The 511,855-nt window shown below is 47.2% G+C and overlaps 3 protein-coding genes, 1 long non-coding RNA gene and 1 pseudogene across 9 annotated transcripts; 1 reads left to right on the plus strand and 4 right to left on the minus strand.

The window, feature by feature from the left end:
• Positions 1–26,754: 26,754 nt before the first annotated feature.
• On the minus strand, positions 26,755–29,067 carry LOC139059498 (uncharacterized). The gene has a single exon (XM_070537922.1). The coding sequence runs from the start codon at positions 29,065–29,067 to the stop codon at positions 26,755–26,757; it is 2,313 nt and encodes a 770-aa protein (XP_070394023.1).
• A 57,908-nt stretch (positions 29,068–86,975) lies between these two features.
• On the minus strand, positions 86,976–220,054 carry pio (piopio). Of its 2 annotated transcripts, none has more exons than XM_065450809.1 (10): positions 219,738–220,054; positions 176,418–176,459; positions 132,000–132,057; positions 105,308–105,513; positions 103,784–103,920; positions 101,277–101,425; positions 97,249–97,330; positions 96,729–96,891; positions 92,404–92,572; positions 86,976–89,544 (listed from the first exon to the last, which is right to left on the minus strand). In XM_065450809.1, exons 2-10 carry the CDS (start codon positions 176,448–176,450, stop codon positions 89,318–89,320), a joined length of 1,224 nt encoding a protein of 407 aa, XP_065306881.1. In that variant the 5' UTR covers positions 176,451–176,459; positions 219,738–220,054; the 3' UTR covers positions 86,976–89,317. The 2 variants fall into 2 exon arrangements, with proteins under 2 accessions (XP_065306881.1, XP_065306875.1); XM_065450803.1 differs by having other exon boundaries at positions 101,277–101,446.
• Positions 204,332–460,851, plus strand: LOC135917235 (beta-1,3-galactosyltransferase 4-like). Of its 5 annotated transcripts, none has more exons than XM_070536839.1 (4): positions 204,332–204,426; positions 291,982–292,057; positions 353,597–353,878; positions 460,796–460,851. In XM_070536839.1, exons 1-4 carry the CDS (start codon positions 204,335–204,337, stop codon positions 460,826–460,828), a joined length of 483 nt encoding a protein of 160 aa, XP_070392940.1. In that variant the 5' UTR covers positions 204,332–204,334; the 3' UTR covers positions 460,829–460,851. The 5 variants fall into 5 exon arrangements, 3 of the variants coding, with proteins under 3 accessions (XP_070392940.1, XP_070392939.1, XP_065306848.1); XM_065450776.1 differs by lacking the exons at positions 204,332–204,426; positions 460,796–460,851 and adding exons at positions 229,441–229,568; positions 407,825–409,950; XM_070536838.1 differs by lacking the exons at positions 353,597–353,878; positions 460,796–460,851 and adding an exon at positions 407,825–409,950.
• A 5,372-nt stretch (positions 460,852–466,223) lies between these two features.
• LOC139059599 (uncharacterized) lies at positions 466,224–468,082 on the minus strand. The gene is made up of 3 exons (XR_011514226.1): positions 467,785–468,082; positions 467,627–467,707; positions 466,224–466,689 (listed from the first exon to the last, which is right to left on the minus strand). It is a non-coding gene; the product is annotated as an uncharacterized lncRNA (long non-coding RNA).
• A 5,353-nt stretch (positions 468,083–473,435) lies between these two features.
• On the minus strand, positions 473,436–476,070 carry LOC135916863 (uncharacterized; annotated as a pseudogene).
• Between the last annotated feature and the right edge of the window lie 35,785 nt (positions 476,071–511,855).

The raw sequence follows: 511,855 nt of genomic DNA on the forward strand, positions 1-511,855 counted from the left end.
GCGTTACAAAAAGGGGAGTTTCAATGGTAACGCCGATGGCTTAAGTCGAGGCCCCTAACGTAGGAATCAGCCTCAAAATTGTTTGTTATTGATGTTTTTCTTCCTGAGGCAGGATTTTTAACATATTGCTTTTGTTTAGTGTTTCAAAATCATGACGTGCTTTCTAGTGCAATTTTCCAATTTGTGGACGTGTTCTGGGTGCTGCTACACTACTGCAAGGAACTAGGCAGTAGTATAATAGGGGAAAGAGCCTGGCATGGCTTAGTGAGGGTTGTGTCGTGCTTGCTGACTGAGCGGTTGAGTTTCGGCGTAGTTCTAACGCTTGCTGGGAACGAGAGAAAAATCGCAACTCTTCTGAAGTCACTTTGCAGCGTCCTGTGTGAACCTGAACGTGAGAACGAGGCCTTCTCTGTGCGCTGCGCTCAAGAAACGCCGAGGGACGACCGACTTCGGTTATGAGCATCATCGAGCGACATGCCTCCGGACAGCGGATGCAGTCCCCTGACCATCGGGATCTCCTTCCCCCGGCGGGGCGGTCTGTTACGTTTCGCCTACGACGCGCGGTATAGCCGGCGCCGATGCAGCTGACGCCGGGGCTTCGTTCAAAGCGACGGACATTTTGGCCCGTTCAGCGCCGCCGCAACGCCTCCCCGTCAAGCGCGTCCAGGCATGTTTCAATGCCACGTGTCTTCGTGTGTGCGTGTGTGTGTGTGTGTGCATGTTGGTGCCCACGCTTGTCAAAGCGCGGCAGCCGGGGAGAGGAGCTCCCCAAGTGTGAAGCGAGGAAGTCTGACCGGCGCCGGCCCGGCGGATGCGGCACCTTCTAGTCTCAACGTGCCCCGAGCGCCGCCGTCACGTGGCCTCATCCCGAGACGTTCCTTCTTGCCCTCGACTCCGAGAGTATAAAAGCAGCTGCCCCGGACGCCGAGAGAGGCTCCGATTTCTTTGGTCGAGTACTGTGCTCTCCCGTCTCTCCACTTCGGTCGACCTGACCGGCCGCTCTTTTGCGATGCTATAATAAACAAGTTGTTGTGTTAGCAGTCGACTCATCCTTTGCCAGCACCTTCGGATGCTTCCAGTCGTGCCCCACGCCGCCAGGCCAACGCTACCCTTGGGGCTTGCGACCCAGATGCAACAAAACAGATTCAGCTGATGATAATGATTTATTGGCATCGCGTTGGAAACGGGGTGGTGACAATTAGTCACTCAGCCTGCTTGTGTTACTCAGTTATGCTATACATACTTCTCACTCTAGCATTTTTGTATACATCTATTTAATCTTTCTTCCTCAAAAATTCTCTACCTCCTATACCGCTACCTGTGCCTGGAACGATCCGGTCGTATGAATCTCTTCCCTGCCTTTTCCCCGTCTATACTTTAAACGTCTCTTGCTTATCTCGAGTGATGATCGGTTCATGTTTTCGTTCACTCCAAGCGCTTCTGGAAAGCGTACGTTACCTACGGGTCTCACTGCGTGAATACCTTCGCACTCCATTAGGATGGGATGAGGGGTCTCCGGATTCTTGCATGCATGCATGCCTCATCGTGCTGCGAATATTTGCGCCGGTGTGTTTTAGAGCGCAGCTCTTCAGGCTTATTCACACCGGTGACTGACAGTGGCCGCGCGACTAAGTTGGTCGCAAAGCGACCAGTCGCATATGGTCCCAAATGGTCACTTTCTTCGAAAAGCGACTATTTTGGGCCAGTCGCTTGCTGCTTGATTTTTGAGTCGCGCTACCGTGGTCGCAAAACTGTTAAACCAATCAGCGGCCCGCCGGAAGTGATGTTATCATTTTGTTTTCATCAGGCGTACACCTGCGTCAAGCCAAATGCAACGTCCGCGCCACCATGGTAGCTGTTGACCATTTGACGGAGCCATTCGTAGATGTTATAAAACAGTTCTCTTACCTGTACAACAAGTTGCACCTTTCCTTCAAAGACCGTAACAAGAAGGTCCTCGCATGGACGGATATTGGGCACATATTGAGCATCTCCCGCCTCAAGTACCTCAAGCTAAACCGCTATACTTTCGTGCTTCTTACTCTATGTGAAAGATGGCAGATTCGTTTAGTTGGCGCATTGGGAACGAGAAAAAAATGACGCTATAACGTAGGGCCGCGATTTCATAGAGATGCGTTTTTCAATGCAAATTTCTCCCACTTCTGGAGCGTCCTTGTGTCGTCAGAGTGACGCTGTTTCCCGGGCGAAGGGCCGCATCTACAAAACTGCGGCTCAAAGTTTTATTGTATGATCCCACACTGTTCTTTTTGAGTACGCACGCCCTTCCCGCAAGCTTTGATCTGCGCATATCTGTTTACAACATCTTCACACAACGTGCTTACACAACATCTTTACAACATCTTTACATCCAGTGTTGCGTGCAAGTCTATAGTGCGTCATCTGCGACGCAGCCCCCAGTTTTTTTTCCCGTAATAATGGAACTTGGCGGTGGGAAAATTACACAGAAAGTTTATCAGCTTGCATGAGGTGTGTGGAACTTAGTTTGAACGATGGAACCTCGAGGATAACATGAGCAAGTTGTTTTCATTAGTGAAGAAAACAGCACGGCAAAGTGCGGTTTGCACTGGCGTTTCGCACGCTGTCATTAAAAAAAAAAATCGTGAGGCTGCATAGCTAGGTATATTGTGTACGTTTTTTGGGGATTTACATAAGCGTTGTGAAAATATGACATTTTCTGGGATTAATATAACCGTTGTGAAAAAATATTGACACGTGGACTTATCTTTTACGGGTGAGCGCTTTTCACCGTCTAACAAATGTTATCGCTCAGCGCAGGACGCACACACATGTATCGGAAGTTTCTCGAATGTTATCGATAGTTCTGCTGTCACCGAAGCTTATGTAATCTGATTGCATGTGTGACGCGAATTGTGTAGAAACTCTGGAAGACACGCGGGCACCACCGATTACTCTGGAACCTCCGAAGACTCGTGCCTAAAAGCCGACGCGCTCGACCGACAGATCAGATTTTCGACGATCGCCGACTGCGTTAACCGATATCGTCGTTCTTTGAGTGTAGCGTGTTTGTGAGGGTACATGTTCGCTCAATGAAACGCTAGTTTCGTCATTCCCAGTTTTGCTGCTTTCTTCACCGTCACTACTACCTGACATCTGGTAGAGGTGTTAGTGCGTTCATGTACCGAGCGCCCCCGCAAAGCCGCGATCCAAGCCCGAAACGCAAGAACAACACCAACGTCGCCACGGATGAGTGATCGAACCGTAGGCAGCAAGGACTCCTACCGGAATACGGGCCTTTTCCCGAGAAGACCAGAGGGATCAAGCCCGATTCAGCAAACCCAATGGTGGCCCCAGAGTCCCCCATACTTCTGCAGCAACCTCGTGACCCACCAACCTCTTATGGATCATCATCTGAAGACCCAGAAGCCTGGCTGGAGACCTACGAACAAATCTCGACTTTCAACAACTGGACTTCCACGACAAGCTGCGGCGTGTATACATCGCCTTAGAAGACGCCGTCAGAACGTGGTTTGAGAACCGGGACTCGAGCCTGACAACATAGACTTCTTCTGTAGCGGCTTCCTGCGGACTTTTACGAGCGTCGTGCGCAGGGAAAGAGCCGAAACTGTGCTAAATGTCCGAGTACAACTACTCAATGAGAACATTGTGATCTTCACCGAGGGGATGACGCGCCTGTTCCGCCCGCTGACCTGGATATGCCTGAGGAGAAGAGAATTCGGTTCCTCATGCGTGGGTAGGCCTCGAGCTCTTCACCGGATTGATACGCAACCCACGCAGGAGTGTTGCTGGATTTGTTTCCGAAGGCTCAGCCATTGAGAAGGCGCTCGACAAGCGGACAAAGCAATATAACCGCTGAAACTACACCCATGTTCAAGCACTCGGCAGTGACGACTAGTGAGAGAACATCCCATGGTCCATGGCCTGAGAGAACTTCTCATGGTCGAAGCCTGAAGCGGCCTCAATCGCCGACATCTTCAAAGAAGAGGTTCCGCGATCACTTGGGGCTACTGAAGTGCGACCGTCAGCGCCTCGCCCGAGCCGGAAGCGATGACATACGCCGCCGTCGCCCACCGCCAGATTCCCCCTCCGCGCTCGGCCAGGGCCCTATGACGTCGCCACCCCGCAGGGGCGTCTGCGTCAGCAGGCGTTTGGTGTGTTGCGACACCACGTACCCGAGCACACGATGGTTGGACCCTCCCGCGTTTAACCGTGCGTGGCTTAGCCGTGCCCGGGGAAAAGGGGATCCTGGGGGTTGAGCCGATGGCGGGTGTTTGGACCTTTACGGCTCCTCGGCGGAGGCAACACACTTCTTTGGCCTAGACTTCACGTAGACGGCATCCCCGGACTGACCCACCCGGGGGAAATCGGTAGTTGCCTTTTCCTGTCTCTCTCTCTCACTCTCCCCCATCAGCCTTTGTCTTTCTCTCACTTTCCATCTTTCCTGTCTTCTCCTGTCTACCCTTTGCTTCCAATTTTTCTAGGCAGCAAGGTGTGAGTAGCCAATCTAGGTTATTTCATATTTGGTTATTGTGGTAATGTACAGCTGGCGTTTGCAGGCCGTGTTTCACAGGTCTTGCAGCGTCCCCTTGTAGGACTCCGCGGTGGGTGGCTGGAGTTACTGTCGAAATTACAATATCTTATGGCTCCTTCCTTCCCCCCGTTACCTGATCGCTCCCTCAAGAGGGGACGCACCGATGATGTCTTCGAGTTTTTTGCCCGTCAAAAAGAAACTTTCCCTCGCTTCCATGTAGTCCACTCCGAAACACCAGACAAACCCGTGCGAACAATCTCACCATTCCTCGTGTCCAAATCTCTTACACAAGTTTTTGGTACAGGTTATAAAGCATCCAGGATGGCAAGCGGTGACCTCCTCTTGGAGCTCCGCAGCTCCTCTAGTTTCATTTGGTGACGCCAAAGTAACAGTAACTCCGCATCGTACCATGAATACCACCCGTGGCGTAGTTTCCGATGATGATCTCTTGGAGCTGACTGAGGCTGAGCTCTTGGAGGGCTTCAGTGAGCAGAACGTCATCAACGCTAAGCGAATTAAGATGAGACGTGATAATAAGTAAATACAGACCAAACACCTGATACTTACTTTTGGCACAAGTGTTCTGCCAGAGTCCATCGAGGGCTGGTATATCAAGCTTCGTGTTCGCCCATAAGTTCCTCATCTCCTGCGTTGTTTCAAATGCCAGCGTTTCGGTCACAGTTCACAGAGCTGCCGAGGCCGCCAAACCTGCGCGAAATGCAGTGCTCATGAGCACACCTCTGAATGTTGTGAAAACTCTCTCCATTGTGTAAACTGTGAAGGGGAGCACGCTGCATACTCGCGGTCGTGCCCATCCTGGAAAAAAGAAAAAGAAATTGTGGTTTTAAAAGTAAAGGAAAATGTAAGTTTCAAGGAGGCACGCAGGCGGGTATCCTACCTGCCCAAGAACACATTTGCCAATGTGGCGCGTCAGGGGGCAGCGCCACAACGGTCTCCGGCGGCTTTCCGACTCACACCCGGTGAGGCGGCAGTGACGCCATGTCCCCTCCCCACTCCCCCCCCCCCCCCCCCCCTCAGCGGCTGCAGCTAGCGCTGCTACGCCAACCTAGCAGAAAGGGCCATCTACCTCCGGGCAGGTGACTTCAAAGGCCTCGTCCAACGTGCCGAGGCCTTCACGCCAAATAAAGCGCTCGGAAGAGCGCGTGTCCAGCGCCTCGCAAGAGGCGATGGACACAACCACCAGCAAGATGGCGCCACCAGCGCCTAAGGAACGGCGTAGCACTCTCGATCAATCCAAAAGAGACAAAACTCCCGTCACGGCGCCTGAAAAAGGCCCGTGAGCTAATCCTCGTCTCTTCAACACACAGCACCCAACACATCAGCACCCAACACAGCAATTCAGCATGGTGTTCCTCAAGGATCTATATTAGGACCGTTATTGTTTTTAGTATACATAATAGGTTGTTGGCAGCAGTGCGCAGGCCGCGCGAGCATCTACTAAAAGTATTCTGCTTTTGCAGAGACAACGAAAGGATCCATATCTCGGGCTGCAGCTGATCCAGGGAACCAAGTGTATCTCGGACTGCAACTGTGCTGTCACGAAGCTAGCGCCGTAGATCGCCGCAAGGAGCACCCTCTGTTCAGCGCGTGCCGACTGATCGGTGTGACAAGCATCGATCAACCAATCGGCGTGGGCCAGCTGATGCCCTGGGTCTTTAAAAGCGGACGCACCCTCATCTGTCCTCTTAGTTGGCAGCAGTGCGCAGGCCGCGCGAGCATCTACTAAAAGTATTCTGCTTTTGCAGAGACAACGAAAGGATCCATATCTCGGGCTGCAGCTGATCCAGGGAACCAAGTGTATCTCGGACTGCAACTGTGCTGTCACGAAGCTAGCGCCGTATATCGCCGCAAGGAGCACCCTCTGTTCAGCGCGTGCCGACTGATCGGTGTGACAAGCATCGATCAACCAATCGGCGTGGGCCAGCTGATGCCCTGGGTCTTTAAAAGCGGACGCACCCTCATCTGTCCTCTTAGTTGGCAGCAGTGCGCAGGCCGCGCGAGCATCTACTAAAAGTATTCTGCTTTTGCAGGTAAGCACCCACTAGTAGCAACTTCTTGCTCTTTTTACGCACTGCGCACTGCTGCCACACTTACAGTTCCCACTTTTTTTGTTCAATTTGTCGTTCTTCTTTTCTAATATGTCTAAGGACTTAGCTAAAGCCTTCGACGATTTTAAGCGTGAAATGAGATTAGAACTTCGTTCTGTGAAAGACAGCATGAAATTCTGCAGCGACACTTGCGATGAGACGAACAAGATCACCCCTGAGGTTAAGGCACTGAGAAAAGAAGTCAGCGAACTTGTTAAGTGTAATGAAGGTTTGAGGAGCGAGAACAAGCGGTTGACACGACAAGTTGAAGAGCTACAACAGTACACGAGGCTCAACAATTTGGAAGTAAAGGGTGTCAAGGGGAATTCACAGCCTGTTGATGTCATAAAACAAATTGGTGAAGTTGTTGGCGAGCCAGTCAGTGAATCGGACATCGATACATGTCACCGCATTCCCACTCGGAACTCGGACGAGACAAACATTATAGTTCGTTTTGTTCGACGAGAAAAAAGGAACACGTTCCTTTCTAAGGCAAGGAAACAGACTTAATAACAGTATGCTTGGTTCCTCGGATGGAGGGGCTGTCTATGTTAATGAGCATCTATCTCAGTTTAATAAGCAGTTGTTAGGTGCTGCCATTGCACGTAAGAAATTAGTGTCATGGAAATATGTCTGGACTATACGGGGTAAGGTGTTCGCACGTCAAAGTGAACTGACTGACGCTCTCAGGATCACCGATCATGGTGATCTGGAAAAAATGACTAGGTAAGGTTCGTTTCCTAAGATGGACTGTCGCATCTCCATGAACTGCGAGCCAACTTGTGCTGGCTATAATGTTGAAGATTTCAAAACTAAGCTCGGCTCTCTAAAGAAAGGGGTCAGTGCTATGCATTTTAATGCTCGAAGTATTAAACACAAGGGTGACCATCTGAACTTGTTTTTTGCCTCCATAAAGCATAGATTTGATTTTTTGGTGTTTACAAAAACATGGCTAACATCCCATGAGGATCATCCCCGCTTTGACAATTACACTTATAATGGATTATCAAGACTTCACTGCAAGGGTGGTGGTGTTGCTGTGTACGTAAATAAGTTGTACAAACATTCTGTAATAGATGAATTTTGCATAATAGATTCTAATGTGGAATGCACTACTGTATCTACTAGAAATGTAGTGGTCGTTGCAATATACAGACCTCCCACCGGTAACAAACAGCTCTTCTTCGACTTCCTTGAAAATTTACTCGTGTATCTCACTTCTACTGGATGCGTATTTATTATTACGGGTGACATAAATATTAACCTATTGTCGAACGATTCATGTGCAGTGCAATTCAATGATACCGTCGCATCATTTGCCTGCTGGAATTGCATATCTTTACCCACAAGGGTAACTGTTGAAACAAGTAGTCTACTAGACGTATGTATTACAAATCTGATGTCTAACAACATTATCTCTGGTGTCCTGTCCCATGACCTCAGCGATCATTTGCCAATCTTTTGCTTCATGCCTGTCATTCACGATACAGATGTGAAGGTCCCACGGTTATACAGAGTAATTAATGCTAACACGTTGGGTATGTTCAAAACATTAGTCGAAAGTTCACATTGGGATAATGTGTACGATACAAATGACGTAAACAAAGCATATAATGCATTTATTAATCAGTTTCTTTGGTGCTATGACACTGCCTTTCCGCTAAAGGAAACTAAAACTTGCAAAAAGTTTAAAAAGCCTTGGATGACTCGGGAGTTATACAAAAGAATTAAAACGAAAAACCATTTGTATCACAAGTTTATCAAGAGCCGTGATGCCAATACCCTCATTGAATTTAAAAAATACAGAAATAAACTTAACCAGGATGTTAAGATAGCTAAATCTACTTACTATATTGATCGGTTTACCAAAGTACAATCTGACAGTAGAAAAGTTTGGCGTGAAATTGCCTTTTTAACTAACAAATGTAATCCGGACCTGCCCCTTACTATTATGACAGTCAATGGCGAACTTACAGGCTCTGATCTCGCAACCACTTTCAATGATTTTTTCATTAATGTAGCAGATTCTGTATGTACGTCATCAGTACCAGACGCACTTTCTAATCTAATCACTCCCTTACAAAACTCTATTGCGCTTATGCCAACTACTACTCATGAAATAGCTTCATTAATACATAAGGTAAAAAATCACGTTTCGCCAGGGCATGATGGTATACTAGCGGTACCTTTGAAGCATGTATCTTCTTTAATATGTGACGTCTTGTGTTACATCGCAAATCGTATGTTAGAAAGCGGAGTGTACCCAGATCAGCTGAAGATAGCACGTGTATGTCCAGTTTACAAAAGTGGGGGAAAGAATGACATATCGAATTATAGACCCATTTGTTCTACCCGTCTTATCAAAAGTTTTTGAAGGTGTCATTAATACTCGTCTCGAGAATTTTTTCCATAAGTTCAGTGTTATTACTTCCTCGCAGTATGGATTTCTGAAAAAACAAATCAACAGAGCAGGCGCTTTTAACAGTAAAAGAAAGAATTATTAAGAATATCGAAATGAAACAGTTCACTCTTGGTCTTTTCTTAGATTTCCGAAAGGCATTCGATTGCGTTCATCACAACACCCTGCTACGCAAGCTCAACAGTTATGGCATACGTGGTATTGCATCTGACTTGCTAAAGAACTATTTAAATAATAAATTACAGTATGTTCAAGTTAATGGCATACCCTCAGAGAAATTGGCAATTCAGCATGGTGTTCCTCAAGGATCTATATTAGGACCGTTATTGTTTTTAGTATACATAAATGATATCGCTAACATATCCGAATCGCCTAATCTCGTCATGTACGCTGACGACACGAATATATTTTTTTCTTTCCACTCCTTGTCCAAAATGGAGGCTACGGCAAATGCATACTTAAGAAAGTTACATAACTGGTTATTGACGAATCGGCTAAGCCTCAATTTATCAAAAACTAACTACATAATTTTTCAGCCTATTAATACAGTAGAAAGTATCACTCTGAAAATTTGCTACGAACATACTGAATTAAAACGTGTTTCAAACCAGAAATTTCTTGGTGTTTGGTTCAATGAGAATCTTTCTTGGAGTTTTCATATCACCAAATTAATGTCTGATTTAAGTAAAACAGTCGGCTGTTTGTATAAGATATCTCATTTGTTGCCCCCCTGGTTAAAGATATCCATGTATTACGCACTTCTGTACTCAAGGTTATCTTACTGTATCCTTGTGTGGGGAACTACGACGTCCAGCAATTACCTCAAACTAATTTCAATTCAGAAACGCGCTATACGTGCCATTGATGGGTTTCATGGCAGACCTTCAGATTTACCTACGTTAACGGTATTTCAGAAATATGGCATCCTTAAAGTAAAAGAAGTATACAACTTCTGTCTACTTAAGTACATCCATCATCATAGATTGTTCTTTTCATGCCCAGATAATTCCAACAGCCGTTATGCATTTCGGACGAAACGTAAGCTTGTTCACACGCACCAATTATGGCAAGCAATCACTAAGCTACCAGATTTCCACGGTAATAAATAACTTTCCCTTTGAAACTGAGTATTACCTTCCACAAAAACGCTTTAAATCTACTATTAAAAAATACCTATTGGAACAAACGGAATGATACATTTATTCAGTCGACATACTTTGTATTTTTTTACTACCTTTTGTTGTATTTATTTGTATTTTTTTTTGCTACCTGTGATATTGTTTCTTTGTTTTAGGACTGATATTTTTATGTTTGTATAAAAAAAAGATGTGTCTTTACACCCCTAATACGATAAGTTGTGTATTCAATTTATTATTTTCTTGTAAAAATTTTGTGCATGTTAACTTACTGCTTCATGCTTTTACAATGCTTGAGAAATTCATTGTGTATTTTCTTGTGAAGTGCTTATGCACAATGCCAACTGTTTTATGGGTGACCGGGACCTTGTCAGGCTCTTGCCTTTTGTCTTGGCGCCCTCTTTTCGTTGAAAAGAAAATAAACTTTCACTTTCACTTTCACATAGCATAATGGATACACAAATACTACAGTGGAATGTTAGAGGACTTCTCCATAACCTCGGTGACATTAGAGAACTACTGCACAAACACAATCCCAAGTTGCTGTGTGTTCAAGAGACACATCTAAAACGCACGCAAACAAACTTTCTTCGCCAGTACACCATTTTGCAGACAATCCTTGCAGACAAGTCCGTAGCTTGTCGCCAGGTACCCTTACAGACGCCCCTCGAGTCAGTGTCAATTAGAGGGATTATTTTCAATGAGTTGGTAACCGTCTGTTCTGTTTATATACCTCCAAGCTATCGCCTCTAGAAAACTGATTTCCATAACCTGATAAATCAGCTGCCGGAACCCTACATACTTGTGGGTGATTTGAACGCCAACGACACGTTGTGGCGAGGCGAGCGTTGCGACGCAAGAGGCCGACTTGTTGGAAATTTTATTCTGACCTCTAGTGCTTGCCTGTTTAATAAGAAGGAACCAACTTATTACAGCCTTCAATACAATTCATATTCATCCATAGACCTAGCAATAGGCTTTGCTTCCCTTCTGCCTCATCTTGAATGGAATGTGATCAACAATCCTTTTGGAAGTGACCACTTCCCTATAACTTTAAAATCAATAACGCAGCATGGCAACCCTCCCCGGTTTCCCATATGGAAATCAGAATCGACTGACTGGGAGCATTTTAAAGAACCAACGCATTTATCACCGGATTTTATAAACAATTTTAGTATAGATGAAGCTGTCGCATATTTTACCGCTTTTATTATTGATGCTGCTGAAAAGTTTAAACAAATGGTGGTTCACATAAAAGACGTGTTCACTGCTGAAATGAAAACTGTAGAGATGCGCGAAAGAGGCAGAATAAGGCATAAGGCATATTGTGCCGATTGCCGAATACAGAAAATCTTATTAAATTTAAACACATAAAGTCACAGGGAAGGCGCATACGGCATCAGGCGAAGAGAGAAAGCTGGGCGAGGTTCCTCTCAGGTATCGCACAGGAGGCGAAGGTTTGGAATGGCGTAAGGAAGCTAAAAGGGCAGCAAATAAATCCGTTGGCTTTGGTGAACGATCAAGTACCTTAGAAGGGCAGGCAGGCACCCTAGGGGAACACTTTGAGCGTGTGTCGAGCTCAATCCATTATTCCCAATCCTTCCTTAAACATAGAGAAATAGAGGAACGTAAGCCAATGAACCGTATGAACCGTATAGAATGAACCGAATGAACCGACATAACGAACCGTATAACCGACTTTTTAGTATTGCCGAGTTGAGAGCTGACTTGAACACATGCAAAAGCTCTGCACCGGGACCTGACAGGGTCATGTATGACATGATCAGAAACTTACATACTGACACACAAGTCACACTACTCGCACTTTTTAACACAATTTGGGCTGCGGGATACTTCCCATCCACATGGAAGGAAGCGATCGTAGTTCCTGTTCTGAAGCTGGGAAAAGACCCTTCCTTGCTGGCAAGTTACCGTCCGATAGCTCGAACAAATTGCCTGTGTAAGCTTTTTTGAAAAAATCATAAATCGCAGACTCATACATTTCTTTGAGCTCAACAATATGCTCGATCCTTATCAGTGTGGCTTCAGAGAAGGGCGGTCGACAACCGATCATCTTGTGCGCATTGAAGGAAATATCCGCGATGCATTTATAAATAAACAGTTTTTCCTATCGATATTTCTCGACATGGAGAAAGCGTATGACACGGCATGGCGTTACGGGATCTTGCGAGACCTGTCGGAAATGGGCATCCGTGGAAATATGCTGAACATAATTGAAGGCTATTTGTAAAATCGTATCTTCCGCGTAAAAATCGGCAACGTATTATCGCGACCTTTTATACAAGAAACAGGTGTACCCCAGGGAGGAGTACTCAGTTGCATTCTCTTTGTCATTAAGATGAACACTTCGTTATTCACTGCCACCAGCCATTTTTTATTTCGTCTACGTAGACGATATACAGATAGGCTTCAAATCCTGCAACCTTAGTTTGTGAAAGACAGGTACAGCAGGGTTTAAACAAGGTGTCCAAGTGGGCAGACTAAAATGGATTTAAAATCAACCCCCACAAAAGTTCTTGTGTTCTCTTCACAAGAAAGAGAGGTCTGGTCCCAGATCCTTGCGTAGAACTGGGCGGACAACAAATACCTGTGAACAATGAACACAAATTCCTAGGTTTAATACTTGACTCGAGGCTTACTTTCATCTCACACAAAAAATGTCTTAGAGCAAAATGTCTAAAAACAATGAATTTACTTAAAATCCTATCCCACACAACATGAGGTAGCGACAGGAAGTGTTTACTGAATCTTTACAGGAGCCTAGTTCGATCAAGATTAGATTATGGTGCTGTAGTATATCACTCTGCCGCCCCTAGCGCGCTTAGGATGTTAGACCCCGTTCACCATCTCGGTATCCGCTTGGCCACTGGCGCATTTAGAACAAGCCCCGTCGAAAGTCTATACGTCGAGTCAGATGAGTGGTCACTCCATTTTCAGAGAACATATATCAGCTTCACGTATTTTCTCAAAGTTCGCTCTAATAAGGAACATCCGTGTTTCGCAACCGTTAACGACTTGACGTGTGAAACACTTTTTCGGAATAGACCCTCTATGATATATATCAAAACCTTTATTTAAAAGAAAAAAAAAATGGAGAAATCGAGCGGGTGTAGCCCCTAGTCCAGGGCCCCACTGGCTTGAGCGGTCCGCCGTGCTTGGTCGAGGAGCGCTAGTTGCATCTCCTGATCCTCGCTGGCGAGCCAAGTCTCCCACTGCTCCCTTCCGGAAAGTTTGTCGGCTATTTTTGGTGTATTAATTTTGGGTGGCCTGTTCTGGCAGTCCCACGTAATGTGGGCGAGAGTTGGCCGGCCTCCGCACCAAGGACAGCGAACGCTGTACAGCGTTGGGTGAATGGCATTTTTCAAATAAAGGTTTGGAAATGTGTGCGTCTGTATTCGGCGCCAGTCATAAGAGTCCTGCCTGGACAGGTCAGGGTGTGGTGGACTGTACTTTCTTCGCTCGCGCCGCTGGTGCCGCTGATGTCTCGTGGTAAAAAGGGGTTTTCGTCAGAGTGGTCGACCGCTTGGTTGACAAAAGCACGAGCTGCGCCGTCCGCTCTCTCATTGCCCTCGAGTTCTGCATGACCCGGGCACCAGATGATCATGTGTTTCTGCGTTAGGTCTATGAGACTTCCTTTCTCACTGCGTGCCAGAGAACTTAGCACGGAAATGGATGTCCCAATTCTCGAATGCCTCCAGCTAAGCTATTACCGCCCTGGGAGTAGCAGGTGATAGACTGTGACGTATCTTTTGTAGAGGTCACAAAACACGCACCTTACCTCGAAATCGCTATGCATTTCCGTGAACTTCAATCGAAGTACTCCTGCTCAGAATTCTACACAGATGCGTCAAAATCACATGCTGGTGTATCTTATGCTGCTGTTGGTCCCTCTTTTTCTAAATGTGATATATTGAACCCGCAAACAAGTATCTTCACTGCAGAAGCCTATGCAGTACTGTCTGCAGTAAAACATATAAAGAAATTAAAACTCGACAGAGCAATTGTATTCACAGACTCGCTAAGTCTTGTAAAAGCGCTAAATTCTTTGCAAAAGCATAAAAATCCTGTTTTCATTTAACTTTACTCTCTCATGCATATTTAGCTATCACGTAGACACGTAGTTATATGCTGGGTACCTGACCATAGAGATAGTGAGGGCAATGTACTGGCTGATAAAATGGCCACATCAATCACATCAGTAACCACTTTTCCTACGGCTGCTGTCCCTGTCACAGATCTGAAGCCTTTCTTAAAAAAGAAACTGCGACAACACTGGCAACGCATGTGAAACGCATGTGAAATGCAGAAACAAATAATAAACTGCACGTTACAAAGCCACAGTTAGGTTTTTGTCGCTCCCCAACAAAATCACGGCGAACAGATGTCCTATTCTGCCGTCTCAGAATAGGGCACACATTTGGTACCCACAATTTTCTGCTTACTGGAAATGAACCTCCAACCTGTGGTCGATGTGGTGAGAGGCTGACCGTCCTCCACGTCCTCTTGGAGTGTCGGAAAGCCGAATTCGAGAGAAAGAAGCATTTTCCTCTTGCATGTCATTATTGTGTCTCTCTTCACCCGGCTATGTTTCTAGGTAAAGAGCCGTTTTTTAACACCAAAGCAGTCCTCAATTTCTTAAATGATGTGGTACTACATGTTATAAGCCTATTAAGTTCGTAGCGGATCCTCTTTCCAGAGGACGCCGCAGTGATAGTTTTGTATAGCACATGGCTCTAGACCCTAGTGTTTCAAGGGCTCTAACGAAACCTTGGTGCTCTAGTGAATTTTAGAATCTTATACATATTTTATATGGTATCATTATTTCGCAATGTACCCTAATGCTCATAGTACACGTCTTTTGTCATTTCCGTAATGTTATTACTCATAGACTTTATGAACATTAGAGTGACGATATTTTAAGGCCCCTTTACAGCCACGTCACACCAACTTCACAGAAGCCATAACTTCACTGCAAACTCATCAACACTGGCTTGGCGCTCTTAGGCTACAGAGGCTAGAAGGTTTTCCTAGTGTCGTGAACGGCCGCCATTACAAGGGGCCCCTGTGAAACCAGTTTGGATGCTCTGCGTAGGTGGCGCTGCAGCTACCAGGCGAGTGGCTTTGGCCGCGCTGTTCTATGCGCGCCGTTCGCCCAGCCAGTTGGCAAGTGCGCGCGGGCTGGGATTTGTGCGTGATTTGTTTGTGCCTCTCGATGCACGTGTGATAATGACGACAAAAAAGGTCGCACGTGTTTTGTGCCGCTCTACAAAGGTGGCTACAAGACGTCAAAAGAAAAAGTATCGTTCCGCGCACCGTCCGACTCTCATCGGTTGCAAGAATGGGCTCGAAACATAACGTGAGATGACAAGGCTCTCGACGAAACCTGTGGCGTGTGCTCAAGGCATTTCGACGAACGCTAGGCTCAAAGGACGAGATAAATTGCTACTTTGCCCCGGCTGTTCGATTGAGCCTCTCTCACCTGGCCAACACACACAGTATGGGAAAGCGTACTTCTCGAAAACCTGCACTGTGACGACGTCCGATATGCAATACTTGCCTACGATGCAAATACTCAAGAAAGCTTATCTTGAACCAGTTCAGCAGGCAGCATAAGAAGCGACTAGCGACTTTGAAACAAATAAATGCAAGGAAGCGAAAATCCCTTGACTTACTCCGCCCCCCCCCAAAAAAAAAAGCTTTCAATAAGACCGTCAAAGACCTCCGGGCACTCACGCAGTCCATGCCAACTATTGTGCTGCTTTCCGAAACCAGGCAAACAGATTTTTCTTAAATCGTGTATAAACCATGCAGTTCGAAATTTGTTTCCTTTGTTCTTTTTTGTCAAGTGAACATATTTGTCATGTGAACATGCATTTTTTTTATTGTCGTATAGGAGATCCAGTTGGGATTCCTTGCTTTGTTTTTTCTTTTCTTGGTCAAGTGAACATGTTTGTAGGTATTATACATAATTAATTAGATAGATTTGAATTTACAGTGTATGTATATTGCTGTATGTGAATTGTTACAATCTTCATGTAAAAAAAAAATTGTACTTCGCAGCTTACCATACCGAAACTGTGCGTGCGTGAATTCAGCGTGTCTAGGGCCTAGTCAGGTGACCGCGTGTGTCACCTTTAGCCCTCTTCACCCGGACAACTGTATATTGTCTAAATTTCAATAAAGTCAAAGTCAAAGGAGAAAATCGGAGGCCTTCTTCCAAAGCAGCGCCTTGGTGTGAAGGCATGTTTCGAGGCAGCTTCCAGAAAGTCAACCCGGGGCATGCGGTTCGATCAGCTGTGGGTGTTGGTATGTAACCTCATGCGGATGAGGAGCCCACAGCTCCTGATCCGCATTTGCAAAGGGACAAAGTCACAAACATCGACATGACAGAACGGTTTGTAAAACTAATGGAAAGACTAATTTTTATAATGTCGTCTAGAATCCCATCAAAAGGCCTTCGTGCTGATTCAAGGAAGTGCACAGTTTCTGAATGAGTTTATTGTTTTTCTCAACGATTGAGAGGAATATGCTGCACAGCATGGCGACGGCTTTCTAAGTGCAGGAACTGCCCTTGGACTGCGTGTAACGCTGCAAAGCACCCTGCCACTTGTAAAACACCTGACCACGTCCTTGCAATACAAGTACTTGTTGACCGCAAACCTAAACCAAGACAGGATGGAGAATGTATTTGGTATTGCGTGCCAGTGCTTCGGTTGCAATGATCGTCCAATAGAGGAGCAGTTTTCGATAATTATCAACAACCTGGCTTTCTACAGCCTCGCAAAGCCTCCAAAAGGAGCAAAGGTACCTGCAGAAGTAGTGACTGCCCTCTTGCAACCATCTTACGTCCCCAAAGAAAAAAAAATGCGCGAATAACTGAACTTGTCGGTAATTTACTGGATGGCGGAAACTTGGCTTCTGCTGCATGCACAGCTGCTCGAGGAGCACAGCAGCCTGAGCGATCCTCAGGGCTGTGTAGACAAAAGAAAAGTGACAGTAGACTAATTTTTTTATGTAGCTGGGTATGTTGTCAGAAAAATCCTTAAAATATTTCCTTGCCATGAATGTGCAACTTGTTTCGGCACTTTTTCTTTGCAAGCGGAGTTAAGCAACAATGCCTCGCTTACTCGAAATTTTGACATGGAGGCTTAGTTTATCCATCAAGGCCAATTGAACAGCTCATAGCAAAGCTTGAGGACGCATTTACGGTGTTTTTCAGTTGCAATAAGCTACACGCAGATAGCATGGTCAGCTTTCTGCATTTTCTTCGGGGACGTGAGCTTCAAGGCAGGCACGTACCCAGGGGGGGGCCCGGGGGGGCCCGGGCCCCCCCCCCCCCCGAAATCAAGTGGCATACCCCCCCCCCCCCCACACCACCACTCCTCCCACATTCCTAAAGCGCCGCCAGATCAATGTTGAGACTTGGCAGCTATTAATCGGTCAGCATTATGCTGCCTTTTTCACTCCTTTTAGATGGCGGTAGTTATCGGCATCTCTTGTAATGTGCAGGACAGTTTTCTCATAGATTCCGCACCCGTGCGATTAACTCGAGATGCGTTCAGTTGTCACCATCTATTCAACCGTCACGCGCATAGCTGTTGCTTTTGTTAGTTCAACTTTCTTTGTTTAGGCTGATCCTGGGACCAGGAAAGGGATGCGGCTGTTACTGAGCTGGTCTGTACTCTCGTGGAACGAGTTGCGGCCGGAGAAAACGCCAATTGCGTTTAACTTTTCCCTTTGCTTCATTATTTCCTTGAGTTACGGCTCGCCGCGAGGCTGTCAGATGCCCGCAACCATATACACGTGATATGGGTTAGATAAGGTGGGAAATAAAATAATGTAAAAGTGCGTCCATCATGATACCCTGCAATAACCCTTAAAACCATAAGCAAGATGGCTGTTGCCCGTCACCTCGTCTGTTTTTCCCTAATTGTATGACACTTTTCGTGCAAAATTGGCAACTGGAAACAAAAATCGCAAGGAGTTGAGAAATGAAGCGATCTACTAAGGGAGAGAGCAAACGCAACAACCAAACTGCAAGGAAAAGCGATTAATAAAAAAAGTTAACCGTTGTTTATGACAATACTTATGGATCAACATCTTCTTATTTAAAAAGGAAGTAGAGAAAACGCTGCCGGAAGTGGAGAACAATTACTTGCTTTGAATGACGCTTCTACAGTTATCGGTCGAACCGCCTCACGTAGCCACTTCTCTGCTGTGCTTATGTGGGTGTTTTCCTAACCTTTCGCGGTGAGCGCAGTACATCTAGAATCGCAGAGTCCTGCGCTCTACGCGGTTGTGTGGGACTGGCGGCCGCACAGCGTTACGCAATTCGCGGAGCTGTCAAAACTGATCAACAAGGCGAAAATAACTGATATTCGAAACTATAACATGAGAAAGACTGAAGAAGCCGTAAAAAATGAACGCAGCCTGAAATCAGTAAAAAAGAAACCTGGCTTGGGACAAACCATGATGTATACACTAAAAGATAATATCATCAGCAATCTCGAAGATATAGTAAAAGCAGCGGAAGAATTCTAAGCTGACCTGTATACAGTGCTCAGAGGAGTCACTATACCTCACTTAGAAACAGTAATGAACAGGATACAGAAACTCTCCTATAACTAGCGATGAGGTCAGAAGGGCCCTGCAAGAAATAAAACGATGAAGAGCGGGAGGAGAAGGTGGAATAACAGTCGATTTAATCAAAGATGGAGGAGACATAATGCTTGGAAAATTGGCGGCTCTTTATACGAAGTGTCTATCGACTGCAAGAGTCCCAGAAAACTGGAAGAATGCAGACATTATACTAATCCAAAAAAGGAGACGTTAAGGAATTGAAAAATTATAGAACCATTAGCTTGCTCCAAGTATTATGTAAAAGATTTACCAAAATAAACTCCAGTAGAATAAGGGCTGGCTTTGTCAACCAAGGGAACAGGCTGGCTTCAGGAAGAGATACCTTACAATGGATCACATCCATATCATCACTCAGGTTATCGCGAAATCCGAAGAGTACAATAAGCCTCTCTACGTGGCTTATATAGATTATGAAAAGGCATTTGATTCAGTAGAGATACCAGCAGTCATAGAGGCACTACGTAATCAAGGAGTACAGAACGCTCACTTAAAAAGCTTGGAAAATATTACTACATGCGTGTGGTATTTGTTTGTTTTAACAAGGCGCGCGGGCGCCATCACTCCAGAAAAGAGGAGGAAGAACGAACTGGGCTCGCGCTGTGAATCTAACCGGTCTTCGCTGCAACCGTTGTTGTACATATAATCTGTAAGTAGTTTCTTGTCCTACTGACTTTTCCTTGGCGTAAGAATATCTACAGAGGTTCTACAGCTACCTTAATTCTACATAAGAAAAGCAGGGAGGTACCTATAGAGAAAGGGGTCATACAGGGAGACAATTTCTCCAAAGCTGTTCACTGCGTGCTTAGAAGAATTCAAGCTATTAAACTGGAAAGGCTTAGGAGTAAAGATCGACGGCAAATATCTCAGCAACTTTCGGTTTGCCGATGACATTGTTCTATTCAACAACAGTGCAGACGAGTTACAACAAATGATTGGAGACCTCAACTGAGAGAGTGTCAGAGTGGGGTTGAATATTAATATGCAGAAGGTGAAGATAATGATAAATAGTCGGGCAAAGGAACAAGACATCAGGATCGCCAATCGGCCACTAGAGATTGTGAAGGAGTTCGTTTGCCTAGGTCAATTAACCACAGGGAACCCTGATCATGAGAAGGAAATTCACAGAAGAATAAAAATAGGTTGGATCGCATACGGCAGACATTGTTAGCTCCTGACTGGAAGCTTACCATTATTATTGAAAAGTAAGGTGTCCACTCAGTGCATCTTGCCAGTGCTGACATATGGGGCAGGGACTTGAGATCAAGTTAAGAACCGCGCAAAGAGCGATCGAACGAAGATTGCTAGGCATAACGTTAAGATAGAGAAAGAGAGCGGTTTGGATCAGAGAGCGAACGGGTATAGACAATATTCTAATTGACATCAAAAGGAAAAAATGTGGCTGGGCAGGTCATGTAATGCGCCGGCTAGATAACCATTGTACCATTAGGGTTACAGAATGGGTACCAAGAGAAGGGAAGCGCAGTAGAAGACGGCAGAAAACTATAGATGGTGCGATGAAATTAGGAAATTCGCGGGAGCTAGTTGGAATCGGTTGGCGGCAGGACAGGGGTAATTGGAGATCGCAGGGAGAGGCCTTCGTCCTGCAGTGGACATAAAACATTATTATTATTATTATTATTATTATTATTATTATTATTATTATTATTATTATTATTATTATTATTATTATGAAGGTGGTGCCCCCCCCCCGAAAAAAAATCCTGGGTACGTGCCTGCTTCAAGGTGTGAGCTGCGAGGAGCATGGACGTCGAATTATGACAGAAGTGATAAAGTTTTACGCCTTGACTAGGATGCATTTTCTTATAAAGTCAGTAAACAAAGAGCGCAGCGATAAAAGAAAAAAACTGCTGAAAATGAGGCGCTGTCGGTAGCCTCGCACAGGGCACTTCGCACAAGGAAAGGCATTAGTATATTGTTGCCATGGAACCTTGTGTAATAAAGACATTCCACACTGCAATTTTTCCCGCTTCATTTTCTCGTTTCAGTATCATGTACAAGCTGTGTTTTTACGCTTCTTTACGGCGCAGTAGGTCGGGCCCGACGTGACGCTTGCATTTGCTACTGCCGCGGCACGCTGTCGTGTTACAGCTAGTCCGGGTCGAATCTAAATGACCAGAGAACCTGTGCCAGAGTTTGCACTGTCTTTAGCACTTTAACGCCTTGTCAAGGCAGTGACAGCAGCACACACACGATCAACCGACTGAACCAGAAAGCACTACCCCCATAAGGGCTTCTTGCACCCGTCCGCGCGCCAGCGGGCGGTAGCGCCATCTGCCTTGCGCATAGCAAGTTATTTCAGCTGCGCCGGCTCGGTCGTGACACTAGGAAAACCTTCTAGCCTCTATACTTTGGCCATACTTGGCCCTTGCGCCAATAAACACCACACATTCAATTCAATATGACGTCGCCAGACGCCGCCGCCACCCCGCCCGCCTGTCGGCCAGCGAAACGCCACGAGGAAGACAGAAATTTGGCGCGCCCCCGACCACCGCCCGCTCTGCGACCAATGCGGAGAAGCCGGGCATGTGAACCGCCGATGCCATGCATACCGCGACTTGGGAGTGCGAGGGTTTGCCGTTAACGTGCCGCGTCCACAGCTTGGGGAGCGCCCTCGTGACGTCGCTAACGACCTCGCCGCCACTCAGTGGAGCTCTCGACGACCGCCCCGTTCGCCGTCACCAGGCCGCTACCTGTAGCCGCAACGACGACCATACACTGGCTCAGCCCGGGGCCGGTCTGCGAGCCCATATCCGGAAAACTAAAAGCAGCAACCCATGGAGGTGCGGTTGCTGTTCGTCGAACTGACGAAGATCCTGCGCCGCCGACGAAGTCGCCGAAGAGACCATCTCGACGATGTATCAACGAGACGCCGCCATGCTGGCCTACGTGACATTCGCATATAACTCGTCCCGACATGACACCGCAGGATACTCACCCTTTTATCTTTTGTATGATCGCGACCCTACATTGCCGTTTGACAACATCCTCCCTTCTGTGTGACGTGTTGCAACTGAGTACGCTCGTGCAGTGGTCGATCGCGCTCGCATAGCGCGTCAAGTCACGTCCGATCTCGTTTATTAGACTCGCAGCATATAAAAAAAGAGCGTTATGACCGGTGCCATCGCGATGTTCGCCCCAGCTGCTTGGGTGCTCCTCTGGTCACCATGTCGTCGGGTCGGCCTCTCCCAGAAGCTTCTCTCTCGCTACCCAGGGCCTTATGAAGTCCTACGTCAAGTTAATGTCAACTACGAGATTTCGCCGTTACAGTTTAACCCATCCTCAAGTGCAAAGCCTGTTGACATCGTGCACGTTTTGCGGCTGAAGCCATGTTTCGCTTGCAATTCTTCGCCTGCCATGCGCCGAGACGGCGCTTCAGCAGCAGGGGGTCCTGTTACGGAAGGATAAAAGAGGAAGGAAGAAGAAGATGGCGATACGCTCGCTGCTGCGTGTTGTTGCTGGTCAGCCATTTTTCGCTACACTGACTTTGCTTGTGTATATATTGTCACGTGGTAGTGACGGTGAAGAAAGAAGCAATAACACAGTAGCAATACTGTGAACGAGAAAACTAACTTTTATTGGGCGAACCTGTGCCCACAAAAACAGGCTACACTTATAGAACAACGATAGCGGCGAACACGGTCGGCGATCGTCGGAAAAAACTGATCAGCGGGTCAAGCGCGTCGGCTTTTATAGATCAGTCGTCGAATGTTCCAGATTACCTGATGGGACCCGCGTGTCTTCCACAAAGTTCTACACCATTCATGTCACGCGATGAAATCTGATAACACAAGGTTCGGCGACAACAGACACGCGGATAGAAGCATCGATAACTTTCCAGAAACTTCGGATACATGCAAGCGCGTCCCGCGATGCGCGATAAGATTTGTTAGGCGGTGAAACCTGGTCGCCCGATAAATATAAATACACGTGTCAATACCCCCCTCTTAAAAAGCATCGACCCGATGCTGCAAAGAAACGAAGGTAATAAACAAAAGCACTCGTAGCAAAGAAAAGAACAAAAATGGCGAAGTTTGTCAGCGTCCGTAAAAGGGTTTAAGGCGCACCACGTGGACCACTTCAGATCGTGCGCGGCGCCGCTGTGAATGCGAAATGCCGTCTGGCACGACCTCATAGTCCAGAGCGCCAATGCGTCGGATGACCTTGTAGGGTCCGAAATAGCGTCGGAGTAGTTTCTCACTGAGTCTTCGTCGGCGTATCGGGGTCCATACCCAAACACGGTCTCCGGGCTGGTACTCGACGAAGCGTCGTCGGAGGTTGTAGTATCGGCTGTCGGTCCTCTGTTGGTCCTTGATCCGCAGGCGGGCGAGCTGTCGGGCTTCTTCGGCGCGCTGGAGATAGCTAGCGACGTCAACATTCTCTTCGTCAATGACGTGGGGAAGCATGGCGTCGAGCGTCGTCGTCGGGTTCCTGCCGTAAACCAGCTTAAACGGCGTGATCTGTGTTGTTTCTTGCACCGCCGTGTTATAAGCGAATGTTACGTACGGCAGGACGGCATCCCAGGTCTTGTGTTCGACGTCGACATACATCGCTAGCATGTCGGCGAGGGTCTTATTCAGCCGCTCCGTAAGACCATTCGTCTGCGGGTGGTAAGCCGTTGTCCTCCTGTGCCTTGTCTGACTGTATTTCAGAATGGCTTGGGTGAGCTCCGCTGTAAAGGCCGTTCCTCGGTCGGTGATGAGGACTTCTGGGGCGCCATGTCGCAGCAGGATGTTTTCGATAAAGAATTTCGCCACTTCGGCTGCGCTACCTTTCGGCAGTGCTTTTGTTTCAGCGAAGCGGGTGAGGTAGTCCGTCGCCACGACGATCCACTTATTTCCGGTTATTGACGTCGGAAAGGGTCCCAGCAAGTCCATCCCGATCTGCTGGAATGGTCGGCAAGGAGGCTCGATTGGCTGTAGTAATCCGGCTGGCCTTGTCGGCGGTGTCTTGCGTCGCTGACAGTCTCGGCATGTTCTGACATAACGGGCGACGTCGGCGGTCAGGCGCGGCCAATAATACTTTTCTTGTATCCTTGATAGTGTCCGGGAAAATCCGAGGTGTCCAGCGGTCGGATCGTCATGTAGGGCATGCAATACTTCTGGACGAAGTCCTGACGGGACAACAAGAAGGTAATTGGCGCGGACTGGCGAGAAGTTCTTCTTCACGAGTAGACTGTCTTGAAGCGTGAAGGAAGATAATCCGCGCTTAAATGCCCTGGGGACAACGTCGGTGTGCCCTTCCAAATAATCGACGAGGCCTTTAAGTTCCGGGTCCGCTCGTTGTTGTTCTGCGAAGTCTTCCGCGCTTATTATTCCAAGGAAGGCGTCGTCATCCTCGTCATCTTGCGGCGGCGGGTCAATGGGGGCGCGGGATAGGCAATCGGCGTCTGAGTGTTTTCGTCCGGACTTGTATGTTACCGCAGCCCCAGAAAAAGGACGGAACCCTACGTTTCTGCGTCGATTATCGTCGACTGAACAAAATCACGAAGAAAGAAGCAATAACACAGTAGCAATACTGTGAACGAGAAAACTAACTTTTATTGGGCGAACCTGTGCCCACAAAAACAGGCTACACTTATAGAACAACGATAGCGGCGAACACGGTCGGCGATCGTCGGAAAAAACTGATCAGCGGGTCAAGCGCGTCGGCTTTTATAGATCAGTCGTCGAATGTTCCAGATTACCTGATGGGACCCGCGTGTCTTCCACAAAGTTCTACACCATTCATGTCACGCGATGAAATCTGATAACACAAGGTTCGGCGACAACAGACACGCGGATAGAAGCATCGATAACTTTCCAGAAACTTCGGATACATGCAAGCGCGTCCCGCGATGCGCGATAAGATTTGTTAGGCGGTGAAACCTGGTCGCCCGATAAATATAAATACACGTGTCAATATTGTAAATACAGTCTTTCTGTACCCCCAACATACCCGTAACAATATGACCTGCAAAAGGGACATACACCCGTCAGTTCTTTCAATAATAAAAAGACAAGTGCCATTTTTTCTTGTAAACAGAGTGCTAACCAGAACGGTATTTAGCAATTTTTTCTTGTGTGTGTAGGCGCTGCCGTGCGGCCATATGAGCACAGTTTGGCAACACAGCAGAGCCTCAAGAAAGAGAAGAAAAACAGAGAGAGAGAGGGCTCTTTATTAGAAAAACAGAATTTTGCCGGAAGAAAAACAGAAAACCGGTTGTCTCCATTCTGCGTCATACTTGCGGTCATCTGGAAGAACCTCTTCTCGCAGCAGAGATGAAATGCATGCAGGCCGAAATAGCATCTTTAAGAATTATTATGTTTGGTTGATGCGGGGACAAATATATGGCGGTAAAGGTAGCTGCAAGAAATTCTGCGAGAAAACAAGGTGTGTAATCAGGCAGACGGAGAGCAACATACCAGTTCAGTAGAAAAGGTGACACTCTTTCCTTCACTTTTTGTTTTTTGAGTTGCGTCCGTATAGAATTGAGTCACGAGGAAATCGAAGGAAGTGACCTGGAAAAACACGCGCAGACAAATATTCTGAGTGATTTGGAAAGATCATCGAAACTCAAGTCAACCTATGTCGCATTTGAACTTTGAGGACTTAAATAGCAGACGAGCTCCATTTTTTCCTTGACCTCTTTGCAGAGACAATGGGTAGCTTTCGGATCATTGCACGGTGAAGGCCAGGAGAAGTTGTTCCTCAATAACCTGGCGTACCGACAGAGATGCTGTTGTTGTTCCCCTCTTGTTCTCCATCGTTTTCCCTTCCCTTACACAGTGGCTGGAACGTTTCAGACTGGGTTTCTTGCGTGTCCTCGTCAGAAACTAAATTGTTCGTATACTGACCGCAGTGTTTTGGGCCTATAGCTAGAGCCTTCAGAAAGTCTGGTTATATATGGTGTCGTGTATAGGACTAAATTTAGGTTGAATTATGGGGTGTGTGGGAAAAACCACGATCTCATTATGCGGCACGCCGTAGTTGAGAACTCCCAGATTTGAATCCCCTGGAGTTCTGCAACGTGGTCCTAAATCTATATAAGTTTACTGAATGTTCTTGCGTGTTAGCGCGAGTATATATGACTATAGAGGAACACAAGGTTATTTCTTGCGTCACCTTATGTTCAGCGACACGTTCATGGCGCATCATTTGCACTGTTAGATATTAAATCTTCAAGAGAAACAGAAATCAAGCAGAAACCAAGCTACTGCCACGAAATTGTCCGGGTGACCAGGTTTTGTCATTAGGTCGATGTCGGTGCTTATTGAATATATTCCGTGTATGCCAAAATCATTTTTCACACAGTGCACCAGAACGAAAGCCTCACGGCTCTTACTGGACACTAACATTTATGGATTCGTTGAATTTATCTCATGGTCGGTCGTTTCAGTTATCTATACTCGTCAAATGATTTAAGAAGATCAGTTCAAATGTTAAAACCGTCGTGCTGCTGGCATTTCTACCTTATTCAACTTTCTTGTACGCAACGGAGTTCGAAAACTTCGAGAAATGAAACGCATCTTAGCGCCATTGTCCTTCTCTTTCTTTTCGTTTTTCACATTGCTTGGCGCCTAGATACGACGATGATGAAACGGCAATCTGCTCCGCGTTTGCTCTCAACTGCACTTTTCCCGGCTTCGTAACTGCAAAGTACAGCGTTACCAACGGGATGCATACTTTGGTTTCGCCCTCGGAAGTGCTCGTCAGGCAACAGCCTATAGATAAACTCGGTGCGCAGAATATGGCCATGTATGTTGTATCAAACCTCCGCGTCTACACCCCGTCTTTTTTTTTTTTGCTTTATCAACATATCAGACATCGATATCTACACCGCTGTGCCCTTCATGTTCAATGGCGCCGCTGACGACACCGCTTTACGTCCACGCTCGGTGCTCATGACGCAACAGCGCTCAGCAGCCGGCGCTCCAGGTCTCGGTACGGGGCGCAGTCGATCTGCTGCGTAGGCAGGCCTGCACCGTGCATCATCTTGCGCAGCCGGCGCAGTGCATCGAGCAACGCCAAAGCACGCTCGGCCTTGCGGCGGCGAGTGCGCTCCAGCCGACTGGCACTGAGCAACAGTCCGCGCCAGAGGTGCAGGAGCGCGTTGAGGAACGCAGCCGGCTCGAGGTGTGCCCGCAGCGCCACCAGGCAGGTGTCCAGGTGCGCCGCAAGCGCTATCAGCGCGCGCTCTTGCGCCTCGGGGGCAGCGCAGTTCACGGCGGCCGCGAGCAGTCGGTCAAGCTCTGGCTGGACACGCACCAACAGTGCATCGCCCAGCCGAAGCGCACACGTGGCCAGCGACTCGGCTGCACGCTGAACGGGCGTGCACACGTCGGCAAGCGCGTCGTCGCATTCGGGGCGCGTGTGAAAGCAGCGCAAAATGCTGCGCTGTGCCAGTGCTAGGCTCGCCACCAGTGCCTGCACGTTGCCTAGTGCAACGCACAAGCGCGTCGACACGCCACCAGTCGCGGTAGCGTAGAACCGTTGACGGCGTGCGCGGCGCTCGGTGCTCTGAGCGAAGAGGGTGGCGCATGCAGACACGAGCAGCGCGAAGCGACGTGCCACTTCGGGCTGCGGCCAGTCTAGGCTGGTCCAAAGGCACACAAGGCGCTGCTCGATGGCGTCGGCCACGCGCTTGGCCGAGGAACAGGCGCCCGGTACCAGGCTGTCCGCCTCCACGGCGGCCGGGATGGAAGCCAGCAGAGGCCTCTGCGCGCTCTCGAACCACTCCAGCACGAGCGGCGCGCCGAACCACTGCACGTACGCGTCTATGGCGAGCGGCGGCCGCTGTGCGGGAAGCTGAGCCGACACGGCGCCCACGAACGTGCGCAGCAGCCGGAACGCCTCGAGCGAGCGCTGCACGAGTCGCTCACGATCAGCACCCTTGGCGGACAGTGCGGGCGCGCACAGGGCCACCACGCGTGGTCGCACGTGCGCGTCGAGCAGCGAGTCCAGCTCGCGCGCAGTGATCTCGGTGTACGACTGCTTCCAGGCGCGGCTGAACACAGCGTCGGCGGCACCGTGGAACTGGCCGAGCAGCAGCAGCAGACGACCCAGCTCGGCCACGTCGCGTACTGCCAGCGCGGCAAGCTGCAGGTGCCAGCGCCGTGCGCTCTTGCGCACCTCCTCGCGTGCGGCCACGTTCACCGGCCGCTGGCTAAGCGCTTCGCACAGGCTGCAGCACGACAACACGCCGAGCAAGTCGTGCGCCTGGCGGCCGTCGCGCAAGCAGAAGTCGTCGTGCAGCCGGCCCAGAAGTGCGCGCACCTGCGTCTCGACCGCGCTCACCGCGGCGTCCGGTGCCGGCGCACCTTGAAGCAGCGCCTGCAGCACGCGGTAGCTCAGCCGGCCGTGAGAGTCGCGCACAGCCGCGGCCGCCAGGAGTCGGCAGCCAGCCTCGTCGACGGCCGCCACACCCCACCGCAGGGCGTGCTGGCGTAGTAGGGTGAGGGGTTCGCTGCCCAGGCAGTCCTCCCAGCAAAGCCACTGCAGCGGATCGTCCGCGTGAGACACGGCGTCAGCCAGGAAGAGCCGCGTGAGCATCAGGTGGTCTTGCCGAGCCTCTTCCTCGGATTCCGGCGCGCCGCGCAACTCGAGCCGCAGCTGCAGCCGCCCGGCAACTCCCAGTGGTTCCCAGCGCTCGACTGCCGTACAGGGAAGCTCGGCCAGCGGTTGCGTCGTCGCGCCCAACAGCCGGGGCCGCCAGCAACCGCGTCGGCGCCACAGCTCGACACTCAGCCTCGCTTGTCGCCATTCGCGCTGCGTGTCCAGAACGAGCTCCTCGTCCCAGCGCGGCGCAGCCGTGTTGCAACGCACCGTCGACCGGACAGTGGCCCCGGCCGGTAGCAGTCGGGCGCTCACGTACGTGTCGCACGGCTCGCGCAGCCCGTCGGCCTGAACCACCTGGACGGCCAGTTGCAGCGGCGGTGGGGCGAGCGCTTCTACCCGCTGGCGGACGATCGCCTCTCCGCCGTACGCTTCGAACACGTCTGCGAATAAGCGACGCATGTAGTCGCGCAGCTGCTCGGGACTCGCATGGTGCGGACGCGTCAGCTTGCCCACGGGATCGTCGCTGAGCGCAACGCAGAGGGCGCACAGGCGTAGCCGCAGCTCCCTGCTCCGGCTCAGGTCGTCCTCCATTAGAGGCCAGGCTGCACCGCATTTCTCGATGCTCGCGAAAGAAGGGATGTTGATTACTTCGGACATGGCACATACCCACGAGGGGCACAAAACGACGAACGAAATGATGCCGATGAGCTTTAGACTACAACACATACCCACAAGCGGGGGACGTGGCGGGGGGATGGCGATACATTTTTTAGGACATACCCGATCGGCTACAGAATCGGTCGGCGGAAGCAACCGACGCAGAAAGAGCACGCTTTCTGAGAAAAATAATGAGGTACAACAAGAGCGCGGTTCAATAGAGCACCTACTGAAAAAAGCTGAGTGGCGTGCTAAAGATGTGCGCAATCATCATCTGCCCAAATGAACTGAAGAAGCACGCGGGGCTGCGTTCCTGGTTCCTTTGTTCCTTCTGGCCTCGACAGAGCGACCGTTTCGTTGACCTGCAGTGGTGTTTTGGCTGAGCATCAGGTGGTTTCAGGTGTCTCAATAACCTTATTTTAGTTTCTGGTTGATTGGCATTCCTTGCGTCAGCCGTCTTGAGCTGATGTCCACCAGTTCTCCTGGCCAGGCGCGATCCGCCTGGTCAGCATCCCTGCAACCTAATGAATTGCCCATAGATTTATTTTTTCGCAGTGGCGTCAGCACCATTCCTAGTGGCACTTGCGCCTACCAATGGAGGGTCCATCAGGATCACGAATCCACAGGCTGTCCAGAAGGCACTTAAGGCCACGTCCAACCACTTCCAGACCATCACTGATGTGCGAGCGTTCGGACGGGGATGTATAGTGTGTCGTTCACCAGACCAGACCTGTGTTGAAGACCTCTTGAAATGCACTTCATTCGCTTCCACCCCGGTGAGTGCTTTCATTCCGCCGCACCTTGCGTGCACCAAGGGTCTTGTACGGGGCGTAGACTCCCGATTAAGTCCTACTGAAACCCTGGACAAGCTTTCCGCAGCAGGCGTCATTGCTATCTACCGTTGCAATCGACTGGCAAACAACGAGAGGGTTCCGACAGAATCTGTAATTGCAACGTTTGTGGGCACGACAGGTGCATCTGAAATAAAGGTGTGGTCTCTTGTGTTCCGTGTAGAGCCTCTTGGGTCACGTCCAATTCAGTGTCATAATTGTTGGAGATTCGGGCACAGCGCAGGAGGATGCAAGTCTAGCTTGCGTTGGCACACCTGTGGGGATGGTCATTCTCCAAGTGAATGCTCTACTCAATCTCAAAAGTGCTGCCTCTGTGGGGGAGAACACTCAGCAGACAATTCGAACTGCTCAGCTCGCGCTCAAGAAATAAAAAATTCTTGAAATAATTGATCGCCGTCGCTGCTCCCGAAGAGATGCAATTTCAGTTATCAAAGACAAGGCCTTCGGATACTCTGGTGTTACAGCGCGCAACACTCCAAGCATGGATCTTAATCTCTCAGAAGCAATTGACTCTGCTGTGGAAAAAGCAATGGCTAAAGCTATGGATAAATTGATATCCAGTCTCTCTGATTGCTTAGCGCAAATCATTTCAAGTCAAATGGTGCAAATAATCAGACCACTAAGACACCAATGCAGTCCCCAGTATCTAACGCCACACCTCGAATGCCTAGCAACGAGGTAGAGACGCCTTCCACTGTTGCGGAACATTCCACACACACTACTTCGTTAGTACAACCACGCGAGGATGATCCTTCTTATTCAGACACTGTAGATATGGAACTTGACACTCGAGCTCCCAAACGTATGGGGTCCTCGATCTCAAAAACTATGAAACCAAAATAAAAAAACAGTCAACCATCTCCTGTGCTTACAGAAAGTATTCTAAAGGTGGCAGTTGCCGCTACTGTGCGTTCAACACCATTGGACAGTTGAAAGTGCTGCAGTGGAACTGTCGTTCTATATTTTCAGCTTTAACAGATTTATCTTGCCTACCTATTCAATTCAATCCAGATATCTTACTTCAAGAAACTTGGCTTCCACCAGAGAAAAACTTTCATTTAAAAGGTTTTCGGTCTTTCCGATTAGATCGAGACTCTCGAGGTGGAGGATTAATAATACTTGTTTCCAGTAAAATTTGTCGCAAGGCAAAAATTTCTTTTCAAATCATGGACTGCGACTGCGAAATTTTGGCCATAGATTTATGTCTCCCATGATACCATCGATTTTCAATTATAAATGCTTATTTCCCCACCGGTGTGCAAAGTACACGTCAACTTGATAGGGCTGGGGCTGCCTTTAGAAAAATATTATTTGTAAGGGATTTTAATTCGCATCACGTGTCGTTTAGGCTAAAAACAGAATTGTGTGGTAAGCGACTTTGGGAGTGGGCCATTGATAGTCACCTTTCATGTGAGAACAGAGGACAAGTAACGTTTGCTAGAGGACCCTTTCGTTCAGTGTTGGATTTAACATTTTGTAGCGCTGGCATCAAAGTTTTGTCGTGGGTAGCGGTTGACTCAGCAACCAACAGTGATCATCTTCGTGTGTCATTTGAAATGAATTGTCCAAAAACATCTTTAGAATACCAGGCATGCACATTTGTGGATCATACGAAATTTAAGACTTTCTTGCGTTCTGCCGTTTCGAAACTTGCCAATGCCAATGATAAGGAAATCGCTTCAACCATTTGCTCAGTTCTAGAGGATTCCCGGAAGCAAAGTGAATTTGTCATCCCTTCGGCTAAAGGCACCGCTTGTCGTTGGTGAAATAATGAGTGTACGCGGGACTATAGAAAAAGAAGGGCCGCTTGGAAAATGCTTCTGTATAATCAGTGCCCGGCAAATTGGAAAAATTATCAGTTTTACGCTGGTGTATTTAGGCGTACTGTTAATCGAGACAAAGAGGAATACAATATTAGACATTAGGATTATCTAATTCAAAAAATAAGCGTGCTTTTTTGCATTCCTTCGTGCTAGGAAGGTGCTACCAAAACCCTTGAGATTAGACTCAATTGTTTTGACCCCTCAGGAACTGAGCGCCTCCCTAGAAGAAATTGCCTAAGGCTTAGAAAATCGATTTACGGCCAGGCTTCCGGCTATTCATTCTACATTAGATCCTTGGGATGGCTTTACTCCAATTTCCTTAGCTGAACTAAATGAGATTGCACTATGTTTACCGAATTCAGCCCCTGGCCCTGATGGTGTCACAAATGCAATGTTAAAAATATTGTTACAGGAATCGCCTAACATTCTTTTAGACCTGGTGAATTATTCAATTAAATATGCTTGGATTCCGTTGCACTGGAAGCTCGCCAAAGTAATATTGATGCTTAAGAAACAAGAAGGAAGGTATGTATTGGAGAACATTAGGCCCATTGCGCTTACATCAAACGTAGTAAAATTAATTGAGGCTTCTTCACCGTCGTATCATGAAATTTAATAATGATGATTACATTCTTAGTCCCTGTCAGATTGGTTTCAGGGCCGGCTGCTCCATCTGGCATGCCCACGTCGACTTAGAAAGCCGAATACAACTCGCTCGACGTCATAAGCAATACGCTGCCTTAGTGACGCTCGATATCGCTAAAGCATACGACACTCTGGAGCACACTGTATTGATCAATCGGTTAACTTCCTGTGGTCTTCCTGGGTATATAGTAGCGTGGATTCAGTAATTCTTAGGTGAAAGATAATTCTATTACTACCAAAGCGGTGTTTCTTTCGGTGTATAAACAAACGAGAGGCGTACCGCAAGGCTGAGTCCGTTCCCCGGTGCTTTTTAATATTCTGATGAGCACACTACCTTGTCATCAGGAAATAACTACTTATGTTTATGGAGACGATATTGCGTTTTTTGCATCTGCAAACGACATCCACACGCTATACCGACGACTGCAAACTTACCTTTATGTTCTGGAGAGGTGGTTAGATACTAGTCACTTCACACTCAATGCCAGCAAATGTGCTGTTCTCGTTTTTCCGATACGTGACATAGTGCACATTTCTTTGTCTTACCACCTGTAAGACATGCCACAGGTGGAATCTGTTAAATACCTCGGAATTATTTATAACACCTCTCTCAACTGGCGCTCACATATAGATCATGTGACTGGAAAAGGTACCCGCGCAATTGGCAAATTGTGTAGGCTGAGCAGTCGTCGAATAGGATTGAGAAGAGATACACTCCTAATGATATATCGTGTGTAAGTTCGCCCTGTATTAGAATTCGGTTGTGCGCTCTTCTCTGGAGCTCCAGCCTACATGTCCCGTCCTCTAACCCTCTTAGAAAGAGAAGCATTACATTTGTGTTTAGGTCTTCCTAAATTTGTTGCAAATTCTATTCTTTACCTAGAGTCCCGTGTTCCTCCATTTTCGTGCAGGTTCCGGCTTTTGACGGTGCAGACGTTCTTAAGGATTTATGAATCACTGCTGCGTCACCCCAAGCAATATTTATTTCACAACCAGCATTGTTTTTCGGTGTCATCTGGCCGCAACTACATACTCCGCAAATCATATTCGTGCAAAAATTACTTGACTCTTTGGGCGTGCGCATATGCGATGTACATCCTATTCCCGACAGAGCTGTTGCAACGGATATTCAATTCGATGACATTTTTCCTAATAATGCAAAATTACTTCCACACCGTATTCTAGACGGTATATTACAATATTATCTGAAAAAAAAAACATTCAAACAAACGTTGTAATTGCTAATGATGCTTCACAATGCGAAGAAAAGTCAGGTGTAGGAATATTTTCCCCGATTCTCGATTTGACATTTTCTCTTCGGCTGCCAGATTTCATACCAATTTTTTTACCCGAATTCATGGCCGTGGTGCTGGCATTACGCAAATTAGGACCATCAATTACGTCAGCCGTGATAGTCACTGATTCGTTATCATTGTGCTCATCCCTTACTGCTTCTAGGGATTCTCGCGTGATGAGGACATTTCATTCATTGGTACCTGGGTACTTGAGAAGCGTGCGTTTGATTTGGGTGCCTGGCCATAAAGGACTAATCATAAGTTAAATTGCAAACTCTCTAGCCAAGGCATCGATAAGTGGCCCGATTCTCCCTTGCTGCCCTTTGACTGCTTATGTTACTGCTGCTAGATTTCGCAGGAGTGTCGTTATTCAGACAGTATCAGGCTCCGCAATTAATAACTCTGTGGATTATGGACATCCCTTGAAACAGAGATTTTTGCCGAACACCGAAAATTGAAGTGTCCATCACAAGGCTGCGCTGTCGTATACCTGCACTGAACTTCTATCTCCACAGGTCTGGTCTGGTCCCCTCACCATTATGCTCACTCTGTGGCGAAGCGGAGACAATACACCATTTCTTGTTGTCTTGCAGACGTTGTTCTATTATAAGAAAACGACTACTCGAAATCCCGCTTCGCTCTATTGGTAAAACTTTATCAGTGCCTGTGGTCTTATCTTTTGGAGCCTCCATTATTGGGTTCAGCCACAGAAATGTTCGCTTGGCGATCCAAAATTACCTCATTGAAACCAATCGATTTCCATGTTAGAGTGATCGTTCTCCCTCCCAACCATAGCTTTCTTTTATTTCTTCTCTATTATTAATTATTATTATTTTTATTATTATTATCATTTTATACCCAGTTTTCACCTGATTATTTCCTTTTTTCTCTAAACACAAAACGTTTACTTTTAAACTCCAACGCTCAAATTGTTAACTCCCTTGTTATCATTATTGTTTTTATGCACCTAATTGAACCACCGGATTCTTGGCCAATCCCCCACTGTGGGTATGTGCCACGGCCGCTTAGGACAACAACAACAACAACAAAGATTCGCAGAATCCTCACACTTCTAGAGACCAATTTAGCCGATTCTGTGCCCCACTCAGGTGGTTTTCCTAGGCCCTTTGTACATACACAGCGGTAAAGAGAGAATGAGAGAGAATAAAGTCTTACTTTGAGCAAGTGCGTTCTGCTTCCTAGGTGGACGGTCTCCTTAATCCAGGTAGCCACGTGCCATGGCCATCTCTTCTGCCCGTTCGATCAGTCTGCGCTGTCTCTTCGGGTCCGGGTGTGGTAGCTTGGCCTTACACTTCTATCCGGTTAGCGTTTGGGTGTCTGCAGTGCAATGTTGTGTCATCACAGTGCATGCAGAAGTATGAATGCTGAGGATACCCTGGACGTCGCTGTTGGTTTGCAATTTCCTGGAGGTTATCGTCTCTTCCCTAGCTAGACTGGGGTGAAATGGCGGGTAAGTTCTTCTGTATAGTCTACAGTGTTGCAGAATGCCGGTTTATTTTTAGAGCGCAGTTCTTAGGCGCCTCTTCCTGCGTTGAGCGTCGGCGTCCTCGGCGTAACCGAGTGAACGAGCACAGCGAAGGATGAAAGAGCGAATGCGGACTGTAGCGGGGAATTAAATTTAGGCGGTGATAGCAAAGAGAGCGTGAGGACGAGCGAAGGAAGAGCGTCGGCGAAAGCGTGAGAAGAAAATTGGCAGTGGGTAAGCTCGGCTATGCCAGGATATACGTAGCGAAAGCTAAGGCATAGCATGGTTAGCCTTGGTTAATCTTGATTGCAAGTCCAGGTTAGTTTGGTCATCTAGCTATGTTTCGGCGTTTAGCCAGTTATTCGGAGCGCTGTTCGTCTGTTTCCTGGGCGATTCGTTTCCTCTTCATCTCGTTCCGATGTCGATTCCAGGCCTACTCCTACTTATCAGAATTGTCGCCGTCCGTACTGCCGCCTCAACTGTGGTTGCGGCGCAGGCGAGCTCTCCTTTTCAATCCTCCGACGTGTGGTCAGGTATGCGACGCAGCTGCAGAAGCGAGCGGAGGCGAACGCAACGACGAGGAACGCGGTGTGACGTCATGTGCCTCCACGGAGCACGGCTACGGCGAAATCGCAAGTTCGCGGCCAGTAAAGCTTTCGCTTTAAAAGCGTAATGCCGCGCAAGACGTGTTCTGTGGTGACGGTCGGTACGAGGTGGCGCCAGAGCAGCGCGCCGTCGTCTATTCACCGATGACGCCATCGATAAAGCATGCAGCGAGCGCGTCTGCCGATACCATGTAAGGAAGCAAAGCGCTGCATGAGCGGAGGTCGTTCAGAGGCCAGTGCTGTGAATCGCGCCCAGCGTTACCCACGTGCTGCCTCTCACTAGCGGGACAGTCGTGCCACACTTCGCTCCCTTTGCCACGTTACCCGCGAGACAGGTTGTCCGGGCCAGTCAACATATCGCGAAATGAAAACAAGTGTAGAGTTGCACTCAAATTTCGCGTTAGGAAGTATCATAATCGTCGGTGAATTTCTGCGGTTCTTCACCCATCCTTCTTGGCGTGTCCTGTTAGAAAGCCCGGTGAACGTGAGCTCAGGTGGAGGCATCGGCTGCCTCATTCCACCGGAAGGACTCATGCCCCGGAGTCCGAACGATATGTATATCTGGCAGGTGCTTCTTTCATGTTTCTGTAATGACTCGTACGGCTTGCCTGGCGAATCTTGCTTTCCGTAAATTCCGGCAACCTCCTTGTGAATGAGTATTATTGCTCCCTCTACCCAGGCTGAGATGGCCAGGCCTACTACTCTTTCATCTGACGTATCTGTTTCTCTTGTTAAGATGCTAGCTGCCGTTATCTCTTTCCCATTGCTGCCGACGACGCTGATCGCATGGCCTGAGTTGCTGAATATTTCGGTGCATCAGTGTGTCGTGGGTCCGGAGTCGCTGTGATAAAACTTTGATTGTTATCGTGATAGCTGCTACAGCGTATGTAGCCTGGAGACTCGGCTTTCGATTGATTGCTATTTACACTATTGTTCCCAAAAGCCGTTTTTGGACAGTCCTGCAAATTCACGTGGTATCTTTAAAAAACCCTAGCGTATCCCTGCGGACGCGTTGAGCCATGGCCAAGTTGTTTAATCGCTCGCACCTATCCTTCCGCGTCATGTGGGCAGTGGTTCGGTACCGTGCTGCGTGATTTTGTTTTTTTAAGTCACGTATGACTTAAATCGACAGTCTCCGACCAGATGGCCGAAACACAAAACTTAAGATTGGTTTCGGTTTTGGTTTTTTTTAGGAGTGCTCTTCAAATATTTTCTGTTTTTACTTCCTAAGACTTAGCAATGGGTCGCACATTTGTTAAGTCATCGCTTTTATAATCGGATTTTTATTCCTTGGACAACATAACTAGATGCTGGCGCATGTCGTGTTACGTAAAAAAGGGAACTTTTGTACCTTGTAGCATGAGATGCACCTATAACGCAAACATGTCCCTGAAATGAAATTGTGGCATAGAAAGGAAATAAACTGTTTTTTGCATTAAAAAACAAACAAACAAACAAACAAACAAACAAATTATTGGTTTTTAATGTGTAACCATCTTTTTGGCTAGTGCCCTAGTAAAATCTGTTTGTCACGCGAAAAGTCTAATGCCTTGTATCTGCACAAAAATGCATAATTTGTAAAGTTGGGACATTTAATTGGAATTCCTGTGGCAGAGAACCTTACTCTGCCTACGCGCCAGCATCTCAAAAAGAGACACACAGGACCTTGTGGCGTCAGAACCTTCGGCGAGGTTAGTCTTCCAGACTACGTTGAAAGTGTTCTTGAATTTGGTCCCAAGTTCGCTGTAGAACCAAGGTTGAGCGCGTCAGAACTTCTGAGCATTGTTACGACTTTGCACCACTGCCACCACTATTACGACCTTGAGGTGGTCCCGTAGCGCACGTCACCCGTTTCGTGACAGAGCGTTGGTAGCGAAGACTCCGAGCCAGGCGTCGGTGAGAATAACGAAAGGGATTTTATACACTATATACAGGTCATTATGCAGGACAAGATCGGATCGGCACTGGGGCCTAGAGTGCACAGCAAACGCGACTGTTCCCGCACGGCGACGTCCGGCGAAAACGCGTGACACACACTCCACTCGAGAGCGGCACTCTGCTCCCGGTGGGTCGGCGGATCCGGTTTTCCAGGCGGCGCGTCAGGCCTTATAATGCCCCGAGAAACCATTGTCACTCAAACGGCCCAATATAAAGCCAGCACTCGACGGTCGTCCGAGAGGTCCAACCAGCGACCGCGCTGTCCCCCCCCCCCCCCCCGGTTCAAAGTTGGCGGGCGCGGTGACCTCCAGGCAAAGGGAGGTACGGCGCCGGGCTGTCTGGCACTTGGTTGCAAGTTTGGACATGTCGCTCGCCGATACTTCTCCGCAGGACTCCGCTGCCTGACGGCTCAGCATCTTGACTTGTCAAGGGAGAATTAGAGCGCTGTCCCTTTCGGCGCAGCCCCGGGTTTGTCCAAAGGGCGCTCGCAGGATCAATTCTGCATCTTGTAGATTCGGAATCCGGCCTGGTGGTAATGGCACAACAGCATCCCCGCCATCAGATAAGGCGCCGGGAAGACGAGCTGCCTCCACGTGGCTCGGATACCAGGCGGGCACGTTCGTCAGGCTCGTCCAAGTTCACGTCCAGCGTCTGGACGCCAGGTAACTTCACGTGCCCAGGTCCGACTCGCCAGGACAGGAGCTTTGCTCACCGCGTTGTCGTCAAGGCACCTCGACCAGCTCCGCTCGGGTCGTTCCTAAGCCCTTGCTTCTCGCCACTGGTCCCGGTTGGTCGTTGTGCAGCTTGCAAAACCGACCGGAAAAGGGCAACACCCAACACGAATAAGTGCCCTCTGTCTCCCGTCAAACACCAGACAAGGCCATAATCCAGATCAACCTAACTAAATTGCTATCCCTCTTTTTTGCTCCCGCTACAACAAGAGGCAGGTGTACGATCTGGTACACAAGGCTCAAACAACCAGTTTTCAAATTAACAACACACCAAAATATCAGGAACAATTAATAATCAGCAATAATAATGACAAATAGAATGGTCCCCTTGAAATCACTTGGACCGAAAACATACTACTGAGGAAGCAAATGAGGTCATTCCTTTTTTTCCCGATGATATTTTCGAGGAATCAGAAGCTGCTTAAATTTGCGACCCTGCTTATTCGTGTAGCGGCGGTACAATAAACCAGATTCCTCGTAAAATGAAACCCTCTTTTGTTTCACTCCCAGTTTGACGCTCTTCCTCAGATCGGCTAGTGAACAGTCTTCCTGTTGCTCGCGAATCAGTTTCCCTTTTCAACTGCAGCCTGCTCCTGCCAGCTGGCGGGAACCGGAGCGAGTGTGGAGCCCGCGTCACCTAACTGTGGCGTCGCGTCCATATCATGGCTAGCACTGCACGTGTCAATCCCACTCACTTCCAGGACACGCTCGCCCAGGCCAGCCTCCGAGCTCTGCCTCTCCCGTGCTTGCTCGCCACTCAAGTTACCTTGATCGGTCCGTGTGCCGCACCGCCTTTCGCTCACCGACGCAAAGTCAAGTTCCCTCGACAGCGGGCGCGCTTTGGATCGCCTGAGGGCCATGTACGCCACGTCGGCAAAGAATGATTTTGCCCTGATCCTTCAGCAGCTGCTCCGAGCTATTTGAGAAGAGGTAGGGAAAGTGCTCCGGGAGGACGGCAGACATAGCGGATCCTGTGTTAAGTTTCTCAAACTCTCCTTCAATGATAACCGTTGCGATCGGTAAACAGACACTCTCTTCCTCGGCCACTTGCCGTATCCTTGCGCACTCTCCCGTAAAATCACTCGAGGACACGAAAGACGGGTGGCCAACGTCCATAGTTGCTGCAGAGACCCGAAGTGCAAGGCACTTCTTACCGTTTACCTTAATTTCCTGCACATATGGCTCCAATAGTCGTGTGTTTTTTGTCAGTTTCCTGTATTGTTGCAAAAACAATTTTCTTTTCGCAGTTCGCAGCGATGTGCCCTTCCTTTTTGCAATTGTAGCAGGTTAACGGTTTCCGTTTTTCAAAAGAACGCGTCGTATCGTTTCGCTGTGTGGGACCATCGCTATCATTCTGAGATGCATTCTGTCCTTCCCCTTACAGTTTCTTTGTTAAGGGACTCGTCTTCCCGATACTCGCGACGCGTGTTTTGCTTCCGTTCGTCGGGCCTCCCGGAAAACCCATCTCTGCTATCTGCCTTTTCTACGCGCACTGCCTTGCTGTGCAAGCTGCGGCGGGTGTAATACTCTTCCGCTAACTCTGCTGCCTTGTTTAGCTTAACCTCCTTTAGCCTATCTTGCAGCCAGAGCCTGACCTCCTCATCAATGCAACGGTAGAACTGCTCGAACGCGATGCATTCGACGATTTTGTCGCGGTCGTCGTAAACCTCTTCGCCCTTCAGCCATTCCACCAGGTCGGCTTTTAGACGAAACGCGAAGTCAACATTCGACTCCCTACCCTTTTTTTGCATACCGGAACCTCTGCCGGAAAGCTTCGGGCGACAGTTTGTACTTCCGCAGTAGCGCTTCCTTCACATCACTGTAGCTCTCAAACGCCTTTTTCGATAAGCAAGTTATTACGTCTGATGCCTCCCCAGGAAGCAAGGCTAACAGATTCAGTGCCCAGAGGGATCGCTCAATGCTATTCCGTTCGCACACGTGCTCAAATTTTCACGAGGTATTTGGCCATATCCTCTCCGACGACAAAGGGTGGAAGTTGATCGCGTATTCTTGGAACGTTAGAAGTGAGTCTAGGTGCCGGCGAGCTATTTCGGGTCTCCAACTCTATCATTTTAAGCTCGTGCTCACGACTCTCTCTCCTTTCCTCCCTTTCTTCCTCGCGACGTTCCTTTCTTTCCTTTCCTCCTCGCGACGTTCCTTTTCTGCCTGCCGCTCCCGACGTCCATCGATATCCGCCCAGGCCTCTTCGGCTTCCTCAGCCGTTACGTCCCCAGTCCTCATGACCTCAAGGATCGCATTCTTTCTTTTGGTTGAGCCCAACTCAATGCCCAACTCCTCACAAATTTGGAGAAGTTCCTTGACCTTGTACTTCTCCATCGTTCACACTGTCCTCCTGCTGTTTGCCCTTTTTGAATATACCTGCCGTACGCTACTATAACACTACTAGTAAGACACATGCAAGTATTTCACACACTGCCCCGTTTACCCCCTCAGCATCCCCTGGTTTTCAAAACACTCTCACTAGGCTTGAAACACACAAGGTGCAACACCACACAAGGTGCAACACAATGCAACACCAAATCCTTCCCTAAGCTACTATAACCTGTGTCAGAGAAAGTCTGGTGTTTGAGGTAAACTTCAGGCACTCACCGCGCCGAGGTAGCCGATGCCGGTCAATCCCGTAGCTGCCATCCACTGTTACGACTTTACACCGCTGCCACCACTGTTACGACTTTGAGGTGGTGCCGTAGCGCTCGTCACCCATTTCGTGACAGAGCGTTGGTAGACTCCGAGTCAGGCGTCGGTGAGAATAACGAAAGGGATTTTATACACTATATACAGGTCACTATACAGGACAAGATCGGATCGGCACTGCGGCCGAGAGCGCACAGCAAACGCGACTGTTCCCGCTCGGCGACGTCCGGCGAAAACGCGTGACACATCTCACTCCACTCGAGGGCGGCACTCTGCTCCCGGCGGTCCCAGGTGGCGCGTCGGGCCTTATAATGCCCCGAGAGACCATCATCATCATCATCAGCCTGGTTACGCCCACTGCAGGGCAAAGGCCTCTCCCATACTTCTCCAACAACCCCAGTCATGTACTAATTGTGGCTATGCAGTCCCTGCAAACTTCTTAATCTCATCCGCCCACCTAACTTTCTGCCGCCCCCTGCTACGCTTCCCTTCCCTTGGGATCCAGTCCGTAACCCTTAATGACCATCGGTTATCCTCCCTCCTCATTACATGTCCTGCCCATGCCCATTTCTTTTTCTTGATTTCAACTAAGATGTCATTAAATCGCGTTTGTTCCCTCACCCAATCTGCTCTTTTCTTATCCCTTAACGAGAGACCATTGTCACTCAAACGGCCCAATACAAAGCCAGCACTCGACGGTCGTCCGAGAGGTCCAACCAGCGACCGCGCTGGTCCCCCGGTTCAAAGTTGGCGGGCGCGGTGACCTCCAGGCAAAGGGAGGTACGGCGCCGGGCTGTCTGGAACTTGGTTGCACGTTTGGACATGTCGCTCGCCGATACTTCTCCGCAGGACTCCGCTGCCTGACGGCTCAGCATCTTGACTTGTCAAGGGAGAATTAGGGCGCTGTCCCTTTCGGCGCAGCCCCGGGTTTGTCCAAAGGGCGCTCGCAGGATAAATTCTGCATCTTGTAGATTCGGAATCCGGGCTGGTGGTAATGGTACAACAGCATCGTGCGAAGGATTTCAAAGTGCGCCCCACAAGGTAAAGTGAACCGATGTATCTCTGAAGGGGTCGATGTGGTCTCGCACAACAAACCCATTGTCTTACGTGTACCGGTCACACGCGCAACTTCGTTTTTGATGCAGAACCGACTGTGCGTTTTGCCTACCGACAAGGAATATGGCTTTGTTGTTCTCAAGGAAGGTGATTTTAATAAGAAAGCCTGCTCTGCGATTACCTCTGTGTTCGAGCAGTGTCGTGATATTTCTCTTAGAAAGATCAAGCTAGAAACAAAGACTCTTTGCAAGAAGGCAGACCGTAGTCAGTTGCTTCGTGAAACCGACAAGTCGGGCTGCCTTCGAATTATGTTTAGTGCAAAGACGCACAAATCCGAGTGCCCATTAGGTGTAAAAGTTTGAGAAACAGGGTCATGGCAAAAAAGTTTGTTCTTTTCTAGCAAGAAAAACTCAGAATTCTTATTATTGACGACTCATTCTTGGTTGAGAGCTCCGAAGAAATCGTGGATTTCACGAAAGAAAATTCTGACAAAAGCTTGCTCCTTTGACATAAAGAACTTGTACAATTCATTGGCTCAAAAGAAGTTAATAGCATGCGTAGAAGAATGCATCGACGAGTATGGCGTGGTTGCATTTCAATATTCAGCCGGTTTATCTGTTCAGGGCTTTTTAGATATGCTTCGTCACTACCTTCACTCGACGTATGCAGCATGGAACGACGAAGCATTGATTCAAAAGCAGGGTGTCCGCATCGGTTCATGTTTTGCGCTTATACTAAGTGACTATTTTTTTTTAGCCCACCATAACCAAAACCTGTCGCGTGCCTTCTCGGAGCATAGGGTGGTTAAAGTTGTCCGGTACGTTGATGACCATCTAGTCCTTTTCGAACTAGATACACGTTCTGCAGTAGGGAAGCTTTACAAAGTTTTTCTGCAGGCCTTAGCCCACTTACTCTCACGTTTGAAGAGCCCACTGATAACGTGCTACGTTTCCTAGATATTCAGCTCGAGTTCACGGAACGACACACGTGTTGGGAGTAAACCCAGGGCTAATAAGACCCTGTTGCTGTATCGGTCCGCCCACTCGAAGCTCGTCAAGAGGAGCATACGATTTGTGCTTTGGAAATGCTCTAAGAAAGTCTTGCCACCATAAGATTTATGCAAGTCTTATGGATCAGTCGGGAAGGTTATCATCAGCAGTTTCCGCCGTCAGTGCAGGTTTCGGTCGTAGATGGGGTGCTAAAGAATGCGGTTCAGACAGTATAACTCGGGACGCGGCATATTAACAGACGGAACGCGGATTGAAGGTAGCGGTAGTGCCTTATCTCTATTGAAGGACACATAGTCTGTGGGATCGCACGCGCATCCCGATATCTCCGGTGCGGCCACGCGCTTATCATGCGATAATCATGTGCTCGCTCGCGAAGGGTAGTGGGGAGCGGGCACGTTCGCCGCTCCCGCTGCTCTTCGCGCCTGGCCGCGACACCGAAGCCAAGGCACCCCGTTCCCTCCTTTTTCTTTCTTGGAATCGGGGAGACTCCCTCTCCGCTGCTCGGGGAGAAGCGCTTTTCTCCCGGTGCATCTTTGTCTTTCGACTGAGGAACTTGCGAGTGGCCGCATCTCAATTCAGCCGGTGAGACAACCGCACGCAGTCCCCCTGCTGCGCTCGGCTTTCGTGAGCGAGTGACCGCCCCAGGGCCCGAGCGCGGATCCACAGCTGAACTCTCACCAGCCTATTTTGTGGTTCCAACATTGTGCGGTTTATTTCGCCTCAGACGCGCGGAACGCTCCGCCGCTGTGGTTTTGCATTTGTGTTTGCTGTTGTTGTCCAGTTGGTACTTGTATCTTAAGGTGAATAAGCACCTTAAGTCGAGACTCACCCTGTCCCCCTGGCCTGAACCCGCCGTAGTCGCAACTCACTGCGAACCGCGGCTTAGGGGTCACAGCTCTGACTGTTAGGGCTAATGCGAATGTGCTCGCGAGCGACTGCCGCTCTGCCGGCGCTGTGCGATCCAGAGAAGGGTCAGGTGCGCACGCGCGAACTTGAGTAATACCCCTATAAGTCTTAAGAAAATGGTTAGCCGTGTGGACAAAAAAGGGTTCTCTTCAGTGCCAGGAAAACTCTCGTAAATAGGTCGGTTAACGGACCCGTACCACAGGCCAGTTGTCGGATGTTCTACGGATCATCGTAAAGCACCAGTTGGTTGCGTAGAAGCTGTTGTTTAGCAGCTTCCGCTGTCCTGTGGGAAAAATACATCGGACAGAAAGGAAGGTGTCTTACTGACCGGCTACGAGAACATAGTCTACACGTGAGAAATAAGGAATACGGTCATTTGTCTGCTCACTGTCAGGAATGCGGCTGTGCGCCGGCGTACGAGTCCTGCCATGTTCTTGCGAAGCACAAAGATAAAGATATGCGAGAGATTAGTGAAGCTCAGGCTATCTGTCGGAATAGTGATACGCCTGTTAGTGCCCTTTCGGTCGACGTGTTAGATAAGGAGATTACCTTTTTGAATGGTTAAAACTTGGATGATGTGGTGCCACTGTGCATGGGTTAAATAGGTGGTTATTGCCTGAAAATGAAGCTGAAGTTTGCGCATTATGCTGTCATATCCCTTCTGTCCTTGTTCGGTGGCGCGAAACATGCTTTCCTTGTCAGTTTGCCAAGATTCTCAACAAAAGGCAATAATAGCGTAAATGTAGATGACTGGTAGTTTTATAAGCAATAAGTAACTATTGAAAAAAATGATATTAAAATTAATATATGGGGTTTTACGTGCCAAAACCGCTTTCTGATTATGAGGCCGCCGTAGTGGGGGACTCCGGAAATTTCGACCGCCTGGAGTTCTTTAACGTGCACCTAAATCTAAGTACACGGGTGTTTTCGCATTCCGCGCCTATCGAAATGCGGCCGCCGTTGCCGGGATTAGATAGATTAGATAGGTAACTTAGAACGTACTGATACCACTAAACTATACTATAACAAATACAAAATATTAACAGCATCAAAACTTCACACTTACAAATTATTCCTCGAAATTTCACGGCAATTCTGGGAAGACAAATGTTCCTTCCAAAGTAAATACCATGGCAGAACGACAAATTATAACCTCAGAAAAACTCTGATAGAAAGACCACGTTGCAGAACGAAATACGGAGATCAAAAACTAGCAGTTCAACTTCCTAACCTTCTAAACGACTACCCCTTGGTATTGGACCTGCTAAATTCTGGAATATCAAAGCAAAGCTTTAAGAAAACGGTAAAAGAATTGTTACTATCCGAAGACTAATAGAAATGTTGAACTACAGGTATAGAAAATTTTGTTCATGTTTCTTGTTGTTGTTTTTAGAAAACTGTGTAAACTTTAACCTTTCAGCTACAGGTGTGGAAAATTTCGTACATACTTTTTTTGTCGTTGTTGTGCTTCAATTGATTAGGAAACTGTATAAACTTTAACCTTTTTTTTCTTTCTTCTTACGCGAATTGTGTACTCAAGTGTTGAAAATGTGTACTACTTTAATTTCATGTGTGACCTCCTGAAAGCCTGCCACTGCCATGTTGCTGCCAATGTACGGGTGGCACGGCCTAGTCAGGCAAATGTTTTGCCTTTAGCCGTGTCCCCTAAGACAATCTGTTCATTGTCTTAAATAAATCAATAAAGAAAGAAAGAAAGAAAGAAAGAAAGAAAGAAAGAAAGAAAGAAAGAAAGAAAGAAAGAAAGAAACAAAGAAAGAAAGAAAGAAAGAAAGATCCCGCGACCTCATGCGCAGCAGCCCAACACCATAAAAAATGATATTGATCGAAGAGGATACTCATAGGGATACATAGGGCTAAATTGAAAATGCATAGGGGTGGCCCAACTGAAATTTGAGGGTGTTCCAAGTAAAATATGACGTTGGGCGTACTTTAGGATCGGGGGTGGGCAAACTTTAAATTTGGGGGTGGGCCAAGCGAGTTTTCGGGGGTAGGTCAACTTGAAATTTGGGGGTGCGCCAACTTTAGTTAGGGGTGGCCGAACTGATATTTGGGGGTGGCCGAATCGAACTTTCGAGGTGGGCCAACTGGAAATTTTTGGGTATCCTTACGCATACTTTAACTCCAGTAGAGTTTGCATACGTTTTGAGTGATAAAGGGGCAGTAGGGTGAAGGCACACAACGGGCAGAAATGACAAATTAGTACTAGGCATTCGTTCCTCGACAGGGCTCAATGGAGTTCAAAGAGGGATCGCTGTCTTATGATGAAAAAACAGTGTGCCTTACCGCTTAAATTATGTTTGCTTTCTTTGAAGACCAACTGCATCAAAATTACGGGCAGCAAAAGTGGCCTTGTTTCAGAAAGTGAAGCAAGAGTAACCTTCGCGGAACATATTACGCTTGAAACAAAAGGGGGTGCGTTAGCAAAAGCTAGACAAAGAGATGTTATTGGCAATGAAACTGACAGAAACGCTACTCACTTGCTGAAATGGCGCGGGATTCAGATTATGAAGAATTAGCTAGCTCAAAAGATTGAAAATACGTTCGGACTCTTGTCATATCCGCTAACTACGGTGTGTACGCGCCGTGTCCTTAGGTGATGCTGGCTGGTAAAAAAACAATAAAAGACAATTACCAGCCCCGCATGTGTGCCTATATTGCTATTATAACATATACGCTACTCGTTTATAACCGACTTTGCCGACGTAAAATTTAGTTGTAGTTAGACTTTACATGGGATATAAAGCGCCCTTTGGTTTTGAGTACTTCGAAGTGATCTCGACACTTCAGACAGGATGCTGTTTAGAGACCCGCACGCATTTGCGAAAGTATTCCGTAGGCATCCAGATGTAGACATGCTTAAGCGGGCACTGAACACTGAACCGCGTTTTGTGGTTGCTCTCATGACTAATGAACCTCACAGTCAGCTGCTTAAAATTTAGTATATTGCCTAGAAGTACAAAATGGCTGTATCGCTGGTGCTGAAGTCAGAGTGACAGCAGGGACCAGTTCCGAGCAAACAAAAGCACTGCAGCGTCTATTCGCGTTGGTTTAGTACCAGTCACAGGAAAGGGTACCCAAGTTCTGAGCATGCGCGCCGCAGGTGCTGCACGCGTCACATCGCTTATCTGTACGACACATCTCCCTTTCTTGAACTGACAAACTTGAAACCACGTCAAAGTTCCACTCATATTTCGCAACACTGTTCAGCCATGAAAAAGAACAGTTTGTTAACACAATCACAACGTTTAGAGTTCCATCACGGAACCTGTACAAAGTTCTCGTCATACCCCAATCGCCGTGGTTCTCTTTTCTCGCTGGGATCTTCTTGGCGCTGGTGTCGGTGCCGAGGGTGCAGTGGTAGTTGCGCTTGCAACACATGGTTGTACCTGGAGTCCTTTGGCATGTCATCACTAGGTGCAATGACGAACGGCTCAGCCGTCGCCCTGAGGTGTTGTCGGTTGCGTCGCAAAACACTTGTATCTTCGGTGACAACCTGGTAAGACCTTGGTAGATCCGTAGCTTTGAGAACCCTGGATTTTGGCGACCAAGAGCCTCCTCGTACTCTGACAACCTGGCCTCCTTGAAGCTGGGGAAGACTATGTGTCGGGGATCGGTACTGTTTTTGCTTTCTTACCGACTTGCGTGGAGCTTGGTTGAACTCTGGAAGAGGTGTCCGAAGTCGCCGGCCCTGAAGTAACTCTCCATGTGACTGACCGTCTTCTAGCGGACTGCTTCAGTAACTAAGCAATCCAAGCTAGAAATCCTCGTTCATTTCACTAGTCGTTAGAATTCTCTTTACTATTTGGGCATCTTTTACCGCGAGGTCATTCGAGCGAGGAAGCCTCGGGCTGGGCGTGACGTGCTTAAAGTTGCACTTTGTAAACTATGCAAACTTGTGACTTCTAAACTGTCGTCCATTGTCTGTGCAGACTACGATAGGTCATCCATACCTTGCGAACACAGCACTGAGCTTCCTTATAACAGCAACCGTCGTTGTGTCCCGTAAATGTTCTACTTCTGGAAAGTTTGATAGCACATCAAAGACAAAAAGGTATGATTTTCTAGCCCACTGAAATATATCTACACCTACTAGGTACCATGCATGTTCAGGCACTCGGCGATCCATGAGCGGCTCACTTTGTCGTCGATATGCGTACTTCTGACAAACTGCGCATCTCTTGATGGGGGCTTCGATGTCAGCGCGAAGGCCAAGCCAAAACAGGAACGTATGCGCTCGAGATATGCATTTATTTATACCTAAGGGGCCTTCGTGAATTTTTCGAAGTAGCTCAGGACGCCTGCTTGGTGGTATCACAGCTTTGCATCCCTTCAGCAACACACCGCTCACAACGACTAGTTCATTTTCGAAGTGCTCTAGTATTCCAAGGACTGGATGATTACTTTGTAAGGAATGACTGACTTGTCTCAAGTAGGCGTCCTTACTAGTTTGTTCTGCCAAACGCTTCAAAGTTGCTTCGTTGACAAGTAATGAATTACAGCCTGAATTTCCACGCCATCGTCGGCGTTGCCCTACTCAGGGTTTTCGACGCTCGCTCGAGACAGCATGTCAGCGACTACCAAGCATTTCCCTGAAACAAAGTGAAGCTTGTAGTGGTATCTAAGCAAATGAAGGAATATCGCTGCAATCGATCTGGGCGGCATCTCTCCAATCGGCTTTCAAGAGATTGCGATTAATGGTAGGTGGTCTGTCTCAAGGACAACATTGCGTCCGTACACAAAATGATGAAGCTTTTCGCATCTGAAGACGACAGCTATCGCCTCATTTTCCATCTGGGAGCATCTTCTTTGTGCTTCAGTTAGGACGCGTGAGGCATAAGCAATGGGTTTCCACGTAACGTTGCCAGAGAGCTGAACCTATACCACATTGAGAGGCCTCCGATGCTATCTTCGTAATTCTTCGTAAAAGGCGTTTACAGGTTTCTGTTCTTTGTGTGGGTTACTCTGGGTAGACTGTGATGCTGGATGTGCAACTATAAATCTGCGTGGTTGAGTCTCTGCATGCGTTTACTCATGAAACCTTGCAAAATTTTGGGGAGATATGATAGAGTTAAGTGGCATGGGCAGAGAAAGTGGACGACTACTCACGCTGGAGAACAATGCTGTCCTGCCCTGAATGCCTGGCCTGAACCTTAATTCTTTCTGAGGAGAAGATTCATCCAAATAAGGAATGCATCAACTAGGCGAAGAGATACAGGGCCTGGATTAATCGCCACTGTTATCGGGTTAGCTGAAGTCGTGTGTTATGAATGTGCAGGTGTGGCGATTAAAATGAGTTTGACTAAATGTCCCGTGGTTAATTTGCCCCAGTCGATATATGTAGAAGCAGATTGACGTAATAGTTCTGCGGAAACCCGCAAGGTGGAGAGAAGTGATTAGAAGAATATAGAATCATAGCTTGGCTAGCCGTTGCCGTTCAGGATCAACATATGGGCGCTTCGTACGGTGCATTAGTTTTCCTGGGAGGCGGCAGTACATAACGGTGGGCAGCCACTATGTATTTAAGCTGTTGTGTAGCACGAGTGCCTAACGTACACTGCTGGATCTTCTAGATAGGTAGCCTTGGATTGGTCTGCGATAGGATAGGATAGATAAACTTTAATAAAAGAATAATCAAAACAATTGCTAATGGTCTGGGTCGCTACTCCAACGCTCCGCTGCCTCGCAGGGTCGTCTGCGACAGCAGGCGTTTGGTGCGTTGCGACACCACGTACCCGAGCACACGAGGGTTGGACCCTCCCGCGTGTAGCCGTGCGCGGCTTAGCCATGTCCGGGGAAAGGGGGATCTTGGGGGTTGAGCCGATGCCGGGTGTCCGGACCTTTAAGGCCCCCCGGCGGAGGCAACACACCTCTTTGGCCTCTGCTTCACGTAGACGGCACCCCCGGACTCACCCATCTGGGAGAAACCGGTAGTTGCCTTTTCCTGTCTCTCTCTCTCTGTAGCCTTCGTCTTTCCCTTACTTTGCACCTTTCCTGTCTTCTTCTGGCTTCCCCTTTGCTTCCAATTTTTCCAGGCAGCAAGGGTTAACCTTGTGTGAATAGCCAACCTAGGTTATTTATTATTTGGTTATGGCGGTAATGTACAGCTGGCGTTTGCAGGCCGTGTTTCACAGGTCCTGCAGCGTTCCCTTGTAGGACTCCACGGTGGGTGGCTGGCGTTACTGCCAAAATCTCGCATATCTTTATGGTTTGCTCTTTCCCCCCCACTCCCTGATCGACCTCAGAAAAGAGGGCGCACCGATGAAGTATTCCAATTTTTTGGTCGGTAAAAAGAATCTTTCCCTCGTTTCCACGTGATCCATTCTGAAAAACTAGCTAAACCAGTGCGAACAATCTCACCATTCCTTGTATCGAAGTCTCTTACCGAAGTTTTTGGTCCAGGTTATAAGGCGTCGAGGATGGCTAGCGGTGACCTCCTCTTGGGGCTCCGCGATCAGAAGCAATTTGGGAAACTGCCTAAACTGGTATCAATTGTGGAGACCCAAGTAGTAGTAACCCCGCACCGCACGGTGAATACCACCCGCGGCGTTGTCTCGGACGATGATTTGCTGGATCTCACTGAGGATGAACTCTTGGAGGGCTTCAGTGAACAGAATGTTATAAATGTCAAAAGAATTAAGATGAGGCGAGATGGCAAAGAAATCCAAACCAAACAATTGATAATCGCCTTAGGTTTGAGTGTCCTGCCCGAGTCAATCGAGGCAGGGTACATCAAGCTCCGTGTTAGGCGACATGTGCTCAACCCCCTCAGATGTTTCAAATGCCAACGCTTCGGCCACAGTTCGCAGAGCTGCCGAGGACGCCAAAGCTATGCGAAATGCAGTGTCCATGAACCCACATCTGCAGCTTGCGAGAACACTCTCCATTGTGTAGAGTGTGATGGGAAGCACGCCGCGTACTCGCGGTCGTGCCCATCCTGGAAAAATGAAGAACTTGTTACAATCAAAGTCAAGGAAAACATAACTTTCAAGGAGGCACGCAGGCGGGTTTCATACCTGCCCAAGAACACCATTGCCGATGTGACGCGTCAGGGGGCAGCGACACAACGGCCTACGGCAGCTGTCCGACAGTGAGGCGGCAGTGACGCCATCCCCCCCCCTTCCCTCCGCCCCCCCCCCCCGGGCGGCTGCAGCTAGCGCTGCTACGCCAACCCAGCAGAAGGGGCCATCTACCTCCGGGCAGGTGACTTCAAAGGCCTCGTCCAACGTGCCGAGGCCTTCACGCCAAATAAAGCGCTCGGAAGAGCGCGTGTCCAGCGCCTCGCAAGAGGCGATGGACACAACCACCAGCGAGATGGCGCCACCAGCACCTAAGGAACGGTGCAGCACTCTCGATCAATCCAAAAGAGAAAAAACTCCCGTCACGGCGCTAATCCTCGTCTCTCCAACACACAGCACTCAGCACATATAGCATAATGGATACACAAATACTACAGTGGAATGTTAGAGGAGTTGTACATAACCTCGACGGCATTACAGAACTACTACACAAACACAATCCCAAGTTGCTGTGTTTTCAAAAGACACGTCTAAAACGCACGCAAACAAACTTTTTTCGCCATTATACAATTTTCCGCAAGGACCGTAATTAGGCTAACACCTCATCCGGCGGTGTAGCAATTCTTGCAGACAAGTCCGTAGCTTGTCGCCAGGTAGCCTTACAGACAGCCCTCGAGGCAGTGTCGATTAGAGGGATTATTTTCAATAAGTTGGTAACTGTCTATTCCATATATATATCTCCAAGCTATCACCTCCAAAAAACCGATTTCTACACCCTCATAAATCAGCTGCCGGAACCCTACATACTTGTGGGTGATTTGAACACCCACAACACGTTGTGGGGAGAAGCGCGTTTCGATGAAAGAGGGCGACGCATTGAAAATTTTGTCCTTACATCAGGTGCCTGCCTGTTTAATAAGAAGGAACCAACTTATTGCAGCCTTCAACACAATTCATATTCATCCATAGACCTAGCAATAGGCTCTGCTTCTGTTCTGCCTCATCTGGAATGGAATGTGATCAATAATCGTTTGGAAGTAACCACTTCTCTGTAACAGTAAACTTAATAGCGCAGCCTGGCAACCCTCCCCGTCTTCCCATTTGGAATTTAGCATCAGCTGACTGGGAGCATTTTAAAGAATCAACGCATTTATCACCCGATTTTATAAACAATTTTAGTATAGATGAAGCTGTCGCATATTTTACCGCTTTTATTATTGATGCTGCTGAAAAGTTTATCCCGTAAACAAATGGTGGTTCACATAAAAGACGTGTTCCCTGGTGAAATGAAAACTGTAGAGATGCGCGAAAGAGGCAGAATAAGGCATAGGGCATATTGTGCCGATTGCCGAATACAAAAAATCTTATTAAATTTAAGCACATAAAGTCACAGGGAAGGCGGATACGACGTCAGGCGAAGAGAGAAAGCTGAGTGAGGTTCATTTCAGGTATAACTTCGTACACACAGGAGGCGAAAGTTTGGAATAGCGTAAGGAAGGTAAAAGGGCAGCAAATAAATGTGTTGCCTTTGGTGAACGATCATGGGAATACCTTAGAAGAACAGGCAGACACCCTATGGGAGCACTTTGAGCATGTGTCAAGCTCAATGCACTACTCAAAATCCTTCAAGTACAGACAAATAGAAGAACGTGAAGTATTTCAGCGGAAATCCCCACAAAACGCACCATACAACCGTCCTTTCTGTATTGCCGAGCTGAGAGCTGCCTTGATCGTATGCAATAGCTCTGCACCGGGACCTGATAGAATAACGTACGACATGATTAAGAACGTACACACTGACACACAACCGTCACTACTTGCACTTTTTAACACTATTTGGGATGTTGGATATCTTCCAGCTGCATGGAAAGAAGCGATCGTGGTCCCCATTTTGAAGCAAGGTAAAGGTCCTTCGTCAGCTGCAAGCTACCGCCCGATAGCTCTCACGAGTTGCCTTTGTAAACAGTTTGAGAAAATGATTAACCGGAGACTCATGCATATCCTTGAAATGAACAATATACTTGATTCCTACCAGTGTGGCTTCAGAGAGGGTCGGTCCACAACCGACCATCTCGTGCGCAATGAGGGGAATATTCGTGACGCGTTTGTATACAAACAGTTTTACTTATCGATATTCCTCGATATGGAGAAGGCGTACAACACAACATGGCGGTACGGGATCTTGCGAGGGTGGTCAGGAATGGGCATCCGTGGCAACATGCTAAACATGATAGAAAGTTGTCTGTCCAATCGTACCTTCCGCGTGAAAGTCGGGAATGTACTCTCACGTCCGTTTATACAGAAAACTGGTGTACCCCAGGGAGGTGTGCTTAGCTGCACATTCTTTATAGTTAAGGTGAACATACTCCGCGCTTGATTCATCATCAACATCAGCCTGGTTACGTCCACTGCAGGGCAAAGGCCTCTCCCGTACTTGTCCAACTACCCAGGTCATGTACTAATTGTGGCCATGTTGTTCCTGCAAACTTCTTAAGCTCATCCACCCACCTAACTTTCTGCCGCCCCCTCCTACGCTTCCCTTCCCTTGGAATCCAGTCCGTAACCCTTAATGACCATCGGTTATCTTCCCTCCTCATTACATGTCCTGCCCATGCCCACTTCTTTTTCTTGATTTCAACTAAGATGTCATTAACTCGCGTTTGTTCCCTCACCCAATCTGCTCTTTTCTTATCCCTTAACGTTACACCTATCATTCTTCTTTCCATAGCTCGTTGCGTCGTCCTCAATCTGAGTAGGACCCTTTTTGTAAGCCTCCAGGTTTCTGCCCCGTAGGTGAGTACTGGTAAGACACAGCTATTATACACTTTTCTCTTGAGGGATAATGGCAATCTGCTGTTCATGATCTGAGAATGCCTGCCAAACGCACCCCAGCCCATTCTTATTCTTCTGATTATTTCCGTCTCATTATCCGGATCCGCGGTCACTACCTGTCCTAAGTAGATGTATTCCCCTTACCACTTCCAGTGCCTCGCTACCTATCGTAAACTGCTGTTCTCTACCGAGACTGTTACGCATTACTTTAGTTTTCTGTAGATTAATTTTTAGACCCACCCTTCGGCTTTGCCTCTCCAGGTCAGTGAGCATGCATTGCAGTTGGTCCCCTGAGTTACTAAGCAAGACACTATCATCAGCGAATCTGAAGTTACTAAGGTATTCTCCATTAACTCTTATCCCCAATTCTTCCCAATCCAGGTCTCTGAATACCTCCTGTAAACACACAGTGAATAGCATTGGAGAGATCGTATCACCCTGCCTGATGCCTTTCTTTAAGGAGCACTACGGTGGCTGTGGAGCCGCTATAGATATCTTTCAGTGTGTTTACATACGGCTCGTCTACACCCTGATTCCGTTATGCCTCCATGACTGCTGAGGTTTCGACTGAATCAAACGCTTTCTCGTAATCAATGAAAGCTATATATAAGGGTTGGTTATATTCCGCACATTTCTCTATAACCTGATTGATAGTGTGAATATGGTCTATTGTTGAGTAGCCTTTGCGGAATCTGCCTGGTCCTTTGGTTGACAGAAGTCTAAGGTGTTCCTGATTCTATTTGCAATTACCTTAGTAAATACTTTGTAGGTAACGGACAGTAAGCTGATCGGTCTATAATTTTTCAAGTCTTTGGCGTCCCATTTCTTATGGATTAGGATTATGTTAGCGTTCTTCCAGATTCCGGTACGCTCGAAGTCATGAGGCATTGCGTATACAGCGTGGCTAGTTTTTCTAGAACAATCTGCCCACCATCCTTCAACAAATCTGCTGTTACCCGATCCTCACCAGCTGCCTTCCCCCTTTGCGTAGCTCCCAAGGCTTTCTTTACTTATTCCAGCGTTACTTGTTGGATTTCAAATTCCTCTAGACTATTCTCTCTTTCATTATCGTCGTGGGTGCCACTGGTACTGTATAAATCTCTATAGAACTCCTCAGCCACTTGAACAATCTTATCCATATTAGTAATGATATTGCCGGCTTTGTATCTTAACGCATACATATGATTCTTTCCTATTCCTAGTTTCTTCTTCACTGCTTTTAGGCTTCCTCCGTTCCTGAGAGCATGTTGAATTCTATCCACATTATACTTCCTTATGTCAGCTGTCTTACGCTTGTTGAGTAAATTCGAAAGTTCTGTCAGTTCTATTCTAGCTCTAGGGTTAGAGGCTTTCATACATCGGCGTTTCTTGATCAGATCTTTCATCTCCTGCGATAGCTTACTGGTATCCTGTCTAACGGAGTTGCCACCGACTTCCATTGCAGACTCCTTAATGATGCCCATAAGATTGTCGTTCATTGCTTCAACACTAAGGTCCTCTTCCTGTGTTAAAGCCGAATACCTGTTCTGTAGCTTGATCCGGAATTCCTCTATTTTCCCTGTTACCACCTACTCATTGATCGGCTTGTTAAGTACCAGTTTCTTCCGTTCCTTCCTCAAGTCTAGGCTAATTCGAGTTCTTACCATCCTATGGTCACTGCAGCGCACCTTGCCGAGCACGTCCACATCTTGTATGATGCCAGGGTCGGCGCAGAGTATAAAGTCTATTTCATTTCTAGTCTCGCCGTTCGGGCTCCCACACGTCCACTTTCGGCTATCCCGCTTGCCGAAGAAGGTATTCGTTATCAGCATATTATTCTGTTCTGCAAACTGTACTAATAACTATCCCCTGCTATTCCTAGTGCCTATGCCATATTCCCCACTGCCTTGTCTCCAGCCTACTTCTTGCCTACCTTGGCATTGAAGTCGCCCATCAGTACAGTGTATTTTGTTTTGACCTTACCCATCGCCGATACCATGTCTTCATAGAAGCTTTCGACTTCCTGGTCATCATGACTGGATGTAGGGGCGTACACTTGTTCGACCTTCAATTTGTACCTCTTATTAAGGTTCACAACAAGATCTGCCACCCTGTTCGTTAGTGCTATAGAATTCCTGTACGTTACCAGCATTAATCAGGAATCCGACTCTTAGTTCTCGCCTCTCCACTAAGCCCCGGTAGCACAGGACGTGCCCGCTTTTTAGCACTGGACATGCTTCATTTGTCCTCCTAACTTCACTGAGCCCTATTATATCCCATTTACAGCCCTCTAATTCCTCCGATAGCACTGCTAGACTCGCCTCACTAGATAACGTTCTAGCGTTAAACGTTGCCAAGTTCAGATTCCAATGGTCGCCTGCCCGGATATGTATAGGTTCCTGTAAGTGCCTGTCTGGAGTCTACGCCAGGCAGCGGTATCCTCTGTCTTTAGAGTTCGATGGGGTGATTGATATGGTCACGTGGTGGTGAGGTTGAAGAACACAGTAGCAATACTGTGAAAGACAGAACTAACTTTAATTGGGCGAACCTGTGCTTACAAAAATAGGCTACACTTATAGCACAACGATAGCGGCGAACACGGTCGGCGATCGTTGAAAATCTGATGAGCGGGTCAAGCGCGTCGGCTTTTATACATCAGTAGTCGAATGTTCCAGAGTAATCGCTGGGACCCGCGTGCCTTTCACAAAGTTCTACATTATTCACGTCGCGCACTCATGCAATCAGATTACACAAGGTTCTGTCATAGACAGCGGATGGAACCATCGATAACGTTCCAGAAACTTCCGATACATGCAGGCGCGTACTGCGCTGTGCGATAACATTTGTTAGGCGGTAAAACGTGTCGCCCGATCAAGACAAGTACACGTCTCAATAACCGCCTGTTAAACACCATCGACCCAATGCTGCACACAAACGAAAGTAATAAAGAAGCACTCGTAGCAAAGAAAAAAAAATAAATTATGGGGTTTTACGTGCCAAAACCACTTTCTGATTATGAGGCACTCCGTAGTGGGGGACTCCGCAAATTTCGACCACCTGGGGTTCTTTAACGTGCACCTAAATCTAAATACACGGGTGTTTTCGCATTTCGCCCCCATCGAAATGCGGCCGCCGTGGCCGGGATTCGATCGCGCCACCTCGTGCCCAGCAGCCCAACACCATAGCCACTGAGCAACCACGGCGGGTACGTAGCAAAGAAAACAACAAAATAAGGAACAATTCGTTAGCGTCCATAAAAGAGTTTAAGACGCACCACGTGGACCACTTCAGATCGTGCGTGGCGCCCCTGTGAATGTGAAATGCCGTCTAGCACGACCTCATAGTCCAGTGCGCCAATACGTCGGATGACCTTGTAGGGTCCGAAATAGCGTCGCAGTAGTTTCTCACTGAGTCCTCGTCGGCGTATCGGGGTCCATACCCAAACACGGTCGCCGGGCTGGTACTCGACGAAGCGTCGTCGGAGGTTGTAGTGTCGGCTGTCAGTACGCTGCTGGTTTTTGATCCGTAGGCGGGCGAGTTGTCGGGCTTCTTCGGCGCGCTGGAGATAGGTAGTGACGTCAAGATTCTCATCGTCAGTGACGTGCGGCAACATGGCGTCGAGCGTCGTCGTCGGGTTCCTGCTGTAAACCAGATTGAACGGCGTGATCTGTGTTGTTTCTTGCGCCGCCGTGTTGTAAGCGAATGTTACGTACGGCAGGACGGCATCCCAGGTCCTGTGTTCGACGTCGACGTACATTGCTAGCATGTCGGCGAGGGTCTGATTCAGCCGCTTCGTAAGACCATTCGTCTGTGGCTGGTAGGCCGTTGTCCTCCTGTGCCTTGTCTGACTCTATTGTAGAATGGCTTGGGTGAGCTCCGCTGTAAAGGCCGTTCCTCTGTCGGTGATGAGGACTTCTGGGGCGCCATGTCGCAGCAGGATGTTTTCGACAAAGAATTTCGCCACTTCGGCTGCGCTACCTTTCGGAAGTGGTTTAGTTTCAGCGAAGCGGGTGAGGTAGTCCGTCGCCACGACGATCCACTTATTTCCGGTTTTTGACGTCGGAAAGGGTCCCAACAAGTCCATCCCGATCTGCTGGAATGGTCGGCAAGGAGGCTCGATTGGCTGTAGTAATCCGGCTGGCCTTGTCGGTGGTGTGTTGCGTCGCTGACAGTCTCGGCATGTTCTGAGATAACGGGCGACGTCGGCGGTCAGGTGCGGCCAATAATACCTTTCCTGTATCCTGGATAGTGTCCGGGAAAATCAGAGGTGTCCAGCGGTCGGATCGTCATGTAGGGCGTGCAATACTTCTGGACGCAGTCCTGACCGGACAACAAGAAGGTAGTTGGCGCGCACTGGTGAGAAGTTCTTCTTTACGCGTAGGTTGTTTTGAAGCGAGAACGAAGACAATCCTCGCTGAAATGCCTTAGGGACAACGTCGGTGTGCCCTTTCAAACAAGGCGTTTTAGCTCTGGGTCTGCTCGCTGCTGTTTAGTGAAGTTTTCCGCGTTTATTATTCCAAGGAAGGCGTCGTCGTCCTCGTCGTCTTGCGGTGGGGGATCGATGGGGGCGCGTGATATGCAGGCGGCGTCAGAGTGTCTCCTTCCGGGCTTCCGTTCCGTTCCGTTCCAAAAACTTTTATTTCCATCAGAGAAGGAGACCCCCTACTCCCTGCCCCTGGCGCTCAGGCCTAGGGACAGGGGTGGGAGTCTCCGCGACTAGATGCAGGCAAAGAGTTGTTGACTCTTCGCGGCCTCTGCCGCCAGATGGATGGCTCTCCTCTGCATGGCGGGGTCCGCGCTTTGCAGAAGGGTGTCCCAGGCTTCTCTACTATTTATTCCTTCCTTGACACCTGGGGAGTCTACGCATTGCCAGATTATATGGTCGAAGGTCCCCCTCTCCCCGCATCTCTTACATTTATCGTCTATATCTTCGTCTTTCAGTACGTTTGACGCCCATACTGGATTTATGTAGTTTCCTGCGTGCAGTCTGCGCCAGGCTCTCGCCTCTCTATTTCCGAGCTCCTTGTCCGGAGGGGGGACAGTTCTACGCTGAAGCTTATAGTTTTCAATTATTTCTGTGTAGGTCTGTAGTCTCTCGTCTAGTTCCTTGCAAGCGGGCGGCTCTGTTCCTGCCCGGAAGTAGAGATCTCGGGCTAGGAAGTGTGCCGCCTCGTTGCCTGGGACCGACGCGTGAGCTGGTGCCCATACGAGGCTGATTTTTCTGTCAATTTTCTTTCCTGTTAATATTCGTATCGCTTCTGGTGCGATTCTGCCTTTTCCGTAATTGTGGATGGTTGTTTTGCTGTCGCTTATTATGTAGCTCGCCTTGGTCCCGACACAAGCAAGCGCGATTGCTACTTCTTCCGCTGCTTCCGGATTGCGGCTGCGTATTGTTGTTGCTGAGACTGCTTCGCCTTGGCCATCTACCACTGAGGCTACTGCCGCACCCAGTTTGCCGCTGGCCGCATCCGTGTACGCCACTATCTCCCTGTCTATTTCGCTGAAGCGTCTGACCAGTGCTTCGGCTCTCTTTTCTCTCCTTTCTTTGTTGAAGGTGGGGTGTATGTTTTTGGGAAGTGGGTCTATCCTTAGCTGTTCTCTGATTTCTCTTGGGATGTCACGTTTCTTTTGCATGCCTCTGTCTGTGTGCAGCCCCACCATGTTCAGGATAGCTCTGCCTGTATATGTTTGGCTGAGTCTTTCCTGTTGGGCGGTTTTAACTGCTTCGGCTGTTTCTTGCCAAGTATTGTGAATTCCCATTGTTAGGAGTCTCTCAGTAGAGGTGCTTATGGGTAGTCCGAGTGCTCGTTTATAGCATCTTCTGATTATCGAGTCTAATTTGTCTCTTTCTGAAGCCCGGATGTTAAGGTATGGTGTGGCGTAGCTAAGTCTGCTGATGACGTACGCTTGTACTAGCTTAACGAGGCTTCTTTCTCTTAGCCCTCTCCCCTTGAGAGCTATTCTTCTGAATATCCCGGTGACTTGTGCTGCATAACCTTCCAGTTTCCTTATGGTTTCGTCGTTGTATCCATTGCATTGGATGAAAAGTCCTATTATTCTTATCTTATCTACTTTGGGTACTGGTTTGCCCCCAACCGTGATGTTGAGATCGCTGTCTCTTTTCAGCCTTAATGATTTGGGGTTGTACATTAAGAGTTCCGATTTTTCTGGTGAGCAAGTAAGCCCCCTAGTTGCTGTATACTCAATTACTGTGTCCGCGGCTGTTTGCAGTTTGTTTTCTATTTCCGCGTCGTTACCTTTGTGTATCCAAACATTTATATCGTCTGCGTAGATGCTGAAGTTTAAATTTTCTATTTTCCTGAGTTTAGCCGGGAGGCCCCTCATAGCCAGATTGAAGAGGAGTGGGGAGAGTACAGATCCTTGCGGGGTACCTCTGTTTCCCAGTTCTATTTCTTCCGATTCCAAATCCTGGTATCTAATCTTTGCCGTCCTGTTTGTCAGGAAGTTCTTTATATAGTTGTAGGTTCTGCATCCTACACCTATTTCTTCCATTTCTGTCAGGATTGCCTCGTGTTTGACATTGTCAAAGGCTTTCTTGAGGTCTAGAGCTAGGATTGCTTTTATATCTCTCGATCTTGAGTTTATGATGTCGTGCTGAAGCCGCAGCATCACGACCTGGGTACTTAAGCCCGGTCGGAATCCAACCATCTCATTCGGCCATAGTTCATTTCCTTTCATGAATCGGGTTAACCTTGTCTGGATTACATGTTCCATTAGTTTTCCTACGCATGATGTGAGGGAGATCGGCCTGTATATTGCGGTGACATCATATTCCTGCAGTCTGAGGCTCCACCGCGCCAGCCGTCCTGAAGGGTCCGTTAAGTTAGCTTGCGAACACAACGCGTGTCGTCACTGACGACTTTGAATGTCCTGCCATAGAGGTAAGGGCGGAATTTCGCTGTAGCCCAAATGATGGCGAGGCATTCCTTTTCAGTCGTAGAATAATTGCCTTCCGCTTTTGACAGCGACCGGCTAGCATAATATATCACCGGTTCAAGTCCGTCTTTCCTCTGGACTAGGACGGCACCTTGGTCTAGGCTACTGGCGTCAGTATGGATTTCGGTATCGGCGTCCTCGTCAAAGTGTGCAAGCACCAGCGGCGACTGCATGCGTCATTTGAGTTCTTGAAATGCGTCGGCCTGCGGCATTTCCCACTTGAACTTGACATCACATTTGGTTAGATGTGTTAGCGCCTCCGCGATACGTGAAAAGTCCTTGACAAAGCGCCTATGGTATGTACACATGCCAAGGAATCTGCGCACGGCCTTCTTGTCGATTGGCTTCGGGAACTTTGCGATGGCAGCTGTCTTCTTCGGGTCGGGGCGTACTCCAGATTTGCTGATGACGTGGCCTAGGAATGGAAGCTCATCGTAAGCGAAGCAGCACTTTTCCGGCTTCAGAGTGAACCCCGATGACTTGACGGCCTCTAATGCTGTCGCAAGCCGCCTAAGGCGATCGTCGAATTTTCCGGCGAAGACAACGACGTCATCCAAATAAACAAGACGCGTCTGCCACTTCAATCCTGGTAACACCATGTCCATGACGCGCTGAAACGTTGCAGGCGCCGAGCACAGTCCGAATGGCATGACCTTGAACTCGTAGAGGCCGTCTGGCGTGATGAAGGCGGTCTTTTTGCGATCTCTCTCGTAGAATTCTATTTGCCAGTAGCCAGACTCTAGGTCCATCGACGAGAAGTATTTAGCGTTGCAGAGCCGATCCAATGCGTCGTCTATCCGTGGAAGGGGGTGCACCTCCTTCTTCGTGATCTTGTTCAGTCGACGATAATCGACGCAGAAGCGTAGGGCTCCGTCCTTTTCCTTCACCAGGGCCACAGGAGATGCCCAGGGGCTTTTCGACGGCTGGATGATGTCGTCGCGCAGCATTTCGTCGACTTGTTGCCTAATATTTTCACGTTTTCCCGTCGAAACTCGGTAAGGCTCTGGCGGAGTCGTCGAGCGCACTCTTCGGTTATTATGCAATGCTTTGCAACTGGTGTTTGTCGAATCCTCGATGACGTCGAAAAGCAGTCTTTGTATCGTCGGAGAAGACTTCTAATCTGTTGCTGCTTACTCATAGGAAGACTTGGATTTACGTCGAAGTCTGGTTCGGGGACTATGCTCATCGGGGTAGATGCGGCAGAATCCGAGAGGACAAAGGCATTGCGGGGTTTCACAATTTCCTCGATGTACGCGATCGTCATGCCCTTGTTGATGTGCTTGAACTCTCGACCGAAGTTGGTTAGCATAACTTCCGCTTTCTCTCCATGGAGTCGAGCGATCCCTTTTGCGACGCAAATTTCACGGTTGAGCAGTAGATGTTGGTCGCCCTCGATGACGCCTTTTACGCCAGCGGGTGTTTCGGTGCCGACGGGATGCTCACTTGATCTTTGAGCACACTCAAGGCGTGGTGACTATGAGAGCTCTCCGGTGGTATCGCTTGATCTTCCGACAGGTTTATCGATTTTGACTTCAGGTCTACGATTGCGCCGTGGTGGTTCAGGAAGTCCATGCCGAGAATGATGCCTCGTGAACATTGCTGGAGGATAACGAAAGTGGCAGGGTAAGTCAGGTCATGAACGGTAATTCTTGCCGTGCAGATTCCAGTCGGCGTAATGAGGTGTCCTCCAGCGGTTCGAATTTGAGGGCCTTCCCATGCAGTTTTAACTTTCTTCAACTGGGCGGCGATATGCCCACTCATTAAGGAGTAATCGGCCCCTGTGTCCAATAAGGCGGAAACTGCGTGGCCGTCGAGAAGCACGTCGAGGTCGGTGGTTCTTTGTCTGGCGTTGCAATTAGGTGTGGGCGTCGGATCACTACTGCGTCATGTTAAACTGAAGCTGGAACGTCGCGTCGTGAAGTCGTCTTTCGTCGGTGTAGTCTTGGCTTCCTGACTTCGTCGGTACGGCGGCGTGTCGTTAATATGTCGTCGAGATGGTCCGTTCGTCGTCTTTGTCGGCGGCGGAGGATCTTCGTCAGTTCAACGAACACCAACCGCACCTCCATGGGCTACGACCTGTGAATCTCTGGAGGCGCAATGTTTATTTTCCTTGTTTGACGCGTCGTGTACTGTGACCTTATATATATATATATGTATATATATATATATATATATATATATAAACGAGAAGAAAGGGGGTTAACCGAGGGTCCCGATTTTATTAGTCATATCATAAGAAGCCAACAAACATTGACACCAAGGACAACATAGGGGAAATTATTGTGCTTAATAAATGAAATGAAGAAACGAAGAATTAATGGAAATTAAAGTGGATGAAAAACAACTTGCCGCAGGTGGGAACCGAACCCACAACCTTCGCATTTCGCGTGCGATGCTCTACCAATTGAGCTACCGCGGTGCTGTTTTCCCATCCACATTATTGGGTGTTTATATGTCCTAGTAGAACCCTGGGAGTGTTAGCCAGCGCCACCACACACAGACCTTGGCGGCGGACGTTGGACGTCCTTTTTTTTTGCCGCAGGCGTCACGAGAACGTGATCTTTTTGAGTGAAGGCAACTGGTCAATAAACCCACATATGCTACCTGAAGGCATCAATGTAGCCAGATTCGAGACCCTCGTTATGGACCCTCAATTGGTAGAGCATCGCACGCGAAATGCGAAGGTTGTGGGTTCGGTTCCCACCTGCGGCAAGTTGTTTTTTCATCCACTTTAATTTCCATTAATTCTTCATTTCTTTATCTCATTTATTAAGCACAATAACTTCCCCTATGTTGTCCTTGGTATCAATGTTTGTTGGCTTCTTATGATATGACTATATATATAAATATAGTGGGAATTCATAAGCTATTCTTTGTCATCTGTACGTGATCATCATCATGTGGGGTTCATACAAGGAGGATACATAAAAAGTTTTATATATCCTCCTTGGGTTCATATAAGGTTCTTCGTCATCATCGCTTGTGGGGCTGGCTCTCGAGAGTGATCCGCGCTGTGGGCGTGGTCGGTTCGCCGCATCTTTGACGCGGAATAAACGTCGTGATAGCTGCTGCGTCACAAGTGGTGAAGTGTTCTCTTCGGTCCTCCGTCCTCTGACTCCCCGCTCAACCTCCTGGAGCTTCGATCGGGTCGCCGATTGTGCCAGCTGTCCGCCAGCATGTCGCAGGACGAGCCAACAGGCACTTCTACTTCCACCATCTCGGCCTCGGCTACCCCAGCCTCTCCATATGGGGTTGTCAGTGGGCACCAGCGTGATCCCCATCTGCTGTCTGGACTTCGCGGTGAAGACGTCGAGGATTGGCTGGACGACTATGACCGAGTGAGTTCGGCTAACCGTTGGGACGATGCCTCCAAGCTACGTCACGTCGCCTTTTATCTGACAGGAGTAGCGAAGACTTGACTTTTCAACCATGGGGTAGATTTCACGAACTGGGGCGCTTTCAAACAGCAGCTCCGCCAAATCTTCGGCACACCGGCTGTTCGTTCCGCCCTCGCAAAAAAGACGCTCGACACCCGCAAGCAACAACTGGGGGAATCTTATACGTCGTACATCGAGGATGTGCTTGCTCTTTGTCGACGCGTGAACACGGCCATGACCGAATCCGACAGGGTTCGCCACATCCTCAAAGGCATCGGAGCTATTGCTTTCAATGCTTTAGCCATCCAGAACCCCTCTACCGTTGCTGATATCGTCGCTACTTGCCAGCGCCTTGACAAACTCGAATCAGTACGGTTGCAGCCAGACACCACTGCGAACACTACTGCCGACGACTCTACTTTACGAGCAATGATACGCGCAATAATTCGAGAAGAGCTCCAGTATCTTGGCTTAGCCGCAGGGCCTATGCCTTCTCATGCCTCCGAGACCAATCTGCGAGACGTTATCGAGGAGGAATTGGCGTCCTTGGCTGGTGCAGCGTACACGGACCCTCTAACCCCTAGGGCCCCATCCACGCACGCACAAGTAGCCGCAGCTACTCCAGTCATCTTTCCGCCGATGCCTCCAAAACCAACACCGGCCCACATGGCTTCCATGACTAGCAGCGCCCCTACCCAAACCAGCTATCCGCAGTGGCGTCCTCCTCATCCCATCTGCTACTACTGCGGCTATCGTGGCCACATAGCACGCTTTAACCGCAAGCGTTAGCAAGACCAGCGTCGCGGATATGACGTATACCAACGGGATAACTTTTCGCCCGGAGCTACCTTCCAGCGTCTATAGAGCTTCCATGAGCAACGCCGTCCTTATGGTCCACCATGCGGCCGCTCTCCATCGCCTACTGTAGCATCTGAGACGGCTCAGACGTACCATCCCACGAGACACCGCTGGCCGTCACCCCTGCTGAGTTCTCAATTCGCCGAGCGTCGTCCGGAAAACTGAATTATGCAGCTTTTGGAGGAAAAGCTGTATCGAACGACAGGACAGAAATTCCTCCATCGCGTCCGTCCAATATGATAATGGTTGTAGCAGAAGGTGTACACGTAGAAGCTTTGATAGACACTGGTGCTAGTGTTTCAGTTATTCACCGTGAATTGTGTTCGCGACTTCGGTAAGTTACGACCCCCATTGATGGACCTACGACTCGCTACTCAAGGGGCCGCCATTCGACCTATCGCCATGTGCACTGCTCGTATTTCCATCGATGGGCTTCTGCATTACCTACAATTTGCAGTGCTAAGTTCGTGTGCCCAGCAGCTCATATTGAGATCGGATTTTCTTTCTGCAGCCTCCGCCTCCATCTGCTGCGGGCAACGCGTTCTCCACATGACCGACACGACCTATTCATTTCATGCAGATGACGCACCACTTCACTTGTTTGCTGCAGAAGACACCCCGCTAGCTCCTCGCCATCAAAGCATCGTTACCATCACGTCTGACGTCATTGACAGCGGCGACGTGCTCGTATTACCATCTGCACGCTGTCACGCAAGAGGGATAGCCTTTGCATCAGGGCTGGTTCGGTTTGATCATGGCTCTGCACTTCTAAACGCTACAAACCCGACATCCGAAAAGATTCTCATCCCTAAAGGCACTACATTGGGTTGCGCTTCTGAATCTGAGTCTATATCTATTGTTTCCGTTAAACCAACTTCCTCTGAAGTTCCTTGTACCGGACGGGCCGCATCTCCATCAGTTCTTGCAGCTGCAATCAATTCCGACCTGACGCCTTGGCAGTCACAACAATTCCTTGCTTTGCTCCAAAAACACGAAACTTCGTTTGACGCGCGTTCAGCTTCGTTGGGAAAGACTTCGATTACGATGCATCGGATAGAGACAGATGGTACATCCATCATGCGCCATAGGCGATATCGCGTATCGCTAGCCTAGAGGAAAGTCATTGACGAGAACGTCACCGACATGCTTCAACGGAACATAATACGCCCCTCTGCTAGCCCTTGGTCTTCCCCCGTTGTTTTGGTTCGGAAAAAAGACGGCTTTGTTTGATTTTGTGTCGACTACCGAGCACTTAACAAGATCACACGCAAGGATGTATACCCTATGCCGCGAATAGACGATGCCTTGGATTCTTTACAGGGGCCGAGTACTTCTCCAGCATCGATCTGCGTCCCGGCTACTGGCAGATACCTATGCATAAGGACGATAAAGAGAAAACAGCGTTTTCAACACCAGATGGGCTCCACGAGTTTAATGTCATGCCATTCGCCCTCTGCAATGCGCCCGCAATGTTCGAGCGCATGATTGACACCGCTCTTCGCGGCCTGAAGTGGAAGATTTACTTGTGCTACATTGACGATATTGCAGTTTTCTCGTCAATCTTCTCTCAGCACCTGCAACGTCTGGATGATGTTCTCACGTGCCTTGCCAATGCTTGACTTCAGCTAAACACCCAGAAAAGCCATTTTGCGAGCAATACGATCAAGGTACTAGGTCACATTGTCAGCAAAGATGGCATTCGTCCTGATCCTGACAAGGTTTTGGTAGTTCAGCACGTCCCTCGTCCCGAAAACACCAAAGATTTGCGTAGTTTCTTAGGCCTCGCTTCCTATTTTCGCCGATTCATACGAGGCTTCGCCTCAATAGCGTTACCTCTGCACAAATTACTGGGCTCTAATGTTCCCTTTGTGTGGTCTCCCGAATGTGAATCTGCGTTCACCCACCTGAAGCGCGCTCTCACATCTGAACCAGCACTACGCCATTTTGATGAAGCTTCTCCTACCCACCTGCATACGGATGCTAGTGGTCACGGCATTGGTGGCATTCTCCTACAGCAAGACGACACTTTAGGTGAGAGGGTCGTCGCATACGCAAGTCGCGTTCTGACAAACGCCCAAAAGAATTACACCATCACGGAGCAGGAATGCCTAGCTATCATTTGGTCTGTGCAGAAGTTTCGACCTTATCTTCACGGCCACCATTTTACGATCGTTGCAGACCATCATGCATTATGCTGGCTTTCAACGCTGAAGAACCTGTCTGGACGACTTGGTCGGTGGATTCTTCGTCTGCAAGAATACGACTTTACTATTACCTACAAGTGCGGAAAAAAGCACCAAGATGCAGACGCGCTTTCTTGCTGTCCGCTTCCTACGACATCATGAAATGGACCTCAAACTACCATCCGTGACAAGCTTTCGCGCGATCCCTCCTCACATGCTTTCTTGTTGGGCACTGTCGACGAGATGCCTCCACGCGACAACAATTCCTTCCAATCTCATCAGCTTGCGGACTCTTACTGTCGGCGCATCATAGACCACCTTCAAGGAGCTTCGCGCCCGCCTAACGCCCGCCTTCGTCGACAGCTGACGCAATATTGACAACTGCGTCCTGTACTGTCATGTCTATCACCCTCACGGTCAACGCTGGGTTCATGTCCTGCCACGCTCTCTACGTGCTCATGTCCTGCAGGCTTCTCACGACAACATGACTGCTGGTCACCTTGGTTTCCACAAAACCTATGACCGCATCAAAGGTCGCTTCTACTGGCCTGGATTGCCCGCTAGTGTAGCGAGATATGTCGCTTCCTGCGCCCTATGTTAGCGTCGAAAGCTCCCTACACCAGCTCCAAGCGGACAACTGCAACCGGTTCTTTGTCCGTAGCAACCATTTGAGTTCGTTGGCATTGACCTGTATGATCCTCTTGTTGTGACTCGCACCTGTAAATGATGGATTGTGAAAGCCGTTGATCACTTGACACACTACGCCGAAACAACTTGTGTGAGTTCTACCGCAGCCGCTGAAGTTGCTGCATTCATACTTCAATGCTTAATTCATTTCATTTCATTTCATTTATTTTACCCTCAAGGTACATAGTACATTATACAGGGGAGGGGCTAAGGTTATACAAAGTAAACATCGGTAAAAGTAACTCAAACAAAAAAAATAATTATAACAGCAGTAATAATTCCAAATTTTGAGTTGACATCCGATGATAATAAACAGAGGTACAAAAGATACAAATACAAATGTGATGTACACAATGGTAAAGAGATTCAAAAAAGATAATATGTACAGTAGATTTACAAAATGCATTGTTAACTTTTTGATCATGATGCTGATGAAAACTGATGAAAACGCTGCAATAGAGAAAGGTACATACACATAGGCAAGACAAATGGTAAGTATATTACAAAAGTTCGTTTTCAAGTGCGTTTCTAAACATAAGTGGATTAATTATACCTGTTAATGAAGGGGATAAGCTGTTCCAGTCTTTGCTAGTCATTGGTAAGAATGAATTTGCGCCCATGATAGTATTGAAATGAGATATGCTAACCTTCTGATTATGATCACGACGAGAAGAAATGAAAGGTGCTGGCCTGATCCAAAGAGTGTGTAAAAAGGTGTTATGATAATAGATTTTGTGAAAAAGACAAATGCGTGAGTGTTTTCGGCGGTCGGATAGGAGAGGAAGGTCTAATAAACATTTCATGTGTGTTGCGCTTGCTGTCCGATTGAAGTTATTTAAAATGAAACGGGCTGAACGGTTTTGTACAGCTTCCAGCGTATGTATTAGTGTTGAATGCCAGGGATCCCATATTGATGAAGCATACTCAAGTTGCGAGCGAACGTAAGTGGTATATAGTAATTGTTTTAATGATGATGGCGCACGAGAAAAATTTCGGCGTAGGTACCCTAAAGTGCGGTTAGCTTTGGACACTATGATATCAGTATGCGATTTCCAAGACAAATTGTTAGTTATGGTCACTCCTAAATAACGATACGAGGTGACACATTCAAGTGATATATTAGTGAGAGAATAATTTGGAGAACTAGAGTTAGTACGAGAAACCCTCATAGTTTTGCACTTCTTAATGTTAAGTTGCATTTTCCACGTGCTGCACCAATCAGTTACTTTATTTAAGTCGGTTTGTAGGGCTGTTACATCGCAGTTATTGGAAATTTTGCGGTATATCACACAATCGTCTGCAAATAAACATATTTTTGATGAAATATTAATAGGTAAGTCATTAATGTATATAAGAAACAAAAGTGGGCCCAGGACAGATCCTTGAGGGACGCCTGAGCCGACAGGGGCTAGAGAGGAAGTACATTCATTAGCAGAAACAAACTGAACGCGCGATGTAAGGAAGCTACAGATCCACTTAAGTAGTGTAGGGTCAATGTTTAAAATGCTTAGTTTGTGTAAGAGTAGAGCATGACACAACTTGTCAAATGCCTTAGCGAAGTCCAAAAAAATACAGTCCGTCGTGAAGCCTGCGTCAAGGTTAGAGTGTAAATCGTTTGTAAATGTGAGAAGCTGTGTTTCGCAAGAGAAGTTTTTTCTAAACCCGTGCTGGTGAGGAGTAAAGAAATTATTATCGTCAAGGAAGTTAATGAGATGCGTGTAGATTACATGTTCCATAATTTTACAAGGTACTGAGGTAGGAGAAATTGGTCTATAATTAAAGGGATTATGAGTGTCACCTGATTTATGTATGGGAATGATTTTTCCTGTTTTCCAATCAAGCGGAAGCATGCCAGAGTTATACGATTGCGAGAATAGATATTGCAATATGATAGATGAATATTCAACTGTGCTAATTAAAAATTTGGTGGTGATTTCATCGACACCGCAGGAGGAAGTAATTTTCAAATTTTCGATTATTTTTTAAATTCCTGTTGCATCAAATATAATAGGGTCCATAGGAGGAAAGTTACAGCCCTGTAAGACGGGACATTCGTTGTTAGGTGCGGGAGAGGAAAATGATTGCACAAACGCGCTGTTCAAGGCGTCTGCGCAAAGATAGCTGGGAACCTGACTACCAGACTGTGTTAATGCAATCTTATTTCCACGTTTACATTTTACTACGCTCCAAAAGCGCTTTGGATTGGTTTTTAGTAATAATGGCAGGGTTTTGCTAAAAAATGTGTGCTTAGTATTTTTAGCAGTGATTGAGTAGTTGGAGGCAGCGTTTTTATATGCAAGCCAATGTGCAGGCTTTTTCGTCCGAGTAGCAGTGCGAAAAAGGCGTCTCTTCCTATTTGAGAGCATATTAAGAAATCTGTTATACCAGGGGGCTTGATTATGAGAATAAACGCGCTGGAGTGGAACATGCTGACGGATTAATTCTAAAATTTTAGTCTTGAACATACACCAATTTCTTTCAACTGATCGTTCAAAAAACTGCGGTAAGAAGTCGTCAAGAAATGAACATAGGCTTGAGTTTATGGGAGAAAAATTGGCTCTTTTGAAGTTTCTAATTGTCTTTAGTTGTTTGCATTGATACTGCTGGGGGAATGTAAGCGTGAAGTGCAAAATGTCATGATCACTCAGACCAGGTAAGTGAGTTATCGATGAGACGTTGTTGGGAGAAGTTGTGAGCACCAGATCAAGTAGTGAGGTTGAGTGCCGAGTTATTCGCGTTGGTGAGGTGACCATTTGTGAAAAACCGAAGTCAGAACAAAGTGTAATGAACTCATTACATTCAGTAGATGAGGGCTCAGAAAACGGACTGATGGGTGACCATACGATGTTTGGAAAATTAAAATCGCCCATTAGATATATTGGCACTCCAGGATAGCGTATTGTTATCTGGTTCAAGTTGTCATACAGGTCATTGCAAAAGGACAAAGGACTTGAGGGTGATCGGTAACAAACCCCTATTAGTAGCTTTTTAAATTTTATTGTAAGGCAGCACCAGATGATTTCTAAATCTGAAACAACCGGCACACAAAAGCCCTCAAATTGGTCACTGATTGCAAGAAGCACACCACCGCCTACTTTACCGGTGCGATCGCTCCGAAAAACTGCGTATTTATTTCTGCAAAAAAACAACTCAGAGTTGGCTACCCTAGATGACAGCCAGGTTTCAGTTAACGCAATGATGTCAGCGTCACAGTCATCAATAATGGCACACAGTTCGTCCCTCTTTGGCAGAAGACTACGCATGTTCGAGAAAAGCACCGAGCAAGAACACAGCTGAGAACCACCTCCCCGTTCGTTCCCCTATATTTCTTTTAAAGGGAATTCGCGTCCAGAGCGAAGAGTACGAGGGCTGAGGTCGTCCTGTGTGCTATCGAAAGCTTCTATTTCAGTAGCAGTATTATGAGCTTCATTGTAAACATACGTTTTTCCACCGATAATCAATTTATTGTAATGCAACTTGAATGACTTTTTTGTGTTTTTTCCAAATTCGATCAACTTTTTGCGGCAGTGTCTTGTTGCTGGGCAGTAATCTTCGCTTACTGATATTTTTTTTTCATCCTTTAGAACTTGGCGCTTGGAAAGGACTAAGTCCTTACATTTGTATGTTTCAAATTTTACTATTAGTGGTCGTGCTTTCCCTGTGGCAAATCGCCCGATTCTGTGCGCTCTGGCTATGTTGTTACTTGAAATATCAACTTTTAAAGTGTCGGCGAAAATTTTCAGTATTTTTTCTTCCGACTTGGAATAGGTTTCATCAGCGGAGTAAGGCACATCGTATAACAACAAGTTATTCCGGCGAGCGCGGTCTTCGGCGTCGTTTAGTCTTGAGTGGAGTGTGCGCGTGTGCTTTTCGACGCGGACTACGGAATCCCGCACGTCGTCGAGATCGGTCTGCTTTTGTTCAATTGCAAAAGTTTGCTGTTCAACTTTTTCTAATCTGGCTTTTATATCCGATATTACCTGACAAACTGACTCCTGCTTTTCCTTTAGGTCTGATATTGACGTAGCCATAGATTTCTGTAGGGTTTCCATTCTTATAGATCGCTCGTCTAGATCCTTAAGCGTTTTCAAAATTTCTTCCACAGCATTCGAAGATTGCGCTTTTTGCGAACCTGTACTGGGACCGGGATTGCTCTCAACGTCACCACATAACAACAAAAGCAAAGAATAAAAAGGATCAACCAAGGCTTTTGGGCATGGAAGCACGACAAGGAACAGGTCATCAGATTTAAAAGAAGCGCGAGGTAGTTTTGGGAACCTACTAACCTGCACAATGAAGAAAAGCGTGCGTAAGCCCATCGTTGTTTTCCTTGTCGTACCACCATGCCCACTGAAAAGCGATGCAGCCGGGCCTGGTTTTATATCCTTCGCCACCAATGCTGTACACGATCTTGCAGCTGCGCAGTCGTGAACATTGTGCACGTGCACGAATATGCGCATGTGCTGTCTGGCTGTCGGTAGAATGATGGGCGAAAGGTAGGCGAAGTCGTTCTCGCTTTCCAGAAGAGTCGATGCGTTGCCGATGGGCGGACCCTGGTGCTGGAAAGCCGTAGTCGAGCCGCACTGCCGTGCAGGTACCGAAGAACTGAAGAACTGCATAATGAAGAAAAGCGTGCGTAAGCCCATCGTTGTTTTCCTTGTCGTACCACCATGCCCACTGAAAAGCGATGCAGCCGGGCCTGGTTTTATATCCTTCGCCACCAATGCTGTACACGATCTTGCAGCTGCGCAGTCGTGAACATTGTGCACGTGCACGAATATGCGCATGTGCTGCCTGGCTGTCGGTAGAATGATGGGCGAAAGGTAGGCGAAGTCGTTCTCGCTTTCCAGAAGAGTCGATGCGTTGCCGATGGGCGGACCCTGGTGCTGGAAAGCCGTAGTCGAGCCGCACTGCCGTGCAGGTACCGAAGAACTGAAGAACTGCACAATGAAGAAAAGCGTGCGTAAGCCCATCGTTGTTTTCCTTGTCGTACCACCATGCCCACTACTACGTCACGGCGTCACGGCGCTCCTCGCGTCCTCCTGAGCAACCGTGGAAAAGCATTCCTCTCGCAACTACTAGACGAAGTAATCAGAGCCTCCGGAACCACCCACAAGACTACCTCCAGATACCATCCGCAAACCAACGGCCTCACAGAGCGATTTCATCGCACGCTGTCAGACATGCTAGCCATGTACATCAAACCGGATCACAGAAACTGGGACGCAATTCTGCCATTCGTGACTTTTGCATATAATACCGCCGTTCAACGCTATAATACCGCCGTTCAAAGGTTCTCTAATGCTCTCATACACTGAGTCCGCTTCCACATGCTTGCGTGACATAACGGACACTCCAGAAGTTGAACAGCGTGGTATCGTGGGGTTTTTGACAGCTGAAGGTGTTTCCCAAAAAGAAATTAGTCGACGTATGGCTGCTGTGTACGTTGAACATTGCATTTCACTGGCCACTGTGAAGCATTGGAGTAAACGATTCAAAGAAGGACGTGAAAGTTGCAAATTCGATCCAAGGCTGGGCCAAAGCCACCGTGCAATCACCCCCACCACAATTGCGAAGGCTGGTGAGCTGATTAGACAAGAATGGAGGATAAGCATCGATGAACTGGCAGAGCGTGTGAACATCAGTCACGGTTCGGTTCGCACCATAATTCATGAACATCTCGGTTATCGGCTTTTGCGCGCGCAATTAATGCCCAATATTTTTAACCGCCGACAGAAGACGGTGCCTTGACTCATCCGGTATCACAATTAGGGTGACGACTTCTTGTCTGCAATTGTGACCGGGGACGAATCATGGTGCCACTACTTTGGGCCTGAAACACGACGGCAAAGCTTATAGTAGAAACATTCTAATTCACCACCCCTAAAGAAAGCAAAGGCCGCAATTTCTGCAGGAAATGTGCTGTTGACTTTTTTTCGATCGTCAGGGGCCATTATTCACCTAATTTCCTGGACCTGAAGAGAGTATCAACCGTTTCCGATATTGTGAAACGCCGGGCCTGCTGCGTGTCGCAATCAAGAGCAAACGACATGGAAAATTGAGGAATGGGATCATCTTGCTTCACCACAATGCCCGTCCCCACGTCGCTGATGTGGTTAATACGAAACTGGCAAAGTTCAAGTGGGAAACGCTGCAGCATCCACCATGCAGCCCAGACCTGTCGCCTTACGATTTCCACATTTTGGGGCATCTGAAAAAACAGCTCAAGGGAACCAGATTCGTGTCGGACGATGACACGAAAGAGTCAGTCGCAGATTTTTCGAAGCAGCAACCCGATAATCTTTATGAGACGGGAATCACGTGGCTCGTTAGTCAGTGGGACAAACGTCTAAATTCTCATGGCGACTACTTTTAAATACAATACCTCGTTTGTCATATATTCGCGTTGGCATCACTTTCATTTGATTCGCCCTCGTATATGTTGCAGAACTCCTGCTTTCTATATGTGCTCTCTGTTGCGACTTGTTGTGCCATTACCACAAGCCCGGATTCCGAATCTGCAAGATGCAGAATTTATCCTGCGAGCGCCCTAATTCTCCCTTCACAAGTCAAGATGCTGAGCCGTCAGGCAGCGGTGCTCTGCGGAGAAGCATCGGCGAGCAGCATGTTCAGACATGCACACAAGTGCCAGACAGCCCGGCGCCGCACCTCCTTTGCCTGGAGGTCACCGCGCGCGCGAACTTTGAACCGGGTGGCCAGCGCGGTCGCTGGTTGGACCTATCGGACGACCGTCGAGTGCTGACTTTGTATTGGGCCGTTTCAGTGACAATGGTTCCTCGGGGATTATAAAAGGCCGGACGCGGCCGCCTGAAAAACCGGATCCGCCGACCCACCGGGAGCTAGTGCCGCTCTCGACTGGGGTGAGATGTGTCACGCGTTTTCGCCGGACGTCGCCGTGCGGGAACAGTCGCGTTTGCTGTGAGATCTCGGCCCCAGTGCCGACCCGTTCATGTCCTGTATAATGACCTGTATATAGTGTATAAAGTCCCTTTTGTTATTCTCATCGACGCCTGGCTCGGAGTCTTCGCTACCAACGCTCTGTCACGAAACGGGTGACGAGCGCTACGGGACCACAAAGTCGTAATCGTGGTGCAGCGGTGTAAAGTCGTAACAGTGGATGGCAGCTACGGGATTGACCGGCATCAGCTACCTCGGCGCGGTGAGTTCCTGAAGTTTACCTCAAACACCAGACTTTCTCTGACACAGGTTATAGTAGCTTAGGGAAGGATTTGGTGTTGCATTGTGTTAACTTTGTGTGTTTCAAGCCTAGTGAGAGTGTTTCGAAAACCAGGGGATGCTGAGGGGGTAAACGGGGCAGTGTGTGAAATACTTGCATGTGTCTTACTAGTAGTGTTATAGTAGCGTACGGCAGGTATATTCAAAAAGGGCAAACAGCAGGAGGACAGTGTGAACGATGGAGAAGTACAAGGTCAAGGAACTTCTCCAAATTTGTGAGGAGTTGGGCATTGAGTTGGGCTCAACCAAAAGAAAGAATGCGATCCTTGAGGTCATGAGGACATTGATGAGGATGTCAGGCTCTGGCTGCAAGATAGGCTAAAGGAGGTTAAGCTAAACAAGGCAGCAGAGTTAGCGGAAGAGTATTACACCCGCCGCAGCTTGCACAGCAAGGCAGTGCGCGTAGAAAAAGCTGTTAGGAGAGATGGGTTTTCCGGGACGCCCGACGAACGGAAGCAAATAACGCGTCGCGAGTTTCGGGAAGACGAGTCCCTTCCCAAAGAAACTTTAAGGGAAGGACAGAATGCATCTCAGAATGATGACGATGGTCCGAAACAGCGAAACGATACGACGCGTTCTTTTGAAAAACGGAAACCGTTAACCTGCTACAATTGCAAAAAGCAAGGGCACATCGCCGCAAGCTGCCCAGAGAGAATTGCTTTTGCAACAATACAGGAAACTCACAAAAACATACGTCTATTGGAGCCCTATGTGCAGGAAATTAAGGTAAACGGTAAGAAGTGCCGTGCACTTCGGGACTCTGCAGCAACTATGGACGTTGTTCACCCGTCTTTCGTCTCAAGTGATTTTACGGGAGAGTGTGCTAGGATACGGCAAGTGGCCGAGGAGGAGAGTGTCTGTTTACCGATCGCAACGGTTATCATTGAAGGAGAGTTTGAGAAACTTAACACAGGATCCGCTATGTCTGCCGTCCTCCCGGAGCACTTTTCCTACCTCTTCTCAAATAACTCGGAGCAGCTGCTGAAGGATCAGGGCAAATCATTCTTTGCCGACGTGGCGTACATGGCGCTCACGCGATCGAAAGCACTCCCGCTATCGAGGGAACTTGACTTTGCGTCGGTGAGCGAAAGGCGGTGCGGCACACGGACTGATCAAGGTAACTTGAGTGGCGAGCAGTCACGGGAGAGGCAGAGCTTGGAGGCTGGCCTGGTCGAACGTGTTCTGGAAGTGAGTGGGAGTGACGCGTGCAGTGCTAGCCGCGACATAGACGCGACGCCGCAATTAGGCGACGCGGGCTCCACACTCGCTCCGGTTTCCGCCAGCTGGCAGGAGCAGGCGGCAGTTGAAAGATAAACTCTGATTCGCGAGCAACAGGAAGACTGTTTACTAGCCGATCTGAGGAAGAGCGTCAAACGGGGAGTGAAATAAAGAGGGTTTCATTTGGCAAGGAATCTGGCTTATTGTACCGCCGCTACACGGATAAGCAGGGTCGCAAATATAAGCAGCTTCGGATTCCGCGAAAATATCGCCGGGAAAAATGAAAGACCTCATTTGCTTCCTCAGTAGTATGTTTTCGGTCCAAGTGATTTCAAGGGGACCATTCTATTTGTCATTATTATTGTTGATTATTAATTGTTCCTTATATTTTGGTGTGTTGTTCATTTGAAAAATGGTTGTTTGAGCCTTGTGTACTATATCGTACACCTGCCTCTTGTTGCAGCGGGAGCAGAAAGGGGGTTAGCAATTTAGTTAGGTTGATTTGTTTTATGGCCTTGTCTGGTGTTTGACGGGAGACAGAGGGCACTTGTTCGTGTTGGGTGTTGCCTTTTGCCAGTCGGTTTTGCAAGCTGCAGAACGACCAACCGGGACCAGTGGCGAGAAGCAAGGTCTTAGGAACGACCCGAGCGGAGCTGGTCGAGGTGCCTTGGCGACAACGCGGTGAGCAGAGCTCCTGTCCTGGCGAGTCGGACCTGGGCACGTTACCTGGCGTCCCGACACTGGACGTGAACTTGGACGAGCCTGACGAACGTGTGCGCCTGGCATCCCAGCCACGTGCAGGCAGCTCGTCTTCCCGGCGCCTTATCTGAGGGCGGGGATGCTGTTGTGCCATTACCACAAGCCCGGATTCCGAATCTGCAAGATGCATAATTTATCCTGCGAGCGTCCTGATTCTCCCTTCACAAGTCAAGATGCTGAGCCGTCAGGCAGCGGTGCTCTGCGGAGAAGCATCGGCGAGCAGCATTTTCAGACATGCACACAAGTGCCAGACAGCCCGGCCCCGCACCTCCTTTTGCCTGGAGGGCAGCGCGCGCGCGAACTTTGAACCGGGTGGCCAGCGCGGTCGCTGGTTCGACCTATCGGATGACCGTCGAGTGCTGACTTTGTATTGGGCCGTTTCAGTGACAATGGTTCCTCGGGGATTATTGGCCTCGAGCTCCACCACTGGAGAAGCTGGCGCCACCGTCGGCGTGACGTGGTAGGAGGGATCACGTGGACATAGCGGCCGCTTCGGCTGCTTCGGGCGCGCCGAAGCGAGCTGAAAACGAGTTTAAATTCCCTCGTACGCTGCGGTTTTCATTTAGTGGTGAAATTTTCCCGCTTCGAGTGTCTCCTTTACAACGCTTGAAAGCACTACAATAGGTAGTGGCTGCCTTTGAAGGCGCGCAACATGGTAGGCTACTGCTCGGTGCTGCAGGGCCGGACGCACGAAACGGAGGCCGGTGTCGGCCTTATTCACACGTAGCCGCAGGACAAGAAGCTGTGTGAAGCTTGGCTCGCGAAACATAAAACCGGCAGTCATCGGCTACAACTCGGGTATGCAGCAAGCACAGACGCGAGGAAGATTTCTGCTACGGCGCCCGGTCTGCGATGTTCTCAAAACGCGCACTGAGACGCTCGCCTGAGTCCGCTGCCCGACTAATGTCATGACGGTTTGGTCTATGAACTTGTCGATACTATAGATACTGGCAAGTTCAGTGGAGTGGAAAGGCAGCGGTGAGAAGCACATTTAAAGAAAGCATGGCATATGGTCATGTTTGTGTTATGAATTAATGCACTGGATTACAAAAAAGGAGCAGCGGGAAATTGCACGCTGAGAACGCCGATAAACATACAGTGCGACGCAACTCGAAAAATAGTATTGAAAGGTAAACAATTTAGAAGAAAAAAAAGATTGCATCGTCGCGACGGCACATCAAGTCCCCGTAGGCGTCGAAGTCTCTACAATGAAATTATTTTTGAACAGCTCTGATAGCGCCCACGCAACAATGGTTGCCTGTATACTGTCAAATGCTCATATTCTGCGGCCTAAAGCTCATGGCACGGTGCGAAAACGCGCGCGCGGAGAAAGCGAAACAGTGCGCGGACAAGCATGCCGACGCGCAATCGGTCGCTGCGAATCTGCGCGATCGCTGCATTGAGGCTTCATTTTATTACGCTCCATTTAGTTATAAAAACACTATAAGAACATATTTCACATAGTTTGCTCTCGGCGTTTACCTACCTTTCACGCAAGAAGCCGGTTCGGGAGACTCCATCGCGGCGACCGCGCGCAGTGGCGTTCACTGTACGTATTCGGTAAAGAGATAGCGGCTGTAAACGATTGTGTGCTTTCAGCTTGCCCAAGATTATTATTTGGACAGTAAGAAACTTCTCTCGTTTCGAAAGTACTTACAGAAATGTCCGGGAGAGCTCGCGCGTGGTGTTTTCAGTGAGCGCTGACAGCAAAACCTATGAGGAGCGCGTCACGTGATCCCTCATACTACGGCATCGAGGCGCTTCCGATAGAGGGCGACTCCGTAACTCCTCGCCGCCAATAAAAGGCCGGACGCGGCCGCCTGAAAAACCGGATCCGCCGACCCACCGGGAGCTAGTGCCGCTCTCGACTGGGGTGAGATGTGTCACGCGTTTTCGCCGGACGTCGCCGTGCGGGAACAGTCGCGTTTGCTGTGAGATCTCGGCCCCAGTGCCGACCCGTTAATGTCCTGTATAATGACCTGTATATAGTGTATAAAGTCCCTTTTGTTATTCTCATCGACGCCTGGCTCGGAGTCTTCGCTACCAACGCTCTGTCACGAAACGGGTGACGAGCGCTACGGGACCACAAAGTCGTAATCGTGGTGCAGCGGTGTAAAGTCGTAACAGACTATAGTTTCGGTGCAATTACTCACAATGCAAGACCAGTGACAGCGGCTCCTGCGCAATACATCATAATAAAGGACAGCGTCATTGAGATTTTTCCTTGTCCGTTGCATATATACAAAAATGTAAGCAAGGTTCTTGAATGACAAAGTTTCGTGAAAATATTTGTCCTCAGCTTGTTCATTTCATGGCCTTTGCATTTTTCATGTCAGCGGCATGCACTGCCTTGCTGGTTTCAAATGGATATAGTTCGAAACTTCATGTGAAATTTTCTTTACCTAATAAATAAAAATATGGAAGCATTGATGTCAGCTATTTTGGGCACAACTTTTGGGACATGCGAGTATATTCTTTAATGCAAAATACATATTTTACTTGCCTTGACAACGCGTAGCGTTCAATAATTCATCTGCAGCATCTTTGGCAATGGCAATGCAGTTATTATTCATGGGTCTGATACCTCCACAAATTTTATGAAGAGGAGGCCGAGCTGCAACGTGACGGCCACTGAAATGCAGCTTGACGTCTGGTGCTACATCGGGCTCATTACGTCGTTTGAACGTAAGAAGGCGTTCCGATTTTTCAACTGCACAAATCAGCCTTCCTCTTTCGAGTACTGCTGTACTATGTTTACATTTCCCTTTAGTGACTCCTGGACGGCGCCATGCGATACTGTAGTCACCGAGATTGTTACACCGTTGGCTTAAAGGGCTTGCTGTGCTGCACGTTTGTGAGTTTGTTTAATACATAGCCGGAATTAATTATGTTTAATTGAAATGCAGAAATAATGAGGGGAAGGGAAGTGCAAGTGGCAAAAGCGGGGAACGAACCCACATGTCTCACGTGACGTGCATTCATGCGCTTTAAGCCACCGTTGCGCAACCCCTGCGGTCACTTTATTGTGTGTGATAAAGTACCACTTTGCATGCGCACCACTTTGTGTGCACAAGATTAGCCCTGGGAGCGTAGCGCACTGCGAAGGCGGCGCAGCATCCTTTTACCGCAGACGTCACATAGTACGTGAGCTTAGGAGCAGGCAACCGGCTAAAAAAACCATGTATGCCTATGCCAAACTCGTGGCCCTCGCTGTGCAATGAGCGAAAACAAGAGCATCCGAGAAACTCTATTTTTTTCTGTCCCTACCATGCGAAGTAACAGGCAATGAAGTCACGAAGAGCCCCCGGACCCCCTTAAGAGAGAAAACAGAGAAAGGCAGGGAGGTCAACCAGAGGTAGTTCCGGTTGGCTACCCTGCACGGGGGGAAGGGTTAAGGGGGATAAAAAGAGAGAGTGGAAGGGGGACACAGAGAGAAAGAGACGAGCACGAACTAAGCGCGTACACTATAGGGCGTAGGGGGCGGCATTCTTAAAGTCTATCGTGAAGTCCCGTAGACCACAGGAACCTTAATAACGCGAGTAAGGCCTTCAACACGAATGTTCTTTTGGAGTACTGACCTAACGCTTTGCGTTGTGATAGTGGACGATTGTCCAACCGGTCCAGTACTCTGCACACCATTTGTCTCTGGGCACTTTATCGCGGGCAGACACAGATAATATGTGCGAGCGTCTCATCGATGTTACATGTGTGTCACGTGGGGCTGTTGGTCATTCTAACAAGGACAGCATATGAGTTCGTAAAGGCAACGCCTAGCCACAGACGCAACAGCATGCTCTGTTCACGTCGTGGTAACCCAGGCGGGAGGTGCATCCGTATGTCCGGAGACAACGAACGCAAACGACACATGGTGAAAACATTCGAGTCCAATCGCAGACCAGCCGCAGCGTCTGTTCGCGAAAGCGGAATGAAGACTCGTTGACCACTTTCATACGCAGATCGGGCGGCTTCGTCAGCGTGGTAATTCCCGCTGATGTTACAATGTCCTGGAAGCCATTGAAAGAATAATATTCTCATTTAGAAGCAGTGGCTGCTTCGCCATGACTACGTTGAACAGGGTCGATGTGAGAACCGATTCATGGAGTGCCTCTGCCACAACGTCTTGTGGTGTTCTACCGAAGTTAGTCTAGGATGACGGTGGCCGTGCTGTTAATAAAAACAAAAACACTCGGGCGCGATCGTAAGTGCGTTTTCCGCATCTGGAGGGGACAATGTTGTTTCAAACGGGATCACGGGAGACGTTTTCGAAGGCGCTCTTGAGGTTCAGTATTTCTGGTTTGAGCTATACTGGGGCCATCTGCAACATCCTCATCGAATCGCAGTAGCAGTATGCCTTGTGTGGCTAGGCTTGAGCGGTACTCGAATAGGGCATTGGGGAAGAATCTATTCGCCTCAAGGTGAGGCAAGGGAAACGTAAAAAAAATGGCTGTGGCTTAGGTAAGGTTCAGCCCAGGATGCGAAGCGTACTGGGCTTAACCTTACCTAAGCTTTACCTAAGCTTTACCTAAGCCTTACCTTACCTAAGCTTTATTTTAGTTGTTGAACCACTGTTTAGCTTGGTGAACTGCTGTTGCTTGGCTATATTTGGTTCGGCTAGACGAAGAAACAACTCATGCGTTACTCTGCTTAGCCTTGGACGCCCCGCATTGGACGCGGTGAGCGTCGAGCAACGCAGCGTTCGTCGCGGCAACGAAATGTGCGCCTGAGCAAGCGACGCACGCCTGAGCCTTAGAAACAGCTCGTTTCTAAGGCAACACCGCATTCACTAGAGGCGCTTTTGTACCGCTTTGGAGCATCGTACTCGTGGCTCAGTGGTAGCGTCTCCGTCTCACACTCCGGAGACCCTGGTTCGATTCCCACCCAGCCCATCTTGCAAGAGTTGAGCCAAAGCCACTTCTCCTCTGTCGTGACGTCACGGTGTCACGTGGTTTCAAGGCGACACCGCCGCGCCTGAGGAGCTGGGTTGAGCCCTCGTAATATGCTTCGCATAAAAACACCGTTCGAAGTGGTTTGCCTACACAAGAAGTCAAGGATGCGTCTCTTTTCGGCATAGTATTTCGCCTTATGTATCACGTCATTACTTGCAGGAAACTGCAACTTTTTTTTGCACGTATGGGCTCCTTGAAAGCTGCGCGTGCGTCCTAAAGGGGCCCCTCAGGATTTTTTAAACGATGATGGAGCATCGGCTGTTGGAACGGTTGTCGTTAATTGAAACGAGGACGACATACTCGTTAGCTAATGGACAATCAAGAACAATGGGAGAACACTTAATGAGATGTAGCTTTTATTCTTGCGCGCATAGGTCTCATTGGTCAGATTTTCAAAAACATGTCACCTATGCTGGTTTTCCCACGTGGCTAAATATAGACGCCTCCATAGCGTCATTCTGCAGAGCCTACAAACATCTTGTTTCCGTCACAACAAGCGGGACAGGATAGCCTCAACCAACCGTGTTGGCACAACCAAAATACCGCTAGCACAATGGCTACCTCTGCGACAGGAACCGGAAAATGTACAGCTCTCCAAGTGTTTCGCGGTGCGCTACTCTTGTGACGTTCGTTCAGTTAGAGCAATGACTAACTCGAAAAGAAAATGAAAAAAACTCCTATTTCTCTCACTTCGCTCTGGTTTTTCTTGCATTACATTGTCTACTTCGTAATGCAGACGTTACCACTCCATTACTGTTTCTCTTGCTGAAGCTCATTGCTTTTGAATTCCATCGAAGATGGGATTTTTATGTGTGCTTTTCCATTTTTTGATACTCTCATAACTTGTACATGGTTATGGTGTCTTCGCGCTCTTTTACCCCTTGGCACATGTGTTCTGCGTGTGTGCCCTAAGGGGTTGTCATATCTAAGGGGCGTTGCATGTGAGCGCTTTGTATGTTTACGCATTAAGTTTTACTTCGGGTTTTCACATTTGTTAACGTCTTCCCCGTTTCTAAACAAACCTTTGCGAATAGTGTTTCTTTTCCTTCTTTCCATCTCGGGGTTTCGTTTTTGACAACGAAACTGTATAGAGGATTTCCACAGCGGTTTTTGTGCAGCAGCGGCAACGTGTGGAAGCGTGGGCGGTCATTCTCCAATGACAGCGAGACAACATCCAGGCACGAAGCTTGCGTCGTGCAGTCCCACAGAGGCTGTGTAACAGCTGCGCAGGCGAGAACGTGCAGCTGGCTCTAAGCGTAGTGCACCACAGTCGAGACGCAGCTATTGACCAGGGGTGACATTCTGGACGTCGTCAAACTCCGCTATGTTGTGTGACGCCGGCATTTTGAACCAATCACCGACCGAAACAGACACCTGGCCCAATCAGAGCTGACAAGATGGCACTTTGACAGTGTGCCAGAATTTGACAATGCCCAGAATAGCATCCCGGGCCGTAGGAACGCGCAGCCGGGCGCGTGTAGAGACGGCGCAGCATGCGGGATACATGCGTCCGACATAGCGGAGAGCATCCAACCTCGAATATTATGAATCGTTTGAAAAGGCTCGGATGTAGCGAGCAAATTGTACCGGATGTATTATAGTGAAGTGTCTGCAAATTCTTGCTTAGATTTCAGGCAGTAAGAGACTAGATTCCAAGAACTACCGAAAAGATTGAGGGCTCCTTTAAACCACCCCTCTGTCATTGATACACGAGTTTCTTGGATTTGCATACATGTGCCAAGGTTATTTTTTCCTTCACAAATGTTTTTGGCTATAATTTTACTATAGTGACCAAATCTTCGCGGCTCACAAGTAAATCAGGCTGTCTAATGTACCCTGAAAGACATTTTATTTATTTTCACAGGAAAACTTCACAGGTAGATGTACATAAAGAAATAACGACGTTCTGTACACAAGCGGGCCATGGACATTCGTGCTACAAGAGAGTTCACATATGTTCGGAGACAATTCTTCACTACAAAAAGGAACAACACTGGCGTGGTCGCACCCGAAAAATACAGGACAAATGTTTTATTGATCTTGCAGGCACTTAGGCGAGTAGAGCTCTATTCCGCTGCGCATAGCAGCCAATTAAGGTATATAACACATTCACTGGCTGAGAAATTCTAGAATACATATTGCAACACCACGTCACAAGCACGCAGTTTCCTTAACACAGGAGAAATGGCTAATAAAAGGGAGGCAGTGTCAGTTGTGTAGTCTGGCAGTGGTAGTCCCGTATGGCATGAACGAGTAGCCAAACAAACGCAGTAAAACAGAATGGCAGTATGACAACCCGAAAAGGCGTGACTGCAACACGGTTGACAAACGTGAGTGATAATGTTGCTTTCATAGGTTACAAAGAACATGTGTAAATGCAAAGCTCTCTTAGCGGACTTGTGAGCCTTGTGAAATGTCCTGTGCACCTTCATAAATTTGTTAAAGACAGATTTTTTTCTCATACATTCTAGTTGCTTTTTTACAAGTAATAAGTGCTATGATGACCTCGTATTCACGTCAAGAACTGCGACGGCGCCCTAAAATATAGGCGCGATTTTCCCGTTACGTCAAACGCTTACTTACATGAATTGAGAACTAAGTCTTTGCGCCCAGGCTTCTTCGGCGAGAAAACAGCACACTTCGAGCCTTCATCTTTTGTTCGGAAAAGCTATGATGGAGTGCTATGCGCAGAAGCTAGCAGAGAAGATCAACGAAGCCCGTCTGACACGACTATTCTAGACGTAACTGTCTATGCCCCTGCGTATACATATGGTTTCTCGTAAGAGATTTATTGGCTAACAGTAAAGAAACTCGCCATGATTGACGTAAGAATGCGAATAAATTTGCACATTTGGCGGACGCGGCTCAGTAAATTTCTTTGAGCGCAGGTAGCCATTGGTTTCAACGGCACAGACCTCGGACAGTAAAATTAAGTAAACAAGTATACGTACAGAATCTCTATTATGGCCGCTATATGGCAGAAGCACGAAGACGCGTAATCATTTACCATTCGCGTAGGAGACAGTTAACAAGGAAACACTATACTCTGCACTGACGACGCACACGGTCGATCGTCTCTGCAGCCATTCTCCAAGGGTTACGTGCATTCAACTGCACATCGTGAGGCGTGATAAAGGCCTGTGGTGCTTTCAGTGCGCGTACTGTTGCTTGCTTGCGCTGGTCCATCACGTGCGGCTCTTAACGCATTTACCACGTGGCCCACGCAAGGACTTCAGCCCGCAGAAGTTCTTGCTTGAGAGTGCAATCGTAAATGGAGCCTTGCACCGTACAGGGTTGCTGAGACCTAGGCAGCGCGAGCTTAAACTCCAGACTGTGCACACAGGGCGAGGATAATCGAATTTCTATCGCGCTGCGGTAACATATGCGGATAAGTGCACATAGCCTGCGCGTCAGAACACTCCAAATTACGATTAGTGGACAATTCGCCGCCATTTTTGTCAAGCTAGTGCAACGCTTTTTGTACTGTAATGAGCCATAGGAACACTTTCGGTCAAATCAAGGTGACAATCAAGCAGGCGCGGGGTCGGTTGTTTCCAAGAGTAAAATAAAGGAGCACGCGGCAGAACTACCGACGTGTGTTCGCGTCCACGTCGCTGTCAACTGCTGCACGAGTAGCCACCGCCAGGTCTGCCCCACCCAAGGCACGTCTCGCGAGAGCAGTTGCGTGGCGCGTCGCACCCGCGCACCGTCGAAGAATGGCTGCCACGGTTCGTATTTTACGAGGTATCCACGACTCTAATTACACATAAGGAAAGCAATACGGTACAAATGGAGATACAAAAAATACTCTAAAAAGGAACGCTGACTACGTGCACGCACTAAACGAGATACGAGGGCCCCGACACCGGCTACAAGCACACGGAGAATGACGTGTGGTTACGGCTCAAAACAAAAAGAAAGAGCGGAATGCACCGCCCGTGTCCTGCAGATGCAGACGTCAGCCGCCCGTGTGTATTGTACAAAAGGCCACATAAACCATGACTGACGTGCTAAGGATGCCGGTCGGTTTAAGTTAGTCCCTGGAACTTTCTCCTCAAGGGTCCGTTGCGTTGCCTCTGCGTTTGCATGTCAGGCCGGGCAGACAATCCCCAGGGCTGATGCCCCGAGACATCAGCGCCGAGGCATAGCGCTAAGAAGCCCACCGAGTGGGGCAAACACGCGACGAATAACCAAAGAACGTGGGGCTTGGCTATGGGAGCTTGAAAGTTTGCAAGTGCATCAAGGTTCTTCGTATACTAACTGACCAAGAGCGTTGCACGTCTCCTAACGTGATGCCACTGTGCTGGAAACGGCAACTTTTTCTTGTTGTGTTTCTTATTTTTTAACTGGGTTTCGCATGCCTGTGCTTAGCATAACGGGTACACAAAAGAAAACACACACACATATATATATATGTATATATATATATATATATATATATATATATATATATATATATATATATATATATATATATATATATATATATATATATATATATTGTAGTTCTACGTTAGCCATGACAAACACGCGTTCCGCTACTCTAGTGCGCGACAGCGAGAACGTTTTCCATGGTGTGGCAGTCGTGCGCATGAGTGGTGCACTCATGCATTTAGTGTGCCTATAGAGTAAGAGCTAAGTAAGAATAAGAAAAGGCTAAGCGCCAACGCATATCAGAGTCCTTTTGGCACGAACATGTACGACATCTGTATGCGTGCTCGTATGAACGGCTATAGCTGCCTGTCATGAGGGCTGGACGGCTCATCGTCATGTGGTTTACGCTCCTTGGCGTCCTCTGTCATTAATTTGTGCAACTCGAAGTAGTTACATCGGAATAAATTAAGACAGCATAAACGGAAAAGAAAAGAAAAACAACATCGTAAATGAAACTTACCAAGCGTCCCCTAAGTCTTAAGTGTCTCTACTCTATTCTTACATGGCGTGCGTAGTCCTGAAAGCCTTTTCCAATACCGAACATATATGGTTGCAATGAGTCCCAAGCTTCCCAATATTGGCTGCAAATCGCATTCTACCTCTGTTCCTACACCGCTTCTTATTCGCAATCTTTTGCGATCCTAACCCAACAGGCATAAAAGCGGTCATTTCTGTGTACGGAACCGAACATATTAAGCGTGCTGTACTCTCAGCGCATCCTGGTGCCTTAAAAGCTATTTCTTACGCACTGTTCTTGAGTAAGAAAAAGATATTGAAAGGTTCAAATATCTACAGGGACGGAAAGCTGCTGAACCGAAAAACTGGCTAAGGTGAAAGAAACGGCTCCCACGCCATATTCGCCCGAAATCACAGCGAAAGCATCGCAGCGAAAATTTTTCTTTTTGTTTTTGGACATCCCCGGTCAGTATTCTGCACTCAGTTCAAGCAAAAGAGAAGGCAGTCGCACGCAACGCATGACTTGGTCACGCCTTCAGCCTCTCATGCTTGCCAGTGCACGTACTTCGAGCAGGATATGAAGAGGCAGCGATGACGTGAACTAGGCTAAGTAACGGGCATTGTGACGTAGCGTATAAATAAGGGAAAGGAAGAGAGGTGCCCGCGAGGATTTTGCCCTTACAACTTTTCTCTATACGCGGCCGATGTACCAAGCTCTGCAATGCAGGGCATGCACATCTGCTGGTCAGTACCTGCTTTTGTCTAGCACATGAAAGCTCCGACAGTTTTCTTTGTTTTCTTTTTTTTTCATATATTTGTCACTTGGCACTGCGTGTAAGCTGGTAACATGTTGCGAGCGTTGTAAATAAAATCATTTCGCTTTTCCTCTACCACGGCCTGAAGGTATGATTGAATTAGAAAAGTCGCTGCATTTTTTCAGTGTAGTCAAGTTTACTGCTTATGGTGCGGTTTCGGAAAAGCTGACTCTTTCTATACAAGTAATATTAACAAAAAAAAGAAAGAAAGAGGTCATATACTCGAATCTCAATTGCATGTTCTTGCAAGAGACATTTATGTTTTGCCATTTCTACAAAACACCAATGCTGATTTAGCTTGGTAGAAAAAGTTGCCGTCGCAAATGGTAGTAGCGGTTCAAGATAAGGGCCTGTCGATTTCGCTGTTAAACTTTTCAAAGAGCCTAAAAGGAGTAAAACGTTAGCCGATGGATATTGTATTTGAAAGATGCTGCCGCCGACATTACACCAGCTCAAACAGCTGAACAACAGTCTTCGTTCAGCTCACCAGCAGTCCTCGCTCGCTCTTGGAATGCCATCCTTCAAAAAGAAAAAAAAAGCACCGCTACAGCTTTGTCTATCTGTTAATGTGAAAATCTGACCTGTCATATCGGGGACCTTATCCGATAACATCCAAAAATTATCTGGCCCATTGCAGTGTAGTGACGGTTTTGCAAGGCCTGTGACGAACAACTTCTAATTAAGCATAGTAAAAAAGAAGAAAACATTTACGGTCGATTGTAGTTCTGAAATTTTGATTTTAATATCGGCACCTTAACGACTGTTTAGAAAGGAATAGCAACACCATAAACAGGCGCAGATTTGTAGTGTTGTAGCTAGAGCAGGGAAAGAACAAATGCACGCCCTCACAATAGCCGTTACCTTTGTTCTTTCAGCTCTGAGCCGGGAGTCACTCATCAGGACGTGTGGTCGACTTCGTGTGACGGCTGAAACTTTTCTTTTCAGCAAGAACCTGGCACTACGGGTTCCACTTAAGCGACGCCCACCGTAACACAAGCCTGGAATGTTGGACTGTAACAACGAAAAAACGAAAAAAAAATTCCAATCTGTCGGCGGAAACCGAAATGGTATAACACATTTGTCCCGATTCGGCGTTGGCACTATGTTACAGGAGAACAACATGCGGCCTGCCTGCAGTAGCTGACAGGCCGCGTCATGCAATCAGCGGTCTGTTGTATTCAGGAATAGCGTCTTATACAGGCTGGGCGCTTCGTTGTTTGTTGCTGGTATTCGCTGTTCGTTTCAGTCGACAGACGAACAACACTTCTCGGCGACTTGCGCACCAATCTAGAAATCAGCAGCAAGACACGCCGCTGTTTTGTTTTGCCGAATACGTCCCTACAATACGGCAATCAGCTCACGAAAGACTAGCGCCCGTGGTGGAGGCGCGTCCGCTTCCGAGCTGGTCGCGGTATTCTGGCGAGTGACTCCCGGCGGTGCCGCGCGGAGAGCGCCTACTCCCTCGAGTATCCGTGGTTGGAGTAGGGCCCGGAGTAGATGGAGCTGCCGGCGGTGCTGGAGCCCTTCCTGCGGCGGCGGCGGTGCAGGATGCAGGCCACCAGCAGCATCACCGCCAGCATGAGCAGCACGCCCGCGATGGCGATGCCGATGGCGAACTTGCGCGAGGACACGCAGAAGTCGTGGTCCGAAGAGCTGGCGGACGACGTCGGCCGGGAGCTCACTGCAACACAGCCGACACGCAAAACCCCTGTCGTCAATCGGCCGATCGGGTTAGCGCTGCCTGCACTATGACAGCGAGCCTTGCCGCGCGGGAGAGTTTTGTGCCGTGAGGCGAGCGTTGCGCACCTGACGCATTGTTTCTGGCATGAAATCTTTTTCAGTTCGGTCAGCATATGGTGTCGCTTGCCAAAACTGCATGCAACGATGGCATGTGATATTATTGTCGCTTGCATATTTGCAACCATACGACCCACGCTCCTTACACTGACACCGTTGTGTGGAGAAAAAGGGGGTCGCATGCACCGATGGCGAAGTTGTCGAGCCACGCATGACGCATTTAGAGCTAAATTTATCCTCTCGCACCGCGGTCAGATAGACCATTACTTGTCGCGTTTGAGAGAGGTCACTCTGCAATGAAACTGAAACCTGTGCTCATCGGGAGTTATCTAAGGCTTGGAAGTGTACAATTTGATGCAGAGATCTGACGGTTCATAAAAGGCATGAAAGGACTCGGGCAGCAAGAAAGATGGATGCCTGTTCGCGCCCACCATCTTTTACCACGGCGGGCCCAGTACGAATAGAGGGCGACTGCGAGATTAGACCGCCTCCGCCTCATTAGTTGTATACTAAATGAAGTATGCCAATTCTGCTATTTATGCGATTCGAAAGCAGCACTACAAGTTATGCTCTTCGTAGTGCAGCTAAAGTATGCTTCGACAGATAGCGTCTTGAAACACTGTCTGAGCGAAAAAGCTTGCCTAAATTTACTTAACTTATTACATCACCACCATAAAATACACATGTCAAAATATGTGTCACACTACGAATCTCGCACAAAATTTAGTAAACATCAGTACACATTGGCAGAGTGTCCTTTTCAATAACGAAACCTTTAAATATGTGTTCTTTTATCTCACTATACGGGGGTAGCATCAAGTTCATCTGTTCATTACGAATATAGACTCATTTTCAGCCTGCGCAGTGATGGTGGAAGTCGCGAAGGAATACGAGAACCTCCGCTAGAACTGTTGTAAGCGCTTGCCATGACCGTACTGAATCATTAATTGTAGCGTTCTCGCGGTATAGCTAACATGCATTTATTCTTATTGAATAGTGTTTTCTCTCAATATTTCTTATCACTTAAAAGGCTTATGCGTTCTTTTTTGTTCTTTAGTATATAATTTGTGCGTTGTGAACCAATAGTGCTCGGTTTGGAGTCACTGAACTTTTCTTCACACACACACACACACACACACACACACACACACATATATATATATATATATATATATATATATATATATATATATATATATATATATATATATATATATATATATATATATATATATATATATATATATATATATATATCGTTTCTCTCCTAAGCTTGTTACTGAGCTAGTTGGTTCATGACTTAGAAACAAAGGATGGGGCACTAAGCAGACGAGGAGGAAGTGAGACACAAACGACATATACGGGGCACGGACATTAATGGCAGCCGTATATGTCGTTTGTATCTCACTTCGACGTCGTCTGGTTAGCGCCATATCCTTTGTTTTCAACTATTTCTTTTCATTTTGCTGATTTGCACAATGTGAACTTCCATTGTTCATTACCGCATGAAAACACTGCTTTCTGTGAGTACAAGTTTGTAGTGCCAAGGTGGATACACGTATACAAATACGCTGCCTTTAATTATGTAAGCAATGTTTGCTAGTTGAGGCATTTGTTTGTTCATTAACAAACTTCTGGCGCGTTTTTCTTCTTTCTTGCGTTTTCGTTAATTGGACTTGATTGGATGTATATTTACGCATTGAGATATTTCTTGCCTTTATTTTCAAAATCATTGTATGCCCATGATCTCAACTGACAGCAGCAGTATTGAAAATCAATCAGTCAATCAATAAATAAGGAAGTCGCCGTTTCGCCGCAAATGCGAAGCATCGATTGCAACAGGAAATTAATTAGATAGCTATACGAAGCAAGAATAGTAGATTTGTCGGCCGTGTGAGCTTGTACGCATTCGCTTGCAAACTAAATTATCAAGTATTGTGTCATGCACGCACAGGCAAACATAAAGACATCTCACTAGATGAGCGCGGGCACTCGCTTTCAAAACGCTGGCGTGAACGCCAGCAGCAGCAAGCAAACGGAGCTTCGTGCTGTCTCTCGCTTCAACGCGCACCAAGCGGCGAGAACACAGCGCACGCGAATACGTCGGCCCTCGGCCCACCTAGACTCATCGCACAACGCTTTGAAGGTGGGGTTCGCGCGGCCGCGCTCAGCCGCTGCCGGAGTAGAACCTCGCGCCTGGGGTGTCCGTATAATTTCTATCGGAATCAAACGAAGCACGGGTGGCGACGCCACATTGAAGTTTGCACACCCCGCGACGTCATGGATTTTGAAGGCATCCACTCGAGCGTAGTTAACATTTTTATCGTTAAAGATGGGCTACATTCTATTATAAATGACCGAAAGACTGAACGTAGAAAGTTTCAATGACCTTTATTGAGCCACAAGGACTCGAGTATGAAATACTTGGGTCCTTGAAATGAAATGAAATCTGAAATATGTGACGTCACAATGAGGTTTAGGCGCTGCGGTTTCGGCACGAGATTCCTGAAATGGAACTTTGACATTCATTTGCTCTGATGATTATGAACTTACTAGCGCGAAATTCGCAAAAATCGGGTTTTCAGTGAATAGTCGATCAGTGTGAACAATAATTCAGTGTTTGTCCCTAGCATCTGCTCAAGCTTCCTGTGTGGGGATTCCCTGCACGGTCTGAGCTGCTAAGCCGAATATGCAGGCACCGGACGCGGCACAAAGTGGTCGTCGTCACACCGACCGCACCCACCTTCCGGGTCCTCGGAGTCGGTGACTTCGTTGACGTACAGTCCCGAGAAGACCTCGATGCTGAGGTCGCGGACATCCTGCTCGGCCTTCTCCAGCGCGGTCAGGTCTCCCTTGGCCTCGACGTCACGGCGGCGACGAACGCTGTGGCGCACATCACTGCAGTCCGGGGGCTGCGCCAAAGGCTCGCATTGAGTGCGGGAAACGGCCGGCCGTGGCGCCCGCCACGGCGGATAGAACTCGCGGAAGAAGTTGTGCAGCACATGATATTAAGCTGAGGGACACACGCTGTTACCTGGTTGTAACTGCTTGTCTCAACGCAAACAAAAAAAGTCGTCGTTACAGAAACGTAGACATCTTTATTTTTTCTGACAAGATCACAATATTTAGCCCTGAAGTGGAAGAATTTTCCTAAATATGTGCGAGCATTTGAGAAACTGCGCATTTTGGGCAGCGGATAGTCTGTTGCTGCGCTACACTTATGACAGAAGCTTTTTTTGTGCAATCTGACGGGTACTGATGTTGTAGTCACTGGTTGGAATGTGCTGCGCTCCCTCGATTCGAACCCTTATTGCCGCTTGTCCATTAAAGCGAAGCGTGCTGGAGTCGGGCAGAGTTTCATGACGTGGTCGGTGGTTGTACTATGGCGAGGAGTAATGTGGAGAGGGTAATGTGGAGAGAGGGGGCGGGTGAGAAGGGGGTGTTGAGAAAATAAGTGTGCATGGTTTTTAACACAGCTCTGCATGATGTCGTTACCATCTATGCTCTTTCCATCAATGTTGCGATAGTACTACTATGTTCCTCCTCCGGTTATTCTTATTTCGGTAGTATTGTTAGCTGATAAAGAAACTGGAAAAGTAATACGAGCAAGGTTCTCTTTGCCAAGACGAGTTCAACTCAATACTTCTTCTGCTGCCGTGTTGACACCTTTGCTCACGATGGTACTTTACGAATACAATGGCCGCTATTGCTGAATATTAACTAGGCGTATGACTCGCCGTGGCTGCTTAGTGGCTATGGTGTCGGGCTGCTAAGCACGAGGTCGCAGGATCGAATCTCGGCCACGATGGCCGCATTTCGATGGGGACGAAATGCGAAAACATCCGTGTCTTAGATTTAGGTGCATGTTAAAGAACCTCAGGTGGCCAACATTTCCGGAGTTCCCCACTATACGGCGTGCCTCATAATCATAAAGTGGTTTTGGCACGTAAGATCCTAAAAATTTTAATTTTTAACAAGGCGTATGCTAGGTACACTCTGTTCTTGCAGAGTGAGATCATAAATTATTAGTCGCTAGTGCATTCAGCAAGAACGCACAATAGTGTAGTCCTTGAAAGCAGTCGACCGCCGCAGGTGCGATCGTTCTTTGCTGCGGATATTTAGATACACACGCACTTTCGCTAGATTATGCCACTAAGATTTCAGAACTGAGACCATCGAAGAATATCTAAGTACAGCTTGCAGATGAACTAACTGGTCAGGAAAAAAAATGACTGAATGAGCTATGTGATTATACACTGAAACATATTAATATATGCAGAAGTTTTTAGCAAATGAGTTTCTTTTCTGCGCAAGTTCTGATTATTGCCACGTTTCAGTAGTTAAAACGTGGCACGAGTTTGGAAGAGACCGTCGGCAGCATGAAAGATGTATGCGTGATGTGCGGCCGTTTGTGTCGGATTCATATTGTTACCCTCCACTTCAGTTCGTGGCTGTTATGAGTAGCTAACCGATGTACAGTCGCGATCAATTTGAAGGTGATCGCGCGAGCATCGACCGGTGGGCCTTCCAAGCAGCATAGCGGCCGATTTCGGAACTGCGAAGATAAAAATTCGCTGCCTTCTTCCCCTTTTATGCTCTTCCAAGGTGCAACCGTCACCCCCAAGACTGACTCGCAACATTTTTGTTTGTTTCCCTTTCATGGCAATGATGTGTGTGCGTCGATGTCTCATGCATATGTTGGCTAACAATGACGCCTCTGTGCAAAAGCTGATAAGGCAATCGAAACGAATTCGCAGGTTGTCTCGAGAAGGGCGACGGGAGTGACAGCTGCTCAGGGAACAGCAAAAGAGTGAGAGGGGAGCTATCTGATGCTTCCCTCTCGACTGACGGCGATGACGTAATGTGGCGCTGCTCCTGTTTCAGTCGCCGCTCGAGCGATCACCTTCAAATTGATCGCGACTGTACTCGGCCTTTCAGCGCATTTTTGCCAGCATGCAACTCGTAATTGGCAGTCGTTGTTCGGGTCCAAAATTTCCACCCGCCTCGGGTGAATTAAAGTCAGACATTTAGTTTCGCTCTTCGCACTGTTGCTTCACTAGTGTAAAACTGCAGTGTTACGTTACACTTGCGCAACACTGGTTCTACGGCGCAGAAATGCTTTCGCAGTGACGTTATCTCAGAAGAATGAGTAACGCCTAAGCCTCGGGCTATAAATGCAGAGCAGGAGAGACCGCAGTGCGCTTGCGCTCTCCGTGAAGCGATAAGACGGCGGACAGGGGTTTCCCCTTCACCGCTGACCTCAATACGCGGTCTGTTACGCGGTTTCCGAGAACCACGCTCAAGTTCACTTTCCTGGGAAGGGCCTTTGGCAAGCTGAAAATGCTTGGACAGCGCGAAGGCGAACACTCCAAAATAAAAGGAACTTTGCTAGCTTACACACAAAACAATCGACAGAGCGTCTGTCCGGAGACCGACATACGTATAGTTTGTCCTGCGGTTTCCTTTTCTTTTTTCTTTTGCATGCCACTGCGCAAGGCGAGCAGCAGTATGACGACTGTCGTCAGTTTCGCCCTTTCTCGGCGCTACCTGCCATACGAGTACATAATCACAGGGCGCGCTCTTCCGAAACAGACGCTGCTGCACGAGACTTTCCCTCGCATCTTACTGTTGTCGTCGGTGGTTTTTGACGATCTGAACGACCTTGAATGTAAAGCTCTAGCAACTCTCCAGACGACCTGATGCAGGCAGTGTGAGGCTTGGAACTTTAAAGGGATGCAGTCTAGCACTCGGAAGTGATTTCTCAGCGACCACATTCGTAGCAAGAAAAGCAAACAGACAAGAAAGTAATACAGTGAATGCCGGTATACAACATACCGTCTGTGCGCAGTAGACGCAAACAATACAAGCCACCTGTGAGAGCTATGCCAGTTCCTTGAGTTTACGCGAATTTTCACAACCGTGAAGCTTATACGTATACGCCATCTTACAACATAGCATGTAAAAAATGATTAGCTGAACTGAAAGGTTGCGCGTGTACGCGCGTGCGTGCGTGCGTGCCTGTGTGTGTGTGGGGGGGGGGGGGGGAGGTTCGTGCCATTAGCGTGGAAGGCAACGAGAAGGGTAGATAAGGAAGCGATTAACCTTCAGGCACGACGTTTGGATTAGCATCTTGCCTGACCTTTATATGACGCGCACTTTAACAACGTGGTGACAGGTTGGCGGAGCGAAAAGAAGGTTATCGCCAGCCCAGGGGCCACCGGTTCAGCACGCACGCACACTCGCGCACAAAAATGCAATCCCACGCACTCTCTTTATCTCTAAAATTACAAATACCCACGATATGTCTTTGTGTCCTCGCTCTATAAAAATCGGAAACATGTTATATCTCAGCCGCTTCACCGCTATGCCACCTATGGTCAACATTTTGTCATATTTTGGTATAGCTGTACCCCACGCGTTTGTGATATTGTTAACGGCCTTTGAATGCAACGCCCTCATTCGCGAATGATGCTACAACAATACTTTCACTATACTCTTTTTATTTTTAAACACTTTACTTATTAGAACATAAGAAATACCTTTCCGCTTTCTTTCTCATGCCAAAGATGGCGGAGTGTGCTCAGGTTTGATGAGGAAACAAAACATTTACATAAGCTTTAAGCAAAAGCTATGCATTTTCTACACCCCCCCCCCCCCATCCCACACGATAAACTTCCTTTGTCAATATCCCAAACATTATTCGCCAAAACTACCACGCCCGTATATGCTTCAGTATTCAATCTTTATTTCCTTGAAGAACGAAGTAATTCTCCAAGCAGCTGTTTTCTATCTGAATCTACTAATGTGTTCTTTCTTTCTTTCTTTCTTTCTTTCTTTCTTTCTTTCTTTCTTTCTTTCTTTCTTTCTTTCTTTCTTTCTTTCTTTCTTTCTTTCTTTCTTTCTTTGGCGAATACTTTCTGCTTGGCCCGGTGGGCATGCCTCTTCAGAGACCCAATTTGTGATACTGGAAGCCAGGAAAAGAGACACGCCGAGGCCAAGGCACTTCGCCCTCAGGACGTCGCGCGGGAATGGTCTGGCAGCGTGCGATTCTCTTAGCGCGCCACTCACCACGTCGTCGCAGCCGCCGCTAGACTTGAGGCACAGTCGCACGTTGCACTGGTAGTAGACGGACGAGGTGTAGGGGAACTTGTGCGCCTGGAAGGTGACCGAGGCGCGCGTCTTGTTCATCGTGTACTCGAACGGGCCCAGGATCTCGTTGTCCACGGGACACCTGCAGGAGGCGTGACGGCGCAAGGATGTGACAGATGTAACAGAATCTTCCGAGTTGTCAGTTTCACGGCGTTTAAGGCATTCTGATCAATTAAGGAGCAAGGCATTCTGAATGTTCTTACCTGCAGTTTTCAAGTAGCCAAAGAAATGGGAGATGGCCACAACCCGTCAATTTCTATATGGACTCATGACGAATTCGTTTAAACTCGTTTCATGCCACATATGTAGACGTATTACAATAAAGTCGCAGTGAGGATAAAAAAATCCTACGGCAATCATTTCGCGCCATACGTTAGGCACATTATTGTAATGAGGTCATGTGGAAAGGCAAAAGCAAGTAAGGAAAAAGCTGGCTCACCCTTCGTTGTTGATCAGTGGCTGCTCGCCCCAGTTGAGACCGTCGCGCACGAGGCAGTTCGTGACACGCATGCCGTAGGTTTCTGCAAAAGGCAATGGAATGGTTCACGCCCCTCTGTCGGCAGTGAGCGGGTTCCGTAGGGCCGCTATTAGCATGCGCTCATTGTCGCACTGCCGCTGCGAACCACTTTCGCTTAGGCCTGACCGCCTCCCACTCTGCATTCGGGTGCGCCCCCTTCTGGGCTTCATTGCTTCCTCGCATTTCTATATACACGCTTCGCGGCCCATCTGAAATTTCAGCTGCTTTTCGTGACGTGGCTTTCTAACAAGCACCGAGCAAAGGCATTGAATCCTCATGGAACACGAAAAGAAAACTCATTGAGCAATTGATCTACTGGCTGATTGATTCATTTGTTTTAACATCACAAAGCAAAACAGAGGCTAGGAAGGAGGCCGTAGTGCAGGACTCCACGCTACTATTGGCCACCCGGGTTTCTTTGACGGCCACACAAAGCACATTACAAGTTACTTGTCTAATTTCGCCTCCATAGAAGGCGGCTGCCGCGTCCGGGAATCGAACTGTCAACCTCGTGCTCAACATGAGTACACCCTAGTCACTGAGCGTGCTGTGGATTTTGGTCCTATGACGTTGTTCCTTTTACTTTTCTTGCTGATATATTTTTTATATTGTTGTTTCTGCTATGCAAAAAGGAGTAGCCATCACCATTATAGGCGGACTACATCTCTTTCTTTTATTTTCCTTTCAATAATGATAACAGAAAAACCGAGCTACCGCTACAAGAGGACAAAACATAGAAGAGAAATATAAACGAACACTTTCGGAATTGCGAATGTGTAAGTCGATTGCATTATGGATCTGAAGAATATTTTTTTTTCGTTTGTGCCCATCTCTTTTTTTCTGTTCTGTTATCCTTTCTCCCAGTGCAGGGTTGCCAACCGCAATTACCTCCAGTTAACGGCATTGCTTTTTCGTGCATCTTCTTTTGTCTGTCTTGGTTGCGGCGTCATTTCTGCGCTAGATCACTGCGCGCCTATGAAAAAAAAAAGAAAAGAATAGGTCGCATTTCAAGGTAAGCGCGGGCTCAGCCTTACAAAATTACGGAGACTTATCGCTAGACGAAGTCCATTTACGGGAAGTCGCCATAAAATCCTTAACATCGCAGCAACTTTATGGATGCCATCGCTCGGACGAGAAATACAGATACGGAGGCTTGAGCTCCATTTTCACCGCCAGAACTCGCCGCGGTGTCTCAGCGGTTATGGCGTCGCGCTGCTAAGCACGAGGCCGCGGCTTCAATGTATCCCGGCTGCAGTGGCCGCATTTCGGAGGAGCGCGAAATGCACGAACGATCGTGCACTTACATTCAGGGGGCACGGTAAAGGGACACTAAAGGGAAACAATAAATCAGTTTAGACTAATAAAGCATTGTTTGAGAACCCTGCAGGCAGTAATTTCAAGAAAATAGTTTTAATATTAGATGAGAAAATGAAAGTCCAAGTATCAGTATTTGAATTTCGCGCCGAAACGCCAGCGCCTGTACGTGGACGTGACGTCAGGGATTCCAAAGTTTGTTTTCGCATTTGGGCCGCGTTGGCTGAATAAAGGTTCCTGAAACTTGGCATGTTTAATATTTGGTTCCTTTAGAACACAATGTAGTCAATCTGTACCGCTATATATAATTAGTAGGCACTAGAAGATGCAATCAAAATCCATGACGTCATAGCCCCCAGGTGCGGGAACTTAAGTAGGCGTCGCCACCCGTATTTCGTTCTTGCGCTTTTTCTGGCTTACCAAACGTCTTATCGTTGTAAGAGTGGTGTTTTTGGTGTTGTAGAACGGTGATTTACTGATGCAGAAGAAATCACTTTTCACTTTAGTGTCCCTTTAAAGTCAATTCGAATTAATTCAGGTGGCCAAAATTAATTCCTACAACGGCGTGCATCCTCATAATCGTCTCCTTAGCGCCCCTTGCCGAGCAGCACGATTACCGCGCGAGGGCAGAGCTTGGCTCCGTCGCCACGCAGTCGGCCGATCATCGGCGAAGTCTCTTTGGGCCGAAGCCCCGCGAAGGCGCAGCCGCCACCACCGGAATCGGTTTCCTCGATATTCGTGACCAATACGTGCATACGGGGCAAACTGGCTTATTCGGGCCTTGGCCAGTGACATGAGAGCCTTACAAAGGAGTGGCTGTGTTAAAGGGACCCTGAAACGATGTTGACCATTTTGTACAAACGTGCTGAGTCGTTAGAGTAGGTCCTTCTGATCGTTAATTGACGCGAGTAAGTGCTGCGCGTAAAGCGTGCAATTTATTATAAGGTTTTAAAAAAAGTACATCGCTGCCGATCGCAGCACACTGCTCGGCTGAATTTTCAGCCGCCCCTACCCATTGGACGTAAATTGCCCCAATGACGTCAGTAAGGAGAGCTATCCGATTGGCTGCCCAGGGAGCGTCATCGATAATTTTTCCAACTTAATGGTGAACAAATGTTGTTTGTAATAGTTGGAATGTTAGTTAATTTGTTTCTAAAAAAAAAGAAAGCAACAGAAAGAGAATGCAGATGAACAATTTCTCAGTGTACTTAAGCACTTCCGGCACACAGCAAGTGTCGTCTGCTAGTGTTACAACGTGCTCCGTCTTTGACGAGAGCTCCGCCATCAGTGTCGGTCTGTCTTTTTGTGAGCATGAATCGCTTTTGTTGCGTTGTGGGCTGCAAACGTAGTGACGGGCAATATGTCAAGCTGCGACCACGTGTCCCTCTGCAAGGCAGCAGACGAGCGGAATGTCTGCAGTGCATCGGACTATCGGTATCTCATCGGCGCTAGGGTTTGCGCATTTTCAGCCGCCACTTTACACTGGAGGATTACTACCAGCGTTTCGCGAGTCCGGTATTCGGGTAAACGCAAGCGCCTGGCCGGTTGACCGTGCTGTTTCGCGGGATGAGCCGAAGCACAAACTTGAATGATCGGCACGGTGCAGCCACCTCGTGGCGCAGAGTTCAACCAAACACAGCAGCTGTAACAAAGTGTATTCTTTTTTGCTGCTTGTGTAAATTTTTTGCAGCAACGTAATCGTTAACATGCTGTTTTAGTAAATATTTAATATGTCTTACACTTGGTTAGAGCAATATTATCTCTTTGGCTGGTTAAAGTCTTCGCCAACAGGTGGCTGGACCGTGCAGACCGATCAGGCCGCTAACGTATGTCTAAGCTAAAGTTACTTCATCAGCTTGAGTTTATGCCTCCACGCATCCACCGAAACGCCCAGCTCGCCTGTGGTGACCGGAATACCAGACACATTCGGCGCTGCGACTGAATGCTCGCAACGCACGCTGCTTCGACAGCTCTCGCTTGGGATCGATTGCCAAGCAGCTGGCGGAGAGGTTGGAGAGGCTTCGCGCGCTTGCTTCTAGAGAACCGGAAGTAGATGACGCGACGTGACATCATGACGCAGAGCCAGTGAAGGCAGAGCTTAGCGCTGATCACTCGGCGAACGAGTTGACGAGAAAATGCAAGGCTATGGAGGAAATCGTCCGTAGCTGTCTTAATATGAGACGCTTCACACAAATTGTGGCGTGAATGATTAACTTTAGCTGTACTCAATGTGTCGACAAAATTTGTCCGAACCATTTCAGGGGGTCTGTAAGGGCTATGATGCTTTCCTTTGACGTTTCTTTTAGTTTCTCCTTTTTCAGCTGACTCTATGTAATGGTGCGTCTGTCCTACTTTGAAGTCTTGCTCTATCGGTCGACAGAGGGCACTTTCAAGCCGACATGAACATGAGACAGTATATGCTTTTGGTAGCATGTACAGTAACGCCAGGTATAAACGGGAGATGAATGGGTACAGCGGTCAAGAACCGGATTGTTGTAATGAAAAAAACTTTCAGTTGTCTGCCAGTGTGCGGATAACAGGTTTTTGTCGAATCAGCACCAGACACCTAGCTAGTGGACTAAGTGTATATCTTACTTGAAATAAGAAAGAGATCCGCGATGAAATGCTGCACTTGCCTTGGTAGTCGATGCTGATGACCAAAGTGAGTGGGTCTCCGATCTTGACGTTCTCCGCGATCACTTCTTCCTCGGAGTCGCCGACGAAGATCTTCATGCTGCAGCCGGGCATGGGCGCCGTGGCGACCAGCGGTGTCGTTCCCAGCATGCTGCCGTAGGCAAAGAACGGGCTTTAGTCAGGGCTAGGCAGGTCTGCCCTGCCACAAAAGCCTGTTTCAACGCACTTAGGCCAGATGAGGGAGGGGGGGAAACAAGATCTCCAGCGTTACAGATTTTGTTTCGGACAGCAGGGAATACTAGTATCTTTCTTTATTATTATTACGTCCCTTTCGTGCACTGACCCCCGTAGAAGTCACAAAGATGTTCGAAGAGAGAGGAAGGACGTTGAGAGACATCAAAATATCGCTCGTCACGTCATCCTGGGTGGTTACGCTCCAGAAAAGAGGATTACCGTCGCCTCAATGCGGCACACTCAGACACCGGCATGGCGCTTGCCTCTAGCAACAGCTGTGGAAAATTATCATGCATCAGTGTAAAATCCTTGCACGTATGTGAAATCGGCAGCTGGGCTTAAGACGGGTAGCGGAGGAACTGGCAGCAAATCTCAACTTTTCGTGGCAGAGGAGAGTGGAAAACTAAGATAAATGAAAGGCCGGGAGGTTAAGTAGAACCGAGCCCGGTTAGCTACCCTGCACTGAGGAAAGCGGAAATGAAAGGACAAGAGAATGAGAGAAAGCTAAACGTCGATGTGCACTGGAGTCCCAATCTCTCCCGCTGTACCCCCTCGACCACTGCGGCTCGCTTAGATGCGGACGCGCCTTTACAGAAGCTGTACCATGTTTCGCGTCATTCACCTGATTCAGCAGCTGCCCCATTCAGTGAAAGGAAACGTTTTGCCTCTTTTTTGGCTCTAAACGAAAAAATGCATCACGTCTATAGCAACGCGCCCAAGCACAGATGTTATGCAAAACTACAGCCCGTCTATCCGCCCCGTTTCCTGTGTATGCGAATGGCGTGTATACAAAATAAATGTTCTCGTAGGACCATTGTTTCACGAAGGCAGGATGTAGGTTTCTGCTTTGGGAGAGATGAGTGCTGTGTCTATGGAGGCCTTGAACGCTCTCAGAAAATTGCTCCAAGTAAAAAAAAAAGAGGAAAAAGAAAGCTCGACAGCGTAAGGCGCTGTAACCAAAGTCATGTATGTTTATTGAAAGCGAACGAAATACACGGCAGAATTTCACCCAAGTGACAAGAAACAAAACGCTTGAAAGCTCTGACATGTGTGGCTGATGCATGTCAGGGCATGGCACAACTCACAGTCGCCTGCTATATCTCCTGTCCTGCATTACGAAGCTCGTTGAGACGCTCGTCTACTTGTCAGGCAACTTCGTGTGATGCAAGGTCGTCACGGTGCATTGAAATCTTGAGTACAGTAACGCGCTCCGTTGTCAGCTGTATACAGTAGTAAATTTTCCTCATTTCGGTGCATGTGGTGCAGAGTGTTGTTTTCTTACGATAAAATGACAGCTTCAGGGGTAAGCACGGCTCCGAAGAGGGCGCGAAGGAAAGGCGAAGCCAGAACAAGTTGTATGCATAGGCCACTTGCATGCAAACACGGAGGCAGTCCGCTTGGGCCGAGACGAAGACGGGCACCCGACGCGGCTCACGGGCATCCCGGGTAGATGAACCGATCGTGGGTGTTGCGGCGGTGCGACCTTTTCCCTCTAAGCAGAGCGGCACCGACGTGGCCGCGCCTATCAGCAACGGAATGGTGGGCGTTCTAGCCGAGCTCGCTACGAAACCTCTGACGTAGTGTTTCATTGCGACATCGTGGAAGGCACGAGCGTGCATTAAGGCGCGGCAGTGCCGAACGCGGCCGACAGAAAGCGATGCAACAGTTCGGCGGAGAACGCAGATCTTCTGCCGCCGACGTTCGAGAGGCTGGACGCTGCCAGGAAACTTCGCCTACTTGCACGCAATAAGACACAAGATCTCCGGAGTTCGAGTGCCTTCAGTTGCCGATTACATGAACTGGACCCCACGCACCGACTACAACTGAAATCTAGCCTTTCCCGCGGCGAAACAACTTTGCTGTGCCGCTTTTGGCTGGGAGTGGCGTTCAAGAACGCCTACTCCTATAGGAATGGCCGAGAGCCCGGTGTACCGACGTTCGAGAAGATATAGAAATGCTAGGCTGCTGGAGTGAAGCGATGAGCAGCCTAGCATTTCTTTCACGCGTACGTTGTGATGCGCTAGGCAGACGGTGTGGGCTGGATACCGTAAATAAAACTGCTGTTGTATGTTATTGTCACCTGTGTTTGCACTCTGCTCTTGCGCGTGCGTCTCGCAATGCGGTACGCTATAGTATTTAGAGGCGCTAGAATAGCCATATAGTGTACGCTCGGCATATGCTAGCTAGTTGACAGAATTAATGGTTCGGCAAGGACACGTCGGTTGCCCAATAAGAGTAGCGAAATTGCGTGAGGCTGTGGAACAGAAAGGCGTACCTAACGTTGAAAAAATTGGTGATGGTCTTCTCTTTAGTCTGGTACCGACATCGGATGTGGAATCCACGGCCTTGGTTTGTCACCAGCTTTCGGTGAGGTTGCACTACTACGGTGTTGAAGTACTCCACTCCTTCGTCCTGCAGACAATAAAAGGACAAGCGCGTGTAAGCACAGACAGCCTGTCTGGTATATTACAGTCCGATAACGTCGAATGTGGGGGCCGTGTTTAGGGTGAGGAGGCCGACCGGCTGCTGCCATCAAGTGAAGTCCTGTCCTAACATTTTCAAGCCTGTTGTCCCGAACGGGATGCTTAAGCAAAATAAATCCTCAGTTTGACACCATGTGCGGGCATCCAACGAAAACAAATCCGTCAACGTGTCGCCCTGTCTGACCCAGAAAGCAATCCTTTGAGCATGAGGTCTCCAACGAGGTTGAACACTCCAAGAAACTCGTGCGGCTGCATCCATTCAGGCGCATAAGTTGAAAGTCACCATCTCTGCGATACCGGCTGTTATACAGACTAGCATTAGGCATGAGACGCTTCACATGTGAAGTCTAAGTTTGTTGAGTGCGAAAACATGCTAATATAAACGCATTGCTTTGTGCTAGATGTCAATTGAGCTTTCTTTATACGAGCCTACAGATCTCGCCCGGGGTAGCAAATGTTGTGAGAGTAGTTTTGGAGGTTCTTCCCTTACATACAAGTATTTCTAAATAGAATATGAATGCTCTTCTTCAGGAGAACATTTTCACGCTATAAGAGGTTAATTAGAGACCACTCAGTTACATTTTTTGCTTAAATCGCGGTTGTGTTCGAGCGGGCCAAGATGCAAGCCGTTTTCGACGTGAAATGTTCTACAAGTACAGAGACAGTACCAAAAGAGCCAGCAGGCAACATTTACCCAAATATATTTTGTTTTAGTCACGAATTCTGGTAGACTGCGAATAATATGTGTCAAATTTAAATGACATTTTTGGAAGTCACTGCACACTTAGCTGCAAAAGAAGTGAAACTTATTGGGTGACACCTTGTGCATTTTCTAGTCAGTCCTTGTGATTATAGAGTAAGTAAATGTCCATTTAATTGACAGTCAGTCATGTCGCGGTTTTTTATAAGAACAATTTAATCGCCAGACGGAAGCACATGTACAAGTACAGGCTGCAGGCATTATGAGGAAGAAAAAAAACCCCTCCTCTATCCCTGCTCCCGGAACGCAGCAGGTCGAACTTCCCTTGAAACATGGTAGTGTATTTCAGAAAAATAGTCAAGTGTCGCAATACTCTCCAAAGCATGCATAGCGATTTTTTTTTCGTTGCCTGGTTTATTGCAACCACCATGCATGTAACTAACACGCAGGGTATTTCTCAGTGGATACTTTCCTGAGAAATGTCTATACGTTGCTTGTCTGCAGGGACGCGCACATGTCGAACGCACATGCTTTTGCACATGACTGTTTACACGGATCTAAAATTGGACGCTTGTGTTCCGAATGCGGAAAGAGGCGGTTGCCTGCAGCCACGTACCACTTCGGTGCTCATGGTGTTGCAGGAGCGGAGGGGGAGTGTGTAGACGATCTTGTCGCGCACGTTGCTGTACTCTGCCATGCAGGTGGAGTTCTTGGACAGGCCCTTGGGGTAGATCATGCCATTGAAGTCGTGCGTCGCCTCCAGTGTCACCTGGATGTTGTTGCTGTTGCATTCGATGTTCACGTCCGACGCCTCACCGCCATCTGCGAGTGAGCAAAGAGAGAAGCGAAAGGTAAGCGGTCACCGCTTTGGTTCGTGCGTGGGCGAATCCATGCAGGACGCATCCTATCCCACCGCAGAGGCCGCTACTAACTAAATGGCACATCGTTGTGACTACATTCGGAACTAAATACGGCTGTGATCAAGCGCAGGAAAACCACCAAATAATCTTTGGTAATAGATATCGCTTCAACACAGCCAGGCACGCGTCCGGGAAGCCCCTTGCAGAACTCGAACAATGGCATTTATTTAGTGCCTGCCGCGTAACGTTTCTTTCTGTATATCATTTCACACTTCTACCGCGTATGTGAACAAAGACCAAAGTATCTCGTAAAGTCGGTAATTGAACTCGCCCGTTTGTTTCGATCAAATATATTCAGTCAAGCTTGCATCTCAGCAGTTACCTTTCATCCACCCACTTTATAACTTTGGTAGCATCTCATAAAGTGTTGAGGGATAGCGGAGTCAGACATGCGATTCTAACCCCCGTATGCAGAAATGCAGCTTAAGTTGAAGCCCATGCTTGACTTGATCTGAGTGACGCCTATCGGGAACGCGCCGAAGGAAACGCAGTGAGCGTCTTTGGGCACGTTAACGCCTGGCGTCATCTAAATCAAGTCAAGCATGGGCTTCGACTTAAGTTGCATTTCTGCATACGGGGGTTAGTGTGACCTTTGCTTCCAATTCATACATTAAGCTGAAATCTGTTCGTGTTTTATGACACGCAATTCCACTGTTGTATAATGTCGCTTAGCAATCTGGGCGATTTGGTGCACATTTACGGGTTAAGAACGAGCACAATACTGACAAGGACGAGCGAGGACATAGGACTGGTGCTCAGTGACAACTTATGAGGTTTCCATAAAAATCGCTTGTAAATGAGCACTGGTCCTGTGGGTTCCCTCGTCCCTGTAAATTTTTTGTCCCTTCCTATATATCAAGTGTATAAATAATTTCAATGCATTCTTTCGCTGTGTAGTGCATACTGGTAATCGATAGGGACCACGAATCCGCCAAATTGTGGTTACACTAGCAAGGCCGCGGGACCCAGCAGCACTGACTGAAGATAGTGCCGCGGAGATTACGTAATAATCGCGGGAAATCGAACATATTGTATGTTTGCTATAGATGCCCATCTTTCAGCTACACAAAACATGAGACAAGCGTTCAGGTGTCGGGTCTACCATACCGTGTTAACTGAACAGAACGATTCGGCCCTTATTATAAGCATCAGAATCGACGACAGACTTATTTAATTTAGGGACACGGCACAGACTAAAGAAAAGAAAGGTAGGCAAGGTTTAGGACGAGGATGGCACATGACTTCGGACAAGTCCGATGTATTGATATAGATATATACACATATGGACAGGAATTACGTATAAATATCATTCTCAGTCAAGCAGGTAGAACGCAAACAACCATCCGCATTACCGCAAGAGCCGACTATTGCCTAATCAGTACTGCAGCCCACCAAATGGCGCTTGCCTGTCGCCGTTAAACGGATCATCGCCTCTCGGCTGAAGGACTGCCCAGACCGTTTTCGGCAGGAAAGTGCCACAATTACGCACGCGCCTTTTCATTCCGAGCTCGAAGAACGATAGCGGGGAGAGGAGGTGGGAACAGGAACTGGTGCCCCGTAGCTGGAGGGTTCTGCGACCCCGCGGCAGGCTCAAGTGCGCACACATGCGCAAGAGAATGCGTAGCCACCAGGCGCACGCGCAATAGTCGGAAGAATGGACGGCCGTCTCGTGTCAAGCGGCGGCGGCGCTAAGCCGGCTTGACTAAATTGCCTTCAGCCCCGGCAGAGCTCATTAATCAGTCCACGGTGCAAGCGAAAGGGGTGAGACGGGGCGGCAACTTACGCGCTTCGGGTTCGTTCGCCTTCAAGGCGGAGCTGCAACGCGGCGGCGTTCATGACCGGCTAACCCGACCAACTCTCGCCTCTCCTGCCCCCTTGCTCCCCCTACCGGCGTCTCGACTAGGTTGGGTTAGGCTTAATGAAAAACTGCGGGTTCTTCCACAAGTTCGTCGTCCTCGGCCACTCGATCATGCGGCGCCTTATGTCCCCCCGCCCCCTGTGCTCTTCTGCTTTTTATCGACTTCCTGCACTCTTTCTGCGCACCGAGGTTGGAGACCTGACTGCGCCTTCGACCGATCGTCCGAAGCTTGTCGCGCATCCATCATGGCGGAAGCGTCCGGAGCGCGTCGCACGTGCGTTGGGTCGCAGCGGGAAGTCGGAGCGCGCGCCTCCCGGCGGGCGCCGCGCAACAGGCCATTGTTCGCAGGCGTCTCCGAAAGACGTCGTCTGCTTTCCTTCGTTTTGTGCAACTATGTGACACTCAGTACAACTCCGCCGTCTTAATTGCTGCCGCACGACGCAAGTTCGATGAACGTCGCTTCGTCCAACTTTCACTTCACTTCCAGCCTGATGACACCAGGTGGCATTTTGCAATGTTTTTTTTTTTTTTGCTGAATAAAGCTATGTTATGAGTCAGCGCTTCTTACGTTTTGCTTTTTCCGCAAACAAAAAGTTATTCATTAACGAGATTAATTTTTTTTTTGCATACTACAACCATGCTGGGATTATTGCAACTTTGGGGAAAAGGTTGCGCATCAATAACAGACAAGAATTTTTTCAATGAGAATGGATGAGCGTTATCAGGTAGAACATTCCAACGTTCTATAGCAAAAAAAGAACAAAAAAAGAACAAATGCTTTAACATATTGACCCGAGAATTAAAGGTGAAAAGTTTTAAGCAATGGGAGCTTCGGGTGTATAGGTAAAGGTTTAGCGAACTTTATACATGTATTTGCGCCTGTACAGCGTAACCAAATATTTAGGACACGAATTCTTTAGCATTAAATGTCGGGACGAGTTGAAGGCGAAGTTAGCTTCTGTTCCAAGAAGGCTAGAAGATGGCGAAGAGCCTCTGTCGTATCTACGACCAGATGCACAGCTTCCCTTTGCATGACTCCGTCTTCTTAACACCATCCTTGTGAAAAATTTCGACACTGGAGCTCGATATTACAGGAGTGCGCGTTTGATTTTTTTTTATGTTAGCACTTTAGTTTCTTGAGGAGCCATCAGAACAGTGCGTTGGAGGTACGCGCGCCTTACTCAGCGCTGTATTGGATGTTACGTCGATGTGCTTAGGCTACGACAAATTGCGAGTCAAACAGAGTTCACTTATACTGGAATGCATTTAGAAGTAAGGTATGTACTATTCGATTCTCGCAATTCACATACGAGTTTATATTTACGGAAAACAAGGAATTTCTGTAGAATTTAGCAGGTTACAGAAGTTCGGCAGGATGGTGGTGCGAGATACCATTTGAGAAACACGTTGGCTGCGTACCTCCGAAATCGTTGTTTCAAAAAGTGGGCGACAAGCGCATGCGGCGAGGTGAATGAAGGCTATTTTTTATCAGGCTGCTATAGGCCGACGCGAGAGTGAGACAAATGCAAATTCGCAGCAAGTGTTCGCCGAAGGAGGGCGGCAAAGCTTGCGGAAAGCTTTGGATTCGACATCGGAAGTTGGCGTAGGCAAACGAGCCGGCAGTGCGCTGCCGAATGCTTGAAAGGGGAGCAAATCACCACGGGTAAAAAGTCTGCTCCGCAGTTACGATGAGCCATTGCGAATGGCGATAAAAGGTTATCTATTTTTTTAATTATGGGGTTTTACGTGCCAAAACCACTTTCTGATTATGAGGCACGCCGTAGTGGAGGACTCCGGAAATTTCGACCACCTGGGGTTCTTTAACGCGCACCTAAATCTAAGTACAGAGGTGTTTTCGTATTTCGCCCCCATCGAAATGCGGCCGCCGTGGCCGGGATTCGATCACGCGACCTTGTGCTCAGCAGCCTGACACCATAGCCTCTGAGCAACCACGGCGGGTAATAAAAGGTTAGGGAAGGTATAGCAACAACACTTTACCTATAGCCATGACTACATCAAATCGTTACTTGAACTTTGCCTTATGATTGATGAATATCCGATTTTAACATCATCGTTATCATAATTAAGACCACTGTAGGACGTCAATTTCTCCAAATGATATATCAGATGCGCGCGCGCGCGTGTGCATATGTTTTTCGACAATACTTAGTTTAAAAAAAAAACTGTGGCAGATAGTACAATTATAATCTTCAGCTGGATTGCTCGAAGAGGTGGAAGTTACTTGCACACAAAACAGAAATGCAAACTCTACTAATGGGCAAAACATTACCAATTAAGCTTTTAAGTAATTACTCTATGGCACGTACATATTGCAATTTACGAATTTTAGCCGATGAGATTGCAAGCTACATCTAGTTGAAAATAACTTTAAGGAACCATATGTGCACACCTCCTTTCTTTCTATAAACCGAGTGTTTCTACGAAAACCTTAAGTAATACCTAAAAATAGTCGTTTTGAAATAAACCAACGGCCCCTATGGAGACATGCCGCCAGTGGTGGCGACCACGTGGTGACGGGTGGTAAGTGATAACGAGTCACTAATTACAGAAAATTCGTTAACTGGCTTTTAGACCTTTATTTCAGCGGGCTTATAATAATTACGAAACTCAGGCGAGCCGTCCGTACAATCCATATCCAGTTATGGACCTGGAAAAATGCCATTATCCGCGGACCTGTGGCACGACGAATTTCGGCTGTCGCAGCGCGCGAAACCGAAACTGGGCGCCTGCAGCGAGCGCAAAGCCGCGCCCGTCGAGGCGACCTCTGTGGCTTCGCTTACGTCACCTCGCGGCGCGCTGCCACAGCGAGGGCAAAGCAGCCGCAGCGCGGTCCGTGAGGTGTGCAGATGCACACGTGGCTCATTACTCGGCGCTTTCCCGGATGAAAGCGCAGACGCCGAACCCCACTGTCCGCCACCGTAGTAAGCATTATGTCCTGGCAACGGCTACAACGATCTTTAGAGTTTTCCGATATCAAACCACATGCCCAAGCTGGCCAGATATGCAAATTATCACATCGCTACTGTTCTTGTTGTTTCCAATTGCCAGCAAGCAAATTAACGCGCATAACTAAGCAGCAATCATTAGCTCTGATTACGATTTATCCGGTTCCAGGTCGTTCTGTTTTCTTGCTCTACGTTGCTCTCATAGCCACGTCACGTAGCACTATTCTATAACTTCCGACCGCAAACGATTTCAGAGCAGGGGAATCTGAGCAGAAATAAAAGATCGTTGTAGCCAAAGTGTATGTCCTTAAATTGAAAAGTTCAGCGCGTAGTCTGTGGGAGATGATTACCACATTTCTAGCATACGCATATTGCCGGCTGAAGAGAGAGAGCAATACTTTATGCCAAGCTCTTAGAAAGCAGCGCGAGTTTCTTTTACTTTAAGCGTTTGTGAAAGGCTTTGCACAAAAATATTTTCTATCTGCATTGTTCTCTTCTGTAATGCTTTTGTTTGCTTATTTGCTTATTTTTAGCAACAATATCGGGGTAGCGGGCTATTATATAGCCAAGTTTATAATTTTGTCTCAATTAAGGAACAGTAGAAGCAGCAAAAACAAAAGTAACAACGAGACAAAAATAAATGAGTCTTTTTATCGAATTCAGTGCTTTGAAAACATATGCGGTCAACTGTACGGTGTTTATTGCGCTTTCCGCAAACAGCAACCTTTATTTTCCTTCGGCGCCACTTGACAGCAATCTGCGAGATCGTGTCTCTAGCTGAACAACGCATCTTTTTTGTTCGCGGTTATAGTCAATGACGTCTATAGTTCGGGATCGTGAGCAGGAGCAGAGCTTTCATTATATTTAGCTACCTGTTGATAAGCTGTCTCCAGCCAGTGGAGCAACTATAGCGGAACTCAGACCTCCTCTGAGGTGCCAAGAAAAAGCAAAAGGGCATGTCGGATGCAGCATGGTACGAAGAAAATAGGACGAGATGTGTCAGGTGCTCCAGCACACACCTCCGCCAACGGTGACCTGCGCGACGGTGAGTACGCGCGGCCCTCCTGTCCGTTGGCCGAGCAGATCTCACTTCCGCGCCAGTGCGTTGACGGGCGGTCGTGCCGTTGGCTCCATTGTTCGTGCTCGGCTCGTCTTTGTGCGCGTCGCTACAAAGGCGTGGGCGCGACTGTCGCATTGTGGAGACGGCCCTTTCCCCTTCTACGACGGCGGCGATTTCATTGGAACCGTTTTTGTGTTGGGCGCATCGCTGTCCAACGCTCGCCTCCGAACAAATGTGCGTCCAAGTCGGCTTTGTTTAAACGCTCACCGCAGCACGCGTGAGGGGGTTGCACGCTCGAGGAACGGTTATCTTTGTGTTCACTACGCTCATTCGGTTGCCTTTCGTGCTGTTCGCAAGGTACGTTCATCCGAACCGTCCTCTGTCTTGACTCTCCCTTCTGTGATTACACCTTAGTCCTTCTTCAGCTGGTTGTTGAGTACAGCATTCCTGTAACCTATCTGTTAAAAATAATGCGATATATGACTCATTAATGAATCCGCAGCAAGGAGTTGCAAACGAGAGAACGGTTAAGCTATTTCGAGGTTAGCCAGCCTCGCTATCCAGTTATTAGAGACGTTTAGCTTGTACGCTATTCCGGTAAACGGGAGCGGTTTGGGCGGATTACCGGATGGTCGGGGCGTAAACGTGAGCGGTGAAGCCGCCTGGTGTTGTAGAGCTCAACCAGACAAACGCATAGCTGAAACTGCAGTAACTCACCATATCCTGCTTCACCACTCGTGCAAATTTTTGGCAGCGGCGTAATTGTGAACACGATTACGCCACTGTCGAAAATTTACCCCAGAAGCTAAGCAGAATACAGTAATTAGCTCTGTGTTTGTGTGGTTGAGCTTTGCGCCACCAGCTGGCGCCACCGATCGGGCCACTCACCTGGACGCCCCCGCTAAACCGGAAAACCGCCCGCGCTTGCCCGGATACCGGACACGCTAAAAGTCCCTATTTTGACAGATACCGTAAAGCATCTTCATTTAGCGCACACGGTGGATCGGGTGAGTAAAAGTGTGCGACAGATGCGGCTTCAAAAGCTCGCTAACGCCACGTTGTGCGTGTCTACACGAAGAGGGAGAGAACGAAGCGTGTTCTCAGCACTTGTTTATTCTTTAATGCGCACACGATCCTGCATACCGAATCGCAAATGCATTTCCAGTGCCTGGTCGCTTTTAAATCGTGCTACAGGCGACTTATTCGCAGCTTGTCGAGTTAAATGCACTCCTTAATCTGCTCGAAATTTGTGACATCAATGCGCAGATGCAATTACGATCGATTAGACCTTTGTGCTGATTTCACTCGAAAAAGGTCATCATTGTTCGGAGCAGTTCACATTCACAGTCAAAAAGGGGAAGGTTTAGGCTACGGCTGGTATACTGGATAGGCTGCGCGTGCAACACACATGCAAATGGGGACAAGCACAGCGGTCGTGCTTGTCCCCTTTTTGTCGTGCATTGCTATACCTACAGTCTATCACAATCAGTATTAAAACAGACGACAACATTGCATACATATTTCCCCTACTGGACATGTACGCCTTATCCATCAAAAACTTATAGTTGCGCCTAAAGTTTGGTGTTGTCGTGTTTCTTTCTTCGTTAATGTAGGTATTCTTGAATAAGTTTCGGTCACTGATCAAGTCAAGATGGAAAAGCACGCCGAGACGTTTCGGCACCCGTCCTGTTTCCTTGATTACACTAGTGGGCAAGAACCCACTTTAGGGACAATTTGTGACTCAACGGGTGTAGGTAACCGGAAGATTGCCATCAGTTCTGTTATAATCTCGTCCGTCGTTTGAAGTGTGAACGACACACGGCTCTTGCCCACTTTTAGTGTGATCAAGGAACCCGCACGGGTTTCTAAATGTGTCTTTCCTTTTTTTTTGTTTACTTTAACTTGGTCAGCTACCGCAACTTCTTGTTCGTCATGTTACCTGACAGAGGAACTTTTGGCGAACTTTTGACTACATAGGTATTTTTGTGGCCGTTATACCGTGGCCACCTTGTTTCAGGCGCATTCTGTTCGTGCATATTTTCCTTATGGTTAACTTATCTTATGCCCCAAGGAAAGGGTAGACAGCGACACTTATAGGCGCTAAGAAATAACGGTCATCTATTAAATAAATGAGAAAAAAAAACATTGATATCAAAGACACATTTTCCTGCGAGCATTATACATACGTGGCCTCAGGAATGTGTCACTGAGAGCATTTGCTATATTCGAAAGGATATCTTCACATCTTTTCAAAATCTAATTGAGGTAGTTTAAGAAGAAGGGCTTATTTACGACCTGGGTGTCATCTGGGGCTGCTCTATACTTCCTCGATACCATGGTAGTCGGAAGGTGACCTTTGACGTAGGCGGAGGCGCCCTACGCGCCGCACCGGCAGAGAGGCGTTGCATCGTTCGCGGCGCCCAGCTCCAGCCGGGGGCGAGGGGGACGATCGCGAGAGGTTGGACGTCCGGCTGCCACCGGTTCCATCGGCAGCTCCGCTCGCGGCCTTCGCACGGATGCACAGACGATGGCTTATCTGCGCGCCCAGGCACATATGCGGCACGCATAGCAATTCCACCGCATATGAGCAGAGCGAGAGTGTCGCATCCTGGTTCGTAAGCAGTCTCTTTCGAATAATAAAAATATGTGATGATATCTGCGCCTCTCCAGTCGAAGGCTGCCCGAGTAACGGGTCCGTGATAAGGTCGCGCCTCATCGCGATTACCGTCTTACACTGGCTAGTGGTAACGCCTTACTGATTCCGGTTTGACGGAACGTTGGAAATGAAATCCGTATGAAGGAAAGAAAGAAAAAGCTGAAATGCACGGCATTGCGGTATAGGGGAAGCGCAGTAGCTGGACCTGTTGCGGACGGATTGTGGCAGCTGTGACGCTTCAGCGCTCTTTCGGGGCATATTAGGTTCCCTCCATTTCTCAATATGCACAGTGCTACGTAAACGCACTGGGAGGGCGCATGAAAATATGTGAAAACCGTGTGTGTGGCATGTTCAAAACTCAGCTGTTGTTGTTTGTTGTCCTAATTTATTGATCCGCGCTATCCTTTTACGCAGGTACCAATGTTCGCTCATATGTCACAACATTCGTCTTCTCTGCTATTCACATGCGAATTGGCCCAATCTGTAACGCAAACGACCATGAAACTTAAGTATGCGAGTGAAGGAGGTACGGAAGCGGTGGGTGTTAATGCCGGGAAATGACATGCGAAGCGAGAGTGTACGAGTCTGAACAGCCGAAGGTTGCAAGCATAAGAGGACGGGGTCGTCATGCGCTGTGAAGTCAAACTGAATACCCTCGCGCGTTCACATTGCATCACTGCAGTGTTTGAGCACGTAACCCGGGATGCTATTCTGAATACTGACAGATTCCTCGATATTGCAAAATCCTGTAATGGCGGCATTTTGAGCCAATCACAAAGGCGGTAGGAGCACTCTGGGTCAATCAGAGCCGACAAGATGCTGAATTCGAGAATATGGCGAAAGGTGACAATTTCTAGAGTAGCATGCCCGGTGCTTCCGTGACGCCGAAGTTAGACGCCACCAAAGTCGTATCCTTCGTTGGAGAAATCAAAAATGAGGCCTCAACTGACCGCGGACTCGCGCGAGGCTGCTGCCGCCGCCGCCGCCGAGCCTCGATCACAGATCTGGCTTTGCGCCAGCCTCCGTTTGTGGCCTGTTTGCGCGGATGTGCGCCCTCTCCTTGCCCAGGTGCTTAACGAGTATAAAATCTGCCGCACAAATTGTGCAACTGCGAAGAGAGTGCGGAGGCGGGCGGTCGCGTCGCACCTATGTTTAAGCCAGCGAATCTCTGCTGTACACGTCTCCCACCAGCTGTCCATACCGTGGGGGCACGCCTGAATCAATGCATATATAGGGAAACAGTTGTCTTCGTACAACTATCCCGTTTTTGCAACCCGCACCTTACACAGAAAAACAAAACTGAAATAAAAAACAGACAAACGTAATTGAATTAAATTCTGCTTTTTCCGTGCCAAAACCACTTTCTCTTTATGGGGCACGCCGTAGTGGAGGACTGCGGAAATTTCGACCACCTGGGGTTCTTTAACGTGCATGTAAATCTAAGCACATGGGTGTTTTCGCATTTCGGCCGCAATGAAATGGGGCCGCCGTGGTCGGGATTTATTCCCGCGACCTCGTGATCAACAGCCCAACACCATAGCCACTGAGCAACCACGGCGGGTGCATATAAACGTAGCAGCCATTGGCGAAGGCTTGCATATGCAGATGGTTTGCATAAAGATTTGAATAGGAACTTCTGTGTTAGTGCCGCGCTGCTTGCACTGTGTGGAATGTACAACCGCGAGCGAAAGTGTGCGAACCACTGCTTTCTCAACAACAACAACAACAACAACAATAATAATAATAATAATATCTTTGTTCTTTAGACGCACATGGAGAAAATTGGCGACTGTTCGTGTGGCAAAGTTTGGCGTTGTAGGAGTTGAGGAGGACGAGGGGATGAAAAACTTGGGAGGTTTATTTACATTATTTACAGTGAGAGTCAATTAACAGTCTTAGAGTCATTACGGGCGGCAGCAACTCGGACGCTGCGGCCCGCGGCAAGAAGCTCGAAAGAGATGAATTAAGGAATGCTCTAGGAATCATCTGGACTCCTCCCGGTCTGCGTCTTTTAAGCCCTTCGCTGTCGATAAGACACGTCACGTTCGGCCAATGGGAGAGCCCGCTCAGGTGGCGCCATTTTCGGCCAATGGTAGGCGCCCGTGCGATGGAGTCACACCCGGTGAAAAGAGTCGCTGCTCGTGTGTTTGTCCGAGGGCTTTCTTCTCCCTGCGGTCTTGCCTTGCTGACTTGCAATGCGCGGTCACCATAGAGGGAAGGGGGCGACGCCGCCAGGTTGTCACGGTGCATTACAGCCGTCTTTCTTCGGGACCCACTTTACCCGCAACAGTGCCAGGACGGAAGAGTCCCTTCCCTTCACTTTCGGGAAGCGCCAAGCAGTGAATAGCTCCACCGGCTGCACACGAAGTGGGGTCCGCCAACTTGTTTGCACGTGTCGTGCCTCAGGAATGTGGCATCCGTGTTTCTGCGCTCCCTAATTAGTGTGGTGCGATTCGATGTGGTCTGGGGAACTCGAAGTAGGCTCAGGAAACGGTCCCATATCTAACAGCGTGCAGAAGTCAATTTCAGGCTGCGTGAATAAGCTGCAAGGAACTCCTTCTGTCTTCGTCCATTTTCCTTCAGACCTGTACTTTTGTGGTATCTTGGAGGACGTCACACAAGCTTAGGCACGCGCCTTGCGAAGCAAAGTGACTCGCGCAACTTATTCTTAGAAAGACGGCTAGACGGACGTCGCCTCTCTCCCTCGGAACAGCTCGCGACCCTGCACCCGCCTCTTCCCGTTGGCTTTGTGCAGCACAGTGCGCGACGGCAACATCTTGCGTCATGCCGGGAGACGAAGTGACGTAATCGCAAAGAGTTGATCGTTGCTTCCTTTAAGACTGCCCTGCGACGTGAATTCATGTCTCTGTCTCTAGCAAGAGCGCACGAAACAAGGAACGTGCATTCCCCGGCAAGACCGTGTGCTAAATTTTCGATCGGCTATTCTACGACGTGCGTAGCGGTTAACAATCGTTCCCAAGTAAGCTGGCGTACGTCCGCTCCTGTGCCAGTCGTCGGCCCAAGGGCGCTGGCAATTTCCTCGAGCCTGCATGCATGGCAGTCGTTCGAAGAGCGTCACTTTGAGCTATTTGCATCAAATTTAGACTGTAAAGCGTAGTGCTGCACAGTGCGACGGAATATCAGCGGTAATACGGCTCATCCAGCGTTTTTATGAATACTTCAACAAAGAAAGACAAAATTGAAAGCAAAAAGAAAGAAAGAGAGGACCACGGCAGTGCGAATAGGTGTAACGTGTTGCGGTAGGCTCACTAGGCCCGTGCAAGAGACGTATGTGTCGAAGAGCGTACAGCAATCACTTCAGTATGTAGGTATAACCAAAGTTCGGAGCTTATTGTCGGGATGCGTTACGGCTGCACCCATCATTATTCTATGAAGCTACGTGTGAACCAAAACAAAAAAATTCCTCGACGTGTTGACGTATTTTGAGCGTCTACTCACACAAATTACTTTAAAATTCGTATTGCGTGGAGATAAAGTATCGCGGCGAACTGTTAAGCAATGCATGTACGGTTTCGGTACGGGGTAAACTGTCTGCGAATTCGTCGAGCCATGACAACAACACGCTCGCTCGCGTAGGCGCTCTCGCGGCCGTTGTGTATCGCGGAGGAATCCGCTTTCTCCGACGTACGAGGTTCAGCCTCGGAGAGTGGACCGGCTGCTTCCTATTGACTCGTGCATGCCGGGGTCAAGGTCTGCGCCGACACATTATCCCACCTGCTTATGGGGCATTGCGTAGCACGCTGCGTGAAGGAAAGAAATTACATCGTTGGCAGTTGACTGCCACCTTGTGGTTACATATTGCATGCAGTGGTACGGCGTATAATCTCTCATGCACACCTCAGAATTTCCCAGCCTCTCATTTTTCAAAATTCGGCAAGTAGTATTTATCTCATAGAATGAAACGAGAGATGCATTGAGTCGGTGCTGCGAAGAAAACTCTGCTCCTTTAATACCATAAGAATAAAAGGTTTGTTCATGTATGGAAAGTCGCGGACGAGTGGCAAAACAACGGTACGAAAACAGATCTCTCCGAAGCAGGCGTTTCTTTTTCCGGAATCAGAACGAAAACGTATACGTAATTTACAGTATAATTACAATAGTGTATTTGCGCTCTTGTAATAACCTTTTTTTGTGTGTGTTCACACTATCCGGAGGCGTATATACTCTAGCACATTTGTGCCAGTTTTCCATCCATTGCAAAAGGCATTGACGATCTAATTAGTGGTATTCACTAGAGGCACCGTATAAGAAGCCGTAATTACGTGTTCGCCCTTGTCCATCGCAATGGGAACCGTCGCTCGCCTTTGCGCACCATCTTTCGCGTGCCCGCAGTATAACTCGGCCCGAATGTGATGAGATTCTGCACTCGCCACGTCAAATATATTGGAAATCTTTCTCTGACGCGGCCCGAACAGCAGCACAGCCGCCACTTTTAGAAATAGTGAAATTGTGCTGAATCATGATAACTCGCAAGGAAATAACGGTGTACATTATTCGCAGTAGGTTCCCTTTAACCGCTTATTTTGTCTGTATGCATGTTTCTATGTTTTGCAACCTGACTCTCTACGCCTGTCTGTGACCAGACTACATAGGCGTTTTGGGGCCTTTATTGTGTTGTGGGTGCCGCCTAGCGCAATGTGTCGTGATTCTTTCATTCCCTTCTTTTTTTCTTTCAGCATCATCTCGTCCTCCTTATTCTATGTTAATATTAGCAGTAACATACCTAGTTTCAGCATCATTCGTGTTACTACATTCCCTTGTAAGCGAAACGGGAGTAGCCGGAGCCACTGGCAGGCGCCATAGTGTGCTCGTGCGTTGTGAAAAAGAGAGCCGGCCGGGCTGTCCGCGCGAGGGACACGCGGCCTTGACGATGCGCGCCGACGGCACACGGCCCGCGAAGGAATGCTCGAGGACGTCAGCTGGGCGAGAAGGCGCGGCCCGGCCAGGTGGGTCCCCCGTCTTCTGCCACGCCTGCGACCACGTTGCCGCGACAGAGGCAGTCGCACAAACAGCGCGCTCAGTGGCACTGGTGCCCGCGCTGAGGCGCGCCGAGAGTGCGGGAACTGAGCGTTGCTTGCGCGGCCGCTTCCCCCTCGGTCTCGTCACGAGAGTCCTTTCAGGAAAACTGCACAGCCATTTGGCATCTCGCACGGATGTTCGACAGTTCCTCAAGGTTGAGTGAGTAGAATAGATAGAACAGAAGACGTCTATAACAAAGTGGTGGTATGCATTGCTTGTTCTCTTTTATCTCGTTTTCCCCCGTTTTTCTTTTTTAACGCATTATTCGATCGGCAGCGAGATGCAACAAATCACGGAAAACGACGCGCTGGCCCTGCATGCACAGGATAAGGATGACCTAGAACCTAATATTCTAGTTTGCACTTTGTAAACGTGCAGTTATTTCTGATACCAAGGGTTTCCGCACAAATAGGCGTTATCTTGCTTACTTATGAGAATGACTTGGCAGAACATGGACTTTAAGACGAAGGTAGAAGTAGTGAACGGAACCACAGAAATTCAAGACTGTATGCAAAAGGTAACATGCAATACACGAACAAATCACTAATCGATTTTAGCATTAGAGGACAGTGTATTATTGTGTAACCGCCGGACACTTTATGTCTTAGCAGGACATGGTGTGTTTCATAATGGTAATCACTCAGCTAGCACACCACCATCACGAAGACAGTGTAGCATCTACGCTGCAGAGGCATCGCGTTAGTGCGGACACACCACCTAAACCGAAATACCTGGTTTCTGTGCACTCGTACGTACATCCAGTTACCTGCCCTCTGTATCATCGCTTTCATCGCTGAGTGTCACTGAAACGAATGCAAGAGGGCGTCTTATTCTGCGGCTTCCAAGCTTCAGTGTTATAGACTCCTACTGAACACCGATTGCACTGATTGTATGTCTGAAAGCCTTTCTCGAACTCATCTATTTGACGCCGAAGGTAACTGCGCTATATATTAATTTAAATCCGGGGTTTTACGTGCCAAATCGACGACACGGTTATGAGGCACGCCGTAGGGGGGACTCCGGAGCGATTTTGACTCCCTGGGCTTTCTTTAACGTGCACAACTTGAAGGGGCAGAACAGCCCGGCAAAGACAGAAAGAAGGAAAGACACAGATACAAACACAACGCTTTCTGTCTTTGTCGTCTTGCGCTGCCTCTTGAAGATGTTCAACCGGTACCAACTTGCCCAAATGTCGATTCTTTAACGTGCACCTAATGCACAGTACACGGGGGGTTTCGCACCACACCGCCGTCGAAATTCCGCTACCGCGGGCGGGGTTCGATCGCGCGCTCTCGGGCTCAGCAGCGCAACACCAAAGCCGCTACGCCACCCCAGTGAGTTACGCTGTATTTGCATATGTTGAATCGTCAGTGGCAAATAATGCATATATTATACAAATCCAGTATGCAGCATTTCACTCTGAAGTAAGAAAAAAAAACAGAAATCTTTTACGATTGCTTGCATTGTCGCCCTGCGGAGTTATAACGTCGGTATATCAAGCACTGTAGTTCTCGAGTAGTTCTTCTCGCACCATCTCAGTCACAGAAACCTTATAAGCCACTGCATTTATTTCTCGCGTTCTCCACCAAGTGTCGACATGGCACCCATACAGGTACCTGAAGAGGCTCGCCGCCCACGTCCTCTACTATTCGACTCAATCGTTATACGTACTGTATCTTGCTTAATGCCTACCGCGGTTCAAATTTCGACAACCCCATGTGCCCAAGGATTGCGCTGGTAGCGGTGTCAGACACGCCTAAAGCCGCCCTTTACCACCAATCCCTTCTTGCCTTGAAGGTTGTAATTGATGTCTGATCTAAAGCATACTGCTACTTTTACAAACGTGACACCCATGGTAATGTTAGACGTGTAGCACCAACTTCAAGGGAACGCAGAACATAAGTGACTTTCAATGCATGGCATGCGTAGCCGAAGCCACAGGACGCTTCCGACGCTGCATTTCTCGTAATAGTGGCGAGTTTTTCGTACCTTTAACCCTATAATATGGCGCTGTAGAGAGAGAGAGAGAAAGGCAAAGAAATGACAAGGAGGTTAACCAGGGGTTATCTCCGGTTGGCTACCCTGTACTGGGGGAGGGGCAAAGGGATGCGATAGGCGAGAGTTATCGGTCAGTAAAACGGCGCTCGCCGTTCAGGCGGCAATGGAACAGTGATTACGGGTCACGCTCAAGGGACGCGCGAGCGTTGGCACAAACGACTTCTGGTGCGCTGGTATCGGGCGCGCTTCGGCCCTCTCGATGCCCCGAGGGATGGCGGCTCGCCCACCACGCCGGCATGACCACACTCGAGAAAGTCGCGCCATCCCGAGTCGCCGATCTCGTCACTCGCGAGGGAAAATCCGCTGGCAAGTTTCTCACAGAGCATAAATTGCGCGGTGCGTGCCACGCGCGACAAAGAGGTGCGTCGCGCTCATCGAGCAGCGTTGTCACGTCTCTCCGAGCCAACGAATTCTGCAGTCCCTCTCCGCCTCGTTTCTTCTTGTTTTCCGCTTGTTTCCCTGCTACACATTCAGCTATGCGCGTTCTTTTTTTAGGCGGGCGGCGTGTGTGATGCAAGGTCGAGCCGCGCCAGACCTCCTTCTGCATTCTCGACCAGCCCTTGCCTCGCGCAGATATCCGACAGTGGGGAGAACGGAACGGCAATAGCGGTACTTTTTACGGTGACTTATGATAAAAGCTCCCGAGATGAAACCGCCGATTGTTATTCACTTAGCGCCCCTCGCTTTTCGCTTCCACGACCTCGCCTTGTGCTTCTGCCAGACACGGGTCTGGCAGATTGCTCACTTTCAGAGTGAGCGTCTTCAACGCCGAGACTTTGAAATATTTTTATTGGAGCACCAGCGATATGTTCGTTTACTTCAGTGGAAGCTATAGCTGTTTTGTATTTTTTTTTGTCTCCGATACTGGCGGAAAAATCTGTAATTCTTGCGACACACTGGCTGTGTCAGGAATCACTCGTGCCTTTTTTATTGTCTCCAATATTGTTGCCAACCTTGATATAGCCGATGTAGAATAGGCTAGCGCGTCAGGTCTTTTTCTTTTTGCCGATATTCTTAGCGTTGGAACATTCTGATCACGATGCGCTACAGCGTACATGCTAGAACATTATGACGTGAGCGGATCAGGCGTATATCTATATTTGATACTCGTAACGGGCTGTACCGCTCCCCCAGAGAAAAAAAAAAACGAAAGAAGACAAAGGTGAATACTAATTATGAGATCATATAGACCTATATAAGCTGCCCATTTCAAAAAGTCCTTGCAAGACGGGATTTTCAGAACATCAATAATAAATATTTATAGAAATCTTGCCTTCACAACGCATATATAGTGATGGGAATGGAACGCGTGATGCTTTTGAACGGGATAGTTCTGTGATTAGGTGCCAAGGTGTGCTGACACGTGTTGTTCCTTTACGCATGGAGATTTAAGTGCCTCAGGCAGGCATATCGGTACACACAGTTGTTTTTTACATATGCTTTTTTTTCCTTTTCGGTTAAACTATACTAAGCCACGAGCGCTCAGCATTTGCCTATCGAGTATTTTGCTTTTCGTCGGTCATCGGCCAGCGTAAAATCTCTCCACCGTAGAAGTTTTGGCAATTCGAACTACCTAAAAGAATTCGCTGACAGTTACCGCCTACTCGGTCCAGGGATAGCCCATATTTGAATTGATCTTGTTTCAGTCTCACAAGAAACGGCGCCAGGCATATTTGATTGATTAACTGATCCAGTTATTGACTGAGTATTTGATTTAAACGTCCAATCACTGAAAGTACAGGGCAGTAAAAAAAAAAGAAAGAGGTAAGAAATTTGATATTTAAAATATAAACGACATAAGGTTTCTTGCAACATTTAGATTGCCTGTAGACGCGGGCACATTAAAACAGTAAGAAACCAACAGCTACGGGAGGGAAGGAGCCGTTTGGCTCGTTAGCCCCTTGCCACTTCTCAGACTATCCCTCATCTAAAGGAGGAAGCATACTTTCTTAATTCTGTCATCCAGAGATCACAGTTATGCAAATGGCCACGTTCGCGCTGCTCATCATCCGTCTTTTATTCTCCCTGTATTTTATTGATTACAAGTATTAAAAAGACATGCGAAATTTAGATATTTAAAGCAGAATTTGACCATATGCGTCATTTGAATGCATCAACTAATGACTTTTTTAACTACCGCACTTTTAGAGTGCACGCACCACCTACGATGTGTGAACGGGTGAACCGCTCATTTTCACTAACCTATACTCTCGTGGTCGGTATGTATTCCTCTCTGAGTAAAGGCCGTCGTCGTGTACGGCTGCAGCCGCGCTCTAACGTTCGCGGTGGGCTCACACGTGCGTGAGACCTCTCGCGTGTCCGCAGGCACGCGGCCACGCGTTCATCTCAACGGGAGCCACGTTTCCTTCGGCGCAGTTCAGTTCCGCCAGGCGGCGAAGCAGTCGCGCAGGCGACAGCGCACGCATGACCCGCGGTGGCCGGCTGCCGTGGGGCGCAGCCGGGCGTCGTCGTCCGAGACCCGTTGGGTGGCGTGTCGGCATTCGCATCGCTCGGACAGCGCCTATCCGCCACCTCAGTGCCGATGAAGCGAGACGTCGGGAATTTCACGGCCGTCAGGGGGCGCGAGGATTCCTTCGGTTACGTTACTTGGCACCGCCGCCGTTTGTGGCTGGGGAAGCGTAACCCAGAGACAACTAAGCGAGTCGCGTTATCGCTAACAAAAGGAACTGTGCGCTGATGTTAGATTACTCGGCTTTGTGACCGCGTTACCCTAAGAAGAATGACAAGACGGAAAGAATTACTGGCTGTCGCGTCTGTTACGAGATCAGCTTCTCATGCATAACTATCTTGATCTTAAGCAAATAATAGAAGCGTCGTTAAAGTGGCAATTTAAATTGTCGTGTTTTTTCTGCCATTATAGCTCAATGTCTCGGACGCAACGGGAAGGATTATTGACTTAACTTATTCAGCAAACACCAGTTCAGATCGCTATTAGCTTAAAAGCCTCAGAGTGGGCAAGATAGATGCAGTAGTTCTCCTTTCTTTCCACGTGCGACTCTTGTATATTCAAACATGGGACACCGAATAAATGCGATAAGCAATGTGCCACACAATGCCACACATTCCGGCTTCCCGAGTTTTACACAATGCGTCAGAAGAGGGGGCAATGAAACGACCGTAAAGTGACAGGCTCCTAAATAAATGGGTGCCACATACTGCTCTAAAAACGGTCCGTTGTCTGGAAAAATAAACTACAGCACGATAATGAGGCTTGCCACACAGACTCAAACGACCAACGTATACGCCACCGCCAACTTCTGCATTTGCGCGCCCTCCGCGTTTTCCCGCACTTTGCAGCTCTCGTTTGGTCGCGATGAGTTGTGCTAGCAGCTCTCCAGTCGGCCTCAGCCCCCAGTCTCGTCATTCACCCACGTAGTCCAGCGCAGGGTGAGAAGCTCTGTTTGCAACGAAGCCTCCTCGCGTTTGGAACGTTAGACAACACATTTCAGCAACTGTTCCTCGAGGGGCAACGACGCTTCGCTGCACGAAAGCTGTGCCTCTTTTAAGGCTTCTTGGAGACAACCTGAGTACAGCGTTCATTTTCTTCTCTCCTTGCTGTTTTATTTTGCTCGAGCAGAACGATGTGTACTCGCACCACTATTCGCTCGTGCCGTACAGTCGCCAACCAGCCTACACGCATAACGATAAAAAAATAAAAGATGTAACTTAAGAATTCTTTTAAATTTTTTTTTGTGCAACCAGTGCTTTCGACTTGAACGAAAGGAACAACCCTGTCTTCGAAAAATAACATATTCTGAAAGAAAAAAATGATCTGACTCAGTTTAAATGCCCTTTGAAGGGGGTTCTTAAAGGGCCCCTCACCAGGCCACATCGCAAATTTTGGTTATACGCTGGAAGTTGTTACGTGTATCCTAGGGGGCGTTCTGCCGCAAGTGTTCTTAATGTTGATTCCTTAATAGCCGAGATAAATATTTCAACGCCGCGAGCCCATGATTTCAGGAGGCGAGTGGCACCGCCAACCTAACGCTCTCTCCAGTTGCCCCGTCGAGCCTCCGCAAGGGAAATGCCTTCCCAGCGTGCTCCCAAACCGGAGCCGGAGGATCGCGTGACACATACGTCACGGGCCCCGCCTTCTTTATTTTTTTCTCTCGCGTTCTTGCTGCGCTGACTATCGCGCGCACGACCTCTTGCATTTGATTCGTTTCGCGCACTGCACGATTTTGTGTGCTGTGCGCAGCAACACCTGACTACAAGTCAGTGCTACACGAACACTGAAGCACACGCACCGGATCACACAGCATGATCGGGCGCTGGAACATGGTAGAAAATGACAAAGTTGTGCTCTTTGAGCGCGCGACTCCGCGACATGGGAACAAGGAGACGAAACAGAAGTACATCTCTCTTGCTAAGGCATGAAGTGAAACAAGGACACGCAGAGATTCGGTTTGTAGGTTTTACTTTTTCTCTAAACTTTAATTCGGCTATTGAAGCAACAGATCAAACAATTGATGTTGCCTTGAATAATTCTCCAAGTCACGTGCCACTGTGAATGACGTCACAGCACAGTGAACTACGTAAGCGCACTTGCGCGATCTATGTCGACTCTCCGGTTGGGAGCGCGGCGTTTTGATAGAAATTTAAAGGGTCAGACAACCGCTCGGAACATGAATCGGGATATCCCGGCTAAGGGAAAGGGTGCCTATTGTAGCGGCTAAAGCGTCATGTCGTTTCTCTTTAAACGCAGATTTATGTTTTTATTTCTTCTCTAGAAGTCGCGAAAAATGACCTTTGGCATCCCCCGCGGGAACATGAAGATGTCTAAGAGGCCTATCACGTGACTTTCTATTGGTGTGCGCAGTTCCTGGTCTCTATATTAGTGTTGAAATGCAGTACATTTTTTTCTGTTATAAGCCTTTTCTAATTTACAATGTGCAGATAGGCCTTCGCCTGTAAGGTGTAGAAAAGGGGCGCTGCCGTCGCCTTCGTTTTCGGCGAGTTGGCTTGGCTCGTTTACCGACAGATCAATGACGACGGGGTGCAGCCAGCCATGACGCAGGCGTGTACGGCAGCAAAAATGCGGTACAAATATAAGAAAGATCTGTACAATAACGCAAACTTATTGTACCAGCTTTTGATTTTCAAAAGTGGTTGAAATTGTCAAAATTCGGGTGGTTAGCCACAGTTACACTCACTCCTGTGAAAGCAGAGCGTTGGGCGGCTTTCCCAATGTACGAGGCGGGCTATCGACATCGCTCTCACTTCTCAGCGTTGCTGGAGGAGGGACGCTTACTTTCTTAGAGGGTGCTCAGATCGAAAAATTATGCCTACAAGAAATCCACGCGCCTTTCGTAGTAACCACTGCGGGTATGCACACACCCGAGCGTGAGCTTTGCGTTGCGCCATCAAAAACTGGGTCCTTAAAGATCGGTTGTCAGTCCCTTTAAGCACTTTCCGCAGAGCGTACGGATGTGTTACTTAGCACGCACGATGGCTAGCGCGCATTGTATGTGCTGCGCTTGTCAGCTCAAAATGGCCAGACCTGTTGAGGCTTGAGGTGAGATTTGAGGCTCCGCGCTTGAGTTTATCCTTGCTGCAGTAGATGCGAGTGCAGGCTTGCTGCTTTCCACGCAGGCAAGACAAATAAGCAAATAAGCAAGACAGACGTTGGTTATAAACGCAACAGAGAGCAAAAGTGCACCACTTCGTGAAACTTACTACACGCAAGTAATGACTACCGTGCAACCGCCTGCGTTCTTGCGCCACTGGAACACTTCCCAAGCGGCGCGCAGGTCGCGTTCACCTACGAGCTTCCAGTTAGCACTCAGGCGCAATTCGGATTACAGCACTTGAGCAACGAGAACGAAATGGGGTCAACGCTACACCCGCTTTAGCAGTAGGGGGAACGAGAGAGATACAATGCTCTTTAATGAAATTCTGTCGGCGTGTACGCAGGCGCTACATTCTACTCTGCATAGGGAATAGGATCGGGGAAAGAAAGGCTCCAGGAGCAGTAAGACAGGAAAAGGAAAGTAAAACAAAGGCAAGAACGTATATGATAACGGCCTGTAGAGGCGAAACAAATGTGATGGTAATAATGTAAATAGGCTTGTCAATTAAGCCAGTGTATGGATTGAATGAAAAAAAAGAAAATTTAAAGCTTGACGCAGCATTGAAGGGAGAAGGCATGAGACCTAGTGCGCTTCCAGAGATTTAGTGATGAAAAGTTACGACCCCACGATGTTGCGTGGGCCTGCGCGTGAAAGTTATGCACGTGTTAGCTGGACACTTACGCATCCGCCAGAAACCGAACACTGAGAAACTACGTATGCACGAGCTGAAAAAGAAACGAAGTACACTCAGTCACACGCATTCTGTGCTGCCTCCCCCCCTCCTTTCCCCGTCCAGACTGACAGCGCTTGGTCGCGCTGATCGCACGCTGGCCACCATTCCTCTTGGTCGTGGTCTGGAGTACTGCTTGCACCTCCACCCTCAGAGCAGCTCCTTTGTTTAACTCCGGAGCAAATGCAACCAGTGCGCCGTGCTCATCGTCGGACGCCTTCTGGAGAGAGAAGCGTCAGGAACATCCCGGCGTCGTCGACTTCCCCCTCTCGCTTCCTCCCACCCCTGGCGAGCTAATGGGAGAAGAGCACGCGTGAGGACGCCTACGCCGATCGGCAAGCGCGTCGCGTACTCCTCCAAGTGTCTGCTACCTCGCGCTCTTTCTTTCGCCGCCAGCTCGGCACCTGACGAGCGCGCCATTGCGCGGCCCCGAGCGAGGCCCGACCTTGGACGCCCCTCCCTCCTCGCCCTGGACACACACAATAACACGGATCCGCCGTTGGCCGCGCTAGCAGCTGACCCGTTCCTCTGCTGCCGGCGGCGGCACGCACGGCGGACGCCCGTGTGTGTCCGAGAGCGTCGGTTTGGCACGCAGCTGGGCGCCGGGCAACGGGTCGGTCACGCCTAGTCGCGCCAAGTCACGCCGAAACGCAGAGATCCCGGCAACCCTCCTTCCTTCCGCTTTTCTTCGGAGGTGTCAGCGCGGCGCACTGTTGCTGAAATTCATCGAACTGCGAGCACCCAGACGTGGAGGGGCGCGCAAGGCGCCTGTCTTGTTTCCGCACCAATTGTTGCTCGGGTGAGTTGGTTACGATGTAGCAGAGGCGTAATAACACCATTTTCGCGCACGGCATACAAGCGGGAAGAGCAGGGCGGGTGTCATTGTTGGATCTATTTGTGAGTCTGCGCCTGCCTGTTTGAGCAAACACTGCACTTGAACGTCTGAGAGCCAAGAGCCCCCCCCCCCCTTTTTTTTTTCCCTGAGTCTAACAAATACGGAAAGATCTGTCCGAAACACGAAATAATAGTGTGATAGAACAGCAAGGATATATCTTGCGTGCTCATTTTGCTGTCTTTCTCAAACAACACAAACTGGGATACTAGTCTGGAGTAGTTAACAGAACATAGCCCCGTTGAGAACTCGAGTGATGTTGCTCCCTGCTACAACCGAACAAAGGACGAAGGACTAAGAGGCAGGTTGCGTGTATTCCGCGAGGGTGTGCATTGTCGAAGCGCCCACGAACATCCGCAGTTCCTGACGATGAGAAGGCGAAATGAAGCTTCAGCAGAACAATGCTCGGCGTGAAACGGCGTCCCCGTTAATAGCAGCTTCCTGACTTGGTGCCTCGCTGACCTCAAGCACATCGGCAAGCCACTGTGCGCTAAGCGACTTAAACATTCTGGGGCTCTGCGAGGACCCTCGCACCAGACACCCTCCTCCTCCTCCTCCTCCCAGACAAGGTACACGGGCCTGCTTGCGGCGTGTGGGGGTGGGAGGGTGGCGCAGGCAGGGGATCGGAGTGCGTACGTTTTGCGACCTGGCGCCGGCTTCGCACAGTCGACACGCATGCGTGAACCCGCATGGAATGAAGATTCCAGCGTGGTCACGCGTCGATGCTGTGCTCTCTTGCTCTGCCCGGAAGAGGGTGGAATCGCAGCGGGCCTGCACTGGTTAATTTTGCACGCTCGCGGAAGTCGTCGGCACCAAGGACTGCCTCTTAGACCGACGAACAGTGTCGAGAACAATGACCAGCAATATAAACCAGAATAAAGACCGGTGACATGACGCGACCGTATGAAAAGGCGCGAACGTTGGAAATTGTGGCAACTTCAAACTTCTTTCTTTTCTTTTTTTGAGTGCGGCACTTTTACGTCATAGAAACATCACAACATTTTTGCACAGAAAATATTAGTACGGTACTTCAGCTTGCAGACAGTTTAAGACGAAGCTACGTAGCGCCGGAAGTTGACAAAATTTCGGCTTGAACAAGTGAAGGAGTGAACAGAGCTTTAGATTAGGGGACGCAGGTGGCTTGCGTACGCAAGAACCACAGGTAACGCTACTGCGCATGCGCAGACTCCTACGTCTGGGTCTGCGCATGCGCAGTACCATCGCAGTTCTTGCGTACGCAAGCCGCGTAAGTCCCGTAATCTAGAACTAGGCAGTTTTAGTTGGGCGTCCGCGGCAGCTGTGCGCACGCAGCAAACCCGCGGTGACCTTAGTGCGCATGCGCAGTACGCAGGAGCACGCACGGATCTTGCGTGCGCGCGCAGCTTTTCAAAAGCTTTGTAGCGTCCGCTCCGGGCTTTGCGGGACGTTCTCGCGTGTTCTCGGGTGTCCACGAGAGCGCATTTTTCGATATCCCTCTTGCCGAAGATGTGACTCCGGCTTGTGGTTTGACTTCGCGGCGGCTGATATTGACTACACAGTTTCAGAAGGTGGCATATGGCGGCAATGAGTAGCACACTGCTGGTTCCTACGCGTGCAAGTCAGAAACCCCCTTCTCAACTTTTGCGTCGGGCCAACTACTGCCGTATCGCGCTTCGCTGCGAACGTGGGTGGTTGCGGACGCCCAACTAAAGCTGTCTAGTATGTATTGTTACGCATCACAAACAATATAAGGGTGAGAATATAGGCTGTCTTCTTGATAGGAAAAACATCCGCACAAGCCTCGGGGAAAACAAACAAGGACAACGCGAGTGGCGTGGCTCGTTTCCCTTTTCCATGCGTCCCTGTTTCTGCGCCTCCTCGTAAGCCGTGAACACACTTACCAACTTACTCAGGTTCACATGCTATTATTAAGTTCCATCATTTACGTCTAGAGTCCCGCGAAATTAGAGAAGTGCTTCAAAAAGGCAACGCAGTGCAGGGCTCCTATTCACAAAACAGAAAAAAAGACACCTTAAGCAAAAATTGCTTGTAAGAGCAAATTATAGCCAATCGTGAAGCTGGACATATCATTAGCGAAGGCGGTGGTCCAATGAAAAAAAAAATTACTTACGGGTAGGGACATGCTAATAAGACTGGGCTACCCAGTCGAATATGAGTCTACAAAACAGCGGGTTCCTCTACCCCTGAGGGAGAAGATCACGGTGGCCAGCATCCCGAGAAACATGCACCCTGAATACCACAGAGAAAGGAGGCGAGCGAGAGTGAAAGCTCTACGTAAGGCCTACGAAGGACCAAAACAAGGAGAGGTCCGATACACCGACGCGGCAAAGTACAAGAACAGAGCGGCCCACGCTATCAGCGTGATCAACGGCCAAGGACAAGAGGTAGCTGCGGCCTCGGTAAACACTACAGACATCGACTGCGCGGAAGAAACGGCGATAGCCCTGGCGGCCACTACGGGCCAGCGAGAGGAAGATCTAATCACAATCATCACCGACTCGCAAACAGCATGTAGAAATTACCAAAAGGGCCGCATTTCCAAACAAGCCTTGAGCATCCTCGAAAAACGAGACAATTTTCCTGAACTGTACATTGTCTGGGCCCCGGGACACGAGTCCCTGGCGGGTAATGTAGCGGCTAATGCCGCTGCCCGAGATCACATTCTCCGGGCTATCCCACCAGGTTCACGAGCACCGGTAGACCAACAAGATAGCGTCCCGAAAAGATACGCCGATATCCTGAGCCACTACAGGCTGAGTAGGAGGATCTATCCACCCCCGCATCCCCAGCTGACAAGAGAAGAGGCGGTGATGTTCCGAAAACTACAGACCGGCACATTCCCGCACGGCACTCTGCTACACGCGATGTACCCTACGACCTATACCCACAAATGCGCTTTCTGCTCTAGGCCCAATACCCTCTACCACATGGTATGGGAATGTCAGCAAAACCCATCGACACCGCCCATCACCGGACCAACCGTCGAGCAGTGGGAGGCCCAGCTGACAAGCTCGAGCCCTGAAGACCAGCATCGCCTGGTGAGCAGGGCCAAGTTATCAGCTCAGGCCCACGGCATCCTGGACTAGGGAAGCCGCCCACCTCGGACGATTTTACCGTCGGCTCATTTCTACTAATAAAGTTTATTCCTCCTCCTTATCAAAGAGAGCCTTTGTGAATCCGGCCCCAAATTTTGGGACTGTAGGATTTTGTACCTTAACTGCAAATAGCTACAGTCTGCACTTAGATCATTGTGTCGTACGGTGCGCCATTAAGTCATCTACAGGATTGGCATTAAGAAACATCACGGTAATTCTTTAGTTTTATTTGTGTGTGCGTGTGTGCGTGTGTGTGTGTGTGCGTGTGCGTGTGTGTGTGTGTGTGTGTGTGTGTGTGTGTGTGTGTGTGTGATACGAGTAGCCTTGCTTGGAGAGATACTAATTGGCTTATTGTATGGTCACAGGGAACGCGCTGTGCGCAGCGGTGACATGCACACAGAGTGCACTACACACGTCACGAAAGCATGTCAGCATGACTCACCAATTTTAGCCGAGACGGCCGTTTCTTCCTGTGCAGTGGTACATGTCCCCAGGAACGCCTGCGAGAGCGAGAAAAAAAAGACATCTTTTTTACCCAAAACTAGCTTCCGTGTTTACCTGATTAACCAGCAACCAAAATGCGGTTTGAAATAGAACAGTATTCAGGAAAATAAATAAAAAAAATGAAGCTAAACATGAACGCGGCTTCCCAGTTATAGCGATGACAAAAGTACTATTGCGCTAAGGAATTCGCTCCTCTTCCTTACGAGAACGGTGGTGTGATAGTGTGACGTGTCAACGCATATAGGTGTTTGCGTCATTAGATCCTTCCTATAGAGAGCGCACGAAAATTCCTATATTAATATAATAGATGCAAGAGCAAAAAAGACTGCGCGAGGAACAATGCATTTCAAGCACAGAACAGAAGCAAACCGCGGCTTCTTCACTCCAGTTGCGTAATTGTTACTACTGTTATCCGTGGCAGTGACAAGAATTCCGACATGAAGACCGAATGACGTATTAAAAGTCAAAGTTCAGAGCAAATTCTACTGTTTCAGTGCTAACTAATAATCATACTGTTTGATACATTTCTTATTTCGACCTTAAATGTTAGCAGTGACCCGAGAAGAACTTTACCAAGCTTTGTATTGTTTTGATCGCCTTTGTAAGAAGAGCTTTGAACGCGAACTTACTGAACAAGAAAACTGAACAAGAAAAGTATTACTTGAATGGTTAGCTTGCAGTGCACTTAGAGAACTTTGTGTAGCTTACCGAGCGAACGTTGTGTAGATTACTATATCAATCGCCCGATAGAAAGCGTTTACGACGTGCAGGAGCGTTGGCATACCTGCAGAGAAGCTAATTATAACTGCGAACGATGGCCTCCACTCTTAATGTGGGCCACTCACAGTTTGGAAAATTAGCGGCCAATCAGACGCGACGCCGCTGCGAGGTGCAAACGCTCACGTAATAATTCAATCAGGGACCTCCTCCCATGGGTGGAAAAAAGAACGAGGGCCTGCTCGCGAGCGAGCGAAAACGATGCTCGCGTCTTCCCCATTTCGAACCCGTCGGCGATGCGTGATGAATGGCGCAATCGCACTCGGCTAATTGCACCCCTTTGGGTCCGAGAGCCCTTCGGACACGCCCCTGTGCCGCATCGCGGGGGAAAGTGGTGGACGCGTGGGACTGGTCGCGGCGGCGCCTCTTGCGACCGCCGAGGTTTCCGGACCAGCCGGTCAGCGGGTCAGGCGGACGCTGGCTTTGATTATGTGCGGCCACCATTGCGCCCAAAACGTGCCCCATGTGTGTGTAAACAACCCAGGGCTATTACGACATTGCTTTTTAACACGCGGACGTGCAAGATTCATGCCTACCCGACCGACGAGATAAATAGTTGCCTGCAGAAGTGGCATTTGGGTACGGCCGCGGCGCACAGATGGCGCTTTTCGCGTTTTTTCTTCGAGCGCTGCCAGTGCACTGCTCGTTTCTTGTTTCTCCAGGGTCGCGGAAAAGGGGGGGGGGGGGGGGGCGGGCGAGGCATGTTGTGAGTTTTCTTGTAGGCCGGAGTGTTTGTAGCACGCCTTCTCCAGCACTTGGTTTTTCGTGTGCATGGTCGCCTGAACACAACTTAGCTGTACAATCAGTCTCTGTAACAAAACTATGGCAACGCGGAGAGAAAATATTTGGGCTGTAACATGTTAAGATGGAATGCATGGCTGTCTCCTGTGGCCTTGATCGAGTGGGCGACAGAATCGACAGTGAGAGCCCTACACTCACAGCAAACCTCAATTGTCAGAGCAAGGCTGTGGGGTATTCATCGTGTTGCACAATTTCGCGCAGCACGGTCAGAGGATTCGGCGGAAATATTATTTCTCCGATGTTTCTTTCTCACGCTCTTGTGTTTCTAGCGCTACCAATATTGGGCCGCATAAGCGTGTCGACTGGGCTATCATGGAGTTCTCTGATATTGCGTTCGGCCTGCAAAGGAAAACAGTGTTTCCTGTCGGCTCGTAAGGGGCGCAACTGCAAGCATGATGCAACGCTCGGTGCCCGAAATAGCCGCCGCTTGGCAGTTGGTCAGTTTCAATGAGCGTGAAAGGCAAAAGCGGTCGCGGTTGTTTCCGTCGGGTGGCGCTGGAAATGGGCATTTCTTTCTAACCTCTTTTTTTTTTTTTCAGAGGCTGAGCAGCCAGGTAGCAGCATTGTGCAGGCGCCCCGCTCCAAACAGTTGCTGAGTGCGCAATTAAAGCAGGCTTTTCTTTATGGAGGCCGTTGAAATGCGTATGCTGCACGCTCCGCCAAGTGGCAACGCCACGAACGCAGTCGCACAATTAAAAACGGGCGAACAAAAAATAATAATAACGGGAGACCGGATGTGCTATATTTACTGAAGTGCGGAAGTACGGGCCCAGCATATATATGCCCAATCGCGCAAGAGTAACTGAAATAAAAAGCGAATAATGTTCATTCACTTTGCATTGCTGAAAAAGAAGAAAAAGGAAAAAGAAAAAGGAAACAGCGTTTCCGTCTGGTAAATACATGGTCAGGCTTGATCGGCACTTACAGCGGCGGCTTCGCGGATTGCAGCGCACAGAATGCACAGCCTAAGCGGCAGCTCGCACATCGGGACTTTGATGACAAGAAACTAAGGCTACATTTTTGTTGCAGAAATATATTTCACTGCACACTACTGATACACATTTGGAATGCACGAGCAACTTCTTGCTTGACTGCGCCTGGTATTTTGTTGTGCATAGCCAACAAAAAAGTCCAGTAACGAACCTCAGTGCTTTGCAGAACATGCCTGCTATGGTTTTTGTGCGTTTACAGGAACATGTTCGTAAAACTGTTCATTACGATGACACGTCGCTCTTGTCTCTCTCTCTCTCGCTCTTTCGCACGCACGCACGCACGCACGCACGCACCCATCCTTTCTGTTTTCAAAACCATGGCACACGCACGAATTACAGACTACAAATGTCCTTCGATATTTAGTGAAGCAAGACCGGTCCGCAAGCTGGCTAAATAAAACGTCAAGTCACCATAGTCCAGTGCGGGGTATCGGGGAAGTTTCGTCACCGGAGCGACACAAGCATCGAGAATCCGCTGTGGTTGCGGTACTTCAACTGGAATTGCAGGATGACGTGGCCCGACGAGTTTCTTGGAATTCGAGTCGAAACCCCAGGCATGCACGACGGGAGCATAGAGGTATCCGGCGCCCAGCTGTTCGGCCATTGGCAGGCTAGGCCGTAGCTGGTGTATACAGTACCCCACGCACACGTAGACGGAGCGTGGGCTCGTAGTCCGGCAGGCAGCTTCTTCCACCTCCGTGCCCTTGCTTCGCCTTCACGCCTTGGCGCCGTCTAAGCCGGGAGATCCCCCACCGTCTCTCATGTGCTTGCTTGCCTGCAGCTTGCTCGTTCCTCCGCTTGTGGCGCTTATACTCCTGCCCACCGTTACGCGGCCGCACTTCGTCGTTGTCGCCTGGCTTGCGACAGCAGCACGTGCACCCCGTGACAACCTTCCGCACTTCGTGCGAGCGCCTTCTTTGTGTTCAGATACGGGGGCACTTATCCTGACCCGTGTGCCGTTGTAGTACTGTAGACACTGATAATGAATACATTGAAATGCGTGATTTGCACTACGAATACATTAGGTGCTGGCTTCCTATAATAACGGACATGTCAGTGGCACTGGAACACACTCTGTTTCGCGGCATGAGCATCATGTAGGCATAGAACACAAAGTCCTGCTGCCTTTGCATCGTCGTCCGTATACACTATAAAGCATCAGGGGCCAAATTCACAAAGCTTTTCATTCGTACGTGCTGTTTGCCATTGGTCGGCCGGCCGGCTTGTGCAAGAATATATTTAACGTGCCCATTCCCTACTGGAGAAAAAACGTATTCCCCTCTAACTCTTATGCCCAATGAAATTATATAACATTAGGGAAAGCGGGCTTTTGTATGGGATCCAATATCGTTCATATAGGATTATTGAATATAGGAGTTATGGGTCATGGATATTTGAATAGGGTTGGCTGGCATCATGCCCTCATGAGAACAGCTTAAACGCAAGAATTCTTTTTGTGAATACAGACCCCGACCACCGCGCCTCAACTACGTGGAGTCTTACTATCCTTTTTCAATCGTCACTTAGATTAGGTATGCTACATCCCATCATAGGCCTAGTGAGCAAATCTGCAGAAATCTATGCGCTAACTCTCCGGGCTGCTTGCGAAACACAGACGAAGAACACAAGGACGCGGGAACACATAACAGAAGCGCTCACTGAATCGTGCGGAGCCAGTCTATATCACTTAAGTTGGCAAAATTAAACGATCCCTTCTTGGCGTCATTGTGGTACACTTGACGAAAAGAAGTACACGAGGTGTGGCACGCAGTTGCATCAGACAAAATAACTTCTTTTGGATGTAAAGGCGCATTTCGATGGGGATGAAGTGCACCAGCGCTCGTGTACTCAGATTTAGGTTTGTTTATTTATGTACTTATTTATTTATCTCAAGATATTTCACGACATTTGCCCCTGGCAGGAGAGGTATATTTTGTGTATATCAGGTGTACAGAAAACACGCTAACTTAGATAAACACTGGGAGCAGGCATGCAGAAAAGAACTCGAGCTATTCACTAAAAAAAAAAAAAGCACGTCCAAGTACGTTCATTTCGCTCTTTTTCACATGCGCTCTTTATCACATGTAAAAAGAGCGCAATAAACTGACTTAAGCGCGTGACCCGACGGTCCAATATGGAAGTGACTGTCGGGCAGTAATTGTGAGGACGTGCTGCTTGCGGTCCCCTTGCCTTGTCAGATGTAATTTCGCCACGCCAGGGCCAAACTGCTATAGAGAAAAGCGATCCGGAGTATTCGGTATCGAACGAGGGAACCCGAGCGCAGCGATCGACGATTCTACCGCAACTCTAATAACTTTCTTTTTCTTTATTGTCGAATTTTCAGCTAGCCACAAAGAGAATAACTTATGTAATGATGTTTACAGTGGAGACATCATAATAAATATCACGACCCTGATAAGCCACGGCGGAGGACAACCCTGGGTTTCGGTTACATCTAGAAACTCACTAATACGCTCTCGAAAATACATATGGGCTGATCTTCTAGCTGGATCGGAGTAGAAGCCAGTGTATTAGAGCTCCATATACAACAGAAGCAAGTTGGTACTAAAAGGTCAACGGGTGTTTATCTCTGGCTAAACACCTCATCCTGAGAACCTAAAGGAAAAGCTTTCTTTTGTGTGTGCTGTAAAACGCTGCGTAAATAAATCCCTTCCAAGTAATCAAGACAAAAACTTGATCTACTGTTGCCGGCTGCTGAAGCAGAGCTGTGTATGTCTCTTCTATGTTCGTCCCGTGTTTTTTTTTATTTTTGTTTTTTAAGCGCTGTTATTTGACGATCATGCATAACTAGCTAGCCCTAATTTCAGCTCTAGTAGATGATTAAATATCAAGCATTGTCAACCAGACCACATATATTATCCCCGTTCTTTTAGGAACGTTGCCACCGATAGGGCTCTTGTATGTAATTAAAAAAAAGTATTCAGACCTTGTGACACCTGCATTCTCTTGACCAGTTTTAGTACTTTCTGACCTTGGCCTTCACCGTATGTAGTTCAGCACAGTGGGGTGGGGAATAAATCGTCTAATATATCGTTACAGATGTTTATCAGCACTAATAACAGGTAACTTAGAGCAATTCCTGCACTCACGTTATTAACAACTGACTGCGGCAAACCGTTGAGGTCTGTGCCACACAATTTTCGTTGATATTGCTGTTCGCCCAAGGCAATTCTCGTGCACTGCATGTATACTGTGCTGTCAGCATTTTATTTACAGTGAAGCGAACGCCTACAATCCCCCTTTAAACGTCTGCCTCGCTAGAAAAAAAAGCGAGCCATCAGGCACGCTGCAGCACCGTTGCCGCTACAGAAGTTCTCTCTCACGTTTGCCCACCCGCCTCACGCTGACAGCATTCATTGCCCACGAAGTAGTATCGAATTATAAGTGTGTACGAACACATCCCAGTACACTTTTAAACGTGCGTAGGAACATGACGTCTTACACAACGCTGTATACACGCGCTACAAGTTCTCAAGTTCTTTTGTTAGTGGTCTGCATAGCGGCATGGTTACAGAACAGTCTGTCAAAGAAACGTCAAGAAGGAACTGCTTGTGAGCGACAAATCAAACAGTACACGGGTCACTTGCGCCTGTTGGCGAACGTAAACTGAAGGCGACCCGAAGCGAAGCTAACTGTTCGGTGGAGTGTTGCGCTTGGCTGCTTCGAATCAGCTAACATTTCTTGGATCGCAGTCTCGACTCCAGCGTGTTCGTAATTGTGAAATATACAAGTAACAATTGCAACACGGACGCGGTTCCACCAATGGCTCAAGGGGAGAGGTAGCGGACCGTAATTGCACCATTGTTCCATTTGTGAGAAGCACACGTTGTCATAGCATCGCGTCTAAATGCCCTCAGCGCATTTTTTTTTCTTTCTGTGAAGGAGCGCATCAACGCTGCAAAACCAGATGCGGCAGTTGTTGCAGCCTTGGTGTGCACGCCCATCTGCGATCGCTCGGGGGCACTACACTGCAACACACACTACTAGAACTTTGATGCGAGGGAAACGCGTATTTAACTGTTCCGCTAGCCCGACGTATCTTAAAACGAAACATTCCGAATCGAACGGATACTTCGGACGTACTTCCACAAAGAATGTTGCGGCACGCGTAACGCACCTGTAAAAACAGTTGGAGGGATACGCATGACGCAACTTTAGCAACAGCCCCCTTGCCTCCCCCGAAAAAAAAAAAATTAAAGTACCCGTCCGACGTGGGAGCGGCCCGCAGCTGCTCCTCCCTCGTAAGGGGGTTTCGGAGTCGCTCCTCAGGACGCAAATAAAGTTAATTTCCGACCTGCCTGCCTGCCTGCTTAGAGGTAGCTTGATATTCGCGGTTGTAAAGGGGAAAATACTCAGGTTGTAACTAACGAGTTCTGTACTTATAAAGAAGTTATACTCGTATAGTGCGGCTTTGGCGTTAACATTAAGTGAGCTGGATTTAACAATTTTTATGCGTTGGTTTTCTAACTACCTGAACAGTAGCAAGAGGAGTACCAACAGCGATTTGAAGTATAATATAGCGGAACCAATACGCAAGTGAAAAATTGAGTGATAAAGTCATTTTATTTTGGGATCGGTAAAGTATGGGCGTGTTTTATGTATGGCAAGTCCCATATTCCATTGTCTCTGTGCAATGGCACGCTGATATTTCAGGTTACGGTGAAACCGGATGCTTAGCAATTATAAGCCAATACTTGGAGAAAAAACGGTGGTTACGTGGAAGTTGTAATGACTTCTAATCTTTATTGTTGCATTGACCACACGGCAAATTTAGTTTTGGGTATTTCCGGCACGTTGCCATTACGACACCTTACTACATTTTCTAGGTCAGAATTTGGTCTCGAAACAAAGAGAAAGCACAGGTGAGATGTCAATGTCAGAGTTAAATATGGTTGTGTCTCCTGCGTAAAAATAAATTTTGAGGTCAGTCAAAATTGTCATGACACAGATCCGCATCATGGCACACATACCATCCTGGTTACTGCATAAAACTGAAGTTACGTTGTCTGCAGTGGCTTCGAAGGAACATAAAAATACGAATCTATTAAGCCACAATATCGTTCGTAGGATTTCACTTGAGTTCACGATTACGCATTTCCCATTTGGCGTCTCGTGTTTCCTTGCTGCTGGATCACACGTGCCTCGTGTGATCCACCTTTGAAAAGACCACGCCTTGTTATGGTTGGCGTGTAACACCCCGGGCAAAAAGGATGCTCAGCCACTATGCCTCATCGAAACGGAGGGGGGATTCTTAATTTGCTATGACTGTTTCAAATGGATGCCGGTGTGGGGGACGCCCCGCAGTGTTCACAGGCCCCTTTGTGTGTGTGCGTGAAAACCCTTTCCGCGAACTGTCCAACTCTAGGGTAGCCGCCCATCCACAACCAGACGCCCTTTCCGCGAACCAACAACGCACGAAAGAGAAGGGATCAGCTGCATACAATCCCCAGGGCCCGCGGATTGCCACCAGCGGAGGCAAGCTCGGAAAAACATCGTCCTGTGGGAGCCGCCGCCAAGCACCGTGGGATTCAGTGCATGTCACATGACGTTGACGTTAGCAAGATTCCGTCTACGATTTTAGTGGGCCTATTTGAAGGGCCAGGCAATGTACTTTTTCAAATTCATTCTCTTCTTATCTTTCACCAACCATTTAATAAATCGTGCAAGTTTCGCACTAAAAATCGTATCGTCCCTGCCTGATCGCCATGGTCTACCGCACGCCTGCAGCCCGCCGACACGCCACGCTGCCCAGTAGTAACGCCGGTCGAGCTGTGGGAAACAGGCGTCGCAACAACTGTCGGCAGCGGTGGGATAGGCTACCCTGGAGAACGCAACAGCCTCTCCTTTTACAAAACATCTGTAAATGTTCTGTGTGTCACAGCAGGAATTGACGGCAAGACTGACTTCTTGAGAAAAAGCAGCCCACTATCGCGTGCGTCCTCTTCTGACCGTTACGAATGTATACGTGTACACCTTGGCGTGGGAGGGGACACGCGTTTTTTGCGCTGAAACTTCGTGGGTCCTATCTTTAGCCACACTTTACAGCGCTGACCTTTACGCCCGAACAGCCGATGTGCAGCCTTGCAGGCTATGACGCCGCGCGGTGCGTCCTCGCACGCGTCCCCTCTGCCGCAGGAAGCGTTTTCGCTTCGCTCCTCGCCACGCGGCGGCGGCCGCGCGCAAAGGGGGGAACGCCGTCACGAGCGTGTCCGCTCACGACCAGCCGCGCTGACTCACGGTGCGGCATCTGGTGGCCGCGAAATACGGATGCGGGGGCACGACGATGAAGACGCGTCCTTCCCGTTGAAGACAAGGTCGCGTAACACGCATCCCGGCGGCAATGGTCGTACGGGCGCTGCCTCGCAATGCCGCGCGGACTCGGATGCAGGCTTGCCTCTGCACGCTCGAGGGAGCCGTCGGCGCGTGCTGGTCGAAATCGAGTGTTCGGGACGCACTGGAAGGCACTCTCATCTTCGTGCCACCGAGATCCAACGGGTTGACCGTCACGCGGCTGCTTGAGTGTACGCTGTCAGAGCGACGTCTACCGCGGTTCGCTTGATTTATTAATCGTATGACACTGAAAGCGTTCCCAACTTTCGCAGCGGGCTTTCTGACAGCACTTAGTTGACTGTCAGATGAACTGACAAGAAATAAATATTAAAAACACACGCGCACCTGCGCACGACGAGGAGCATATGAGTCTGCGCGCTTAAATTGACGCCATATGTAGCAGCCTCATTAAGACGCTAGGCACAATGCTGTGCATATATATGCACAGCGGAAGAACAAGACGAAGATGAAGGAAGCCGTGACACAAATAAAAATATCAATAATCACAAATCTAGGGAAGTGTTAGATAGATGCGCAATGACTTCAACATGGGTCAACCGAGGAGAAACCACACATACGGGAAAATATCACAAATAAAGAAAAAGAAAAGAAAAAGTTTGAATAATATTACACAGTGCCAGTATACGTTAAGAAGCATATAAAAAAGGTTCCGGTGCTCTGGCTTCTTTTCCTTTCTTTCGAGTGGCTCACGTTTGACAGTGACTCCCCTCTGTATGCGACTAGGGGCCCTATAACGTAAAAATATTCGAATCTCTTTTTATTCCTATCTACTCACGTCAAATATACGTAACTACTGACGCAAACATTGGGTGGTCACCCGCAGCGTTGTCTGAAATGCCCAATCAAACGCGCTCTCTTTTTATAGGAGGTCACTTTATTTCTCCTTTCAAAGCGAATAGTATTCCCTATATTGAACAGACTTTCTTATCGAATTGCTTGACAAGAGGCGCGGAGCACGCTGAAGTGGGGGTGGGGGGGTTCGATGCGGCGGAGCCAGCACAGTGAAAGTAGATAACTGGATGAAGAAGGTGATGCCGGCGTAAGCGATTAATCCGCTTCCCCTTACTTAGCTCGTGGTGTCTGGTAGAAAATCGCGGCGACGTGCAACGGAAGGTTAAAAAATGCTGCCAGAACGGATCCTCAGCAAAGAAGAGTTGGCAGAGCGACGTCGTATACGCGCCGAAATGGCACGATAACGTTATACTGCCACGCAAAACATTCTATCATATGCAAATAATTGTATGCTTCTGGGTAGCTCCAAGTAGGCAGTGCCAGAGCGATTGGCAGGCAGCCATATTCTATTCCTATCGGAACAGGGCAGTCTCCGGCTGTGCAGAAAAAAAATTCTGCTTTGTTCGGCACATTAATGCGCCTTTAACGCGTACGCGTCGCTTTGACGAGGTAAGTTTTCGCGGTTTTGTGACATGGCGTGACAGGCAGGTGAAGTGGGTGCAGCCCGCAAACTTTTGAATAGCAGACGGCAAATGCGAAAAGGATGTCGAATCAGAAATAATTATTTTTATTTCGTTTGTTCTAATCATGAATACTCAGAGTGTACTCACCGAATCAGACGGGCCGTTCTCGCGGTTTTCGTGGCCTTGCATGACAGACCGGCGATGTGTGTGTGTGTGTGAAGGTTGGGGAGGGGTCTTGCGGGAAGTTTTTGACTAATTATGGAGATCTGATTGCAGAATTGGAATAAAAAAGTTTGGAATACCTTGACGTTATAGCGCTTTAGGATTCATTAGCCTGGCCCTGCCGCCTGCTCAATTTTCTGTCAAATATGAACGATTTGTTACATAATGTGAAATTAAAAACAAGTAGATAACACAGTTATATGGAGACTGCGACCTCTGATAGGACGTTTTCAGTAGACTGGTGTTTCCAGCGTTTTCCTGTTTCCAACATTGACGAGCGCACTGAAGAACGCAAAGGCTGAGGCTGGTTGGTTGAGGGTCCGAGGAAAGCAGGAGAGACGAAGAAAAAAAATGGCTCTGGCTTAGCTAAGGTTATGCCCAGGATGCGAAGCATACTAGCCTTTATTTTAGTTGTTGAACCACTGTTTAGCCTGGTCAACTGCTGTTGCTTGGCCATATTTGGTTCGGCTAGACGTAGAAACAACTCATGCGTTACTCTGCTTCGCCTTCAATAGTGGAACGCGACAGCGTTCCCGTCGACCCGCCAAGGGGTGTAAGACAGTGGGCTACGGCGCAGCGACTACGCACCCCGCATTGGATGCGGTGAGCGTCGAGCAACGCAGCGTTCGGCGCGGCAACGAAATGTGCGCCTGAGCAAGTGACGCACGCCTGAGCCTTAGAAACAGCTCGTTTCTAAGGCAACACCGCATTCACTAGAGGCGCTTTTGTACCGCTTTGAAGCATCGTACTCGTGGCTCAGTGGTAGCGTCTCCGTCTCACACTCCGGAGACCCTGGTTCGATTCCCACCCAGCCCATCTTGCAAGAGTTGAGCCAAAGCCACCTAGAAAATCAGTCTCTGTAGCACGCCGCAACCTTCGCTTCTCATTCCAACGAGCAGCTCTGTCTCCAGGAGGCATCTCACCTCGTGAGTGTCTAGCAGAGGCAAGCGCAGCTGCTTATATACCGCCGCGACGCCGCGAGCGACGGCGCGAGTTGGAGCCCCGTTTCTCCTCTGTCGTGACGTCACGGTGTCACGTGGTATTGAAGGCGACACCGCCGCGCCTGAGGAGCTGGGTTGAGCTCTCGTAATATGCTTCGCATAAAAAAAATGGCTGATCCCACTTTCATAGGAGTCGGTCGAACACGAAAGTGAAACGTGTCTTCAGAGAAGCTGCTGCATGTTTTTCTTTGTGAACTCCTGGTCCGCTGCAGCGAAAGGCGCACGATTTTGGGGCCGGCGACCATGTTGCAGGTTTGCTAGGCGTCCTGCTGCCGAGTCGCTTCGGCGAAGGTACGAGCATTTTAGTCCGGCTCTGTAGTGTTTTGGGCAGCCAGTTGACTTGCGACGCGCTCAGTTTCAGGAATGCGAGTGGCAGCTTTTTGGGCGTGCACCGCGAACGCGCGAAGGCGTTTTGCGCCCATAGAGTTTCTCACTACATTACCTAGAGGGAAATCTGGCGCTGCTGCGCTGTGGTATGCATGGGAATGCCGGTATATTGTGGATTCGGATTGGCATCGTTCTCGTAGAGACAGGACACCTTGAAGACGCGCTTGGCAAGTACCGTTCCGTCTGTCGCAATGATTCATTTTCTACTATAGAACAGCACATGAAAAGCTGTTTTAGCTTTATTATTACGCGAAAACATGTTTTGTTTAACTGTGAGAACTTGTTATTGCGTGTACGACTACATGTTACGTAAAAAGTATCAGCGGGCCGCTAAAGTTGGAGGACAGACGACAAGGTTCGCGCTCGCTTTGCAACAGTTCGTCGTCTGTTCTTGCTTTTCTTCGCTTGGTCATGCATCGTGGGTGAGTAAAGAAGTAATATGCGTGAATGGAAACATTTTATGAAGTATTTACTTTGAGAACGCGTTATTTGCGTAGCCATATCCACGTTTTAGACGAAGCCTCTTACAACAGCAGCCAACACGAGCCTCGCAGACACATATACCGTCATTCCCATGACGCCACGGTGCCCCCTTAAAAAACTCCCATAGACGGTGGCGCCAGATTACACTCTAGGTGTTATAGTGAGAAACTCGATGTCTGCGCCACACTGGTGTGTCTCTCGCCGCACCAAAGCGAGATTCGTCCGTCGACGTCGTTGCCTTTCTGCGCTGCTTATAGCAGCAGCTTTTTTTTAGTTGGTGTCATCGTAAGCGAAACAGTAGGTGGCGTGTAAGCACTGCTGATGCATGAAGCTGTACTCCGTTGGCGACGAGGCGCCACATGCTAATCGGACGAGAAAGGCAAACCACGTGCGAAAACTGCGTCGTCGCCTCAGCAAAAGGCCGACACGCCCTACACCAGGCTACACCACGTTGGAGCTCCGCTGCGCTGAGATTACCAAGACGCTCACTGTCGGCGCTCGTTGGTGTCATGATGCAGTACTTCGCTTCACCGCTAAACAGAGGGCATAGTTTACGCGATCGCCCCGACGTCACGTCCGTTACAGGAAGTAGTGGACCCCGGCATAAAACACGTTCAAGTTAAAATGTTTTTCAGCGAAACTGTATAGCTCTACCGTCCAAGGAAATTTTCTAGCAATGCCGGGCCGTACCCCATACGTGGGCCGACACCGAAGATAGTGCAATGCTGGGCTGACGCGCGGCGGAGATGCAGTTCTCCATTAAAGGGCCGACATACACAGCTTCGCTGGTCATCCTTCTTCACAGAGTGGTAGGGCACTGAGTTTTTCCTTCCTTTAGTTTTCTTTTTAGAGCTGCATTTACATGAATGCTACTGTAGTGCATTGATTAAACGAGGATGATGTGCTATGAAGAGGTGCCACATTAATGCGGCAGGCAGTGGATGAAGTCACCCTTGGCGAAGTCACGTGTAAACGGCTAGCGGACCGCATCGCACGCGAACGAGCAAGTGCGAGGTATATGGCGATTGCTATTCTGCAACCACGCGCCATGGACACGCTCGCTAAAAGCTGGCAAGAACTTGTCTCGCACGCATTCGCGTGAGGCTTGAAGTGCTAGATGTGAGCAGTAGAGGACCGCATTAAAGTGATATGCTGCAGAATTATATACGCTGCTGTATAGCATGTGTGCACTAATGGCAGAGCAGGTCACGTTTTTCTTGATGTATACCGACTCGTAGTGTCTGTATTCACGGCTCCGATATAGAAGTGTAGCGGAACATCCCCCAACGTCGTCAAACCACTTTTTTCGCCTGGACGTGATGAAATTGTTAATGTGGCGACAAGGCAAAGCTGTATCGGCAACTTATTGCAAAGTAGACGAAAGTCCAGGTTACTAAACATCGGCTATTGTCTATATTCATAATAAAAGAATGCAATCACTGTTCTTATAGTAGGAGCGGTAGTTCTGTTTCATCGTACTGCAAGTCCAGAAAGAACAAGACAGTGTTATAGCCGTTGTCCTATTACAGGCGGCGATAAAATGTACATAAAAGGCACGACAGACCTAATTGAGCGTAAATGTGTTACAGAACCTGGGAGAGGTCATAAATTCTATATTCGCATGATCAAAACAGATTGTTGAAGCATTCAAAAGGAACCAAGAGAAGTGATCATAAAAAATTGAAATGTGCAGCATTACTTGTAGGTATACAAATCACATTATACCAAACGTGTCAACCAGAATGTATCTGGGACTGAGTGGTGAAATACTTAAAAGATCAAGGAAAGCTAAGCATAATCTTAAGATTTCGGAATTTCACTAAAGTCTCAAGTAACAGCCGTGGTTCCGGGTCCTTAGTGGCTTTGGTGCTGCGCTGCTAAGCACGAGGTCGCGGGATCAAATCCCGGCCACGGCGGCCGCATTTCGATGGGGGCGGAATGCAAAAACACCCGCGTACTTGGATTTAGGTGCACGTTAAACAACCCCAAGTGGTTCAAATTAATCAGGAGTTCCCCACCACGGTGTGCTTCATAATCAGATCGAGGTTTTTGACACGTGAAACCCCATAATTTTTTTAATTAAGCTTACGCGGAGCTAAACGTAATTGTTACACAGGGATCAACTGGGCGTTGCTTTCACCCGTCGCTACGCGCACCTCATCGGCCAGTCTAACAGCCCTGATTGTGAACACTGCCAGACGCTTGAAACGCTGGAACACGTATCGTGCGTGTCCAGCATATACCCTCGAGCGAAGGACGTTGGAAAGTTCCCTAGCCAGCGTTGGCACGCAACCACTATCGCAGGACAATATCCTCGGCCCATGGCCTGACAATGCAACATCAATGCGGGTAACTAAAGCGCTGTTGAAGTTTCTGCAGAACACCAAGCTAGACGAGCGGCTCTAGCTGGGCCACTGTCTAATATACAAAAGCACTCACCACTGCTCTTATCATCATCACCCATCCCAGTACTTTCACTCCCCTTCTCTCTTCCCCAGTGCAGAGTAGCGGGCTAGAGCGCACTAGCTCAGGGCGATCTTTCTGTCTTTCCAGTGAATAAGTTCTATCTTATCTTAATTAAGGCCTCAAGATTCATTAAATTGGCTTTTTTTCTCTGTGGACATTCAGATGCACTTGAATTAGGCTCACTGCAAGTTCAGGAGTGTACCTAGGTTGGGCAAGGTCAAATGGGGCCTAACTGGAGAGGTGGGAAACAGTACCCCTCCGGCTGAGTTTGTAGTAAGTTAGAGGGGAAGGGAGTTATTAGGTGACATTATTGAGCTCTCAGATAGATGGCAATTAAATCTACGTGCACGCTTAACTCGCACTCAGTACGTCAAAAAACAATTGCAACTGCATTATAGGAAACGACTCAAACGTAATGATTCGGAAGAAAGATATTGTAGACGGATATATAAAAAACTAAAAATCTATGTGCACTGCGGCGCGCGCCTGCATCACGGGCCAACACGAGCAAGTGAAACATTGAGCCTGTGAAGGGCATGCAGATTGAGGACGTGATAGCCGTTAACTGTACGCGCCAGCACTTCATTGTTACACTACACATACAAGTATAAGCAAGCGCCTATTGAATTAAAAGGAAAGCTCAAGATACTATTCTTAGAACACCCGTCTGAAATATTATACATGACAAATTTAATGTCATACCACGGAGCTTGTCGACAACGACGAGGATGATGATCCTTCATTCATGACACTTACTCCTCCCTTTCTTCTTCCTCTTGTTCTTATTATTTCATATTGCACCGAGAGCAATACAAAGTGCTTACAACTCCTACATTGCAGAGCACGAAATTTTCAACGCGGTCTGTGCTTCTAGGTATTGCGGCAAACAGAGAAAATGTGTTCACTCTTAAAATAGAAAGTATTAGCCATTGGAGAAACTAAAATCACCTATAGAGGTGATTTTGGCTAACACCAGTACCTACGTACCTTCCTACCTTCAAGGGTAAAAATATCTAGTTTACTGTGTATACACACGATAATATAGTAGCAATTTGTCACATGGAGCGAAGAAGTAAGGCGCAGCATCCCGACCACGTCTATGCAACAGACGCGCGCGCGGTTTTAATGCGACCTTGAATAAGAACCTTCTGTTGACTACTTTGCTTTGTGAGCCTGAAACTGCGGCCAAAAAAATTCAGTTGCAGGCGTTTGTTTCACAATACCTGCTGGCAGGAACCCTTCAAATCGCTTCGAGAATCAATGCATCACCAACGGTACAACATAGCGCCAATTTTGTGTGCAGAAATTGCGTTGCGAAACGTCGGTCCATAGTTAGACGGTGATCAGTTGAACATAAAACATACAGTCGGAGTTCGTCACTCTGTCGCAAGTACCATGTGGATATTACGTACTCAGGCCTTAATATTTTTTTCTCAATTCGGGTGTGTACCAAAAAACAAATGACTCAAAATAAGCCACCTATTTTGGACGTGTCCTGGGACAAAGACGGGTCGCTAAAGTTTAATTAAAGGTGTGAAAATAGAACGGTGACCAAGTTGAAGATTATGAAAGATGAATTATGGACAGCACATTCATAAATCACTACTGCGGCATCTCTATGAAACGGGTCTGCATGCTTATATTTATTTTCATACCGGCCTCATGCTGCGTGGCAACGCAAGCGAAGAACAGAAAAAAGTGACGCAAGGCACGCCGACACCGTTTACCACGGTCGTTGTTGCAAACTATTTATCGAGTTTGATTTTGATGTGGTTTTCGTATTTACTTCTAGTGTACCGACAGTAAATGCTTACGCTAGACGGCAATCAGCGGTACTTATTTATTGATTTCTTTTTCTTTTTTTGCTTTTGTTGGCACAGATCTGGTTGCAAATTTTACTCAGCGGACGGTCGTCAGTAAGTACAAAATTTCAGGAAAGTGCTTTGATGTCGGGAGTCAGCCTCGGAAGTGCTGCAGAGATGGCCATTAGCACTCGCAAAATCACCTTTTTGGAGCCCGTACAAGTACTCATGTCGGTTCGGTAAAAATGTCTCACGAGTTCAATGGATGTTGCACGGGATTTCTCGACGCGTCGCTGCACGCTGTTATTGCAATGCGCCAATTTGTAACGCCATTGCAAGAGTGAAGTAAGAACGTGAAACCCTTCGAGACTCGACCTGAAAGTGACCTTTGCTTTGAGCGAAAACGTTTTTTTATATATGACACCAATACCAACCAACGGTTAATGAAGCAATGGAAGACACGTTTTTAATCGAATTGTAAAATAATAATTAAAGGGGAGATGAAAGTGGAAGTAAAGATAACTTGCTGCCCGCGGGAGCTGAACCCGCAACCTTCGCATGAACACCCCAACTCCCATCACACACACCCATCCACTATTGTGGGTGTTTGTGTATTAGACAGCTCTGGGAGTGTTAGCCAGCGCTACTCACAGCCATGCGGCAGGTGCGAAGCATCCTTTCAAGTGCAGTCGTCACGTAGTGCGTCAAGCTAGAGCAGGCAACCAGCCAATTAACGCTACATCAAAGCATCAAGGCCTGTGTATGTGTTCAATAACTGGCCTTTACAGCGTGCCGGTTATTACAGTTCATTTTTTTATTAATTCCTTCGAAGCCCAGAGACCCGCAAATTGGAAGGGCACACAAAAAAATGTTACAAGGCTTCTTTAAACCATGCAGATCACCACGAATGCGCAATGTTGCTTAAGCTCAAAACGTAGCTGTAGAAGGTGCAGGGTAGGGTGGTTGCCAGGGCATTACAAAAACGGGACGATCCGCGGAAGTGCTGAATTATTTTAACAGCCCTTAGTGCATGGGCGTTGGCTCAATCACCCGTCCTTGGCTGCTTCAAATCATCCGAACGCTAAAGTTGCAGGGATATAAGCGTGCAACTGAAAAAAAAGAAACAATAACCACAAGGTCACTCATGCAGTATCGACTCGACAGCAGCAGGAAAGATCTGAGACGGCTTTCGTAGCACGCTTCTCGCAGCGGTTGCACTGCGCAGATTCGACATTTGTGGCCAAACCCGTTAGGCTGCTTCGCGGCTGTCCTTTTGGAGAGTTCAATGTTTGAACACGCGGCGTGTGACGAAGCACGCGAAGACACGACCGCGCGAGGCAATGCGAAAACAGGGGAAGGTCGCAGCTGTGTCCTTCGGCGAGGAATGATATGCGAACTAACTCAAAGGCCTCGCACGAACGGCCAACGAGATAGAAAGGATTATAAAGAGGGACAGCTGTTGGCGCTCGACTGGTTGCGACTGTGCCACTCGTATACAATATTTGCCAAGTGCGCAGAAGCGACTGAAGTCGGCGGCCTGTTGCCTCGCGCCGCCTTTTCTTCACCTTTACCTTGAGCTCTTTCTGTTTTGCACGGACTGGCGTAACCCGTTGAATGTTTTAGAGAGAGAGGGCAAATGATAAATGAAAGGTAGGGAGGTTAACCATCACCGAGCCTGGTTGGTTACCCTACACTGGGGAAAGGGGGACGCAAAGATTAAAAGAAGAAGAGAAAGTCCACTGGGGATATCATTCCGTCACTCAGTCCTGATCACAGACGCTGACTCAATCCGGTAGTTTTCAAATATCGCAGCAACGCTTTTGTGGCCTTTTGTAGCTGCTATGTGCGACGCCATGGTCCCAAGATCTTGTTCAAGGTGAACGGCTCTCTGTCTAGCTGATTTAGACCTGTGCAGAGGTCATGTTTTTCATTTTCAAAAGATGCGCAGTAGCACAGTAGAGGTTCTATGGTTTCCTCGACACCACAGCCATTGCACTCGGCGCTATCAGCCGTTCCAATCAAAAGGTATATGCACTGGTGAATGCGACACCGAAGTGTAAGCAGCACAGCACTGTTTTCTCATTACGCCGAAACCCTGGTAACAGCCGCAGTTGCATAGATGGATCGAGAGAATGCAATCGATGTTGAGTGAATTGAGGTGTGTGCCACTTATCCAATGTCATACGGTGCGCTAGCTTGCTTAAGTGTTGGGCTGCGTCAGTTCGCGATAAAGGTACAGAAACAAGCGTTGCTCCTTCGTGTGCTTTCCTAGCAGCTTCGTCAGCGAGGTCGTTGCCGGAGATACCGCAATGGCTAGGCAGCCACTGGAACACGACGTCGTGTCCTTTCGCGATCATATGATGGTGCATTTCTCGTATCTCCGACGCGAGTTGTTCACAGGACCCTCGACGAAGAGATGACAGAAGACATTGTAAGGCCGCCTTCGAATCACAGAATACTGCGCACGGATTAGTCGGTTGGTTGTTAATACAATCAACGGCACCTCGGAGGGCAACAAGCTCCGAACCGGTCGATGTTGTCAAATGAGAAATCTTGTATCGGATGCTTTTAGTGATCGTGATGGTATAACCACTGCACCAGTGGAGATGGTCTGAATGGAAGAGCCATCCGTATATATGTGGACTCGGTCAAAGTAGAAAGTGTGCAAACAATCCAGAGCTGCTTGCTTCAAGGCCAAGGTAGGCAGGTGGGTCTTCTTTCTTATCCCTGGAACCGTAAGGCGCACTTGAGGTTGTTTTAAACAGCGCAAAGCTGAGGTTGAACGTGCGAAGCCCTATGGTAAGGAGGCACGATGGATGCTGACCTCGTTGGAAAAGGACGCCTGTGGTCGTCGTTCTGGCAGGCAGGCAAGGGAGCTTGACTGTATCCATTAAACATGGCGAACATGGGCCCTAAGCGTTTCAGTGCTAATGTAAGTCGTGATCGAATGGTCTCGAGCTATTCTAATGGTTCCTGCTGTTGAGGCGCTCCGCAGAAGGCCTAGGCAAACACGTGGTGCCTGTGCTTGCACGCTCTGAAGTTCTCGAAGATTTGACTTGCATGATTTAGCAAGCACGGGAGAGCTATAGCGTAGGAATCCGATGAAAAGTGCTCGGTATGACTGTAGCATGGAGCCCACTGACGATCCCCGTGTTTTGCCGGCGATGAACTTAAAGACGTGAACAATAGATGTGAGCGTCTTCTTTAAGTGGCCAACCTGAGGGCTCGAAGAGAGGTCCCGGTCAACAATGACGCCCAAAAACGAATGATTTCTCTTGTAGGAGATAGGCTGACCATTGATGCATACTGGATAACGCGTCATCGCTTTTCACGTAAAAGCAACTAATGCTATGTTCAGACTACGTGCGCTACGTACGGGTCGTTCGCACGGAACATAAGCGTAAACGCAAAAAGCGCAACTACTTTGTTCACACTACTGCTGCATTGAGCTGAAAGTAAGCAACAATCGCAACCAGCCTGGGCGTAAATGTTGAAGTACCGGCTACTTTTACGACAGGCACAGATACGACTGTTACGACGCCGCCAATGCACGAAGCAGTTTCGGTTTGCGTCTTCCGGTCACGGAGCTTTCGGCCTCCCCATATTCCGCGTTTTCATCCGGTGACCGCCAAGCCAGCCATCCGGCGTTGCAACGCTTTTCCTTGCTGCTGCTGCCGACGCCATCCGCGTTTTCCCGGGTTCGCGCCGAACGCGCGCGGTGTCCCTGAGTGCAGTGCGGTTTTCCGGTCTCATTGTGTTGTGTACATTGCCCATGCCTATAGTGATGATGCTAAGGGCGGAAGCTTCTTCGCTGTGCAGCGATGAATAACTAATTGAAGAAGTGCGTCAGAGGCCGATACTCTATGACCAGCTCCTGAAAACTTTGGGCTTGAAGAGCCTCGACCTGCGCTAACAGCCGCTTGCTGATCGGCGCCATGTTAAAAAATGCGAAACGCGGCTGTCCCAGAACGGTGATTGGCGAGTCGTAAAAAATGTATCTTATCGAAAGGCTCAATGTGAACGTAGGCGGTTGCTAGCTGCGTAAACAGTCGGTCCAGCAGTTGCGCAAATTGCAATAAATACGCCACTTATAGCGGATGCGACTGTAGTCTGAACGCGGCATAACGCATAGGGCTTAGAACACCGCCTTGGGGAACGCCTCGGCATGTGTCGTGGTCGGTAGTCGGACCATCGTCCGTACGTATGAAAAATGACGTTTATGTCAAGTAGTTTCTGATCCATCGATATACTCGCCCTCCTAGTTCAATTGTCAAAAGTGCGTCTTGAATGGTTTGATGGGAAACGTTGTCGTAAGCGCCTTTTACGTCAAGAAAAAGTACTGCTGATAATCGCTTCCGAGATTTTTGCTGTTCTGCAGATGACACTATAGATCGATGACTCTGCCAATCGAGGAACGACCTCGTCGAAATCCTGCCAGAGAGTCAAGGTAAATTTTGTGGTTTTCAAGGTACCATCCGAGACGCACGAGGATCATACATTCCATAAGCTTCCCGACGCAGCTGGCAAGAGCTATAGGCCGATACGATGCCAGTTCGAGTGGTGACTTTTCTGCTTTTAGAAGCGGTACCAGGCGGCTGCGTTTCCATTCCTGTGGGACGACACCGTCTTGCCATGAACTATTAAAAAGGCTGAGGAGCTCTCTTCGTGTTCTCGACCTAGGTGGCCCAAAGCAGTATATGTTATGCCATCGGGCCCTGGTGAAGACGAACACCTACAGGGCGCCATAGCAGCTTCCAACGCTTCCATAGAGAATGGAGCGTCCATACTTGTATGTCGTGGACCGGGGATGTTGCCTAAAGCCATGTCAGGGACTAAAACTGTGCCACCGCCGACTTTCGCACAAAATTCCTCTGCAAGGTCTATCTCACGGCGGTTTTGATAGAGAGCAACGGCGTTAAAAGGGCATCGTTGCTGGGGACTTGAGCAAAGACCCGGCAAGGTACGCCACACACGGGACAATGGCTTGCGGGGGTCCAGTGAGTCGCAAAAGCATTTACATCTTTGATCCGCTAGCTTATCCATTCGGCGTTTGATCTTCTTTTACATGCGCCGAGCTTCTCTCAGGTGAAGAATTGACTTCGTGCGCCTGTACCTCCTTTCAGCTCGGCGACGTAGTGCACGAAGCCTTTCTAATTCAATATCATTCTACGTACGCTTTGATGAATGTGTGAAGCAGCGTGTACAATATTGCATTGAGTCTGCATTTATGTCTTCTAATCTACGTGCGGTATGTGTCTTGCGTGTGTCTTTTATACGATCTTGAAAGACTGACCACTGGATTTGGCGCGATACAACCGGTAATGCGGCGTCTAGTCCATCGATTCTCACATAGGTCGGAATATGATCACTTCCATGGGTTTCAATATCAGTGAACCACTGCACGCTCAAAGTCAGGCAACGGGAGACCAAAGTCAAGTCAAGGCAGCTGCTGTACGTTGTTCCTCGCAGAAATATCGGGCTTCCATCATTTAGAAGACACATGCCGTGGTGTGATGCAAAGGACATTAGTGACCTGCCCCTCGAATTTATCCTGGAGTTTCCCCATATATGGTGGTGAGTGTTGAAGTCCCGTGTTATTATCCTAGGGCCGGGAGTCGCAGCCCACTGAAGGCAGAGGTACGCTTCCTCGTACAAATTTAAAGTGCTGCCATGTATCGTTTAACAGAACCTGTAAGTGTTCTTTGATGGCCAGCCACCTCAGCATTGAGTAATATTACCTGTCCGCTGATGAAATTATGCAGCTTCCTTTTAAAATTATTCTGCCATGCGTGCTAGATGCCAGCGAGCGCTTCTGGAAGCATCATGATTTGCAAAAGCTAATTGAATTAATCCATACATTGGAATGAACCATACAAAAGTTGGGAATTGTTTCAGCTGTCACAGGAAAGGCACATTAATGGACATAAGGACAGTATTCCCAAATACCTTACGCTAGAATTTTTGTAAAAAAATAATAATAATACTTTATTGCACGAAGTTACAAATACAACTTTATGACAAAATATTATCAGCTAAGGTGACTTACCAATGATGGAAAGCACTTACGAACAAAAAACGTTGTGAATTTGGTCCCAGGTCTTTTACAAAGGGAACAGAAAGGTTACTCCGGAAGCATGTCTAATCGTTGCTACATTTGGCTTTAAGCCCACAAGTACAGATCAACAAGAAGCACACGGATCACTAGTGAACGTAAGCAACTGGGTTGTTGAATTGATCCCTCGCTTTGAAGATCTGGGTGTTCGCTTAACGAATGATTGCTGCCGGAAAAATACAGTTGTAGGAGCAAGCTAGCTGTGGCTAACATGCACAACCTTCGCATTACGCGAAGGTTGTGAATTGGGCTCTCACCAGCAGCAACTTTTGAAGGGTTGAAATCTGGGCCAGTTGGTACTTACTTGAACGAAAAAAACCAGTCAAAAACACAAAGGGCAAGAGGAGAGGTTCACACCACGACTGGACTATCAACTGAGGTTTATTAGAATCAATAAACCTCAGATTCTAATAAACCTCAGTTGATAGTCCAGTCGTTGTGGTGTGAACCTCTCCTTTTTTCGGTGTTTTCGTTCAAGCAACTTGTTCTTTCGTCCTCTTTCATTTCCTTTTAATTTATCATTTCTGCACTTTAATTAAAGCTACGAATAACTTCCCGTATGCTTTCTTGGCTTCATCATCTGCTGGCTTCTTATGGTTGTGATTAACACAAATCGAGCCCTTCGGTTCCCCTTCTTCTCGTTTATGGCTAATATGCGCCTCACTCACGGCCTACAGCACTTAAGCGCAGTTGCAAAGCAAACCGAACACCATTTGTATGGTGTAATACGGTTAATATTACTAAGGTAGTCACTGCAGTTAGGTATTTCATGCAAAATTGCCTTACTGCAGTATATTCAGCTCTCATTAACTTATGTAAATGTTCTTTATGAGATGTCGCGCGCTTTATAGCGCTTATGCGCGTAGGTAATTTTTTTTTTAAATCCCCTTTTTCGTCCTGTTACAGGTTCGGTCCAGTACAGGTTAGCCGGCAGTGCCTGTATGCGCTAGCGAAGAACTGCAGCTGAAAGGAGGCGATGGCATAAGAGTTTTCCTTGCTCTTGTCCCAAATTTCAGTCTGTAATTGCGATGTTCAAATGTAGAAGTGCTCGCATGATGAAACGTAATTACGCTCTCTTTCAAGGTATTTCCTGGAAAGAATAGGTAAACTTTATCATAGCTGCTTTCCGCACAATTATAATGATATGGCAATATTGATGTTTTTTTTTTGCTATACGTATAATGTCGAACACGCTATCTTTTCGTTGTTTTGTTTTTGTACTGAAGACTGCTTCGTGCGTGGTAGCAAACTGCTTTATTGCCGAAAGGCTTCGTTTCCCCCTTCATGCTATTCTTTCATCTATTGTGCAATTTAATGCTGTGCAGAGGTTAGTGACAGATTTGTTGCCGAAATGTTCAGTATCATACTGAGTTCCTGAGTCAGCAAATCAATCAATCAATCAATCAATCAATCAATCAATCAATCAATCAATCAATCAATCAATCAATCAATCAATCAATCAATCAATCAATCAATCAATCAATCAATCAATTCCACGAAAACTATGTTTGGTATGAGTGCTCGCTGGTCACACTCCAAGAACTGTATGCCAGAGAAAAGCAAGCTTCCAGCCTTGGAGTACACGGATCTCCTATCAGAATAGTAGTACACGTGATCAACAGGGGTCAAAACAGGGATGACGCGGAACTCACTGCTTCGATATGTCCTCGTCAGGGCAACTGCTTTCCTTGCCAGTGTTTGATAGCCGTCTCTTCACCACACCCAACGGGGACATAGAATAAAGGGTTGCATAAAATACATTTCCGCTGCATCTCATTCAATTAATTCTACTTGGTGCAGTTGCTTACTGTCTTCAGAAATTGCGTGGCATTCAGAAGTTGTCAGTCGCAAGGAACATGCGGAAACTCCTCGGGAGCAATGCACACCGAGTACAATGGCAAGTCTGTTCACGTAAGCCGTGTTAAACCTTATGAGGTGAATGTACGCTTGCTCGTACTACTTATTGCGGCCTCTGAAAATCTGAAACTGAACTTGCCGAGATATATACATTGCGTCTGGCCGCTTACACGTTCAGCCTTCGACAAGCGCATCGGGTTTTTGAACGTGGAGTGTTGCGGTCGCCTCACCACGGCAGGGCAGCGCGGGGCACTGCGTCGGAAACGCACGCCGACAGGCGTATCGCTGCCCGAGCGCTCTCTCTTGCTCGGCAGCGCATGCCACCGACCCGCGCCGGAGGCGAGCGTCAAGCCGGGCCTCCTCGCCCGAAAGGGGCTCGCCTCCGGTGCCCTCCGCTCGTAACTTCTTCGTTGCCTCGATGCCAGCGGAAGAGTGGCGGCAGTTCGTTGACCCACCGACGACGGCCCGAGCGGGCGCCATTGGCGGCAGCCGGCGGAGCAGGTCCTAATTTCGGCCGGACGCCGCCTCTCGATGCCGGGCAAGGTCGGCTGCTGCCATCAGCCCTTGCTTTCGCCCCTTCCTGTTGCGGGATTTGTTTTGCTCCTTCGTCATCTCTGCCGAACGACCGTTGTCTTCGCCCGCGGCCTTCGTGACTTGGGAGAGCACGACCTTGGAAAACAACGTTTCTCTTGCGATACAGTTCACCCGAGGACAGTCTACTGAAATATGAACGCCCTCAATATTTTATTGCGTCACTGGTCAGTGACAATGAGTCATGGAGTATACCACGCTCTGCTAACTCGTTGCCGTCACAGCATGGCTGCACAGTCGCAGTTAGCGATGCCCTTTTGGAGCTTAAAGCCAACTTTTTGTTTCCACAGTCCCAAGATCATTCCGCCGTCCGGTAGGCACAGCTGGAAAGACTAAGCTTAGTGAGGCAGGCGGATAGGCTGCTGAGGAGATGAAAGGGTCGCTAGATGCGATGCCTGTGCTACACAGGCAATTTCCATCCTCACTGAAGTCGACATGAACAGCATTTTTCGAGCGCGACCGGAGAGCTAAGTGTGCGTCAGCATAGAAGAATCAAAATCACACTAGCCCGAAAAAGGCCTGTAGACTAGCTCGAGTTGCACCGAGTATGGCATTGCTTAGGGCGCGATTGACAAAAACGTGCATCAGGCGCATAACGTTAGCCGAAAGCTCAGGGGCCCTGCCATTACTTGTAGAAAGAGGTACTCTCAGGTTTCTAGTCTCTTGCGAAAATTTATACCTATTTTTCTGTGTACATCGAAAATTTTAACGATAAATTACAATGTGTTTTCTGGTATGGTGTAAGGGTGCGAAATACTGGGTAAGGTAACAGCTAAGAGGTCGCCCCGAAGCTCCGTTAGGTAACAGGTCATCAGGTGGCAAGCTCATCTGGCGAAACTCGACTGAAGCTAATAGGATACATTGTTATCCAGACTACCACCCAATAGAAAAACCTTGCGCGTCTTCTTTTACTAAAGGAATATCATTATCGCCACCACCATCAACATCATCTTGAACATCATCTGCAGCACTAGCCTATTTATGACCACTGCAGCACGGAGGCCTTCCCCGGCGACTTCCAATTAGCCCAGTCGTGCACGCCTTTCTGATGTGATACACTGTAGGCAGATATAAAACAGCTGAAGCGACAGGGATACGAACTGCGCTTGGCAGCACATTCACGCCGCACTATTCGTGCGCGACTTTCAGTCGCTTATGTTGCTCAACAGAGCCATTAAATGCGCCTTATGGGAGACGAAGTCTGCACTCGGCATATCTGGCAGGAATACTGGTAGTGCATAGAAGTGCGGAGCTAAATATGCCGTGACCATGAAACAAGTTCGCCTTCCTTCCAACACTTAGTTACAGCGCATTAAAAGTAGGAGAGCATGCATACATGTGTCCGTCTGTGGGCACTAACGGTTCCCTACGCTCTTCGCTCTGCGGAAAGGGCGGCGGTCGAGATAACATCGAGGATAACATTGAGGATGCGAGGCCATCCCCATGCCGACGCAACGACATGCGCGACCCACAATCTGCTTGCACCGGACTATTACGCGGTCGGCAGAGAATCTCCACGTGAAGTGATCGCGAGGTGCGTGTTATGAGGTGTGGCCGTAGGGAACGCCGCTACGCGTCACGCTACTCGCTGAAACGCGCGTAGCCGTCGCACGTTCGTGAGGACGCAGAACAGCCGCGCTGTGTCCCGTGCGCGCACAAAGAACGGCGCGCTGTCGGTTCAGCGAAGCCGTGCCAGTGACAGGAGGAAGCGTTGTCCCCTTCGGTGCCGTTACGGGGCTCAATCGTGGGAATGGCGTGCGCCCAAGGGCAAGGTTGCGCACTCACCCTCGCGTGATTCTTCCTCGCACTGCGGATCGCTTCCTCGTCAACGCACGCGCGCCCTCTGGCCAACAACGGGCGGCGTAACGATCCCGACTGCGCCGGGAGCGGAATCTTTGTTTGCGTGCGTCCCGCCCCTCTCTCCCCAAAAGAGATGCACGGATGACGTGAGCGACAATGGTTCCGAGCGAGCCTCTGTTTTCAAGCGACGCTGTTGCACGACGCTTCTGTAGAAAGTACACGCGGCGCGCGTCATTTGCCGGCGCATGGACTTGGAACTCTCCCGCTGCAACGGTGCGTGTAAGCACTTTGTAGAAGCCTTGGGAGACAAATTCGTGAGAACACGATGGCAGGAAAGAACAGTACGCGCTATTTCTTTCCGATTCGTGAAAATTGGCCCGACTAAAAGATGAAGTCTCGACCAGAGGGCATAACCAGTAAATCGAATTGTAGAGCTTTCTTTCATTATTATCATGATCATTATTATTATACCATGCTACTTTATTGATTTCTTTAGGCACTATTATGCTTTTTCCTATGGGTAAAATGGAACGTGCTCCTCTCAATCTTTCAGTGTGTATATACACGTTATATCTACCCTTAAGTATATAAGCCACCAAACCGTACCTGCATGTTTTCAGAAAAGAATCCACAAAATGGGAAATTTAAGAAGAAAACCACCTGAACTATTACTGTGTAGCTGATCGATGACACTGGGTTTCAATCCTTGAATGACCGGCCGGGACATGCATTTCCTGCCTCGTCCCAAGCGTAAGATCTGTGGCGTGGGAAAGCACCTCTGTCTCCGCATTGTATATCACGAAGAATAAGGCTATTCTTTTTCCGCCGGCACCAAACTAAAGGTCGTGCCAGCGCAGAACGCATAACGCTACACCGCTTAGCATTGTTGGGTACACGCAGACTCCACACGTGAATCGCACCTGTTTTGACCTCGCCACCGGCTAGTCTCATCTCGGCCAACCTTCGGCGATCGCGGCAGGCCATCCTGGGTGGGCCCGTTATGCGACCAGAGAAGCCGTAACGACAAATGTGCAGAGCGAGAAGCCCCCCACAGGGAACGAGCGGATCGAGGGACGCGTGCTCGGAAAGAATAGCGGGCCACGACTGGTCCGGCCTAAGTGATCATCCTTTTCAGCCTGCTCGGTGATCAGCGAGAGGAGTAGGCTGCCAAGGGTGAGCGCACCTCGTCCATCCTCGTCTCCGCTATAGCGGCAGCCCGCACGTGAAAAGGCACGACGGCGCGGCCGACGAAGAAGGATGCCCCCATCCTGCAACGTTCGTGCAACGACGATCAATCGCAGTTCGCGAGCTTTTCGCGTAATGAAGAAACAAACCCCTTCCTCGAATTGCGCGCCACCAGCGTGACCAATTTGCGTGACTTCGTGCGCGTGTGACGCGAGCAAGGCCCGAGTGCTTCCGCAATACAGCAGTGTTCACTTCGGCACTTTCATCCCTCCCCGGTCATTAGAAAGATCACGCACCTATCCTGGAAAAAGAAAAGAAGAAAGAAAAGACGAATCTAAAAGAAGGAAAGTTTCTGGCGCACGCCCCCTTTGCAATGGTGAATAGGTCCATCGAAACTGCCTGCTCAGCCATCCAGAACGCTAGCTGGTACGATGCCCACTGTGCGTTTTTCGGGAGGTCCAGTGCGCAAAAGCGACTCCGGCGGCGCTGCCGAGAGGTGCCGACGCTCGCGCGCTGCTGGGCCCATCGCGGACGGCCGTTGCAGTGGCGAAAAAGCCTCGCCACCCGCGCAGTGTAGACGCGTCAACGCCCTCTCGTGGACGCCGCGGCGCACGCAACGAAGAAGCCCACGGCATCTCACTGGTGCGGAACGCAGCTTTCGCGGAAATCACTCACATTCGGCGTCTGGCGCGATGCGTTTCTCTGCCGCTTTTGCTCTTCGTGGCTTCTGCTGGGGCAAAACCTGAATCATGCGTCAACGACGTCTTCCAGGAGCACTGTGGTATGCAAGAACTCTACAGTAGCGTTCTCACTGCAGGTATAAAGACTACTCCACCCTGTAACCGCGCTCACCATTCCATGTTTGGCCCCACGACGAGGCTGCTGCCATGAAGGCAGCGCACATTAACGCGGTATGCAGGAAAACGTCACAGAAAATCCAGCGCCGGCGCCCGTGTCCGGCGTCTATGGTCCGGCGTCCGGCGCCGGACGTCGATTTGGTAAAAGGAATGTCGAACCAAATTCCAAATCACAGTATTGCCATTTGTTGGGCGTGTTGGTAAACTGAAAGCATATTTAGCGCCAGCAAACAAGGACGGAAGGGAGACGACAACACATGCGCTAGGTTCAACAACTTGATTTTCGGGAAATACACCTAGACACGTGTGTTAGTGCCCCTTCAATCGACTTGTTAGGTAAGGAGACGGCTTTTTTGGATGGGTAAGATTTGGATAAGGTGGCGCCACTGTGCATGGGTTATAGAGGTGTATTTCCTGAAAATCAAGTTGTTCAAGTTAGCGCATGTGTTGTCGTCTCCCTTCCGTCCTTGTTTGCTGGCGCTAAATAAGCTTCCAAATCACGCTTGCCCAACAACTCTTCTACTACCAAAATTGCTCATACCTTGTATTTCATTCTTCACAAAGTTATTCGTCGGAATTTCAGAATGGCAGCCCGCAAACAAATGTAACTAAAGGAAGAAAGCACCGACAGCGCACATATTTTATGTTAGCTCCTCTCAGACTGATATATTAAAAGCGGGAAACAATAAGAGGAGATCGACCCACGCAAGAGGCCGCGTTTGTACCAGAAACCTCGCCTTCGTGCATAGCGTTCGCCGCCAGCGTTTCCCGGTAAACGTTACGTTACATCAGCTGCAGTTGCTGGGAAGCATGAAAATCAATCAGGGGTCTTTGAATGCTATCGCGTTTCACTCTTAATAAAGGCGAAGCTTAAGCGTCCTTCAAATTGTTCCTCATCGATTGCTTGCCTCTAATTTACAGCAACTCTAAAACAGCGACCTTATCTATTGCAATTATATGGACACTCAAAGCGAATTTTTGCCGTGTACGAGTCTTACACACTTCGTGTAATATTCTAACATGTTGATGTCTCGCTGATTGCTTCGCCCTTATGGCGAAACGGCAATATATATATATATATATATATATATATATATTTTTGTTGTTGTCCTAGAACCAGGCTATAGTACTGGACTGGATGTTCGGTCTCTTGATTGAGTACGTCCAAATTCAGGCGTATACAAAATAAATTAATAACAAATAACAAAAAAGTGCAGCCTACATAGCTTTTTTCACGGTCTGCGTTTCATTGAAAGTGACCGGGTGACTTCAAAGCAGTGTCCTTCAAAGCGGATCGGACATTTATTAATGCGAGTCACATAAGCCATAAACCTTGCAGAGTTTTAGGCGTGTTGCGCCGCTGTCAGAATATATTACCTGTAAAACAAAAACTATTATTATATAGCGCTCTTTCTTCTTCACGTCTATGCTAGTGTCATCTGGTTTGGTGCACAGGCTCTGAAGCATCATTAGATAATGTGGCCGTGCTGAAAAAAAAAAAAGAGAAACAGAAAAAAAACGAAATAAAAAAACGCGGTGCACTGAAGGTGTATGAAATAACGCACACATCGCTTCATTATTCATAAAGTATACAATTTTGAGAGTAAGCAATTGTTACGAATACCAGTTTTGTCAACTTTTAAATCAGAAATACGCAGAGGAAGCACCCTCTTACGTACTTTGCCAATTTGCAACCAAATTGGGCCAGTCGCCTCACTCGACATACAGATAATTCGTATGTACCATGTCCTCCTACTACTTATGGACTGCAAACATTACATTTCTGTCTTCCGAGTTTACTGAACAAATGTAAATTAACAATCGAAAGCTTACGTAACTTTTCTAAAACTGATATACTACACAGGATGTCCTGAATGTGCTATGCATGTAATATTGGGTCATTTCTGTGACGGTTAATTAGTGGCATGCAATTACCTATTGCTTTGTTATTTAATGATTTTTATATATCTCAACGTTTCATGTTACGCTCTGCTGTGACGGGCCACGTGCGTGTTACTTTTGTATTGTCGCTTTCGTTGCCTGTAATTTTGTTTTCCGGGTGATGGGGCCAGTCAAGCTGTGAAATACAGCCTTTTCTAATCACACCTAACTACGTCTACGTGCAGTCTTATGTACCTGCCACGTGGTTGAATAAACTCAAACTTAGCTAAAAAGTGTCACAGGGATATTCAAGCTTACGGTGCTTCGTTTTAAACAAGGCGCAAATAAAGTTGGAGGCGGTAAAACTTCCGCGCTGTCTTCCTTGAAAACAAAGTGGATGACGGGAGCAGGGACAGACATTGGGGCCGGAACCCTCGGCCGCAGCTGCGCCAACCATCTCCAATCGGGACGATCTCTGCATCTGCGTGCACATCGACACCACGCCGCAACCCTGCATCGCGAGGAGGCACGAGTCGTGACCGCTGCTGCTTGTTATCTCTGTGCTCGCCTCAGGGCCGACTCCTTGCGGGCAGGATATGCGACCGTTTGTAGCCGCAGCCTCCGACTAGCCGCATTGCACAAGATGAGCGGATTACTGCCGGTCGAAATCGAGTTATTACTCGCGCAGCCCCGGCGAGTCGCCCTTTGGGCCACGCCGCGCGGAAGCTGCGCGCGAGGCTCGTCTCGGCGCTTCCTGTCACGCAGCCCGAACAGGTTCGCTGGCCTCGAATGGGTGTCGCCGGTTCTTTGAGCACGGCCGACGCTTTCACTGGTCTGCGCCGCCTGCAGCAATGTCTGCACGGCTCGCAGGCGGTGGTGTTTCGCACGCGAGAGCTAACGGCGATCGGTTTCGTGAGAGCGGGCTTTGGCACGTCATTGCGCAATCTGTAGAGGTGATGTCTTGTAAGCCTCCCAGTCGTCGCAGCACTTTCGACAACGTGGCTTGTTGACGGCTTTGCCCATGGCGAACGGATGTCTGAATACATCAATGAAGACGTCTTCGGATACTCCTCCAATGCTCGGTTTAGGCCACGGTCGCGGGATATTTATACTTACACGTCAGGCGCAATACTTCGCAGGATCCAATCGAACAAGGGGCTTGATTTCTTCACAGTGCAAGTGGGGGACGAGCAAATTTTAAAAGCGCCTTCAGCCTGTATAGACTTGCGAACTCAACGTAACGGTTTTATTCGCGTAGTTCATGCAAAGGCGCGCAGGAACAGAGCAAGCTCACTTCAACCACACTGGTACTGCGCTTCTTCTATCGAGCACCATGAAGTACTGCAACAGTAAGCGTGCTTAACGCGGTGCTTACAATTAAGCACGCTTAAAGCAGTGCTTACAATTATTAGAACAGACCAGAAACGCTCTGAAATTGCCAGGTACACAACATCGAACGACCGACTAACGCTAACAAATCCTTGCACAAAACCAAGGCCATACCGTGATGAAGCGGAATGCAGTAACCAGGACACACGCGAAATATTTGAAAATATGTAACGCTGAGTGGGTGGGCCAAACGCCACACCAGTCCAAGTGCAAAAGCGACCACGCCTTCACTAACGCTTCCGTTTGCTGTATCGACGTCACTCTAAAAATGCCAGCAGAAACTCGCGTCTCGTTCATCATTCAAATCACGCAGGACTAACTCGAGTCAGACTCATGTGTGAAAATGAAATGAGGGGGAGAAAGACGAAGTGAAACAGGCAGAAAATCCGCTTGAGTGAGCTCGGTGCCCGTTCCTGCGCAAAGAGGCCTTACGATTCCACCGATACCACCACAGGGCGTCTCCCGCTGTTTCTCTCCAGACGCGGACGTGACGTCACAAGAGAGGATATACCGGGCGGGTCCCGTTTAGAACCCCGTAGTAGTTCCGCGGCGATGACGAGGGGTGCATCGGTGAGTGCCTGTCTTTCACGCGGCGCTCGGTTGAACGATCGGAAGATGGAGTGCGCCTTTGTGGCACGGGTGGCGGCGACCGCCGTTTGCAGTGTCACAGCGCCGCACGGGGGAGCTTCCGTCGTGAGCGACCACCACCCCTGCGATTCGGCCGCCGGATCTGTGCGAGACGCCACTCTCGCTCGCTGCCTGCCGCCGTTCGGTCGCGTCATTCGCCGTGAACGTCGTGTGGCACGCGCGCACCTCGGGGAAATTCCCGGTATACGCACACGGCAACATTATATCTGTGCCTCGATCGACACGGATATAATTATCGGATCTAACGAAGTAATCTTCAACGTTTCTCGCCGATATCAGTGTGTAGGGCACATATAATTGTAACGATCATTGGACATAATAAAAGTATCTTTGAGTAAAATCCGAATTCGGTTATAACGAGGTTCAACTGCAGTAAACGTCCAAGCTTGTCTGAGCTGCGCCAGCCTTTGACATGAGTGAAGTAAAAGTAATGTATAGTCTGTTAATGAGGTAAATTGGAAAGCCACTTATAACACGCCGTACAAGGCATGACATGCTGAACCATTAACGTCTTATCCCGCGAGAACTAACTTTTTCAAGTATTCTTTCCTGCACCATAACCGACTGCAACAACTTACATGTAGCACATAATATTCAGCACTGATGTTATTGAACAATTAAGACATTAAGTGTGTTCTGTCCCTTTTGTACGGTCCTATTGTGTACTATGTAAATGTGCTAATACATGATGTGCTTCTTCAATGTTGTTGCGCATATGCAGTGCTGCTTGTTCAATAAAGTTCTTGCTTATATCGCGCTGTGTTTTAAACTTCCTTGTTGAATTGTCTTATTCTTCAGTCTTATTGAACATTTAGTTTTGTATTTATGTATTTTTTTCACTTTGTATGCTACCTACGCCCCTCCTACTTGGGCCCTTAATGAGTCCTGCAGTATATTCTAAAAAATAAAAACAAAAACAAATCCTAAAGGTAAGCTGAAGATTTAGCAAGGTTTGTTAGATTGCTGGCAGCATTGATACAACGCAAAAGACAAAGACGCAGAAGGAAAACGTATAATATAGGCAAGTGCTGACTTTAGCACTTAATTGTTGCCAGATTTCTTGACGAATCATGATTCATGCGTTTTAATAAATTTACCGCTGCATTCTTTTGATGCTTCTGGTTAAGGCTTGTATCATTGCAGTTTCTCTTGATTTCTATGTTAGGAACCGTCTTTTTGTTTTTACATATTTTCCTTCGGCAATACGACATATATCCTACTATATCTGCTTTCTGCATGACCAGTCTCTTGTCCTGGACGCAGATATGTGTGCGTTTTGCTGCGTGTTACTCACTTTCACTGTTTTACTATAGTAACGAACATGGACGAACCGTCACATTAGATTGCTTTCTTTAATGTCAGGTAACAAATTACCTAATTAGTACAAAACATTGTGTGGATCCGAGGCACTAGTTCGAATTCATGCGAAGCGAATTATTGAATGCGTGTTACTCACTTTCACTGTTTTACTATAGTAACGAACATGGACGAACCGTCACATTAGATTGCTTTCTTTAATCTCAGGTAACAAATTACCTAATTAGTACAAAACATTGTGTGGATCCGAGGCACTAGTTCGAATTCATGCGAAGCGAATTATTGAATGCGTGTTACTCACTTTCACTGTTTTACTATAGTAACGAACATGGACGAACCGTCACATTAGATTGCTTTCTTTAATCTCAGGTAACAAATTACCTAATTAGTACAAAACATTGTGTGGATCCGAGGCACTAGTTCGAATTCATGCGAAGCGAATTATTGAATTCGGTTTATTGAATTATTAAAAGCGGTTTATTGAATTCTATACTGCTACTAACGGGGATGCATTCAACTGTGCTCACTTTGAATTGAATTTGTTTACGGTAACGTTGTCGGAGATCAGGTAAAAATCTCATCAAGCTTTCCTCGTATTCAGTCTGCAGTCTCCGTAAATGTTCTTGTTCATCTATTACACAGGTCGCACCTATCATGTCATGCAACGTTCAGGTTTACATGCCGCACCATTCGCAAGATATATGCCGAAACGGAAACACCAAATCAGGCGGATTCAACGTCTGAGACGTCTACGCAGTCGAGTGACGGGGACGAAGGCGATGCACGATGCTTGAGGGGAGTGCCAGCAAACTATCAAGTCGAAAACGTCGCACGTGACAACCTCGACGGCAGCAGAACTCGCAGCGCTTCGTGTTGCACTACACTTTATTAATGACGAACGAGCACACAAATGGTTGGTTTGCTGCGACTCGAAGCCGGCACTGCAGTGTTTACTGTCAGCCTTGCGGTGCGGTTCGCATGGACAGCGGATATTCTAAATCACAAAGGCCATGCACCACCTGACTGAGGCAGGACATTAAATATTCTTTCAGCGGCTACCAAGTCACTGTGGTATCATCGGCAATGAACGTACCGATCAAGCTGCACGTTCCGCTTATGTAGAAGACGACCTCCTATCGATCCCGCTGCCTAGAACAGATGTTGCAAGGATGCTACACCTAATTACACTCCAATGCACTACATCAGAGTGGAATGAACCATATTTTATGCGCGCCCGTTTCTCTTGAGCCTTCGACTTCCACGAAGACTCCCCCGAAAAGACGCGGCCCTTTTGTGTTGACTATTGTTGGGCATCACCAATGTCTGCGCGTTCCGCATAGGTGTATCCGACAACGCAGCATGTGGCGATTGCGGCGACGTGGAAACATTTCGGCATGTTCTTTGTCTGTGCCTGCAATACAGTGTGCAGAGGCAATCGCTTTCTGTCGTGCTGAACCAGTTGGACGACCAGCCCCTGCCGGAAGAATTTTGAAACATCGACGCGACTTAACACCGCAGCAGAAAGCCGTGCAAGCGCTACTGCGCTTCTTGAGCTCGACCGGTCTGTGATTGGAGCGCCTTTTCTATTATCTGTTCCTGTTCTTCTTTTCTTTCTATTTTTCTCGCCCTCTTTTTGTCTTCTTTTTTGCCCTCTTTCCAAACCCTATATCCCCCACCCCAGTGCAGAGTAACAAACCGGAAACTCGCCTCTCGTTAACCTCACCTGCCTTTTCTCTCTCTCTCTCTCTTGAGGGAAATATGGCGGTAACGGCAGTATGCACACAGGAGTAACGGCACATATATGTAGCTATATTTAGGGATTCTGTACTTGTTGCATAACAACGGTACATACTAATTCTGGGGGATTGGCCGTAAATGAGCACTCAGTGGTGCATAAGCAATCAATAAATAAAAGGAAATAAAATAGCAAGAATAATCACCCGATAATGTACTGCAACTCTATTTGGACATCCGTGTATACAGAGACACCTATGAGCCAACTATAATACATTCTTCTGTTTCTAGTAGGAATTAACTTTTTCTTTTTTTATTACCCACAACAGAGGTAGTGACTTGCACTTATTAGCACTACTTTGTCGATGAGCGTTCAGTGTTTATAAGAACACGTTTCCTGGTAGTTGCATTCGGCGGATGTATACCCTTCGTGTGTGTGTGTGTGTGTGTGTGTGTGTATGTATATATATATCTATATATATACATATATATATATATATATATATATATATATATATATATATATATATATATATATATATATATATATATATATATATATATATATATATATAGATATATATATACATACAGCGAGAGGGTAGACAAAGAAAGCTTCGCTTCAAAAAAAAAAAAGGACAAGATATGTTTAAATTTCTGGAGGAACAGAACAACGCTTTTTATCATTATTCCTGGGTCCTATCAAACTCCCGTTCTCGATCGCTGCCGATAGATTGCGCCGTTCAGTTGTGCCGTTCACTGATCACCTTATCATTCATACGGCTTGTACAAATCGTACTAAGGCAAAGCGAAGCACCGACCGAAATACTACCTAGTTTTATTATGTCCCGTGTGGGAGCCGAAACGTCACTAAATTTCTATACTGTGCTGGTAGCTACTTCGCTTCGTGTTTTCTTCATATGTACTTTTCCGGCCAGACAGGTTGCCTTCAAACATTGAATTCCACGCCTTGTTCAGGTGCAAATCCAAACAATTGGGATTCAAAGTGAAACTAAACATATGAGATCCTATTAACCCATGCACGAAGTTCACCTACATTAATATTCCGGTGTTACTCAAAGCACACATCTGCTTCCTGTCTTATCCTCCTTCACAAAGTGCACTCACACATCCTTTCACGTTGACGGCGCATGCAGCGAACGCGATTTCCGTCAACGACGGAAATAATAGTTCCCACGAGTGCGGTATACGTTCTCTCCACTTGGTATTTACTGAACTCCCGTCTAAAGAACGACTTCTCGGAAGTCACGTTTGCAGAGTTCGCGGTCGCGCCGCCGCCTATACACTTCGCGGAAGAGTGGAAAGGTGCCTTCTTTTTTTTAAGGGGGGGGGGGGGGGGGGTGTAGGGCGGCTTCTCCATACACAAGGGGGATGCGTGGTCGAGGCGTGAATGCCGACGGATCCGCCGAATTAGACGGTCACGACCGAAAGGGGAGGAAGTGCGGCACTGCTACCTGTCGATGGCGACGCATCGGGATGTTCACGCCGAGGCGGGGCACAGTGAAGCCTGGCACGAGTTCAAAAAGAGAAGTCATCAACCAATGCGGGTGCAGCTTTGCAACAATGGCTGACAGGGCGTTGCGCTGCTGTACCAATGACGCTTGCTCCGCTCTTCGTCACGGTGCGGACATTTTCAAAGGGCACCTCGAGAATTTGCTCTACGCCAGGCTTGTATGCCTAAAGGAAAGTGCACAAGCTACGTTAACGTATATCCGACAACGTCGGGTAGAGGCGGCTTGTGTAGACGTGTCGCGGTAACGCTGGCCGATCGGAGTCGATGATTCGTCTGTCAACTCTCGGCTCAAACCCGCATGCATTGAGTTTATATAAACGATGCGCTAGAGTGCTCAGATACGTTCCAGATGATGACACATAAAAATGTGGCAAGTTCAACTTTTTTGTACCAGCAGTGGAGGTCGACGGAAGTTCCGTATTATGGGAAGATTAGAAATCGGTTGCACGCGCATTTTACAGGACGTCCCAAGTCGTGAACGGCGGCCATCTTTCAGAAGGCAGCCATGGAGCGTGCACCCAGGGGTGGAACGGGAATTGACAGCAAGATGATTTAGTGTGGCTTAAAATGCAATAGCGGATGCCTAAAATTTTAGCCGAGATAAAAATTAAGCGAGATTGCCCAAATCGTATAGTGCTCACAAGGAATCAACAGTGGCCAGCTTGAGTAACGTAGTTGTAAATCGACAGTGGGATGGAATCGAAGTCGAAGGCAGCAGAAAATTGGGATGAGATCACAGAATTCGCAGGTATATGGTGTGGCTGACGCACGACAGGGGAGAATGAACGATCTCCGGAAGCTGTTGTGGACATAAGTGGGCTAATAATTACGATAGTCATGACCAGTGAAATGTAAATGCCACTTCTGCGTGTATACGAGTATTCGTTGTCAGTAGCCGAAAAAATTGCTGGAAAAGACGGGTCAATGCAAAGCTGACCCACCGTAGGTCAGCTTTGCATTGCGGCCGCCGTGTTCGCTTAGTGGCTTTGGTGTGGCGCTGCTAAGCATGAGGTCGCGGGGTCAAATCCCGGCCACGGCGGCCGCATCTCGATGCAAGGACATCCGTGTACTTACATACATAAAACTTTAAAGAACCCCAGGTAGTGAAAATTATTACGAAGTCCCCGAGTACGGCGTGCCACATAAGGAAATCGTAGTTTTAGCATATGAAACCCCATAGTTTTTAATGTAAAGCTCTTGACAATTTTATGTGAAATGTACTTTATTCTGCAAATATTTTGTACCTTCCCGCCATATTGCTTCGGTAAGGGGCTATCTGTAGCGTCGCACGTTAGTTAAGAGCTGGTGAATCTCGATCGCGTGTTGAAAGGGGATGTGTACTGTATGTTCGGTCGCAAATTCGATTACAGTTATAAATACTGTGAGCTATTCCAGTCAAGTCAGCCTCTTGTGCCAGCACAGACAGTTTCTCTGTCGAATGCCAGGCTTGTTCGAAGTGTGGTCCCAAATTATCAGTTGATACATGTTCACCCGCTTTCTTTTTTTTGCCTTTTGAGCTTCTACACGAGAACACCTCACGCGCGCTTCTTTATGCACACAACCGTTAGGCGAGGAGGGACGCAGCCGTTCGCGCATTCTTTCGTGCTTCTGTCGTCGCCCTTCCGAGGCGCGTGCCTTGTTTTCTGTCGAGGATGTTCCTGCCGGCCATTTCCGCGCGGTCGCAACCGGTGCGTGACGTCGTGCTTCCTCGAGATTATGCTGGCGGTGAAATTTATGCCCCCGACTTGGGCGCCCTCGCACTCGACTGCTTCTCGCTCCTTCTTTTTTTTTGTGTGTGTGTTTCGGCGCTGTGGTTATGCGATGCGCTGTCGCCCCTCTTTCCGCAGCGCCCACCGTCCCCCCAGCACTCCCCACTTTCCCTTCCACGCGCGCATTAATTCCCATCTCTAGTCCCGGAATATCTTGTCGCGTACTAGTCTCTCTGGCGTCGAACAATCTCGGAATTTTCGGCGTTCGCGCCGGTAGCTGTGTGAGCGCGCCAAAGCAAATGTGTAGGAGTGAAGGGAAATGTGTTGGGAGGGTGCGAGGGACCGAGGATTCCCGGGAAGCTCTAATCTCGTGGAATGTGTGAATCTATGTAGCAGCTGGCTTCAACGCCCTGCCAGGCTTGAGAATGCAGCTTTCAGGAATACCTTCGCGCCGTAGTGAAGGGCAGGGAAGAAGTGACATGGAAGTAAAAAAAAAGTGTTCACAGTTTCAACGTTTTGCAGTCCGGCACGATATATTAAACGATCACCGTATCTGTTTGAGAAACGCTTTACGCATTATGCTGCAGCGCGCATTTTTAGCCGTGCCATATTTTAAAAATTCGAATGCCTACGTTCCGCGGGCGGTGTCAGGATTGGGGGCTCAATCCCATCGCTCGTGATCCGTTGTCAAGATTGGAGTCGGGCATGAATTAGAAGGTAGCTGGCCCATGCCGTCGTCCAACCTATCCACGCTGAGGACGTCGATGAAATGAAGAACTGCTTCTCATCGAGAACGAGGAATATGGGTCTATTTACAGTATTTATGCCAGTCTAACATGACTGCTTGAGAGAGAGAGTGTCCTGAGCAGCCGCACAACAGCGGTTTTTAAACACTCGGTCCTCTCCCGATACAAGGTGATGCGAACGTTCGTTTCGTCATCGCAAACTAGCCGCCTCCCCGCAGGACGGTCTACGCACACAAAAGCACACACGTTCGAATGTCCGGAGCCGACGTCAGAGGGTCCCCGTCGAACTCGGAGCCGTTCCGGGTAGCGCGTTGGGGAGTTTGGGAACAATAGTTGGCCCGACGAACTCATTCCGTCACAAAGTCGATTTAGTCACCCTGTGGCTAGAAGTTGGCGGCAACGCTCCCGGAATGTTGCCGTCATAGTCGTAAGTGGGCGGCAAGCTTGCACTGCAGCTGGCCGTTCTTAACAGCGGCAAACGAAGGGAATTCAGCAACAACATTCTACTCCCCGATATTTCTTTTTCTTCGTGGTATGTTTGCGACGGCATACGGTTTGAGTGTGGTTGTAAATATATCAAAAGAACTTGAAGCTTCATGAATAGAAACTTTGAAAGTTTCTTTAATTTATGCAAGTCAGTTATACGTTTCCCAAGGAAAACATTTCTTGTACCCAACATAGTCGTTACAGAGCCGCAGCATGGTATTGAGGAAGAAAACACATTTATGACAGTCAGTATTTCTATGGCTTGATTGCATAAAACAAAAGTAGACGAAATAGGTAAAGTAAGGAAATACAATGACTGTGAGCATTTCAAGCTTCAGTTAAATATAACGAGTTATTTTTTCACAAATAAAGGCCTTACCCAGATTCTATTGTGTCATCTTGTTTTCGTCCTCGGTGTTTAGCTACAAATAAATGCCAGTTTCAGAAATTAAGGCCTGTGAATGCATGTGTAATGTAACACATTGTTAATAAATGCCTGCTATAAGGTTTTCAAAAACATCTGCAATGTTGTTAATACCGTTTCGTTGTTAAAAATTTTTTAATGTATTTCAACCACGATTAGTGGTTACCTTAGGCAAGAAAATGAAACGATAACGCGACAAACTATCCACACTACGACAATCGTTGCTTGTAGACGCACTATAAAGGTGCGCAGTACTGAACTAAGATTTAATTGGATTTCACTTGGATTATGATATCAGTTTCCCCGATACCGCCCATTGGTGGCCGACCAGTCGGGCTATCGAGGAGTTTTCCTTGACTGCTGTCAAGGAGGCACGCCAGATTTAGAGCAGAAATAGACAGCTCGGTAGAGTGTCAAGATTGCAGATTGAACGTCTCCGTCGCCGAACGGCGTACTTGTTTCCACAACAAAAACAAATACATTTGAGCACGAGGTCGCGGACTCGACTGCAGTTCGGCGCGGGCGCTTTGTTCAGTAGGCGGAATAACAACAATAATAATAAAAAAAGTTATTGAAACGAGATTTCCGGACATGTCAAAGAACTGCTGATGGTTAAAGTTAACCCGCATCGGTGTCCCTCACGGCTGCTCCGGGAGGCCCCCACCATCGCCGATCCTCCTGTCCGCTGCGCCAACCCGAGTCAGCAAGCCCGTTATCTCCGCACAGAAACCGGACTCACAGCAACGTATCCACGTACCCGCCGGGTTGGTGGCACGCACCGCCCAACCTTGTGGCAGCGGCTGAGATGGGGGACTGACGAATACTCACGAAGTGCGGTTTAAGCGCTATGCCGTCCTGTGCTGTCCTCGCGGCGATGTTTACGCATTTAAGCACCAGATGCTGTGGATTAATTGCGCCCCGGACTCTGGCGAATGACAGGCATAATTCGGCGGTATGAATGTGCGAACGAGAAAGAAAAGGAAAATGACTGAAGATGCATATCAATACCTTAACTGCAGACATGGCATTGGCTTTGCACGTGCTTGGAGATTCTTCGTCGAGATCAACACGTGGGCTTTAAATGCGTGAGCATTACAGCGCTTACCAAACGAGAAATTTGAGCTTTCATCACGCAAGACGAATGCAATGGCTCATACTCCCATAAACAATGGCTCATACCCCCGTTAACAAGCAAAATATACAATGGCTCATGCACCCGTAAGCAAGATAAATATACGATGCCTAATACCCACGTATATATTATAAGCAGATACTACAAGCTCTCATCAAATTGAAGCCAACAGCGCATACATTCATTGAAATCACTCACACATCACAGAGAAGAGCATACGTTTAAAAGAAGCATCCCAACCATCGATAAAGGCTACACCCCTCAGCAAATAAATTGGTGATTTTGCGACAGCTTCGCTGGACATCGAGGTTGATAAGGACCGATAAGAGTTGATAAGGGTCACAGCATGTTCGATAAGGTTGATGACGATCTCTGAGGGTTGATAAGGGTTTACGCTGATCGAATCAAGTTTCACAACATTGATAATGACACCGGACTGCGTGGCGATGAGCAAGTAGCACAATGCTTACGCACACTGAGTCAACTCCCCAAGAAGTTCCTGCGTGGTTTGTTTAATTTTTTTTTTTGCTCACACATACGCCAACGTTATTTCTTCCTCCTCTGTCATCCTCCTTATATTATAATGATGAAATCGGGAATTCATACTGAGCTCGATAGAACACTTCTTATGATGTCCCTCACATATTCATGGAGGCTACTTAAATAGATTAATTTACAGAGTATTCATCTTCGTATGAAAGCAATAAAGTTACTTGTGTATTCCTAATCTTTCATACCAAGTTCGCTTGTACATTGTTGTTGTTGTAGGTGGCGCTAGTTGGAGAAGACGGACCCAAGAACGCGCTTGCGTGCAAGGCGGCCGTCATCTCCCATTCGCCTGTCTGTGAAAGCCCTGAATGAGCACTTGCCCAGCAGGTCTGCGTGGGTTGGTTGTGAGGCGGAGCACGACACGGATCGACTGCGGCGGCGCTCTTCCTCGCGCGCGCGACGCCGGGCCCAGTCTTCGGCCGAGGTGAACGCTCCGTCCGCTGACGAAGCGCAGCCGAGCGTGGCGGCAGAACGACGTCGGCTCCGTAAAAGCAGCGGCGAACCCGCGCCGGCCCACGTCGCCAGCCGCGGGCCACGTGTTGTCTGAACCAAGCGTGTCGCGCACGATGCGGAATTAAAAGGCATTCGCTGGGCAACTTCAAAGCGCGCAGGAAACCGATATTGACACGTGAACTCGTTTATCTTTTGCGGGTGAGCGCTTGTACCGTCCACGAAATGTTATCGCTCAGCGCAGGACGCGTCTACATGAATCGGAAGTTTCTAGAATGTTATCGATGCTTCTATCCGCTGTCTGTCGTCGCCGAACCTTGCGTAATCTGATTGCATGTATGCGCGACGCGAATGGCGTATGACCCGCATAACTTTGCGGAAGGCATGCGGGTCCCAGCGATTTATCTGGAACATTCAACGACTGGCCTATAGAAGCCCACGAGGGTTGCAATGTGGGCTTGTTGGTAATGCATCTTCAAGGGGAGTATGGTAGCGCGATTCATAGACGGGACAAGAGAAGACACAAAGGGCTGTGTGTGTCCCTTTGTGTCTTCTCTTGTCCCGTCTTTGAATCGCGCTACCATACTCCCCTATAGAAGCCGACGCGTTTGGCCCGCTGATCAGATTTTCGACGGTCGCCGACCGTGTTCGCCGCTATCGTTGTGCTATAAGTGCAGTCTGTTTTGTTGGCACAGGTTCGCCCAATAAAAGTTAGTTTTGTCGTTCACAGTATTGCCACTGTGTTCTTCGACGTCACCACCACGTGACAATATGACGTGGCGTAGTATATGGAATGCTACAAAATACAAGTGTCCCACAGCCCGTCGTTATTTTGAGGAGGGAAGCAGATTTAATGTTGAGCGATCAGTCGTTTGCAGCTCGAAGGAAAACTAATATATCGATGGCAGGAACACCCGACGAAAATATTTCAGGTTTACAAGATAGGAGTCGGGGTGCGCCGGCGAGTACGGACGCCTAAGTTCGTTTATATTCCATCAAAGATGAAGTAGATTGTTCACGACAAGCATTAAACACTGCTGCGGTTGCAAGGACGTATCGCTGTAGATTTTCGCCTGCTTTCCTTAATGAGTAGCAGAACAAAGTTTCATTCATTCATATCCAGGAGTTCAAGAGAGCGTTGCGCGGGTGTATGTATGTACATAAAATGTTTGCGCTGACCTTCGTGGGTCTTCTATGAGTACTAAGGAAGCGGTGAAATGGCAGGAAATGCACTCACCAATAATATTATCACAGGTAGCCTTGGCTGCATGTCGATGGACTGAAACGAAATGGAAAGAGAGCAAGGTTAGAAGACACGCAACACCTTCGTCACGGGGGAGAGAGAAAGCCCGCCAGGCAGACAGCTCGTTCGAGTCCAGCACGCGGTCAGGCGGGACAAAAGCGAGCATACCGTACATGGCGAACCGTAACGGCGGCAAGATCCGGGCCATAAAGCTGGCACCACTCGGGGGCCAGGCGGCCGACGAGCGGGAACGGAGCTACTGTGTGCGTGATGATAAACGGTTGCGGAACGAGTTATTCCTTTTCCGACTGCCAGGCTCGTTTGTTTTCTGTGCTCGGGGCCGTTGCCTCTGTACTGCTTTCTCCACGCATTTGTTGCTTTGTACTGGATGTTACTACCTTGCTGCGGCAGATTTTTGCAGGCCAAGCACTTGGGTAAAATGGCGTAAATATAACATAATCTTAGCTCTCTGCAATGCTCTCAGAGTTTGCTGCTTTCAACGTGGAAATGAGGAAACAAGAAACAAATTATCGAAACAAATCAATTCTTTTTTATTTATGACCGCGGTAAACCTGTATAGTACACATCCTCGTGACGCTGCTTATGTAATCTGACATTGGTATAACCGTAGCAGAGACGCGCAATACGTAGCTAGGTCGCGCATCAGAAGCCATAAGTAGAATAGGCACAAGCAGCAGCACCTAATGAAGTGAAGCTCTGTGGGCTAAAAGCCACTGTTCATAATTCAGAATGCGTAAAAAAAAAAGCTTCATAGGTCAACGCACATCCTGGACCATGTAGGAACGTCATGTGAAACAATGTCATAGTGACGACACGACGCGCTGTTCTTGCGCCATTGTCGCAAACTTGCTGACGCATACTTTCGTGTCCTTGTCCCGACTTGGTCGAGAGCTGTTCCGATGCTTGTTCAATCGTTTCGAATCGCGAATCGTGAAACTTGAGGTAAAAGTTTTGAATCGTGGTAATTAAGTGCGGCTGTTGCGCGGCTTTGCATGCCGAGCGCATTCGTTCTGCCGCCGACCTGAGCCGTAATCCCGAAGGCGTTGAGACGTCACATAGCGTCCCAAAGCGCGAGCTGCCATCAGGGTACAATAGGGAAGAGGAAACTGGGAAAATCTCGTTGGTTTATAAGTAAATGACTGCCACGTGATGCGATGCAAGCTAACACGTGTGAAGGAGTTGTAGGGTCATTTATTTATTTATTTATTTATTTATTTATTATAATACCCTCAGGGCCCAATAGGCATTACAGAGGGGGTGGGTACATGGCTTACAAACAAAAAGCATTCAAGCGTATAACACAAGGACAAGATAAATAGTAAGAGCAGAAAAATGAAAAAAAAACAGCAAAATTCCAGTCATTTTAAAAGATGATCTGTCACAGCGGTCTTGAATGATGACGCATCGGCTAAGGTGGCGATAGAAGAGGGAAGGCGGTTCCACTCAGAACATGTTTTCGGCATAAAAGAATGCAGGAACATGTCAGTGCGACAAAGAGGAACAGCTACCTTATTGCTATGATCGATACGGGAGGACAAGTACACTGGCTGCGAAATGAGTTGCTGATTCAATGAATGGTGATGGAAAACTTTGTGGAATAAACAAAGGCGCGAGATGTTGCGCCGAGTTTGAAGGTCAGGAAGGGTAAGTGACGATTTCATCTGCGAGACACTAGCGGTACGTGAATAGTTAGACGTAATAAAACGAGCTGATCGATTTTGAAGGGATTCTATGGATTGAATGAGAGTGCGGTGTGCCGGATCCCAAACTGCACACGCGTATTCGAGTTTCGGACGAACGAAAGTTTGATAAAGCATTAATTTTAGGCGCTGTGGAGCTTGGAAAAAATTGCGTCGGAAATAACCGAGAGTGCGATTTGCATTACCTATGATGTAGTCAATGTGAGTATGCCATGACAAGTCATCAGATATGTAGACACCGAGATACTTGTAGGCAGACACGCGCTCCAGTCCGATGTCATTAATTCTGTATTCTGAAGACATTGAGGCGTTAGTGCTTCGCGAAAATGTCATATGCTTGCATTTACTGATGTTAAGGGTCATTAACCATTTATTGCACCATTCAGATACTTTATTTAGGTCAGATTGAAGGACAAGTGTATCATTAGGGTTATTTATTTCGCGATAGATAACGCAGTCGTCTGCAAATAGCCCTATACTAGAGTTAATGTTATCTGGAAGATCATTTATGTAGATCAGGAATAGTATTGGACCTAAAACGGAACCTTGAGGGACGCCAGATTCAACAGGACAAGGAGAGGAAGCGTGATTATTAGCGATAACATACTGGGTTCGGTTAGATAAAAAGCATTCGATCCATTTGAGAATGTTTGGGTCAATTTTCAAAGTGCTGATTTTTAGTAGAAGTAGTTGATGAGGTACTTTGTCGAAAGCCTTAGAAAAGTCAAGAAAAACACTATGAAGAAACGAGCCTCGGTCTAGAGCTGCGGCGATGTGATTAGTAAATAACAGAAGCTGTGTTTCACAGGAATAGTTTTTCCGGAATCCATGTTGGCAGGAGCTAAAAAAGTCATTAGATTCAAGATATGAGACTAAATTAGAGTAAATTACATGTTCTAAAAGTTTGCACGGGATACTAGTTAATGAAATTGGTCGATAATTAAGAGGAGAATGCGTGTTCCCGGATTTAAAAAGTGGCACCACTTTCCCGACCTTCCAATCTGATGGCAGCATACCTGATTCAATGGACTGTGTGAAGAGGTATGACAGGAAAACTGAAGAGTAAACTTTCGTGTTCTTCAGAAACTTTGCATTAATTTCATCGTCACCACATGAAGACGAAAGCTTTAGTTTCTCAATTAATTTAGCTATTCCCTCAAAGTTCACTATAATTGCATCCATGGGAAAGAAATCGCGATTATGCAGCTGCGGCGTGACAACGGCAGGTGACTTTGTAAACACACCCGCGAAGACGTCATTCAAGACCGTACAACACTCCTCATTGCGCAGCACGTGCCCAGCAGAGTCAACAAGAGAAATGGCACGGCTTTGTGCAGGTTTAACAAAGTTCCAGAACTTGGAAGGGTTGGTAGAAAGAAGAGAAGGGAGTGTGCTCTCTAGAAAAAAATCTTTTGCCTGTTTGATAGCAATGCGATAGGAGCACAGACTATCACGATATACGTGTGATACGATATACGTGTGATATACGATATGCGTGTGTGCGTGCCATATCACAGTGAAGCCGTTTATGGCTAGTGTTCCGTGCATTTTTCGTCGTCGTCGTCATCATCATCATCATCATCAGCCTGGTTACGCCCACTGCAGGGCAAAGGCCTCTCCCATACTTCTCCAACTACCCTGGTCATGCACTAATTGTGGCCATGTTGTCCCTGCAAACTTCTTAATCTCATCTGCCCACCTAAGTTTCTGCCGCCCTCTGCTACGCTTCCCTTCCCTTGGAATCCAGTCCGTAACCCTTAATGACCATCGGTTATCTTCCCTACTCATTAGATGTCCTGCCCAGGCCCATTTCTTTTTCTTGATTTCAACTAAGATGTCATTAATTCGCGTTTGTTCCCTCACCCAATCTGCCTTTTCTTATCCCTTAACGTCACACCTATCATTCTTCTTTCCATAGCTCGTTGCGTCGTCTTCAATTTAAGCAGAACCCTTTTCGTAAGCCTCCAGGTTTCTGTCCCGTACGTGAGTACAGGTAAGACACAGCTGTTATATACTTTTCTCTTGAGCGATAATGGCATTTTTCGTGTCCGTCAACAAATCTGTGTGAGCCGAAACTACCATTATCATGAATGCCTCGTGTCACTGCTCGCGCGCTCGTCGTCGTCTTCTGCTTCCACAGCTGGCTCCGTTGCCGTTGATCATGCCAGCGTTCTCATATACTGCCCTTCTCTGCGAAGGCGCTGACGGCACTGGCCGACTGCCAGTCGGTGCGGTGATATGGGTCTCAAATTCTTTGCCTCAATATATCGCGAAATCAAAACACGAATGTATACGACGAATGTATAACACGAATGAGCGCGTATGTGTAAAAATAAATGCGTGTGCGTACCTTTAGTTACGATGACCACCGACCAGGACAATAAATGTGTTCGTACCTTTGTTCAAAATTCTGTGTCACCACTTTGTCGGGTGCTACAGAGCTTCGCTGGTCATCCACCTTCACAGAGTCGAATGGCTCGGATTTTTTTTCTATGCTGGTGACCCTGGTTCAAATCCCGCCATGTGAGACGTTTTTTTTCCTTTCCTTTTTGAAATTGATTGTGCGATTGCGACTAGCCGCCCGGATGCCATACGCACACAGAAAACCAGGGCAATGAGCCCATAAATGCTCCGGATTAAAACTGTGCATAACAAGTTATAAACATGCGCACAGTGTTATGGAAGAACTTCGGGGGTTGATCGCCGCTCCTTCTGTGTCAACTTCGGGTAAATATGCACAGCCACCCATCACCACGTACAGACCTCTCGGTCATCGTCACTTCATCGAGATAAACCCGCGCGGGCAACGCGGTGACGCCTCCGCGGTTTCGATACGCGATCACCGCCCTCCGTCTGACGGCCATCTCGGTCGCCATCTATTCACCTCGCATCGAGGTATATACACGCTCGTCTCTGCCGATATTTGCAAGTCTAGCAGGTGCGCGCGCAGCAGCGAGCGTGTTTGCATCGCGTGTCCGATTCGCACGGCTCGTCCCCGGAGCGGCCGCCGCACGAGCGCGCGTCACCGACGCACAGCGTGGCTTCGCCTTGACACAAAACGGCCGCTGGCGTTGCTCGATCCTTTTCTCGATCCCGAGATCAGCTCGGCGCCGGAACCTTGACCCGAAGCGGCCACGCTACAGCGCACGTCGGCGACTGTCTCCTGAGCTTCGAGCCGTTATCTGCACGTATATATGGGCACGGACATCTCTGCGTCCACAGGAAGGCGCTTCATTTTACAGAGGCGACGCGCGTTCGCGCCGCGTGTCCTCGCAGGCTTCGCCGTTTGTGCACAGACCGCAGTGGGGCTTTGTGCCGATCGTGTTCAAGCGAAGCGGGCGCTGCCTTGCGACACGTTCTGCAGAGAAGTGGGAGATAATTTTCTAGTGAGGCTTAACCGCTCACCGGCGGCAATCAAGACTGCTGCGTACAGTTACGGCTCAAGTGAAATAGTAGAAGGCCTTCCTACTGACGCATCCCGTGTAAGTAAAAACAAAGTGCATTGCACATGCAATGAAAGGGGATCGACTTTTCACGCATATGCTAACGCTGGTGCCATGGTAGCTGAAGCATAAGAAAACGGATCAATACAGTTACCAAATTTCTATGAGCAGAATGCTCCTTTGTTCCTGAGGACATGCTGACAACAGCAAAGACAATGCGCGATGAAAAAAGCAGTTTCCATAGAGGCGAAAGTCCCGATGCACCTCGCAGCAGCGTTCCACTTTCGTCACGTAATCCTAGCCACTACACTGCTTGGACGCAGGGACCACATGATCGATCCCGCCTGGACTATTAAAGCCGTAAATCTTTTTTCATTCATTTAATGAACCTTGTGAGCCCGCATCCCATACCACTGTATTCCCTGAAGCATTAATCCTCGCATAAAAAAAAGCAGTTTGCAGTAAAGAGAATCAGGGGCGCTATAACGTAAAACCATTTCAAACTCTTCTATTCCATTTCTGTAATCAGGCCTCCGCGATTAGCCAAAAAATTTTTTGGACCACCCCCACTTCACCTGTCTGTCACGTGACGTCACGAAAACAGCGATAGTTACCCATCTCATATGACGTGTACACACTGATTATGCATGATTTGACCGAACAAAAGAAAAATGGTTATTTCTGATTGACGCCTTTTCACCATTAGCCACCGTCTATTGGTCAAAAGTTTTCGGGCTGCACCCACTTCACCAGCTTGTCACGCGACGTCACAAAACCGCAGAAACTCACCGCGTCAAAGTGACACGTACGCATTAAAGATGCATTAATATGCGGAACAAAACTGAATTTTCTTCTGAATAGCCACAGGCTGCCCCGTTTTGAAAGGAATAAAAGAAGGCTGTCGCCGATCACTCAGGCGCTGGCTGCTCGCACCTGCCGGAGAGACATGGCTTTCGTTGCGTTTAATAAAACTTCTTGCGTGGCCGTGTAACGTTTTCGAACCCTTTCGGCACGTTTACGACCTCCTTCTGCCAACTCTTCTTTGCTGAGGATCCGTTTTAGCGTCGTTCTTAAGCTTCCGTTGCATGCCGCCGCGATTGTCGACGAGCCACCGCAAGCTAAGAGAAAGTGGACTAATCGCAGACGCCGGCACCACCCTCTTCATCCGGTTATCGATATTCAATGCAGTGGCTCGACCCCATCGAATCCCTCTACAACTGAGCATGCTCCTCGCCTCTTGTGAGCCAATTAGATAAGACAAGCCTCTCATTGCAGGCAATGTTATTCGGTTTTCAAGCAAACAAAAGTGACCTCCTATGAACGAGGGGAGCCTTTGATTGGTTTGTTCAGACAACCCTGCGGGTGACCGCCCGATGCTTGCGTCGGCGGTTACGCAAATTTGACGTCAGGAGATTGGAGTAAAAACATATTGGAATAGCTTTACGTTATACGGCCCTAGGATTCAGTAAATCAATGAAAATTATTGTGCCCACCGAATGGGCCTTTCTCTCGTTCGAAAGTAGAGGAAGAAACGCGAACATTTTTTTTTGTGTCCTTTCTGGAACAAGTTATGTTGACCCTGCGGCGCGAAAAGAAACCTACAATCGAGTGCCTAAATCCATCCTTGACGCTCATCTCTGTCTTTGAGTCTGCATTTCTTGTGCAACAAATACCAAGTGTTTGGACGTGTCTCCAGACATCGTCGGCCCTTAGTCAAGCCTCGATGGCGACTTTTTATTTGGACGCCTAAGCGCGCTTACAATGTCGATGAAAACTTAATTTGGTCGCTCAGCGGTAACGTGTACTGGGCAAGCCCCTCGCTCCTGAAAGGCACAGAGCACAGCAGTAGTGCCAGTCTCCACTGCGCACTTGCGAGCGACTATTACCACTGGTTATCGTGCGGCCTCATTCGAGCCTTCACGACTACTCGAATCGCCTATCTGCTTCACTCGTCGAAGAAAGCAAGGCTGTGCGATCGCCGTGGCTCCTAGCGCAAGTGAAACTCGCTCAAGCCTTAACCACTGGGCTGTTCCTAGGCGGTAATTAAATGCCCGCGCGTTGGGTTGTTTAATAAAGACAAATTTGTCCTGTATTCACAAGTGCTTCATCGCATGCTTTGCCGTGCCTCCTGCGACAACTGAATAAATTGCACGTGAGGCGAGATTCAACAAAGGGACGGTGATTGACAAGCTCGGATTCATTGACAGCACCACAAAAACGACGCAGACTGAGGGAAACGGCTGGCAGCTATAGAGGCAGCGGTGTTAAATGTGAAAAGAATACCAGAAAAGACAACACAGCGACGAAGACGATGGCGACAAACGCGCTAGAATAAGAACAGTGAAGATCGACGGCTAGTACGAGCTGGCTTTGCGCGAGATTGCGAGATGAATTGAAGGCTGTTGATAAGGGACTCGGGAAGTGTATTGCCTGGACACTACGGCCAGCCCACTTGGGCGTAGCAGACACTGGCCTCTTGACGTCCTTCGGGCGCATCCGTTTCACGCAACGCACCAACTGACAAACATTTGAAATCGTGTTTTAAGTTGCATTATACCGTATGCTGTATTACAAGCTGTACTTCTGCAGTAGGAAAACGTCCATCCGATCATACCGCGTGGCCGTTTGACAGTGACTTTGACAACGGCTAGTTGTTAGGGCCTAGTTGCTCATTTGTTGGGAAAGTGTTTATTGCATGCTCGACGAATCGAAGGCTCAACTTAGGTGTGCTTCGACAAATACACATGTGGCAAAGTGGCTCAAATAGGACAAGATGTTTAGAATCCGCGAAGTCACACTGCCTTATTAGAGCTGAGCTCCCGGCCAGAAATTAATTGAAAAAAGAAAGAAAGAAAAGAACAAATGTCTGGCCTTCATTGTCTCTAATAATATGAACATCTTTCTGCCAAATGAATGATGACACTTTTGAGAGACGACTTCACCAGCCTGAGCTATTTAAGCGTCTGTCAAACATTCCCGTGTTGAGGATTTGCTGACGCTGGTTGTGAGACGGAGATGAACACTCAGCTTGAAATAGATGCCTCTTACACTCTTCCAGACTGAAATTATCCGCGGTGTGAGCAGTGGTGGAAAGGGTGTTGATAAAGAACCTAATAATACCCACACGCGCGGTCTCGCCCACACCACCGAACGTAGATGCCATCAGCCCCTTTCGGTGTCCACCTAGTGTACATGTCCATTTCACCTGCTCATGAAGTTCTGATTGGCTGAGCTGGGGCACGCGTCAGAAGGAGACAGGCACTCCCAGCTAATCAGCATTTTGGCAGCAGACGAAATGGACATGTCCACTAGGTGGACACTTGCAGAGCACCTCCCCAGTTCATGCGCAACCACCACGCAAGCGCGCACCGAAAGGGGCTGACGGCATCTGCGGTCGGTGGTGTGGGCGACACCGCGCGTGTGGGTCGACGCGGCAGAGCCGACGTCATCGGCACTCAGCAGCGGCCACGAAGGTCGCCCCTCGGCGTGGGGCCTCGGGGGGCGCGTGGGCGCTCGCGTCTTAGCGCGCTCCTGTTATGTCTTGCGAGGCCGAACGCGCCTCGCTAGTCCGGAGGAATTTTCAGCGTAGTTCCGTGTTGCCTTCTCTGCGTCTGATCACGTACGTCTTCATCGTCAGCATCTCTTGCGCTCACAGCACGGCGAAGACATCTCCCAGCGATTGCCCTTGTTTTTCGTCAGCTGACTCCATTTCACACGTGCAAATTTTGTTATCTTATCAGCATGGGACCCTGTTATCACAGGGTACCATGCTGTACTCGACTACGTGTTTCTCAGGAACCATTCCATTATATATATATAGACCATTGGATATAGCATGTACTAGACATTCGGTGAGCTGCCAACTGTTTCATCTTAACCCTATAACCACAGTTTCATCTGCACCTGCTAGCTCTCTAATCAGTGTTGTGTTCTGCTTGCCCCTCGATGTTACACCTACAGTCGCTCGTTGTGCAGTGCTTAGTTCCTTTTCAAGGTGTATTGTTGTCCTCGCAACTTCCAGCCCCATAATCCTGCACTGGTAGAACGCACTGATGATTGTGTATTTTTCATTTTATGTTAATATGCTATGGGCAACACATTTCTGCTGCGCATGGTCATAGCACAAAGCACAGTCGACAACTATTCACAGAAATACGCAATAGCGGTAAACAATCTAGCGCACGTCAAGGAGATGCTCAGCAGGGAAAACTGAGCACTGCTCCAGACCAGCGCTCAAACTAAATCCACAGAAAAGTGCGACACACAGATCGCGTGTCGCTCTTCTCTGTGTATTTCGTCCGAGCGCTGTGTTTTTTTTAGAATTTCAACCATGCTATGCACAAACGCGGTCAAGTTTGTACCCTATATAAGCATTGCTTTGATCATTTCTTTATCACCGCCAGGGTCAACTAGCTGGAGATGTGAATGAGGAGCTCTAGGAAGTGCGGCAATGCGGCTCCGCTTAACGAACCGCTTAATCGTGTAGGCGAATTACAGAGAAGGAAAATCAAAGGCGGGAAGGTGAACAGGACGCGCGATCGATTCGCTACCCTAGAAAGAGGAAAGGAGCACAGAGGCGCATTCTGGCAAAACCGCGAGGACACAAATTTTAGTTCAAATATGGGGTTTCCACGTCACAAGACCAACATCTCATAATCAGCTTCCCGCAGCACCCATAATGAGTTTTGTCGCTCCGGATTAATTTTGACCACCTGAGGTTCTTCCACGGTACACAAGAGCTTTCTTTCTATTGCAATCCGCCTACATGGTATTGCGGCGACCACGGCCGGGATCGTGACCTCGAGCTGGGCAGTTCACGCAATGCCACGCATAGCCTACTGGGCCACCGCGGCGGGTGTAAGGACAGACAACTCGAACACTTGTGCCGCGGAAAGCTCGATCGCCTTATATCACAATTACTCACAGCAAAACATCTCTTGGGTTGTTTTTATCGAGTTTGGCGTCAGCACAGAACACGACATTGTCCTATAGATAAGCTCAATAAAGCTATGCTCATTACGATTTGTGATGTCTCCTATATATATATATATAGATACATATACATATATATATATATATATATATATATATATATATATATATATATATATATATATATATATATATATATATATATATATATATATATAACGAATTCGATAATCAAGCGCAGGTAAGACCGACTACATGGCCCAATGCTTCTCGTCTCCTATGCCCGCGAAAACGAAATCAGATAATTGCAGCCATAATCGTTTCGAAGTATCACGAGTGCGCCTTGAAATAATCGCTCGAAGGCATGCGAACAGCGAGTAGCAACAACACGAAATTATGGCGTCATCTGTACGTGCGTTGACGTTTAATGCATTTTGCTTGCACATACAGACATCTTTTCCCGGTGAGGCTTGCTAAACAGCCACAGAAAGAAACCTCGAATTTGACGTCTACCTACTTACATTATTCCGGTCATTATGTTTGAAACGCTTAAGACCTCAAGTAATACGTGGAACTATAAATCGTTTTGACGTCTATGAACGCAAGTGCTAAATGCAGGCGATGCCGAGCCGGCCCGTCGCGCAAGCGCTTCAACTCTTAATTTTATACCGGGAACAATAAATCATTTTGATACCTTTAAAGCGCAACGAAAATGTTACCGGCACTAGTGAGGTCCGTATTTCAAGGCTAAAAAAAACGAAATAAATGGCAAGAAAATTGAGTAGAAAAGCTATGAGTACCTCTGAGGCTCAACGAGAGGAGCCACAGTGGCTGCGAGCGCACACGAAAGACGGTCGTGGAATCGCAGGCCCCAAGCAGCCCGCGGTTGCCGGCCGCTTCCTCCCTTTTCGCGCCTCGTCGGGGCACCTTTAGGGGGTGAAAGGTCTCTAATTGTTTCTTTCCGGCCGAGGCATGAGTTCGCGGCAGAGGCACCAAGAAGTGTACGCGAAGCATCGCTCATAGCGGGGCGTTGTTGGGTGCGACGCTGGGAGTAGTGATGCCATTACGAACTGGTCGCGTGAGCAGCACCACCTTCGCCCAGGAACGTATCGAACCGTCTCGGGGAGTCGGCCACCCTGTACAGGCTCGCCAATGGCTGCGCCAGAGTTCGGCCAGTCGAGACCGCCTGGTGCAGCTGAACGCGCGGAGGAGAAAGCGCCTCTGCCGTGAGTGATGACCGCGGGGCTTTAATCACACGTATCCTGTTCCATTCGGGACGGCTCTTCTGCGCGCGCCGACCTTGTTGCGCCTCACTTTTCTTAGTCCAGCCTGCGTTGCTCGTTTGTTGCGTAAGCGCCGTGTTCCGCGATAACCAGTGCGTTCCTTTCTCCGTCGGCGTCTCTTGAATGTGTGCCGAAAGGTAAAACTTTCTTTAAAAACCGTAAGTGAGCTTTATATCGTTAGTCTATATCGAGGAACGTATTCGCTCGAGGTCACGCCGATAGTGATAAAAACGAAACATTGACATCTAGAGGCGGCCTAAACAGCGCCGAATGTGAAACAGCGCAGTATGCATATGAAGAAAGGGAAGCTGGAAAGTCGCTCAATGCACAGCAGTGTGAATATTCAGGGTGAGCGAACAGAGCTTCCTCGCCAACTTATAAATGGTAAATATAGGATAATGTTTGCACTTGATATGGCAGGAAGAGATGTCGTAACGCCGTTGTATTGTTTCTATTGCTACTTTGTAATGCCATCGTGGGCACATTCAGTGCTACAAAACCATTCTCCAGCACAAATTATTAAAGCGTATAAGAGCGCATGTGTACAACATTTCCTGTTCATCACACAAGCTGGTGCCAGTCACACGCCATTTTCTTATCACGCCAGTAAATAAAAATTGATAAGTCGCAGAAGCAATGTTTCATTAGCAAAGCAGAGCAGGACTGTGAAGCACTAAAGCTTTGTTGGTAATGTCCAAAATTTTCCCGGGGCCCGTATTCACAAGTTCTTACGCTAAAAGAGTTCGCGCGAGTCAATAGTGACGTAGGACATATCATTAGCAAAGGCGATCACCCAATGAAAAACAGCACTAACGAAGGAAAAGCTTTGTGAATTCGGCCCCATATTCGCAGCCTCAACACATGCACCCAGTTCGGGAGGAACTTGGACAAGAAAGGATAAGAACAGAAAATGGTTCATATGTGGCGACCAAAATGTAAACTTCTGATAGCTTTCTTTCGTCGGAGTATTTGTATTTTCATCATATTCAAGGCACAGAGAAGCAGCTGCAGGCGTAATGCACACAACGGCAGCGGGCAGCAACGAGTTCCGCTCAAAGCGTTGACTCTGCCGGTGAGTGGCGCGTCGAAAAAAGCTCTTCCTCGAGGTCCATCTTGCGCCGCGCGCAGATGGCCTCGCATCATAACCTGTCAATGCTGTCAAGAATTGCGCACGCGTAGCGTGATATGTTACGGACGTCAGAGGCGTTACCATTGCCACATTGTAGCGGTGGCTGGAATTCGACCTTCCTGTTATTGGCGTGCGATTCACCTTCGGGCGTGATGCAAATTTCACGCGAATGTCCGCGGCGAAGGGAGAACAAGTCAAGGCGCTACGGCAACAACGTGAGCGGTGCACGGCTTCGGCTGCCAAACGATGCTCGAGCTTTGACCTGCCCTCACTCACTTTCTCTTCCCCTCTCACGACGTCCGGAAATTCCGGAGCAAAGAGATTAAATAAAGCCGAACCGCCTCTCTGAGCTCCTTTCGCGTCCCGCGGAAGAGGAGTAATCGATTTTCGCGGGATCGCCCGTCCGATCTGGCCGGTGCTCGTCTGGCGGGAGGCGCCGTCTGCCGAGCCGCGATGCCTTCGGCGGAAGCGAGCTCTCCGGTCGTCCACCTTTCGAAATGAACGAGCCCGGCGAGCGCACCGCGGGGATGCGCCCGAAAGCGGCTCGGTTCGTCGCCGCGGTGCGGGTTTCGAAAAGCCTACGACGAACGGGCCCGCGGGCAGTCCCGTAGGCACTGTCATCCTGGCGTAGGCGAGTGGTAGCGGCACGCAGTGCGACTCGAGGAGCTGTGGCTATGGGACTCTTCTCAGCGCGTGACGACACGGATAATGGCAGAGCATAATGACAGACACACTGGAGACGGTGCACAAGAACGGACTTGGTTTCGGAGAAAATTCATCATCCGCTTCCCATCAGTTTCCCTGTTTCAAGTTTCGCAAACTTAACCTAGACACACGCATTCTTGCTCGGGTAACAAAAGATCTTTTGCTAGCAAGCTCCAGTTTGTGAGCGTAAACGATTCCAATTGATCACTGATTCCCATTACTTCCGGAGTTGCCCATGAATCTTTATTATGTCCTTCGCTTTTACTAATTGAAATCAACCATTTGCCAACTTCCATTAATTGTGTAATTTACAGGGCGATCTCCTCAAGTTCTGAAAGCGCACTTCTGCAATCTTACTTCTATAATATATTGCCAAATACAGTGAAGTATTAACAAGTGCAAACTACTACGGGTTTTTCGCAAGATTTCCATAACATCCAGACATAAAATTAACAGACACAAGAACGGGTTACAGCGTTGGCTACCTATAGGTATTTGCATAACTGCTGGCTTCCTTTGGGAAGCTCGCGTTAATATCATAAACAATGCTTACAAAACGCCAGGTTTCCGCAAAACTTCAGCAGGGCACCATCGCCTCTGAATCTCTCGCTGAATAAAATACTTATCCGGTCTAAAGTTGAGCAGGCATCGAGTGTATGGGGTCCAATCCACGGGTCGAAGCCACCCATTGAAACATTATCAGCAAGTTAGAGCGAGTTCAGAACCGTAGCGCTCGTTTCATTTTAAGTAATCATCATGGTACATTCAGTTTGTCATTTATGAAGGTAACCCCGTAGGACTCCCTTTGCTTTCATTTAGGTAAAAAGCCCGCCGCGGTCGATTAGAAGCTATGGTGTAGCGCTGCCATAAGCACGAGGTCGCGGGATCGAATCTTGGCCACAACGGCCGCATTTAGATGTGGACAAAATGCAAAAACGCCAGTGTCCCGTGCGTTGTTGCACGTTAAAGATCCGCTGGTGGTCGAAATTATTCCGGAGACCACCACTACGGCGTGCCTCATAATCAAATAGTGTTTTGACACGTAAAACCCGACGATTCGTTCATTTAGGAGACAAGTGGCGCGTTTGGGTCTTTTTCATAAAATTTATCGCCACAAAGAATATCTGAGGCGTAAACGTTTCCTCAGAGCCGCCCTACATATAATCGCATACTGAACATTGCCATAAAGTTCATGTTCCCCATATTTTTTTTATTTTTCATTTCTTTCAGTACGAATCCGTCTTTTCATTCCTTCATTTAGCTGACCCGCAAGGAACATTACACTACACCGGATCCCATTGGTACAATTTCAATTTTTGATCGCTTAAAGGCGCACTCGAAGATTACCTTGTACGATATGTACATATCAAAAATTAGACAACACCATTCCGATTACGGGTATTTATGAAACCATCGTTTTGTATGTCGACGGCGCCGTGCAGTCTTGGGGTCCCTTCAACCACGGGTGTCGTGTTGCAACATATATTTCAAGCAAGTGTATGTATTTCAGTACGTGTTAACGACGCATGTGAACCAATTTTATGTCGACGCCCTTCTGGAATGCCATATATACCGATCTTGAAGGTACGGAATCAAATAAGTAAATAAATCAGTAAATAAATAAATAAATAAATAAGTAAACAAATGCATGCCACGGAGGAAGAACATAAACTGGGAGGGCACACGATGTCACGAAGCCTAAGCCAACTAGCCATCCCCGTGTGCCCTTTCTATCCCGTGCCCACAAAAGTCGGCCCAACACGTGGCACTGCGCTCGGCGTACTCGGGGGGCTTGGTCTTTAATTGATGCGGGGGCACCGCTTTGCGTCCATGTTTTCCCGATATGCTTGTGCAAGCTCGGCTAGTTGGCTACCGACATTACGCTACATGGTTACAACGCTAAGGAAGACGAACACATAACAGTTCCCGTCCTATGCAGGTCGGCCCGTATTCACAATGAGAACTGACGTTCAAATTGTTCGTAAGACCGAATGACTGTCATTCCCGATGCTGGACATATTATTGACAAAAGGGGCAGCCAATGGTAAACAGGACGAACCTAAAGCTTTGCGAATTCGGCCCCTCGTGTTTGCCTTTGCTAGAGACGTAACCATTGTGAAACTCAAGTCATCTATATGTATACTGCGGCGTTTGTACACTGAGCGCCCTAACGTGCGGGGACCACAGCTGCACGTTCCTGTCCCGCCCGCGTAGTCCTTTCAGAAGAGCGGTTGGCGCAGCGGCGGAGGGCACTAAAACCAGCCGTGATCTTGGGTGCTCCTCTGAACACGGTCAAATTCCGCCATATTGTGAAATTTATTGACGGCACTTGGAGCCAATCAGATGCGCTCAGAGGGCTGCTACGGCTTCTCTGATTGGCTCAAAGTGCCACTATTGCCAAGTTCGACAACAAGGCGGAATTGGACAATTCCTAGAATGGGAACCCCAGATTACACGCTGGACCGACCTTTTCTGGCTTCAATTTTGCTCGACACTAGTTTCTTTCGTTCCGCAATTGAAGAAACTCTTGCGGACTCTCACTGTTTGTTTCCGTTACTTCCAATCTCGACACGTCACCACCACTCACGAATTAGAAAACAAAAACAAAGCGGAGAAAGATAGGCTCCCCTGGTGGCAGCAAGAGTCGTAGCCAGGACCCTATTATACCTAGCTGTGCACTCTGCCCACGTGGTCATAGGCTTACTGGTGCCGGCGCGCGCGTTAGCGGAAGAGGGTGAAAACAAAGCGAGAACGAAATGGTGAGGATGGACATCCTGAGAAAGGCAAATAGAAAGCGGCAAGTGGGAGAAGGCAATCGAAACACATCCCATTTTCCTTCAATGGCTGCTGAGGCAGCGCAGTGCGTTTCGGGCAGAGTTGCCAGATGCTGCCGAGCAAATAAGCAAATAACCACCCCAAAACAAGCCCGAAAAAAGCGGCGCGACTTTTGCTAAGAAGCCCAAAAGAAGCGGACGATAACAAATTTTCTCGTTCTTGCAAATCGTTTAATTATAGTATTTAAAAATCGTACAAATACGAAGGGAAGGAAAACAAATCACTTTAATTATTTTGAACAGCAACAATATCAGCAAGAATGAGCGAAAACACTCATGCACTTTTTAACATTGTCCCCAGGGTAGTCTGCACCCTGTTCATTGCGCGTTTGCCAGTACATGAATGAAGTTACTTGTTGACTCCTCCAATCAATGTTTGATTTCACGGTTCAACCACATACAGTCATCATCGGATGTGTTCGACACATCAGGAAAACCCTCCGCGTCCACTTCGGAACCATACATGTTCTTAGAGTTGAGTAGCTGCAACATTTTTAATGTCGGTTGAAAGTCCCGGCAGCAAAGACCTCGAAACTTTAGGCCATAACGTACGTGCAGGATGCCGCTCAACATAGGATTCTCCATTATGTTTCGATGGTGCGACTTCACCAGGTTCATGTGCGAGAGCACGCGCTCGACATCAGCATTGCTAAGAGACATGGCCAACAACGATGGAGCGAACTCTGCTATTTCCTTGAAAGAACTTTAGCCGCTTGCATCCTTGAAATCTAGCACTTCTACCCAGAAAGAAGCGCCGTCCTTGTTGTTTACATTTTTCCAAGGAAGGAGGTACAGCCGTCTATACTGAGTATCCAGGAGTCCTACATCACCCTTGAACAGTTTGAGAAGAGGCACATCCTGAAGGGGCAGTTTCACCTGGCTCAGTATGTTCTCGGGCGAGAATGATTTCATGGAATTCCAAAGATGAATGTTGGGAGGAAGCCTACGGGCATTAAAATAACAATATTTGCAGGAAAAGCGCGAGTAAGCCCCAAAAAACGCGACAAGCGACTGCAAAAATTTACAAGCGACTCGGTGAAAAAAGAAGCCCACATTCGCTTATATTAAGCGGAACTGGCAACCCTGGTTTCGGGCACCGTGGGAAGAACTCTTGGGCTGCAACCGCGAGCACGGGCTTGCTGGCCGAAAGCGCCGAGGCGCTGCTGGGGCCACGTGGACAATATCGCGCGCGACCAGCAGGTCACAAAACACTGCGCGGCTTTCCAGAAAGGTCAGGCCTCGCATCCTGGCTGCTCTACATGAACTAAACAGTACTGGTGTGCGTGACCGGAATGACGAACACCTCGTCGAATTTCAAGCACAAGCGAACTGTTTCTTTTTTCGTTTTTTCCCAACAAAATCGCTTGTTAGCTTTGTTTTATGTATTTCATTAATTTTATTATTACTTTTTTAAATAGCTGCAGCTGTTTACATTTATGTACTTATTTATTTATCTATTACCACTTTGTACATTATGTAAAGAGTTTCCTTCGTCGTAGTCTATCCTCTCTCTGCCCTTTTTCCTACAACCCCACTGATGACTGCTGTTACAGGTTGTAGCTGTCTAGCTAGACAGTTACAGTGAGGTCAGTAGCAATTCGTTCTCACTTTCCTTTCTCCATTTTATCAAAACAAGCAACCATATACTATTACTGCTACTGCTACTAAAGCAACATGCGAAGGTAGCGATCGACACTGCTGTCATCCAGCCTATTGAGTTTTATAAACTTTGTCCTTCTGGTTTCGGTCTAACTTAAGGAATTACATGCGAACACTTCAGAACCAAATATATCATGATAAACGGATGCATGACATTAGTATCAGGTGAACCTCCACTGATACGAATAGATCATTTAAGGAATGTTACAAAAATCTTAGCATAGGCTTAGACAAATGCGTGCGTTGTGTTATTCAATAAGCATAAAGCACCCTGGCGCGTGCCTTCATGCTTAATGATTTAGTCGTACATTAAAAATTATGTAACAAATTGAACTAGTGGTAAGGAACGTTAATTGCGAACATTGCATGTAATATAAACGGCTAGAAACCAATAACTACGTTATCTCAATTAGAACATAACAAATCGCAGTCAAATACATGTCATACCCTCGATTCATATACTCTGTACGATTTCCCTACAGTAAGTAACCTTAGTATGAAACACAATGTTCTTATATTCACCACTTCTGGTGAAACGAGGCCCCGGGACAACGAGGCGCTATACGATGGTAGTAACTCAAGATGGCCGATGTGAGTGCTGAAGTCTTCTGTTTTCCTTAGTGTCTGGCGCGCCTTGGGTGAATCTTCTTTCCCTGTCATTTGTTACTTAAATGTGTATGCGCGCAACCGGCGGGACCGGTAAAGCCAGTCCGACTTTAAGCGCCCCCTACGCCGTGTGTGTGTGTACGGAGGATAGTCCGAGTGTCTGCATCAATTTACCTACCGCTGTCGTCCATTAGTTGTAGTGCCCCTTAGGAAGGCCCATTCCCATCCACAATCGCGAGTGGTGGCAAGATAGAAAGCACCGGTACTGAAGGTGGAACTTGACCGCAGAAACGAACTTTCTTGAGATGCCGATGTGATATAGATGAGCGCAGCGACGAATACGTTCGTAACGTGAGACCAAATCGGAAACTCACCCACTCACTGCCACCCGTAGCGACAATATCACCGTGAGGCACGTCCTGTTGCCCTAATCACAAGGGAAGTTGCTAGGTGGGCAAGCAAGCAAAGCATCTAAGAGGCGTTGGAGGGACAGCAGTCTGATGGAGCTCGTGACGTGTCAGTGATTCCGAAGCAGGTAGACTACAAGTTGAACAAAATGACGTCATAATACCGAATGAAACAATTGTGAAACCGGGGGTCCGTGCGGCCAACGAAGGTTCCATAGATGGTGCCGTGCCATGGGTGGCGGGAGAAAGAAGGGCTCCGAGCGATGTTGAAGAGAATGAAAACAGGATTACAAAAAAAAGTACATGGTTCAGTTTTACAACACGGCTTCAACTATCGGAGGACACTACGATAGCATCTTTGCACGTCCGAGGGTCTCCGTATGTCCGAGGGTGTCCATCCTTCACAGCCGTCCGGTTCCGCTTTTTATGCCCTTTTCCTCCCTCCTTCCCTTGTTGAGAGAGTTCACTAGCCAACCGCAAACGCCGAACTGTTCACCACATCTGTTGTCCCTCACTGGTCTCCACTGTGCTGCTCGTGGTGCTCATGTCCTCCACGGGCTGCTCGTGGTGCTCCGACGTGGCGCACCAGTCTCCAACGTGGCATGATACGAGGCAACCACCTGCCGTCGACGCTTTTCCCCGGGAGTCCTCGAAGATTACCCTGTCATCGATCAGTGGCCTCTTCTTGACGGTCCTCCACCGTGATGCTCGGGCCTCCACCGTGACACACTGAGAGGCAACCGCGTGGTAAAAACGTGAACCCGCCGTTGATTTCCCCTGGAGTCCCTTTCAGTGACACTGTCAACGATTAGTGGCCTCTTCGTGACGGTCAGGAGAACGTCATTGCTGTCTTCAAGCGAAGTGGACGATGAGGCGTGAACATCAACCGTGACAACTGCATGTCGCTGGTGGGGCATCCCCCCGCTCTGAAGGGACGCCAGGCACAACACTATCCAGTACCAACACAGCCTCAAGTTTATTGAAGTTTGTATTATAACTTCTTGCGTTTGAATGGAGATACATATTTAGTAAGAAAATTAGTTGTTCGCAAATCGCAAAAGAAATATGAAATGTCACGCCAGGAGCGCAACTGCAGCTCTTAAGTCCGCGTGCGCTTCGGTCACTTTGTGGGCTCTCTGCCATTTCAGCCCGGGACCCCTCATTGGCGCGGCCTCTTTGGCCAAGCCCTGCAGCGATTAGTTGCAACAATGTTATGACAGACAGGAGTGATCATGGTACATTCTGCATGCCGCCGGTCGAGTCCAATCTCGCTGCAGTGTGAGGAAGAGCACGTCATTCTATTTCTCCGGCGCAGCGTACTGGGCGCCGTCAACCCGTCATCACAGTGGCACAGACACCGCACGCCCCGCGAAACGCAAGTAATTAAGCGGACAGGTGTGCAGACGGCCGCGCCGGTCGTGCGCAGACGCATCGCGGCGCATCCCGAGAGGGCGCTGCCGTAGTGCATGTCAGCGCGCACTTTCTACGCACGTCTATGCGGACGTCGGCCGCTCGTGGCATGCACTTCGTGCCTCGCACGCCGTACACTCGCGCACGCTGGCCTTCTGTGGGCGAACGGTGGAGTGCGTCCTGCGCACGAAGTTTGCGTTAGGTGGGGCCGTACCATTCCAGACTTTCGGCGGCGAGTTGGCGGCGACGCATCATCGACACGCGGCAGGGCAGCCACCCAAGCGGACGTCTGGATGTCAGGCGGGCTGTAGGGTCGCCGGCGGCGGCTCTGCCTGGTCGCAGCCTACCGCTCAGTTCCCGCACGCAGACAGCCGCTGGATGTGCGTCCGAGCACTCGCAGTGGGAAGCTTCGGCCGTCCGACGGCCGGGGCCCTTGACCCGCTTGCTGGTGGCCCCCGGTGCTAGTGCGCGTATGCCAGACAGACGTGAGCATCCGCGTGTCTGTCTAGCCGTCTTCTGCTTTCCTTTCACTGAGTGCGGGACTCTGGCCACCCTCTCCTCCTAACGTGTGCACCCCGTTCATCCATTCCTCTTGCCGTCATACCTGCGGGCATGTCAAACAGCTTTTTGTATCGACATCACCGCACTCTGATCCAGGCCTCAGCTTCTTTAAGCTGTGAGGGACAGTTCTGCCAAATATGAAGGAATTGTTCTTGCCTTTGAGCGTGTTATGAAAGTCCTCTGTAGTCTCTTAAGCGGCCGCCTTTCTCCTGGGTACGAGGGCAGTCGTCGTAGTAGACGTCCGTTAAAAGAGGTCGGGCGAATTGCAGATGTCGCGAATTTCACACGATTCTCATGAAAAACCACATTCTTTACTGTCTGAAAAGCAGAGCTACCTAAGTGAGGACTTACCGGTGTTCACGAGCGGAGCTTAGCGGTTACTCACGACTTCAGTTCGCAAGTATGGCAAATACAGATTCGCTCCTTCAGATAGAAACCTTTACCTTACAAAGAACTGCGTGTTTTCCGACTTACTCTCTGGGCGAGGGTGCGCCTGTCGAAGAACACCAAACCTATTCGATTCCGGTTGAACGGAGAAAGCCTGACCCGCCCAAAAGATCAAACGACGAGGAAAAAAGCAAACTAGAGCCGGCGGGAGGGAGGTGCAACCACAGCAGAAGCACGCCGAGGAATAACCCGTCTGGACGGCCGCCCTTCCGGAGGGGGCACATCGCAAAGGAGGCTCCGCGGAATCCCGCTTTCTTTGCTTGCGCAGACTCAACCCGCTTCGGTAGGGCTTGCTGTTAGGACTAATGTGGAGAGTGCGAGCAGGACCCCCGCCGTCGCCCTGAGCCTCTCTCTGGCCTTGGGTCATCCACAGTGAGACAGCACATTCGCCACGGGCGACGTGCCTCGCGGTGCCAAGTCAGCCAGGGAAAATGGATAGCGGCGGTCGTGCCTGATCGGCCGCCCGCTGTTTCTTGCCGCAGCAATAAGCCGTGCTTACTTATGCAGCGAAAGAGACAGCTCCTATTACGAGCTGAGCTGTTCTCCTAAACCTCGCAAGTTCCAAGGACGCCGAGGTTAGTGACCGGCGTCGGTGGCTGTCTTTACTCGTGCACTCGCTGTCAGATTGTTGAGCTCCGCACACAATCGCTGTCCGGCTCCCACCAAAAAAAGGCTTCTCAAAGCCATTTTCGCTAAAAGGACTGGATTTGCGAACTCGTTTTCGTTTCGTAAGCTCGTGTGCTGTGCGTGCGTGTGGCCATTTGATTATGTACGCCCGTCCATAAGCATTATTCATTGCTGCGCCCCATCGATGTGCACACGTCGCAATGCTTCATGCGCTGTTCGGAGTTATGACCTTAATTTTTTTTTCACAGGAGTTTATTCTTAATGCCGATGTGAAAGCACTACGAATACACTTGTTGTCATTTCGCATATTCATAAGCAGCATACCACGCTGTGTGAAAGTAATAAATGTAAAGCAATCTGACCGAAAACAATGTTGAAACATATGAAATTGGTGTACCGTTCGACGTGTGCTAGCCCGCAGTCGTTTCCATGACATTGCTGTGCAGCGTTACCAGCGCATCAAAATCCTGCTCACGTCTTTGATAAATTGTGTCTCAAGTGTGCCGCGACATCCCGAGATACTTCGTTGCCTCCTCTCTTTCCGGATATTCTGCTTCCTCATTTTTGAGAAAGAAGTGCTTTATGTTTAAATATACAGGCACTCCTAAAGAGCAGCTGTGATGCCATCGGCGACTCCTTTGAATCATTTTCATTTCCCAAGGTCGCAGGAATAAAAAATAAATAAAAAGAAATTAAATTGGTCGATGATTTGGGTTCAGTCAACATATGCGTGTTAAGGGCGACCCGGTGCCCAATATAGTTAAAACCATATGTAACGTATTTGCAACGTTTATTCAGCCCGGCCTCACCGAGTGTCGGCCCGTGAATATCAGTCTACACAATGATCGCGCTGTAGCCGCGGCTTAAATTCGTTTGCTACTTGGTTATACACCTTGGTAAATACCTCGGACATAGCAACGCAGGACGTAAAACTGACGCGCCGACACTGGACTACACCGCACCTAAGTTCACCGGAAATGTGTTGTAATTGTGTTGACACTCGAATTGATTTTTGTAAGTAATCTTCGGTTGTTGTCTTTCTTTTCCCATCGCTAACCGCCTGATACCACGCCTGATACCACGCCTGACTGTATTTCCACCACTTATGATTTCACGTGCCCTTTGTTCATTTAATTACGGAATAATCTCGTGCCCTATGCTTGAAAAAAAAAAAAGCTCGTCAGCTTACTTTAGTAAAAGTATATCCGAACTCGCATCGCCACAGTCACACGTGTCTGTAGTCGTGCTCATTTCATTTTTTGCATTAAAGTTAATTTGACTTCACGTGAACACACTTACGCTTACGCTGGGCGAGAGCCAGTTACACCCTTGCGCAATTGTTCGTTGCCTGCATGCCAATAGTTCAAATGCTTGCAGACGAGAAAGCGCGTGTATTTGGGCTATGGTTGGGCCTCATGCTTCTCATTAAAGGAGGTTTACGTTGAGACGCGCAAATATACTTAGTACTTTCGGATATATCGTAAACATAAAAAAAAGAAATAAATAGGCTGTGTCACGAAAGGAATATGAACATTCCTCACATTTGAATAATAAACGCTATCCAACGACACAACTTCAGCGGGCAACGGCAAATGTTAGCAGTAATTAAAACTAAATAACACGTGTACGAGTTGAGTAGTTTTTATTGCGTTAAGGGATAGCGTGCTGTTTTCTCTTGTTTCGAGCGCGAGCTCGAAGCATTCGGCATCGAATAACAACAAAGCCGCCTTGAACGCTGAGGGCACGACGTGGCCGTGTCGTGTGTGCAGCCCCCCGCCGATGGCCGTGATACTCCAGTAATCTGGTTGCAGACTCTTAGCGAAGACGATCGCAGTGAAGGGGATTGCAGCAAGGAACGTGCCTCCTACAGTGCATTGTTGTGCCATTACCACAAGCCCGGATCCCGAATCTGCAAGATGCAGAATCTATCCTGCGAGCGCCATAATTCTCCCTTCACAAGTCAAGATGCTGCGCCTTCGTGCGGGAGAAGCCTCGGCGGAGCAGCGTGTTTTGACGTGCCCGCGTGTGCCCGACGGCCCGGCGCCGCACCTCCCTTGCCTGGAGGTCACCGCGCGCGCGAACTTTGAACCGAGTGGCCAGCGCGGTCGCTGGTTGGACCCCTCGGACGACCGTCGTGTGCTGACTTTGTATTGGGCCGGTTGAGTGACAATGGGCCTCGGGGATTATAAAAGCAGTGACAAGCCGCCTGAAAAACAGGATCAGCCGACCCACCGAGAGAGAGAGTCGCTCCCGACTGGGGTGGGATGTGTAACGCGTTTTCGCCGGACGCCGTCGTGCGAGAACAGTCGCGTTTGTGTGAGCTCTCGGCCCCAGTGCCGACCCGTTCATGTCCTGTATGATAACCTGTATATAATGTATAAAGTCCCTTTTGTTATTCTCATCGACGCCAGGCTCGGAGTCATCGCTACCAACGCTCTGTCACGAAACGGGTGACGAGCGCTACGGGACCACAAAGCCGTAATCGTGGTGCAGCGGTACAAGTTCCTAACACTGGCGGCACCGGTTGGAAGTCGTAACACTGGTGGCACCGGTTGAAGTTCGTAACACTGGTGGCACCGGTTGGATATCCGTAACACTGGATGGCAGCTACGGGATTGACCGGCATCAGCTACCTCGGCGCGGTGAGTGCCTGAAGTTTACCTCAAACACCAGACTTTCTTTGACACAGGTTATAGTAGCTTAGGGAAGGGTTTGGTGTTGCATTGTGATAACCTTGTGTGTTTCAAGCCTAGTAAGAGTGTTTTGAAAACCAGGGGATGCTGAGGGGGTAAAACGGGGCAGTGTGTGAAATACTTGCATATGTCTTACTAGTAGCATTATAGTAGCGTACGGCAGGTATATTCAAAAAGGGTAAACAGCAGGAGGACAGTGTGAACGATGGAGAAGTACAAGGTCAAGGAACTTCTCGAAATTTGTGAGGAGTTGGGCATTGAGTTGGGCTCAACCAAAAGAAAGAATGCGATCGTTGAGGTCATGAGGACTGGGGACGTAACGGCTGAGGAAGCCGCTGAGGCCTGGGCGAATATTAATGAACGTCGGGAAAGGGAGGAAAGGAGAGAACAGGAACGTCGCGAAGAGGAAAGGAGAGAACAGCAACGTCGCGAGGAGGAAAAGGAGGAAAGGAGAGAGATTCGTGAGCACGAGCTTAAAATGAAAGAGTTGGAGACCCGAAATAGCTCGCCAGCGCCTAGTCTCACTTCTAATGTTCCAAGAATACGCGATCAACTTCCACCCTTTGTCGTCGGAGAGGATATGGCCAAATACCTCGTGAAATTTGAGCACGTGTGTGAACGGAATAGCATTGAGCGATCCCTTTGGGCACAGAATCTGTTAGCCTTGCTTCCTGGGGAGGCATCAGACGTAATAACTTGCTTATCGAAAGAGGCGTTTGAGAGCTACAGTGATGTGAAGGAAGCGCTACTGCGGAAGTACAAATTGTCGCCCGAAGCTTTCCGACAGAGGTTCCGGTATGCAAAAAAGGGTAAGGAGTCGAATGTTGACTTCGCGTTTCGTCTAAAAGCCGACCTGGTGGAATGGCTGCAGGGCGAAGAGGTTTTCGACGACCGCGACAAAATTGTCGAATGCATCGCGTTGGAGCAGTTCTACCGTTGCATTGATGAGGATGTCCGGCTCTGGCTGCAAGATAGGCTAAAGGAGGTTAAGCTAAACAAGGCAGCAGAGTTAGCGGAAGAGTATTACACCAGCCGCAGCTTGCACAGCAAGGCAGTGCGCATAGAAAAAGCAGATAGAAGAGATGGGTTTTACGGGAAGCCCGACGAACGGAAGGAAATCACGCGTCGCGAGTTTCGGGAAGACGAGTCCCTTCCCAAAGAAACTGTAAGGGATGGACAGAATGCATCTCAGAATGATGACGATGGTCCGAAACAGCGAAACGAAATGACGCGTTCTTTTGAAAAACGGAAACCGTTAACCTGCTACAATTGCAAAAAGCAAGGGCACATCGCTGCAAGCTGCCCAGAGAGAATTGCTTTTGCAACGATACAGGAAACTCACAAGAACATACGTCTATTGGAGCCCTATGTGCAGGAAATTAAGGTAAACGGCAAGAAGTGCCGAGCACTGCGGGACTCTGCAGCAACTATGGACGTTGTTCACCCGTCTTTCGTCTCCTCGAGTGATTTTACTGGAGAGTTCGTTAGGATACGGCAAGTGGCCGAGAAGGAGAGTGTCTGTTTACCGATCGCAACGGTTATCATTGAAGGAGAGTTTGGGAAACTTAACACCGAAGCCGCTGTGTCAGCCGCCCTCCCGGAGCAATTTTCCTACCTCTTCTCAAATAGCTCGGAGCAGCTGCTGAGGGATCAGGGCAAATCATTCTTTGCCGACGTGGCGTACATGGCCCCCACGCGATCCAAAGCGCGCCCGCTGTCGAGGGAACTTGACTTAGCGTCGGTGAGCGAAAGGCGGTGCGGCACACGGACCGATCACGGTAACTTGAGTGGCGAGCAGTCACGGGAGAGGCAGAGCTCGGAGGCTGGCCTAGACGAGCGGGTCCTGGAAGTGAGTGGGAGTGACGCGTGCAGTGCTAGCCGCGATATAGACTCGACGCCGCAATTAGGCGACGCGGGCTCCACACTCGCTCCGGTTTCCGCCAGCCGGCAGGAGCAGGCTGCAGTTGAAAGAAAAAGTCTGATTCGCGAACAACAGGAAGATTGTTCACTAGCCGATCTGAGGAAGAGCGTCAAACGGGGAGTGAAAGAAAAGGGGGTTTCATTTGGCAAGGAATCTGGCTTATTGTACCACCGCTACACGGATAAGCAGGGTCGCAAATATAAGCAGCTTCGGATTCCGCGAAAATATCGCCGGGAAAAATGAATGACCTCATTTGCTTCCTCAGAAGTATGTTTTCGGTCCAAAGCGATTTCAAGGGGACCATTCTATTTGTAATTATTATTGCTGATTAATAATTGTTTCTATTTTGTTGTGTTGATGATTTGAAAACTGATTGTTTAAGCCTTGTGTGCTAGATCGTACACCTGCCTCTTGTTGCAGCGGGAGAAAAAAGGGGAAAACAATTTAGTTAGGTTGATTTGAATTATGGCCTTGTCTGGTGTTTGACGGGAGACAGAGGGCACTTGTTCGTGTTGGGTGTTGCCTTTTGCCGGTCGGTTTTGCAAGCTGCAGAACGACCAAGCGGGACCAGTGGCGAGAAGCAAGGTCTTAGGAACGACCCGAGCGGAGCTGGTCAAGGTGCCTTGGCGACGACGTGGTGAGCAGAGCTCCTGTCCTGGCGAGTCGGACCTGGGCACGTGAGGTTACCTGGCGTCCCGACACTGGACGTGAACTTGGACGAGCCTGACGAACGTGCGCGCCTGGCATCCGAGCCACGTGGAGGCAGCTCGTCTTCCCGGCGCCTTATCTGAGGGCGGGGATGCTGTTGTGCCATTACCACAAGCCCGGATCCCGAATCTGCAAGATGCAGAATCTATCCTGCGAGCGCCATAATTCTCCCTTCACAAGTCAAGATGCTGCGCCTTCGTGCGGGAGAAGCCTCGGCGGAGCAGCGTGTTTTGACGTGCCCGCGTGTGCCCGACGGCCCGGCGCCGCACCTCCCTTGCCTGGAGGTCACCGCGCGCGCGAACTTTGAACCGAGTGGCCAGCGCGGTCGCTGGTTGGACCCCTCGGACGACCGTCGTGTGCTGACTTTGTATTGGGCCGGTTGAGTGACAATGGGCCTCGGGGATTATAAAAGCAGTGACAAGCCGCCTGAAAAACAGGATCAGCCGACCCACCGAGAGAGAGAGTCGCTCCCGACTGGGGTGGGATGTGTAACGCGTTTTCGCCGGACGCCGTCGTGCGAGAACAGTCGCGTTTGTGTGAGCTCTCGGCCCCAGTGCCGACCCGTTCATGTCCTGTATGATAACCTGTATATAATGTATAAAGTCCCTTTTGTTATTCTCATCGACGCCAGGCTCGGAGTCATCGCTACCAACGCTCTGTCACGAAACGGGTGACGAGCGCTACGGGACCACAAAGCCGTAATCGTGGTGCAGCGGTACAAGTTCCTAACACTGGCGGCACCGGTTGGAAGTCGTAACACTGGTGGCACCGGTTGAAGTTCGTAACACTGGTGGCACCGGTTGGATATCCGTAACAGCATGCGATATGTTTTCCAACGGAAGGGGTACTCGCATGTTGGCTATACGTAAGTTAGTATCATTCAGTGTGGAAAGCTTTCGACATCTGTGCTACTGCACGTAAGTTGATTATAAGTTGGTTTATTGTTTTCCCAGGTTTATACATATATATCGAAAGTTTGCAGACATTGATTTTAGAAGGCTGAAATTCCGATAACGTGTAAACAAGCTCTGCCTTCAGTAAATATAATGGAATGCAGCTAGGAACACGGACCAAGAAAGAGTCGACCGCTGTCCTCTTTCTTAGTCCTGGTTGCGCTCCTTTATGCTTACCGAATATATCCACCAAGCCCAGCTACACGAGTGCTGCTAATGCTAGTTCTATTGCTTCTCGGCACAGAAACGAGGAGGCCGGCTCACTTATCCTCTCAAGTGAGTGCGACGTTTACAAACTTAACCCCGCGGTACACGCGAAGGAGCCGCTTCCTTGGCCTAAATGTTCCAAGGGAAGAGCTTCCATAGCTACACTGGAAATATCCACTGCTTGTCGGCTCTAGCAAACTATCTCCCAACAAAGTGACGAACTGGGCGGCTTGGTCTGCATTTATGATGACAGCGAATTCGCGGCGAAAATACACGACATGACCGAAGAACATGCGATGAGCGCTTTTATGAGACAAGTACTGGTCGCGTGTACTGCAGACGTCATTGCTGTTTTCGCGTTATCACGGTCGCAGTTGTGCATCTTCACTCGCACTACGTCGCTGTACGGAACATACTGTCACTGCTAAGATCTCTACAGTATATAGTATACGACGTACCACGGCAATATTAAACGATGTGGCTACAATAAAGGATTATGTATATACATACCAAAATGATATACCCTACCACATCTGCATTCCCACTACAACATTAAATATTGTGACGGACAAAGGCGATCACGCGGCCTGCCGCCGACCGAGTCCAACCTCGCTGCACTGCCAGGAAGAGTACGTCATCAGATTTCTCGACATACGTGCTTGAAGGATAGCCCGCGCAAAGCAAGAACTTTTTGGTTTTGTTCCGTTTCGGCTAGGTTTCGGCCTTAGCAAAGGAATTCCTGATGAAGGAAATGTACCGCACAAACCACTTTTAATTTTGGTTCTGGCATGGTAGGCTCCCTACCATGCAAGCAGGATATACATTCAACAGACGCGCCATGAATGCCCAGGTTGCGGCTTCACATCGTTTATCATTTTCGACTCCCATAGTTAAAGTCTTAAGCGAAGAAAAATATTATATTGTTAACAGAAAATTTTTCATCAATTGCGCCAATGGCAAATACTTGTTAATGAACAAGGGTCTTTCGGTGAAATCATCGCAAGGGTTATGAAGGGTAGAGACTTGAGCATCTGGGTAGTTCGTGTTAAAATAAGAAGAGTGCGAGAGACATGGACAAACGAAGAAAGACACACAAAGCGCCGTGTGCGCTCCGGACTCTAGCGCTGCTCTTATTTTATCATTGCAAGGAGACAACACTGCTGGCAGTTCAGAAGCATTGATGTTACAGAGCGAAATAGAAGTGAAGACAACGCACTTGGGCTTCCATGAACATGTGCGGCGCGATTGCGACAGCAACTTAGAGCAAGTCCCCAGTTTTGTAATATGCACTGCAATCCTTCTCTATGACATAACCGCTTGCTCAATAGGCTATGCGTTCTCTGCGGCTCTCTGTTTGCTTTCAGCCTCAACAACCTTGTGTCCGCTTTTATCGACAAGTTGACATATGCGTGAGCTTCGCTTGGGCGTCTGTCATACGGTATGCAACCACTTGTCAGGAGCGCGCCAATCTCCACGGTGGTTAGAGATACTGATAGCACACAACGATGAGTTGATTACGTTTTTAAGTGCCTGCGGAAGATTGCTGGGCTGGCTAGCTGAATTGCAACGTCGAAAACCAGACTTCTGAAACAGTGTTATAGTACTTGTGAGAGGAGAAATCTGAAGATCCTGCGAATTGAAGGCCCACGGGCGGTCACGTGAGTGAGCGCTGTGCTCACTGTGAAAACGCTGAAGAAGAGTGATGGCGGACGGCAAGCACGGGGGTGTCCCAGAGAAAATTGCCGCGAATGCTAGCAGGCGGCCGAAAGGGTAAAAGACCTCGGCGACGGCGCTGCCACTCAATCATCGCTAGGTGCCGCTGGCGGCTGGATACGAACCGCCGGGAATAAGCCCCGCGGCGAATGGCACGTGATGGAACACGTGATGATTCGCTTCATTCCGCGCGCAATCCCCGGCGAGCTCTTGCTTTTGCTTCTTCTCTTCACGCTCACGGTCGTTTGGCATTTGATAGTCCGTGGCAAGATGCAGACGTCGGTAACCCGACTCAATTCTTGTTCAGCAACAAGACGTACACGAGCAGTGCCTCGCAGAGCTCTGCGTCATCCCCCGATTTGTTATCGGAGACGCCCTTATTCCTCCCTCGAGCCAGCGCCGTTCCGGAACCTTTTCTCTGGGCCCTTTAGCCTGCCCTGACCCGTCAACTCCGCAGGAGATGAAAGCTTGATTGGGGTTGCTATAATGACAACTGATCACATTTCTTTATTATAAGTTGGGGGCCCCTGTTTCTACACGTCACCTCCAAAGCACTCGGCACGACTCCAGAGACGGCCGATTGGAGCAATGCGTTAAAGCGGCCGCGTTTCGTAAAGGCGACCGGCCTCTAACAAGACCATCCATTCAGCCGTTTCCTTCGGGCTCAAGTGTGATAACGTTATTCCAGTGCCGAAAGCTTGCGCGCATCCTGCTATATCCTTCATGGGAAACCGGTCGCTTAAAATGCAGAATAGCGTCCGATCTGATCAATCGGACAGCCGCGCCATTCCCGGCGCATTGAATTTGAGCTTGAGGCCGAAGCAGGGCGCAATATCTACCCGATCCATTTTTCTCAATTTATCTCAATTTTTCTCAATTTGTCTGGAGAGACAAAGCAGAAGAGTGGGTCTAAAAATCAATCTGCAGAAAACTAAAGTAATGTTTAACACTCTCGGAAGAGAACAGCAATTTACAATAGGTAGCGAGGCACTGGAAGTGGTAAGGGAATACATCTACTTAGGGCTGGTAGTGACGGCGGATCCGGATCATGAGACGGAAATAATCAGAAGAATAAGAATGGGCTGGGGTGCGTTTGGCAGGCATTCTCGGATCATGAACAGCAAGTTGCCATTATCCCTCAAGAGAAAAGTGTATAATACCTGTGTCTTACCAGTACTCACCTACGGGGCAGAAACCTGGAGGCTTGCGAAAGGGGTTCTACTCAAATTGAGGACGACGCAACGAGCTATGGAAAGAAGAATGATAGGTGTAACGTTAAGGGATAAGAAAAGAGCAGATTGGGTGAGGGAACAAATGCGAGTTAATGACATCGTAGTTGAAATCAAGAAAAAGAAATGGGCATGGACAGGACATGTAATGAGGAGGGAAGATAACCGATGGTCATTAAGGGTTACGGACTGGATTCCAAGGGAAGGGAAGCGTAGAAGGGGGCGGCAGAAAGTTAGGTGGGCGGATGAGATTAAGAAGTTTGCAGGGGCGGCATGGCCACATTTAGCACATGACCGGGGTTGTTGGAGAAGTATGGGAGAGGCCTTTGCCCTGCAGTGGGCGTAACCAGGCTGATGATGATTGATGATGATGATGATGATGATGATGATGATGATGATGGGGGTGCTTAACGCCTTCTTCACCTCCACCGCGGGTCGTCCCGGCATTGAACTATTTTCGGTATCGGCCCACATATGGGGAGTGCTGAACGCCTTCTTCACCTCTGCCACGGGTCGGTCCGGTATTGCACTATCCCCGGAACCGGCCCACGGCCCACATAACCGGCCCTCGTCGCCGTTTTTTGCTTACGACGCGAAAATTTCCTTGGAGGGTAGAGGTATACAGCTTCGCTGTAAAAAAAAGAGGCCTCTTCTATTGCGAACAGTCGCTAATTAATTACACGCCGTTTCTAAGATTGTGCTAAATGGGTGCTGCGTGGCCAAATGAGAAAACACTGGATGCCGAAGCCATGCTCAGTGGCCAGAAGCCTGACGGCGGAGAGATAGATGACGAGAGAGGTCTTCCTGGTGTAGTAACTTGACACCGTGTTAGTGTTATGATCGAACGAATCATCTAATCAAGTTAAGCACTCCAATTGACGCACGCGGCTAGTACACATTTCAAGGTTAACCTCTTTAATAGCAAGCGTTTATGAAATGCCGCATGATGAAGTACGGCTCGCGTTCTATGTGAAGAGAGAGAGAGAGAGAGAGAGAGAGAGAGCGGCAAGGAGAGACAAGGAGGTTATGCAGGTTGCACCCGGTTTACAGCCCTATACACTAGGAGGGGGTAGTGGAAAGGAAAAAAAAAAGGAGAAAGGAATGAGATAACAAGTTATGGCCGTACACAGAATGGCGTTCACCGCGTTTACAATGTCGGCTGCTGAGACATCATTTTTAAAAAGTGCAGAAAGGGTCTGATTGCTGTCTGTTCATCTGTAGGTCGAGTGTCTGGTCCCAATATTTCAGAGCGATAGCTTTACTACTCCAGGCACAAACCCAGAAAACGCCTGGTTCCGTAAATTTGACTTTCAAGCCCAGCCAAGGTCAGCCTTTTGTGCCCCTACCGCCAGAGGCGCTGACTACGTGCAAGTTCGCTTCCAATCTTCCACCAAGGAATATTGGTGGAAGAAAAGTAGGGAAACGACAAACAACGGAGGCGTACAAAAAGAAAGTTCTCAATAGGGGTTCAGAAACTTTGGTTATGGGAATTATTCGTGTTTTTTAATATATATTTTTTACGTTGGTAGAGCATTAAGCAATAAAATAACAAGAGCTTGGTGGAGCAACCCACCGCTCCGTTCCAAATGGGACGCTCATAACATCCATCCATTCACTATTAGTATGTGAAGATATCTGCCCAGCCGTCGATTTAAGCACCACTGGCCTCCTTGAATCCCTTGAGTTCAGCGAGAGCAGGGGCAAAGTAAACATGTCCGCTATAGATATTAGTAACAGGGGATTGGAAAAGTGGTGGAAGAAATGTAGGTAAACGACAAACAACGGAGGCGTACAAGAACAAAGTTCCCAATAGGAGTTCAGAAATTTTGGTTATGGGAATTATTCGCGGGTTATTTCTTCTTATTCAACATAGGTAGGACATTAGGCAATATAATAACAAGAGCTTAGTGGCGCAACCCACCACCCCGTTCCGAAGGGGACGCTCATGGCATCCATCCATCCATCCTTCACTGCGCGTTCGCACCGAAGGCGACGTGCAACGTCCGTGTGTTGTCTTGTGGTGCAATTGTAGATACGGTAGTTGCTGCTACAAAAAGTTAAAGCTCTGCAAACCAATGGTCTCGTCCTTTGCCAAAGCAAGCAAAACTGAGCAACGCTCGAAAAACTTGGTTTAACCGCGTTCAACCAAGGCCACTTTTTTTTCTTCCGTGAACACTCTTTAAGCCATTCGTCTCGAAGCTGTGCACACATTATGTCTTTCATTATGAAAAGAAGGACCATAAATAGGGATATCTACTATGTATGACCTCGTCGCAATCATAAAAGCTGCACGAGGTACTGCGCATCATGCAGACGCGATAACATTAGGCGATAACAAGTGGCGTCGCATCGAAGTAGACCAGGCGGTAATCGAAGGCGCAGTGACGGGCCAAGGGAGCGCAGTTTTCTGATTCCGCTGAATTGCATCGTTCCAATGCAGTGCGACGAGCAAGTGGGCAAAGTCGCCGCACTGCACGAGGACAACTTGTCGGTGGGCGGAGCGCGCTGCTTCGTCGCCTCTTTTGTTGCCGATGACGCCGCTGTATGGCGCTGTAGCCGCTTCAATTTGATTGTGCGTCCCTCATCAGCAGCGCACAGGTAAGATTATCTGATTTCAGATACGAGCTGTTCACTAGTGCCGTGACTCAATCCTGACTGCGCAGTTTTGAGGGGTACCTTAGAATCACAAAATATGGACCACCGGTCAGGTGGCTGCTGAGGCTCGAGCGATGTAGCCAAAAGCGCGTCTGAGAGCACTATGTTTCCATATCATTGATGTTGTGGTAAGCGAAAACTTGGACTCGATCAACACGGATATTTCTGGGATGCCAACCGCACCGGACGAGCTGTTTGTTACATACATGCACTCTAAGGAAATGTGAATACAAGAGCGTAATCCGGGGCAAATTCCTCATGTTTCTTTCTACCTATAAGTGCACATGAATCTCTACTTCGAGCGGCAAACAAGGTGAAATGTAATTTCCGTCACAGGCGCAGAAGTCTGGGCGAGTAGGTAGTAATGTGCACAGGTAGCACATAATAAACGAAGAGAAAAGGGGAGGCAGGGGCACGCCTAGCGCTACGTTGGTCGTTGTCACTTAGAGATTATTGTAAGTACGACAATATGTCTCAATTTATTATATTTGTTATAGAGGTTACCTGGTTGGCAAATTCTGTAGAGAAAAGTTGAGCATGACTCATCATTGTGGTTTTCCCTTCCACTGAATTTTGATTTCATCCTTGTCGTCGGATTCGAAGTTTGTGTTCGATGTGCGGCGGAAGGTACTACTTTTCAGTAATTAGAACAAGTGACCGCGATGTAATACATTGGTAAAATAAGAACCTCTATACCCATTTTATGCAAGAGCAAATTTGGCATCCACGTCAAGGTAGAAAGAGAAAAAAATAGTATAGATTCAACAGAAAAAAAGATACTTCACAGTTGGAGCAAATATTCGTACCAGTCTGGGTACCGAACGCGGTACTACCACTGCGAATCTTTTCGTTTTGAGGGCTCTTCGCTCCATGACACTTTCTTTACTTTGTGGAGTCCTGCGGAGCTCATTTGTTTATTAAGTGGGGCGGGCACTGATGGTGAGCAAATCTAAGCGCTGTCATCAAACATCTGTGATTCCACATAATCTTTCCATGCCTCTTAGAGCTCGGTTCTTCTCGCTGGAAGTACATGACATCCATGTGACATAAACAGACACTACACAAACTTGCCGCTGAGACGTCATGCGCTGTGTCGAACTGTCGAACTTGTGAATGTTGCCGTCCATTTACGAGGCTGACTGATGCGCACGAGAGATAACATAGTGGTCCTCCTTCCTCAAGACGGCAGTCAAGGCAGCTAAGCGGTTCGATGTTGGCGCTTTACGGGGGAAACGAATTATTCAGGAAAAACCGTAAAAGCAGCGAGGCCGTCAGCTGAACGTATGCAGGTCGTCGTGTGGACAGGAATACGAAATCGCACTGGCGTGCAGCAACCGGTATAACGACTAAAAGCGACGACTGCTCGGAAACACTAATGCGTGCGTCAAGGCCATATTTTTCAGTTTCGCGCAGTGAATTTTTGAAAAGAAAAACGATAGAACGATGCCGTCACAAAATGGAACACAGCCCATCGCTCGTCTGGCAGGCGAAAGGAACAACAAAAAGGCATAGATCAATGTCCTGTGCTCGTCACTGGCTGAAGACTTCAACGGCAATTATTTATGGTACGTCTTGTATCGCTGTCTTGTATTGCACGTGCCAAGAGCACCGCACTGGCGGCCGCATTTTAATACGCAGCACACTGCACGCGGATTGGATTCCTTTACACGTACCTCTATTATTATTATTATTATTATTATTATTATTATTATTATTATTATTATTATTATTACTAAAGCGAACGTTAATTATGGTTCTACACTTCCCATGGAACCTGACAGAACTCAAGTTGGCCCGTTTGCTTGTAATATACTGCTGGTTAAGATAATCCTGGGTGTTTGCATTTGCCTTGTTCTCAAATACTGCTGGTTCGCGTCTACTTGATCAGCAATCTTCTTTTTTTTCTTTTTTTTGTTATTGGGAAAGCATGCCCGTGGTAACGCTTGCCTGTACTGTCAAGGGCACGAAACGTGGTCGTAATGCTGCCTCTTTTTTAGCATAGGCTGGAGCGACGGACTATAACAGCCAGAATATTTTGATAACTCTGGTAGAGGACGCTATAACGCAAAAGTAATTTTACCTGCATGAGTAAATTGCTTTTCTAGATAAAAAAAGACAGAAAAAAGCCACCTTACGTTCAGGGGAGACTTGATAAGCTCGAAACGATGCAAATGTGATAGAATGGCGGCGACTCCGCCTTGAAGTCGCTGCACCAACTCAGCACGGCGTCACACCAGTTTCGACGGCGCCTGCTCGGATCTAATTAATATTTTGTTGATAAAAGCACCTTCTTTCCTTAAAAAAAAAAGAAGAACCAGAGTTTGAACTTGACCCAAATACGAAAAGGATACTTCGAAATCAGTGGCGTCAGAATGATTTACCAGCGCTGGGGTACCGGCGCGACAATTCAAAAATTCAATTTTGATTATTATTTTTCTGTTTAATAATCAATTTTTTGCAGTAAAATTACAGAACCAGAGTTCTGAAAACATACTTTATCAGTCTAGCTTGATTTAGTGTTTCTATTTAGTTTCACTTGAAGGACGTTTTGGAAAATCCGTGAATGTTTGGCATCCTAATTGGTTCTTGTAAAAAAAAAAAAGCAGTCATTGTGTCGTTAATTTATGTCAAATGCATTGTTTACGTTTTCCTTCGAAAACGCTACGCGTAGAAACAAATTATGAGTTATTTTTACTTACTGCGCCTCAGCTACGCCACATAGAAAGTGAATTTCCTTGACGAAAATGTCGTCATATTTATTTATTTATTTATTTATTTATTTATTTATTTATTTATTTATTTATTTAATACGTAATAAGGTACAAAAGAGTAAGTAGGCGGGGTTGCGTGGGAGAATTTGCTGGTGTTTGCGATGTTTACAGTGGTACATATCCACACGTCAAAAGCTCGGCTAACTTTAGCTCAATCAGCCTGATTCAGCGACTGGTAAAAAGGAAAATATTACAACATCAATACAGGAACACTGCTGAGTGCCAGCAGTCAAACGTACCCATTTCGAATACAGCAATATTTCAACAGCAAGACAAAGGCGAAGCAAGGAACTTGACAAGAAACGAAAAACGAGAGTTCAACATATCCAACGTGCAAGACTAAGCAAACTACGCGTACAAATGTACTTACGCAGTCAGAGACTGGTGTACAGATGAAGATACGTAGAGGACATAAGGCCCTTATAACCTCACTATCGAACGTTCCACATTAATTACCTAACAGATGCTTGTGTTTCGAAGCTGAATCTTCGAGTTCAGGAGTGAAATATTGTCTTCGGTTTTTTTTCCTCTTCTCCGTCCTTATATTATATTGAACCTCATAGGCCTTGTACTTAGACTTATTTTCTTGTTTTTTTAAGGTTCACGCTGCTAAAGATCATAAGAAGAAAATAAAAAAAAACTCAAGTTATGTCTTGAATGCTTTATTGCCGAATTGATAACTCAGAATTTTGCACTTTGAGTTCGTTGGGACGCCGAGGTGCTTATTTTGGCTTTCATTGAAATGGCTATACGATTATTTGTCCATGTCCATGGCTACCTTGAACAAATTTCCTATGGTTTCTTTGGTGCCAATGACAAGACATGCGGTGCTTGTTTCGGCTCGTCAACTGATTTAGCAATATTTCTTCCCCTCCTTTTGAAAACAAAAGGAGCTAGCTTGCATTTGAGTTGTGAAAAGCGAAGGCCAGCGGTAGAAAGTTGGTAGAGATGAATATATTTGGCCTCGTGAGCACGTTTACTTCGCTTCTTGATTAATCTGCAAGCTCGAAACCCACGGAGTCCCTGCATGTGAAAATAAGAGCGATGCACCGTACACGGCGTGTATGTGCAGCGTGAACTGTGCAGTTCGGTACTCAACGTGCACAGCTTTCAGAGTGAAGACATTATTCGCACCGGTGCCACGAGTTTCGTTCATCGTGATAGTAAGGATTCACCAAAGCGCCGACACGTAAAAGATGCTCACTTAGGACGCGCGGATACTTTTCCATTATTTTCACTCTTTGTTTGGCAATGATTCCGCCGATAACGCTGCTCGCACATCACATCAAGATGAGCAGAACGTTCCAATTCCGCTTTCGAGGACAGACACCGCAAGGCAGCTTCGACACCTGGCACGCAGTCTCCTACAGACTGAGTGGAACTCGTCAAACTTAAGACTTACACGACTGCATCGATTAAACGACGCACTGCAACTCCGACCTCCTCGACGTGTAGCTACGCTTCTCTGTCGCCTTTGGTTAGGAGTTGACTTTACAAGGGCATACTGTACATTAATTGGAGTGACCGACAGTGCAGCATGCGAGGTCTGCGGCACCGCAGAAAATATCGACCACCTGCTGTGCTACTGTCCACGATATGCCCCAAAAAGACAAGAACTTGCTAACGCTCTCCAAGAACTGGAAAATCGGCCGCTTTTTGTGCAGGTACTGCAGTACTCGTAGGCCCATAAAGCGGTGAAGGCGCTTGTGTGCTTCTTGAGGACCACGGGCTTGTGTGAACGTCTGTGACTATTAATGCAATTTCTATTAGACCGCACGCGTCAGCGAACTCACCGCTAATTTCCTTCTTTCCTTCCCTCGTCCCTCTCCCTGTCATCTTTGTTTTCCCCTTTCCCATTATTCGGCGTAGGGTAGCCAACCGGACGTTATTCTGATTAACCTCCCTGCCTTCTGCTTTTCTCTTGCCTTCCTTCCTTCCCTTTTGTTATTTACTGGGCTTACTTGCTGTGCTGGATGTAGGAGACAAATTTTGACAGGTGTCTGCATATACTTTAATAATTCATTTACAATTTCTTTTAAACGAACGCTAAGGTGCGGCACCCACTTACGTTGTTCTGTAGATTCATTTCCTCGAATCTATTGGAATCTACTTCGAGTCTATTCGTATTCATTTGGCGGGAAAAGATTGATTACTAGCGAGCGGAGAAAACGTTGGGCGAACTTCCCCTTTTGAATTTCGCGCCAGTAGCGCGGGAACAGTATGACTGCATGACGCCGAGAATTCCGTAGCAAATACATACGTTTGGGCTGTTTTTCTCATAATAAGACTTCAAAATTCTTTTGACTGAGTGATTTGTTATTTTGGAACGCAGTGCAATTACTCTATCGACAAACTGCTAAGTAGTACCTAGCATGCGCTCCCAGAATTTCATAACGCTGAGATGAGCTAATACTGGAACTTCCAAGCTTCTCTTTTGTTCTTGCACTTTTTCTGGCTTACCGAGACTCTGCTCACGGTAACACCCATAGTCCCGGCAATCCAAAATTATAATTATCTGAAGTACAGTATATCTTTAGGAAAGATAATTCATTTATAGGCCTTACCGCACGGATTGTCGCGTAACGCTCACCCACCATAATAAAGCTCGCACCAACGTAGCTCAAGTTAGTCTTTCACTGACCTGGTACACTCAGAGGCCAGGGGGCGGTGTAGGACCGGGTGGGGGGGGGGGTATTCTGTAAGTGTCCACCTAGTAGGCAGTCCATTCCGGCCACCACCGATAGCCTCCTCGCTGGCACCCCAGTCCAGCCAATCAGCTGGACAGATTAGTGCCATGGTCCTATGCCGCCCTAACCGACGACGGAAAGAAAGATTTCTGAGCCGCCTGCGATATAGGAGTTTCTTCCGCAAACGCCTACTCATTCCTGATTGGAATGGTGGACAGTCCCAATCGCAGCACATGCGGTGTCGAAGAAACAACCAAACATCTCCTGCGTGACTGGCCCACATACGAAGATGAGAGGAGTGCCCTTCGTACAGCTTTGGAGCACTTAGACGACCGTCTTGTCGCAGAGGAGAAGATACTGGGCCCGTGGCCTCGTGCGTCTGCTGTGTGCAAGGCCACAAAGGCGCTGGTGCGTTTCTTGAACTACACCCGCCTGATGACCACCTGTGACTGACTCAGCGATGAACGCTTCTGTGTGTAGGAGTGCAAACTGTGAACTCTCTTCCTTCTCTTTCAATCCCCTCTCCCCGTTCCCAGTGCAGGGTAGCCGGCCGGGCTCAGCCTGGTTTAGCTCCCTGCCTTTCCCTTATGACTTCTCTCTAGCCCCTGCGGGTACCAGCCCAGTGAAAGACTAACTTGGGCTACGTTGGCTAATTAGGCGCGTCTCAAAGTACAAGCGTTTCACTGGTCAACGGGTGTGAAAATTCCAGTTGGATAACATTTCAAATTGATCGATGTGTCAAGTCATTAATATGCTTTTACTGGGCTGCTACGTAGGAATGCAAATATCTCTGTTATGTGGCTCTTTCTTCTCGAGCTTGTAACGTTATTTCAAATCTTCTTTTTTAGAATTACTATGTACTTTGTTTGTCTGAATGAATGTATGTACAATGTGCAAAACACGAGTGTTTATCAGTCTACTGCAGTAAACATACGCTGTCTCCGTTTTCTGCCTGAGCTGTCCATGTATTCATGACTAGGCTTTCAATTTTTATATAAAATAGGGATCAATGTTTCATTATTATTTGCTGAACGGCGGTAGTGTCAAGGAATGAATGTATAGCATTTAGAAAGAAACATGAAAAAAGCAACAGAAAATTATTTGATTTCGGTCCCTTGTTCGGAAAAACATTAAACACAAATGTTCTTAATGAATAAATATCTGTTCATTTTTGTGTTGCGATCCTCGAGAATAACTGCCCCTTGCAATATCTTTAAAAATTAATTAAAGTAAACAAACTGAAAGAAAGAAGAGACACAGGAAGAGGAGCCGAATTCGCAAAGCCTCTTATTCGTGAGAGCTCTTGGCCATTGGCCGGCTGTCTTCACTAATATGGCCAGCGGTAGGATTGGCTGAAATTCGCTCTTACGGAGAATTCATGCATAACAGCTCTTTCTGATTGCGCGCCCAAACAGTCTGCAGGCAACGCTCTTTAATGTTGCATTAATCTGACAAGCTAAATTCTGCAGTCATTGTTTTACAGTTCAGAAAGGCCAGCTCGATATCCTTCTGGCGCTTTATATTTTTTGGTGAAGGCTTTTTATAGCGAACTTCGGGAGCTGACTGTATAGAAGTCCAAAAGTTGCTACGCAATTTGACATGAACTGTTGTTCAGGCAACGTAACTGTACTGAATTGCCACGCATTGAAGCCACAGGTTACTCTAATTTAACGCACAAGGCTCTGCACGCCCACGTGCCCTATGGGTGCCTTAACGATAGTGAATGATCACTCCTAACGTGTAAAAATAGCCATAGTATTGGCACACGAAAACTCGCTGTGTGCCAACGTTAGCGTGCGTGCCTTTGTTTGTCAGCAGAAAAAAGAAAAGCCCGAGCACTGCTGTGAGAATTCTTTTAACCTTATATTCGGGAACAATGCGGGGCGCCAACTTCAGCTGTCTTGATTGCCTCCAGAAACGTTCCCATATGTGACAGTTGCTGGCGGGCATTTCTTCTTTTGCTTGGAAGCGACTTATTCTTTAGTTTCATTTGTTTGTTCGCTGACAGAAATGAGGGAGACGCCATTTTCTTTTCTAGTTCCCGGCGTAAAGACAAAGCAACACTTGCTTAAACGTTAAACGCTACTAGCTTTTCCCACGGCCAAAGGGACAAACTGCAGCTCTCTCTTGAACTTCACCGTAATTTCCCTTGCACGGACCGGCTATTGAAGACAATTAGCCAAGCCTGACCTATGTGTCAATAGCTTCCTGCACCCTCCTCACGGGACAGACAAATGTACTTACTCACGCAAAAAGAAAACCACAATAAAGCAACTTCAAGGAGCTCGCGTTAGCCGTGCTCTACTCCAGCGTGCATCCTAAACTTCATCTGCTGCAAGAGTGCTGTTTCTGCCTCTTTTGGCCTTACAGAATCCCATAAAATTCTCCATTTACTGCTTTAATATGTCAGTAATGAGTCACCCGTTACTGGTGTGTAAAAGGAATATGAGTAACTTATAGTTAATGAGAAGTCATCAAAAAAAAAAGGATTCGCCTTGATCGTCGAAGTTCTCTAAGTGGACCTACGGTTGTTTAGTCCAACTTTTTAAAAGCACTTAGGTTCCTGCATACAGATGGTTAGTACCCTTTATTTTTATTTTGCTCGCATGCCATGCGACAACACCTGTAAACGAAGTAATCGACAGGTAGATATTACTTAGCTTAGGACGCGCTGCTCTGGAGGGTGGGGGAGGGTATGCCTTTGTGGGATTAAATGTGTATTTTACTGGCATGTTTAAAGGATACGGATTGGTGTGAAAGTTGAGAATTGATACTGGTTTTAGCGAACTCGACGAGGCTCAACAGAAAACATGGAGCTATTGCTGGCAGAAAGCAGAGCCGTTGCAATGCAAGCATGTTGAAAGAAAACGCGTAATTCCGCAAATTTTCGGCAATTTGAGCAACTTCAGCAAAAAACACGAGACTCTTGGAAAATAACACAGCTTCACAGTGACATGGTCTTAACAGTGGTGTGAAAAATGCTTGTTGCAGCGACCCTTGAAAGTTTAATCTACCAATCAACAAAATAAATTCACAAGGGCTTATCACTGCTGAAAACGTCACTTTATGCAATTAATTTGACGTACTGGTTTACCAGAGCCAATTGAGAGACACTACATGGGGATGACAATGTGGAGAAAGTTGACGCAGAGGCAGTTCAAGCGCTCCAGGCAGCGTCATTCTGCCCTTCGAACCCTCGACCAACAACGCGTGAAGTCGTATGAGTCTACCTGCATCGTGATCTGATCACTGCTGTTAGTTCCGTAACTCTTTCTTGGCAGCGCCACACGAGAGCACGCGCTTCGAGTATCGCAATCACTTGATGACGCGACGTGCACAGGGCGCTCTGCTGTCACTTGCTGCGTAATCCTTGTCGAAACGCCCGTGGCAACGTGATGCACTACAGAGACTACAAGTCCACGTGCTGCTGGGAAAGCGCAACGGGTCAGTGCAAAAGCGTGTTTGGTGCGAGGCCCAATAGGTCGCACGCTGTTTGTTACACGCGACTGGTAGACGTGCGGGTTATCAGTGAACGTCTGTTTCTCGCCGGGGTGTAGGGCGACACCGCTATCTGCCGCGTGGGAGAGATGAATTTCAATGAAGTTTGGAGCAGCATCTGCACTGATCGCGATCCAAAAGTATAAGAAAAAGAAAAAAGATCGCTTCCCTCATCCGAAAGTGGCACAACACGATTCGCGGCGAGAAGCGGAATCAACCGTACCATCGGGTCCTTCCGCGACCCTCTGGGCGTCCGCCCGCTGGAAGCCAGTCCCACGCCAAGCAGCGCCCGCAAGGCTCTCTCGCAACCTTAGAGGAAATCTGGGACGCAGCGCTCGCAGTGAGCGGCTGCCGCATCTCCCCGGGTACGAAGGCTCGAGGGTGCCGTTGCGAATGCTGAATCATGCTCCCCGCGCAGGCAGAGATCACTAGAGCATTGAGGAACGCGTGGTCAGGTGAGAGCCGCTCTGCGCGCAAGCCGCCGCTGCCACTCCGCGCAAGGAACTTTCACTCACCTAGAGGTGGTGGGCGACGTCAGTCGGCGCCGACACGGCAGGCTTCGTTCGTCAGACGCGTTCGACCAGGCGTTGTCGTCGAGAGGTGTCGGACTCTCTGCGGCGAAGAGCGTAAGCACAGCGGTCTCCTCCAGCGGCTTTCGTTTCGTGTGCGCGCACGCAAAATCCGACGGTCAGGCGCTCCGAGCTCGCTGGTGGGGGCCGACTCGAAGCTGGCACACACCACACATCCGCGGAGTACGACGACGACGACGATGGTCGGTTCCGCACTGGGGTCCCACTCTCGCCAAACCCGTTTTCCGAGTGACCTCAAGCGGAGAGCGCGGCCTACGTTTTTATACGGGGAGGCGGGGTCTGTCCACGTGACTTTCCTTCTCGGCTTACAGGTAGACCGGCGCCATCTTTTCTCATCTTTTTATTTTCCTTTCTACCCGCGCGTGCGATCGCGCACTCGTGCTGAGCTTCTTTTTCCTGCCTCCAGCTGTCTCTCTTTCTCGCTCTCTCACCCTACGTCTCCCTTTCGCTCATCCCAGCGTGACTGCAGCTACGGCCCTTCCTTTCGGTTTCCGCCCATCCACTGTAAGAGTCCTGTTACGAGAATCAAGCAAAAAGTTCTCCTGGGCTTCTTTTCTATTTAATTGAGGTGCCTACCTTTACCAGATCTTGCTGTTTTCCGCTGAAGAAATGATAACATGTTGTGGTATGTTGTCGTTCCTCTTCTTTGCTTGATTTGTTTCTCACAAACAGCCGCTGCCTGGTTAAGGCCAGCACTGGGTCTAGACAGGAACCTGGCGGGGGGAGTGGTAGCTTGTCAGTGGCCCTGTGTTGACTTTCCTTGTTCCTGCCGCCGCCACGTTCCTTAGCTTCTGTCAAAAGACTGTTCGGGGTTCTTCTTCCACGAGTTTGTGCTTTTTCACTTGCCTTTCAAAGGTGTTTACGCAGCTGGCCTGGCAGGCTGCTGTCAAGCACCTTGCCTTCCTATATGCTATCTGCTTGGTCGCCCGTTCTTCCCTCTTGGAATTTTCATCGTCTGAGCCGTCTCGGCCTGGCTGCTCCCGGAGCTCGCTCTCGGCGCTATTAAATTGCTCGCGCGTTTGCGCATAACCTGATTGTTTATTGCCATCAGCTGCGTGCGATCTGCCCACAGCGGTCTTACAGTCCAGCTTACGACTGCCATCGCTTGTTCTGGTTCTTGCTTATTTTCTTGTTTGACTTGAATCATTATTGTTAGCCTGGCCTGTAACTTTTTCAGGCATAAATCTTAGTCCCTTCTGTTTCCGCAACATGAACGGGTAAAAATTCACAATTCAAGGTGAACGTCTTTCTTCTCAGGAGCGATGAGCTTCACTGTGGAGGCGCTACTAGAAACTGTATTCACTCACAACCAGTTTCTTCCCAGTAACGTAGTTTAGTGATGTATTTGTTCTAATTACAATCAAAAAAATAAAATGTCTTCAAACTTCATCTTGTTTAGCCTTCTGTGGAATTTCGCACCCGGCTTTTTTTTTTCGCTGCTGATCTAAATCTAAAAAAATAATCTATATGAATTATTTCTTGTAAACGATAAAATTACTTTTCAGAACGGAGACTTCTTGCAGCATCTCTTTTTACGTCATTGCAGTGCCTTTGTTCGTACGTCTCTCTGACAGTTTTTCGGTCCGATTCCCGTCACTCTGTACACACATTCACTTGACGCTCAAGCGACAACCTTTAGCGAAGCTGTACGGTTTCACTACACATACTGAGGCGCTGGGTAGCGTTTGCAATGCGTTATCTTCATAAGATATTCCTACAAAATGACCCCTACTGTCAGGAATGTCACACACGAGAGACAACCTCATGCATCCTCTGTGACTGCCCTCGTTACCACACAGAACGAGACACACTCAACGCTACACTTCTGGTTTGGACGGCATACCCTTTTCAGAGCTGAAGATCTTAGAGCCATGGAACAGCAGCCAAAGTGCACAGCGAGCAACAAGAGCTCTCTTGACATTTGTAACTCAGAGTGTCTCCAGCCCAAGGCTCTCAGACCTACGTGACAGACGCCTGCGCATTGCGACGTGGGTGACGTGCGTGCGCCGAACACGTGCGCACATCGCACGTGTACATAGTTAATTGCACACTATCATCATCATCATCCCCCCCCCCCTCTATCGCCTTTTCCTTTCCCTTCACCATTTCCACTACGCAGAGTAGCAGGCAATAAGCAAGGTTCCCCCGGCCGACTTCTCTCATTCTCTCACATTAAAATATTTTTTCTCTCTCGGGACAATCGGATCCTTACGATCGAGTTGTCCCTAATCGAAATGTCCGCATGCAAATGGCTGTGGTACTGGCATGTTAAGCCTAATATAATATTTCAGCATAGTGTTACCCGCCCTTTGATTACTTTTTTCACTTTATCTAAAAGCTTTAAACTTCCGTGGAGGAGTGCGTGAAGCGAAAGAAAATCCAGCGCTTACAGAACTGACCTCTAATCTTGTGTGACCATCCTACTTCGAGGTGGCCTTGCCCACTGGGGACCTGTGCCCTGTCGCTTTGCTTATTCTTTGCGTGCACCGCATTGACCGAGCAGTGGAGAAGTGCTACGAATTGCTACCGGCCATCTTCCGGGTTGTTACTCTGAGCTTTACGTCCGCGCTTTTACGAGCTTCACGTTGACCCCGTGACAAGTAAGTCGTTAACCCCCGCTAGGAATGAAGTTGTCCACTGCCTCTTTGGCTTCCTTAGATTTCTTTTATGAACGTCCCCCCCCCCCCCTTTTTTTTTTCTTGGCACATCAGCTTATTTGTGGGCATTCCGATTTGCCATGAGCTTAATAGAACAAAAAAGAAAGACAGAGCACACAGTTTAATATTGGGAAAATAGCGCTGACGTTGACCGGATGAGCATGACTCTTACCTGCTACTCCACATTAGGTCAAAGTAGAGAGAAGTAGAGGAGGATAAGGAATGATGAAATATTGACACGTGTACTTGTCTTTATCGGGCGACACGTTTCACCGCTTAACAAATGTTATCGCACAGCGCAGACGCGCTTGCATGTGTCGGAAGTTTCTGGAATGTTATCGATGGTTCCATCCACTGTCTGTTGTCGCCGAACCTTTCGCAATCTGATTGCATGTATGCGCGACGCGAATGGCGTAGAACATTGTGGAAGGCATGCGGGTCCCAGCGATTACTCTGGAACATTCGATGATTGATGTATAAAAGCCGACGCGCTTGACCCGCTGATCAGATTTTCGACGATCGCCGACTGTGTTCGCCGCTATCGTTGTGCTTTAAGTGTAGCCTATCGTTGTGGGCACAGGTTCGCCCAATAAAAGCTAGTTTTGTCTTTCGCAGTATTGCTACTGTGTTCTTTAACGTCACTACCACGTGACAATATGATACAATGAGAGGCCCATAGCATCCGCTGTTAGATGCCGTTGGCAGGATCCTTTACAAGGGCACAAGAACACATCTATGTAAAAAGGGAAACTTGATATCCACCTGACTTGTAGCACGACGGTACAAAAGAAAGCCATGCGTGTTTTTCAGAAAATATTTTCGCAGCTGAAGAAAAATTCGTCCTGGTCCTGAATTTCAAGCCGGGACCAACGTCCTTCCGGTGCGGTCTTTCTGTCATCTGTCCAACCAGGAGGCTAGCAGATTGTAGAGCAATCTCTTTTTTTCTGCTTCAACAGAGAAGCCTTATTTCTGAAAAAGCAAACTGTCTTTCACTTTGAGGATTTCCGCTGAACTGATTTGCCAACAAATCTATATATACGCACATCTTATACTTTTGTATACACACCGACACATATAAGCTTCTACACAGTCTAAACTAACTGCGAGCGCGTCACAGTCGTGATCATTATTACAAAACACGTATAGAGTTTAAGCACTTACGTGCATAAGCTGATAGAAGATCATAATACCTTGCTGGTGAAGCAGCGCACTGACACGGACACAGAGAAGACACCCACTCGCTGCAGCGAGTGTCGTCTTGTGTGTCTTCTCTGTGTCCATGTCAGTGCGCTGCTTCACCAGCAAGGTATGATTTTCAATAACCAACTAGCCCAGCTTTCCACATTGCTGATAGAAGAGAACGGCACCGATGCGTCGCGCTAACTGCACTGTGCCCGCAGCACCGAGCATTGTTAGATATACGGGACCTTTTCCTGAGCCTCCTTCGAGTTCACCAGACCACATCGAATCGCGCCACAGGTAATTAAGGAGCGCAGAAGCACGTATACCACTTTCCCGAGGCGCGTCACGCGCAAACAAATTGGCGGCCCCCACCTCGTACGTGGCATCTGGAGCTATTCACTGCTTGACTCTTCCCGAAAGTGAAGCGAAAGCCTGGCACTGTTCCCGGTAACGTGGGTCCAAGAGACAAGACGGGTGTAATTCACCGTGAAGCCCTGGCAGCAATCCCCCTCGTCCGCCTTTGTCACGGTAGTTGCAGACCGGGAAGGCAAGACCGCAGAGAGAAGTAAGCACTCGGACAATTGGGGACCAAGGCGCGACACTCTCCGCCGGGTGTGACACAATCGCACGGGCGCCTACCATTGGCCGAAAATGACGACACCTGAGCGGGCTCGCCGATCAGACCAAAAATGGCGTCACCTGAGCGGGCTCGCCGATTGGCCGAACGTGACCTGACTTCGAGACACCGAAGGGCTTAAAAGACACAGACTGAGAAGATTCCTAGAGCATTCCTTGATTCATCTCTTTCGAGCTCCTTGCCACGGGCCGCAGCGTCCGAGTTGCTGCTGGCCCGTAATGACTTTATGACTGTTAATTTCTTGTGCTCTCACTGTAAATGCAACAACTGGTGGCAGCTCTACGGATCAACCTTCGTCGAGAGAAATCCTGAGGAACCCAGAACAGCGAAAAAGAGCCTGCGTCCAAAGGAGTCCCGAGGAACTTGGAACAGCGAAGAAGAGAGAGCCTTCGTCCAAAGTAGTCCTGAGGAACTGGGAGTAGCGAAGAGCGAGCCTTCGACCCAGGGAGTCTTGAGGAACAGGGAACAGCGGACCAATGAACCAGATTGCAGGGTGCTGCAACCGTAAGTGAGCGCGTGGTTTTTGTCCTTTTGATTCGCCAGACTTCAAATGTTGTGTGTTTATTTTGATAGTTCTAGGAATCGGGAATTTGTTGCATTGTGTGTTTGCACAAATTAACTAAGGAAAACAGTTCTAACCACCAGTTGGGGCAACTGCCATGGATCTTAGAAGTTTGACGAGGTTTGACTTGTTGGTGTGCAACGATTTGGGAGTTGAGGTGGACGAACAGATGAAAACGCCAGCTATCATAAAGACGATTAAAGATAGTGGCAATGATGATAAAAGCATTGAGATTGCTTGGGAGCTGATACAAGAACCACGGGAGCGTGAGCGTCATGAACGTGAGCGTGAGCGTCGTGAACGTAAGAGTGAGCGTAAGCGTAAAGAACGCGAGAATGAACGTGAACGTGAGTATCAAGAACGTAAGCGTGAGCGTGAGCAAAAGTACGAGAGAGAAAAGGCAGCATTGATCAAATAGCTACAATATTTTGAGCAGTTAAAGGCACAGAGACAACGGCTGTCTGAAAATTCTGTAGGTAGTACAGAGCAAAAGAATGAGGAAGTATGTAGCGGATTTTCACCAAAAGCCGACGAGAAAAGTAGTGCCTGTGAGATTGGCTGCACATTCATAGGTGAACGGAAAGGACTAGCCGCTAACGATGCCTTAGTGGCAACAGAGGCCGTTAAAGGCCAGAGTGACAGCGACGAGGTGCTGTGCCAACAGAGGACTGTAGAGACAGCTAGGCCTGCTGCGAACAAATTGGCACAGTTACCGCGCGTGTGCGTCGCATCTCATGGTATCGAGGTCGTTAGCGAGGTACAGGGTACCGTTGACCCGACAGACACGAGCACCCATGTCAGGTCAGATCTGCGTGCCGAAGTGAAGTACTAGCTGGACGACGCAGTTGAGGGTAATTCTTAGGATTGCGAGCTGCGTAGCTCAAGGGAAGACCACTGCATTGTTCAGGGATCGGTGCAGCTCTCCGCCAGTCTAGGTAGCCACGAGAGCGATGATTTAGTTAGGAATCATTCAGACTGTGCGGGTAAGAGACCGATCCGGGCCGACGACATGTGCGCCGGCCAGCACGAGGCACCAGATGACGGCATGAAAGGAAATTCAAAATGAAAACGTCGAAAAAAGAAGCGCGGTAAAGATCGGAATGCAGTGAATAAAGTAACACAGCCAAAGAGGGCGATAGGCGCGAAAACCCAAGGCGCGAGAAATGGAAAGGTGCGGTCGTCGTTGACGACGTGGACGCATCAAAAACGTTCGAGCCACCGGTCGAAAAGAGACCGAGAAGCATGTTCTGCACGGACGCGGACAAAGGGCACGGGGTAGTTATGTTCCTTGTCGGTCCGTCTTCTTTTCGAAGTGCAGCGTGTAGTACAAAGAAGCGCAAGGTGGCAAGACGAGACCAGGTGGTAGGGAGTCGCGACGCGGTCAGTCAAGTTAGGGATGAAAGCGTGGCTCCAGAACGCAAATTGGCAGGGGACTGTAACGTCTTGGAGGAGCTGATAGTGAGTCAGACCTTTTGTTGTTCCTCGGTAGCCAGAATTGCTTTCGAACCGCGACAACATCGAGTACGGCCCAAAAGTATGAGTCAGTGTGTGTGTTTGTAACCTGAGCGTCAAGGTTATCGGTGAGAGGCCTATCGTTACGCGCGTGTGTTTTAGTTAACCTTCTTTCTTTATAAATGTTTTTTTTTATTTTCTAAGGTTAAGCGCATAGGTTTTCAGTAAGTACGTGATTTGCACTGAAAAGAGCTCTTAGGTCCATTAGCGCGTGTCCTGTGCGGACGGAAGGAAGTGGAAGGTTTACGACTGGGTTGCTCGTGTGTGTTGAGGGCAGCCGTATTCTGACTTCTCTAATAAGCATGCGTGGAACGAGTTATTAGGAGACGCATTTTTTAAAAAGGGTTCTGCGGAGTTGCGTATGTTACGCAATTTAAGTTCTTGTTTAGGTTACGTGTCCTGTAGGGACTAAAGGAAGAAACGTGAGTAAGCATAATGAAACGTTTGCCTACGACGCAAGTACGTGTTCGTAATAGGGACCACAAAGCTAGCGATCTTGCGATTATGTACTTGTAGAGTCGACCGGACTGTTCAGTGGCCCCAATACGTGCGATAAGTACGCCACTGCGATATGTTGGAAGCATACTGTTCGTTAGAATAGCAACTTGGGCTTGTTGGTTTTCCATCCTGCTAGTAACAGCGCAAAATGTAGACAAGGGACGAGACAAGAAGACACCACAAGCGCTGACTTTCAACAACGTTTATTCCGTTTATATATGTTTATAAGAAGCCGTGTTTCTTTCGGAATAAACGTTGTTGAAAGTCAGCGCTTGTGGTGTCTTCTTGTCTCGTCCCTTGTCTACATTTTGCTCTGTTACTAGCAGGATACTGTTCGTGTAGTTAGGCCACTTAAGTTATGTTCGGCTGTTTTCATTTTTTGTTTGCAACGACAACGGCCCTTTCTTTTGCAACAAAAATGTCACTCTGGCCTTGTCGGCATTCGGGGAAAAATGGATAGCAGTTTAGAAAGGTGGTTGGAACTGCTCCGTCGAAATTGGGGAAATAAAAGATCAGGGTTCATTTTGACTCAGTAATAGCCTGGCGAGTCAGGGGTGAAGAGCCTGCGCTTACACGTGGTGCAGCGCTGTGCTGTTTTGTTTGTTTGACCTACGTTCTCCAGGGCCCAGGATCCCGAAGTTCGCCAAACGAGGCTCGACACCAGTACCCTACAGGTTCTTTCAGCGTTTCTCATGGCCAGAGAATTGATTTCACCGGCCATTCCCGAACTTCCGGGGCGAGGACGAGCTGTTAGATATGGGACCTTTTCCTGAGCCTCCTTCGAGTTTACCAGACCACATCGAATCGCGCCACAGCTAATTAAGGAGCGCAAAAGCACGTATACCACATTCCCGAGGCGCGGCACGTGCAAGCAAGTTGGCGGCCCCCACCTCGTACGCGGCATCTGGAGCTATTCACTGCTTGACTCTTCCCGAAAGTGGAGCGAGAGCCTGGCACTGTTCCAGGTATCCAAGAGGCAAGACGGGTGTAATGCACCGTGAAGCCCTGGCAGCAATCCTCCTCGTCTGCCTTTTTCACGGTAATTGCAGACCGGGAAGGCAAGACCGCAGAGAGAAGTAAGCACTCGGACAATTAAGGACCAAGGAGCGACCCTCTCCGCCGGGTGTGACACAATCGCACGGGCACCTACCATTGGCCGAAAATGACGACACCTGAGTGGGCTCGCCGATTGGCCGAACATGACGTGACTTCGAGACACCGAAGGGCTTAAAAGACACAGACCGAGAGCATTCCTAGAGCATTCTTTGATTCATGTCTTTCGAGCCTCTTGCCACGGGCGGCAGCGTCCGAATTGCTGCCGGCCCGTAATGTCGTTTATGACTGTTAATTTCTTGTACTCTCACTGTAAATAATGTAAATAAGCCTCCAGTTTTCATCCCAAAGTCCTCCTCAACTCTTACAGCATACGGTAATCCAAATGAAGTTGCCCCGAGAACTTAATGATTAAATTGAGTAAAAATAGACAGCCGCTAAAGGGAATTGCCGTCTCAAAGCTAAAGTTGTACTAGTACGAGTATAACCGATATAGTAGAGGGCTGTGTATTGGGTTGGACCACCCAGGATTTTTAAGAGTGCACCTTTCACAAATATTAGGGCTTGGGTATCTTTCTACATAAGTGCCCGTCAGTATGTTCATTTCCCATTGATTGAATTGAATTGGATTTATTGAAACATTCATGCAACGCTATGATATATATATATATATATATATATATATATATATATATATATATATATATGAGAAGAAAGGTGGTTAACCGAGGGGCCCGATTTTTATTAGTCTTATCATAACAAACCAACAAGCACTGACACCAAGGAGGAAATCGGGGAAATTACTTGTGCTTAATAAATGAAACAAAGAAAACGATAAATTAATGGCAACGAAAGCGGATGAAAAAATAACTTGCCGCAGGTGAGGAACGATCCCACAACCTTCTGTGGGATCGTTTCCCACTTGCGGCAAGTTGTTTTTTCATCCACTGTCATTTCCAATAATTTATCGTTTTCTTTGTTTTTGCATTTAACAAATGCAAATGACAAAGGGGCGATATATACAAAAAGCGTAATTCACTTTGAGAATCGTATAATGCTGGTAACGTCAGCACATTTCACAAGAAACGAACTGAAACATACACTGCAAACACAAATGAGCCCATATGGGCGTTTTAACAGTTGATATGCCATTCCCCCCCCCCCCCCCCCCTAGCTTAAAATGAGTACTCCCACGAGAAGAAGTAAAATAAGCTAGAACCATTATTGTACCCCCGACCCCAATTGAAGGGGCATTGCGGTTGTAAAATGGGGGTTTTCAAGGAATAACGGTGGCGTACGGGAAATTGGGAGTGTTGAAATACACCCATATCTGAGACGAGCCAAACAGAGAAAAGAATAACTCAGCCATGACCAACAAGGCAGTCAGCCGCAGCGACAATTTCAGTAGGATTATTTCTGCAGTAAGATTCGAAATATCCCGCGCAATGTATGTCGGCGCTGTTTTTCTGTTCGGAGTAGCCGCGCCTTGGTGCTGCAGAGGACGCCGAAGTCGGAACTACGCGCGGAGGAACTCAAGCTTTCGGAGCACGCGCGCGCGCGTTGAAAGCTGCGATCGTGCAGCCATTTGCCAGCGACGGCACATTCTTCTACCGTGGTTGATGTTTCTCACTGCTTTGAACCCCCAAGACTCCACGGTAAGTGACTTTGAACGATTATTGCACGTTCTATGAGTGTGCATGTGTTCTAAGTGAGGAGTCGCGCTGATATGACTTATTAAAGGTCTCAGTACAACATGGCGCGACAGTTGGCCGTCCAGAACCATTTTGCACGATCACTGTGTTGCTTCGAGCTTTGTCGTAATCGCGGCGACTTGAGTGCTCAGAGTCAAGCGAGTGTACATAAAATTAGGATTTTACATAATGAGGGACTTTGCGGCGTCTTTAATTGGGTGGAGGTGAGCATTCGACATGTTCCCCGAAGCGCGAGCCACTATATAATAGTTACGTGCAGTGCGAGGTGAGCTAAGCTTCGCCGCCTAACCGCGGCCTGAAAATGTGGCAGCTCGTTAAGGGTTTACTGCGGTGCGCGTGTGTGAGTGTTTGTACAGTGATCATTTGAGCGAGAACCGGCGGCGCTTCTTTGTGCGCGATATCTGCTAGCTGGCGCGTACGTGGCGCCAATCCCCTAGCTCGTGCGATTGTGTGCAGTAGGTCGCTCAGTAAGCGCGCATTCTGCAGATTTGCCAGTACGCTCTTTGCTACCGTCTGCGTCTCTTGGCGCCCGCGTCGCTGATTGTGCAGGTAGTGCGCGACTGCGGCACGCAACATGTAGAGCCTGCGCCCGTCGACTTTGATCTACGGGCGTAAAATGGCAGCGGCGCGTTTATATGCGCACGTTGTTGCGCATATAAACTTGCAAAAATTGTGAGGCACGACTTGATGGGACGTCGATTCTTGGCAAAAGCATGAATGAGCTTGCGCGGCTTGCCTTAGAGGCCTAGCACACAAAAAGGCAAGGTGATAATTGCATCAGTGACAGCTTTGTCCCTGCACCCATCTGAATTTGACTTCCTACATTTGCATATGTGATAATTTGGGAGATCTCTGTAATGTAATGTGTGCGCCTGTGCAGTTGTGTGGCCTAGGGCATATATATGCATCGACGACGAAGAAATAAAGAAGTCAGTTAGCACCAGCGTGTGTCGTATCTGCCTTTTGTGGTCCGTCTTAGGTGTTTGCGCTGTAAGTTTTAAGTTCAGAATTATGTACCAACTAGGCCAAATCAAGTTTTACTCTTAGTCAAGCGAGCTCAATATATAGTCTGTGCAAAAGTGTGGAGCGTCAGTACAAAGCAACAGTTCAAACACATGGCTCTGTAGTTGCAGTTCAGTATGAAAGGAGATAAGATTTCTTAGCATTTCTTTCATTTACTAATTTCATTGTGTTAGGACATGTGGAATACTAGGAACTGGCATGCTTACAACGTAGTGTTCTTTTTTAAAATCCAGACAATTGTTTAACTGAGGCAGAAATGTGCTTTCTTTTGGGCCCGGAAGTGAACATATTATATTTCTTACATTTGGTGTCAAATAAATTTTCCTCACTGTCAGTGTGTGTCACGTGCATTTTTAATTTCAGCATGTAGCAACTGCTCTCGAAGGCGTTTGCTGGCCTCGGAGGCACTGCCGATAAGTTAGGACGACTGTATAAAAGCTTTGCAAAGAGTGGCTCTGTGATCAGCGAAAGGAAAAAAAAATGGCTGTGGCTTAGCTAAGGTTAAGCCCAGGATGCGAAGCATACTAGCCTTTATTTTAGTTGTTGAACCACTGTTTAGCCTGGTGAACTGCTGTTGCTTGGCTATATTTGGTTCGGCTAGACAAAGAAACAACTCATGCAGGGGAGCACACGAGCTGAGACCCGGCTATGTAACTACGCGGCCGCAAGCGAGTGCACGGGTTGAGCCTCCGCTTTTGCAGCTGTTATGACGTCATGTGGTAGCTACGCGGCCGCGCGCGGCGCAGCAAGGAAGAGCGTGGTTGTGCGGCTAGTATGCTTCGCATAAAAAAATGGACGTGCGGTGACGGGTTCATTCGCCATTGGACCAAGTGTGCGCGTGACTTGGTCGATTCAGCGGTGGCTCTGTGCCGTCGATTGGACCACGTGTGGCGAGCCCGCGGCGAAATGCTTCGTGGCGGTACGCCGCGCCTATGCAGCAGCAGACGGAACACCGCAGGCCACAGTGTCGGACGCCGGCGTTCGCTCCGAGCAGGTGCGACGCCTGCTCGGGTGGCAGCTCACGGACGGCCGAGTTCCCTTGAACCTTGATCGCCGGCGTTCGACATTTCGGCCTGCGATGTTCCGTCTGGCGCTGCGTAAGCGCGTGACCCGCGCCACCATGCATTTCGCTACGAGCTTGCCGCACCTAAGCTAAGATGCCTCTAATTCCTTCACAATACTCCCGTTGTACCTCCCAGTCAAATGGGGGTGAAGTGGGCGTATTACGGTACCCCCGTTGTGTGCCCAATTAACGCCCACGTCAATGGGAGTTTTATCGTACGCCCTTTCAATGGGAGCAAAAAGATGTACAGAAGGGAATGCGCTAGAGGACAAGCAAAAAACGCCCATCTGGGTGTTTTTTGTTTACAGTGTACATTACACCGCAACAAAAAGTAAATCAGACCAGGCTGCATAACTTCTTCACAACTACCAATACAAAACCCTGAGCGTCTGAAAAACGCGAAAAACAAAAGCACACTAGTTGGGCACTTAAGGATGAAATAAATTATGATGCTGATGACTTGCTGCCATATAGCCAATTTTTATACGCTTGGGTGCACCATCACGGCTGCAGAGATGAAAAACTTGTAGGCGCCTAATCGCACACCTCAGAAACACTGCACAATTAGCATCTCCACGTCTCCAGCAGAAGCTAAACGACCGGGTGATTATTTGGAAATTTTGCCCAGCTGATATTTTTCGTTGGTCTTAAGCAAACAACATGTGTAAACACGCGACATGCAAACAACATGCCAAGTGTTCTGATCGGAGTGCGTGATTGAAGGTTGAACGCTGCATTCAATACGAGCTGATTTGTCAGCGATGCTAGGATAGCAAGCGATACTTGGATACAATTTAGGCTTTAGTCGCCAGTCATTCGAGTTGTAGATATATAGTTTTTATCTGCCAGCCTGTGGAGGCATCTTCAAAAGCACTCTTTTCTTTCAAAATCGTATACATGCATTGTCAACCACGTGTCCTATAGCTTATCGCAACACTTTTTCAAAGGTAACCATTGAGATTTGGCATATACGTTTAGCCAGGCTTTGGATTATTCTTATGAACACAGCCTTTCGTAAGCCTAAATGCAGCGCACCATTTTAACAGGTGTTTCCTTGTACTATGCCGCAAATGAAGTTAGAGAGGCCCGGGTATATTGTTTCCGGTTGGACAAAGGGCGCGTGTTTATTCACCGTCGTGGGACGGCCAGGCCCTTTGGTGACTGGTCCACACAGCGGTCCTTTCTGTCCCAAGGAAACAGCGAAAAAAAGCGAGAGAAGGACGTGCACGGAAAATTAGCGCCGCCGCTCGTTGGCAGGCGAGCAGGCGCGTGTGTGAACCACGCAGCATTCGCGTGCGGCAGCAGCGATCAATGAAGACTCGTTAGTCATGGCTGCCGCTTCCTATTCCCGCTGTTCTCCCACGAAGAGGCTCTGAACCAGAACGGCGTGCCGCGCTGACATTCCACGCTCGGCGGCGGCGCGCCTTCGGGCAGCGCCAAGCCTGCACAAAGCCTGCGCAATGGCGTGCCTCGTGCGGGGCGTCGCGAGCTGTGCGCACAGTGACGGACGTCGAGCCCCTTTGTTTTCAGACAACTTGTGTCACTGCTGATTGCTTTCCTTGTGGATATTTATCGGAGCCTGTATGAAATCTTGATTCTGACCAGTTTTCGTTTCCTTGGCGCTGTCGAACTGGCCAAGGCTCAGGAGCTTACCAAGCTACCGCTTTTTTCTCTAGTGGCCTTCTGCTGGTTGGAGTGGTAATGAAAAGTGATTGATTAGTTCATTGAGCAGGTCCACAAGTGGTCCCATAATGTACCACCACCACACGCACTTGCCCTTGAGCCCTCGTCACTATCGCTTCCGTCCAAAGGTAGCTGTTCTAAGAAGTGAATGAGTAATTCATGATTGTGTTGCGCTAACCTGTTGCGCACCTAACACTGAAAAAATGTACGACTGCGACAAACGAGGATGAAACGCAAACTACCAACTGTTTAATCCTGTCAGTGAACACGTTTATATACATGATGATAGGAATAAAACACAAGTAGCAAGATGATATCATGTGAAAATGCGGCAGGCTAAATCAATAAATTTGTAGCGACTAGTTGAACCTTGCGTACGTCATCTATGCTTCGGTGAGCGTGATAGAGCGAGTGCTTCTGTACGTCTCGTTTTCTTTTGTGAATGCAAGGCCATGTCTCTTCCCGTTGTTTTTGCTTTTGTGAGGACTTTTGTCTTGTTTAACAGGGGTGTACATTTGTTCCCTTTACACTGGCCCGCCAAATTTCTGGGCGCTGTAACTGGCGCTGTAACTGTACACCTAGCATGTGCGTTTGTGTTCCCGTAGTATGTGGTTAACACAGCGTCTAGTTTGTCCAATGTCCATTTTCCCGCATGTTTGCGGTGTGTGGCAAAGCACAGAGCTCGAGCATTCAACGCACATGTTCACGGGCTATCAATGCAGGCTTTTAACCTTTATTTCCTGGCTTCGGCGTTCACTGTCTTCCACAATCATTTTAATTTGTGTCGGGCAGAGAACAACGATGCTACGTCACGATGTTGGGGTGTCTTTTTTTACCTGTATTACAGGCCATGCATGTAACGTAACACGACGTGTTTCTTCAATTTCTCTTTTTTATATGTTTCGTATGTCATCACTAGCCCCGTCCATCACTTCACCATTAAGAGTAACCAAATCAAATAACGTGGTGTTAAGGTACAAGAAATTATGTAATTTTAGCGTAGCGGCTGTTGATATAGGCTATTATTTATTGAACGAATGGGCAGCCTCGTCATCCTCATGGCCGGTTTTGCATGCATCAATGAGTTAGACAGGCTCTCATTTTCTTGCAAGTAATTTATTCTTTCTCTAGGAGAGGCCAGTATTACACGCTAGCATTAGAAATCCTACAAATACGCGATCTTGCTCAGAGGAACGGTCACTGAAATACCTTCCTTCTCTGTTCACTGCGCTCATGCGAGATTGCACAGCACATTACTTGGCTCAACCAGTGTCAGTACAGGCGCCTGCGGAAAATAGCGTGTTGCAGGACTATTCGCGTCCCGGCTAAAGTCGAGGGATGCCAAGGAAGCGTGCTTCACCGAATTCGCCTGGACGTCGCTTTCACTTGACGCTGTGCGTATCTTATCGGTCGTGCGAACAGCACGACCTGTGGGCGCTGCCAACCGTCTGAAAATCTTCGACATCTGTTTTGCGACTTCCCTCTTTATGCATCGCAGCGGAAGGCGCTGGTCTCGACGCTAGCAGGCATTGGCAGGCAAGCATTGTCGGAAAGTACTATTTTGTCCGCAATGTTTGACCGTACAGTAGCATCAATAGCTACAATGGCGGCTCTGGACCACTTGAAGATAACCATACTAGACGCAATCGTTTAAGAACACTACTGTGTCATTGTATACATACATCCCTTCTTCCTGTCCTCATGATCATCTTTTATCACTCTTTTCTGTCCCGTTTCCTTTTTTCCCCTGTGCAGCGTAGCAGGCCAGAACGTGCTCGCTCAAACAGGTCTCTGGCTTTCTAATAAATTATCTCTCTGTCATTTTCCTGCAATGGCTCTGCCTAAGCAGTAGGGCTGTAGAGTAACCAAATCAAATAATGTGGTGTTAAGGTACAAGGTATTATGTAATTTGAGCGTAACGGCAGTTCATATAGGCTGTTATTTATTGAACGAATGAGCAGCCTCGACAGACTATACTACACTGATTTATGGCGGAGACTTTCGCACATTAGTGAAATTAGCTGGCATGTTGCTAGGGCGCCCACACTACTTGTGTAGTGCAGCAGCGTACACTTTGCGGTGCTTCTTGAATCGGCCATGTAGAAGCACCGGAATGTGTACGCATTCCGCACTATACAGGAATTATCTACATCATTTTGTCGTGTGGCTACTCTTATAGGGTGTACAAACCGGGTGCTGCTTCAACGACTGGCTAGAGGAGAATGGAAATTCTTCATATTCTGGGGCTGGCAGCAACCTTGCCATTCATTGCATAGAATGTGGTTGCCTTACGGATTTGAGCGATACGAACATTTTACAAACGTACGCATTGCAACGGACAGGATTTGTAATGAACATGATTTGCCACAGACAACATTTGCTTTGTTTGGAAATCTATGGAGCCTAAAGGGCCGCAAAGAAAGGCACATTGTGTAAGCACACCTTTAATAAGTCTGGTATATAAAGAGGCTGAATTCGTCGATGCACGACTGCCGACGTGTGTGGGCGAGACGTGGCAAGTGTTGGGAAGTATCTTGCAATGACATCATGACATCCTCCACCTGTGAGTATATTTTTTTTAGCGTGAACAACGCAATAAACATTAGCTGAAGGTCAGCGCAATCATGTGCTTGCTTCTCTTCTCTCCTTGGTGTTTTTAATGCTGTTATTCTCTTAGAGGTGCGCAGGAAGCAGCTGAAGCAGAGGACGCTTCCGAAGCGGCGGTGATGGATTCACCCGGCACTGTATAAGTTGGGACATGGCAACGCTCTTTTGCTGCACATTCGGTTAATACCGAGCTCCTGCAATCTTTATCTGAATATCGCTCCTATTGAATGTGTACTAGTACAGGCTGAGTTGTATCGCACAACACGGGGCAATTTGACCTTGGCGACCATGTTCAATATAAGACTGGATGTTTACATTCTAGTTCAACTTCCGGTGAAGCGGAACGAGCGGAAGGACTTTCTGCTTTCGCCGTGGCGAAAAAAAATCGGTCCGAGACCGATCTGGCTCGTCGCCTGGTTTTACGCTCGTGCAGCGAGTGAATGTCTTAGGGTATTTGCCGCTTCCGCCCCCTTTAGGTTAAGTGTGAACGTGCCCTTGCTGTGTAAGTGTGGATCTACTTATTCTATGGCCCCTACTTGCGGCATTGGCGGATTCAGAGAGTAATTAGTACGCAAGAAATTACGCTCCCGGCAATGAATCATGACTGAAGATTGACAACCATTGTTCTCATACTTTCATATTGTACTACTCTTTTGTAGGTCTTTGCTAACGTAAGCTGGGAGGCACTAGTTCCCGATGATGGTCCGCGTTCGTGCTGTCTAGGCTGCTTTCAATAAGTTTTAGTACTTATAGCAAAGAAGGCGGCAAGATAAAGGGTTTAGTGAAGAGGTACTTAAAACTTCATTCCCGATTCCGGATGATACATCAGCGTTACTTTTTGCAACCGCTTGAATTTTCGGTGAAAGAGATTGACGATTTGGTTCGCAGTGCTTGCATTGCACAGCTCGTAACGCTTTTTTGATGGCGACAGAGTGCCGCGTTAAAACTATTCGCTTAAAACGACGGCAGTTTTCTCCTCACGTTCAATAAACAAAGAACTTTGCAGGGATGAGGTCACTAAGACGTGATCGATCTCGTTCTCGATCGGCCAAAAGCAAGTGAACGGCTGGGAAACAGTCTCTTTCCCACCGCATGGGCCCTTTAAAGAACGAGATTTTCAAATAGTAAAGAAGCGAGAGAGGAATGAATAATGTGACCGCTTCCAGCTTGGCTCCAAGAAGTTCTCCTTCAAGCTTCGAACACGGACCGCCTCGCTTTAATGGCATTCAAATGAAATCATAGTTCGTGCTCACCAGAGTTAAAACTGAAACGCGGCAAAATAATCAATGCACATCTGAAACGCTCTCACATCGCCAGTATCAGATTTTCCCTTTACCACTCAATGTATATATCTTTTTGCGTTAACAGATCTTCGGGCGTCGGTTCACGGCAACCGGCATCGCTTCTTTATACTAAACTCATGCTTCTACGCAGTGAAGGTCATTCGAGTTTTCCTGCAATTAATCATTTCACCGCGATGAAGACTCAGAACTGTGTCCTAGAAAGTTACTAACATGTAGAGTGCAGAACTACTAACACTGTAGCAGGCTGACAGACACAACTAGTAAGATCATAAATCACTACACCAAGCATTGCTGTTGAGTGAAGACTTCTGTCTGAAGATACACAAGCGAATAATGAAACTGTTAGAAATGAGCATACTATGGATGAATTAAGCATGAAGTACTCATAGATGACAAATCTCATATTTATGTGCTTCATTATACTGGCACAGCACCGCCATAAACATATTTTCTCTACATAAGCGCAAACAAAGGAGCAAAGGATGATGATGGTTATGAGGATACAGTGTTTGTGGGGAAAAAAGATGATCATGCACTTTCCGTGTGATCGCCAACGTTTCAGTGCACAGATAAAATTGTTCTGTACCATGCTGTACAAGCTTGAGAGCTTTCCTCTTAAGGTAAACAAAATTTTGGTCCCTAGTCCGAGTCGATGTCAGCCTGAGTTGTCCTAAATGCTCCATAGTGCGTGTTTTTTCAACACATCGTGGGAACCTAAAACTGCATTAGTTGTCAGAGGTCTTTCTAATGTTTGTACAGACAAATGGTGCTCATGTGGACAGCATGCTAACGCCAAAATTTCGGGGGAAGGCTCTTGCCCAGTGCGCCACTGCACACGCGCGCGCACACACACACACACACACACACACACACACACACACACACACACACACACACACACACACACACACACACACACACACACACACACACACACACACACACACACACACACGCACGCACACACACACGCACACACGCGCGCACACACACACACACACACACACACACACACACACACACACACAACCCTCCGGTCTTGTACTGGCTGCAAAGAGAAAGAACGGATAATTAAGAGAGAAAAGAGAGAAATTCTATCAGAACCCACCGCACGATTAATGTCGGCATTAATGCGATTAGCATTGAAGCAATGGAGTGACACACCGTATTGCCGCCGTCAAAACGCGGCGTGTATGAGGCGTGTACGTACCCTTCGGACACGCTGCGCCATCTGGCGGTGCCGCGGCTAAGTTTGCACGTGTCTTGATATATACTAATAGAAGAATATTTTAATATATAGGTCATAACCGGATAAATTTTGAACGACATTTTCTTGTCATCGAAAGCGGCACGTGCTCATTGGCACATATCCGGAGACCCAAGGACCCAAGCTTTAGGCAAAGAGGTCCATTGAAGAGGGGCTCTTACTCAGTTACCCAAATTAGCCTCGGAGAGATTCATTGAAATGCGGCACCTACTCTGTGACACATACCCGGTGACTCAGGTTGGCTCCAAAAAGTTCATTGAAGGGCGTGAGTGACATACTCAGTGGCAGACTAGGCGGAAGCTCTACCTATTTGGCCATGTACTACAAGGTATATATATATATATATATATATATATATATATATATATATATATATATATATATATATATATATATATATATATATATATATAACGATATATCGTAGTAGGAAACACACACACAAGCACACACGCACGCACACACACACACACACACACACAAACACAAACACACACGCGCGTGCGTGCGCGCACGCACGCACGCACGCAGGCAAGCAGCCACACGAGAAACTCAGCAATGATTTTGTGGCGCGCAACGCGCAGGTGGTGCTTGGCCACGGACCGAGAATGTGTCGCAGTTCCAAGCAGGTGTAGTGCCGCCTTACAATATGGTCTCTCTGACAAGCAGCGGCAGCAATCGCACAGAACATGTTACAGGCCTTCAGGGGCGTCACACGCAGAGCACGTTGGCGAGTCCATCCGTCAAATCTCGCACTTCAAGTAGTTCGCGTAGGCCGCGTCAAGTCTGATATGGTGAAGGCATTATTGGTTTAGCCTACTGACGCCTCGAAAGCATATAAACGTCACGAGATGGATCAATTCTATACAGAGGTCGAACAAGCATCGCAGAAAGTGCGTGAGCTATCCCAAATACGCTAATTATAATTAAAGAAAGGAGATGATAGGTTGGGACGTCGACCAGACGAGCCACCATACACTGGGGGCAAGGAAAAGGGGGCGGGAAAGAGGGAGAAACTAAATACTGCGTGTACGCGGGATGATGCACCAGATTCAAGGTCACTCAAGTCGGTGCACTTCAAGAACAGCGCCAGTGCACCGATTGCCTTTCGCGCCAGCGAACGACATGGCCACGGTCGAGTGTCTCTGGTTCACAAAATTCTCTCGAGTCCACGCAGGCGTCCGCGCTGCTTTGAACTGCGTCACAGATGAACCGGCACAGAAATGGGTGACGCTTTGTAATTGAAAGTCAGGTCTTCACAGCCTCCAGCCTGCTTTACGCCGTAGAACATACGAACAGGTAGTAAAACTTGCAAAATCTGCATATGGTGTGGTTGAGATGAACTCGATCAGCGCGGCTCTCGCACGTACCCGAAGCTTAAGCAGAAAGTAGACACCCGGGCGATCTGTTAAAATCACTGTCAACCGACATGCCCTAATGAAATCTGTAGCTGTTGGCAGCAACGAACAGAGTATTGCATAGTTTCGACTTTCTCTACCACACCTTAGGATGTTCGTCTTATGTTCGTCGCAGCTTGCTTTCCGCTAGAGAAACTCGCTGTTTGCACTAGGAAATGAAGGACGCGCCTAACTGTGAAGGGTCCGCATTCTATATCGCTGAAGTTGGTTCTTCTGTTGTTTTAGAATTGCACTACGATGAAAGGAGAGCGCCCCGGCTCTTTCCGGTGGCAGCGGATGGCGGACATGCCAGCGAAAAGGGGCGCCTGGGCGAGTCGCAATTTCACGTCGTCTCGATCACAGTGATAACGTTGAACGAATAGAGACGTCGCAGCGGCCCGCCTCTTCACCTGACTGATTTACATGCTCGCTCGGTCACCGGCGGCCGCAGCGGGACGAACGTTTCATTCCGCCAGGCGTCCCTGCCTCGCTCTCCACAGTCGCCTGCTTCCTCGTTCCCGGAGCTGCGAGACACATAAACGCGACGCGCTGATTCCGGAGCTGCGGGATGTCGACTTTTTGAGACAGGAATGTGATCGTTGGAGACAGTTGGTTTCCCGCTGTATGCACGTATTTGGGGCCCAACCCACACGCATGATTTGGCTACGAATAGAGGAGTCTCTTGTGGATGTGGCATTTCCTTCTCCATTCATCCATGTCGCTTCTTCTGATATCTAGCAATTCACGCGTAATTCACACAGACGTACAGCGCGAGATTTCCGCAACTACGTGTTATGTATGCGTCCATATACTTAATCTAGGTGCATCTTTACTGCTCCACTGACCCACCAAAGTGGGCAAACAGGACTCTATGCGGCACGGCGCGGTGAGTCTCGGTCACCAGAGCCGACATCTCGGAGCACACAATGGAGTCAAAGCCACAATTTTTTTCAATGCCACATCTGGCAGTTTCATGCAGCCCTGGACCCACACTTTGTCGCAGAACCACGCTGTAGCCAAACAACGAGACCGCTATGTTCGGCTAGGCGGCGGTCGCACTTGAATTGGGCTTCTCATCGCTGACCGAGCCCTTCAACGGTCGGGTTAGAAGGCGGAATAAGCGCAGGGTTCTCTCCGTAGCGCGCCTCGAGTGCAGGCGCACAAGAAGCCACCGGCGGCTCCTCGCGTGGCCCGTGCGCGCTGACAGCGAGCTGCCGGAAGGCACGGGAGTGGCCGGCGCGAAAAGGTCAGGGCGCGCCGCCGCGAAGACGCTATCGGCGGCCTTCGTCTCTTCAAGAGGCGCCGGTGACCGGGCTGGCTGCGGTGGCATGCGAGGCGGCCCGGCCCGCATCGGCCGCCGCCAGTGGTTGGCTTCGAGGCGCGCGCATTCGCCGAGCGATCTCGTGGCGTTCGCGTGGACGTCGAGGATGGTGAGCCACTATTAGGGACAGGCAGGCCTCGACGCGCAACTGCTGCGCACCTGCGCACGGCACCACTGACGTCCCGTATGTATTGTGAGCGAGCACAGTGATTATATCGCTCTTTAGCGGGCAGCAGGCATCGCAGCGACCGTGCAAGTATTGGCAGGTCTGATCACCTGTGTGTTCGTACGCACGTCTAACTGTATGTTTCTGCATGGGCGTACTTTTTCTTACACGCTGTCTTCGCTCCGTATCCGCATCCTTTCGTGGTTACGTTAGAACGTGGCCCCGTATGTTGCTGGACGTGAGCCTCGCCCGGTCTGTTTTGGACGCTGTCCTTGGGCTTTTCGATCGCACGTGCTATTCGTATGTCCGCCCCGCGCGGGTGCCGCTTCTTCCCTCTCCCTTGACTCTGTTTTTGTTCGCAGCTCGCCCTGTTCTTCCGGCTCGTCCAACTGCCAAGCAGAGCTGGCGGTGGTTGGCATGGACGCTGTTCCATCGAAACCGAACGGTCGTTTAGCCGTGCGCGGCGAACGCGTTGCCTGCTCAGGAAGGACGCGTAGCGCGCCGTCCATCAAGTAATACCCACGTCCTGTTTCCTTGATGGTCCTAAGCACTTTATAATGAAACCGTTGAATATCAGTTGCCTTTATATCGGCCGCTCTGGGCGCTATAGATACGAAAGAGGGCTCATTTATGTAGTATACAGATAACATATCGTGACTGATTGATTACGAAGGACAGAAATACACACATTGACACTATACCTTGTAGGTATGCACACAAGCCAGTTCGCTACGAAACGACTCTGATTAGCATTGTCTGCAGCGCGACCAATGATTGCTCACAGATGTTTTCAAGGAAGTCGTATGTTCAAGAACAAAGGCATATTTTGTCTACACTCAGACTGACGTTAAATGACTCGCATTGTCTGGAAAAAAAAGAAAAGAAACTGTCAGCTAAGTGTAATCGCATAGGAACATGGGCAAACGTGTCTCACGATTTTTCCACGGGAAACAATTAAAATTGCGGAGATTCATGGTAAACGATTCCGTTGAAGTAACAAGCATTCTTGGCGAAAATGGTATAAAAATATGGAAGTTTGTTGCGTAGATATGAACGACCCATAAGCGGAGAGCTTAAATTTTTCTAGGGGGGGGGGAAGCGAGCTGCGCCGAACCCCTCCCCCCATATATATATATATATATATATATATATATATATATATATATATATATATATATATATATATATATATATATATATATATATATATATATATATATATATATATATATATGTCAAGCGCAACAAATATATATATATATATATATTTGTTGCACTTGAAGAAACTTCGTGTGACCTCGAAGAATTGAGCGCTGAAGCGACCGCGTTTTAGGAATGTATACAAGCCCTCATATTATGAGACAGTTCAATTTCACAGCCTGAGTCCTCTTGGTGGTGTAATCTTCCCTCGTGTAATTGTCGCATACTTGACTATCACTAATAAAGCTTCGCCTTTCCGGCGCAACTATAGCCTTTCTTTCCTTCTTTTTTCTTTTTCTGTGAGTGCGGTATAGGCGCTGCTACACATGGCTGCTGTTCTTTGTGATTTCAAGTGAATCCAGCTTGGCCTCATTTCAGTTACTGAATGAATTATACAGTGTTCCCCAACTATCATGCACCAGTACATTAAAAAAATAGCAGTTTCCTTACTAAAAGAAAACCTAGTGCATATTGTTTACAGTACAGTGCCATTTCAGTTACTGAATGAATTATACAGTGTTCCCCAACTATCATGCACCAGTACTTAAAAAAAGAGCAGTTTCCTTACTAAAAGAAAACCTAGTGCATATTGTTTACAGTACAGTAGCCGCCAGTAATTATTTCGTTACTGAGATTTAATGCGGTAATTGCAATTAATTATCTAACTGCAGAAGTACTGTCCTAATTTTCAAAGTGTAAATGAGGCATTTGTACGCACCCAAAATGCCATCTAACTGCGGTGTTTTCAGCGGCGTACTAATTGCGTACAATTTTTTTTTCCGACTAGCAAAGAAACCTCACGAAGTATGAAAAATACCACGTGAGTGCGCTCCCACCCGCATTATAAAACAGCGCCCTCAAATAAGCTGAATGAAAGTAACTTCATTGCATGTCGCAAAACTGAACAGACAGTGTACGGAAGGAGCACCAATAGCAGGTTTCGCGGCTTCGCAGCTATTCCTTCGCCTCATTTCTACGCCACACTTATTATCCGTCTCTCAAGGCCGACTGATCACACTGAAAACAAAAGCCCCTTGATAACGCGGCCGAAACGCCGCTCTGACCTCGCAAGGAATGCGAAAAGCAATGTGAAAGGCATAGAATGTTTCAAAATCCCGGCTTTGCTCGCACCGCATCGAAACAGTGCGCGCGAAGCTATATTTTGCGCCATAAGTTTGCTTCGGACCAAAGCCAAATTAAAGTGACCGTTTTATTTTTTGTGAAAGCGTATACGTGCTGCAAAAACAGTTTGTGTCAAAAAACAAAAGTGAAATAAACAGATCGGGAAGCGACGAATGTGAAGAGAAAAGGCAGAACCAATGCGTTCAAGAGAGTAAATATACCACCTCTAAATGAGCCGAATTGGCAATCAGGATATCTGCACAAATAAAAAAGAACACAAGAAAACAAACAAAAATACATCAGATTTTAGTGTGCCCTTATTATCTATGAATTCGTAAACTCCGTTAAACACCAGCTGTTTCTTAGAGGACGTGTTCGAGGAGGAGTAGATCTCCTCCTCCAGATACGCAGTACTGTGTCCATTTTATCACATATTCAATGGCTTTCTTGATCACGACGTCGGAATTCTACGGCAGACATCTGTTATCCTTGCCTTGAACTAATGTGACGTCTGTCTCGATCGTGTAAGCATGATGTTTCACATAACGCCAAAAAAAGAAATCGAGTAGCGAGAAGTCAGGTGACCTAGCCGCCCAATTTACAGGCCCGTCCCTTCCAATCTATTGCGCATGAGAAGTTGCATCCAGACAGTTTCGTGATCGGCTGCTGCTATGTGTTGGCATCCCATCTTGCTGATACCACAGAAGTGGAAGACGTGACAGTGGGACTTCGCTGAGAAACTCATCCACCACTCCTTCAAGGATTTCGTCCACGCAACACTGTCCAGTCAGTGTGTGATCGAAGAGCACGGGACCGAATTATAGCACCGGCGTAAATTCACCACCACACATTGACCGACCACTGGTACTCGAGCCGAATGCGCGTTATCCAGCGTGGATTGGAGTCACTCCAATAATATGCATTTTGTAAATTTACCTGGCGGTTTCTGCAAAAATTGGCTTCATCTGTGCACGTGATGTTGCTCAAAAAGTTCGGTGACTAATCAGCTTTTGTGAGGACCCAATTCGAGAAATCTGGACAATTTTACAGGTCCATATCTTCCAAGCATTGGTGCTGGTTTAGGTGGTATGGGTGAAAAGCCGTCATTTAGAATCCTCCAAACTTATGACTTGGAAATTCATGCTTGGGCGACCACGTCCCGCTCGCTGTGTTGACTATCGGGAAAACCCGCAGAAAATGGATAAATCGACGCACCTCTTAGCCTTATAGAGCCCTCTGAGCTGTACCTTTCGGCGATGAGGTAGCCTCGCCGCCTGCGGGTTTATTTGACTGAGCTATGTAGAATGCTTGGTTGCAATAGCCGAAAGTTCGAATCCTCTCTCTTTTTTTTTAACATATAACGATGGTACGCCTGACTTCGACCTCTGCCAGTGCACTACGTCTGGAGGCTTGGAGTGACGCGGCAAAAGTTGCCGAGAGCGAGTGGGGCTATACTGATCCAGGTACAACCAAATTAGCAAGACCCACTAAGCTTGAGCTAGGACACTCCCTCACACGAACAGGAATTGGCCTCTCTGGTGCAGTGTTCGGCCATTACCTCCCTGATGCTTCCTACAATTAACCCATGGCCCTCAGTCCCCAGCAGCTGCGGAGCACGTGACCAAGGCGGTGGTCAGACCTGTAACGCAGCAGAGGGCGCTAAGAATCTCTGACTCCAGACAGGCCGCGAATGGAAACTGACCCTGTCAACCTTTAGCAGCCTAGCTCTGTCAAGTGAGGCTAGCTTAGCAGGTCCCTTTGAGGAACTATCAGACATTGTTTGGGATATTATCGTCCTTAGTGAGATTAGAAGAACTGGTGAGGCCTATACATTGCTGAATAACGGCCATGTCCTCTGCTAGAGACGTCTCCCAGATAAGAAGCAATGCGGGGTAGGATTTCTAATCCATAAGGACATAGCGGGCAAGATTGACGAATTCTAAAGCATTAACAAGAGGTAGCAGTAGCCGTAATCAAACTGAATAAGAGGTATAGAATAAAGCTAGTACAAGCCTATGCTCCTACATCCAGTCACGATGACGAGGAAGTAGATCAGTTCTATGAAAATGTTGTATTAGCGATAAGAAAAGTGCAAATTCAGTATACTGTAGTAATGGCCCACTTCAATGCAAAAGTGGGGAAAAAGCACACTTGTGGGCAAGCAATTGGCAACTACGGCGTTGATTATAGGAGCTCTAGAGGAGAGATGCTGGTAGAATTCGCAGAAAGGAATAAGCTTAGAATAATCAACACCTTTTTCAAGAAGCGCAACAGAAAGTGGACATGGAGAAGCTCTAATGGTGAAACAAGAAATGAAATTGATTTCATACTTTCTGCCGATCCCAGCACAGTGCAAGATGTAGAAGTGATAGGAAGGGTAAAGTGCAGTGATCGTAGGTTAGTGAGAGCTATGATTCACCTCAATTTGAAGAAGGAAAGAGTGAAATTGGTCAAGAAAAAACAGGTCAAACTAGAGGCAGTAAGGGGAAAAGCAGGCAAATTCAGGCTGATGCTTAAAAGAAATATGCAGCCTTAGAACAGAGAGATGAAGAGGACATAGAGGTAATGAATGAAACAGTAACTAGGACGACTTCAGAGGCAGCAAATGAAGTGGGAGGCACGGCACCAAGGTGACCAGTAGGCGAGCTCTTCCAAGTAATAAATGACCTAATAAAGAAATGACAAAGAATGAAAGTGTCCAATTCAAGAGATAAGATAGAATTCGCGGAGCTGTCAAAAATGATCAACATGGCGAAAATTAGTGATATTTGAAATTATAACGTGAGAAAGACTGAAGAAACCGTAAGAAATGGACGCAACCTGAAATCAGTGAGAAGGAAACTTGGCATAGGACAAACCAAGATGTATGCAGTGAAAGATAAACAGGGTAATATCACCAGGAATCTCGAAGGTATAGTAAAAGGAGTGGAAGAATTCTGTACTGACCTGTACAGTACCCAGAGGAGTCAGGATACCTCAATTAGAAACAATAATGAACAGGATACAGAAAGTTCTCCTAAAACTAGCGATGAGGTCAGAAGGGCCTTGCACGACATGAAACGAGGAAGAACGGCAGGAAAAGATGGAATAACAGTCGATTTAATTAAAGATTGATGAGACCTAATGCTTGGAAAACTGGTGCCTCTTCATACGAAGCGTCTGTGGACTGCAAAGGTCCCAGAAAACTGGAAGAATGCAAACATTATACTACTCCAAAAAAAAGGGACACGTTAAAGAATTGGAAAATTAGAGGCCCATTGGCTTACTCCTAGTATTATATAAAATATTTACTAAAATAATGCTCATTAGAATAAGGGCAACACTGGACTTTAGTCAACCAATGGAAAAGGCTGGCTTCTGGAAGGGATACTCTACAGTGGATCAAATCCATGTCATTATTCAGGTTATCGAGAAATCTGCAGAGTACAGTAAGCCTCTTTATATGGCTTTCATAGATTAGGAAAAGGCATTTGATTCAGTAGAGATACCAGCAGTCATAGAGGCATTACGTAATCAAGGAGTATAGACCGTCTACGTAAATATCCTATAAACGTTCCCGGAAAATATACTGGAAAGCTACCTTAATTCTCCACCGTAACAGTAGGAAGTAGGGGTGTGCGAATATTGAAATTTTCGAATACGAATCGAATACGAATAAGCCGAAAAACTGTCTTCGAATATCGAATCGAATATCGAATATACGTGCAGTATTAAAAAATTGCAAAACGACGTAACAATAGCTTTATTACTCTTTTAAAAATAATATTGCATTTTACAAGGCTGCTTCAGGTTAAAGAGGCACTCATTACAGGTAATGCACTCAGGTAATGTCACGTAATGCTCTGTCAGGTAAGCGCTTGTTACATATTATTGCGAAGGAAAATTGACTGCTCAACATGTTCAGAAAGTAAGGACTCTCTATGCAGTGTGACATTTGTCCAGGTAACATTTTCTAGGTGCATATTTTATTGCGCATACTTACAGAGCCCGAAAGTACATCGTATATTGTTATGAAAGAGCCCTGTAATAAAGCTTGGTAAAAAAATTGAAACTGATCATGTCTCAAGGGCCTGATGCAGATAGACTGGAACAGAGCGTACACATTCATAGTAAGGTTCGTTACAGCATTTAAGATCACAGTGCTGTAACGCTGTGTCGTCGTTTTTTATTTTCTTTTGTCCTTGGTTTGTGTTGCGCTTTAACGAACCTTACTATGAATCCCAACCAACTGGCCCAACTTGCCGTCTTGATGCAGAGCATACAGATAATGACCGGATCATGTGAAGCTCTCAGTGAATAAACATGTTCTTAGAATGTGGAGCAAGCATATAATTCGTTGATTGCTAAATTATTCACAGTCTGTCCGAATATTCGCCATTTCGACCATTATTCGGCCGTCCTCGAATATTCGGGAATTTACGAATATGCATTTCTCGAATCGAATACGTTTCGAATAAGGAAAATATTCGATTCGTATTCGAAATTTCGAATATTCGCACACCCCTAGTAGGAAGATAACTATTAAAAAAGGGGTCAGACAAGGAGACACAACTTCTCCAATGCCATTCACTACGTGCTTGGAAGAAATATTCCAGCTATTAAACTTCGAAGGCATAGGAGTAAGGATCGACTGCGAATACCTCAGGAACCTTAGGTTGGCCGATGACATCTTTCTATTCAGCAACACTGCAGGCGAGTTACAACAAATGATTGAGGATCTTAACTTAACGTCTCACTATCGCTTCTCTTTCCAGTAAGCTTCGCTTACTGGAAAGAGAAGCGATAGTGAGAAGTATATCACTCATGTGAATTTCACACGCCGTTGACAAAAGACTCTGCCGTAGGGGTCACTAAAGTCTACAGCTTTTTTTCAAGGTCAAAAATGCACGCAAAGCATTTTGAAGCGAAGGGCACATACAGCAACATATTCATTCTCTAGGCGTAAGCTCTCCTTACCTTTAAAAATAATTGTTAATTGGCTACCTCGTTCTCTTTAAGGATATAATAAACTTTGTCCTGTGTATATATTTAAATATAATGTATATGTGCACGGAGTTTACACTGGAAATTTAAAACAATGTTGAAGTGAGAAAATACGGATGAGGCAGCCGCCGCTGGTAATTATAATGCGCTTGTTCTGCTATTGTCAGGATTTGCAGAAATAAAGCGAAGTATGAATAAATATCCGTTTACATCCGCGGCCACAATAACGCAGTAAGCTATTAGCCACAATAAAATTTTAGTTGAAAAGGTCGAGGCAAGTCAAAAGGAACCTAAAAAATGTGGGTGACAAAACTTTGGCAATGACACGTTAGGTGGCCCCTCCCCGGAAAACTCCGGAGGGGGCTCATGCCCCATGCCGTTTACCATAAACTTAGTTCTCCGTTGCGCCGTCCGTTCGCCGCTCATGCCTTCATACAAAAAATCAACTTGGCCAACTTGCCATCTTGATGTGAAATTGAAGTTGACCAGTAGTGGAGCAATGTCTGCGTAGCAGGAATCCTAACAAAGGCCACTTCGTGATATCCATCCCCAAGATCAGCGGTTGTCCGGCAATGATACAGGGACGCTTTTGGGAGACAGTTAACGGGACTAAGATGTTTATTGTAGAACATTTGAAGGATGCATATCTCAAAGGGGTGCTAGTGTTAAATTTTGGCAGTTCAGGACGTCACCTCACTACTGCACGACCAGATATAGTTCTTGGTGAAGCTGATGATGATGAATTATGTCGAGAAGTTTTCTGATGTACCTATATCCGGACATAATTTCACATTATTCAGGTGTGTGGGAGCAAGCAGAGCTAGCAATGGGACACAGAAGAAGTAGACTGCGCTGACAGGAACTGAAAGGTTTCTTCCGCGGAATGTTGTTTATAATTTTAAGCTCACGAAAAAAGAATAAAAACAGAAAGAATATGCAAATCTAGCCACACAAGGTTCGAGATAGCAAATGAATTACCGCCGTAGTTGCTTAGAGGCTATGGCGTTGGGCTGCTAAGCACGAGGTCGCGGAATCGAATCCCGGCCGTGGCAGCAGCATTTAGATGGGGGCGAAATTCGAAAACACCCGCGTACCTAGATTTAGTTGCATGTTAAAGAACCCCAGGTGGTCCAAATTTCCGGGTTCCGCACCTACGGTGTGCCCAATAATCAGATAGTGGTTTTGGCACGTAATTTAAAGAAAAGCGAATGGATTATGCGGTACTATATTAGTTGCAGAGGTATGCAATTTCTCCATCACACAGGCCCACGAATGGAATTCTCAAGACCCGCTGGGATGAAGAGTTTATGTAAAAAAGGGCGATGCTCGCGATGCTTCCTGCACGATTAACCTAACCGGTCAAAGTGAATTTTTTTTTTCATAGCTAATACAAATGCAATTTTTGTGGATGCCCGAACCTGGCACAGTAAATGGCGACGCAGACGCAGCTGCCAGTTTGTTTTTTCCTTTCAGCGCATTGACATGCTTTCGCAAACGGACGTTGACGCAAATTCCTCTTTGTCTGACGTAAAAATGACCACGCGAAACCGATACTTTATAACCCACTCAAACTTAAGAATGACACGCAAAAGTTACACGGGCATGAAGGACGGGGCGAACACCAACTAGCCGAGCTGAAAGCTTCAATAATTTATAAAGCGCCCTGATCTTCCACCGAATGCTTCGGCTGCGCGTGGTAGTGGGTCTGAAACCACGTCGCCGCTCTTTAACCACCGGTTGATCCAAGCGGCCCCAGGCGTCCCCCGGCCCGACACTCGGCTTCTCTTAAGGGTGTAGTGTCTTGGGACCCGTGCCATGCAAATCCCGTCGAACCCTGTGTGAACAAGAAAACCTCGAAAAATAGGGTTTGGGTCGCTCCCACGGTGGCTATTTCTCATTTGGCGTCCCAATTCACCTATTAGGTGGGGACGCCCTCGGCTTGGGCAGGAATGCCCCTTTCCAAGCATTGAGGTCCCGTAGTGGCCGAGTACTTGCCTGCAAGTGCGCTTTTACCTATTTTACCGGTAGTATATCCGGCGGCAGCTTCCGTTTGCCTCCCACAGCCGCGGCGGACGCTCGACGCCATTTCTGTAGCGGGGCAAGTGGCGTCCGAAGACTTTTCGACTCTCTATAGAGCGCCCTTTAGAGATGAGAACCTCTACAAACAACAACCGAACGCCGGAACCCTCCCGGTTAGAACAAAAACAAAAAACAAAAAACAAAAAAGGGCGGAAAAAAACACTGGGCTCCCGGTGGCACTGACATCCGATCCGAATGCTTCCCACATACGAGGCGGACGCTCAACTACTTCAACACCACTGGCACCACACACACACACACACACACACACACACACACACACACACACACACACACACACACACACACACACACACACACACACGCACACACACGCACACACACGCACACACACGCACACACACGCACACACACGCAGACACACGCACACACACGCAGACACACACACACACGCAGACACACACACACACACACACACACACACACACACACACACACACACACACACACACACACACACTTTTATTGGCCGCATAAATTGCGGTAAACGTTCACTTAATAACAACACAAGCATGGCGTCAGGCACGCGCAGGCGCACATGCAGAGATCTCACTCGGAGATCGCGACCACTCGGCCGAGTGCAGTGCGCGAGCCGCCTTCGCCAACCGCTCTTGCGCTTTGCACGGAATATCATGGCGACTGCGAAAATTAGCCGAGAGTGTTGGTATACTTGCTATCGCTATAAAGATAAATTTTGCTATGAAAGCGAAATGGTGGGAAAATGAAAAACAGGACTGCAGCAGTAACCTTCTGATACGTATTTTGATAATATTCAATAATTAATGTCTCAGTAGCGATCGTAATTTTGTATGCTTTTCCTAACATGCTTAGGGTGTTCATGTACTCGAATATCGGGAAGTTCTGCCTTTCATTTGCGCATAGTTTGCAGCACGCCGCTACCTGCGTGTCCTAATAATGGGACGCCAGGGCTTAGTGAGTGTCAAGGGCTCTGCATGTGTTGAATGCAGATTGGGGTGCTGTTGCTTGTGACAGCTTCAGATTTCTTGTATTGTAATTCTATATGCGATAAATCAGTCTTAGTTGCCGTACGCAGGGGCAAGGAGACTTCTAACGCCAAAAAGAAAAGAATGCTTGTATGAGGGACTCAAATATGTTTGCTGCACTATAGGAACGGGTGCGTGTCGGAGGTTGAAGACGATGAAGTGTAGGACGAACAGTTTGCGTGTTGAAGGCGACTACAACAACAATTTGCAGGTGATGGGAACAGTAACTGCTGTGATTCTGATCTGATCGATTCGAATCCGCTACGTTTTCGACTGCAGGCCTTCTTAGTGCAGTTGAATAGGCCACGCAAAAAAAGAATCTTACGCATGCTCCTGAGTGCACTATTTCTTCTTCCGATGTATCGAAAATATTTTCTGTAATATCGTGTACTTGCACTAAATTTCACGTCATCCGAAGAAAAAGTCGCAGGGTGCTATGGCCTTGTTAACTCTAATTGGAGTAAAAAACGTTGGCCAGGCTGTGTACTGGGATTGACAACAGATCAAGGAGCGACATTATGAATGATTCTAGTGGTTACTCTATCAACCACATAAATACAGTGATATCATATGAGCACACAGATACAGGTGTTACGGCTGTCTTGTACAAGTTGCAATTGCCATTTGGCAAATTGCATATCCGTCACAAGGAACGTTATGGCATCATATCACACTAATCTATTCCCTAAAAGTCCCTCTAGGAGGAATTACATAAGGGGTGGGCTACAAAACTTTCAGGTGGTGCAGTCAGTCAAAGAAGTTACCCTACTTCATAAAACTTTACGGCCAGATTGTTGAAGTGATTTCGTGGGAAAGGCGACTCCATTCTGATGCTGTGTGCGGGAAAAGCGATGAGCAGAATGCACCAGTACGAGCAAGTCACACTAGAAGTCCATAGCGGGCTGTGCGATGCGATATGCTTGCCAGCGGTGAAATATCCGGTGGGTTCGTTAACCTGACCAGGAGAACTGTTGTAAAGGTTCACCCATCTGTCCAGGCATTGCACGATTCGCGCCATCATTAAGTAGCACAAACATAATTGCGAGGCCAGAGACCAGCGCTCGCCTGAAATTATACTGGTACTGGATTCTTAAGCAGTAGAACATGTAAGCTGAAGCAGCACTGAAAAAGGAGCGGTTTCGCTCTTAGACGATTATGACAAATGTACTGGTTTATTTTTTTCAGGTGACCACTTTTCACTGTCTAGCCAATGTTATCGCTCAGTGCGGGATGCACCCCCATTTAGCTGAAGTTTTTGGAATGTTATCAATGGTTCTATCTGCTGTCTGTTTTCACCGAAGCTTGCGCAATCTGACTGCGTGAGTGACGCGAATTGTGTTGAAATTTTCGGAAGACACGCGGCCACCAGCGATTGCTCTGGAACATTCGATGACTCGTGTATAAAAACCGACGCGCTCGACCAGCAGATCAGAATTTCGACGATCGCCGACTGCGTTCGCCGCTCTCATTGTTCTGTGAGTGCAGCCTGTTTTCGAGGGCACAGGTTCGCCGAATAAAAAGTTAGTTTCGTCACTCACAGATTTGCTTTCTTCACGGTCACTACTACGTGACATATAATGATATGTCTTCGTAGTCTTGTGGTTTGTGTTCTGCACAGGTATAAACTTGAAGGTTTCCATTTGCAGCGTTCGTAATTTATATACCGCATTAATTTTGAGCACTATTCAGGCGGCGCTTCTCTTCACCTTTTCTTTGAGTGTTTTTTCATTATATGACATTTGGATGTTCCTTTCTTTGCTTTTTCGTGTAAGTTGATACAATTATTATGAGTTTCATCTCGAACAGATTGGCCGTTCTTGTATATCCTTTATTTCAGTCGGCAGCACAGAATCCCAGCAAATGAGCGTAAACGGCAGATTTTGTCTTTCTAAACGTTGTACTTAGGAAAGAAGGAGCACACTTACGACACAACCTTATTTACTTGATAATGTTTTAGGCCGTCGCACGGCCTACGTCAGAGCCACAAAGGTGACGAAAGTCGTGGCAAGGTCAAAATGTTATCAAGTAAATATTCTTTTGTCGTAAATGTGCTTCGTCTCTTCGAGTTCGATATATATATATATATATATATATATATATATATATATATATATTAATGTTAATGTAAATGTTAATCATATTTTTATCGTGTATATTGGATAGTAGGTATTGTACAGTGTATTAGGATAGCGTGTTTTTTTTTGGCAGCTACTCCCTACTTTACCTGTTTTAGTACCCAACAATAACACCAGTCAGATGTATAACGTATGCCATAGATAGGCTATTAATCATCAAAGCATATCGTAATGTCATGAATGAGCCTTCCTCTCTGTGCCGGCGTTCATGTTTCTCGAAATAAAGATAGAAAAATTGCATGAGCTATCGGCGAAGCTTCCAGTTGGCTCGACATCGAATCTAAAACATTTTGGGGTCACCAGAACAGGCGTGTAAGCAGAAGGATAGATTCTGAGGAGGAACGCTGATTGAAATAAGTCTTTATTATTTGTTATGAGCTTGTTCATCTCAAGATTATAAGGTGCATCGAGACGATTTTTACTTCGCTAGTGCACGTATTTTCCTCTTTAAATACGCAACGCTACTTTTTTTCAACTGCGCGATCAGTTTATTTATGATAACTTGACTGCGTCACTTTAAGGGATACTAAGTTTCGGTATTCCCACTACGTCCACTGTCGATACGGCATTTGTAGAAGAAGAAAGAAAAATCAAGAAAGGATCCGTGATATCTACCGTAGGTTTCTTCATTTAAAAAGCGGATACCCGCGTTCCTTCACTTGCGTATTTTTTTGTTTCTTAATAGCAGCCTGTGTTTCCCAGAAACTCGGCTCTGCGGTCTCTATCGTAATGGTCCGGGCATGGCATGACGTTCGGTGCATAAAATAAGCGCTCCTATAACTGCCCTGTTATTCTCAAGTGCCCGTGACTGCGCATAGGATCGCGCTTAACAAGGATCAGTGGCGCGCAATTATAGCTGTAACTGGAATAAAGGAAAGTTCACTAACGGTGCGACTCACTGGTTTGTTCAGAAAAAGTAGAAAAAGTGGTAGAGGACAAAGATCACTTCAACGACAGGGCGCGCTGGCACGACGTCGAAGCAGGAATTAAGGTCACGACACTGAATTGCCGATTCGTCGCACGCAGCGCCTCGCTCTTTCCGTCCAACTGCTTGGCTGCCGGCGGCCGCAAGATGGCTGCGTCCGATAGCGACTCGCTTCACTTCGCCCTTTCCCCGCTTCAGCTCCGCGCGCTTCCCTGCTCGAGACTAACTTTCCAGCCAGTTGGATTTCTCTGCCCTGAAAGTCTCCCCATGACACGTCTATGGCTTGAGCCAGATGTGTAAACCGCCGAAGCCACCCCTTCCGCGTTCTGATAAAGTGCCTATCAAGGAGTGGTAGTGTGCCTTCTCCGGTCACTGAGGGAATTTCCGAAACCCAAAGCGCCGCGTGACATTTTGCCAGCGCCATTGATTCGAACAAACAGACGTTCGCAAATAAACATGAAACCTAACTTTATTTGTGTCTTACGTGCCAAAACCCCAATCAAATTACAAGGCACAAAATAGTAGGCGACTTCGGACACTACTATCTTTGAAATAGGATGAATAGGGGGGCTAGTTGGTATTCTGCTAGTTGGTGTTGCCTTTAAACTAGATCTAAGTTCCCCCCACCCCCCTAGACCAAACGATAATAATTTAGATGGGAACAGAACAATGAATTGTGAAGTAGCATTTTCACTTTCATAGGGAGGAGGTGCTTATGAGTGTAAATCGATCCAATGACACGTGACAGTTTAGATGCTACGTAATTTGTGCGATCATCCCGTGTCATTTTCTCGTTGAAAAGTACACCTAGCACTTTAAAGGAATTTACTATCTCTATCTTAAAATGATTAAGAATGATATCATCGTTAATATGAAGATCCTTGTTTTTTGGACGGTAAATAATGGCCTTTGTTTTGGAAGTGTTAATCTTTAGAGCGTTATATTTTGTTCACTTCTCAAGCTGCGTAAGTGCTGTATTTGCTTTCATGAGTATGCTCGAGGCGGACGAGGCCGAAAACAATAAACTGGTGCCATGAGCATATATGACCATTTTTATTTCTCTGTCTATCTGTGTTATGTCGTTCACGTATATATTGAAAAGGAACGGGCCCAAAATGCAGCCTTGCGGCACACCGGAAGAGAAAGCTTTAACATTGGTTCGGGGACCATTGATTTCAACATACTGTTGTCGACTTCCGAGATAGCTGCTCAAAAGCATCAATGACGTTCCTCGAAAGCCATATACTTGAAGATTTTTTAAAGGTAACTTGTGGTTCAAGTGATCAAAGGCCTTCGAAAAGTCTACATATATTCCTAAAGCTAAATTACTGTCATCAAGAGATTTTAGAATGTATTCTATTGTTCTAATAGACTGAGTTTGGTGGACCTGTGTTTCCGAAAACCAAATTGCGAAGGTGTCAGTATATCGTGCTTATTACAGAAATTATTCATCTGGATCAATATTACTTTGTCAAGCGCTTTCGAGAAAACAGAAAGTTCGCCAAATCATTTCTGTGCAATCCCGCAAGGCGGAGGAAATTAAATAAAAGGGAAAAATTGTCATCCACCTGACGAAGCTACAAAAGAAAACGATACGGGTTGATCAGAAACAAAGCCTCGCAGTTGAAGAAAAATTTTTCCTGGTCCGGGATTGGAACCCGTGACCAACGCCTTTCCGGGGTGGTCGCTATACCATCTGAGCTAACCAGGAGACTAGACTGCCCTGGAACAAGGAGGAATTTTTCTTCAACTGCAAGGCTTTATTTCTGAGAAACCCGCTTGGATTTCCTTTGCAGCTTCGTGATAGAATTCAGCTGAGTGGCCATTTTTAATGCGAACGGCATTCTTTGTCAGCCGTTTTGAGCTATGTATCTTTTACAACGACCCAGTGGTCCGAGTTGCCTACGTCCTTGGGCCGCTAGGTACGTGCTCCTGGTCGTAATGCCGTCGTGATCCTTCCATTGTTATCATTCCAACCTCGTCGTCTATCTTTCGTTATGCCGTCGTCGTCACGTCTCCTTTCCCGACTCAGTCGCTCAAGTCGTCTAATAGCTAGCGCCAGCAGGCATGGGCTCATGGTCGTGATACTGTCATGGTCGTTGTGTGGCCGTCATTCCAGCTTGTCATCCAATGCTCGCCATGGCGTCGTCGTCAAGTCGTCATACGCTCACTGTCACACAGCCCTAGTGACGCCGTAGTGGTCGTTCAATCGCCGTCATTACACCTTCGTGATCCGACTCTCGTCATGCCGCCGTCGTCACGGCTTCTACTTCGATCCAGTAGTCTAACTAGCTTGACAGACTAAGCATGTGTTCGGGGACGCGATGCCGTCGTGGCCACTGCATTGTCGTCATTCCATCTTTGTCATCCGACCCTCGTCATGCCATCGTTATCACGCCATCGTTGTCAGGTCGTGGTCGTCACGCTGTGGTTTTATCACTGTCATCACTTTTGTTAAGATATGCCATTGTTGTCGTGCCACAGTCATTATACCGTCTTCGTCGTTCCATCGACCACAATCTTTCTCCGTCTTGTATCGTAACAGTGTTGTCGTCATTCAATCGTGATTATGGCGCCCTTGTCGTGCAGTCATCGTCAGTTGCTATCATGCCTCCATAGTCAGACCGTGGTCGCGATGCCGTCGTTCTCATGCCACCATCGTCACTCCAGCTACGTTCTCCGATTTCCTCATGGCATCGTCATCAAGCCATCGTCGTCATACAGGTTCTTGATGCCGTCATCGTCACGCCATTGTCAGCATACACTCGTGGTCATCCCATTGTCTTCATGTCGTTGCCTTACCATCGTCGTCACCAAGTCGTCGTACGTTCGTCATCATAACGTCGTCGTCGTCATGCTGTCATTCCACCATGGTCATCACTTCACAATCGTCATCCCATTATCATCATGCCATCGTCGTAATACCACCTTCGTCGATCATCGACGTCATTTCTTGGCCGCCATTCAGCTGCAACTATGTTATCGTGCTTCAGTCGTTATTACACAGTCGTTGTCATGCCATCGGCGTCATTGCGTATATGCTATCATGGGGACGTATTCTGAAACGTTCGCCGCGGCGAACTTTTCGCACTGGCCACGCCTCCGCCGTAGCGGCGCGCGCTGAATGGCTGCTTTGACAAAACCGGAAATGCACTTGCGCCACCTGAATTTCCGGTTTTGTCAAAGCAGCCATTCAGAGCGCGCCGCTACGACGGAGGCGTGGCCAGTGCGAAAAGTTCGCCGCGGCGAACGTTTCAGAATACGTCCCATGTATCCGTTGTCATACCATCGTCACTCGTCGCCCTGCAATCGTCATCGTTCTCGCTTCTTCATCCGGTTGTCGTCATACCGTCGTCGTCGCACCATCGTCGTCATGTCCTCAATTCGTCGTCGTCACGTTGTCGTCTTTTCACCAACTCATAATTTAAGAATCGACATCGTCGTCATGCCATCGCAAATGTATGACTTTGTCGTCCCATCAATGCGCGAGACAGTCGTCGTCACGCCTCCATGCTTATGGGCGACCTTGGCACGCGAGGGCCACATCAAAGCAAGATGACAGCGCAGTGTGTGCCATACAGTCGAAGCAATGGAAGTTGCAGAATTACCAGTATAGGTGTTAAATAAAAGGGATTTGAGGAATATGCTCTGCCGCCACATTGCTTGATTGCTTTTCGCATTATCAACGACGTTATGAGTTCTGCCGTAATTTCTCTCTTTCATTTTGGAGTAGCTCGCGTACATAACATATATCGGCCTTGAGCGCTCGACATCACGTTGCTTATTCTGCCATTTATATAAGTTTATGTTTGTGAATTACAAATAAAAAGAAGCTCCTACTGTCATTTTGGTTTTAATACCCGAGCGTAATTTCTCAGTGTTATTCATAACACGAAGCTTTATGATGGAGAGTGCGGAAAATGCAGCTCGCATGCTACTCCTTTCAGACCTGAAGTACTTTGTTGAGTATACGTTGTTAAGAACGGCCAGCTGCAGTGGAAGTTTTGCCGGCCAGTTGCAATAGTGGCCGCAACTTTCCTGGAGTGCCACCGCCAACCTCTAGCCACGGCGTGGCTAAGTCGACTTTGTGTCGGGAACAATACGCGCGTCCTCCACTCTCCGTCGCTTCAGCTAGAATGCGTTTGACGAAGCAGGCTTTGTGCTGAAACCGCCACCGTTACGCTCTAGCCTCGTCGCCGTTGTGACTGAATGAGTTCGGCGGGCCAACTATTGTTACCGAACTCCCCAACGCGGACCTCATCTGCTATGAGTGGGGGAGTTGCCGCGGGAACGTCGTAGGACACCCCTTCCCACGCGCCGACCAAGACGCAAGAGAAAGGCTACCCGCGCGCACTGCGTGGGTCGGCTCCGAGTTCTACGAAGCCCCTCTGACGTCGGCTCCGGACCGTGCACCTGTGTATGTGTGTGCATGTGTGTGTGTGTAAACCGTCCCCCGGAGAAGCGGCGTGTTTACGATGACTGGACGAACGTTTCCGCCACCTTGGAATCAGGGGAGAACCGAGTGTTTATAAACGGCTGTTGTGCGGATGCTCGATACACTTTCTTAAGCAGTCATGTTAGACTGAGAAACTCTCTCTCAAGCAGTCGTGTTAGACTGATGTACTTTCTCAAACAGTCATGTTAGACTTCATGCCCGACTCCAATCTTGACAACGGATCACGAGCCATGGGATTGAACCCCCAATCATAACAACGTTCATGTACTTTCATCTACAATTTCTTATCTACTTCATCATCATCATCAGCCTGGTTACGCCCACTGCAGGGCAAAGGCCTCTCCCATATTTCTCCAACAACCCCGGTCATGTACTAGTTGTGGCCATGCCGTCCCTGCAAACTTCTTAATCTCATCCGCCCACCTAACTTTCTGCCGTCCCCTGCTACGCTTGCCTTTCCTTGGAATCCAGTCCGTAACCCTTAATGACCATCGGTTATCTTCCCTCCTCATTACATATCCTGCCCATGCCCATTTCTTTTTCTTGATTTCAACTAAGATGTCATTAACTCGCGTTTGTTCCCTCACCCAATCTGCTCTTTTCTTATCCCTTAACGTTACACCTATCATTTTTCTTTCCATAGCTCGTTGCGTCGTCCTCAATTTGAGTAGAACCCTTTTCGTAAGCCTCCAGGTTTCTGCCCCGTAGGTGAGTACTGGTAAGACACAGCTATTATACACTTTTCTCTTGACGGATAATGGCTACCTGCTGTTCATGATCTGAGAATGCCTGCCAAACGCACCCCAGCCCATTTTTATTCTTCTGATTATTTCTGTCTCATGATCCGGATCCGCAGTCACTACCTGCCCTAAGTAGATGTATTCCCTTACGACTTCCAGTGCCTCGCTGCCTATTGTAAACGGCTGTTCTCTTCCGAGACTGTTAAACATTACTTTAGTTTTCTGCAGATTAATTTTTAGACCCACTTTTCTGCTTTGCCTCTCCAGGTCAGTGAGCATGCATTGCAGTTGGCCCCCTGAGTTACTAAGCAAGGCAATATCATCAGCGAATCGCAAGTTACTAAGGTATTCTCCATTAACTTTTATTCCCATTTCTTCCCAATCCAGGTCTCTGAATACCTCCTGTAAACACGCTGTGAATAGCATTGGAGAGATCGTATCTCCCTGCCTGACGCCTTTATTTATTGGGATTTTGTTGCTTTCTTTATGGAGGACTATGGTGGCTGTGGAGCCGCTATAGATATTTTTCAGTATTTTTACATATGGCTCGTCTACACCCTGATTCCGTAATGCCTCCATGACTGCTGAGGTTTCGACAGAATCAAATGCTTTCTCGTAATCAATGAAAGCTATATATATAAGGGTTGGTTATATTCCGCACATTTCTCTATCACCTGATTGATAGTGTGAATATGATCTATTGTTGAGTAGCCTTTACGGAATCCTGCCTGGTCCTTTGCTTGACAGAAGTCTAAGGTGTTCCTGATTCTATTTGCGATTACCTTAGTAAATAGTTTGTAGGCAACGGACAGTAAGCTGATTGGTCTATAATTTTTCAAGTCTTTGGCGTCCCCTTTCTTATGGATTAGGATTATGTTAGCATTTTTCCAAGATTCCGGTACGCTCGACGTTATGAGGCATTGCGTATACAGGGTGGCCAGTTTCTCTAGAACAATTTGCCCACCATCCTTCAACAAATCTGCTGTTACCTGATCCTCCCCAGCTGCCTTCCCCCTTTGCATATCTCCCAAGGCTTTCTTTACTTCTTCCGGCTTACCTGTGGGATTTCGAATTCCTCTAGACTATTTTCTCTTCCATTATCGTCGTGGGTGGCACTGGTACTGTACAAATCTCTATAGAACTCCTCAGCCACTTGTACTATCTCATCCATATTAGTAATGATATTGCCGGCTTTGTCTCTTAACGCATACATCTGATTCTTGCCAATTCCTAGTTTCTTCTTCACTGTTTTTAGGCTTCCTCCATTCCTGAGAGCATGTTCAATTCTATCCATATTATACTTCCTTATATCAGCTGTCTTACGCTTGTTGATTAACTTTGAAAGTTCTGCCAGTTCTATTCTAGCTGTAGGGTTAGAGGCTTTCATACATTGGCGTTTCTTGATCAGATCTTTCGTCTCCTGCGATAGTTTACTGGTATCCTGCCTAACGGAGTTACCACCGACTTCCATTGTACACTCCTTAATGATGTCCACAAGATTGTCGTTCATTGCTTCAACACTAAGGTCCTCTTCCTGAGTTAAAGCCGAATACCTGTTCTGTAGCTTGATCTGGAATTGTTCTATGTTCCCTCTTACCGCTAACTCATTGATCGGCTTCTTGTGTACCAGTTTCTTCCGTTCCCTTCTCAGGTCTAGGCTAATTCGAGTTCTTACCATCCTGTGGTCACTGCAGCGCACCTTGCCGAGCACGTCCACATCTTTTATGATGCCAGGGTTAGCGCAGAGTATGAAGTCTATTTCATTTCTAGTCTCGCCGTTCGGGCCCCTCCACGTCCACTTTCGGCTATCCCGTTTGCGGAAGAAGGTATTCATTATCCTCATATTATTCTGTTCCGCAAACTCTACCAATAACTCCCCCCTGATATTCCTAGTGCCTATGCCATATTCCCCCACTGCCTTGTCTCCAGCCCGCTTTTTGCCTACCTTGGCATTAAAGTCACCCATTAGTATAGTGTATTTAGTTTTCACTCTACCCATCGCAGATTCCACGTCTTCATAGAAGCTTTCGACTTCCTGGTCATCATGACTGGATGTAGGGGCGTAGACCTTTACAATCTTCATTTTGTACCTCTTATTAAGTTTCACAACAAGACCTGCCACCCTCTCGTTAATGCTATAGAATTCCTGTATGTTACCAGCTATATTCTTATTAATCAGGAATCCGACGCCTAGTTCCCTTCTCTCTTCTAAGCCCCGGTAGCACAGGACGTGCCCGCTTTTTAGCACTGTATATGCTTCTTTTGGCCTCCTAACTTCATCATCATCATCAGCAGCAGCAGCCTGGTTACGCCCACTGCAGGGCAAAGGCCTCTCCCATATTTCTCCAACAACCCCGGTCATGTACTAATTGTGGCCATGCCGTCCCTGCAAACTTCTTAATCTCATCCGCCCACCTAACTTTCTGCCGCCCCCTGCTACGCTTCCCTTCCCTTGGGATCCAGTCCGTAACCCTTAATGACCATCGGTTATGTCCCCTCCTCATTACATGTCCTGCCCATGCCCATTTCTTTTTCTTGATTTCAACTAAGATGTCATTGACTCGCGTTTGTTCCCTCACCCAATCTGCTCTTTTCTTATCCCTTAACGTTACACCTATCATTCTTCTTTCCATAGCTCGTTGTGTCGTCCTTAATTTGAGTAGTACCCTTTTCGTAAGCCTCCAGGTTTCTGCCCCGTAAGTGAGTACTGGTAAGACACAGCTATTATATACTTTTCTCTTGAGGGATAATGGCAACCTGCTGTTCATGATTTGGGAATGCCTGCCAAACGCACCCCAGCCCATTCTTATTCTTCTGATTATTTCCGTCTCATGATCCGGATCCGCCGTCAATACCTGTCCTAAGTAGATGTATTCCCTTACTATTTCCAGTGTCTCGCTGCCTATTGTAAATTGCTGTTGTCTCCCGAGACTGTTAAGCATTACTTTAGTTTTCTGCAGATTAATTTTTAGACCCACTCGTCTGCTTTGCCTCTCCAGGTCAGTGAGCATGCATTGCAATTGGTCCCCTGAGTTACTAAACAAGGCAATATCATCAGCGAATCGCAAGTTACTAAGGTATTCTCCATCAACTTTTATCCCCAATTCTTCCCAATCCAGGTCTCTGAATACCTCCTGTAAACACGCTGTGAATAGCATTGGAGATATCGTATCTCCCTGCCTGACGCCTTTCTTTATTGGGATTTTGTTGCTTGCTTTATGGAGGACTACGGTGGCTGTGGAGCCGCTATAGATATCTTCCAATATTTTTACATATGGATCATCTACACCCTGATTCCGTAATGCCTCTATGACTGCTGAGGTTTCGACTGAATCAAACGCCTTCTCGTAGAGAGAGAGAGAAAGAAGTTTAATGACACGAAATGCCGAGAGGTCGGCCTGAGGTATATTCCTCTAGCCAGCTACTCGGCATTGGGGGAAGGGGAAGTGGGAAAAAAAGAGGGAAGAAAGAGGTGCATGATGGGTGACGATGACGATAGAAGGAAGATGTAGAAAATATGGCAAGCAATTGGGCATGCTCAAAGTCTGCAGTCCAGGCCTGTAATTTTTAAAAAGTTCAGTAATGCCTTGATGGCCTTAAAACTCGACTGAGCGTCTGGCCAAGAGCCTAAAATAATATCCTCCGACAACGGTGCACTGTCGAGACGCGTAAGGTCCTTGACCAACCTATCACGCTCTTCCACGAACTTAGGGCAGTCACAAAGCACATGACCTATAGTTTCAGTCACATTGCACACCTCACAGTGTGGAGACTCGGTGCGTCGCATGAGGTGCACGTATCCGCGCGTAAACGCTGCCCCCAGCCTTAGTCTGTGCAGAAGACTGGCATCGCTTCGTTGAATTTTCGGTGGTAGCCTAAAATTCATGGTGGGGTCCAATCTCTGGAGTCGTCTGTGGCGATTATCTGGATTGTCCCAGTGCTTTGCTGTCAATTTGCGGATGACACTGGAGAGGAGACAGTTGGCGTCCGCTCTTGAAAAGGGAATTGAAAGCAGGGACTCTCGTTCTTCGAGTGCTTTCTTCGCTTCGGCGTCGGCCAGTTCGTTGCCCTGTATACCACAGTGACTAGGGATCCACTGAAATGTGATGTGGTGGCCGTTTTCTTGCGCTAAAGTGTAGAGCTCGGCAGTTTGAAGAGCCAACACTCTATAAGCGCTTTCTTTCAACGCCACTCTAAGTAGTTGAAGAGCCGATTTTGCGTCACTGAAAACTGTCCATATTTGAGGAGGCTGTCGCACAATATATTTAACGGCCTCTCTTATTGCCACTAATTCCGTAGATGTTGAAGTCGTCTTGTTATGCAGACGAAACCGTCGAATGACTTGATGCGCAGGCACGACGAAAGCCGCACCAGACGCATACGACGAGACCGAGCCGTCTGTATACACGCTCACCGCGGAGTCATATTCTTTCGACATATATTCAAGTGAGAAATGTCTGAGGCCGACGGTAGGTATTCGCGATTTTTTAGAGATTCCGGGAATAGATAGACGTACCGGTATTTTGGACATTACCCATGGGGGCATATGTGGAAGGTCAGCCGGGGCAAAGTATGCTGGTATGGCAGATGCTTGGCATTTAACGGCTTTTGAAAAAGTGGAGTCCGGCCGTGTATCGGGTAGTTTCGATAAGGGATGACGTCCGTGACGGCAAAGCAGTCGCAGGAATACTCGAAGAGGTTCGCATCGTAGATAGACAGGTAAAGGGGTGACGCGAGCCTCCTCAATTGTTCCGTAGGTTGAGGTGCAACGTGGAACACCGAGACATGTTTTCAGCATCTGCGCCTGGGCACTTTCCAGCGTACGCAAACATGACGGGCTCATACTTGATAAAACTGGCAGGCTATACCGAATGTATCCGACGTAGAGAGCCTGGTACAGCCGGAGTAGCGAATGCTCAGATGGACCCCATTTCATACCGGCCAGAAAGCGAAAAACTTGAGCAAGCCCAGTTAATTTTTTCTTCAACATTGCCACATGTTTCGACCATGAAACACCGCGGTCAATGACAACGCCGAGGTATTTGTGGTGGGTGACATATGGGATGGCATTTCCATTGATCATAATTGGATACGAACACATAAGCTTCCGTGTGAACGCTATCGCAGCGCACTTGTCTGGGGCCAGTTGCAGTCCTTGGCACTGCAGGTACTGAGACGTTAAAGAAACAGCTCGCTGCAATCTGGCACGAATTTGTGGTCGCGTGACTGCGGATGCCCATATGAATATGTCGTCTGCGTAGGTACTGATGCGTACTGTATCAGGAATTATTTCCGCAAGGCCAATAAGGGCAACATTGAAAAGGGTCGGGCTGAGAACTCCTCCTTGAGGCACTCCACAGACCACAGCGTGTCTTGTCGTTTCGCCAGCATTCGTGGACATGAAGACTGTACGACCATCTAGGTAATTTGCAATCCACATGTAGAGACGGCCGCCGATGCCTAGATTACTGAGGGCATCAAGAATGGCTTCGTGCAGTACATTGTCATAAGCTCCTTTTATGTCTAAGAAAACTGCTCCTACAAGTCGGTGGCGCTTTTTTTCTTGTTCGATCGTGGACACGAGATCAATGACCCCATCTATTGCAGACCGGCCACGTCTAAATCCGGTCATCATTTCAGGATAAAGCTCATTCTTTTCCATGAACCATTCTAGTCTAGTGAGTACCATCCGTTCCATCACCTTACCGACACAGCTAGCTAAAGCTACTGGCCGGTAAGATGACATTTCGTAAGGCGATTTTCCTGGCTTTAGGAGGGCCACCAAACGGCTGGTTTTCCACTGCTTCGGGACTGTACTGGTTGACCACGTGGCGTTATAGTATGACAGCAGGACTTTCCGACCTTCCATCCCAAGGTGGCACAGAGCAGTATACGAAATACCGTCAGGTCCAGGGGCAGAAGATCGTCTAGACGCAGCTAGTGCAGCTTCCAATTCCGGCATCGTGAAAGGAAGGTCAAGACGGTCATCTTTAGGAGGTAGCACGGGTCGATCCAATGTTGGACATGCTGTAACATCAGTACGGGTGACTCTCTTACAGAAGTCTTCGGCAACCTGCACTTCCGTCAGACATTGGTGAAGTGCTAGAGCACGGAAAGGATGTTTTTGCTGAGGAGGGGCACGAAGGCCTTCTCGTAATCAATGAAAGCTATATATAAGGGTTGGTTATATTCTGCACATTTCTCTATCACTTGATTGATAGTGTGAATATGGTCTATTGTTGAGTAGCCTTTACGGAATCCTGCCTGGTCCTTTGCTTGACAGAAGTCTAAGGTGTTCCTGATTCTATTTGGAATTACCTTAGTAAATACTTTGTAGGCAACGGACAGTAAGCTGATCGGTCTATAATTTTTCAAGTCTTTGGCGTCCCCTTTCTTATGGAGTAGGATTATGTTAGCGTTCTTCCAAGATTCCGGTACGCTCGAGGTCATGAGGCATTGCGTATACAGGGTGGCCAGCTTCTCTAGAACAATCTGTCCACCATCCTTCAACAAATCTGCTGTTACCTGATCCTCCCCAGCTGCCTTCCCCCTTTGCATATCTCCTAAGGCTTTCTTTACTTCTTCCGGCGTTACCTTCGGGATTTGGAATTCCTCTAGACTATTTTCTCTTCCATTATCGTCGTGGGTGCCAGTGGTACTGTATAAATCTCTATAGAACTCCTCAGCCACTTCAACTATCTCATCCATATTAGTAATGATATTGCCGGCTTTGTCTCTTAGCGCATACATCTGATTCTTGCCAATTCCTAGTTTCTTCTTCACTGTTTTTAGGCTTCCTCCGTTCCTGAGAGCATGTTCAATTCTATCCATATTATACTTCCTTATGTCAGCTGTCTTACGCTTGTTGATTAACTTCGGAAGGTGTGCCAGTTCTATTCTAGCTGTAGGGTTAGATGCTTTCATACATTGGCGTTTCTTGATCAGATCTTTCGTCTCCTGCGATAGTTTGCTGGTATCCTGCCTAACGGAGTTAGGCAGGATACCAGCAAACTCCTAACCGCCTCCTAACTTCGCTGAGCCCTATTATATCCCATTTACTGCCCTCTAATTCCTCCAATAGCACTGCTAGACTCGCCTCACTAGATAACGTTCTAGCGTTAAACGTTGCCAGGTTTATATTCCAATGGCGGCCTGTCCGGAGCCAGTGATTCTTAGCACCCTCTGCAGCGTCGCAGGTCTGACCGCCGCCGTGGTCAGTTGCTTCGCAGCTGCTGGGGAATGAGGGCCAGGGTTTGATTGTGTGTTTCATATAGGTGGTTGTGGCCAAGTACTGCACCAGGGTGGCCAATCCTGCTCTGGTGAGGGAGTGCGTTACCGGTTCTGGTCACCGGGATCAGGCCACACTCCAGGCCTGTTTATGCAATTTTATCAACACGCGGATTTTTTTTTTAATCCGGTGGAAAATTGCCGGCACCGGGATTCGAACCACGGACCTCTTGCACGCGAGGGGGGTGTTCTACCTCTACGCCACCGCTGCAACTATTTCTTATCTACTTAATTATTATTCATTAGAACACAGTGATCTTATGTTATTTTAATACGAGTGCCGTATTCCGGTGGCCAATCACACTTGTATATTACAGTTCGACTTCCAAGGATCTACCCAACGTAAAAATATGCCGCACGTAGTGTATTTTTCCACTTGAGGTAAAAATATGGTACACATCTTTATAAAAAATGGCAATAATTTCTGCGGCATCATCATATTTTTAATGTCCACCTAGTGAAGGTTGGAAGGCTATTATAGCGTAATTAATAGTTGCCTCGAGAATAAATGGATACATCATCAAGAAAAGAAATCAACACACGAGCGATTCCTGTACTTTTCGGTCTCACTGTTCAGGTTCTCGAAATCACCTGCAATCTGGTGCAAGGTTCCGCACGTGTACGAAGTGTATGCGACGACGACGACAGGGTGATGGCAAGAGCGCGATGACTACGGCGTAATGTTGACGAAGACGGCACCATGACAACGGCGACATGGCGACGATAACTGCACAATGTCCTCGACGAATTTACCATGACACTGCACTGAAGGACGTTTACGGCAGTGAAGAACTAAATGCTTTTGCGAGAGAAATGCTGAAAATGACTCCCGGATATCTTATAAGAAGAAATCAGTTGGTCGGATGGCTGTTTTTTTTTTTCAAAGAAATATTTATGTTAAGAAGGAAATCTTCTCTGATGAAAGAAGTACACCTTGCTTTTTTCAAATGCCATGCAGCTTTACTGAAAAATGAAGCACGACATTGAAAATGGCAAGGTGCTTTGTTGAGAACGAAAAAAATCTACAAATTCGAAGGTTTATATCAGAAGAATTAAAATATTCTGCAGTGTAGGACATATTATGGTAATTCAAGATTACTTGTCCTAAAGGCAGATGGAAGCTCAGCTCTGCCGGGCGCAAAATGAGATATACAAAATTGATGAATTTAACTCCAGGAGAAAGTTTGTCTGATTTAGGCGATTTGAGCGTCAGGACCACTTATGCTGAAGCACATAAGTCAAAATCTTGGGGCTTTGTTAACTAACTATGCTTATATTATAAAATTTTGCCTAAATAAGCCATTCATTTTGGGTTTGCAAAATTTGATTTTTTAGGGTTGTTTGAACCGCACCGATGGCACCGGCTGTTGGAACCTCAGTGCTGACGCCCGTTATTGCAACTGGGTCGCAAGCCCCAAGGGTAGCGTAGGCCTGGCGGCCTGGGGCACACTGGAAGCATCCGAAGGTCCCAGCAAAGCATGAGGCGACTGCTAACAGAACAACTTGTTTATTCTAGCATCGCAAAGAGCGGGCGGTCAGGTCGACCGAAGTAGAGAGACGGGAGAGCACGTTACGCAACAGAAGAAATCGGAGCCTCTCTCTTGGCGTCCGGGGGCAGCTGCTCTTATACTCTCGGAGTTGAGAGCAAGAGGGAAGGTCACGAGATGACACCACGTGACGGCAGCGACGGACGGACTGAGAGACACGTTGGGACAAGGAGGTGACGCATCAGCCGGGCCGGCGCCGGACAGACCTCCTCGCTTCACACTGGGGGAGCTCCTCTCCCCGGCTGCCGCGCTTTGACAAGCGTGGGCACACACACACACACGCACACACAAAGACACGTGGCACTGAACATGCCGGGACGCGCTCGGCGGGGCGCGCTCGCGGCCGCTCCGAACGGGCCAAAATGTCCGCCGCTTGGAACGAAGCTCCGGCGTACGTTGCATCCGCGCTGGCTTTACCGCGCGTCGTAGGCGAAACGTAACAGACCGCCCCGCCGGGGGAGGGAGATCCCGATGGTCAGGGGACTGCATCCGCTGTCCGGAGGGATGTCGCTCGATGATGCTCATAACCGAAGTCGGTCGTCCCTCGGCGTTTCTTGAGCGCAGCGCACCGAGAAGGCCTCGTTCTCACGTTCAGGTTCACAGAGGACACTGCAAAGTGACTTCGGGAGAGTTCTCATTTTTCTCTCGTTCCCAGCAAGCGTTAGAACTACGCCGAAACTCAGCCGCTCAGTCAGCAAGCACGGCACAACCCTCACTAAGCCATGCCAGGCTCTTTCCCCTTTAATACTACTGCCTAGTTCCTTACAGTAGTCTAGCAGCACTCAGAACGCGTCCACAAATTGGAAAATTGCACTAGAAAGCACATCATCACTTTGAAACACTACACAAAAGCAATATGTTAAAAATCCTGCCTCAGGAAGAAAAACATCAATAACAAACAATTTTGAGGCTGATTCCCACGTTAGGGGCTTCGACTTAAGCCATCGGCGTTACCTTTGAGACTCCCCTTTTTGTAACGCACCTCAAAGGAATGTTATTGCAAAGCAAGGCTCCAGTGCAGGAGGTGGCCATTTGTGAAAGAGATAGTCTGCAGCCATTGGAGAGGGCAGTGATCCGTCTCGAAGCATGCGAAGCGGAGATCGCAGCGAGCGACCGTACACTAGCTCAGCTGGCGAAAACCCCGTAGCCGCATGCGGCGCGGTCCTCCATGCAAACGTCACCCCAGGCAGAAACAGCTCCCAGTCAGTTTGCTGTTCAAACCACAATGCTCTCAACACGCGCTTCATGACGGAGTGGAGCTTCTCAACGGAATTCGACTGGGGGTGGTGCACTGAGCTGTGTAGCAGCTTTACCCCGCACCTTTCGAGAAAGGCTGTCGTCAAAGCGCTAGTAAACACTGTGCCCTGCTCTGATTGGATTTCCGCAGGAAAACCAACTCGCGCAAATATGGACAGTAGTGCATTGACTATCTCAACTGAGCTGAGTTCTTTAAGCGGCACTGCTTCAGGGAACTTAGTCGCTGGGCAGATCACAGTCAAAATGTGTCTGTACCCCGTGGCTGTTACCGGCAGAGGTCCCACTGTATCAATAACGAGCCGTCTAAAAGGCTCCGTAATGATAGGTACCAACTTCAACGGCGCCCTCGATTTGTCCCCTGGTTTGCCCACCCGCTGACAGGTGTCGCATGTCTTCACAAAGTGGTCTGCGTCCCGAAAACACCCTGGCCAATAGTACTCTTGCAAGAGACGGTCCTTAGTTTTCTTAACTCCTAGGTGTCCGGACCACGAACCCCCATGCGACAAGCGCAACAGATCCTGACGGTAGCACTGAGGCACGATCAGCTGATCGAACTCGACTCCCCTGCGGTCTACATACTTCCGGTACAGGACCCCACCTCTTTCCACAAAGCGAGCATTTTTCTTGGCGATACCTTCCTTGACAATGCAGCGTATGTTTTCTAGGCTGCCATCCTTCTTTTGCTCGGCTATCAAAGCCGACCGGCTGACTTTTAGCAACCTATTAAGTCCGTCTGACGTAGGCGCGATGAGCAAATCTGCAGATAGCTCTTCTAACTTTCCCGCATCGGGAATTTCCTCTCCAGTATCTGGTGCCTTTAACGCTACAGGCTCAATTTTATTCAGTTCGGGCGTGCTCTGAATATCACCTTGCTGCGCCTCTGAGCCTTTCTCATCGTTCGACAACGTCGGCCCCGCAACTACCGCCTTTGCAGCGAGCTCCCGAACCTTCGATCTGGTTAAGGCCTGAACGCTAGCCTCACCAAACAAAAGCCCCTTCTCGCGCAGGAGGTGATCGGACCTGTTCGAAAATAGGTACGGGTACTGGGGGGGCAGCATAGATGACACTGCCGCCTCCGTCTCAAGTGCTCCGAAAGGTCCTTCAATAAGCACTTTTGCTACGGGCAGACACACGCTATGAGCTTCCACGGCTTGCTTGATCCATGCGCACTCGCCCGTGAACATATCGGGTTCTACGTAAGAAGGGTGAACTACATCCATCGTAGCTGCGGAATCGCGAAGCACTCGGCACTCCTTCCCGTTCACGAGGAGGTCTCGCATGTAAGGCTCGAGAAGCTTCATGTTCTCGTCAGTGCTGCATAATGACAAAAACACTACTTTTGCTTTTGTTTCCGGACACTGCGCCGAAAAGTGACCCGGCTTCTGGCACGTATAACACACGCGCGCTTGCCTCGTCTCGAACCGCTTTCTGCGTTCGGCTTCGGCTGCCGCCGTCTCCTTACGTTCGGTCGGACTGCTTTCACTCGCATCCGCAGTACGTGTGTCCCCCTTTGCTCTCATGGGCGTGAACTTCGGCCTCTCGAACTTAGAGCCAAATTCACCCTTTTGACCGTCCTTAGCTCCGCGAGCCCGACGCGTCACAAACTCTTCGGCTAGCTCAGCGGCTCTAGCCACCGTACTAACGTCTGGCCTATCCAAGACCCAGTACCGCACGTTCTCAGGTAACCGACTATAAAACTGTTCCAGCCCGAAACACTGCAGGACTTTCTCGTGGTCACCAAACGCTTTCTCTTCTTTGAGCCACTCCTGCATGTTTGACATAAGCCTGTAGGCAAACTCTGTATACGACTCACTTTTGCCTTTCTCATTTTGTCGAAACTTCCGACGGAACGCCTCCGCGGACAGCCTGTACTTTTTTAGCAGACTCGATTTCACTTTGTCGAAATCCTCTGCCTCCTCTCTCTCCAAGCGAGCGACTACGTCGGCCGCCTCGCCGGGTAACAAAGTGAGCAAGCGCTGTGGCCACGTTTCCCGAGAGAACCCCTGCTTCTCGCACGTTCGCTCAAAGTTAACCAGGAACAAACCAATGTCCTCTCCAAGCTTAAACGGCCGCATCAGGTCAGTCATTTTAAACAATACTCGTTCTCCTGCACCGTGTGCCTGACTTCCATTACGAGCGCGTTCCATCTCCACCTCGAGACGTTTCATTTCCAAAGCGTGTTGACGGTCACGCTCTTCTTTTTCTTTCTCGTTTCGTTCTTTTCGTTCAAGCTCATCTCTCTCTCTCTGTTCTTTACGTTCAAGCTCATCTTTCTCTCTCTGTTCTTTACGTTCAAGCTCCTGTCTTTTTGCAGTCTCCCTCTCCTCAATGGTCTCAAGGCATTCCGACAGCTCGTCATCCTCAGCTCCTAACTCAAGAATAACCCTTAGCAGTTCTGGTTTTCTGAGTTTGTCTGAGACATCCAGACCCAACTCTCTTGCAAGCTCCAACAATTTCGGTTTGCGCAACGACTTCAAATCCATGGCTGCTCTGAATGCTGCTTTCTCTACTGCCTACTATTGTCTTGCCGCAACTAACCCGGCAGCAACGACAACCACAATTACCAGCTCTGTTTCTGACACTAACAAAAGCCTGGCCAAACTCAGAAGAAGAAAGTCCCGCACTCACCAAACCTCGCAGCCAAGATTTCAGCGCAGTCGTTCCGCTGCAGGCAACCAGTCATCACACAGGGCTCGTTGCACTGCTCCCGGATGGTCGTTGTGCTGCTCAGCATACAGTCAACCGCATTTCTTCGCTGCTGGCCTCCGTTGTCGCGATCTCACCGCTGGCAACCAGAGGTTTGGACCTCACCGATGGCACCGGCTGTTGGAACCTCAGTGCTGACGCCCGTTATTGCAACTGGGTCGCAAGCCCCAAGGGTAGCGTAGGCCTGGCGGCCTGGGGCACACTGGAAGCATCCGAAGGTCCCAGCAAAGCATGAGGCGACTGCTAACAGAACAACTTGTTTATTCTAGCATCGCAAAGAGCGGGCGGTCAGGTCGACCGAAGTAGAGAGACGGGAGAGCACGTTACGCAACAGAAGAAATCGGAGCCTCTCTCTTGGCGTCCGGGGGCAGCTGCTCTTATACTCTCGGAGTTGAGAGCAAGAGGGAAGGTCACGAGATGACACCACGTGACGGCAGCGACGGACGGACTGAGAGACACGTTGGGACAAGGAGGTGACGCATCAGCCGGGCCGGCGCCGGACAGACCTCCTCGCTTCACACTGGGGGAGCTCCTCTCCCCGGCTGCCGCGCTTTGACAAGCGTGGGCACACACACACACACGCACACACAAAGACACGTGGCACTGAACATGCCGGGACGCGCTCGGCGGGGCGCGCTCGCGGCCGCTCCGAACGGGCCAAAATGTCCGCCGCTTGGAACGAAGCTCCGGCGTACGTTGCATCCGCGCTGGCTTTACCGCGCGTCGTAGGCGAAACGTAACAGGGTCAATAAAAGAGAAAACAAAAGGCAAAGTCATCTCCGATTTCAAACAGAACTGTCGCAAATGCCCCTCCAGGAATGTTGTGCAGGTAGACTCGAGCTTGGATATGCATCTCCGCGAGCTCTGACAACGCCTTCAGAAGAATGAGCTAATGGTATCAAGACATAAAACTAAATTCTCGACGCCTCCAGTTTCATTTCTTTATCAATATTTACTATTGAGATATCATCACTTCGGCGTTACCCCATGGGAGGCTGAGAAATAAGGAGCCACGTGGTAAAAACGTCGGTGGCTGCTTTCGTTCGCTTATCAGTCCGCCCTGTGCATTACCTGTGCAAGTAAGTTATGGAAAAAAATATCTTTCGACGTATTCGAAAGAAAGGAAAAATTTGGCGGGAGTACGTGCCACGTCCGCACTGCTCGCATTCGACGGTGGGTAGACGTTAGAGGAGGCACGCACGTGGCAAGCGGTTTGCACCGAGTGTGTCGAGAGACAGCCGCATCGTAGTGTGACGCTGCAGTACAGCGTCGGTGACAACAAGCGGCGCTGGTGCTGCGCTTGAAACGAGGGAGCGGCGCGCGCCGGGTGCCCTCGTATTGACACACGTGGCTATGTCTCGACATTTTATTGTCTGCTCATTTCGCACGTTCCGCTTCAGCTTTGTTCACTGACCGCCATCGAGCAAACTCGTGCGAAAGAGAAGATCCTGCATAGCACCCCGGCACTAGAAATTCAGTTACTGCGAGATCATATTCTATGATTTCGTTCCAAGTAGGAAAAGTTACCTTATACCTCAATCTGTGTATTGTCCGTTATACCCGCCGGGTTGCTCAGTGGCTGTGGTGTTGGGCTACCGAGCACGAGGTCTCAGGATCTAATCCCGGCCGTGGCGGCCGCATTTTGATGGAAGCGTAGTGCGAAAGCACCCGCCTACTTCGATTTGCGTGCACGTTAACGAACTCCAGGTGGTTGAAATTTCCGGAGTCCCCCACTACAGCGTGCCTCGTAATCAGAAAGAGGTTTTGACACGTAAAACCCCAAATTTAATTCTTATTGTCCATCATGCGACTCCAAATATAATGACACGTGTACTTATCTTTATCGGGCGACCACGTTTGGCCGCCTAACAAATGTTATCGTGCAGCGCGGGACGCGCCTGCATGTATCCTGAAGTGTCTGGAAAGTTATCGATACACGATAACGTGGTCGATAACGTGTATATAGTAAACGTGTCACGTGTCAATATGTCAAACGTGACACGTGTCAATATAGTAAATAAAATAGCAGAACTAATAGTTGGGCGAGTTGGTACGAATTCATAGTAAAATATTCTTGCGCGCACATTTGACAAGGACACAATGAAGGTAGAACTTCACTGGTGTGTCGATAGGACACACCAGAAGAATATGCCGAATAGTTGGGTCTGAATCGTGGAGGCAAGTGCGACACCGTAAAGACTGCTTGCGTGTAGCGTGCCAGACACAGTGTGGGGATACCAGCAGACGACTCTTCCTGGACTGGTGCAAAACAGCGGTTAGGACAACGGAGTTCCTCTGGAACACGGTGAGACCGCTCTTGCCCACTGTCAAGAAGGCACCTCCTACAGAAGGAAGAGTGGTACAGCTTGGGGAATATTTTATTCCAGAAAAGGACAACAAGCTTCTCCAGCTTGGGCCAAAGTTCGCGCTGGAACCGACACTGTGTCCACCTGCGAAGCTCGCAGCAACGAGAGCCGTTTCCCGACTGGTTCCTGAGGAAGAACGTGCAAGGTGTGTTTCTGAATGTGTAGACGCTATCGCGAAGGCAAAATCTGCATGTGTGAGTCCCAACCGGCTCAACCTAGTGGCAGGAGACTTGGCTTCCAGAGGGTTACGTGTTCTTACCGCCGATAAAGAGGGATGTTTTGTTGTGCTACCTGATGGCATGTTTCGTGATAAAGCTTGTGAAGCTATAGATGAAAATTTCAAGAGAACTGATGTTAAGCCTGCAAAACAAAAACAGCGTGCTATTGAATTACTGCGTTCCCTTAATTTAGAAAACTTATGTGCCTCAGTGAAAAAAGCAAAGGGCCTGCAACTTGAAGTGTTTTTCTCATGTAAAACGCACAAACCTGGAGAGCCGTTCAGAGCCATTGTCACTGAAAGAAGCACCTGACAGCAGCAGGTAGCATCGTATATCCAGAAACAGCTTTCCTCGTTAAGAATCCCAGATCCGTTAGCAATCTGTAATTCTGAGGCTGTTGTACAATATTTGAGGGAAAACAAAACAAAGGGATGCAGCGCCTTCAGTGTCGACGTACAAGATTTGTTTTACTCGATTCCCCACACGGAGCTGTTAAAAAATGTTAAAATGTGTATTTGTGAAGATAATGATGAAGTAAAATTTAGAAATGACAACGAAACACCCGTGGAAAGCTTTATAAAAATACTACTCTTTTATCTTAGTTCTACGTTTGTCGGTTGGAATGAAGCAATGTATGTGCAAAAATCAGGTATATGTATAGGCTCCAAGGTAGCGCCAATACTAAGCGACATTTTTCTAGCTCATGTTGACAAAAGTATTCACAGTGCTTTAGGAAGCTTGGCAAAAATTTTCCGATTTGTTGATGATTTTTTGGTTATTTTTGATGGGAATGAACATGGATGTAATATGGTTAATGTACTGAAAGTGTTCCACGAAAGTGGCCTAGGCCTTAAGTTTACCCACGAGATTGCTAAAGAAAATGAACTACAATTTCTAGATCTTTCTCTGCGATTGCTACCCGATCACACATGCTGGATGTACAGCCCTAGATCAAAAAAGACATATTACACTTCAAATCAGGACATTCGAAGATTGTAAAAAGTGGAATGGCAGTGTCTTGCCTTCGGGCAGCGTTAGTAAAATCTTGTTGCCACCGACTAAAAGAAAGCTTTGCTAATCAGGTAACAAGACTAGCCTCGGTGGGATTCCCGGAACACATTATAGTCAGAGCGGCCGAAAAGGTAATAAGAATAGTAAAGGATGTACAACATACAGATTCAAGGAACAGGCTTAGCACGAACAAAAAACGCCTAGCAGTTGTACTTTACGTACATTATTTTTCCCATGGGCTAAAGAATGTTGCCAGCCGGTATGGCGTTGAAGTAGTTTTCAGCGCTCCTAACAAGGTGCAAAAACTGTGCCAAGCTATTTCCAAAAAATTAGACAATATGGTAAAAAAATGCAGCTGCGGTTTAAAAGACGATCAAAAATTCACAAAATGCAAAATAGTTGTTGTGTACCGGCTTCCATTGACCTGTGGCAACGTGTACATAGGACAAACCGGTCGGTGCATAAACACCCGTCTAAAAGAACATGAGCGTTCTCTTGGTAAAGAAAATCATTCGCACTTGTCGAACCACTGCATTCTATGTCATTGTGATCCGATATGTTTTTAACACTGACATTTTGTTTTCAGATAACAATAAACTAACACGTGAAATCGCAGAAGCATTTCATATCAAAAAGTGCGCTGAAAGATGCATAAGCCAACCATCGGTTGTAATCACTGAAAATGAATTCGCTTTCTTAAATACTGGTTGAAGCTTCTTAATCTGTGTTTAATCTGTTTATGTTTTACTGACCACTCTTGTTGCACATGCTCAGCGCTGATAGCTAAGGTATATATGTTCTGTATCTTTCCGAAAATAAAATAGTTGTGAGTAAGCGCTCGTGTGTCCCCTTCACTGTGTCCTTGTCAAATGTGCGCGCAAGAATATTTTACTATAAATAAAATATTTATAGGCACGTAATACATAGTTTAGACGGGAGATGCAAAACGGATCATCTTCATTAACATGCGAGTACCCGCCGTGACTGCTTAGTGGTGCAGCGCCCTCCCTTATATCGTGCTTTTGGCACGTAAAAGCCTATAATATAATTAATTTTTTTCACGTGAGCAAGTAGCAGCCAGTGCATTATAAAAAGGCTAATCCTCTGTTTACAAACTATAGCGTGTGAGTTTCATTGAGAGGCACTGCATTTCTGCCGCTGTTATACCCGCTTCAAGAAAACAATTTCGAGAGCTAACCTGTCGGTGCATGCCGGATGCGTGAGCGGAAGAAATCGATGTCACGAAGAAGCTTTAGCTCCCTTATTATAGAAATATGTGGGGAAGAAGAAATCGCTTTTCTAAGCAACCACTGCACAGACTTTGGTGATATTTGTCGCATTTAAAAAGAAATATTAAAATCTGTCCGCTGTGGCAAGCAGCTTTTATTCAGGCCAACAATTCTGTTGAACAAATGCTTGAACATTGTAAAAAAAAAGGCAACTCGACTATTCAGTATACAAGTAAGTCTGCATCTCATGAATGAAAAGCGTTATCAGAATTCTGTCAACTATATCAATCGATACGTCTAAAGCCTACTAAAGAGATGTATTATACACTGATCTTTCATGAGCTCTAGAAAAATACCACCCAAAGGTGTTCCAATGGATCCTGGGAAACTGTGGGCTCCATGGCAATGAGGCGGCCGATGCCGAAGCAAGGCGCGCCCTCCGCAATGGCCTGCGAACTGTTGTGTCGTTCTCTAGACGGGAGGGAAATCACGTGCCTCCTGTCGGAATTGATGAGGAGTGCGACGAGAAGATACTGGGTTCAGCCACACGCTCGCCACGTCTGCCTTAAAAGGCTGCATCCTGCTATGCATTTTTCTGTTCCGCATGGAATTCCATGTCCTCATGCTTGCCTGATACACAGACGACGTTTAAGCGTCCATTTTACGCGCAAGTATTGCAGATCACTGTACTGGCGGAGTCTCGGGACTATTGAGCGTGTGGCGTTTATGACACTATAGACCATGTGCTCGTGGTGAGCCCTGAGTTTGCGCGTGAAAGGCTGACACTGGCAGCTACCTTGAGGCAATTAGATAGCAGACCACTATGGAGGACCTCCTGGTAGGCGCATGGCCAGGGAGTTGGCAGACGACAGAGGCAATGCGTGCTTTTTCTCGTTTCGCGACATGGGCCTGGAATCGCGCTTGTGATGGTATCACTTATGCGATGTGTTGTTTCATCTCGTTTCTTCTCGTCATCATCCCCCATTGTAACCATCTTCCTGCTCCCCTTCCCCTTTCCTTGCGCCGAGTAGCAGGCCAGATACTCCACTTTCCGGCCGGCGTCTCTGCCTATTCCAGTCAATAAACTTCTTATACACCACTCTTAAATATGCCACATATAGGGGAGTCCGACTATTCCAAAACCCTCGTAAACGTTGTAACATGTTTAAGTATATTGTTACTTGAATAACACATTTGTCTACTTTACATTCTCTAAAGGATGTAATTCAGAAAACAGCGATATTTGTCTTTGATGCAGAGTTACAAATTTGTAAACGTCATGCCAAACTATTTGTGTACTTACTATTCCTTCCAAAATTGATGTAAAACCTTCCATGCCCTGAATCAAGATTCTGCTTTAACTAGTCACCCGAATTGAACATTTTATTTCATATTCAACAAAGTTAATTCAAATCAGACCAGTGATTTACTCTTTACAGCATTTTGGCGTTTTGGTCATGTACTGTGGACTCCAAATAAACTAAATTCGCTTAAATGGAAGTGCTGCACAAGATAAACGGGGGTTCCTACTCCCTTACGCCCATCGTAAACAAACTTCGGTTCAACGAAGAGTTCTTTCTTCTTTATACTGTGAACTCTCGTTAAACGGAACTAGAATCGAAACTACCACCTACCTCACCGTAACATAAACCACATATGAAATAGGGAAAGTTCAGTAACCATGTCAAATGGTAATGATAAATACTAAAGAAAATCGAATGTATTCCACAGTTGCGTGCAAGTTGAGACATTTTATGTTGCCGAAGCTGCAACAGTGTTTACACCAGGAAGGCTTCATTAGGCACAAAATGGGAGGAAGAAGCTAATACCGAGACGAGACGAGTTCAGAAAGAATCGACATCAAGAAAAGGACTTCACATTCATGTGACCATTACTGTCCATTCACGCCGCAGGAATGCTATGCTTTAGAAGTAGTGATGATGCCCATGTTACCTATTACATATCCAGGCTACGAGTGGTGCCTGACACTGGCGAAAAAGAAATGTCGAGACCAACTGGGGCTATGCTAGTCCAGGTGCAGCCAAATTAGGAAGGCCCACAAAGCTTCAACAAAAGACACTCTCTCACCAGAACAGGAATTGGTCTCCCTGGTGTAGTATTCGGCCACTACCATGACTGCTACGGCGAATATCTCAGCAACCTTTCCTTTACGATGACGTTGTCCTGTTCAGCAACACTGAGGACGAATTACAACAAATGATTGAGGGCCTTAACCGAAAAAGTGTAAGAGTGAGGTTGAATATTATTATGCAGAAAACAAAGATAATGTTCAATAAGCTGGCAAGCGAACAATAATTCATGATAGCCAGACAGTTTCGGGAGTCTGTGAAGGAGTATGTTTACCTGGGTCAATTACTCACAGGGGCCCTTAATCAAGAGAAGGAAACTTACAGAAGAACAAAAATTTGTTGCAGTGCATACGGCAGGCATTGCCAGATCCTGACTGGGAACGTAGCACTATCATTGAAACGAAAGGTGTACAATCACTGCATTCTACCGGTGCTAACATACCGGGCAGAACCTGGAGGTTGACAAAGAAGCTCGAGAACAAGTTAAGGATCGCGCAAATAGCGATGAAACGATGAGTGTTAGGCGTAACCTCGAGACAGGAAGAGAGCTGTGTTGATCAGAGAGCAGACGGGGATAGTGGATATTCTAATTGACATTAAGATTTAAAAAAAGGAGCTGGGCGGGCCATGTAATGCGTAGGATGGATAACCGCGGTGGACCATTACAGTTATAGAATGGGTGCCAAGAGAAGGAAAGCGCAGTCGAGGACAGAAGAAAACTAGGTCGGCTGAAGAAATTAGGAAATTCGAAAGCCGCAAGTTGGAATCAGTTGGCGCAGGACAGGGTTAATTGGAGACCTTAAGGATAGGTCTCCGTCCTGCAGTGGACATAAAAATAGGCTGACGATGATGATGTTACCTGATCTGACGAGGCCATGAAATATATTATTCGCAGAAGTTTCTGGAGGAAACTACGATTCTAATGATTATGGAATAGATATTCCTGTTCCAGTGCGTGTTTATGTTTCGTATAGGACAGCCAGAGATTCAATTCAATGCCTTCAAAGCTGTCTCGAATATAGCGAATGCGCAGAATTCTTGGGAAACGTCTTGCGCATGAGCAAAAACATTGTGCATGCATTGTGCAAAACAATCTGCGACATTCGAAGCAGAGCACAATAAAGACTGTTTTCTTTTTCTTTTTCATTGCAGTAGAATTGAAGTACTTGAACTCTTTCAAATAAAACAGTTTTTTGTGTCATTCGCCAATACGAAACCAGATATCAAGAACATTTCTTTCTGTTTGTTCGAGTACCGTTTAAGCCAAGTCTGCTGTATGTATTCCAATAGCGACATAGTAGTCGGCTACGAGCTAAAGGTACATCTTAGGAAACGTTTTATTTGCTGATATGAAAGTGACCATAGATAAACGTGAGCGGCTTCTTTTGGGAACACTGGGCGATTACGTGTACCACATAGCTTTTCTGACATTCGCAATGAAGACCGGTGTCGTTGTTCACCCACCCACCCACCCACCCACCCACCCACCCACCCACCCACCCACCCACCCACCCACCCACCCACCCACCCACCCACCACACACACACACACACACACACACACACACACACACACACACACACACACACACACACACACACACACACACACACACACACACACACACACACACACACACACACACAAATTTAACTTATGTATCACCACGTCGCGTTCTACGAGTAGGCTCCTTTGACGCAAAAAAATGTTTTCACATAAATTTGCTGCATGCATTACCATAGACTTTGCAGAAGAGCGAAGAAAAGTGAACCACTGGGTCATAATCCTTACTCATCTGTCGTTTTCTTTCCGTTCGTCACCACATGGGGAAAGCGAGCTTTGATGTTTCTATTTGCAGCCAGGTGTTATATAGAAAGAGGGCCCTTTCTTCAATTTTTCGCATTTTCCCATGTGAATTATTTTAAACTTGGACACCGGGCAATGATTTTGCGTTTGCCCGCTCTTTATTTTATGTTTTTTTTCTCTCTCAAAAGCTTGCAGCTTTTCTGTCAGGGGAAAAAAAAAGAGGGCGGGGAGTGCTGAGTGTCGACGTTCTTCCGCTTAGTTGAACATGTGTTGACAAATTCGCAGGCACGCTGTATGACCTCGTGGTGGGTGAACGCAAGCTGTGGAGCATTGCCTGATCTTTGGCGATTTCTCCTACACCACCGTAAACGTTCTTTCAGCGTACCGTGGTTGAACAAAGGCCATTTTCTTGTTTGGCACTCGCTTTTGTGACGTTCGCACCTGAAACCTGTTTTTCTTTAAGTGGACTGCAGCACCATCAGTGACAGATACCACATGAACGTAAATCGGTGCGCTGCGCTCGAGATGTGGCTTATCTTTGACAACGCCAAGCACGCATGCGTGGCGTCGGGAACGCCAACATCGCTAGCGACTGCATAATTTCCTGACAACTTAATGATTTAGACTACCCCGGATATTTACAATGAACACCTAAATTGAACTACACGCGCGCGTTTGAATTTCACCCCCATCGCAATTGGGCCTTCTGCGTTCGAGGAACGAACCCGCGACCTCGTGCTCAGTAGCAGCTAGAAGAACGCCACGTAGCCGCTGGGTCATAGCGGCGGCTCTGTGGTTCCTCAAACGCTAATCCGCATGGTGCTCCTGAGTATGGGAAAATCAAATGTGCCTGTTAAAGCATACTGAGAATGTCTCAAACACAGGCTCAATTCTAATTCAATTGAACATTTTAAGATCAAGATCAGGTAACTTTGTTGAGGCAAATATAGTTAACGCGCCTGCGAAGGAATGTCCTTTGCTCAGTCAAGGACCATGTTATGAACAACGAAGGAAATACTATCAACAAAGTATAATTAAGAATATCACTCTGTAAAGTAACTAAATCGTCCTGCTAATGGTTGAGAAGAAAATGACTTAGATTGCATGCATCATTTATATAGAAGAAAGAATGATCGTTTTTGAGAAGGCGTGTGAAATTTTGCTAAGGAAAGAATAATAACTGCTTTTTTTTCAGCTATATACCTTGGCTTGTTTTCTGAACATCTTGTAGCTGTACCTACTAAAATAGCTACGTATGGTATAGAAGCACGCGAACATCACACACAACCACACAGGTGTCTCTTATGCGAAAAAAGAATGTAACCGTGGTTGGAGGACACCTAAGTCCTTACATCGCGTTTACAGCGCTTACTATGAAGAGATAGCACACAGAGTAATTCATATTTTTCAAAGTTGATGAATAGGCATAAATAAAAATGATTCTGTACGTTCCTCTCTGTTTGGTCTTCATTAATGTTTTGGTTGACATGTTGCAGCGAGGGATAAGGTGACGGAAGGAAGCAGTTTTGTTGTGATCCACAGGCAGAGAGCAAGACTAAAGAATAGAAGTGTTACCTTGCGACTAAACACACACTGGGAAAACCGCGCTTGTGAAACAGTCGTGCATGCTATGCGTGCATGGTTTGTAGCTATGGTGTGACTTAACTGTCGTCGATCGGTTGTCGGCCAGATATTACTATAGTGATAAATATTTTATGCTCCCCTGTTTATTTGAAGCTTGCATGCATTTACTGTTGTGAAGCACACGAAGCAGATAACTGAAGAAGACTATGTAACTGTAATACTGATCTTTACTATTTCAAGAAGGGCTTGATGTACGCACGTGACTGTTTGACAAAGTGCAGGTTGTAAGGTAGCAAGTTGCAAGTGCTCAAATGCTTTGCAGTCTTGCTAACTGCCCTTTGTATTTGATATCACCTTACACCTAATACATGAACTAGTCTGCACTTCTAAAGGAAAACAAGACGACATGCAGTGCGCCTCCCTTGTTCTACGCACCTTTATAAAAATTTGGACTAATGCCTACACGCACAACTTGCTAGTATTTTTTTCACTTGCTGCATCCAAGTGTTTGCACTGTCTTTCAAAACCGAGGCAATAATAGTCCTGTCATCCACCTATGCATTGAACATTACCACAATGTTTTCTTCGACCAGAAGATCACCATTCACCGCAGTGATCCCAGAAGGATGTGTAGCAGCCAGTAATAAGGCCATTTTGAGGCGCCAGCTCCTCGACTTGTGCAGAGCAGCCTTTCCTTGCTGGAGAAAAAGATACGTAGCACTGGATTCAATTTGAAATTATTGCAATGGGTTTTTTTTTGTATACCTAAGATATTTTCACAACACATTCCTGCACGTAAGTTTTTTTTCTTTTTTACATGTGGTTGACAGTACGAAGAATAATGTTTCCACTCATAACAATAACACTGAAGTTCTAAATTTCAGTGTTTATCAACATCAATATATCACATTACTTTTCCCCCTTGCATTACTGCCCTGTTATAACTCTCTTAAGAAGCGGTATTTTTATTAGTCTCTCGCTACACCAACCTGTCATTCTAAAGCGCCAAACGTGAGGGGTGTCGAGCTTCATTGAGAGTACAAAAGGATAGCAGCTCGCACAAGTTTGTTTCAGGATGGCATGTTGAACACCACGGCGAATAAAAATTTGCCATAGCTCCTTGCAAGGAAACTTTGGCGGCTAAAATGTTGCAGGTATTAACTGTAAAAAGTAGCTCGCCAACTCTCGAACGCCGAAGCCACCGGTGTGCATCACCCAGTAAACTGCGCAAATAGGCTCACGTTTAGATGCAACGCAGTCACGGCAGCAGCGGAAGTTATGAACATTCAGCAAAAGCAAAAGCATGTTGCGAATTCAGCAAAACGTGGTACTCCATGTATGGACGCTAGGAGAGCTCCCCACGCAGCGCTGTCATTGCCGAGAGTCGGAGGCCTAGCACACACCACCCGCTTCCGCTGCAATGCAGGCAATTAATTTATGGTCACATACGTCGCCAGAACGGCCTCAGTGCTTGCCCATAGCGCTTGCTCAGTTTCTCCATTTTCAGCCGCAGCTGCTGCATGTCACAAGGTCCTTCACCTTGTGGCACTCCGGCGTTCACTTCATCCAGAATTCTGGCGCATGTGCGAGCATTGCGCGTGTTGGAGCGCTATGCACTGAGCTTGTCTTGTCAAACGCGTGTTAGTGTCCGCGTTGTCGCGTCTGGCCAGTTAATACGCTTTCGGCTCGACATTTTCGACGACGCTTCGCTCACTGCCATGGCGTCCGCCATGTTGTCGGGCTCTGGTTTTACGAGGAGAAACTAAGGTTGCCAAATTCGGTTTGCGATAACCATGGCTAGGGGACTAACTGTGGTTATGTCTGGCACGTGTAGCTAGCGGTAACCGTGGTTAGCCATAACCGTAGTTAGCTTAACCACAGTTAAGGCTGTCCGTATGGCAGGGGTATAACAAAAGCGCTGACTGTGAACTCAGTGTTATTCATCAAAGAACATATTGGCACGCGCTAGTTACGCTAGCTGTGAAGGAAGAAGAAGTGTGCGTGGTAGCTGCTGCGAAAACGAACTGTAAACGGCCGTTCGCTTAGAACTGAGTGACTGGCTTTTCCTCTCGTGACAAACTGGTGGAGGTGCGGGGTACGCATCCATCGTATGCCTACGGGTCCTCAACCAGAAGCTACCGACGCCAGTACCTCGGGGACGGCAGAAATCTATCGAAGCAGCCGTCGCCTCCAAGGTCTTCCACCGCAATACAGCCCCCTGGCAAGCTCCGTGAGGAAGATGTCAACAACTACCGCAAGCCAAACCGAGGGGATCCCAAATGCTGCCGTACCATGCATTCTCAACGCGCCTCGCACGCCTAACCCGTTCCATGGCGACGCCTTTGAGGACGTTGAAGACTGGTTAGACCATTTCAACCGGGTCGCCGCCTTTAACGACTGGGACGATCGCCGTAAGTTGAAGAACGTCTACTTTTCCCTTTTAGACGCGGCGAGAGTATGGTACGAAAACCACGAAGCCTCGTTTACCAGCTGGCAGGAGTTTTACCGACTGCTTTGCGAAGCCTTCAGCACTCCCGAAAGGAAAGAAAGAGCCGAACAGGCACTGTCTTCGAGGTTCCAAATGCCAAACGAAACCGTCGCCATGTTCGTCGAAGACATGACGCGATTGTTCCGTCGGGCCGATCCACTAATGCCAGAAGACAAGAAGGTGCGTCTGTTAATGCGAGGCGTAAAAGAACAGCTTTTCGCGGGCCTCGTGCGCAATCCTCCTACAACAGTCTCTCAGTTCATTCGTGAGGCAACAGTCATGGAACGTATGCTTCGGCAGCGGCTCTCGCAGTATGAACGCCAGACCACCATGACTGCTGCATGCTCTCTCGTACCTGCAAATGATGACAGGGAGTCCCTTACCGAGCTAATACGACAAATAGTTCGAGAAGAACTGCAGAAGTCCTATGCATCAGCTCCGGCACCTCCCAGTGCCGGGTTCTTACGGATGTCATTCGGGAAGAAATCGCCAAAGTGGTTCATCCCTCGCCACCAACACGACCCGAACCTCCCACGTTCTCGTACGCGGATGCTCTTCGGGCTTCCGCGCCGTCGACGGGCCGTTTTTCGCAGCCGCCTGCTGGGATTTCTCGACGCTCCCCAAGTCCGATCCACCGCGCGAATCCGCAAGCACCTTTTCATCCTGGTCCGCGCAAATCTACAGTATGGCGCGCCCCCGACAACAGTCCGTTGTGCTATCGCTGCGGGGAGGCTGGTCACATGTATCGCGACTGCCAGTACCGACGGATTGGTCTGCGGGGATACCATCCGGACGCCCGTTGCCCGCGCTATGGCGAACGCCCGCACGACATCGAGCAATACCTAGAAAGTAACCGGCTTCCTCCTGCCCAACAGCGAAGACAGTCACGGTCGCCTTCACCTCGTCGGTACGCGTCACCAAACCGTGCTCGACCCGCCTTTGATTCCGCTGGAGTCAACGGTGGAAGCCCGCGCCGGGGAAACTGAAAACGGCGACCTCCGGGGGTGAGGCCGCTGTCATGCGAACCGTAAAATATCCTCCGCCGACGCCACCCCCTCGCGACATACCGCTGACGCCTTCCTTCGAAACTGCAAAAAGAACTTCTGCTGCTATTACTCCTTCACTCGACGGTTATCCGGTAACTGCACTTGTCGATACGGGAGCTGACTACTCGGTTATGAGTGCCTCACTGGCCACTCGGCTACGCAAGGTGCTGACAGCGTGGGACGGCCCACATCTGATTACGGCCGGAGGACACCTCGTGTCACCCATTGGACGATGCACCGCCACACTTGCAATTTCTACTTCGACTTTCGTAGCGTCTTTCCTTGTGCTGCCCAAGTGTTCTCGACTAGTTATACTGGGCATGGATTTTCTCCAGGAGTATGGGGCGATCATTAACCTTCGTGACTTGTTCGTGACTTTTTCTAACTACGTTTCTTCGGATTAGAGTGTGGAGGATGAACATCACCGCGCGGCTTTACGCGTGGTCGATGACTGCGTGACGTTACCGCCTCGAAGTAGCATCTTCGTCCTCGTTGAATGCCCCCAAGAACAACTAGGAATAGGCATTGCCGAAGGTAACCTCGCCATATTGCTGGATCGCGAAGTCGGCGTCGCACGAGGTCTCGTAGAGCTCCAACATAGGCAAACCACGATTCTAGTTACCAACTTCAGTGGCGAATACAAGCACTTTGCGAGGCATACCACCATGGCCTACTTTGAAACGGTGGCCGATTCCAACGCCTGTGCTTCGGTAACGACAATCTCGATTCCGGAACCCAGCGATGTGGACTTGACCAGTCACATCAACGTCAACCCACAGCTAGACCAAAATGAGAAGCAGAGGCTCCTCACTCTGCTATCGTCATTTAGCGACTGTTTCGCCACCACGTCGAAGGTCAAACAGACTCCTTTAATCAAACACAGAATCATCACTGAACCGACCGTCCAACCTGTTCGCCAACACGCTTATCGCGTGTCGCAAAGAGAACAGGATGCTATTCGTCATCAAGTTAAACAAATGCTCGACGATGATGTCATTCAACCATCGACAAGTCCTTGGTCTTCACCTGTTGTATTAGTTAAAAAGAAAGATGGTTCACTACGCTTCTGTGTCGATTACCGCAAACTGAACAAGGTCACGAAAAAAGACGTTTACCCACTTCCTCGAATTGACGACTCCTTGGATCGCCTGCGACATGCCCGTTACTTTTCTTCAATGGATCTGCGTAGTGGGTACTGGCAAATTGAAGTTGACGAACGGGACCAGGAAAAAACGGCGTTTATAACACCCGACGGTCTCTATCAATTTAAGGTCCTCCCTTTTGGATTGTGTTCCGCTCCGGCCACATTTCAACGCATGATGGACACAGTTTTATCTGACCTCAAGTGGAACTCGTGTTTAGTCTACTTAGACGATGTAGTTGTTTTTTCCACCACGTTTGAACAACACATCCACCGGCTTGAGGCGGTTCTTCAAGCTATCCGCACCGCCGGCCTCTCCCTGAAGCCCGAAAAATGTCACTTCGGCTACGAGGAGCTCAAATTTCTAGGTCATATTGTCAGCAGCACCGGTGTGCGCCCTGACCCTGACAAAGCCATGGCAGTCGCTCTGTTCCCGATACCGAGGACACAACACGATGTCCGCCGCTTTTTAGGGCTTTGCGCGTATTACCGCCGTTTTGTACCCAATTTTTGTGAAATTGCCGAACCTTTGCAACGACTCATCAAGAACGACGTCACATTCGTTTGGGGCCCGGCACAATCCGACGCCTTCCACGACCTTCAGCAACGTCTACAGACACCACCGATCCTTGGTCACTTTGACACCGAGGCTGACACAGAAGTGCATACTGATGCTAGTAACGTTGGTCTCGGAGCGACACTCGTACAGTTTCAAGCTGGTGTTGAGCGCGTTATTGCGTATGCCAGCCGAACCTTGTCTGCTGCTGAAAAAAACTACTCAGCCACTGAAAAAGAATGTCTGGCAGTCATATGGTCTCTCCAGAAGTTCCGCCCATACCTGTACGGACGCCCCTTCCGTGTCGTCAGCGACCACCACTCTCTCTGCTGGCTGGCGAATCTCAAAGATCCTTCAGGCCGTCTCGCAAGATGGAGCCTTCGGTTGCAGGAATTTGATGTGACCATCGTCTATAAGTCTGGCCAGAAACACACTGACGCCGACTGTCTCTCTCGAGCCCCCGTCGAACCCGCACCACTAGATACTGACAACGATTCGGGTTTTCTTTGTACTCTTCCGTCTTTAAACCTTGCTCAACAACAACGCCAAGATTCCGAGCTCCAGCCCTTGATTGAATACCTTGAAGGAAGCCGCCCACAACCCCCACGGCAGTTCGCGCGTCACTTGTCATCTTTCTGCCTCCGTGGCGACATCCTATACAAGCGGAACTTTCACCCTACGGCAACCGCTTTCCTGCTCGTTGTTCCCGCTACTCTCCGCGACGACGTTATACGTGCATGCCACGATGAACCAACGTCTGGGCATCTTGGTTTCACGCGTACTCTCGCGAGGATCAAGCAGAAGTACTATTGGCCAAAACTCACAAAAACCGTGAAGCAGTACGTCAGAAGTTGTCGAGATTGCCAGCGTCGCAAAGTTCCACCTCTGAAACCAGCCGGTCTGCTTCAGCCTGTCCGACCTCCTTGCTCACCTTTTGAACAAGTCGGGATGGATTTACTCGGCCCATTTCCCAAGTCTTCGGCTGATAACCGCTGGATCGTCGTCGCCACCGATTACCTCACTCGATACTGCGAAACACAAGCCGTTCAGCGAGCTACTGCTTCAGATGTTGCTAACTTCTTCATCAAAAATATCGTCCTTCGACATGGTGCTCCCGCTGTCGTCATCACAGACCGTGGTACGGCCTTCACTGCCCAGTTGGTCCGAAATATCCTGCAGCTGAGCGGGACAACGCACCGTACGGCAACTGCGTATCACCCGCAGACTAACGGTTTAACTGAGCGTCTCAACAAAACGATTGCGGATATGCTTTCCATGTATGTTGCCACGGACCATAAAAATTGGGACGAACTGCTCCCGTATGTGACATTCGCGTACAACACTGCCCTACAAGAAACCACCGGGTTTCCTCCTTTTCGTCTGGTCTACGGACGCGACGTCACCACTATGCTCGACGTGATGCTCCTACCAACTTCGTCGCAACATACCGCACCAGATACAGACGCCTTTGTTCAGCGTGCCGAAGCAGCGCGGCACCTTGCGCGGCAACGAATTCTATCCCGACAACGTCAAGATGCTCGTCGATACAACATATGTCATCGAGACGTCACATACAACCCGGGAGATCTTGTATGGGTTTGGACCCCTATACGTCAAAGAGGCCGGTCAGAAAAATTATTGCGCCGATACTTTGGACCCTACATAGTTTTGCGTCGTCTAAGTCCTGTCAACTACGAAGTTATTCCAGCCGACAGTTCGCACCACTCCCGTAGACCACGTTCCTCTGACATTGTTCACGTTACCAGGATGAAGCCCTACCATTCGCGCTGACTCTGATCCACAAACTTTGTGATTCGGCCCCTGTCGTCTCGTCCGTTGTCTTTCTCATTTCTTTTATTTTTTTCCTTGTGGCATTTAACATCTCCCTAACTTTATTTGTTTATTTATTTATTTGTTTTTTTTTGTTTTTTTTTTTGAGGGAGGGGTAATGGCACGCGCTAGTTACGCTAGCTGTCGAGGAAGAAGAAGTGTGCGTGGTAGCTGCTGCGAAAACGAACTGTAAACGGCCGTTCGCTTAGAACTGAGTGACTGGCTTTTCCTCTCGTGACAATATGTAGGAACATAAAGAAAGTCAGAGGGTCATGAAACGCAGTATGGCAGACACATGTCAATATAGGCAGACCTCGCAAGTTGCAGCAGCGTTCTGAAAATACATGTATGGCAAAAAAAAAGGAAAGCATGAGAAATATCCGAGACTTTCCGCATAACAAAATATCGTGACATTTACGGAAATCAGCTCTCGGTGACTGTATACAAAAAGGAATTTGCCCTTTGAATCTGTGTTCCACTTAATTTGCTTTCTTTTGGACACATGAAACCCTCAAACGTCAACAGGTTGTTTTACCGTTAAAATAAACAGAACGATTGTCATCCACCCGTTGGTAGCGCGGAGCTACAAAGCTACCTTGCGGGATTTCGCTGAACTAATTTGCCATTTCACATGTTAAACAATCCTCAGCTTATGAATTTTCAACAACATGCCTGCTGTTAATCAGGCATAATGCATTATACAGACGAACCAGTTTAAAAAAATTAAGGGGGGGGGGCACATTTCTTCGGATTAGTACGAGAATACATCCAAGCGAAAGAAGCTAGAAATGAAGATACACTGGCGCCAAACCAAGCACCATCGTCCACCTACCGGAGCGCGCCAGCAGACAGAGTCCTGCACGCTCTGCATGTTTTAGCGCAGCATGTTGAAGTACAAATTAACGTTGTCGTTCTGATACGCAAACAGTTCGGGAGCTAGAGCGACTGCCAGCTGGAGTGAAATTACGCTTATTTAATCCCAAGGTCCCCAGGTGTCATCTTAGGACAGCCCTTCTTTACTTTATGGCTTCCACGCACATTTGCAAACCGACACACTCGAATCGCACATGGTCTCATAATTCTCCACTGTCGTCTGAGTACTCTCTGTACTAGTGTAGTTACAGTGCTCTTGTGTATACCTAAGAAGCTGCCGATAGGGAGGAACTAAAGGAGGGGGCGTCGCATCTGTTCATATAATAATAATAATAATAATAATAATAATAATAATAATAATAATAATAATAATAATAATAATAATAATAATAATAATAATAATAATAATAATAATAATAATAATTCTTATTTATTTCAGGCAGGGTCTCAGATACGAAGGCAAAAGGCAGATGTGCTCTGCAGTATACGCGACGCGAGCGCCCGTCGAACGCAGACACGCAGAGCATGCAGCAACGGCAACATGAACGCAGCACACTATCGTTAGATACAGAATACAGTTTTATGCGTAGTAAACAATGGGACAAGGTGCAAACTTTTGCAATCATAAAGTAAAATTCGTACAAATAAGTACAAATAATTGTGCGCCTCTAGTGAAGCAGCTATTCGTGCTACTTGCATGCACCGCCAACCTGCAAGGACCAGAATTTTACTCGGACTGAATACTCGTTGTGGCCTGGCAACGCGCATGAAATCGCGCTATCCAATCCGCTGTGCCATCGAGCTCGTCTTACGTCTCTATTACAGGTTCCGGAAGCGAATGTCCTCATCAGTCTCTTCGTGCAGCCCAATTCTGACGACACCCACGGAGTTCGAAGGAATGGTAAGTGGCGATAATGCCGAACACGGTCACGAGCTGAGGAGCGAAAGCGTGACGTGATACATCCAACATAACTATGCTCCCTGATCGAATTGGTCACAGTGAGGCGATCTAATGCGCCGGACGCGCCACATAATTCGACCTGCCGGGGCTTCGAGAAGCGGTAACTCGGGATGCATGCATTAGTGGGGCAATGATGCGCTTGTCGAGACCACCTCCTCACCAAGAAAGGAAACAAAGACAGAAAAAAAAGAACTGAAAGTAACACCACGGCACATCACGTTAGGAGAATTTCAGAGACGGCAAGTGCATCAGCAAATTTTTTGTAATCGACCTGGCGTGGTCGTCGTGTTGAACCAAATGAGCACCACAACCTGAAAAACGAATCCTTCGGCCAAATTGCCGCGCATGTTGGAAATATTTTGGAAGTGGCGACGTGCTAGATTTTTCCGGAGCATGCTGTTTCGGGACGTACTCTCAGATTGATTCCATGTTTTTGTTTGTTTTTAATGAGCTGTGCCATTATGTAATTTGGTTCCGGCGTAAATGGCCATTCATTCATTCATTCATTCTGTGCGACCACAAGATCATAGCACGGTGAGTCCATAAAAGATTTTGGAAGAGAACAAGAACTGAAGCTGCAATAAAATTTTACATCAATACAAAACGCAACATAAGAACAAATGAGTTGAATTTGAAGGAATAAACATAATTTGCAAGATTACTCTAATCAGAAGAGTTCTAGGGAAAATTCAGTTCTTAGAGCAATTTATTTATTTATGTTAGCGTATTAACGGGTAGTTTCCATGTGGCATAATCGAAAGAATACTGTAGAATGACAGAGGCATAGATATTGAAATGATCATTGATTAGCAAAAAAAAAAAAGCCTTAGGCACCAAGCGCGCTTTCTTTCTACGACAGGCAGCGAAAATCTACTTCGTGTAAGTAGCTCACTGACTGACGTCCGGCATATATAGGGGTTATGAATGAACCACAGGTTCCTTTGTTTGTGTGCTTTTCTACTTGTTTAACGTTAAGCATAGTCAACGCATATTATATGGCCCTGAGAAATTTCTTTTCATAAACTCTGGACAGGTGTCGCGATTGACACATTTTCCAAGAAAAAGAAAAAAAATACAGCGGCGAAACATAATTTTTTCAGGCCTCTCTTGAAAATGAACAGCCTGTGATGTACTGGATGGACCACTAGGCTACAGTGAAGGCTTCTGCTATTTTTTAAATATCTGTGTCAAGCACCAAAGCTAATTGTCCATCACGACAATATTTTGTGTTTATTTTTATCAGTAATTAGGTGAAATGTGCAACCATCGTCAGCATACGGTGGCAAACGCTCCTGTATATACTTTCGTCCCTTAGAAATAAAAAAAGAAGGAGACGCTGACAATCACGGAGATGTTTTAGCAACAAACAGGAGACCTAAACACCCTCGCAATGTTGGGGAACTTCTGCAACTGTTGCATGTCTCAAACCGCCTGTCTTAATATGTTAACTTTTGCCTTAAAATCAGAAGGGAAAACAGTATTAAATACTGGTTGATCTCTTTCCAGTCATTACAGTGTCTCGTGCGTATGATTGTGACCGCCGTCTGACACAATAAACCACCATGCTACCTAAGCTTTTATTGCATTGGTCTTGGTAATTTTAGGATTTTCTGTTGCCTTGGCGTGAAATGGAAGAAAATGTCCTTATATTTTCGATAATTTCAAAAGCAACAAAGTTGTGTCCAGGGACAAAGACAGCAGGCGAAGAAATGCTTAGAGCTTCCGGGATACTGACAGACCAGTCCACAAATTACGAACAGTTAATTATGTACAATAAGTTCTACAGGCCATTTATGCAGCTACTAAGAAAGACCGCATTCATTTATTTAAGTAATATGCCCTATGAAAATCCATCCGTTGAAATAAAAAAGAAATGCCACAAAGTCAATCGTTACGTGAACCTTTTAAACATACAGAACTAAAGACGCCACGAAAGAAAAAACACAAACAAGACAATGTTGAAGACCACATATGAAGCGCACATCACTGATCAAAAAAGGATAAGCTTAGCATGGAGCCAACTTTCCGAAGAGGGGGGCTTGTCTTCGTCAGGGCTGTAACTGCTGCCTTATGGCAGCGTTTATGCTATAGCTCGTACGTCCCCATTCGCGAAAAGCCTATGCAGCGGTCAAAGCGAGGGTTGGGCGAATGCGGTGAAAATGGCGGGAAAGAGCGAAAACAGACCGGTATTCAGAATGCTACCTTCGATTTACCCTAAACCTGAAAGCGCAGTAGGCCAAAGGTGAGCATGAACACAAATATTGAAAAGAACCCAACATGTAAGCAAGGGTTGTATTGCATACTAACTGGTGGAGCCTTTACAGACGAAGAAACGGCATACAAGCGAAGGCTCATGCGTGCGGCCTCCACAGCAACGCGCTTTGACCCGGCACCCCGCTCGAGGAATGGGGAATGGGAGGGCGAAGACCAGAGAATCCACCGGGACGGCCAGCCCCAGTTCCTAGTCGGCAGTACAGTAGAAAATAACGGTGTTACATAGCAGCAGCTGATTAATAAAATAAGAGTTAGTTGTCAATTTAATGCGGTCTCCTGAATATCATTCCGGACATCGCAGATCGAAAATTAGCTCATGGAATACAAGCAGCGCCCGACAGTAGTTACGCACATATAGTCCCGCCAGCCAAGAGAAGGTGATATCCTCTTCGTTCTTGTGCGCAACGGTGGCTTCAGCTTTGAAAGCTTATCCTTGATGTGCAGCTATGGGTTGTTTAGCAATGTGGCACTGCAGGGAGGTCTACAACAGGAGGGAGTCGATCAAAAGCGCGATTGTAAAGTGCCCCTTGTCAAGAATGGCGAGTTGCGCAACAAGATTGCCACCTTGCCACCCGATTACGACAAGGGGTGCAAGACGCGCACCTCTCCATCTCCGTCGCTGCAGCTGGGAGGCGTTCAGAGAAGCGGCCTTTGCGCTGGAATCCGCCGCCTTCCTCCAGCCCCTTCGACATTGTGACGGGACGAGTTCGGTGCGTGGACAATGATTCCAGAGTTCCCCAACGCGGAGCTGATTTGACATGCCTGGACAAGCCGCCGTGGGGACGACGTATTTTTGTGCTTCTCACGGTTCGGAGTGGCACGGAACAATGAGCGACGCTCGATCGGCAACGATAGTTTCCCGGAACGGCACCCCGCGCGGTTGCCTCTGTGTACAGAGCGCGGTTGCCTTTGTGTACGTAAACTGATCTTCAGAGTAGCTGCGAGTTGGTGATGTGTAAACGAACAGTCGCCGCGTCGTAGGAACGGCGGATCGAGTGTATAAAAACTGTGGTTGTGCGAATGCTGAACACACACTTCTCTTGAGCAGTCATGTTAGACTGGTTCACTTCTCTCATGCAGTCCTGTTGGACTAATACTCTTTTTCTCAAGCAGTCATGTTAGACTGAGTTAATTTCTGTAAATAAACCCTTTTCCTCGTTCTCGATGAGAAGCAGTTCTTCACTTCATCAACGATCTCAGCGTAAATAAGTTGGACGACGGCATGGGCCAGCTACCTTCGAATTCATGCCGTACTCCAATCTTGGCAAAGGACCACGGACGATGGGATTGAGCCCCCAATCCTGACAACTGGCTGACAACGGTGAGATGGACTTTGTGACATGGTGCTGTATCTGCGGTGAGTGCTTGGTTTTTGCTTTGACTCTCTAGGCTTCATTTTGTGGTTGTTCTGTTTAGAACAGTAGGGAAGCTAGATTGTTGTGTGTTAGCTAGGTTGTGTTTTCCTAGCTAGATTTAGAGAGCAGAATCAAGGCAGTAAAGCAGCAGTCATGGAGTTGAGGACATTGCTGAGAGAGGAGTTGTTGATTGTTGGTGAGGAACTGGGCCTAGATGTACGCAAGGAAATGCTCAAATCGGAATTATTGGAGCTAATTTCCAATCAGGCCAGTGAGCAAGATATTGAAATGGGATTGGAACTTCTCAAAAAGAGAGAGAAACGGGAAAGAGAAAGAGAAGAACGGGACCGAGAAAGAGAAGAAAGGGACAGAGAAAAGCAAGAGAGAGAGGAACGCGATAAAGATCGCGAGTTTCAGTTAAGGAAAATGCAACTTGAACTTGAAAGCAAACGTTTGGAGTTGTCTCAAGGAAGTGAAGGCGCTCTGGGACGATCAAGTGAGGCAGAATCGTACCGCATGGACAGGCTATTAAAGCCATTTGAGGTCGGGACCGACATAGGCTTGTTCCTAAGCAATTTTGAAAGGACTTGCGAGAAGATGAACTTCGGCCCGAGTACATGGCCACAGCGGTTGCTGTCTATGTTGCCGTGTGAGGCGGCGGAAGTAATCGCCAGACTGAGTGTGCAGGATGCATATGATTATGCAAAAGTTAAGGCTAGTCTCCTGAAGAAATACCGCCTTTCAGCCGAAGCTTTTCGGCAAAGGTTTAGGAGCACAGGCAAGAAAGATAGCGAGGGCTATCCGGAGTTTGCATATAGCTTAAAGGCCAACCTAGTCGAGTGGCTTAAAAGCGCGGAAGCGTACGACAGCAGAGACATGATCATTGAATGCATGTGTCTAGAGCAGTTTTACAAAACCATCCCCCAAGCTGTGAAACTGTGGGTGCAAGACAGAGGTAATGTAAACACTGTGGAAAGGGCGGCTGAATTAGCCGAAGAGTACGCAACCCGTAGAAAGTTGAACGCCGAGGAGGGAAACTGGGACGGTCGAAATGGACCGCGGAAACCATTTCCGTTCAAAAAGGGTGCGCAAACTAGACGATCAGAGCCTGTAGACCTGGCGGAAAAGCCCGCAGAAAAGAGCGAGGAGAAACTTAACGGAGAAACCGCACAAAAAGAACAGAAAAGAAAATTCGAATCTGTTAGACCAATTCGCTGTTACAAATGCCACAAACTGGGACATATAGCTGTAAACTGCGAGAAGTCTAGCGTAGTTTTTTCCTACGTGGAGGAAAAAGATGAGAATATGGAACTTTTAAGTCCGTATCTCCACAACCTGCAAGTTAATGGAAAACCATGCCGAGTGCTAAGAGACAGTGCCGCCACGCTGGACATTGTCCATCCGTCTTACGTGATGGTAGAGGACTTCACCGGAGAAGTAGCATGGATAAAACAGGTTGTAGAAGAACACAGCGTGTGCCTGCCCATGGCCAAAGTCAAAATCAGTGGACCATTCGGGGAGCTAGAGACTGAGGCTGCAGTTTCCAAATTTTTGTCACTGCAGTATCCCTACATCTTTTCGAATCGTTCGAATCAGTTACTGCGTGACAGAGGGCTCAAACTGGGAGAGGGCATAGTACAGGCATTGACCAGAGGCCAAGCTCGTAAGATCGCGGCGCTTTCGGCTGAAAATGCTCAAGCTCCTGCAGCTGAAGCAGAAAAGGGGATAGCTTCAATACCCGAATCCGAGCTAGGCCCGAGGGACAAAAGAACAGTTGAGGAGAGCCTGCCAGTTGACCAGCTCAATGAGAGCGTAGCACTAGAGTGTCAGAGTTCTAGCCTGCAGGAAGAGCATGCAGACGCGCTCACAAGCGAGACAGGGTCGTTATTATCACCGGCCTCAAAGAACTTTGATCAACTCTTACGCGTGGATAGAGAGTCACTGGCAGCTGAGCAAAAGAATGATGAGAGCTTAGCTAAATTACGTGACACAGCTAAAGAAGGCATTGCTAGGCGCAACGTAACGATACATGAGAAAGGAGGATTGTTGTATCGGCATTACAGAGATCGAAAGGGTAGGATTTTAGATCAGTTAGTCATACCTACTAAGTATAGGGAGGACCTTTTGAGTCTTTGTCATGGAAATGGGTGGTCCGGCCACCTAGGCATAAACAAATCAAAGGAAAGATTGCTTATGGAATACTACTGGCCTGGCTGTTTCAAAGATGTAGAAAACTTTGTAAGATCATGCGACGCCTGCCAGCGTTCTGGTAAACCAGGAGAGACTTGGAAAGCTCCACTGAAGGTAGTGCCCTTAATAACAGAGCCTTTCAGACGACTTGTAATAGACACGGTAGGGCCTCTTCCAAAAACAAAATCAGGCTACAGGTACTTGTTTACCATGCTGTGTCCGGCCACCAAGTTTCCAGAAGCAATCCCTTTGAAAGAGCTCAGCTCCACCGAAGTAGTAGACGCGCTTTTGACAGTGTTTGCACGAGTTGTGTTTCCAGCCGAAATTCAGGCAGATCAAGGGTCAGTATTCACGAGCGCACTGACTTCCACATTCTTGCAAAAGTGCGGGGTAAAGTTAATACACAGTTCTGTCTATCACCCTCAGTCAAACAGTGTAGAGAGGTGGCATTCGGTGCTTAAGCGAGTTTTGCGTGCGCTCTGTTACGAGCACAAGGAGGACTGGGAGAACTGTCTGCCGGCAACTTTGTTTGCTTTGCGAACGGTTCCACATGAAGCGACAGGGTTCTCACCAGCAGAACTAGTGTATGGGAGGACACTCCGTTCTCCACTGAGAATGTTACGAGAGATGTGGGAGGAAAGAGGGGAGAGTCCAACCGTGGTGGAATACGTGCTAAATTTACTGTAACGGCTAAGCGCAACCCAAGAACTAGTCGGAAAGAACATGGCACTAGCTCAAAAGAACGCCAAATTCTATTACGACAGGAATGCGAGGCTTCGTACGTTTAACGCCGGAGACCAGGTAATGATCCTCAAACCTTCAGGAAAGAACAAGCTTGAAGTTCACTGGGACGGGCCCGTTAAAGTGTTGCACAAACTTTCAGAAACTAACTATGCTTTGAGAATGCCCGGTCGCAGGAAAGAAGTGAGGATATATCACTGTAATTTGATGAAGCCGTATGTAGAGCGGAGCGGAGTCGTTAACTATACTGTCAAAGAGCCGGATGGCATTGGTACCAAGTTTAAGGAGTATAGGGCAACCTCCAACTCTGAAATCGGCCTAGAAGAAGTAGTGGAACACTCGGTAAGCTCTCATGCTCTAAGACCCGAGCAGCTAGATGAGCTAAAAGGGGTGTTAGGGGAATATCTCGACAGATTCAGCGATCGGCCGGGTAGAACCGAACTGATAACGCATGAAATTGAGCTGACCTCTACCGAACCAGTAAGATCAAAACCTTACAGGGTGTCTCCAAGACAGAGAGAGATTATGGAGGCAGAGATACAGCGCATGCTAGAGTTGGAAGTTATTGAGCCCGCTGAGAGTGACTACACGTCACCGCTAATACTCGTAGAAACCCCTAACAAGGACCCTCGTCCGTGTGTTGACTACAGGAAGTTAAATGCCAACACTAGGGATCAGCTGTACCCGATACCCAACATTGAGGAACGAATTGAAAGAGTTAGCGCTGCTAAATACATTTCAACTATAGATCTCGTGCGGGGGTACTGGCAAGTTCCCCTTTCGGAAAGTGCCAGCCGCTATGCCGCATTCATCTCGCCTGTAGGCACTTTTCGCCCTCTCGCACTCAGCTTCGGGCTGAAGAACGCGCCGTTTAGCTTCTCTAAGTTAATGGATATTGTCCTAAAAAACTTGCAGGAGTTCGCCTTACCTTATCTTGATGATGTAGCCATTTTTTCGGACAGCTGGGAACAACACGTATCGCACCTCAAACAGGTGTTCTCACGGTTGAGGGAAGCCGGCTTAACGATGAAAGCGGAAAAGTGTAGGTTTGGTTGTTCGCAGGTTACTTATCTGGGCCATGTTGTTGGTCAGGGCATGAGACGGCCGGCTGAGCTGAAAATAGCGACGATTGGAGATTTTTCTCAGCCGCGCACGAAAACGGACGTTCGTTCATTTTTGGGACTTGTGGGGTACTATCAACGGTACATTCCGAATTACTCGCAATTGGCAAGTCCATTAACAAACGCCCTCCGAAAGGGAGCACCGAGTAACGTACACTGGGATAAGGACAAAGAGAACGCTTTTCAAAGTTTGAAAACGCTATTGGTTTCTCGCCCTGTGCTTCGCGCGCCAGACTACACAAAGGAATTCATAGTTCAATGCGACGCAAGCGACAGAGGTATGGGCGTGGTACTTAGTCAAGTCGGCGACGATAACGAGGAGCATCCTATCCTCTACGCCAGCCGTAAACTAAATGTAAGAGAGGAAGCCTACAGCGCTTCAGAGAAGGAATGCGCTTGTTTGGTTTGGGCCGCCCAGAAGTTGTCGTGTTACTTGTACGGAGCGAAGTGCACAAGTCCTCTGACGTGGCTCAATCAAATGTCACACAAAAACGGCCGCTTGCTCCGATGGAGCCTCACTCTCCAAGAGTACAACTTCTCCGTTGGATATAAGAAGGGAAAGTTGCATAGCAATGCGGATGGTTTGAGCAGGCTAATTTGAATTCTGCGTTTGAGGGTCCCGCCTAAATTTTAGGGTTACTAGTGTTAACTTTTATTAAGCGAAGAAGATCCCCTCTCATTTAGCAGGATTCCCTCCATTAATTGCTGAATGTGTCAGCAGGAATTTGCTTCAGAAATTGGCATAGCGAAATGCAGCATTTTTTGTTTGCTTCTGCACTTATGTTGTTGTCGTTTTTTTTAAGCCTAGCGAGTCTAAAGTGAGAGCCAATGCACGTCATCTCGGCGCAGAGCCGTGTTGTGGGGTTCATTTTGCAGTTGCCTGTCCTTGTTGAATGTTTTGGGGCGGTGACATCAATGCACAAGTGGTCGCTGCGAGCCAAGACATCAATCCCCCCCCCCCCCCCCTGACCAACAGCCGTTCTCTTCCTGCCTAGCGGTTGTCAGCGCTAGACAGTCGAGACTTTTCGGGCCATGGAGGCGCTGTCAAGAATGGCGAGTTGCGCAACAAGATTGCCACCTTGCCACCCGATTACGACAAGGGGTGCAAGACGCGCACCTCTCCATCTCCGTCGCTGCAGCTGGGAGGCGTTCAGAGAAGCGGCCTTTGCGCTGGAATCCGCCGCCTTCCTCCAGCCCCTTCGACATTGTGACGGGACGAGTTCGGTGCGTGGACAATGATTCCAGAGTTCCCCAACGCGGAGCTGATTTGACACGCCTGGACAAGCCGCCGTGGGGACGACGTATTTTTGTGCTTCTCACGGTTCGGAGTGGCACGGAACAATGAGCGACGCTCGATCGGCAACGATAGTTTCCCGGAACGGCACCCCGCGCGGTTGCCTCTGTGTACAGAGCGCGGTTGCCTTTGTGTACGTAAACTGATCTTCAGAGCAGCTGCGAGTTGGTGATGTGTAAACGAACAGTCGCCGCGTCGTAGGAACGGCGGATCGAGTGTATAAAAACTGTGGTTGTGCGAATGCTGAACACACACTTCTCTTGAGCAGTCATGTTAGACTGGTTCACTTCTCTCATGCAGTCCTGTTGGACTAATACTCTTTTTCTCAAGCAGTCATGTTAGACTGAGTTAATTTCTGTAAATAAACCCTTTTCCTCGTTCTCGATGAGAAGCAGTTCTTCACTTCATCAACGATCTCAGCGTAAATAAGTTGGACGACGGCATGGGCCAGCTACCTACGAATTCATGCCGTACTCCAATCTTGGCAAAGGACCACGGACGATGGGATTGAGCCCCCAATCCTGACACCCTGCTCTTAACGAACATAACGTATTAACTACAGCCTCATACACCAACTAATAACTACAACTTCCGTCGAGATGTTCAAGAACGGGTTGTTGACGCCGTAGTCGGATATAAAATATATTTCAACGCGATCACGTTAAAGGCCCCGTGTCGCACAATATCCGGCGTCGGCTACCCGCGTCTAGCGTCGACCGTCGTGTGAGCGATAAGCGATTCCGACACACGCGTACCCAGCCACGCAGTCCCTCCGTCTGGTGCAGAGGCGGTACTGAACTAATTGGATTTCGCAAAGCGAAGTGTGCCAGAAAAATCGCTAAGTAGGACTTGCAAACAACCTACAGACATGATAGCGTGTGATTGTAATTTCTCCGTACGTGAAAACACAATTCTGGTACGCGAAACTCGAACGCTAACACCTTCTCTAGCGTTTATACCATCCATAGAGTGGCGTGCGCGATTCCTTGCATCACCATCTAGATGGCACCCACCTCTGCGCATCCGCGGCCCACGCAAGAGGCCGCGTGACTACCAGGAAGCTCGCCTTCGTGCATAGCGAGTGAGTACGCATTTGGGCTGGTTGGTTCATGATTACGAGCAATAAAACAGCGCTAAACGACGGGACGAGTGAAGGCACACAGACAACGGCGCTGACTAGCAACCAAAGTGTGTTTATTCCGTCAGTTAGCATATATATGCTCCGCCGCTATCTGAAACCACAGAATCTACAGGATAGGGCATGCGCAGGGGGAATTGGAAATAATGTGTTAAGAAGGCAATCTCCTTCGGAAGGAGAGAAATGGACGGAAGGCTTACACATGCTTCGCCACCAACGTGAATGTGGAAGGCTTCGGATATAAGGCGTGCGCGGTCATCACGATATTTTGACAGAAAGGTTACGCCTTCGAAAGATGGCTTGCAGCCGCATTCGTTGCAATGTAGTGACAACTGACTGTCTTTTGCCCGTTTTTGAAATTTGTTGAAGTGCTCGCGCATGCGGTCGTTGATGCAACGCCTCGTTTGGCCGATATAAAAACGCTTGCATGAAAGAGGGATCTTGTAAACCACACAGTCACAACAGTCAGCAAGAAACCTCTGTCTGTGCTGTTTTTTACAACTTTTGTTGTTGTTATTGCTTACCCTATTGACTTGGTGGCACAGGCTACCTAACTTATTTTTGGCGGTAAACAGCAACCTGACGCCTGCCCTACTGACAACCTTTTTGAGATTGTGCGCAACCTGGTGAACATATGGTATTACCGCGACCACTTGCCGTGAGCGATTCTCGGACAGAGCAGCTGAAAGCAGAGCAGCTGAAAGCAGAGCAGAGCAGCTGCCGACTGAAAGCAGTCGGCAGCTGCTCTGTCCGAGAATCGCTCACGGCAAGTGGTCGCGGTAATACCATATGTTCACCAGGTTGCGCACAATCTCAAAAAGGTTGTCATAGGGCAGGCGTCAGGTTGCTGTTTACCGCCAAAAATAAGTTAGGTAGCCTGTGCCACCAAGTCAATAGGGTAAGCAATAACAACAACAAAAGTTGTAAAAAACAGCACAGACAGAGGTTTGTTGCTGACTGTTGTGATTGTGTGGTTTACAAGATCCCTCTTTCATGCAAGCGTTTTTATATCGGCCAAACGGGGCGTTGCATCAACGACCGCATGCGCGAGCACTTCAACAAATTTCAAAAACGGGCAAAAGACAGTCAGTTGTCACTACATTGCAACGAATGCGGCTGCAAGCCATCTTTCGAAGGCGTAACCTTTCTGTCAAAACATCGTGATGACCGCGCACGCCTTATATCCGAAGCCTTCCACATTCACGTTGGTGGCGAAGCATGTGTAAGCCTTCCGTCCATTTCTCTCCTTCCGAAGGAGATTGCCTTCTTATCACATTAATTCCAATTCCCCCTGCGCATGCCCTATCCTGTAGATTCTGTGGTTTCAGATAGCGGCGGAGCATATATATGCTGACTGACGGAATAAACACACTTTGGTTGCTAGTCAGCGCCGTTGTCTGTGTGCCTTCACTCGTCCCGTCGTTTAGCGCTGTTTTTATTGCTCGTATTCGTGCATAGCGTTCGCCGCCAGCGTTTCTCGGTAAACATTATGGTCACATAAGCTGCAGTGGCCGGGATGCGTTAGAAGCAGTCAGCATCTTTGAATGCTATCGTGTTCCACACTTAAAGGACGATCTTAAGCGCCCTCCAAATTTTTTCATGCCCATTTCTTGGTCCATTCCATTCCACGTCTATTCCTTGGTCGCTGTGATTGTTTTGTTCTAATATCAGCCTCCAAGCACTTACGTTGTTTCTGTTAATTTTTACATTTTATGCTCTTCGAAGTTCTTTTTCTGATTCAGAACTCCCTTTACATATTAGGTTTCTATACGTTGTACCTTTGTTTAGCCTTCATACAATGCATTGTTGTTGGCTGTGGAGTTTTCATTCTCATAGGAAGTAGCCGTTGCAGTTTTGTGGCACAGTTATTCGGGAATTTCTTCTTTTTCCTCTCGAGTTTCATGTTGTTTCCTTCTGCCCGCCCGCCTCGGCTAAGCGTTCGCTGCTTTCGAGAACGCAGAGCGCTTTCGCACAGCCGCTGGATGCGAAATGTTCCGTCCATGCGAAATGCGACCTTCGTTTCGCTCTATTCAACACCGTGGCGGTGAGCAGAAGGCGTTCGTGTTACCGCCTTCTTGCATTATTCGTACGCCGTTGGTAACCTCAACTCAACGTGAAGCTAATTACACTTAAAGCTTGAGATAGAGACGGCAGTGCTCTGGTTCCGTCCTCGAAAATTGCAACATGCAAAGTGGCCCTCTTTTCTCGCTTTCTGTACCGTAACACTCTGTAAATGCATGGTGCCGCTTACGGAGAAGGCGGCGACAATAAACTAAGAAATCATGGTCTGTCTAAACTTGAAGTAGTCTAGTACTACAGACCAGCGTGGTTTTACTTTCCGTTTTGGTAAGTTGCGCACAGAGGGTGTCTTAACAAACGTTAGTTGACCACAAGCTATATGTGCGGCAGCGTTCATGGCATCATTAAGGATGTCAATCAACCAACCAACCAACCAACCAACCAACCAACCAATCAATCAATCAATCAATCAATCAATCAATCAATCAATCAATCAATCAATCAATCAATCAATCAATCAATCAATCAATCAATCAATCAATCAATCAAATGTTTACGTGCTGATTAACAGTTACGGAGCCTTCGTACTGGTGCACAAAGTAGTACGCAAGATAAAATGTACAGAGAAAATAGACGTGGTAGACAAATCATCATCATCATCATCATCATCATATTATTATTATTATTATTATTATTATTATTATTATTATTATTATTATTACAATAACTCTGACCCACTTTAACAATATTCTGACCTCTTGTGGCAATGTGCTAGACCTATGCCTTAGTAAAGCAGAAGCTGTGAATGTATCCTGTGGCAACTTTCACCTTGTTAAGCCAGATAAATATAATTCCCCGCTTCATATTTCATTGCAATTCGCGATACCTAGTACCACGAGATTAAAGGATACAGCAAGACCTCGGTCTTTTAATTTCTCAAGGGGAGATTACCTGGGCCTTTGCCACGACCTTAATGATGCAGACTGGTCTTCAGTGGTAGAACTAAGACATGTCAATAACCTAGTTATGGCATTCACGAATATTATTCACCATGGAATGAACTTTATACCACTAAAAGGTGCTAAAGTCCCTTAAATTCCCCACTGGTTCTCTGCTGAACTGAAAACAGCTTTAAGGCTTAAAGACCGTCCTCATAGGAAGGCACAGCATACAAATCAGGAACACCGGCGTATACATTTTAATATGTACAGGGCACAGTCTCAACTTATTTGCAAGCGTGATCATACCATATATATAGCACATGTGGAAGCTAGTACTTCTAAAAAATGAAACTCTTTTTGGAGACATGATTGTGAACAGTCATACAATATTACGAAACAAGATATTTCTAATTAGTTGCGAAAGCCAGCCTGTCCCAGATGTTGCGGGTGCCTTCGCCCTACACTTCGCGTCTGTGTACGGTGAAGGGTACAGTGACGGAATTAGTCAGCTTTCCAATCACCCTTCGCTGTGTTCAAGCCTATCGGTCTCAGAGGAACTTGTCTTTAAGAGCATCAAACGCTTAAAACCGTATTCTTCATGTGGTCCTGATGACATTCCACCAGCTTTGATTAAGACGTACGGGTCCTTGCTTGTTCCAGTGCCTAACGTATATTTAATTCTGCTTTAAAGACGTACACATTCCCAAAGGCTTGGAAAACAGCGCATGTCATTCCCGTCTGAAAGTCAGGGGTAAAAACTGCTGCGAGTAACTACAGGCCTATTTCTCGCCTGTGCGCAGCATCTAAATTATTGATTCAACTCTGCAATCGATAATTCCATCCTCTATTGAAAATAATATCATTCTTCAGCAGCGTGGTTTCAGTGGGACGATCCACAACTACCAACCTCATGAGCTTCATGATACATGCCTCTTAAGCAGTCTATAACAATGTAATTTATTTTGACCTCCGTAAGGCGTTTGATGTTGTATGCCACAAATGTCTCCTACAAAAGTTGACACATCTTGACGCGCATCACTCTGCCACAGCGCTGATAAGAGGCTACCTACGCGACCGGTACTGCAACGTTAGCGCAAATGATCAGTCGTCAGAACCTTATGCGGTTAGAAATGGAGTTCCTCAAGGGTCTATCCCAGGCCTTCTTATTTTCTCGCTGTTTAGGAACCATGTTTTAGCGGTCACTCAAAACAGTTCAGTTTTGTTGTATGCTTATGACGCGAAACCTTTCAAAGCGGTAAAAATTTTATTTTAAGCGGTAAAACATCGATTCTGTCAAAAGCCTTCCATCTCCATAGAGCTAACACAGACACTCACGTTACCTGCGCTCACCTGTAGACGCAATAAATCGGATTTTTCTTTTTTCCCCACAAATTAATACATGGGGAAAATCTGCTCCTCGCACTTGCCTTCTATTGTGTGCTTTTACATTCCGCAGAGAGGCACAACGAAACAGCCCACCTTGCAATCTTCAGATTTTTGTTGCCCTCTATTTAAAGTGCAGGCGACAAATAACGCCCATTCAGAGCGCCTGGATATCTTCCTGCCTAATTTTATTATTTTCCTGAAAGAAGTTGCAGAGATATTTCAATAACTGAACAAAAACTCTCATATCTGTAGTGTGTTATGTCATTCTCTAATCTTTTCTTCTGTTTCTCCAATTTTGCTTTGTATTCTTTTCGTGTACACATTTTATTCTCCCTTAAAATCTGTATTCGCGAAATTATTATTCTTTTTTTATGCGTGCGGGCGTGTGTATGTGTGTATGTGCTTGTGAGCTTGCATTGTTCTTCCTGTGTATTGTTTCGCCGAGTGCGCGAGCACGAAGACTGTCGAGGTGTTTTTTTATTGATACGATATAAGCAGATGTTGACGCACAATTTAAGGCGTCGGCTACTCCTTATTTCTTGAATGGTTCCATAATACAACATATAGGGTTTAAGATTACATATCGTATAACCTTTTCACACAAGCACCAGGACTTATCACGCAATGATTCCACAGGAAGACTTTGACGTAAGAAACACATGGTACATACAATATACAAGGTAAATGTCTCCACAGTTATGTAGATAAATGTCTCAAAAATACAAATGATACTGTGGCCTAATAACACAGTCTCTAGTCAGTGGGTGGTACATACACCGCGTAAATACATTATCAAATATAGTCACAACAGAACAGGCAACATAACATAATTCACAACCACATGCATATGTACAGCGACATTGAAATGAAAGGAACAATAAAAGCGTTGATAACGTCAAACAATGACACTGCCTTCAAGAAAAGTCCTTAGTGCTTTTAAAGCGCTCTTCTCCAAGGACGTTGTTGGCCAAGGACCCAAACCTTTCTTTAAGCTGAAAGGTCTGCGGTCTAATTTAAGAAGGGTTGACTGAAGTCGACATCTTGGTGTGTCGTGATGTGGGCAGTCTAGGAGGAGGTGATATATATCTTCGTCTACAAATCCACAATCACATTCGGGGGTTTCCGCACGGCCAATTCTGCGTAAGAAGTGTTTTGTGTAGGCAGTGCCTAGCCTTAATCGATGAGTGAGGGTTTCCATAGTTCGGTCTAATGACAATGAAAATTTGAATGAAGGAGGAAGAACATGTGATTCTGTTCGGTTGCTGTCTTTGTGTGGTGCTCTGAGTTTTCTGGTTTTTTGGACATTTACGGTACATTTACATTTACGAATACATAGGAATTGACCATTGACGACGATTGATTAACAAGACGTCGGGTGAAGATTCAGCGAGCCAGGTACCTTACATGTACGCCGTTTCTTTTTTGAGGACCTGGCTATTACCCTGTCACTACGGTGGTCGGAAGCCGAGAACATCGTCACGAGCCGTATGCTCGTCCAAGTGTAGCAAGCCATATGAATGATGCTACAGGCCGAATGAAAAGCCTGGGACCTTGCCAGCGTCACAAAGCTTCATAAAGCCGGCACGTTTGGTTCTACACAACTCGGAATCAACTTCGGTGAATTCAGAAATAATGGCTGACGGTGAAGCCGAGAGCAAGAAACCTCGCCTAGAAGACAGCAAGTATGACGATACAGCATCTAACTATGAGCGAAGTGATGAAGAAGATATGTGTGAAGATGCACCATTTACTTTGGTCACACATAAGAAAAGCGATCCGAAGGCATTCCGGTTGTCTTTCGCCCAACAAGTGAAGGTACTACTTTTTGGCAAGTAAATCCAAACCGAGTGTCTGCTGAAATAGTTTCCGCTGCCAAAGAAGAAGTACAGTCTTTCAGGACGACCAGAGATGGAAGTTTCAGTGTGAGCGTTGGTTCCTTAGCATCCGCAAAACGCCTTTTGATGCTCTCAAGTATAGGTGGCCTAGAAGTCGAGCCCTTCATCCCGAGTCACACACGCGAAACGTTGGGAAAGTAACACATGTGCCTCTGCAGTATACAGACGAACAACTCATAGACATCTTGAGAGACGCAGGAGTTTCATCGGCCCGCAGACAGATAAGGTATTCCCGCCAAGAAGATGGAGCAGTAAAGTCACATCCACTTCACACAGTAATTATGACTTTCAGAGACGATCGTCCTATTCCAGGAAGAATTTACTTGGGTTTCACCAGTCACCCCGTAGAGTTGTATTGCACACGCAGTTTACGAAACTCATCACACCTCCTTCGAAGATTGTTGGCATTCCACTGAAATATGGAGACATTTTTGTAGCGGTTATTCACATACTGCCTGCCGCAGTTCCGGTCCGGATTGTTGACACAATAGTGCTTCCAGAGGCAACAAGGCTTTTACTTCTTGTAGGTTGTTTGCTTCCGGCAGAGCAGATAGGATTACCTTAAGAGCTGCGAAAAGCATTGGCAAAATCAGTAGTATCAACGATGCGGTGGTATGTTCGCTATTAGCTGGTGTTACCTCTGCAGTAGGTGCGTAAGGTCGCTGAAAAAAAATGTGTGCGAATAGTGTAGCTTTCTCGTGTATTACTTTCTGTCTGTTGTCCTCTGGGTTTTCGTAGCACTGATGCATAAGACTGGGCGCTTGACTGTCTCTGGAATCTCTGGAAATTATAGCAGCGAAGTGCTATTCCTTTGTATTCCTATACATAGGAATAGGACTTCGCTGCTATAATTTCCAGAGATTTGGGCACATGGCGAAAACCTGCCGCAGCACACGTCGGTGCAAAATCTGCTGAGAAGATCATGACCACAAAGAGTGCAAGTCAATTTTACAACCTAAATGTGCAGACTGTGTGGGGAGCCATACCGCCTCCTTTTCAGGCTGCCCTCAGAAAAAGGCAGCGGCACAAATGCGTCGACATGAACTTATCCATGAAAGACAACCGCGACGCAATGAACCCGCCACAAACCTTGAGATTGTTCATCCAGTGCAAGATCACCCACCTCAGCGGGCCCCGGAACCACCACAGCCAAGAGAAGCAACAAGCTATTCCTCCTCAAGAGAACAACCAACAGTGCAATGAAGAGACCAATCAAGAGCATCACAGTCAAGCGCCCAGTCTTATGCATCAGTGCTACGGAAACCCAGAGGACAACAGACAGAAAGTAATACACGAGAAAGCTCCACTATTCGCACACATTTTTTTCAGCGACCTTACGCACCCACTGCAGAGGTAACGCCAGCTAATAGCGAACATACCACCGCATCGTTGACACTACTGATTTTGCCAATGCTTTTCGCAGCTCTTAAGGCAATCCTATCTGCTCTGCCGGAAGCAAACAACCTACAAGAAGTAAAAGCCTTGTTGCCTCTGGAAGCACTATTGTGTCAACAATCCGGACCGGAACTGCGGCAGGCAGTATGTGAATAACCGCTACAAAAATGTCTCCATATTTCAGTGGAATGCCAACAATCTTCGAAGGAAGTGTGATGAGTTTCGTAAACTGCGTGTGCAATACAACTTTCCAATACTTTGCATTCAAGAGGCGGGAATCAATGACGACTTTCGCCTCTCAAACTATGTGATATACAAGACTTCTCGTCAAGGTGCTCTTAGCAGAGTGCTCCTGTGCGTCAGAAAGGTCCTACCATCTTATCAAATTCAGTCCAGTGATTCAGACTTCCCGAAATTCATCGCATGTAATGTATCCTTTGGCAAGCTCTGCATAAAGTGATTAATCTATATCTACTACCTTCAAACCGGATTGAAGTTGAAGCGCTAGTGGATATCTCTAAAATAGCTCATTCTAATGTATTTATTGGCGACTACAATGCACACATCATCTGGGGCAGTGATCATTGTGATGCACGTGGTGACGTTATTGAGTGCGCCATAGATAAATGCAACTTGACTGTTTTAAACGATGGGTGGCCAACATTTCTTCCTGGGTATAATTATTCAAGCTGCATAGATATTACCCTGTGTTCACATGATCTAGTGAATGGTGTGTGATGGACAACAGATATGGAAACGCGCGGAAGTGATCATTCTCCCATCCTTTTAAATCACCCTAGCATGCCCTATCATATCAGGCGTCACAGCAGGCTAACTGGCAAGCTTTTCGGTACCGCCTAACGGATCAAATTGATCAACATGCAACACTGGCAAGATTTACAGCATTTTTGCAGGATAATATGAGCATATGCACAAAGAAAGTCTCAATTACAAAAGATTACGCTACAGTTGACGGATAGTATGAACACCTAAGATCCATCAGATGCCGATCCGAAAGCGCGTATGCCGATGGAGCGGAAGTTTAGAAGCACACAGAAACGCTCAGAAAATATACAATGTAATGCGAAAACGCATGGAAAATATAGGCAAACAGCGCTGACGCGATTTTTGTGGCACGCTGTCTCCTCACACGTCTGTCTCGTGAATTTTTAAAGTAATTCGTTATTTGAGCGGACCTGTCATACACAGCTTCCCATTTCGGGCTCTCGCTGTAGCTCGGGACACGTGTGAGATAATAGTTGCAGATTAATTTTGTGAGCTTATTTCCAGACCTGCCTTTTCATCGCAATGTGCAGAATTTGATATTTCAGCAGTGTCAGCTACGCAGAAAATTACTGCTTGCTACTGGGGCCGACATCCTTATTTAGACGATACTTTCACATTAAGCGAGCTTCAATGTGCAATTGCATCATGTCACCAAAAGTCCGCTGCTGGGCCGGACAGCATTACGTAAAATATGCTACGAAACCTCGGACCAACAGGTACAAATGCTCTCTTAGACATCTATAATAATTTATGGATAGAAGAATCTGTAGCTGACTCTTGGAAACTCGCTCAAATCATACCAATATTAAAAGCGGGTAAGACGCCCCTGTTCCTTGAATCCTTCCATCCAGTTAGCTTGACAAGTTGTTTATGCAAAGTAATGGAGAAAATGATTGACGCGCGACTTCAGTGGTGGTGTAATGAAACGGATGTGTTGTCCAACTACTTAGTAGGTTTTGGAAAACATTGATGCACAATGGATGCAATATAGGATATAGTAACCAGTGTGGAACACGAGCGTGCACGTGGAAGCATGACGATAGCAGAATTCCTAGACATCAAGAGAGCATTTCACACTGTTAGTCACGTTCATGTTCTGCTAAGTATGTTGGAACTTGGACTCTCTGGCAGGTCCTTGCGATGGGTTTCTGAATTTCTGTCAGGTCGGAAAATATTTGTTCAGACAAGTGAAGGAAAGAGTGCTAGCTGAACATGTTATCAAACAGGAAGTAGCACAGGGAATCGCACTCAGCCCCTTTCTTTTTAACTGCTTCATGGCTGATTTAACAAGAAACCTGCCATCACAGTTAAAGTTTTCACTGTAGCAGATGATGTGTGTATTTCGAAAGCTGGGTCTAATGCTCAACTACTTCAGATGGCATTTCAAGACGGCAGAAATATCATTAACCAATATTTGAGAGAGAGAGGAATGATTCTATCACTCGCAAAGACAGCTGTATTGCCCTTCACTCGGAGGCAGTTAGAAAATTTTGCTTTTAATCTGGAAGGGCATCCGCTAATGATTGTCACACAGCATCGATTTCTTGGCATAATACTTGATAGGCGGCTATCCTGGGCACCCCACATAAAAAAACTCGAAAACGAGGTCAATGCTATATTGACTGTACTTCGCAGACTTGCAAGCACATCATGGGGCGGATCAATATCGTCCATGCTGACAGTATACAATGCATTAATACGACAAAAAATTGCGTATTCCGAACCCACCTTACACGGACTTCCCCACACGTCAGAAGAGGGACTTAAAAAACTTTTAGCTAGAGGACTACGCATATGTCTAGGAGTTCCACAAGCGACTTCTAGCTCTCTTGTAATAGCTGAGACTCGCCAATCACCATTTCCAGTTTTACGAACTACACAAACCATGCCGACATTATTTCCATCTCCTAACACAGCATAAAAGCCACCCATTGGCTCTTGGCATAATGAAACGAGATAGAAGTTATGTTCATATAGAAATTCGAGAAAATGTTAATATATCTCCAAGAAATGAATTTTAGAACTCAGACGTCGAACATCCTCCATGGCTGCTTACACTTCCAAAAATCGAATTGTGAGTAGACGGGATATCCAGAAAAAGAGACATGTTCATTCAAGCTGCTCAACAACTAGCACTTTACCAGATATATATGCGGTATTCAGGATACACACACGTCTACACAGGCGGCTCCAGTACAGCAACCTCTTCAGCTTTATCATTCATTATACCGCACCTCAACAAACAAAAATCATTTAAGTTATCTTGTGCGACTTCGTCCACAACGGTTGAACTGTTCGCAATCCTATGTGCGATAAAATTTATATTGTCAGTAAAAGATGCGCAAAAATGGGTAATTTTCAGCGATCCACAGGCGGCTCGAACATCACTCTCCAGCACAAAAGGGAAAACATTCAATGATAGTATAATATACGAAATACTTAAACACCTTACAACGGCAAGCGAAGCGAAACATACAATAGCATTCCAATGGATACCAGGGCACTGTAACATTCCTGGCAACACAGCAGCCGATGTAGCAGCACGACAAGCACCCCTCAAAGATGATGCGGTTCCGGTCCCAACATCAAAAAATGAATTACGCTGCATTATAAGAACAACGTGTTTCAAAATGTGTCGAAACACTTGGTTTGACCAGAATTCTAAGAGCTCGGACTTATGTAGAGGTTGTTCCTGGGCACTTTAGTAAGCACATCTGATTGATTGATTGATTGATTGATTCATTCATTCATCAAGAGACATCGAACTCAGACGTAACTGCCAATAACGCTTCCTCTGCTTTTTCATCAGTTACATCAGGGGTCCCGCAGGGATCCGTCCTCGCGCCTCTGCTCTTTCTAATTTATATTACCGATCTCCCTGATTGCGTGAAATCGTCTTCAATTAACCTTTTTGCTGATGACTGCGTTATATATCATAGGATTAGTGACCCCGCCGATTCCACTAAACTACAAGAAGACCTTAACAATTTATCTAAATGGTGCAATGCGTGGAACATGAAACTAAACGTAAATAAATGTAAATATATGCGCATATCACGCCGCTCTAACAATACTGACACACGCATGTACTTTCTGAATAGCGCTCCTCTCAGTCAAGTTAATTTTTACAAGTATCTCAGCCTTTACATCACTCACGATCTATCATGGCACAAGCATGTTGAATTTATAACTTCTAACGCTAATCGCACGCTAGGCTACCTACGCAGAAACTTTTACGCCGTTCCTGCATCTTTAAAACTGACGCTTTACAAAACACTCGTTCGATCAAAATTAGAGTATGCCTCGGCCATCTGGGATCCCCCTCAAATATCACTAACCCTCTCCCTCGAAAGCATTCAGAACCGCGCGTGCCGCTTTATTCTTTCTAATTACTCTCGTTATGCTAGCGTAACACTCATGAAGCAAACCCTTAACATACCGGAACTTTCAGTACGTCGTGCATACAGTCGACTCTGCCTTTTCCACAAGATTTACCACAACCCGGTATTAAAAGCAAAACTTCTTACTCGTCCTTCCTACTTTTCATCCCGCAGCGATCACCTTCATAAAGTTTTCGTGCCATCTTGTCGCACGAACGCGTACTATTACTCTTTTTTACCTCGCACCTGCAATGACTGGAACCACCTCCCTGCATCGGTCGCTACTATTATAGACTCATCGGGGTTCAAGACTGCTGTTCTCCATGCCATCTAACAAATGTTTTATTCATTCATCTGCATTTATTTTTCTATGTATATGTACCACTCCTTTCTGTAGCGCCTACGGGCCTTGAAAGTATTTAAAATAAATAAATAAATAAATAAATAAATAAATAAATAAATAAATAAATAAATAAATAAATACGCTGACTAGTTAAAGCTATTTAAGACTGTCGATAGCGTTCACGACTGTATTGACTTTCAGAACGTCTTTTTCAATCTCAATCTCGCGCAGAAACATTCAGCTACACTAAAATGCTTCCAAAACTATGGTATTAAGTTGTACCCGGGAAACACACCATCTGCAATTTCCAGGCACCCTTCGGGATGCTTCACTGCACGGAGACGATGAAAAGAAAGATCTTGGTGTGCACTTTGACAAAACGCTAAGCCTCTCTTCACACGCGAAATGCCGAACAACGTGCTCTTCATGCCCTTGGTATTTTTTGTCATATATCGCATGACTTCCACTTCCCTGTTGACTTTCTGAAGTTGTATTCTACTAACACACTTAAAAAGGTAATGCAGAAGACACCGTGTACCGAAAAAACAAATGTGATAGACAAAACAATATCAGGTAGGAAAGCAAACTGTGAAATAAAGTGAGGAGGTGAGTATTAAAGTGATTTCATCATACAAAATTATTATATACACTGGTGCAGGACACAGGGAACGAACTCCGAAACATGTCAATGCAGGCAGAATATTTATTACATGTGCTTAAATCTAGCCATAGGGCAGTGGCTACTGCAAGAAGACCACAAAAAAACTCGGAATGCTGCTTTGTATATTTCTCTGGTACGTATAATTGTGCATGATCAAGAAACTTTATTGCGCAATGTGTAGCGCCATCTGATAAGAAACAAAATGCCTGATTTATTACATTTTGACTTTAGAGGTGCGAGTGGAGGTACCTCTGAAATTGCTGAACATTAGTCACCAGAACGGCAAAAGCAGCGCTTGAATATAGGTATGAATTTATTCTGGGTGCGTTCAATGACGTCAAAACCATATTTGCACGTTCTGCCACAACCTACACAGGCATACTCCAGTAGTGGAAGCCGCACATTAGTTTCAGAAAGGCAGCATGGCAAAAAGGCAGAAGTCATCTTGTATGCCACAAGTGAAGACAAGAGTGCTAAGGATGCGTTGTTTCACGTACCTAACGTATGAAAAGAAGCATAGCGTTTTGTCGAAGCACACGCAGAACACTCTCATTTCATCGATCCTTGCAACAAGGAGCGTCACGAAGAGAGTGATGAAAATTGAACGTGGTGTGTTTTCCGCGTATAACTTGCTGTCACCTCCCTACCGAAGATTAGGCAGGCGTTGTGCCCCTTCCAGTGGCAGTTGTCAGCCTGCTCCTCGCTTTCCCTTTCCTGTCAATTGTGTATATGTGTTCAAGCCAAATAACAATAATACTACCATAGCATTTGGGAGTAACCTATTGTCTGTGCACCATTTAGAGAGCGAAGAAATTACTTTTTTTTGGAAGCCAGTGCAGTCGTGAACACTGTCGACAGTATTAAACTGCTTGCAGTTGTCAGCACTCAGATTGAATGAAGAGTGTTGGATAGCAGACGAAGTGTGATTTGCAGGGAGTAAAAGAGAAGAAGGCCAAGAATGGATCCCTGATGAACTCCGCTAGTGATCTCGTAGCTAGCACAGCTCTGTCCTTTATTGCAGTCGAAGCAATATGTATCGCTTAGGTAACTAGATAACCGGGCAGTGATGGAAGATGGTATGTCCATGTGTGTGATTTTTGTAATCAGAAGCTCAGTACAAACCACTTCAAGTGCTTTACTTAAGTCAAACAAAAAATAGTAATAAAATATTACAAATTACAGAGCACGTGGGACTGGAAATGAGGGTCTGTATTCGCTAAAGCCTCATAAGCTAAAATTATTTGTGAGAGTAAATTCTAGCCAATCATACAGCTGGAAGGGTTAGCAATTGCGATGGGCCACTGGCAAATAGCACTTACGAACCAAAAGATTTGTGAATACAGGCCCAGGAGAGCAAGCTATCAGTGGCAGCAGCCTTGCTGTGCCACAAAACTACATTGGCAACTTGAGAGATATAATATGGTTTCGCAACAGATAATTCTATCTGAACAAAAGATATGATTTTTATATGACGCGAACGACAATATGTATAGAAAAACAACTACAGGAAGCACTTGCAACTCGTTTCAGTTCATAAAAATGAAAAAAGAAAGCCGAACACATAGTCAATCACATCATGAGCAGCGGCTCGTGATGTGATTGAGTATGTGCTAGTTGATAGCTGACTGTGTGATAGTTGGAGCAGTATCCACATGGGCTATTGTTCCAACGATTATCGTACGCATTCCTTGAATTGTTTAAATTAAGCTCGCTTTTTTATTTATCGATTGACTGAAAGAAACAAAAATGCCCTAACATGAAACAAATCTTGTGACCAGAGCGCCTGGACAACTTTCATAGTACTTTTTTTATGTTTTAATACAATGTCTTCCATTGCGTCTTACTGTGTTCTGGTTCTCGTGTTGCAACAGGCTTCATCCCGATTTAGTTTGACTGGCCAACAAGTCTATATTTTTATGCCTACATTGCAGAAAGGCAATGAATTAAATCATCATCATCTCCCTGCGATCGCCAATTACCCCTGTCTGTCTCTACTATAGCTAATTCCAACTTGCGCCTTCGGATTTTCTAATTTCATCACCACACCTAATTTTCTGCATATTAAGGTTATACATAGTAGTAAATGTACTACATATTAATACAGGAATTATATAACTAGGTCCAATTTTCCCAAACATTGTAGGCAACTACACCAAGTCTAAGAAAATTAGGGTCAAAAGGACGCAAGCAATTGTGGGAAAGCGACAAAACAGACGCCTGGTATACTTCCAATGAAGGGTGTGAGAACTCGCCGATATAGCTTGGCTGTCTTTGGTGGATGTGTTGCTCAAATTGGTATGCGTCTGCAAAGTTTCTTTAAAATGCGATATCAATATAGCAAAATATGGACACAATATATGGACCAACTGCGCAAAATATGAACCCATCCCAAAAGCAGTGCCTTCCATCGCAGCGTCCCAGAGCGTCAGCCGGGAGCAGGGCGAGAAACCGGCTTGTCACGCGCGCGTCCGACGTCCCAAAGTGGGGCTTCGGCACGAGAGAAGCGCGCGTCAGGTCGAGGCCCAATGTGGTCAGAGCACTGGGCTGCTGCTGCTGCGCTGCAATGCGGAGGTGGTTAGATGCCATCGCCGATTACGTGTGTCATTATAGCATCACATTATAGCATATGTGGCGGTATCTGCACAAAACGGGAGAGGGATTCAAATTGCAAGGTCGTGAGGGATACAGAAACGTCAGTTTAATAAAGGTGACTGCGCACGGCCACGTCGCAGTTTCTCGCATTCTTAACCTAGTCTCGGCTAGCACTTTGGGACGCTGTGTTAGACTGCACGCGTCCGGTAGCGGCTGTTGTTTTTCGTCAGGTAGATATTTATAAGGAGCGTGTAGTCTGCCTTTTCTCCTATCGCATTAAAAAATTATTCGGTTTAGTACAGCGCTCCTTCTGTATATACGTGTATCTTTGTCTTCGTCGTTTTGTACTTTCTGAGGCTGCAATACTTCCGAAAATTTTCCGTATAGTGTAATATATTTGCGTGTCGCGTAATAAACTCTTGTGTAGAACTAACGCTTAAGGGCAAGCTTCAGCGCGGGCCCAACTCTGATGCCACCTGTTCAAATGCATGTAAAACGCAGAAACTTTTTTCTGAGATAATAACTGGGCCGATTGTAGTGAAAGTTGTTGCATTTGTGAGAGAAAGATTAATTCTAGTGGGTGTCGGGAGCGGCATTTTGATTTGGGGTCTGAATTTTGTTAAAGGAATTTTCAGAAATTAGTAAGTTTGAAAGAAAAAATACAGGCACGAAATTTACAAATTAATAGCTCTGCCCCAAGAACAGATATTGCGATCCTGTAAACGACATCAATTAGATCAATGAAAGCGGACAAATTCGATTTGTCAATTTGAATCTTACGTGAATTCGTTACGTTTTGTACAAGGGTTCTGCAAAAGGTGTATTTACATATTACTATTTCTATAGATTCTTGTGTAACATATCACTTTTGTCCGCTTTAAGTGTACTATTAGATACAATTTACAGAATTCTGATATCATTTCTCATTGCTGAGTTAGAGAGGTGTGAACATGATAGTTTCGTTTTCTGAAAATTTGCGGTTTTTTTACAATTTGTAATAAACAGTCGACCTAAATCGGATATTCGAAACCACCAATCACCAGATTTTAAGTTTTTCTTTTAAATGCAACAAACCTCGTCAAACTTGGCGCACTGGTTGCTGAGAAAAGCCAAGTCTCCTTTTACATGTATTTAGATAAGAGCACCCGAGCTAAGGTTTAGCCCGTGCCCATTATTTCGTCTTTCAGTTGTTTCTACACGCGCTGGCTGGCTATGACGGGTAAACTACGTCTATTGCATTGTATAAATTTAATAATTATACATGATGCGTTAGTTGACAAATCACGTGGTATCACCACTTTGTTTACGTGAGTTTCGCGAATTCAATATATACGAATAATTTGCATAATTTAGAGTGGTCTGTAGCTTTGTCCGCTTGAATCGTCCTAAAAGTGCAGCTTACAGAATCATGATACATGTTTATATTACTAATTTACATTGTGATGAACTCTCGGTTTTCTTATATTATTTAAATATTTTTAAAAAGAAATTGACAGTACCAAAATAAATATATTCGAGTGAAATTTGGTGGGTTTGAAGTTGCGCAACAAATCTTGTCAAAATTGGTTCAGTGGTCTACCTATAACACAGTTTCACCGTTCCCATCTCTTCAGATAGGAGCTTCCGAAGTCAAACTCCTTTTGTCGTTAACGTGAAGGAGGATTGACAGGTATTTCTTGATGGTCGTCGCATCCCTTCTAGATTACCTCGACGTCCGCTGGCGGAGCCGTGAGTGCGCGGTCTCAAGGCACATGATTCTGATCAATCAGCCGCTTGGGCGTTTTACTCAAGTTGCTTAATGCTTAGTCATTTTACAGAACTTGCTCATGGCTCAGCCGCTTTACTGAACACGAAATACGTCAGTCCCAAGTCAGTCTGGTACAGGTATTTGCAACCCGTTTTGAAGTTTTACCCTGAAGGGAACCAACTGTCTGTACAGTGAATCGTTTGCTTCGAAGACCCGCCGTTGCGGTTTTCCACTGGTAACTTTGAGATGAATAAAGAGCAGACACCTAAATAGAACTCGAAGCGCTCACACACACACACAAAAAAAAAACAGATTTCAGCAGTTATCTTGGCCGTCGCGCACGCAGGTGCAGATGCGCTCGTTGAACGGGCTATTGGCAGTAGCTGACGCTGCCTGAAGGAGACACTGAAAGTATGGCGCCGTTAGTATCGGGGTCGTAGGCCTTTCTTAAAGGCAAGAGCAATGACATGCACATTGTTCAACCTACACAACCAGAGCAAGCGGTGGATTATGGAACGAGTATGGTGTTTTTTATCCTTAGCTTGAGAACAGTGCATCCATTTTTTTTACTGAGGGAAAGTGTCGTCAATCATCTCATCGCTAGTTGGGCTACGAGAATACAATACAGGAAGCAAAGATTACTGTGGACCATATGCCGATTAGTTGCGCAATTTACTGAATTTGATCGTGCCGCCTAATAGGTTAATGTTATTCTATGCCACTGACTACGGTGCTTATGCAAGACAACGGCTGCCTGCGGTTTGGCATGTAGTCATGCTATCATTTCTGGCTTGGGTGCCTGCATTGAAATAGTGTCAGAAAGTAGAGACGCTCGTCAAATTAAAACTAGGTCAACACCGGGAACTTCCGCGTAGTGGTTGAAATCAATTCAATGAGATCGCAAACAAGCCCATTTGTTTATCGCCCGTGCACACGAGACAAAAGCTGAGCGCATGAAAGCTCATCGGACTCTCAAGCTGGCCGTAGCCTTCTTGACAGACTTGGAAAAAGCGCATTGCTCTCTCATGAAAGGACAGACGCTGCTGGGCAGCTTCGCATTCTAGCACGCACACTCTCGTTAGCGGAGTGCAATAGCGCACGTACAAGGTGCACCTGACTGCGCAGACGAGTATTCTCGCTGCAACTCGGACCACCGGCCGGAATGCACCAGCGCCAAGCGTCTCTTCTATGTCGGAGGTTGGGAGTTCCATTCACGAAAGCTTGTTCAGCAATTAATGGAATGGCTGACAGTCCTACATGCGATGTCTGCGGCTGCGAGGAGAACATTGACCACCTATTATGCCACTGCACTCAGTTTGAAGTACAAAAACCAGCTATGCCCGACGCATTCAAGAAACTAGATGATTGTCTTCTGAGTGAACAAACAGTACTAGAACTCCAACCCCACCGATTATCGGCTCACAAGATAGTGAAGGCAATTTTATGCTTTTTGAGAACGTCCTGCTTGTGCGAGCGACTTTTATTCTGTAGTGCGGTCCGTGCACGTCGCTGTACCATCTCTCTATTCCTCTCCCTTCTTGCTATTCCCCTTCTCCCTTCGCCAGCTTAGGGTAGCCAACCAGAATCTTGACTGGTTAACGTCCCTGCCTCCCATTTATCTCTCTCTCTGTCTTGGGAAAAAGAGCACTTGTAACCGAGCCAACAAGAACTATAATTGAAAGGGTTGACGTTTAAGTCGCACTTTTCGTATTTCAGCTCAGGAAGCTTGATGACTAGATGCACAAGAACTTAAAATGTCAAACACAAATCGAGCATCTTTTGAATTCGTGACCAATATGTGTTTAGTATATTTGAATACTTTCTATTTGGTAATGTACGGAACTAGTATGATTGTACTAACCTACTTAAAAATGGCCCGTGCAACTATGCTGTAGTGCAACAGGTCGCTGTTTAGCTTCAATTTCGAATTAATAAATGAAACAGAAATATCTGAATAAACAGATGAAGCAGTAATTATCTGGGACCCTTTTACAAAGGTAAACATAAATAAACTTGAAAGAATCCAAAAGAAAGCAGTAAGGTTTATATATAACACTTACGGGCGAGCATCAGTCAGTGACCTCCTCAAAAAAAGTGGTTTACCCTCCATTCCTAACAGAAATCGCATATGTCACTTAAAATGTTTCGATCAATTAATTAATAATAATTTCAAAGTTGACACCTCCAATATCCTTATCTATTCCTCGGGTTACCAAACTAGAAATCGCCATTTTCTTTCTATAACACCATTAATCCGTGAGTTAATTGTTTTAAATATTCCTTTTTTCCAAGGACCATCACTGGTAGGAATAACCTCACGGATGATGTTGTCAGACAGACATCATTACATTCATTTCAAGAGCATTTGAATTGATTGTTGTTAATTGACCTTGTCGACGTATTCTCTTGTTGAATTTCTATGTGTAATTTTGTTTTCTTTGTGTCTGTAATTCTGTATCTTAACACAATGTTTCCCACCTGTTATGATCTTGTTTACAAGATCGCAGTATTCATAAATAAAAAAAATTTATCCATACCCAAAACAACCTAACCTAATGCGATGTAGCTTGGCCTGATCGAAGTTTTTTTTTAATATTTGGGGTTTTACGTGCCAAAACCACTTTCTGATTATGAGGCACGCCGTAGTGGGGGACTCCGGAAATTTTGACTACCTGGGGTTCTTTAACGTGCACCTAAATCTAAGCACACGGGTGTTTTCGCATTTCGCCCCCATCGAAATGCGGCCGCCGTGGCCGGGATTCGATCCCGCGACCTCGTGCTCAGCAGCCTAACACCATAGCCACTGAGCAACCACGGCGGGTCCTGATCGAAGTTCTCACGACTAAAAAGTGCCAACATGTCACGACAGGACAAAAAAAAAGGAAAAGAACAGCCCTCCGCAGCGCTGGCTTTGAGCCGAGTATTTTAGATGCAATTTCGCCAACATACTGACAACATTACTAATTTTACAGAAGCAAACCTGCCTTTTTGTGCTATAAAATGTTCCCCTAGGAATCCGCAGATACGTAATTCCATGGTCTTTAGTAAGCTTCACAAACAACCGCGCTGGTTTAGAGGTTGTGGTGCTGCGCTGCTAAGAACAAGGTGGCGGGTTGAAGTCCCCCGCAGTATCGAATTTGAATTGAATTTGAATTGAATTTTATCTCTCGTTCATTCACACGAGGGTAGACTGAGACTAAAGGCATAAAGCCTGACAAAGGTCTCAGCCGCCGCGAACGACAGGTTTGACAGCAGGTCACACACATATGCACAATTTTGCGCGTTACAACAGCGTTGGTTACTTGTTTCGTGAAACAAGTAACCAAGTACAAGTAACAAGTAACAAGTAACTGTGAAAATTCATGGTAGCAATGTTCATGGTCATTCGATTCTTCAAATATCTGGTACAATGTACAGCAACGGCCAAGTGCAAGTAAGTATTTGAGATGCTAATGGTATGCTAAAATTGTACAATTATACATGAAATAAACGTCAGCTAAATTATGGAGCAACATAGAGCAACAACATGCGCAAAAAAAGAAAAAAAACATCATGTGTGCCAAAAGTAATAAAACACTGGGAACAGTACGTGGATGCAAACATATTTGTGTTAATACAAAACACAACAATAGATATTAAATGAAATATGTGCATCCTGAAAAGAAAAAATCTGTAATTCATGGCAGAAACATTTTTCATTTTATCACACGCATTCATTCAATTTTAAAGTGTATGTCTTCCCTATCTAACCAATCTCTTATTCTTTCTTTAAATGTCTGTAAAGAAGTGGTTAAGGATACAGGTGCACTGTAACTGTTCATTATTTTTGTGGACTGATAGAGACATGTTTGTTTCCCGTAATTGGTCCTTGCTTTTGGTGTGTGTCGTGAGCTGTGTCGCAAGGAGTATCCGGAGAAGTTACATTCACTACATTGAGTGCTTGGATTTCTTTTCCGGATTTCCAGAAGAATTTGCATATAAGATATCCTGTCCGCACGCAGAATATCATATTTTTGGAATAGTGGAGCGGTTCTTAGATCTCAAAAACGGCCATAGTAATTTGCATATGAACGCATAACTCTTTTTCGTAAGGTAATCAATTTCGTGTAATTTGTTCTAGTGGTTGTACCTCAAACCAATATCCCGTAGCAAAGATTTGAATAAATAAGTGCATTATACAGTTGTTTTTTCAGCCATAGAGGGATCAGGTGTGCAATTTTATAGATTACACCGATGTTTTTTTGATAATTCACAGCAAAGGGAATTTACGTGTGTATTCCATGACAATTCTTCACTGAAATGTATTCCCAGAAACCTTTGTTGTTTCCGAAGTAGCCGCATTTTGATGGGGACAAAATGCAAAAACGCCCGTGTCCAGTGCATTGTCCAGTGCATTGTCCAGTGCATTCTACAGTGAATTGAGGTTGTTAAAGAACTCCAGGGGTTCAAAATTAATCCGGAGTTCCCCGCTATGGCGTGCCTCATAATAAGATTGGGGTTTTAGCACGTATAACCCCAGAATTAAAAAAAAAACACGAAACTTTGCGATCGCGCTAGAGGAGTTGAGCTTTCTGGCAGTCGGCGATCGATGTGGCATCGAATTTTAAAAAACTTTTTGTTTGTAAGTGACATTTGTCCTTGGCTGGTTCCCTCCTTGACATATATGGTTCCCTCCATATATATATATATATATATATATATATATATATATATATATATATATATATATATATATATATAGAACCCGCCGTGGTTGCTTAGTGGCTATGGTGTTAGGCTGCTGAGCACGAGGTCGCGGGATTGAATCCCGGCCACGGCGGACGCATTTCGATGGGGGCGAAATGCGAAAACACCCGTGTACTTAGATTTAGGTGCACGTCAAAGAACCCCAGATGGTCAAAATTTCCGGATCCCTCCACTACGGCGTGCCTCATAATCAGAAATTGGGTAAAACCCCATAATTTAATTTTTAATATATATATTGGTACGGCACAATATGTGTGATCACGAAAGGCCAGCAGTGTGAAGACGACGACGACGATTAGAAGCTAGCGCGGGCTGTTGCCTCTTGGCCAAGCGCAGCGTATTTTCCTTGTAAATATATTTGTACATAGCTTTTCGTCTGCGTCTTCCTACGTAACATATCTGGTGGAGGTGGACGTCCCCAGCACCTCGTCACGGAGCTTCGCAGTGGACGGTACGTCGAGCCTTCCTTCATGGCTCCCGGCGACGACAACCCGACTCCGCCGGCTCCGACACCTGCTGCCACTTCGACGACCTACATCACTCTCCCCGCTCCCCGTGATCCTAGCGTATTCTCGGGCCACGATGGGGAAGACGTCGATGACTGGATCAGCCTGTATGAACACGTCAGCCGCAATAACCGGTGGGACCCTACTATTCTGCTCGCCAACGTCGTCTTTTACCTCGGTGGCACACCTCGAGTTTGGTATCGCACGCACGAAGATGAGCTCACCAGTTGGGATTCACTTAAGACACAGCTTCGAGACTTGTTCGGCAACCCCTACGGTCAACAACTTGCCGCGCAGAAGGCGCTTTCCGGCCGTGTGCAGACGTCAACAGAGCCCTATGTCACGTACATTCAGGACGTCTTGGCTGTGTGCCGCAAAGTTGACACCCACATGACTGCGTTAGACAAGGTTTCCCACATCCTCAAAGGCATTGCCGATGACGCCTTCAATTTATTTGTACATAGCCTTTCATCGGCGTCTTCCTACGTAACAATATATATATATATATATATATATATATATATATATATATATATATATATATATATATATATATATATATATATATATATATATATATATATATATATATACTTTTTTGTTCATACGCGACATATGTCCTTGGCTAATGCCCTGCTTATATATATATATATATATGTATTGTGGGGTTTCTGGCTCTCGCGGTGGTTGTGTGGAGCCATTGCGTTGTGTTGCCGGGGGCTCCGTGTCCCTCTCCTCCCTGCCTGGACGGGGTGGCAGTGGGTCATAAAACACTATCGCTCTGCAGTCATCCCGTTCACGGAAAGATCAACAGGCTTTCCCCATTGGCTGACATTTTGGCGGGATTCGGGTCCTGCTTGCGTGCACTCCGGGTAAGCGCGTGCAAGACGGGGTCCGGGGAGACCACATCGGGGCGTCGGAAGGTGCGTACGTGTTCCTCTCTGCCGGCGGCGGCCCTCTTTGTCGGCCCGCCGGCCGATGGTTACTTCGGCTCGTCGGGTTCCTGGCCTCGGCGGGCGCGCGCACTCTTCCGTCGTCTCGATGTCCTGAGGCAGCGTCTGCCGATCGTGATCCCGTCTGTTCGTCCGTCGTTTCTTTCTATTTCCCTTTTCTCTGCTGTGGGGCGCGCGATGGCAGGCGCTGACTGAAGGATAGGCAACTTCTTACTGCTGGGGTTCTTTGTTCTTTGTTCCTCGTTTCTTTGTTCTCTCTCTGTCGCGGTGCGCCGTTAGTGGCCACCGGCGACCATGTGGCCATGTTTTCTGTCTTAATTAGCTTCAGATTTGGACGTGATGTTTAAACGTGTGTTTGTATTGAGTCCCAGTTTAATAAATGTACTTTCTGGCTTCTCGAGAGCTTTGCCTAGGCTTTCCCTTGCTGCACGCATGGTTTCGCCTTCCCCTAAGCTGGGGCCGGCGGGGCGCGTACGCGCGCAGCTGCGCGTCGGCACACGGAGCGGGCCGGAGCAGGCGCGGACGCGGTGCCCTGCACGCGTGGCGGCTCGGAGTGCTCGAACCCGCGGTGGTCGTCCGGCGCGCGCGAAATCGGAGCGCGCGCGCCGTGAGCGTCGCGGGGGGACCACAATATATATATATATATATAGGCCTGTGACGTAACCTGGACAATAATTGCCATTGGCTCTTCGAGGAGAAGACTACTACAAAAGCGGCGAGCGCTCCCGCTCAAGGTTCATTTTGGCACCAGCGGCAACGGAAAACAGCGACGACGTACTTACAATCGTGTGATTCTTCCACGCAGGTCTGTTTTGCTGAACTTATTTTTTAGTTTGGTTTCCTGCTGTTGCTGCTGCTGCCACGGTGTATTTTGCATTGCAATGTCTAAAGAAATCAGGGCTCTTTTCGAGGAACTGAAACATAAACTTCATGAAGAGTTCAAAGATTTTAGAGATACATTTGAGAGAGATTTTCGGAAAGAAATGAGGGAGGTGAAGAACAGCGTGACGTTCATTAGCAAAGAGTATGATAAAATGAAAGTGGAGAACAAAGAACTCAAAAAGGTGAACGTTCAACTTGAAAGTCGGTGCAGTGACCTTGCACAGCAGCTGAAGGCTCATGTAAGTCGTCTTCTCCATGCCGAACAATACTCTCGAGACACAAATGTTGAAATTAAAGGTGTTCCTTGCAACATGCCCGAGAACCTAACCGAGATAATAGGTAGAATTGCAGCAAAAGTGAATGCCTCTATTTTTCCAACTGACGTTGACGTAATCCACCGCATCCCGACAGCCAACTCGGCAGTAAAAAATATACTTGTGCAGTTAAATCGGAGGCAGGTCCGTGACGCTTTTCTTCAGAAAGCGCGCGCTGCAAAATTGGTATGCTCTGACATTGGTCTTGATTCTGACATGCCAATTTTTGTTAATGAGCACCTTTGCCCTGAACTCAAGCGCATTCTGGGTGAGGCAACTGCGCAGAAGCGCCAAGCCAAATGGAAGCATATTTGGATGCGCAATGGTAAAATCTTTGCTCGTCAAACCGATGATGCGCCCACAATCAGGATTGCATGCAGAGAGGACATTGCGAGGCTCACTGCGTCATCAGATGGTGACTAAAGCGAAAGGTGTCACTGGCTGAGAAATGGTAACGTTTGAAAACATGTCGCATGTCTATGCTTCTGAAACCAAGCGCACTTGCAGTGCGACATGTTTATTCTGTAGAAGTTTTGTCATACCCTCGTACATTCCTTGTAAGTTTATTATACTCAAAACGAATTGCGTCATATTACGTTGTTGTGCCCCAGTGCTTAAGGTTGTGGCACTAAACAGTTTCAGTCGTGATGAAGCATCCAGTTTGATTGTCCAAGTTTGTATCGTACAAATTGACAGTCCCACGTGGTTATTGTTCCTGTACCAGAGATATCTGCATATGTCAGCAAGAACTCGGCCCTGCAGTTACACATGTTGCGTTTGCTAACCACTTTCCGTATGGTAACGTACTTTATTCTTATCATTTCTTGATGACAGTCAATCGGTATTTCAAACGTGTTTGCCCCTGTGAACTGGGATCTAGTATGAAAAAGAAAGACATTCACCATAAACACGAACAACTAGATCAGCTGATACATAATCTTCCGGCATCTTTTGATTATTTTATGTTTACTGAAACATGGTGCGCACAAGAAAATGATCTCGTTTCGATCGAATCATCATCATCATCATCATCAGCCTGGTTATGCCCACTGCAGGGCAAAGGCCTCTGCCATACTTCTCCAACACCCCCGTCATGTACTAATTGTGGCCATGCCGTCCCTGCAAACTTCTTAATCTCATCCGCCCACCTAACTTTCCGCCGCCCCCTGCTACGCCTCCCTTCCCTCGGAATCCAGTCCGTAACCCTTAATGACCATCGGTTATCTTCCCTCCTCATTACATGTCCTGCCCATGCCCATTTCTTTTTCTTGATTTCAACTAAGATGTCATTAACTCGCGCTTGTTCCCTCACCCAATCTGCTCTTTTCTTATCCATTAACGTTACACCTATCATTCTTCTTTCCATAGCTCGTTGCGTCGTCCTCAATTTGAGTAGAACCCTTTTCGTAAGCCTCCACGTTTCTGCCCCGTAGGTGAGTACTGGTAAGACACAGCTATTATATACTTTTCTCTTGAGGGATAATGGCAACCTACTGTTCATGATCTGAGAATGCCTGCCAAACGCACCCCAGCCCATTCTTATTCTTCTGATTATTTCCGTCTCATGATCCGGATCCGCCGTCACTACCTGCCCTAAGTAGATGTATTCCCTTACGACTTCCAGTGCCTCACTGCCTATTGTATATTGCTGTTCTCTTCCGAGACTGTTAAACATTACTTTAGTTTTCTGCAGATTAATTTTTAGACCCACTCTTCTGCTTTGCCTTTCCAGGTCAGTGAGCATGCATTGCAATTCGTCCCCTGAGTTACTAAGCAAGGCAATATCATCAGTGAATCGCGAGTTACTAAGGTATTTTCCATTAACTTTTATCCCCAATTCTTCCCAATCCAGGTCTCTGAATACCTCCTGTAAACACGCTGTGAATAGCATTGGAGAGATTGTATCTCCCTGCCTGACGCCTTTCTTTATTGGGATTTTCTTGCTTGCTTTATGAAGGACTACGGTGGCTGTGGAGCCGCTATAGATATCTTTCAGTATTTTTACATACGGCTCGTCTACACCCTGATTCCGTAATGCCTCCATGACTGCTGAGGTTTCGACAGAATCAAACGCTTTCTCGTAATCAATGAAAGCTATATATAAGGGTTGGTTATATTCCGCACATTTCTCTATCACCTGATTGATAGTGTGAATATGATCTATTGTTGAGTAGCCTTTACGGAATCCTGCCTGGTCCTTTGCTTGACAGAAGTCTAGGGTGTTCCTGATTCTATTTGTGATTACCTTAGTAAATAGTAAGCTGATCGGTCTATAATTTTTCAAGTCTTTGGCGTCCCCTTTCTTATGGATTAGGATTAGGTTAGCGTTCTTCCAAGATTCCGGTACGCTCGAGGTCATGAGGCATTGCGTATACAGGGTGGCCAGTTTCTCTAGAACAATCTGCCCACCATCCTTCAAGAAATCTGCTGTTACCTGGTCCTCCCCAGCTGCCTTCCCCCTTTGCATATCACCCAAGGCTTTCTTTACTTCTTCCGGCGTTACCTTTCGTATTTCGAATTCCTCTAGACTATTTTCTCTTCCAATATCGTCGTGGTGCCACTGGTACTGTATAAATCTCTATAGAACTTCTCAGCCACTTGAACTATCTCATCCATATTGGTAAGAATATTGCCGGCTTTGTCTCTTAATGCTTACATCTGATTCTTGCCAATTCCTAGTTTCTTCTTCACTGTTTTTAGGCTTCCTCCGTTCCTGAGAGCATGTTCAATTCTATCCATATTATACTTCCTTATGTCAGCTGTCTTACGCTTGTTGATTAGCTTCGAAAGTTCTGCCAGTTCCATTCTAGCTGTAGGGTTAGAAGCCTTCATACATTGACGTTTATTGATCAGATCTTTCGTCTCCTGCGATAGTTTGCTGGTATCCTGCCTTACGGAGTTACCACCGACTTCCATTGCACACTCCTTAATGATGCCCACAAGATTGTCGTTCATTGCTTCAACACTAAGGTCCTCTTCCTGAATTAAAGCCGAATACCTGTTCTGTAGCTTGATCTGGAATTCCTCAATTTTCCTCTTACTGCTAACTCATTAATCGGCTTCTTATGTACCAGTTTCTTCCGTTCCCTCCTCAGGTGTAGGCTAATTCGAGTTCTTACAATCCTGTGGTCACTGCAGCGCACCTTGCCGAGCACGTCCACAGCTTGTATGATGCCAGGGTTAGCGCAGAGTATGAAGTCTATTTCATTTCTAATCTTGCCGTTCGGGCTCCTCCACGTCCACTTTCGGCTATCCCGCTTGCGGAAGAAGGTATTCATTATCCTCATATTATTCGGTTCCGCAAACTCTACCAATAACTCTCCCCTGCTATTCCTAGTGCCTATGCCATATTCCCCCACTGCCTTGTCTCCAACCTACTTCTTGCCTACCTTGGCATTAAGGTCGCCCATTAGTATAGTGTATTTGGTTTTCACTCTACCCATCGCCGACTCCACATCTTCATAGAAGCTTTCGACTTCCTGGTCATCATGACTGAATGTAGGTGCGTAGACCTGTACAATCTTCATTTTGTACCTCTTATTAAGCTTCACAACAAGACCTGCCACCCTCTCGTTAATGCTATAGAATTTCTGTATGTTACCAGCTATACTCTTATTAATCAGGAATCCGACTCCTAGTTCCCTTTTCTCCGCTAAGCCCCGGTAGCACAGGACGTGCCCGCTTTTTAGCACTGTATATGCTTCTTTTGGCCTCCTAACTTCACTGAGCCCTATTATATCCCATTTACTGCCCTCTAATTCCTCCAATAGCACTGCTAGACTCGCCTCACTAGATAACGTTCTAGCGTTAAACGTTGCCAGGTTCATATTCCAATGGTGGCCTGTCCGGAGCCAGTGATTCTTAGCAACCTCTGCTGCGGCACAGGTCTGACCGCCGCCATGGTCAGTTGCTTCGCAGCTGCTGGGGACTGAGGGCCGGGGTTTGATTGATGTGTTCATATAGGAGGTTGTGGCCAAGTACTGCACCAGGGTGGCCAATCCTGCTCTGGTGAGGGAGTGTGTTACCGATTGTGGTCACCGGGATCAGGCCACACTCCAGGCCTGTTTGTGCAATTTTATCAACACGTGGATTTTTTTTAATCCAGTGGAAAATTGCCGGCACCGGGATTCGAACCCAGGACCTCTTGCATGCGAGGCGGGTTTTCTACCTCTACGCCACCGCTGCTTTTTTTCTTCATTCTCGCGCTTTTTCTTGAACAGAGGTACTCTCGGGGCCGGCGTGGCAGTTTATATTAAATCTTGTTACGCATTCGAGCTTGTTGATGAATTTTCAGTTATAACAAATGACTATGAAATTCTCACATTACGTCATAACCATCAAATCTTATCGGTAGTGTATAGGCCCCCGAGCGGGAACAGTGACCAGTTTCTCAAGTATGCAAACAAATTTGTAGCATTCTGTTCTATTAACCGTTATATGACGGTCATGGGTGGCGATTTCAATATAAATATAGCTGAAGATAATTACACGGCACTTAGTCTCGCCAACATAATTGAATCCAATGGTTTTACAAACGTAATAGCGACTCCCAAAAGAATTACGGCTTCCAGCCAGACAACTATAGATTTATATGTCGTGAATGCAGACACTACTGTCGAATACGCTGGTACATTGTCGTCCGACCTTAGCGGCCACTGTCCAATTTTTGTGTCGGTTGTACAAAAACTTTTCTAGAAAAACTTTCACTAGAAAAGTCCTTACTACCTATCAGTCAATTAATGACACAAATCTTAATAAATTCAGAGAAATGATAAACAGTGCTGACTGGTCCGAAATTTATACAAATAGCAGTGCAGATGAAGCGTGCAATATATTTATAAATAAATTGATTGAAATATATGATGCATGTTTCCCGTGGTCCATAAAGCGCTAATCTTAAAAAATGAGAAAACCATGGATTACGCCGTCTCCTTATAAGCAGATAAAAAAGAAAGACAAGATGTTTCAAAATTTTTTATCCAGCCGAGATTTGGCCGATATGACTGCCTTCAAACAGTTCAGAAATAAATTAAACAGCGAGTTGCGCAAGGCGCGTAAGGAATATTATACGAATATGTTTGAGAAAGACGGCCGCTGTGATGCAAAAGTAGTTTGGAAATCAATAAACGCCGTCCTTAACATGCCCAAGCCCTCCAATTCTATAGGAGGTCTTACAATGAACGGTGTAACCTTAATGGGTACTGAACTAGGGTATAGCTTTAACAAACACTTTATTGGTCTCCCTAAAACAGACTATAACAAAGATGCTACCTGCCTAATTTCTGTACAAACACCGGACTCCTTTTTTCTCCCCCCTACGCACCCATTCGAAGTTTTTGCTACACTAATGGCCTTGAAGAATAGCTCCAGCCTTGACGCAGAGTGTCTGTCAGTAAAACCAATAAAATTTGTAGCTGACCTTCTTGCACCTCACTTATCGTATATATTTTAACTACCGATATCTTCCTCTGCCTCTGCCTAAAACTAGCCAAAGTGATTGTTATCCATAAACCTGGGACGACACAAGACATGGGCAACTATCGACCAATATCGATTGTGCCAATTTTCTCGAAATCACTAGAAAAAATTTTGCTGAAGCGTTTGGAAATTTACTTTAATGATAATCACCTTTTTACAGATTCCCAATTTGGTTTTAGACAAGGCTTATGTACGCAATCTGCGCTACGTAAACAAAAAGAACTAATTTTGCAAAACATTTAAAATAAACTTCTAACACTGGGCATTTTTGGCGATTTCAGCAAAGCATTTGACTGCATTAATCATGACATTCTTTTAGATAAACTTTATGCATACGGTATAAGAGGCAATCCACTTAAGTTGATAAGGTCATACCTTGAAAAACGGCAGCAATCCGTATGTGTTGATGGTTGTAGCTGCAGTTTTGAGTATATAAGATGCGGAGTACCGCAAGGCAGTATCTTAGGCCCGTTCCTCTTTAATGTTTACATAAACCATCTCGTCCATATTTCCAAGAAGGCTGAACTTATAATATATGCCGACGACACTAGTTTATTTTTGTCTGGAAACTCATCGAATGAACTCCTATTTGAAGCGAATGCCATATTGGAAAGCCTCCATAACTGGTCACATGTAAGCAGTTTAAAGATTAATCATAGTAAAATAAAGGCGGTTATTTTTCGTTCGATAAATCGGAAAGTAACCACATCAATCCCACTGCTTATTGGAGACTACGCTATCGAAATCATAAGTAAATATAAATATCTTGGCGTAATATTTGAATAAATAATTCATTATTTCATTCTCAAATAAGCTACTGTCATCTTGTGTGGAGAACTGCGGGTAGCGTGTATCTAAACCAACTACTACTTCTGCAAAAAAAGCTATCCGCATAGTTTCTGACTAAGATTACCTAGCGCATACCAGACCACTGTTTATTAAACATGGAATATCTCCCATTCATAATCTAGTGTCATTTATCATTCTTCGCGCCTTGAATAACTTGAGCTTACCTCGGGCTAAGTTCGTAATCCAACTCTCATCGGTGACACAAACGCACACTCATGCAAGCACCAGACGCAAAGAGAAATGGCATCTACCCCGACTTCGCACAACGTATGGCTCCCAAATGTAGCATTTCCTGCTTCCGAACACCCTTAACACAAACGAATGGTACACAGAAAATACGAACCTAAAGAGAAAAATAATTGTTCAGCAATTTTTTGAGCATGTGGTGGCTTTATACTCAAATTAGGCTAATAGTTTTTTTTGCCACTGTATAAAAAGAAATACGGCTACGTATTGCTTGAACTTCATATATTATATCGTAGTGTTGAAGTGCAATTTTGTTTTAATCCTTCTGTTTCTGCTATACAGCTGTATTATGCTGTTTTGTTACTTCTCCGTGCATTGTATATTTGAATTTTACTTTGTATTACATTAAGTTTAATTGTAATTCTGCATTGTGTATGGTTCCTTGATTCATGATGTATGTCGAATTGTACTCTTTGTCCCTTCACTGCTGCCATATTGTAAATGGGCCCCGGAACCCCGTCAAGCTGCTCCAATGCAGCTTCTTGTCCCCGGCCTTTTTCTTTTGGAGAAATAAATGCATCTTGAATCTTGAATATATATATTCCGTTGTTCCGAATATATATATTCCGAACTTCCGTTGCTGCAGACGGGTCAAAATGGGCCAGAATTGGAGGCGTGGTAAGGAGAGTAGTGAGCTGCGGAAAAGATGCAGCATGGTTAGGTCCCCAAGAAAATAGGGCGTCTGTCTTCAAGAGGTCGGCAAGGGGACGGGCGATGGTCGCCGAATCCTTCACAAAGCGTCCGAAATAAGAGCACAGCCCTACGAAACTACAAACATCCTTGGTAGACTTTGGAACAGGAAAGTTCGTAGCGGCGCGAATTTTGTCCGGATCAGGTCGCACGCCTCTGGCGTCCACGAGGTATCCAAGGACGGTGATTTGGCGGCGAGCGAAGTGACATTTTGACGAGTTCAACTGGAGACCGGCGCGGCGGAACACGTCAAAAATCGCTGAAAGACGGTCTAGAGGCGTGTCAAATGTGGGTGAATAAACGATGACGTCGTCCAGATAGCACAAACAGGTGGACCACTTTAACCCCTGAAGCAAAGAGTCCATCATTCGTTCGAAGGTGGAGGGCGCGTTACAGAGACCAAAAGGCATCACCTTGAACTGATAAAGGCCGTCAGGGGTAACAAATGCAGTCTTCTCTCGGTGCATGTCGTCGACGGATATCTACCAGTAGCCGGTTCGTAAGTCGATAGAAGAAAAATAAGTGGCACCGTACAGTATTGTAATCGCAGCGCTGACGCCCGTTGTTGCAATCGGACCGCTGGCACGAGTTGTTGCAACTGGGTCGCAAGCCCCAAGGGTAGCGTTGGCCTGGCGGCCTGGGGCACAACTGGAAGCATCCGAAGGTCCTGGCAAAGCATGAGTCGACTGCTAACAGAACAACTTGTTTATTCTAGCATCGCAAAAGAGCGGCCGGTCAGGTCGACCGAAGTGGATAGACGGGAGAGCACCTTATTCAACAGAAGGAATCGGAGCCTCTCTCCTGGCGTCCTGGGGCAGCTGCTTTTATACTATCGGAGTTGAGGGCAAGAGGGAACGTCACGGGACGAGGCCACGTGACAGCGGGACACGGACAAGCTGAGAGACATGTTGAGATGAGTGTAGTGACGCATCAGCCGGGCCGGCACTGGTCAGACCTCCTCGCTTCACACTTGGGGAGCTCCTCTCCGCGGCTGCCGCGCTTTGACAAGCGTGGACACACACACACACACGCACACACGAAGACACGTGGCACTGAAACATGCCTGAACGCGCTTGGCGGGGCGGCGTCGCGGCAGCTCCGAACGGGCCAAAATGTCCGCCGCTTTGAACGAAGCCCCAGCGTCCGTTGCATCCGCGCCGGCTATACCGCGCGTCGTAGGCGAAACGTAACAACAGGCAGTCGAGAGCGTCATCAATACGTGGCAGAGGGTACACGTCCTTTTTGTGATTTTGTTCAGGTGACGATAATCTACACAAAAACGCCACGTTCCATCCCTCTTTTTGACAACATGTGGTATAAAGTTTGTAAACAGGGATAAGGTGCCTCAGACAGGCTGGCCAACATTTCGATAGGACCTATCTTCGTCAAAGGCGGCCTCGTCATCCTCGGCGTGTTAGTTTTAAAGGGTTAGTGCAGTGACGTCACGTGCGGGTGTTGTCGCTGGCGGCTGGCTTTAAAGAGAGAGATTACCAGAGGAAACAAGCGCTGTCGTCCGACGTCTGTGAGCTTCATTCTCAAGACGAGGGGACAAGAGCGTGAGAGGGGGCACGCGGGGAGAAAAGGAAAGAAATAGAAGCAGAAAAAAGGGGAAAAAGGGGGTGGGGGAAGCCAGGGCGGCACCAAGACAGACAAAAAAGGGGGGGAGAGTGAAAGTTTGAAGAAATACGGGGGCTGGGAGCGTGTTGGGGATACGAAGGGTTAGGAGGTATTTAGGGGGAGTCGTTGGCGGCATGTTTTTGAGGCATTAGAACGGCCGGTCAATCTGTCAGCCCCTTTCTTCTTTTTGACAAGTACGACAAGAGAAGCGCAGGGACTACAAGAAGGCTCGATAATGTCCTTTGCAAGCATCTTTTTGACTTCCTGTTGAATGACAGCCCGTTCGGACGCAGAAACACGATATGGACGTCGGTGAAAAGGGTTCGCATCGCCAGTGTTTATGCGATGGGTCACGACGGACGTTTGACCTAAGGGTTGATTGTCAAAGTAAAAAATGTCGCGATAGCCTTCAAGACCGCGGCAAAGAGCTTTAGCTTGAACAGGTGTAAGGTCACAGGGAGCCATCTTCTCAATGTCGACGTCAGTACCATGCGATGACGTCATGGTATGGGCTGAGCTGTGACGATCTTCCACTGTGAATGGCTCGATCTCACCATCCTGCAAAGCGCTAATTATAGCCAATGAAATCCTCTGGGCAGAACTTCCGCGGTTAGCGCGAAATTGGCAAGCGGTAGGCAGGTGCGGTTACCAGTAATTGTCAGCACAGTGTGTGGCACGGTAACACCATGTGTAAGTATAACTGCCGGAATTGGTGCGACCACGTAATTACCGTCAGGTACAGCTGGTGAGGACAACAAGTCGACTTGTGTCACAGATTGAGCGGTAGGCGAATAAAATCCAAGCAGCTCAAACGGCTTGGAGGCGGGTCCACATAGTCGGCAAGAAAAGGCAAGTCAAGGCGAAGTGAGCCGGCCGAACAGTCAATGAGGGCAGAATAATTGGCAAGGAAATCCAGACCGAGAATGAGTTCGTGAGGGCAATGCTCGATGACGGTGAAGAGAACGACAGTTTGTCTCTCAGCACTGGTGAGGCGGGCAGAGCACATGCCAACAACAGCGACAGTCCCTCTGTCGGCGACTTGTACAACTCGGTCCGGGGCGGGCGTCAGAACTTTCTTGAGCTGACGGCGAAGAGCAGCACTCATAATTGACACATGCGCCCCGGTGTCAATCAACGTGCACACAGGAACATGGTCGACGAGAACGTCCAAAAGATTCTTGTTCGTGGGTAAGGTGAAGCGAGGATTTCGTGCCAATTTCGTCATTGCAGCTTCACCTCCAGAAGCTGCACTGTCTAGGTTTCGGTCGGGGGTGCGGCGAGTAGGTCGGAGGAGCACGGCGTGACGGGGGCGAACGAGATGGACCTCAGGAGGGAGAAGGCGAGCGGGTGTAGCGGGGTTGTGTCAAAGGTGTCGCAGGGTCGGATGATAGAGCGGGCATAGAAGGGGCGAAGGCAAAGGACGCGCTAGAGGGGCGAGGATGGTAATCAGGAGAATAGCACACCGGAGAAGTCCAGGGGCTGCGGCAGTGGTGAGCGACATGTCCTATGCGTCGGCACTTAAAACAGATCGGCTTGTCATCCACAGTTCTCCATTCGGAGGGGTTGCGCTGTCCATAAGAGGAGTAAGAAGGGCGCGGTGGGGACGTGCGTGGAGAAAGAGGTTCCGAGCCTAAGGAAGGAATGGATTGCAGGCGGACATTGGATAACTCTTAACGGACGACGGCCTGGATCAAGGAGATTGTCACCGGAGAATGATCAGATGACGGGAATGAAGGGGCCGCCGGTTGTGCCGCTTCGACCTCACGACGAATGATGAGGGTCAAGTTGTCACATCGCGATGGCTGGTGGAAGAGGTCGTCACAAGATGACGTAGCAGCTGTGTTAGGAAGTCGCGTGATGTGCTGGGATACCCGGTGGCTTTTAGCATGCTCAAGACAGCGGCATTCCTTGAGGATCGTATCGATGCTGGTGACGTTGGTAAACACCAGTAAATTGAAGGCGTCGTCAGCAATGCCTTTGAGGACGTGATTAACCTTACCGTCCTCAGACATGGTCGGGTCAGCCTATAGGCACAAAGGGCCAAGACGTCGAGAATGTAGGACACGTAGGGCTCGGTCGACGTCTGTACACGTGTGGCAAGGGCTTTCTTGGCATTGACTTGACGACCGAAGGGATTGGCAAAAAGGTCGCGGAGCTTCTCTTTGAAAAGATCCCAGCTCGAGATCTCCTCTTCGTGAGTCTGGGACCACGCCAATGGAGCTCCGTCGAGGTAGAAAAGTACGTTGGCAAGCATAATAGTCGGATCCCACCTGTGACTGGTGCTGACACGTTCGTATAAGCGGAGCCAGTCGTCAACATCAGGACTGCCGACTCCGTTGAAAACACCAAGATCCCGAGGGGGAAAAACGGCGACGTAGGTCGGGGCTGCAGAAGGAGACGGTTGCGTAATTGAAGTGCCGCCAGCAGGGGCCGAAGTTGCACTGTCGCCTTAGCGACCACTGCGAAGCTCCCAGACGGGTACGGGGAACGTCCACCTCAACCAAATAATGTTACGGGTAGCTTATGTACAAGTCTATTTACAATATATTTACACATAGACCAACAGTGGCAAAGATGTTGTTGTTGTTGTTTTCCTAAGTGGCCGTGGCACATACCCACAGTGGGGGATTGGCCAAGAACCGGGCGGTTTAATTAGGTGCCTAAAAATAATAATGATAACAAGGGAGTTCACAATTTGGGCGTCTGAGTTTAAAAGTAAACGTTTTGTGTTCGGAGAAAAAGAAAACAATCAGATGAAAACCGGGTATAAGATAATAATAATAATAAGAATAATAATTATTAAAAGATAAGAAATAAAAGAAAGCTATGGTTGGGAGGGAGAACGATCCATCTAACATGGAAATCGATTGGTTTCAATGAGGTAATTTTGGATCGCCAAGCAAACATTTCTGTTGCTGAACCCAACAATGGAGGCTCCGAAAGATAGGATCACAGGCACTGATAAAGTTAGACCAATAGAGCGAAGCGGGATTTCGAGTAGTCGTTTTCTTATAATAGAAAAACGTCTGCAAGACAGCAAGAAATGGTCGATTGTCTCCGCTTCGCCACAGAATGAGCATAATGGTGAGGGGACCAGACCAGACCTGTGGAGGTAGAAGTTCAATGCAGGTATACGACAGCGCAGCTTCGTGATGGGCACTTCAATTTTCCGTGTTCGGCAAAAATCTCTGTTCCAAGAGTGCAGGAGATGTCCGTAATTCACAGAGTTAGTAATTGCGGAGCCTGATACTGACTGTATAGTAATACTCCTGCGAAATCTAGCTGCAGTAACATAAGCAGTCAGAGGGCAGCAAGGAAGAATCGGGCCACTTATCGATGCCTTGGCTAGAGAGTCTGCAATTTCATTAATGATTAGTCCTTTATGGCCAGGCACCCAAACGAAACGCACGCTTCTTAAGTAACCAGGTACCAATGATTGAAATGTTCTGATCACGCGAGAATGACTAGAAGCAGTAAGGGATGAGCACAGTGATAAAGAATCAGTGACTATCACGGCTGACGTAATTGATGGTCCTAATTTGCGTAATGCCAGCACCACGGCCATGAAATCGGCTAAAAAAGTCGGTAAGAAATCTGGCAGCCGAAAAGAAAATGTCCAATCAAGAATCGGGGAAAAATTTCCTACACCTGACTTTTCTTCACATTGTGAAGCATCTGTAGCAATTACAACGTTTGTTTGAATGTCTTTCAGGTGATCTTGTAATATACCGTCTAGAATACAGTGTGGAAGTAATTTTGCATTATTAGGAAAGATCTCATTAAATTGAATATCCGTGGCAACAGCTCTGTGGGTAATAGGAAGAACATCGCATATGCGCATGCCCAAAGAGTCAAGTAATTTTGCACGAATATAATTTGAGGATAATGTAGTCGTGGCCAGATGACACCGAAAAACAACGCAGGTTGTGAAATAAAGATTATTTGGGGATGATGCAGTGGTGATTCGTAAATCCTTAAGAACGTCTGCACCGTCAAAAGCCGGAACCTGCACGAAAGTGGCGGAACACGGGATTCTAGATAAAGAATAGAATTTGCGACAAATTTAGAAAGACCTAAACAAAGACGTAATGCTTCTCTTCCTAAGAGGATTAGAGGACGGGACATGTAGGCTGGAGCTCCAGAGAAGAGCACGCAAACAAGTTCTAATACAGGGCGAACGTACATACGATATATCATTAGGAGTGTATCTCGTCTCAATCCTATTCGACAACTGCTCAGCCTATGCAATATGCCAATTGCACGGGTACCTTTCCCAGTCAAATCATCTATGTATGAGCGCCAGTTGAGAGAGGCGTTATAAATAATTCCGAGGTATTTAACAGATTCTACCTGTGGTACGTGTTGAAGGTGGTAAGACAATGAAATGTGCACTATGTCACGTATCGGAAATACGAGAACAGCACATTTGCTGGCATTGATGGTGAAGTGACTAGCACCTAACCACCTCTCCAGATCATAAATGTAAGTTTGCAGTCGTTGGTATAGCGTGTGGATGTCGTTTGCAGATGCAAAAAACGCAATATCGTCTCCATAAACATCAGTAGTTATTTCCTGATAACAAGGTAGTGTGCTCCTCAGAATATTAAAAAGCACCAGGGAAAGGACTGAGCCTTGCGGTATGCCTCTCGTTTGTTTGTGTTTAGAAGAAGAAACACCGCTTTGGTAGCAATAGAATTATCTTTCACCTAAGAATGACTGAATCCACGCTACTATATACCCAGGAAGACTACAGGAAGTTAACCGATTGATAAATACAGTGTGCTCCACAGTGTCGTATGCTTTAGCGATATCGAGCGTCACTAAGGCAGCGTATTGCTTATGACGTCGAGCGAGTTGTATGCAGCTTTCTAAGTCAACGTGGGCATGCCAGATGGAGCAGCCGGCCCTGAAACCAATCTGACTGGGACTAAGAATGGAATTATCATTAATAAATTTCATGATGTGATGGTGAAGAACCCTCTCAATTAATTTGACTACGTTTGATGTAAGCGCAATGGGCCTAATTTTCTCCCATACATACCTCCCTTCTTGTTTCTTAAGCTACAATAATACCTTGGGAAGCTTCCAGTGCAACGGAATCTATGCATATTTAATTGAATAATTCACCAAGTCTAAAAGAACGTTAGGCGATTCCTGTAACAATACTTTTAACATTGCATTTGTGACGCCATCAGGGCCTGGGGCTGAATTCGGTAAACATAGTGCAGTCTCATTTAGTTCAGCTAAGGAAATTGGAGTAAAGTCATCCCAAGGACCTAATGTAGAATGAATAGTCGGAAGCCAGGCCGTAAATCGATTTTCTAAGCCTTCAGCAATTTCTTCTAGGGAGGCGCTCAGTTCCTGAGCGGTCAAAACAATTGAGTCTAATCTCAAGGGTTTTGGTAGCACCTTCCTAGCACGAAGGAATGCAAAAAAGCAAGCTTATTTTTTTAATTAGATAGATAATCGTAATGTCTAATAGCGTATTCCTCTTTGTCTCGATTAACAGTAGGCATAAGTACACCAGCATGAAACTGATAATTTTTCCAATTTGTCGGGCACTGATTATGCAGAAGCATTTTCCATGCGGCCTTTCTTTTTCTATAGTCCCGCGTACGCTCATTATTCCACCAACGACAAGCGGTGCCTTTAGCCGAAGGGATGACAAATTCAGCTTGCTTCCGGGAATCCTCTAGAATTGAGCAAATGGTTGAAGCGATTTCCTTATCATTGGCATTTGCAAGTTTCGAAACTGCAGAACGCAAGAAAGTCTTAAATTTCGTATGGTCCATAAATGTGCATGCCTGGTATTCTAAAGATGTTATTGGACAATTGATTTCAAATGACACAGGAAAATGATCACTGTTGGTTGCTGATTCAACCGCTACCCACGACAAAACCTTGATGCCAGCGCTACAACATGTCTAATCTAACACTGAACGGAAGGGTTCACTAACAAACGTCGTCTTCTTTTGCCTAGGTGCAGCCACACTGTGGCGGCTGTCCCGTAGCATCATATATATATATATATATATATATATATAATTGGTTCAAATTTACTCTTAAGAACAATTCTAGTGTAAGGGTCTTTTGTGACTCCAGGCACAGTGTCCTGAAAAACGCCAGTAAGCATTTGTCCTCTTCGCCCTCGAGATTTCAACCGCTCACCATCATGTGCAGAGGATGTATGCCCAAAGGTCTTGACAAGTGGTCAAAAAAATCTGTGCTATTGGTATTTTACAGCGAAGCTATTAACCCTTGATTGACGAGGGTTGCCTACAGTCCACATACCAGAAAAAATTATTGGCGAGTTTTCGTATCCAGCACAAATTTCCAGTTTCGGTATGCAGCGAACGAATGACTCTTGCTGTCGTTCACAGGACAAGCAAGAAGCTTGGCACGTGAGTCGCTTTCTCTTGAAAGCACGATCAGTGGGGACAGACTTACACAGGGTATCCGGTTGCAGGGGTGTCGCAGACGGGATGTAAAGCAACTGAAATGTGCACCTATGGTTCAGATATGACGAAACCTGTCTGTACAAATTGAAGCCGTAGTCCCTCAGGGTGAAGCCTACTTCCAGTTATCTACCTGGTGTTTCCCCTAATTGCTGAAAATGTTTCCGCAAAATACATTTTTCTTTTCGTTGATAATTCTGATTCTCGATGCGTTTTGCATGTATATATGAATAATAAACATTTTTGGATATTTATATGAAAATGTTTGCAATTTTATGTGCCACTTTGCACTGTTATTTGAAGCAAAGTATATTATTCGCGATGTTTATTTGTCACGTTGTCGTAACGGTGAATAATTACACTGTGGAACGATGGCGATTCGCAAAAACAACTCTACATTGGGCGAATCTGCAACAACAAAAAGAAGTTACGCATGGGCACTGCAACAGTGACGAACACATTCGTCGATCCTCTAAATCAGAATGGCGGGTCAAGCGTTACGGCTATCTGTGCAGTTTTAGTTATTTATTTATTTATTTAAACGATATACAACAGCAGAATGAATCGGCTCCGTGGTTGAAGGCAACACTATTAGTCCCGAAGTACATGTTGCGGGGCTAGTCGGCTCATATTACTGAGTAGACCATAAATATGATCGCTTGGCGCAAACAAGAAAGGACGGAATGGAACAAGGTGAGCTTCCCTCCCATCAGGCACGTACCCAGGGGGGGGGGTCCCGAGGGGGCCCGCCCCCCCCCCGATATAAAATGGCATACCCCCACCCCTTCCCACCCACGCCACCACTCCTCACACATTCCTAAAGTGCCACCCGATCAATATTGAGACTTGACAGCTGTTCATCGGTCAGCATTATGCTGCCTTTTTCACTCCTTTTAGACGGCGCTAGTTATCGGCACCTCTTGTAATGTGAAGGACAGGTTTCTCATAGATTCGGCACCGGCGCGATTAACTCGCGATGCGTTCAGTTGTCACCATCTATTCAACCGTCACGCGCATAGCTGTTGCTTTTGTTAGTTCAACCTTCTTTGTTTAGGCTGATCCTGTGACCAGGAGAGGGATGCGGCTGTTCCTCAGCTGGTCTGTACTCTCTCATGGAACGAGTTGCGGCCGGAGAAAACGCCAATTGCGTTTAACTTTTCCCTTTGCTTCATTATTTTCTTGAGTTACGGCTCGCCGCGGCGCTGGCAGATGCCCGCAACCATATACACGTGATAGGGGTTAGATAAGGTGGGAAATAAAATAATGTGACACATCGTCCATCATGAAACCCTGCAATAACCCTTAAATCCATAAGCAAGATGACTGTCGCCCATTACCTCGTCTATTTTTCCCTGACGTATAGCACTTTTCGTGCAAAATTGGCAACTGGAAACAAAAATCGCAAGGAGTTGAGAAATTAAGCGATATACTAAGGGAGAGAGCCAAGGCAACAACCAAACTGCAAGCAAAAGCGAATAATAAAAATGTTCAGCGTTGTTTATGAGACTATTTATGGATCAACATGTTTTTATTGAAAAAGGAAGTAGAGAAAACGCCGCCGGAAGTGGAGAACAATTACTTGTTTTGAATGACGCTTCTACAGTTATCGGTCGAACCGCCTCACGTAGCCACTTCTCTGCTGTGCTTATGTGGGTGTTTTTCTAACCTTTCGCGGTGAGCGCAGTACGTCTAGAATCGCAGAGTCCTGCGCTCTACGCGGTTGTATGGGACTGGCGGCCGCACAGCGTTGCGCAATTCGCGGAACTGTCAAAACTGATCAACAAGGCGAAAATAACTGATATTCGAAACTATAACATGAGAAACACTGAAGAAGCCGTAAAAAATGAACGCAGCCTGAAATCAGTAAAAAAGAAACCTGGCATAGGACAAACCATGATGTATGCACTTAAATATAAAAAGGGGAATATCATCAGCAATCTCGAAGATATAATAAAAGCAGCGGAAAAATTCTAAGCTGAGCTGTATACAGTACCAAGAGGAGTTACGATACCTCACTTACAAACAGTAATGAACAGGATACATGTACAAACTCCTATTTGACAGAAACCACATTTGAAACCTACAGAAACCCAGAAACCCACATTTGACAGCTTCTCCAGAGTATAAACACCTGGCATTTCCATACGCATAGCGAATCTTGTTGCACAAAGATGCTTGAGGTCTGCCTCACCAAATTACACTGCCGCATTCCCTCCCTAAATTTCAATTTATACAGGTCGGGTTTGGTTCCCTCTTCCCTTTGTTCTTTTTGTGAGAAAGAGGAGACGATACAGCATTTTCCTCTATCTTGCCGCCACTTTGCTGCGTTAAGGAAAAGATTGTTGGAGATACCTTTTCGAAGAATTGGCCTGGGCTTGACAGAACCTGCAATTCTTTTGTTCGGAGCGTCCACTTTGGGATTCAGCCACAGGAATGCATGCTTCGCTGTCCAAACATTCCTTACAGAATCCAAACGAATGCCCTGCTAAATTCTATTTTTTATTACTTTTAAATAATTATTCCTCATTCAACAGCACCTTCCTGATTTTATTTTAGCCGGTAATTCAACCCTATTCAATGCTATTCGCATAGATATTAGGAAATTTATGCTCTATATTATTTTGGAATAATCCACCCATTTCTTGGCCAATCCCCCATCGTGGGTAGGAGTCACACGTGCCACAGGCTACAACAACCACAACAAATGAACAAGAGATCAGGATCGCCAGTCGGCCACTAGAGACTGTGAAGGAGCACGTTTACCTAGGCCAATTAATCACAGGCAATCCTGATCATGAGAAGGAAATTCACAGAAGAATAAAAATAGGTTGGATCGCATACGGCAGATATTGCCAGCTCCTGACTGGAAGCTTACCATTATTATTGAAAAGTATGGTGTGCAATCAGTGCGTTTTGCCAGTGCTGACATGTGGGGTAGAGACTTGAGAGCAAGTTAAGGACCGCGCAAGGAACGATCGAACGAAGATTGCTAGGCATAACGTTAAGAGAGAGAAAGAGCGGTTTGGATCAGAGAGCTAACGGGTATAGACGATATTCTAATTGACATCAAGAGGGAAAAATGTAGCTGGGCAGGTGATGTATTGCGCTGGTTAGATAACCGTTGGCCCATTAGGGTTACAGAAAGGTTACCAAGATAAGGAAAAGGCAATCGAGGGCGACAAAAGACTAGACGGAGTGATGAAATGAGGAAATTCGCGGGCACTAGTTGGAATCGGTTGGCGCAGGACAGGGGTAATTGGAGATCGAATCGCAGGGAGAGGCCTTCATCCTGCAGTGGACATAAAACAGGCTGATGATGATGATGATGATGATGATGATGATGATGATGGAGGTGGTGGTGCCCCCCCCCCCCGAAAAAATATCCTGGGTACGTGCCTGCCTCCCATCCTCCCTTTTTTTGCGCCAAGCGATCATATTGCTTATGATCTACTCAGCAACACTGTTAGTCACCTGACTCGGCCTTCGGAGCCACCACGTATGCAGCACAACAGTTTCAATTTCTTGTTATAGCATGGCTGAGTATAAATGTAGACGTGGTAGGAAAAGTAAACTAAGGCTATTTTATTCAGAGCGCGCATTATAAAATGTAATTTCAACATCATACAACATAGTAGAAACCTTATACATAATACACAATGAAACGTAAAATCCTTACATAAGTAAGCTAAGGAAACAAGGAAGTTAACATATGTTCAGGAAATCAACGTGCTATTTGTGAAAAAGCTATTGTTTTAGCATATATGTAGTTTAGCATTTTTTCTAAACGAAACCAAGGACGAGGGTCCATCTGCTAAATCTAATACTACATTTGTTATTTAGGAGGTTTGAAAGTTGCCATTCCACTAGCTTTTTGCTATAATTAGTTCAAATTGCCGGCTTTTGAAAATCCATGTGTCTAAATAGATTACGCGATATTGTCTGTGCATATGGAGAAAAAGATTCTCGGTTAACCTTACTTTGCGAAAATATTACTTCTGGTATGCGCAGGTAATATAAAGGTTGAACAGATAAAATTTCGTGGCACTCAAAGAATGCTGAAGTGTGGTCATCCCTTGGGAAATTTTCACTAAGCATAATCTTTTGTATTTTTGTATAGGCGGGTTAATGCAACTTGAGATGATACGTCCCCTAGTTGATAAACAATTATTCAATCGGAAATGAATGAGGCTGAAGTAAGGGTCTCGTTTTATATGTCTTGGCAAAAATCTCGGATATCCGTTCAACAAACCGATCGACTGTGCAGTTTTACTTCTAAGGTGATTAATGTGGGATGTCCATTTTAGGTTCCCACGAAAAATTGCTCCAAGAAATTTGTGCCTTACCTGGGTTATTCGAGCATGCCCATCAGGACGTTTTGTATCCGCCATTATAGCTGTATGGTCTAAACATATCAGTCTTATCGCTGTATGCTATTTTGCTGTGTCCCTCTGTTAATCCGCTCTTGCTATAGCGCTTGTGGGGTTGCAGTCTGTATAAATAAATAAATAAATAAGTAAATAAATAAATAAATAAATAAATAAATAAATAAATAAATTGTACTGAAGGCCTGAAACAGTATATTGGGTCCTCCTCTCCAGCGCTTTTGCTCATGAATGCCGCTTGTGCTGGGAGTCCGTGCCCTGCTCTAACGGTCGGTCCCGAACCCCGGTGACTAATAAACGCCTTTACAAGTGGTGTAGGTGCTGGGTGGGGATAAAAGGCAAACAATTTTGATGGGGACAAAATGCAAAAATGCCCGTCTACACTGCATTGTGGGCACGTTAAAGGGACACTAAAGAGAAAATGATTTCTTCTGCATGAGTAAATGACTGTTCTATAACTCCTAACACACCACTCTTACAACGATAAGACGTTTGGTAAGCCAGCAAAAGCGCAAGAATGAAATACGGGTGGCGACGCCTACTTAAGTTCCCGCACCTGGGGGCTGTGACCTCTTGGACTTTGATGGCATCTTCTAGGGCCTACTAATTATATATAGCGGGACAGATTAACTACATTGTGTTCTAAAGGAACCAAATATTAAACATGGCAAGTTTTGGGAACCTTTATTCAGCCTACGCGGCCCAAATTTGAGAACATACTTTGGAATCCCTGACATCACGCTGACGTACCGGCGCTGCGGTTTCGACGCGAAATTCAAATACTGATATTGTACCTTCATTTTCTCATCTAATAATCAAACTATTTTTGTGATATGACTGCCTGCAGGGTTCTCAAACAACGCTTCATTAGTCTAAACTCATTTATTGTTTTGCTTTAGTGTCACTTTAAGGAACCCGAGGTGGCCAGAAGTAACCCGGAGTCCTCACTATGGCGCGCCCCATAGTCAGATCGTGTTTTTCGCCCATAACACCCTAGCCAATAAATAAATAAATAAATAAATAAATAAATAAATAAATAAATAAATAAATAAATAAATAAAAACACCTGTTATTCAGAAACAGGTTGTCATATTAAAGCTGGAAAGCAGGCGACTTAGGTAACGTTCTGGCAAGAAAATTGGCCGATGATTACGCTTTTTGGTTATGCGATCTCTGAGCGCAGCTGCTGCCTTATGTAAACAACAGGCAACCGCATACAGAACGCGCCGTGCCGAACTGAGGCGGTTCTGCGTTTCGGATTGGGCAGCACACACCACATTCCGCCGCTATCGAGCCGGTTCTCCGACGATGCGCCATCGCGCCATCTATAGGGGGTCACCGCCGCGGCAAGGCGAGGGGGAGATTAGCCATATTATTTAATGTTTCTTCTGACTGGGGATGTGGAAACGGGTGGAGAACAGGGGTATTGAGTAGAGGTCGCACACTCATTCATTCACAGACTCAATGTGGCCGCAAGAGGTTGGGGTGGGGAGTAGAAGTAAGGAGGCAAAACGCTATAACTGTCTTTCGAGGCAACGCAACGGCACTGCTCCAGATAAGGGGAGGTATAGGGCAAGAGTGGAGGCGGGAGAACCACAGCCAAGCGCAAGCACTGCCAGAGGTGACAAATGCCACTGAGGAACGCGTCCCGCAAACGGGGAAGCGAGACACGGCTGATAGCCTACTGCTACGAGACGCGGAGACAGAGGAACGGAGAGCTGTGGGTCACGCGCGAGCTGGCAAGGAGCGCCCGCCGCTGGTACCGTGGCAGTGCCACGACAGCTGGAGAAGGGACGGCGAGGGCAGAGTGAATGGTAGCGGCGAGAGTCACCGCAATGGCGCTGCGCGGAAGGGGACGAGAGGATAGGCGAGAACACGTGATCCGGCTTAGGAGGACAGAGGGAGAGCAAGAGTCGCGCTGTGCGGGAGAAATGGCGCCTGGAGCGCGCGCAGCTAGAGCAGTGCGCTGGGCCCGGTGGCGGAGCTGGTTACGGCGAGGCACAACGGCGAGGCCGACGGTGACGCGAAGCGCAGGAACGGGCGCCAAAGAGCTGCGCTCTAAGATGAACTTTTTGTGATCCTGAGGAGTAGCAAGCGAGAAATTTCGGTTACAGCTACGTTACTTAACTTGAATTTGCAGTGTTGTGAAATATGTTTTGTTCAGTTCTGAAGTTGTAGTACTCGACAACAACCAATCTACATTTATTCTTCTGGTATGGTCTGCCCAAACAGTTTGTCCGCTTTATTGCACCCGTGGATAAATTCTTGTCAACGTGCCATATTAGTAGGCTAACCTTCTCTCCAGTTTCGTTTCATGATTCGTTACTATCCGCCGTACGAAAAAAAACAACAAATAAACGAGTTTGAGGCGAAAATTATTTTTGTTCTGCCGCGTTACATCCGATATCAATTTTGGCGCCACATCAACACCATTTTCATTGCTGTCAATGTTCTGTCCTCACCTGTTTGTAGCTTTTCTCCCATCAGGACAATTTCTTCAAGTGATTTCTGGGCCACCTTGACTTCATTTGCGGCAGACATCAGATCCTCCTCTCGCTGACTTATACCGCAGCCGTTTGGCGTTTGAAGTTTCCTAAGTGCTGTAAAATGTTTTTTTCACAATTGTTGTTAGGGTCAGGATTAGCCTCAACTTCGCCCCAGCAGAGAAATTGGCACATTACAAAAATACATTGGTTGTATACAGAGAAGCTGTTGGCGCTGCTTCAAACGCTCGAAATCGCTGTATGCCTGTTCTACCGGTGTGTGTGTGTGTGTGCGTGTGTGTGCGTGTGTTTGTGTGTGTGTGTGAAAACTTTTATTGTAATGAGGTCCGGAGGCTCGACTTCTTAAGCCAAGGCGGGCCGCTCCCACGTTGGCACTGTCAGGCCAAGCCTTTCAGCGACATCATGGGCCCTCTGGACGGCCCTTAGTTGGTCCTGAAACAATGGGCTTTGAATCCTTTTCTCCCACTCTGTCCATTCTTCAACGAGGTTCGGGAGAGTCGTGGGAGACCCATATGTCTGATTCCAATGATGCCATTACAATCGTTGCAGTCCATCTTAATCTCCCTCTCTAGATATATTTTATTAATGGTGTACGGTGTGGGATATGTACCTGTTTAAAATAAGCACAGTGAGACTGCCTGAGCCCTGTTCAGTTTTGAATGTGGCAATGGGAATTGCCTGCGTCCTAAATAGCAGTGTTTGGTAATGTCATTGTATGTTATTAAATCATCTCTAGATTCCCTGGCTTGATAGTGAATGGCTCGGTTGTGACTGTCACGGTTAGCAAGTCCTCGTGCCAAGTCATGAGCAACCTCATTGAGGTTTACGCGAGTCTCCTCCACTTTCCCCATATGCGCAGGAAACCATCGGATTTCAGTTCTCATAATCCCAATGTTTTCAAAAAGTTTAGCTGCAACTCCAGCTACGTAGCCTTTATCAAAACACTTTATAGCTTTGTAGCGGATTTCGAATCGCTGTAAATACAGGCCCACTTATTGTCAAGAGTTCGACGAAAGTTCGTCTGGTCAGGTAACATGATGATGAAGAAATTACGGCCACTGACCAAGTCAAGGTGAAAAAACACACAGAGACGTTTCGGGACCCGTACGGGTTCCTTGATCACACTAAAAGCGGGCAAAAGCCGCAAGTCGTTTTTATGCCAAAATGTGACGTAGGGAACGGGTGTAGTTAGCAGGAAGATTTCCATCAGTCCTGTTGATATTGTTGTCAGTAGTTTGAATAAATAAAGATTCTAACAAGAGTCGCGTCATCGAATTCTTTTTTTTTTCTTTTCCTTAGCTATTATAGCCGCGTTTTTCCAATCGATGCGGTGACTGCGATTATCGGCGTGTTCAGCAAGGGCGTTCGATACTTTTTTCTTGTTGGAGACGTCCCTTTGGTGCTCTTTTAATCTTCTCGTGAACTTGCCCGTTTCACCGATGTAGCTGCAACTGCAGTCTGCGCATGGTATCTTGTATATGACACCGGGATAATTCTTGCTTTCAAGCTGATCCTTACGTTAACAAGCTGATTTCTCAGCTTGTTGGATGGCATGTGGGCTATTCTGAGATCGTATCTTGAGAATACGCGGCTAAGAGCTTCGCTGACGCCAGGAACATATGGGACGCCAGCGCGTTTCATGAGCGACTTGCCTTGAGACGGCTTTGGATGGAGGACCTGGGCTTCCATTTTGTCAATAAACTTCTTGGGGTACCCGTTCCTGGATAATTCGTGACGAATTTTCTTCAGTTCGTTCTGCATTTCATGGTCACTTGAGCAGATGCGTGTGGCCCGCGTCACGAGAGATGAGACAACGGATTGCTTATGGCAAGCCGGGTGGCATGAATTGAAGTTTAAGTACTGGCCGGTATGAGTCGCCTTCCTGTGCACGGCAAATGAGAGCCTCGTTCCACTTCGCCGCACGAGGACGTCAAGGAAGGGAAGGCTGTTGTCGCACTCGTATTCTGTGGTAAATTGTATGGCTGGGTCTGCCGAGTTGAGAAGACGTAGGAGGCGTGAAGCGTCCGGCTTTTGCACAATGCAAAAACAGTCGTCTACGTAGCGGACGAAAACCTTCGGCGCGGGAGCGAAGTCAGTGAGGGCCTTCTGTTCAATGACTTCCATGACCAAGTTAGCGGCAGTAACGGAAATGGAAGCACCCATAGCAGTTCCGTTGATCTGCCTGTAAAACTGTTTGTTGTAAATGAAGTAGGTGTTGCTCAAACAGAAGTCTAAAAGCTCGGAAATGTCTTCTACTTCCAAAGGGGTGCGCTCAGCGAGCGTGTCGTCCGCCAGCAGGACATCTCTGCACGTAGCTACGGCCAGGTCAACAGGCACTGAAGTGAAGAGCGACTTCACGTCAAATGACACCATAATGTCGTCTTCATCCAGGGAGACGTCGCGCACTTTCTCCACGAAGGCTGAAGAATTTGAAATGTGCGTCGCTGTCTTGCCGGTGAGCGGGCCCAGCAGTTGGTGTAGGTAACCTGATAACCGGTGCAGCGGTGACCTTGTAAAGGTTACCTACACCAAGTGCTGGGCCCGCTCACCGGCAAGACAGCGACGCACATTTCAAATTCTTCAGCCTTCGTGGAGAAAGTGCGCGACGTCTCCCTGGATGAAGACGACATTATGGTGTCATTTGACGTGAAGTCGCTCTTCACTTCAGTGCCTGTTGACCTGGCCGTAGCTACGTGCAGAGATGTCCTGCTGGCGGACGACACGCTCGCTGAGCGCACCCCTTTGGAAGTAGAAGACATTTGCGAGCTTTTAGACTTCTGTTTGAGCAACACCTACTTCACTTACAACAAACAGTTTTACAGGCAGATCAACGGAACTGCTATGGGTGCTTCCATTTCCGTTACTGCCGCTAACTTGGTCATGGAAGTCATTGAACAGAAGGCCCTCACTGACTTCGCTCCCGCGCCGAAGGTTTTCGTCCGCTACGTAGACGACTGTTTTTGCATTGTGCGAAAGCCGGACGCTTCACGCCTCCTACGTCTTCTCAACTCGGCAGACCCAGCCATACAATTTACCACAGAATACGAGTGCGACAACAGCCTTCCCTTCCTTGACGTCCTCGTGCGGCGAAGTGGAACGAGGCTCTCATTTGCCGTGCACAGGAAGGCGACTCATACCGGCCAGTACTTAAACTTCAATTCATGCCACCCGGATTGCCATAAGCAATCCGTTGTCTCATCTCTCGTGACGCGGGCCACACGCATCTGCTCAAGTGACCATGAAATGCAGAACGAACTGAAGAAAATTCGTCACGAATTATCCAGGAACGGGTACCCCAAGAAGTTTATTGACAAAATGGAAGCCCAGGTCCTCCATCCAAAGCCGTCTCAAGGCAAGTCGCTCATGTAACGCGCTGGCGTCCCATATGTTCCTGGCGTCAGCGAAGCTCTTAGCCGCGTATTCTCAAGATACGATCTCAGAATAGCCCACATGCCATCCAACAAGCTGAGAAATCAGCTTGTTAACGTAAAGGATCAGCTTGAAAGCAAGAATTATCCCGGTGTCATATACAAGATACCATGCGCAGACTGCAGTTGCAGCTACATCGGTGAAACGGGCAAGTTCACGAGAAGATTAAAAGAGCACCAAAGGGACGTCTCCAACAAGAAAAAAGTATCGAACGCCCTTGCTGAACACGCCGATAATCGCAGTCACCGCATCGATTGGAAAAACGCGGCTATAATAGCTAAGGAAAAGAATTCGATGACGCGACTCTTGTTAGAATCTTTATTTATTCAAACTACTGACAACAATATCAACAGGACTGATGGAAATCTTCCTGCTAACTACACCCGTTCCCTACGTCACATTTTGGCATAAAAACGACTTGCGGCTTTTGCCCGCTTTTAGTGTGATCAAGGAACCCGTACGGGTCCCGAAACGTCTCTGTGTGTTTTTTTACCTTTACGGCCACTGACCTTGACTTGGTCAGTGGCCGTAATTTCTTCATCAGGCCCACTTATTACTCCTGATGGCTAGAGCAATTGCCACTTGTTCCGCCACCATGAGCCCTTGGTAAAAATAGTGATAGCATCTTGCGCCTTCCCTTGATAATTGGAGACAATGGCCATATACGCTTCTTTACCTTTCACTCAGGCAGCCTCAACTATAGCTGCCAGTTGGTTCTGCTGCTCTATTTCCTGCAAGAGTGCTTTAGCTCTAGCCTTTCTCCTTTCTGGATTCTGGATGCATGTTTCTAGGGAGAGGGTTGGTTCTGATCTTGTTCCTCACGTCAGTTCTTAATTCTACTTCAGCCTCTATTGGGCTCCTTGATGTATTCAGTTCTGCACCTATTGCCTGCAATATGTTCCTGCCAGGTCGTGATTTTGTCAATGTTTCGTGTTGTACTAGCTGCTGGGCCTCTGCGATTTCTTCCATTGTGTTGTGCACCCCTAGACTCATGAGTTTGTCGGTTGCAGCGTTACTGGGTATCCTTATGGCTACTTTAACGAGCTTCCTGAGCATCACATTAAGTTTGTTAAGCTCTGCCTGCTTCCATTTGAATAATCCAGCCACATAAGTGGGCCAGGCAGCAGCGCACCGAATACCATGCTGAAACCGTCCTGCCTTCTTGCGCAGGTTCTTGCTGTCTGCCTGTCAACGCAAGTTTCATCGCGTTCACCTGCACCGGGTGAATGGCATGCCAACTACAACATTGATCTGATCTGGCCTCTATTTCTTCCTGATGACCACTGCCATATCATCGAGATCTTCATATGCTCTCCGACACTCGTGACCTTCCCCGTGGACCATGTGACTGCACGGACGGCTATAAACGGCTTCGCATCATCGATGGTGGCCAGTGGGCCAGGCAGCAGCGCACCGAATACCATGCTGAAACCGTCCTGCCTTCATGCGCAGGTTAGTTCCTACTTGCCAACTAAATCCTATAGAAGTGACAACCGGTCTCTTTTGCTGCTGCCCTGCCCACTGTCCACCGGAAGGCGGAAATTTGAATTACTGGGGTCTTTATCTGAATGCTTTTCTATGTTTTGCTTATTGATACGTGCGGGAGACGTTGAGCTTAATCCTGGTCCAACCACCCGCTCCGAATCGCTTCTCGACATGGAAAGCTTGCCTGATGATCCCAAAAAGCAAATGCCAATTATCTTCCAGTTTCTAAAGGAAATTCATGCGCGCTGATTGCAATCAAGTAAAACTCACGCAGAGCTTGCCGCTGATATTAAAGCAATTAAAAACGGACAGAAAAGCATTAAAGCCAAACTTGCGGCATTTCAGAATCGCTTGGACACTTTCGAACAACAGGCTAAACAGGCTCAAGACCTGTCACAAAAAATGTCTTGCCTTACTGAAGAAATCCAAGATTTATCCTCGCACAAATACACATTTCAGTCATGATTTGACGAAATGGAAGACCGGTCACGTCGCGACAACCTAATTTTCTATGGCCTTCTCGATTCCAAAGAATCTTGGAATGACACTGAAAAAAAGTTAACAGATGCAATAATTTCAGTGCTTCCCTCATTTTCTGCCGATTTCATCCAGCGTGCTCACCGGTTAGGTTCAATCACTCCTGCCAAACCGCGTCCGATTATTGCTAAGTTTTCCAACTTTAAAATTAAGGAAAAGGTGTTATCACTGCGAGAGCAATTCAAAACAAATAACATATCCATCAGTCAGGACTTTTCACCCGGAACCCGCGTAGCTAGAAAGAAACTAAAGAAATTTGCTCGTAGCCAACCACAATCGTCCTCGTCCCAGCTGCGTTACAACAAAATGTTTTTAAACAAAAAATGCTTCATGTATAATCCTGCCTCCGATAAGGTAGAAGAAATCGAGCTGCGTGGAAGGCCTGCTGCTACTACACCTAACCCCGGCACTTCAAGCTAGGTTAGCGCGAGGGGTGATGGGCACTTAAGCTGTTCTCGTGTAACTCTCCTTTTTACTAATGCAAGAAGCGTACTAAACAAATATAACTCCTTATCATCCGCAATAGACACACTTTCTGCTCATATCATTGCACTGACCGAGACCTAGCTGCATGATAACGTTCAAGATGTGGAAATCTTCCAAGATGCATACTGTTTCTGTATTTATCGTTGTGACAGAGATGCGCACCGTGGTGGCGGTGTGCTCGTCGCTGTCTCTAAAGATTTTTTATCATCGCGCATTGACGTCAACACCAACCTAGAAATCATCTGGGTGTCTTTAATAATTGACCATCAAAATATAGTCATTGGCATTTGTTACCGTCCTCCCACATACACTGATTCTTTTGTCCCGGAACTTCATGACAGTATTAATGATATTTTCTCACGTTTTCCTTTATCTCCCATATTTTTATTCGGCGACTTTAACTTTCCTAACATAATGTGGAACACAGAACCAGCTGCTATGTCACCATTTTCCTCTCAAGCTCACGATTTTTTAGAACTATGCTCTACGTTTTCATTATCGCAGTTAACCACTCAAGCTACTAGAATCACACCTGTCTCAGCCAACACCCTTGATCTAATCCTTACAACTAGACCTGACCTTGTTTCTAGTATTTCTTATTTACCAGGCATAAGCGACCACTCGTTACTTTCCTTTTCCATTGATGCACACGTTCCAAAAAACAGCAAAATACGCAAGACAGTTCGTGACTATGCTAGAGCTAATTTTGAGACAATCAACAAGGAATTAGCAGATTTCACTAACACATTTCTGACTAACTTTGATGAATGTTCTATTCAACATACCTGGGACATGTTTTCAACAAAAGTAAACAAATTAATTGAAAAATACATCCCTGTTCGTATTATCACGTCTAATCCTCGAACACCATGGTATAACTCCCATGTCAAACGGCTTTCTAATCGAAAGAAACGTCTGTATCGCTTGGCCAAATTATCATCCTCAAACTCACGCGGGACGGCCTATAAAACTGCATCTGATACTTACATTGCAGCATTGAAGGAAGCTAAAGATAACTTCATGTCGAATACCTTACCCGAACTTCTGAATTCTAATGTTCGAAAGTTTTGGCGTATGATTAACCCCTGTCTTGATAACTCCATTGCCTTGGTAGACACAGCTGGCAACCCCGTCCCACCTAACCAATGTGCTACTATTCTTAATGACACCTTCTCAAGAAATTTCTCTGTAGCTACAAATACTAATCTTCCAGACACTTTTCGTTACAGTTACCCATTCATGCCTCCCATTATTGTTGACACGGCTGGAATTACGAAACTCATCAATAACTTAGAGCACCATTCCACCCCTGGTTATGATTCTATTGATTGCAAATTTCTTAAAAATACTTGTGTCTACAGCTCAATCATACTAACAAAAATATTTCAGCAATCACTTGACACATCAACTCCTCCATCCCAATGGAAAATTGGGAAGGTGATTCCAATATTCAAATCGGGCAACAAAAGTTCACCATGTAATTATCGACCCATTTCCATTACTAGCACATGCTGCAAACTCTTAGAACATATTATGTACTCGAACCTTCGCGCCTTTCTCGAATCTAACTCCTCTTTCTCACCAGCTCAACATGGCTTTCGTAAATCATTTTCGTGTGAAACGCAGCTCATATCGTTTACTCATAAACTGCACCGCATTCTTGATCGTTCTTCGTTAGCTGACTGTATTTACTTAGATTTTTCTAAAGCATTCGACAAGGTCTCCCACATACTTCTTTTTCATAAACTTAGTCAACTTAATGTCGATAATAGTCTTTATTTGTGGATCAAAGATTTCCTTTCAAATCGTACCCAATTTGTCGTAGCCAACGAACTTTCTTCTAACCAATGTCCTGTCCAATCTGGAGTCCCACAAGGATCCGTATTAGGCCCCCTTCTTTTTCTCATTTTCATTAACGACCTTCCTTCTTTAGTTTCTTCTAACATTCATCTTTTCGCTGATGACTGCGTTATTTTCCGTGAAATAGTTACTGATAACGGTATTAACATTCTCCAGTCAGATTTAAATTCTATATCTCACTGGTGCAATACCTGGCTAATGGAATTAAATATTAACAAATGTAATGTGATGCGTATCTCTCGCGCATCCAGTAGTCCTGTTCCATATTACCTAAACAACTCTCCTCTAACCGCGGTTTCCTCCTATAAGTATTTAGGCGTTCATATCACTTCTAATCTAAGTTGGTCTCTGCATATTGAGAAGATAATTAACAACGCTAACCGTATGTTAGGTTACTTACGCCGTAACTTTTCTGCTGCCCCTTCGTCTTTAAAGCTCTTATTATATAAAACACTCATTCGATCTAAATTAGAATACGCCACTCCAGTCTGGGATCCAAGCATTAACAATTTGGTTGACTCACTAGAAATGGTGCAGAATCGCTCTACTCGCTTCATCTGTTCCTGTTATAACCGCACTGCTAGTATAACTTCTATGAAATCTGATATATCTCTTCCATCCCTAGTATCCCGCCGAAAAAATTTTCGCTTGAACTTTTTCCATCGGCTTTACTATCACCCTACCCTCCGTGACGAATTCATTCTTCAGCCACATTATATATCTAACCGTGTTGACCATCGCTTTAAGGTTGGTATCGAGCCATGTCATACTGAAACCTTTCTTTACTCTTTTTTACCTCGAACTTCACAAGATTGGAATCACCTGTCTTTCGACATTGTTTCCATTAATGATAATACCCAATTTAAACATGCCTTAGCTAACATTGTATAATTAGGATTTACCATACCTTAGCATGCTTTGTGATATTATGTTTATTATGTTCATTATTATTTTGTTATTATTATGTTACTATGCACTGTGTTTATTCTCTACCCACTCCCCTCTGTAATGCTTCGGCCCTGAGGGAATAAATAAATAAATAAATAAATAAATAAATAAGTGAAGTGACAGAGAGCAAAGGCGTGTATTAGCCTCAAGGCGCTGTCTTCTCCTAAGCCTCTGTGTCTATTGGTAATTTTCCTTAGTAACCTAATGATTTGCTTTATTCGACATATGTTGGATTCTTGTATAGTTAGCATTGTTTCCTTCTATGTGATACCCAAGAACCTTGATTTTTTCAACTCGCCTGATTGCGGATCCTTCATGAGTGTATAAACACACTCTTGCCTCATCTTCCGGAATGTAACCTCTTGGTTTACGCCCTTTTCTGCGATGTTTAATGACCAAGAGCTCTGATTTGGCTGCCGAGCATTTCAACTTCATGTCTTTCAGCGTGTCCTTTACAACATATGAACTTTCCTGTAATCTAGTCTCCGTCTGCCCTACATTACCCTTGGCACTCCATATGGTTATGTCGTCGGCATATACCACATAATGTATACCCTCAATTATCTATAGATTTCTTGCAACCTTGGGCATTGCTAAATTGAATAGCATGGGTGAGAGCACTGACCCTTGGGGAATGCCCCTATTTCCCAAATTCTTAGCTTCTGATTTAAGCTCACCCAGCATGAGTTGTACAGTTAGATTTCTAAGAAAGTCCTTAATCATGTTAAAAAGTCTCTTACCTAACCCCATCTCCGAGAGGACGCCAAGTATTGCCTTATGCTTTATACGATCAAAAGCTTTTTCCATATCCAATTCCAAAAGAGCTTTCGTATGCGCTGGGCTGACCTGTATAAGTTGGTGTTTGATCAGCAGTATAGCATCCTGAGTTGACAGCTCGGGACGAAAGCCGATCAAGTTGTATGGGAGGATGTTCTGCTCGACGTATTTAGTGAGCTGATTTAGGATGACATGTTCCATAGCTTTGCCTAGACATGACGTTAAGGAAATAGGACGGAGGTTGTCCAGAGGGAGTTCTTTGCCTGGCTTTGGTATGAGGATAGTATTGGCCACGCTCCATTCCTTTGAGTATACCCCTTTCCTCCAACATTCATTGAAATGTTAAGTTAGATAAGAAATTGATTGATCATCCAGATTTTTAAATATCTTGTTAGTTATTCTGTCAGGTCCAGCCGCCGATCTACTATTAAGACTGTGCAGAGCCGCCCACACTTCACTCTCAGTGAAGTCCCGGTCAAGTTCTTCACATATGCCTCCCGTATGTTCGGGGCCCTCGTCTCCTTCGTTTGGTTGTTTCATCATCATCATCATCATCATCATCATCATCATCATCATCATCATCCTGGTTGCGCCCACTGCAGGGCAAAGGCCTCTCCCATGCTTCTCCAACAACCCCGGTCATGTACTAATTGTGGCCATGCCGTGCCTGCAAACTTCTTAATCTCATCCGCCCACCTAATTTTCTGCCGCCCCCTGCTACGCTTCCCTTCCCTTGGGATCCAGTCCGTAACCCTTAATGACCATCGGTTATCTTCCCTCCTCATTACATGTCCTGCCCATGCCCATTTCTTTTTCTTGATTTCAACTAAGATGTCATTAACTCGCGTTTGTTCCCTCACCCAATCTGCTCTTTTCTTATCCCTTAACGTTACACCTATCATTCTTCTTTCCATAGCTCGTTGTGTCGTCCTCAATTTGAGTAGAACCCTTTTCGTAAGCCTCTAGGTTTCTGCCCCGTAGGTGAGTACTGGTAAGACACAGCTATTATATACTTTTCTCTTGAGGGATAATGGCAACCTGCTATTCATGATTTGGGAATGCCTGCAAAACGCACCCCAGCCCATTCTTATTCTTCTGATTATTTCCGTCTCATGATCCGGATCCGCCGTCACTACCTGCCCTAAGTAGATGTATTCCCTTACGACTTCCAGTGCCTCGCTGCCTATTGTAAATTGCTGTGCTCTCCCGAGACTGTTAAGCATTACTTTAGTTTTCTGCAGATTAATTTTTAGACCCACTCTTCTGCTTTGCCTCTCGAGGTCAGTGAGCATGCATTGCAGTTGGTCCCCTGAGTTACTAAGCAAGGCAATATCATCAGCGAATCGCAAGTTACTAAGGTATTCTCCATTAACTTTTATCCCCAATTCTTCCCAATCCAGGTCTCTGAATACCTCCTGTAAACACGCTGTGAATAGCATTGGAGATATCGTATCTCCCTGCCTGACGCCTTTCTTTATTGGGATTTTGTTGCTTGCTTTATGGAGGACTACGGTGGCTGTGGAGCCGCTATAGATATCTTCCAGTATTTTTACATATGGCTCATCTACACCCTGATTCCGTAATGCCTCCATGACTGCTGAGGTTTCGACTGAATCAAACGCTTTCTCGTAATCAATGAAAGCTATATATAAGGGTTGGTTATATTCTGCACATTTCTCTATCACTTGATTGATAGTGTGAATATGATCTATTGTTGAGTAGCCTTTACGGAATCCTGCCTGGTCCTTTGGTTGACAGAAGTCTAAGGTGTTCCTGATTCTATTTGCAATTACCTTAGTAAATACTTTGTAGGCAACGGACAGTAAGCTGATCGGTCTATAATTTTTCAAGTCTTTGGCGTCCCCTTTCTTATGGATTAGGATTATGCTAGCGCTCTTCCAAGATTCCGGTACGCTTGAGGTCATGAGGCATTGCGTATACAGGGTGGCCAGTTTCTCTAGAACAATCTGTCCACCATCCTTCAACAAATCTGTTGTTACCTGATCCTCCCCAGCTGCCTTCCCCCTTTGCATATCTCCTAAGGCTTTCTTTACTTCTTCCGGCGTTACCTTCGGGATTTCGAATTCCTCTAGACTATTTTCTCTTCCATTATCGTCATGGGTGCCACTGGTACTGTATAAATCTCTATAGAACTCCTCAGCCACTTGAACTATCTCATCCATATTAGTAATGATATTGCCGGCTTTGTCTCTTAACGCATACATCTGATTCTTGCCAATTCCTAGTTTCTTCTTCACTGTTTTTAGGCTTCCTCCGTTCCTGAGAGCATGTTCAATTCTATCCATATTATACTTCCTTATGTCAGCTGTCTTACGCTTGTTGATTAACTTCGAAAGTTCTGCCAGTTCTATTCTAGCTGTAGGGTTAGATGCTTTCATACATTGGCGTTTCTTGATCAGATCTTTCGTCTCCTGCGATAGTATGCTGGTACCTTGCCTAACGGAGTTACCACCGACTTCTATTGCACACTCCTTAATGATGCCCACAAGATTGTCGTTCATTGCTTCAACACTAAGGTCCTCTTCCTGAGTTAAAGCTGAATACCTGTTCTGTAGCTTGATCTGAAATTCCTCTATTTTCCCTCTTATCGCTAACTCATTAATCGGCTTCTTATGTACCAGTTTCTTCCGTACCCTCCTCAGGTCTAGGCTAATTCGAGTTCTTACCATCCTGTGGTCACTGGAGCGCACCTTGCCGAGCACGTCCACATCTTGTATGATACCAGGGTTAGCGCAGAGTATGAAGTCTATTTCATTTCTAGTCTCGCCGTTCGGGCTCCTCCACGTCCACTTTCGGCTATCCCGCTTGCGGAAGAAGGTATTCATTATCCTCATATTATTCTGTTCCGCAAACTCTACTAATAACTCTCCCCTGCTATTCCTAGTGCCTATGCCATATTCCCCCACTGCCTTGTCTCCAGCCTGCTTCTTGCCTTTGGTTGTTTAGGTGGGAGATATTTGGCTGAGAGACTATCCATGATATCCTTCTGTGTTTTATCTTGGCTTTCCTGATGAACCAACTTAGCTATAGCTGTTCTCTTGCTTGTCCTTGTTTCATTCTCGTTGAGCAAGTGCTTGAGGAGGTTCCAGCTACCTCCATGTTTAGGTCTACCATCAGCCGATTTACAGATCTCATCCCACTGTTGCTTCATGAGGGTCTTCGAGTGATCATCAATTTCTCTGTTTAATTGCGCTATTTTTTTCCTTAGCCTTCTGTTAAGTCTCTGGGTTTTTCATCTCTGTGATATAGACTGTTTGGCCTCAATCAGATGCGCCAGCCTGCTGCCCATAGCCTCAATATTTTCCTCTGTCCTGATTTCTTTAGTGGCCTCCTTGACGTACTCTCTGAGCTGGATGACCCATGTCTGAAGGGGCCCCTGCTCGGCATCTAGAGGCCCCACTTTCCTTCTGTTCGCCCTCATTTTTCTGAACTGATCCCAATCAGTGAATTTGAAGATTCTAGTTTCCTGTCTCGGTATGCGTATGGTTATGTGTATGGTGTAATGATCGTTCCTTAGATTCATGTTTGAATTTTCCCAATTGGCTCCTCTTGAGTTGTTCACAAAAGTAAGATCTGGTGTGGAGTCCCTGCTTGTGGACGTGCCGCAATGGGTGGGATACGCCGGATCAGTAATCAAGCATAACCCCAGATCCATGGCAAGACTCCATAGCTCCTCTCCCTTCTTTGTGTTCCAAGTGTATCCCCGTGTGTGATGGGGAGCATTAAAGTCTCCTCCAATAATTAGCGGGGAGTTTTTGCCAACCGAAAGCACCTTGTTGAAGAGTGCTCTAAACCTCTGTCTCAAGTCGTTAGGACTGTTGTAAATATTCAAACAGAAAATGGTTTGCTTCTTACCTCTGTTCCTTTTAAGCATTATCTCAACTAAAATATATTCAAACCTGGAATGTCTAAATGAATATCATGCTCAATGTATGACAACTTTTTTCAATGAGGGTCGCCAACCCCCTCCCCTTTTTTTTGTCTCTACATATAACTTTGGACCCAGTAAGCATAATTTCGTATGCTAAGGTTTCCTGCAGCATAATTACCTTTGGCCTGCCCTCAGATGACCTGATCACCTGTCGCAGTGCTGCTTTTTTGTGTTGGAACCCGCGACGACTCCATTGCCACACGTTAAATCCATAATTACTGTCCATTGTTATTAGGTGAGGCTGCCTTTCTATTACCCGCTTTTTTTCTCTTTGAGATGGCCCCCGACAATCCAGGAATGGACTTCATACTATCCGCCTCCGATGGCAGATACTCATCGTCGTCATCCCGTTGCGTCTCAATTTTCTTAAGTGTTTTCTCCGCCGTTAGCCTCCATTTCCACAATTTGTCCGCTTTAAAGTTGGTCGTTTCCACTGTCTCTCTTATCGCTTTAACTGCCTCTTTTATTTTACTGATGGCTGATAAGACTGACTCATCCTCGGAACTCACCGCCCTCTTTTTAGAGGCAGGAGAGCTGGATTCCCCTGGATCGTTGCTTTTGCTTACAGGTCTATCTCTACTCTAGCAGGGCTCGACTGCTCCTTTTTACGAAGCTCTACTTCCTGCCTCGTCAATTCTTCATTAGCTTTTCTTAAAGAAGTTATTTCTTTAATTCATTGCTCTATTCCGGCATCATTGTCATCACCCACAGCAGCCGAGGCGCCCCCAGCAACCCTCGCCATACCTTTGACTTTGACAGCCCAGGTGGTTCCTGGCGTCGTCTTCTCGCAATGTATTGAGTCTCTTTGCAAAGCGCACCTGCGCTTCCCTTGACTGGGAGCGCCTTCTCTCCCGGGATAGTGAACGATGCCTGGATCTGGTGCGACTCCTGGGGCGTGAGTGCTCACTGTCCTCGGGGCGGTGGTTGAGCGCCAGCTGTAGCACTTCCGATTGCGCTCTTGTTGATGACCGAGTCCTGTTGCGCTCTCTTCGACGGAGTCGTACGACGTAAGGGATTTGAAATCTTTGCTCACAAAACTAGTCGCCGGTAGGGTGATCGCCTTCACAAAATTTACACTTAGGTACAAATAAAGCCCTTCATCCACGCACCACCACCGCTTTTGGTCGGCGGAAACGTGTATGGAGGGGCTTTAGGTACACATACATGTTCATCTCCTGGGTTGCGAGTTCCACATTTCCTGCACTGAACAAAGTGAGGTGTTGGACACACATCAGAGTGGTGGCCGACCCTTCCGCAGGTGAAACAGTCGTCGAATTGCTTCCTGTAAAGGTAGCATTTCACTAGTGTGCATCCGTACCTGCCAAAATTGGGCACTTTGAGTCCATTGAGAAGTACAATGACGAATCCCGACGTCTTGATGCGCTTGGCAGCCAGCGCAAGCGGGTTCAAGTCATTCCCGATATTTCTTCTTATCATAGCTTGCGAGTCTCTGATGCACACTCTTCGGATGACGCCTTTGCATGTGGCACGTGGTGCCGCTTCGTATGCATTTACCTCGTATTCCGCATCCATAATCTTGAAAGACTTGATTCTAACGTACTTCGCAGCATGTTCGGGCTTACGTGTGCTGACTACGATGATATTGTGAGCGAAGTTTGGGCAGACAACCTCTTCATGGGCCTCCCCTTCCGTTAGGCCGGACGCTTCGATGACTGCGGAACCAATCGTGGTGGTGCTCAGCTTGTTCAAATTGAGCCCTCCTCGAGGTCGTATAATGATATTTCTGTGCTCCTCCGGCAGTTGAGGCATTCTCGAAGCTTTGATAATCCGATTCTTAACCATTCCACCGATGGCGGTTCCCTTGACTCCATGCTCTCGCTGATTACGTGGCAATGTGCTCTCCTCATACACAGCCTTTTTGCTAGCTCGTGATCTTCGGCCAGCCACTACTTGCCAGCCGAAGTCGTCCTGAGCATTGTTTCCTTCGTTTCCAGCAAAATCTTCATATTCCATGTTTGTATACGCCATGGCTGCGGTCAGGTGGGCTTACTAGGCCCAAGAAAGGCCCTACTCCTCATTAAGGAGCAGAAACCGTTCCGTAAAATTGTGAAAAAACAAGCCCCACCTCGAATCTTGATGTCGGTTGATTCGCCGTTGCTCTGCGGATCCAGTGGCATGCTCCTTTTTGTTGTGCTCTCAAAATTGGCGAGCGGAGCATGAAAAAAGAAACGGAGCCGATGCTTCCACGTCTGCCCTGCTCGGCGCTTCTTCTTCTTCCCCTTTTATTTAGGTGTCATTGGAGAACTAAAACACGCACTGAGGTTAAACTCAAAAAGGGCAAAGGGGAGGGGGGTGCATGTTAGGTGTGATGTGCGGTCAAACATTGAAGTTCGTAGGCTAATTAGGTGCTAAATAACAAAATCTAAATACTCGTACATGGCTTTTTAGAAGTGTTAATATTGTCACGTGGTGGTGACGTTGAAGAACGCAGTAGCAATACTGTGAACGACAAATCTAACTTTTATTAGGCGAACCTGTGCCCACAAGACAGGCTACACTTATAGCACAATGATAGCGGCGAACACGGTCGGCGATCGTCGAAAATCTGATCAACGGGTCAAGCACGTCGGCTTTTATACATCAATCGTCGAGTGTTCCAGACTAATCGTTGGGACCCGCGTGCCTTCCACAAAGTTCTATACCATTCGCGTCAGGTGATAAAATCAGATAAGATAAGGTTCGGCGACAACAGACAGCGGATAGAAGCATCGATAACTTTCCAGAAACTTCGGATACATGCAGGCGCGTCCCGCGCTGTGCGATAACATTTGTAGGCGGCGAAACGTGGTCAGCCGATAAGGATAAGTACACGTGTCAATATGAAATGTTTTAAGGCTTCTGACGTCCCGTATAGTACCAAACGCAACGATGACATTATATTTGAAGAGAAAGGGGGTATGTTATGGGTGATATGCACCGAAAGTTTAACACACGTAAGACAGTCTGAAGATTCGAAAATAATTAATTCATTCTTGTTTTCTTTATGTTGAGAGGCGTAAGCAAGAAGTGAACATGCACGATATCCTCGAAGAAATAAATGGTGCACAAAAATTCAATTCGCATGCTGATGTGGGCCTGTTATGGATGATGTACGATCATGGCTGTCTAGGTTAACTATAGTCACTACAATTCGGGTGAACCACGTAGGACGGTTGCCGGTTATGCTGAAAGAACTAAATTGGTTCAAATATATCAATTAATTACGTGCTTTCAAAAAAAAAAATTTGCCGTTGCAAGTGCTTGATAGCGTCATACAATTGTTACAAGCAATGTTCCCCGTGTTCTGGATGAACTAACGGGGCGTCGAGTACACGTTTGGTAGGAATGGGGCAATGTTAAGGGCGATATGTGCTTGGTGTTAGAGGTTTTGGGCTAACTGCGGGATTCACACAAAATTATGCAAAGCCCGCTTTCGCGCAAATTTGAGGCGTTGTGTAAAGCACTAATTGGGATGTTTCCTGGTGTCCTCCTGTGACTCGAGTCTGGCAGCTGCTTTATATTTGGTAGAAATAGGGGAGGCCTGGCTGATGTGTCGATAAAATTTAATGTGTGGAATAGTTGTGGGCTTTGCAGCCAACTACTTGTGAAACACAACAGAGCATACCATGTTTTGCGTAGCACAGAAAAAGCATTTCGCTCTCTTGGGAGAACCACAGCCACCACCGAGCTCAAATTTTGCGGAAATAAGGGGTACCTTATGGCTGATGTTCATGCAAATTTTGCAACGTGTGCATTATTAGTGCTTTTGCGTGTGCTTCTGCACTGAATTATTTATGAAAGTATTCGAAAGTGTTACACCGCCATTATGAGCAATTTTTTCCCATGTCATAGGAGAACTAAATGTGCCACCGAATTCACATTTGTTGGAAATGGGACCATCTTAGTAAGTACTGTGTATAGAAAGTTTATGTTTTTGAGTTAATTGCGGACTGTGTAGGGAATTGTTGAACGGTAATTTTCTCTCTGATTTCAGGTGTTATACGAAGCGTATATGCCACATGCTTTCTCGGTATCATCGGTGAGCTGAACGTGACACCTAGTTTATATTCCATAAAAAACCCTAAGGCAGGTTATGGGTGATGTGCAGACAAACTTTATAGTTTGCCCGTTAAGGATGGCGCTTGCAGAAAATTACCTCTGCAAGTGCCTCAGCACGTGTGTTTGACGAAGCGTGTAAAAAGTTTCCCTGCATTTCTAAGGAACTATTACTCCCTCCGAGCCAACCTTGGTGAAAACCGGGATAAACTGTAGCTAGTGTGCGTACCAATATTAAAGTACGTGTGCTTGTTACGTCTTTCGCAGCAAATTCGTTACGCGCGCGCTCAAGAGCGTTATCGAGCTGTTACACGCAATGCTTTCCAGTGTCCTGGCAGTGCTGAATGCGTCACCGCCTTCATATTTGGTGGAAATAAGGGCCACATTGTGTTTGATATTCAGGCAATATATTTTTGTGTGGCTTGATTACAGCATTTGCAGTAGATTAGTTATCGCACCGCGTGAAACCGTAACGTGCATGTTGTCTCAGTTTCCTGGGAAAACGAAACGTGACGCCGAGTTGAAATTTCCGTGAAGTGGAGGTGGTATTGGTCACATGCTGACGAACAATTTAAGATGTGCACTTTCAATGAGGTTATGAGAATACATAGCACATACAACTTATCTAGCCAAATGGCATCGCCGGAAATTTGGTAGTGATTTTGAGAGGTTTCACGAGTCTGCTGTGTTTCTGCTGCATCTTGTATTGTGCGCTCGCACGTAAATTCTGTGTGCATGCCTTGTTGCCCACTGGTTATTGTGAGATAACATACTACGTACCACGACTCCTTACCGCGTACCATCATTCCTTATACAGACTCCTTACTATCACACTTATCTTCATGTGCTTCTAAAAATACCGAAAAGAATGGCGTGGTGACGCAGGTTGCTAGGGTGTAAACATTTGCAAGCGGGTGGTTCCAGGTGGAAAACCGCTTGCGGTGCTTGCCTTCTTACGAAGATTTAATTGTAATCATGATGGCACGATGGTGATCATTACTGGGGAGCTACCACGGTGGCAGAAAGAAACGGCAAGGCCTGGAATGCAGCGTGGGCATGCTTACAAAAAGTCAACACAGTAAAACAAAGGTATGGCTTTATAAATTGTGTCCCACTGTTTCTGAGCCCAATGCGGATGACCGATTCAGCTTCGAACGTCCGAGGCATAGAAGTATTGTGCCATGCCTATCTATGAACCGGGCCAGAACAGTGCGGGTCTCCCACACTGGTCGGAAGCTGGCCGGAAGGTGTCTCCGCGTAACGACTACTAGCGAATGGTTCTTCCCACTGCGCCCAGCCGAACGCGTGCTGTCGAATGGCGGTTCAAGGACCTCTTTATGCCCGGCACTTGAAGGTCGGAGCAAACGCAGTCCGCCTCGCTGTGCCCGACTTGCGGAGCCGTTATACGCGACGACGCGGCGAAAGCTGCTGCTGCTCTTTCCCCGAAGGGGCGACACCGCCTCGCGTCATACATGGCCGCGCGATTCCCGCGAGCGGCACGTCGTCAACCGGTGGCTTTGACCGCCCCGGTATCCGCGACGCCGCTGTGCGTCTCGTCGACGCGTGGTGGCCTCGGGGGTGTCGCGCGTTTCGCGCTGCGGCGTTGACTGGTTTGAGCTGACCTTGACAACCACTAGTTGATGTGCAATGGCTTTAACGGATTGTTCTTTTTTTTTTACGAAGGCTCGTACTTCTCTTTGGAACACTTAAACTCTCCGTTGTAGGCCAAATTAGGAAACGTGCAGCAGCAGCTGTAACATCAGTAGCAGCACATATGCCCAGATGAACATGCGGCTCCCGTGCCTAGTATGGAGAAATGAACGCAGTAATATCAGTATACTTTGAAAAATACTACTATTACTACATTACTACTATTATTACTACTATTACTACTACTATTACTACTACTACAAAAATACCACTATGAACCAACTAGCCCCCCAACAAGTATTACTCAAGCACAATATGAGCAAGAAGAAAGGGCGTTAACCAAGGGGCCCGATTTTTGTTAATCATATCATGAGAAGCTAACAAAGACGCCAAGGACAACATAGGGGGTATTTGTTATCACGTTGTATTGTTGTTGCAAGATGTACCCCACCCCTTATGTAACAGCCCTGATAAAGGGGACTTTAAGGAAATAAACTGACTGACTGACAAATATAATTGTACTTACGAATTGAATTAAAGAAGTGATAAACTAATGCAACGAAAGTCAACGAAAAAACTAGTTGCCGCAGGTGGGGAACGATCCCGCGTCTTCGCATTACGCCTGTGATGCGAAGACGCGGGATCCAATTGAGGTACCGTGGTGCCGTTTACCCATCCACTCTCTTGGGTATTTATGTTTTACTACTACAACTAATCTTAGGAGTGTTAGCCAGCGTCACCACTCACAAACTCACAATCCACTTTCATTGCCATTAATTTGTCATTTCTTTAATTCAATTCGTAAGTACAAGTAATTTCCCCTATGCTGTCCTTGGAGTCTTTGTTTGTTGGCTTTTCATGACAGACTCAAACACTATATGAAAGGTAAGGTAAGTTAAGTGAAAGGTAAAGGTTGCTAGTTCGCCTACACGTGGAAAGCAGCAAGCTGACTCATTTAACAATTACTTCCAGACGATATTCACCGACGATAACGGTGTTTTAGGACCATTATCGTGCTATAGTAATGAGGCTACACAACGTTCTGGCGCTCCGGTCATAAGTGTACCTGGGATTCTTTCTCTGTTGTTGAACCTTGATGAAAGAAAGAGTTGTGGTCCTGACGGAATTCCAAACTGCTTTCTTAGGCGCTATGCCGAACCAATCAGTGAATATCTCTACCTCATATTTTCGAAGTCACTTCAGGACAGCTGTCTGCCCGCTGAATGGAAGGTAGCAAAAATTGTGCCCATTCACAAATCAGGCGACGTAACGTCCCCGTCCAATTACCGGCCTATATCCCTCACATGTACCTGTTGTAAAATTCTTGAGCGCATCTTATTAAAATTTCTTAAACAACATACTGAGACAAAAAACATCATTCACCAAAACCAGCATGGCTTCAGAGCAGGGTTGTCCACTGTTACCCAACTGGCAGAAATCTTTCATGACCTCGCAGAGGGAATCAATCATCAAAGCCAAACTGATATAATTTTCCTTGATTACTCAAAGGCTTTTGATCGCGTGGCACATGCTAAACTGAATTTCAAACTAAACAAAATACTAGGCGATGGTCCCGTTACAAGGTGGATAGCCAGCTACTTATCGGAACGCCGACAATATGCGCAATACAATGACCATGCTTCTGATATCGTTCCGGTCATTTCTGGCGTGCCGCAGGGCTGTGTGCTAGCACACTTTTTATTCATTTTATACATAAACGACATAACATACCACGTTAATGTGAAGGTGCGTCTCTTTGCGGATGACTGCGTGCTATACCAAAAAATAAACACCCATGCAGACCAAATAAGGTTAAACACAGCTTTGGGCAATGTCATAAAGTGGTGCAATACATGGCAAATGGCAATCAATATGGAAAAAACTGTAGTGATGTCTGTCACAAATAAGAAAACAAAACTTAATTTATCTTACGGTACTGGCAACGGCGTTCTCAGAACAGTAACTGAAAACAAATACCTTGGTGTGATTATTTTTGATAATCTCAGCTCTAAAACCCAAGTACAAAACATTACCAAAAAAGCAATGAACAGTTTATACTTCCTTAAGCGCACCTTGCGCTTTGCGACTTCAGATACCAAGTTACTCGCGTATAAAGTCCTTATCCGCCCAATCTTAGAATATGCAAACGTCGTCTGGTTTCCATATATGCAAAAAGATGTACACATGCTCGAATCAGTTCAACGAAAAGCTGTTCGTTTTATTTACCATAGATACCGGCGCACTGATTCTCCCACAGAGCTGCTTTCCTACGCAAGCCTAGACACATTATCAAGCCGCGTCACGCTCCATAGACTCAAGTTTCTTTATGAATTAATTCATAATGCATTTAACATGGATCCTGCTACTTATATTAGTTTTAATCATTCTAGAGAAACACGTCACAAGCATGACTTTACGATCAATGAATACTCTTGTGCTAACCACACATATTACTTTTCCTTGTTCCCCCGAGAGAATGGAACAGCCTAGACAAATCTACAGCTGCGCAGGATTCCTTGGAAAAGTTCGCTGAGCTCGCAGCCTCGTCAGTCTTGTCAACAATCCAGACCTGATGATCATGTTCAGACTGTATCGGTTTTGTGTTGTTGCCTACTCGGTGTGTAACTGGCGTATTACGGTACTGTACTGTATACTGGTTGTATTGTTGCCCGCTTGATGTGTAACTGGCGTATTATGTACTGCACTGTATACTGTATTCCTGTATCTTGCTGATAATTCCACTCCTGTAACAGTCCCAGTGGGACTAACCGTATGTTAAATAAATAAAAAAAAGGTAAGGTGCTGCCTGTCCGGTTAAGCCGCGGTGCTTTCTTTCTGACTCCTGTCCCCACGTGCAGGGTAGAAAACTGGACGAAATTTAGTTAACCTCACTGCCTTCCCTTCCTCCCTTCCTTATCTCTCTCTTTTCCTTTGGTTGTCGAGAGCTTGCAGCAACTTCCCGCCACAAAATAAGAGACGTAAAAGAATAGCGGAACGTTCAGTTCCACTTTGAAACAGGTGAGTCATTAAGAAAATTAGTTTGGTGACATGCACCGAATGAGAAAATAAATGCAAGGTTAAGAACAGAAACAACACGACGTGCAGTATGCGGTACTGCTTTATACACTCCTCTGATTGTACCTCTGTGCCTTCGAGTTGTGCTGTTCTGTTTTTGAGGTCGAGAAATTTACAACTTGCCGCCTACAACGGATAAACATTTAGCCGACAGTTAATCATGAGAAGCTTGTGTATCTGCAGTGATAAACGCATGGATAAAAGAATTCACTCGTCCACCGTTTTTTTGCCGTACATGATATGAGAGACCATTCTAGCAATAGCGTAGGCTAAACCTGCTTCGGCTGCGAGCATGGCCAGCATCTGTTTGTGCAAGATCGCATATTTCCTTGTTAGCAGATACACAGGAACTATGCCAACTCATCATCTATGTATTCATATCAGAAATAGCGAGTAGTCCAGTATTCGAGGAAACCTCTCTCAATTCTCTCGGCGCTCTAATTTAATTACTTGTTGTCCCCGAAGTTATGATTCCAGCATATTGAGGCTCCGGTACCAGTTCCAGTCGTGAACATCTGCATTTCAGAATGAGTGTAATGAGCCACTGCCGGACAAGTACTTTTCAGCGGAAAGAATACGTCAGTGTCACGCAAGTACCCACTTGATAAGTAGGACAATCTTTACGATGTTCTCTTCAATTTAATGAACGCTGAGAGGTTGTTGCCGCTTAGTTGATCAACTGATGCGTATAAGCCGATCCAAACGAAGCTCAAGAGCGAAAAATGCACCAACTTACGCTGACGCTTATGTCCCACATTAGCTGCCCTGGCTAGCTTAATAGTAAGGGTCATTTCCGAATGAAATGAAATAATAATATTGGAGACAAAATGCTTTCAAATATCAAACGAAATGCTGGATATTTTCTCATTTCCGACTAACGCAAAATGTTGAGGTCTCTTAGAGTCCATTTGAGAAAACTTTACTTATTTTGCTAATTTGATACGTGACTGCCATTTCCGATTCTACATATGGGCAGCTAAGGAGCTTGTAAATGAGCAACAACTGAAATGTAATCGCATCTGGTGTGCCAGAATACTAGAAGTTATGAAACAAACGAAGCGCATCACCAGTTGTACGTTTGGAGTGTTGCGTTTTGAACGAGCTAGACGTAAAACTACGGCATCGTCTTAAAATGATCGCATAGTAAGACTGGACGTATAATAAATTGTTGTGCTTAACTAAAGGGAAATAAATTGAACTGACCTGATGATGACGGTAAATTGAGACAATAAATTCGTAGGCTGTCTAAAAGTGAAGCATCCTCTTTGAATGACTAAGTTATGAGCAGGAGTTATTTCCTCCATGCGTCCACTCAGGAACTACTGCCTCGGTACAATGTCGCAGTGGTCCTATGCCTGCGACAGTGTTTGGAATAGGTGCCACTTGCACCAGTACTTCACTCTTATATTTGAACAGAAATCGATATTCGACAATTTCGAAAAGAAATTTCTCGAGTCGTGTGCGAATGGAATGAGGATGCTGTGCAATTAGAATTTTATATTTCGAACATTGGCACACGCCTAGTTAGTAAGAAACCGCGGCATACGATGCTCAAAGGAGGGAGAGGGGGGGGAGGGAAGCATTGCAGCACGTGCTCTGCCGGTTCTTCTTTAACGTTCTTACACGCAGGCGAAAATGTGAGCCAGATTGCTCGGTTTCTCATAAAGTAGAAAAATATGTGGAAAAATTTACGGAAAGTGTTTGCGAAACTAGAGGCTGTCAATATGAACTAAAAAGAAGTGCCTGCAAGGTCATTCAAAGGAACGTCTTAAGTCTCACCATAACCGTTATAGGTGGCGCCACAGTGGACAACAACGAGGATGGTGACACGAAGCAGACTCAAAGATAATGATGAGAACAACGGCGACAGGAACGAGACGGAAACAGCAATGACTTTGAGCGAAGACGACAGCGTTAAAGGCGCTGCAACGGGGACTGCGACGCGACCGTATGACGTCCTGCACCCCCTAGAGGGTACTGAATGAACTCCTGGAATCGGGAAATACTGATTTCTTGCCGAAATATGTTTTGCCAAGAAATTATGATTGACACATCAATGATGACAGATGCCAAATTAACATGAGGCAGATTTTATCTGATATAGCTGGTAATTACCACAGAGCATAAATGTAAAAAAAACATGCTGAGCAGAAATAATAACAGCTATTATAATTAATAACGTTATTATAAATAATAACGCACTCTGTTGTTACAATCCGGATGCACGCTGCTTATGCAATTACAAGCAACTTGTCGTCATCATCATCATCATCATCATATGTTATGTCCACTGCAGGACGAAAGCCGATCTCTAATTACCCCTGTCCTGCGCCAAACGATTCCAACTAGTGCCCGCGGCGACTTTCCTGATTTCCTCGCCCCACCTAGTCTTCCGCCATCCTCGACTGTGCTTCCCTTCTCTTGGCACACATTGTGTAACCCTAATGGTCCACCGGTTAACTTATAGTCTGCGCACAACATGACCTGCCCAGCTCCATTTTTTTCTCTTAATGTGAATTGGAATATCGGCTATACCCGTTTGCGCTTTGATCCAAACAGCTCTATTTCTGCTCTCAACATTATGCCTAGAAGTCTTCGTTCCATCTCTCTTTGCGCTGTCCTTAACTTGTTCTCAAGCTTCTTTGTCAGTCTCCAAGATTCCGCCCCGTAAGTCAGAAACGGTAAAATGCACTGACTGCACACCTTCCTTTTGAATGATAATAGTCAGGTTCCAGTCAGGAGCTGACAATGTCTGCCGTATGCGCTCCAACGAATTCTTATTCTTCTGTGAATTTCCTTCTGGTGATCAGGGTTCCTTGTGAGTAATTGACCTAGGTCAAGGTACTCCTTCACAGGCTCTAGAGGCTGGCTGGTGATCCTGAACTATTGTTCCCTTGCCCAGCTATTGATCATTATCTTTGTCTTCTGCATAATAATCTTCAACCACAGTCTTACGCTCTGTTAAGGTCCTTAATCATTTGTTGTAACTCGTCTGCCGTGCTGCTTAATAGAACAAGGTCATCGGCAAACCGAAGATTGCTGAGATATTCACCGTTGATCCTTACTTCTAAGCATTCCTAGTTTAATAGCTTGAATACTTCTTCCAAAATAACATTGGAGAGATTGTGTCTCCTTGTCTTACCCCTTTCATTGATGCCTTCAGGTAGCGTATGTGGGTTTATTGACCAGTTGCCTTCACCCAAAAAGATCACGTTCTCGTGACGCCTGCGGCAAAAGGACGTCCCACGTCCACCGCCATGGTCTGTGTGTGGTGGCACTCCCAGGGTTCTACTAGAACACATAAATACCCAAGAAAGTGGATGGGAAAACAGCGCCGCGGTAGCTCAATTGGTAGAGCATCGCACGCGAAATGCGAAGGCTGTGGGTTCGGTTCCCACCTGCGGCAAGCTGTTTTTTCATCCACTTTAATTTCCATTAATTCTTCGTTTCTTTATTTCATTTATTAAACACAAGTAATTTCCCCTATGTTGTCCTTGGTGTCAATGTTTGTTGGCTTCTTATAATATTACTAATAAAATCGGGACCCTCGGCTAACCCCCTTTCTTTATAGGTATCTTCGTACTTTGCATGTGTAGAATTGTAGAATCTTCTAGAATATCTTATAGAATCTCTGTAGATATTTTCCAAGACATTTACGTGAGCGGCCTGTTTTCCTAGGTAACGTAATTCCTCTATGACTGCTGGTATCTCTACTGAATAAAATGCTTTTTCACAATCTAGGAAAGCCATATAGAAAGACTGATTTTATGCTGCGGATTTCTCAATTGCCTGAATAATGACATGTATGTGATCCATTGCATAGTATCAGGAACCAAGACGGGCCAGCTTGAGTCAAGCGTGGCGACCCCCTCTATGAACCACCCCTCCTTTCTGTGATTCCAGTGAACAAAGGTGCGCAAGTGATTGTGTGAAACCTCGCCCTCAACGCGGGTCCTTCGACGACTTTGGATGCTCCGAATAGAGGAAAGTGGGGCGGCCGATTTCCCTAGTCTAGGGATTTAGGGAGGGCAGAGGGGCTTTAAGCAGACTTTTCGGCTCCTCAGTGAGATTAACTTCGGACATGCTAGACTGATGAGGCGTAAAGTTCTGCACTCCCCATGTAGTTAATGTAAGTAAAACCAGCGCTCCTCGTTCTCGACGAGAACATGTTCTTCCCTTCAACGACCTCCTCAGCGTGGATGAGTCAGACGACGGCATGGGCCAGCTACCCCTTTTGACATGCTCGACGCCAACTCTTAAAGCAGAAAATGAAGCCAGCTGACGAAAAGAGTGCTAATTGTAAATAAATTGCATAAGCTTCGTTATGCGGTGTACACAAAATGCGATGGTGGTTGTCAAAAATGATAATGATGACATTGCGAGAGTGGAATATAGCTTCGGTTTCAGCAAGGGTGCTTTGAAGACGTGTGGTCTGTTAATAAAATAGAGACATGAAGAGAGAGACACAGAGAGAGAGAGGGGCAAGGAAGGAGAGCTAGAAAGAGAAGGATTAAGGTCTGTTTTATGAAATTTACTGCAGCAGCCCTTTGCTGTAGATAAACACTTTGAATATTTTGTTTTGATGATTACTATTGTGACTGAAACCTGGCGCTTAGTGAAGATGTAAGAAACTGAAATTTAGCACTGTCAATACGGTTACGTATTCTACTCTTGTGACCGTTGTGATCGTGCTGGAGGGGGAGCTTTAATCGCTGTCCGTGGTACGATTACTTCGTACATGGTCACGGTTGAAAATTTCCTGTATATAGTGTGTGCGCCTAACTGCAGGTCTCAAGAACTTTATTTGTTGTGCTTGCTACAGACCACCTAAATCGTCTAACAATTTTTGTTCAGGTCTGCATTATGCTCCCAACAGTGTAGTAGCACAGTTTTCTTTGTTCCCTGTGTTCTTGTTTGGAGACTATAATTTCCACAACTATAAATGGTGCTCTGACCCTCCCAGTGCCTTTGGAAATTATTCTGAGTGCACAGCGTTTTTGATTATGTGTCTTGATTTGAACCAGTGTGAGCTTGTTCTTCAACCAACTCATTTATCCGAACACTCATCTAATGTATTAGATTTAATGCTTACAATCTCACCTGATATATTTTCATCTGAAATGTTGCTCCCAGGTTTACGTGACCACAATCTTATTGATTGCACTATAAAGTGTGTCGTCCCTTCTGCGAAGATGTCTGGCAAGGTTATTAGGAATTACAATAAGGCTGATTTTGTCTCTATTAATAAAGAGCTTGAATCATTGTTAACTGACTGCGTGCCAGATTTTAATGAACCGACAGTTCAAGTGAATTCGTGTCTTTTCAAACGGAATGTACTGTCTCTAATCCATAGGTCTATTACCAAAAAAGTACTTTTTCTTCCCGATCAGGGGCACTATAGTAAAATGCTAGTTTGAAACACTTACTGAACATGGGTGGGGCTAGCTCGATGTACTTAAACAGTAGAAACAATCGCCGCTGCGAGAGACAACCAAATAACGACTTACATAACTGTCGACACCCTCCGGGTGCATCTTCGCCATATATCCAGAGTTCCAGACCACTATCTCGCGAGCTTGCCCGAGAAGAGACACAAAGCAGCATTTTCCAGATCAGTTGCGGCTAACCACTACTCCGTCATTGAGATACCCACCCGCAGCAAGAACGCCATTCCCTCTGTGGCGCTGGAAGCCGCCTCCTGTGTGCCTTGTTGTTCCAAGAATTGCGAAGAAAGGAAGCCTGACAATCGCGGCGCTCAAGCAGATTGCAATGAAACGTTTTCATTGTTCGTACGCTAACCGAATACATGTTTATACGGACGAACTGCCCGTGTAAGGTCTCGTAAGGCTTGAGGTCTCGGAAAGTTCGACTGGCGCCATTGTTATTCCATCTCAGTCGGTCATCATCAAGTTTAAGACTTCACACGTCGCGACATCTACAGGTTTCGAACTGGCCGCTCTTCGCGCTGCAGTGGAATACATTGAAGAAGAAGCGCCTAGCAAACAGGCAGTATTTTGTGGTTCGAAAGCAGCCCTCCAAAGCTTGCGAGTTTTTCAACGTGGTAATTGCGACCAGCTGGTGTACCAAATTAACGAAATTTGCCATTGCGCTTCCGAACAAGGACATGAAATTATCTTTCAGTGGCTGCCGGGACATTGTGGCATCGTTGGCAATCACCTCGCCGATGACGCTGCCCGACGTACCCAAGCTGGAGCACCGACACTCCTTATACCTTTAGCGAGAGTAGACGCTGCAAGAGAGCTTCTCAATCTCGCGCGTACCACCCCGTTGAGCCACTGGCACACATCGCAGAACTCTAACCGTCGATTATACAGACTCGACTCAACTTTGAAACTGAAACTACCAGCAAAGCTTTCAGGGCGCGACACAACACTGCTGTGTCGGCTGTGGGTAAGAGTAGCATTCACTATCTCCTACAGCTATCGCGTTGAATGGCGGACTCAACAACGTCCGTTAAGTGCAAGTGTGAAGAGACCATAAATCATCTTCTGTGCCACTGTTATCGCTTCGATAACCAACGTCAGACTTTGTGTGCCTTGAAAAGATTGTACAGTAGGCCATATACGGAAGCAAAGGTCTTGTGAACCTGACCTCACAGTTCATCAGCCCAGAAAGCCATTCGAGCACTTCTTCAGTACCTGAAGGGAAGAGACTTGAGTGCCCAACTGCATGCATGCTGCACTTAGCTTAGTGCATGTGAACGTGCGATATAAACTCATGTCGTCTCTCTCTCCTTCGTTGACTTCCCCCTCCCCTCCCCACGTATAGGGTATATCAAACTGAACTCAGTCTGGTTAACCTTTCCTTCCTTGCTTCTCTCTCTCTCTACAATCGGGGCTAGACTTCTTGCAGGGCATAACGAGCCGCAATGGGAAGTACACGTGTGGCACTAACGCGACCTCCTCACCAAGGCGCAGCGGCACGCACTTCTTCCGCAAAGGCCGCGGCCGCACACGCCAGCCGCCAGAGCGAGCACGCCCCTTCATATCCCGCCGCCGCGGCAGTTCCGACTGTGACGTCAATGCGCAGAGCGCGCGCGTCCGCTTTTCTGCGCAACAACACCTGGCGCGATTGCAATTACTAAGTTTAAAATTCAGCAGACACTTGGGCCTGCTTACGTATGGGAATGCGAAAGCATTATACCGTTTGTAGACCTCGGAACGTCATCAATGCGCTAATTTTATACACTCATGACGTGGCGCCACCTGCTCCGCACCGTCACGTGCGCCGACCAATGATGCGAGCACTATTAATCGAGATGGTTGCGACGTGACGTGTGCAATCAGGCATGCACCAGGCACGCCTTTAGTAACCGTGGCTTCAGAGAAGCGTGTTCGATTCCCAACCAGACCGAAATGTATCGAGTTTTCTTTTCTAAGCTACTAATGTACTTTTTTCACAGAAACCTCCCTGGAGAGAAATGTGGCTTCAATCCGAGCATTTTTTGACGTGTTTTTACTCTTTGCGCTATCAGTTATTTTTCATCACGGCGCAGCTTCGCCAAGGCCACCGCCAACATAGACAGCTAAGGCTTTCGCTTTAAGAAAAAATAAAATGCTTTTTCGCAATCCGAAAAAGGGCAGTGCCCGTGCAAACGTTGGTGTGCGTACAAGAGCACTGAGGATGAGCAGAAAACTGCTGTCGCTCGTGCGGGAGACACGTTTTATGTAAGCACACTTCTATCTCTTTTTGAAGACAACCCCGGAAAATCTGGTGCGTGCTCAGTGCAAGAATGTCCTCATACCGTAAGCTTTGTGGCGCAAATGCTCAATCTATTGGTAAAGCGGACCCTGTAAGATACCAAGTGACATATTTGCTTTGTGATTTCCACGTGCCACCGCTGATCTTGAACCATTTGTTGCTGAATTTGACTTCTTGCCAATGAACTTTATATCAGTTTAATGCACGATTGTTGAATGCTTGATTGAAAATGTAATGTTACTCGTTTCTGCTAGTGCTGGCGATATAAATTGAACTTTATATCGGTTTAATGCACGGTTGTTGAACGCCTGATTGAAAATTTGATGTTATTCGTTTCTGCTGGTGTTGACGATATAAATTCAGTTCCTGAAGAGCATCAAGCTTTATTCGTCCATAAGTCTTGCAGTAGTCTTTACGCACTCCTTGCAGGATCGTATTTTACCCCGTGTCTGGAAGGAGGGAAAGGTGATTCCGTTGCATAAATCAGGTAACTCACACGCGCCCTGCAAACGTCTTGAGCGTGTCATACATTCTCACCTCACGTCATTTCTTGAATGTAAAACATTTCATTTTTATGCCAGCATGGTTTTAGGAAGCTTTTCTTCCTTGTGAAACGGAAGTAGTTACCGTTACGAACGACTTATTCGCAGCTGTAGACAAAAACCTTTTTTTTTACTGACTATATCTTAAGACCTTGCGAAGGCTTTCAATACTGTCGCGCATAATATCCTTGCTTTAAAGGTCTCTAAAATAAAGATAAATGCTAATATTTCAGACTGAACAGAGTGCTTCTCGTTGAACCGTTCTCAACACGTGCATGCCAATGGCTTTGATTCTACGTCAGGGTAAATTAGCTCAGGAGTTCCCCAATGATCTGTTTTTGGACTACTGCTATTTCTCATGTATGTTAATGATTTATCTGCTGGAATGAACTCTTCAGTTCAGGTTTTCGACGATGATTGCGTCTTATATCGGGTAATGAATGAACCTAACGATGTTAATGTGTGGTGTTTTATGTGCCAAAACCACGATCTGGTTATGAGACACGCCATAGTGGAGGACTCCGGATTAATTGTCGTCACCTCGGGTTCTCGCCCGTGCACCCAAATCTATACACCCGGGTGTTTTTGCCTTTCGCCTCCATCGGAACGCGGCCGCCATGGCCGGGATTTGATAGCGCGACCTCGTGCTTAGCAGCTTAACATCAAAGCCTCTAAGCAACCACGGCGGGTTGCTAACGATGTTCTTACTATGCAAAGTGACATAAACGACTTTTCGTTTGGGTGTGATAAATGACTGAAGAGGCTTAACATTTCAAAGCGTAAAACAATGCGAGTATCACGACATCTTAACTCAAGCCAGCCTCCCACTTATACCCTCGACGACACACTTCTAGCAGCTGTTTCGTCTTATAAATAACTCGAGATGCACATAACGCGTGACCTGTCATGATATATCCATGTTGATTTTGCAATTAGGAATGCCAGCCGCATGCTTGGCTACTTGTGCCAAAATTTCCGTGTCGCCCCTACCCGTGTGAACTTTTACTTTGTAAATCCCTGGTGAGATCCTTTGTAAATCCCTGGTAAATCCCTGGTTTAGAAAACCGATCTAGACGATCTAGCCTAATCGTCTACGGATATTGAGAGGACGACGTGGAAAATAAGAAAGATCTTCACGTTGAAACTAAAAAAAAAATAATACGTAATGTACTTAAGCTTGAGCCGGTAGCCATAGAGCGAATGAATAGATTGGGTAAAGCGGCCACAAACAAGGCGCGGCCTGTGATATTGAAACTCCTAGATTTCCGTGACAAAAATAAATTATTCAAATTGTTTCAAACTTAAGGGATCATCCTCCTCAATCGGGGAAGGCTTTTCGCATCGGGTTCGTGAAATAAGAAGGAACTTGTGGAACGCAGCCAAATTGAAAAGACTATCCGGTGTCAAGGTTTCTCTGATATACAGCAAACTAAAAATTAACAATGATTTATTCACTTGGGATGAGGAATGAAACTGTATTCTACCGGCTTTCCGCAGTTCCCGCCAAAGAAACGCCGACGTATTAACGAGGACCTTGCGGCCACGCAACAATCCTTTATGCACGAAATAAAATTTGCTAACACAAATGCTCGCAGCATTCAACAAAAACTAAACTGGCTACAATCTTTTATATTCAGCATTGAACCTGACTTTATCGCCCTAACAGAAACATGGTTAACGAGTGATGTTAAAGGGAAGCTGAAGAGTCTGTCGAATTCAATAAGACGCTCATATACGGATGCGGGAACCTTATAAACCATGTAGGTAAAATTTGGTTTTTTTTTTTCAATTAGGAGCGACCTAATCGTCGGTTGAAATTGCGCTGTAGCTCCGCCCCCCGTTGAGTGAGCGAGCGGAGCGGAGACCGGAAACCGCGGTGTTGTGACGTCAACCGTGTTTCGTTCCTTCGCAGCGTCCGCGACCGTGCATGACCCCGCTTGTTTCTGCATGCGTGCCATCGTAATCTGCTTCGATCGACCTTGCATTCCTTTGTTGGTGCGTCTGCGTGTATGTAGAGTGGTAGTCAACGTGCGTGGTAGTCAACGTGAGTGGTAATCAACGTGAGTGGTAGTCAACGTGAGTGGTAGTCAACAGATGACGGTCACTACACGTACTGCATGAACCGGGAAGCTTTTCACGCGTTTACACCGTCTTTGTAGATTGCCGACAGCTTTGGACAGCGCACAAATGCCGACGATCGCATCCCCGCTTACGTTCCACGAGGAGGCATGCAGGAACACAACCCTACAGATGTTTGACCGGAAACGAGCTCACTAGATCGGCGAAAGATCGGCGAGATCACTAGATCGCTTTGCAAAAAACATACTCACCAAAGAGCATTTCAACACGAGGAGATCCCAAGACTGCTTTCGTTCGCGTCGAAAGCACTGCTCGCACCAGCATCGTTTGCTTCTTCGAGAGGCCGGCTCTTCGCAATCGGTTCGTACATGTAGGGAGTAACGCCGAACTCCTCAGAAAAACGCAGTCTCTCTAAATTTTCCATTACCTTCTCAGAAAAACAACACCAAACTACCTGGCACCGCGCTTCATGTGTAGCGGCAGCGGTCGGTTACTAGAGTTGACGTCACGAGGCGCACCGACCAATCACGGGCGGAAATGAGACGCGCGAGCTGGGCGTGTCCGCTGCTGCACTTTTCGTCGAAATAAAATATATTTGCGCTTTCTTTCGCTCAATTTCGATACGATATTCGAATTCGGAGGGTTGAAAACCATTATGTACAGATGTTCACTTATTTTTTCTGGAAAACCTTTCAGCTTCCCTTTAAGGATTTATGCCTAAAAGCCAAAATGACAGTATTATGTCTCGAGAAGAAAGTGAAGAAAGAGCAAGCTTAATCAACATCTATTCTAAGTCTATTTTCACCAATGACGACATCATCCCATTCCACGTTCAATCACGTAGTTCGGATAGAATAGACATCACCTCCGTAAACAATGCAGGAATCCTAAATTTCTTGTTAAAAATAAACTGCAAAAAGAAAGCAGGACATGACGACATACCAAACGAATTCTTAAGGCGGTATGCTTAATGGATGACCAAATATAAATTTTTAATATTTAGCAAATCTTTACCAAACTGTTCTCTCCCAAGCGAATGGAAAATGGCTAAGGCAATCCCAATTCACAAAGGAAGTAATAAAACTGCTCCTTCTAATTTCTGTCCTATTTCACTAACTAGCACAATATGTAAGTTGCTTGAGCACATCATCCTTAAACACATTACTACCTACGTCAAAGAAAAACACTTTCTATCTCCATTCCAGCACGGTTTCCGCAAAGGTCAGTCTACAGTAACTCAATTAACCGAATTAATACACGAAGTGTCACAAGCCATTGACAACCAAGAACAGGTAGATATAATTCTGCTCGACTTCTCCAAAGCATTTGACCGGGTATCTCGTAAAAAACTAACTATAAAAATTGAATCAATATTTGGTAAAGGACCACTTAGTGACTGGATCAGTGCTTACCTAACAAATCATACACAGTTTGCCGAAATTAATTACCAAAAATCTGAAATAACGCAAGTTACATCAGGTGTGCCTCAGGGTAGTGCATTGGATCCAATTTTATTTCATATTTTTATTAATGATCCACTCGCAGCTATTAAGACTAACATTAGGCTTTTTGCCGACGATTGCACAGTATGTAAAAAATTAACTGTTTCAGTGACCACCTAACCCTCCAAAATCATCTAAAATCACTAAAATCACTATGGCAATGATGCATGGACAAGGCAAATGATATCAAATATAGGTAAATCAGCTTTACTTAGAATAACCAGGAAAAAGGTCATGTCAGACTTTTATTACACACTCGGCAACACCCAACTAACCCCAGTTGAAGCACACAAGTATCTTCGACTAATCATATTACATGACTTTTGGTGGGAGGCACGGGTCAATCATGTACGTCATCTGCAATACAACGGCTATTCTTCCTGAAAAGGCGCCTTCATTAAGCACTGCACTCAACAAAGCTTCTTGCCTATAACACATTTGTCCCGTATTCGAGTACGCTAACGTAGTTTGGTTCCCATCTACAAATAACTTAATTAATAAACTAGAGAGCGTACAAAGAAAAGAAGCAAGGTTTATTTTTAACAAATACCGCATGTCTGACTCCCCCTACGAACTAATGGAATAAGCTGGAATACTAACCCTCCGTAACCATACGAAACTTGCACGCCAGAAAACTGTGTTTCACCTTATTAACAATGTGCTTCGTATTGACCGCACCATACACAAATCTAACTCAGAAACTAGACCCTCACGTCATAGACACCCCCAATTTCTTCAGGAATAGTGGTTCAAAAGTAACTGCTTTAAGTTTTCCTTTTTTTCCACAGTCGATAAGGCAATGGAATAGCCTGCCTACATATATAACTACTTGCAATAACCAAGATAATTTACTGTCGCTACTTGAAAACTACCTACGTTTTTACCAAATATACACTATTTTATGAAGTTCTAACCTTACCGTTTTCTTTGTATAAAGATGCTGCTTAAATCCGGTACGGCCTATTCGTATAGGATTTACGACCTATTTTTTTTAAATTATGACATGCACTTTGTAACTACCGTATAAACACTTCATTCATTATACATGTTATACCATATGTGCTTGTTGAATACACGCATGTACACGCAACAAAACCATTTTCCTATGACATGTTCAACCATTTTACACTTGTGTGATATGCATATTATATGTATGCCCTTTCTGCTAAAATCCCCGTTGGGATTGGCACTATGTTTGAAATCAATTTATTTATTTATTTATTCAATAGTATGGACTGGAGGTCCAAGCAGAGTAGGCGATACAAATACAGACAAAGCAGCAACAAAAGAACAATACCGATGCAGCCTTAAAAATGTTAATGAGTAGTCTGATCCCTTGTTTCAATAAGGCAATTCCATTTATGTATGGTCCTTGGGAAATAAGGAAACTTAAACATGTCAGTTTGAGCAAAATTGGGCTTTATCAGGTTTTGTTGGTCGTGTCGGGTGGGCCTGCTAGTACGGTGATAAAGCTAGACCTAGTTTGACGTAATAAGTCTGTGGAAACCAGCAAGATGGAGAGAAATTTTTTCTTAACTGCGAGGCTTTTCTTTCGAGGAAGCCGTATGAGTTTCCTTTGTAGCGATTGCTGCGATTGGGTGGAGGTCTCATTTTCGCTTAATTAACTAGACCTTCTTTATTATTCAAAAGATTGGAAAGAAATTCTAATCTAAAATTTTGCCTCTGCGCCTGTAATAGTGGTACGTCATTAGCTTACATTACATTATAGGATGAGCCTACGTGGTAAATTTGTTGAATATAAACCTTACAGCCTTTCTCTAAATACGCTCAAGGTTGTCAATGTAACGTTTAGTATGGGTGTCTTGCGCTATAGTTTGAGGTATAGTAGCGGCGCCTGGTGGCGGCGCGCGAAACGTTATCTGGGTAGTACCGGCTTGGGTAGTATTGAGCCCTGGCTGTGGCGAAGCACGTTTCTAGCCCGAGTTTCGCGTCTATTCACACGTTTTTCTGGCCTCTTGCGAGTGCGAAAAGACTCGTCACTTCTCACAAACCTCGCCGACCACTCGGCGAGCTAGTCGCAGCCTATAGTTTAACGAAAACTGTCTCTCCTTGAGACGTAATGCTGGAAGCAGAAGGAATCGGCGACGCCGATCCGGTGAGACCTAGCTCAGCCTCGAAAAAGCATCACCGTCGTTACTTCAACGTCGTGGGCTGCCATGAACAAGAAGACCTGAATCCCAACATCAGATTCTACCATTTTCCTTCAAAGCCTCACGAAGCGGAGCGTCGGGCGTGCTGGATAGCTGCAGTTAATCGCGCTGGGTAAGCGAAACTTCGCGCCACGCTGACTTCTTCGCCTGTATTGAAGCTTGCTTGATTATCTGCGTTCTAAAATTCGATCTTTTGCCCCTACAGTCCCGATGGCAGACTGAGATAGCAGCAGACATGGCTGGTTATTCACGATTCGAGACCCAGTCACAGCAACAATTAACAATTCGGCTGGTGCGAAGTGGTGAAGTGAGCAGGTGTGCGCAAATGACCACAAATGGTCGGGCTGACTCGGTGACAATTCACTACCCCACTACAAGCAGCACAGGTTAGAGAGTCAAATGTGCTCATCCTTGACCTCAAGCCAGCATGTTGAGGCAGCGCAGCAAGGTAGTATTGATTGCAGCACATCGGTGTTCGAGCGCTGTCATTAACAGCTACATCAAGCGAGCAGCGCACGAGCTCGCGCTGCAGCACGATTCGCGCTTACGTTATTGCAAGCTCATATGCACTGCATCAATTATTTATCAGTTACCAAAGGGAGAGGTGGTAGCTACTACAGTGCAGGCATAACTATTTGTCTAGTGGCATGCAGTGAACAAAGATTGCAGGAGGCTCGCCGTTTCGCGGCATGTCGAAAGACCGCTGCCGTCGTGGTGCGTACAGTCTTTCGCTCGAGCAGTTCCGTACACATGTCTGCTTATCGCTGCTGTGAATTCATTTATAACAAGCATATCCTCGCGTTTGTGCGCCTGAATCTAGCAGCGTGCAAACCTTACCTGAAGTTCAACTTCGTACGCGGCTCGCTTTACTTGCGATTGACACCGCGCTAAAACTTCGCCGCTTATTCCTTGAATAGCGTACACGTACTCGGCGTTGCATAACTTATTGCCTTTACGCAGCGTGCCACCCCTGAAAAAAATATTCGGCGCCAAATATTCGCTGCAAGCCGTGCTACAACAAAACCAAAAGTGGCGGGTCCATATTGTAAACGTGCTTTGCGAAGCAGACGACCGAGCTTGGTACTATCCAGTTCAGGACAGAGGGCGCTTTTTAGCACCATTTTCGCAGCGCCCCCTGGGCACTGCAAGAGCCCCACAAGGGTCCGGTACGATGCACGCATCGTCTAGTTTTAGTCGCACGGGAGCAGTGTAGCGGATGAGCTTACCATAGGTGGGAGCTGTTTCATGTTTCAGGACACGTAGCTTGCGGAAGGCAGATGAGCAAGCATTATCAATAATGCTTCGGTAAACAACGTCGATAATGGCTCGACAAACGTTTCTGTAGCTATATCCTAATACCCATGTACCAAGTGAGAGTACAACAGCACTGCATAAAGTCGGCCCGATATATTGAAAAGGAATTTGTAAAAATAGTTTTCGTTGACTTGCAAACCGCCGGCAAAATGTAAATCAGTTATCAATGGATCCTGGCTCTTGGCAGAGGTAATATTAAGAGGATAACGGTAGACTAGATCTGCGCAAATAAACATTAAGCTGTGAGTTACAGCATTGAAGCATTGTAAAAGAAACTTCAAATATTTCGATTTCTACCACAGTTGCCTCGTCCTTTTCTTTCTTTCATTGCTTTTTGAACCATGTAGAAACACTTCGTGGGCGAAGTTGTACATAAAGCGCGTGGACGCGTGCCACTGCTGCGTTGAGAAGAGAAAGAAGACGCAACAATGGCTGGTCCGTCGAGGCGTTCGCAATCACTGTGAGTACAGTAGCTCGTCGCCAGTTCGCGTGGTTCCGACGTCTTTCTTATGCAAACACCCGGCCGCATAGTGCGAGCAAGCATCGGACATACAGCATATTGTTGGGCTAGTCCATGTCCATAATTGCTGCGTCACAATACCGTTCACCGTGCATCTTACAAACCGCGGCGTGCATAATAGCAAAGTTCTAATGCGGTTATGCTACCTGGCATGAGTTGAGAAAGAGGGGCTTATTTAATTGTACTTCCATCTAAAGCATGGGCTGTGTGTTAAATTCATGCCTGCGACCTTTGTGTATATGACTTGGCAGAGTGCCTACGGGACAGTTTCGTCTTTGGCTGCGGCACTTATTAAGGGTGTTGGCTGTCCAAGGGTGGCTCAAAACTGCTTTTAAAGAACTTCTGGTAATAAAAAAAATGCGTATTCTGAAAAAGTGCACTTCACCTACAATACTTGTGTCAAACGTATACGACGCTTGCGCCTCGGCTGAGCCATATAGGCCACACACTTTGCTCTCGTTTATTCTTCAGCCCCATCACTGCATTTATCGTTGCACTGCTTTAATTGACACAGCTGCTCTAAGATCTTATTACGGTGGTAGAAAAGTGGAGCTGCCCTACAACCGTCAAAACCCGGCTAGAGCTGCTGTGCGTATTACGTCGCCTTTGTGAGCACGTCTCTGCCGCGACGCGCGGGTCTTTACAATGAAATGGTTACGAATCACTGACACACAAACAATAGACTGCCTGTCGTTAAGTTCAATATGTGCACTAAACTGTAGATGTTCAGTGAAGGCGGGAAGTTGTGTTACTGCAAAATGAACTTCAGTGTCCCATTCATCAAAAGTTGTGTTCAGATTTTCTTTTCTTCTTCCGTGTGATATCAGACGCCACGTCTCAACTGTCATGGGTTCACTTGGTCTAAACTGTCCACGAGACAGAAGGGCTCGGAGTATCTGCTCAAGGAGATTCGAGGTAATCACTGTCTGTGCGCTTGTTACCAATCGAAAAGAAAATATTTGCGTCTGCCTGATTCGCGTTGTTTAGATTTACGTACTTCGGCCAGTTTTCTTTATTCATAACTGTTGTGCGTGGTGCGTGTATCACGTTTTCGCTTATTGCAAGTACAAAACGGAACGATGTTCTGTATAACTGTGAGCACTGTAGGGTACAATTTATAAGTATACTTATAGCGGTACCCAACTATAAGGCGGTACTGTCTTTTCTGTTTTCTTAATTCTTACCATACACCACCGTAAGGGCGGTAACACATAACCTCGAAATATTATCACCAAGTTTAGCTGCCAATTAATTCCATACTGCTAATATAGTTTCATCAGGTGTATGTGTGGTCACCTGCACATTTTTCATCTTTGTGTGTATTTCGTGTAGTTGCGACTACACGGTGCCAGTGCGCGATGCCTTTGTATAATTTTATCACTTGCTGCTGCCTAGCTGGATAAATGCCAGATAGGGGAAACGTGGAAAAAGAGGGCCCCTCTGAATTTCTGTATAAAGCGAGAACAAGGGCTAGAACATAGATAACAGCCGGGTAAATAAAAGAACAGATTTGTGCTGGCGGGGCTTCATTAGCACCTTTTCGATAAAATTCCACTCCGAGAGGGTTGTAGCATGACAATTTAAAGCCAGCTGTGAAAATGGCAAGGTCAATACATATTACTGGTGTAAAATCCTAACATTGCACATGTTCAATGTTTTCTGTGCGATGAAACTTGTATAGAAAAATAAACAGAGTGGCAGGGTAGATCTTGTTGCTAAGTGCAGTGCCTCTTCTTTATCTTGTACATAAGGAGCATTGAGCATTATCTGTTGACATATTACGAGTCCATGATCCCAAGGTCATTGTCCTTGTATTAAGGTCGTTATTGTCTTCAAAGTCCGAGCGGCATACCACGAGAGAGTTATCCACAAAGCGGCCACAGTGGCCCAGCATAAGCAGTCTTTAATCGCAATGAATGTTTCCGCAATGAGCAGCAGAATGATCCTAAAACAAACAACAGGTTGCACGCGCATCGACGCAAGTTATTTCTCGCATTGTTTTATTTATTTATTCATTCATTCATTCATTACATGCTCACAGCGCGACTCGGCATTACAGTGGGGAGGATTATGACAAATGCAGAGTGATATGCAAACTAGCGAGAATTAAACAAACGCAGACACCAGTGAAAGTAATATTGCTTAAGATGAAGTCACAAATCGCCCGACAAAGTAAAACATTTTTCGACTTTGAAAAAAGAAAGCAAGAAAAGACAAACAAAGCGTTTTGCATGCACGGATCTACCAGAGAAAACATCAATGCCGAGATGAAGTCACGATTCCAGCTACGAAATAAAACAGTTTGCATTCAGAGAAAGGAAAAGAAAAGGTACACAGAAGCCCACGACACAACGTCGTTTCACAATGTCGTGGAATCCCGTGCTCGCGCCCTCAGTACTAGAAGTAAGAACGACTCGTATCAGACGGCGCAATGGATGCGGCGGTGTACGCGGACTCGCTGAAGAGTCAATTCAATTCAGTCTATTTTTATCTGATAAGCATTTATTCGTCAATGGGATGCAATAATAGAGCACAGACGCAGTTACACCCTTACGCACAAACCCAAGATGAAGCAACATACCCAAATCGATTGCTACCGCAGGTTCAATTCGTCTGGAGTGTCATACCTATGTGTTTATTGTTTTTTTAGCGCAGAATAAAATGCTTCATCAGAAGAAACATTGACGACAGTAGCAGGCAAACTATTCTATTGCCGGATAGTTTTACAAAAAGTATTGCCGTAGGCTGCAGTGAGGCAATTGTTTTCCTTGATTTTGTGTTCGTGATCGACACGCGCCGATAAGAGGGTACGAAAATATAGCTGTGGCGTAACAAACCAGTTAGTGAATTGTATATCGCATGAAATAAATTTAGTTGGAGCAACGCTCTGTCCAGCTTCAACGTTTCCCGATTTAAAATTTTTCTGGCCTATGTTGCGCTGAACATCCAAATCATATCTTGGCTTATCGAGCATGTATCTTGCTGCCATATATTGGACTTTTTTCTAACGTATCTTTATCGACGACCGAGGAGGGGCGGCTTCTATTGCGCCGTCAACAAAGAGAATGTCTTCATGGGAACGTCATATGACTAACGCATCGGCTTGGCGAGTGTGTATAATGCATGATTCAATCTGGCTAAACAACGGAAAAGAAAGAGTTGCAGTTTTGCCTCAAAGGCGATCCATCGATTTGCGATTGCAAATTTATGAATGAATAATTAAACGAAGTAAGGATGCCAGTTTTATAGGCCGTATAACCTGGTAAACACAGGCATACTAAGTACATTAACAAGCATGGTGTCATGCGCGCAAAAGCGCACATGAACACGCCTCAGTCGATGACCGCGGAAACTCGCTGTCAGAACGCTGGAGAGGCGAAGCGCAGCCGCAGCAGCGCGCGAATCAAACTTCTTGCTGCGTCTCGCAACAACGCGAACTATGCCGCGAAAACAGCTCGCGGCAGACTCTGTCCCCGTCGCAGATGGCTCTCATGATGCCCGGGGTAGGACGTGCCCTTCGTCCTACACTCCTCTCCCCCCCGGATCCTTGCGCGCAACGGAAGACTGCGCGCTTCCTCTCCGCTTTCCTCGCATACGTGCGCAAGATTAAGCCGCGGTCGCCGGCTGACCCTAGCACCCCTCCGCTCGCACATACAAGCACCTGGCGCGCGGCGACGGTTTTATCGCCTTTGGGCTTTATGCGGAACCTCACGGCGACGCCGACGGCAGAAATGCGCGTGGAATGTCGATATAATTGTTATCGCAATAAAACGAGAACAAAAAGAAGAGAGGGACGAACCGTCAAACGTCGCTGCCGAGTGCCGACGACACACGTAGCGCGGCGTGTCTCCGTCTCGTCTCTCCACGCTTGTTTCTTCTTGCCGAGTAAAGTGAAAATATTGTTAAGCGTTGGCAATACTATATTGATATAAAGACATGGCGGAAGGGAGTCTGCAAAAATTAAACAATACCAATAATAGTAGCGTCCGTAAAATTTGTGGCTGGGCGAGTTGGTCGAAGCCTTCTGAGTAGATGCACAATGTGTGTATATATATATATATATATATATATATATATATATATATATATATATATATATATATATATATATATATATATATATATATATATATATATATATATATATATATATACATTGTGCATCTACTCAGAAGTAGATGCACAATGTATATATGTATATATATATATATATACATATATATTGTTTTGTGCCTCAAAGCGAAATGTTTGCATCCGTCAGGAAATGTATTGACAGTAGCAATGTAGCGCGCTTTCAGAATTAGTGGGCGTATCAACTGACAATTTTATGGCTTTTCTGTAACTTTATTAAAATTCTGCCTGTATTTCTTTGAACGATGGGATGCATATTCTACGGCAAGGAACGTGTGGCAATTCTTATGCCCCTCCTGTTTTGTGCATGTAGCAAATTCTTGGCGTTTTAATAAAAGCTTAGAGAGCTAAAAACACAAAGGACATAGAAAAATAAACATCAACCACACGCGCTTTTTTACGCCCTTTGTGTTTTTAACGCTCAAAGTTTTATTGTAATGCACTACCAACTAGGCCACCTCTTGGCATTTATTGACCGTCAGCTACAACGTGCTCTTGACGAAAAATTTCACCTGAAGGCTTTTAGATATGTTAATGATTTTTAAATTGTTTTAAGTAGTAACATTGACCAAAGTGTGGATTTTACTATTGACAAGCATATTAAGGATGTTTTAGGCGCTTTTCGGCAACATGGGAAGGGCGTGTTTCTAAAGCAAAGCTTTCTCTCCCTCTTATCCCGCGGTTTCCTCTTGGTCGATCTCCGGTCCGGTTCTTGACAGCAGCTCCAGCCTCCCGCTTAAAGAAAGTAAGAGCGAAAAGAAAATGAAGCGAGTCCATCCGCGGAATTCGAACCTCGGCCCACCCGTGTAGCACGGCGATGCTCTAAACCATTAGGCCAAGAAGGTTTTTTTTCTTTACTGTGAGATTTCAGCGCACCAGCAAGCGAGTTGCGTATACAAATATGTTTACAAATCAATGCAGCTTCAAACACGTACCAGGCAGCCAATGCCTAAAGCCTCGAGTCGCATCGCGACTGGTATTGACATTTAAAGTTCTTTTAAGGTTGCCAGGGTTCTAACCTGGTTATTGAAGTCGGAGGAGAATTCTGCCTGACAATCCTGAGGGTAAAGTTGCGACGGAATGCGTTCATGTGCGTAATTTAAAAACGAAAGTATTCATGCCTGTTAGCACCTGTATTCTTTTGGACCGTTTTAGTACGTTCTGACCCTGGCCTCCATTGTAGCAGGTTCTGTACAATATGGTAGGGAGTACATTATCTAACACGTCGTTATACAGCCTTTTCTGTTGACCGCAAGAAGGTATTCAAGGGAAAATCGTACACTCCAGAAATGCGTACTTCACAACACTTCCTTAAGAGGAAGCTTTAGCTTGAGTGCTCCTATCTAAATATATGTAAAAGGAGAGTTCGTTTTTATCGGGAACCACCGCACCAAATTTTACGAGGTTTGTTGCATTTAAAAGAAAAACTGAAAATCTAGTGACTGTTGGTTTCGAATTTCTGAGTTAGGTCGTCAATCTTTTATTAAAACGGCAAAAAGAGAACATTTTCAATAACTAAACTATCAAATTTACAACTCTGTAGCTCAATAACCAAAATGGATTATACAATTACGTGGATCGCATCTAATAGTACATCTAAAGCGGACAAAATTGATATGGTACACATGAATGTCAAAAAATTTGGTAACGTGAAAATATATCTTTTGCAGAACCCTTGTAACCAACGTAACAAATTCACGTAAGATGTAAATTGACACACGGAATTTGTCCGCTTTCATTGATCTAATGGATGCCGTCTACAGAACCGTGATATCTGTTCTTGATGCAGAGCTATGAATTTGTAAACTTCGTGTTTCTATTTTTTCAAATGGTCGAATATTTGAACTTTTTGAAATTTTTGAAAACAATATTCTGGCCCTAAATCGAAATTCCTCTTCCAACAGTCACTAGAATTTAAGTATCTCTCTCAAATGCAATGAATTTCATTAGAATTTGTCCAGGTGTTATCTTAGAAAAACGTTCTTGCGTTTTGCATGTATTTGAATAGACCGCGTCGGAGTTGGGCCCGAGCTAAAGCTTCCTCTTAACATAACCTCGAATTACTCCAGGCACACGCAGCATGCAAACTATAAATTCTGGCAACAGTCGTTCAAGTCCTACTTGACACACTATGTTTGTAAGAAAGGATGGCTATTCTGGCGAAAGTAAAAGAACCTGTTTACTAACTGCCTAACAAATAAATGAGCCAGTCTCAATTCCCCGTCCATCACTCGCCGGAAAAAGTTGGTGCCACTGCACCTCTCCCACCACAACCGCCAGATAGCGACAGCAAGTATCCTGTGCAATGTGTGTACACTTACCTTATTGTACTGAGTAAATTTCATGACATGCCATAGCCGGGCAACGAAAATAAGTTGCACACGGTGTCCCGTTCAAATATCGACAGGTGGTCAAACTCCTATGCTTCTGCTTTCGCGTGCAACAATTTTTTTTTTCTTGCCTGCATAGTCGTCGTTTTGTTTGCACACTTCGAGCGGCACATCTAAGTATTCTGAAGGTTTTGTGCACCATTTTACATTACAAAACATGATAAGAGCCGACGGCCATTCCCCTTGCCAAATGCCACCGACTAGCTCCTTGTATATGATCGTCTCGGGTTGACGATGATTATCATTTTTATAATATGGCACATGCCCACAACCCGCGATCGTCCAATAGCTTAGAGGCCGGTATACACTTAAAATAGATCAGAAGAAATGAAGAAATACAAGCCACTGTGGAGCGCAGATGACCTGCCCTGTGGGCGCTGGCAGTGGGCGCAGATGACTTGCCCCCATTAACGCGGCTACCTGTGATACTCCCAAAATTTTTAACCACATGGACAGATTATAAAACATTTTCTTGGTCTATGCAAAAAAGAGTGGCATCGCCTGTTTACGCTAGGAAATTGACCTGCAACGATTGTAAAGAAAACCCGCAGATACGCTCCTTTTCAGTTAGTTACTGATCGGTACAGAGTTTCTACATAAATACCAAATGGGAGTGGGCTGGCAGGACAGCCCTGACGCATGGAACGCTGAACGTTTGTGGGGGTCCCGAATGACCACTAGCCTGGTGCTGCAGCTCCGGTTCGCCAAGGCCGTGATTCAATGATTATGTATGCAACGCTGCCCAGTTGAAAATGACAACAGAGGTTGTGTTCAGTACTACAGAAATTTCTGTTGTACAACAGGATTTTTCTGTAGTAACTACAGATTCCTGATGGAGCGACAGACTTTTCTGATGTACAACAGACATTTGTTGTTGTGACTACAGAAGTACAGTCTGTCGTATGTCTGTTGTTACAACAGAAAGCTGAAGCTCTACAACAGATTTTTGTAGTACTACAGAAAAATTTGTCATCACTACAGGCGCCCTGTTGTCCCAACAGAAATGTTCCTGAAGTAACCCGAAAAACTTCTGCAGTGCTACAGAGAGCTGTTGAAATACTACAGAAACCTATTGTGGCAACAGGCCCCCAATTGTCACAACAGAAGTGTTCCTGAAGTAATGCGACCAACTTCTGTTGTACTACTGAAAAATGTTGTTGTACGACAGAAACCTATAATTGCAACAGGCCCCCAGTTGTCATAACAGAAGTGTTCCTGAAGTAATGGACAAACTTCTGTTGTACTACAGAGAACTGTTCCACAACAGAAACCTATCGTCGCAACATGTACCCAATGATGACAACAGAAGTGCGCTGAAATTGTGCGATGCGACATGCTTGTGTAGTGCCCAGTTGAAAAAGACAAGAGGAATTCCTGTCGCAACTACAGAAATTCTGTTGTACGACATAAGTTCTTGATATTTCTTAATTGAGAGACATTTCTGACGTTACGACAGAAATTCTGATGTCGCAACAGAAGCATTCTGTCGCGAAGGCCAATAGTTATGAAGTCGCAACAGAAACGTTCTGTCGCGACAACAAGAGTTCTGAAGTCGCAACAGAAACGCTTTCCGTCACGGCCCTTTAAAATTGTATGTTAGTTTCGCATCGGTGGTGTACACTGTACTTTTCTCTTGCGCGGTATTGAATCGCGCTTCTCTGAAGCCGGCAATGATGATGGCACCGACACCGGTATTAAAGTCGACGTGGCGAATAGTTATAATTGTACCGTGACGACGCGGCAGCAGCAACGCCCTACCGGCCTCCTCAAAATCGGCCGCTGATCAAAATCATACCATCTGCGGGAATGGCTGCGTATCCGTTTTGTTTTCTTGTTTTTGGTAAGATGTGGCACACAGGCCTGTGGACTTACATGTGCTGTTACACTGACACATTAGTTAATTTCCAAGGAATATTTCACAAGCTTATGCGAAGCGCAAAACAAGATTTGGGTTGTTCCACTAAGTTGCGTGAAACGCTGTCTCGCTCGGGTTTCATTAATCTGGTACAGTGCTGCCGTGAGAAGCCAGTATGCTGTCAGAAAGAACTCTCATCCACGAATGTTTATGTAGCCATTTTGCATTGAACACACGAATTATATGCGCGCTCAAAAGTGTAAAGAACGAAAGACAACTGTCGAAAGTAGCAGTAATAACCCTAAAAGTCAACGTTGTCTATTTGTGAATTTCTTATTTAATATACATATCGTACATCAGTATCGATGTTCAAGCACTCCACGATGTACCGGTTGATGGTACGAACACTCTTGCTCTTCCAGAGATGCGGCACTTGACGCGGTGGAGTGATAGCGGATCTTGGCTCTTAAAATGCAAATGTAAACACCAGCGCATCAGCACGTCGTACTATTCACATGGCCAAAATGTACACGGGAAAAGCATGTAAGGGGTGGTGCAGTGGTAAGATGCCGGGCTCGGAATCATGAGGTCGCAAGTTCGAATCCTCGGAAAGGGCGCTTTTTTTCAAACTTTTTTTTTACTTTTATATTTTTCTTTTTTGTATTAACAAATTTACATAGCCTTAAGGAGGTGTCTGTCAATTTTTAATTAAATATTGATCAAGAACTACAGAACTTTCTACTACAGGCAACAGAACTACAGGCAACAGAACTACAGGCAACATAACTACAGGCAACAGAACTACAGGCAACAGGACTACAGGCAACAGGACTACAGACAACAGAACTACAGAAACAACGTCCCAAAATACGACAGACTCTGAAAATTTCCTGTTGTGTTTTTCAACTGGGTGGTGTGCTACAATACGTGGCTATGTGCGACCAAATCAAAAGCTTTCTCCAAATCGAGCTGGAGTATCGCAACACGAAACTTCAAAGCATCACAGCATACAAGTACTGGTCTCATCGTGTGGATGTTTGCCGCTATAGTTCCACAGTAAACCTATAGGGAACTAAAGGCTACACTAGGCCACAAACGCACGTATACTACTTCTCTTGTGACAACACCATCTAGCTCTTTCAGATTGTCACCACGTGTTTATTATGACGAAGCTTTCGATGCTATGGCACAACCTCACAAAGGGATATTGGCCAAGACGGGAGTGGCACTTTTTGAAATGATCGCACTGTGTTTATGATGATTACGATTTTCATGCTATGTCCCATACCCACAACGGGGGAACGGCCAAGCAGCGTGTCGGCATGTACGTTGTTTACGAAGATGGTTTCCATACTGTGCCACATATCCACAACAAGGAATCAGCAACGAAGCGCTTATGCGTGTTGATTGTGATAATGATGATTGCGGTTTCCATAGTAAGGCACATACCCACAAAGGGGGGGGGGGGTTATTCGCTGGAAAGGGGGCGGCGCATATCCTGCCACCGACTAGCTCCTTGTATATGATCGTCTCGGGTTGACGATGATTATCATTTTTATAATATGGCACATGCCCACAACCCGCGATCGTCCAATAGCTTAGAGGCCGGTATACACTTAAAATATATCAGAAGAAATGAAGAAATACAAGCCACTGTGGAGCGCAGATGACCTCCTGCGTGAGCGCATCATGAGCTCATCATCAACGTGAGCTGCTGCGCACGCCAGTTTCTGTTACGCCAAAGACACGGGCAATAAAGTGGCAGATTTATAGCATTTCGTTAACCGCTTCCATGAAAGGTTCACTTCGCGTAGATTCCAATATGTGCGTTGGATCTACATAATTTTTTTTTTTTGCGCGTGAAACAGCTCATCAGAACTTATAGTTGGGCGAGTTGTTCAGTATTCTTGGTGAAATTTGTAGCGCCCACAATAGACAAGGATACAGAGAAGGTATCTGACATGATATTTTGGTTTCAGATAAAAATTACCTAACACGTGAAATTACAGAACCGTTCCATGTAATAAAGTGTGCTGAAGAATGCATCAGTCAGCCGTCGGTTGCTATCAATGACAAAGAATTTGTATTCTTGAATACTGCTTGGACCTTTGTTAATCTGTTCATATAAAGATCGATGACTCGTTTTGCACATGCTAAGTGCAAGTAGCTGGCACTTTTGTTCTGTCTCTTTCCAACTTCTATTGTATAGGCCCACCCGACGAGGGGTTAGGTGCTCCACATCCTTAGATCAAGTTCTCATAGCCCTCTATACGAGGGACGGACAACAAATCCACAGAGTGAATACCATCAGGGTCCTCGGACTCTTGCTAGAATCTCGCGGGGGCAACTGACAGACTATATACGGAGTCGCCATCTGTTGGAAGCGCCTCCCTTGCGTAGTATGAGGGATCATGCGACGAGCTCCTCATAGGTTTCGCTTACGGTGCTCAATAAGAACACCACGCGGCAGCACCCCTGGACATTTATGCAGGTGCTCTCAAAACGAGGGAAGTTTTTGGCTGTCGATATAATAATCTTGGGCAAACTGAAAGCACACGATTGTTTAAACACGCTATCTCTTTACCGAATACGTACAGTGAACGCCACTGCGCGCGGTCGTCGCGATGGAGTCTCCCGAACCATCTTCTTGCGTGAAAGGTAGCCAAACGCTGGGAGTTAACTATGCGAAATGTGTTCTTATAGTGGGCTGTCTGTAAAAGCGAATAGGGCATAACAGAATTGAGCCTCAATCCAGTGATCGCATGGGTTCGCAGCGACCGACTGCGTATCAGCGTGCACGTCTGCGCACATTGTTTTGCTTTCACTGTGAGCGCGTTTTCGCACCATGCCGTGAGCTTTAGGCCGCAGCATATAATCATTTGACAGTACACTAGCAACCATTGTTGTGTGGACGCTGTCAGAACTGTTCAAAAATTATTCCGTTATAGAGACTTCGACGCCTAACTACGGCGAGTGTGAGATGCCTTCGCGACGATTCAATCTTTTTATCTTTTTGTCTTCTAATTTCTTGGACATTTCAATATTATTTCCCAAGTTGCGTCACACTGTATGTCTATCGGTCTTCTCAGCGCGCGATTTCCCTCTGCTTCTTTTTTGTAATCCAGTGCATTAATTAATAACACAAACATGACCATATACCGAGCCCTTTTTTAATGTGCGTCTTACCGCTACCCTTCCGTTCCAGTGAATTTGCCAGTGTCTAGCATCAACAAGTTCATAGACCAAACCGTCATGACATTAGCAGGGCAGCGGGCGCAGGCGAGCGTCTCAGTGCGCGTTTTATGCTACTCACCGAACATCGCGCAGCCCCGGTGCCGTAGCAGAAATGCTCCTCGCGTCTGTGCTTGCTGAATACCCGAGTTGTAGCCCATGCCGGTTCTAAGTTTCGCCAGTCAAGTTTCACACAGCTCCTTGCCCTGCGGCTACGTGTGAATAAGGCTGACACCGAGTTCCGTTGCGTACGTCCGGCACTGCGGCACCGAGCAACAGGTATACGATGTTGTACGCCTCCAAAGGCAGCCACTTCTTATTATAGTACTTTCAAATGTTGTCAAGCAGACACCCAAGGCGGTAAAGTCTCACCACTTAATCAGAACCGCGGCGCAGGTGCGGCTTTAAACTTTCGTTTTCAGCTCGCTTCGGCGCTTCCGAAGCAGCCGACGCGGCCGATGTGTCCCCGTGATCCCTCATACCACGTCACGCCGATGGTGGCGCCAGCTTTTCCATTGGTGGAGCTCCCCCCGAATAGGCCGCATTACCTCGAAGAGGGAGAATATGCTTCGGCTTATCCTCAGGGTATAGAACCGCAGGGGGGGTTTAAGCGAGAGCAATCTCCTCAGACTCTACCACGCGTTTCTTATGAGTCACGTTAACTATGTAGCCTCCGCGTTGCGCTGGTCTAAATGGGGTGAGGTCAAAATCGACGCCCTCATGTGCAAAAGCATCAATCGCGTGCTGGGTTTACCACTCACTACCAGCACCGCGCGTCTCGTGCAACTAGGCATGCACAACATGCTGTCAGAGGTGATCGAGGCCCAACGAGTGGCCCAAATAATACGACTCTCATTATCGCGAGCGGGGAGCCGCACCCTCGAATTCGTTGGATGCGGTCACCAGTAAATCACGGAGCGCAACGTGACCCTATCACCCATGGTCCGAGATACGTTCAAGGTAGTTCCCATGCCACGCAACGTCCACCCTCATGAGAGTGGCTTGTTGGGCTAGTTGGTACATGGTTATACTAGGAGAATGCCAGCAAACTTGAAAGTAGAGAAAATCGTGAAAACGACGTTCTCCACCTTCCAGCCACCTTCCTGTCTCTTTGTCTATGTGTGCTTCTCGATTTTTTCTACCTTCAAGTTTGCTGGCATTCTCCTAGTATAACCATCCTCAATACAATGTAGGGCGCCGGATAGCCCGGCATAGCCCGTGACAGCTTCCTGTTAAAAGTGGCTGCGGCCACTCCGAATCTGACATGTTTCGTTGACGCCGCCCAGTACGGGCACTCTGATCTCTATGCCGTAGTTTCGGTTTATTTGTTTATTTATTTCGGATACTTTCCTGGCCCGAAGGCATTACAGAAAGGAGTGGTAAGTGAAAAAAAAGTACATAATTATACAATAATAGGTATTAAAAAACGGCAGAAAATACAGCAGTTTTGAAATTGCCAACGTCAGAAATGGCAGCGATGGAGGGAGGAAGGTCGTTCCAGTCGGCGCTGGTTTTAGGAATAAAAGAACCATGACACATCTTTGTTCTAAAATATGGAACACCAACTTTAAACATGTGATCGAAACGGGATGAAATGTATGAAGGGCGAGTAATAAGATGATCCTTTAATAGTGGGTTGTGGTGATACAGCCTGTAGAAAAGACACAGTCTAAAACATTTACGGCGCAATGAAAGCTCCGGTAATGTAAGTGTGTTTTTCATGGAAGTAATGCTGGCGTATCGGGAATAGTTAGATAAGATGAAACGTGCTGCGCGATTCTGGATGGATTCTAGAGTGTTTATCAGTGTGAGTTGATGGGTATCCCATACGGTGGATGCATATTCTAGCTTTGGTCGCACTGATGTTTTGTAGAGAGTAAGCTTTATCGGCATAGGCGCAGCAGAGAAATTTCGACACAAGTATCCAAGAACCCGGTTAGCGTTATTAGTGACGTGTTTGATGTGCGTATGCCATGATAAGTTACGTGAAATATGGACACCTAGGTATTTGTACGAGTTGACGGATTCAAGAGAAGTATCGTGAAGTAAGTAAACACGCGTATTGTCAGTGTTAGTGCGGCTTGTACATGCATTGTTTTACATTTATTAACGTTTAGTCGCATGAGCCATTTATCGCACCGGTTGGATATGCTTCTAAGATCGTCTTGAAGCTTATCAGTATCAGTGTGGTTAGTTATTTTGCGATAAATGACACAGTCATCTGCGAAAAGCCTGATAGATGAATGGGAAATGCATTAAGGAAGGTCGTTTATGTAAATGAGGAAAAGGAGGGGTCCCAGTACCGATCCCTGTGGTACACCCGATGTTACGGAAGTGCGAGAGGATGAACATTCATTAGCTGAAACGTACTGAGTTCGATTAGACAAAGCTTTTAATCCAGTTTAGTACAATAGGGTCAATGTTAAGCATGCTAAGTTTAAGAATGAGAAGATCATGTGAAACAGTGTCGAAAGCTTTTGCAAAGTCCAAAAACATGCAGCCTACATCGAAGCTCATATCAGTATGGGTAAATAGGTCATTAGTAAAACATATGAGTTGTGTTTCACATGAAAATGTTTTCCTGAAACCGTGTTGTTCAGTCGAAAAGAAGGAATTAGACTCAAGGAAATCAATCAGATGAGAATGTATAATATGCTCCAATATTTTGCATGGTATACTTGTAAGTGATATAGGACGATAGTTATCGGGGGAATGAGTGTTATCTGATATAGGGACCGGAACAACCTTGCCAACCCTCCAATCGCTTGGAAGAACTGAGGAACCTAGAGACTGGGAAAAGAGCATCGAAAGCATAATGGAAGAATATGGTTCAGTAATTTTAAGCATTTTACAGTTAATTGAGTCTTCACCTTATGAAGAAGGTATTTTCAGGTTTTCAATCAACTTTTGTATGCCGACGCAATCTATATAAATGGAGTTCATTGGTAAATAGGAGCATTTAGTTAGCGACGGTAGAGTGGCAGGAGCACATTTGTGAAAGACGGAAGCAAATACATCATTCAAAACGGAACAGCACTGTTTCGGAGGGATCGCGACATTGTCAGAACGGGCTAGTTGGATTGTTTTGCTTTCTTTGCCACCAACAATATTCCAGAATTTACGTGGATTAGACTGCAAAAGTGATGGGAGGGTGTTATCGAAAAAAATCTTTTTTTCATTTGTAATAGCGATAGTATGTTCTGCGTGAATGCAATGATATGCTGCCCAGCTCGTTCGGGAAGATTAGTTGCTATGGCGCGACGAAAAATACACTTCGTTTTGTTGTGCAGACGGCGCAGAATTCCAGTAAACCATGGCGAGGAATGACTCGAAACAATCTTTCTTTTAGGTACATAGCGATCCATTAGTGTTAGCAGTTTGTTCTTGTACAATGACCAGTTCTCTTCAACGGTACGTTCAAAAAAGTTGACTGTGTAGTCAGTAATGAATGATTCTAGCTCATTTAAAATGGATGTGGTATCGGCGGCATGGTAATCACATATAGTTTTAACTGTTTTCTTCGAACGAACTTTCTTCTTAAGTGTTAAGTGGAGAAGCGAGTGGTCACTTATTCCTGTAAGGTATGTTGGAGGAGAAACCAAATCTGGAGCTGTTGTAAAAAAGAGGTCTAAAGTATTAGGCGAAGTGCTGGTAGTGCGTGTGGGTTCATGAATCAGCTAGGTTAGATTAAAATTAGTGCAGATGTCCAAACAATGGGTGCACTCGGAAGATGACTGCTTTAGGGAGGGAACACCATTCTGCCACACTATGTTTGGAAAATTGAAATCACCTAGTAAGAACAAATGTGACTTTGGGTATCGAACAACTAATTTGTTAAGGACGTCATGATCGAAGGTCAGTGCAGAAATTGGTAGTGGAGCATGGGGTGAGGCCTAAAAGATGAGGTCGCCAGTGGGAAAACCAACACGAGTGCAAACTATTTCTAATGGTGAGTCAGTGGGGATAGTGAAGGAAGGGATAGCAGAGCTCACGGCAATCAGTACACCTCCGCCCGTACGGAAATCGCGATCGTACTTGTAAATGTTATATGTTTTTTGACAGTCTAGTATTTCACTATCTTTAATTTTGGCTGAAAGCCATGTTTTGGTGAGCACAACTATATCAGCTGAGCATGCGTCTATATGTGATGACAGTGATGTGCGTTTGTTGGCGATACTTCGGACATTTGTAAAAAGAAGTGATAAGGAGTTTGCTTGCTTTGGAACACGAGATAGCTATGCTGCACCCAAATGTGAAGATTGTGGACCCGATGGTTTGTTGTTTGTTGGGGTAATCGCGCTCCTAGCTGGTCCGATCTCGCATACTTCATCTGTAGCTGCGCAATAAACGTAACATTTTTTACCTATGATTAGTTTGTTATGTCGCAAACAAAAAGACTGGCCGCTGGCTTTGCCAAAGTCATTTAGTGCTTTCCGTGATTGACGAGTGGCTTTGCAAAAGTCTTCGCCGACTGAAGTACTATCGGCTTTAAACTTCGCTTTTTGCGAGAGTATATGGTCTCTCATTTTGGAAGACACAAACTTAGCTATAACAGGCCGTCTCTTGCCGACAACGTATGTGCCTAGCCTATGAGCCCTATGGATAACGACTTCCGAGGGAGTCATGTTGAGACAGTTTCTAAGAAAGTTATGGATCTGGGCTTCTGATTGAGCCCACGTTTCTGATACGTTGTCTGAGATATCATAGATCAAGTTGTCGCGTCTTGAATGGTCCTCCAGAACGTCCAGTCTTGACGCGAGCGAAGCGCTTTCATTTGAAACTGCTTCATGGACTGCGGTAGTAATACCGTATATACTCGTGTAAGGGCCGCCCTCGTGTAAGGGCCGCACCCCAACTTTGAAAGCGGATATTTCGAAAAAAAAAAAACAAAAGTTCAAAATGTCCCGCCAGAAAAGTGTAGTTAGTTCATTTACAGCCAGATGGCGCTGCACGCTTTTCCGCTTTTATTCTACTTCCGCCGACGCGCCGACCACGCTGTTGACAGCGCGCCGCCATATTTGCCTTGTGCGGCCTCTTTGTTGGCATCGTTCCTAGCATCGTGTCGATACGTTGGCAGCGCGACTTCAGATCGGTGTCGTCGGTGTCACTTTGTTGGTTGTAGTGAACCCTGCAGAAGCCAGCGCACGTGACGGACGATGGGCCGGCATCTGAGATCATTCACTGCAGCATTTAAGCTGCAAGTGATTGACTATGCCGAGGAGCACGGGAAGCGGGAAGCTGGACGAAAGTACGACGTCGATGAGAAGCGCGTGCGTTACTGGATGAATCAGAAAGATGCCCTCGCCGCTACTAACAGGAGCCGAAAGGCGTTTCGCGGGAAAAAGTGCAAGTACCCGCAACTCGAAAGCGAGCTCGTCAACTACGTCGTCGACACACGAAGGGACGGCTACGCCGTATCGACTGACATGATACGCGTCAAAGCCCTCAGCATCGCTCGCCACATGGAAATACCCCCGGCACAATTCAAGGCAAGTCGGGGCTGGGCTACGCGGTTTATGAACCGTAACCAGCTTTCTATTCGGCGCCGAACGACGATTTGCCAAAAACTGCCGCGCGAGTACGAAGACCACGTCATTAAGTTTCATCGCTTCGTGAATGCTCTCAGGAGGGAGCATGAATACGACCTGTCCCAAATTGGGAATGCGGACCAGACACCTGTGTGGTTCGATGCACCGGAAAGCACCACAGTGGATTTAAAAGGTGCGAAAAGTGTGTCTGTGCGCACGACTGGTGCAGAACGCCAAAGGTGCACTGTGATGTTGTGCATCACGGCAGACGGCAGGAGGCTTCCGCCGTACGTCGTATTTAAAAGGAAGACTCTCCCAAAAGAGAAGTTCCCTCAGGGAATCGTCGTACGTGCGCAAGAGAAGGGCTGGATGTCCGAGGAACTGGTCGTTGACTGGATTAAGACCGTCTGGGCAAACAGACCTGGAGGGCTGTTACAACGGAAAGCCCTCCTTGTTTTGGACAGCTTTAGGGGCCACTTGACCGACCGCGTCAAGAACCGAGTTGCCGCAACTCGTACGGACTTGGCCGTCATTCCCGGTGGCCTGACGAGTGTGCTGCAGCCGCTCGACGTATGCGTCAACAGACCATTCAAAGTGGAATTTCGCCGATGTTACTCTGAATGGATGGCTGGAGGCGTCCACGAGAAGACCCCTACAGGACGGCTGAAGCGGGCGTCGCTCCAACAGGTGTGTGAATGGATTTTGAATGCGTGGCGTGCCATGTCAGTAGAAGTAGTTGCTAAAAGCTTCAAGGTAACGGGAATTTCGAACTCCATGAACGGCACCGAAGATGACCGTCTCTGGGAAGACGCGGACGCCGAGGCGAGCTCCTCCGAGAACGAGGACAGCGAAATGGAATCCGAATAAAAACATTTCTGGCATGTCATTTGTGACTCTTGCACTCTGCTACTGTTGCATAAACAGTACAGACCTTTGGCCTGTACTGCCTGTACTAAATCGGCCTGATTCGTGTAAGGGCCGCACCTAGCAAAATTTTCGAAGAAAAAGTGCGGCCCTTACACGAGTATATACGGTATCACTTCCTGAAGGCATATCTTCAAAAGACTCAACCGCAGCTTCCACAGCAGTCACTCTATTGGAAAGGTCTGAAACTTCTCAGTAAGGTTTTCTTGGTTAGCCTTTAGTTCAGCTATGGCATTCATCATCTCGGCATGTCGCATTTCAAATTTTAACGACAAAGCAGCTATGGCCGCCATAACTTCATTGTGCTTATGTTGAGCTTCAGTATGGGGACCAGGGTTTAATTCTACATCCCCGGAAAGTAAGAGCAACATAGCAACAGAGACACAACCACTCAGAGTGGCAGCCAGCACTTGTGGGCAAGGGAAGAGCAGCAAACCAACATTGTTTGTACGTTTACAAAAAAGCGATTCGGACTGACTAACCTGCACAAGAAAGCAGAAAGGAGAGCTTAGCAGCGACCGCATGGTAGCTGCTCTCCCGTGCCCACTGGAAGCGCCTTGCTGATGCCAGTTGCTTAAATCTGAGCGCTGCAGTGCTGCCGCTGGCGGCAGTGTCCGTGTCCCACTTGATTTCGGCGTGAAGATGATGACGTCTTCCATGCTCAGATAATCAAGGCTGTTCTCAGCTGCTTGTGGCGGTGGATCCAGCAGGAAATTCGATAGAGATGTAGATGTAGCACACGTGCTAGTCGGTGTCGACGATGAGCCGAAAACAGCAATCTGCACAAGAAAGCAGAAAGGAGAGCTTAGCAGCGACCGCATGGTAGCTGCTCTCCCGTGCCCACTCAATGGCACTCTCATTGACTCCAATGGCACTCTCATTGACTCAGCATGCTATAGCTATTGCAATTGCTATAGCTATAGCACTGAAGGACCCTCTACGTCCCAATATCTTTACAGACTCCAGGTCTGCAGCCCGAGCGTTCGCCTCCGGCTCGATCTTAAAGGAGGCGGCGGCCATCCTCGGCAGCGTTGGGGCTGCTGGTTTTCATATCATCAAATGGTTCCCGGCCCATATGGGAGTCAATGTGCGCCCTGAGGTTGTTAACGCCAATGAGTTGGCCCATGACTGTGCGCGAGGTCTTACACACCGTGGCGGTTCCGGTCGACTCACGGGCGGCGACATAGAACTGTACAGGGATTCGCTTCTCACCTTCCATGGAATCTTGGCACATTATCAACTTGCTCGGCGGGCCTTTCCGCTACCACATCCTAAACTTACTAAACCACAATCGTCGGCCTTTCGTATGCTCCAAACGGGTTCATTACCATCCAGGGGCTGATTCAGTCACTTCGCGCATAATGTAGAACCCCGCCGCCTAGACTGTGGGGAGGCGTACTGCTCCTTATCTCATGCTCTGGCAATGCCCAGAGTTACGCAGCTCATCGCTTAGCACTCTAGGACTACGATCTTCCAACCCTGACGTAGGTGCGGCCCGCGACGGCTACGGGGACTCCTTGAAAAGGGAGGTACCCTAACGCGGTTCCTCAGGACCAATAGTAAACTTTTGTCTGTCTGTCTGTCTGTCTCTTTCCAAAAATAAACAGTTGTAAATAAGCGTGCGTATGTCCGCCTACTCTGCGTCCTTGTCTGTTGGGCGCGCTATAAATTTCACCATGAAACCTCTTCTCACGGTTCTACTAAGTTTTGAGAGCTTTGTTTATGTTTTGACGATAACCATGTTTGCTGGGAATATAGCTCATGATCGCAGAAAGACCTCCTGGCCTAAGGTTCTGAGCACTCCAAGTTGTTTACGAGCGGAACAGCCACCATCGGCCTAGAATCTGCTTTTATGAAATCTTGTCCTCACTCCAAGCATGCCGGCTAGTTTCGGTAGCCAATTGGTGAGGCTACCCCAGCTCGCGCTTAGTTGTGGCCTCGGAAACACTCCTCCGAAGGATCAAGCGCACAAAGCGAGGAATTACCAGCTTTACCCAAGAAGGACGCAATACTGCTATAGGGCCATGCGTCCGCAAAATTCCCCACGACCTTAAAGTCAAAAATAGGCTCGGCGCGTCGTTGGCTGTCTTCTCGGTGCCACTCTATCTGGCTGTATTGTGTGCGTATGTCAGACACGTTGACAAGCTGCTGAGATGCGAGAAAGGCACGCTGGGCCTTACTTGAAATGCGCGTCTGCCCTTTTATGCGAATACTTCTTTCGTGTGGCAAGAACGACGTTGGTCAATGACCGAGCACGGGATCGTGAACTATCACTAAATAACAAATCTAATACGCAGTTACTCGCTCCTGATTAAGGCGTTCTTTCCTCGTCGCGCTATTGTGCATTCTTTAAATAATGAACCGAACAAAAATGCATTGAGTAAATAATAACAGCGGAAATTCCAGTAGAACTTTAGTGTATAATGCTAGCGAGTGCATAGCGAGAACGTTGTTTCCTTTAGGTGCTGTGTCAGAGGGAAGTATGATATTAGTATGATTGTAACGTAAGCATGTTTTGCAATACAAAAGCGGCAGGTTCGCAAGAGATTATGATCTGAAACTAGGGCAAGATGTCAGGTGGATTGCAAAACTGTTGATAATTTCTGCATACTCTTCCTTACGAGCGATCATGTAATATAAATACGCATGTGCTTTTTTTTCAGATACGAGTACTAATTCTGGCGGTCTGCATGACAGGGCTCGTCTGCTTCTCCTGGAGTACGCGAGCGCACCTCTCAAGAGCGCGCCATGCTTGCCGTACACAGAACTGCTCCTCTCCACGCTGCCTGGGGTGTGCGTTTCCGCAGGCAGCTCTCAGTAATGACAACGTTTCTCTCGAAATACTAAACAGCACCGCTCACTTGAAATGGACCTACGCCGACTCGCTCAAGAACATATGCAGAGGATCTCTGGCCCCGGTTCACTACGTCATTGCGGTCAGCTCACTACCAAGCGCCGCCTACCAAAGACACATCATCCGCGCCGACCTCTGGCACATACGAAACGCATCGTCTAGCGTGAAACTAATTTTTTTCTCTGGAAGACCGAAGAACCCGGCGCTTCTAGCGCGTCTGAAACACGAGCGGGATTCGAACGCCGACCTTGTGCTGAGTGACTTGGACGGCGTTCCCGAGAGTGCCTCTCTCGCGACCCTCGTGCTGCTACGTTGGGTTGCCGAGTTTTGCTCGACCGCGCCGTTTGTGATAAAAATCACCGACGAAGGTCGTGTGAACGCGCGCTTTCTCCAAGCATCGTACGACCTCAACGTGAAGCTCTCTGAAGAGTTCGACATGTTCGGTTCGTTCGTTTCTCTGCGCGGCGAAGCGTGCAGTGAACCCCCGACTCAGCACTCGGTCAGGCGGTGCCCGGACCGCGATGGGTTTCTTTCGGGATGCGCGTATATGCTGACACGCAGGGTGGTGCGCCCACTTCTGAAGGCCTCCGCGACTCACCCGCCAGTTCTTCCCGAAGATGTGTACGTGACAGGAACACTGGCTGAAGCCATCGGCGCGAGAAGAGGAGAAATGGTTAGCTTCGAAGGATGCTATTACTCGTACGTCAAAGCCATGCCTTTCATGCCTCAGAGTGCGCATTACTGGCTAAGGGACCGAATGCGGATTTTGTTGACGAAGCTGACACTGTTTTGGCAAGAAATGCAATAACTGCTTGGCACGCCAGCACGCTAGCTGGAGTGGAGTTTTCTTTCTTTTCGTAACCCAACACTCGCTGGCAGGGCATGTGGCTTTTAGAAGGACTGCTGAATTTTCTTACGAAGACCGCAAGTGCTAAAATATAGACACGGCTTACGGTCTCACATTGTTTACCTTCATGAGGACTGAGCTTAAGAATCATCCCTGCTGTTATTTCTTGATAGCTATGTCACACCTTTTCTAGACACCCTTCTTCTTTATATGTGGAGATGCAAAAGGCCGGCAATGACATCATAGCCTTTCTTGAATAAGACTTGCAAGTTCATTACAGAGGTTTTCCTTACTGACATACTCCACTTTTTCATTCACTTCTAGCACGATCAATGTTAGAATTTTCTATGAAGGGCTGCATAAGTGTGGGGCTAATAGATATAAAACTAGATCTTCGTAAAGTGTAAGTTGCTTGTCTATCTTTCGAAGCCTGTTTTCTAAAGCTTACACCTAAATGCAATCCAAGAAACGTTGAACTGCCAAACTGCAATTTGTTCATTAGACCTAAGCTAGAATGCGCGTGTACTGTCGAACTGGTCTACACAGCTGCAGATTATATGCCTCGAAAGACTACAAATGAAAGCAGACTGGTTCAAAACAATTTATCATCTCAATCTTCTTCTGAATGATTAAAATGCGTGAAATACAGTTAAGGATTCGGTTCCTCTCTCTTCTCTTTAGCTATAAACTTGGCAAGTTTCTGTTCAAGGAGCGTTTTACTACAAAAAATAGTAAACTTACCACACCATATTTTCCCCCTAACATATTAAAAAACCACAGGAAACCATCGGTACGACGCACGACCCCATATTGTTTTTAGAACTGTCACTTTACTCATTTTCGGAAAATGGCATCGGATTGGAACCTAATAATCCTGACATCTCCTTTGTCACGGTTACTACATCAAAGTTCGACAATTGAAGCAACGACACATTTCTTGTTATGGAACCGCTGTTATTGCAGAAACGAATAAGCATGTTCTGTTGCTCCTCTTGTGTATTGTGTTATGTCCAATTTTGAGTTACCTCCCTGCTTGAACGCAAAGGTTTTCACTGTGTGATGAAATAAACCTGTCGACTTCCCACTCTGCTGAGAATATTTCATTTGTATGGGAGTATACTTGTGTGCCATTTTGTGGCAATAAATCTTCAAATATTAATATTTTATTAAGTAGTCTGGCTTGTAATTGGTGGTAATGTAATACTTGGAAGTAACGCTGATGGTAGCGTAACTCCTAATGCATAATGACGGGCGCTGCTTTTAAGTGTTGCCTCTTAAAGGACTTCGGTGCTGCGGTTATTTCTCCGCTCAAGCATATGTCTGTATGTATTTATTTTTTCACTGATATTTGTAGTGAGTAGCATTACATGGCTCGAAAGTATTTAGAAAGAACCTCTGGCTAGAAAGTGCCTCAAAAGTAGGGAATTCTACCTTTAGTTTTTCTCTGTGCTGGATATATGGTACAGTTCTTTCTGTGGAGTCTATCTGGTTTGTCATAGTTGCGATGATCAGCACTAACCGATAGAGGACAACGGGACGCGAGAGGAGACGAAAATTACATTTATTACTTGCGGAAAGGCGGAAAAGCTAGCGAGTTGGACTGCCATAACACCATTGGCAACTCATATGAAAAGCCACTCCCGGCTCCTTCCGTGAAGACAGCCCTTGACTAGATAGCTCACACGTTTAATAAGGGCCGGATGGCGCTTATTAGTTGAGAATGAAATGAATGAACCATTTTTCTTAAGGAGATCAGACCTGATGTACATGAGTGGTTAAGGCGAAGTGCATTAGACGAATAAATTCATTTTCTAGATGACTGCACTCTATGCATGGCCTTTATTTCGTACAACTTTTCTGAGACAGCGTTTCCTCACGTGTAAGTTCGCTGAAGGTCGTTATTATTTGTTGCATGTTTCTAAAGCGAATCATTCTCTGCCTCTTTAACCCACTGTTATGGTGCCGGCTGCTGCTGTCTTAGATTATTATAGACCAACTTGAGCCACTGGGCATGCATCACTAGCCATGTGTCGGGTGCTGTTTACTGGCTGCAGTGTACTTCGACACACTGCAAAGCTGTACAACACCTAGTAAAAAGCGATGCATGTGCCTACTGCTCGCTGCTAGCTGCGTCTTGCACAATTGCAGTCCCGGGTATGCGCAGGCAGGTGCCTGACTCTGTGCAAAGCATGGCGGCCAGGGGAGGCAAATGATGTACAGTACTCACGGATTGAAATAGGACATTCGGAGCGCGTGGCCGTCGTTACATGCAGCGCCGCTCGTGGGTACCCATAGAACCAAAGTGCTGTATTGTGGTATAGCACGAGGGGGAGAACATCTAAGGAGTAGAATTACTCCTTCCGGTCGCCGACGAGCCGGCATGTGGTTTAACATGCTGCCAGTGTGGCGCTGCAAGGCTTGCGCGCCTTCGCGTGCCGACTGAAATGGCTCGACGGTGCACACCTGCGCGAGCAGACGACGCTCTCATTGCACGCGCTTTGGCGATGCGGCACGCATGCTGTGCAAGCAAGACACGGGATTCAGCTGCGAGATTGCGCCTTGTGTGCGTTCGTGGATACGATAAACATCGGCACAAAAGAATAGCTTATTTCGTGCGAACACCTGTGGAGTAGCCGACGAGAAACTGCCTTCTTTATTCAGCCCCGAAATGATAACACCCGGCATTTCTGGTGGTACTGACGTCAGCAGAAGCCCTGTCACAGGTAGTTATATATGGCGAACACAAGACACGCCTCCGTTTCAGACACGAGCAGCAAAGCCAGGCATACCCATCAAGGAACGGATGCAGATTGTGACCACCTTGTTGTGACTGTCTGCAGCAGGTTTACAACAGCAACAAATCACCGATATGACCGTACGCCCCCGCTCGTCGGGGAGCAGGATTGTGCGGGCTTTCAGGACGGATGCTTGCTTGACAAATCTGCCCAGAGGACACCGATCGAAGGTGACGACCGACTCTGACGACGAGCGTATAGTTGAAGCAGCGAGACGAAACCCGAAGATGACGGCGAAAGAAATACGAAACGACCTGGGGCTAGCAGCCAGCACACCAGTAGTACGCGAGAACTTTCACACAAGTGGCCTTCGTAGTTGTGTGGCAGCGATTAAGCCCTTCATCTCTTCAGAAAACAGGGTAAAAAGGCTGCTGTTTGCACAGGAGCATCGGTCCTGGACAGCGGAAGAGTGGCAGAATGTCCTTTTTACGGACGAGAGCACGTTTACATCAAAATGGGACCAGCAGCAGCGAGCGTGGAGGACACGAAGCACGAGGCAGGTGGACTCCTTCACAAATTGGGGGGTTACACAGCTTCACACACAAAAAAAACCACCAATTATCTTTCTTTACATTCCCGTAGCGCATGATAGATGGGATAGATGGTATGCGCTTTCATCAAAAACTATGTTTTATATTCCTTGCACTCCGCTACTGCGAGGAGAGAGCGCACGTTAAAAAACTTTTCACCAGCGCCTTGTTTCGTGGGTTGGACACAAGCAGTTCGTAGAAATGGTCACTAAAGGCAGTGCATTCTGCCAACATTCAAGAGCCGGACCCCTGTCGTCGCGGTTATCAATCGCAGTGAAGTAAAATATTGTCTTATGTTCTTTCCGCTTCCTTCAGCCAGGTTCGACACCCCAAATCTGCATCGTGTTGCAAGCAGCGGTCGATGTAGCGTCAACGTGTGGGGGTGTATTTACAAAGACGGCTTGGGTCCGCTTGTACGCCTGGACGGCCGCTTTAATGCCGCAGCATACTCAGACGTCCTCGGCACCGTCCTTATGCCGTATGCCGTGGTTGGCCCATTTAAGGACGGCTTGTTTTACTTCCAGCACCACCGGAGCCCAGTTCACACCGCAGCATCCGTGACTCGCCTGCTGGAAGACAAGTGTGTGATGGTGTTTAACTAGCCTCCGTAAGGTGCCGACATTAATATTATTGAGAATGTACGGACTGAAATAAAGAAGGCCCTGTCTCGTCGGCCGTTCCACAGGTATTCTTCGGACAACCTGTGGGCGGCTCTTCAAGAAGAATGGGAGAAGCTAGCGCCTTCTTCCTTACGCGATAGCCTCTACGAAAACTTGCCACGCAGAATGGCCGCCGTATTCGCTGGTAGGGGCGAACCAACAAAATACTGAGACTTCGTTTAAATGTTGCACGAGGACAGGGCTGTGACTGCTTCTTTTCTTTTTTGTTCTTACAAAACGGACGAAATAAAATTTGTTTGCTTTTGTGCAAGTGTTGATCATGTCAACGAAGGCACGTACGGCGCTATCACGTAGCTGAATCCTGTGTCTTAATTGCACAGCATGCGTGCCGCATCTAGCCACCATAGCATCGCCAAAAAGCGCAAGCAAGATGCGCAAGCAGGCGCCGCCGCAAAACGGGCAATGCGCACCGCCGAACCATTTCGGTCGGCACACGAACGCGCAAGCCTTGCAGCGCCACGCAGGCAGTGTGGCAAACCACAGGCCGGCGCCTTGGCGACCGGAAGGAGCAATTCTGCTTTGTAGATGTTCTCCCCCTCGCGCTATACCACAATGCAGCACCTTGGTTCCATGAGCATCCACGGGGGGCCCTGCATGTAGCGACGGCCACGCGCTCCGAATGTCCTATTTCAATCCGTGAGTACTCTACGCAAGCGCACACGTGAGCTCCAACACAAACGCACCTTCGTCGTCACAGCCGTTCCTTAGAAGTGAATTCGTCGCCTTCATTCTCACACTCGCCGTTCCGTTGCAATGCCGTTGACGTCACGTCGTCATACAGCGTCATCCTACCATTATCGCCACGTGGTCATCGTCATCGCCGTCATTCTAGCGTCATCACAACGCGGTCGCCACGCGTTCGTTGTCACGCCATCGTCGTCGTGTTCTGTCACGGCGTCGTTCCGCTGCCGGCATTTTGTCATAGTCATTGGAGCGCCGTCTTGCCACTGTCGTGATGCTGTTGCCGCAGCTTCACTGTGATCCGCCATCGTGATCGTTCCACCGTCATCTCTTCGTCGTCATGTTTGGGAAGCGCATATAACTCAACCGCGCAAGTCTACATATAGCGAGGGGGTTCCCAGTAAAAGTGTGTCCAACCTGTTCGTGTGCTCTACACTTGCTAATGGTCACTAATTAAGAACACCAATGAATGCGTCAATTAAACCGACCCCCACAGCGCATGCGATCCGCTTATATATTGCCTTTATGTGTCTGCCTTCCTATCACCTTTAGCCCTTTTTAAATCTATACCGTCAGTTTTGATAGCCTTTCCAGATTTTGTTTCGTTGTTGTTGTGGAAAGTTTTGAGAACATTGAATGAAGACAAGAAAAGGACACTAACACCAGGGCACAAAGACCAGCGTTCGTTTTTTTCGCAGCAATTTCAAGAGGGAAGGACCATATCAGTTTTATCCCTTAAAATGAACAGAGGAGACTTGGCTTACGATAAGATCAGCAATGATTACTTGACAGCAAAATTCAACACAGGCGCCCATACAATACAAATTCCGCAATAACATCGGTAACACGTGGTTACAGATCCGAGGAATGGGACAGAAACAACACGCATTAATCACAACAGGGCCAAGTATTTTTGCAGAGTATGACATATTTGTCGATTGAAGATATTGAACCTGGCTACACTGTAGCGCTTCGAGGTGAACGATCGCAGATTTTAACTCAAATATATTATATCCTGCACAAAAGCACGTTCAGTTATTCCCATTGTGAGAGGGTCTTGTTCAACGCTTAGCTGCAAGCTAGAACGCTAAATGCAATGGATTCGTTTTTGCATACGAGTGCCTACAAAGTGCGGACGTTTAAAGTATAAACCCCATGAAAGCGATTTCTCGCGCGACAATGACAAGCGACGCGATGGAGATGGCTGTCGCGTTCGCTCGTCGCCCAGAAGTCCAGCTCCAAGGGAGCGAACGCTTCGCGCGACGGCTTACCAGTGTTGCCGGTATTTGGGGATCGAGTTTACGCCTAACCTGGCGTGGCACTTACTATAATAATTTAATTTGATTTCTTTGGCTGTACGAACCAACATAAAGTATTTCTGAAGGTCTTGAAGTAGGTTTTTTTTGTTTACATATCAAAATTTGGTAGTTCGCTCGTTCCCTCCGCGACGTGCGGCACGGCCAACGCTGCAAAACGATGTCCGCCTCCTCTCCCCGCCCGCGCTACCTGAGCCGCCGCTGTCATTCTGCTGTTCGAGCCAGCGAGTGTTTTTTTCAGTCCCTGCTGTAATGTTTTCTGTGCGTGTGATGGAGCGGCGTAGGAAACTAGCTGATTTACAGCTACTTCTGATAATGAAGAGGAGGCAGGCGCTGTCCCGTAAGCACTGGGTTCGGCCGGTCTGGATGAAGCGAGCGGATGAAAGCGAGTTCTTCACAGCGGTAAGAGAAAAAGGACTTAATGCGTGAACGCAGTGCAACTTCATGCGCTTTCATTGCCTTTTACAAATGAAGCTCATGAAGAACGACGACGGCGCTGTTCTTCGAGTTCTACAGGATATCGCCGGAGGCATTTGACGCTCTCCACGACATGGTGCGGGACCGCCTGTCGAAGGAATGGGTCTGCCGAGAACCGATTTCATCTGGCGAGCGCCTCGCACTGACGCTGCGGTAGGACCATTTTGTCACTTCATTACTTCTTAGATTGGGTACGCCGTTCACCAGTGCAAAACTTTAGTGCGTCGATCGTGCTATATGGTCTTGTATGCTTTCAGATACCTGTCGTCCGGTATGCTCGAGCGAGATGCAGCAATGTCCTTCACAGTGGGGCTGGAGACTTCACGCAAGGCGATCCACCTGACGTGCAATGTGCTATGGGAGGTGTTGTCCCCTGTGTACATGAAAGTGTGCTTAAAGTATTTTCATAGCATGGTACAAGGTGGAGTGGTACCAATAAGCATGATCTTACGTTCACACTTACTGAGCAATGGCTCAGTATTAGTCACTTTTCTGAGTATGTTGAGTGGATTTCAATCAATGTTAGTGTTGGTTGTTGAATATTATTTAGCATGAATGTCTGATATGGTACAACACATGCATGTCCTTAGAAAATGGATCATGGCTTAAAATGGTACATGCATATACATATCAGAAGAAGCCAACAAAAACTGACACCAAGGACAAGATAAGGGAAATTACTTGTGGTTTAAAAAACAAAATGAAGAAATGATAAATTATAGGAAATGAAAGTGGATGAAAAAGCAACTTGCCGCAGGTGGGGAAGCCCCCGCAACCTTCACATTTCGCATGCGACGCTCTGCCAATTCAGCTACCGCGGTGCTACTTCCCCATCCACTTTCTTTGATATTTATGTTTCCTAGTAGATCCCAAGAAGCGTTAGCCAGCGCCACTATTCACAGACCTTGGCGGCGGATGTGGAACATCCGTTCTGCCGCAGGCGTCACAAGAACGTGATGTTTTTGTGCGAAGGCAACTGGTCAATATCACACCCAAAAAGATCACATTCTCGTGATGCCTTCGGCAGAAAGGATGTTCCACATCAGCCGGTGTGAGAGTTTGTTGGCTTCTTATCATATGACTACTAAAAATCGGGCCCCTTGGTTAACCCCCTTCTCGTTTACATGCATCTACAAAGACATAAGATTAAATTAGGTGAAACCAGCAGCAGTAAAATGTACTGTGTGTGATAATGAGATTTGCAGTAGCTGAAGTAGCCGCATAACTTGAACACATGCACATAGACAGAGCATGAGGGTACATAGGTGAATAATGCAGTAAATTCTGCCGGTGATTGGTGTGCATCAAAGTTCAAATCTGTATTATGCAGCCTCCAACAGAGAGAGAATGGAGGGACATCGCCTCGGGATTTGGCAGCTGTTGGCAGTAGCCGCATTGTCTGGGGGCTGTGGATGGCAAGCATGTGAAGATTAGGTGTCCAAGAATGGCTGGGAGCCTGTACTTCAACTATAAGGTATGGAACAGAACATTGCAGTATTGCATGCAGCATATTTGCTGCTGAAGGGTCAGCTTTGCAAATGCAAACACTCCTAAATTGGACAGGAGCATTGTATTGGAACAACCTTGTGCATAAGACGCAGCCTACTGCTTTTGTTAAATGATATTGAGAAAAGCCTGTTCGTACGCTTTGTTAAAAAGGGGGAATACAATTCCATCCTTCCCTTTTTGCGACCTTCAAGCAGAGGACTGCAGCAGGTAATTTATCTGATATGAGAATGTAACGTTTACAGCGTTATTGATGATTATAGGGAAGTGAGGGAGAGGTTTCTTTTTTTTCAGGAATGTAACAATGACAAAGGAAAGTGCCTTCTGGGTGCCCTGTGTCTAGTTGTAGCATAGAGGAGATGGTATATGTGAGTAGCAGAGGAGGACGAGAAGATGGAAAAATCATGTAGATACTCTAGGTAAAGCTTGTAGTATAGTAAAACGGTAACCATTTTTCATGTGTGCCCTGCAACACTGTAATGAAGCAAAGTGTAACGAGAGATTCCAAAAACAAGAATTCTTTGTTGTTATTCTTATTTCCAATGCTTCTAGGGCACCCAATCCATTGTCCTTATGGTTATGGCCGACAGCCAGTAGTTGTTCACCTTATTGATGTGTGCGCACCTGGGAGGTTTAGCGATGGGCTAATTTTCAAAGATTCCCCCATTGGCAAACGACTGCACGAGGGCAAATTCAATCTGCCTCGGGCAGCTAAGCTACCAGGCTCTAAGAGAGTTTGCCCTCATGTGTTTGTTGGCGATGAAGCCTTCCAGCTGCGCTCCGACTTCATGCGGCCACTACCGGGCACCCGCACTGAAGCTGAGGAAGTCACCTTCAACTACCGCCTCAGTTGTGCCAGGTCTGTACCATATTAGGTTTAAAATCGTAATCGTTAAACCGTAATCGTTAAAACCGTAATCCTGCCATAATGCCTCTGTTTATGTATTCGGTTAAATTACGTGAATATTTTTTTCAAATATTAAATTGTAGCATTGCCTATACAATGTTGGTGTTTGGTGTCTTCGTGCATCACAATGCACAACATGCTATCACCATTTAGTGCTCCATTTTTTTTTATTTGGTGCAGGCTTCTACTGCACGTTGTTAGGATTGGGGGCCCAATCCCATCGCTCGTAACCCGTTGTCAAGATTGGAGTCCGGCATGAATTAGAAGGTAGCTGGCCCATGCCTTCGTCCAACTTATCCACGCTGAGGACGTTGATGAAGGGAAAGACTGCTTCTCATTGAGAACGAGGAATATGGGTTTATTTACACTATTTACAAGCAGTTCATCAGTCTAGCATGACTGCTTGAGAGATTGTGTATCAGTCTAACATGACTGCTAGAGAGATTGTACTGAGCATCCGCACAACAGCGGTTTTTAAACACTCGGTCCTCCCCCGTGCCTTTTTGCGCGAGGGCTTACTTACACACACACACACACACACACACACACACACACACACACACACACACACATACACACACACACGCACACGCACACACACACACACACACGCACACACACACACACACACACACACACAGACACACACACACACACACACACACGGAGCCCCCTGCCGTCCGACTGTCTTCGCAGAACTCGGGGCTTACTTCCAGAACGGCGCGTGGGAAGGGGCCTTCGTCGACGTTCCCGCGGCACTTCACCACTCGCGGTAGACCATGGCGGCGGTGGCGAGTGCAGGCACAAATCCTGCTTCGTCGAACTCGGCTCCAGCGACGGAGATTGGAGGACGCGCGTATTGTTCTCGACACACAGTCGACTTAGTCACGCCGTGGCTAGAGGTTTGCGGCGACGCTCCAGGAAAAGATGACGCCCGCGGTCGCAACCGGTTGGCAAAACTTGCACGTCAGCGGGCCGTTCTTAACAGCGCCTCCATGACCCGGAAAATCTTGACTGTCCAGCGCTGACAACCACTGGGCAGGAGAACGGCTGGTAGCCAGGGGGTGATGCCTTGACTCGCAGCAACCACTTGTGTAATGATGTCACCGCCCCAAAACATCCAACAAGGACAGGCAACTGCAAAACTAACCACACAACACGGCTCTGCGCCGAGATGACGTACCTTGGCTCTCACCTTAGACCAGCTAGGCTTCAAAGAAAACATAAGTGCAGAAACAAAAAAGGCTGCACTTCGCTATGCCAATTTCTGAAGCAATTTCATGCTGACAAATTCAGCAATCATGGAGGGAATCCTGCTAAATGAGAGCGGATCTTCTTGACTTAACAAAATGAACACTAGTAACCCTAAAATTTAGGCGGGACGCTCAAACGCAGAATTCAAATTAGCCTACTCAAACCATCCGCATTGCTATGCAACTTTCCCTTTTTATATCTAACAGAGAAGTTGTACTCTTGGAGAGTGAGGCTTCATCGGAGCAAGCGGCCAATTTTGTGTACAATTTAATTGAGCCACGTCAGAGTACAGTGGTTGGTCTCGAAGATGAACTTCGCTCCGTACAAGTAACACGACAACTTCTGGGCGGCCCAAACCAAACAAGCGCATTCCTTCTCTGAAATGCTGTAGGCTTCCTCTCTTATATTTAGTTTACGGCTGGCATAGAGGATAGGATGCTCCTCGTTATCGTCGCCGACCATACTAAGTACCACGCCCATACCTCTGTCGCTTGCGTCATGTTGAACTATGAATTCCTTTGTGTAGTCTGGCGCGCGAAGCACAGGACGAGAAACCAATAGCGTTTTCAAACTTTGGAAAGCGTTCTCTTTGTCCTTATCCCAGTGTACGCTACTTGCTGCTCCCTTTCGGAGGGCGTCCGTTAATGGACTTGCCATTTGCGAGTAATTCGGAATGTACCCACAAGTCCCAAAAATGAACGAATGTCTGTTTTCATGCGCGGCTGAGAAAATTCTCCAATCGTAGCAATGTTCAGTTCGGCCGGCCGTCTTATGCCCTGGCCGACAACAGGCTACATCATCAAGATAGGGCAAGGCGAACTCCTGCAAGTCCTTTAGGACAATATCCGTTAACTTGGAGAAGCTAAACGGGGCGTTCTTCAGCCCGAAGCTGATTGCGAGAGGGCGAAAAGTGCCTACAGGCGAGATAATGCGGCATAGCGGCTGGCACTTTCTGAAAGGGGAACTTGCCAGTACCCCAGTACGAGATCTATAGTTGAAATGTATTCAGCAGCGCTAACTCTTTCAATTCGTTCCTCAATGTTGGGTATCGGGTACAGCTGATCCATAGGGATGGCATTTAACTTCCTGTAGTCAACACACGGACGAGGGTTCTTGTTAGGGGTTTCTACCAGTATTAGCAGTGATGTGTAGTCGCTCTCAGCGGGCTCAATAACTCCCAACTCTAGCATGCACTGTATGCCTGTCTCCATAGTTTCTCTCTGTCTTGGAGCCACCATGTGAGGCTTTGATCTTACAGGTTCGGTTGATGTCACCTCTATTTCATGCGTTATTAGTTCGGTTCTACCTAGCCGGTCGCTGAACCTATCGATATATTCCCCTAACGCCCCTTTTAGGTCCTCTAGCTGCTCGGCTCGTAGAGCGTGCGAGCTTACCGAATGTTTTACTACTTCTTCTAGGCCGATTTGAGAGTTGGAGGTCGCCATATACTCCTTAAACTTGATACTAGTGCCATCCTGCTCTTTGATAGTATAGTTAACGACTCCGCTCCGCTCTATATACGGCTTCATCAAATTGCAGTGATATATCCTCACCTCCTTCCTGCGACCGGGCATTTTCAGAGCATAGTTAGTATCTAAAAGTTAGTGCAACACTTTAGCGGGCCCGTCCCAGTGAACTTCAAGCTCGTTCTTTCTTGAAGGTTTGAGGATGATTACCTGGTTTCCGGCATTAAACGTACGAAGCCTCGCATTCTTGTTCTAATAGAATTTGGCGTTCTTTTGAGCTACTGCCATGTTCTTTACGAATAGTTCTTGGGTTGCGCTTAGCCGTTCCAGCAGATTTAGCACGAATTCAACCACTGTAGGACTCTCTCCTCTCTTATTTCATTTATTTCATAATTTATTTCCTACCACATATCTCCTAACATTCTTAGTGGAGAACGGAGTGTCCTCCCATACACTAGTTCTGCTGGCGAGAACCCTGTCGCTTCATGTGGAACCGTTCGCAAAGCAAACAATGTTGCCGGCAGACAGTTCTCCCAGTCCTCCTTGAGCTCGTAACAGAGCGCACGCAAAACTCGCTTAAGCACTGAATGCTACCTCTCTGCAGTGTTTGACTGAGGATGATAGACGGAACTTTTTCAAGAATGTGGAAGTCAGTGCGCTGGTAAATACTGACACTAGATCGGCCTGAATTTCGGCTGGAAACCCAACTCGTGCAAGCACTGTCAAAAGCGCGTCTACTACTTCGGTGGAGCTGAGCTCTTTCAGAGTGATTCCTTCTGGAAACTTTGTAACCGGACACAGCATGGTAAACAAGTACCTGTAACCCGATTTTGTTTTTGGCAGAGGCTCTACCGTGTCTATCATAAGTCGTCTGACAGGTTCTGTTATTAAGGGCACTACCTTTAGTGGAGCTTTCCATGTCTCTCCTGGTTAACCCGAGAGCTGGTAGGCGTCGCATGATCTTACAAAGCTTTCTGCGTCTTTGAAACAGCCAGGCCAGTAGTATTCCATAAGCAATCTTTTCTTTGATTTGTTTATGCCTAGGGGGCCGGACCACCTATTTCCATGACAGAGACTAAAAAGGTCCTCCCTGTACTTAGTAGGTACGACTAACTTATCTAAAATCCTACCCTTTCGATCTCTGTAGCGCCGATATAACAATCCTCCTCTCTCATGTATCGTCACGTTGCGCCTATCAATGCCTTCTTTGGCTGTATGATGTAATTTAGCTAAGCCCTCATCATTATTTTGCTCGGCTGCCAATGACTCTCTATCCACACGTAAGAGCTGATCAAAGTTCTTTGAGGCCGGTGATAAGAAGTGTGTATCAGTTTAACATGACTGCTAGAGAGAGTGTATCAGTCTAACATGACTGCTAGAGAGAGTGTACTGAGCATCCACACAACAGCGGTATTTAAACACACGGTCCTCCATTGATACCCAGGGGACGGAAACGGCCGCCTCATTGCGCGAGGGCTTACACGTGCAATGAGCGCGCTTACACACACACGCACGCACGCACGCACGCACGCTCGCACACACACACACACACACACACACACACGCGCGCGCGCACACACACACACACACACACACACACACACACACACACACACACACACACACACACACACACACACACACACACACACACACACACACACACACCAACGTTTAACATCGTCTTAACAACGTTTACTACTGTAATTTTTCAAGGCTCACATGTGCATCATTTACACATTTTGTGCACTTTTTACGTCGGAATATGTTTGCCTTTTTCAGACGATGTATACAACGCTTTCGGATTCTCGTTTCCCGTTGGCGGATATATTTATTTATTTATTTATTTCAAAGTACCTTACAGGCCCCAAGGGGAGCATTGAGTAAGGGGGGCGTCATTGAACAAATGGCAAGAGAAAACATATATATGCGCGCTAAAAAATGTGAGCTAAAAATGTTTGTAATGATCACATGCTTCCAAACAGTGTTTAAAAAAAAACGCTAAATCAATACAAAGCGTTATCGGGAAAGGAATTAAAAGGGCAATTCACTCTAACATAAAAGGCAATGTAACACTTGCGCGAAATAACGTACATAGCGCGAGTACATAAAGCAAACAAAATTGAAACCACAATAACAAGAAAGTCACGTATTATATGACATGATATATGTACAGATGAATATATTTGTTATGATGAAGACTGCAGGTTCAGTAGTTGTCTGAATTTATCATTGCTCATTTGAGCGACAGTGCTATTAGGAAGTGAATTCCATAACCGAATCGCTCGTGGTAAAACCGAGAAGTTAAATGCGTTAGTGTGTCCATAAATGCGAGTGAGGCTTAAATCATTATAAAGTCGTCGTGATGTGCAAGACGCGCGTTCCAGTGGCAAGTTTGGTGGCTTGACTTGGTGAACATATCTATGGAGCAAGGACAGGAGGGCTATGTCACGTCGGCTACTCAGTGATTGAAGTGAAAGGTCGAGTTTTATTTGAGTAATGCTTGACTGGTAGCTGTAATTTCGGGAAATAAATCGACTAGCTCGGTTTTGGATGGCTTCTAACATGTGGATTAGGTATTCATGGTAGGGAGACCATATAGGGGACGCGAATTCGAGCTGAGGGCGTACAAATGATACGAATGCTAATTTACGGATGTGAGACGGGCAATTACGCAAGTTGCGGCGAATATACCCAAGAGTTTTGGAAGCGTTTGCGCATATGGTTGCAATGTGAAAGGCCCAGGAAAGGCTCGGTGTAAGATTTACGCCTAGATATTTATATGCTGATGCCTGAGATACTATATTTGAGTTGATATAATAGGAAAACCTATGACGTGTTGTTTTTCGCGTGAATGTCATTAGTTGGCATTTAGATGAGTTAAGTTTCATTTGCCAGTCTTCACACCATTTGGTAACGAGATGAAGGTCCTCTTGAAGAATGTGATGGTCATCAAGGCTGCGAATGGGTCGGTATATTATACAATCATCGGCGAAAACACGCATGCAGGATGAGATGTTATTGGGCAGATCATTGATGTAAATAAGAAAAAGCAAGGGTCCTAGTACGCTACCCTGCGGTACACCGGAACGGACATATGCAAGGGGTGCCGTAAAATTATTAACGACTGTAAATTGCTGACGATTTGTGAGGAAGTTATGAATCCAGGAGAGCGTTAAGCAGTCTAATTTGAGAACGGATAACTTGGAAATTAAACGACAGTGAGCCACATGGTTGAAGGCTTTGGAGAAGTCGAGAAAAAAGCAATCTGTTTGAAGATTATGGTCCATGTTAAAATGCAAGTCTGTAGTGAATTCTAGTAACTGCGTCTCACATGACAAACCTTTCCTAAACCCATGTTGGTTAATAAAGAAAAAGTTATTTGATTCCAGATGATGATATATGTGAGATGCAATGATATGTTCAAGCATTTTGCAGCAAATACTTGTCAATGATATCGGCCGATAGTTTTCTGGGGAATTCTTGCTACCATTTTTGTGAACTGGTATCACTTTTGCAATTTTCCAGTCTAAGGGAAGCTGGCCTGATGACAACGACTGGCGGAATATATTGCATAAGAATTATGCAATATATATGAAAGGTAGGTGTACCTGCAGCCGGAAAATGTGGAGAGTGTTGTGAAGGCAACCTGCGTACTTCACAACTTTTTATCCGTAACGTCCAGCACTCCAGCGACTTACTGCCCACCTGGATATGCAGACTGCCAGGACATGTTCGGGTGTCTCCGTGATGGCACTTGGCGACAAGGGGCGGCAATTGCTGCTGTCTTTGGTTTGCAGGGAGCAAAGGCAAGCAACTGCACAAATGCTGCTAATTCGGTGCGCAAACAGTTCATCGAGTATTTCAAGGATGAAGGGCAGGTGCCTTGGCAGTAAGACCGGCCAGGGTTGACAAGCCTGTAGGACGGTGTAGACCTGGCCGCGTCAAGGTCAAGGACATGTGCTGCTGGACTCTATGAAGAGCTCAACAGCCCTGTTCAGGGCTGCCTACTTAATGCTTTGGCAGCGAGTCGCTGGATTTACGATATTCTGTTCTGTGGCCCTTCTGTGCATTTCATTTCGTGCTTGTTTCTGGAATGCGGTGATATTGGTTAGGTGAGCAAGTGCAATTCCGTGTAGCTGCGTTAAAACATATTTTAATTAAGAGAGGCATTCTGAAGGTGGAACTAACTTTTTTACTTGCTTCGTTATTTAGGTGTCTCGCATCATCGTAACGGTGGCAAGGAGTACTTGAAATTTTATTTCGTTCATTGGCCCCAACGCATTACAATACTTGCCTAAATTTGACATGGTAAACAGGAAGCACTATAATCGTAAATGACAAAGGCAATGGTGTTCACAAGGTCCTGTGCAAAGGAACTGCATGAAGGAAACAAATATAATCAATACAACGCTAACCTAGAAAGTAAGTGGCATATTTAACAGGGATAAGCGGACAGGACCGCGCCTGTCCGGTGTGTTCCTTCTTTGTCCCTTGTTTTTGTGCGGCTACATGATGCATTCCAATAAAGTAAGTGGGGTGGTCTGCTGGTCAAGGTGGTGCGTTGTGAAAGTGTGATGGTTCCAGTAACGCAAAAAACATGGCAGCATAAGTTCAAGGGGCGAGCAGGACAAACACTGGCACAAGGAACTAAAATTTAAATCAAAATACCCCCAATGCCTTCCACGCATGTGGTCAACATGCTACTTTAGTGCCTTGTGCAAACACTCGCTTCTTTATCAGGTTGTTGGACCGAAAACTAGTTAAGGGTAGACTAGAAAAGTTTTCCAAATGATACCACAGGAATGGCCTTATTATTGCACAGCAATATACATATACAGCAAACCATTATTAATACTTAGTAAGTCTTGGTTCACATTATCACAGCATTTTCAAATTGAGAGATGCAGTGCACATATACGAAGAAACAGGTGAGGGAAGGAAACAACACAGGAATGGCCTCAATATTGCACAACAGTATATACACAGCAAACCATTACAGTGTACCTAATAAGCCCTAGCTCACATTATCACAGGATTACTAAATTGAGAGATGCCGTTCACATGTACGAAGAAACAGGAGAGGCAAGGAAACATAACATAGTAATGGCCGTAATATTGCACAAATGTATATATATGCAGCAAACCATTACAGTGTACTTAATAAGCCCTAGTTCACATTGTCCCAGCATTACGAAAGTGAGAGATGCAATGGCCGTAATACTGTACAATAGCATATATACAACAAACCATCATACCAATAACCCCCGGTTCACATTATCCCAGCATTACCAAAGTGAGAGATGCAATGGCCGTAATACTGCACAATAGTATGTACAGCGAACCACTATGGTGTACTTAATAAGCCTCGATTCAGAGCATTACCAGATTGAGAGATGCAGTTTGCCTGTATGAAAATACAGGGAATGCATGAAAACGTACAAAATTTGAATGACAGGTAATTCAACAATGCTGAATACCACCAAAAGAAACCAGTGTTATGAAACAAGTTTTGTCATAGCAGTAAAACATAACAAACCTTTTTATTATGAATTTTCTGCACTGATTGGGAAACTTGTTCAATAAATAGTGACGCTTGAAAATAATTTATCAAGCCTTCCCAGGTAACAACAGTTACATACCACTCAAGAGGCCGCGTTTCTACCACAAAGCTCGCCCGCTCGCCTACGTGCGTAGCATTCGCCACCAGCGTTTCCCGGTAAACATGACGGTCGCACAAGCTGCAGTTTCCAGGAAGCGTGAGAAGCAGTCAGGGATCTTCGAATGCTATCGAGTTCTAATCTTAAAGGCGAAGCATACGCGCCCTCTATTTATTTTGTTATAAAAATAACAACATGCAGAAGATAAGTACAGGCCGACGCATGAGCAGACTTTGAACGAAAAGAAGTTGCCTTAATCAATTTGCAAATAGTGACCTGCTGGCCAAAATGATAATTGAACTTAAGAAATACGTTTCTACTTTATTTAGAACGCACGTTGGACTTTAAGTTTGGATTCTCTCATTTTTCGATTACCTAAAATTTTGCTGTGTTTTCTAGCCCTGACTGTGCATCAAGAAAGATAAACATTGCAGCTCTTCAGTGTTGCTTTCTCAGAGGACACATCACACGTCCTGGCAGAGGCACGGCATCAGCTTCCTGCAGGGAGAGGGCCGTAAATCTAAGCTAAGAGTCACACTATTAGCCTCGTGTGCGACCAATGGCTGCGCTGCGAACGTTACGAACGGTGCATAGAGCACAGTGGGGGGCAATAATTATGAAGTGGTGCGTGGAATCTGGAAAGCAGTAATGGTGCCAGCGCAAACATTTGCAAATGCCCTTCTTTGCTTAAAATCGAATGTCTTGAAAAGGTTGGAAGTGAACAAAAGATCGGTAGGTTGGTTGGCTTTGGGAGGCCACCGGAAACACACAAACGAGGCAGCGCAGAGTGACATGGGTTGGGCCTCTTTTGAAGTCAGAGAAGCGCAGAACAAAATTAATTTTGAAGAAATACTGGGGAACATGGATGAATATAAATATATCTCTAAAGGGCACAAGTATTCCTGCCTGAAAAGTGTGGACGCAGGTGGAGGAAGAGGACAAGAAAATTTGCAATCAAGTACAGGGTAATTGAAAGTTTAAATAGACAGCCAGGAGTCAGCAAAAAGAAAGTGAGACAAGCAGATACAGTGAATTGGGTGCAAAGAATGGAAACGAGAAAGACCAACGGAGATGTACAAGAAGGACAAGAAAGAAATAAGGAGCGAAAATCTGTAGGACAACACAAAGTGCCTCGTTATTTGAGGCTCGACCTGGTTGCCCAAGGACGAAAACATACCATAGTAAATAAACCACAACAAAATGAGGCATGCGTCTGCTGCAAAGAAAATCCGTAATGTAATGTAAAAGTACTCACCCAGTGAGACCCGTAGGTAACGCAAACCTTCCAGAAGCGTTTGGATTTAAAGTGGACGGAAGCATCAACTGCTCATATCTTGATGAAGCCTACTTGGTTCATATTTAGTACTGAGGTTGAACAGCGCGAATAAGACAAGGACATGAGGAAAGAAGTACCACAGACAAGCGCTGTGGTATGAAATACGTCTGTGGTATTTGTTTCCTCGTATCCTCCTTTTATTCGCGCTGTTCAACCTGAGTACTAAATATGAACCGGTCTGCAGTCGAGAGATGCAAGAGACATTTCGAGTATTGGTGAAAAAAACAAGGAAATAGACTGATATGACCGGATCTCTTTGAGACATAGGTAATGATACAAGGTAGGTAGATAAGGTTTTATACAGAGAAAGAAAGATTAAACAGATGTGTAAACAAATTCTATAATGAAAAGCACATACAGCATACCTGATTACCTGATGCAGGCTAGGTGACGATTTGTCACCGCCACGGTTATAAGAGGATGCAAATAAATCATCATCATCATCATCATTATTATTATTATTATCATCATCGTGACATCAGCTAAGGGACTCGCGTTTGCCGTCTGCTAAATGCGGCAGCTTGAACAGCTGCAATTGCATTATTTTGCTCATGTTCGAAGTACGGCGTTCGCATACTAATATGCGCTCTAATTACTACGTATAATTATTACGAGGAATAATTTTGTAAATGTCAGCACCAGAAGGCCAGCATACGTCATACTTATAGTGTATACGTATATTCCACAAAACTACAGCAGTCGTGGTCAGGAATACGATCTCTTGACTCAGAGAACGCGCCGATTGAGTGTACACAGCATTTGAAACGAAGCACATTCAATGGCTTATTCGCAAAACTTCGTGTCGACTAAGCGGCAATGTAGTTAAATGCAAATTTCGCATTTCGCTCGCAGTTCGTCTTTCATGAGGTACATATAAAGCTTTTACAGACAAGCATAATCTCATAAGTTCACTGACAAGCGTTTTAACTCAAGTGGTGCCTCGTTCGTCATGTTTTACAATCTTTCTAGCAAATGATTCTTTTTAACGCGATAGTGCTAAGGGCCCCGTGTCGCAGAAAATCCGGCTGCAGCGTCTGCGGCCGAGAAAATCATCTCGAGCCATGCATCCCGATCCACACAGGCCGAAGGCGTTACAGAACTAATTGAATTTCTCAAAGTAAAATGCAACAGAAAATTCATAAAGTACGATTTACGTACAAACTACAGACATGATAGCGTCGGACTGCAATTTGAATAGACGAGAAAACATAATGCTGTTAGGCGGGAGCTCAGACACAAACACCTTTTAACGCGATAGCGTTTCCCAGCTGCCTTTTGAGGCCTGTCTTAGTAGAAGAGACGCAGCCCGCTCGGTTCCTTGCAACACCATAAACATAAAAAAAGAACCACAAAGCTTGCTTTCGTTCGCCGCCAGTGTTTCCAGGAAAGAAGAAGAAGACTAACTTTTATTACAGAAGAAGGATGTCCCATCCTATCCTATCGTATCATATTTATGTAAAATGGAAGGGGTTTAGGAGCTGTATGCGTGGCGCTTCAAGTCCAAGGCGCCACTGGCTTTTGCCGCCAGCCGAACGTGGCTCAGAAGCGCTAGTTGCACGTCCGGGTCCAAGCTGGCGAGGAGTGCCTCCCATTGCTCCAGAGAGTGTTCTATTCCATACCTACCCTGCATGAAATTTAGTTTATCTGGTCTTTTACTACATACCCATGAGATGTGGTAGAGTGTCGGTGGCGAGTCATGACTCCACGGACAATCGCGTCCATACAAAGTTGGAACAATTTTGTGCAATCGTAATAAATTTCGATATTCCCCCGTTTGAATTCTACGGAGGTCCATTGCGTCATCCATTTCAAGAGATTTGTTGGGGGCGCTATATTTTTGCCGCGAGCCTCGCTGATGAGCAACAATCCCGCGCGGGGTTCACCGACCAGGGTCGCCGTCTTCCTCCTCGCGAAGGCCATCCTGTGTCGTGTGGCGTAGTTGTAATTGACCGTACTCGTACCGTAACACCGTACTTGTGATCCGCTTGGCTGGTGAGCTCTCGAGCTAGAGCGTCCGCTGTTGCATCTGGGTCGCACGCCCCAAGGGTAGCGTTGGCCTAGCGGCCTTAGGTACAGCTGGAAGCATCCGAAGGTCCTGGCAAAGGATGAGTCGACTGCTAACAGAACAACTTGTTTATTATAGCATCGCAAAAGAGCGGCCGGTCAGGTCGACCGAAGTGGAGACGGGAGAGCACGTTACTCGACGGAAGAAATCGGAGCCTCTCGCTTGGCGTCCGGGGGCAGCTGCTTCTATACTCTCGGAGTCGAGGGCAAGAAGGAACGCCTCCATAAAGGCGCACGGACACGTTGAGACGAGTAGTGGCGCATCCGCCGGGCCGGCGCCGGTCAGACCTCCCCGCTTCACAGTTGGGGAGCTCCTCTCCCCGGCTGCCACGCTTTGACAAGCGTGGGCACCAACATGCACACACACACACACACACACACACACACACACACACACACACACACACACACACACACACACACACACACACACACACACACACACACACACGCACGCACACACGAAGACACGTGGCATTGAAACATGCCTGGACGCGCATGGCAGGAGGCGTTGCGGCAGCGCTGAACGGGCCAAAATATCCGCCGCTTTGAACGAAGACCCGGCGTCCGTTGCATCCGCGCCGGCTTAACACCGCGCTCTCGTTACCCTCTAGGCCGGCATGTCCCAGACTCCAGACCAGCCTATAAGTGTTTTTCAGTTCCCTTTCTAAAGGGTGCGTGTTTTAACGCGACAGCCTTAACGAGCTCGTGTCGCAGAAAAGCCGGCGTCGTCGGTGTCGGCATCGGCGGCGTTGGCCGTGAGCGAAATATCTCGGAAGGCAATTCATAAATAAAAACAACTTGCAAGATGGGCTGGGTGGGAATCAAACCAGGGTCTGGGTCTCCGGAGTATGAGACGGAGACGCTACCACGCAGCCATGAGTTCGATGGTGACAAAAGCGCCTCTAGTGAATGCGGTGTTTCCTTAGAAACGTGCCGTACAAAGTTATACTGAGGTGTATATCGGTAATTATGAGCATGTAAATGACAGAAGTCGAAGTTAAACAAGTAGTGAAGTACGTTTCCGCTACATTTCTTCTGCGCTTGGCGCACACGCAGAGCCATCTTGTGGCAAACACAGAAAACCCCCTCGCAATGTACGGCGCTGTCCCGACAGGTGGCGCGCCACTCGCCCGCTTCTCCCCTTCGTCTCGTCAAGAGCAGGCCAAGCGAATGAGTGGGCGGTGCGAACGGGGTGCGATAGCGCTGTCGCGTTCCACTCTTGAAGGCAAAGCTTAAGCATCCTCCAATTTTTTAATGGGAGGTGGCTGTTTGTAAAGGACAGGCACGTCTCCTGCGAACCCGAGATAATGGTTGTGTCCATCTTCCCGACTTGTCAATCTCGATCTTTAATTGTCAAGGGGTCGGCGGAACACTCGACCTTGGCTACCGAGGATGCCTAATGAAGGTGCTTGATAGCATGCTACTCGTATCGCTATTGCTTACTCTAACAATGAGCACTTCCAATCATATGGACGCGTCTACGTTTACAACGTTCTCAGTGCCTCCGACTGATTTTTGTAGGCATTTTATTCGTTCCTCTGCTTTTTTTATGTGTCTTCGGTCATAGAGGCCACCGAGATGCCGCGTCGAACGGGCTCTGGCATGTCCACCAGCACCTCGTCCAAGTTTCGGGCGTGCAGTGGAATGCCGCCCTTATCAGGATATCCCTTCCCGACCTCATCTGGCTGAGACGGTTCCTCTCAGAGATTAATGAAGCTGCCTTGAGGTAGGCGTACGTGGTATGCACGCCGATCTCGAGGAGCTTGTCTGTCGCAGTGTATACCGGTAAACGCTTTCCAGACCCCTTTGATGATATAGCCTACTTGTCCTTCTTCGCTCTTGTTGAGCGTATGGAAAGGCAAGCTGCATGTTAACTTCCTTATTACGAGCGCCTGCACTAAACGTACAGTGTCGCTTTCGGTCATCCCCTTTTTGTGGAAGGTAAGCCACTGAATCATCTTGGCCACTTGTTTGGTTGCCGATTTTCGGGCACCAATATCGTAATCTGCATTACCATTGCTCTGAACCCAGAAGCCCAGGATCCTAGCAACTGTGAATGCTTTTTTTCGAATTTTCTATTTGGATTCTTATTTTCTCGTTAATTTTGTAAAGTTTTCCATGTATGCAGATCACCTCCGAGTTTTTGTGGGCGCAGCTCTGACCGCTGGTCTTGGCAGATTTTTCTACGGCCAGGGACGTCTCCTGTAGGGTCCGCTCCTTGCTGGCCAAAGACTCGCACGTCGCCCGTAGAGTGATGTCATCACTCTATGGGCTACGTGCATTCCGGGAGCAATGCGGGTATAGGGTGTACCCCAGCTGCAGGACACCGTCCAAAGCCTGCGCGAGTATACGCGCGGTGATGTCAAACAGTAAAGGAGATATGGTGGCTCCTTGAGGCGTGCGCTTGGTTGGCATTTAGAAAGGTTTGGACTTACGAGATATGAAGTGCAGCCTTCTCCGTGAGGAAAACCGTTATATAGTTGTATATGTTTTCCGCGCAACCAGTTATATTTACCACGGAGAGTATAGCTTCATGTGACTTCAATGCCTGTAAAAGGGCCTTTAGGGTACATGAATAAAAAAAAAGCACAGGCTGAGGCCACAATGAAATCACGCATGGTCATGCCGCTTGCGGGGTCTATGGCCACAGCAGAAACAAACGTTCAACCTGGCAGCTTCCGTGGCTGGCGCAGTCCTCAGCCGGCCACTCGAGGCAAGTGTGATTGAGTCTGTATTTGTATTCAGGCACACGTTAATTGCCTATATCTGAAAGTTCCAATGTGGCCTAAAAAGGTATACAAAAGGTATTGCAAAGGTATACAGTTTTATTCCATTGCTGTTAAAGAAGATAGAACATACATATGAAAGCTTAGAGATAATGTCAATGCTTAACGCTTTGGTCCGGAACAAAATGCAGTATGCTATTAGCATTCAAGCTAATACAGTGCTTTTGACAGCGACCGGCTAGCGTAAGCTATCACCTGTTCGACTCCATTTCGCCTCTGGACTAGAACGGCACCGAGGCCTAGGCTACTGGCGTCAGTATGGATTTCTGTATCGGCGTACTCGTCGAAGTGCGCAAGTACGGGCGGCGACTGCATACGTCGTTTTAGTTCTTGAAATGCGTTGGCCTGCGGCGTTTCCCACTTGAACTCGACGTCACATTTAGTTAGCTGTGTCAGCGGCTCAGCGATGCGCGAAAAGTACTTGACAAATCGCCTGTAGTAGGCACACATGCCAAGAAATCTACGCACTGCCTTCTTGTCGGTGGGCTGCGGGAACTTTGCGATGACAGCTGTCTTCTGCGGGTCAGGGCGGACTCCAGACTTGCTGATGACGTGGCCTAGGAACAGAAGCTCATCGTAAGCGAAGCGGCACTTTTCTGGCTTCAGAGTGAGCCCTGATGACTTGATGGCCTCTAGTACTGTGGCAAGCCGCCTTAGGAGATCGTCGAAATTTCCGGCGAATATAACGACGTCATCCAAATGAACGAGACAGGTCTGCCACTTCAATCCTGCTAAAACCGTGTCCATCACGCGCTGGAACGTTGCAGGCGCCGAGCACAGTCCAAATGGCATAACCTTGAACTCATAGAGGCCGTCTGGCGTGATGAAGGCGGTCTTTTCGCGATCCCTTTCGTCGACTTCTATTTGCCAGTAGCCAGACTTGAGGTCCATCTAGGAGAATTATTTATCGTTGCAGAGCCGATCCAATGCGTCGTCTATCCGTGGAAGGGGGTACAGACCCTTCTTCGTGATCTTGTGCAGTCGACGATAATCGACGCAGAAGCGTAGGGTTCCGTCCTTTTTCTTTACCAGGACAACTGGAGACGCCCACGGGCTTTTCGACGGCTGGATGATGTCGTCGCGCAGCATTTCGTCCACTTGTTGTCTTATAGCTTCGCGTTCTCGCGTCGAAACTCGGTAAGGGCTCTGGCGGAGTGGTAGAGCGCACGCTTCGATTATTATGCGATGCTTTGCGACTGGTGTCTGTCGAATCTTCGATGACGTCGAAAAGCAGTCTTTGTATCGTCGAAGCAGACTTCTGAGCTGTTGCCGCTTATTCATGGGGAGACTTGGATTTATGTCGAAGTCTGGCTCGGGAACTACGGTCGTCGGGGTGGATACGACAGAATCCGAGAGGACAAACGCATTGCTCGTTTCCAGAATTCCCTCGATGAATGCGATCGTCATGCCTTCTACAAAGTTCTACACCATTCGTGTCAAGCGATGAAATCAGATAACACAAGGTTCGGCGACAACAAACAGTGGATAGAAGCATCGATAACTTTCCAGAAACTTCGGATGCATGCAGGCGCGTCCCGCGCTGTGCGATAACATTTGTTAGGCGGCGAAATCTGGTCGCCCGATAAAGATAAGTACGCGTGCCAATATATCAGTCATCCCTGTTCTGAGCACTAGGCTAGTGGAAATAATTCAAACAGGCATAAAATTTTGCTAATACAATCCTTTCGGGAATACCAGAATATGTTGTACCTTGAGGCTTTCGTTGCGGTTAATTATTTTGGTCAGTTAATCGGCTGTAATGGCTCCTTTTAGCATGCCCTAAAATTGCTCTAATACATGTTAGGTGCATTACTAGCTTAACAAATTAGGATGCTTGCTTTGTTTTCATTGAAAAAACCATAACCTTTGCTCTTAATGCGTATGCTTTGGCAAACAGGGATTTTCAGCTCTACTTTAATATAATGTGCTGTGTATCGGAAGTTTCTATAGAAACTTCCGATACATTTAGACGCGCTCTGCGCTGAGCGATAACATTTCGTAGACGGTGAAAGCACTCATCCGTAAAAGATAAACGAGTTCACGTGTCAATTATTCCCTCTCAATAGGCATCGTCCCGATGCTGCAAACATAAGAGAGCAAAACACAAAAGGACACTTGTTAAACAAAGTAACAACAAATAAACAGTCCAAGGTGACACAATCCAAAAAAAGAGAATCAAGTTCGGCTATGCGACGTCCCCAAAGTTCATTAGCGCTGGTGAAACCGCTTAAGACGCACAAAATGAACTACTTCAGGTCGTGAGCGGCACTGCTGTAAATGCGAAATGCCGTCTGGCACGACCTCATAGTCCAGTTCGCCAACACGTCGTGTGAACGTGTAGGGTCCAACATAGCGTCGCAACAGTTTCTGACTGAGTCCTCGTCGACGTATTGGGGTCCAAACCTATACACAGTCGCCAGGCTGGTACTGGACCTAGCGTCTTCGGAGGTTGTAGTGTAGGCTGCCAGTACGCTGCTGGTTCTTGATCCGTAGGCGGTTGTGCTGTCGGGCTTCTTCGGCGGTATCGCTTGATCTTTCGACAGCGTTATCGATTTCGACTTCAGGTCAATGATTGCGCCGTGTTGGTTCAGGAAGTCCATGCCAAGAATGACGTCTCGTGAACACTGTTGGAGGACAACGAAGGTGGCAGGGTAAGTTCGATCATGAACAGTAATTCTAGCCGTGCAGGTTCCAGTCGGCGTAATGAGGTGTCCTCCAGCGGTTCGAATTTGAGAGCCCTCCCATGCAGTCTTAACCTTCTTCAACTAGGGATGTGTCCACTCATGACGGAGTAATCGGCCCCTGTGTCGACTAAGGCGGTGACTGCGTGGCCGTTGAGAAGCACGTCGAGGTTGGTGGTTCTTTGTCTTGCGTTATAATTAGGTCTTGGCGTCGGATCACGGCTGCGTCGCGTCGACCTGTGGCTGGAACGTTGTGCCGTCAGGTCGTTTTTCATCAGCGTGCTCTCTGCTGCCAGACTTCGTCGGGACGGCGGTGTGTTGTCGTTGTTATGTTGTCGAAACAGTCTTTTCAGTGTTTTCGTCGGTGGCGGAGGATTTTCCTCAGCTCGACGAACAGCAAGCGCACCTCCATCGGTTGCTGCTTTGAGTTTTCCAGATATGGGCTCACGGACTGGCCCCGGACTGGGCCAGTGTATGGAAGGCGCTGTGGTGACAAGTTGCGGCTTGGTGACGGCGAACGGGATGGTCGTAGAAAGTTCCACTTAGTGTCAGCTAGGTAATCGGCGATGTCACGTGGGCGCTCCCCAAGCTGTGGACGCCGCGCGTTGACGGCGAACCCTCTCAGTCTCAAGTCGCGGTATGGGCATCGGGGGTACACATGGCCGGATTCTCCGCAGTGATAGCAGAGCGGGCGGTGGTCGGGGGCTCGCCAAATGTCAGTCTTCCTTGCGTAGGTGCGCTGGGCGATGGGTGGGCGTGCTGGCAGTGGCGACGGCGGACGACGTAAGTGCGGCGTTACAGGGCCCTGGCGTGGTCGCGGAGGAGGGCCTTGACGGCGTGCGACGGCGGGGTAGGTCATCGCTTCTGGCTGGCGCTGCGGTAATTGAGGTTGCACCTCAGGAACTCCAAGCGATCGCTGTACCTCATCTTTCAGGATGTCGGTGATCGAGGCCATTTGAGGCTGCGACGAAAACAGGACCTTGCGCAGTTCTTCGCGCGCAATAGCCCTGATGGTCTCCTGAAGGTCGTCGGAACCCAGTCCTTGGATGGCGTACTGCTGCGTGAGCCCCTGGCGGTTATATTGCCGGGTGCGCATTTCTAGACTTTTCTCGATCGTCGATGCCTCTGCAGAAAACTAAGCTACAGTCTTCGGCGGGTTACGAATAAGTCTGGCTGTAAAGGATGTTGACAAACGGCATGGACGCTGAGAGGTCATTTCGCCGCAGAATTGTGGGAGGTCGCCGTTTTCGGGCTTAGCCGAGAGTAAAACCAGCCGGGCGCTTCGGTAATGAGTCGGGAGACGCTCTTTGACGGCAGATAGCCCGCGCCGACACGTCGGGACGTCTTAACCTGTCGCGCGTGCGGTCTTGAAACGCAGGAAAGGGTGCGACGTTGGGGGCCCTTTGGCCCGGAAGCACGGACGGAGGCACCCTGCCTGGGACGGACCACGGGCAAAGCGTCGTTAGGGCGTCAATGGTCATGCCGGGGGCATAAAGGGGTAGCTTAAAGCCAGAGGGATCGGTGACCCGATGCGCGGTCTCTTGAAAGGTAGGCTGGCACCCGAGACAAATCCATCTGTGCACTTTGCTTTACGGGCCCGCCGGAGGAGACGAACCATGCACAAGACGGCATTGTGAATCGGTGGGTGCACTTCGGCAGGGGTGCCCTTTGCGGCACGCAGTGCGCGATGGGTTTAATTAAGGCACGAGGACGGGGCGACGCAGATGGTCGTTCCCCGTAAGTGTTTTTCAAAGTGTCGGGAGATTTTCCATATACGTCGCGGAGACGAAATGGTTGGGATGTTATTTGTTTATTTGTTGTTTGGTGGTTACTTTCTTTCCCTCTATCTCTCTGAATGTTCCGAGGAACGCAGGGAGAGGGTGAGAGAGGGAGTGCCCAATGAGTGACGGCCCAGTTGACCCAATCAGGTCACTGGGGTGTCGTGATTTGCCGTGAGAGGATTCGGGAGGAGCAACTGAAGGTTTCAAACCTGGCTCCCGACCTCTCAGGGTGGTTCCGGGTGCAGGAAAGGTGCTCTGCACTTTCGGCTCTGCCGAGTTAAGGCGCCGGTCCCAGTGTAACCCAAGGGTCTTGAAGTACGAACGGTGCTATGCACTATCGGCTACGTCGAGTTGATACGTCAGACCCACTGTAAATAGCTGTCAATGTAAATATCGTGTACATAAAGTCTATTCTCCAAGTGCAACGTCTATGGCGTGCCATCTCTGATGGAATAGGAGGAACGACGACAGCTGAAGAAAAGTTTCTCTACCAAGTAAGCTGGTTACGCCAGCTTGGAGGCACTCTGTGCCACGAAAGTAAGAAGAAAGTAAAGAAAACTTACTCTGGCGAAAAGTTCTTGCTTGACGCCCCGCATCAGGAAGTGGACATTTTTCTCCTCCGACATTTCCGTGTCGGCGTGCCGGAAAAGACGGGCCATCTCCTCCGTGAAGGTCGGGATTGTCTCATTTGGCAGCTGCGCTCTGGTTTCTAGTAGAGCTAGGGCTCACTCTTTTCGCACGACGCTTGTAAATGTTTGCAAGAAGCCACTTCGGAACAGGTCCCATGTCGTTAAGGTGGCTTCTCGATTCTCGAGCCAGGTCCTGGCGGCTTCGTCCAATGCGAAATAGACATGTCGCAGCTTGTCGTCGCTGTCCCAACTGTTAAACGTAGCGGCCCTCATACGTATCCAGCAAGCTTTCAGGGTCGTCAAATGTGGAACCGCGGAACGTTGGTGTCTTCCTGGGCTGTTGCAGAACTGCAGAGCTGTCTTCTTGGTCGTCTCTGGACGATTCTCGGACGATCTTCTTGGTCGTCTCTTGAAGGATTCCGTGTTCCGGGGGCAGCTGCTGTAGCCGGCGGCTTGCTTGAAGTTCCGGGACGACGTTGGTGTTGTCTTTGCAGTCCGGGCTTGAATTACAGCTTGACGGGGGCGTCCGGTACTTGAACGTAAAGCACCTCCACCAGATGTCACGTAGTAGTGATGGTGAAGACGGCAGCCAAACTGTGATTATAGAAACTACCGTTTTATTGGGCGAACTTGTGCCCTCGATAGGAGGCTACACTCAAACAGCAACGATAGCGGCGAACACACTCGGCGATTGTCGAAAATCTGATCAGCGGGTCAACCGCGTCGGCTTTTATAGATCAGTCGTCGAATATTCCAGAGTAATCGCTGGGACCCGCGTTCCTTCCACAAAGTTCCACGCCATTCGCGTCACGCATGCATGCAATCAGATTACACAAGGTTCGGCGACAAGAGACAGCGGATAGAAGCATCGATAACATTCTAGAAACTTCCGACACATTTAAACGCGTCCTGCGCTGAGCAATAACGTTTCGTGGACGGTAAGAGCGCTCACCCGTATAAGATAAACGAGTTCATGTGTCAATATTGATTTAGGCTTCGGCAAGTAAACTAAGAGTGCGAGAGACAAGACAAGAAAGTAGACAATGCCCATGTCTGTTAGAATGGCACGAGGCTACCCGCACAAGTGAGTTCAAGGTCGTTCATCATGATACAGGCATTGCGGATGCAGACAATATATGAATCGAGTTAATACCCACGAGAAAAAACAATCAAACTCTATTAATCCTTAATGTTTGTAGCAACCCAAGGAACAAACGTCCCAATTTCAGATTACTTCTCCGCAAGAATCTGACTATCACAGAAGGCAGAGTCTTAGTGATTGGGGGGGATTTCAATATCCAACACATGGCGTGGGGATACAAATTTGAAAACCTCAAAGGTAGGCACCTATGGCTAAATGCAGAACAAGAGGGCCTTACCCTCATCACAGACCCGTCAACACCTACGAGGCGGGGGTCTAGTGTTAGTGTGGACACTACACCAGATCACAACATCCTCGAAGTCACTGTTAAAGCAGGGCCACGCAAATCTAAGGGCAAACTCAAAATTGTAGGCAGGAACAAACTCAGACAAATTCGCAAGAAAAATGATAATGCTATCACAGAAATCGTGGACTGGAGCACGCAGCTTAAGCAGGAAGTTAACGCAGCCACACAAGTAATCCCCCAGGACGCGCAATTGCAACAAGCAGACAGTAAACTTCTACATATGTGGGAAGCCAAAGAAGGTCTCTTGAGGAGATGGAAAACTCAGAGACACAACAGGACGCTCCGACGCAGGCTGGCCCGGCTTAATAGAGATATAGAAGCATATGCCAAACAGCTCTGTAACTAGCAACGGGAAGCAACATGCACCAATATGGATAATCAATTAGGATTGTCCAGAACGTGGAACTTACTCAGGCACCTTTTGATTCCTAAGGAAAGTAAAGCCCCGTACAGACAAAACATAAACAAAATCTTACATGCATATGACAAAACTGAAACAGCTTTTATCGATGAGATAGCCACAAGGTATTTATCTCGGCCTAAGCCAACTATTTACCCAGATTACACAGGTACCAAAAACAGTCAATTAGACAAAGAGATTAGCGAGGCGGTATTGATAGCAGCTCTACAAAAAGCTTATCACTACATACACGCCGGGACTAGACAGAGTAACAAACAGGACGATCCGAAATCTCGATGATGCCTCTCTAGAACAACTTAACAAGTTTATGAACGAATGCTGGCAATCCGGTACAATTCCACAGCAATGGAAAACGGCCCAGATTATTCTAATACCTAAACCAGGCAAGCGGCTGCAGTTGGAGAACCTGAGACCCATTTCACTCACGTCCTGTGTTAGCAAACTGATGGAGCACGTTGTCCTAATGAGACTGACCAACTTTCTCGAGGATAACGACGTTCTCCTTCCTACAATGTTGGGCTTCCTGAGAAATTTGTCCACACAGGATGCAATGCTCCAACTTAAGCATCAAATTATAGATAACAGTTTTCTGCCGCAAGGCTTCGCCTATTAAACGCAGAAATAAAGACGTATTAAAAAAAATAGATAACACAAGTCGGAACACCAAAGCTATTCTAGGATTGGACCTAAAGAAAGCTTTTAACAGGGTTACCCACGAAACAATGCTAAACAGAATAAATGGAAAACGGCCCAGATTATTCTAATACCTAAACCAGGCAAGCGGCTGCAGTTGGAGAACCTGAGACCCATTTCACTCACGTCCTGTGTTAGCAAACTGATGGAGCACGTTGTCCTAATGAGACTGACCAACTTTCTCGAGGATAACGACGTTCTCCTTCCTACAATGTTGGGCTTCCTGAGAAATTTGTCCACACAGGATGCAATGCTCCAACTTAAGCATCAAATTATAGATAACAGTTTTCTGCCGCAAGGCTTCGCCTATTAAACGCAGAAATAAAGACGTATTAAAAAAATAGATAACACAAGTCGGAACACCAAAGCTATTCTAGGATTGGACCTAAAGAAAGCTTTTAACAGGGTTACCCACGAAACAATGCTAAACAGAATAAATGAGCTAGGCCTAGGCCAGCGAGCATACAGTTATATACGAGACTTCGTTACTAATAGAAAGGCACACATTAAGATAGGAGATCATAACTCCGAAGAACTACAGATCGGAAGCGCAGGGACGCCCCAAGGTTCAGTAATATCACCGATGCTGTTTAACCTGGCTCGTATCGGATTACGAGCAAAGCTACAGGAAATCCATGGCCTCAATCATACCATCTACGCTGACGATATCACCCTCTGGGTGAGCGATGGCAACGATGGACAAGTTGAAAACACATTACAACGTGCAATAGAAGCAGTTGAACAATACCTAGCGCGAACCGTACTGGCGTGTTCGGCAGAGAAATCTGAGCTCATTTATGTACCATCGCGACATGGCCGAAAACCACGCAACTACGAGGAACGAAACAATCCGCAAATTCACCTAACTGCGGCAGATGGTACGCCCATACCCAAGTTTGACAAGATCATAGTATTGGGGCTCATCATTGAAAGTAACGGCTACAATGGAGACACCATACGCAAATTAGACGATATAACATCTGAAATCATGCGGCTACTTAAACGAATAGGCAACATAGTGGAATGAAAGAAGGCAATCTGCTCCAACGTGTCCAAGCGTGTGTATTAACCAGAATAGTGTACGTGGCACCGTACCTACGATGGTATTCGTCAGAAAAATACAGACTAGACTGCTTAGTTAGAGAAATCTACAAGCAAGCAATCGCACTATCCATCACCACCAGCAACGATAGACTACTGCAGCTAGGCCTCCACAATACACTGGATGAGCTAATCGAGGCATAACTAATCGCACAACACGAACGTCTGTCCAAAACTAGAACTAGTAGGTAATTATTGCATTGCCTAGGTAAAAAGTATAAGGTAAAATACCTAACATGGTGTCAGAGTAGGAATGCCCCGACACATCAGAGACATGATAACCATCCCTCCAACACCCGAGAATATGCATCCAACCCACCATCAGGGTAGACGGGAAAGCAGAGCACGCAATAAACAGAAGGAATTCGGTAACAGCAAGGACACCACATTTGTAGACGCAGCTAGATACAGACACAAGCGCACCTACACAGTAGCGGCGATAAATTACGAGGGAAAATGCACGACGAGCGCTACAGTCAACACGCTACACGTAGAAACCGCAGAGGAAATAGCTTGCACTAGCCATAGCACAAACACAAGCGGCCATAATCATCAGCGATTCCCAGACGGCAATGCGAAACTTTGCCAAAGGTCGAATGTCCCCAGAGCCACTACGACTCCTAAAATTAGCTAATAACCGCGTCAAAAGTGTCGATCTGTACACCCACTCACACACTACAGACGGTCGCAATGAGGCGGCACACCGCATGGCTCGAGAGCTTACGGACCGAGCCTCGGTTAGTCCTGCCTCACCGACTACCGCCTCACCAACGGACCCCGCCTCACCGACTACCGATGAGTGATAGTGGGAAGATAGAATGACCAGATTTAACAAATTTCCGCAACACCATAGATTGCAGAGGCGTACACTCCCGCCGCCGCACGCAAAACTAAGCAAAACCATTCCGTCGAATGGCGGCAGTTACAGACCAGACCCTATCCGAGTCCAGCTATTTTGCACCTAATACACCCAGATTTATACACGACGGACAAGTGTAGGCATTGCGACTCTAGAGCCACCCTGGCGTATAACCTTCGGGAATGTCCGGCTGTAATACAGGATAACGGTGATGCAGCCTCAAACAGCGACAACCTCCGCGCGCGCTGGAAGTCTGCGTTTCTCAGCTCGGACCTGTAGCACCAACTCTGGCCCGTCCAGCGAGCCGAGGATGTTGCCAAGGGCCAACAACCCTTGGCCGAAACCTAGGCGGAGTCCAGGCCCACCCCACCTAATCGCAGGGCACTGAATAAAATGATTTGAATGAATGAATGAATGAATGAATGAATGAATGAATTACGGGGATATGATCCATTTAATTTTTTCTTTGCTTATGAGAGTATGAGCCATTGCTGATGATGTCATATGCTTGTTTCGAGCTACGCAGGAGACTAGTGCCACCACCGGATAACAGTCTAAACAATAGAGAGGCAGTCGCAAGGTGCCTGCAAGCTGGGAACTTCGTAAATCCGATCTGAGCATACCATATTATACATGAAAGAGAAAACGATAAGTGCAAACCCTGTGGGGCGAGCTGGACCCTCAACCACATAATCTGGGAATGCGCGAGCTCCCCAGGGGCTAAAGCAAACATAAATTGCAGAGAGGCCTTGGAAGCCCTGCTGCGGAGCGAGGACCCTACTTCACAGGAACACGCCATCCTACTGGCGGAAGAAGCCGCGAAGAGTCAAGACCTCTTTGCTTGCTTATAATCGCGGAGGTCCCGGCGCCCGTTCCCAACGCCTGTGTGCTGCGGACGGGGAGTAGGGGGCCTCCTTATCCGAAGGTAAAATAATGTTGCCATATTCATCATCATCATCATCATCATCATCATCATCATCATCATCATAATCATCATTATCATCGTCGTCGTCGTCGTCATCATCATCATCATCAACAACAACATCATCATCATCAACAACAACATCATCATCATCCTCATCATCGTCATCGATCTTGTTCTTTATTGAAACTTACGCGGTTCTGTACGTTTTATGCGCGATTCCAATGAATGCATGTACTGTTCGCTCCCCTTTGATGAGTGCCTGTAGCCTCTGCATTACGAGGGGGATGAGCCATTGCGTTTTTGCTTGCTTAGGTATGTATGAGCTACTGCTGCTGATGATAGTTTTTTGTTCACGGACGGACACAAAAAATGCCGGCTGCTGAGAGGCTAACAGCTTCGCTTTAATATAGACGGAAACTTCAGAGCACTCTAAACTGCGAAACGCGCGTATTATTTGCTCCTGTTAAAGACTGGTCAATAATATCATAACAAATGGGTTTTTAATGCGCAAACATTCTTTGGCAAGCTCCCCAGCTCCGTCACGTGAAAAGTTTAATGCCTGGGATCTGCACAAAACTGCGTGATTTGGAAAGTTAAGGCATTTAATCGTTATGATGGTGTAAATATAGAATATTGGTAGCTTTTAAGAGGTAAGGAACCATTTAAAACAAAATAAAAGTAAAACGACAACGCCCATAGAGACACGTAGGGCTCTTCAGAAGGTGCATAGGGAAGCTTGTAGTAGGCGTGGGCCAACTGGTATTTGGAGGTGGGATGGCTTGAAATTTGGGGTTGCGTCGACTCGAAATCTAAAGGTGGGCAACTTAAACTTGGGTGTGGGCTAAATTGAAATCTGTGGGTGGGCCAACTTGAAATTCAGTCATGGGTCAAATTAATTTTGGTGGTAGGCCGACTTGAAATTTGAACATGGGCCAACTTAAATTTGGGGTGAGCCAATTTGAAATCTGAGGGTGGGTCAACCGGATTTTGGAGGTGCGCCTACTTAAATTAGGGCTGGGCCAACTTAACTTGAGGGTGGAACTTCAATTTGGGGCTGCGCCAACGTGGAATTCGGACATGAGCCAACTGAAATTTGGAGGTGGGCCAACTTGAAATTGGAACGTGGACCAACTCAAATTTGCGGGTGTGCCAAGTTGAAATCTGGGGGTGGGCCAAACGAAGTTTGGGGGGAGCTAACTTAAGTTAGAACGTGGGCCAACTTCAAATTTAAGGGTGGCCCAATACAACTTTTAGATTGGGCTCACCTAAATTTGGGCATGGGCGCACGTGATATGTGGACGTGGGCCAACTTGAAATTTCGGGGTGCCTCAATTTAAATTTGGGGGTGGGCCAAGTTAAGTTTGGCCGCGGGCCTAACTTGAAATTTGGGGGTGTGCCAACTAAAATGTGTTTGTGGGCCAAATTATATTTGAGGATTGGCCAAGTGTAAATGTGGGAGTGTTCCAACTTAAATTTCGGGGGGGGGGGAGTGTAACCTAAGTTTGGGTTTGGGCCAACTTAAAATTCTGGCGTAGGCTAAGCCCAATTGAACGCAGTTGAGCGTCCTTCGAGTTACGAACACCTCGCGTTCAAGCGAGGGCGTTGACAGGCTTGGGCCTCCGAGGTGCAGTCAGAATGCTGGCGAGAGCTTGCGTGGACAAGGAACGCGCATAATACAGGCTTGCGAGAGCGACATCAGGGGTGACATGGCGTCACGGCGATGCACTCTCCCCTCACACAACGCCTCACGCGCCATTGCGGCAGCTCGTGTTCTCTATGGACCGCTCAGTTCCTTCAAGGCGCGCTCGTGCCCGGCGTTCCGGCTCAATTGGTGCGATTGCATTGAAGGGGCCGGATGCAACGAGGAAATCGGACAATTGTCAACCATATCTTAACCATGCTTTACCACCGGTAAGGCCATGGGTAGACGCACGTAAGCTAGGAAAAGGAAGTAAGCAAAACTAAGCAAGAATGAAGTCACAGTTGAGGCAAACAATACTTAAGCATTAATCGACAATTCTCAGAATTTCAGTTGATTTTTTCATTACATTCGAAAATTATACGGTGTGTGCTACAAGACCTGGAAGGAAGAAAACCTATGTGTCACCCACGTCGCACTGTTGAAATCGCAATCTTGCGAATGAGCCCTATGAAAATTGCATTGCGATACGCCAGACTGCGCCGATTTCTTTCGCTCCAGCATTTGAAACAGACTTTTGGCGCGTTATTGGCGTTAAAGCTTCAAGTATTGGAGTTTCCGTCAACACCAGCGAAGTATTAGACTGATGCATAAGTGTTACCTTCTCTAATACTTCCATTTAAAGAGCAATGAAAATATGGAGGTTACTTTTACGGAGAGAGAGAGAGAGAGAGTAAGCGTTTATTGTAGTAGAAGTTGTTTGGTTATGGTGGGTGGAGCCCCTCCTCCAGGGCCCCACTGGTTACAGCGGCTCGCCGGGCCTGGTCAAGGGTCGCCAGTTGGCTTCCCAATTCCACTTCCGCGAGTCGCGCCTCCCACGAGCAGTTATGTAGAGTATTGTCTAGCAGCGGCGAGGTGGCAGCCGCCGGACGTAACGCGCACTGGAATGTTATGGGTTCCAATGTCGGTGTTCCTTCGCACCACGGGCATGTGTTGCTGTATTTGTCTGGGTAGATTTTGTGTAGCCTGTATAAATGTGGGAAAGTGTTTGTTTGCAGGCGGCGCCAGTACCGTGCTTGCCTCCTGTCTAGGTCTGGGTGAGGAAGGGCTTTGGTTCGCCTACTTAGCCGTTGTAATTCAAGGATTTCTCTTGGCGCACCAGGTGTAGAGGTGTTCTCTCGGGCGGTGTGGCCCGTGGCTCGGCCTATCATGCCTCGAGCCAAGTGGTCCGCCCGTTCGTTCCCCGCTATCCCTGTGTGCGCCGGGCACCAGGTCACGCAATGATCCAGGGTGAGTTCCGTTCCTAGGATGCGGAAGACGCAGCCCGGTAAAGCCCCTCCAAGGAAGCGGCAGCAGGCGTCCTGCGAGTCTGTCAGCACGTAGGCCGATCGGCCCTTAGCTTCCGCGGCGCGTATGGCGAGGGCTATGGCCACAGCTTCGGCCGTTGCAACTGATTTCGTGTGTATGGATGCTGCTGTGGTTGTTCGTCCTTGGCTAGTCACGACTGCTGCAAATGTATTGAGGGTGGCTGTATTCTTGTGATACGAACTCGCGTCTGTAAAGTATCCGGATCGCTTCGCCGCCTTAGTAAGGTGGCTGCCCGCGCGCGTCTCCGTGCCGCATGATGGACTGGGTGCATGTGACGGGGGATTGGCGCCACGTGGATTCGCTCTCGGATTTCAGATTGCAGTAGGATTGTTTCGTCGCCGCAATATTGTGGTGTCAGTGGATAGTGAAGTCTTCGTAAAACCGAGCGTCCCTGAGGTGTCCTGTTTAGCCGTTCACGCTGCGCCATTAGGGTGGCCGCTGCATATTCCTCGGAAGTGTTCATCCTTCCTAATTCGTTCAGTCGGATCGTACTTGTGCTTTCAGGCAGGCCGAGTGCTGCTTTACAGGCGATTCTTATGATGTTCGATGTCGTTACGCCGAGTGGTTTGGAAAGGCAGAGCGTACGTTAGACGACTAATGACGAAGGCGTTTACTAGTTGCATGGTGTCTGCTTCGGTCATGCCTTCTCGGCTGCGTGCAACTCTGCTAATAAGCCCAGTTACGCTCCGAACAGTGCGTCTGAGATTGGAGAGCGCTATGCTAACGCTGCCCGTTTCTTGAATGCACATTCCCAGTACGCGCAGGTGGGATGCTCTCTTGATGGGCTCTCCCTCCAAGGTGAGTTGCAGATCCGGAGCCCTGGTCGCTAGGGTATGTCTAGGTCTAATATGAATATACTCCGATTTCGCTGGAGCGCACCTCATGCCTGCTCGCCTCATATAGCGTTCAATGGTGTTGATGGCCTGTTGAGGCGTGTCCTGTCGGTTTCCGTAGGACCCTTTGCAGGCCCAGAGTGTAATGTCGTCTGCATATATGGCGCAGCCAAGGTCCCGGTTCTTCTGTAAGTCCAGGGCCATTCTACGTAAGCCGATGTTAAAAAGAAGTGGTGACAATATGGATCCTTGAGGAGTGCCCTTATCTGGTAGGTGATACAGGGCAGAACGTGCTGAACCCAGTCCTATTTTCGCGGAGCGGCTGCTCAGGAAGTCTTGAACGTAATGAAATACTCTTTCACCACACCCGACATCTCGTAGTCCGTCTAGTATTGTAGTGTGTGAGATGTTATCAAATGCTTTATGGACGTCGAGCGCTAGCAGGATTCTGTCCATACTGCCCGGAGGAGGATCGAGAACCTCATCTCTTAATAGAAGAAAGACGTCCTGTGCACAGATTCTCCTGCGGAACCGAACATGGATTCAGGGAAGAGTGAGTTTCTTTCGATGTGGGCTTCGAGTCGGGTTAGAATTACTCGTTCAAAGAGCTCGCCCGTGCAAGACGTGAGCGATATGGGCCTAAGATGGTTCAGCTCGCGCGGCATGCCTGGTTTTGGTATAAGCACGATGTCTGCCTCCTTCCATTCTCGCGGTAGTCTTCCATCCGGTCGCCAGACCTGTTCATTGAAGAAGTCGACTAAGTGCTGTAGGGCTACATCACTAAGGTTGCGCAGCATTGCGTTGATGATTTGGTCGGGTCCAGGAGCCGTGTTCTTGAAGGTTTGTGCCGCTGCGTAGAGCTCTGAGAAGGTGATGGGGGCATCCAAGCTTGAGTTATTCTATCCTTGGTATTCTCTCATAACGTGTGAAGATGTCTGGGCAGCGCCGGTGTAGGTGCGTTTTAGGTGCTCGAGTAGTTCTTGTTCTGAGCCCTTGTATTCTCCTAAGAGCCGTCGCATGACGTTAGACGTCTCGGTGCGCGTGCTAGTTGGGTCTAACATGCACCGAAGAATGGCCCAGGTCTTCTTAGTGCTGAGGGTGCCTCTGAGAGAGTCGCAGAAGCTGCGCCAATTTTGATTATTCAGCTCCTTTGCATAGGTGTTAGCTTCGTTTGCCAGCAGGGCTATTCGGCGCCTAAGTTTGCGATTACGCCGCTGCCGCTTCCAGCGTTTGGTGAGGCTTCTGTGGGCCTCCCAGAGGTGGGCGAGATGGCTGTCTACTGCTGGTGCTTCCGTTGTGGTCTTGATCACTCTGGTGGTAGCAGCATGGGCCTCCTTGAGGAAAGTTGTCCAACCTGCGGCTGTGGCTGGAAATGAGGAAGCAGCCTGCTGTTGTTCTCTATACCTTTTCCAATCAGTGAGCCTGGCCACCCCTAGGGGCTGTCGAACTTTAACTGTGTTAACATTGACACACAATAGACAGTGATCACTACCTAGTGTTTCGTCTAGGTTACCCCAGGTGACCCCCGTCTCATTGTTGACAAACGTAAGGTCCGGCGTGGTGTCCCGGGCAACGCTGTTTCCTATCCTTGTAGGAGTAAACAGTAGCAGTGGCTGCGTAAACAGTACAAGTTCGTGGGACCGAGTTTCTCGTAGTATATTGAAGCCCTTGGTGGTGTCGCGTTGATAACCCCATGCGGAGTGCCAAGCGTTAAAGTCTCCGAGAAGGATTAGTCGGTCTTTCGTTAAGAGCAAGGTAGATACGTGACTTAAAATTAATGAAAAATCGGCCCTCTTATCCCTAGGCGGGCTATATACGTTGGTTATCAGGCACTTGGGACGACCCTTCTTAACTGGCCGAATGGTGAGTATTTGGTGGTGGATTTCTACGCCAGGTGCTATGGCGATAGTGATTGTGAGGTCCTTGCGGGCCAATGCTGCCACTTCAGGGTAGTTCGAATCGCTGTAAAAACGGTAGCCCCCAATAGGTATCCGCATTTTCCCCACTTCCTGAAGACAAATAATGTCAGGTGGGACGAGCGCCGCCTTGATATATTGTGTAAGTGCAGCATGTTTGTTATGTAGTGAACGGCAGTTCCACTGCCAAATTACGCGATTCTCTTGGTGGGTAGGTGTGTAGTTAGCCAGAGTATGGGCTCTCGAAATGTTCTGTGTCTGTGGTTACGGTGACCTTTGGATCTCGGTTCTCCGGGCTAAGGCTGCTACGGCGTTTTCGCGTTTTTTTTACTCCTTTGAGCGAGTCGTCAACGTACCGCTTAAGATTGTGAAGCTCTGCAAAAAATAATTGCATTTGTGCGCACATATGGTCTAGTTTCCCTTCCAGATGATTGATGGGTGTAGGCATCTGCGCTATAGGCTGCGTTTGTGATAGTGGTTTGGTCTGTGGTGGGTTCGTCTGTGTGTTGGACAGTTGTGCGGGTGCGTTTGTTTTATGGGTTCCTCCGTGCGTCATCATGCTTGCCATTTGTCGCTTAAGTGTTTCGAGTTCATTTTTCATGCTGTCCAAGCTTGCCTTAAGTTGTCTGTTTTCGGCAACTATTTTCTTGTATTACTCGTTTTGTGTGATAGGTTTGGTTGTGGAGGACGCGACCACTGCCCAGCTTACCTGCGGATTTGTCAGAACGGAGGCCGCCTTCGGCACTTCTCTGGATGATCGCTGCGTCTGTCTTGCTTCTCCTTCCTGGACGCGCTCTCGTGCTCAAGAGCGGGATCTGCTCTCGTGAGGTGACGCTGATCTGGACCGAGCGTTCAGTCGGTGTGGAGATGGCGATCTCGTCCTTCCCTGTCGGTCGCGTTGGTCGCTCCTATGGCCGTTTGTGTAGTCCGATTCCTCATCCTCCGAGGTGAACCAGCGAGGTTTTTTCAGCCCTTCATTGCGCTTGTCAGTGCTCTTTCTGACTTGAGGTTTTTTTGGTTGCTTGAGGCGTCGTTGGCAGTTGCGGTCCCCGGTGACGTGGGCCCCCTCACACGAGGCACACTTTGGCTCACAGGGGTGTCCGTCCACTGGGTTTCTGAGTCCACAAATTCGGCACACTCGCAGGTCGGGCTGTGGACAGACGTCTGTCCGATGCCCTTTTCCATGGCATGTTTTGCACACCTGAACTGTAGCACGGTAAGGATGACACAGAAGTTCGCCTCCGTTGTAGCACACCACCCGAGGTAGTGACGGGCCGCAGAAAGTAAGGGCGGCACTCTTTGTTTCTCTGATCATTCTTGCTTGGATAAGTTCGACGCCTTGAGTCCGTATACGTATGTTTGCTATGATGGTCTCCGGTGGCGTACGTGGTGGAAGTCCGTGTATAACTCGTCGGATAGCTTCCTCTCCGGTGGCAGCGTATACGTTAACGTCATGTGAACGTCCGTTGATAGTGAGGGAGTGGACTCGGTGTGCCTGCTCTGCGACCTCCTGACTCGATGTCGACAGTATGGCGATATTGGAGCCGGGCTTTATACGGAGCAAAAATTGCTCACCTCTTATTTGGTAGTCGCAGGCCGTGATGATCGCTTCGGCGAGGGCCGGCGTGCTGATAGTCTTCAAAGGCAGTCCTTGGTGTGGTCGGATAACTATCTTGAAGTCATCCTTAGGAATAATAATAATATTTGGGGTTTTACGTGCCAAAACCACTTTCTGATTATGAGGCACGCCGTAGTGGAGGACTCCGGAAATTTTGGCCACCTGGGGTTCTTTAACGTGAACCTAAATCTAAGCACACGGGTGTTTTCGCATTTCGCCCCCATCGAAATGCGGCCGCCGTGGCCGGGATTCGATCCCGCGACCTCGTGCTCAGCAGCCCAACACCATAGCCACTGAGCAACCACGGCGGGTGGTCATCCTTAGGAAGAGGAGGAAGTTTGGGTATGCCTCTTCGTCGTTTCCTTAGTTTCGCCGGGTTAGTGCTGCCCGTTGAGTCCGTTTCTCGCTTGCGCTCTCGAGCCTGCTGCTTCTTTTGTCGTAGTGTCAGGACTGTCTGCCAGTCGTCGTCCGTCCGCTGGCGTCCCCCGGGGTTGTGGCCAACGGAGCCTGTTATTCCGTCTTGTGCTCTGTCTAAATTTGTTAGATCCATGTTCTCTGCTGGTGTGGACTCACCTTGCATTGTCGTCGTCGTCTGAAGTTCGCTAAGCGTTTCCGTAGCCATGCCCAGGCAGAACGGTTGCTGTCGTTCGCGTTCCTCACGCGTCGGAGCAGCACCGGCTGCTGCGCCGAGCTGGCGTCGGGGTTATCGACGCTGCCCCGTAGTCCGGGTTTGTAGGATCGCTGGGCTTCACAAGCTTCACCAAGGGCCACGTAAGTAGCACACCCGTCTTCCTTGTATCCTCACGAGTCGACTGGTATTTCGGTACCGTGGGTGGAAGCACTAGTCTACCAAAAAAAATGGCTGTGGCTTAGCTAAGGTTAAGCCCAGGATGCGAAGCATACTAGCCTTTATTTTAGTTGTTGAACCACTGTTTAGCCTGGTGAACTGCTGTTGCTTGGCTATATTTGGTTCGGCTAGACGAAGAAACAACTCATGCGTTACTCTTCTTCGCCTTCAAGAGTGGAACGCGACAGCGTTCCCGTCGACCCGCCAAGGGGTGTAAGACAATGGGCTACGGCGCAGCGACTACGCGCACCGCATTGGACGCGGTGAGCGTCGAGCAACGCAGCGTTCGGCGCGGCAACGAAATGTGCGCCTGAGCAAGCGACGCACGCCTGAGCCTTAGAAACAGCTCGTTTCTAAGGCAACACCGCATTCACTAGAGGCGCTTTTGTACCGCTTTGAAGCATCGCACTCGTGGCTCAGTGGTAGCGTCTCCGTCTCACACTCCGGAGACCCTGGTTCGATTCCCACCCAGCCCATCTTGCAAGAGTTGAGCCAAAGCCACCTAGAAACAAGCGCAGCTGCTTATATACCGCCGCGACGCCGCGAGCGACGGCGCGAGTTGGAGTACCGTTTCTCCTCTGTCGTGACGTCACGGTGTCACGTGGTATGGCATGGGGTCAAAGGTCATTGAAGGCGACACCGCCGCGCCTGAGGAGCTGGGTTGAGCTCTCGTAATATGCTTCGCATAAAACACATCGAAACGCAGAGCGCGATGCAAGCAGTACTGCGCTGCTCGGCGCCCCCTTGCGGCTCCACTTTTATGGAGACACATTATTTGTGCATTAGGACATCACGAAATGTGCTACATCCCACTAATTTCTTACAGCGGAAGCTCTAATACGCCGTGTCTCTCAACGTCATTCACCTTGATCCGCCGGAGCACGTGTGTGGCAGCTGTGACGTCACTCCCCGCGATCCGCTGCGGAGAGGCGTCGCAGCTGCGCCCGCTCTGAGCCCCTGCGCTGCGGTGCCACGTGAATGGACGAGGGTTAAAGCGATAAATATAAGAGACTTTTAGCTCAGCGGGTTTACGTTTCGCTCCGCTCGCGGTCTCCACCGTTGCGCCAGCGGAGCGGCTCGCGGAAAAATAATTTTAGCCCAGCGAATCACTCACCCGCATGAGCGGGGCGCTCTGCTTCCCTACCTAGTGGTCCAAATAGGAGTTACTGAGAAATGAATTTGAATTACGCTTGCTTTTATAATGCAAGAAATGTTGAATAAAGATATATTACACGTTCTCAGTACATTATTTGTTAATAATATACTGAGTACTAATGTACGGGTCAGCGCCGCAGTCGCCGTCGTCGATGCAGAACTGCCGGCGTTCATGTTCGCGGCTGCCATCTTGCATTTCCCATACACGCCCGCGCGCGCTTACGCATGCTCGCGCGCTGCGTATACCCTCCGCTGGGGAGTGCTTTCCAGCGGGCGTAAACGCTGCTCCGTAAAACAGCTGGCCGCCTCAGCGTTGTGCGCATGCGCAGTCGTGTCTCCGCTCGCCCGCTCCGCTCCGCTGGCCGTAAACCCGCTGGGCTAAAACTCTCTATAGCCCGACGTAGCCTGACGTCTGGCGAAAACAACAGCGCCTATGGTTCGACCGATGGTTCGACGCACTGGCGGAGCCAACGTAACCGGACGCGGCCAACGCGCTCCGACGCGCCCGGCGTCGCACGACGCTCGCCCGCGCGCCGAATACGTGGTGCTATAAACGCGCCTTTGACGGCTGCTTCGCCAGCGCTGGGTCGCTCACTCTTGCCATGGATGGCGCACTGGCTGGGCCGTATGTGCGTGCACTTCGGCGAAAGTGACAGCATAGAGAAAGAAATTTCAACTAGAGCGGACACTCCCACAGAGACCAGAGGCCGAATTGACTGTAGCACACCAAGCGGATGTTGTTGACTCCTTCCGGTTTCGGTTTTGGGCGCGCGCGCTTTGAACACCACTTGGTACACGCCGCGCCGGCTCCGCTGCTCGGCGCGGCATTCATTTTTTTTTTCGCTTCTGCTGAACCTCGCGCGGCCTTGGCGTGGAATCGTTTCATTATTAAGTAGAAATGACTGCGATTGACCTTTACAAGACTCCGCCGAATCTGTCACGTGTAATTTCACAAAGAAAACGAAAGACGTCTTCTGAAATGATGAAATGTTTATTTTGCTCTATATAAATGCTCGTTCCGGGCTGCTTCTGCATTCATCCAAAGTTGTGGCACCAGGTAAGCAGCAGTCGTTGCCGTACGATGCTCCACCGGATGCCATCAGCTGAAAGAAAGTAAATTACAAGCATGTATCATTTCGGTATATTGACCTAACAACCGGACATCATTCTGGTTAACCTCCCTGCCTTCTTTTCTCCTTCATCCTCCTTGACCTAACAGGAGTATTGCGTGTAGAGGCGAAACGTGCGTAAGTGGTGAATGAGCGGCATTACAGATAAATTCATTTTTACGTACATTTCGCAGCAAAAACTCCTCCCAAACAATGCCATAAAATCTGAACATCCGATTTTCAAGCACCCCTCCTTTCCCGGGCATTATTTCCTGCACTTTAAGTGCACAAATACACGGGTGACTGCGCGTTTCCAAAACAACTTGGCCTCAGTCGACACGATGGTACGCCAAGTACACAAAGGTGGCTACAACACAGGCTCAGCCCGACCATGTTACACGCTCGCAGAATGCCTTCTAATCGCACTCAAGTCAGACTCGTGGGTGTAAAGCCTGTTTTCAGTCGCTCAGAATACATAAATGTCATGTTCTTGAGCTCCTCTGTGTTATCTTTTACGCGTCCTGCCGGCGCATGCAACACTCCCGTGTTATCACTCTCGGCAATCGCTAGTCGCGTTTTCAAGAAGTGCGAGTATCGAAATAAGGTATATGTTGTTGCAGGCTATAAAATGCGTCACAAGCTTGTCCCACTAATATTCAGTACACGCAAAACTCACTATGGCCGGCTTGCACTTTAGCTAACAGCTTCACAACCCCAGGCGTGGCGAGCAAGCTTCAAGATATCCCAAAAAGTTACCAAATAATTTACAATACTTCTTCGGGTCAGAGAATGCGTCACGAACTTCTACCAGTAAGATTCAGTACACGCGAAACTAACTGCGGTACACAGCCGAGCTGCTTTTCGCTAACTGCGCCACCACGCCGAGCGCGGCCAGTGTGCTTGAAAAGTACCCCAAAAAGTAGTGAAATTAGTTGCAAGAATGTCTTGGGTCAGAGAAAGTGCCAAAACTTGTCCCGGTAAGGTTCAGTACACGCGAAACTGCGTCACACGGCCAAGATGCTTTTCGTCAGAAAGCCAGGTGCGGCGAGTGTGGCCAAAAACTACCGAAATAGGTTTTAATTATGCTTGGGCTCACAGAAAGCGTCGCAAACATCTCCCAGTACGAGTAATTACCTCATAATAACTATGCTTGGACTGCGGAGCTGTTTTTCAATAACTGCGCCACTATATAGGTTCAGTTTTGTGCAGTAAGCCTAAATGTGCTTGAAGTGCGTCGCAGACTGTCAAACAGAATTCCTCACCTTGCTGTAGTCCAGTAGTGCAGCGGTGCCGAGTCGAAATGCAGACGGAACACAAGAGAACGCCGGGAGCCCAAAAAACGGGCTACACCCAAAAGAGACGGGTCGCCGAGCACGCGAGCTTCGCATGCGCAGCCGGCCTCGCCCACTCCTGCGGCTTGTCTGGCGCATGAAGTATGCACGCGCGTCTGGCGTGCCGCTAGCTTGTTGCTAGGCAACGTAACAAAAAGTTGAAAAGTGTAAGTTCATTTATACGCAAAACTTTTTCACATTTAGTGGGAGGGAATAAAAAAAAATAAGACGTTGTCTGGAAGTTTATTTCACATTCTTTTTTCTGATGCTCGCGTCAACTTACGGATGGTGCTGAAACTAGGCGTGACGTGTTTCCAGTTGCCAGTTTTTGAAGAGTGTCCCCTCTTGTTGAATTTATTTCTCTATGGTGACAGGCTGAATCCAATCATCTAGTAGATATAGCTAGACGGCAGGCTGCGGCATCTCAAGCAAAGACAAAGTTGCCTGCGTAAATACCGGAGCAAAGGGAGGCCAGATTAGCGCATAATAGAGAAGCTTACCAAGCGAAGAAGCGTGCCAAGATCGAAGCTACTGCAAGCACCGCCGTCATTCAGCAACACGAATAACAAGAAGGAGACGAAGGCGTGCATGCAAACAACAGTACCCATAACGAACGTTTGACGAACCACACCCTCTGGCTGGCGGCAAGCTCGACTGCAACGGCCATGTTTCGCCGCGACTTCACGGACCGCCCTTTCGGCAGCGTGTGTAACGTGTGAAAGACTGTGGCCTAACTTTAATGAAACACTGTGTGTATATACTTTGCGAAATCAAGCCTCAAAATCTCAAAAGCAAATGTATAGTAGCTCTTCAAACTATAGGAAAAATTTCATGCCGTTATTTGAGACGTTAAGTTTTTCTGGGGTATTTCATATCTTAACACAATTGCCACGCTTGTCCTTACCCTTTCGTAAGATTGCAGCGGCATGTATAAAAAAGAACAATTTAAGACCGGATTATCGACGTTATTTCGAGCGACTCCATTACAGCTTTTTTTTTATTCCTTTGTTTAACCGCTTGTTTGTTGGTTCTTGACTTTGGTTCTTGAAGTAGCTTGACTTTGGTTCAAGTAGGAGTTCGATTATATCGATTACTTCGAGATATATGACTGCACTTATAATTCCGGCAGAACTCATTGTGCACAGAATAATGCACAGAACATGCATTATTCTAAACTAAATTATTCATTTCTTTCTGACCCGCAGCGGTGGCTTAGCAGTTATAGTGTTGCGCTGATAAGCACGAGGTCGCAGGATCGAATCCCGGCACGACATTTTCATACGGTCCAAATGCAAAAACGCCCTGTGCATTGGGGACACGTTTAAAGATCCCTTGGTGGTCAAAATTAACCGTGACTTCACCACTATGGCCTGCCCCATAATCAAATCGTGATCCTGGCAGGTAAAACCCCAGAATTTATTCATTCATTTCTTTCTCTTGCTTCTTTTACGTTGTTTCGAACTCGGCGTTTCCAGCTGATTCTTTACGTACTTTATGCTTTCGTGTGCCAAGGGTCACAGCTGGCAGTGTCATTCGCGTCTATTCGACAGATGAAATCTGCTTATTTGAAGAGTAAGTCCTTGACGCTGCCTCAGACTCAGTATGCCTGATGGCGCCGTGTATTTTTACGCTTTTTTTTTACTGCAAACGGCCTCTATCGGCTTCAGATGAGGGGGCCTAGACTGTTTGTCTTTTGTTTTTGAGCAGCCACCGCCCCTTGGCATTTTGCCCCTACACAAGTTTTGTTCCTGGTTTACTCATTTCCTTGACACTAACGTATTTCTTCATGCCTGTAGATATTCAGATTGTATTTGGTTGCTTTATTTGCGTTAGAAAAGATGACCTGGTAGATATCGGACATGCACGATATACTTGAAAAGAACAATATTTGCTTTTTAGTTTGATTCGTTTATTTAATTCACAAGATTCATGACGTCAATGTGCAATTCACAGAACCAATATAATTTTAGTTTCACGCCTCAAATGAAGTTCTAGTAAGACAAAATTTGATGTTCAGAATAAAAGTGCCATATATGCTTCGAATGTGTTATTTTTAGATTGCCATGCACCCAGAATAGTCATTTTTGTTACTATTATCCTGGGTCTTGCATGTTCACGCTTATTTAGGAGCGCGAATTTGCACCTAGGATATAACGGGGCTTTTAGAAGATGTGAAGTAATTTTTATTGGACAGTGGTACCTGGAGTAGAAGTTCATCAATTCTGTGGCTTTCAGCCTAGCTTCGCCCATTATTGGTATTATCTATGGCGGGGTTCATTGGCGCAGATGTGAAACATATAGATAACTCGTGCCAAATTGGTGGTCGTACGTGAGGGCAGTCCCGGGCAGGGGTCTAAAGCAACTGAAACCAAAGCAAACTAGCTGTCAAGACACCTTGAAGTTAGCCATCATACAATGAATTAAGTGGTCCAGTTTAATTGCTTAGCGCGAAGTGATGAACGGATGAATGCAATAAACAGCACTACCCATGGGCTGGATCCCGCAATTGAAATGTATGGATTTGGAGCACACTGCCGCTCTGCAACGGCTGCGACCTTCCAGGCGTTAATTTACCTGGGAGTGTAATGCCCCGTACACTTGATATCACAAAACTTTCAACCATATCTATATAAATAAATGAAAAAAAAACGTTCTGTTTATATAGACTGCAAGTGGTTGAATAGACGGCCTATTTCCGAGCGCGTGTTAAGAGATAAGCATAGTTCGCATCGCAGCCCTCGAGTAAAACGGTTAATTTTTTTCCCACTTGGTATTTACTACGTTGCTATAACAGAATGATTAGTACTTGGGTAATCAGTAACAGTTGCTTCATTATTTCAATTTACTGTCTGTCGGACTTTCCCCTAGCGCATAATGAACGAATGCACCAAATATTTAGCAGTATAGAGAATCTTGAATGTGGATTTAGGGTGTCATCAAACTTAAAAGCCTTGAATGTGGGCCTTTAGTTTGTTGTAATGAGATAAGTCAACACATTATAAGAACGAATCGTATTTTCGTTACATTGAACTGAACTGAACTCAGCCGTATTTTTTTTTCTTTTGCTACAATGTTTCGTGAGGCCAAGCAAAAAGCTGAATAACAGCTTGATAGGAACTGTCCATCTCGTACACACATCGGCATAGTGGTAGTCAATGTAAAAAGTACTTTGCTTGTTTAGTAGAATGCCTCCTACATTGGCAACACATATATACATTGATATAAACATGCATATTATATACGTTTACATAAAAGATTAATAATTTCAATGCTGTGACCCTTATAACTACAATCACTCGAAATATTCCAGAATAACTATGCACGTTTTCTTATGTATAGCTATGCTCGAAGTACAAGTGTCATCGACATGAAATCCAGCCTATGTATGTATACATGGGCAAATGCTTATTTCAGAGAGTCTACCATCATCATCACCTACGCGCTGGCCTCATCCCTCCACCTACGTACTTTTCTTGTCGGTTGACCCCATTCATAAAGTAGGGTGTGCATCTTCTCCCACAAAGACCTTTCTACAGTCTTTCATACCGAACACCTCACGTGACTGGAACCACCTTCCAGCCAATCTTGTTTCCATTAGGGATCATGCTTTGTTCAATCATCATTTGGATTTTTTAATTGTAGCTAACTGTGCCATATTGCGAGTCATTTTATTTGTACCACGCTGTTTGAATTTGTTTTGTCGTTACTTCTTGTATTCTGCCTTATTAGTTTTTGTATTACCGTTTCTTTTGTATAGCTTTGTATAACCTACCGTTCCTTTGTAACCACTCCCCCCTGTAATGCATTTGCGTTTGAGGGTATTTGGTATACATAAATACTCAGTGACCTAAGTTGATCCGATGGTTGGTTTCGAACCCTGCTACTTCAGCACAGGAGCCCGCTGCGCTAACCATATTCGACCACTGACTACCCGCTGACCGAGGTTGGCAGGAAGATGGTTAGATACAAACATAGAAACATACATGAGTAAGTAGCCCCTGGAATGTGAGTAAAGTACCCAAAGAAGGCTAACTCATTGTTACAGCGATGTAAAGAAGCATGTTTATATATGTAGGGCATTGAAAAGATAGCAGCGGATGCTCGTACTAATCGCTCTAGAGAGTTTGTTGATTATATGGCTGACGTCGTCATACCATGTAATTTGTTCTTCAAAGTAATTCCCACTGTTAATATTGACAGTACGAGCTCCATTTGCACATCTCTTAACTGAAGTGGAAGAAGCTCAACACACTTGACGTAGATGGAATAAGACTGCTTTAGTGTTGGTAACGTATTTCTAAATCGTTTCGAGTAACCTAAACACGTATATTAGATAGTGCTTGATTATAACTCGTTATTAAATGTGTGATGAAAAAAAACACTAGTTTCATGAGCAGGTTTACGTTCATTATTGATGGTGGGATCTCATTAAAATAAAGTGCAAACGAAACCGTCCGAGAATCCCCCTCTGAGGTACACCAGAACCCTCTCAATAGAGGCGTTCACCAGTTAAGCCTATATTTCTAAAGCGCAGCCCTTAGGTGCCTGGTCCTGCGGCGAGCGTCGGCGTCGGCGCAACCGAACGGACGGACACGGCGAAAGATGAAAGTGAACGCGGAGAGCAGCGGAGATGGAAAAAACACGAGGATGAAAGGGGAGGATGGAGTGGAACAATGAGGCGGAAAGAAGATGAGGGTATGACGAAAGGGTGATAAGAAAAGCGTAGTGAGGTCACGATAGCTTGTAGATGGCGCCAGAGTTTGCGCGCGCGTCTGGGAGGCCTGTGGGCGGCGGCTGCTGTGAATCGCGCCCACGCGTCACCAACGCGCTGGCCCTCGCGACCTCCAGACTAGCGTGGCAGTCGCACCACACTTCGCTCAGTTTGCAACGTACCGCACGAGCCAGATTGTCCGCGCAAGTCAATATATCGTAAAATGAAAACACGTAAACAGTTGCGCTCAGATTTCTCCTTACGGAGTAACGTCAAATTTCTCATTAGGGAATATCGTAATCGTCGGCGAATTTCTTTTGAATAACTGTATGCAAGAAGGTGTTGACGCCTGTTGACAGTGCCGGCTACACCTCTTCTCAAAATCATAAATGAGCTCAATAAACAGCACAAATAAAGCGTCACACAATGCCTTTATTGCCAGAAAAGTTCAACTTTCTTAGCAAAACGTTGGGGTCAGCAAAGTGAAAGGCTTTGGAAAAATCAAGAAATAAACCGTGTACCATTTACTGCTGCCCATGACATGCATTGCAAATTGTGTGTGCCCTTGCCATTGCGATAGCAGTTATGCTCCACGCGAATTGTCACTGTATTCGTCGTCGTCTGCGCTACCGTGATGTTCTATATAAAGTCCAAGTGCGTTAATATCTCGGCCACGTGCGCATGCTACAGGTGCTAGAGAAGGATTGCGACGGTGAGCCGAGTAGGATTGTGGCTTGATACGCTGGCGTCTTCTCACGCGCACAAGGGGCGGGGAGGGGAGTGTAGCGGGGAGGTGTGCGTGCGCTAGGAGGAGGGGAGCCTGTCACTGCGCATCTCTTTTTCTACTCCGGCTGCGACAGCTGAGCGCCGCCGCGCGCGCCTTATCTTGGAGGAGACCTCCGGTGTGTTCGAATTTTATTTATTTATTTATTTACCCATGGCGCCACAGTAGCATTACAGTAATGATATGCGACCTGAGATAACTGATGGCTTTGTGTGCGCTGTCGAGTTCACATTAAAGCGAGAGGCAGCACGAAGGGGAATTCACTCACCGCCGCTGCCGTCACACCAGCGTTCTGACAGCGAGCGTCCAGGGTCATCGAGGGAGGAGTGTTACTATTTGCCTGCGCCTGCGTGACAACGTGCTTGCTAATTTAGTTAGCAAACGAATGTTTACTGCAGTATATACGGCCGATAAAACTACTAACCTTACCTTGTATAGCTATCTAACAATTTGCTATCGCAATCAATGCTTCGCCTTCTTGGTGAAACTGCGACTTTAAAAACAATTTGTTATTGCAAATGCGCTTTCCTCTCTGAATGTTGATACTGTCGCTGTAAGGCATGTGCAGGTGTTATCTCTACATCGTGGATCTATTTTGACTGTCTGTTTTTTCTGTATTGCAGATTCCAAATCAGAAGGACCGTATGTTGGGCTAGTTGGTCTAACATAGCTACTTTCAGATATAGCAAAAAAAAGGACACATACAGGTGAATAACACATGTTTGTTTTAATGTACACAACATCTGATTTCATAAAGAGAGCCACGTACAAGTGTCACGCCCCCTTCCCCATGCGAACGTGATAAGGACTAATCTAAAGAAGGTGAACATTACTGCTACCTGCTTCAGACAACAGAGTTCAAGAAGCTCAGCTCAGCACTGTGAACAAAGAATAGACCCTTTGTTTATACAGAAAGGTGAATTCTTTTGGATTAAGAAGGCTTCTAAAGATACACAAGCCGTGTAGTTTGCAAACTTACCTAAGATGATGATCCCACGAAATCGTGCTTCGCAACCACACGTCGTGAAATGGGCAACTAAATGTGCAGATTTGTCATCTTTTCTCCTTAGCTTTTAGCGCATGCTCGCCCACCTTACTTAGGGGCATTCATGCCTGGTTTGCCAACCTCGTTTGCTGTCACTGCAAATTCGTGGACAGAGCCTAGAAAGCTTATTAGGAGCCGTGAAGACCACAGGAATGCGATACCTGTTCACGACCTTGCAGTTGTGCAAGACCGTATGCATATAAGGCATGATTAAGGGTCTCGCCGTCTGTGACTGGGTCTGTGCCCCTTCCTTTCCAGCTCTGTTCTTTACTTTCTGCAGGAACTCAGAGAAAGCCGCTGCCAATAGGCGACTAATCTGATGTTCGAAGCTATGCGGCGTTGCATGTAGCATAGGCGCATCTACCGGGGGGGGGGGGGGGGACGAGGGGGGCAGCTGCTCCCCCACTGTCAAAAGTGGGGGGGCGGGGAAAAATTTGTCATTTGCACACCCCCTCACTTTTGATAGCGCGCACTCTCGGTTTCACACTAGAAAGTCCAACAAAAGTACAGCTCTAGCAAAATTTTCTTTCTGAATGCAATTACCACATAAGTAATGCTTTCCTTTACTACGCATCCCCTGCTTGGACAGCGAGGATTGTCTTTTGTGCCTTCTCGGGACGCCCTGTAGTGGACGACGCATGGTATTGGCTATACACACTCGCGTTGCTGGGCAGTTCCTGCCGTAACAAATGTCAGCTTGCGCAACTTGCATCATGCCCAGCTTTTTGGGACCGCTAAATCCGTATTCGAATCAGCTTGCTACATTTAACCTGTGGTTGAGGGGAGGTCCGGATAAAGTATTATAGTCAGCCGCAACCAACAATTGGTGTGCCTTACGGCATGAAATAGTTGGATTATCAAATGCGGCAACTATTTATCTCTCTCCAGAGATAGCCTGCCTAGCGTAGATAGCCTACACATCTAAATCTCTTGACTATGGTAAATGCTATGGCGAGGTAACACGTGCATTGATGAATCACTGGCTTTTTGAAAATTCCCACCAAATGCTCCAAAGCTTTACATGCGGGCAAGTTTTAAAATTGTACAGTCATGTATATACGGGCAACGTTTTAAAGTACGCGATATAATTACAAGAAACTGAAACCTTTACTGCAGCTTGAAGAAACTTGGGATCGGGAGGAGTGCACTTCCGTCTGGTCATGCGCTGGTTCTTCAAAATCTACCTGCTCGTGATGGTTTCTTCATGGTGATCTGTGGGGGGTCCCGAGGAAATTTCTGCAGCTCGGCCAGCAAGTCCGTGAGCCAGCAGTCCGCCTCCTCGTTGCCACCCAGGTCCGTGTGCCCTGTGCACAAGACGATGGCATGGTCCTCAATCAATCTGGGGCCCAGGATATCGGTGACACACCTGGGTAGTGTGCCGCTGAGGTATAACCGACAGGCGGCTTGTGAATCCGTCAGGATGTGTGCGAAGCGACCCTTTCGTTCTGCTTTTCTGATTGCGAGGGCTATGGCCACTGTCTCTGCGGTGGCGCTTGATCTGGTCCGTATAGACTCGCAGGCCACCAGCTTGTTTTGGTTGGTTACTGCCGTTGCATATGCCTGTTTTCTGGGGCCCTGTGGTGGTGTGGAGTAAAGGGTAGTGTCGGCGTAGTAGGTATCAGGATCGTTCGTCCTCTCGAGGAGTTTTCGTGCTCGCGCTTGCCGCCACTTTTAGTTGTGGAGCGGATGCATGTTCTTGGGGACCGGTTCCATGATTATACGTGCCCGTAGGTGGATCAGTACGATGGCCATTTTGTCTCCCCAGTATTGGGGGTGAGTGGGTATCCCAATGTTTGCAGTCGTTCTGTTTGTGTGATTAGCGTGGCGGCTGCCAGTTCTTCATCTGTTATTTATGCCGTTGACAAGAGCCTCATGCTGTTCGGAAGTTGCAGTGCAGCTTTGTATGCAATTCATATGAGCTTGTCGATGTGTTCTATTTCGGTCTTGCGTGTAGCTTGAAAGGGTAGGGCGAAGAAGATTCGGCTGAGGACGAAGGCCTGTACGAGGCGTAGTGTCTCGACCTCTGTCATCTCATCTTTACTTGCTATTCTAACTATGAGCGTTGTAATGCTCTTGACGGTGTGTTTGAGTTTGTCTCTTGCCGTTTTATTCTGTTATTTTCTTGTACATGCATGCCCAGGATTCGTGCTACCGGGGCCCTGTTAATTCCCTGTCCGGCAATCGTCAGGTGAAGGGGAGGGCATAGTTGGACTGGGTGCGCGGTTGTCTTATTTGCAGGTATTCTAATTTGTTTGCGGCGCAGGTCATACCTGCTGTCAGAAGGTAGCCTTGAATGTTGTCTATAGCGGTTTGCAGTACATATTGCCGTTCTCCATAGGAGCCCTTGGTTGCCCATAGTGTGATGTCGTCCGCGTAAAAAGCACAGCCTGGTTCGGTATATCCTCCAGTTGTAGACTAGTTTTCGGAGCCCGATGTTGAAAGGGAATGGGGACAGGATGGAACCCTGTGGCGTGCTTTTCAGTGGGAGGTCGTATGGTGGTGACTTAGTGTGGGCCATGCCAATCTGTGCTTTGCGATTGCCAATGAATGCAGATACATAGTTGAATATGCGTCCCCCGCATCCAGTGGCTGTGAGACCATCTGGTAGGTAGAATGCGCGATGTCGTCGAAGGCTTTTGCGATGTCAACCCCAACGAGCAAGTTGTTAGGGCTACCTTGAGGTGGGTTAAGCACCTCTTCCTTGAGCAATAAGACTACGTCCTGGACAGACATCCCTCGTCTGAATCTGTACATAGATGTTGGTAGGAGCCCTCCTTCTGTTAATTGTTCGAGGCGAGATAGTACGACTTCTTGAAAGATTTTGCCCATACTGGATGTTCGTGAGATTGGTCGTAGCTGATCAAAGCTTTTCCGCTTTACTGGTTTGGGTATCAGTACGATCTGTGCTAGTGTCCATTCTGTGGGCATTTTTCCACCCGGTGTCCAGATTTCCTTATTGAAGTGGTTTTTCTTTCGGAGACGACCACCGAGGAGGCGACGACTAGTGGTTGCGGCAATGACGGGCGATGTGTCCAATACGGGAACAATTAAAACAGATGGGCCTATCATCCGCTGTGTGCCAGTCAGCTGGGTTGCGACGGAGTGGCGGAAAGCTTTGCGTCTGGGAGCGAGTGACACGAGAAATCTGGTAGGTGTTTGTAGTGCGGACTGAGCAGAGAGATGGAATGCCCGAACTCGCTACTTCCTCCCGAACGACCACTTGTATAAGGGAGATAGCGGGCACGCTTTCCCGACAGTCGGAACGAACTGGATCCGGCGCCATGGCCTCAAGCTCACGTCGAACGACGTGCGTTATATCTGCCGGTCCTGTCGGCTGAACGAACCGCGGCGGATCTTCGCATGACGACGTCACGGCGGTATTGGGCAATCTGTGGAAAGGTTGAGCAACGCGGTGGCCCTTCCCTTGTTCGAAACGCCGAAACTACTTTATAATTGCATACACAATGGCAAAATCCTTACACATCAGGAGATTGAAGGCATCGTCTGCAATACCTTTTAGTATGTGACCAATGTTGCCTGCCTCGGTCATGTTGTTATGAGCCTTGCGACAGAGGACCAGCACATCCTGTATGTACACGACATAGAATTCTATGGACGTCTGAACGCGGCACGCAAGTTCTTTTTCTGCTGCCAGCGGACCACCGACACGTCTGCCAAAGAGGTCTCGCATTTTTTCTTTGCAGACATCCCAGCTCGTTAGGTCAGCTTCATGTGTATCGTACCATTGCTTCGCAGTTCCTCTCAGATAAAATATCACATTTGCTAGCATCATTGTTGGATTCCACGTGTCGTTATTTCACACTCGATCGTACATGGCAAGCCAGTCCTCGACGTCGGCGTTGTCCGTGCCACAAAATGTCCCCGGGTCCCGCGGATGATTGAGGATGACCGTTGACACGGGCTGCTGAGGCGGTGTCGCTTGTGTCGGTTGATTTGCCATTGTAGCGGCAGGTAGATGACGTCCGCTGCGAAGTTCTGTGATTGTACCCCGCCCCTCCATCAAATTGTTGGAGGAAGAAAGGAGGGCCACGAGTGTAAAATTATGCATATTTAAGATTGGTGTACATGGCGTTCAGGCAATGGCCAGCCTTCGTCTTCCTCTAGTTCATGTCACCTTCTTCTTTCCCTTCACCGTAAGAATATATGCAGGGAGAGCACGAGGGGGAGTCTGAGATTGTTTGCAGCTTGCCTCCCCCCTCGCCCCCTCGAGAAATAGTTGGTACGTCACTGGCATGCGGGCACGACTTTCGGAGGGCAGCACCCAGACACTGAAATGCCTGCCTTACGCCAACCCAGCGGCCCAAGTTGCCTACAAGTTTGGGCCACTATGTATACTCGGGGTCGTGATGCCGCCGTCGTCATTGTATCATCATCATTCCAGTTTCGTCGTCTGACTTCCGCCATGCTGTCCTCGTCACATCTTTCGCGCCTACACAGTGAACAAAGTTGTCTAACAGTTTGGGTCCCTAGGTGCGTGCTCGTGGTCGTGATGCCGCCGAGGTCATTGCATTGTCGTCATTCCAGCTTCGTCATTCCACTTTCGTTATGCCGCCATCCTTAAGCCATCGTCGTCATGGAGTGGTTATACATTCGTCATCATATCGTCGTTGTGATGCCTTCCGTTTCTTTCGACATCGTATTCACTTCAGCTTCGTCATGCGGTTCTGATCATGTCGTCGTTGTCGCACCGCCAGCGTCATGCAGTCGTCAGACATTCGTTGTCATAGCGTCGTGATACCGTGTGTGATCGGTCCATTGTCGTGACTCCAGCTTCGTCATCCGATTATGGTCATGCCGTCGTCGTCACGCCATCGGGGTCATACAGTCGCCATCACGCCATTGTTGTCATATCCCCGTCATCGTCCTCATACCGTTGTCTTGCTATCGTTGTCATTTCACCTTAGCCGTATACACCAGAACACCGTGAATTCAAAGGGCGCCGCCATATTGATGAGCGCCGGTCGTGCCATCTATCCCAAGCGCCGCGAAGTAGCAGGCCTGGGCTGCCACGCCGGGAGATGCGACCCGGCGCGAAAGCGAAACTTGGGCTTTTTAGCTGGGCGGAAGGCGTGTTTCACGTTTTTTTTAACCTGTCATTTTCGCTGTCTGGATTCAATCAAACTTCAAGACCTCCTGCAAGTCCACAATGGACACACTGAGTGCTGTGCAGACTGCAGAAGCGAATACATCGGGTAGGTACGCTATTACGTTTGTACAAACCGCGCGCTATATGCTAGAACACCTGTGAGCTTTTTGGCACGTAACCTGTGAAGGAATTTACAGCACTGTGTTGGTGCCATATATTATTAAAGCACGCAGAACACTGTCATCTGCACTTTCAGTTTGGTCTTGTTTTTAATGGTCTCTAGTGGGTTGGCCGCGCTTGGCAACCAACTGGCGAGGTCGTTTGACTGCCTGGTAAGCACACGCCTGCCCTTCACCACCTGCACACTGAAAACAAAATAGATGTTATAGTAAGAAGGGCTGTAGTTCTTTCCCATGCCATCACTTTTGCGAAGATATAAAGTCCTCTCAAAATGAAACAGAAAATACACCAGGCCAATTGTATCGTGCAACCACTTAAGAGTACAGCATTCAGAACAAAAGCCTACAGCACTCGAACAAGCAGCATATGATGCTAAACCTGCACTCATTGGAAAATGAGGTACTACAGTAGTTATAATGTTCAACTACATGTGCAGTCAAAGCCCGTATAACAGGGCGAGCATCACAGATGCAGGTGTTGTACAGTTGCACAAACCATGACAGGGCACGTAAAATTACCATCCCTACTTAAAGCTGCATCATCAGGACCCCTTTGGTACAAGACATCAACCGCACCTGCATTCCAAGAAATTAGCCCCACCAACTGCAGCTACCTGGTACCAGACCTGTTTCGCTTGTGCGAGGCCATCGGATTGTTGGCGCTCCCTTAGAAAAGAAAACAGTAAAAAAAAACTAGTGAGAACGATCAACATTTTGTTACAAAATACAACAATAATTAAGCACCTTATTTTCCTCCCCATATGAACGGAAATATTTTGCGCTTTGCCCCTCATAACAGCCCGCACGCAGTTTAGAGCTCAGGAGGCTCAAATGAATTCGTTACGAATGACACCTGCAACACCAGCTCGTAAAGGTAGGTGCGCTGCAAGAACACCTTCGGCGACGAGTAGTCGTCGTTTACGTTTTTGTGGACGCATGCTACATGACGAGCAGACTTCGGTTTACTTTCATTAGCAATAACGCTCACCAGCAAGGCCTACAGCTTGTCGTTCACGCTTAATGGTCATTCCGTGCACCAGCTGCAAGTATCGCTAACCGCAAACTCAACTGTTCCGCTTAGCCGTCGGGAGCTCTGCCTGAATGAAAACACGAAAAGGCTTACCTTTTTGTTATAGCCAAGGCCAAGCACCGGCGCGGGATTCTGCTCTGCAGGCTTGTTGCCCAGAAAGTGCTCGGAGCAAACCTGCGTGTTACACGTATTACGTTCGTAGGGCGCCAAGTTGAACGTGGCACCAAAATATACACAGATCGAATACTCACTCGTGCATTTTCACTGGGTTGTTAGTTCTTCCTATTCAAGCTATCCACCGGTGGCGCAGCTTGGCATTCTTCGTTGCGGATGGAAATCGGCGCAGGCTGAAAACACCGCACCGGCACGATTCCCTACGTGTGTTGTGCTCTTCGCAAACAGCGCTAAGCAACCTGCTCCTTTTCCGCTGGTTGTTTTGGCATCCAAACACGACGCAATGATGCCCAGATGACTTCTTCTACTTTGGATCCGTGTGAACGGGCACATTTCCGCACTTTGGAGCCCTAGAGCTGGCGCTTGCCATGTCTACTGGCCGCCGGCGAACACACTTTGGCAGCCCAGTACAAAATAGCGCCGGTCGACCGGGCAATCCGGGTGCGAGAGTATGCGTTCGGTTAGTCTGGGTGCGAGACTAGCGTGTTCTGGTCTATAGCCGCCATGAATTCTTGTCAAACCATCGTCGCGATGCCAACGTCGCCTTTCCGTCGTCATCACTCAAACTTCGTCGTCCGGCTCTTGACGTACCATCACCGTCACGCCATCGCTCTCGTACACTCATTGTCTTCATCCAGTCATCGTCACATCATTGTGCTCGTGCAGTCGTCGTCGTACCGCCTTCGTCAGTCCACCAACGTGATTCTAGCCATTTTGGTAATTTTAGCGTCGTTGGTCACTACGTCGTCATCATATAGTCGTCGTCATTACGTCATGCTGAAGTCCACCTTGGCAAGCCAGCTAGTGTTATTGCCACACGGGCCGATACCAGAATACAGTGCATGCGAATATGCTCTCAGCAACGGAAGTCTCAAATTGGCCACTACAGATTCTAAATAAATGTGTGTTGAGCAATAAAGTGGAACGCTGCATAGCTTCAATGTTATTCTCATTACCGTCAAGAGTCATCGTGAGATGTGTTCTTTCCGTTTTTTTTCTTTCTTTTTTTTGCAGCAGCGCAGCTGTTTTAAGTCTAGCCTTCACCGTCCGGCGTCTGCGGTACTGCAGGCGGGGAAAGGGGTGCAGGTTACGGAGTTCACTGGCAGAGGGCGCGCCGGAAGTAAGAGCGGGGCCTCACCGGGTTGAGCGAACCAATCAGATTGCGTGCCGGGGTAGGGGGAGGAGAGGGTTATAAGAGCAGGTGTTACGCCGGAGCGCACCCCTTCGACCCATGGATTCCGCTCGGCGCGATCGGCAGCGGGGGTTCGCACGAGAGCGGCAGCGCCGACGTCGCGAAAATCCTGAGTTTCGAGAGCGAGAAGCGCAAGCAAAGAGCCAGCGGAGAGAAGCTGCTACCACTGAGGGTCGGGAGTGGGAAGCGCAAGCTTAACACCGGTGTAGGTAAACTAACTTAAGCTTTCACGAGAAGGCAACCCAAGCCAACCACCAGCAGAGTCGAACTAACCAAAACCAAAATTTAGAGAGTAGGAGGCTAACTAACAAAAATTTAGAGAGTAGGAGGCCGAGCAGACAAATCGACGCAGAGAGATTCCTTCCTCCCACGGAGGGTGCCGACGGACGGTTCAAGAGAGGATTCCTCGACGTTGAGTGCGGCCACAACGGCAAGGTGTCAGATAGACTGTGGTTTGATCACAACCTCAGCGTGTGTGCAATCGGGAACCCAAGCTTGTATCTAGCAAAAGGACGACAACGAGACAAAAGACTTTAATAAAAATCGCACGAAACACGAGTTCAAACTTGAAAAGACGACCGCCAGCTTTGCTGTTTTGACAGCTTTCGCGGCGTGGAACTGGCTTTGCTTTTATTTTTGTAGGCTCTCCATTTTATTAGAGCATGACATAAACAATTAAATTGAATATAACGCCTCACAATGTTCTACCATATAATCATAATCTTGTATATAATGTATGAACCTTCCCGTAGAGCTTTCACGAGTCCCCTGTAAACAGTTATTTAACGTAGAAAGAGTGCCATCTTGGCTGCCTGTGGAAAAAAAATGACATATAGGGCAAGTTGTTTTAAATCTGTAAACGATGTTCGATGCGTCCGTAGCATGTACGTGACTGTTAGATCTAAGGGATATTAGTGATTTGTTTCATATTTATGTTTATTAATTAACATTTGAACTAATTAGAAGGTAATTAATTTCTTATTGTTTCATACAGCAGTTTGCGATCACCTATTTTCATGCCATATGTCATTATTTATGAAATGAGTGAGTTCTTATTATCAAGCTGCCTCGTTTTCTTTCTACAAATATTGCATCAGACCGCATCTTGCATCACTGAAGACACGTTAGTTACTGTTGAAACCAGTCCTTGAAGGCGGGTAGCTGCAAACAGATTTCAACATAATCGAACACGCCAATCGGTGTAAGAACGCCTTTCTAATCGAGCGCACAGTGCATACATGCCTAAAAAATGTACTGAATGCTTAGTGGTCACAGCAGTTACTCTTTCCTGCTGGCCCATACTAGCTTTTTACTGACTATTTAATAATGTGAGAGATAGACAGGTACATACAGAAACGAAGTTGGTAAATTTTTTACAGTTTTATTTGTCCCACATTGAGCGACGAAGATTTCAGGGGAAAATATTTACGGCGATGCGCTTTTCGGGAAATATTGGGCAGTAAATTGTGAAGCTTATGATTTCTATAAAGTGGCAATGCTCTTGCACCCATTGCTTTCCATTACGCAAGTGTAACATATTGCTTAGAATATTATTCTGAAGGTTTATTACCAAGTCTCTCTTATATATAACGTAATGAGTGATTGTAATACCTTAAGTGACATCAGCTGCCTCAATATAGCTAAAGCATACGTCATTATCCGCATTGCACTGCATTCAACATTTTTCTCTTTTCGAAAATTCCAAGTGCACGGCGTGTACGTCACTGTCGTTTCATTGTCTATAGAGCGTGTCTAAAGAACTTGTCTAAAGAGCGTGTTCCGGTTATCAAGCGCGATAAAAGCTAAACTAACCAATCTTGCCAGACTATTCGAAAAGCCTTTTCATCCGTTTCTGATTACGTTTAGAATATCTTATTCGCACGATCGTAAAAATGCGTCGTACACGTCGATCATAATTTTCGAAAGCAATATTCCTCGTCTACGAGCAACTTTTTTTCTAAATAGGGAAGGGGAGTAACTAAATGAAGCTACGGCTGTTTCGTATTTCTTTGGGCTGCTGACTTGATGCGACCTTAGTAGAGCTTATGTAAATACTGACCCAAAAGCAGCAGCACACAAGGTACACTATTTATGGCGCGCACTCCTTGCTTGATTCCTTTTGCTTAAACTATACCTCAACCAGAGGCGTGAGTAGATTATTGTGCTTACAACAATTTCATTCTGTGTTTCAGAGCTAAAGAGTAGTGATTTTTCGCGTTGGTTGCCAGAATGAGTACCAGCTTTTCTTTCAGAATATGGGGACATGGCTGTCTTTGTCTCATGTTTCGCGATTATTGGTGAGAGGAGGATCCGTATATAGGCGATCATGCATAAATCCCAGTGCGTGCATATCTATCGGAGATCTATATACTGCGTGCGATGAAAGACCTTGTTTTTCTAGCCTTGTGCGATAACGCACAGAAGGAGCCTACATGGACGAGGGTAGGGAACAAAACTAAAATTTTCGTCCAACAAAATGAAAAGAAAGATGGATGTGTATGTGTGGCCGGTTTACCCCTGCTACATTTGCTGATATTACTCAAGAACTATTTTTCGCGCCTAAAACTGGGGGGCCCTCACATAAATACATTTACTACGTACACACCCTGCGTAACTCAAATGATCACGCATAAACGTTGTGTCATCAACGTTTCTGGCAAGTCAGGCAGTATTACAATACTCTTTCATCAACATTTCCTTCTTCATCATCCTGTTTGTATGCATACTACAGAACTAAGGTATCTTTCAGAGACCTCCAATTAACCCTGCCTTGCGCTAGCTGATTCCAAGTTGTGCCTGCAAATTTCCTTATTTCATCACACTACTTAATTCTCTGCCATCCTTGACTGCGCGTCCCTTTCCTTATTGAGGTTAGAACTGTTAAGGCTTATATAGTTCTCACTAATGGCTATCTCCTCTGATACAGAGGTCATCTGGATAAGAAAGTAAACGAAATACAGGGTAGGATGTCTTGTGCGTAAGGGCAACATTGAAGAATTCTACAGCATTAATTAAAGGGGTGAAGTCGTCATAGTAAACCTCAACAAAGCTCTTCGTTTATTATTTCATGAATCAGAAGAAGGGCAATCGAGGGTGCAAGAAAAGCGTAAATTTTGTTCTTTTGATAGGAATGTACAAATGAGGAAAAAAACAACTTGTCGCCGGTGTCTTAAAGGGCCCCCCACCACGTCTTGCCATTTTGAGCTGAGAAGCACAGAGCATACATTGCGTGATAACGATCATTTCTGCAAAGTATTACATCGCTACGCGCCGGGGAAAGATCTGAAATTTCAAACCGAATGGTGTCCGCAGTGTGACGTCGCTCGTGGTGACACGTGACTTCGAGAATTATTCAAGACGCTTGTTATTTGTGCGATCTTTTGCTTCAGTTGACGAATTGAAGTTTAGAGAAATAATAAAACACACAAACTGAATGTCTGCGTGTTTTTTGTTTTACTTCGCACCAAGGCAAGAGAGATGTACTTCCGCTTCGTCTGCTTGTTTCCACGGTCGTGCGGTCACGTGCGCACGTGCCGAAACTATGCCACTTTCTACCCTGTTCCAGCGTCCATCATACGCTCTGCGATCCGCTTGTTCTGGCTCAGTATTCCGTCTAGCACTGAATTATACCGCTAGTCATGTTTCCTTGTGCACTGTGCGCAAAATCGTGCGCTGCGCGAACGAGACAACAGCTCGCGCGCAACACCGTGGGCAGAAGTGCGTAGCGCAGAAAAAAAAAAAAGCGAGGAGAAAAAAATGGCTGTGGCTTAGGTAAGGTTAAGCCCAGGATGCGAAGCATACTAGCCTTTATTTTAGTTGTTGAACCACTGTTTAGCCTGGTGAACTGCTGTTGCTTGGCTATATTTGGTTCGGCTAGACGAAGAAACAACTCATGCATTACTTCTTCGCCTTCAAGAGTGGAACGCGACAGCGTTCCCGTCGACCCGCCAAGGGGTGTAAGACAATGGGCTACAGGGCAGCGACTACGCGCCCCGCATTGGACGCGGTGAGCGTCGAGCAAAGCAGCGTTCGGCGCGGCAACGAAATGTGCGCCTGAGCAAGAGACGCACGCCTTAGAAACAGCGCGTTTCTAAGGCAACACCGCATTCACTAGAGGCGCTTTTGTACCGCTTTGAAGCGTTGTACTCGTGGCTCAGTGGTAGCGTCTCCGTCCCACACTCCGGAGACCCTGGTTCGATTCCCACCCAGCCCGTCTTGCAAGAGTTGAGCCAAAGCCACTTCTCCTCTGTCGTGACGTCACGGTGTCACGTGATTTCATGGTCACCGCCGCGCCTGAGGAGCTGGGTTGAGCCCTCGTAATATGCTTCGCATAAAAAATGAAGGTGTGGCCTGTTGCGTATGCGTCACGCGATCCTCTAGGTCCGGTACGGGAGAAGAGAGAGAAAGAGAACAATTTTATTGAAAATGCCTGCAGAATCGGTTAGGCTCCCTCCACGCAGGGAGGACAAGCTTTTACCGCGACGCGGCCACTACGTCAGTCTCGTGCGTTGTGCTCCTCGAGGTCTTGGTCCCTGGCTACTTCCGTGGGTCCGAGAGGGCCGCCGCCCCCTTTCCGGAGGTGCTACCTCGGTTTCTCGCGGTCGCTGCCTCTCTAGAGCTGCCGAGACCTGATGGACGGCCTTGAGTTGTGTCTCTTGATCATAGCTCCTTGTTGCAGCCTCTAGCTGCGGCGGGATCGTCGTCTTCTAGCTGGCCTCTCGCGGATTTACGCTACAGTCCCAAAAGATGTGAGCCGTGGTGGCTCTCTCCTTCACGCACCGTCTACACACGTCACTCGCGTACACGCTCGGACACACGTGCTTAGCTAGCACCGGGGTGAGCAGGGACACCGTCTGTAATTGTCTGTATAACACTACCTCCTTCCGGGTAAGCCCCAGGTGAGGTGGCGGCATAGTCTGTCTGTTCAGTCTGTACCAGTTCACTATTTCGTTAAAGGTGGTCATCTTGTCCTTGGCACTGCACCGTGACCAACACTCCGAGCCGGCCGTGCTTGCAGCTGCGTGGTTGGTTAGTCCTCGCGCAGCCGAGTTGGCCGCCTCGTTGTGGTTCACGTTCCCGCGTTCCGACTCGTCACTGCCCATGTGGGCCGGAAACCACTTGATCACCACAGCTTTTTTGCGTCCGATGTCTTCGGCATTCCGCAGTATGCGCGCGGCCTCACTACATACCCTACCCTTGGCGTAGTTCATCATTGCCGTTCTAGAGTCACACAACACTGTAGTGCATCCGGGGCAGACGGCCAAGGTGATGGCCACGTACTCCGCCCGGTGCGCTTCCCGAGTTCTGACGCTCGCCGCCGTCTTCGTTGCACCCGTCGATGCCCCGACAACCACGGCCGCGTATGCGTCGCTGATCCCTCCATACTCAGCCACGTCCACGTAGACGGCACTTTCTTCTCTGGCGTGGAGGTCCGCGAAAGCCCTGGTCCTCGCCAACCTCCGCTCCTTGTTGTGCTCGGGGTTCACGTTTCTCGGGATCGGGCAGACCTTGAGCTTTCTGTTGATGCTATCCGGTATAGGTACGTCTTTCTGCTGCTTGCCTTCCCTCGGCTCGAGGCCAAGGTCCCGCAGTATCTGTCTTCCGGTTCTCGTTTCCGAGAGACGCTCGAGTTGCGCCGTTCTCTGTGCTTCGGCTATTTCGTCCAGCGTGTTGTGGACTCCCAGCGCCATGAATTTTTCAGTGCTCGGTCTCCCGAGGAGACCGAGTGCCGCCTTATACGCCTTGCGTATGGTGGCGTCTATCTTGTTACGTTCGCTCGGCCTCCAGTTGTGGAAGGCGGCCACGTACGTTATGTGGCTAATTGCGAAGGATTGAACGAGCCTAGTCATGCTCTCCTCCTTCATCCCCGCTCTTGTGTTGGACACCCTCTTGATGAGTCTCATTGCCGCGGCCGCTTTGCCCGCGAGCTTGCTGACCGTTTCACCGTTGACTCGGTTTCGCTGGATGAGCAGCCCGAGCACTCGAATCTTCTCGACCTCCGGTATTACTAGTCCTCCCGCCGTATTGACCATGATGTTAGGACGCTCGTACTTCACTTCCATATTCTTTCTTTTCTTGCCCGCTCTTGTCGGTGGAATCACCAGCAGTTCTGACTTGATGGCAGAGCAAACGAGTCCAGACCCGCCCAGCTGCTCCTCGATGGCGTTGACGGCTTCTTGCAGCGTTGTCTCGATGTGTCCGTCGCTTCCTCCCGGTACCCATAGCGAAGCGTCGTCGGCGTAGATGGTGCGGCTGACTCCCGCTACTCTTTCTAGCCGGTTGGCCACCCCCATCATCACGAGGTTGAAGAGTAGCGGGAGATCACCGAGCCCTGCGGAGTTCTGACGCTGTTCAGCTTCTTCTCTTCGAGCTGCAGGTCTCCCGCGCAGATTTCGGTGGTCCGTTCCGTCAGGAAGTCTTTGAAGTACTGGTATGTCCTCCTGCTCATGTTTAGCCTGGATACTTGGGCCAGGATAGCTGAGTGCCTCACTTTATCGAAGGTGCTCTGCAAGTCCAAACCGAGTATGGCTCTATTGTCCTAGGTGCCCGTCGTATCGTCGATGATCTCTTTCTTCAGTGCGATCATGGCGTCTTGCGTCCCGAGCTTGTTCCGAAACCCGATGATGGAATTTGGGTAAAGCTCCAATTCTTCCAGGTAATGCTGCCACCTGTTCGTGGGAACGTGCTCGAGGACCTTTCTCACGCACGAAGTGAGTGAGATCGGCCTGAGGTTCTCTCTGTTGGGCGGCCTGCCAGGCTTGGGGATGAGGATTGTCTTGGCTGCTTTCCATTGGTTGGGCAGCCTTCCTTCTTGCCAGCACTTGTTGTAGAAGTTCGTGAGCGTTTCGATGGCCGCTTCGTTGAGGTTCTTGAGCGCTCTGTTGGTCACTCGATTGGGACCCGCGGCGGACCTGCCATCAAGACCCTGCAGGGCAACCTGACTTCCTACGTCTGGATGTCTCGATCTAGCGTCTCGTTCTCGTTGCCTTGGTAATCCGGGTGTCTTTCCGTGGGGGTGGTTGGTAGGTACTTGGCGTCCAAGCACCGCTTGACCTCGTCCTCCCCAGATTGCCTTGTGTAGGATCCTGGCCACGTTGTTGCGTTGGTGGCCCTTGGTCTTGGTTTCATCGAGGAGGTGCCGCATCATGTTCCACGTCTTGGCCTTGTGCATCTGTCCGTCGGCTTCGTTGCAGGCCTCGTTCCACTGTTGGGTGCATAGCACCCTGCAGTGGACCTGGATCTACCTATTGAGCTCGGCGATCTTGTTCCTTAGACTTCGGTTGGTTCGTCGCTTCTGCCACCACGCCTTTATGGACTGCTTGGCTTCTATCACGTGGGACAGCCGACTGTCCATCTTGTATATCCGTTCGTCCATCTCCAGCTCTTTTGTGTCTCCTTCCGTCGTCTCAACGACGTTGGCCACCCATCGCTCGATCTCCGTAATGTCCAGTTGCACCGCGGGTAGTGCCTTTCGAAAGACGTCCCAGTCCGTAATGCGATGCTTCCTTATGCCGGTGTTGCCTTGGCCTTCAAGCGGTATGACGACCTCCACGATGTAGTGATCGCTGCCCAGCTCTTGGCCCGTGTTTCTCCATTTCGCTTCTCTCGATCCTCCGTCGGTTTTGACGAAGGTAAGGTCCGGAGTGGTGTCTCTCGTAACCGATCTGCCGATCCTGGTGGGAAAGGCCGGATCCGTGATTAGGTTCAGTCCCACGTTGGTGGCGTCTTGCATCAGCTCTCTCCCCTTGACCGTCGTTCTGTGGTAGCCCTAGTCTTGGCTCGGAGCGTTAAAGTCTCCGCACACTACGAACGTATTGCTCCCCGTGACTGAACTCGCTTGTGGAACAGTGCCTTGAACTTCTGTTGTCCGTGGGACGGATTGCTGTAAACGTTCATCAGGAAAGTGCTCTCCTTCCGAACTTCCGGGAACTCGACGCAAGGTCTGTGTCTCTTCGGTTACTGCCTTGGACATGTCTACTTGCTGCATCGAGCACGAAGCCTTCTCGGTACTGTTGCCTTTTCCGGGGCAGTCAACTGTCTTATGCCCAGTGCGGCGGCACTTTCCACAGACAGATGCATTTGTATTTGGACCCGTCGTATTGGTCCAGCAATCAGCAGCTTTGTGACCGCGTTGACCACAAAGAAAGAAACGGGGTCTTTCCTTCTCTTCTTGTCGCTCAGGAGTTCGAGCTTGACCTATTGGCTTGCTAGGTTCTCTCTCGTTTTTACCTTTGCCAAGGTTGACTAACCCTTGCGCCTCCAGGTAATGATCAGTAGCTTCCGCTAGCTTGTCAAGTCCCTGACAGTTCCTTTCTCTCAAAACCACTGCCAGTTTCTCATGGCAAGTCAACAGGAACTGTTCTGAGACAATCTTGTCCCGCAGGGCATCATATGTCCGCTCCGTATTGGCCATTTCTCGCCAGTGATCAAAATATCCCAATAGACGACCGGCAAACTGTCTACCAGTTTCGGAATTATCGGGTTTCGCCGACCAAAACTTCCTTCGGTAACCTTCCTCCGTGAACCTGAAGCGTTGCAAAAGCTTCTGTTTTAGTGTCGCATAGTCCATGGCATGTTCCGGTGCCATTCTGCGGACAACACTTAGAGCTACGCCTGTCAAACAGAGGCTTAGCGATAGGGCCCATTTGTCTTGTGGCCAGCCCTGGCTCGGGGCGACGCGCTCAAATCGTTGAATGTTTGCATCCAACTCATCGCGTTCTTCGTTAAATGCTGGGATTACTTTGCGCAGACTTTGGTAGCTCTCGGTAGCACCTGCGTGCACTCTCTCTGTAAGCTGCCCAGTAGTCATGATACCCGCTGTCGCATCTAACTCCCTCAACTTAAATTTGAGCTCGAACACTTCCTTTTCTGCCTTTAATCTAGCTAGTGCTTCGGCATCAGCTTCTTTTGCTGCATTGCGTTCAGCCAGACATGCTTCACGTGCTTCTCTTTCGCGTGCGCACTGTCCATTTACCCATTGTTTCAGTGCCGGGCCAGTCAACCCCAGTTTTTTTCCTAGTTGCTGTAAGCTTGTCTGTCTCCATACCCACCCGTCAAACACGAATATGCAATGTGATGCTCTTCTCGATAGCGTAAGAGCGGTCCTGTCGCGGACGCCAGATAAGTGACGGGTTAGGGTCGTCACGTTGCAAAGCGTTTGAAGCGAGGAAGATGGAGGACACGGTGCATGATGAGCAAACACACGACAATTATATTAGACGGCACGTAAATACGAAAAATATCTTAAACTAGACCAACACATACAAGGTTGTTCGTAAACAGGAAAAATGTAGTCTCACGACGTTGCGGTTGAAGTCCGGAGTGTGGTGAGACGTAGAGTAGAGTCCTTGAGGTGGAACACTCGCTCGTAGAGTGATGACCGGCGTGGAAGAGCAGACGCAGCAGCACGGGGCCGTAACAGGTGGACGCGTCCCCCAGCTCCGTAGTCGGGAACAGGGCACTCCGAAGTCTCGAGCAAGAAGACGGCCCCAGGCGCTCGTTTCGATGACGGGCGCCCGGTCACCCGGTCACCCAAACCTCGCGCGTAGAAGCGGGTTCCGAGATGTCAGCAGGCCGACCTGAGGCCTCGTGCAAGGCGACGAACCGAGGCGCTCCTCGTCTCGATGACGGACGCTCGCTCTCCCGAACTTCGCGTGTAGATGCGGGTTTGAGGCTGCAGCAGGCCGCTCTGAGGTCTCGTGCCGTACAACGAGCCGAGGCGTCCTTGTCCCGAAGATGGACGCCCGGTCAAGGAAACCTCACGGGTAGATGTGGGTTCCTAGGCCCGGCGGCCCTAGTCGCGCCGGCGTTCCAACGATCTCCGATGAGCGAGTCCTTGCTCATACGCTGCACGAGCCTCTCTTGTCTTTCTTTTCCTCTTGTTGAGGACGGCCGCAATGTCATCTGCTTTTGCGCTCGGTACTTTGTGTGTACTTCTTCACATTGCAGTTTGGCGATGATCTGCTGATGATCGGGAGAACGCAGCGAAGGAATTTCGCTTGCGTAGGCTAGACGGGGTGAGTGGTGACAGCGCCTTGCTTTGAAGAGGAGCACGCCTGCTGAAATCATGGGTTCGCGGCACTGAAATATTTCTATCTCGGCTATAATTGAGCCGATTTGAAAAATAATTGCGACAGAACCCTCCCTAGAGGACGCAGAACAACTTCTAGCGTACAACTAAAATTTGCTATGGGGCTTGGTGAGGGGCGTTTTATGCTACTGGCAGACGACCGAGAGCCAATTCTGTAGCTTGCTTGGCGACGAGAAAAACTGCGCAAGGCACTTCAAGCTGTACACCACGTAATAATGAAATGCTTGTACAGGACGTTTGCATTGCGTTACTTATGCTCACTGTTTTTTTTTTCATAAACCCCTAGAAGCACATCTGTTTAAATAAAGACGTTTTTCCACCACCACTGATTTAGTGCCAATGTCGATGCACAACGCAACGCCGCTGGTCATGTGCATTTCACGCAACATTACTTTGGGTTTCAGAAGGACAGAGATCATGCTCACGTCGGCATAAATGAGCGTACAATAATTGTTGCTCTTTTAAGATCATTTTTCACACGAAAGTGTTTCATGCCAGGGTGCACCATCAACTTCCTGTAACGGATGTGATGTCGGCGCGAATACGTAATATGTGCTCTCTCTTGACAGGAAGGCGCTGCCATCCAGGAGCGGTTAAACGAAGTACTGCATCATAACAACGGACACAAACAGTGAGGGCTTTGGTAGTCTGGGGAAATTGGACGATAATAGGTGGGCAGCTAAGGTATTTAAATACCTATACAGAAAGAGCGTTGACTCACAATGGCGGAAAAGAACTAGGAAGCTACTCAATAAGTATGCCAGACACGAGGACGGAGAAAGACAGAGCATTAAACGATAGATTAAAAACGCGGAAGTCAAAAATTGGATAAATTGAATGGAAAAGAAGCATAGTGTTGAACTATATCGAGACTGGAAACAGCAGATCAGGAAGGAAGCGTTTTATGATGACTCAAGAGGAATTGCTCTACTCTTTGAAGCTAGGTCAGGATGTCTTAGAACGCGGAGCTATAAAAAGAAATTAGCAAAGACGAAGACACATGTACTGTGTGTGGTAAATCTGTGGAAACAATAGAACACATATTAAAATGTGATGGTATCCATACCGATGTCGATGTGGGCACAGTCACGCTTCCTGAGGCCTAGGGTTCAGAGATAACAATATCCATCTAAATAAATATGCGGTGGAAATTAGCGAAAAGCGATTGGAGGTTTGGTGGCTCAAAAGCATAGAGGTGACTGAAGGTTAAAAGCGTAGGAAGATGTATTTAAAGAAAATGGCGAATTTTAGTAACTTACAACACAGTTAAACAAAAATAAAAAGCTGAGCATGGTGGCAACTGCCATCACCTCGCTTCAAAGCGGACGCTCCTACCTTCCTTCCACCCATCCGCAGCGGACGCTCAAACTTGGTATAGCTAGGTATAGCCAGGAGTTGGTGGTGTAGACCTGCTGAGGTGTCGACGCAGTTTCCGCACATTGTTTGTCTTCCCCGTCCGACTATCATGGGACGCATCGTCACCTATGGAGTGCAGCTTCAAGATGCATCAGCAGTGCCTACACGCCTCTTACTGCTTCCCTTGCGATGACACCAACTAAGAAACCTGCCGCGCTAAGCCAAAGCCAACTAGAAAAAAAATTTAAGGCCTCCGCATGCCGGATGGGCCGGACAGTCGACGCCGTCGGCGTTTCCGCACCTAGGTTCGTTGTGCTGCTTGCAGGGTGTCTCTTTGCGCGTCGCGGATACTATGGCATGGGAAAGTTAGTGCTGTCCTTAAAGTGACAGCAACCTATAAATGCATATGCTTCGGTTCCAAAGCAGGACACGTATAGCTGACGCAAAAAATGAGGGGGAGCCGCTGGTTCACCGCAGTCAACACCACCATAGAAAGCAGCATTATTTCATACCTTCCTTGGATTACTTGACTGGTGACATTTTTTTCGTTGTTGCATGTATCGCAACATGACCTGCCTTATAGGGCTTGTGATGTTTGGTCGGGACTAAGACAAGCAAACTGCATGCTGCTTAGTCACTTTAGCCTTAGACGGAAAAAAAGAAAGAGGAAAACTGCATATTGAAGACACAGAATATACTTTATTCACAAATGATAAGAACTGCATTCAGAAACAAACATTTTAAATCTTCCATATACAATTATCATTCTCACTCTTACATTGCGCAAAACAGTCCTCGCTGGACACACGAATATCGGGGTTCATTTTATTGTGAAAATTTTATTATTATACGGTCACGCACAACTAATTGTCAAATAAAATTAGCTTCCGTCTTTGTTGTACCATTTCTTGTGGCTCTTTTATTTCCACCGGCCTTGCTTGCAGGCCTTTTTGGCCTGCAATAAAATGCTGATAAATGCAGTAAATGCAATGATAAATGCAGATAAATGCAATAAAATGCAGATAAAATGCTGAGATAATCGTGAAAAGTAAGTCAAAAACGAGAGGCCTACTCTCAGTCCTGAAGGAAAACATGCACTTAATGGATGGCGGTAGCATGGGGAGTTCGAATCATAAACAGGTAGCACAATACACTCAAATGCTAACATTTGAAGTCGCCAAAATGCAGGGTTTAAATTTTGATAATGTAGGCTAATGAGTCCTAGCTACGCCACAGGTTTCTTTTTGCAAGGGTTCTGTCAACACAAACATACGTAGACGTTCAACAATACAGAGCTTCATGAATAAAAAATGGCTGTGGCTTAGCTAAGGTTAAGCCCAGGATGCGAAGCATACTAGCCTTTATTTTAGTTGTTGAACCACTGTTTAGCCTGGTGAACTGCTGTTGCTTGGCTATATTTGGTTCGGCTAGACGAAGAAACAACTCATGCGTTACTCTGCTTCGCCTTCAAGAGTGGAACGCGACAGCGTTCCCGTCGACCCGCCAAGGGGTGTACGGCGCAGCGACTACGCGCCCCGCATTGGACGCGGTGAGCGTCGAGCAACGCAGCGTTCGGCGCGGCAACGAGATGTGCGCCTGAGCAAGCGACGCACGCCTGAGCCTTAGAAACAGCTAGTTTCTAAGGCAACACCGCATTCACTAGACGCGCTTTTGTACCGCTTTGAAGCATCGTACTCGTGGCTCAGTGGTAGCGTTTCCGTCTCACACTGCGGAGACCCCGGTTCGATTCCTACCCAGGCCATCTTGCAAGAGTTGAGCCAAAGCCATCTAGAAAATCAGTCTCTGTAGCATGCCGCAACCTTCGCTTCTCATTCCAACGAGCAGCTCTTTCTCCAGGAGGCATCTCACCTCGTGAGTGTCTAGCAGAGGCAAGCGCAGCTGCTTATATATACCGCCGCGACGCCGCGAGCGACGGCGCGAGTTGGAGGCCCGTTTCTCCTCTGTCGTGACGTCACGGTGTCACGTGGTATTGAAGGCGACACCGCCGCGCCTGAGGAGCTGGGTTGAGCTCTCGTAATATGCTTCGCATAAAAATAAATAATGAGAAACATATGTCAGGCCTTCAAGGTCTGCAATTTTCGGTCGTTCTTGGCGTTGCGTAATTTGTCATTTTCTGTGCGGCAGAAGTTGTTCAGCAGTGTATTCGCTGCAGCACTTACAACATGCCCCATTACCTCCTGTGCAGGATGACCAAAATCACACACATCTACATCCTCAAAGTCATGAAGCGTAGCGAACAGAAGGCCGACAAGAGTATCTTTCTGCCTAGGAAGGCTGAAAAATCGTACGGCATATTCTGGTGTCCTGAGCTTATCCAATATAATTTCAGTAAAGAGTACAGCATTAACTACAACTGCTCGTGGAAACTTCAGGTCACTCCTTGTCATCTTCGTGATTAATGCATTCTCAGGGTCATCTAGATCGACGTCTTACAACACAAGGCTTTCACTGCAAGATGCGCATGTCAACTTTTTTAGAGCTGCGTGGGCACAATAGCCGGCAACATATGTTAGTGCCGGTAGCCTTGACGTTTTTTTTTTCAATGCCACAGTCGGTCACAGTGACGTGAAACTGGCCGTTTCCTGAATTTACACTTGCCTCCAACGTGCTCGCGCTCGGTGGTAGTAGCATGTCCAAATCTGGCAGGTCCAGAACCTTCTGCAAACGCAATTTGTTTTCAGATTCATATATCTGCCTTCTAGACACGTGGTAATTGGCACCAGACAATTGCCGATACTTTCCAAAGCGATCCTCCAAGCTATCAGTTTGAAATTTGCCCAAAAGAACATACTCGAAATGAAGCTCTTCGACACAGTATATGGCAAGTTCGTGCAAGGCGTGTGTAGTGTGGCTGAAAGCTGTGTGCGTTTCACGTGTCAGGCGGCCATTGTCATGTTTGAGGCTTTCCCAGTGATCCAAGCCATTGAACTATTCTCTCTAAGAATTCTAGTTGAGGACATGACGATGAAACTATTGTATCTTGCAACTGATCTCGCAACCGCTGTCCTTTTCTTGGCGTCTTGGCGTTAACAATGTTCCACCAAGTCAAAATGCTGTCGACATATTGAGATGTTTCCTTTGCATGCTGGAACGTTGCGACACTGAGAGCAGCCACAGTAGATGAGTTAAAAATCTTTAAGGCCAGTTTAACGTTCTGCCGTTCCATGTTCGAGGGGTTCAGTTCCTCCAAAGTGAGCGTTGGCGCTAGCTTCAAGAGCTCATGCTTTTCAGCTTTGTGCAACTGGCATAATACCTTGAAAGATGCTGTAAGTATCTTTGGTTCAGCCTCATCACTCTTCAGTTCAGGAAAGTACATGCATTTGAGAATGTTTCTTTGATTCAGCCAGTTATTTTTATACACTTTAGTATGTGAACTGGGTCCACCACGAAAAACAGGGGTCGTGATGGGTCAGCAGGATGCTGGTAAACAAGGCCGACACTTGCCGTCTTAGCGAAGTAGGACATGGCTTTTCTGTTTATAGAGTTATTGTCCGAGGTCACTGTGATTATTCTAAAACCAGATGCCTCTAGATCAAGAACAATCTTCCGAAGGAAGTCGTGCAACGCCTTAGCATCGATTTGTGCCACAGGAAGAATGTGTACAGCATCCTTGTTTGAAGAAAGCAGGCTCTGTATCATAAATACGTGGGCAGTTTTTTCTGCAGTCGATGAATTTACCGCAGCACCAGTAAGAAAGCCAGCCTTGTAATCAAAAATGATTGAAGGTGAATGTCATCAATCATTAGCGTTACCGTCTTTTCATGCTCTTTATATTTGCTTACAATACGCTTTGCATAGGAAAGAAAGCTACATTCTTGCTGCTCCGTTCCAGGGCGTACATCGTACGATGAACACAGTCTTCTGATCGTATCAGGATGCGGCATCTTAAGCTTCATTGAACTTCTCAGGAATCTGTATGCATGAGGTGAAATTGCGAACAAAAGGCTAGAAAAAAACCAATAAATTGGGCGGATATCGGCCAGCATTATTCAAAACAAGATCAACTTGACTCTTCAAGAATTTAAGCACTTCTAAATGCCATTCTTGCAACTCGCGTGCAAATTTTTTTCCACTTACTTCCTCTGGCAATGTCGAAACCAATGTCAGTAGATGACGGGCATTTTCAGAACGCGCAGTGCTGATATCCTTATGTGTCTGTTCGATCATGTGTAACACACTTTTCAAATCTCTCAAGTCGCACAGCTTTTCAGAAACTAACACATCACCACACTTCCTCACACGCGTTTCACCAAAAAATACTTCGACGCGCAGGTCTGTGGACACGATCGCCGAAGTACGGACTGCAGGAGCAAATTGTAGTGACAAGTCCAAAAAGAAAACCTTGGAGCCCTTGTTCAAAACTGTCCAGAAGTTCGAACTCTGAAAGCTTGGCAAGGCCTTGAGCAAGTCCGCAAAGCTACCAACCACATTTTTGGCATCCTCTTCTGCTTGAGTTTGCTAAGAAAGCATTATTGCTTTTTGCAAATATGTGGCTTCCAAGCGCGCTCTTTTCGCACCTGGCGCTTCTCGAACGCACGCTTGCGGACGCGATAAATAGGCAGGGCAATTGGGAAACAAGCTCGGAACTGCAGTTTTCTTCAGACGAATGTTTTTCATGGCAACTTCGGTCACTTTTCCTGTCTTGACGTCCGTGTAAGATGTCGTCTTCAAGTAATCCGTTGGCAAGAAATGCTTTTCACTGAGCTGAAATAAAAAAAAAACAAGACGTTACAGGTATCAAGCTCGACGAAAACGTTGAATTTACAAGCGCGTCGACAGGTGCAAAGACCCATCTATTGTGAACGCGTGCACGAATACATTGCGCACTATGCTGACGAAACCTATTCGTCTGGAAACCCACATTAACCACAGAGAGAAGAAATACTTACCACTATGTACTTCGTTGGCGAGAAGTCTTTCCGAGGAACTGCTCTCGTCCATGCTTCCCGAGTGGCATGGTCAGATGGGAACTTGTGCACTCGGACACTTGGTCTTCCGTCATAATTGGACTTGCAGTTTGGTGCGCAACAACAGCCAGGCATCGTTGAGCTTCCGTGTACGACGAACCACGCACATTCGGTCAGGCGAGAGGCGCGACAGCATGGAGCAGAACGCCTTTGCCCGTTGGCGGCGCACGCTGGGAACTCCGCCACATGCGGTCCTGAATTTGAGCACGTCGCAGTTCAATTGGCTGCCCAAGACACAACGGAGCCGGACCAAAATGCTCGTACTTTCGCCGAAGTGACTCAGCAGCCGCTCGCAGGACGTCTCACGCCATGGAATCCTGCAACACGGTCACCGATGCGCAAATCGTGCGCCTTTCGCTGCGGCGGATGGTCAGTTCCCAAAGCAAACATGCAGGAACTTCTGGGGAGACACGTCTCACTTTCGTATTCTACAGATTCCTATCAAATAGGGATGAACCATATTTTTTTCTGATGCAAGCGTCCTTTTGCGTCCCGTGTGTATTTGCAGTTTTCTACGTCTCCTCTATTTCCAATCCAATAATTACTATAGCTTACCACCGCTTATGCTACTATATGCATTAACTTTCCATGTTCTGAGTACCGCAATACAGCCTCTGCAGCGTCCCAAGAATTCAGCTGTGATGGTTGAGAACTGAGGACGCTTATTTCAAATGCACTGAAACCGTTCGGGAGATAAAGCAGTGTACATTCCTCTCCCGCTCCGTCCAGCAGCCCCGGCACGCTGCGCTCGTGGCCGAGTCCTGCTCAGGAATGCCTGCTTTCTCCAGCACATCATATTTTATTGTGGTACCATTTATACAGACGCTCAAGGTGCGTTTTCGCCATTGCCATTGGCATTCTCGTGCTGTCAGTTTCGACGCGTATGTGCACTCCGGAGCTGAGAAGGCTTCCACAGATGTGCGGTCTTTTTGGCTGCAAAAATGGGAAATCGAAGTGGACGCAGCGCTAAGCTGCGCTCAATCTGCTCCGTCAGAAACAAGACAGCGTTCCTGATTACATTGCTGGCTTCAACGCTGTGCCCGCACACATTAGCGTTCCTACTGAGCCGCTGGGCGCAAACCATACCGCAGTGCTTATACACTGTGCTGAGCGGAACTGACAATAAACGTCAAGGTAGATCTGTATCTTCCTTTCTTGTGGCGCTGGCGAAAGCCGATGGTTTTTCTTCGGTTACATCTCTTGCACCATCGGGACGCGTCGCCTTCAACGCCCTTGGCGGTGCTCCTTATCACGCTAGCTCTCTCAGACGCCTTCAGCGCAACGCTAAACCTTGCAATCGTGTACAATGCATCGCCTTCGGGCGAAACTCACAATTTTTTCGCAGATAGCTCTCACGCAAGATAATGTCTTGCCCCTTTCAAGCGACCCTCGACTATAAAGTGAAAGGAAAATTGCGATGACACTGTGCTCTAAAGCGTTACTTGTCCAGGTCTCGCCATACACCAACTAAGCGAGAAAGTTGTTTTATCCCATTATTTGTCATCGTATGCAGTAGCCACTCTCTTCAACGAAGCAGCATGCCCTATTGTAAATGCAAACGTGCTGCATTCACAAGACATTCTGTAATAGCAACATGCACAAGGCGACATTTTTTTCATTGAAGTAGATTAATATTTGCCGAGAAAAGTTAGTGCAAGGTATGTGCCCTCCTGAAGCCTCTGCCTCCTCCTTTTTCCCGTCAGTCAACTCAACATTATCATCGTCTTCGGGGTTTCGAACCAAACATCCTACTTGTAAAGCGCCTGTCCTTGTTTTTTATGTGTCGCTTGTCCCACTTAGCACTGCACCCCCCGTCGTACTTGTGTTGCTGCCCGTCATCAGAAGAAATCTCGCAAGCCTGCTGCAAAAGTTTGGGCTAGCTGTGGCCTTTGCATGGCGCTAGCTACATCATGTTTCCTTTAGGAGCAGCACTAACCTTGAGAAATGTGTTACACCCGTGACTAAAAAATACGTACTCTTCATGTCGTCCCCGCTGTATGCAGGGAAAGATAGTCTCTGTCAGAGCATTTGTCGAATTTCTACAGTCAACGTTCGCTTGATAAGGTAGTCTTGGGCCTTAACCGGATCGATGACGCCAGCAGGATGACCTTCTCTAGCTTCTCTATCTTAAAAATGTTTACGTTCTTAAAGAGAGAAAAAAAACGTTTAACGATATGAAAGGCAGAGGCGTTGGCCTGAGATACACTCCTCTGGTACTTTAATGACGAGACATTTTAATACCCCAACAAAACGTATATTTTTATCAAAATATGCAAAGCACATCGCGAATAAGCATAATCGACAAAAATGCTGGCTCTCCCGCAATCGAGAGTAGAAGTAAGCATGGAATGGCTACCGGCAAAGATTTGTTAGAGTAACAACTACGGTTACTCGCGACCACCTCACAACCATCTGCGACGCGCCGGACGCAGTCGGGCTGTTCATTGGGTGCCTCGATGTAGCGCGCCGCCGTGCAGGGTGGAGACACTGCCTTCATGACCGCCATATTGGGGCGAGCGCAGATACGGCGGGTAATGGAGCATCGGCCGATATTCTTGTTAAGCATGCACTTGCGCCAGCAAATTCAGGTATATAAATGTCTTGCACATTTACTCGCTAATATGAGAGGCAAAGAAAGTGTCACTTTACGCCTAATGTCGTGCGCACGCAAACAAATGAGAGAACAAATACATTATTGAAAGAAACACTTTATTAGGCTAACTTGCGCCTTCTAAGAACTGCACAATTTCGCCGCGGCGATAGCAGCAAACGTGCTCGGAGGTCATCGATAAACATGATGCCCGCCGCTCTCGGCCGAGCTCTATTTGAAGCCGGTAAGGAAACTTCGAGATAACATGCTAAGGGCAACGACAAAATTCTAGAACACGACATAGGCGCGTGTGGCTCGGATCAATCCAGATAAATCTGGTCGCATCTCGCGTCACCAAAAATTGATAATGTGGCGTTCCGGACGCTTTAGGTATGATCAAACAAATAAAAGCAAGCTTTGCGGCATTATTCTAACCACACAATGCTGGTACCTAAAAGCGGACAGGTGCAATACTCTTGTAAGAACCAGCATAGGTGCTACGGCTTACTACGCAGATCTTCGAGTTATCATTCGCATTCCAGTTTTTACGCTCACTTTAGCCTCCCATACTTTTCTCCGTTGCTTATCCTGTGGAAAGCGATGACATCGCATGCCTTTCGTTGTGGAGCCGGCACACAGCGGTACACAACACCCTGGCATGCTGCTTTTAGCGACTGAACACAGTTCAATCACCCGGCACCTGGCCAACAACACAGCAGTTTCACAAACTCGCCAACAATGCTGCTTTACCAACGCTGGAAGGAACGGGCACAGCAAGCGGCTCGACCCAGTATGGCGACCGAGGAGCAAAACGGCGGCACAGTGTACTATAACAGGGGCAGTGCGTTCAGACAGCGGAGCGCTCCACGCACTGCTTTGAAGCCGAGAGCGTAGACAGGTCCCGGATGTATGCGGCGGCACTGCAGTCGCACGGGCTGTACGGACGCATGCGGACATGTTCATCGTGTGTTGCGCCCGGTTGCAGCGTGCGTGCTCTGAAGGACTCTGAAGGAATTCCTTGAGTTTCCGTCTCGTTGGGAGTCACATGCAAAAAGATTGCCATTTGTTGGGCGTGTTGGTAAACTGACTTGGAAAGTATATTTAGCGCCACCGAATAAGGACATAAGGGAGACGACACCACAATGCGCTAACTTCAGCAACTTGATTTTCAGGAAACACCCGCCTATTTATCTGGGCATGGGTTAAATAGGTGGGTGTTTCCTGAAAATCAAGTTGTTGAAGTTACCGCATTGTGTTGTCGTCTCTCTTCTGTCCTTATTCGCTGGCACTGAATATGCTATCCAATGTAAAAGGACTTTGCGGCTTCTTGAGCCAGTCGACGGCAGATGGGCTCCGTGTGACATTGTGCACCACTTTGGCTCTGTTAGAATACTTGGAAAGAGAGGTTTTTAAATACCTATTGACATCTAGACTAAGCCAATAAAAATTGGAGAACTTCTTGTGAGGATCCAACGATCACACAGCACCGTCTCAATTTTTGATTGTTGTGAATTGCCTGTCTTTTTATAAATTCGCCAAGGCAGTGCAAACAGGGAACACAGAGGTCTGTAAAGATTTGGTATCGCTACTTCACTCACCTCAGTGAAGCTGGACTCACTCACATGAGTTAATTGAAGCTGGAAGTCTAACGCTGGTAGAGCAGGGCTAAACAGTACTCCGGCAGATCAGCACTGGGCTTATGTGGAAAAAAAGGAGCGATGACCACCTCATCCATTATATATGGCAGGGTATGTCGCGCAGACATTTTTACTCGCAACAAATGTGAGGACTGCCGTTCTCTTCTTTTGCAGAACCCTAGTGTTAGTAGCAGAGTATCAAAATTCACAAATTTGTTACAGGGGAGGATTGCTGTATCCCTCCAAGTTGCTTTTTGAAGCACTAAAGAAACCTGAGGGAATATATTTACAACATTCTTCAGCAAAGAGGAGCTTTGCAGCGACAGCATAGTTGATGTCGTGATTCTAGTGAAAGCTTTAAAGTTATTTGGCTATGCAATAGGCTGCAAAATACATGCTGATAATTTCGCATCAGCAGTTGTGCGTTTTTATGTCCTAACAAGGCTGCACTTTTATGTCAAAGGGCTTAAACAGTGAAGAGAAGCACGCCGAAAAAAGAAATTGCACTCTAAATTGGCTGCAATTTTGCAACATATGTATGCTGACCCTTGTCTGTTTTATCTGAATGCACAACTTTTTCTGGTGCATTCAAAGGGCTAATTTTGTGAATATAATTAGGAAGTGAATTAAGGAATTCATTTGCGCATAATAATTCCGCTGTAAGTCTCCATTGTCTGGGGTAGAATGTACTCGCACTGCTTTTCTGTATTTTGGCATACTGTGTGTAGTTTTGCAGAAAACCCTTTTACTTGGCGTCTTTCCTACCTGTTTTATTCCTTCCATAGAAATGTTGGCTGTAGTTATGTCTAATACTCGCCCATGAGTTTGACATTCGGGAGGACTTCATCATGTAAATAAAAAAAAACTCACGAATAAACTGTGCAAATGTAGTTGGGGGGAGGGGGTTCACCAAACAGAATGAAAGAACGAGGGACAAATGTTTATCACGAAAAACGGTAAATGCCAAGCAGGTAAGCTCTTTGGCTTTGCGCTATGTATGTACATACATATTGTTTTGCCTTCTCTTCTACAACACCGGCTGAGGAACTAAGCGCTTGATGTTGGGTCGCGGATGCCGCGGCCGCTTTTTTATGAATGCGACCCGCAAAAGAAAATGTGTGCACCTGGAATCCAGGCTGGTTATAATCAATTCGATGTCCGCTACTACGGCGTTATTTCCAGCCAAGTTTTCCGTCCGAATAATTTCTGGTTACGTGGCTCAAAACAAATTTAACGGCGTTACGCCACTACTTCGGTGTCTGCAGAACATTTGCTGTCAGGTTAATAAATCTGTCTAATGGGCGTTGAGATGCGCTAGGAGTGCACATATAATTCATCTCTTATATGAAGTGAGTTTCGGCGATGCATCTTAACATCCGCCGAGCATTTGCACGTCTATTTGACTGCGACAGAACATGATTGTCAAAATATCAACATGCAGCGCTGGCGCGGCGCCGTCCGTTTCGTACAGCCCATGTTGCTACAGCGCCATCTCGTGCTATCTACATGAAGCGCCTCAGCGGCGATCGCTGCCTGAACACACCGCCCCTATTCTAGTACACTGTAACGGCGACGCGGCGCAGGCCGAAAGGTGCCACCACCCTTTACAGCAGTGCGCTACAACGAGGTGCCCTCCCTGGTCACGTAGCGTGGTGCCATATGTCGATTGGAAGCGGCTCAAAGCCCGCGCAGCGGAACTCATGGACCGCTGGCGTTTAAAAGAGCACAGGCAACCCTGTCTGAGCACCAAAAGATGGCAATCAAGTGTATGGTGCACTGGGTCTGCCTTTTGAACGTCACTATTGGAAATGACAAATTAAACTTCAGCGTACAATAGAGGTTACAGCTTCAGTGATATTATGGACAATCATTAGGAAGAAATCGGAAGCAAAATTTTTGTAACTTGTTTGGGCAGTAACTGGGGACAGTAACTGGCGTATGTGAAGCGGTGCTGTAGATGTGGTTGGGGTCCAGAGACAGCATTTTCTTGAGTTTTGTCTGGTTGCCCGGATGATATCGTTTTGCTCTCGCTACGATGCCCGGATGTTTTTGTTTCGCTCTCCCATTCTCGTCTTCAGTGCCTGGATAACGGCTCTGGATTTTGGGTCAAGGTCTTTTGAAGGGCGCCAACAATAGGAGATAAAATTATTTCATGTTTAAAAAAAATATTTTGCGGAAAATGTTTCAGCATTAGAGGGAAACCCCCGGCAGCAAACTGGAAATGAGCTTCACTCCTAGCCACCTCAGGCTTTGTTTTTAATTTATATAGACAGCTCTCATCAAGTGAACCATAGGTGCACATTTCGTTTGCTTTACATCACATGTGTCACACCATTTCAGCTGGATATGTTGCACCGGCCTCTCTCCACTGGCCTTGCTCCCGCAAGACAGTTAGTCGGGTGTCAAAGTTCTTCCTTATGCAGTGACCCTGCTCTAAACCAAATAATGGCGCTTGCTACCTGTAATTCAGGGGTGGTCAAATACGGTTAGCCAGAAACTTTGTAATCAGCACTGAAACTCTGCAATAAAATAATTTTTTTTTTGGTATGTGGCCGGTGGGCAACACTCGTCAGTAAAGGGCTAGCTAGGTATTCTGCACTGGGAAAAGGTGAAGAGAGAAAGAAAAAACGAAAAACATGATGGGCGACGATGACGACAGACAGAAATAAAATTAAAAACACACAATGGGCTAATCAACTGATAGCCTAAAGTTCAGACGCGTACATTTAAAAAAAATGAAGTAAGACTTTAATGTCCTTTAAATTAGTTCCGTAGCCACGCCAATGGCCCCATATAACTTCTTTGACAACGGTGGTTGGCGAGGCCGGCAAGATTATTAGTCATACTCTGTCGCTGCTCCAAGTACTGAAGGCATATGCAGCTTTATTGACTCATGCACATTGCACAGCCTGGAGACTCGATGAGTCGCATTAACTGCCCGTAACCACGTCCAATTCAATCACAAAATTCCTTCACGACAGTAGGCTAGAGTTCAGAGGAAATATCTCGGCGTTTATGTTCATTCAAGCTATCAGTTTCCTCCCCGCCATCACCACCTTTCTCTCTCCTATTCACCCAACTTTTCTTCCCGAATGCTCAGCATTTGTTCCGAAATTCAATTCAGGGTGACCACTCAGATATTTAATCATAATAAACATTTTAATTCATCATCCAGACTTGCAGGCTAGTAGCTAAGAAGTCACGCTGTTAGAGCTGAAGTCTGATCAAAATGCAGATGTCATTGGAAGCAAAAACAAGAAAAGCTTAAGGATGGTTCAAGTGGGCGTTTTCGGCTGCGGGTTCCAATAGTCCAAGAAACGGCTTCACAGTAAACACACCAAGTTGAGGCGATAAAGGAACACCCGCCCGACATCTGCGTTTATAACATCAGGGCCGAAATGAGAAAGGGCGACAGTGGCGATAAATTGCGGAAACTAAAATCATCAGCGACGGACGCGTGCGATGCATTGGCTGCTGTTCCACGTGCCTACGTAAGGTTCAGAAGAGAGAGAGCAGTTGCTTTTCGGAAGACGCTACACTTCAGGAAAGCGATGGTGGCCCTGTTCGGCGCCGTCGAGAAGCTGCAAAGAGAAGAAACAGATGCAACGGGACCGAATACATCACGCTTCTCTTTCTCCCGCCCAGCCAGATCTCACCGAGATTGTCCCGGCTGCTGCTACGGGTCTTATAATCTCGTTCATGGTCTCTACTCCTCGAGCGTTCTTTTTTCCTCTCTTTTCCATTCTTTTGGAAGTAAGAAAGAAAGCAACCTTGGGCAATCGTCCAGTGCGCTCACAGGCGACATGCTTCCTCTTCTTTTGCGCGCCCTCATCTCGCATGCAGTGCCCGTTGCGTCGACGCCGCCAACGGCGCCGCGATGCTGCTCGGCGTGTCGATGCGCATAATCGCTTTCGGCCCGCGTGCCTCTGAGCAGCACTGTCCGGTGCTTTTCTTTTTACCGATCACCACCGCCAACAGACGCACGCTGACGGAATCACAACGTATAGCTCTTTTGTATTCTCTCACTTCTCCCAGTTTGGTCACTTCTTTCAATCATTTCTGCAATTGCTGGTTCAATTTTTTTTCTTCTCGCAGTGGTTTCCTTTTAAGGCGGGAAGTGGCACTAACGTCCACCAGCTCTGAATTCATGGCCCTTGTTCGATACCTAAGAGAAATACGTAATGTTCAGCAATCGTGAAGGACGGAGTCTGGACTCATTATGACCGCTCCATTCGAATGGCATTTCTTCTTAAAAATCAGCAATACGATATTATTTCCGATATCAGCGGGGTAGCTCGCGGGTACAAGTGTCCTTTCCACAGCGCGCGGAATGAGGTGACATCGCTCACGCATTGCTTCACGTCAGCTCACCGGAACTCTGATGTGAAGCAATGAAGAAGTGCCTCTGGGTGTACGAAAATGTAAGAAGTGAGAAACCTTGATCCAGAAAACTGGCACCGAGCTGGCATAGGGCAGTTACGCCACTTTCCAGGCACCTATTCAGCGCGTGTGCTTCAGAAAGTTTTGATCGTTGTAAATACATTGCTTTGCCTACCTGAACTATTTTTTTCGATTTGCTCAACTGTAAACACCATGCCTCGCCAATCCACTCCGCTTCCCCTCTTTCTTTCTCCAAGCTTGTGTTTAAGAAAGAGGGATGGTATTTGACAGTACTCGGAATGCAAAAACGTCTTGCAGAACGTGAATAAAAATTAATGTAAAACTTCGCATTGCTGACATCTCAGGGCTGGCAGATAACAGTGGTATCGAACAAACCAACAGTTCCTCTGCTTGTACATGCGCGTGTTAGATCAGAATAATGAGCCTGTCTAAGGAACTTGCACCAATTTCCATGCCAACGAACTTGACCCATAAAATTCATGGAAGCAGGGATGTGCATGGTGATTAGGAGGGTCAAACACGAAGCGATCAGCGCACAACCTGCGTTTATTTTAACATTTATTTATAATTGGTGCGTTTGGGTGCATATAGCTCTACTGATAACAATGGCGCGGTGATTATAGTGTCGTCACATTGATCTGACAGCGTGATTTCGCCGTAAACCAAGAGTCGGGAAAAGTGCAGAATGTTAGAGAGAATATAGTTAGAATATCCATGGGATGGGGGGGGGAAGGGGAGGATGAAAGCAACATTTCGGAACAAGACACGCGCTGATGAAAGACTGTGCCATCTACGACATACGACAGAAGACAATCTATGGTTGGATGGACGCCTTGTTCTGAAGGAATGTCTACTTCTTCCCCCAAGTACGTAGTCAGTGTCAAACACTACGGGTCGTGGGCTTCAACAAAAAGTTACATTTCCTAACAACATGTCTTCGCAACTGTATCAGCTAATGTTCGAGTATACTAGCAGCGACTGGAAAGTCCTATAAGAAGCTGCGCGCCAAGGCTACGATAGTACTATTTAAATACAGCGTCCCGCAATCTTTTAACGTCGAAAGCACCGACTGGCCCAAACTAGCACACAGGTAAGCCCCACGAAATGAAATAAATTCAAGAGCGTCCGCTGTTAAAAAGAGCCCTTTGGGGGGAAAGCCATCCTTTCCTGTGTATTCGCCACACACGTTGTAAGACCAACTGTTGAAAATCATGCATGCTGGAGGAACAGAATAGTGCGGGCAATCGACGACACGCATTAGAACTTAAACCTAGCAGGTTTCATTTGAACCATGCCTACATTTATAGCGGGAGCTCTAACGACTGCGCAACGAGGCCCTAAAAACGTGGCTCCGTTTTCATGAGAGATCCTGCCTCTGCTGTTCTGGTGGAAAACAATGTGACATAAACTCATATGAACGGTCCTGCGCCGACACGTTTCTTTAGCGCTCACTATGCCCAGTGACGTGCAGTCATCTTTTCTACTAGAGATTGTGAAGTCTGGTGCAGGGTAATGCTAGAATGAAGAAAACAATATACCGCGTCACTTAAGCCATGTTTGTTTTTGTTTTCATTCACGTACCATTATTTGGAAACTATGTCACCATGCGTAAACCATGCGTCAACAATCATGCAAGGCTGATGTCAACGCTTGGACCATCGCTGACCTGCCCGTCGTCTTGACGTCATCAGCTGTACAGTATACTCCGCACTCGACTGGCTTTTAAGTTGCCGGCGCTTAGTCCATCCCTTCAGTGGGCATGAGAACGGCTATTCTGCCAGCATATCTCATGTTTTGAAATTCTACGCTGCGCAGGTGAGTAACCAGTCGACTGCACTTTACGTTATCCGATAAGACCATCGTTTTTATTGCTGCTACCATGTCCAGGTGTTTTTTTTTTTACTTTGCTGGAGTTTGTTGATGTCGCTTTCTTGTTGCTTCAGTCAGGTAACGTCGATCGAGAGAAACCTTGGCCCTCGATCTAATCCTACACTGTCAATTGATAGAGCAGATGCACCCGAACAAACAGTGTAATTGTTTAAATTGTTAAAAGACATTGAAAAACAGAAGACAGAACGTCCCCGAGGTCAGACAGACCTAAAGTCTGATGTCAGTGTTAAGTCGAGGAAGGAAGCCATTCCATTCAATACAATAAACATATTCGAATGCCTCGATTTGCTTGAAATCCAGGCGAAGCTGCTCGATGATGTTAGGAGGGACTTGACTGATCACCTGAAATTGCGGCAAGATAGACTTGAATCTCGATGTGCGATTCTGAAGACCACTCAAGGCGTAGCAATTTGATTTTCCATGCCATTCCTGATATCCGCGAGTCCTGACGACAGACGAACAAAACATTATTGCGGTGATTTCTTCGGTCCTGGGAAATAAAATGACTTGCCTTCCAGTGCCGTTGAATGTGCTCATCGCTTCGGTGTGTTCACGAATACGAAATGCCTCCCAGTTACTACGAAATTCACAGATTTTAAAACAAAGGAAATTTTACGCTCACAGGGATTCAAACTGAAACCACTAAACGTTTCTGTGTCTGAGCATTTTCGCAACGAGACGCGGCAAATAAAAAAAAAGTGCGAGGACACCTCATTGACGTCCAATTGAACGCCGCTGGGCGGTCCGTCGAGTTATGAACTCGCTGGCAAATGAGCACGTTGAGACGCATGTTCAATGCCTCCTCGATAGCAAAAGCCGGTTCACCTTGATTCATGATGTCATGATAGCTTGCCCGACTGCCATTTAATGGGGATGCTCCCAAGAAAGCCGCGGTGATTTTGACGTCCCCGCTTTCGTCGCGAAGGCTTGGCAATGAAAATTTCGGTCCAAGTATCACGATGTCATAAGGCCGGGTGCGCAAGGCTGCTATCCAGAAGGCATTGGTTTAGCCCAGTGAGGGAGGCACTCAGCTGCTGAGCGTGGGGTCGTATATTCGCAACATACTACCACCAACTTTTCCCTCTCGAATATATTCTGTTTTTTATATATATTAATTTCTTCACAGCAATTACCTAGGCGAAGTTAGAACGCAGGCGACAGCTTGCGCGGATAACACAGGCTTCCGAGAGCGAGGGTGACGGGGCGTCGCAGCGATGCCCCCTCGTGCAACGCCTAGCACGGCAGCAGCTGTGCCCTTTCACCTGCTCTGCTTACTTCGCCTCATTTCGATGAGGTCCCCAGGTGGTCCCCTAGGGATTCCCAATTGGCTAAAATTAATCCGGAGTCCCCCATTACGGCATGCCTCATAATCAAGTCGTTGCTTTGGTACGTAAGACCCCGGAATTTATTCAATTCATTCATGTTTGGCTCGGCGTAGGATAGTGTTAAAGAGGCCGAGGAGCCTTCCAGCCACCCACGCGCACTTTGCAAATCTAGCCACACACGGGAACATACGCAATCGCTCGACGCATCTCAACAGGATTGCGCGAAGGGACGTGGGGCCTCTCTATCCTTCACACACGTGAATGTATTTTTGGGCAATGCGCGCAGTGTACGGAACAAACGGGTTGTTTTCAACTCCTTATTCGATTCTTGTGAAGCAGACATTATTGCCCTAAGCCAACCTTGGTTACACCATGACATTTTTAATGATGCTTCGCGTTTCACAATTCATCGTTGGGATCGAACTACACATGGGGGGGGGGGGGGTTGATGGCCTTTAACAATCCTTTACATCTCCTTTATTCATATCAATTCCCAGCGTAAATCTGTCTCGGCATGCGTCGGATCGAGTCATCGTTGGAAAATTTTCGTACATGCTACATGCCTTCCTAATCTGAGTTTATTAAGGAACTACATGATTTCCTTAACTTTAGTCGTACGCAATTTGCGAATGCTCCTGTTTTCCATACGGCTGATTTCAATTTTCCCAAGAGATCGTGGTCTTCTGTGCTTCATGATTCTATTTCACCCTCGGCTGTAACCAGTAAATTTTTTAGCCTTTGTTCCTTATTTCCGCTAACAAAGTTGGTCTCCCAACCGGCCTGAATTTCGGGAGAGACGGCAAACACTTAGGATTTACTACGTACACCAGGCCCCAAACTAGTGTCTGATATTTTGTACATGCCAAGCCGAAGTGATAATTTTTCATTACAATTCAGGATTAATGTTTCTATTTCAAAGCCTCTTGCACTAAAGCTATAATAAAGATTATTTCTACAGCTTCAACCACTAGTTCTCCCAATTGCTTGATACGCTCCTTGACAACTTCGACGGACTTCATGCCAACTCGTAATTATTTAAATATAAGGTGCACGAACACACAAACGAGTGTGTCGTCCTGCGCAACATCTCTTACAATATATAGAAGTTTCCTGGTACAACGTGAATTTAAAACAATTAGCTGAAATAAAAAAAACGCGCAGTTCGCACCGCCAGGAATACCACGTCAGGGGCCCATTGGAACGTCTACAACAGCGCCAATCGCGCTTACGTAGATGCTTTAAAGCTAGGGAAAAATAACTTCCTAAACGCGACGTCACCATCCAAGTTTACAGTCTACAAATTTTGGCACGTAATTATTCTTTCTGCTTATGACAGTATGAGCCGTGTGTTTCTGCTGCAAACCTTATACCGGAAGGCGAATGTCCGTCCAGTTTTAACAATGCATTTTTTAATGATTTTTTTACAACTTCTAACCCCCCCCCCCTCTTCTAACTTCTAACTAGATGTTAGGTCACCTTCGCCGTAACTTCTGCCCTTTCTCTCAAATTACTCCTCAACAAAACCCTTGTGAGAAGTTAACTTGAATATGCAACGTCTATATGGGATCCATTTATTAGTAAATTTGTTAACTAATTGAACTTGTTCAGAGTAACGCTGCTAGATTTGCCATTAAACAACTATGACACACACCACAGCAAGTGCCACGTTCGTGAAAAAAGGCCCTCGAACTGACCTCAATTGCATGCCGCCGCAAGGTCTTCATGCTTTATTTCACAAAACCTATTACTATATCCCATAGCTCAGATTTGATCTACTTTCCCCGCTGACATTTATTTCTTCACACTTTGATCATAATAATAAAGTCAGCATCAACACATATAGCACTAAATCTTCCTTCTATTCATTCATTCCACGGACTTCGGAGGACTGTAACCACCCTCCCGAAGGTATCTCCTCCAAACGAGACGTTGCTCGTTTTCGGGAATCATTAGCTAACATTGTATAACCAGAAATTTTCATATACAACCACGAACTTCATGCAAGACATGATTAGTTGTGAGTAATTAGCTAGTGCCGTATAACCAGAAATTTCAGTCGTCTTTCTCAATCCTACCACACCCCTCTGTAATGCCCTCGGGCTTGGAGGGTACAAATAAATGAAATGAAATGAAATAGTCAGTGCAGTCTCTCACAAAAATGTGAGAACTATGCGCGACACTATCTTGCGATCGAACCGTGATTCTTCCGGGAAGACTAACTGTTCTGCACGTTCGCGGGGAAACCTTCTTCCCATGCAGTACACCGAAGCCTCCTTCTTACAAAGGACAAAAGCGCTTGCAGGACCCGATGAAGTGCTCTATATCACGCTCTTCATTGCACTTACTGCAAGGTGAAGAAGAATCATACGCTGAGCACAATCGCCCTACACTCTGCAAAAATCCCACGCTTGATCTCACGCTAATCTAATCCCAAGCGTGACATGCATGTCAATGAGGTGTGGATGACATTTCAGGCACAACGTGAGCGGAAATAAGCGTGATGTTCTTTTATGTAAACGTGAAGACAAGACTGTGTGCCATGGTTCAGTCTTTAAGCGTGAACGAGTCGCTTGCGCGTGAGAAACTCAAATCACACGCTTAACTTTCCGCGGAGCGCTCGCATGGGAACTGTCAATCACGCATATGAAAATCCGAATAGGGGAACCGTGATACAGCACGTGATTTGCACGGAACGTTGGCGAGGGAGAACAACGCACTCCGCCTTCTTGCCCTCCTGCGGCGAATACGAAACATTTCTTGGGGAGGCTGATGAAAACCGGTGTGCTTTGAAGACTGCCCTCGGTCATTCTTGGTGCGGGTTCTCCAGTGGACTGTCACGACGTTCATTCATTGCAGCAAAGAGCTTTCGGTCTCATTGTCGGTGCTGGTGCGCATCGCCATGTTAAGGTCTACGCATATTCTTGGCGTACAACGCCGGTGGTGCATGCGCACAGCGTGCGACCGTGCCGAGTTTACGAGAGAAAACCCACCGAGGGCAGGCGCCTCAGAAACAGCATTTCCGTATGGATGGTGCATATACTGCGGCCCCTCACCTGCCATTTATGGACGATTTGAATGTATAGCTAAGGACATTGGTCATTAGGTCATGGTTCACTCTTCTCTGGTTAATAATTGGTTCTTTGTCATGATTTCCGGTGTCTGCTTCTATTGTGTGTGGTGCAATATTTGCCTTAATGGTGCATTCTTCTGGAAAGCGAGAACCTTCTACAGGAGCAGCAGCTTTGATAAAAATAAAAAGTCAGCAGCCTCCTGCCTTTTTAACACGTTTTAACGCCGGGCTGTTGAATTCCTCCGAATTGTTCTACTTAATCAAAAATAACGTACAGCGCGAAGGACAAAGACAGCGATAGACGACGCTCTCCGTGTCCATTGCCACTTCGCCTCGAGGAAGGGCGGCGAGCTGGGATATGCCACTGTGAATTTTGCACCGTGTTTCTTCTCATAATTTAGAATGCTCTTAGTGGCGCATCAATGCGGTTACGGCGTAATTATCGAAACCTTGATAAATGTACAATACGGTACTTCCTCATTCAAACTGAGTAATTATTTTTAAACATTCGTTTGGTTAGAGGAAGTCACTACTTACCTCCTTTAATTAAGAGGTTTTACATTTTGAGGACATTTTCGCATATAGGATGTAACCTGCAAGATATTTATGCACACCTTCATCTGCTATGTTTTCGTATGTTAAGAGAAAGTTATATGATAAGTGTTTCCGCAATTGAAAATAATGATGTATTTCTTTTATATACTGTATATTCATATATGCATTTGTACTGACTAACGACACTGCTCTGTGTCACTGATTGTACATTATACAGTATATTCATATATGTCATTCGTACTGACTAACACACTGCTTTGTATCAGTGATTGTACATTTCGCCTTACACGTTTTCACTTATACATTTATTTGTACATTGCACACCCTAATGTGTACAAACTTCATTTTATTATGTCCCCGTTGTTATGAATACAGTCAAGAACACTGTCAAGCTGCAAAGAAGCAGCTTTTAGTTCTTGTTCCACCGTTCATTTTTTGTAAATGAATGAATGCGAATTAAAGATTGATTGATATGATCGGTGCTGTTGTGCAGGTCTCCGAGGTCGCGCGGTGCCCCACCAGGCAATCCGTGTTCGAGTGCATCGCGGGTACTTCCGAATGACGTTTGTCGAATAACTTAGGTGGGCGTCAGGGAGGACGGCGCCATTCTCGCCGACAGTGACAAAGGCGTCAGCTCTCGTCCTTCCATTTCATTTTGCGACGGCAACGCGCAGTAACGATGAACGGAGCCCTGCGGGCATCCGCTTTTAAGCGTCCTTTCCGGTTTTTGGAAGATACAAATGTGCGTTATATATATATATATATATATATATATATATATATATATATATATATATATATATACAACGCACATTTGTATCTTCCAAAAACCGGAAAGGACGCTTAAAAGCGGATATATATATATATATATATATATATATATATATATATATATATATATATATATATATATATATATATATATATATATATATATATATATTGTGAGCATTATTCATACGCTTCATATTCTCACCTGTACATACTCATCATCACCGTTTTGGGGCCTGGTGGTGGGGCTCTGTCTCGGGAGAATAAAGAAGAGACTGGCTGCCTAAACCTCGTCTCACAAGTGGTGGAGTGTGCTGTCCGGTCCCTTCGCCCTCTCGCTCCCGGTCTCTCTCCAGCTTCAGCTACGCTACATCCCTGGAGCTCCGTTCGGGTCGCCGCCTCTACCAACTGCACTCGACCATGTCGCAAGACCAGCAGACCAGTACCACAACATCCACCTTGCCGACTCCTGCGGGAACCCCTTCTTGGACGGTCACCACCCCTCAGAAGGATCCACCGGTATTTGCTGGGCTTCCAGGTGACGACGTTGAAGACTGGTTGGAGCTATACGAGCGCGTGAGTGACTTTAACCACTGGAACGAATCAGCAAAACTTGCTCACGTCGCCTTCTACCTAACCGGAGTTGCGAAAACATGGTTTTACAATAATGAGCTCGATTTGGTCAACTGGAGCATCTTTAAACACCAGCTACGCCAGATTTTCGCGAACTCGTCTGTCCGCTCCGATATCGCTAAGAAGAAGCTTGCTGAGCGTGTACAGCACTCAGGCGAGTCCTACACTTCGTACATAGAGGACGTCCTCGCCCTCTGCCGCCGCGTGAACACCTCGATGGCAGAGAGTGACCGTGTACGCCACCTGCTCAAGGGTATTGGGACTGCGGCATTCAATGCTCTTGTAGTGCTGAATTCCACTACCGTCGCCGACATCATCAGTACGTGTCAGCGTCTCGATGACCTTCATGTGCTCCGCTTACACCCTGACACATCTGATTTGAAGGCGTCCAACGACAGCGAGCTACGTGCTTTGATTCGCTCCATCATCCGTGAGGCACTGCACGCCCAAGCTTCGTCAAACCCTCCTGAGGTCCATCTGACGCCTCCTGGTGGCGGCCTACGCCATATCGTGAGGGAAGAGCTAGCTGCCGTGACCTGTCCGCAAATCACGAGCCCGCACCCTATCCATACGCCAACGTACGCTCAGGTTGCCTCTATAGCGCCACCCCCCCAGCAGCCACCACAACAGGCACCTGCACCGCACATGTCCCTGAATCCTATCACTGCAAGACCATCGCCTGTTCCGTCTTATAACGCATGGAGCCCACCTCGACCGGTTTGTTACTACTGCGGCATCCGTGGCCACATTTCCAGGTTTTGCCGACGCCGTCAGCAAGATGAAAGACGTGGCTATGACGGCTTTGAAAGGGATCAGTTTTCTGGCCCTGTACCACGACGTCGGCGTTCTGACTACGTTTATTATCCACCACGTTCCCCATCTCCACAGGACTTCAACACTGCCACTTCATCGCGTTTCCCGCGTCGTCGCTCTCTATCACCGATGCGGCGCTCTCCTTCCCCTCTACGACCGGCTACTTCGTCCTCCGATCACCGCCCGGAAAACTAAATGGTGCAGCTTCAGGAGGGAAAGCTGCATCTTTTGGACAACGTGAAACGCCTCCGGAGCGCCCGTCAAATGTACTTTTGGTGTTTGTTGAAGGTGTCCGAATCGAAGCCTTGGTTGACACGGGTGCATCGCTTTCCGTTATTAGTGCTGACTTGTGTTCTCGATTGCGAAAAGTGAAGACACCGTATAATGGCCCTCCCCTTCGTTGTGCTAATGCAGTTCTTGTTCAGCCCTCCAGTGTTTGCACTGCGCGCGTTTTCATTGATGGCATCCTCCACCACATTCAGTTCGTCGTGCTGTCTTCGTGCACTTACGCGATGATTTTGGGATGGGACTTCCTGTCCTCCGCCTCAGCTTTAATCTCTTGCCGTCAGCGAACTATTCATATGACAGACACTGAATCTTCGTCCTCTGTCAATGATCACAGCCTGCGTTTTGTCACGTCTACCGACTGTTTCATTCCCGCGGGCAATGAGCATATTCTGACGCTGACTTCCGACACTATTATTAATGGTGATGTGTTCCTTGCACCGAGTGGTTACTGCATTTCTGGTGGGCTTAGCCTTACTCCTAGCCTAGTACGGTTCCAGGACGGTAGAGCCTCAGTTGCTGTTCATAACCCTACTTCTTCGCCAGTTGTGCTCTCCCAGGGCTCTACTGTGACATGCTTTACTGACACCAAACCTCTTTCGCTGGTACCGCTTCACACCGAATCACCACCTTTGTTTACCACAACTGATTATCCCACTGCTGCCGCTGCTTTAACGGCCGCGATAAATCCCGATTTGACCACTGCGCAGAAAGAAGACCTTCTGACACTCCTGCACAAACACAGAGCCTTATTTGTCGTCCACTCCAAGCTTCTGGGGCGCACTTCCGTCGCAGTCCATCGCATCGAAACCGAAGGCAGTTCGGTTGTACGCCGCCGCCCGTATCGCGTGTCTTCCGCAGAACGGAAAATCATTGCGAATAACGTTGATGACATGCTCAAAAGAGACATCATTCGGCCATCCTCCAGTTCTTGGTCGTCTCCTGTCGTGCTGGTTCGCAAGAAAGACGGCTCCGTACGATTCTGCGTCGATTATCGAGCCCTTAATAAGATCACGCGCAAAGACGTATATCCGATGCCAAGAAATGACGATGCCATTGACTCCCTCCAGGGTGCAGAATATTTCACTAGTCTAGACCTCCGATCCGGATACTGGCAAATCCCCATGCACGAAGCGGACAAGGACAAGACAGCCTTTGCAACGCCAGACGGACTTTACGAGTTCAACGTCATGCCATTCGGTTTATGTAATGCCCCTGCAACATTTGAACGCATGATCGACACAGTTTTACGTGGCCTTAAGTGGAAAACCTGTCTGTGCTATTTAGATGACATCGTTATTTTTTCTACAACTTTTAGTCAGCACCTTGAGCGCTTGGACGAAGTTTTCACTTGCATTTCCAACGCTGGACTCCAACTCAACACAAAGAAATGCCATTTTGCCAGAAAGAACATCAAAGTATTGGGCCATCTTATCAGCAAAGATGGCGTTCGACCAGATCCCGAAAAGGTTGCTGCCGTGCATCGCTTCCCTCGCCCTGAAAATCAAAAGCATTTAAGAAGTTTCTTAGGCCTGGCATCCTACTTCCGCCGCTTCATCAGTCATTTTGCAGCCATGGCGTCACCGCTACACAAGTTGCTCACGTCGGGCACTGCTTTCCCTTGGACAGATGAATGCGAACTTTCTTTCCAAGCCCTCAAGCAGGCATTAACCAGCGACCCTGTCCTCTGTCACTTCGATGAAAACGCACCAACTTGCTTGCACACCGACGCTAGTGGCCATGGGATCGGTGCTGTACTTTTACAGCGTGATACCACCTCACGAGAGAGAGTTGTTGCCTATGCCAGTCGCGCACTAACACCTGCCGAAACGAATTACTCGATCACAGAACAGGAATGTCTCGCAGTAGTTTGGGCGATCCAAAAATTTCGACCATATCTTTATGGACGCCATTTCACGGTCATAACCGACCACCACGCCTTATGCTGGTTGTCGTCAATCAAAAATTTGTCCGGACGACTTGGTCGCTGGGTGGTACGCTTACAAGAGTACGACTTTGACGTTGTCTACAAGTCTGGGAAAAAGCATCAAGATGCCGACGCTCTCTCTCGCTGCCCGCTGCCATTATTAGCTTCGAGTACATCTCTCCATTGCTCGCCCCTTGATGACGAGACTAAGTCGTCACTCCCGTTATTACCGTTATTACCTCTCTCGGTTACTGACACGTTATCTTCCAATCGCCTCACTCACCTCGCCTCGTGTCAACGTTCTGACCCCTACTGCGACAGCATCATCCAACGCCTGTGCGGAACTACATCTGCACCAAATGCCGGATTACGTCGACAACTGCTACTATTTAAGCTTGACAACGATGTGCTGTACCGCTACATATACAACTCCGACGGACACAGCTGGGTACCTATTCTTCCACGCTCGATGCGCACACAAGTCCTTGAAGCGTTGCACGACGACCCATCTGCTGGCCATTTGGGATTCCACAAAACATACCACCGCGTTAGGTGCCGTTTCTTTTGGCCAGGCATGTCTACCTTTGTGGCCAAGTACGTCGCTTCTTGCGTTCAGTGTCAACGGCGGAAACGACCGACTTCGCCTCCTGCTGGGCTTTTACTGCCCATCCCATGTCCCGAGACACCGTTTGCCATCGTTGGGATAGACCTAGTCGGCCCTCTGCCCATAACGCCAGCGGGTCATCGATGGGTCGTGACAGCTGTTGACCAGCTCACACGTTACGCAGAGACCGCTCCTCTACGCTCTAGTTCAGCCTCCGACGTCGCCACCTTCTTTCTAGATGCCGTTGTGCTGCGCCATGGTGCCCCTCGTGTACTGTTAAGCGACCGCGGCAAGACTTTTATGTCAACAATGCTCGCAGAAGTACTCGGAGCTTGTGGCACAGTTCATAAGACAACATCCGCATATCACCCACAAACAAATGGCTTAACCGAGCGATTTCATCGCACACTAATAGATATGATATCGGTGTATATCGGGCCAAACCACGACAATTGGGACAAACTTTTACCTTTCGTGACTTTTGCTCACAACACCGCTATCCAACGAACTACGGGATACTCACCTTTCTACCTAGTTTTCGGCCGTTCACCGACATTCACCATCGACGCCGCTTTCTTCAATGCTCCAACTAACACCTCAGACAGTACACCCGAACAGTTCGTCTAGAGACTTGAGGAATGCCGTCAACGTGCTCGTTTCAACACAGAAGTCAGTCAGCTAGATCGCAAGCAACGTTACATCTCTCGTCGCGACGTCTCCTTTCGTCCCGGAGAGGAAGTGCTTCTTTGGACGCCCATTCGTGCACCCGGTTTGTGCGAGAAGTTTGAATCCCGCTTTCTTGGACCCTATATTATTAACGAACAAACATCCCCCGTGAACTATCGCGTTACTCCCGTAGACGTTTCTTCCGACCATCGTTGTCGTGGTTCGGAAATCGTTCACGTTTCGCGCCTAAAACGATTCGTTCGGCGTTCCCCTCCTGGCTAAGTCGCGGCCTGGCTGGCCGCTTGCGCGTGCGGGGAAATTAGTGTGAGCATTATTCATACGCTTCATATTCTCACCTGTACATACTCATCATCACCGTTTTGGGGCCTGGTGGTGGGGCTCTGTCTCGGGAGAATAAAGAAGAGACTGGCTGCCTAAACCTCGTCTTACAATATATATATATATATATATATATATATATATATATATATATATATATATATATATATATATATATATATATATATATATATATATATATATATATAACGCGCATTTATATATATAAAATATATATATAATATATATTTTTTCCCGATATTCCACATATACTCCGTGCGGGGGAACCTCGCAAATTATTTGTGGTAGCATTATTTACGTGCAAGTACGGCGTACACGCCTAACAGGAAAAATAACATCTCCGCGGTTTTTCAGCCAGTCATAGTGATAATTATTTCACATTTCAGTCAGAAAGGCTCGTACAGCGTACGTTCCGGCCACGTATTTATAATTAGCATCTGCGTTGGTCAGTTATGGAATTGTAGCCTTGTGTATCGAACCGCTATGATTTCGGTATAGTATTTAGCGCCTAATGCATTGTATTTAGCATTTAACAGTCCGCATTGCATGCGCTCGGCATTGTGTGCGTATATGCTCGGCAGCACTGGTTAGAAAAGCTATTTACCGAAATAATTTCATACTACTATAATTTCATACTACGAGCCTATTTTGTCTCCTGCGAATGCGGGCTTCGGGCAGGGATGTTACTGAAGCCACATCTGACACATAAAATCTCGTGTGCTGTTCACTGCGAAGGGCCAACAGGAAATAAAATGAAATAAAATGGTGATCGAACGTCACAGAGATTGACCACAAATATTTGAGGCGAATTGTCAGAATCGCATCGATGGTGGCATCATACCGCGTTATCGCAAATTAAGGTACAAGCACGCTGCAAGCCTCCCGGCGAACCGCACACGGGCCGGCGGTGGATTTCCTTTAAGTTGCACGAGTGAGCCAAATCCGCTGCAGGCTGCTGACGTCTCTCCGCAGCCGGCGAGTCCGCTCATTGGTCTAGTTGTCCAGTATGCCGCTTATAGCGAAGCGCAGCCGATGAATTGAAAATTCCTAATTTTACCAGCCATTTGTCGACTCACAGTAACTTGCATCTCAGAAGCACTGCATGCCAGGTTCCAAGCACATGTGCTACCTAATTTGCAACCTGAATTGCACTCTGAATTACGATATCCATGTGTTGCTCCGCATATTTTACATTTTGGACTTTAAAGAGGGAAAGTATGACTGTGCTCAGTGAAAATGAATATACTCTGTCTGTTACAAATGTACTTATGCAGCTCTCGATTTCCAGCTGCGAACCCATCTATGCACGGAGTGAGAGTTCACGCATGACAAGTGCACGTAGAATGATGTCATTCGTGTCAAAATGTCCATCTTCATTGTGTAGGAAATTATGAATAGCTACGTTCGTTTAGCTCATTTTTGCTTAGACATTAAAAGGTTCCATCTAATCGGTTCCCATTGGTGCTCGAACTTTTAAATTTATTTTTATGGACAGCATGATGAACTAAAATCAGTTTCACCTGTGTGTGTCCCACCTAAATTAGTTTTGAACACTGCTCATTTGTTTTTCACGTCAAATTTGAAAGCGAACTATGGTTTGGATGTAGGAGTGATGAAGATGAACAAAAATTGAAAAAGTTCCTTGTGACCATATTAAAAATACCGAAATTTTCTGAGGCATCATAAGTGGCTTTAGAAGTGTGCTTGAAACCCAGCCTTGCATAGCGTGCTCTCATTACCGCGGCGAGTTGAACCTCTTTCCTATGTCTAAAAACTTCCAAACTGCAGCATTTCAAGAGCGGTCAGAAGCAGAAATGTCCCAACGGCAATCATTGTTAATGCAGTGAAAAAGGAAGCCGTCATTAGTTACAGTTATTAGTGTAAAAGAAACGTGTTTTCACCTCAAGAGCGTTATATTTTGGTTATAAAAACTTTTTTTTCTTTTTTTTAGATGCCGCTAAGGGACCTTGTAGGACCTTGCATTGTCTGGGAGGAAACAGGGCTCTTCGTCTGCAGTTGTGAGCAGGAAAGCATTGAGATCAATGATGACACATCCCTATAAAATGCCCTAGTGATGTGCCTGTGCCTTTATTATATGAAATATAGAAGGCACCCGGCAGCATAGGGTACAAGCAACTCTAAAGCCACGAACAAGCAAACAAATATCATGGGTGCAAACAAGTTTTAAAAATTTGTTCACTTTGTCACGCATTTAAATCAAGCTCACATAAAGACAGCGACTTTCTCAGCGATCTGAAAATACCCCAATTCTGTAAGTTTTGTGTTTAAGCGTCAGCGTTTCCGTGTATCCTGTCTTCCGGGAATGGGTACTATGAATAAAAGGTTTACCCCAGGAAAAAATATGTGTGTCATATTTGTTTCGCTGCTTAGAATATTCGCCTTTCTTAAAGAAAGAGACCAGTGAAAAATAATTTCATCAGGTATTTTGGAACAACAATCGGGAAAAGAGTGCAATAACATGAAGATCTCAAGCGGGGCTAGTGCTGCCCTGACGTCCCTATCCTACGCACGGCTCGCTACCTTAGAACGCGCGGCGCCGCAGAGCGAGATTCAGAGGGCATTAGTCCTTTTGTGCTACAAGATACCAAGGTACTTGTTTGCGTTTTACATTCCTTGGCGTCATTGAAATGTGCCGGGGCTTAAAGCCCCTTCTTAGTGGATTACTTCCAGTGTCACCGGCGGGAGCGTCTTGCTCAATCTCCCTGCAGCATATTCAGCTTCTACTTAGCTGGCCTGCCGCCAGCTGCCATAGCGTGCTAAGCGTGAAGGAACTGATCGCTCCTAGTAGGCGTGATCGGTAAGCATGGATTAATATCACGCCTAAGTTAAACGTGTGAAAAAACTACAAACGCACGCTTAGATAAGCGTGGATGTTTCTAGAGTGTATGGCCAATCTCCCAGAATTAATGCGCAGGCTTAAATATATTAAGGCGGTAGCGCACCAACCACAACAGATACTTAACGTCGAGCGCAGTCAGTACGTGGAGAGCCGTTGCAAAGAGTTGCAGCTATTAGCGGCGAGAATTAGGAGTGGCGCCCTCTCGCGGGTGACGTCACGGCTAGGACGCCGCTCGCTCCGGCTCGCTCGGCTGCCGCGCGCGCTCGTTCCCTTCGTGTATGCTTGGGGTATGGGTGGCTCGAGCCATACGTATTGAAGAATACGTCGGCTTCTTTCAGCTGTCATACCTTAACCGCAGTTTCTTCTTCAAAAGCGTGTGAGTCGAGAAATTTTGCGGCTTGAATATCGCAAGCTAAGTAGCGTTAAAGGGGTCTACTAGGTTTTTAAATGCATATATGCGCCGTGTCTATCGGTAAATCTTGACTAAAAAAAGAATATCTGCAAATTCAACGCGCGAAGTTGTGTATGGTGCTTCGCTAAACACTTAACATTCCTTTAGTATTTAGCTATGAGAGGCATTGCATTTTACGTGGAAGAAAAATTTGGTAATTGGCGTCAACATGTTATCCAATGTTAGAAAGACACTGCCCAGCGAAGCTGTCATCATGATTTGTATTACTGTGGTGTGTTGTTCTATTCAAATACGGCCATTCATTAATGCGTAAAAAAATAGGCGCGCATTTGTTGTGAAAAAGTTTGCTGCTACTTTCATCCCCCTCTGAAACAGGCCTCCAAAAAACGAATTGCTCATGGCTGCTAACACGACGGTGCGTCATGTAGAGTATTTACATAGTTAATTCACAAACACCATTGTAGCAATCACCCGAGATAAAAGTTTCGTTGTTAAGATCGAGAGCCACTCAATTGAAAGTGATGAAATGTTTCATAGTGGCCCTCAGTCGCCTTTATCGACAAAATCACAGCCCTGATCACGTAACGGTGGCAATCGACTGTCCGTATGGCGAGGCACGCTATGTTCGCGAAACCCATCAGTTCACTGCAACTTCGAAGTAAAACCATAAAGCATTTTTTTTACAGCGCCAACTGGAATGGCTAAAGTATTCTCGAGCTACTACACCGCAGCTTAGATTTCCTACAAAAGGAAAATTCAAGCACCTTCTGCCTCACCATGTCTCGATCCAGCGTTATTTAATTGTACAAACGGATAACTATTCGCTTCGTCGGTGCATAAAAGAGAACCTTGCAGGCTAAATTAAGTTTGCTTCAATTCAATCGCAAACATTCATAAAGAAAGCACCACAAGCCTTGCATATACTTTCACTTGATTTCTGACCCTTCACCGGGGGAATTTCGATATCTTCAATATGTCCCATACTACAAATAATTGACGCTTCGACTTCTTTCTGGCTGCCGCTATGCGGTCCAGCAGGCATACTTCACTAAAAAAATTGGGCCGAGCAGCCTGTGTCAGTTCGCCAAACAGATTCGTCATGTATATTCCTCAAGCAACAAGCACCAGTAAATTTCTCAAGTGAGTCTCATTTGATTTGATTTATTAATTTCCATTTACACACACACATGTACAGAGGAGTGGTAAATGGAGGTGGATGAGGGGAAAAAGCCGCACAGACGCGGGGTAACGTGGAGGTAACCTCACCCCCTTAGGTACAATATGGCTGCATGGGGTAACACATCAAGCGCCATACCGGGTGTCCCAGCTAACTTGAACCAAGGGTTTAAAAATGAAATATTGGGGTCAGGAGAGTGAAACTACCTGCATATTGGTGACAGGCATTTGGCGCACCACAGGAAATTTTTTGTATCGCAATTACTTAACTAGTAATTAAGATAATTTTTTTAAAATTTTTAATATTGACTTTAGACACTAAGTGTGATTCGCAAAGTTGGAGAGCACTTTCAGAAACCCCCATTCCATTATTCGCCATAAAGAAAACCTTACGTGTACCTCTTTTTTCGAGCTCGAAAGAAAGCCCGCGAAATACAAAAAAAACCACGTGACGAGCGCATTCGCGCGCCGCGATCGTGCTGCTCTCAACCGTGCTTTCAGTGAACGAAATCAGCTCCGGTATTCATTCGGCGGCCCCGTTTCAGAG

Source organism: Dermacentor albipictus, chromosome 4 (assembly GCF_038994185.2).
Source record: "Dermacentor albipictus isolate Rhodes 1998 colony chromosome 4, USDA_Dalb.pri_finalv2, whole genome shotgun sequence".
In the NCBI taxonomy this organism is placed as follows: Eukaryota; Metazoa; Arthropoda; class Arachnida; order Ixodida; family Ixodidae; genus Dermacentor; species Dermacentor albipictus.

Bases quoted from the DNA above. Each gene is read 5' to 3' on its own strand.
- LOC139059498 (XM_070537922.1), bottom strand. From the start codon at position 29,067: ATGTCCGAAGTAATCAACATCCCTTCTTTCGCGAGCATCGAGAAATGC.
- pio (XM_065450803.1), bottom strand. From the start codon at position 176,450: ATGCAGCCAAGGCTACCTGTGATAATATTATTG. The intron at 132,058-176,417 runs GTGAGTGCATTT...TCGCTCTCGCAG, and splicing joins TACCTGTGATAATATTATTG to GCGTTCCTGGGGACATGTAC. The intron at 97,331-101,276 runs GCAAGTGCAGCA...TGCCTTTTGCAG, and splicing joins CATCAGCATCGACTACCAAG to AAACCTACGGCATGCGTGTC.
- LOC135917235 (XM_065450776.1), top strand. From the start codon at position 291,995: ATGTCCTCATCAGTCTCTTCGTGCAGCCCAATTCTGACGACACCCACG. The intron at 292,058-353,596 runs GTAAGTGGCGAT...CTTCTTGCGCAG, and splicing joins CCACGGAGTTCGAAGGAATG to GTTCTTGCTGTCTGCCTGTC. The intron at 353,879-407,824 runs GTTAGTTCCTAC...CTTTTTTTTCAG, and splicing joins CGTCCTGCCTTCATGCGCAG to ATACGAGTACTAATTCTGGC.